Here is a 503,372-nt window from a genome sequence, read left to right on the forward strand (position 1 = left end):
GTGGTAAAAAGTTTGTTAAAGCTTGTTTTTCAAATAATATAAACAATATAACCATCAATCTTTCGAGTTTTTCCGTCATAAAAACTCTATCTGTGACACTACTTTACGAAAATTAAACTTTAATTTATGCAAATCGTGGCAAACAGTGACGTACTAAAAAACTTTCGAACCTTTCTCTAAGGAGATCAACGAAGGTGAAGATATTTAATTAAACAAGTTTACAATCTGTAATTTAGGCACGTTTTTATTTACAAACATTTAATTAGATGAGTCATAGGTCATTTTTTAAAATAAAAGTTTTAAATAATATTTTTTCGTGCAGAAGGGGAAAAATAATATCCTGCAACTAACAAAAGCTGAGTTATTTACATTTACCCCTTTATTACCATCTCGCCGCTAGGGATCTCCCTCCCCTCCCCAGGAGTTTAAATTTTGCGTATATAGTTTTACTCCTCGGGGGCAATTAAACTTAACAAAAAATAAAACAGAATTGAAATGTATTTTGTAGAAATTTTTATTAATTTAACTGGACTAATATCTGAACACTTTTGTCCATCGAGCGGGATAATATTGGATTTTAATTGTGATTAATAGATAGGGTGTCGAGCTATAATGTCCGTTAATATCATGCGTAGATCTTCTATTCCATGAGTAGACTACTGGGATCAATTATTATCATAAATATTATCGGCCCCCGAGCACACAAGCATTAGTGTACTTTACCATATCAAACAATAAATCTTTCCTCAAATTTCTTCCACTACGCACTATCATGCAATTAAAAGAACCTATATATATACGTTACTATTTCTATATAGAGTGTTGGAATTAAGGGTGCTAAATCGAAAGCCCTAGATTAAAGGAAACGATTCTGAGAAAATAAGTCTTATACAATTTTATAATATCATCAATATTTTCCAAATTACATAATAACATCTTTAGACCAAGATTCTGCATAAACTGTTATGCAACTTAGTAAATGTTAATAATTTGAGAAATATTTCTAAGATCTTTTTATAGATATGATAATAATGTTAAAAAAGATGTAATGTCTTTTTTCATATTGCAAAAGCATAAACATCTGTTTCAGAGTAAATTTGTCAGATCAATAGCCTGTGTGTGCAAAATTATTTCGTAACTCGTTAACTATAGGCAATATTAAAAATAGTGTAGAATAACTTTCTAAGGATACAGTAATAAACAATGACAAATATAATAGATACATCTCTTTTTATTGTATATATTTATCAAATTACATAACAATAATTTAATACATAGGTTGCTACATAACTCGATACATGTCAATGATACAAAAAATTCATCAGTTTTTTATTCACTATTACTCTATCCATAAAAAGTTATTCTACCCTATTTTTAATATTGTTGATATTCAACGAGTTACGCAATCATTTTAGAAGCCATCGACCTAACGAATATACGGTTTAACGAATTTTTATGTAACTTGAAAATATTGGCAATATGAATAAAAATTATTAAACCACTTTCAAAGAGAGAGAGTATTATCATATCTGCACAAACTTTATAAATTACATTTTCATATATTCAAAATTTACTGGGATGCAAAACAATTTATGCAGGCACCCTTTGCTCAAAAATGTTATAAAACCGGGAAAGTAATAACAATATTAAAGAATTATATAAGACTTTTCATCGTAGAAGTAGAAGCCCTTCTGTCTAAGTTTTCCGGCTTGGCACTCTTAAATTGGATACCCTTAAATAGTATAGTATTGTATGATTCATCGGTTATATGATTAATGCAAATTGTTGCCGTTATTTTAAAGTAATTGAGACAAATTAATAAAATGACAATGATGGTACATGATATATGAGCTGTGCCTACAAACGTTAGGTGGAACAGAAGTGGATGAATGAACACAATGATATATGAGGGAGGGTCTAATAATCGAGATAGGGTAAACAAAACAGGCACAAGAACCATTTTATTAAATATGTTTACCGAGATAAACACAGAAGGATAGGATTTAATTGTATAGGAAGTAACTGAGACGAATAAAAATAAAATCACGATATGTAAGAGATTAAGGGGTGGCACTACACAAGTGTGTTAACAATAAAATATTTGTCGGCTATATAAAACAGCGTAGTGTGAGATAATTTCATCAAATGCCTGCCTACTTATACGCATAGGAATAGATGGAACTACTCTACCTATTCTAAAAATACCACACTAACAAGTCTCCCAGAGCTACTACACTAACTTTCTTTCTACCATGTCCTACCCTATGCCACTAAAACTTCTCTTCAAGTTTTCCATGTTTTTTATTAGAAGGATTAGAAATTTTACTCAAGATAGGTTATTAAATATACAATTTTTAACAATTACATATAGAACAATGACTTTTTTAATTTCAGAATTGTGTGTTGAGAAAATGATATTTAAAAAAAATTCACTTTAGATGGACAATCCTTGGAATTGTGCTGTTACAGAATCATGAACGATGTAGAGACACTTGCCGTAGTGGCGAAAGCAACGTTAATGGATTCTCTAATCAGATTTAAGCTTAAGCTTAAATCTAGGCCGGGTGCACGCGTAGGGCCGGCTTGCAACTACATTTCCTCGTAACAATATTGTCCGAGTTGAGGTAATCCCGTTTGAAGCCAACGGTGTAAAACCAGTAGCCAACCGTTCGCCACCTCCCTATACTCGGACGCAATTACGAGTCCTAGAAGCCTCTCCAGCAATCGAACGCAAGTTCACCGCATTTCGATGCAAATCCTGAAAATGGAATTTCAGCGACATTCACTAATTTATAGGCTCGACCACTCGAATTTAAATATACCTATATATAAAACGAACAATTCCTCGATAATCGTTTCATCCATTTTTCCCACCATTCCTGGAAATCTCTAAACTATTATTGCGATGCATACGATTTAATTTTATGCAGAGGAGAGTATAAAGTTGAGACGAAAGAAGACAATAGAGGATTTAAAATGGAAGAAATGAAAGGAAAAGAATGATAGACCTCTTTCCATTGTTCCTCGCGCAGCGTTATATTATACTAATGTGAAAGTGGGTGAAAATTTTCATAACGAAGAAAAATTTCTAAGAAAAAGAAATTCTTATAAATTAACGAAAATGATGGATGTAGAATATTCAAAAATTCTCCGTTGTCATTACATTACTAACGTCAACCTTCCGCACCGACTTATTCGTCGTAAAACTCGAAAAAAGATTGGATCGTTGTGTATTTTTTGAAGGAGAGCGTGTAAACAGGCTTCTTAATGCAGTTGTAACGAGAGGATAGCTAGGGAAGAGTCGACGGAGCGCCCTATGTCGAACACGCGCCACTCACGTTGACAATTTCGAACAATTGCAGCTGCACGGTGAGCATTACATTCGTCCCACGAGAGATTTGGTGTCGGGAGGGAAGAAGGGTCGAGAGTAAAGTCTGCAATTATTCAATCGTCCTCACGAACTGCTTTAAACTCTGCTTCTACACTCCTCGCTTCTTACAAACGTGTCGTAGTACTGTCAAGCGAACAATCCTCCAGCCCGCTAAACTTTCCTTCGCTTCAGCCTGCAGCTTCTCCGAATTCGAATGCGCGAATCGTCGATGCGGATCTTCCCCAAAACCATCAAAACTCTCGCTCCAATTTGGATATTTCTCTATCGAACAACGTCGTCGAATCGATCGATAATCATTTCACCGGGAGATCATCGTAACTCACCGGAGAGGACTTTTCACCAGTGGCCAATCAGACGACTACCGGAAGTTATTAGTGTTCGAGAATGGACGAGACAGGGTCGAAGAGAGCATTCGACGTTTTGGACTATACTGTTTTCACCTGCATGTTGGGTGTTTCCGCACTCGTCGGCGTTTATCAAGCGTACAAATCCAGAAAAAGTCCGGATGCTGTACGGGAGTATCTGGTCGGAGGCCAAACTATGTCCATCTTCCCCATCAGCATGTCTCTCATTGCGAGGTAAAAGATTTTCGATATATTGCTTTTAATTATATATATTTCGTCATTCTACAAATTACTTCATAACTTTTATTATTTTTTAATATATTTTCTTTCACGATATCTTATCGTTATCGTTTATCGGTGAAGCATATGTTCAAATTCTGGAAGAAATGTAATTTTTGCATTGCTATTTGAAATAATACCTATTCACTCTGGATGAAAGGAGTGATTTTTTTGCGTTTATTAGATAAAGCATCCGGTTCAGATCTAGGATAAGCCATTACGAATGAAGTAAAATTGGTATTGATGTAACACGGAGATTAAATGCGATATATTACATAACTGTAACCCATAAAAGCTAAGAAAAGTCTCTTAGCGACCTAATGACCCGAATCTACTGGAAATTATGAGAAATATTGTACGATTGTTTTACTAACCGGAAGTACAAAGTAGAGAGAACTACATTTATCTCAATTGACTGTCAAGGCTCCATTTTAAGCTCCTAATTACGTCTAAATAAGATCTCTGTCACGTGACACACGATATTCAAATAAGAAACAGCATCCGAATCATTACAATACACCGTCAGGAATTGCATAAATTATTCATATCGCGTTCACACAGTATGCAGAGTAATAGTATTTGTGCTTAACATTTGCACACACACATACGACACTTCGGAGATAGAATTATAATGAAATTCATTGGTTAATGCATGGATGCTACGCAATTAGTCAAGTACTATTTACCGGTAAAAGAATTAAGATGCTCTCTAAATTAAAATTAACCAAGCAAGAAGAGTTTATGTTCTTTTATGCTCCTCAGCTACATATCGGGAATTGCAATTTTGGGCTTACCCGCCGAAATGTACGTTTACGGGACACAACTATGGGCTGTTGTAATCGCTGATTCTTTCGTCTCCCTCACAATGGTTGTGGTGTACTTACCGGTATTCTACAAGCTTCAAATTACATCTTCCTACAAGGTATTTGAAAAATTGTAATTTCTTTTTTTTTCTCTCACAACTTATTCGCCTCTTCAACAACCGAAACTTTCTGTTAGCGACGATGAAAAGATTCTGTGTGAATTCTTGCAGTATTTGGAGCTGAGGTTCAATCATGTAGTGAGGCTTATGGGATCCTTCATATTTATTATTAAGATGGTGAGTGGACGGAGAGCGGGACGGTGAGTAGTAATAAAAATCTCTGAAATTTTTGAAACGATACATCAAAATAATGAAAGAAAGAAATCAGAGTTGATACGCAAAGTTCCTAAAAAATTAACAGATTAAATTAGATGGTTCCGAAAAAATTAGAATCAGCGTCGAGGCTGTGTGAACTTTTTAATGTTGTAATTTAATATTGCAGCTGCTTTACATACCCTTGGTAATCTACGTTCCTGCGTTAGCTTTTAATCAAGTGACTGGAATTAATCTTCACATGGTTGCACTTGTGGTTTGTGCGGTTTGCATATATTATACAACATTGGTGAGTGAAGGTGCAGGAAGTGAATTTGTAGGGAAAACAGGATTATATAATTGTTTAAGCAATCTTTAGGGTGGACTGAAAGCAGTAGTATGGACAGATGCTATTCAAACAATAGTCATGTTCGGGGGAGTTATCGTTGTCGCTATTTTGGGTACCGCGAGGGTAGGTGGCATAGCTGAGGTATGGAAGAGGAACGTCGATACTGGTAGAATTGAATTTTTCAAGTAAGATTCGAGCAACTTCCGCCAACTTTAATATAACTTTGAGAGTCACATATACAATATAATCCTTTATTCCACAGCATGAATCCCAACCCTACGGTACGACATACTTTTTGGAGCGTGGTGGTAGGAAATTACTTGAACTGGCTGGCCACTTGCTCGGTAAATCAAGCGATGGTTCAGAGATGCTTGGCTATGCCCAATCTTAAAAAGTCTAATATGTAAGCTTCCCAAAAATGTAAAGAAAATTAAGTAATAATAATAATACACTTTACATCATTCATGATGATTAATGTCTCCCGACAGAACAATAACAATCATGGCTTTTGGCATAATTAGCATTGTATCTCTGAGCTGCTACACAGGAATTGTTATATTCGCTGCCTTCTATGAATGCGATCCAATAACAACAAAGGTAAATACAAGTGGTAATTTCGATTAATCGTGTCCATTAATGGCTTTAGCTGAATCATTTAAATCACAGCAAATTCGGAAACCTGACCAATTGCTACCATACTTTGTAATGGAGCTGGCACAATCAATACCAGGATTACCAGGTCTTTTCGTCTCTGGTGTTTTCAGTGCTGCATTGAGGTAATTATGCAAAATAAAAATAATTTGAAGTTTTTTTAAACAGAGGAATCTTTGGTACCAAGCTTCAATGATTATTGCAATTCTTTATTAACAAACAGAAGCCAAAGTAAATCTATAAAATACCAATGTGGGATTATTTTGTCAAATGAAAAGAACGCTTTTTAAATTCAACTCGAATGGGTAAGCCGTAGGAATGCTCCGATCCGAACAATCCACAGCTGCTTTTAAGAAAATTAAACGTTGTTCGCTGAGTAATTCGGAACGTATATTGTGCTTTTTACACGATGCTTGAAACTTGTCCGGAGTTTAGTGATTATTGTACCTTCAACGAGCAAAGCGCAATGGCTTCGAATTACTTATGTGCATTACGATCAAACTCGAGGTCTAAAATAGATTGTGTCCATATGACGTAAAAGCTTTCATGTTAAATGATTTTATTGCCTCTTTGGCCGCTGAAACTAAATTACGCGGCATCAATATTTACGATACTTCAAAATAGATATGTATGCACAATGTGTAATTTTCCTTAATGGCATAATTTCTCAAGCACGTTATACAGCTTTTACAAAAAGCATAAACAGTATAAAATATTAATTATATACTTGACTATCGTTGGCTATTATTTTTTACTTTTTCAGTACGATGTCTACTGGATTAAATTCCATGTCTGGAGTGATCTACGAAGATATGATCATGCCCTGCTTGAAGACCCCTGTGTCTAATCTTGCTGCGAGTCGCATAATGAAAGCTCTGGTCGTTGTCATGGGATCCATATGCGTAGGACTAGTGTTCATGGTAGAAAAGCTCAGTGGACTGATACAGGTAAAGTATAATTCTGATAAAATCATACGTGTATATGTCATATTTCTTACACAGTTGTCACTATAGTAAAGTTGCACCTAACTATTTGCATTAGGCTGGCAAAAGCTTATCGGGAATAACTGCTGGACCTCTTTTAGGAATTTTTACACTCGGAATGTTTTTCCCAGTTGCGAATTCAATGGTAAATAGCCTTTATTAATTGTGCATAAGTGAAATAAATGAGCGTTGTAATTTAAATAATTTATTTATTTTTTTTGTAAAGTACTCTGTTCTATAATTATGTACTCTATCTGTCGAACAGGGAGCTTTAATTGGTGGATTAGTTAGTCTTTCATTCGTTGCTTGGATCTCGTTTGGTAGTCAAGCTGCGATTTCCACAGGTCAAATTGTATTTCCAATAAAGCCTGTATCGGTGGAAGGCTGTCCTGAATCATTGAGGAACTCGGCAACTAATTTAACAATTATTCTTGAAAATGCGATCAGGTTACGTTAACAATTACAGAAAATAGTTTTTTTACTTAATTTTATTTTCTTCCACAATGTATTTATTTTAAAAATTTAAATTTTTAGGGAGCAACCATTCTTTCTTTACAAAATGTCTTATCTGTGGTATACGTGGGTTGGGTTTCTAACGGTAATCATAGTCGGCCTAATCGTTTCATTCATCACCGGTCGAAATATATACAAACCAGAAGACAAGAAATTATATACACCTATAATCCATTGCTTTTTGCGCTCGAAAGATAATGAAAATTCGGTATGTAACAATATATTCATTTTTAACAATCAAATTTCAAGATTACATAACAATATTTCTTTTATTTCTTATTTACAGAAAGATATAGAGCTCAATAAAAGGTAGACTTTAATTTTACACGCGACTTTCTTTATCCTTAATTTTGATTCCTATGTGACAAGACTTCACCTGTGATTCATATATAATAAATAAATTACAGTTTCGTGCAATATATGTAATAAACTGTATATATATAAATGTCATAATATATGAAGTATTATTCTATCGAAATTAATGAATCAATAAATACTTTTAAATAGAGATCATTTTATTATTTATATTTCTACTATGTTATAATAGTTTATAAAATGAATCCAAAACTTTTAGGTGATCCTGTTAATAAATTAAGATATATAATTATTTTTTACTTTAATTTTTAATCATGTCCTTGTGCAAAGAAGCACTTGGAGTATCGCTCATCGGTCTTTATTACTTTTAATTGATGTATTTCTTAACTTTAATAATTCAGTAACCCCATTAAACATCGAGAATAATGCCCGATTTATAAAAGCCCGATATTAGCCCTGCACCAGTTTGCATTTATACTATATACAGTATTTTGCTTGAGTAGAAAATTAACTCAAATTACAATTAGGTTTGCGTTAATTTTATTCGGAATTGATAATTCTACATAAACTGCAATGGATATCAGTTGGGTCTGCATTGAATAAGTTGGTATTACTGCCACGAGGCATTCGGATGATTCGTGTGAAGTTTTAAGGTAATAAAGGCGTATTTTCATGATACTGGTGGCCCCGATGGCTTCTATTGATGGACAAGGCCCAGAGCTGCAGGCAAGGTGGGCAAGGCCCAGCCCAGGCCAGCCCTGGAGCCTCCGCCCTTCGCCCCAAACTGTCCCCATTATATGTATAGCTATAGTTTTGGGTTCATTCACTCCCTCCATTCCGAATTACGCATATGCGTTCATAAAACTTATTTTTAATTCCATAATAAGCGTGACATAAACTATACATTCTATGCGCTTCATGCAGAATTCGGAATGCAGCATTAGGTTACATGCTCTCTATGTAAGCTAGCAATTCCACAAGTTAGGATTTTAATATCATTAGGATAAATTTATCAGCGATTTCTAAGCAAAGTGATATAGAAGTTATTGGTTATAACAATCACAACAAACGTAAGTGTATATAATTTGCTTATAGGTTATAAATAATATACAATCATTAATTTTAAGTTTACACTCCTATTTTATGACCAACACTGTTTCATGTTTGTGTTAGAAGAAAAATGGGGATTCCGAAATCTTGCTGGTCACCAATTATCTGGACTAATAGCTTAAAAACAGGCTGTAATGCTATTGCATTTTATTCAGCAGTATGTAGCTTGATTAAAAAATAAACACAAATGCTACATTTTATCTCATAAGATTTGTTTCTGTTAATGATGGACTGACTACTTTTTCCAGGCTATTTCTATTGTTATGATAACATTTATAGTTTATCAATTACTTGGAGGGGATTCAACACAGTTGTACAATCCATTATTTGAATCAGACATTCGTTATGGTATGTTATCATTAGCAACTAACTTTATTGTGTATAAATTTTATTTATTATATTATGTTTTTTTTTAGCCATGCCTGTTATTGGACGTTTCTTTATAATATATTTCTCATGGCTGATAGCAGCTTCTTTACTAATGGTATATGGAATAAAACGAGGTATAAGAGGATGGCTTCTTCCCTGGATGACGATGTGGTTTATTGTTTGCCTATTCCAACTTGTTTTTGGTTTATGGCTCGTTGGTGGTTATTATATCTATGTAATATTTTTTGTATTATTATAATTTTTATGTTATCAATTTTACACAAATATTTTATAATATTAAAATCTTGTTTTTTTCAGCTTGATGCAACATTTGCCGCATTGTGCAACTGGCTTTGGATGGCTTATAATGTAAGCAACAGAACACTTAATTATAATAAAATTAATATCTGCTCTACTTATAAGAAACTTTATTTCAGATATACTGCTTGATGGTGGTTAAATCAATGTACAATTTAATTGAAAAACTTCAATCCCCAAACATAGAGATTCTTTATCCCTGAATATAAGTTTAAATGCATATCAAATATTATATAAATCAATGCTTCCTTATGCAATTTTTATCGTAGCTTATTCAATTTGTAAATCTTTCTTACAAAATGATAGGTTTTAGGCTGATAGAGTATTTCTTTTATATAAATTTATCAAGAATATCTCTAGTATTATACAACGTTCTATTAAACGTTTTTTATGTTGACAACCATAGCTGCTATAATGATACAGTCATCATGGACTTTTGACTTTATGGCTTACTACCCATCTGTATTAAAATATTAGAAAAATCTGATAGTATGTAAAGGAAGTCAATTTTACAAACTAATTTTGTAGCCATTTGCATTAAGAGACAATATTTTTATAAAAAGTTACCTCTAGTATTTTATATTAGGTTTTGGTAGAACCTAATAATGTATTATGTACTTGGAAAATACGACTGACACAGGTCTTATGAGCTTTCCGTCCAAATGTCGAAATAGTTAAAATAATAGAATCATGCTAGATAGGACAGTTCTGATATAGATTTATAAGAATTTTTTACTAACAGTTTTGTATTCCTTTTTACATATTATTTCTTTTGTATTACAATGTACAAAGCAAGCAATAGCAGTATATGCAAATAATAATGCTACATTGCCACTACACTGCCTTAATTATAATAAAAATGATACATCGATGAAATAAAACATGACATACATATCATTTATTTATCATAAATAATAATTTCATTGTTTAAAACTATAGGAAAATGCGTTCGAAAGTATAAATTTTAATTACTATAAGATATTGGGGATATAAAAGTAAATCTAATTATAAGAAAATACTATTATTAAGATTTCAAACGTTATAAATATTGTTAACAGAACAATAACAATTTTATAATAAACTTAATTAATTTGATTACGCTCGTACAAAAAATATTTCCTTAATTCAATGAGTTTTTGTATAATTTAGTCCTGCATTTTTCCAAATATTATTTTACATTTTATTCGAAATTAGATTTATCCGTATTTTATGAAGTTCACTGAAAATAACTTAACGATTTTATAAAGCAAAAGGACAAACTTCGCGGGTTACTATTGATAACCCTTTTAAACTTTTATTGATGACGGAATGGGTAAAATCTTTACTACGCCACAAAGAATTAGGAAGCTTTAATGATTTAAGCCCTAATCATCACTAAATATTATTTTCTCAAAGTACAGATAAGTATGATACGTCTGAAGGCTGGCAAAGTAAAAGAAAAATTGATAAAATATTAGCAAGATCTATGGCTTATACCCGCGCAACTGAAAGCGAAAACGATCAGAAAAAATCACATCGTTTGAGTCACTATGAGACAAGTGGATTTATACAAATCCTTAACGAAATGTAATTATGCAATAAGATGAATTTCGCGCATACAAGGTATAAGTATTGATTCACTGATTTATTCTTTTATAAATTTAGAGAAGCAGGTCAACAAATATTGTGCGTTAATTACACGGAGACGGGCGAATATTTAGCTGCTGGATTATCAAATGGAACGATTGAATTGTACAAGAATAATTCCAAGCATTGTGCGTTAACACTGCAGGATGCTGAAATTATACAAAATCCTGCACCAACGACTGCAATTAAGCGAAGACCTCCTCAAAAGGCTCATCCTGTATTGAATACTCTCACTGCAACTTGTTAGCATATTATTACACTTAAATGAAACTTATATTACTGTTATTTTTTTAGTATACTAAATATTAATTATTTTCTTTTTAAACATTTCCACGTTGATGGACAAAAAAAAAGATGCAAATGGCTGCGTGAAATGCTGGCACCATCCATCTAAACAGTGTCTTTATACAGTACGAGAATTGAGAGAAACTTTGGGTTTAGCTTATCACCCTCTTTTACCAAAATTCGTAACCGTGGGCAACGATGCTAATATATATCTTTACGACGAAGAATGCAAAATTCAAGAGCGTGTATTTCATAGGAGGTATTTATAAGAAGAAACGTTACAGATGTATAAAGATCACTTTAATTTTACAACGTTTGCTATTGTATTATTATCAGCTATACACCTGACGTTATGGATGGTCATACTTCAAAAATATTTGGTGCTGTTTTTAATCCAAAATCCTGGTATGAGTTAATAAGCGGTGGTTGGGACGATACGGTCCAGTTTTGGGACACGAGGCAACCTCATGCATTCCGTCATTTGGAAGGTGTCCACATATGTGGTGATGCTCTCGATATCAGCAGGAACGGGAAAGAGGTATGCAATTAAAGTTTTTGTACTTTTTAATCTATAAATTTAATTGTAATTTCTACTATGACTCATACACTATTATGAAAGTGCCACTAATAGATCAAACTTATTACCTACCATATTATTTTATGTAAAGATAATTACCTGCTCTTGGCAAAGGAAAAATACTATCCAATTGTGGGACTACGGCAGTGGCAAATTAATTGTTAATATTGAACCAGATGATCAATCCTCTTTGCTCTATTGTGGCAAATATATAAATAATTACTTCGTTGCATGTGGAGGCGTAGATATCAATTTATTCCGTGTAGTAGATTTGCGTTCTCATTCGGTAAGTTTTTCACAAAGCTGATCAATAGTCATATGTATAAACTATCAACTTCTTGTTAGACTATAGCAAAAATATCTAATCTAACAAATGGCGTGTATGGATTCGATATTCGACCTTTTTCGACAAAAGATTCAAAGAAATATCGTCCAGAAGGAACGTATTTACCAAAAATGATTCTTTGCTGCGGAAAACATATTTTGGAAATTATTGGCCAATCATAATAATAATATTTTTTGAAATATTTTCCTTTATAGTGATAAGTTTTTGGTAAGACAGCTCTGTGTATCAATATACTATTTTTACTTATGTTTTAGAAATTTGTACAAAAGATTCTTAACAAAAAAAGAATAAACATCGTCGTTTTTAATTGAGTCTGGCTGGATTGATCAGTGATATACACACACAGCAATGTGTCAAGCAATAAACAATATATTTCATTTAATACAAACTATGGTACAAAATTTATACAGAACAACGCACGGTTTTCTTGTTTTCTTCATAATTTGTATGACAGCAGCTTATTCTTGTCTCGCATGAACGCACACACATTATAAGCAAATGGGATGCTGAGGAGAAAGAGGATGTGGATAAGGATTTGGCGAGGAGAAGCGGGATGATACGAGGAAGGAGAGAGATAGAGAGATAATTACTAGAAATGAGCACATCAATTTGTGACATTACAAACGTACTTGACACCAGAAAAATAATCGGCAAAGGACCGATTGAAAACTTGAGAGAGCAAAACGTCTCTTGATTCGATACTTTGAACAGAGCTGATAGATTTTTTCGCAGAGAATCTACGTGTAAGAGCAGCTGACACGATTAACATTATACTCTTAATTATTAATCAGTTCAACACTCCATCATTTAAGCGTTTATTTATTGTGCGAAAGAAAATTGATAACCAACTCTGACGGCAAAGTATCTGGGAGAAATCCTAAAGAAGGTTAACAAAAACCTCTTTCTTCTTCAATTGATTAATTGATACAATCTTACTTCAATGCGTTCTCATATTAAGAATAATATAATCAATCTCTAGCTTCGATCGAGCAAACTAGTCACAGAGTTATGCGTTTAAAGATCTGTACATTCACGATATCTTTTCTTCCTATGACTAAACACGATCAACGAGCCTATTTGGTTGAGAAGGTAATAAAATATATTTATACATAATTGTAGTGCGCTCGTGAAACACAGAGTGCTTTCTCAGCGCTCCTGGAACAGCCGCATCCATCGGAGTATAAAATTGGTCGTCAATGCACAGTGAAACAGTTTCGCCCGCCCTCGATAAGAATGAACTTTTTTTCCTCTTTCATAGATATACACATACATATGCACGCGCAATAATGAAACTGTCAGTAAACAAATTAACAATGATTTGATGATATGTTTCAAAATATACTTTTGATTCGAGGACACGGTCTCCATCGATTCATGAGGAAACTTGTAAACACGAACATTTTCGCGCTCCCAATTATATTATTGTACTTTTGGCTCTAAACGGGAGTATCTTATAATCAAAGTCTTCATATATGATTATCGCAGATGCCTGCAATTTTTAACGAAAATGACAAGACCAATCCAATTGATTTAAGTTTACGACGATATACAATAATAGGAGTACAAAGAGAGTAGGACAATAACAATTAAATATTAGAGAAGATACTTGCAAATAATATCGCATTATTTCTACATCCAATTGAAAATTATCTGCACCAATAAATCGATTGTACAATAAAGACGAGAGATTCTTGATGCAAAAGTCTCTGTCCAATGCTTGGCTAAAAACTGTAAGCAATTTCAGCTCACAGACAAAATTTCAAAATTAAAAATTTAGACTTTCATTCAGTCTCTCGCCCAAGCTTTCTCTTTCTTCCATATTGTACCAGCCAGTTAAGAGTATTGTGATTTGGCATATTGGTCGATTGTTCCAGATTTCAGTAAATTAATTGATTCGTGATTTGCAACTACAAGTATCCTCTTTCATTCATTCTCATTTCGCATTCATACCAAACTCGCACATGGCTACATTTCATTCTCACACGCTGTGCACCGTCGAGTGCTCTCCTAATCACATTAGTCGCTATAAATTACAAATAGTGCTGTTTAATATTACAGTGTCTCGAGGTCTCATCGTTTATCTTTATTCATTTCGGTATTCGCTTACACTTATAAATAATCACAACGACGTCATTTCGTAAATGAACAAGTATCATTTTTACCGAGTAACATTCGATCTGAAGAAATCTTAAAACCAAACAAAATTAAGCGATCGTTAATCCGCGATGATGCTCAGACCTTACATTCACAGCCTGACTGAGCATCCGCTCTTTCGCATAGCATTCCACTTCAAATATATCATATCACACCATGTCGTATGCCCTACTTGGTTCGTGGTCACTCTTAGTTAGCGCACATTTCATTCCAAATGCCCACTAGATAATGACGAGACGACATAGGAATATCAGTTTCCAACTCTTTCTCATTGCACCGATCTCAAGTGATTTTTTCCCCTTAGCGGGAACATTTTCATTATCAGATCATCGCAGATATGTACACCAATAATTTTCCGATTAAAAAAGCAGTAGGATGTCCGCCATTCATCCTGCGACTGTTAAAAAATTCGTAATTTACACATATGCTCAATTTTATTCACGAAAGACAATGTAGTTCAACATTATATTATGGCGATTACGAGGAATTCGTTATAGCAGTCGCTATTGCGAACAAGAGCAACTATCTCATTTAAGATCGAATCAACTTTACTTTAATGTCAACCAAAGAGGGAAGAAGAACAATCAGCTATAGGTCTCCTTAGACAAACTTTGAACCAAACCAAGCTTGTAATTTATTCCAATATATCAGTGAAAAATTGCAAGTCACTTTTTTATCATTGTATAATTATATCTTGGAAAATATTAAGATATTATTATTCCGCCTATCCTGACTTTAGATGAACAATTTTGCGAAATTAAGTAAAATTTATTTAATCATAAATTATAACTTTATGAGACTGCAGGCCATCAATGACCGTTGCACTGAATTTCCTCCAAATGGACATTAAAATCTTGATTGCTGTACAGGAAAGAGCGCATCTGCGCACGTATGCATGCAATCATGCATTGTAGAGATAAAAGAGGGGGAGGGAGCAGATAGGCAGACAAACCGACAAAGGTAATGTTTGTTAACGTTGTTGCTGACCCACAACTAACCGAAAAGTAGCATCATGGCTGATCATTCGATAAAAACGAAGGAAAGGAGATCATTGAAAGGTTCGATTTACATGGTGTTGTAAACCGGACTACTGTGTCTAGGCCTGTCCTGCAGCCTAGATAGAGGATGCGTTCTACCATATTGTTGCTGCTGTTTTTTACTAGCTGCTTTCGCCACAACACTAGCTACCACGACGTTGGGCGAAGGTACAGGCGGTCTACCAGGTGCTTCCGTAGTTTCGCCAAAAAGAGACGAGTGATTACTACTGATCATAATAGGGGCTGATCTTCTAGCGAACTCTGGGGCGATCTTCGATTTGGCTGGCGGATGGACCTCTATGGAATCCCATTCCCTGTCCTTGTGTGTCCGTAATTGGATCTCCGAGCTTTTCCTCTGCTCGGGCTTGGCCACTTCGTATTTACCAACTAGAACCCTAACGGATAGATCCTCGGTAATTTCGTGTGGCGTCGTCGGTGATGATGGCATTTGCGTTGAACACAGTTCATTCGACTTGTTTGCCTCTTTCTCTTTGGTTTCATCTACAGTGGGAGACGATTGAATCTTGGACTCGTTATGCGGTATGATCGGTGACGACGGCAAGCTTCTGATCCTCCCCTCCCGCCTCGACCGGGAATTCGTCGACGACAATGATGAAGATGATTCAGTCTCGTAATTGCTGTCCGAGTTGCTGTTCCTCTCAGCTTTCGTCGATTTGGCCTCAAACTCTTTCTTCAGATTCTTCACTATACCCGACGTGCTCCGTGGACACTCGGACTCCGGCGAGTCGTCCACGGAAAGGCAGCGTTTGTTGAAAATTGGCTTGTTGCTCAGGTTCTCCAGTACCATTTTGTGGTGTTTGACTGATGGGCATTGGGTGGTGTTGACGACACAGGGACTCGAAGTTTCGCTCTCTGACTTGCAAGAGCGTAAAGAAACCGGAAGGTCGCTCTCCGAGGACAGGGAGGATGGTGCTGGTGCGCTGGTGGACAGTCTGCCCACTTGGCGAAGTGGTACCGGACTAATATCGATACCATCACCGCCAACCGGGCTCGGACTATTCCGAGTGGTATCGACCTTCAAGCCCTGATGATCTTGAGCCGGTGAAGAGTCTTTTCTACTCGGCATGGGTGACGTTGCGTGATGCAGAAGGACCGGATTGTAAGCATCCACCTGAGTTTCTTCCGATTCGGTGGTAGCTCCTCCTTTGTCGGTTTTATCTTCCAAATCCATCGGTTGGGTGCAAACGCGCTTAACCGTGTTGCTCGTATTGTTTTCCTCGAGTTTCTGCTTCGTACGTTTAACCGTGCCCGGATGCCAAGGTATTTCCTCCTTGTCGTAAGGGAAGAGGCCGCTGGAACCAAGTGGATCGGTGGGACGCGTATCGTAGGATCCCCAGGAACTGTTCCTCGTCGGCAGAGTGGCCCACGAACTGTGAACGGAGCTATTGTCGAGCACCACTGCACTATCATAACTACTCCAGGAACTTTGACGACTGGGGGATTCCCTTGTGATAGGCTCATCGCCCTGTCTCTCCTCGCGATCAAACACCCTGTCCAGTTGGGCACTAAACGGATCACCATCCTTCTTCGCTTTCTTCTCCACTAAATTATCCAGACAAACGGCCAAGGATGAAACTGGTTTCATCATAGTCGTCGTCGTCATGCTTGAATTAAAGGGATCACTCACGATACATTCACTCTCGGCACTCACCTCGCCGTTAGACTTAACGCTATTACTCGAATTGGTACACGTTGCATTCGCTGATGCAGTCCAGACTAGATGTTCACTATTATTGTTTTCAGCCTCGGTGAATTGCGATGCTTGAATATCCCTCCTCCCCTCACCTGGATCCCAAACCTCCTGGCTCGTACAGGTTGTCCTTAAATTTTGCGAAGTTTGTTGCGCTTCTGTCCGACAGTGGCCATTCTCCAATGACTTATCGTTCATCACCATCTGCGGACTTTGAGGTAACGCTTTGCTCTCCGAATCCGAACCAGGAGAAGAAGGCTTGCTACTGGCTGCTTCGAACTGATTGGTTAGATTTAACACTAATCCTTTTCTCTTCTGACCCTGCGTCTCCAGTTTACTGATTCGATTCTTCACACTGGGAACGTCAGGACCTGGTAGATGAACTATTTGATTTTGCGAAACACTGTACGATTGCCCATTGTCGCACGGCATCAAGACGTTACGACCTTCTTGATCTATCGCCGTCTTCTGATTAGACCCACGCAGAAGATCCTCTCGTGTTATTTCGGCAGTGCTCCCTGTTTTGTCAATACTCTCCAGAGACTGGGAAATGGGTGCTACGAACAATCAAACAAACGGACGAATTAATTCTTTTTCAATCGGGGTGCTTAACTCGCTTACTTTTTCCAAAACGTAACGATGAAGTATGTATAAATACGATTGAATTAATATAGGAAAATATGAAAAAGTAGAGAAAAGTGAACAAACCTGTTGGAAGCATATTCTCGACAAGTTCAACGTTCGGAGACCAACTCTTCGGTCGCTGGCCACTTTTCTTCAATTCCAATCCGGAAGCTTCCTGCAGATCGTTATCGGTGTTGTCTGGCTTCTCCTTCTTTTTCGTTTGGTCCTTCACCGAAGTCGGCGATTTCAGGTTAGTATCAGACTTGGACCTTTGCAATTTTTCCTTATTTTTCATGGCATCCAGAATACCCTGGTAAGTCTCCAATTGCAAAAGAAAACTATTATTCGGCTTGATGCAATTACGCTTGTCCTTCACGTGCTTCCACGCTTGAGAAAAGTCCCAGTTGTAAGCTTTCATGGCGTATGCTATGACCACCGAGGCTGATCTCGATACTCCCATTTTGCAATGCACCAAAACTTTTGAGCCCTCTTTCTTCGCTTTCGTTATATACTTGAAGGTATCGTCCCAGTGCTTGAGTAAGTCCGTCTTTTCATCATCGTAAACGCGAACGTTGAGGTATGTGAACATTCCAGGAAAGAAATTATCGATTTCCCTGGTTACGTTAAGGATGTGTCTGACCCTAAAAGATCGATCAAACGATTATACATTATCAATATGGGTATTGATAAAAATTAACTTACCCATTTTTCTGAAGTTCCTCCAGATTGCTAGCGTTCCATTCGCTTCCAAGGTACACGTGATCGAATATCTCAGTCGGTGCATCCATTTGTCCGAGAATGGTGAGCATCTCCTGATCGATAAACGGTTTAAATTCTCCCAGATCCATGTCAAGATCCTCTTCCAGTCGTCCTCTGATATACTTCGAGGTCACTTCGTCAAGGTCAACGGACATCATAATTTCCTTCAAAGTCGATCGTATCACGCGTTCAGTCTCCTCCCTCTCCCTAGGCCTATACAAGTAACAAGATACCACAGTCAAGATATACATAATAAAACTCGTTTATCTTATTATTTCTAGAACAAGTCCTGTGGCGAATAGCGAAATTCCAAAATGCATGAAAATCGTTATTGAGAAAATACAGACGCAGAAACTGGAAATAATTGAAGGACGATTCTAAAGTTATGCTCTTCATTTGTATGTGTAAATCCCAAAGACGTCAGAAATGTCAACAAACCATGCGCCGACTTGGCACTCTACCAAGTTAAATTCGCATCGAAAGCCAGCTGTTTCTTGAAAAATCTCCCTGCCTCTTTAGTCGGGTCCATCAACGATATAGATTCAACCAATAAATTTATTCTTTACATATACAAAATCTCGACCCATCGATTCAAACAATTTTGTTTACTGCTTTTTACGATACGAATAATTGAGATTGCTTCCTAAGCAATTTTATTATTTCGCCAGAACAGTTTTAACGATATTCTTGCAACACAATGCAACATCGTACGCATAAATTTTGCCACGAAGATTTTTCTGGACAAGCGTGGAAAGATTAAACTTACTTATTGCGCACGCTATCGGGAGACGGTGGCCGTCGAGATTCCAAATTGTCCATCGCGTGCCACTCGTTGAGGCACGAGCGATCACTCTCGATTCTTTGCTCATAGTAGCTAACCCAATCATGGGATAATCCACCTTGGAAGTAATTTTGCTCGCGCGCCTTGCTAGACACTTTGTGCAACGTTTGCAATGCCGACCTGAAAGCAGAAGAAAAACAATGGAATTGAGCAAATAATGGCCTATACAGTGTATGATAATTAATTTTCAAGTCACACTCTTTCTGTCTCTCCCATACACGAACGCACACTCGCAAACACGTATCAATGGCACTCTCCTCTTCCCGATACGAAAGATAATCTTTCACGATTTCTTACGAGCATACACTCGAAGCTTATCATATAGTGCGCAACTTTCTAGTCTAAGAACTATTCAATTATCGATGGAGTTCCCACCTGCAGTTTCACTCTCATTTATGACCTCGCTCTTGTGAGAAATGCGCCGGTATAATAAAATTAAAAGAAAAGTTTCCGCTATTTTAGATCAATAGCCATATATCTATATATACATAAGCTAAAATAATTCCTTATTCCCGTTGAAATTTAATCCCCTGCGAGCAGTATAGCATGCAAAATATTCCCATCTTAAAGCCTATTTCCGCCTTGGCATGGGGAAAACTTGCCAACATAATTCCGCCTAATCTTAATCAAAGTGGCATACTGTATATACCACGGGTGTATGCAGCAAGCACGCAAGGTATAAACAACGGGGCGACTGCTTAAAAATCGATGTACATAGACCACTAGTCCAAACGTATTTTGCTCCTCGAGTATTCTCGAGTGACCGAGGAATGATACGAGTAAAAGAACTTTTATAATATATATTTACGACACGCACGAGTAAATTAAAGCTGCGCGTGCACACGAAGAGGCTACTCAGGCGAGCAGGATAATTATTTTCCGTGGAGCTACGAGTTAAAAGTACGGAAGATGAAGCATCAAAGATGAACATGATTCGCGGTGAATTAGTGTAGGATAGAGGGAAATGGGGACCAAGGGGGGTGTAATAATAATAATAACAAGTAATAAGAAGAAGGAGCGATTTCAGCGGTGTGTCTGAAGGTGCCTTATGGAGGGTAGTTGTGTATACAGGGTGTAACAAAGTTTTCGAACCTTCGGACAATACACAGATGCCTTCCAAGACTTTTGAGAATTTCTGTACTGGTCACCGATTATCTCACGATAATTCCACAGCGATGCTGTGACGTCACTAATGTACAGATATCAACTCTCGGTTATCAGCTTTAACGTGGGCTTTGCAGGATCGTAACGAGGAAGATCTCGAGAAAAACCTCACGTTATTTTCTTTAATTCCTGCAATGCTGTCTATAGCTACCGCACGAATATTCACTTTCGCTCGCGGGAATCGCGAACATTAATTCGACGCGAGGTCGCGGTCGTGCTAAATTTACTCGGTCGCAAAATTACGTGTCACGCGTATCGTACGCTAAACGCTGTGCTTCTGCTGGCGTAAAGATCCTCGGGTGCAATGAGCGCACATCCTCTTTTTCGCTCACACTCATGCTATATATGGACTCTTACTACCCTTCACCGTGATCTTTATAATTTCTTCGTGAGTTTTCCCAAACTATCCTTCATAAATTTTTACCTCCATTCGATTTCTCAATCTTAATAGTAATTCGTAAATTTTATACTATAAATTAACAAGAAAATCATTTTAAAATCAGCATGGGTACTCATAAATTAAAATTATTCCTTTCGATCATTGCTAATATCAATAATATTTAAAAAGGTAATATTCTTTTAACGAATCGTTTATATAAGGATTTCAATCGGCATCGTATGGAAACCTTCGCTGAAACGATAACGAAAAATATGATTGTTTATGATCATTCGTGCTCGGGAAGGTGGCTTTAAATGGTTTGGCGGGCGTAGTCAGATATATACGTCGCGTCGACTGCGTCCCCGAGAGATTACGAAATAGCGGCGTAGCTTTGAAATCCGTGCGATATGAAATCATTATTAAAAGCCGCATCAGAGCCGAGCAAAGTGGTTTCACAGCCAGGAGCGACGAATAAAATGCTTCGTGAGAGATCGAGTCCTCTCGGATTCGATGCGAGCGGCATCCATGCACCTTGACATTGTTTAAAATCATTGTACCTTATATCGTATATAAATCTACCCCCCCCCCCCCCCCTCCCCCATTTCGTTTACCCTACCTGGAAAAATTTAACCGAGCATCGATTGAAAGTTTCAACACACCCGGTCTGTGTACCGTTTTTACAGTTTCTCGTAAAGCTCGTGGAAAAGTGGAGCAGTTATAGGGTGGGGGAGAGAGACGAAGGAGTATACTCGCAATGCAGAGGTAAAACTGGATCGTGCGAAACTGAAAAGATGGATAAGGGCAGCGAATCGAGCAGCTTCAGCAATTTTAGCAGATCTCACGGCGATAAAACAGTTGCAGTCAGAAGTTGATTTTTCTTTCGGAGAGAAATCGCTCTTTCAACGTTTCTCACAGCTCTGCATATCTGTGCAGCTGCTGGGCGCAGCATCATCGGGCTAACGTTAACCAGCCTCGTAAAATTTTTAGGATTTCAGTGTCCAGGAAGCACACATCGCTCGTTCCTTCCTACTTTGCCGGACGATTTGCGGTTTTCCCCTCACCGGAAGCCTCTACGCGCGCTCGATACTGCGTTTTTTCTGCCAACCACAAACCGCCAACCACGTCGAAGTGCGGATGTAAAACATCGAAACCTCCTCCGATATCTTCGAACACACTGATAGACCTCTAGTTGGAGCAGAGCGATAAAAGTGCTGATGAATGTTCGTGGAGAATCAGCGAGTAATTTGTTGCTATAATATTTATTAAAAAACGAGTATGAAATAACAAATGAATATCGCGATTGATCGTTGCTAATCCGCCGATTGAAAAATGACGGTGATTCTGGGTGGAAATGGTGAATAGAGTGCGAGATAAAAATTCTGTAGTATTCGGTCGAGACAAAGCGAGTGATCGAGACGTATGGAATACACCGACAAACGTATAACGAACAAGACTCCACTCTTTCCACCGTAATGACGCACAAATGAGAAATCATTACGAGCAATTTGCATGCTATTCCAGGTTAATTTATCAGAGAGCCGATAGAAAATTACGATCTTACACGGTAACGCAGCTTTTTGCGCAACGCGCGGCTACGAGAAAAAAAGTTGTTCGGACATCGATTTATTGAGTCAGATTCACGTTTTACGACGCGTAATTCTACGGTGGTGCAGACATTTCGAAGGACGAAGGTGAACGCGTCTTTTTGCCGGTTGATGAAAAAAGGAAACGATCCTGGAGGAGAAAAACGGATGGAGGGCGAAAGGGGAAGTAATCTTTTGACCCGAAGAAATGCATTGATATTAAGGAAGAATTCTCTTATTTGGTCTCTGATATATATATATTTATATTTAAACTATTTTTGCGACGAACGCGACATGTGCCTGCACTCTAGAACCTTTGACCTTCCGCAATTAAGGAGTAAAAAATAAGGAAGATACGTGACGTTAGGGGTAACGTATACGTCTTTTCACAGCACGTGCGTTATACTTATCGATTGACTAATCATGTGTCGCACATGTCGATTATTTTATCTTCGCGGATGACCATGAACGTGTGTGTGCATATTTTGTTATTAATATCATCAACCCTTCGAGGATCCTTCCCACAGGAAACGAAGCAGCAAGTACATAATAAACTTGCTAGCAATCTGTTTTGCGTGAGCCGTCCTGTCCAATCAGTGCAGCCATACGTTAATGGCTAACCAATACTCTTTTTTACAATTATAATCTTGCAAGTTTCGAGAAAAATGAAATGTGTCTGGAACAGCTGTCGTTTGATCACGGTCTTAATTATAATAAAGAATTAAATTACCTTATTTTTAATAGCCATATTTTATGCATTTAGCTTGTTCGAATTTCTTTTTTACTAGGAAAAAAACAGTTGGATTTTTTTTATAAACACGGAATGTTTTTTTTTTGGATTCGAGGATTCGAGATGAAATATTGGAAATATTTTTAGAAGTCGAATGTGTATCTGGTTAATATTGAAAATACAAGATATGAAAGCAAGAGACAGAAAGGAAATAGCTTGTTGAATGAAAAATGAAGATGAAGGAGAGAGAGAGAGAGAGAGAGGAGACTATGGTTAACGAGGCAACGAAAGAAAACAACACTTTGTCGACCGACGAGAAGAGTGGCACGAGAGGAACTGAAGCTCGGTGTGTAAGAGTACGTAAGATCGTAATTATAATGAGCTGCATCGTAGAGTACGATCCTAAATAGGCCGATCGATCGATCAAGTAGTTGCGATCGTCCGATCGTAACCGTAAGTCCATTTCAGTTTCGTTCCCAAATTGAATCAGCGTGAAAAGGAGGTTGGCATTCGCCACTCTCGCCCCTTTAACACTTCGCTAATTATCACAAGCGATAACGACAAACAATCTTTAATTTCATCTATCGACGAAATAGGAAGTGCTTCCATGGTATTCTCGATAAAGCTATATATTTAAACTTAAAGGTACTATTCGCTTTAGGCGCTTATAATGACACATACTACGTGCATTGGCCTTTACGAGAGGGTCATTCTAGTAGACAGGCGTGTTTATGCAGAGGCTTCTTTTTCTTCCGACGTTGGAAAAGTGCCAGAAGGGGGGGGGGGGGGCTAACAAAGCACACCCAACATCAAAATGGCGAACGGAATAACGGAGAAGAGCACGTGCGTGCAGGAATTTACTATTTACAAAGAAAAAAACATAGAAGGACAAGAATGTATCATACCACTTCCTGACTTTTTCGCATGAGCTATTATTTAAATAAAAGTCATCAATCAGAACACTCGTAAAAAGCACATGTTAAATTATCTGGACATAGAGAGTCATTAGTTTATTTTTTGCCAAACATTTGACAAAATGATTTATGTTTTAATTAATCTTCGAAGCTTTAACAAAATATTATTAGGACTAAAAGCTATGCTGTAGCGTAACATTATTTTAAAGGAGGAACTTTTAACTCTTTTTTTACTTTATTATCGATATTTTGGAGATATTACTAATGTCGGTACCTCGTTCTTGAACGTACATGAATATTTCAAAAGGTTAAAATCGTATTGTTTGAGCACGTGCTTGACTAATTGCGTAATTAGCTGAAAAGCCATGATTATATTTTCTTTTACCAACGATCAAAAGATTTACGACACATTTATTAGAATGTATCGTACGATTTCTTGAAAATTCTAATATTTCTATGTTATTGCTGTAAAGAATACTTGAAAGATTATAGTATACCTGGCAAGATTGAGCATGGCAGACATCATGATTCGAGGACGTGAGGTTGTAGGGGGAAGGAGTTTTAGAAGGTAAAAAAGCACAGGAAAAAGTACAAGCGCGACGCTACAAAGGTAGCCGAGAGACATTTTAATTTTCTGGGATATCCTGCTTTGACGACTATTCCCGTCAAGGTTGTCGAGGCTTGATGGAGCTTTTCAAACTTAGAGCTTTAAGATCACAATCACCAAGGGCGCGACAGAAAATCGATCGAAAATAATCGTAAAAGAAAATAGCAGTAGGCTCCAATATATACATATATATATATATATACAGCTTTAGTACTGTTCACCACCAAGGTCACCAGAGTTAACGAAATTTTCTCGACAACACGGTTAGAGTAACGTTCTTCCAAAAATATCTTGATTCGCCTTCGATCTATTATTTTCCTTCCAGCTGCAGTATCGCATATAGACCCTTGCAGGTACAAATTTTTAACAGCAAAAATATCTAGCTAAAATCCTTTGTTGCGTACTCCTTTCTCATAAACTCTTACTGTCGAAGGTAATCCTTATTTTTAGAAACGTCAAGGTCAACGTAGGTTAAATTTAAATCGAAAAATATCTCACTAAATCCATTTATCTTGCACGATCTGCATTCTTGCTTTTTTGAAAGAATAAGAGGGGGTATTAAAACGTGTAAGAGCTTTTTCTGATATAAAAGCTTGCGAGAGTAGATTCGTAGTAATTATACAAAGTTTCTCGGATAGCTTTGTGCTGGAAAATGTTGAAAGATAAGCTTTACGGCAGTTTCGAGCTCTTTGAGAAAGTTTGATAGTGAATGGGAGAGGAGGAATGGAATATGTTTAGAAATTTCTGTAAGAGCTTTCGCAGAGATCGGAGTCGTAAAGGCTGAAGAAGGTCTCTGTCACAAGCCAGAAGATAAGATTGCCCTATTGGGCTACGCGTGGCAGGATTGGCTGGCGGAGAGGCAGAGGTGAAAACTGGCAATTTGGAAGAGCACAGAAACTGATTGTAGAGGACGAGAAAGGCACGTCTCTTCTTCGTAGCTCTGTGTGCTTCGTCTTCGTGACTCAGGATCCTGTTTGGTACTCGCAGTGCTGCGCTAAACTGGCGTGGTCATATCTTTGTAGTTTTTGTGCAAGCCAACAGGCCTTTTGCCAGCAAGCAACGCTGCGCCTCTTCCCTTTATACGACTATCCTCGATTTCTACACGAGAGATAAGATTGGTAATCACTAATCAGCCCTGATGCACTTTAAAATTCATCTGCTGCATTCTGCATTCAACCCATCCAGAACTCTTGTTATCCTTGAACATTCACTTTTACTTCGCCTATAACGTGCTATACCTGGGGTACACTGCTCTCGGCAACTCTCAACCAGCATCGACTAAATCCTCGACGATCAATCTCAAAACTAATGAACTTTTAGAGTCATCCAATGGAATTCCAGTTTAAACTTTCAAACTGAAGGCTGGACCCTCGTGAAACTCTTGCAAACTTTTATAAGAAGCTTTAAATATATTCTTGGTGTATTAAAAAAAAGAGTTAAGTTCTTTCACGGTAGATTTAAGTCTTTTCCTAGTTTTTGAAGATTCTTCTAGGTTTGCGAGAAAACAGAAGTTGCAGTATTTCAGTATTGTCACGGTACTTAAATCGGCGATATACGTCAGAAAACCTATCTTTAGATATCTTGCATAACATTGCATATTCCTCCATATCGATCTCTTCGCAATATTCAAACTCACAAGATACTAGTACGTCTGATTAATTAAGCTTCGCTCGTTATTTGCACAATTTTTTATCGGACACTTAATATCTTTTAATAACGACACTTCACATAATGGCTGATCAGTGGTTTCGACAATAAAAATCCTTGTTAACAGTAGCACTTGAACGACACAATAAAATCATTTTTTTAAGGATGCTCGGGACTCCACTTCGAATATAATTAATCAGAAGCGTTTAAATCCATCGGACAGTATTTCACAGTGTTGGATGAGATACGTGAATGAGCCGAGGCTGGAGCTGAGAGTTTTGCAGATTTTTCAGACTACCAAATGACGCGTGGCCTGCTTTACTGGCTGAAGCGTCCAATCGAGGAACCACGGTGATCAGAATAGTCCGCCGCGTGGGACCAGCAGAGGTAGAAAAGGAGTGGGGCAGTGACAGATGACGAAGGGAGGCCATATTTAGTGCTGGCATACAGACATTTTTCTGTGTAGGTAGTTCGCTTACGTGGATTTCTACCGAATCAAAGAAAAGCAGATACGTATAGAATAGATGCAACCAGGGAGCCAGTTCAGTCGAGAAGAATAACTGCGTCATGAAAAGTAAATCCTGGCCTTGTACACGACTCTTATGAATAATGGCAAAACTATATTATACGTGTCTTTTTATGAACAGAGTATATAAATTATAGGAGTGGATAAAGAAATGAAGAAATTTTGATAATAATGAATAATGTGTGGCTTGGATTATTAAAGAGTAGATGTTTTGTTTAGTAACGTAATTGGAACAACAACTTTTCCTTTTAAATGATGCATTGTGCTTTAATCGAACGTAAACTTTTCTTCTTAAATAATATTAGATAAGATTATAAGTAAAATATTGTACCTTACGTAGAGAATAGTCAAATCAGCTGATGTCTCTCGGTTATTTGAACCAAGTTTTATTATAAAATTTTAAGAATATCAGAAATCATTTTAGATATCGATTAAGAAAAATATTAAGATATTTAGAGCATTTAAATAAATTACAATTTACTCCAGAAATAAAATTAGTATATATATATTTAAGACACTTGGTTGAAATTTAGTTAATATAAGAAATATTATAATCCAACTGTGGAAGGCCTCATTGAGACGTTTAAAGATATATAAAAGCGAAATCCCTTTCTTCATTTAGAAATAATTGAATTTACGAGCTTTCATGTGAATAAAATGAAAATTCTGCAAATTCCTCTTCACAAAGAGTCCCGCTGGTGGAATAATTTATAGCTCGTACCAGTTTCCCTTTATTTGCAGGAGGGTGTCCCGTGAAAGTTCCCAATTGATTTTAATAAGACATTTTTCTAGAAGCAAGCAGACCAAAGGCGATACTCGGAAAAACTATAAAATACTGAAACTTTTAGAAATTAGAAAGTAATTTGCTTAAAGGCAAGAGTTCAAAACGATCTTGCACTATATACCTATGTAATAAGATTCTTTATTTTTTATACTGTAATTCATGCATTTGCCATGTACGGCGAGCTTTCTCCCTTGAGAAAGATCAATATAACACGAATCTATTAAATCCGATACATAACACATAATGTAAATTAAAATAAACACTATCGCCAAGTGAAATTAATTGCAAAATTTTAAGATTATTAACCAAGATTAATTATTCCGAAGTACTTGCAATCCTGTTCTAATGCAGCGTCTGCAATAAATAAAGCAGATAGCTTTGGTATTTATTCAGACAATTTCCAGAAGAAAATTAAGGGGAAGACGTGCAAGAGTGAAAATATGGAAGAAATAATATAAAAGAGAGAAAGATTATACAAATATACAACTATGATGATCTCGAAAGTGTAGACACGCGTGCAAGAAAACAGATGGTGACATCACGCACCGGGAGATCCGCGCGCGGCCACGTACCACCGCGTCTAGTCTTGCTTAGCATTAATCGGTAAGATTGCGATCTCAAGCATCAGCCTCTTGTCTGGCAGAGCAGCAAATGACAATTAAACAACGCGAACGCTTCGCGTCGCAGACTTTACTTTTCAACACGACCTACATCCAAGTAAATGCTACTTCGGCCCGTACCGTCGATGACTTCCTTTCTCTTCAAAGCTGATTCTACCAAGGGACACTCATTTCACACTGAATTCACACTTGATGAGAATGGTCTGTAAAAATCCTCACGGAACGGCCAATAATACTCGATACGCTCGTACGTGTAATTATGGAACCAGAGATTGGAATATTTCCAGAAATTTTATGGGTTTGATGAAAACTCTTCTGGGGAAACATCAGTCAGGCTGCAACTTGCATAAAAGTGATGATGAAAAAATAAACAATGGGTACTTGCGCGATGTATTTAAGCGGGATGGGTTAAGACGATGATTTTTCTGGAGAGATAAGGTTTTATTCGTTCAGTGAAGCACGCTGGTCGAGCGCGAGTTTACCTTATAGCCTCTCCCAAAACAATGGACATCTCGTTATTTGCGATATGCTTTTATTTTCTGTCCCAAATTCCAAACATTTCGCGATACCTTGACATCTTTCAGCGAGGCTCTTTTCAGATTTTCAGCCAATAACGAAATGCAATAAACGGGAGGTATAAGTCTCGATTACGTCATAGTTTGTCCGGGTCAATGGCAAGATCGAATTGATAACGCGTGCGTTAGTAAGTTGAGGGAAAGGAGAAAGAAGTCGAAGAAAAAATTGCAACCAGCTGAGCAAAATGAAGCAAAGACTGTAATGATGAAAAAGCTAAATTAAATTTAGCTGGGAGATTGGAAAGATGGGAAACGAGGACTCAAATGCAATTATTGTAACGGATTGATGCCAAATGGGAATAAAAAGGAGAGCCGAGATGAAAAATGAAAAGTTGGAGAGAAAATAAAATGGAAACTGGGATAAATAATAAAAGATATAAACGAGAAAGTGTGCGATATTGTTTGATTGGTCGTTCCTTGCATTATTACGAGTTTCGTAGAAAATAGTAAGTTTATAGTGGCCCACTAACCGTGCAGATAACAATCTAACTGACACTCTTACCGTCTACGCAGATTACGAGGTAATTTACGGTAGTGCACCGTACAAGGCATAACCTGCCCGGCAAACTTTCACCTGACAATCCGAGCGTCAGATTTGTTCCCTACACATATTTTCATTCGGTGCTTCTTTCTGCTTGCGATTCGCGACAGGATTGACACGAATACGCGAATGGAAGAATGAGAAAGGAGGAAGTGAGATGAGGGGCAGAGAGAGAGAGAGAGAGAGAGACCTGACATATTTATTTTTTCGCGAGAACGCTCGGCTACCAGTAAAATAAGATAACGGTCAGCTTTCCAACCGGAACCGAACCAACACAACGACCCTTTGTCGTCGTTCGTTACGCAAGATCGGCCTGCTGGGATGAGCTTTAACCAGGAAGGAAAAATAGCCTCTCCTCTATCATTCCACTGGATAAAGATCTGCTCGCCAGAAGATTGAGCCTAGGTACACCCTAAGCGAGCATCGTGACTGTGAACTAGAAAGACGAATAGAGACCTACAACTTGATTATATATATATATATATATATATAATGGGCTACCTCTGACGGTAAATTTCTATTATCCAAAAGTTCTCACAACACGCGAAACCTAAATTATGGCTTATTGATCTGGAAAGATATAGAAAAGAAAACATTGAATGCTACTCTGCGCGCGATAGCTATCAGCCAGCATTAACCATCCAAATATATTTCTGCTGGAGAATCTACATCATTAGGCCCCTATTATTGACGTTAATAATCACATTGTACACTAACATTTTTCCACGACTCGCTTCTCACAATAACAATGCAAAGGAAATATCCTCAATACATTACCTGCTTTTCTATTATTGACGCTAATTAAAGCTTGTACTTCCAAGGTACTTTCAAAGTGTTGCTTTTCTTAAGCTCAAATAATGGTTTTGGCAATTAAGCTCTTTCTATTCTTCTAATTTCTTTTAAATCTGATGAAGCGAGTGGTTTTATTTTACGTTAAAATCATTGTTGCAAGAATCAATGACGTGGATATTCCAATTTGAGTTGTGAATGATGTATCGTTTTTTCTATTTGTAATCTATATAGTCAGAGTAGGCGTTCATCGCAGTGGTGCTACATATTGCTATTTGAGAACATGTATATTTCAATCAGACAAGTTCAAATCCAATGATAAAATAAAGGACGACACCAAAACGCTCTCTCACATAATTTCTGGTTCTATCTATATCGATATTGAAAAACTATATAGAGTTAAATTTTCTAGAAATTTCGATAGAATCATTGAAATGATTTAAAACTCGGTGGAACCATTTCAGTGGTAATACTCAAAGCATGCAGCAATTGACGTGCATTTTTCAGAAAATTCTATTATTCATGCAATTTGACCAATAAAATTTTGACGAGTGAGTTTTCGTCACACGTATAATATATATCATGCACTATTGACAGTGATTCACGATCTTCTAACATTATGTAAGGTAAGTTAGAGTGAAAAGGACTTTTCGCGAAATCAGTTAGCAACGTATTCGAAACACTAGCATTCCGTTCTTATCACTTTCCAAGGTGTCAATTCACCAAGTTCTTCGTCAAGAAACCGGTTTTCAACGACTCCTCAAAGTTCATTGATACCTATTCCTCCTTTGCTAGCAACCACTTCCTGCATCCTAGTGATAAACCACAATGTATATTGTTCGAATAGCAGCTGCCAACTGCTACGTTAACAGTGTTTTAGAAAATTAATTTAAGGATCATGGCGTTAACATATCGCTTATGCTAATCTACCAGCTAATCCCTGCTATTAATTACTTGGCACGATCCAACCTCAAAACGCCAGACTGCTATAATTTTATTGAAGAAATGAAGCAGGATGGAATTATTCTCGTATGTATTGTGTGTACCGTACGACCAAATAAGTTGCATGACCTGGAAACCACCTAACCTGACATCTTTAGCATCTAACAAAAACCGGATCATTGCAGAGTGTTTCTGTGCTTGCTTACCCCATAGAACCTAATTTTAAAATCTCTACCGTGGATCGCGTGGATAAATGCTTTCTGAAAACCAGATTTTCCAGTTTCCTATAAAGATATCGTTTAGCTTTTAACGCTTAAATTCATGGTTTATGAACCGTGAACGTATGAGTCATATTCGATACGAAACTTACATTTCGCCATTCATTTTTACGACATAGGGGAGGATCTCGAGTAGAGTATCGGTTTTTTTAATGGCTATTTTAATTAAATATTATTTTTAGAGTCTGGCTGATTAAAATCTCGGCTTGACATTGCAGACCGCTGATTGAGAATCCATTGCGGTAACAGGATATAATTAATGCTTGACCTGAAAAACCGAGCTTATCAATCACAGAAGGGACCAACGATTAAAGAGAGCCAATTGATCGATCGAGGTTTTAATGGAAACAGTATCAGTTGTAGTGGCGCTAAATCATTTTAATAGATCGTATCCAAGCAGAAGCAATTGGATTTAACTAATCCTTGATTTTGCAAGAGAAGTATAACAAATAAAATAACAACAAAGAGCACTGACCATTCTTAATAATAAGGATGACGTTATTTTTCTACAGAAATATGTTTTTCATCTCAAGTAAAAACTTGTTCTTATCACGAATCTCTACTTTACTATTTACAATTAAAAATCTCATCGCAATCACGATTGTATAAGAGTTTAGAATAAAAGTGTGAATTGTAGGATGTGGAAAAACATGAACGATTAAAACTCTGGTGATTAAAAAGATAGCAGCAGGGAAGTTTTGAAATTCATTTCTGATAATGATTTCCATTGTCTGACTAGTCCGTTGAAATTAAACCGGTCATTTATCGTTGCGGAGCGCTTCGCTTCGCGTGCGAGCTAAACTAGAAACGGAGAGCGAGTAAATTCTATTGCATAAAGTATGCCTATTACACTGAAAGATTTCATAAATCACGCAATGATCGAATGTATATATATATATATATAGCTAATATAATAAGAGTCGATCAAGAATTCCATACAGTGTGTACAGTGAAAAATTAAAGAGCCACAAAAAACAATAATTGCCAGTATTTATAAAAATCTTTAATTAAACCTTGGTAATTCTCTCTCCTGCCGATCGAGATTCAAGTGAAATGGAATAAAAATTCTACAAAAGTTAGATTTAGAATGGATATATAAATCTGTCTTTATATCTCGAAGAAAATTCTGCAAGAGGAGATATCAAATACCACTAGATCGTTTTTCAACTAGAAACACGAAAGGCAACAAAACATATCGATTCGAATTTCGTCACTTCTCGCGTGGCCCTTACAGAAATAAGATACCGTTGAGTCGAGCGAGTAGCATACGTGATATCATATAAGTGTTCGTTCCTGTCTAAAGAAATGGAAAGTAGTACTTCTCCAGAAAGTCTCTCCAGTCGAACGATACCTTTCCATGGTAGTTAAACGCTATAAAACCAAAGTGTATCTAAATGAAGGTGAGTGAGGTAATTCGTCGATCGGTTAAAAGGGTGATTAAGTCGAGAACGAGTTAGAAAGTAAAACACGACAATTTCTGTTTTTATTGTACTCCAGGGTAAAAAATAGAAATGCTGACTGCAGCTTTCGGAGTAATCACGTTCGTTATAGCGTTGCTCCTAGAGTGTACGTATATACTCGTAATGTTTGCGAGGTCGTACACACGGGGCAAAGATGTATCATGTATCGCAGCAAATCGGCCATAATGCACACCGTATTCAGTCGAGACAACTGCCATAAAATCTCGAACGATCGGACAACGCCCCCGTGTACGTTAGAGCTTCAAAAAATCTTCCTTCCAAGAAACCAAACTTCGTACACCTCATAACTTAGCAGCAGGAGGTTCCGAGAAAAAATCTTATCACGACTATGGGTCTTGAATAAACTGCCAATCATCTCCAGTGAATATGTATAAAGAAGTTATTAAACTGATAAGAAATAAAGGAAAATCTTTCTGCAATTATATTTTCTACCGGATATAACTTATTTCGCGAAACGAGTTATTTCTATGGTAAAAAGTTTTATATATATCAATTCGTATGAATTATCATGACCAGTGGCAACAGGAAAGAGAAAATTACGCGTCGATTAAACTTCTATATCAAGTTCAGTAATGAACTAGTAGCGCGATAGCTCCGCAGTCGAGTGATAGCTGATTAGCGCCTTATTTAACGATCCGGAATCAATTCATTTATTTACTCGAAAAGTGGTCATCTCTCTGATTAGGAAACGCTGAAGCCGTTATTTTGCTGAAGATGCGAGGCTTTGAATTATGCTAATTATTAGCACGTGTCATCCTGCGACAGCAGTTGTGCAATCTCCTTATAAAAATATTATTATAAAATATATATCCTTATTGAAAATATAATACTTTACAATTTTATAAAAATTTTGCTACAACTAATATTATAACTATGAATATTTTATTTGAAACAGTAATAAATGATACATAGCAATTATTGTTAATTAGACGCTTATTCCTCATGATGATCAAAGGATAATTATTAGTCTCTGATAATTCTCGCGTCGCGACGAGTTCTGTTGCCTTTAGGGGATTTAAGAAAATAGAACAAGGACTATTTATAAGATGATGATGTAGTACCTACGTTTCATCCGTCGATATTGAAAATTCGTCTGCTCATTTATAAACGTAATTACCTGTCGATATCCCCCGATATTCGTCAGTCAGAGACAATTATTATTTTACGAGTTAATAATTGACCCCTATACAGCTATATGACGATATACTCCTGTACAGTTACAATTTTGGCTTTCTCCTTTACAAATGGTAAGAAAGTTTGTCTACAGTATGATGCACTGGTAATTAACAATGTCGGTCGTGACTATTGCAGGAAGGGCTGGCCACCCACCAGAGTACACAGTCAAAGCAAAGGAGATTCCTTTTATGGAAGACACCTTCGCCTACCTTTGCGTTAATAGTTTATGGGACAAGAGAGCAAGGAGGAGACTGCTAAAAGGAACGCGACCAAATTATCTCAATAAACGTGTGCTAATAGTCGCTCTCCTTGCTTCTGACTCATTGGAACTATACTGGCTGATCTCTGTCTATCTATATATATGAGGTAGAATTTTTTTTAATTTCTCTCCGTTCGTTCATTCATTATTCCACCGTTTGACCCAGTAATTTAATTTGATTAGTCACTGGGGCTCTGGCAAAACACCTGTATTAAATACTGCAAGATTTTTAAGAACTTTAAATATTACGCTTTACAGAGTATTGATCTTTGTAATTTAAAAAAGGACCAATAAGCGTGAAGCATGCCTAATAAGAGTTGTATGGAGGGAAAACGTAAAGTAAAATTGTTTTAACGAAGCATCGAGGGATGAAATTTGGCAAGGTGTGGAGAGGCGTCGCGACGCATCCATAAATGGCTCGGACGATGGTCCATGGTCGTAGGAACCCCACCACGCGGGGCGATGTTCGAGAGCCGCGAGGCTTCTCCAAAAATAGGACGACGCTGCCGCCGTCGACGGTGTCTGCAGCTTATATAGTTCACCCATTCCTCGTACCCTAGTCTTGGCTGTCCGATACACTTCTATAGCACGGACTCTATTTTATTCTTTTTATCACTTTAACCTCCATAAAATCTACCGACCTTTGCCTAAAAATCCAATTTATCCTTGAAATTTTCCAATATTTACCGCACAATCTTGACAAATGCAAAATATATATTCGAGAGTTAACGATTAACAATTTTTATAAATTAATTCGGTCGACGACTATAAAATTAAACTCAGCGATTGGGATTTTGATAAGAAGCTAATTCCAAGCGAGGGTTTTTTTGTTTATTGTGCAATAGCTGTCGAAGTAGCATAGCTTCCGGGTCAAAAATACATTGAGAGCTTTTTGAGGAGGGGGAAGCGTGCTTGGGCTTGTTTGCCATGCTTCTCCTTTTTTGCCTCGTTCGCAAGCTCGGGAACATTTCAGGTTCGTTGGCTCTCGATCCTCTTTTCTATACCACACGTAATACATCGGTGCACTTTAGCTGGATTTTTGCGAAATTCATCACGTGGGTGGCTTTAATGTTGACCGCGCGGATCATTTTCGTGGGCAGCAATAAGAATCTTGAAGTAATTCAAACAACGTTCTCGTGCGGCGTACATGTGCTTCACGAGTATACGTATGCACGCACAGAAATGATTGGTGGTTCTCCCCTCCTTCCTCTTCCTCATCGACGAAACCTAAAGTTCATTGCACCACGTGCAAAAAAAAAAAGAAAGTTACAAACAAAATCACAATATTTAGAGACTCCACCACAAATTAAAAGAATCTACAGAAAGTTCTCAGTATTTCGAATTAAACGCGACGCTGTTTAAGGTATAACACAAGATAAGGAACAATGTGCAAAGGATGAGTTTATAGTTGGCGCCTTGCTGGCTGGCAATAAGTGAGCGTTGAAGAAAAAGGAAGGCTAGCGCGAGTACGTAGGGAGAGGAAGGTGGGAAGAAGGCATTACGATAGCAAAAACTCTTGGGAGTCCACGTCATTCTAAGTTGAAAAATGTTCTCCCGCTGAGAGATCCAGCGAGAAAAAGAGCTGACGTACGGAGAGAGAGAAGAGTATTACGAAAATGGTCAGGTACCAGCAATAAATTAACGCTTAGCGCCTATATTTCAACGTTCTCCGGCGTATGTGTACCCTCTCATCGTGCGTCGCGTGCTACTACGCGTGTTTCTGCCTCTTTCTAGAAGAGTCAACCGTATGTTTGCACTTTCATAACACAACGATGAATCTCCGATGCTGTTGGACACTCGCGAATCCACCAGCGACCGGCACGACTCGACGCGATCCGACAAAAACGATTATTTGATGTTTAATAAATTTTTCCAAGCTCTCTAGTGATTAAAAAGTAAATTGCAAGACTGCCTTTATCAGGGGAAGAAGAAGTTTCCCACGAGAGTACTATAGAAATCAATTAGTTTAAGAGAAGAAAGTGTGCTGGAGAGATAAATCAAGGGATTTAAATGAAATTTTACGCTTCGAGCTCGAAGGTACAAGTTTAGAGTAATTGTACTAATATTATAGAAGGAGTGTGTGTGTGGGTAGTGTACGAGGCTTTTACTATATATATATATATAAACTACGCAGAGTCCGCGTCTGTGAAAAAGTTTGCAGGGGAACGGAAGAGGTTGGGCTGGAGGCAGGTTAATGCAAGTAAGAAAGTTCCGTGACATAGCGGCGTGGCGTGTCCAAGCGTGCATAAGACAATCGCGAGATGTCGACCAATTAAGTCACGGCCCACACTCAATTTTCTTCTTTTTACTTCCGAAAGATCTCTCGCCGATCTTGGCCCGACTTTCACCAGTTTCACCCTCCATTAAGAGTATCTCTCCAGCTTCTTTCCAGCCGCGCAACCTTCGTCGTTACCCCGTGTAGCCCTCTTATATATCTATATACCTTAGTGAAAGATAATGACGTAATAGCTATAGAACATTAGTTAGAAATTTTTTGTTCGCAATTACCCGATAAATCCTGCTGGCAATATAAATACGACTGCATAAATAACAAAGTTTCTTTGAGGAACGCGACAAACCTTAGAATTATCGTGCTCGAGCATCGCGAATTTTTATCGAGCACCGATCAGGATTTTCGCCCACTTATGAGCTACATACGTTATATTTATTAGCCATACGTATGCTGATCGCGAGATGAAAATTCATGCACAACTAAGCAAGCGGCGTGGGTGCGGATGCTTAGAGTCGTCTGTTGTAATTACACACGGTGTATTATCCATCATGCAGGATTATTAGACCAATAACAACGAGCGCGGCTGCTCGGCTCTAATCTTTATAGACGCAGACCCTCCCCAATATTCATGCACGTTGATTTTATGTCTTCCAACGAATCAGCAAAAACTCGATTGTGTTGGTGCATGAGTTTAACGAGTTATTGGGAGCGGCGATTATTAATCAGTCGAATATCACTCTATGCTAATTATTCATTATAGCTATATTTCCAAGCTCTATACATATATATAATTATTAAGTTATATTTTCGAAGCGACACTCCGAGGAGAGGCAACGCGAGGAAAAATGATAAATTTTCTCCTGTTCGTGCAGTTATATAGGGGCATGTTAATTCTCCTCTTAAAATATAGGAAGTTGTAGCCAGTTTATTTGACGCAAGTATCTGCGTAAAATAGATTTACATTACACGTGAAATTGAGTGATCGTGTAGAGAGAGGTTTCTACAAGCTATTGGTTGGATAATGTAGGAAGGAATTTTTTTCAACTCACCACATCGCTTGAACCGACACTGGCTTGAAGATGTGCTGCCGACCACAAACACTGACGCTGAAGCCTCTGTAACAGAGAAAAAGGAATACGGAAGTGAGACTTTGCAGGCCTGCCACGAGCTTCTTTTGCTTCTATATCAACATTAGCAGTCGTATAAGCAATGACCGAATAGTTGTATTATCGGGAGAGGAGATATTTTATCCCCTCTCCTCTCCTATCAAATTACTGATTATTTTCAACGCTCGCTTTCGCATCAATGCACATTCGTGCTTCTATGTGCAATAATATATTTCACGACTATTGAGAGTAAATATAGACGTGAAAATTTCATTCAATAACTATTATGATCGATCGTTAATAATTTAAGTATATTACGTAATTTTATAAGTCTAGGGGAATCGGTAAAATTATTTTCAATCTGAAATATGCAGATTAGGGACGTTTCTGCAGGTTTTATTGAGGTAATAAAAAAGCCAGCAAGAATGAGAGGAGTAAGTATAGTATATAATTATCAGTAATGAAAAAGAATATTTAAAACGGCGTACTTGTAGTATTAAGTGAACGATTTAGCCGTTACAGCAACGAATAATTTCCAACGGTAACGTGCAACGTACCAGCACTGCATACATATACAGAAGCCTTCGGTATATATATATATATATATATTTATATACGTAGGTAACTGTTAATTACGCCATAGCATGTGAGATAACCTTGTGTGGCTATTCGCTATATGTAAAATTATTTCCAAAATTCTCTTGCATTGGTACTCGGTGTGTTAGCAAAATATTTTCAAAAATTTATCGATAAGAGATACAGTAGTGTAATATTGAATTACATCAGTTAATTAACGACTTTGATGATTCAACTATAGTACAATTATATCTAAATATATATTTATGCATATAAATTTGAATCAGACGAATACTTGTCTTCTGTAGATAGCTTACCTGAATTTTTTTAGCAGAAATCTAAGTTTCACTTTGAAATTGATCTTTTTTCAATTTAAAGAATTAAAATTTGTATGATACAGGGAAGAAGAATTATTTTATTCGACTAAATCTTGTTGCGAATACTCACGGTAAGATATATGTTAAAACTAAGCATTTTATTGTAAATATTCAAAGCAAGATTTACCCGAATTAATTAATTCTTGTACCCATGCATTACTGTGAAACAGAGCTTCTGGCGAACAAATTCTCTTAAGTGAAAAAGCGATGCTAACGAGTCGTTAGAAAGTTGCTTTATGCTGGAAAGGTATACTGTGAGATAAGAGTTAGCAAAGTACCACAATCAAGAATGATAAAGATATAATATTTACTCCAATTACGTAGTTCAATACTTTCTATAATTTGACGGTTGAAATATATAGTTGGAAAAATTTAACAATTTAAATCATATATCACAAGCTGTCGGAATTTACTCCACTTCTTATGCATATCCAATTTCCGTCATTGAACATTTCATTCTTATGTAAGAGACTTGAAACCTGGTTAGATATTTGCAAAGCAGCGGTGTCAATTAATGGAAAAATCTTCCTAATTAGATTCAACGGTACGTAGATGATAAATCTCCTCGAAATTTCTTCCTGAACCAAATAACAAGCCAATTAATTTATTCGTTGTCTCCTCACCAAGAACTTGTAAAACTTTTAGTCAAGTAATTACTGTTCCAGGGAGTCTTTCCTGAAGACATGATTCTATGAAGTTTTCATATGCAGTTATTTCTGTCTCTATCATTATTCTCCAGATTCCTAAGAATTTCTTATATAGGAACCGATGCATTGTGAGAATGATAACAAAGTACTCATAGCACACTAGTTTGAAAATTATTATGAGACCCTCGTCTATATAACCTCGCTGTCTTTGTTCTTAACTACAAGCTGAAGAAACGTGCTGTGAGAAAAGATATGAATGTAATAACAAAACAGCCTCAATGAGCATGGTACCGAGTTCACCGTTCTTATACCACGCTTGTTTCAAATAATTAGTTCAAGTTTTATACCAGTTAAAGTTGCCCATTGCTCAATCTTGAACAACAGTTAATATTTTCACCAGTAATTACACAAAATTTTATGTGAAAGCAGCAAATAACATTATAAGACTTTAAACCTTGGAAACTAAAGAACTTTCGAGCATCTGCAAAAGTCTTTGAGAATTCACGTGCCAAACTCGATATGCGGAAGACGCAGTATTGCAAATTCCCTCGCTACGTACCAAACTTGCCGAGCATCGAGCGAGCGAATGCCAAAATAATATACAAATTGCTTATTTCTCTCTCTCTCTCTCTCTCTCTTATTCTTTCTTAGGGAACACGAATCGTTTTTGAGCACCAATGAAAAAGAATAAAACAATACCAGACTCCTTTAGCGTTCCGCAGTTCCCTGCGTCGATTACAGTTAACCTTTACGCACATTCTCCGAACGGATTTTATAGCTAGCAACCTCCCACTGCTTCCGCGTTTAACCCACCGAGCCACAAATTGGAAGCTTCAATTGTACTTGAAAAAAAAACATACACACACAAACCGAGTTATTTGAAATTTACCAAATAAATGAAAAAAATATTTCTTCAAAAAGAAAATTGCGTTTGAGGTGAGTAGATAGTAATAAATACGTGATACGATGTTAAAAATTCACAGCTGCTGACTCCTTGAAGAATCAGGCGTCACACACAATGAAGTTCATTAAAAAAAAAAAAAAAAATAGAAACTAAATGAGTCAACGAGATTTTATCATGAGGAGTGACCGTCGTGAAATGAATCAGGCGTATATCGGAGTAGTTTGAAGTTGGAATTATGGATGGATTGTTTGGTGCGAAATTAGCGATAAATGGGGCCTCGGCGGGAGAGGGGGAGGGGGAAGACATGTGCGCGAATTGGAGAAAGGGAAAAAGATCGAAGCGAGAAGGAAAAGAAAATAAGCGCAAGTGCCGGTCAGTTTGCGTTCCTGCGATGTCGATGACCCTCGCGAACGCTTGTACTTCTTCCCTTCCTTCCTCTATCGTCCTCCGCCTACTTATTTCCCCCACCCTTTCCTGGGCCACCCTTATATTCACCGCCGTCACTCAGAAAACTTGCAATTTTTCCATTCGATTCGTCTGTTTATATATAATTTGCATAATTGTCCGATGAGACTACAAGGTATACCACAATTATAATAAATTAGCTACGGATTCTCAGAAATTTTATTTCACCGAGTAAACTATATAATATTGAACACACTTATGGGAAATCGTTGAAGGTAGAATCCACGGGTCGTTTAACGCTGGTAGAAAAATGGCGTTTGACCATATTGGCTGGAGCGTTGATCAGATTAGACGAAATATGCAGTTTGACCTTAGCAGCGTGCTTCTTAGGCGACCTTCAATGGAGCAACCTTGGTACTCACCTGTCAACTACCTTGCCACAGCTTGTACCTTACGGTAACGTGCTCTATATATATATATTTCCCTCTTGTACACGCGTACTCTCTGCACAGCTAAGGAAAGAGGAAGAGGTGAGGATAGGGGGAGGGGAAAGGGGGGGGGGACGTGCTGGTGACCTTCGTACAATGCTCAGCTTTGTTAATATAATAGACAGAAGGTAGGTGTGCCATTATAGTATATTTCTTATTCCATTCTATTGAATCGAGCTCACGGTCCAGTGCGCTTTCGCGCAAACCTGATCATTTTTCTCGAGTAATTATTGCAACAAGAGTCGATAAAAGTCAATAGACACGATCCACAATGCTCACTCTCAGCGTTACATGAGTCAGTCGAAGGAGTTAATGCGCTATTACCGAGACAGCCCCTTTAGAAAGTGCTTTAATACTGCGTCGAAAGAATCCACGATAAATACGACGCGGGCGTCACTGCGCACTTTGCAAACTATACAGTAAACATTCAAATTGACACAATTTCCAAGGTAAATTAATCAATTATTATTTTATTCGTTTAACACGATGCGTTCGCTTCAAAGGACAAATTGGATGAAATATGTCGTTGACCCGTTTTAACGGATCGTAAAATAGTCAGGTGTATGCTTTATGAGCCTCTAGGGACCGTGTCAACTCTACCATGGTGCATTCTGGGCATTGAGAGAGCAACGTCAAATAGAATCCTGGATAAACCTGATGCTAATTATCTTTGCATTCTTTAAAAGCGAAAACTGCATCGAGTGGTCTTTGCTGAGATGAAAACATACCGTGCAATTAAATGCCTAGAATCTAACCAGTAGGTGTGTATATATATATATATATATATGTACATAATTGCAGCTCAATTAAGATGTCAACAGTGAAATTTTCCACAGACGCGAGCTTCACCCTTTCGAGCATAAATCAGCAAATTTCATGAAAAGCAGTATTCTTCCGAATAGCATAAAATCATTCGAGTTTGGTAAAAGAATATGGAAGACTGTGCATACGGTTAACGTTGGCACGCATCATATAAGAGCAAAGTGGTGTGTGCTTCGGTACATCGCCTAATTTACCAAATGTGGCATGAAATCATAATGTTACGTTTCATGGAAAGAGACGATTAATTTATCAGGGTCAACATCCAGTAGGCAATTACCCGTTATACTATAGCTGCAGCTACGTTCAAGCTTGCCTTCAGGCCAAATGACGCAATGCGAATTGCCACTTGTTCGCAACTCTATTATTTCTTTCAGCTTTTTCTTTTACACCTTGCCTCTGGCTCTACCCAATATCATACCGTGTATCCTGTCGGTGTTGGGTTAAAGAGTTAGTAAAAAAAGGAAAATGTAAAAAATTTAATATGGTGATATCGCAATGTCAATCAGGTAAGAAACATGTAATCATCCGAGGTGTATAACTTAAAATGATGAAACGATTGAATAAAAGAAACAAGAGTTATTTTAATGTATAATATCTAAACGATCAGGAAATGTAATAAATGAGCAAAATGAAGAAAGTGGAGAGTTTATCTATTGGAAATTAGCAAGTGATCTAGTTTGATGGTATTTTGTATATTGTCGTTTAAATTAAGGAGGGATATAGTTTGTATTTTTGTAGTCGTTGCACAGTTGAATTCCAATAGTGGACCTTAATGGTATTAATGGACGAAGAGGCTTGCGACAAAGCGCGTAGGTAAGTGGAAAAGTGCAAGAAATCAAATGCGTGGGGTCGGTCATTGGGATGCCAAGCATCGTTCCCACGACACCCATACAACTTTGCCATTTCTCCTTATTCCCAGCTTAAAGGCGCACTATCATCAAAACAATGATGATTCTTACGCAATAATAGTCATTAGGGATTTTACCTAAAATCGACACCGTTCAAAAGTTATTAAGAAGTTTCTTAAACAAAACATCGAGCACGCTACACAATTATCTCTGCAGAGCTGCTCATTTTTTTCTTTTTTTCCGTCTCTTTGAAAGAAAGTTGGTCGGTCCTCCATTAACACTAGCCACAAAATACCGTAATTTCGATTCCATTATGATAGTTTCACTTTTACCGACAAAAAATAATTTTCACAAGATTGTAGCCTTTATATACATTCTCTTTTGTAGTTTTGCTTCAAAATTACTCCCAATGCTTTTTGTGGCTTTTTGTCATACAGAAAGCGTCACAGTCTTTTCCCTCGCGTGAACTTTAACCAACAAAAAGCAACGCAAGAAAGTCTGTATTTGGTTAAAATTACCTATTTCGATATCCGAAAGCAGATTTAACGAGCGTTTAATATAAGATTTTTTATAAAGTAACAAAAATTGGAGAAATTTCGTGGCATTAATAATAATAAGACTTAGAATTGTAGTTCGCTGTGAGAAAGGAGTCGAGTAACAATTTATTCACCGAGATTAATATAAGATCTTCAATATAGGTTTGCATTTATAAAGATGTTGCTGATGTGGCGCGTAATAAAGAGGAGAGGAAAAATGAGAAAGATGATATGAGAGGAGGACTGAGACTACTCACCCATCTCCATCGAGCGTGATGGCAGTGTCGGCTAGTACACGAAGGACAAGGCCAACCGTTGCTCGTGCGTGACAGTCGATTCCCAAAAGACAGCTTTCCTCCGCATCCTGCCTTCCCGTGCAAGATACAACCACGAGATACCGCGTTCTTCCCGCATGAACCGACTCCAATTTTACCGCCTGAAACACAAAGCGAACCTCCCATTATTTTCTATACCTCCAAAAACACAGAAACCCTTGTGAGTTTCTTTGCCACTTTTTACTTGAAATATCTCTACTATATATATTGGCTAAATTACAGTAAACTATTTATATTATTACCTGGAAATAAAACAATTTAATTATATCGAGTCATTTAAGAATGAATCATTATTTTTCTGTATTGGCAATGAGAAGAGATTTAAAAAAATACTTTTACTATACACACACACACAGTAAACTATTTATTATTACCTGGAAATAATAAAGTTAAATTATATATATATCGAATCGTTTATTAGAAATTCGAGGAAACATTAATTCTCTTTATTTGTCAATGAAGAGATCGATTTCCTTTGTGCTTTAAGCGGACTCTCAAGCGAAGGCATACACGAGGAGATCGAGTCGCCGAGACAGACTGCAAGGCGCGGACTCGCTATACAGCGAGTATTGCTGACTGAACGGCTGTTTAAGGTTAACGACATGAGAGGCTGGGCCGGATCGGGTTGGGTAGTGACGAGCCGGAAGTAAAGTTGCACGACCACCTTGCAGTGATTTCCGCTCTTTCGATGTTATCGATTATTCGGATAAATTAAAGGCTACTGCGCGGCCTCTCTGACGACGCGATTCGTCTCTCCGTTCCCTCTGGACACCTTATCTGCCACGAACACCGCAAAAGAACAACAAACGCACCACCACCGAGCCAATTCATTTGCATTATTATAGCCGTCTAATGCCAAGCATATATCGATAGATAAAACTCGGTACTTGACTGACGTCACAATGTAAAGATTCAGTGAATAGATACTTAAGAGGGTTTTTATCAAGCCGCTTATTCTTCTCGATAGCCAACTGCTTCGGAGGGCAAAGAGATTTATTGGATAAGTTATCCGTTGCAAAGCTGCTTTAATTAATTGTACATTTCACACAATAATTCACTCCCTTTCACTACACACCTCGCTAGCCTAAACATTATTCGTTCGTCATATTGATGATGATTGATGATAATGATTTTGTTGGCTGAGCAATGAGCAGTGGGCTTAAAGTTTTGCAATTATGGGAATAGGTACAATGAAAGTAACAAGAGAAGCATTCAAGGGAGTGTTCTAAGACTTCAGAAGAGTATAGGAAAAAGAATGCTTCGAGTCAATTCTTCAAAGAGTCAGCAACCATAAGTTTCTAGCGTTTCCAGCCAGCCTCTCTAAATGGAACTATTCTCACTGTAATTATCGTCTACCAGGGCGATTCCTTCTCTTCACCTTCTGCTCCAAATTATCTCCACTCTATACAAAACTTATTGAGAGATAATTCTACGAGTCCCACAGAAAGGATAAAAATTCTATTTATTGTGGCAATTGAGAGAAATGGAAGATTTTATAAAATTACTAAAATATGCAAAAAAAACTGGATTTCAATTGATTCGACAATGCTCGTTTGTTAATCAGTATTCTAATTGTTATCAATATACTAATAAATATAATCTTCCTTTTTCATTCGTCTGTAGAAAAATTTCAGAGTTAAAATAGATTGAATTTTTAAAGCTTAAAATTTAACAACTACATGCTTCCAGGTTTAATAAACTTGGAGCATATAACGTAGATAATTAAAGATTGGTACATGTATTTTCACGTCTGATTGCAATTGCATCGATTATACGGTAAATTGCTTTTTCTTCGTCGCTTATAAGCTGATATAAATCATAATTATTCTGACGAGAAATTAATCGGTAAATCTGTATTATTATAAGATGCAACTTTGCAATATATTGCTACTCAGGTTAATCTTAACGGTATCATATTTAAAACTTGTAATTTTTGTGTTTCCATCGTATTTCATATCTACTGGTTTCTTTCGACAGCCAAGTGTTGAGAAAGTGCAACAAGCAACTGAGTGGTCCGTAAGAAAAGACGACTATTGGACCGGTTGTACACGGCCAGTCAGTCAAGCTGGTAAGTAAACTATTCGAAAAACTCTCATTCCTTGACTAAACTGTTCTCCAGTAGCTATACAGCCATAGTTCTCGCTCAGATATTAGTGGCCATTACACAGTTGCAGGTGCAGCTGCTCGTATGTGAAACTGCATCCTGTCAGCAAAAAAAAAATCTTCTTGCCAATTATCGCGGATATCTAAGTGCTCCAATCGACACTATCTCCAATTTAAACTCAATCATTTGTGTTGAACTGTATAATAAGTTGTACATAAACCGTAGGCAGCCATGAAGCAACTAATAAATTAAATTATAGCCATTGGAGCAGCTGGATTCAGCAAAACTAAATAAATTATCATGCAAACTGTACTAATATTTGTTATATCTACTAATCTCATCTTGAATCATTGCCAGCACTTAATATATTATGGTGAAAAATCAAACGAAGCTCCCGATATCCACTTTCGCTTTTATTCCTACAGTTATTAATTCGGTTCATTATCTTGGAGTAAACGATAGACCTGACAGTCTTTGCACGTAGTATTTTTTTTTAAATTTATTACATTTTACTATGCGCATGTTTCTCGTTTTATAAATTATACGAATTTATCTTATTCACGCTTCAATTTACAGCAACTCGATCGTTAGACCAATATAACCTTGAAAAAGGAATAATTTATAATATTTCAACAAATTAATTGGAATAGCTTCGGTTCGACGGCTGAACTTGTTAATCTTCAGGAAAAAATAAGTGAAACTTGTTGAAGCTGCTTATAATCTCTAATGACCTTTCGGCAGAGCTTGGATAAGGGTCAGTGAGTATGCAAGAAGAAATATATAATAGGAAGTTTGCTGGTCGGAGAAACCTTTTGCAATTAGCAGATGCCTCGCCTTTCTTGTTACGCGCGAATAACTTCACAACAGATCCCCGTTGTTTATAAATTTCTTCCTCTTAGCAATATTATAAAGAATCATTTTAACCACATAGGAGAAATAATTAAACTTTCGTATAGTCGATACAGTATAATATCTAACTGGTATTCAGAATATATAGATAAATATCGAAATGATTCTTTTGGAATGATTAGAATGTGATTTAAACTAAGTATACAAATCTGGTATTATAATTCTAACTCCTGAATTAAAATAATTTAATTGACTTAAAAAAATTGGAATGGGAATACCAAGTTACTCCGTCAGCCATGAAGAATATATTCCTTGCAGATTTAAACGATATTATAATTTATTTTTGCTATATTTCTGTAGAGACTTTACACATAAACATTATGATATTTCAGTTGGAGCGTGTAACTCTATAAATGTATGCAAATTTGAATCTATAAAAATTCGAAAAGTTAAAGATGCATACATAGTGCTACATTGATTGTTTGCATACACAATATGTCACATAATCACTTTACTCTTGTTAGGTTATTGGTAAAGGACCTTCTTTAAAGCTTAATACAGACTGACCAACAAAATGTTGGTTAATTTTTTACGAATGTTAGTAACATATCTCCATAAGATATAACAACTTATGCACGAATACATTTTTTCAACAGTTTTACACACGTGTCTAAACCAAACCAGATGCACATCGAAAGTATACAGATTTTATTTACGTATGATTTAAGAATAAAGTAAAATGAAGCGGATGTAAACTTTAATGCGATTGAGAATGTTTTATAAAAAACAACGTGGGTTGCCTCTTAACCAACCGACAGGAGCTAATTTAGGCACGGGACAAACGTACGATAAAGTCGGCATACGCTGTACTTCCGGGCTTCGCAATTAGGTTTACTTAACCTCTTTAAGCGGTTAATTAACCCACCCACGCCTCGTCATAGGTTATCGCGTAAGAAACGTCAGTTTTTAGCTTAGTTTACTCAATTTATTTCTAAAAATATACAAATTTTTCTACTTATGTCTATTTTAACAGACAGGACAATGGAGTATGTGTATACTACAAGATAATGCCATTGACCAATACATTTTTGAAATAGAGTACATACATATTTTTCGCTATATCCGGTTTCACTCTTACAAAATATTAACGTTATATCTTTCAAGCCAGGCATTCCGCAAATTTAATATCTAAGCTTGATTAAGGAACTTGAACCATATTAGTATAACGGTGCACGAGTCTTTGAATTCCGTGCGAAAATTATAGGAGAAACAGGCAGCCACACCTGTCAGCTTTCACGACTTCTTTTTCTTCTAATTACCAGTTGTTAAATCAAATAAATAAAACCCATCGCCAATCGTAAATTAAACTCCAAGTTACAAGCAAGAAGAATGTAAGAATGGTGTATTTCAAAGTACTGCATGAAAATATTGCATGGAATCGAGAAGAATGTACGAAGAAAAAAGTGGAGTTCCTGAAGAATCCAGTAGCAAAGGCAGTTACGTACGATGCATGGACATTTCTAGGCCAAGTATAATAATAAAAAAGCGATAAACGATTGAGCTATATATACTCCCCGTTAAAAATAATCCTATTTAATAATGCAACGTGTCGTATTACTGTTCTTTTCTCACAGCGTAGGCGCGAGGAAACTTATCTTTCACGAGAGAACTCGACTGTCCAAAAGGACTATGGAAAATGAAAAAATTTGCTAAATATATAATTACTTCGGTTGTACATTGCAAAAGAATCGTTTTGTGTAGCGAGAGTGGCCTGTTTGGCGAATTTCAGAAAATGGTTAACATGACGAAACAGCTGTTTTGTCGAAGGGCGTGTTATGCGCAGACTTGTGCAATTTTTACAGATAATTCTATGGCGGAACCGTTGATCGATATCTGCAGTAGGATTGTATTTCTCAAACAGTTTGCCATGGAGTATTATGTGCATAATTGTATGACGTATATTGCGATCCACTTACATACAAATATACGCTATATGTATATAGTAATGCACAATATGTACGAGTCGGAGAAAACCGGTATACGGTAACTAGTATAATTTAACTGCTGTCCCTAAGTACCTGTAAAACCTTTATCACCATTCGCATTAATATGGATTGGTCATGAAAAATGGATTGGTAAAGCCGCCCGCGATCGTGCGTGAATTCGTTTTCTTTCCCAAGACCGCGTCTTAATGACTCGTAATCCTGAAAAGTAACCCGCGTAAACTATTACTTACCGTGCTATACCTACAATGTAAGCATTGTATATAGGAAATGTCTAAGATTCGCGCATACATCAGTTGATATCTTTCTTACTTAAAAAGTTATCTGATTCTCAAATTATAAACCTATTCTACTATGGTGCGTTAGATTAAAAAACATTAAAATACATAAATTTACAATTTATTAAAAGTCTAGATAATTCAATACATTTTAATTAATCGCACATATAAAGTACAATTAATATCAAATACAAAAGTTTAACAAGATAAATAAACAAACCAAATTGCAAGAAATTAATTTCAATCGTCGATCCACAATGGACTCAATATCAAAGCAGAAGAAATGGAATTGTCTGTCAATTGATATCAGTTATCCCAGGTGGTAAATTGGAATATTATCGAGTATTCGTTCCATAGGAAAATCAATAAAGAGAGAAAAGAAAAGGAGGAGAGAGAGGGTAGGGCTGAGAGGGGACGGTTGGATTTGTAGGTATATAAGAGGCAGGCTCGAGCGTGAAAGAAATACAATGTTGACTTTTGCGGTCATCGCATCTCTTGCCCTTCTCAAGGTCGTACGAGAATGAAGAAACGCTCGCGCGCGCGCTCCCGCGTAGAGTGATACTATATTTTTGCCCAGCATGAGGCGTTCCAAGTTCCAGTCCAGGTAGTCTCCGAAGTGTTGTCGAACCGACGCGACACAGCGCGACTCGGTCTGAGAGCACAACGCACATGCATATATAGCACCAAGAGAAACGACCGTCTGGAGATGTTATCGTCATCTCTCCTAACTGCGAGGCCGCGCTCCTCCTCGGCTATGCCAAACCGGACCCAGGGACTACCACCACTGTACTCCACTCGACGCTCTTTGATTCGCGCTGCGACTAATCATCGATCTATCCTTCATTGTGCATCCATTAAAAAATTTCTTTCATTAGCACTGCCCTAGTTTATTTATACCTTAACTACCGGAAGTACTTCCTTCAATCTCATTCATTACCATTCGAGTCTTACGAAACACAACAACAAAGAAGAGTTTCTTTTTAATTAATTATATACATGAATTTTTCTGTTCTATAGAACTATTTTTATAAATTAATTATATAATATTATATGGTAAATTTAATATAATGTCAAACGAAAGCAGCATATATATATAGGTATAGGGTATAGAGGGGAGATCTGGATTTGAATTCGAGCAATGATTTATCCTCGCGTTGAGCCAAGGGGCAAATAACGTTTAGAGCTGCAGTATTCTGATGGAAAGAGACCCCTCGCTGGGCTTTTAAAAAGGTACGTAACAAGCAGGCTCGCGAGTCTGAGGGAAAATGTGAAACGAGAGGAAGGATCTTCGTCTAAATGTCGTTGGAGGAGCAAGATCGAAGCAAGACGCTGCGAGAGACGAGACAGGCACGGATAGAGGGAGGACGTAGGAAGGAATACAAGTAAGGAGGAAGAAGATCAGCGAGCAGCAGCCAAGAATCAGCGAACAATCCCACGAATGGATTCGTGTTACGCGAAAGGCCGACGTGAAAGTGTTTCTCGATGGTTGCTCGATCGACCAATGTGCTCGATTGATTCTATACTCTGGCTTTTTCCCTCTGTGTGCGTCTGTTTCTGTCCGTGCCATAGCGCGGTGCACGTTGTGCATCTTGATAGGGGGAGCCTGCGCAGCAACAGCAGCTGCTGCAAGCTGCAACTACCAACGAAAGTGAGACGTGCACGAAAGTAAACGATGACCGCACAGAAGAAGGCTACGATATTCTCACGAGAGTTTCTAACCAACGACACGTAAAATTTTAACCCGATGATCACTCGAGCAAAAGAGATCCTTGTAAATATATACGAGACAGGATTTTTGGGAAAACATTTATTGATTAGAAAATGTTGGATCGTTGAGAGAGTAAGGAGATTGTTTTCCTGAATTATCTATCGGTTGAAAATAGAGGCAAGATCGAGTATCCTCTAGATCGAACGAAAGTAAGAAGGTTCTGCACAATAGCAGTCGACCTTGAAGAGGTCTCGAAAAGCATGCAAACAAACGCACTCGAGTCGTGGAAGCTTTTTCTTCTTGGATAGTTCGAAGAATCCAGTGACAAAAACCCTCGAGTTTTATTAAAACTTTAGACGGGAGACGTAGCGCTGCTGACTCAGCTGATCATAATGTTACTTGAACTTGGCCAAATAAGGCTCTTCGGGATGCACTTCTTACTGAAAAGGAGCAGCATTGATCGCTCCGAGGTCAGAAATTAATCGATTCCTTATCTTTTGGTTTGGATTCCAGAATAAATTCTTCGAGGAAAAACTCTAGGTACGCCCTCCTCTCCTCAAATGGCGGAAAGCAATAATTACTTCCGGCATGACCAGTTCTTCAGCGTTCACCTTCAACTGTCATTTCTCACAAAATCTCGATAAAGCGAATCACGTGTCAAAGTCGAACGTCGTTTGTCTCTCGTTAACAATTATTTTTCAGGGATTGTGCGAGAATGGGCGACTGGCAATAATGAGATAAGACTTTCATTTCATTTTTTGTTGTTTCTGCGTGGATTAAGGACGTTGAGATCGCGATCTTCTTTATGCGAATTTCAAATTACATTTCGTCAGTAGGATTTCTACCTGTTTTTCCAAACTGCTTCTTGTGGATAAGAATTTTTCTCCGATGGTTTATTTTATCAGATGTATAGCTTCATTAATCTTATATTCAATCGAAACCAATTAGCTATGCACTGCTATCAGCTTTCGATACGTTACAGAATTTTACCTGCTTCGAGCAACTTTCTTCAACGTTGTTCGAATCCTCGTGGAACCTTGAAAAGTTGAATGACCCACACAGGAGCTTTTTTAAGATCATTAGCCGGCTACTCCGGGACTAACTCTCCTTTTTTCATCACCCTCGGTCCTGCGTGAATCGTTAAAATTTCATAGTGGATTAACCGTGTGAATAGGCGCAAGGACAATGAAAAAATGCTGCATCCTGACGCCCTGAGAGGAATGCAGTCCTCTCCTTCGAATTCTCCGAGACCTCTGAGCGATTATCATTTATTTCCTCGGCTGCATTCGATACTTTTTTTTGTGCCAACAAAATTATAACCCGTTTCTTCTCGGCCAATTTTTTACAACTCTGTAAAAAAGTCTAAATAAAATTGCGGGGAAATATCGTTAGAGGATAAGATTGTTTGAAGATTTTAGTGGAACACGAGAAATTCATTGCGAGTTTAATCCTGGTGACTCGACTGTATTTGTCGCTGAATTAAAAATGGTGAAACGATTAATTAAAGGGATTACCCTTTAAGGATAACATTGGGGCAAATCAGATATTGGTCGATTTTCCAATGAAAGGATGATAGCTTTCGGTGTTTTGGGACCGAAAAAAAAGAGAAGAGCAATGTTTGAAATTGAAACGGCCAAAGGGACTGTGAATGATCTCAGGCCGATCCAATTACACGCGACAAGATCGGGAATTGTGTTCGTGCCATAGATCGACCGCAAACATCCGGCTTGGCCAATCGAACAAGTTCAGCCGAGAGAGAGAGAGAGAGAGAGAGAGAAACGCATCACAAGAGTATCCCTACCTGTATACCAAATTTACATTCCAGATCCTCCCAACAGATTTTACCTTATACTTTTAATTACATATACAATATAACGTAATTTCTTACGACAATCTCTTTATCTACTGAAAGTCCTGATTTTATTACAGCGACCAATTAAACAAGCGATTCAGTAATCGAATCAATATTTCAATTCCCACTTGATTACAAGGAATTTGCATTAGAAATATATACATTATAACTTACCTGCTCCCCGGCAAATCGAATTATTAGATTTAGATAGCGAAATTTAAGTGTCGTAGAATGCATCGATGTTTAATTCATCGAGCAGCCACCGCGCGAGAGCTAGATAGATAATTTGCTAATTCGTTATTGAGAATAATCTCAGGCTGTGATGAAAAGGCTACTTATTTAAACGATCGTTAAAAAAATAAACGATAGCTGTAATGTTAACGTAGGAGGGAATTTAATGGAGAAAAAAAAATTAGCAAAATAAGAGTTTTACTCCGAATAAAGGTTTTGCATATTGCGTAATTATGATGAAGTAATCAATGATGAAGACGAGCGAACGCTTTCTTCTTAAATAGTAGAGTAGGGCGTTTCGTTTCTTGCTCAATGGCAGAGTCGGTCAGCTGGCACAACTGGTTCCGGATCTTTTCGGGTTGTTCTTCGGTTCGGTTCGCTTCGATCCGACGAGACGATAAGTGACAAAATGACGGAAAATCGGAACGCTGATATTTCGGTGTCCACACAGAAAACTATACATAGATATATAACAAGCACACGCTATAAGGTACACACGAAGAAACTCTTGCTACATACCTATTGCTTTTTTTATCTTTCTTTTCCACGACAGCCTCTTTATTAAATGCCGGTGCTGCACGCAATAATGAATTATTAGGCTGCTTTAATTGATTCGACACACACACCCGTAAATCAATTCTGCAGCAAATTCGACCGTTAATTTTCTATTTTCTTTAGTCCTGATTTATTATAGCAGCAAGTCCAATTTATCGTTCCGATTTTTCAACCTATTAACGCTCTTTATTTCCTTTGCCTAATTCACGAAAAATAGTTTTATGATAATAAACGTATCTCGCAGAATTTTAATGCCGCTGTTGATTACCTTTAATGTCCCAGGGTTTCAGTAATGAAAATTATACTATGGCAGTTTGCGGTGAAAGAGTACGTCAGTGGGAGTTATGGCCAAGCTTTGTCGATATTTATGCAAGAAAATACAGCTCGAAATTTGTTTGAGCCGGCGGTGGTTCACGCATTTATCACGTTGACTCGCATGCTAGTCATTAGGCTCGTTGTTACTCATTACACAATCCCGTTAGCGCGCACGCTAGGCCATTCTCCAAACGTGACTTAACGATACGAAGCTTTTATGAATATGCAATAAAACTATAATTTTTCTCACGATTTTGTCGAAATATTTTCATGCGTGCATTACAACTAATTCATGATAATTGTAGGTATTATAGTTTAATGTAAGCCATTAGACAGATTTAAGAGCTGGAAAATCCGTTCTGAAATGTTTTACCCTACTTTAATTTGCAGGAAATTATTTCTTACAAAAAATTCAGTTTAATGAAATTGAAGCAACTGAAATTGGCAATTAGAAAAGGAGAAACTCGAAAGTTTCTTTAGGTCATTAGCTGCAGTGACACTTTACGGAAAAAAAGCAAAGTGCATTGGCACCGTTTAAACAAGCGCAAAATCCAGGCGACGCGTCAGCAATTTTCAGGTTCATTGTCAGCGATTTCTCGAAAATAAATATGTAAACATTGTTAGCACTCGGTTTCACGATATATATCGATCGCGAAATAAAACGAGAGGGATAAAAGCGTCCCTTGTGTCTTGCTCGCATTGTGAAATTTCTGAGAGAGAAACTCAAGGTTTCTAAGAATAATTCTCAGAATGGTCAAAAAGGGGAAGGTGTAGTTATTTCGAGGAAAGAAAGAAGGAAAGATCGCAGAATCATCATTTCACGGAACAACTTTTTGCAAAATTGCTCTTACGAGGGAGCTATGCCTGTGATGCTTTCTAGTCAATTACCATCGAGACTGGTACTACCACACCCAGAGCACTTTACTCTTTCAAGGTCTCCCAAAGAGTCATCTTCTTGCATATTTTATTTCTACATTCTTCGTGCCACGTTTTATAAACTCTATAACAATTTCTTTTTTTAGTAATAATGCATGCTGCAGTAATTAATTTCTTACACTGGAGTAAACACAGAGAATACAGCGAATTTTGAACCAAGTAGGTCACTGGGCAACACTCTTCTGTCAAAAGATATCTTGTTATCTCCAGCAAACAGAAAGCGATAAAATTATCTATGGAAAGTTTATCTTTTTCTTATCGAAGAACGTTAGAGCCCTTTAACAGTTAGATAACTTATTTTAGCTACATTATTTATCTAAATAGACAAAAATTTACTCTTATACAGACTTGCGATGCTTGTAAGTTTACACCAGCTGATCGAAGAAATGACATCATATATTTAGAAAATAAATGCAGCATAGATAAACGAGTAACGAGTACAATATACTACGGAGGAAAGGGGTAAAAATTGAATATTTATTTATAAATTGCTTATTGTTATAATGAATGAGTAATAATAATATGCTTCGAGTACTTGAATACTAAAATGAAATTGTTTGCCATTGACGATAAGTGGTTCGAGCAAAATTTTGCAAATTTAACATATCCAATTGGTGGAACGATTTAGGCTAATTATTTACCCACGCACTAGCACGATTACAAGAAACCCTCGAGCATTTCCTGAAAGGTGAGGAAACGTCGCGATGGCAATAAATGTGTCAAACGCAAAGTCTTTCACGCGATATAGTTGAGTGAAGAAATTGCAAACTAACGGAGAAAAGTTGACGTTTTCGTTTTCAATGCAAAGCTATACGCCTCTCCGGATAATTAAGTTTGTGCTAAACCAAGTGGAACGCCCGATACCAAGACAAAAATGTTCTCTTCACTCGCACATAATTTCCTAAAATTCAAACGAGTATATTTGAATTTATATCGAGTAGAACAATCGAGTTCGCGTCGATCGATGCAAAACCTTGAAATCTATTTACTTTCAGATATATGTTTATGTTCGGATCGTTTTAAGATCGTAGATGCATATACACACTTTCTCTTTCTTCGTTCTTAACATTTTCCTGTCAATTCAAATTGTAATACTATAAGTGTTATGGATTGATTTAGTTTGTTGCATTTCATAAACATTTCAGCGTTTCATTAAATCAGTTTCCATCTTAAAATTCAAGAGATTGTTTTCGTCTCGATCGATTGAGCAAACAGATCGTGTAGTGACCACGCAAAGCGTAGCACTGCTTATTATTATTCTTTCGATCCACTAAAGTGTGAAAAAGTATGCCACGTGGTGCATGCTAGTAGCTTCAAGGTCTGCTCAGTGTTGCAAAATTACCCACCAGACCAGAGTGCTACCGCATTCACTCTCGGAGCGCTACTAAATACACATATACCGTGATTCCCTGGCAATAATATTCCAACACCTTTTGATTTCGAGTCGAATAAGTGAATAAATCGTGCGTGGAATATATTGTGTGAAAAATACAATTTCGTCATTTTAGACACTATTTTTTGACAAAAATTTTTATTCATAAATTCACAAGAAAAAAAACAGTTTTGTTTGAATACATGCAGCTTCTTAAATTATTGTTTTTTTTTTAAATACTTTCACTATAATTTATGCAGGTTTATCACCGAGTTTTTATCTCATACAGATAAGTGAGTAGTTTGAAATGTCGATACATTTGTTGCACAAGCAAGCAAGTGATTCTGACTCCTCGAGGCTCATGTCCCAGATCGTTTTTTGTCCTCTTTTTACCGGAATTTGTTTTCGCCTTGTTGCGTGCTTTTACAGGAGCTCGCGCAACAGCTATCCGTTTTTTTGTACAACGATTATGTCACAAAAGCGCATATTTCGATACTCGAAGCATCTTGCGTAAACTAATTGCCGAAGTATTTCTGCGTTTGCTTTCCACAAAGAACGAAAAGCTAGACACCGTTATTTCGCCAATAGGGAAGTCATAAATCAGCTTGCTTTCGTTATAACACACCGTGTCGTTTTTCCTTTAAATCCTAACGAACGAGTCCCTTACATACATTGTTCCTCCAAACATTTCAACTGGATTTCGTCAGACTGCAGGACAAATTAAAACTCTCACACGAGAATTATTTATTAGCCACACAGACTGTTTCATAAAATATTGGACACAGATATTTGTTTATCCATACAGTGAGTTAAAAGTCATAAATAAAATAGAAAAGGAGTGATGGCTCGTAAAAATTCATGAAGAGTGTTGTGTAGACATTAATGTCCAAAAGACGATGGTCGTGTAGAAAAGACTATCTATATTAATGCCCTGTATTAAGTTTCTTCTATAGTTTATAGCAATTGGTTAGTTAATGGTCCTCCGTAGTAAAAATTTTAGAGATACGTTAGCGCTGTAAATATATACATTGAAAGTAGTTTATTCAGCGGTACGGTGTGTACGAGACTTTACTGTATAATTATTTGTGTTACTCGGTACCGTTTCGGGGTTAGAGCAAACACCAAGGAAATCACAATTTCCGTCACACGATCGAACCGAGCCACGTTCAACTCGTTCCTTGCTGTGGTTTCACCGTGTCACCTACCTGTCTGTGTTCTCCAAAGAATATTTTTTACCTGTGTGAGAATTCGTGTACTCTTGCATCTTCCGAGTCCAAGCGAACTGTTCTTCACTGAGAGAAACCAATAGCAAACAGACATTTTTAGACTTACACGTAATTTATTTACAAAAATTTGAATGATTTGCGTTACAGCTTCTTAAATTTCTGCGAAAATCTTTGTCATACAACTGAGAAAAGTCATCGCTACAAACTATAAACTCGAATCATACGTTTTATTGCAATGAGTAATAACTACAATCATACTGTGAAAATACTTTGATTGCAAGAATTATAATGCTGTATATGTTTCCTGATAGCACACGATGTTCGAAGAACATCCTCGACATGTCCACTGGACGTGTGAATGTCCTAGGAATGTTCCGAGGATGTCCTGGGGATATATTTGCTATTGGAATTGTACGAAATATATTATATTTGTCAATTTACACGTACCATAATAATCTTATCGATGACCCACGTTAATCAAGCATTTTTTCTTGCCTCTTTTTCTCAGGTTTGTGCGTTTAAAATATATAGATGGTATTGTATTGCATAATGGGAGGAGAAAAACACAGCCTCCATCGATTTAGGGACGGCATTTATGCTGATACGAGTACCGTTAGGTTCCATCGTAAATCATCTTATTACAACGGAATTATCTTTGCATTACGTTGTCCTTATCTTAACACTGCCATCAGCATTCCGTTCCGATTATCGATACGACGATTTGCAATTTAAATGCACAAACCTTTGTGCTAAGAGAGACCATATTTCATCTCCTAGATACACCGCTCTATTAGCTACCAGCACTTTTTCCCTGCGACCTATGTTTAATTACAATAAATTATCTCGAGTATTGCAATATGCTCAGCTTGCATATACGGAAATCCTAAACTTTCTAGCTTGGTCAATTTTTCTTCGATTTCGGAAGCTGTGCTTCCGTTCTTACAAATATATACATAGCTAAATGGAGAGAAGTAGGCAGGAGAAAAAAATCAATATTCACTCCTACCTTATTCGGTATACATAAAAACAATTACGAGAGAGTGATAGAGGAATCGATTCATTCTAAATTTCTCAAGTCTCTTGGGAGATTGAACGACAGAGCTGAAAGTGCATAATTTCGAATAGACCACTGGAGAGCGACTTTCTAATAATTAGCACTGAATTTCGTAATGGGCAATTGCACGAGGTAGTTGGCGATCGGGGCAATTTGGCGGAATTTTAAGGCTCGGATGTTGAAAGATCCTGAAACGAGATACTATTCCGTCTTCGTCAAGTGCCGGAACAAAATTCTGCGTAATCTCGCATACACGACGTGCATATGGTCTACGTCATTGTAGTCACGCGGGATAGTGCGATGAGCTGACACAAACACGTTTCAACCGTTCAATCACTACTCTGTGTTGACAATCTGTCCTTGGTAGTGGTACTGGTGCGAACACAAATCACAAACAGCCAGAACAATCCAGGCATTGATCAACTCGAGTGTAATTCTTTTCACTGATCTTTCCTACTAGATTTCTCACTCTCTGATTAAAAGAAATATGTGTGTATGTATATATATATATATATACTTTTGATAGAACGCGTTCTTTACGCAAATGAACCGAAACTAATCACAACGAACAAATAATTGATCATTTAGAAAATTCATCGATCGTCGATGATATAAATTCGCGACGAATCGTAAATGAGCATCATACGAATTGATCGGTGTATATATGAATTATTATTACAAGAATGCATTTGAGAGTGATGATTGTCTTTGCAAATTCGCAGTATCTTTAGCTTCGACTAAAAGGTAAACAGGTATATTCATAGTCGTTACTCATATTTAACACCGACTTAAGCATTGCATTCTATTTTTCAATCACCATTTGGAGAAAAAGTCAATTGAAGCTCGAGTCAGATTTAAAACATATAAGTGCATGTCTACTATATGAATACTGGTCGAAGATACCGGATTCGAGGTACTGTTTGAGTATTTACTCGACGGAGCTCGAGCTTCCGATAAGGAATTTTACACTTGAATATAAATTAAGGAAGATAGTGTTATAACCACGTTTTACAGAAATTGCGACAATCAATTTTATCAAAAGCTTATAGAAAAGCATTGATCGATGAGCTTGTAAGTGGAAATTTGTAAATTTGCAATTTTTTATTAGAAAATTGCTGTTTTATCGTTGAAATGGAAAAAATAGTGAACGAGTGAAATAACAAGATAGAAATTTGACGAAGCAGACATTTTTCGAAGAAGAAAGACGGGGTGAGGAAGGTGGGGCGCGGTGGCTTCACAAGTCAAGAAAGAGCGGTCTAATTTCCATTGGAAGCAAGCCTCGAAGCCATCGAAACTGGGCTATCGCGCCACTCGAGACTCCAAGCAACTCGAACGCTCTAAAACGGGTTTTACGACTGGCTTCTGGCTGCTTCTGGCTGCAGCTACCTCCTCTGCACACTTTCTGTCTCGTCTTATCCTATCCTATCCCCTTTGAATCTGCCTGCTTCGCTGCTGCTTACTCGCCTGCTCGCCTTCCTATCAACTTCTTCCACGACTCTCTTCTCTTTTTTTGCACCTTCTTCTCCTCCCTTTTATTCCTCCTCCAAACACATTACATAACTATATGTATGTACTTGAATTAAAAAATTCGATGCAACTGCTGAAAAATTATTTAATTTCAAGCGAATCTACATTAGTAGCTGTATAATCGTGCGGAAGCTCTTATCTAAAATATATATATAGCAATAAATTTATTGCTGTATCGAGCAATGTGCCGTTAGTCACTTCACGTTTCCAATAATATCGATCGGTTTCTAGAACTCGACAATTATGGGATTGAAGATATTTATAGTATATAATATAAGCCATCGATCGTTCACACATCGACTCGTACATAATTTTAACGCGTTCCGTTTGACCTTAAGAAACCCAGGAAAAGCAACATTCGTGTGGGCGATAATTATATACGACGATAATTTTATGTCTTTCCGAGGAAAGGATACTTTTCAACTAATTTTTTATTACCAGCAATACCAAAATGATTCTTAACACGGTAAACTCGTACCTTCCTTAATCGTGAATGAAATCGCAAACAGAAGGTATAAAAATATCTTAGCTTAATTCAGAAAAACGTTAAAGGAATTTCAATGAGCGATCCAAACAAGCTTTTGAAATATTAGAATTTAAATAAATTGATGAAATTTTGGTTCTTCTTTCCTGAATCAGCAAAATTTAAGGTTTTAACACTGGAGAAAGAAAGATGAAGAAGTTGGGAAATAATTGTAAATCAAATTAGAGACACGAGTTTGACAAAGATAGAAGAATTGCAAGAATAAGCTGTAAGTTTCCTTACTTCTATCTCTTTACTGCTCGGAAAACATGGTTTCTCGTGGGTCGAGCGTAAGAAAAGTTGGGAAAAGGGTGAAACGTGGAAAAAGACAGCAGAGAGAGAGACCGAGTGAGAACATGAGACGAGTGAGTAAAAAGGCGGAAATAGGTAAGAAGTCGAACAGAGAACGGATTAATGGTTTTGGAGGTCGCTGACACTTTCCGCATAAAAGGTAACTGGCTCGGTCGGGGTAAAAGTTGTACATACGCGGCTTTAAGCCAAACATAAAAAGTAACGGGCCCCTTTCCTAAAAAGCAGTCGACGAAACAACAACCTGTGGCGAATCGCTCGTTCTCCTTACCTCGTTGTCCTTGTGTAGGTAGAGAGACCAGTTCTACTTTATCAGCAATGCTAAGAAAATTCTCGTGGAAAACCTTTTCTATGAAAATTCTACTTTCCCTCATACTTGACCAAACTCCTATCTAACGCTACTGAGAAGTCTATTTTCAATGTAACTAAAAATTATATACATGTACTTTAATTTTATACGATTCACATGCCAATTTTTAAGCTTTAAAAGCAGCGTGAATAGAGCGATCGTTATTTTGTTTCTTTGCTCATCTCATGCTTTTCTTTTTATTTCAATTAACATAGCTATAAATATAATCGTAGTTCTCAAACCTGTATTTCATTCCCATCTTGAACTTGGTTCCGAAGAAATTTAAATAAGGCTAGCACTGAAATTCCTCGCACGCCGACATTAGCTTACAACGCGTATTAGCATCATTCTTTGTAGTCATACATTCGGTTCTTAATAAGCCCTTTCGAAAGAATTCCTTTGACGAAATGCATTATTCGACAAGGGCTAACGTTATTGTAAGAAAAAGATCTGTAGCTTTCATCTGTTTAACTTAAGATTGTTAGTAAGTAACGTCTCGAGTGTATATAGAGTGCTTTAGTAATATTTTACTAATAATACTAATGAATTTACACTTTGGAAGAGAAAAATTAGAATATGATAGAAATTAACAAACAAGGATCAACTCTGGAGAATAAATGACAATTGAAATAATTTTTACTAAATAAAATCTCAAGTTTAATATCAAATATATAAGTTTAGTAATTTTTATATACTTACTTGAGTTATCGTACAAATTTGCAGTACAGTTTGCTCAAACGTTATATCACAAATAAATCCCATATCAATATTTATCTATTCAGAATTCCAATAAATAAATTCCAAGGCTTATTAATGGCTCTGAAGGGTATAAATATAAATAATATTCTAGAACATGACGCGAATGCAAACATTGCAACATCATATATATAATGAAACTCTTCCGATGTCGGCACATCCTAATCTCAGCGAGATTTACGAGAGCGACGAGCATGGCGATTACAATGTAATCCATAAAAGCGCCCACGTATTATACATGATCTGTAACTTCGTCGTACTCCGACCGATTGTAAAAACAATTTATGGAGCTATATTGTTCGATGTAACAATTTCACGAGAAACAAACTGTTAATTACCATAAACTACAAGATAATTATCTATCACAGTCCATCCAACGTGCCTCGAGCACAATTTTTCTAGCAAAAAAATTGATCAAAAACCTTGTAGAAAAAAAAATCTAATAAATACTCAGCAAACCATTACACAACAAATCTCTGATAAATATAATTTACATCCATCAATATCCCATCAACGGATTAACATAAAAATTTTACTCGAGAGTGAAATTACACATTTATAAAGTTTGTCCGAGTATCGTTTCTCCGATCATAAATTCGATCGAAAGTGGTTTCACTCGTTATAAAAGCATGGAGAATTCAGTGTTCGCAGATAGTATCGTAACAATAAGTGAAAGATTGAGCGGCGCTGAGTACCGAGTTGAAAAGATGAGAAGAGGAATGGTGCATAAGAGGATTAGTCGAACGAGAGTGTATAAGGCGTAAGAAAATGATGGCGGCGGCGAGCGAGGATCGAGAGGAGAGAATGCACGCGCGGCGGATCGAGATCAGACGGCGCGCTGGGAATATCGTAATCGCTGCGAGGATTTACGGGATTGGTCATCAATGCGGAAACAATGTAATGCGTAAAAGCGCTCGTGTGTCGTCCAGGAATGGCCTTCCTTACACAGCGGATCGTATCTGACAATTTATAACTCTTGTACAGCGCCCAGCCACTACTACATTCAGGTGGGCAGTACGTCTACCAATGACCCTTATCTCTTAACACTAACTTATTTCGCTCTTCGACTATATCACCTTCCTCTTATAATATTTTCACATTTTTTTAACGGGCCAAATATCATTCGGCATCGCTTTCCGGAGAAACTCAATTTTATTATAATGTTCCGTGTGCGAGATGATTTTTAATTGCTTGCGATAAATACTGTTTTACAGCGAATAAAATTTATTTTCTGCGGGTGTATGACTAATAGTTGTAACTGTAGGAATTATGTGTTATATTATTCTGCCATAACAATTATAAATTTTGTATGTGTAAATTTGTTTTATTTATATTGTATATATAGTCTTATGTTTAGTTAATTCGTATATGAAAAATTAGATTTTCTTGCTGAACGTGATTTTTCGTGCAGTTTCAGGAAAATTCCAGCTAAATTAAGCTTGATTCCTTCGAAGCGTCCTTTGCTCTTTGGCCTGCCGACCTCTTCGAAGGTCAATGACCTCAGTTGTACCAATTTACATCGAGAAGAATAAATATATGCCAGTGGGGTCTCTTCTGTATATGTCTTTTTATAACAGAACGGAAAGTTTCATTATAACTCACACTCCAAAGTGTCCTCTGTTCTTATATTAAATAGTAACGAGGGCGAGAGAAATAACCACTCCGAAGTAGGCCGAAGCCCTTATTTACAGCGGATTATTTCAACTATATCGAAATCTAACTTGACATCTTCCCTTGAACGACTGATCGATAAAGCTTCACGAGTCTGAAAATTTAGGACAAACTTTTCTCGTAAAAGGTCTCATTGAATTCTAACTACTCACAACTGTTTTACAATATTTCATCTTTTTTATTCGTTTATCTTCTTTCTTTTCGTAAAACTGATATTTTTCTCTATAGAATGTTAAAGATTGCACCAACAATAAAACAATTGAAATTTGGTTGGATTTATAAAAAACAAGTGGATATTTTAGATAAATGAGCAGCAATGTTAGAAAAAAAAAATTAATTAAACGTTGATCGAGATATTTGTTGGATCGACTTATAAGAAAGTGACGATACTCGAGGAAAAATGATAACCCACTTCCTCTTCTCGCGGAAAGTCAACGGCATTATTGAAAGGACAAAATCCCACGCGGAAAATTCCAGGTCAACGTAGATCCAATCACGGTTGACAGACAGCGAGTATAAATTATTTCGTAATCGAATTACGAAGCAAGAAAACGTCTTCTCTTCTATTTTTCCATTGAACTTGATATAATTTGGCCTTCTCGATTATTCATAATTTTTCGTGCAATTTAAACCTCTGCGACGAAATAAAATTTTTTCTCATTTGCCATCGGTCACCTTCAAAATCAAACTGCACGAATAAATAGAGTTCTTTGCTAGCGGACGGATTCAATAGGCAATAAATTTCAAACAACTGTGTACGCATAGACTTTTTTTTCCATTTTAACGCACGCATATATCTATAACTATGTTGTCTATTTAAATTGCGCGTATTTGCATGATAATATCAACAACGCGTTCTCGCGCGGTCCGGCAAATAAATTAATGTCACTTATGGAAGTCTCCTATCTTACAGATACGCATATGGTGATGGACCGAACCGGACTGCTGAACATTCCGAAGAACTCGCACTTGGAATTCCATTTAATCCAACCTTACATGTGTCATCAAACATACAACTTTTACTCTCAGTATTTATCACGTATCGTTCAACCAGAATCACTCTCATTCTTCGGCTTGAATTCACAATCATTTATTTCTTTTCTACGCAGTGTACGATCTTCCGATATAAATCGTTGTAAATTTTAACCTTTGCATTATACCGAAAATCTAAATATAAATCCGAGCGAAATGTATATTTTTATGATTAATTAGTCAGGAGGTAAAGTTTAAACATGCACACAGGCAATTTTTTGAAAGAGTTTGATACGAATAAAACTTGTTAAAAGAATTTATAAATCAATTTATTATCTACATGGAGTAATATTTTTCATCGCGAGAGAATTGTCAATTTTTCTTAATATTCTGAAGTATAAGGCGAAGATTGCATATTCATTATTCGATTAATGCATGGGCTTGAAAATTTCGCAATGGACAGTACAGCCGTTACTCCTCTCAAGACTGCTTGACGTCAGGTAGCAAATACCCAACAACTGTTTACACACTGGCTCCGCTGATTTCTCTCCCCTGGCAACGTGAGCCAACTAACAATAAAGTGCTCTACGATTTCAGAATTCACGGTAGAAGCAGAAGCAGAACGTCTCTTCCTGTAGCTAAAGACACCGCCTTGCCAATCCCCTCTCCTCTTACTAAATAAATAATTTCCATCCGTCTGAAATTTATACACCAACCATTCCTAGGACTTTCGACTCCCGAAAGGCACAAAACTTCATTATAACGCGTTAATTACACATGCAACATATTCTCAGAATTTTTCTCCCTATTAAAATTTTATTCCAGAATAAAAAAACTATTCTTCAAAAATATTTTTTTTTTAAAGAAAGTAGAGTATAAAAACAAATGCTCACTGATTTATTTCTCACTACGTTAAAAATGGAAGGGAAATGCCAGTTTTTATAGTTGTCATTTTTCATTAATCATTCTCTCTAGTGAGAAGAGCCAGGAAGCAATTTGGCTGGGTTTCTCGCTTCGATATAGAATGGAGGAACAAAGTCCTCCTTATGCAGAATTAGACGAGGCTTTGGAAAAAGGCTGCAAAGGTCGATAAAGTATTCTTGGTGGTTTTACTTACCATTTTGAGGGTCTCCTCGGGTCTCAGCAAATAAAACATGGACTGCAAATGTTGCTGGATGTCGCATCCTGCTGCGGAGACCCGCCTCGAGGGCCGAGCCCTTTCGGTCGGTGGTAAGACAAGGGCTGCGCCTTTCCCCGCAAAATAACATTCGCTTAAACTGCAACAAAAAGGAAAACCAACGGGTTAAGCTTCGTCTCTCGATTACCTAGAATTGGAAAATATTAGTAACTTTTTGGTAATAACGACACTCTTGGTACAAACATTGGTCAAATTCTTCTTCATTTTCGATTTTGAACGGATCACTGTTTTAGGGAATCGAGCCTCGAATTTTGATAAGCGAAATTAGTAAATTTTTATTTTTCTTCGCTATATAAATTTGCTTATAAAAAAATTATTCTTAAATCAAATAGAAATTATTTTTTAAACGGTAAATATCAGAGGGAAAAGGACAACCTGTGTGATTAACCGAATTATAAGCTGCTCACTGAATTTCACTCGACTCGAGATTTTTCTTTATGAAACAAACGAGATCTACTGCAGCATCTAACGTTTCTCCTCAATTTTACTCGTTTAATTCACAAGTGTCGAGAGATATTCGTGTGTTAAATATTATAAATTATATTGATTAAAGTAGCAAACTTAAAATTCAAATGGAAATTAATTCCAACAAAAAAAATCAGGTCTTTAATGATAGCGCAATTAATTCATAGAGCCGCGTGCACAAGAGGCTTACTTTTTATAATGAGTTGCTGGTGTTATATTATACACGTGATTTAATGTTTCTTCGCACCATTAATATTGAGAATAAAGCGTATATAGCTTCCATGCGAGTATAACTGAATCATAACGCGACCTTCCGAAGAATAAATTCATATAAGAAATACACGTGCATGTATAGCTATGCAAGCAACAGTACTAAGCAAATATCGCTATGATCTAACAATCTCTTCTCATACGACACCCATTTCCACTATTTATATGGGTTAACACTGTGGCAACCAAGTGTGTCCATTCTCAAGATTACTTAGCGAGTTTACAATCTCCTGCAAATATTGCACCGCTAATTATCCTAGGTCACCAGGATGGATGTAAATTGCTGGAGGAAAATAGTGAGGACGATAAACGTGCTAGTGTAACATTTCATTACGAAGTACGTAGGCAATATTGAGGCAAGTAAACCAAGCATTTTTACCAGCTATCGGTAATCAAGCGGTGGGAATACGTTTCCAAGAGATTCAACAGCAGGACGCGATTCTCTGTGGTTTGCGAGATGAAACGTTACAGCCATGATGCAGGTAAGAGAGAAGTAAACGTTTACTGTGCATGAAATGTCTAATAAATGTAGGAAATGGGTTCCGGTAAAACTATCGGGATTTGCCATTAGGCATGCAAGCCTTGGGAAGAGGAAAGGACAGTTTTGCGAAAAAGTATTATAGGACGATAAAATGTATCAAGGGTCGTTTCAGCTTGGAAACGATTTTGTTAGAAATTAATAGTGATTTAAGAGGAGAAAACATTGCTGTGAAATGTCTAATAAATATAGAAAATCGGTACTACTGGTAAAACTATCGAGTTTTGTCATTCAGGATAATTTTGCCAAAAAATATTATCAAGCAACGAAATGTATCAAGGATCATTTCGAGTTGGATAAGATTTTGTTAGAAATTAATAGTAAATTTAAGAGCAGACAGTATATTGCTAGGGAGCGTTTAAGGTTACCGGAGAAAGAGGGGCAGATAAGGGAATGTGCATGGTGAATGTGTCGTACAATGGTTTGTGCAAGAGAAAACGCTTGAAAACCTATCCCGTGCTGAGATGTTCTATCTCTTTGAGTTTCAAAAACTTTCGAGTTTCGTTTCGTCTCGGCCGAAGCACCTTTCTTAAGCCGGTTCTCTTTTCTCTGCTTCTCCCTAACATCACCATTAAACTATCGTCACCTGCGATAAAAATCACAGCTGATAGTAATCAATTATATTATTCCATCTTTGCAAAAATTTACACAATAGGACATAGTCCCAAATATCAATCCTTATTCGTGTTCTTCGTTTACTCAAACTTACTTTTATATATCTTCATTTCTGAAAATTCAATAAACGAAGCAAAAGTTTCGATCCTGGATAATTATTAGAAATTTCGTAGGAACAGGAGAGAATCTGTCACGATAATATCGTGTGATTGTCAAGTCGAAGAGACTATAATAATTATACACGTGACAAATATAATATTTCTAATTAATACAGCTATCTCTTTCAACGAAAACAGTTTTCACGCGATACGAGAGCAGACAGCATGACGCGTTGCAATTAAAACTCGAAATTTCGTAGAATAAAATTGCAGCAGGCCAATTTCTCTTTGGTACCTGTACACAAATACAAATATTGCTGGAATATGTGTGATCAGTGGCTCGAGTGATGCAAATTAAAAACAAGAAAAATAGAAGAAGCTGGCTAAACAATTTAGCGTAGGTGTAAATCGTTCGCAAAGTGTGAAACGACTTTGCTGAACGATGAGGAAGCAGCAGCGGATCATACGGAAGCCCGCGCCTGACAGAAATGCTATACATTGTCCAGGGCCACGATGGAGCGTAAGTATAGAAGCTGTTCCGCTGCCACGAGAGATCTCTCGAGTTATATAGGAACGGGCGAGGAACGCAGCAAGCACATGCAAAGTCGTAAAATGTGCTTTACAATGCCTGCATAGGCATAGACAGCGACGGATGCACTTTTTATTGTCCTCGCTGAAAGTTTTACGTGCAAACGATTGTTTAAGAATTCAAGGTTACGCTCGCAACTTTTACGACTGTTTTACACGTGACGACACTGCAGCGTCGCGTACAGTGCACTGTCAATGTGTTAGCGTTTGGTGAACAAATGATCAATCGGGGCTCGATGTACGTTATTCTGAACTGAGATCCATGGGCAGAAAAATAACAGAGTCGTGCGAGGACCAATGAAGTACAAATTGATCCAACCTGATAGTAAAATTAGTTTTCTAGGAGAAATCTAGGGAAAGTGTACAAAATTTGGCTAACAGCACTATGTATAGCAGAGGAATATTATATATATAGTAATACGAATAATACAGGAGGGTAGCAGCTGTAGAGTGGACCTACGAACGCGCTGAATCCTTCAGAAAAGTTTGCAGATATTCAGGAGGCAGCAGCAGCACAGGCCGGAGCAGGATGATGAAAAGAAAAACAGGCAGGATATATCTGGCACAAGGTCTATCCTTTCTTTCTTTTTTTCCCTTCTCTACCTCATCCTCCCCTTTGCATCGGAAACTCCCGAGGGATCTTTACCTGTCGACATAGCCGCTCAGGCGTATAGTTGGCACCCCTGCCTCGAATGTTGCAGGGGTCTCCTCCGAAATCTTCTCCGTAATGGCTTCCACAAAGACTCGTTCGTCTTTTCTCAAATTTTATCGCTCGACCAATAAGAATCGTCATCAATTTATCGTTTATACATATACGTACCACACACAAAGCCTTATATTTCAGCCGGACAATACGAGAGAAAGTCTTTTACGCGCCTATATATAATAATAAGTATAATTCTCGAAGATATTCCGTATCGATCGTCGATCGAGGAATAAAAGGATAGTTGTACGAGGCACTAATACTATATCGGTATTATCGCAGTTTTGCCGAAAGAAAGCTGATGTTTACGTAGGTTTGATAGGGTCGAGTAGAATGTTCTTTCGGACGGGAACCGCGCTTTTTTTACAGGACTTTGAGGATGAGGTTAGGTGGAGGAAGAAGAGTGGTGGTTATCGCTGGCGTGCGATTGTGCACGATCGAGACCCGACGGGATACTAACGTAAGATCATCCGGGGATTTAAGCTCGAACGAAACGACGGTGCGTGGGCGGCGTGTGTGCGCTTTTGCGGACCGGTGTTTCCTGGCATCGGCTCGCGCCGTATTATTAGCGTGCGAGCGAGAACAACCGGAGACTCTCCTCCTCCTCTTATGCTTCTCTCTCTCTCAATGTATGTGTGTGAGTTTTGCACTGCACACTTCGGGAAATTCGAGGAACCGAAATCCGCGCGAAAAAGCGGCGGGAACGAAGAAAACGCGACGTTCACCACTCGCAGAGTTTGCAGCGAAGCGAGTCCATCTTGCAAATTATATATATGTGTGTGTGTATGTGTGTGTGTTACGGTACCAGCCAATATCAAATGGTCCGCAAGGACGACTCGCTGAAAATAATCCAACGCTTTGCTCGCGCATCCAATTCGCGCTCCACTCGTCTCGCAACTCGAATAATATTCTCTTTTCCAAGGATTTTCTTCGTTTCGAATTGGAGTATTTGGTTCGTAAAGAGTGGAGGGGGGGGGGGAGATTTTCCTGTAATATCGTTCTCTACATCTTTATCTCTTCCATACACACACGTGCAGTCTTATACATCCATGTGTGACAGCGTTTTTTCCAGGGTCCGTAACGACGACACGCGCGATCCCGGCTAATGCGATTCCGCGATTTCAAGCTTGACCATAAAGTACGTTCTGGCTGGTCGTCGTCTTCAGCGTATATAGAGGCGAGTACGAATTAACGGTTGGAAAACTCGACAACCCGGTAGACTCTTTACGAGAGTTATAAATAATCGAAGCGCGAGCGTGGTCGGGTCAGCTTATCGGCCAAGCTTCGCGTTATCACACCTATAGACGCATCGTCGCTATTTATTTCATTGCTTACGCTTGTTAAGTACTGCAACGTTTTTCCACTTGCAGCCACTGTGACGTAACTCGGTTATTGGTGTGTTACATATAGGTGTGTGCTTGTGCGGTAGTGTCGGGACACGGTAGCTATATACTTGTATACTATATATATAGGGATCTCGATGAACCGACCTCTGACTCCGCGATAAATCAGCGATAATTCGATCCAGCCCTCGATCCTTGGCACCAACTCGTGTTTTACAGGATCGCTAACTATTTCACACTCGTATTTTTACACGATAATAAAACACGTGGATAGACATATATGTAAAATAAGAGAAACATCAAAAAGCTGCAATCTGTATAAATCGTACATATATATATACATACACTTATATGACGTCACGTTTCGCAAAGATCATTCAAATGCGTTCGGGACGTAGCGGAATGGCCAGGTTTCCAGAGATTTTACGAGCTCGTAAGTCACGCTTAGTCTCTCGGGTCAACTATGTAACTATACGTGGCCCGCGTATAGAATCACGCGAGAGAGATCGAGCAGCATTCGGCTTCGGCGCCAGTCCAATTTGCGATCTCACCATCAGCCTGCATGCACAATACACTCTATACTCCGGATTATCATCTCTGACCGTTTTTCATGTTCTTCGAGCGTGCCTACCGAAAGTTCAAACGTCTCGGTGCTCCATCCTTTTCTTCTCGTTCTTCTTCTTCTTCTCAATGCTTGCACTATATATATATATATATATATATATATATAGAGAGAGAGAGAGAGAGAGAGTATCATACACGGTATATAGTATTAGAGAATTCAATTGGTAGCCGTTATGCATGGCCAATAGAGAAGACTATGTATATATATATATATACTCTCTGAACATCCAAAGTTCAGTTATCCGGACCGATGAACCAGCATCGAAGCTTATATATATTCAACTCGCGCGAGATCTTTCTCCTTATTTCGAGAGATAAACCGTTTTCTACAATGCCCTTTTACCGCGCGTTCTTCTTTATGACGTATTCATCTTCAGCATTACCTCGTGCCTGTATTTATGCAGCGACTTAAAAATTCTGGTTGTACAGTAAGCGTCGCATAAATTCCCTCCGCATCGTGCCATATCTTCTTCATCTCGAGGAATTATAACGTTTCGCTTCAATGAGCTATAATTACCCGATAAAACTGCTTCTTCGACCGTTTCAGTTATTACCGCTGGTATATATGTGAGATTAATCGGGAATATTATTGGGAATTTAGAAAAATTGACCAATTGACATTTGCGACGATGACCTCCTCTCTGCGTGGATCGATGTTTACTGAGAAATATTATTATAGTAGTCCAGTTTTCCGTGCTACGACATTTCGGTCGAAACGTCTTTATATACCAAGCAACTATAAATTTCCTTTATCCCTCCTAAGTCGAGTATTCTACTTCCTATAATTTGTCATCAATCTTATGACATTGATCCTGCGACATTTATTATACCGATTACGGGACACGATACCGCGGTTGATCGTTTTTCTTGTACGATATATATAGAAATAGTACGACAAATTGGATCTTTTGTCAGAATTTTGATTTTTTACAACGTTCGAATCAAAGTTGCAGAGATTCTTCAGGATCGTTGAATAATTGAGAATTTTATCACGACTAACTAACGGAATATCGATGCTAAGGGAAAAATGTGGACATTGATGAGTGTGCAGAGGTGATTGTTTGGCGAAGACAATGACCCAGTCATGCATAAACACAGAGTATCATTGACAATGATCTGCTGCGAGGATCGTAAAGACTCCTCGCACTCGGGGGATCTGACATCTGCAATTGTCATCCAGTGCAAGACCTTTCGGCTGCTTAAGTGCAATTCGCATAACCTCGCAAAGTATGTCGCGCACCGGTACCACCCGACAGCTACCGCCTAAAACCTCATTTTCTTTGCTGCTTCCTCTTTCGTCGCAAAACGCAACAAAAGCAAAAGTGCAAGCGATTCGATTTTAACCGGGTCATCGTGACACTCGTAAAAGTCCTGAGAAATATGGCTTCGTAACGCGCATCTTTCTTTTTTATCATCCTTACGCTTTTACTCCTTCTGCAAAATCAGCTATTTTTAAATTGCTTATATTTACGATCCAAACCTTCGTTTCATCTTTATTTACTATAGGTTTGCTTCAAACGAGCTATATATACTCTATCGCGTTAACAATGATACAAGGAAATATATAATTTAACGTTACGTATTCCATAGAGAAGCAACGATTGTTAACGAATCGGAATGTATTAGATCAAAACACGCGAATAGTAATTAACACATGACGCAAAGAAATGTGATAATTAAGCGGAGAATGGAGCCCTAAATGGTAAATAGGAAGTTTACGATTTATGAAACAGAAAAAGCCTGTAGCCAGGCACCGAAAAGTTTCGTTTCTCAGACTAGCGAGTATTTTTATAGAAATAATGTGCAGAGCTATTATTACCGTTGCTGAAATTATTTGAGAATAAATAAAAGCTCGATAAGACAGAAGAAACAAGATTTACGAAAAATGGAGTATCTCGATAAGGGACAACGTGAACTAACGATAAAATATATGACATTGACACAATTTTCTTCTTCTTTTTTTCTTCACAGTGTATTGCCTTTCTATTTCATTTTCTCGTACAATGTATATATCCATAGCGATTGCATCATATAAATATATAGCTTCGTAAAGCTTTGCACAATTGCTTGTTTGATATATAAGAATAGGAAAAGTGTGCGTTATTGGTACCTCGCGTACAGGAAGATTATCGATTGTAAAAAAAAAGGGAGTTTTCATACGTGTTGCAAGAAGAAATAGGATGACAAAGAAAAACCGCAGGCTCAACTCATTTCAGTGTTCGATCTTGCGCAGCGTGAAGCTGAACGGATAAGAGGGTCATATTCATCCCAAGACTTTCTTTCCTCGCATTTACGACTTTGGCTGCTTCATCTCAGGCTCGTTTCGTACTCTCACTTTACCAATCCGCACATCTCGAATCCTATCAACGTGAATTAGTAATTTTTCTTAGCGGGAAAAAGAAAGTGGAATAAATACAGCATAATCGATTCGACCCATTGTTAAATTTAAGGAGGAGGAAAAGTGGCGAGGCATATTGTGCAAAATTAGAGTGCCATACCCACCACCGCTAGATCCCAATCGCCTTTCTCCCAATTCATTATTTTTTATAGCATCGTTCAAAGGACTTCTCCATCTCTATTGTTAGATCAACGCTCGACAATGGTATTCGAAGAATTTTTATTTATCGCAGACCTCTGCGTCGTGAAACGATCTGCTGGAGGCAAGCTGAATTTATCGTTACAAGGAAACGGGTCAATGCAGCTGAAAGATTTTCAGGAATGCCTTCGAGTCGTTGAAAATAGAGGCATTCGGGTCGTTAACGTGTAAGGCAGAAAATTTCTATAAATAACAAATATACTGGACTAAGAGGCTAAGTAAGCTTCAAAGGTTGACATACCTCGAAATATAGTACGTATCAGACTTAAATTAACCTTACTGACTCACGAGTATTCCGAAACAGCTAGCATCTGGATTTATAGGAATAGCGTCTCTTACAGGTCCGCTTCCACAATAATAGCAATAGTTCTGTAGACACGAATGTACCAAATTGAAATATCTAAATTCTACGTCCTTTCTGTGCAGCGTAAAATCAATATCGCAGTTGCGGGACGTGCACCATGACAATCGCAGCATCTGCGCGTTCTCTTAATGGAAATGATCCTGCAGAAGATGAAGAGCTGGTGTAAAACAAAGAAAAGCTCGGTAAGCGAGAGGACAAATGAACAGATCAAACTGTGCATCTATATCTGTATACTATACATATATATTTGGTTTTTATGAATGTTCCTCAATGCCATCTTACGATTCTTCTTAAGGAGATTTTATGAGAGTATACATTCCATAAGAAATAGTGTAATAATTCTGTAGACCCGCGAATGTACCAAGTTGAAATTTCCAAATCCTATGTTCTTTCCACAGCATAAAATCAATATTGCAGTTGCACGACGTGTACAATGACGATTGCACAGCATCTGCGTTCTCTTAATGGAAATGATTCTACGGAAGAGGTGAAGAGCTGGTGTGAAACAAAGAAAAGCCTGGCAACCGAAGGGACAAATGAACAGATCAAGCTATGCATCTATATCTGTATACACTATACATATATATACCATAGTTTTTATGAATGTTCCTCAATGCCATCTCACGATTCTTCCCAAGGAAATTTTATGAGTATAGAGTATCGTAGACGTGTAGGTGCACAGCTTACTGAGTCACGATTGGATTCTCCAGATCCAAGGAAAACAGGATGTCGCGTTCGGCTGGTCGGGTCGTTGACACTTAACAGCTTTAATCGACGATCCCACATGATTTTAGACATCGATCGATCGTTCCACAAAATTTACCAGCCCAATGAAAATAAGCTTGGTGCTTGATAAGGTACATCAGGACATTTCGCATAGCAATCTCGATATCGAGAAATTCAATAGAAAATCTGTTTGATCCAACCGGAACTCGACTATATATATATCTCTCTAAAATTCTTATAGCAATGCCGTCTCGCATTTCTCAGGAGCAGCGTGAAAACGAGCATAATTTTATCATTCAATTTGCGACTATTCCATATAAAATGCTCTTTGCCTGTATTATTTATATTCATCGTACATTCTCATAGATATAATACTGGAATAAGAAACACGTACATACATAGGTAATACCGGGAAGTAGCTACCTGGCAGTGGGATAGTCGGTACACACGAGTTTATCCGAGCTCGCGAGAAACAACAGAGCCTATTGAGAATTTATGTAGATGCGGAGTAAATATTGCGCAATGCAAATTCCAAGTGCGAAGAGAAGGTGCAGTCTCGAACCCGTGCCGCAGATGCGCTCATTATCCAACAGCAAAGTTTTTTATTCAGGTATATATATATATATATATATATAGACAAACTTTTTCCCACTGCAGTATTTTTGCCAATGCTCGTCTTCTTCTTCCATCGGATTTTGAAACTTGCACGCTAGTTAATATTACCGCAACCATTTGCATTGTGATGCACCATGAAGAGAGGAGAAATAACTTTAAGAGAGACGCGAACACACGAGTTGGTTTAAATCTCGCCTCAAACACATCCGTTATGATCCTTTTTTGCAAGTTACCGAGCAACGCGTTTTCTTCTGGGACAACTCAATGAGAAAACCGAAGAAAAAGCACGCGTGTAGGTAACGCTCGTTAATTTGTTGCTGCTTAGCTGTTTCCAAGTTAATCAGCCACGTTCGTAGATTAGTTAAACACCTTATTTTCCTGCCAATACAGTTACACGCAACTTCCTACGATTCATCGCGATGGAAACAAAATTAATAGTTGCTTAGGTATATCTATTCATGCAAGCAATTAATACGCGAGCTAATTTTCCCACAGCAAATATATATTTCACCCGGATTATACTTTTACTCTCGTTTCGCTTATTCCAGTCCATACAGCGATTCTTGATCGTTTCCATCAGCTCGTGCCACGGTTCGTTGAGTATTTTCTCGTTGAATAATTTAACAGCAGAAATTTCATATAGAATTTGGTATTCGTTAAAAAAGGCGTTCGTTAAACTTGAAATATACAGCATAAACAGTATTTGCGGATGTAATCGCGGTTGGGGTTTCCGGTAGATCAGTCGAGTTGCAAAGCGGAAGTCGCGAAGTAGTCGGCTCGTTTGCGACACAGTTGAATAATCGCGTAAAAAGTTTCCATTTCGTACCATGCTAGTAAAAATATAACAGCTTTTTTTTTAATTAGACTCCTCTTGATCGAGTTACTAAATAAATTGTAAAAAATACTATTGTTATAAGAGTATGCCTGGTGTCTCATTACAAAAAGACATTCCGAAGAAGAGTATCGGTTAGTCCATCACAAAAGAGCGATTCTTGAAATTTAATTCAACGCTGCTAATCGATCAAGCTGCTGTTGTTGTATCAATTCTCACGAAAATTACGGGAAGCGACGAAGAAGATTGACAAAATTACTGATTTAGTTCTGAAATTGAGGGTTTTCTTGAAGAGTATAAAAAAGACACGTTATTATATAGATATGATATTTTTCATAAAGTAGAGGTTTTCAATGAAAGGATATAGATAAGGTTGATCGATATGGTCATTTATTAGGTTACATAAGTGGAATTGCAGTTGTCAGTTATATTCGACATGGCGTAACTGTTTATCCAGGGCTCCGCGCGTTGCGGGAGTCAGGAATGACGTTGTCCATGCGATGTGTGTCGGTCACAGTTTTTCAACGAGGCAGGAATTAAGATCCCTGATGTTCGTTCCGGAACCCGCATAACTAGATACCCTTGGCGTTTCCGCGATAATCTTTCTAGTCTGCCGAGCGGCGAGACGCGTGGCTAGCTCGAGTGGCTTTATGCAGCTTCAGCGATCAAGCCGTTGCTCAAATCACTGGAAAATCGCTGCGCAAATCTACACGGAAAACTCTGGCAGCAAGCTTCTTTCCACGTATAAACCGAGCCCCTTAACTCGACCATCTAACAAGCTTTATTTAGCATTGCACAGTCCTCGCAAATAATGCCTGTATATTATTATGTTACGTTTTCAACGTGTAACGCAATCTCTCTATTCGCTCGCTTTCCAGTGATACGAACAATCACTCCAATTCTACTGATTCTGGTGTGCTATATCTTTACTTACGTTCTTTCTCTCTATCTTTTTCGTTTGAATTCCTTCAACAATGCGATTTTTAACACGTACACGTGTATTGGTGAATGATAACAAAGCGAGATGGAACGAAGCTTGAGAGATCAAAGTAAACATTTTTTGAGTGCTTTAATTAGTAATCCTGAATAAATTCTATGACTTGTGATGAATACGTGGGAGGATATATCAATAAAAATATATATAGGGTGTGTATAAATACGAGTAACAAGAAAGAATTTTTGTAATCTTTGTTACTTGACTGGCATAAAAGAAATCTTGTTCAGTGAGGAAAAAAGCCGCAGAGAGAAATTCTTGTGGATTAATGAAGCATGATCCGTAATTCTCACGATGATTTGCTGGAGTTGTTATAAATTTAAAAAAAAGTCTTGAGTTTAATGAAATTTGTTTTGTTAACAGCGTCTCGCGTGTAATATTATTCATTTCGTCAATTTCAGTCCTCTCAGCGATCAGCACTCCAACTCGATTTATCTTTAAATACAAACATTAATTTCAGGGTACAACGCACAACATCCATCTGGACGATCGAAACACGCATTCGAACTAACGCAGCATTAAGTTTTAGAAATATTCTAATCTCTCGAAGCCATCCTGATTTGGATCCTTGATTTCGAGTAACTAATGACGAGTTTGAAGTGGAACCTTCGACAGTAACCTTGACACCTCTTTTGAGCCGGTTCCGATAAGGTCGAGCGCTCGTTCTGGACATGGATTTCAGCAGCCTCGCTGCTTGCTGGAAACATGCGAACGGATACGAGAAATTGCGCCATATCATTTTTTCCATTATGCAATTCGCGTAAAAATTATCACCACTGCCTCGATCTTGCTTAACGAGCAATCAAAACTTTTACATATATCTTTGCAATCTACTCCTTCGGACGTATCTCCTTTATTAAACTTTACTGCTTATTTTATTCTTCTCTTATCTTCAGGTACTTTCCGTATTTAATCAAATGTCTCTAAACAATGATATTAACATGTATAGATCTTTGAAAAGTTGCAACTACGAATAAATGATTATTTATTTATTTTTTAGCCGCGAATAAAATTGAGGAAAATAATTTAATTCTCATTAAATTAAATAAGAGAGAGAGATGAGAGTTTGGCGGGAAACGGACGCAGTTAATGCATCAAGAGCATAGCCCGAGCGTGAGAAGAAACGTTCATTATATATATGCAGATCTCGTGATCATGAAGGATTCTTCCCTGAGAGTTGACGGCGTGGCGTATAGCGCCACTTTGCGACTCTTTGTCCATCGCTAAAACGGTTTCCTCGACCTCCCTTATTGCGAGTCGTGCTCGTCTTTATTACCGCTAAGACTCAATGCTAATCCGACAATCGAAGCACCCAATGATCGCGTAGCGAGTATTATGAGATAAAACAATGTGTGATTTAAAATAATTGGCGAGCCCCGTTGTAAACGAGAGAACCATGAGAAGCAACGAAATATCAATAGTTCGAAGAAACTATTATCCCGAGAAAAATCACACTGGCTTTCAGTTCCACGTTGAAAGATAAACCTCATAAATCTGTTAAGGCCTGTAACGATTTCCTCGTCGATTGATTTCGTAAGTTATAAATAATGTGTTAGCAATCTTTGAATCTGGTCGTTCCTTCTTCCACCAATACTTTTCCTTTTACCCTCCAACACACGTACATATATAAGTGAGATTTATTCTGTCGATTGCGTTAAGACGGACGCTTGTGCACTTTATGACAACTTTCTCTGCAGTCTGCAGTATAAGCGTAGCTGAAGAGATTCCTAGAAAATATTTAACACGAGGAATTCTAGTTCATATCGAAGCTTGTGTTATAATACCTTGGAACGAGTTATCAACATGTACTATATTTATCAGCACGAGTTGAATATATTCAACGAATTATGTATGAGAAGAAACAAGTGAGAGTCATCAATGTTTTAATCTCTACCTGTGTAGGTATATAATATTAATTTTCTATATTTACGCGATGAAAAATTTAATCGGAAGTTCCGAAGGGTCGAGTGAAGGATCACTCGGCTATTCTCTCTGAATAGTCCCGACTGATTTCGAGTCCCATTGATCGTTGAGCGAGCACAGACTGAAGCGGTTCGCTCTTATATTGACTGAATCGTGCGACTGGCACTAACACGTGCGCAATGCGCAAGTGACGCATGACCAGCGTGCGAAATCGGCCAAATCGGACGCTTGAATTCGGTCCGGCGTGGCGTGGCGTGGTGTGATTCGCTCGACCGTGCATGTGTAGAGAGGGGGATAAGTTGTAAAAGTACATCGACACTCACCGTTCCATTCCATTATGAATGTGATTTCTGGTCGTCGTGTGTCATAAGTCGGATCAATGTCCTCCCTCTCGTCATCATCGCTTTTGGATCACTTTTTCATCGCAAGATTAACGATTGATACTAAAAAACAATGCTGCGCTATTATCGGGTTATTCACTCTGTATATATAAATATATATATATATATATATAGGATCAGTTGCAACGACACTCAACCCTTGAAAAAAGTACCAAACGAGTTCAGTCAAGGATAACCCATAAGGTGAGTATTTATAGATGAAGTTTTTTTATATCGAGATTCGCGGAAACGCGTGAAAAGCAGAGGAGGAGGGGAGGAGGGGGATGAGGAAAAATAAAAAGAGCGAGCAATGAAAGAGAGAAAAATTCCTCGTGCTGCCAGATGGACAAGAAGACAAAGAGACAAATGCCCTGTGCTCTACTACTGAGAATGAGAACACGTGCTTTCGATCTTAGGGAGGAGTTTTATCATGAAGCTGAACCTGAGACAGCTGAACCGAACCGGTTCCCCGTTCCACTTGAGCCCGCCAGACGATGAGAAAAGACATAGCCTAGACAGATGTCCCACAGTTATACTAAAAACCTGTTGAGGAATTTCAGCTTTCAATCATTCGATCATATCTCGGGGTAAGCAACTATACACACGCTCCTTAACGGATGGATCGACTCATTTAGCAATTTCCATTAACGGAGAACAAACTGCACGCTACAGGACCTCTTCCACCATTTTTAGTATTTTTACGCAAGGTCACGCTCCGACATATTTCTTCCACTTGACTTTTAGCGCTTGACAAATGAGTTTAGAAAAGCATTCGTCAATTTTTTTGCATCGCAAGAAAGGTGAAATTTTCTTTCGTTCGTTGCATCCATCAAGAAAGTCCCTGCGATGACAATGACATAGTTTTCCGAAAGCAGCGGTAATGATAATTGGCCGCAGCCACTGAAAACTGGTAAGATTGCTGGAAAAGAGGGTCAACCGTGTGTAAAGTTGCTTTGACCCGACGCGACCCGACGCTGCTGTTGCTCGAGTAGGATCCGTTTGGCGGTCAACCACGTATCTCTTCTTATTGTATATACACCGACACAACAATTTGTACCTTTCTTCTTCCATTTTCCCCCGCGGAACACGGCGCAATTGTGCGATGCTTGGTTGACTTGAAAAAATACGAGCCTTTTTCAATTATAACTTTCTTCGTAGTGCATACGTGTATACTCCTATACTAAATTATATAATTATGTATAGAAACTGACGTAAGATTAGAACTCGACGTCGTATTACACGGAGTGTAGGAGAGAAGATATACGTTAATTGAGTCGCTGTTTGAAAAAACGCGTATCAAATTCCGCAAACATTGCAGAACGACATAAAACTCGAGATGAAACTTTATTTTGCGTTATATATACTTTATGCTTACCGCGCGTAAATTATTAGCTTCTGTTTGCGACGAGCGAAGAATAAAAGAGTTGAGAAAGAGAATAATTTTAAAAGTAATTGGATTAAAACTCGGCAGCCGAGAGAATATTTTTTGCCTAGCTATATATATATATATATTTATATATTACAATTGACGAAGATAATTAATTTAATCGTAAAGGGCAATATTAAGGGATTATTGCTTTTTCCACGCTTTCGCAGAGTATAATATATAATGACAAACCCCGTCGTATGGATTTTGCATGAGATTTCACGGTGGAGGGAGGAGCGTCATCCCCTTACGACCAAAGGACAAAAAAGAAGCAAAAAGCGAGAGTATCGGCAAATGGGTGGGTATAGCTTTCGAACAAAAATTGAACGTTGGGGCTGTGGATGAAAAGGAAAATCATGTTTCACAGCGTACTTGTATCACTGAACTTATCGAGATACGCCCTCCTAATGCAGCTCGTATATTGTCCGAAGACCTTATCGCTTGTTTCGGGCTGTTGGTGATTTTCTAGCACGTGACCCAATCTATTGTTTCTTTCGAATCTCTCTCTTTGAAAGAAACCCGATGGTAACCCTAAATCTATGTTGGATTAAAATAAATCGTCTGTAGTCAGCTCTCATGGGGAAACCAAAAACATTTGAATGATTAAAAAATGATTTCCATGTTTAATAATTCTTTAATTCATAAAAAAAATAAAAACGTCAAAATAACTGTACACAAGTTTGTTCGTATAGAGGAAGAGTAGCTTTAATTCGAATAGCTCGTAGCAAGCAGCAAATAAAGCACGAGTCGCAGGTTCGATTGCAGGGTAGCTCCAACGGATTCGAGTCCGATGACGTATCGATCGAACTAGTCGCGCCAGGTTGGCTAGCTCGGCACCAGGAAGTTGTAAGTGTACGGCGAGCATAGCACGAGATTACTGCACGATTTCCATAGGGTAAACATAAAATGCTCTCAAGGTAATTACACTCTCATTTGCTTTTATCAGATTTTGCATTTCGCAGCCCTGTGTGCCAAGGATATACCTGTTCCCTCAATATCCCTATCCAATCGCGCATCTACATTGGCTGCTGTGCTCGTATTTTTATCTAACCGATTAATTGCCCTTGAACAACTTTCCATCCAACTCGTCGATAGTGCAAATCTCGTAGAATTTCGCAGCTAACGCTGTGTAGCTCGTTAAAATAATAATACTTATACTGCAATTGTGTAGAGAAATCAGAGTAAGATAACGGATTACTGGAAACTCTGGTAAAAATTAATTCAAAGAGAGAGAGAGAGAAATGATTTGGAATTGGCTGAATGATTTCTACGATCGAACGAATTATTTTTCTCTGGATGTTTGCAAGAAGCATTGCATCATCGCAATCATCTAGAATATCGACACGAGAGCAGGTACAACTATAGAATCGATTATGGTCCCTTATAGTTTATCCCTGTTTATCATGACTCTGCTAGACTTTCCCGTGTTGTGAGTTGCGTTTCCAAGCAACACCGCGCATTGCTACACAATTCGAGAGAGAAACGATCATCGGCCATGACTAGCAGCAGCAACGGTGTAGTTTCCAGCGATATTTTTCAATGAAATCAGAGGCCAAAGTGCCATTCGTCCAATGACAAAATAGAAACGTTGAAATGATTGCGGGGATCGAAGCCGGACAACTTTCTCTCCGGTAAATTCTTGTAAAAAAAATATCGCGGTAAAAAAGTGGAATCCGTGAGAATTTGCTCGCTATCGATTCAGCCAATAGGAGCTAGGCGTTTTCTCGCGGTAAAATTGACCAATATTTGAATAAAATGGAACAATCGCGCGGGGCTTCGAGGCTGCACGAACGATGGACAAAAATATACGGCAGGAGAGTGGAGGAGTATAATTTAAGCGAAGCGGAGCGTGCACGTCGTCACCGCGGAAACTCGCCCAGGAAATTGCTTGAAACTCCAAAGTAGCACCGACCTCTTCAGCCGAGGTCAACGGTACTCGGGCGCTCTCAAATTATCCGCCAATCTTCTAAACTCGCCGAACAATTTCTCGCTAATTTACGCTGAAAATCAATAGCGAGATTGTCATTTTCTTGCGTCGTACGTCAAGTTCCTGCGTGTGTACATACACACGCGTGTTTCAGCATTCGACCTTTTAGTGCAAATAGATTGGTCAAAGGGTAAAAGTGGAAAAAAATGAAACAAACATGCTAATAATTCGTTTAGAAGAAACGTCATTTATCAAATTATCGACAGGACAGAGCAAATTGATATATATATATATATATATACCCCTAAATGAACAACTCCATAATAAGATGAATCATTTCTGAAAATAAAACTCTATCACAGATCTGTAAGATACAGAACCTGCGCAGATGTTTTCATCGCGGTGCACACATCAGGCATAGAAATTTTAATTACGGAATGAGAGGCTAGGTAGCATGCTATAATCTTGTCAGATTATGTATTGATTATTATATCTCGATAGCTGTGGCTCTACGAGAAGCAATTTTCAATGGCTCACTGCTTCCAATCGATATACCTTCGTAATTACCTCAGGAACGAAAATTATCTTCGAAAAATTCATAATTGATATGAAATTGACAATAAATCTGTGTAATTAATCAAAGCTATTGCATATAAATTGAAATGGCTAATGACAGCTGCTAGTTATGCAAATTGCATTATTTAACTTTTAATGCATAACGCATCAAGTGCATATAGTTTAAAGGGAACGTGTAACATAATTATTAAACGTAGTAAAAAAATTACCTGAAATCTTTTACGAATCAATGAATTAAGTAGAATACTTTGGCAAAGCATGGGGTCTTAAAATGACAATCTACGTTATAGTAGCTCATAAATAATTTATATCGATACATTCGTTTGAATAAAAAATCAATTTTTATAGCAACAGAATAATAACTTTGTATACGTGGCCTAACAAATACACTGTTTTAGTTCGTACAAGGCTTAATTTGAACTTCTTACCGCTTACTTATTTCTTAATAACAGCATATAAATTATCCAAATCATTTTTCTTCGAGTTTAAAGCGATAACCTTAAAATTATACTTCGTGGAATGTTTATTTTGGTTTTTCAGTTTCAACGTATAAATTTTAATATCGTGTGCGAAGGGTGTATTCTAATGGAAAAATTGGAATAGCGAGTGAGAATCTGTAGGTTTTTCGTCACTCCTCCTTCAGGATAAGAGGGGGGAGTGGTCGAAGCACGCAGCTGTTGTCGTGCAGTCAGCTGACGCGAGTAAAAGCCAACTTCGCGCACGTCGAGAAAATAATATTTATTTGCCTATACGTGAAACATCGAGGCGTTTCGTTCGTTTATAATAAAACATTTTTATTTTATTTGATAACATATATATATATAGCATGCTCGTATCGATGGTACAATTTGAAAATTTACACACTTTAGGTTTAAATTTGTTTCAAAGGGGAAGGACTCGTTTATTGAAAACAAATAAAAGTATATACACGTGCTTTTTGCAATTTTGAGAAAATTTGACTCGACAACATTGGAAAAGGTACTAATCGATATTTAATGCGCTGTGTGGCGCGGATGCTGGTTTTAGTAGTCCACTGGCCAGAGTAGAGGGAAACTTGCATGTACGCTAGGAAAAAAGAACAAAAGGATATGGATCTCGTCTGGCGACGAGGCAACGTTGCCAACTAGCATCCTTCCTTCCTTCCTTCCTCCTCTTTCTTCTCTTTCCTGCCTGCTGCCTGGCGCACTCCACGATTCGGAATATCGTTAACGGTCATATCAGCCGATGCTCCGTGAATTTCAAATTATTTTACCCCGTCCGAAACACAAATTTCCTTCCACCTATGATACCTCGTTATTCGCACCGTTACACATACATATATAAACTTTAATAATCGACTTTGTCCAGAATCTATTAATACATACTACTGCATAAATTTATTTATGACAGTTTTTCTTTAAAACTTATTTATACATATTTTAGTAAATTCAAAATACTTCAGAAATTGATGAAAAATTCGTATACTCAAGGATTGAAATAAACCCAACTGTACATCAACGAAATATGGTGTTATTGACGCATACACGCACAAAATAAAGTTAAAGAAAGACATTAAATGTATAGAGATAGAGCTCAACGAAGCGCTAGGTCATGCAATACAATTGTTTAATTCACCAAGTAATAATTACTCGTTATACATCGTGATGCAATGATAAAATTTCAACAGTGCACTTGCGAATGTTGACACTGGAGTAACGCGGTTGAAAATAACGCAAGTGTATTAAAATTCACGTGTGATTGTTTGGCCATGTTCGTGTGAATTCTACTGATCGTGGTGGAAGTTTGAATGGTATGGAAATAATTATTTTGAAGAAGTTACGCTAGGGAAGTAAGGGTCTCGGTGTATTTGCGTGGTGGATCGCTAATGTGTATTGGTGCGCCTAGTTGGTTGCCCGAGGGCGCGTATAAAACGAGTTTCTTCTGCGAATGCAATTTTCCGTGGATCATCAGTGAGAACGATTTACGCCGCGATGTGCAACTTTGTGACACGAAGGTAAACGGCCCGGGCTACGTTTACCCCTCCCCCCACCAAGATAATGAAAGTTTAACGACACACCAGCCAGTGGCATCAGCACGCAAAACGCTCTCCATCGACGAATCATTATAGATCCGTGTGCCGAATGGATCGATGCACGACGACACGCGAAAAACTGCTTCCCAAACCTTCCTTTCTTCTTCCCCTTTGATTCACCACTAAATGGCTCAACGTTATCTTGGCTGCGACATCATCGACAGAGTCACTGCACGTATTCACGGCAAACCATTCAACTAAATGCGAATTGCAAATTTTGTCGTGTAAACTGTTTCACGCATTCGAGTAAAGCTTCATTTATTTATTTTTCAATTTAATCGCAACTTTTAAAAATTTCATCTAAGTAGATCTTAATAGATGAAAAGTGAACAATTATTTTCTTGCCAGTGTTCTTGCGAGTTTTTATATAAGTTACCTTTAATTATTACATCATTTTGGAAATGTACAGTAGCAATGTTATTGTTACAAGAGTAAGATTGTTGGGGAATTACCGCTATGCATTGTAGGCAACACGCTTCCTGCGATTCACGCTATGTTAAATTTGAATGCGCAATATTTGAATGATCGGCAAGCTGAGAATCAGGTCGTTTTCTCGTTATAACATAACCTTCCTTGCGTCATACTTTGCCTCTTTGTGATTCAGTGTAAACTGTAAAAGTACAAAGCGATTGGCATTCAGCAGCAGTGCAGAATGTAAACACAGAAAACAAAGCAACGCGTAAGGTGCTTGTTGCCCTGCCACTCGGAGATGTCAAGTACAATCTCGTGCTTTATTATATTATAGTATGCTATAGAGTGAAAATTTATGGAGAGATGGGAAAAACAATGGTGGAGTTTAGTTATCGAGTTAATAAGATTTCTCTGTCGCAAAAAAGAACAAAAAGGAGCGAGCAGTGTCCAGTCTAATACCGCGACGAGCTCTGACTCACGAATGAAATTCCGGTTTACGGTACCGGTGCGGTGGCACTAGTGCTTTGTGTCAAGGTCGATCAAATCCACGGTTCCTTTTTCTTATAGACAAATACCTTATGTACTGAATATATCCATGCCTAGCGTCCTCGAGGAGGAATCCCGGATTCCGCATCGCGATATTCTCGAATACCATTAGGGAGAGAGCATCTGAGAGACACGCGTCCAATATAAATCACAGCACTCCAATCACTTTTTCCCCACTGAATTCACACCGGCCTCGGCAACATTCGTCACTTCCATCTAGCTTCGTAGAGTCGAACCAACGACCAGGGCTTCTTCAAATGGTCACGTGACTGCTACAAGCAGCAGCAAATGCCTCTTCTTTGTCGATAGGTACACCGTTCTGAGAGATCATGTCTGCCAGTTTTATATTGAAAACCCACAGTGCTGAAAAGTCATTGGATCGTTGCAGTCTCTACGTCGAACACCAGGAGGGTAAGTTAATGCCATTTCTCTACTGTGTAAACCGTTCTTATCCTTTTTCCCACTTTCAAGTTCAGCCTCGGTAAAAAGTACCAACTAATACGAGAAACTAAAAGGCTCCTCGAACCTGAAACGTGTAGTCTTGAATTATTATTGCGATCATCGGTAATTGGAGTGCGATTGCTTGATAGTTAAACGAGAAGTTTTCCTATTCACCAAACCACCACACGCGTCAAACTTGAAAGATATTCATTTGACGTTGTACTTGATAGCTTCGTACACTGTTATAATCTTGAGCTTGATACAGTGTGATCGTGTATCAACAAACTTCATCAATGATTGTTATTTACCATTTCCAGGATTTTGCTCAGATTTACACTAAACGATTCCAAGAACCACTGATAATCTTGGCAGTTCACAGTCTTCACATTTTTTTAAAGGAAACTGTGCTTCGTAGCTTCACGTGGTTCGAGTTAGTCTTGAAAAGAGATTGCTGGAAAGTGGATGATAAGTAACGAGATGGATAAATAGGATAAAAACGAATCCACGTGTTTTTCGTTGAGGAATGGGAATAGATGCACAGTGGATCTATTGTTGTTGTTAGATAAGTGCAGAGGATATTTTCAAATCGAAGAAGCCGCTTGGCATTTAAATCGACGAACACAGCGCGGCGTACGCGAGCAGCGAGACGACTAAAATGCGAGGCGATCCAAGCGCAGCACTGAGGCAAGCGGCACTCACGCTACACTAACATTCGACTAAACTAACTCACTCACCAACCAAGTTACCAGTTGTTACCCCACGGACTACACCAGCGCCCCAGCAGCAGCGCCAATCCAGCCGCCAGTCGCGTTCCCCCACTCTCTTCCATTCTATACGAGAGCGGGAAGGCGGGAACCGGGGTAGACCTAACCTAACTTAATTCCGCCCCGGCGAGCTAACCTAACCTGCGTCACGGTTCGTACACGTATTCGTTCGTCCAGTTCAGAGCGCGCTATGCTCGGTCGATCGAAGAGAAGAAAAGATTCGCTCGCTCGCTCGCCTTCACCAGTCACCACCACATCGGTACCATCGCCTTGTCGAGAAAGAGAAGAAAAACGACGACCACGGCAGGGATGGGGGAGAACGAATCTCTGCTCTGTATCACAGCACCATAACACATTTTCTCTAATCTCCGTGTTTCTTTACGGTGTTTGTTTACCAATATAGCACGAATATAACCTGTCTTTTGCCCGCTGACAGAATCTAATCACATTATTTTCATACATTGTCACTGGTTGAGGATTGAAACGTAAAATTTCTCCATAGATAATGAAATAATGAAGAGCCCAGTGGAATATGATGCAAAGAAAAATTAATATGCATGGTTCTGCTACTGGAATACAAAAGGACGTATGATACGCTGATGAGCACAAAGGTAAAGAGACCTTGGAGATTTTCTGTCATGCGTTTCACCCTCTAGACGTCATCGGTGTAAGGATTTCAGCTGTGTGTTTACACGTAGCATCCGAGACGCCAAGGTTTCTAGTTTCTACTACAATTGTACGATTCCCGCAATCATCCAAATATTTTGTAAATTCAAATATAAATTCTTAACTAAGACCTTACTGTCAATTTGATGTATGATTTAAATTAGAATTCTTTCAAAACCAGAGTTTCTGTATCTGAATAATATATTATTTTCCTTACCAATAAATAACGTTGTTGAAAGCTCCAAATCATTAGCTAGGTGTGGATTAGAGCTTTAGGGAATATGCATGATTTGCTGGAAGGGTGTGAATCTGAAGAGGCTTGAACGGAGGAGCAGCATCAGTCGGAAATTATTTGCAATCTACACGCCTCGACAACGCCAGACGATGGTTGACGAAAAATTTTTAACAGCTGTTGGACAACAAAGCCCGTTTAGTCCTCTCGTTAAGTCGACCGTACGAGTTTACTCTCGTCCAACCCGCTACCCCACGCTCCCTTAAATCTACTTAAAGAAGTCAAGCGAAAGATTCAACAAAAGTTTTCATCCATCCACTTGACAAAAGACGGCATTAGTGCGTATTTATGTATTATCAACGTCATCACAAATCATTAAGCTCATATTCATAAAGATTATTAGGTGAAACACAAGATTTGATAAATACAACATACATTATTGATGTTTTTATTGTTGAGAATAAAAAATGTGATAATATGATACTTAAAAAAAATACAGCTCGCCACAAACTAGAAAACTTATAGTTTATATAAACAGTAAAAGATACTAGAGTCGAAGGTTTGCGGTCTCCTGTGTAGCAGGAAAATGTGATTCATCGTCCTAATTTGTAAAATTCAATATTATACTATGATGCTATATATGCGCACATTTAATTCACACCTGTGCCTCTTTACTAACGAAGTTGCCTTAAATGATAGAGGGCATGAAATTAATAAGAACAAAACATAAAATCTTATTAAAACGCCGCAGAATAAATCTCAAAAATAAAAACTGTATAGTTATAAGTATAAGAAAAAGGAAGAAAAGATATTCATCAAAGTGGCTTAGAAATAACAAATAATGATTGTTTTTTCTTCGTTATACTCTGTGTAGCAGACCGGTACAAAATCTTTTGCTTCGCTTCTTCCTAACAATACAATCAGCAGCTAGATTAATGAAAAGTGGTCGTCCTAAAATAAGCGCATTTTAAAGAAAAATAGGTCAATAATAAAAACAGAGAATTAAACAATTTTTATAGAGAGTTTTTAATAATTATTCAATTTAGCAATAAGATGCACGTGGATTTATTACTTCGATTACTGAATTCACACTTATTTAACAATTACGAAAATCAGATTAAAAATTCAAGGACATGCAGTTTTTTCAACGTAGACTTCCTAAACATTGAAAATATTTTGCAAGGCTGTTCCTTTGTCAATTGACACACGAAACATTGTCTCACATTAACAGACTCGTGTCCGCAAAGACTGTTTACATTTCGCAAGTCTGTAAATGACATAAGTGCTAGTCGATCTTTTTGTCATATATAATTAATAAAATCCTATTAATGATTAAATGGGCAGACACAATTATAAATCATAAACTTTGACACGTTTGTTTGCACAGAATAGGTATTTCGCGCAAGCTTACGCGATTTTTAACGACTGCTCGTTTTGTTGAAATTTTGAGAGAAATCTGAAATAATAGCCGATGAATATTATTGCTGCAGAAGCAATATACTACAGTATATAGAGAAACGGTGCTATCGTGGTTAAATATAACTCGAGTAAGGCGGTTGAACGTCGGTTAAATCATGCTCGCGTAGTGCCTCGGAATAATTTTGACTGGGTGTTTTGCTTCAAGCAGTCATTTATCTTATCCAGAACTTTTGCCTGTTCAGTTTAAGTAGCAAAATTTGCCAGGAGTACACTTGCAAGAAAACCTACTCTCTCTCTCTCTCTCTCTCTCCCTCTTAAACGCTCATTGGATAATTCGAGCGTGTCCTCATTGCTATCCCAACTCTCAGAATTTGTATGAAATAAAATTGTCAAAAAACGCATTATCGCTATAATTACTAAGCGTAGTATCTATACATATATAGTGCCATAAAAAATAAACAGAGCATTTATTATTGAGAAGCAAACAAGTTAAAAAATGTATCTCGATGATCAATCGAAATTATGAGTGGTGCTTTCGTTCTTTTCCCTATTACACACTGCTACTACTTTCGTTATTATAGCGTATGCTCTTGGCTCGAGGCAACGAATGATTATTGTTAATTACAGATGTAACCGATTACTTTAGCAGCACGCATACGTAAGAATGGTGTATTTCCACTGGACTTTCACGCATTTCCGGTATGCCAGGCCGATGATACGCACACACAGGCAAGCCAGCGCATTTATTATTGCTTACTGCCATGTTCGTTTGTTCCTTTTTCTTACAGCTACTGTTTTCGTTTTTCTCCTCGACTATCTCGAGCGGACGTTCACCTTTCTGCATGATGCAGTTGCAGCTGCCACTGAAATTCTCCTCTCCGCACGCCGTTATCTGCCATTTGTCAATGAGCGAGCTTAATAGAATCCTATACCGAATTATCTTATCTTCCGTGCCGTTCGAGGTCAGCCTTTTCCTCCTCCATAGTTCAACAGTTCGCTCTCGACGCTATTTCAAAACAAACAATCGGACTTGTTCCAAATCATCCACAACCATTCTTATCTCTTTCGACGTAAACTCGTCGTCATCTCTGTAGACATGGACTATCCAATGTCAAATTAATTTCGCGTCTTTATTGTAATCCTTGGGATTTTTGCAAAAATAATATAAATACTTTGATATTGTGAGATTTATTTCATCGCATTCTTGCTTCGATTTAAAATTAATTTGGATAAATGGATGTTTTAAAATTTAAGAGCTATTTTAAGTAAGAAAATTTGAAAAAGACTCATAGTGGGTTCTCAGGTGAATAAGAAAAATTGTTGCATTAATATATTGCCACAGTATCTCACGTATGCTTTCACTCATCTATACCAAAGTTTTTTTTTCCTCAATATGAAGCACAGCCTCCTTCGAGATTCACGTTGGGCGTCTGAGAGTTTTTGCAGAAAGAAAACTATACCGATATGCTGATATAAATAACAGTTTTAACTTTTCTTTGTTATCAAACAGACTTCTTATCACACGCCTGGGAATACATCCCACACGTTGCAATAATTTCCTCGGTAGCCACAAAGAATATACACCATGCGCACGTTTTTCCTATTAGAGGAAATTGTTGATTTGTTTCAATGAAGGTTTCTCGTTAAAAAAAAAACAGAACAAAACAAAAAAAGAGTTAGAGCTACTTACAAAATAGAGAGTGTGTCGAGTAATAAAGCTGAATATCTTTAAAATGATCTTGATATTCTCGTGTAGTGGATCCGGATATGATAACGGTAAAAAGATACACGAAGAGAAAAGTTGAAGAGGTGAGTCAGAGCATTGGAGACTTTCAGGTGGCGATTGAGTGGCGCGTCCTCCCGTTTTTTCTAATCGAATGCAGGGTGTGTGCCAGCGAGAGGGGGATGAGAGCTGCAGCTCGCCATACCAATATAATTATTTTCATCACGAACGAAACTCGATGCCTGTCACTGCACATATCTCATTTCTTGCCAGCTTGCGTAACTACTTTTTACATAAATGCAGCAGTAAATTGTATACCCGACATTCAAATGCTTCCTTGCTTCTTAATTGGCCTTATTATATATTTTCTTTTCCTTATTTTCCGTAAAATCACACGATATTTCAACCTTTTTCTCTCCTCTTCCAAATCTCTTCTTATTGCAATATTCAATCGTCCTTTGTTTCAATTATACATAGTCATGTTTTTCTTGCAATAATTGAATTTTTCTATTTGGAACTCGCAAATATCGATTAAAATTCATTCATCCACTTTCTGCATACTCATCTGATTTTCGGAATTCGAATTTCAAGATAGAAAGGGTATAGTTCATTTTTTCTTCAGTCTCCAAGCGAGGCTGCAGCAATGCACGATGCAGAAGAGGAGAAACGGGAGCGAATGAGGCAAAAGAGGGATAAAGAGTGGATATGCGTGACAGACTGACCGTCGTTGTTGACGAAGACGCCCGTTTCGCATGAATTATTTAACAGCCATGGGCCATTCTGTGTGTAACGAGCCTTCGCGTCCGCGCACAATCGGTAGCTCAACCTCAACCGTGGTCCTCTTTCTGCGAATGTCTTCCTGAACCATCGACTTATACGAACAATCAGTATCCCGGGCCTCAAACCATCGACCAAAAAAGATGCACGAATTTATTTTAATTTTGATAATCAAAAATTGCAAAAATACACATTTTTTTATAAATATACAAGTAGCTACAAAATATTAGCTAAATTACCTGGAACGTTAATTTTACGACGAGCTTCAATCCTCTCGTAACGACTACTTACCTTCTATGTTTTGAAAAATACCACAAAAGAGGTAAACTGAAAAATTTCTTTGTGAATCATACAGCAGCACGCCTACGCTGTAAAACACAAACGTGTTCCGTGTATAATCGACTCGCTTGTAAAGCCAACAAATTGAGGAAACGATCGATCCAACTTGAAACACTCGCCATTGTTTCTTATTCTTAGCCAAGTACAACAAAGTCCTGATGACAATAGCTGTGTACAATATACGATAAAGCATCTCGACAACGTTTGATAATTGAAAATGCTATATAAAATTACTAAAACGACGAATATCGATTTCAACGATAAATTGTGAATTTCGTATGGACTTAAAAATTCCCATCATACATTACAATTTATTTACGTACGAGAAGTAACATCTTGCAGGACGTCGGTTAACGCGTTTCGGAGCGCGAACAGCTTGAAATCGGACAAGGTTATTTATTATCGGAATATAGTCATTGTTCTCATCCTCTCCTAAATTACACGACTAAAATTTAGTTGACGGCTAGCCTTGATAGAGCTTAAATCGAAACTGCCTCTTGGATCCGTCAGTTATTATCTGATCGACTGACAACACAAGGAAACGACGCTCACCTTTCTCTAATCGAAATCATTCAGAATGCTAATAAACCATGCGGAAGGATCTCCCACTGTTTATCACTTATAATCTTTATTAAATTAATTTGAAGTTTATGAGTAAGTATATAAGTTTGCATGTGTGAATAATCTGTACAAAGAAGAAGAGTATAGGATTTTGTTGAAAAATTCACGAGATTTTTTATGTCTTGGGAATAAGGATGAAGGAGGAGGTGCACCTGACGGTCGAGCGGGCGACTTTTCCAAAGATGCATTTCTTATCGCGAGTTCAATTATAGGCAATCGTTCCCACGATAATGATCTTGCGAAATACAAAAGATCGGAGCGATAGGCTGGAATACTGGTGTGCTCTTGGGGGTCCAAGGCCGGCCCTTAGAGCTCATTTACATATTCCATTCGATCGAATCTTATAAGCGGCTGCGATGAAAGAGCTCGTTAATCAGCCATTATCTACGCTACTTTTCCTCTCCAAACTTCGCAAACTAAAAGTACGTCCTTACCCCCGACCGAATACCTTGTATTAATGCGCCAACAAAGAAAATCAACAATTTCTGTCCACCTTGTACGAGGATGTATCCTCCTGTTGTGTGTCCATGTACTCTTTTAAGGCAATATCATAATAATTTCCTCAGTTTTCTCTACGGTCGAAATTGCCACGAAAATATCAGTGCTAAAGCCGTTCCATTGCCACATGATTATATATCATATACTTGTAAGAATTATTAAAAAAAAAAAATTTTTTTTCATGCGAGTTGTATATAGTATCCTTTAGGCTATTTTTCAGCTTCATCGTTCCTACTATATTAACATGCTGATCTGGTAATTATTATTCCTCGAGATTTTACTAGTTTTTTTTTTTTTAACAATATTTACAAAAGGCTAATAATTCTGTTCAAAGTAAAGAACCAGAAAAAAACCTTATCGTCTAGACTATATCGTTACTGTAATTATACGCACGACATATTTCTCTTAAAACGACGAATATTCCTTTTAGCTATAAACCAACTAGAAAGTTTCAATAAACTCGTAATTTTTCTCCATTTTACGCTCGGCTATCAATTTAATCAATATTATATATATATATAACATTATTCTGACATAATTGTATATATATGTTATCCAGAATTGTTTCTAACGCAATTCACAAATAATAACATTGTCCAAGGCGTTATTATTATTTACAAGCTGTAAGATACACTAGAAATATTAACTTATATCGCGAAAGAGTTTATTTCCCTTAATGCAGGTATAATGAAGCTGCTCTTTAGCGATCAAGCTCGAAGCAGCTTCGAGCTACAACTAACCAAGGCATATAACGATACTTTCGACATGATATATTCGTCCTTATTTAAATCGCTCGGTAAATACGAAACTTGATTTATGCAGCAGCTCATGCAAATGCTTATGGGATCCCCAGTGCATTACTACTACACTGTGTTATAAGCACTTCGATACCAAGAGTCAGAAACTTGCAAGCAATCAGGCTACAAACGCTAAGATTTATACGATAAATCTTGGAGCAATGACTCGCTCGACGCAATAAATTGCCAATGAAAAAATTCTCAATGCCGTCTAGCCAAGTCTAATTATCGTGGCCATAAATGCTCTCTACACATTTCTCCCTTAGCTGTAACCATTTACCAAATATGCTAATCGTCTTTGTATAGCGAAGAAAAGAACGAAAATCGCTTTCGTTTTTTCTGTAGAAAAAAATATTTCGTGTTTTTTTACCAGATGATAATGATCAATCTTTGCACGAACAAGAATATAAGAGGAAAATTCTTCTTGAGAAAGAGTCTCAGTATCATTTGATTGTCACGTGCTTGTTATATCGTTCATTATATGTATATATATATACACATTTGTGTACTTACCTTAGAAGCATCTTGCTTGCGATAATCGTCAACAAGAAAATTCAATGCATAATTATAACAAAGTACCTTATGCATGGTTAATTATGAACAACGAGGAGAATAATTTTAAAACGACACGAAATTATTTGTTGACTACGCGTTTCACAGGTGACTTCGTTTACCTGCACGAGATTATTGCGATCAAGCAGACTATATTTGGTTATGTAATAAAACAGGATTTATTTACAGTATTTTTTTATTCATAGAAAAAGAAGGAATTGCACACACATGAATGGTAAAAAATGAAGCAGCTCGTTAGCAAAGAAAAATAATATCGAAAGAGGAAGAAGTTATCTAATTACAGTTTAGCAGAGGAAATAACTATTTTCCCAATTGGATTCCGATCCACCCTAGCATAAGGTACCTGTTTCTGGTGTACTTTCCCGTTCCGACTGACCTATCGTCAATTTAGACATCGACCGCAAACTCATTAATGTCCATCACGAAGCAATCCCAGCTTTATCCTTTGATCTACTCTTATTCTCATCTTTCGACTCATCTCGGCATTACCTCCACTACATACTCACTTTTACCTAATCTCGATGATAATCTTAACGGATGATTGGCTTTTAGCATACGCGCAAAAAAAAATAGTCTAGCTTTTAGCCGAACCACTTAGATAGCTTAATAATTTTTGTAGTATACTGTACGTAATACGCAAATAAGCTTTCAACGCGGTACAAGCTACTCCATCCGGATACGCCCAGGAAGTGTTAATGCTTTCCTCTCAGAAGTTAATTCACAGTTTATTTTCGGTAAATTTGTACAGTTATGCAAAGTTTCATGAATATCGATGATGCATGAGCATAAAATCTTTTTGTCGGCATACATATGAAATTTTCTTTTTATTCAAGTAAATAACACTGTGAGTATGCGTCTTTTGAGACATTTATTTAGTTTTTGTAATAAAACACTGAATAAATCAAATCAAATTTAATCTATTAATTTCAAGTGTTTGATATTATGTAGAGATATAAGTTATTAATATGGAATAAATATTCATTAAGATCAAGTGAAATATATTTTGTTCTTAGCATAAATAAGGTTTTCACGAAATATCCTTTCAACATAAATTATGCATAACGAATAAATTTCAGTAGATTCTCCGAGAGTTCGATCACTTTCGTTCAGCGACGTGTTGCAGTTTCCCTCCATAAATTCATTACGACGGATCGACAAAATATAATCCAACTTCAATTTAACGAAAAGTGATTAAAAATCACAGTCGACTCGACAAAAACTTGTAAAAATTTATACAATACCTATTATCGTTCGGCGAATTTTCCGGTTCAACGAAGTTTTCTCACTTCCGGCTCAGAATGACTGAGGAACGTAACTTTAGTCAGCGTTAGAGTGTGCTGTTGCGCAAAATCGTAGAAAGTCGAACAATTAAAACGCGAGGCCTATACGAAGATGGCATGAGGAAAAGAGTCGCGGTATTACTTCCTGAGAGATGCACACAGCACGAAGAACGCGTGACTGTTTGCGTTGTCAGTTTACTCAAGGAAGCTCCAAGGGAAATCATTTTCTCCCGCAGCCTGATTCAATTACTGCATAACGAAGAAAGCAGAAGGCCTGGAGCTACGCCGCGCGGGAAATGCGAAAGATAACTCGATTTTTTCCCACTGATTAAACTGATTTCCTCTATATGGAAAACACAAGGTTGAAGCTATCAACTATGGGGACAAAGAGAGGAATCGAAACAATTAATTTTCTATGAAAAAATATGCTATGTATAGTATAACAAGTATTAAAATTGGCTTCCATCCTACCTTTTACAGCTTCTCGCAGCATCGTCATCGTCCGCAGGTGCACCAGCGCCTGAATCCTGAAACAAAGAATTTATGGATAAAAAAAACTCTGTATATATACATACGTGTAGACATTTAAATGCCTCGAAAACGAGCGTTTGGAGTGTCTAGGAGCACAGAAGTGGGTACGTGAGTCTAGCGAGAGTGCGAATAGATGCAACATAGCTGAAAGGGGAAGCCTCAAAATCAATAGACTAGGCAAAGCACCCTTTCTCTGGTCGCGATAGAAAAATGCCGGTACCCTCTCAGGCCCTTCGACAAACGAAAGTGCATATTTTGTGGAGCAGAACGCGTTCGGAATATGCAAAGTGACGAGGGTGGCTGATTGTATACCCTTTCCCAAAACCATAAGCTTCCTCCCCATAGGACTATGAGCCGTGTAGCTTATACTTAGTCATCCCTAGGATTCCATCCATGTGGTTTCCTATCGAAACCTCCTCTGCCTTATTCCGAGATATGCCCTGGGGATACACCGTGCAGCAGCAGAAATTATTATAGCCTTAATATGTATTTAAGACTGCGCGAAACTGGTAAGTAGAGTTTCATCGTATGCACCCTTTCCTAAACTGGATTATACCGGGATATACCTTCCCGTTCAACCCTTTCACATTAATCCAACTTGTAAAAGCTCCTACATTCGTCCAAATGTTTTTCAATTAGAGAATCGAACAGTTGTGTGTAAAATAGTAGAGAATTGGCACACGTGTACAGAGAGAAGTAGAGCTTTAAAGATTAGAATGATTTATTATTCGATATCGTTGTATATCGATCAGTCTTATTGCCATTAGCAGTTGTCAATAAAGGAGCTCCCCCCTATGTCACTATATATATAAGTAAGTAAAGCACCAGTAGATAAGCAGTTATCCTTAATTGATACGAGTTGGAAAAAGCACGAGATCATGATATATAGTAGATTCTATCAAAGTGGTCGTCGAAGATCAATTGCAGAGACTGGTACAAGTGGTCCAATAGAGGGTTACGAGTTGCAAGTAAGCGTGATAAAGAAGGATCTTCAATGACGTAACAAGGGGATCGGGCCAAGCAGGAAGATGGGGCTCGTACCCCGATGTTTCTGCGAGGGAACCACACCCAACTTTCCATTCTCTTGTCCAGAGAGTAATCTATCATCTCCTTTATCAAGCACGTACCCTATAACTTCTATTAGCTCCCTCCGATTCTATAATTAGCAACCTACATGACACACTAGCAACTCGAAAAGCATTCAAACTCCTGCGTAATTCGTTTTTCTTTGCTAATAGAATATTTTCATTTTAATCCTCATTTTAATGTCATTTGTTATTTGGGATAGAAGAACTGTGAAAGACACGTGACATTTAGATTGACGGTTTTAAAAAGGAATTGGTACATCAGTTTTCAGCAGAATATTCCTGCATTTTTAGGAGGATTCTTTGCAGAAGATTCGGGAATCGTAGTAGTTGAGAAACAGGCGTAGTAGTGAAATTTATCGCGCGAATGCATAAAATAGCACGAGCTATTAGCGGTAGGAGCAATTTTCCAGCGCTTTGGCCAAAAATAGAGTCTTTCATTTGGTGAAAAGAAGATTGCGAGGAGAATCAGTGGCCGAGGCGCATCTTTTTTTAATTGCGGCTTTCAGGGCGAACAAAATGCTCGCATAGCAATAAGTAGATGCCACGTTGGCCTTTCAAGAGATTCCAATCCAAGTCCTTCGAGAAAGACTCTTTATTTGCACATTCGGCCAATTAAATCTACACTTACCATGACTGAAATTTTACATAAACTCTACTTTTTATTGCCTTGCTTATAAACTTTTGAGTGCAGTAAACGTGGTATAAATAAACCTTTGTTATTATAATGTTTGTAATAAGAAAAGGATAGGCACGAAAAATATTTCATATAAATTTTTTTATTAATTGCAATTAAAGCTCGCGTGGTGAATGATTAATATGTTGTTGCAACATAGTGTAATTAGAGAAAATGCATAATAATAGGATTTAATCCTTATAATTGAAATAGGAAATTTTTGCAATGCTTATATTTGTTAAGATTAATAAAAAATTATATGGATAAGCGTACAGCAACCATTACTAAGAGATCTTTGTTTAGCAGTATTATCTTTCGTCTCTACATCATAGTATTTCATAAATGAAGACAATTTTTTTGAGCCATCCTGTAGAAACTAAGCTATTAACTGCATCCTTAAAATCCTTTAACCAATACATGGCAACGTTTGGTATATCGTGTAAATTATTAGTCCTATCCTATAGATCCTTTTAATAATCCCCCTCTTAAATCAATGAATATATTACCTACATTATTTTCATTAGACAATATTCACGAGTTTTGTGTAACTATATATATGAATCTTTATTAAACTTGATACGACAAAAAATTCCAAAATTAAATAACCAAATTTACTAACATATTTAGTAAAATTTTTTAATAACTATATATAGAATATGATAAAATTTGATATAATAATGTATATTGGAGTACGATAAACATAGGCTTAATACGAGAATTACTTAAGATCGTTAAGAGCAAAAGCAAAAGACACAAAACCACAAAAAAGAAAAAAAAGGTAGAAAAAGTAGCGAGAACATTTTGCATGTACGATTATGTCACTTGACCTTTGCAAAGGCCAACGATTTTACCACTTGTGCTTCGCGTATCTTAAGTAGCTATAAGAAACCGCATAATGAGACAGTATTTTCACTGGATCCTTAAAATTAAGATGATTATAAAGATAAGCCGTTGTATTCTCTATTTTCTCTTCCTCCCTTTCCATACAATGAAAAATAAATATTATATAAAGTTAGCAATAATTACGTATAAATAATATACCAACCAGCAACTCATCTATTATCATTATCATTATTAGTATTATTGTGCGTAATTTATTTTATCTCACTACAGTCCTTGAGTTCCTGAATAGACATACTGTTAAGTAAATCGTACAAAGCCCAGTGGAGAACCGAAAAGTCTGTTGTTTAATATTGTAAATAAATTTCTCCTCATAAATTTTGTAACACCATAGAATTACTCTGTTACTTAATTACTAGTTTACATTTCGTCGAGAGAAATAATGTGAGAATGCGAAGAAACGATGCTTGAAATGTCACGACATTTCGCGTTTACTTTCTTGTTTAGTGACTCCGCTACTATCCATTGTTGTTTGATCCATAATTTCACCATTTCATTGTACACGAGTCTCAAATACTTCTGCGCGTCAACACTTTGATGAATAAGCTTCCCTTGTCTTCCTCCTTTGTATTGTTTACTTTCTCATTATTATTAAAATTCAATTATTTTACAAGGAAAAATATTCAAGCGCATAGAAGCGTTAAGTTTATTTTTTTATTGTTCACATGTATATAAAAATAAAAACTTTGCATATTACATTCGTGTAAACATTTGATTTAGCTGCGAGTACTAAGCACTTCCAGTCTCAGTGTTTGGATCAAGATGTTACTGCTTGATTATTGGTAAGAAGTAGGTGAACAGTGAAGAGTACTGCTTATGGCAAATCAAGATTAGTGGGTACTGAGAGGAAAGTCTGTTCGCTGCTACGTTTTACGTTTAGTAAGAATATACAATAAAAATTTATTAATGTACAGTGATGCTCACTGTGTCACTGTAATTTTAACGTTAACTTTATAAGTAAATAAGGTAATAGGCAGAGAAAAGTATACAGTGCAGAAACGATGTAGAGGGAAAAAAAATCTTGCCATTTGTTGTCTCACTGGAAATACATATATTCTACACATGGATGATGCATGGGAAATCTTCGTTCGCTGCCTAACATACTTACGATTATAGTTTCTTTTCTGTTTCTTCTTCTCGATATAATCATTTAAAAAAGTCAACGATAAAAGCAAGTTTTTATTATTATAATTTTATCTGTCCCATTATTATTATTATTGCAAGCCTCTATTAAAAAACTGATTTAACAAAAAACTTCATAATCGTAATAATTCTTATTTCCAAATAAATAAATCTTTAGAAATGGTATAGAATATTAAAAATAGAACAATTGCTCAATCTTATATATGTTTCATAATGAAAATGTTGAGAAAAGTAATTTCTTATTTACGTAAGCATTTTAATATAAGCTTAAAACAATACTAGTATTATTTAATCAGAAAGCATTTTTACCTTTACTAGTAGTACAACTACTTTTGCTAGCGTAACCGTCACGCAGGATGAAAGGGGTGGCTAAAGGCCCTTTTTATATATTCTATTTAGCATCTTTATATGTGATTTTATCTCTAAATTATGTTGAACATTGAATATCTATAATTATTATTATTTGCTATATACTAACCCTATTTTTTACCTTAATATTCGTTTCAATTTAACATTCGCTGTTGTTTTTTTTTTAATCTTTACTGCAGAATTCTTTTATTTCCTGTTGTTATGTAATGCATTATCTACTATTTAAAAGTCTTGGTTAATATTTGTTACGTCCTCCGATATTTCACCAGATAATTATTTTACCTGTGTAACCAGCTATACTCATTATATCATTATGAAACTAGATCTTTATCTGAAAGATTCCAATTTTTCGACGATATAATACGTTTTCACATTTTAAAACCTTCCTAAATTCTTTAAAACTTCCTGAAAACCTTAATCGATTGTATAATAGTTTAAACCGGATGTAAATATTATTTGAAAAATAATTGTATCAGGAATTTAAAAACACCAAGTTCAGTCATTGGAATATTCTATAGCTTTTTTATTCGATATATTATACAAAGCATCGATTAAATATATGAAATGTTAATATGGGTAATCCAATCCTTAATGAGATGAAAGAAAGAGGGAGTAGGGGTAGCAATTTAAAAATAAAACTTTCATAATTTTGATAAAGTTCCATTGAATTTAAAGTGTTATATTCAGGAAAATCCTATTCTTTTGCACGTGTTGATTAGTTCCTAAATTATTTATTAAGAGTTATTAAATAATACATGTATATTAATGTAAAGAATTCAATTATATCAATATTATATATATTTATACTACCAAAAGTTAAGGAAGACTACAAATATGTCATATGCTCCGGCGTCGTCGATCAAGCAGATAAATAACTTAAATAAGCCATAACGATCAGACAAATATCAATAAAATATCGATAAAAGAACAATCAGTTCATGTTCTCCACAATGAATTAATTTACTGACTGGCATTCCTAATAATAAAAATAATTACGTCGACCAAGTTGACTATTATGACTTCTTTAATTATACCTATTATACAATACTGGGATTAGTTCAAAACATTCATTGTTAAACCAATATTAAATCGAACAAGAGAGACTAAGATAATTCATCCAATTCACCATAAGGATTCTTTGAAAAATTTCGTTGGGGTGATATATTTATTGCTTTACATCAAACTAATTGTTAGAATGGATTAAAAACACATTCTACTGAATATTTTGTTTAATTCTTCCTCTTACTTTTGCAATGACTTTTTCGCGAAGCTGCGTGACTCGCGTACCACACGTTTTTTTTCTTCCACGAAATCTTCCATCTTCGTTCCAAAGTGTGTTAGTACTAGGCCATGGCGAGGATGGTTTAGTCGCAGACAACGGTGGTAATCCATAAAGCAGATCACTCTTTTGCTTTAACAAAATCATCTTCGAGTTTTGCCCACTTTTAACGAGCGTCGAACATTATTCAAAGAACCAGTCTCACATTCTTCTTAAAAAAAAAAACAAACAAATAAACAAAGAGCTTGCTCGGAAATCTAGTAATCTCTCCGCACAATGTGCTAAGCTCGCGCGCATCAATTATTTTTGCACGTCACATTCATAAATAACAAGTGCTACCTACTTTATGGTTTGGCTTAGTAAGAAACAGATTCGAGTGCATTCCAGAAAACTGGAGCAAATATTTCAGTTTATTTTAGTGCCCACATAGTATAGAGCATATGTGTATTATATATTTATGCTAATCAAAGTTTACAGCTTTAGCTCATGCGTTACGCGCACCCAGATGGAAACAATGTAAATAATGGAATAAGTGCACGTGAAATTATATAGAATATCACCATAAATCGAGTACAGCTCGATTTATACCTTGCGAAACGTGTCTTTACGATCACCTAATGATAATCATTTGAACTGTCTGCGGTAATTCACTTGTGTTTTTAACATTTCCAAATCAGCAAGCGAGAGTCAAAGGAACAAATTTTAATATGTACCGATACACAAATCTGAACAACAGATTCACTAGTTGCATTTGAATGAGTTTTATATAAACGTAATTGGAAAAACCTGTTGCGATAATGGCGAATGCAAGCAGTTAAAAGATATTATTCAATTGATTCGGCATCCCTCATGTTGGATCCACTGTTCTGTCGAGTGGCAGCTAGCGTCATACCGACTGAACCGAACACTTAAGACTGAAATGAAATGAGCTTGCAGTGCAGTTCGTAGCAGCCTCTTCTCTACCTCTCCCATTCCCCTCCCTTCACTACAATTTTCCCCGTGCTCTCTTTCCCTCCACAATTAACAAATAAGCTGGCGCAATGGCAAAATATCTTTACAGCGTTCAAATTTTCATCCTGAGAATCGATAATGCACTGATTTGTAAAGCAGCTAGAAGATTTCTAGGTTAGGTCCACTTCAATTCCCCTAAAGCGTTAAAGAATTTGGATCATGCGAATGACGTTGTTTTAATTCGGTTAGTGAGTTACACAGAAGTTTTAAATAAGATAAAAAAGAATTAGTAAAAATATACTTTAACATCATAAAACTACTCGATTTCCATTTAGTAGTAATACTTGTCGAAGTAGAGAAACGCGCACGCTCGATAAGCATTGTTGTTTTGCGCCCAGATTATAAAACGTCAAATAATAACAAAAAGGTACATGAAGAATGGCTGTTAAAAAACATAGAGGCTCAATTTCGTATTTCACTTTAGAAGACTTTTCATGCTTTATGAATTTAACAGCGAAAAATAGATTGACTGTTTTTCCTAACAAGATTCGAGGAACTTGTATGAAAGCCTACGCCATACCGCCTACAGAGAAAAGCGCGAAGTATGACAATGACATTTGCTGCAGAGCAACTACGAGTAGCGCGATATTACCTTTCACATCTAAAACCAATAGATAAAACTAATCAAACGCGTCCATCAAAGGTATTTTTGCATACAAGGAAAAGTAAATAAATGGATAAAATGTCAAAATATAAATATACGAATTACGAAGAGAGATCAATCTTATCATATAAAACTGCACCAAAAACAATGATTGTTGGAATATATAATTTCATTACAATTTGACATTTTGCCATTGTTGTATCTTTCTCACGTATTAGCTCTATATTTTAATAAGATAAATACTTCATGTACACTAGTATTCTGTCATTAAGCCGCGAAAGTACCGCCAAATAATAAATAGATTTAGTAACAAAGAGGTTTTCGGATATGGAAAAAGAGAGGGGGAGAACATTCTTAAAAAATGAGGAATTGGGGGGATAATATCAGAACTGAAGGGTCAATAGTTGGTTAATTGAGTAGAGTATATAACAAGAGTTACAGGCGTTGATATTCGACTTAAATACAAAACTCACCGAGCTCTGTGGAGAGCTGGAAACGCTTGGGGAACGTTGCACTGTCACTAATGCCATGTTAAAAAGCAACCAATTTACCAAACCGTCGTGAAACACTTTCGCTGTTACTGAACACACACGGTTTAATAATGGAGCCGTCAGGACCACGGCAAAACGATCATTTTCCAAGCACTTTAAATGGTTCTACATTTATGACGGCCATGTTTGATACAGTCCCCACAAAAGATTCTTTTGCGCAAACTCGTGTTCTGCTGTTTGCGCGCCAAATTCAACTGGTCTTGTCAAAACAATTTCATTCAAAAAGTAGAATTTATAGGCATTATCGCAACAACAGTGTTAACCTGATATATACAAAAAGATTAGACTATTTTACTATATATATTATTAGTTTTATTTAAATAGAGCTATTAAGTCGTATACACACACACACACACACACATATATATATATATATATATATAGGTCTGTTCTTTTTCGCTGTATTACTGCACTAGTGCAATAAGTTAGAGCGAGAAAACATATGTTTGTCTGGTTTGTCTTATTTCAACTAATTACACCAGTTCGATAGTGCAGTGAAAAAGAACAAACCCTATATATATATATATATATACAGGATGACAACCGCTTAATACGGCTCAAAGCATAGAAGCATAGACGTAAAAAATTGCGATCTCGACAATTATAGATAAAAGTAATTTTTTATATAGACCTTTTTTTAGTTTCTTTGTATTTGTATTTCAAAGGATCTCAGGCCAAAAGTGATATCTCTTTTAGAATTATTGAGGTAAATGAATTTTGAAGTTCTAACTTTAGGGCTTCGCGTATAAGTGTTTCATTATAAACACAGGATGTTTCATTTAATTTCCAGGAGAGTAAGCACTTAATAATTCATTCATTTTCGTAAATATAAGAGATATTAATTTTACTTTTAAGACGCCTCTTCTGAAAATACTTTCTGTTAAGATCCAAATGTTTTATGCAAAACTGCAATATTTTATTTGTAGTTACGAAGATAAATGAATTTTCCTATTCATACTCTAGAGCGAATTAAGTGTAACACCTATATAGTTAGTATAGGTAACATATTTATTACTGCCGTTACTTACACAAGTCACTTTGAGAAATTCATGATGAAAAACCAATAAATTTGCATTGAGTCTAATGATTTTAAATGTGCGTTTACACATGTAGCGTTCGCCCGTGCAGAATATCGTCCCCCTCCCCCGTCCCCCTACGGCCTACGTGATCACGTGATATCGTTCACTCGTTCGCGAGTGCGCTCATCGCGATCAGCTTTTTGGTTTTCAGACGTCATAGTAAAAAGAAATTTCACGTGAAAGCCTTCGAAACACACGTTATCAATGTGTCTGATACACAGTGCCAAATAATTTATTAATCCTATCAACAATTCGCGATCTCAATCGACGCTGCTGCCGCCTGTAAGAACTAATGAAATAGGGATAGATTGTATGATGACATATGAAAAGTTTTCGTATTTGTGCTTGTATTATAACACATTTTTCACAATATGATAATAATCTACAAAAAATAACATACTTAGAGCATTTAATATTACTTGTTCTTGTATGTAAGGTCTTTTGAAATTTTTTATTATCCCTATTGCTTCCGCCATGTTACATCGCTGTGCTGCCATCTGAATTCACTTAAGATCACGAATACAAACATTACAAACGTCTATTAAAGGTATTCATGATTTATATTTGTTTTCTTAATATAGTATCCTTTTTATTGAATAATTTAGCGTTTCTATGCTCAGTTGTATTGAGGATACACTTTTGAGTGATTTGGTGTATACCTAATATTCATTAAATTTATTCTTTATTTTTAAGTCATGTCAACCATTTTTACACCTATAAACCAAATACGGCTTACAAACATTGCTGTTGTTCGTGTCAAAAAAGCTGGGAAACGATATGAAATAGCATGTTATAGAAATAAAGTAATATCCTGGCGTAATAAACTGTAAGTAAGTTATATACTAGTATAATCTTTATATTACTTATTCCTTGCATTAGATTAAAATATTTTACCTAACCTATTGCAACAAACCTTGAAATATCTCCATCAAACTATAAATTTTATTTTCTTTTCATTTCACCATTATACTAACACATTAAATTGAATCAGGCACAGCATATTCTTTTTCCAATCTAACTTATTATGCCATTGCAGTAGTATATAACAAACCTTTTATAATGTAAAAACTAATCTTTCATATTACTTTTAGAGAAAAGGATATAGATGAAGTATTGCAAACACACACAGTTTTTACAAATGTTTCAAAAGGGCAAGTTGCAAAAAAAGAGGATCTCATTAAAGCTTTTGGCACAGATAACCAGACAGAAATTTGTCAAGAAATTCTTGCAAAAGGAGAACTACAAGTATCTGACAAAGAGAGACATTCTGCTTTAGATTCCATGTTTAAAGATATAGCTACCACAGTAGCTGATAAATGTGTCAATCCAGAGTCAAAACGTCCCTATCCAGTAACCATGATTGAGAAAGCTATGAAAGATGTACATTTTTCTGTTAAACCTAACCGAAATGCAAAGCAACAGGCCCTCGAAGTTATACCTCAATTAAAAACAATAATGCCATTAGAGCGAGCACAAATGAGACTCAGGATTTTTATTTCTGGTAAAGAAGTTAAAAAGCTTAGGGAGAAATTGGTCAAGCTAACTTCAAAAATTGAAACTGAAGAGTGGGAAAGTGGATCACTAAATTTAATTTGCTTAATTGATCCAGGCCATTATAGAGAAATTGATGAATTAATAAGATCAGAAACAAAAGGTAATGGAAAGCTTGATATGTTAAATTTAAAAGAAATAACTGAAGGAGAAGAAGTATTAGAATAAACATGTAAGTTAAAATTATACTTCCTCAGTAACTAATTAATATATATGTTCAGTTAAAAAGAAAGGTATATTATTTATTTCTGTAATATTTTATTATAAACTTTATGCCATGTGATATTTTATTAAAAAAAAAAAGATTACTGAATTTTGAAATAATCATGTATAATTAAAGTACAGTATACTTTACATGATGTAAAAATATTCAGCTGGTTTTTAATAAATATTTAAAATATTTATTATTAATTATGGCTACGATTTGTTACTATTATATGAATTTTACTGATATCTTAAATATTTTTTTCATATTCAAATCATATTCCTAATGTATATCCAAAAAACGAATAATAACTATTTCTGATCAGTATAATTTATAATATATCAATTTCAACTTGAAAAACTTTTTGGTAAATTATATTGTATTTAGTGGATACAATATTAATTAATAAAATTTGTTGAATTCGCTTAAACACAGGTTACAAAATATATTAATACATAATATATGATGTTCAGTGATTCAATAAAGTATAAAATGCATAATACAAAAGTAATAAGTAAATTTTAGTATTGCTAACTGTTGTAAAGTAGTGCATTCACTGGTTATCTTCTATTATTTTCACTTTCTTACATACACTGAATACTCAGAACATTTCATTATAAAATATTCTAAGATATAACATAGTAACTTAAAAATACATCTCTCATTGCTATATGAATATAACATAACATGTTTTTCAAATTGTATTTGCACATGTGTATTTAAACAGTTATGACATTGAATATAATGAGAATGTTCTATAAACACTAAAAATAATTTACTTTATTTATTTCTTAATTCATTTATCTTCATTAACTTCTGCTCGCGGAATATAAATATTTTCAGTACGTTGATCGTATCTAGCAGCAATTCGTGAAATGGTGAGAAGAAAGTCTGCTAATCTATTTAAATATATCTGTGCTTCTTTATCCAGAATTCCATCACGTACTAAAGAAGTAATACTTCTTTCAGCACGTCTACATATAGTCCTAGCAACATGCAACGAAGCACAAGCTTTTCCTCCACCCTGATAAACCAAGAATAGTATAAATAACTTCTATTGAATAAAAGAAATTGATTTGCATTTAAATTAAATTTCTTACTGGAATAATATAATCTTCTGGTGGAGGAAGCTGACTAGAGTATTCTAAAATCCACTCCTCCAGATCTTTTGTGTGTTTAGTTTCAAAAGATCTAGTTTTTCCAACAGTAGATTTAGATATAGCATGATTTAGATCAAATAAAATCATTTGCACACGCTTTAATTTATCCACATATGGGTGCTGCACTTCTCCATCACATGCGAATTCTCTTGCCAAACCTATATACGAAGACAGTTCATCAGTAGCACCAAGAGCATTAAAAACTATATCATCTTTTGGTTTTGTCTCTCCAGCATCTGTCACTATTAAGCCAGAATCACCGTCTCTTGAAAAAGCTGTAACCTCAGCTATATTTGATGTTGTCCCACTGCTGATGTGTATAAAAATAAATTAAATTACATATAAAATAAACAATTTTGTAATTATTGAAAGAAATTTATTGCAAGACGAAAGAGAAAATAAATATCGACAAAAATAAGATTAAAAAATAAAAAACTAATTTGTGCAAGAATAAACATTATTAATAAAAAATTATTACAACCTTTATGTTTAATTGAGGTTAAGCTAACTCAAAATTACCTATTTCTAAGGGAAGATTGTATAGGGATTTTGTAAAGATGAGATGACCTTCTCCATAAACTTCTCAGAAGCTCCATATTTCAATAAATTTAAATTATTTTCTTCCGGTATAATTTTTGTTTTATTGCGAAACTCATTAATAACAACGTGAAATTGACAATAGAAACTTGAATTGAACACCAGAAGCAGCTGTATGTATAGCTGGGGAGGCTGGGTGACTTGAACATTACCGCAGGCCGGCGGCCGGCGCAAGCTACACTCTACAGCCGCTACAGGGCTACCCACTCACACAGCCACAGCAATCAAGAATAATTCACAGGCTAGTAAGTATTGGTAAATATAGCAAAGTTTGTAACTATGTAGTACCCTATGATCGCAGGCAATCACAGGCTACAGAGAGGAAACTTAAAGCAATGCAACTAATGCAAGCTCAATTGTTCTTTTATATTAATTATTAACAATCAGTTCTACTTTTTCATGAGGTACTGCAGGGATGAAGGGCCACACATACACCAATTGTTCTTCAAATTATGACTTGTATTGTCACATTGGAGTTGTTTGTTTAGGAGGGGGGATTAAGTGCCTTAATTATTAGTGATGCTAGACAAATAGCACAATTTTATGGAATACGAATGTATCAGTATCGTTACAAACTATACTCCTGAATGGCACAGATTGATTGCCCTAATGTAGACCAATCTAGGCGATTTTCTAAACTTCTAACACACATCTACCTATATGTTACTAGTCGAACCAGAACAGATTCGTTAATCCATTCAATTTTCAGTGGTTTAGTTTGATTATTGGTATTGGTACTTTGATATGCATACCATATGTCACATAACATATTTATGCTTTCGCTTTCTTTAGAAGTATTATTAATTGGTATTAATCACGCTTTTTTGTACTAATCCAACTGATATTCTACAATAAGCATAGTATAAATTTTTGGGAATTTAAGCTTAATTCAATTAAAATTTAATTTAGTATCCGGTAACTTTAAAATTTAGAGTATTAACATTATCAATTATTTTTATAACCTTAAATATTATTTAATTTTATGTTTATTATATTTATTTAAATTTATTCCAATATTTTAAATAAGATGAAACAAAAAAATATCAGCATAAATATTTAAGAAATTAAATATTATATAACTATTTATATGAGTTTTAATATTTTGTTAAGGTTTTTATAAGTATAGTGAAATTTGTAAAACAAAATTATACAATATTTATAAGAAATTTGATTATTTTTATTAAATCCATGCTGAAATTATTAATATTTGTACAAAAAGATTTTTTTAAATATCTCATTTGTTTCATATTTGCAGATAATTTCTTGCACCATTATTTTAATAACCAATATATTATCATGGATATACCCTCAGCAGAAATATTAAGTGAAATTCAAAAGAAAGTTATTTTACATTGGAATTATCGATACCTTACAGAGTTACCAGAGATATTAAGAAAGTATGGTACTCATATAAAAGAGATATATCTAAAGCAGAATCAGCTCTCAGGATTGCCTTCATGGATCATAGAGCTTTATAATGTTACTAATTTATATTTGTATGGTAATTTTATAAAAGAATTACCAAGTGAATTAGAACAGATGAATCAGTTAACAGTATTAGATCTAAGCAAAAATGAATTGAGTGAAATTCCTGTCTGTATTGGGAACCTTTATAATTTAAAATCTTTATTACTGAATGATAATCATTTAACAAGCTTACCAAACAGTAAGGCGCTAAAATTAAATCATAAATATAATAATTGTAAAAGCACACATTTCATTTTTTAAAATACCTACAGAAATGATAAATTTGAAAAAATTGGAGATACTTGCACTTGCTGGAAATGACTTGGTTATTCTTCCTGAATGGATTGCAACTTTACCAAAACTTCAAGAATTAAATGTTGATAATAATTCTTTAAAAGAACTTCCTAACCGATTAACTTTAGCTCCTAAAATAACAGTGATATCAGTATGCTCCAACAGGTATTTATAGAAGTAACAAAAAGTAGTTATTATATTACAGTTATGAAAAATTTTCAAATTTTTATAGGCTAAAACATTTACCTTTGAATGGATTTTTGTCATCACCTCTTATTAGATACAGTGCAAATGATAATATAAATTATTTATCCTATCCAGTTCTGCTCCAACTCAATACTCACCTTTCGTTTACATGGGCCAGTTCAATCAATAAATTTCAATTTGAGTAAGATACATTTTTTTTGTTATGATGAAATATTTTTTTTTTATTTCTTTATTATTTTATTTTATTTTATTTGTTATTTAGCATAGGATGAAAAAGATGTAGTTTAATTTTATTCCATGTTGTTTTGTCATTTTAATGACACATTTGATGTATACTACAGATGTAAAACTAATTACAAAGATAAATTCTCAAACATGAATATAAAATTAAGTTTGCAAGATAATAATGTTCTAATTGAATTACCACGACAACTACTTAAAGTTTATAATATTTATCAAAATACAGCTACTTCATTGTATGAATTAGCCATAAGAAGAATTTATGTTGAAAGGTTTAAAATGATTTTATTAACTTATAATAGATATAAAAATTATTGAGCAAAATTTATGAACAATAGTACATATACTTTTTAGTTTCAAGCATACATTAAACTTAAGAACTAATTGGGAGGTGTTTGTTAATTATGAATCAATGAAACTAGCAGAAGCATTTGTATTTGAAATCCAGAATGCGGATAATACTTCATATAATTTAATAATAAATGGAGCTATTAGTATATGCACCAACATTGATTGCCAGCAACCAATTTTTACTGAAGCATGGGTCATAATTGGACAGCTTTATTTTACAACTACATTATCAGTAGCACTGTTTTGTCAAAGAAGGTATGAAAGTTAGTTGCTTGTAAATTGCATCAATTTATTAAAACAATGTTTAAAACTCTGTTTTTAGGTGTGCTTCTGAATTCATGAAAAGATCTAATCCAATGACAGTCTTTGATTGGAATTGTGTTGATTAATTACAATTATTAATTAATGAGCAAAAGATTGTTCCTGTTAAGTGTTGGATAAATATTATATTTTAATACTAGAGAAATATTTTTATTATTCAATGTGAAAGGTATATGAAAAACATTTAATTATTAAACAAAAATTAAGTTTGATTATATATATGTACAATAAACAGCAATATTCGTTTATTCATATAGTATGAAATAATGTTACATTTTCAAAAGCATAAAAAAGTTTTAATATTTTATTGTGCACAATCTTAGCTAATAAGAAAGTCCAAGGCTTTGTCACGATCAATATTACACTTTAATAATGCCAAAGAAGCTTGGTCTTCAGAGAAACCTAAATCTTTAAGTGTATATAAATTTTTGCAATATGCTTTTGCCTTATCTTGATTATATTCTGTAAGAACTAAAGCTTTTTCTGCATCATCTCCAGGGATTCCATTTTCTTCCAAAGACTGCACAGCTAGTAAATATTCTATCACTTTCTTGTTGTCATCACCTCCAAGATCACGAACACCACGAGCTGCTCTTGCAATGGGAAATCCCATATCAGCTAACTGTTGAGCTAATTGTTTATCCTCTTCTAGTAAATCTGAGAGGGGATTTGTAAGTTTTGAATTACTTTGTACTCTTAAATCACTGTGTTGTTGAAAATTAGATACATTAGCTTCAGGGCTTTCCAGATCTGGCCAAGGCTTCCAATTCTATATATTTAAAAAAAAAGCAATTAATAATTCCTCTTTTAGATTTATGATAATTTAAATATTACCTCTAATTCTTTTTGAAGACCTTGTACAATTTCTGATACGCTTTGATAAGAAATACTGCATTTATCTATATTTTCATTATTATTGGTTTGATCTGGTAATTCATCATTCTCTTTATTACATATTGAAGATTCATTTTCAGTTTTAAGGTTATTTGTAGTCTGTTCAGATTTGGCTTCTGGTGTCCATTGTGGTGTAGATTGCAGTAACTATATAAATATTAATCTCGTTAAAATGTATGTTATAATACGATATATTTTGTTTTATAAAATAAAACAAAAAAAGACAAGCTTCTCTACCTGAGCTAATTCCTCCATGTCATTGATAGTTTTTAATTCCATATTATCAAAAGGACTACTAGTATCATTATCAAAATCTGCATAATTTAATCCATTTTCTTTAACTTTCTCTCGTATTTCATTTGCCTGTGGAGATAAAGGCTGAGGAGTAAGAATGGATGTGTCAGCTGTAGGAACAATATTCAGAGATATATTATTTGTAGCAGTAGATGATAGTGTCTGTGAGCATTTATATCGCTCTTCCTCTTTCTTCTTTTTCTCTTCTAATCTAACTTGACGTATCTCATGATTAGTTCGCCTTACCTTTCTCCATTCAGACATCTAAAAATTATTAATATAATTTTATTTTATTTACCTTAAAATGTAAAATATATTATTGATAAAATAAAAAATGTAAACTAAACTTACTTTTTCAAGCACAGACTTTTCTAAACTAAAATCAAATATAGGCTTAGACACATCAGGTAATTTATTATTATATACAGTTGGTAAACCCATTTTACGTGGTGGCTTATAAGCTTCTGCAATTTTCACGTGCACCCCATCCATATATGCTACAGAATCACATTGTGCAGATGAGCGAGCCATGGTCCTTCTTTCTATTATTAATATATTAAATCTATAATTTACATCTATCTATTATGTTGCTTTGTATTATGTATATTATTAAATATAGATTTTGTTTTTTCTTTATGCTAAGTATAACCTTACTTACGTCAGGTCATCCTTAAAACTTTTGGTATTTCTTGAAAACAATGAATAAAATTGATCATCAAGTTAAAAAAAAAACAGTCAATATTCATATGTTCAAAATTGACTGCAAAGAACACAGATTTTCAAGTAAAAATCGTTAAACTAAAACCATTTGACAGATCAGTTTAAGCGAATAATTTCTTGGGACGGGATGGTCGGGATGTAATGTAAGTGATATAACCAGATATAACTAGAAATTAAAGCTATATTCCGAAATCAGCTGATTTACTGAACTACTGATATTTCTCTATATGTTGCGTGACTTATCTCATAGAAAAGTTATACTATGTATAGTTAGGCTCAGCAAACTTTTCTTTCTCTGTAGAGCAATTTTTAAATTTGATTGATTGTCACAAAATTCGATCAAAATTTTGATGAAATATAACTAATGAAAAACTAAGAAAAACTGTAATATGCAAGGGAGTTACATTCGGATTTTTTAAAATAAAACTTTAAATTAACATATGTAAACATTTTATTTCTAACAATAATTACATCAATAAAATATTATTTATTGTCTTTATAATTTTTCTCTTGATACCAATACTTTCTTAAAACTTTCACATTTCATGGTACTTAATTACATATGTAAAGTATGTCTTATATATTTTCTAAGTACTTTAATTACTAAATGTAAAACTACTTTAAAAAATTTTCTGACAAGAACAGATTTCTAGTATCTTTGTACTGTGGCTCTATCACAGCTATATTTAAATATTCTTAAAACATAATAATGAAAATATAAATATCTATTATCTTTTCATATACAAATTACACTTTTTATAAATAAATTAAATTTAGTAATCACTAGTAAATACTATCATATAACTCTTTCATTTGTCTGAAAATTATTTTTGGTTTTTAAACCTTTTTCCAATCTTTTAGTTTCTAGAGCTTTCATATAGGCCAAAAAGGATGTCCACATTAAACTACAAATACTTACATAAACAACACGATTATGTTCTGGAATTAAGACAAAGTTGACAGTTTGAAGAAAAGGCCATACACAAATTGCTACCTAAAGATGTGGAATTTTTAGTTTTTCCTATTATAACTTATGAAATGAGTAAAATAAGTTTTCATACTTTGTAAGTTGGCAAGAATTTCTTCTTAACTTCTTCAACACATTCCGAAACTGGTTTCATTTCTAATAAGTTCATCCCAAAAAAAAAGCAGCACATAGCCATTGGACTATACGTTACCTGTTCAACTAGAGCCTTTAAACAAGGTGAATAAAGTTTATAAAGCAACACTTAAAACGTTTCAGATGTTTTTATTCTTAATTAATAAATTAAAAAGACATATACCTTTGTTACAGCTGATTTAAGGTCACTCTTAGGCCATAGAAAAGAGGCACATTTTAACCAGCAATACAATGTAGGAGCAACAAAAAATCCACCATATAAACTAAACCTTAGTGCTTGCATATAACTTAATTCCTCTTTCCCAGTTATTTTCTGTTGCAATAAGCTTGCAACTGGCCAAATTGCTGTATATGAAGCCATACCCCTTACTATTGGATATTTCTGGGTAACTTCACGAAATTTAACCAAAATTATTCTCATTTTGATAAATTCTTACTGAAAAAAAAAAACATGCAACTTTGTTTTAATATTTTTTGATCTTAAAGCCTAATTTACTTTTCTATTAATAATATTTTATTCAATAATAATAATATAATAAATCAAAGTTTAATATTATTTTTTTTTAATGAAATATTGATTTATATTAAATGGCATGATCTTCATGTAATTTATAATACCTAATTAATAAGGACTTAGATACTAGTAGCATCTATTAAAAAATCTAATTAGAAACTCAATGAATTACTTTATAACCTTTCACCTATACCTGCCATGCCAATTGTCATTGTATAATTGTTGACTAATACTATAATTGTTAGAAACTTTATTTATTAATTTCATCTTTTTTCAAGACATATCTTCATTTTTACAAGATAAGATTGAGATTAAATTATTATTACTCGAAATTATAATCTTTGCTCACCTCAGATAGAAATTTATAACTTTTGGATATAAAGAAAACATACACATTACACATATGTAACCGAGGAACTAAACTATACAAAAAATTCTATTCAACTAAATTCAGAAAAATTTTAAATAAATTTATGATGTAAGAATGACAGAGTATGAAACAACTCATCTTCTGGTGAAAAACTTATAATCCATCATAATGGGTCATACACTCATACAGTTGTTTTTATTTATTCAAATATTCTACCTTTTCCCCGCTATTTGATGAGATCTAATACACAATTTCGCGGGTTTTTGAATATTTATTTAATTTACTATAAACTGCAAATCCGAGAGAAAACCGGAACGTTATCGCATCATTGAATCGGGAAATGAATCAGAGCTATGAAAATTCATGCTCACAATCAATGCCAACATATTTTACACTGGTGACTGGCATCAGTGGCATCTACTACCTACACAGAAACATACGTCGTGATGATGACGAAATCAAAGTCGATCCATTCTTATCTGCCCTTGGTAGTTTTAATATTAACCACGAAAATAACGCTACAAACAATTTCTCTATTTTAATTACTTATTTTTTTGCAATCATTTTGGAGACGAAGGAACTTAAATACAAAAAAGGTTTTGATTCATTCATATATATATATATATATATACATATAAGGGAGACAAAAGTGTAGGAGAAAGGGAGCGAATTTTACACATTAATAATTTATATACATATATGTTTTGTACTAAATTTATTTTTATTGATAGTGCACAATTATAATTTTAATAAAAATAATGTTCAAAAATAAATTATTATTATATATATGTATATGTATGTACAATATAAGATATCTTTAATGTAATATTTCGGCAGCCTATTTGATTCATGTGTCTAATAAAGTTTATGTTTTTCTTAATCCTTTTATTGCTTTTTATTATGATCGTATAACTTTTATGAGACGCCTGTATTTATGTTTGGTAAACAAATAAAATTAAAAAGTCCTACAACGATAAAATATCTTGAAAAAAATAAATTTAAAAAAAAATGTTTCATACAAAAAAGTTGTAAGCTTAAATATATAATAATTTATATATTATCTAATCACCTCATAACTTTGATCTTATATTATATCCTCATGAAGGTGTAACTATACATAAAGGTCACCTTTATTAATTCTTTTATGGAATAATAAATGTTTTGTTAAATATATGTTTTTGTATCTATATACATATACAGTTAATCTCTCCGGACCTATCCTATGCATTATGTGAATGTACCGGAATGTATCATTTAATCCAAACAGTTACAAGATGCTTTAATTTGAACACAGAGAACGGATAAATGAATGCATGTGTATATGTATTTCATAGCGATCAAATATACTGTTTTAGTCAATTTCATACAATATTTACTATTTCTGACCAAAATATTTTGTAATCGCCTATAGATTACATAGTACATTCACGCAGTATTTTGGATAATCTTAAGATAAGCTACTAAAATATGCAATAACAATTATTTTGTTTAAAAAATTTTAACAACTACGATCGAACCTAAAATGTAAATTTTTTATTAATTTAATAAGTGATTATATAAAAAATAAGGTCATAAAAATATATCTATTAAGGTGGAATTTTACAGCGTCTGGATCAGTGTGGATTCACGCAACGCGCGAGCGGTAACGAAGCGATTGACAGTGACATGACTGACATGAACTTTGACACTTGACAGTGGAATCGTCGAATTGTGTTCCATTTACGCTCTCTCTCTCTCTCTCTCTCTCTCTCTTTATAGCTAACTCAGAAGCCTAAAACCTGCGCGGCGCGTCAATCCACATACCGCGAGGTTCCACTTTTAGACGCTAATTTACTGTTTAAATATTTATTTTTCTATTGTTCTTCAATTGTCTTTTTTATATTTCATCATTAATTATTGGATTATAATAACAGAATTATTTCTTTCATATATAAAAATTTTTAATTTAGTACAAGTCTGCTAAATATACCACAAGATCTATACCTTAGGCCCTAAAATTTTTTTACGAAACATTTTTTCCAGAAACTAATTGTTTTCGAGATAAATCATTGTTCCGATATACACTAGCTTTCATCGATTTTGCTCAAGAGATTAGAAATAGTAAGATACTATTGGTTATTAGCTAAAACACTTCGGTGGTCAATCTTTTAGGAGAGAACAGAATTCATGTCTGTCTGTGTAATATACGTTGATAATTAAATCTAAAGGTGATATGAAAGTATAATAAAAAAATATTCTAAATGTAAATTTTGTGACAAAAAAAGGAACAAAAAAGAAAAAAAAAAGCAGCAATTTGAAATTTACAAACTTTATTGAACGAGAAGTTTTCAGATCATTAAATTAATATTAAAGTAGACGGAAGTTTAACCTATATTACAAAATAATAATATTAACGTTAATGAATGGTTTTATAATTAACAAATTAAACATATAGCAGTATTTTCATTCACGTGAAGCACAAAAATTGTACACATCTGACATTATACTAATGTAAGTGTAATTATAGGAAAACTAAATATTATTAAGGTCATATTTAAAAAATCTTATAAATAAACGTTTATAATTTAATTTGGACTTACCACTGTCATAATGTTTGATATTTTTTTTCATTTAAAGCAAATTGAATAGGAACAATTTATTTTCAGTTAAAGAGAGAAGCTTTTAGAAATGTAGCTCTTATAAAAAATGGTTAGGAGGGACGTTAAGATTTTCTCAATGCTTGGTTCTTAGAACTAATAATTAGTTTGCTTCCAAGGGGCTGTGACCGTATTGGGCTTGCATCGATAATCGTTGATTGTTACTTGGTTTCAAAGGAGTTGTACACCGTTTAGAAGTTGGAAATCTCTCGTGGTATCTTTCCAATCTTAGGTATTTCACAGTTACCAAATTACCTATAGTTCAAGCAATATTGTTAATTTTTTCTATATTAGGATAATATTCAAAATATAATGGAAAGATTTTATTTCGCATCGAAACTTACCATCAAACCAACAACCGTGTAAGGCTCTGTATGCCTTTCCCGCATCGTCCTCGGATGCACATTTAATATAAACGCATCCTTCGCGACTGTTATGATCTACTCCTATATGCAATACTTTTACACCTTCTCCACATTTTTCTAAAATGGCATCATGTACTTTAACTTCCCAATCTTCCTCGACTTCCCTGTAAAAACATTATATATAAACACTATAATTACAACTGTAATCTACTGCTACAATATTCAATAGACTTACATGTCAAGATCAAACATATGTCTTATTTTTAAACATGGTGTGGGTGAACAGGTCAAACTATTTACTGATCCTTCCATTGTTTCAAAAGCTTGTCCTTGCCAGACTTTGGCTTTTTTGGTAGATGTTGGGCCTTGCATACTTGATATGTTCAGGTTGTTATTAGGTAACCAACGCCATACAAAAAATTCTTCTCCTGCAACTCTCTGTACTTCTCTTCTAATTCTATAACATTAATAATATTAATACTCAGAAACTTATGTTTATTATTTTACAAAAGTTAAACCTACAATTATTTACCTCGATTCATTTTCATCTAAAAATTTTACAGCTTTATCCCATAATCCAGCTAATTTCTTACGGCTCTTAGGTGGTATAAGATTATCTCTTACATGGTTAATAGCAACATATCTATCCTGTGATCCTTCTGAGCTGGCTGTATTGAAATGATGATTCTGCACCACGTCAATAATGTCACTGACAAGGGTCATGACTTTACTTTCCGTTGATTTTTTATATTTCAAATACCACAGAAATAATTTGCGAGTTCCGATAATTGTCAAGGCGCCTAAGAATTTAAACACTATATAAATATGTTACTATTTATGCAATCTCCTATTGTTATAAGTACATCATAGGACAATCAATCACTTTTTTTGTGCTATAACATAGTATAGAAATTTAGTAGAATATATAGAACGAAAATAGCTAAATAGACAATTAATAATTTTCCACAGTCTATATAAGCAACTTTTAAAAATATATAATGCATATCAAACTTGTTTAAGCAAATGACTTGTATCAATAAACAATTTTTGAAAAATGACATTGCAAAACAGTGACTTAAAACTATAAGTTTAAAAATAATTACTAGCATTCACTAAAATAGAATTTGCAAGGATTTTACCAATTGCTGCAATTAAAAGCGCAGAGAATAAAACAAAAAGCGTATTTTTTATACGACACTGCATGGGTAGCAACGGATTCAGGATGATCATTCCCAAATTTCCGCTAAGTCGGGTTGAAAATAATTGATCCTATAATAGATAAACGTCAAATTAATATTTGACCAAATTTTGTTAAGAAGATTGACTATAAATAAGAATTTATACCATAGTTGTTAAAGCTTGATTCAAATTTCCATTACTCTCGGTCACATCAATCAGAGAAATACCCCAATTTGGATTCTTAATAACAAGAAGTTGAGCACTTTTTAAATCTTCTTGCACTACTTGGGCTTTCTGTAACATTAAAATATTTTATTCGACAAAGATATTAAATATTAGCTCTTACAAAAATTAGATAGGAGAAACATACCACTTTATTGCTTGTGAACATTTTAACTATATCTGAATCCATTAAGTAAGGAGTTTCACTGGCATTATCACATACAACTGAAATAGCATTCTTTAACAAAATGGGGTGAAGTCGTTTTAAAAGTTGTAAAACTGCCTCTAAATTTTCTCTGGATACACAATGCACTCCTGGTGTTTTTTGCTCTAATGTTCCCTTGGGGCATAGGGGTATGTCGCTGTCTACAAATTGCAATGATGTCTTACATTAAAACTTCAACAATTAAATGTTTGTTATTTAATCCTCTACTTATTTACAATTAATTTTAGAAAAATATTTGAAGTTTCAAAAAAGGCAATGGGAAGAGGAAATGAAATATGAAAACTATAATCACCCATGTGTAATGTTTATTATGCGTATATAGAGAAAATACATGTTAAAATGTTTATCCTATGTATGTAGATATATAAATTCTTTTTTTGTACATTTCTAATTAATTTAATTATTTCAAACGCATTAAAATTGTAAATCTTATTTAAAAAACTTTGTTCAATACTATTTTTAAACTCTTCACAAATATTTTCTCTTAACAATTTTGATTTTTAATCAATTTAAATTGTTTTTTTTATTTTCCTTATGTTTACTTATACACATAATATTAAATATTATAGTGTATTTATTAAGATCATTAGTTTAAAATTATAATTTCAAAAATAAACTTGTTAATGCTCTATAATACCAATTTTAAATTAGTTTATAATAAAAAATAACTAAAATGAAATGTTAAGTCATAGATATACAGTATTTTAAAATAGTAGATTAATGGCAAGAATGCTATGACAAAGTGCTTCTATATACTATAACCTAACCCAGTAAACCAGGAGTAAAATATTCTATCATTCTTTTCTCTTATAATTTAAATTATTATCATCAATTGAATTATACTTCTGAATACCTACCAGATGATAATGATGGTAAGCTTTCACTCTTTCCTCCTAATCCTGAGTATATTACAGCCAAAGCTCCAAAGAAAAGAGCAACAATTATTACTAGTATCATTGATATCATATTTTGATTATTTTTTATATCCTCCCTCGTGCTAGGTGATTTATAAGATCTGTTGATAGTTTTCTGTGACTTATCCACAGGAAGTGAGTTCCTTAAATAGAATTTTTCTATTTAATGGCTCTTAAAATATTACTCTCCAATAAAAAATTAAATTGAATAATATGATTACCTAACCATTGATGATGAGTATAAAGACCTGTAAGAATTTAAATGAGTTCCGTTTAAATCTTTTTCTGTAGTCTCTCGTGATTGTGTTATTGATGATGGAAATCCTAAAAATTTAGAAGAATAAGTTTTACAGATGATACTTTATACACTCAGAATCTTGATACAACTACAATTTACTAGACTTACTCTTAGTATAACTTAATGATGGATAGTTTGCAGATTGTGCACTGAGTCTTCGTGTGAATTCAGATAAGAAAGGTGTTTCATAATTAGCAAGTACATCTTGAGTTTTGTTGTCTTTTGTGGTTAAGTCATTTTTCTTATAAGAAAGTCCAGGCTTATAACCACTTTCGATATGTTTAACCTCACCTACAGTATGAGTTGTTCTTGGCTTTTGTTCATAAGAATTTACACTTGGTTTATATTCAGTTGAGTCATACTGTTTCTTTCTTCTAAGATCTATACGCACCTTGTTAGATGCGGTTACATGTGTAACTTCTGCAATATCTGAATCAGAGCCAGTCTCAAAGTCATCATCACCTAATCCATAGGTTCTTGTATTTTTCTTCTGAACATTTTCTAAACTACTTTTATTCACTGAGCGATTAAGGTAAGATAAAGCACCATCATATCCAGAAGTTCCTGCATCTTTGACTTCAGTGCTTTGCGAAGAACTTAAAATATTGGATGAAAGTGGAACTGAAGATGGTGGAGGCATTGGGCTTGCTAAAGTTTGACGGCGTGAGCTGGAAGCTACTTTCTTTTTTTTAGTTGTTGTTGAAGATGTATCATCATCAGTGTCATCGCTGCTATATCTATGTTATTATAAATAAATGAAAGTAAAAAGAGTAATTATACATTAATTTTGTTACCTTATCAGTACAATTAGTAGTAAAATATCCATAGCATTTTCTAAAATGCTATACAATTTATTTAAAATTACATCAAGAAAGCAGAAGTGGGCAAGATGATTTTTACCTGGCAGCTAACGAATGCCGGGTACCCTTATTCCCTCTAGTTTCTATAAGATTTTTCAATTTTTTCACGAGTATCTTTCTGGTGGTTTGTGTAACTGGACCCACCGGATAGCCATATTCTGCTAATTTAGATCGTAGCTCGGGATCGGTAAGAGAATCCACCGACATTTTGTTTTATAAGAACCAAGTTTGATACAGCAACAGAACAGCCAGTTACTACACTTGTACACAGTAGATGTCAAGTTAAAAACTATTTGGTTTATTCTGTTTAAATATAGGGTTTCAACCAAACTAATCGACTTGTGTGGTTGTTGATTCTGTATTCTGTATTTCCGGTAATTTCTGCGTTCATATAAAGCCAGCAGCACACGATGTTGATAGGATCTGTCTTAAATTGCCTTCTGGATTTGGAATACTGATTGTTCATTGGTTATATCAATCCAGATAGCCAATCAACTAAATGATCACTATTTTAAATTCAGCAAGTAATTCAGCATGACCCAGCATCGTGTGCCGATGCCTTAGGCGGCTTAGATTGTTGCGGCACTTGAATTCGATTGCTTACTGGATTTGGAATGATGATTGTTGATTGGCTCTCTGCATTGTTGTAACCAATCAGCAATCAGCATTCCAAATCCAGTATCCAGCATCGTGTGCCGCCGGTTATGTGGCTGTAAACAGTTATAAACTGCGAGAGTAATCCGCGGAAGGCATATAGATTTCATCTGGTTTGCTAACTAAATTTGATATGATTAATGAGATTTTTACATTTAAGTTTACAGCTGAATCGTTTTTGTTATTCACAAATCTAGCAAGCAAAAAATCCTGCAGTATGAAATTTGGCACTGGGTAGCTTGTCTGGGTACCGACCGCACGGGGCGCGGGCTTAAAGGAAATCAAAAATCACCTGTCACGTGACCAATCATCGCTTAGGTTCGCTTGTCGAATGAAATCGAGTCGTTGTAATGACGGACCGAGCGACAGTATGAGAACATACCTTAAAGAAATTGCGGATATGACTTCAGTTCATCAGTTGTGAGAAAACTAATAATGATAATAATTTAGTGTCAGTTTTCGATTTGTAATTTGTGAATCCGTTGTAACACATAGTTTCTTAGATTAATTAGGTTTTAAATTTAGGTGAAATGTTTACATTTTATTAAAACAGCATGATTACTTTTATTTATGAGTAATCGATTAGATAAATGCTTTGTCTATTAGCCGGCCGGTAATTTGTGTATACGTGGTCATATTTGATTAAATAAAGTTTCTTCTATGTATATGTAACAATTCTTGAAAGAATTGTTTATATATATGTCTAAAAGCAAATTAGTTTTACTGTGAGTTTTAGTACTCTATGAAGGTTTTTAAAATATGTAAACTGGGTGTTTAAATTTTATTCCTACTTTAACCTTGTTTAAAAGCACGCGTTACCACCACTTCAAAATTACCTTAATCTGCATATAAATGTTCTATGTTTTTAAGTCTTCTTAATAATTTTTATTTATTTTATATAAGCTTGTTTTTGTTGTAGGATAATTAAAAAAAGAATGAAGGAGCTGTTTTATACAAGTATAAGTATTTAAAGATTAAAATACTTTTAGTAAATCTTATCTTTATACTTTCTGAGACATATTAAGTACATTGAGTAATAATGGTTGCTTTATTGAAAGCAAAGGGTTTGCGTATGTCTGCCCAAAAGCAGGAAACACTTCTCAAGTTAACAGTCTTGTCCCTTGCTGCAATTTTGTGTAAGCATAATTATTTAATATAATTGTTGTATTGATGTTTCATTGCTCCAAATAATAGTAATTTTAGACAAAGGGAGAATAACTTAAGTTGTTTCTATTTCAGCATTTGGAACACGTTTGTTTTCTGTATTAAGATTTGAAAGTGTTATTCATGAATTTGATCCATACTTTAATTATAGAACTACAAAGTTTCTAGCTGAAAATGATTTTTATAAATTTCATAACTGGTTTGATGATCGTGTCTGGTATCCTCTTGGTAGAATTATTGGAGGTAATACAATGATTATAAAATATTAATACTCAAAATTTTAAAATAAACTAATAGTAGAGCTTACAAATTTTTAGGAACCATTTATCCTGGTTTAATGGTAACATCTGCAGCTCTTTATCGATTGGCTTGGTTATTAAATGTCACTATAGATATTCGCAATATCTGTGTCTTCCTAGCCCCTTTATTCTCCAGTTTTACCACAATTATTACTTATCTATTAACTAAAGAATTAAAGGTAAATATTAATATATTTATATAGATACAACATGCAATCTAAAATTAAAATAGAAAATAAATAAAAGAAAATTTTATACATAGGATTCAGCATCAGGACTATTTGCTGCATCTATGATTGCCATTGTGCCTGGGTACATATCTAGATCAGTAGCAGGTTCTTATGACAATGAGGGCATAGCTATTTTTTGTATGTTGTTTACATATTACATGTGGATTAAGGCAGTGAAAACAGGTGCAATTAGTTGGTCTACGTGTGCTGCACTCGCATACTTTTATATGGTCTCTTCTTGGGGAGGATATGTCTTTCTAATTAATTTAATTCCTCTTCATGTTTTGACCTTAATAATTACTGGCAGATTTTCACATAGAATATATACTGCTTACAGTATATTATACTGTATTGGCACAATTCTATCTATGCAAATATCATTTGTTGGCTTTCAACCTGTTCAAAGCTCAGAGCACATGCTTGTAAGGCTTAAGAAAAATGCTTTCAAATGATTTTTAAATCATAAACAGTTTACCTAATTGTAATGCTATATTTTTAGGCACTAGGTGTTTTTGGATTATGTCAAATACATGCAGCAGTTGATTATTTGCGCAGCAAAGTATCTGAGGAAGATTTCGATGTTTTATTTAGAGGTCTGGTGATTTTTGTAGTTACAATTGTCTTTTCCATTGGTGGAATATTAACAATTACAGGTATGTATCTGCTCAATAAATTTGTTGAAACATTTAACATTGAATTAAAGTATAATGTTTTGTTTTAGGAAAAATATCTCCATGGACTGGACGTTTTTACTCTCTACTTGATCCTTCCTATGCTAAAAATCACATTCCAATTATTGCTTCTGTATCAGAGCATCAGCCAACATCATGGAGTTCTTTCTACTTTGATCTTCAGATATTAGTGTTTCTCTTCCCTTCAGGATTATATTTCTGTTTTTCAAAATTAACAGATTCTAATATTTTCCTCATACTTTATGGTGTAACCAGTTTATATTTTGCTGTAAGTAAATCTATTTCTTTATATTATAATAAAATCAATAATTTTTACACTTTTAAAACAACTCTCAGGGAGTGATGGTTCGTTTAATGTTGGTATTGGCTCCTGTTATGTGTATTCTTGGGGGAATAGGAGCATCATCTTTACTTTTGACTTACATGAAACAAGTTGAGAGTGGGAAGACAGTAGATAAGAAATCTAAGAAGTTTGAAAATAACTATGTTTTAAGGAGTGAAGTATGATATTTTGTTTATTCAGTTATGATATATTCAGTAAAATTTACATTAATGAAACTACTTTTCTAATCCATTTTAGATTGCTACTTTATTTGTGGCTGTAATGTGTGTCTTATTTTTCTCATACACGATTCATTGTACTTGGGTTACAGCTGAGGCCTATAGTTCTCCAAGTATCGTACTGTCTGCTCGTTCTCCCGATGGTGGCCGCATGATTTTTGATGACTTTCGTGAAGCTTATTATTGGCTCCGTATGAATACACCCGAGGTATAAATCTTTACTCTTAATAAGTTGTTATTAAAGTAAAAGTAATTTATAAACGTACTAATTATATCAATTAGAATGCTAAAGTTATGTCTTGGTGGGATTATGGATATCAAATAACAGCTATGGCAAATCGAACGATTCTGGTTGATAATAATACATGGAATAATACTCACATATCAAGAGTAGGTCAAGCAATGGCAAGCTCAGAGGAAAAGGCTTATGAAATAATGAGGGAATTAGACGTTAACTATGTGCTTGTCATTTTTGGAGGGTTAACAGGATATTCCTCGGATGGTAACTGAAAACAATATAAAGTATTTATGAATAGATAAAAAAGTAATAATGTCAGTTATTATAAAATTTCTTTGCTTAGATATCAATAAGTTCCTATGGATGGTTAGAATTGGTGGAAGTACTGAAAAAGGAAAATCAATAACAGAGTGGGATTATTACAATTCTGCAGGGGAATTTAGAGTTGATAAAGAAGGATCTCCCGTTTTGCTCAATTGTCTTATGTACAAATTGTGTTACTACAGATTTGGACAAGTATACACAGAAGGAGGTAAAAATAATTTCATCAATATTTTATGAGTTTACTGATATGAACATATGAAATAAAACTGGTAATTTATTAGGCAAGCCTTCAGGATACGATAGAGTCAGAAATATGGAAATTGGAAATAAAGACTTTGAATTGGATATGTTGGAAGAAGCATACACAACAGAGCATTGGTTAGTGCGTATTTATAAAGTAAAAGATTTGCGAAATAGAGGGAATTAAGCTCTACTAAACTTTGTCCTAAAATTGTTTACTTAAATTTGAATTTCCTAACTGCCAAGAAATACCAGGGCGGCATTTATTATGTATCACTTATAATGATGGATAGAAAACTTTTTAAAATACCTGTTCTTAAATAACAAGAATATTAAAAGAAATTACAAATGGATATTAAATTGCTGTCACTTAAGTCCGTAAAAATTCAGGACAAAAACTTAAGTATAGGTATGCTAAAGTATGCTTTGAAATAATAGTTAGTGAAAGTGATGAATAAAAATTTAATAATCGTGTTATAAATCATTTTGAATGAAACAGATGTATAAATTTAACATTTATAGATTATAATCATGCTATAATATTACATTTTTTTTTTATTAATTCTATGCAATAATTATAGGTTTAAAACATAAGAAGATTATCTTTATTAATAATAAAAAATCAACGCTTATTTCCATTTTTACAGTGTTAATATTGAAAAGTGAACAATAAGTATTCAATTTAAACAATAAGTGTCATTTATTTCAGTTGACGGATAAAGCGATATCACTTACTTTAAAAATCTGAAAATCACATTACATACATCATTTGCCGGTAACGGAGGAATGATAAATTGTTTCGTTATTGTAATAAACATCATACGATCAAAGCTTTTGTAGCGCGCATGCGCGCATTCATTTTTGAATATAATTTAATATATGTTAAAAATTTACATAATTATCTTCTAATAGACCACATTGGATCCAGTTGATTTAGGGGATCAACTGCATTACCATTATGATTTTCCTGTGAAGTGCCATTATTGCTACTGTTACTACTAGTCGATGCATTACCTGCAATATAAAAAGATTGCTGTTATAATTAATTGTTTTAATTGGAAGATCGAAAAGTACATGATCAACAATGCGAAACTCAGCTTTTTTCTAACTGCTCACCGCCTGATCTTGGCTTTACTACGCAAAGTCTTTTAAGAAAATCATCGGATGGATGATGGGTTTTTCTTAAGCCTCTTTCCTTGATTCCATCAAAATTATCAAATGATGCTCGACTCGATGATAAAATTCCGCCTACACAAAATCGATAAGATTCGTTTAGCAAATTATTTGATTATCGTGATATTAACAAATTACTTACGTTTCATTAAAATATCTTGTGCATGATATAGCACCATTCGATATGCAAATAACAACGATTCTTTATTTACAACTTGTTTGCGGCATTTAATCAGACTCTTGAATACAAGAGGAACATCGACAATTCCGCAACCGGCACGTATGTGACATACAGTTGCAGCTGCTAACAAAAAGAGGCTACTTAGAGAACCTCCATCCAAACAATGTACCATTATTGGCTTCGGTGTACAACGTCTTAAAGCATGTTCTGTCAACACATCGGTTGAGAATGCAAGTAATGCTCCAGGACTACTCGGAAAGCCACTGAAAAAATGAAAAAGAATAAAATTGTTGAATGAAAGTATAATTAAAAAAACAGCTTAAAGCTATAGAAAGATTATTAAAAACATGAATGTATAGCTTACTTTGTTGGCCAAGCTAAAAATTGCATATGAACAATAGATTTTTCAGTTTTCAGACTATGGTTACTCAAGGTAAAAGCTCTCTGGGTATATGACGAATGCTTGACAGTCTTTTTTAATGAAATAGAAAAATTTCCTATCGACAAATTATCTTCTTCGCTATTCGGCCAGTAAATATCATTGGATAATTGCGAATCGGATGCTAAACATGCAATGACTTCGCAGTCTTGTTCCCATATCATGCACCAAAATGTTTCCAATTTATCGGCAATCGGTGCTTGTGTAACAATGAAAGCAGTTGGAATCCATCGTGTAATCTCTCTTACGTGAGTTGCATTAATATACGAAGGCTGTATTGATTTTAATTGCACTCTTGTTGTATCATATGGAATACAATCAACGACTCGATTTTCTGATGCGTGGGCTAGAGCAACCATGCTTGATTGCTTACCATTTTCTCGTTCCTAAAAAGTAAATGGCTTATATAAAGAGAGGAGCACTTTTAAATCAATATAAAATAGTTTAAATAATGAAAGATACATACTTCGAAATCTTGAATCTCTTTCCACTTCATATCTAAATTTGTAGCACCACTTAGCGTTTTTACCAGCAAGCTATCTATAAATTTTTCGTATTTCTCTACATCACTTATAAATTTTTGCAAAATCGCGGGGTCACCCAATGGATCTTTCTTTGGCTGCACGTCGTTAGACCATGTATCCCAAACAATTTGTAGATTTTCATGTTTGTCATCCGTTAATAATTCTTCTTTACTTTCTACCTCACCTTCTTGTATTTTTTCACCTTCCTCCAATATTGCATTACAATCCGTTGTTTCTTCCTCCTTTTTGTTTAATGGTTGAATCACAGGAACGAGTGGTGCATGATTTATAGTAATATCAAGATCAGACAATAAATCAACGTTAGACTTTTCTTCGGTTGATTTAGTTGTTAACTTTAACGGAGCAGCGCTTGTCGTAGTATTTGTTCCATTGGTAGCTGCCTGCATATAGGTTTGACTGTAATTTGTCGGGATCGTTGTCTTTCCAGTATTTTGACCTTGCATTTGGAGCCCGTACTGCATGGTAAAGTATGCGTCATTTGGTACCGAAGCTGAATAATTTTGCTCCGAATACTGAGATGGAAGAGTTTGATTAATGCTCGCATTATTTAACGTAGAATTATTATCTTGAATTTGATAAGTTGTCATTGTTTGTGAAATTTCTAAGGCTTGAGCATTTGCCTGCTGAACAGTTTGTTGATTATTATATTGATACTGACTGGTAGGGATATATTGACCTGAATAGTCTGCATGTCCCGTCGTCGCGTTTTCAGTATATGAGTAACTATAATTTGTCTGATCGTATTGAGGGTACTGACTTTGATGATATTGATATCCTTGTGGATAGTTTACTGGTGCTGCTGTTTTAGTATGACTTTGAATCAATTCTGTAGGTGGACAATTAATGCCATAACTATGCATTTGATCAATAGGTAAAACATTGGATTGATAAGCTTGTTCGGAAGCTCCCTGTTGGTAGTTCGAGTAACTTGGATAATTCATTGCTGTTTGATTCATCACCTGAGGTTGCTGATATGGCGCCTCAGAATATTTTAGATTATTTTGATCGGTGAAATCGGGCTGGGCGTACTGTGAGGAACCTGAAGGAGTCACAACAGTTGAATTTATTGGATGAGAAGTCATACTTATAGACATATTGGAAGAACAGTTGGTATTTTGCGTTTGTAAGTATTCCGATGGGACGTAATTGTTAGGTGTAGAAACACCACAGCTAGATAACTGTTGATTTGACTGATCCGATGGTTTGGAATAAACAGAACCTGGATAGTTTTGCGGATAAGATCCGTCAATTGATGCTGCTTGTGAACCAGGATAATTCTGCAATTGAATGTTTTGAGAAGGTAATGGTTGTTGATTTTGAAGTGCTTGACTAGAATAATTCTGTTCCGTATTTAATCCAGCTGCTTGTTGATTTTGCGGCAAATATTGTTGAGTGTTGTAAGATTGACCATGAGTTGTTTCTCCCATGTTCGCGCAAGACGATGGAGTGGTATTCACCGACATCGTTTGCATTTGGGCTGCTAACTCTGATGTCTGATTAGAAACTGGATAAACATTACCAGGGTTGACTGAGCCATAGTTAGTTCCAACGTTATAGTTATGTTCTCCCACTACCGAAGCTACATAATTTCTGTAGTCCTCGTGCATTTGGTAATGGCCTAGGTTGCTTTGAGGATTATAAGTTTGAGTAGTCGACGGATATTGGGAACTATTTATAGGGCTTAAATAAAATTCTTGTTTGCCCGATGATGCTTGTGTTGTAGTTGAATTTGTATTAGTATCCGCTGTGTATTGCCCGGTAATATTAGTATAATAGGCATTTGTAGCGGCTACGTTACTTTGAGGTAAGCTATTGTCAATTGTATTCTCGTTAAATGATTTTGGATACGTATATTCTGCACTCGAAGAAGGATAATAAAGTAGATTTGCTTGTGGAGTTACTGTTGGCACTCTTGACGGAGGAAGCGAGGTCATTGTGGGCGGATTTGAAGGATTTTGGGCTGGGGCAATTTGTCCTTTATATGTGTTGTAATATTGATTCGAATAATTGCTTAAATGCTCCGTTCTATTATGTAAATAGTCTTTTAGTTTTAAGCCGCTGCCGGTTAAATTACGGGGCTCATAATTTAAAGTTGTTGCTGTATCAATTTTATCATAAGCGTTTTTACTATCCTGAGCTAATATTTGTTCACGCTCCTCTTCCTGCACCTTGCACGTGCTTTTTATACGCTGAAGTAATTTGGACACATTGATTTCTAGCTTTCTGTAAAACTCCAATCCTTTATTAGATTTTCCAATGAGGTCTTCGTAAGCATCGTAAGAAGTAATTAAAGATGAGATGGTAATATCACGACGCTTTAATACATCCTCGACTGTTTTCCGAATATCTGCCGTCTGAGCATAGGCATCCGTTAAAGCAGCCAAAATATTGTCTTGCGCAATTAGATTTTGCTCTATCACATTTTCCTAAAATTTTTAGAATTAATAGATCGTCTTGCAAAATATTGTGTGATTCTATAATCATACATACTAATAATTGATGTTTTTTAAGTTGCTCTGCAAATAATTTATCAAGCGGTCCAGTATCAGTGGTTGCTGTTACAAGTAAACGAGTTAAGTCATCTTGTGCAATCGCCTCTCGAAGTGATGTATGTAAATCATTCCGTTGCTTTCGCATTTCATCTACTTTATTTAAAATCCGTTTAAGCTCCTTCACATGGACTTTATCCATTTCTTTCCTACCTTGAGATTTATCGTTGTTTTGTTCTATAAATAGCAAACATTGATTATTAGCTCATATAATTATATAAAAACATCTACCTAGATTATTTGAAACTTACCAAGAAATGTTATTGGAGATGGAACGTAGGCAACCAGATTATTCAAAGGTTGTGAAAGAATTTTGAGATTTTTTACGTGCATTGTGATTGCTTTGTGTAATGCTTGATTACTTTCAGATGCTTTGTTGTGAGCTTCTTCATATTTTTTTGCTTCTCTAGTCAAATCCGTAGCAACAATTGTAGGTGGCCTTTTACCAACCGCGTCTTGGTAATTTTTCTCCCTAAATAAAAATAAGAACTTTACTAATAGCTACTAAATTATTTAATTTTTTTTTCAATAAAATACTAACTTCTGCTCTTCTTCCAAAAGTAACTTTTGTATTTCTTTGAGAAGCTTCTCCACATCTTGACTTGTTTCCGTTAGCTTCTCCATCACATCCAGAAGCTCTTGTATCATGTGTGGGTTTGCATTCACTGCAGCACATTTTTCAATCAGCTCATCTGGTAATGGTAAACGTTCCCAATCTGATCCTTGCATATCAGGATCCCATAAATTCATATGATCTAATTTTAGAGAGGACAGAAACATACTAAGCTGTTGATTCTTTTCATCAACTTTACTTCCAATAGATCGCAATAGCTTTGCTTTTTCCTCTGAGTACAGAGAGTTGGCTTCATGTATTTTCATTGGAACTAATCTATAATACCATTAAATTAAATTTACAATTAGTTGTTATTATTTAATAGAAAAGTAGTAGTAAATTTAAATAGAGAAAACCTTGCAAATATGTCAGGTCCTGATACTTCTGAATCATTTACAGTAAAAGATATTCCTTTAACTAAGGATGCTGGTTTAATAACAGGTAAAATATCTTTCTCTGGTACTTCTTCGTGATAAATGAATTCATTTTCATTTTTAGCTGCTTTTCTTTTTCCTTCTATAACATCATTTGTGAAAGTGAGGGCCTCCTCTACTGTTGCTTTTTCCTCTGCAGAGCCAGTTAAACCTGTAAATCCTTTAGTGCCAATATAAATAGTTTGAGCTTCGGTAAGAGCAGCTGATGCAGCATTGTAAAATGCAACACGTTCTCCCATTTTTCTCTGTTCTTCTGCAGCTAACCCTTGATAGAGTTGTGTTACTGCTAAATGATATGCCTTCTTAAATTTAACATACCTTTTCCAGCTCTGTAACAAAGTATTTGATTTCTACTTTACATAAAACATATAGAAGAAACATTTATGCTGCCATCCAAAAGTTTGAAAATACCTCAATGGAAATTGACCTAAATTCAGCTATTTATATCTCTAACTCAAAAAATGGTACAGAATTCTACTTAATCCCAATAGAAAGGTTATTTCAAGGCCTTTCAAGTTATATGTATTGATTCTAATTTTATATTTTTGTTCACCTATGAAATAAGCAAAAACTTGTAGTAAAAACTTAAAATATTTGCCTATTTTAAAATTGAATGTATAATTAGATTAAATGCATACATTTTGAATGAGACTAACTAAACCTTTTTACCACTTTATACCAGACATATAAATTTTTGAAATTAAATCTATTTTCACTTAGGTATTTCCAAACTGTTGTGTGAGTGTGTATGTGTGGATGGTAGTATATACATTTATAATATATACCCTATTTTTAAATACCTTATAGATTTTAGTAGTTACTAAGTCTGGTATAATTTCTTCCTCACCACCACCTTGCTCCAATGTATTTAATGCTATTCCTAAATAGTCCACAATTTGCCTTGCCACTTTTGCTACAATTATAATACTATTAGGAGCATTGAGTTTAATTAAAAAATAAGAAAAATAGTTAATGTTACTTACCTACTATAGTTGGTTTACGATTGTCCAGCATGCTCTTTTCTAATATACATTCTTGAGCTTGAGCCAAGCAAAGCTGATGCATAAATGTCATTAACTCTTGACCTATATCTACCCCTGTTGGCTGAGAAAAATTACTTTTTAAATGTTCAAAAGCCCATGCTGCACATTGAAAATGTGCACATGCAACTTTCATTCCTTCAGCACTAGTACGTTCAGTTTGTGCACCTAGCTGGGTATGCATTGCACCAATATTATATAAAACGGAAATAATTTCAAACTTAATATTGGCAAATGACGATACCATATTTGTGAAAGAATTTCTCCTAATTATAAAAAATATTTTTTAATGAGTAAATTCAAAGTGCTTTGAAATTATTTGTATGGAACACAATAATCATGATTACCAGGTAAAAGTAACAGCAGCTGCACCTTCCTTTCCCATAGGAAACCTACTCTGAAGGAAATGTAACTGGCAATAATATTTTTTTAGTAATAAACAGCCTGCAATGTCAATCGGTGGCCTTACAGCCATAGCTCGCAGACTTTCCAACTGGTGTATTTCATTGGAATATGATTCTGGATCTTCATTATAAAAGTCCCTTATATACTGAAAATATTTTATATTTTGTTAATAAATTCTGTTACAACAATCATTGGAAGAAATAAAAACGAATAACGTGATGTATTGAGAAAAGTGTCGTCATTAATGCTATTATAATAAAAATTGTCAATGTGTAAGACAAAACAAAATACTATGTTAAAATAAAAAAACCTGTACTATTTTAGGCTAACCATACCTGTTTGAGTTTTGGTCCAAAAGCTGTAGGTTCCGGGCTTACTTTTAAATGAAATGAGACCATTGGGAGCCTCGGAACCGCTTCCATTTTCGTAATATTTGGTAAAACGGATTATTACGACGAGCACTGACAATTAGTCATCTGTCAAACGTACTGCAAATGGTTGAAAAATAGAAGAGTAGAAGTTAGAACTGCATTCAGAATATATTTTTCTACTTGCTGGCTGTCGCTTTTCTCAATTATCTTAAGGCACACGCTCATGTAATACTTTCATGATAAATTTGAGATATTTCTACGTCTCACAAAATATTTTTTCTTCCACACCAAATTTCGTAGTTTATCATCATGCCGAGTCTTTCACAGCCAAAAGCAAACCTAACAACAAACTGCAGGATTACACTAAGAGACAGGAGACTGACGTTAAAAATAATAATAGGTACGCTTTTTTCTAGAAATTTGAGTGGTTTTCAACGGTAAGGTCATTTACTTCCTTATTCACGTAAACTTACGTATAAAAATAGATTGGCAAACGTACAAGGAAAATTTGCTGTAGCTCGCACAGCGAGACTACCGACATCTATCAAAATTTTCGGAAAACAGTAAAAAAGAAACAGAGTCACGAAAGATAATTAATTTCAAATATCGTTTTAAATAAAAGAGCTTATCTATTAAACAATTTTTAAGTAAAATAAGAACTGCATATAAATCACAGAGGTCATAAAAATTCTAATTTATTTTCTGTATTGTTTATTTGAGTTCATAATACTAATATATGATTTGTTTCCCGATAATTGTAGATGGTAATTTTCTCGAGGACTCTTCCTAGCAATTTTGATAATTTTTTTGTTGTCTCCGATGTAACACTGATAAGAAGGTATAAGCCAGCTGGAAACAACATGTCATGGCCACGTGGTTACGCGGCCTTTGCGAATCCTTTCTCCTTCTTAGCAAATAGACTGCACTTGTCAGTCTAAGAATAGTGGAGTGCAGCGAAGCCTCGTTTCATTATTATTCATTGCGATTCACATCCTTATCACCTTAACAATATCATTCATGAAATTCAAAACATGCTGAAAAAATAATAATGTTATCTAGTATATCTTGAAAGTGTTTTAATAAATTCTTGAAATCGTGCAGACCTGTGCAGCTGGTGTATATGCAAATACTGGTGTTATAATTAGATTAATCAGGATAAAATTAATTCGACGAGCGTGAACAATGAAATATCTGTAAATGTTTAAAATCGAGTGCGATGACAAAATGAACAAACGAAGAAAAGATGGGAAGGATTTAATCATTGAGTTTGCTACAAGAAAATGATTTTTTCAATCATCAGTGAAACATAATTTTGAATAGTGGAAGAAGCGCAGCTGGTGTCAAAGTGTATAGATTATTTTTAGTTCTATATACATATGCTGTTAATGCAAACAGTCATTTAATATGACTCGTGAAACGGAGATGGGGGAGGGATGTTTGCTAAATCATCATATTTTTTTTTAGTTACAAATAGTGCAAGTTTAAGTAAGAATCTGCGAGTTACAAGTAGCATGCACACAATTGTAGACCAGTAGGAGAGAGATTTCGCTTTCACTGCATATAGTAAGTGCTCGGTTCACTCGCGCTCTTTGAATTTAACCTCTTGAATACGCAGAGCCGCTTTCTTAAACTATTAATGAAGAAAGTAAAAATTCGGATGAGTGATAGATTCGGAAAAAAGTGAACAAATAATTACTTTTAGTGAAATACGATTCTAATAAAAGGATTTCTCGGAATTCTTTGCGCAAAAATGATTCTTTCCGGGATTAATCAATTATTTGCACACACGCTCGCGCACACACATGCAGTATCGTAGATAAGATACGGCGCGTCCTCGGAAAGCATGCCGAAGAATGAATACGAGAAGCAAGCGTAGCAGCTGACTTCTCGTATTTCAGTGGCCGCGAAAATTAGTGCCAAATTGGTGATTATAACTGTTCGAATTAACGAAACAAGGAAAAGTATCGGAATTTTTAGTCAAGTGGATATGAGTGAAGGGTTTTAAATTAGAGATTACTCGAGTTATGGCAGTGAGACAACTTAAGTACTACGAGTACGCGATAAAAATAAAAGACACGGGTAAATATAATTCGAATGGTGGCAGCAGCGACAGTAGCGAGCCGGAGGACGGGCACCCTTTGATTTACAGTGGCGCAAAGGCGGTAAAGATCAAAAGATTCGGGATGGAAAACGAGATGATGATGTTTCGGAGGGTAAGTCTTCATTTATTTTAAGTGATTAATCGAATAATAATAAAGTACGGATTAATCTAACTCGAATTCAATGTTGCTTTTATCGTTAAATATAATAGAAGCAATATTCCTTATCGGTCTCTCGTTAATTTTTATGAAATGCATAATGCAATTTTTGAAGTTGACAATTTATTCGAGAATTGATTAATTGGAAGGTAACGAGCTATAATTATATGGAGAATAATACAGTTTAAGAGAGATGTATGAGTATATACATAAGCTTCAAATAGAATGATGTTATTATTCGAAAATGGAAGATATTCTTATATGCGCAGAGTACGACACTGGGATATTTCAACTAGCCCCTTAGGTCTTGGGGCTGGAGGTTAGAGGAGGGGTTAACGAGGTCGTCTAGGTGGTCCTCGAGGTCGCTCTAACCAGCCCGGGGCTACCAATATGATCGCGAGAGGCAACTCACCCTTTGCTCTCTCCTCTCTACATATCTCATTTAGCAAACGTTGCCACAAGCCCCGATCACAATATAATGTGGTATACTCCTCGTCATTTAAACAACACGCAAACACCTCGCAAAGTCCCAAGCGAATATAAAATTTCTTTATTTATTTAACGAAAAATAATAAAACGAATGAATGCTCTATTTCAAGTCACCCTTGCTAATATTTACAAAAATAAGAATAACTGATTTTTTTATTTATTTTGTAGAAATTTTGCCATTTTATTTAAAAGTATTAAACGCACTGCGCTTTAAATTCCCCTTTATACGATAAATATTGAATAAGGATAAAAGCTGAGAAGGAGATGAGATTTGTCTCAATTTCGTCTCGATCGTATTCGCGGGCGTCTATTATATGTACTTCTACTTAAGATTATGCTAAGATTACACCCGGCTTGTGCCTAGTGTTGTGATAACTGAGAGTGAATGGATGAGAGTTCAAAGTTTTCATTGAGATTATCACTTTGGATGTGTTTCGCCGTGATATAATCACGTTTCAAATTTTATGTCTTAGAGGAGTAACGAAAAGTTAGGTTAAAGTTATTATTATAATTTATTAAACGCATGGAAATTTAATGTTAGCGCGCAGCTGCAATTCGGAGCCAAATTAAATACTCCGATATAAGCTCAATTCGGCTGTGTAATAAGTTTGGCACAAGTATTGTAAGGGGACACGTGCCTTTCTCCACTTGAAATACATTGTTAAACGATTAAAATACCTTTAAGGATTTCGTAATTATGATCCAATCTTTTGCAATCGCTAAATACAATAATTTCGCACAACAGTTGGTTCGCAGAAATCATTAAATCATGCACATTGCACAATTCTTTTGCCAGCCTTGTTAATTGGCTGTTTTGTTATTGTTCTCCATTGTTCATTTATATTACACGATTAAAATCACAAAAGACCGTTTAATTTTACAAAATACATTGGTAATTGTGAATACACATAATGAAAATTCGACCATTTATGGGTTTATAATTATGAATTTTAATATACGCGTTTAGGAAGGAAGCATCGAAAACGATTACCTATTTTTCGAGCAAATTGAAATGCAACCGAGATCTTTGGATGCGGAGCATGATATCCTGCGGAGATTTCTATAAGCACTAGATGGTGTAAATAATAAAGAGTTTGCATATTAAAAGATTTTATTTAACGCGCAGTTTTATCGTTTGGTGCCATATTGCGGAAATTAATATATTCCAGCCAGTAATAAGCTGGAAGTAGTCCGAGTGGAATTGCATAGCAGCTTCAGTTTTTCGCGAGGTTGAAAAAAACTCGCCGATAACCATAAGATCTCCATACGGCAAATAAAGCCAGTATTAGCCACAGAGATGTCCGATAATGTTAACGATTAAACATTCCTTTTATTTTACTTTAATGTAAATGAAGTTATCGACTTCATTCCCGTATATAGAGAAACCATTTCGTTAAAATCTCAATAGTAATTTCGGTAAAAGCACTTTTTTCGTTTAAACATTGAATTATAATGGTATAATTGGTAAATTTGCTTAGTTATATTTCTGCATTTGCATAACGAGATTTTTCAGTAATAAAACCATGCAAGGATATATATATATATATATATATATATATATATATATATATAAATGATGATACAGGGATCCAAAAGGTATAGGAATGTTTGACTGGAGAGGGTTTAAAGAATTTGGTATAGATGGTACAGATAGAGCGAGGTGTGGATAAAATACATTGTTTGGAAAATGGAACGAAGGTGTAAACGTAGCGAGGAAGTGGGATCAGCGAGGCATCTCGTTAGCTGGAGGTATACTGTATAGTCATATAAGTGCGCGGAACCCGAAGTAATCTTGTTGAGAAGTAATATTACTATCCCGCGTCTCCCTCCCATCTCATCGCTACGATTTACCTTGGTCTATGATCTATGGGCCAACTACTCGCTACAGTCTTCTTCCTCAATCAGATTTTCTTCTGGCAATCTTCCTCCTCTTCTCTCCGTAAAAAACTTTTAATTTTCTTTGAAAAAATAGTTCACCATTGGACGATGCAAGAATCCCACTATTCCCCCCTTGCACTTAATACAAACTTGGCTAAATAGAGAAAATGCCAGTCGTTTTAAATTAATTGCACATTTTCACGGCGCGACGAAATATAATGGGAAGAAGGAGAGTGCACCTCCCCCCTCCCCCCCCCCCCCCACTACCATTTCTATGCGGCATAAGCAGACTATCGAAAAGCGGAAGTTTGTAAAAAAATATGCCGTTTAGAGGCAGCTCACGTTCTTAGAGGTGTAGGGTGGAACGACGAGTAGATCGGAGAAGCACGATGGTGCCTTAGATTTTTCTCACGGAATTTAAAGAATGCTTTTTCAAGAATCGACAGAGAAGGTCATCGATTCTATAGTTTCTTTAAGCTTCAGCGAAATGATTTTATTTCCTCCGAGCTCGGCTCGCTTTTCGCATTTGCACTCAACCCGATCCGATAGCCCCGCTTCGATAGATGCTATCCAGGATGCTCCTCTTTCCGTTTTATCTTCTTTCGCAAAAAAGCCTCGTTATTCGCACGGATTTCATTGGAAAAAGAAAACCGTGATCTTCCTTCTCTGCACGCATATACATACAATTTCTCTTTCTCCATCTCTCTCTCTCTCTCTCCTTCTATATAACGTAGCGCGTGTCTCTCAAAGGATTATTCAATTGATTTCCTTAGCAAGACAGCATTTTCGAAACGAGTCTTTCGTTAGAATTTCCTCGCGCTAAAGTTTGCACGAGATAATGTCCTTTGCGACGAGAGTCCTTGAAGGAGGGTCCGGGGCGAGGCAAAGTCATTGAAAGCTCGCAAGTGGAAGTTTATCGAGGCTGCGTATACTCCACGTTTAGTACATATTTCTGGAACGTTTCCAAAGGGTCAGTGCGCCAACAGGATATATAGGCATTTACCATTTCCATACACATTGATCTCGAGTCCTGATGATAATAATTCGGCCAGGATAAGGAAGCTCTTCTCCTCGGATCTCCTCCTCGACAATAACAATAATAACTATATATATCCACTGCGACAGAGTCATTTATATATGTATACATATACAGCTGCCCTCCTCGTTCAGCTCTGCCGTACAATGGCTGGGACTGGTGTTTCGCGCCAATTATAACTATCGTGGCAAGCTGAACTCTTACGCCTCGAGCGACTCATTGTCATTCACTCCCGTTTCCCGCGAGATCCTGTGAATTACCAAGACGAGAAATCATAATAAGGGATTTAATCGTAATCGTGGAGTTTGCTAATTATAATAATTGTTTCGAGAAGCTTGAATGATTTAACAAAGTGCAGAGTCCTCGTGGAAAGAAAGCTTCTCCTGTAAGAGGACTTTGCTCGCTCTATCTGCCCTTCTGTAGCTTTATTTCTGCAATAATTCACCATAGCACCATTATTGGCGCAGTCTCGTAAATTTGAATTACGCGAGTATGGCGAATATTAATAGTAATATCCTTCCTATCTCTTCTGTTCCTCTATGAGATAGTACCAATGACGTCATTGTCTCGGCGCCAGCTTTGGTACTCCAAAACTAAGGATTTCTAAAGACTTACATTCGAAAAACAGATCTTGCTGCGAGTTGATTCATCAAAATAATTTGTATTTTCCATGGAAAAATACGTACCATCGGTGAACCATAACCGTGTGACACCATGGGAAAGGGGAAGAGCTTCACTTTCATAAATTTTGATATCTCATTATTTTTAATGAGGTTTGGTTTAAAGAATACTCGGTAAGATTAAAGACAAGTTCCCGCTGAGATTTTCAAACATCCCACTCTTTGCCAAGTGGGATACGATTCCAGTAATTACGTTGCCCATTGGGAAAGCGAACGAAATGCAGAAAAATACTGTATATACATATATATGTATAATGTATATCTATACGTGCATTAATTATTCGAACGCTCCCTTTGCTTTAATGTTATAATTATCAGGGGACCAAAGTGTAATATATATTGAAAGCAGTATATATAGATGTATAAATTAGCGAGTATATTTTCCATAAACGTTTAGAGGGAGATACGGTCACCTGGAGCGGGCTTTATCAAAAATAGCTTTCCGATCATACGGCGTATTCATGTATAACGGGCTGGAGCTAGTAGTAAGTAACTTTCCGGGCAGTTACCCTGGATAGGAGCTCGATGCTATCGAATTTTCTTCAATCGACTTTTCATAGCTTCGATTTTTCCTGTAACATTGTACACGTGCTCCCTGCGGGGCTGTAGAACCGTTAAAAAAATGGCTGTTCAAGCTATTTCTGCAAGATCCACGAGAAAACGTATGCCGTAGATTGTGAAATTAAACCTGTAACTGTGCTATTTCGACGAGTACGCAAAACGGACGTAGCAGAGAGGGATGATGTTTTTCATTAATATTCCGTGAGACTGGACGAGTCATCGGGGGTTGTCGGACTGGGAGAAACGAGGTTGTTAAAATTCTTTTGTCGAATTTGGGAGTAAGGAAAAAGTGTTTCGAGTGTGTTGGTGTAAATTGTCGCGCGCGAAGGACCCTTCTGAAGTAGAGGGTGCGAAGGGACGAATAAATCGCAGTGGAGACTGTGGGAGAGAACTGGCAGCCATGCTGTGGCTATATATATACATATAGCTGGACGGGTGAGGTAAGGCAAGGAAAGACAAATGTTATACCGTTGTCCGCAAGCCCTATCGGCTGGCCGCAATTCCAATTCCAGCGGCAGTCGATCATTATCGCATTATGGTCCAATCAATTTATCGTCTGGTATATAGCTGGCCAATGACGCTATTCCTCCTTTTATGCCCCCCTTAAAACTCCTATAGTCACGGCAAACGTTAAGAAAAACCCTCCACCTATCTCTCTCGCATTCCTCCAGCGACTCTTAAAGCTCCTCGTTAAAAAAACGCATAACAAATTTTATTTCGTTTGTTGTTTCTTCCACCAATAGTTCCACATCGATTACCCCATCGCGAAAGCTCCAAACGCTATTTATTGGCTGCTCTTCCAATGAAAATCCACAAAAAAGGTCTTTGTAACTACCTATGGTGGTAGCAGCATTTTGGACAATGGAGAACGATATATAGGAGCTAGGTAAAGCTAAAGTTTCGTGTGTAACGTAGTGATACGCTGTTACGCGTGATGGACGAGTGGAATTTATTTTCCTGACAATTTCTGCGTTACTAAATATTCCGATAATCTTATATATATATAGGATTTTTTTGTAGAAAAAAGTGCATTGCTAATTTTATTTAATTTGCTGTTTCTCCCACTGATTGCTTCCCTTCGGTTACTTTATTGTCGAAGCTAGCGAAAGGATGTTTATTGGCTAGTCTCCGAACGAACATCCACAAGTGGTAAAAGCTCCTTGTAACTTTCCATAGTGATAGCATTTTGGACAATGGAGGAACTGATGGGGCAAAGTTAAAGTTTCGTGTAACGACGCGATACGCTAGCTGTTACAGGTGGAAGAGTGAAATTTAGCCAGCGATTTTCGCGACAATTTCTGCACCACTAAGTATCGCAAAACTTTCGCGATATTTCGCAGCAAAGTGACTCGTAAAATTGGCGTGTCCTGTTAGTGTAGTTTCGCCATGGAGCTTTGGAAATTGAAAGAATTTTGAAAACTCGTTGATTCAAGATTTCGTGGGGCTTTATTATTACGGGCACCACCTCTTCTGTCCAGGAGTAATAAGGGAGGGACTCCCACGTTGTTACGCTTCCCTATCCCTTGACTCATATCCCTCGGAGACCTCACAGCGACGTACGCGTAACTTACAACTTTTTACGGGCTTCTCGAACGTTACGCAGAATTGGATCATATTAGGATCACTGCATTATCGCCGTGACGTTCGATGAAAAATGCCTCCATAAATCTCCAACGGGGCTGATTCCATCGTTTGCCTCTATATGTGCCAGTGAAGAAGTCTTTATATTAATCAGACGCTTTTATGACTCGCGACCCTTACAAGTATAGAAAAACAGAAGAGGAAGAAGGCTTATCTTAAAAGTTTTATATCTTTAACACGGGACCATACTTTGCTGGAAGCTTATCTCGATGTTGTATATATATAATGTCCTTGATCCAGGATGCTGGGTTCGACTGATAAATTAATGGTTCGTTTCCCTGCATTGAAGAGCAAGGGAACGGTTTTCGCACCCACGAAAAATACATATTGTACGATTATTAATTTAGAGTTTGGAGGATTATTCGTCCCGTTAGAAGTAAATTTTAATCTTTATATTTGCTGCGCTCACCAGACAAGCAGCGAAGAGCGTACTTGTATCTGTGCGACTACATTTCAATATTCCAAGCACGACCAGCGGCTTATTGCGCGCAATTTTATACGAAAAGCGTAGAAAACGTGGGAAGCAGACCTTATGACGAAGACTCCTGCGATTCGCCTCGCTCCAACTGTGTTCGATACTGCTGCACACCCAAGAACCAAAACTTTTTCTCTCCCTCCTTCGGACCCCGCGGATGCCACCCGCATATCCGTGATAATGATAATTGAAGAGGGAAAAGTCACAAGGGTCTGATAAGTGACATTTGTAAGAAATACTTTCTTATCAGCCACTTTCCTTTATTTCCACTGATAAAAAACTTTAAAGGAATCGCACTGGGCTTTATTAACGAATTGACGTAAAAATTGCACCTACAACCGAGTTATATAGCCCATTCGGAGTAAGAATGTGGTTAGTGTATAATAGTTTGATGGGAAAACGATGAGAAGAGGTCATGCGTGGTATAATGAAGTACTAATTTGATTACCGCTGTTGATCCTCTTATCGAAAGCTTCGTTAAGTGCGGGCTCGACGTCGACAACAAATATACACTGGAGCGTGGACATTCGCATGATGGGTGGTGGCGCGTGTTCCTCTTGTTTATACGGCCATCACGATGCTTAGGAATTTAACAATCAAACGCTGAGTGGCTCCTGGCTCGATTATGGTTCTCTGATTTACCACTTGGATATATTCTCCGTCCACCGTGGTAAATACACGTGTCAATCTGAAATTTGAAACACGAGCGAGCAGAGTAGTTAAAAAAAAAAAAAACACAGAAAAATAACAAAGTCGAAGAATCTACGTTTGGAGTCGTTTTGAAAGAACGAGGGGATGAGGTCAATGACCTGGGGCTGTTTGATTTAACGAGGGGTCATTTCGCGGAAAAGGCTCGTCCGATGATTTTGAAAGGAGGTTGACACGAATGGTGATGGAAGGTGAAAGGTCAGGAGGGGCGGGGGCTGCAAGCCGAAGCTGGAACGTTAATTCGTTGGGCTCGAAGGGGGAAGAATCACTAGGGCTGCAGAACAGGTGCCTTTTAACCGGTTCTCGCAGTGTGTTTTGCCCGCGGGCTGTTTGGCTCGTTTAACAGTTGACTGGGGCGCGAAAACCTTTGCTTTTGATGCATCTTTCGTTAGCAGCTTAGCCCACGTGGCGCAATGCTCCTCTTACTTACCTCGAGGCTCTTTTCGCCACAACTTCCTCCATCCTCCTTTATCCAGACGTTTATTGACTAGCGTGCCAACTTAACGGCACGACGTTACCGCTAACTTTATCGATATCTACCGCTCCATTGAACAACCGACGCCAAATGAAAGTTTTATTGTCGGCCACATCCGAGCTACCTTTATTTTACTCCCAATAAACCCCGTTCACCACTCGCCATCACCCCCTACCTCTATGCGCACTCCCATGCCTAGCTTACTCAATTTTTCCCCATTACACCCAGCTACTTTTCGCCTTTGTTAAACGCTTCCATGCACCGAAGACTCTGAAACCTTGCTCCTTACCATAGTTCAGGATCTTAAGGCTGGATGGAGTCTTGTATGGTCTTGCATCAGGAGATAATGGTGAATTTTACTTAATTTTTCAGGTTTAAAGAAACGTAAAATCGATTTCCTGTTTTCACATATTCGTTTATGTATGCTTCTATAAGTATTGGCCTATGGTTTTTTTATTTTAAATAGCATGAAAAATTCAACGTAAATGTTATGCTGTCTGTATGAACATCGTTAATCGACACGTAACACTTGTAATTTCTGCTAGAAGCAAAAAAATCGTTTTTTTAATATCGTAATTATAATAAATACCCCCTTTGGATGAACATATCTTTATGCAAAAAGCGATGTAAACATAAATAGCTGCTATGAAAGAAAATAGGCAATTTTCATTCTTTTTTCTCTTCAAAAAGTTATGTAAAATATAACTTTTAACAAGTAAGTTCTCCAAACGAGAAATTGTAATACTTTTAAAACGTAATAACAATGAAATCGGTTGAGATCTTTTTGAGCTAAGTGTTGCACCAATTTGAAAAAAGGCGTTTTGACTACAGTGATTTTGAGCTGTTCAGCTATTTCTACGGATTAAAGGGTACCTTCAGTTTCTTCATAAACCTCCATTAATAGCATATTTTCGTTTTTACGAGCGATTCTTACCTTCCTTGTATACTGCGAGGCTATAGCGCTCTTACGTAATCAAATGTTCCTCCGTAATATTTATTACAGAAAACTTTGCATTGCTGTCCAATATAAATTCCTATAACATTTCCATAAATTTGAGAACAAGACTGTATCCTTCGTTAAAAACTGCTCGGCAATATATACAGTAAATTCCACTGTTTTCAATCCACAGCTCAAGTGTTTGAGAGCTAAGCGCCATATAGTCTAATTGATATTCTCGCTTGCACTTTGTGTATTACTATTCAGAGTGGTATGGAATTGTTATTAACTTAAAGTTTACGTAAGGCATGTATTTATATTTCATGTATAATTAATGAAGTGAATAAACTCGATTAGTTTCATTGGCTATATGTTACTTAAAGCTGAGCATATTTTAAGAAGAGGAACAAAAAATAAACTCTGGAAAGAAGGTAAGGAGACTTTCCCCCTAATTTGCAACAATTGTGCTTTTTAAACAATAGCAAAAAGTAATGTATTTAAATTTGACAATTGTTTTTTCAGAGATGTACCAACGTTTAAAAGATTTTTTAAACAATATAAAACATAATATTATAATATGTATAAGAAACGAACAGATGACTTTTTTATGATAAAGAGAAGCCAGCTTATTTCTCAGAAAAGACGAGTTTGTTTTTACACTTTTTGATCATTACAAGCATTTACATAATAATTAAAAAATTAACACAAGTTTCTACGTAAAATTTGTTTATTTTAAACTCTTTGGAATTTAATAAATATATAAATTATATATACATATAGCAAATATCAAAGTTGATTAGAAATATGGAAAATACGAAAGAATAAATAATTCATTGTATACACTGTCATAAAATAGTCGAGCTGCATCCACACTAGTGAAGCACATTGTGTGCAGAGTGTTTTGAAAATATTGTGCTGAATTTGGCAATATGTGGAAGAGGGAATTCTAGGCAGAAAATTCTTATACGGTTCTTAATTCCAGGCCTTAATTGAAAAGTTACGAAGAGTTGCAAGTTATGTTTGCCTCGAGGCTCGCTATTGGTCGGATCACGCTATAAGAGAATTCGTTGTTTATATGCATTGAAAAGTGCATCGGACATTAAAGAAATAGATTAGGTTCTTCCTGAAATAAGACAATAACATGGATGCTATTTAATACAGTTTGGATAGAGTGTAATCTGATCAGTATATAGGGGATTCGAGATCTCGCGTGAGACCACCTCTCCCGTAATAGCTGGGTGGAATGAAAATGGCGACTTTTTGCACTTGGATCTTAAGTTTTATAGCGCCACTGACATATTTTATCCACGGAGCTGCAACTCGATGGGAGCAACGTCGTTTATTGCGCGATGAAATGGCTTTTCCCCTAGACGATTTAACAATAAAAAGAATGATTGTATTTTTTGTTTACACTCTACACCCCCTCCCCTTATCTTTCCTCTCGCCTTGCGTAATTACAAAGAGCAGCTATTAAAATCGTTAATTTCCTGGAGCAGAGGGCTGAAGAGAGAGAATGACGAAAAACTTCTTCGAAATTCGGTAAAACTGACAAACTTCAACAGCGCACACCGTATACATTTACATAGTTTCGGGCATTGCAGTTGTGGCTGTGTGGAGTTCGCGTGTATTGGCTCTCGTACTTTTATAAATGATAATTAAAGCTTTTAGGACTAGAAAGGAAGTGGAAATTTATACGAAGGCGCGCGGGGGAGAGGGAGAGAGGGAGCGGAAGGGCAGGAACGGCAAAGCAGCTCATTAAACGCAAATTAAAGTGACAATTTGTGGAAGTAGCCCCAGACAAGCTTAATCTGGGAAAGTAATTCAGTGTGGTAGCACCAGGCTGCTGTAACGTGATTCGAAATCGCTTAAAGGAAGGGCTGAGCGAGACTGTGTAAGAAGGAAAGTAAAACAGCCTTCGGGAACAGTTAAGAACCTTGAAATTACACTCCCGCGAGGAGGAAGCTGTGCTACCTACGGATTGAACTCGTGATTACGGCGTGGCTTTAGCCGCGAATAAAACCGTAGACCTGAAAAACAAAATTGATGGAGAGCACTTTTGAAATACCGTAGAGCGTTTCGCTTCTTTTTCGTCCTTGAGTAAACAATAACATGTATACTACATAGAGCACACTCCATCTCCTCCAATCCGAATGGATTATACACACAAAGCCACGTGACTCCAGCTTTTTGCCTCGCTCTACTCTCTCCTCGACTATTCACGCCTAATCTATTTTCACTTCGACACTCGATTCCTTTCTTTCCCCTCTCCCTTCTCCCTCCCCCTCCCCCTTTTCTCCTTTTTCGCTCGTTCCACCCAAAGAAACGTCAATTCCCACACCAATCAATACTCCGAACAAACTTGTTTGCATAACCCTTGCGCTATTACGCGGAATTTGCTGAGCTCCGTCAGTCTCGAACAATTAGCAGGATTTTCCTCCGTGAATGTCGTTGAGTATTAAGGTCGAGGCGAGATTGCAGAATTCCGAGCAGTCGAGCTTGTCATGATAAGCTGAAAAGGAATCGTATTGTTCAATAACATAGTTAATCTTCGGTCTTCCGGAGAATATCCAATACTTTATTGTTATATGTTGCATAATTGATTAATGACCAAGCAGCAATGTGCGGAATTGTTAAAAACTAAAGGAAAACGTATGCATGTATTAACCAAAGGTATTTATATATACGAATAATCATTCATGCGCAAAATTCTCGCATCGGGACCAACGTATCAAATTCGCAAGGATCAATATATACACATACAACTATACACACATATGTATTATGCAAGGATGTTTGGTTAAGCATCCATTATAAAGTCGTGCACGACCTTTATATTAATGTGACCATAATTGAAGCAATCACCGGAGAGTCAACCAACCACCTTTGTTTCTGTATTTCACGATTATACGACGGGAACCAATGCAATTGGTGGTCCCCGATCGTATTTGATAGTCGTTGAAAAGGTTTGGAACGAGGGTCGAGTTAGAAAATGGTTACTCGTATAGTTTCGAGTGGTCTCAAATAGTCAGTCGTAGCGTCGCTTAACAATCTCAGACACGCTCTCTCATATAAGAAGCAACGATCACATTCCAATACAAAGGTGAAATAAGAATACGAAAACTCTGGTATAAAATTAATTTATTACCCGGCTAGAGCCAAGATCCAATCCTAAGGAAAGAAAAAAAATCCCAAGTGTATTGGACGTTAAGATTTTGAGAGAGTAAAACGAGAAGGATGTGGGTCGAAGCTTGAGGTTAGGATCGTTTTACCCTTTGAAGAATAGCGGTAGGAGTTTGGTTTGGTTTGGTACGGGTAACGGTTAGACTCGACTAACCCTTCTGGTGGTCGTCGTGCTCGAAGGAGCAAGGGCTCCTGAGTCTGTCCGTCGGTTCGTCCGTCTGTCCGTAGTCAAGGTGTTCAACAGGTATCTACACAACCGATGAGTTCTCGTTCCCTCCCTCGAGCCCCCTTGGAACACCACGGGAACTCAACGGATCTCCTCCCCCCCCCCCCCTCCTCCCCCTTTACACCACGCGCGGTGCGGTTCCACAGACACCGAGAGTGCGCGCGCGCACACGCACACGCGCAAACACACAGTCGTGTCAAGCCTGCCTGCAGACGTACGAACACATTGCCAGCTTCTCCGCCGGCAAGGAAGGACTCGGGCAGGTTTATTCGGCGCCTCCGCTCTACACTCTCCGTTCTCCATTCGCATCACGCGGTTCGTCCCCCCCCCCCCCCCCCACATTCTCCGCGTTCCTTCTCACTCCAGACTCGCTTCACTCTTCGCTCCTCCGCTGTGCTTCCTCTACCCACCTATGTATACCACCGCAGGCAGCCCCTCCTCCTGCCACCCCCCGCTCGCTTCCTCCTCGGTTCTCCGCTCGCCAACAACTCAACAACCCGAACGAACCCGGTTCGCTCGCCAGTTCGCCGCCGACCATCGAAGGTGGTCGGTCTCTTCTCCGGTTTTTTTCTTTTCAACGAGCACGCGATACCGTCTCCGTTTCTTTTCGTCTATTCTCGTTCCTCTTCCACTTCTACTTCGTCCTGTTCTACGTCTTCTTCTTTTTCATCCGGAAGCATCGTCGTCCGTAGCCACGTCCAGCTACCGAACGTTTTTATATACCATAGGTGAGGCACGATTTCTCTGCACTTGTCAAAATTCCTGATGGTGCGCCGCCGATATTCCAACTTCCCATTCGCTTCTAAAAAAAGAACAAAAATCCCGGATAAACGGATGGAATGATTGGAAGGAATTCTCGGAACCGGCCGCCGTTCAATTTTCCACGCGATGCCGCTACGTAATTTCGCGAATCTGGAATTCTGGACATTTTGGAATTTTCCATGAGATGCGCCCATTCCGACCGGTCGAGTTTTCACGCTCAGAAGAGAATTCCGCATTGCTTTCGATGCCGTTTCGCATCCCGCGAGACGCATTTCCGAACAGCGAATAAATGGATCAGCTCCGTGAGAATTCGTATCAGCCTTGATTTATGCATCTTTCGTACGGAGTATCACTTGGATGCTGTTAGACGGAGATGTATCCGTAATGGAACGTCTGTGCGATGTTTATGTAGCTCATGAATATTCAACGGATATACGCTGAATTTTGGTTGTGTTCCAAAATTACACTCAAGTATTCTTGCGGTGTCACTGCCATTCCCGTCCATGCTAGCTGTTTTTTCCTAGCCTTTCTTTTAACTGGAACCAATGCTCACCGCGTTTACCAATAACTAGACCCCGCTGTGCTTCGGAAACATAATCTCTACCATTCTATGTGTGCTTCTCGTGTTAACTCATCGACTACCATGGGGGTACGTCACCATTCACCGGTGACCGGCCGGTCCATATGGATTACGTTGTAAGAAATTCAGCGCGGAAGCCAGTGGACGTTAAACTGCAGAGGTTGGCAATTTTTATTGACAAGCCAGGAAGATTCAGCGAAAATCTCGCGTCCCCAAGGACGATTCCTACGACTTTTATATTCATTCCGAGTGAGTGTATGTATACAGAGGCATCTATATCGCGCGTTACAGCGAGTTATTCATAAAATTCTTGTTGCTCGAGCGTAATACACGTGCAAGTGTCTGGCCCGTTTAACCAATCAGAAGTGGACCCAGTGAAATTTTATGCAATAGCCTCGAAGAATTTAATATCGCTCGATGCTTTGCTCCTTATCGGCTGGTAAACAATGGAAATTATACTGGAGCAGGTAGTCGGGGCTTCTTCTTTTAGGGTGAACCAACCGCAACATAAAGAACGCTGTGCTGTCGCGAGACGCATCACCCAGGTTATGAAAAATTAATCGTGGAAAATTTTGCCATATGAAATGAGAATAATAAGCGTGATACGGTGATGAGATTGTATTTAGCTGTATTTTTCACTGAGAGGATAATCATGGATCTTATTCGGAAGAGAGTGGCATTACGGGAAGGTCGACCTGTTACAATCACGGTGAAAGTATTTTTCTACAAGTAGGGCGTAGCGTGTGTTTCGCCGGGATCAAAGTGGGAGTGGAAGGCCACGTTGCACTTGCCGGCTATGCTTGAATTTTTCATACATTTTTATCTCTAGGTCAAAATTTTACTTTCTCTCCCCTTCTCCCTTCACCTTGTCGCGCGTAAAAGAGAAGAGAAGAGAGAGAGAGAGAGAGAGAGAGAGAGAGAGGAAAAAGCAAAGAAATTCTCGATCTGTGTTTGCCTATCACTCGTAAAAATCGAAATTCAGTCAATTAACCGAACGAGGTCGCGATTAATCGAGGTCGGTTGACTCGATCGTCGTGTCGTTCTCCTTAACGAGGCCGTTGCACGGATTTCGTCGTTTATTGTGCTTCTCCATTTTGTCCTGGGTTCGAATCTCAGTTGGAATGACGTTTCGACGATGGCTGACACGCGAGGCTCGATTTATGCTTACGAGCACAAGTGGTTCCTCGTAGAAGCTGCGTGCTGTGTGGGATAGATAGATACATCTCAATGTCGCTGATACTAATGCTTGGCACGGTGACAGATTAGCGTGTACGAAATACGTGCGGTTTGAGTATGACGCGAACGTGACGGGTGTTTCAAGCACGCGTCTTTTCCACTTGTACGTCAGAGTTTGGCCTAATGTAAATTCACGTTTATTCCTGCTACTCGTTATTTTATCTTTATTCTTTTTTTCGTTTTTAATGAAAGGCGCAAGCGAACGTTTTCCATTTTCCGGAGCAACGCGTTTTTTTCACCAAAAATGAAAATAAAATCATTCCGACTGATTTATCGAATGGCGCGCGCGTATTTCCCCACTCCGAACGATTATTAAATTCCAATGCCCCTCAACGCCGCTGTTGCAAGCCGGATTAGTCGGTCGACATAATTAGTATCTTTGACCTTGAACTTTGATCATAATATCTATCACAGCATTCCAGCAGCGCATTAATTACGTTTGGCCACTGGATTCGCAGAATTCTCGGCGATCTTTCATCGACTTATCGACTTCCGCTTGATTTCTTAAGCAACAAATTGATCTTCGTTCGAACATGGAGGAAAATTTTTAGTATTTTTCGTGGTGGAAAAAATACGATGAGATTTTATCGATCGTAATTTTTACGGGTTTCCAATTGTTTTCTAGGAAGGTATGGAAGCAAGATACGGCTAAAGGGGAGAATAGGACTAAAATATCGTATATCGGGGTCATAAGTCAAACTGCAAAAGTAGAGGTCGTTGGGGAACACGTGGGTGGTCCCACGATTATTTACAATTAATGTCGGTCCATGCTAAAGTGCGATAGAGTCGTCCTAAGCGACCCAGCAACTCAGGTGCTTTTAACGCGACCCAAGTGCATCGCGATTAATACATTCTTTTTCAACCCTGAAAATTCCAAGCTCCTTCAACTGTACGATTCGCAATTTTTAACCACAATCACTCGAAACATCGCGATATAGCATATCATAAACGTCAAAAATATTCCCTTCCAATTAAAATATCGTCATAATGGCCGAATGAAACCGAATACAGTTTTTTGTCATATAATAATCATTGAAATAAATGATTTATACAGCAGTTTTCGCCAGTATTTTAGTATTCGTTAACATTTCAATCAAGTGGTTAAAGTTGGAAAAAACGTGCACGTATATTTCGTAATTGGCAAAGGAGAGAGGAAGGCTTGGTAAAATTGGAATAAAAACAAGAGGATGTGGAATAGTTTGAAGGGCGAGTGTAGGTTAAGAGGGGTGGGTAATTTTAGTCGGCGACGTTTATTTAAGCGAGGTCAAAGGGGAAGCGTAAAGTTGAAAGAAAAGCAGCGTTGAAAAATCGTGCGATCAAATGGAAAAGGTGTAAGCGAGAAGCTGCGTTCGGTTATAGATGGATAAGGATGGGTGATGAGGATAGGGTGGGGGGGGGGGGGGGGTAGTTTGAGAAAAAAGATCGACAGTCTTTTCCGACAGAAAGTTTTATTGAAAGAGCCGCGAAATCGATCTTGTATTCCGATAACAGCGTCCAATGGATATTTCATTCCATTTACTCGGATGCCGCAGAAAAATTACGTGATCCATGTCACCGGTGGAATTACCATCGGCGAAAGAAAAAAAAAGATTTCCGCGTTATCGAAAATAGCGATAGTGAAAGGAGCCATAGCTGCGCCTGTGTAGCGGTTCTTCACGCTATTCAGCTGCGCGGAGACTCTATTTTTCTCCTTTTTTAATGACGCATTTGGCAGAGATGAAGAAAAATGACCGAGAGTGGCGATTAGTGGGAACTCGGGCTATACCGGATTCGATTTCGCAAATGGCAGGGTGGATCTTTTATACGAATCCCGTGTATCTGCGGCCGTTATTGTGTATATATTTTGAAAGATCACGGCATCGTTTTTGTTGAGGGGAAAACGGTCAGGGTATAACGAGGACGGGCTGTATTCGCAAATGACATCGCCTATCTTTTATGAATACGTACCGCTTATCTCAAATCAAAATCATTGATTATTTAGAGGAATATATTTTTAAGGGCTGAATGAAGGATTTTTAAAATTTTTTACTTTTACACAGTTACAACGATTTTATCTGAAAATTCCTTTTCAACGCGAGCAAACTTTGCTTTTTATAGTAAAAATTTTTTACAAGTTTTTTACATAATTTAAATTTTTCGTTCAGAAACTATACTGAATATTATAAAAATAATACAAAGCTTGTAATCGATCGCGGTTTAATGCTCTGAGAAATACGGTGGTCATGGAAAAATAAATAAAATTTTTCGATAAGAATCGTTTCTGCATAATTTATTTCTGTTTTTATTTATCAAACAAATCTTGAAGGTGACTTAAAAATATGTACTTCCGATAGAACACTCAATTTTTGTTAATAAATAAATGAAAAATGAAAGTCTCGAATTAAAAGTAGTACAGAAACGTTTTCCTTAAATTTCTCTAAAATATCTGAAATTTTCTGATTGGCGTTAATTGAACGGCGATGTAGTACGAGCCTTTTTTACTAAGCTATATTTTTATCAAGGGGAGAACTGTCAGCGCAGATGAAGAAAGCTGTCTTCGCAAATAGCACCGCGAATCTTTTATAAATGTGTATATAGGTCGACGCTATTAAATAAATTTTCAATGGCCACAGCATCTTTTTTGGCGAGAGAGAAATGGTCGAGGTAAACGAAGATGAGAGATGTATTCGCAAGTGGCAGCGCGGATCTTTTATAAATCTGTATATATGTATCGGAGGACGTTATTATATAAATTTTGAATGGCTACGGTATGTTTTTTGACGGGAGGATAGCGGTCAGCGTAAGCGAAGACGAAATACATCTTCGTCAAAGTCAAGTCAGGAACATTTTGAAAGAGTGACGTGGCTGGAGTAAGCCGTGCCAGGCCTCGACAACCCCCCAGCCACCGATCCACGGATTTTTTTCATGGGACAGTTTTCATCCCTTCATCCCCGTTTGACTCTACTGGATTATTTGTTCATTTTCCACGGTTTCTCCTCCTCCACTCTTTCGCTACACAGATATGATACACCGGGTTTTCTCCAACAACGGAATTTAATAGGATTCGTGTTATTTGACTATAGAACTCACCATTATCACGTTTCGTCAAATCTCGAAGCGTTGATTTCCCGTCGCTTTTCCAGCACAACAACTTTCACCGTTCATTCCCGTTATATAATAGTAATTTTTTCAGCGGATCTTATTCGCTTCGAATTCTATTAAATTAAACGATATATTGTAATACCGAGGAGTACTATAGTCAAGTAAAAGTAAATCTCAACCGCAATGTTAGAGAAAACCCCTGTAGATAACAACAAAGCGGCATTGCGTGAAAAATTAATGAGAGCGGTGGGTGCGCCGTGCGAAAGGGATGATTAATGGATTGGATTGATTGAATCGGGAGCAGGAATCGAGGAGTAAACAGGACAGCTGGAGGAAAGGACGGAGACGGAAGGAAAAGTGTTAACTGACGGATTTATTCCTGAGAATATATATCCTGCGAGATCTCGATTCGCTATCAACTGCCAGCAACTATGACGGAGAGCAGCCTCAACGTTAGTGTAAGTTGTGCTCTATCTCTACTCACTTTTTTTTTTCTTTTCTTACTTCTCCTTTGCTACCTTACCCTTACCCTCCATGAAGTTATATCCTTGCTCCTTGCTTGCTGAGAAAACACGCTCTCCCCTCCTCTAATAATTAATCAACTTCTAAACGAAGTAATGGAATCAACGATTCGGGCTAATTAATTAACTCTGGTAAAACAGTAAAGGTCGAACGAACCAATTACTGTTCTATTTATATTTTTCCAGGAAGTTCTTACCTCTTTCTATCTACAGTCTATATATAATTGTAACATCGTGTACCTGGACGTCTATGTTACTTTAGTAATGTGTGTAGACTTTTATTTCTGTCTAATATGTCAGTTAAGGAAGTGATCACGACGTCGCACTACACTGAATCATTTCATGATCGATTTTTAATAGTCAATTTAACATTTGCGTGATCTGTGTAGCCACTCGATAATCACATTGATACACGATAATTCATTGTGCAGCTATCCCAAACGCAGCTTGAAAAAGAAGATCAGTGTACGTGTTGAAGCTGTCTTTTGGCTAGTTTAACAATTAGCCTTGCCAGCAAAGCCCCTTTTGGGACTTCAAATTGAAATCTGGTATGCTACCTCGCCAGCGATTAATACAGAGATACAGTGGATGGGGAATACTCGAAAGAGATATAACGAAGATGTGTGAGATCTTATATGATGGTAGAAAAATTATCCCAAATTTAATAAAGTTCCAAAGATCCAAATTTTGGTATTGGGGGATGATTTTGATATTTAAGAGGTAGATGAGAGTTGTGGAACATTCAAGGACGTTAGGATTTGCTTTTGGGCCTCAAGTATATAGTGATTTGAAAAATTTACTCGAAAGCTGTAATACTCTGTTAGCGCGTCTTCTGTTAGAATTTTGGAATACCTCGCGATAATGTGCGACCAACCTGTTATTGTATATATAAACTAACAAGTTTTCATAAATAAAACTCTACATTTTAGATTAAAATCATTAGCAATATACAATACAAGTTACTCTCTATATTCAATTCATTAAATGCGTAGTTTTGCTACGAAACTCGTAATAGAATTTATTATTAGACTACCCTTGCCTACGACACCTAAAGTAACTAAAGAAAAAATAAACAGAAAAAAGATAGCTGATATATATGTTTAAGGATGATAATAGAAAGTCACAAAAAACAGAAAAGCATGTATCGTATGTGAGCAAACAGTAAGCAATGAGCGTTACAATTCAATAAACAAATGTATGGAATGTTTATAAAGGAAATATTTCTAACACAAAAGTTATTTTAATTATCAATTTATTTATCCCTATTACCTCAACAAAATATTTCTAACCTGTCATTTAAGTATGAAGGTATTTTTTTTTCATTTAAAAATTGGAAAAATTGTTTTTTTACGTATATTTAATTTTCTACAAGAACTATATAAATAACGGTCTTTCGTATACCAAAGTCCGCATCTCAATTGTTACTCTAGCTGCAAGTAAAAACTCGATGAAATGGATAAGGACACTCGAGTGTGTATAAAAGGGTTAAAGATCGTATGCGGACAAATCTTTGCCACAGATATGCCAGAGCACCATACGGTCCGAAGAAGTAGTTCTTTAAGTTTCCAGGTTTTCTCCTGAACTTTAATTATATTGGAACAGAGATTCTGAGAATCTAGCTAAAGGAAGAATTACACAGCATGTGGATTAGTACGCCGCAGTGGTAACTGCCTACAAGTAGAAAAAGAACACAGTGGACATTTTAATACGACGATTCATCTCTTTCGATAGTCTCTACCTTTAATATTTCTAGTATACACAGGTGTATCATAGCCTGAATAATAACCTAGTGTATTGAGAGATACATAGGAAGTCCCAAAATAGCCGGAAGAGCACAAAATTACAAAAACTAAACATTTTAGAAAAAAACAATTTTAATAAATATATTATTAATTATTTTTAAACTCTTTTAGATGATTAATTCGGTTTGAGCTTGGATAAAGTGTTAAAGAGTATGTACAGATCACTTTGAATTTTTAAAATAGAAGTCCCATTTTTATTGTATACCCTTGTAGCTTATCTCAAGAACTTTCCAAACCCTTTTACCATTTTTTCATTTCATACAGTCGTTTACGAGATATTTCCATTTAAATCTGTACGTGTAGGAATGGGGTTGGCTGAAGTATTGTGCGTGACTGCTACGGGTGTGTGATACGCATAGGTCAGTCGCTTATCTATATGTATATATTTTTAAATTGAAATATTTGGTAAACGACCGGATCAGCTAAAAAAAGGATTTTAGAAAGCTGTTGAGATAGGCTATAAGAATAGGCAATAAAAATGGGGCTCTGTTTTAATAACTCATGGCAACGTTCACATGTCCTTCAAAACTTCGCTTAAACCGAATATACGATCTAATCGAATTATAAAAGTTCTGTAAATTATTCCATAAATTTATTTCTAAATTGGCATACCTTGTATATGTACTTCAGTATTTGAGAAATTTGTTAATAATTAGCAAATTGGTATAGCTAATATTTACGATTTAGGTGATATAGCCATCGTGCTTTGCCTCACTGAAGGTTACTCCAATGTCAATCAGCTAACCTCACATAGATTCTCCTAACTATCCTCCTTGCATTTTACTTACATTATTTACCTACTTTAGAAAGTAAATTATATCATATTTGAATTGCGTCTATCTCTAATATTTTGTTCGGATTATTAAAACTGTAGTTGAGTTTAGCTTAAATTTAAGTAAGCTAACTTTATTGCTTTAATAGATGAATATTTATCAGTTATTGGTTGAATTTTGGTGGAACGATGTTTCTCGTTATTTTGGTTTAGAGAGGGTAGGAAGGATTGAAGGGGATGCGGAGAGAAGGGGATGATTCATGGATACCAGAAGAGGACGCTCTGCTTGCAGGGGTTCGGCAGCGTTGGCGACGACGACGACGACGACTATGATGATATTTCGTGGAGCCGACGGCACGCGAAATTAACTGGATGAATCCTCATTACGAGCCTTGCGCACCGCAAGCGTCATATTTGATGAATAATTGATCGGTTGATTGAAATTGCTGCTCGAGTAGATTTTATTTTCACGATAGGCATTTGCTTATAGCATAGAACGTATATCGACGACCCACGGTGACCCTATTTCGAATGACGAAATTCACGAGTGATTCTTTGGTTGGTTTGCACGAGTGAAAGCTGATATTTTCTGATCCGCTTGAATATCTGAATATATACACGCGAGAACGTTTCTGTCTTTGTCGTAGAAGAATGATGAAGGAGTTACCACGTTTTTAGGACGTTGACCTTTGACCTTAATTGTAGGGAAGTGAAAACGAGAGAATATATAAGTTGTTTTGGGTTACAGTACGCGGTACAGGATAGAAGCTTGTGCTCACGGAATCGTAAAGCTGCCAAATTAGTGTTCATCCGTGATAAGGGCGCATACTTATGCTTACCTTACATCCTCTCGTTACCGTTCCCTCGTTGTGCCATGGGACCAGGCAGCCTGCAGTATAGTCCACCCGTTACCTGCCACTTGCGAATTACTCGAATGCCCAGAGTTCCAACGGGACGGGCCGCACAATACGTGGAATTCACTCGTAGAAATGCCTTAATAAGGAACGAGCCTTTCAACATATTTATGTCGTTGAATTCAAAAACTCGAGCGACACACGAAATAATTGAGAAAATTGTATTTAGATCAAAATATAAAATATAAGGCTTTTTGGCTACGTTGGTTTTGCACATGCTAAATATGAGAGAAGGTACCAGGACATCGTTGGTAATGTTTAAAGTGATTCCCAGGAATGAGGAGTTCACTCTGGAATAAGGGATGAGTCTCTCTCTCTCTCCCTCTCTCTCTCTTTCTCTCTCTTTCTCTACGTATTTACATCGTTGCATTCAAAAAGTCGCGTGACGCGTGATAACCGAGGAAAACAGTGTCTAGGAAGAAATTTAAAATAAAAGAATTTTTAACCACGTTGACTTGGTTCATCCTGAATGTGAAAGAGCGAGAGAGCGAGAGATAGACCGTTGGAAATGTTCAAAGTGATTCTCTTTCTCAGGGCCAAGGAAGTTCAAGCAGCTAGTACAAAGTTTAGCGAGCCGCTAAGTTAGGAAGTAGCGGAACCACGTAGTCGTGGTAGGGCCTGGTTAACGACGACGAAGCCACCAACAACTTTCTGACCCAGCCTGCACTTTCTCCGACAAGACGCGTCGAGCCTCGGCCATCTCTATCCTATTCTATCCTGTACTAACCCGTCGTGTCCTTTAACCTTCCGTTAAAGTAAGGAGAAAGCGGCGCGAAACCTACAAATCTTGGTCTCTTACCACGATCCTCTGCTGATAAAATTCAGCAGGGAGCAAAAATTGGGCGAGAAAATAAAACCCCAGCAATCTCCTCTCATACCTTTTCTGTCACGATTAAGGCTGATCACGAACGGAGAGTCCGAAACGAATCGGTTAATTTCGCTTACATCGTCATTTCCCAACGCTGTAATTTGTTGGTTTGTTTTCAAATTAGTCGATAACTGCTTGCTTTCTTTCGCTCGTTTCTCCTGCAGGCTTGGTAGGAAGGTTTGAAATTAATTAGAATTACCTTATAGTTCACTGTCCGTTGCACGTACAATAATGCTTCCACCGTTAGAAATTTCTGTCTGAAAAAAGATCCCTTTATCTCCTGCAATTCTGTTTGTTCCGGCGCTTTGGCTATATCGAAAACTTTAATTAAACTGCTGGAAAGGTGTATGATGCTAATAGTTGTGTCTGCATAAATAGGAGACAAAAGTAAGTAAATAAGTAATTATTAACTTAGGCTAAACGTTAAACTAGTTTTGTACTTTGCGAAACTTTGGTCTTTGTAAGATGAAGGAACTCGATTGTTTCCTGTACCTATCTACTGAAAGTTTCAACTTGGCAGAACAGCGTTGTTGACTAACCGATGAAAATATTTTTCACCGAGGTAGGAAAAACATGTTTGTTGCTGATCGTCTCATTACAAAACAGAGTGTGATTAATGCATTAGCTCTACAAGTCGAAAGCTAATTTCCTGCCAACAGGTGACCTATTATTATTATTAGTTTGTAGCCCGTTAATTATTAGCTCGTTGTTATCATGAAAATACCATAAATTTCAACAATGCATCGCGCTTACAATCAACAGTAGATTAGATTTAAATGACGTTTAAATATGTTTTCCACCGACGACTTCTATACCACTCTCGTCACTATATTACAATATCATAAAACACGTGATTTCTCATTCTCTCTCGATGAATTCTAATCTATGCTGTAATTGATATTGTACTAATGTGTCCGCGTCGTGTTCTCTCATTTTGCAGAAATTCCTTCATTTTTACTGGAATTGTTTGTAGCGAAGCTGAAATATATAGTTAATCCAGCAAGGTATAACGTCGGAAGCTTTATCTAATTATCTCGGCATTTCTTCTTAAGCTTATTCCGCGCGTAATATAGGATTCTTAATCGAAAAAGGTCCATCAATCTGAAATAATGATATACATCTGAGACTTGTTTAAGTACACAAGTGGCTAAATAATAGAATTGATGGGTCACGAGTGGATATGGCGGAAGGTGAAAGGGGGGCGGGGTTATTTTGTAATGGTTAGCTCTGTACAGGATGGGTCAATTATAGAGAATGGAGTAGCTGGAGAGTCATATTTGGTATAATTAGATGATATTTACTTATGGCTAACGCGGCAAAGTGTCGGGGTTTGTGAGCATCGAAAATGGAACATAGAGATTTGTATTTACAAATGCTCGGCTATATAGCATGGCTGGCTCTTATGAATAGGAAATGCAACGGGAATAAAGCAGCAGAGAGAACGCAGCGGTACAAGCTGCGGAGCGTGCGATTCTCCCGAGCCGTGCGGAATGCAAAGCTGCGGCCACACAGCCGCACAGTTAAACTTTGATTCGCACTCTACTCAAATTTACGTGCTGACGTCGCAGCACTCGCAACTGTAGTTTCGAGTTGCTCCGCTGGATCTACGCGTGCCCTCCTTTACAAATATGCGAGCCTCGTGAAAGACACCTGGAGAACAACAAGATCCATAAATTTGGACGATCCAAAAGTTTTACCGCTAAAAGATCAAAAAGATTCCGTGACGCAAAGGACGCGAGAAATTATTTATGAAACGGCTTGAAAAGACGAGGCGTTCAAGCGGAGGACGCAGGAGGTCATAGAGAATTTGCTTGCCTGGCAAAAGTTGGGAGAAAGGCTGGCTGGTAAAATGTAAGGATAAGTGTCCTAGATATAGGTGGAGTTGAAAAAAGTCTCGCTAAAAATTCGTATTTTTGTCAGGGTAAATATTTGAACTTACGTTACTACACACGCACCAGCACGGAGAGCGTTCATTTCGAAAAACGGTCTGGCTTTTCCGGCAAGGAGAAACGCGCGCGCGGGAAAAGCATCCACGGAGTGGAGTATCGCGTATGTCCGATATTTATGGGAAGTATGCATTTTTCCCGCACGCGTTTTGCCTTCGCTTCTCATAAGAAACAATACGAATGAACCGGCCGCTCTTTTCAAAGTCTGTGTGCTATATGCTTGAAAAAAAAAAAAAAAAAAAAAAAAAAGACTGTCTTGCCTCTATTTACACGCTTATAATATGACAGCGATGCCGTAGCAGTGGTTCTCTATGCTTTTTACCCACGAGCTTATTTCTTAGCAAATGGAATCTTCTCTATTTACAATCGCTTTGATCCACCCTACTGCAAATCTCCAGATAATACGTATTGTACACAAACTTAGACTGATGCAGCTTTAGGTAAACAATAACATTTCTCGGAGATGCAAGCGTGCTCGTTGGGAAGAAGACGCATGATTCTTTTGTTTGTAAACAAAGGCCAAATATTATACTTATTATAGCTCTCTGTTTAAGCGTTTAGCAATAATTTCATCCTCGTGGCGCGTCGCCGGTGATTCTATCGGAGACGCGTGTAATCTCTGGCAATCTGATATACATATGTAATAAACAGCATACGTACACATTGCTCCGGCCATTAAACGATTAAAGCATGTTTCTGCAGGACCGTATTACCGACGCAGTGGCTCGATTAATCAAACCAAACCGAATATCGCTGGCTATTTCGTATACGGGTCCGTAATCCGTGCAATTTCGCTTGGCTCCTGGAAGAGACCGGAAGTAACGGAGGTTCGCGGAAAATCCTTCCATTTCCGGTTCGAGTATAATGAAATTCGTGTGGAAATTGTTCGATTCGGAAAATATAAGATTCCTACATATACGTGGAGAAATGGAAAGCAGCCTTTTAGGAATTCATCGATCTACTTATTTTCTCGACTGTCGTAATACCTTCTCGCACCTTTGACCCGTCTCTTCCTCGCCTGGCAACTTTTTCTTCCGTCCTGGCTCCTTATCTCGTTCGTGAAAAGTCGTTGGGGGTTTCGCTGCTCGCTTTCCTCCCTTCTAGTACCACCACGACCAATGGCAACTGGCAAGGCGAGGGGGATTATTGGCGAAGTCGTTCACGGACACCCATCAGCGACGTATATACATATAGCGTGGAGGAAAGAGAGAGAGAGAGAGAGGGGGGGGGGAGTCTCTCTCTCTCTCGTACGGTGACATATCTCTCAAATATACCCGCGAGTAAGAATTGAATTGGCAGCGACTCAAAGTGCAGCTCGAGCTTGGTGATATGGCCCGGTGGTGAAACCGCTACGTGCGCCTATATGGGACACACGGCTTCTGCTTTTCCTTCTTCCTCTTCTTTTTCAACCTTGGCGCGTCGCATCCTTCCCCTCCTCCCTTCCCCCTCTTTATCTGACACGTGACGCTTATGACACGTCTGATGAACGGAGACCGATGCAGCAGCTCCAACAATCCATACCTTCCGTTTTCCTTTCCGTTTCCTCTCCGTCACTCCCTATTAGCCTCTCCTCTCGGAATAAGCCAAAACGACGAACGAAAAGCGATCCTCTCCCCGGCAATACCTATCTATCCCTATGCCAGTGGAAATGATGGAAATATTTTATGCCAAAAAGGGGAGGGGAAATAGGTTGACGTGCAGTGGATTTATTAGGCTTTTAGCGAATGACGTAGCATCGTATTTTTGTGTTTTGGGCGAAACGTGCTATTCGCCACCCGTGGCCGATTCATTAAAGACCCCATTGTTTTCACGAGCATTTTCCAAGGAGTCTCGAGAACGGTCGTGCAAAACGTTTCGCGCACCGCTAAGAATTGGCTCGGAACTGATACAAGTGCTCGCGGATATCTGGGTCTAGTGGGACTTTATTCTCGCAAAATCCTGATTCGCGATTTCTTTATTTTTCTCTCTCCGTTAGGGGAATAACCGCGCTAGTACTACTCCCATTCTCTCTCTCTCTCTCTCTCTCTCTCTCTCTCTTTCCTTGTCGTAAGAGAGCTGAGAAAAATTCAAGAAACATTTCCAAGATGGCCGAGCTGAATTATTGCTCGACTAAAGGAGATCCCGATTTCAAATCTCTCGAAGAGGGCCAAATTTATAAGCATTATAAAATATTGCACGGTCACGAGCAAAATTTCTTATGAAATTGCATTAGATACAAATATCTTCTTAGGAATAATTATATATATATTGCTTCAATATTTGTGATCGTTGGCTCTGCAAACGGATCATTTTACATCTCATAGTCAATGAATTTTTGTAGAGTATTTTATCGAATCAACATTCATTGATTCCACGCGAGTTCCACTCGCTTTATATTAAAATGCGGCAAATTATTGAACAGCCGGCATGTGTTATTTAATTTATCGCAATTTCCCATTGTGCGAAGGACATTACCAGGCTCCTAATGAATGGATATTGCAGCCGTGCATTGTTATTGACTCAATAATGCAGATTAGTAAACTGCTAAAATGATCAATTACAGTATACCATATTGTTCCACTCGTCTAGAATATGTTTGTCATTCTTTTCTCATTTTCACAAATACGAGCCTTTCGTAAAAGATTAAAATAATTATATCGAGAATCTGTTGTTGTTGGATTTTAAGGAAAAATCGCGTTTACACTGGGAATCAGCCAAGTTGGAAATAATGAGAAAGCTAGCAAGGTACCTGGATAATTTGCGAATAATACTAGGGAGAAAATCAGGTTTACAGAGGTTTCAACGTTGGTAGCTTTAGTCGGGAATTATATTGCAGCGAGCGTCAATTGGATAGCTAGAAAGGCACGTTTAGCCAGCGATTTAGCAGCGTGCTTTGCGTTTGAATGATGCAAAATAAAGTATTAGAAGCATTAAAAAAAACTCCAGCTTTGCCAGAAGAATTCCTCGATCAGACCTCGAGTAGGACTTTGTTTGTGTACGGGAGTGTGGATTTGGATTTGGATGGGATGGGATTGGTCCGATTATAAATCGTTATGAGGAGGAAACTAGAGAAAAATTAGTGGGAGGGCGTCGCTGAAACGATGTTGATGCTACCACATTGGCGAATCGAATTTTCTTCTTGGCGAATGGACCAAAGAATCTTTCTTAGTTTCTGAGGCGAAAACGGTTCATTACCGGACATCGTGATAAGGGGGGTCGAGAAGGAAGGGTTTGCCTGAAAACTGAGAGGGTGGAAAAAAAGTGCAAAAGGCGAATGGGAGTTAGCGCGGATAAAAAGTACGTTAAAAGGAAGAGGGTAGCGGAGAAGTTGGAGAGCAAGCACAGATAAACTCTTGTTCAGCGTTTTGGTCCTGGAGGACATCGTGTCCAAGCAAATCTTCCTCCTTCCACTCGGAACGACACGTACCTTCCTAATATTACGTCACCTCTCTCATAATGTCGTATTTCAGCCGGAAACTTAACCACCTTTCTTTCCTCCCCATCCTTCTTAACTTGCTTTTTACATTTCCCACTGAAAATTCCACGAAAATTTCAATTCCTTTCGCGGCGAAGATTCCCATTTTAGAACTTCAATTTTAATAAGTTAAAACGCTGTATTATTGAGGAACATGAAAAGAATTTATTAATGATTGGAACCAAGTTGCCTTAGGGAAATTAATATTTCAATCTCGTCTTTATAGAGCCAAACTTTCATCCTTCATTTACCAGAGCGATCTTGGATGACACCGTAAATCAAGGTCTATCATAAAACAGTTAATGGATGTCAAAAGTCAGAAGCATGTTTGAGGGGACACAGGATCGTTTAATATAGCGATTAATGGCAATGTTTGCGATATTAACGGAGGCTATTGGTTTAATGAAACCATCCTATTATTAAAGAGGGAGAAGGTCCAGGAGGAGGGGATGGTGATTAAGAGCACAAGAGTAGATAAGAAGTAGGAGACGTGACGAATTTTAGTGAGAAAAGTAAAGAGTAATGAGATTTGTCACGAGGAGGCAATCTGAACGTCGCCGTCAGTTTATAAATGACAAAAGCCTAGAAATCCTCTGCTACTCACCTTTTCACTCTTCACTTCACCTTCCTACTTCACATCTCGGTCCAGTAGCGTAGATTTTTCCGCAGACCTCTGCTATTCCCTCCCCTCTCAATTCCTTTGCTGCTGGGTACTCCACCTGGAAATCAGAGATGATAAAACCTTAGCGTTTCATCCCGGACTTGCTTCTCGCTTGCTATATATAGTCTGTACCTATTTATATTGTTAATGTCAGTTTCTTCTAAAGTCCTGCGCGACCCGCATTAATCAACATTTGTTTTTTTTATCATTTTTTTTTTGCTTGGGAAAATCGTGAAACTCTTACCTCATTTATTTATTTATTTCGCCATTCGTAGTGGCTTATAATTAGTTTTGACAACCAAAAAGACATTCTTTTTTTTGTTAATCGCGGCAAACATTCGTCTTTGTCTGCCTCTGGCTGCTGTGGAATGATCAAAGCCTTCAGTTTCCACCGATTATTTTCATTTAACTGTGTCTCGACTAGTACAGAAAAGCCGAACATGCATCGTGCGAGCTTTCGCAAAATGTTTGTCGGATCTCGTTTCGAAGCATCGAATCGAAACTAACAGAAAATAAGTTCAATTCCACTAGAACATCCGAGTTTTGCCACTTTCACTTTCCCTCTAGCATATCCTCACGCCCTGTTAAATATTTCAAATGAAAAAGACTGATCGGAATTTTAATTTATCGTTTTAATCGGATAACTATAAACACATATAGCATACGAAATACTCGATCAGTTTCAGCTTGCAACTGATAATAACATAAAATTATTCGCTCTTAATAGAAAATTTAATTTAGCTGAATAAAAGTACGTGTCTAAGAAGATGTACCCCGATAATGATAAAACAAATAAAGATTAATTAGAAATATGTACGCAGTTGATTAAAATTTTATTCCGAGAGGTAAGATTTTAATTTTGTAGCTTATCAGGGGTCGAATTTTAATTGGGGGTAGAAAATAGAGAAATTATCTACCGTCGCGAAGCTTATATAGTGGCTTAAAGCGTAGCCTTGTAAGTCGTTAGAGATTTGGCTTGCTTCGAGCTTCTCACGATGTAACAATGATTGCGTCGCTTTAAGTTCATCATCCGGAGGGATTATCGTTCAGAGTGCCGTAGTTGTTTTTTCCCCGTTCTTTATGTTTCGCACTCCGATGCACGTTCATTGTGCCCTTTCGCCACGATCGATTTGGCCTAAGCACGTTTTGACCCATTTCCGACTTCAATTTATCGCCCAAGCCACGCATTTACCTACAAATAAATCAGAGCCCGCAAAGCCCATCGACCACTAATGAATTTCAAGGCATTCCAGTATCTATATACATGTCACGAAGAAGCTAGTCAAAAGCCTAAATATTATGGGAACGAACAATAAACACTCGCTCTGTTTACAGTAAACGCACATTACAAATATTTGGCTTTTCTCCTTTATTTGCGAAAGTTTGGGGAAAATGTGAGGAAAGTAATAATTCCCTTAGGGTTTCTGCAACAAGTGCAGAGAATGAGAGATGTAGAGGAGCAGCGAGTCACTTGGAATTTATAGAAATTGGAGCGAGATGGATGATGAAAGATGAAATTAAAGCTTGGAGATTCTCGGTGTGCGATATAAAGAGAAGCATTATGAAATTGAAGTAGTGCAGTTACAACTTTATTCGCTTATTTTACCATCTTACGGCGGCATTATATTACCTGCAAATGAGACTACTGGCTTCATTTGCAAACTAACGAAATATAGTGGTAAACAGTGATCATTGAAAAGGCTCTTTCGGTCAATCGACACAATAATCCATGGAGCTTTGTGTTCCGAATCTCGTCTGGGTTCCAAACAATCACGTTATCTCGAATAGAGTTACTGGTATATATATATAATATATAATATATACATACACCTAGAGCTGTAAACTGATCCATGCTAGACCGGTTACATCGGCTTAATCTCAATTCTCCGCGAGAGAATAAGGCGCTTTATATTTGCCAGCTCGGAACGCTTTTCAGAAGCGGAAAACAAATCCGCCGTTTTTTTTTATCTTAATGAAGTATTATATACCTATTTGGAATTCTTTTACAGAGCACTGGCTTCCGCTCGGTCCCTTTCATTTTCGGTATTCACCGGTCTTTCCCATTGTGCTCATTTTAATTCCACCGTTGTACCTTATGGCTCCTCCCTTCTAACCCACTTAAAACTTGTACTCCCTTTCTATAAAGTATCAGGGCGCGGAGCTCGCAATCAAACGACCAAAAGGTGAAGGTTTCGTGTGGGGAGGAAAATCCTCTGTTTCTTTTTGTTTGAAAACAACGATCCGGAGAAATTGAGTCGTTGTGTCGCGTTTTCGGGGTGACGTTGGAATAAAAGAAATTGGAGAAAGGGTATACAGTGCGACTCGGAGTATGAAACGAAGGGGAAATGCAATTAAGTCGAGTTCGGGTGATTCGGAGAAGAACGGATTGCGTTTGTAAATTTCACTCGATTGGCCACAGTTTCTCTTCTTCATTTTACGCTGGTATAATCCGTGAACCGGCTCAATTCAGTACAATCTGGTTCAGACAACAGCGAGCTTGTCCATATAAACCACGTAGTGTCGAAACCTTCCAGAAAAGTTCCAACGTGTCAAACTGATTTCAGAAAGGTTTTATGAACGTTCTTGACACTGTTCTCGCTATACATGATAATGAAAGAAATCGTAGGAAGGGGAGTATTACGTCCTAAGAAGTTTGAGACGGAAGAGGAATGCAATTAAGTGGAGTTTGGATGATTCGGTGTAGAGAGAGAGAGAGAGTCTGGAGAGCTCGGCTCGCTACGGAGTAAATAGTGGAAGGAGCGGATCCGCATTTGTAAATTCTACTCACTTGGCAACTGTTTCTCTTCTTCGTTACGCTTGTAACCCATGAAACGTCTCGATTCAACTAAAACGGTACTGGCTCGGACTATAGCGAGTTCGCCCACGCATAAGCATCAAGTACTGTCAAAAATTTTGTGTATTTTAGCAACGTTTTTAACACTACATATATATATATATATATCAGCTAATAGTTGGATACCGAAAAAAAATAGGAAGAGAGAAAGTGTAACGTCGTAGCGAGAATGAGATGATTGGATAATGCAATTAAGTTTACTTTGGATGATTCGACGAAGAAGAAGAAGAAGAGTTCGGCTTGCCACGGTGTAAACGAGCGGATCGCTGCTAAATTGCACGATCCACCTTAGTAACTGTTTCTCCCTTTCGTTACGCTGGTAACCCACCGCGAACCGGCTCGATTTAGCCCGTTCTGACTCGGGCTATAGCGGGCCTGTATCCAGAGAGTTTGCAGGATCTGGCCTGCGGTTTATACGTTTACGCCCTTCAAGATCTCCAAGTCAATTACCAAAGCTTGTCCGGTAAGTCTGTCTCTATTTCGGCTTCGCTCCACCTCCAGCAAGTGTTCCCGAAGATTGTGCTAATAGTGAAACTTGTACTATCAAATAGGATCAAGTCTGGTCCAATTGTTCCTTGGCGTAATTTTGCCTACAGGTGTCGCTTCTGGCGCTCCCTTATCTCCAAACGCCCAATTTCAGTCGCGAAAATCCACTGCTAATTCGTGCGATAATTAATAACCTCGGTTCTCTTAAACTTAAAAGGAGAGCGATAAGCTCTCGTGAATCGAATAAATTGCTTTCTTATTACAGCGACGCTTTGATTTCAATTCGATCCTCTTTCTCTTATTTTCTAGTTTTCGTCGGTTAATTGAAAGTTTCGAAAGGGGTGCGGAGGAGGAGGAGGTGGAGATAGAGATGTGGAACGGTTTGGAATAAATTTACTTGGCCGAGGTAAAGAGCTCGATCGATTCGGCTACAGGGAGCAGTGTTAATTAGAAAGCTTGACGAAGGAATAAGTAAAAGCTAACCAACGCGGTTAGGAGCGTTTGATGCTGCAAGGAGCTTGGAATTACGCGTGGCTGCCTCACTGCATTCCAGTGAGCTTGCAAGCTCGGCTTGGTTGCTGCTACCACCGAGCCACGTTACATTTTGACGCCATGACAAAATAATTACCGCGAGAGTTAATGAGGGATGCGGAATGAATGGCTCTGGGCTCCAGGCCGAGAATCCCGCTCGAATCCTCCTACTTCGTGCTTCTATTATTATATTGCATCATTATTAACTTAGTTGTCAGATCTATTACCGAATTCTATGAAAAATATTAATTTTTTCTCTCATTTTTGCCCTCCAGCTAATTAAAATTCTTTTTTTTAACAATATGCGAGTATTTATATCATTTTCGTTTATTATATATACAAACGTTTGAACAATTAAATCTCGGCGATTAAACAATCGTCCTCTCGTTGTACCTCTGCCCCTGGCTTGCGCTTCTTTATTTATATTACATGGAATTATTTAAGCGAAGCCTCTTCTACCCGTGTTAATTATCGTTTGGTTTGTAGAGCTTTGTGCTGTTTCTCTGTTACGAGCATACAATTCAATAAGGTACGCAAATTGGACCTCTTCACGCGAGACTCATTTGTTTAATGATGATTGTGTCTCGCTGCTGTTCTAAAGCAAGACGCATAGCACCGTTTCATTTAGAAATGGTTACGATTCGATAATGATTGTTCTCACCTAAAGAGAGGCATGTGCTCCCTCGTTGAAATGATCAAAAATGGATTCTCCACTATCTCCCCTCTTTGTCGGTTTCAAATATACAATGTATATGCATATTTGTGTGCAATAAATAAAGCGTTAGTTTTGTACATTCAATTTACCACTGTTTGTTATTAATTCTAATATTTCCACTCGATTCGTAACCTTTTTGATTCATTGAGATCGTATATTACACGATGAAACAATATACAATTATTTATTGCATTATTATTAGTTCATTGTTTCGCGTTATTCGTATAGAGACAGGTTGATATTTTTCGAAAAAATCTAATTTTTTCTTATCCGTAAGTGTCAAATCAAGCTTTATCAGATTTAGCAAAGATAGCAACGCATATTACGTGGATGAATGCATTATAATTTACATTATCCTGCTGACGCGTTAAATTACCTTTTATCCCGGATAAAGATTTATTTCACCTCCTTTTAAATCCACCAGATTACAATGCGTAGACTGGTTTATTATCGTACTAATTCAGGTTAATAAAATAAAAGAATAATCTTTACGAAACGACACGTAGAATTAAACTGAAAAGGCTTCGAGATAAATGAAATGATATTTCTCACAAATTTTAATCCCGCTTTTTCGAAGCAGTTTTGTAACTTCATTCACGCGATGCATTCTGATATTTTTACCGGTTATAAGATATTATAAAATTTACATTTACTCGTCGTCCATGTTTCTCGACGAGATTCAGAATTCTAGAATTTTCGAATGGAGTGTTCATTGCTCCTACTACACAATCTGTAAAAAAGAAGTCTCTTTTGTAGCTCGTTTTTACCCTGGAGGCTTTGCTGGGGAACGTTCGAATGTTCAAGCTGGTAAGAAAGTGGTCGTTACATCTCGAAAACTGTCCTCTAGCTCGTCCTGTATAATTGCAATCTTCGATCTAATATACCGCAAGTCTATTAACCACTCATCGGAATTGTTTCTAATTTAGAAGTTTGAAACTTTGGTCGATAAGCATCGTCCTGTCTTTTCCCTTCGACCACGCTTCTCCGGAATAACAAAAGCTGTAAAATTACCATTTATCAAACTTTATTTCGTTCCTATCAAATTCGTTATTCCCTCCACAGCTTAACCAAACTTGGCAATTTGCTCTATTCCTTCCCTCTATGTGCACTCAGTGTTGAAAATTTCCTCTTCCAGTCTTAGAGCGGTCCCTTGATGAACGTGATTCAATTTAAACGAGATATAGTTTGGTGCTTCGGCCAATTTTTTGCTAGAGCTCTTTGAACTTTTTCGCGGAACAATATAGTTTTATTAATCGGAGGAGGGGAGAGAGAGAGAGAGGGAGGGAGGAGGGACGGGAGGCTATTGGACCAATCATGGATCCCATTAGATCAGTTGGTGGAAGGTAAAGCTGGAATTCGGGCAGTGAACCATGCTTCGTGGGAAGATTTGGCCAAAGTTGTGCTGGACGATGGCCAGATGAAATGCGTAGATAGAATATCAGCGAAATCGAACTGACGATAAGCCTCGTTCGATCCAATTGCACTGTGCGCAACATTGATGTATACGATACACGAATAGTCGCCTTAGCTAAAGTTTGTATTGTTCTAAGTGATTATGGTCTATTGTAGTCAAACCCGTAATGCTATTGTAAAGCTCGTTTCAATCTGACAATAAACACGAGTAGCTCTCTCTCAATATTTCATTTAATAAATTCATTTAACAGTAACACCGATTGTTACGTTTACCTGTAGCAAATTAATAAAATCCATTGTGAACAATCATGTAACAAGTGCCGTTTTTTAAACGAAGATAAATCAACGATAAATCGGAATTCATTAAAAGAGAAACTCAGTCTGTGTGTTGGTGTGTATCGAATTGATGCGAGAGTTATGCGGAGAGAAGTTGAATAGCAGACAATCGATCGAGGTTCGTTACAACAAGGGTAAATAATTAATCGTTGTAGACTGAGAAAATAGTGACTTATATGTACGAGTGGATATTGTAAAAGGTTGATAAAGCATGGTGAAAAGTGGATTCGCTAGATTTGATTTGGTGCACTTATAGATATCGTCTACAGAAGACACCAGTTACTGCTACAGTGGGATAAACTCTTGTGATCTAGAAAGGGGTCGCAATGTACAGTGTTTACGAGGACCGACAGATTTTTCAAATCAGTGAAAAAGGCTTTCCCCTATCGGGCAACAATATCTACTCGCCAATATATTTTGCTCCGTAACATCGATACCTTAACTTTCCTCGATTCGAGACAAAGTGTATTATTATTATCCCGCAGGCATGTTGCTAATAGAGTAGAGCAAAAATTTGCAGCTTCTACATATTAAATTAGTTTATTATAACTTTGAGTAATAATAATTACTGAAGTACGTAGTACGTCCGTACATTTGAGATACGCTTGCTGAACTTTGCTGCAATTCCCTGCAATCAGGTACGACTCTCAGGAAATCTTGCTTAACAGCGAACAAGATATTACTGTCGATATAATTAGAGCCCTCTCATTAGACGAGAGAGAAGTTATCTAAGCAGATGACAGACGCCTTGATTTTCGGTTTTCTATGCGATATAATTTCAGCTTAAATAAGCAACAATTAGTCCCAGTTGCACGCATCAAACGTCCATCCAGCATACTTGTCGGACGTACCGCGTGAAAAGATAGAGGTGATATTTCCCATCTACAATATTTTGATCTGTACAAAAGTCTTTGATATTTAACGCTACGAGGAGTAAAATTTGTGATACATTTTTTACGGCTGTTTAAAAGTGCTAATAAGCAAAGGTTCGAGCTTTCTTTTTCATCATAAAAAGCAATTTAAACGCCTGGTTATTAAAATCCTTTTTTTTACGGTCTTTTATATATAGGGCGTTCACAAAGTCCCCCCTAGCCCTTAAATTTTGGAAATAAAGTATTTTAGAACAGAAATTAAACTCATATTTTTTAAAATTCCTAAATTATACATACGTTTGGATTTGTTTGAAGTAGAGTACGCGACTGTTATACATACATGTACCTATATCCCGCTCACCTACTTATAATTTCAAATTCCAATATCTCGTGACCAATCGAATGGAATGAGAGATTCAAAAGTACTTTGGAAAGTTTTTGAGGTAAGCTAAAAGAATATCTAATAAAAGATACGAGTGGCATTAAAAAGAATCTTTTTGACCTTCGTATTATCGCCGTATGATATTCCAAGTTCAAATAAATATCATCCTAACGTGGTTCGAGAAAAGTAAAAAGGCACAAACTTCTCTTTTCTTAAAATGCACCATTTCTGAAATAATAAGAGAGGAACTTTATGAACACCCTGTATAAATTCTTATTGTTCTATACAACTGATAAATCACTAGGACTCTGAGCTGTTGTTGAAAGAATTAATTATCGCCTGATTGGTTAGGAGATTCAGGAAGAAAGTGTTGAAGCTAGTCGCTGTCAATCATTAAAAGTGTTTTTCATATTCACAAAGGAACTCGGGGGTAAGCTTAAGTTTGGGAAAGCATGTTGGGGGAGTTGGCCGGAAATTGTGTAGCTTGGCTAGTATAGTTCTTCAGAAGGAAGTGTTTGCTCGTCATTCAGCATTTCTTTTCAAGCTTATAAAGGGCTTGAATGTTGCAGGCGGTATTCCAAGTTTGTCGAGCGAGTTATTGGAGTCGCGTAAGCGTAGCGGAGCAGCTTAGGTGGTTCGTCAGAGGGAGGTGTCCGTCACTGGACACCCGGGTAAGCTTGGACTTTGCACTGGGAGCGAACGATCCACCATAATTTCCGGTTTACTCTGGCTTCATAAACAACGATAGCAGCCCCATAAAATAGATTCTTCGGTCTAGGAGCTATAAGGCGACGACGCCACGTACAACGAAGCCGTACTGTCTCGAGAAACCGCTCCTCCATTCAGGCTTGCTCAATCTCATACTCCAACACCCCTCCTTTCCACCCCTACCACCCCTCCCAGCTCTTCCCGACCTTTCCACTACTCTTACCCTTCTTTACACTCCAGCACCGTCTCTCCAAAGCTTACCCCAACGCTCTTCTTTACTCTCCCCGCTCTCCCCGCTCTCCTCCCCCCCCCCGCCCCCTCTCCCTCTCGATCTCTCCACGAATCCTTTCTTTCAGCCACGCTCCCTTTTAAAACTCCATTCTTTTCCTACAGTCTCCTTTTCCCCCTACGCAGCTTCTTTTTATCATCTCCTTAAATTCTCTATAACACCTCGGGAATTATTTACCAGTCATTGGAGGGCAAGAATTTAATTTGGATCCTCGAATTTATCGTTCGTTGAAAATCTCTTCTCGAATTCATGTTTCTCGATCCCGAGCATTCAAGGGAGGGTCGCGAGTGATGTGACTTTTCTTTATTTTTATGCCACGCGAAAGCTGGCGAGAGGGAAGCAGTTACTCGAGAAGAGCGTGCGCGGTCCATGTGCGAGAGGATTGTCAAGTTTGTTTCTCAAGCTGTAACGCGGTTTAGCGGAGCGTTGAAATTTATGAGTGAAATTTTCTGCCTGAATCTGTTTATCTCGACAGATAGAAACTTCATAAAAGCGGGCCGGCCTGCAAAAGCGCCCCGCTTATGGGGTAAGCGGATTAACCAAAGCCAAACCCTCACAATGGTGAAAATCCATATGCGGAATTGATTTTGAAACAACGCGGACTTGTACGTTATTGTCGTTAAATTGCAAAAAGCTCAACGTTGTAAAGTAAGCGACGGTCCTTCGAAATATCTTACGACCCACTAAAGGCTTTATTGCGAAATTGTGTGCTATATATACGTATTTATATAGTATACTGCAAGGATTATAGTATCAAGACATGGTCATATGACCTGTTAAGCTATAGTAACAGGTATACATTAGCAACTATGAAAATATATATATATATATATGTATATCAACACCTTTTATTACTCGTGACCTAACAATATCATAGCCTTTGGACTATGCGAAACAATGGAAATTGAACAAGTTCCGGATTTCGTGGTGAGAGAGGGAGAAAAAGGGTTAAAGCATAAGATTTGTAATAGATGAGATAGGAAATATGAGAGTTTTGTGAGGAGATTGCTAGTCGTATAAGCGTGAAATAGGAATGATATGACGAAAGGGGTGGTTGAGGGATGGAATGGAAAATGAGACGAGGAAGAGTAGGATCATTATTCTTCATCAAACAGTAGAAATGTGTTGTGGCTGAGTAACTCCTGCAAATGTTGAGTACGTCTTCGTCTGACGTGCTATTGATTGTCCTGCGACTACACCAACCACCCCTTTACCCCTCACGTTGCAGGTATACCACCGGCCACCACCGCAAACACACCCTAAATACGCAGCCAGAGTACATTCACCACTCGGTCGCAAAGCAGATATTCCGCTATCCAAGCAATACCGCAACACAGTCGTTCCACCAACGCCAAAACACTTTGGAGTCTTGCAACGATTCGTTTCAGTGCTCTTTCTCTCTCCCTCACTCTCTCTCTCTCTCTCTCTCTCTCTCTCTCTCTCTCTCTCTCTCTCTCTCTCTCTTTCTTTCACTCACTCACCCTTTTTCACTTTGAGCAAATTGTAATCATCCAACGTACGACTCTTTTCCATCTTAAAAACAGCACTTTATATTTTGATTTATTTTTTACTATAGCATATATGAAAATATGATAGAAGGCTCTTGAAATTCAGATGTGTTTTTTGCGAAAGAAAATGGAACGACAGAGTGCATTGTCAATGGAGGTTTCAATTTGATCGAGTCGAGGCCGGCGGGTAATGACCCGCGGGTCTTACGATTTTCGATGAGAATTTTTTTTGCGTCGATCACCTGGCAGATTGATGGGCACGGCGTAGCATTTCACGTCAGTCGTGTTTCGAGTGTCGATCGAGGAAGAGGAGAGATCACAAAAACGAAAGAAAAAAGACAACAAGAGAAGAACGTAATTTCAATGGGAATCCGTCGAATCACGACGTTAATATCGAACGTCATCGGCAAATAGACGTCGTAGTTGTCTGGTATTCGTTTCATCCGTCGCGAAACTACTATAAATTGTTTTCTCTCGATCGCTATTGCTCCCGTGTACACACGTCGCCGGATCTATCGCTTGGAAAAATGAAATATTTGCTGCAGCGTGGACTCCTTTGAAAAAATAGACGTTTCCGTGGAAGAGACGTATCATCGTCGTCGTCGTCAGCGGCGGCCGCGGCCGCGGTTGACGATGATAACAAGACGAGGGGTAGCTACAGGGTTGCAAGGATATAAAAATCAGATTGAACGAGACGCCTCGCGATAGGAGACGACGCTATAGCACAGGCGTCCGTCATTAATAGTTTCGATCGATATTGAGAATAATCGAGCGTTGCACGTAAGTGGAAGACGTAGAAGATATACGACACGTATCCAAAGAGTCATCGCGAGGTGTGCAGGTGCCTAGAAGACCCTACATTATGTTAATAATCCGATCGTACATAACCAGTAAAGTGGCTATTATGCGCCCAGCTATGTATAATATTCCATGATTTAATTTCACAAATTTATCGCTCGGGAGATTAAACGAGCATTGGGTGAGGGGTAGTGAAATTGTGTAGATGGGGCGGACGTAAGGGGGCATATTCAAGCGCCCCTCTCCCCTCTCGCGAGAGTAAAAGGCTTCTTACCAACCTTCCTACTACCCATTACCAGGCCACCTTGGAAAAGCGCGGCTGGAATTCTCGCGAAGAAAAGCACCGTCTCGTTAGCCCTGAAATACTTTGCCTCAACAAATTACAAAAATTAGACAGGTTTAGTGTCCAACACTCTTACCTCCATCCCCACCACCGTCTCCCGTTGGAACATGAATCCTCCCAAGTGCTCTTGCCTGCCTGAATTAGGTATCAACATTTTTCCCTTTATTGCCCTCCTTTCCTCCATCCGAAAATTATTCTTCGACTCGTTTTCTTCTAATGAACTATTCGGACCCTCTTTTTTCTCGCTCTGACCTACTCTCTCATGTATGCACGTCTATAGTATTATATACTTTCCTATATACATAGCTGTATATTATACAAATACACACACGAAGAATGGCACAGAACAATGTTTCTAAAATCTTATTAACATTCTGTCTTATTGTACGTACATACTATACGTACGTTTCGTTCCATGGCGAATGAGGAGGAGGAGGAAGAGGAGGACGAGATGGTGGTTGGTTTAACACCCTGGTGACATTTGGATAAGAATGGGTGGGAGGGCAAAAGTGGTAGTTTGCGATGTAAGATAATCCGGGCGAAAGTATCCTCGGTAGGGTGATTGGTAGATAATATAGGATCCTCGAGGAGAGTAGCATAATGCGTTTATGGTTACGACTCGCTATTCCTTATTTTAATTCGGAATACGAGCTGGTAAATAGGAAAGACGCCGCGTCATCGCAGTAGCAAATAATGATTTCCCACGATCGTCGTCACTCCCGTTTTTGCAGACTCGTTATTAAACTGCTTTACGGGCAATTTGTGGTTTTACTCGCTGGTCACCGTTCGCTAAAATGGCTTCGCGCCGCTACTCTCCACCACCGGCGTGAAACTTTTTCATTGTCCAATCTTGATTGTTTCATCATTTATTTACACCCCCTCCACCATTACTCCAGCGGCAAAACCGTAGCACTCGAAACTCCTATAGTTCACCGTTAACCAACAGATTTCTAATTATAAAGCAAATTGCTCGATTCGTTTTTCGAGCAATCTCTTCTCCCGGACCATGCACCAATATTATATTTCCCCTCGTATCGCAACACGTAGCAACGCTTGCACATCACTCGCGCGATCATTACGATATTTCGCAAGCTTAATCGATCATGGTAATTAATTACTGGAACAACGGCTGACTGGAAAAGTTTTCACGTAGCATAAATCAGGAAGAGTGTCCCATCGATCACTTAACTTAAACTAACCAATTGGTACAGCTACATCACCAAATTACTTTAATCCAGCTTTAAAGCGTTCATAATTTAGTCCTTGCTTTAAAATCATTAATTGCAGCGCGATAATTGGAAGCGGTGTCGAAAAAAATCAATCACCAGGAGAATAAAGTGGGAGGATAGATTTTCTGGGTCGTTTGACAAGAACGGAGCAAAGCCAATAATTAATATAATAACGCATTGCATTAATGCTCATGGGGGATCGGATAACGACGCAATTTCTAATTTGCAAGCTACACGAGAGGCAATAATGGTATGTCGAATCAACCATTAAGCTCTGGTTTCGTTGATATTTTTGGCTTTGTCAGCAGCTGTCATTCGATTCGTCGTCCAGTTGTTCGCTTTAGTCAATCGGCCCTGTCCTGTTTCGGATAATTGGCCTCTATACGTATACAATTAACGCTGTTAATTTCCCGGGCAATGGTATGCGCGAGGAGCATTTATTTTTCCGGAAGAATGTGGGTGCTTGAGAGTCGGCATTGTTCAAAGCCAATGGAACATTGGTAACGTATCGTTTGTCATCTAGTATTTCACTGCTCCCTGAGCGATTGAAACTCGCAACAATCGAGTAATCTAATAGGAGTAGTAGGCACGTGTGCGTCCAGAGTGACCGACTCGTCCTGTTTATGCGTATCGCTAAATGGTTTTCATATCGAATTCCCCTAACACCATCGTTTCTATTAATTTCCGGCCTACCCTCTGTCGCTTCAGAAACAACTTGGGCTTGCAATTTCATACCACCCCCTTTTGGTGGTGCCGGATGTTAACCGATAACCCTCCAAACATTGTGTCATCTTTACTGTCATCGATACATCGACGACGATGACCCTGTATCAACGCTTCAATCAATGCTACCATGATTCGCTTGCTTCGTTTTATTCCAAGGAATAAGCTTTAGTGTCTTTGGTCAATTAATACACATATGCATTTTATTATATTCTTCAAAGCATTCTTTATTATTATATTCCCGTGAAAATTTGACAACTGCCATATATGATTTATTTCCATGGAGATTTTCGCGAACAGAGTCTTACGCGTTATTTCGAGAAGGATTTCATTCCAATGGAAAGGATTCTTCATCCTGCCGATATAAATGACAATTTGGATGATTTATTTTATTCGAGAGTGACGTGTGAACGGAGCCCTGCGTCAGAGATGCGCGCACGTGGAGGGAAATCATCGCGGATCGTGCATGCGACAATCTTAGCAGAGCGCACGTAACGCATCATTCTAGTTTGTACTTTGGCGAAACGCGAGGTGCCTGCACGAATGTGGGAGACGCGTCACGCAAGCAAGGAACACGTGGGTTAATGTCCCCTGTGGTGCATCAGGCCGAATTCCTCGCGTATTTCCCTCACGTATTTCGTCAAAATTAAACTCGATTCGCCAGAATGCCAAACGGCTATATTAATGTTTATAAAGAACGGATGATGATAGACCTTGCCAAAAATATTCCACGGATTTTCCTCGTCCAACGATTTTCTTTCGCAAGAAATACGAACTGTACCGCGCAATCAATTAACGGAAGCGTTTTATTTCGAAGCGTCGTAAATATTTCATACACTCATACGGAAGTTAGTTTTTACGCTTTGGAAGTTTATAGGTGCGAGATAGGTGCACCTTGCGGTAGAAATAGGTGTAGTTACGCGAATTGACATTTATGCCCGGCGTTATAGTCGTGAGGACCAACTCATAAACGCGGGACCAAATGGTGAGCCAACAAGCGGCAGCTACACAAGCTGCTGCAGCTGATCGAACTTTCACTCCACTAACGATTAGAGACGATAAAATTCCACACCGAATCCTCAGCGTTTGTAGACCTATGAAACGATCGAGATTCGCCATTGATCCCATTTAAATACATTTATGTAGTTCGCAGTAACGAGGATTGAATCTGTCGTTCATATTCCAATGGACGGGATGTCCGCATTGGTGCATGGATACAACTGTGAATGGCTGCAATGGATTCTCGAGTGAATTGTCAGGGGTGGATTTTCTGCAGGTTTCTTAGATACGAAGGGGGATGGGGGTTATTGGACAATGATTGAACAAATCCAGGTGGGCGCACTTCTTATCACGCGTCGAGCTACGGGCTTTTGCGGTTTAGCCCCGATGGGTTGAAGTGACCGTGGGAGAAAGGGTTTGGCCTGGGGAAGAAGGAAATAGCTTCGTGGTATCCACCCTAGTTGTATCGGAATATCTGTTCTTCGTTCACTTGGTAAAGCTGTATACGAATGTCCGTAGCAACTTCGGTTCAAAGTGGTGCCATCGACAAATGCCACCCCCCCCCCCTTTCCCTCAGCCTCTTTTACTCTTTTTCTTTTTTTGTATTTCTTCCTCTTCTGTCGCTGATCCCTCTCACTTGCGACTTAACAGAGTGACCCGTCTAAGAACCACTGTACTCTATATATATATATATATATACCTACAAAACGCAGATGTCCAATATCAAACGAAACCGAAACTCAACCTCCAAACTTCTCCCAAAAAACTCTTTGCTTCTATTCGTCATAATAGTGCAAGATGGGGATTGTTTGCTAGTATAAGAAAAATGATTAAAAAATTAACAAGGAGTGGCTCGTTCAGAATGCATTACGCGCAATTCCGTTAGTTTGCTAAGTCTTTTCACAGTTCTAAGTTCCGTTTATGTAGAAATTGTCTGCTGATTAGTCATTTTGCAACACTCAGGGGACAAATTAACAAACAAATTGGGGCTAGATGGTGATTAGATAAAATACTCAGAATTGAAAAGGCCACGCTTTTCATAATGTGTGCAATATAGTGTCTAGGCTTCATATCAGACTTCCGATCATTTGTAGCTACTTTCCTTCTTCTATTGTTTTAGGATGCTTGCGTGAGAGAATAGTTTTCTTTTGTTTTATTTCTTTTCTTCATGAATCGTTCTTCACACAACTTTGCTATTTTTAAGAAATTATAATTACTGAAATGATCGTGTGAGTAGTTAACATAATTCCTGATATTACATTTGTTCGTTTGGCTTTGTGGCTTATATCAATCATTAACATTATTTTTGTTTCATCTCTTTATTATTTGGCATGGAAGTCATTTCGTCAACTTGACTCCGTTTACATGACTAAATCTCTCCTCAAAATATATTTACTGTTGAAAATATAGCTTCATAGTTAAACTTATTATATGATATTTGTACATATCTAATATCTATTAAAAAATAAAGAAAAAATAATTTTTCAATTATCACCCTTTGTTTTTTTTTAAATCCTTATACAGGACATTGTGGTCATTTTGTAATACCACGCGAGTCAATATCAACTATTCTATTGTCCCTTAACGAACGCAAGAATCGTTATTTAATAACATTAGTTACTGCTGCGCTATTAGCAGATTATAATTTGCAAGTCATTAAAGGTCTATCAAAACTGAGGTTTAATAGAAACACATTTCGTCAACATGCCCCATATGTCATCTTGCTCCTGATTTCTGTAATTACGCAAATGGTCAGAAATCCACGTATGAATAATTTTGGTAGCTTGGTAATTTTATAAAATTAACAAGGCTCAGATATTATACGTGAAATTTTAAGCAGGTGGATCAAAGTGAAATTTTGTTCAACAATTTAATGATTTGGGATTTTCATAGTGCCTGCAACATGTGTATATATAATAATTTGTCGGTTGCAGAATACAACAGATATTTAATGAATTGGAACAGTAAGGAAAATGATACCAAAAGAGAAATATGCAATTTCGTTCATCCTTACTGAGATATTATATTTTGCTAATAGTCATTATGCTAATTGGTCAAAATTTCCAAGATTTACGATTATTTTTCTTTCGGCAATATGAGACTTGCTTTATATATTTCGTTCCAGAGCTTTGTCACGTCAGCTCATGGAGCGTCTCGTTATCATTTCCGACAATCTTTGCATAATTTTGTGGCTTCGCGATGTAAGCTGTACTATTCGTCAGTGATAAAAGCCGGCAGGTAAGTAAGGAGAACGTAATGCTTTGTGCAATAGCCAGATTTATAGATAGTATATAATGATCTTGAATAATGACGTTTCAAATAGATTCGTGTAGCTACATATTTTCCTAAGAAAAAAAAAAGAAAGAAAGAGGAATACGTTAATATGTTAAGTGGATTTTTAGCACTATCAGTTCTTTCTTGTTCAGTAGGAGGAGGGGGACAAAGGGTCTACTTAAACGCTACACCTGGGACAGGGCTGTTCGCAAGGTTACCGGTTTACGAATGTTCTGTATGCAAAGTGTGCGACCCGCACCTCGCAACTGCGAACTCTACAAGTATAATGAACCAGCGGCAGAATACCTGTAGGATACTTGTGGGATACGTGTTGGTAACTTTCCGGTAGTCAAGCCTACCCTTACCCTTTGCTCGCTATTATTCTTTGCTCCCCGGCCTCCCCTTCCCCATCGGAAGCACCCAGTTTTTGTTAGGCAGCCAAAATCGCGATTCACCGATTAAAATGCAAAACACCGGTCGAGATATCGACACTTATATTTCGTAATGGTTACTGCGAGATTTCCTTTCGCGAACTCTCCTAAAGTCCTACCCCCACCCTCCCTATATTTTCGTCTTCGCGATACCTTCTCTCGGATACCGAATATGCACTCGATGCATTCCTGTGACTCGTCTATTTTCTTGATCAAATATCATATATTTTTTGAAAACTATTTTCAATAAGCTTTTCTCTCAGTTTTTCATTTCAAATCCGCTACTGTTTCACTATGATTCGATAGCAAAAACGCATTCCTCATCAAATGGTAAACAATTTCTTTCCTAAGGGATTGTTTTTCATTCAATATGAGATTGATTTTATATACACGAATGATTTTTTATTCTCGTGTAACAGTATCGTTTGTATTGGTGATGCTATTACAGTTATTCCGCTGTATTTCTATGGATGCGCCTGATTTCTCTGCCTGATATTTATTAAACTTTATCCAATTTGGACAATTAGCAAACAAATGCTGGAAGGCTTGGGAAGGAGCTGAGACCCAGAAAACCGAATAAGTTTCGCGCCAAAGTTAATAGTTACCCATTTCCTACTTCGACTAACTATGAACTGAAAACTAATAATCAATTACTTCAATTCCACTCCTCCCCATTTTCTCGTTATTATACTTCCAATTATACGGAGCAATATCGACCGATATTAATTCTCGATAGTAAGAAAACAAGATTTTTTAATGAATTATAGCTCGTATCAGTATATATATCAGCAGCGACGAAACAATCACCTGCTCTAATATATCGTGACGTTTTAGCACTTGAACGATTTAATTTAAAATATTCAGTTGGAGATACACATTTAACAGCTTTTACTGCACTGAACTCGTATACGCTGAACGCTCGGTTTTACAAGGTATTAAAGTTTTTCATTTCTGTCCGCTCATGATTACGGAATTTTCCACCAGTGTTCCGACTATTTTTCATACCGGTTCAAAAACCTTAATCACGCCATTTGGCATGCAGCTGCATATAATACGAAGCGTAGTAAGAAATGAGTGAGAGAGAGAGAGAGAGAGAGAGAGGAAAAAGGGTAGAGTCAATTAGACATCTTACATTTGCAGCGAAAACCACGATTTGATTAAAAATATCCGAAAGTAAGAGGATTTTGCTTACAGAGTGTAATTTATATTTTACAATATGGTCAGGCTGGCTCGTCAAGGATTATTTAGGTTTTTGTAGAAAAGCTCTACGCATAAGCCAGGATAGGACAGGAACGAAATTTCATTGGAACACATTTTCCAATCGGAAATTGTGCTGAACGCTGAAAATTTCAATCTAGGTTATTGAACACAGCTATTGTTTCATGTTTCTAGCACTGCGCTCCCAGATTCAGAAAAGTTACGACGTAAAACCTGTAAGCGGATAAACCATTATCCCTAAATAAAAACTGTTTTCATTTTATTCAATACTGGCTTTTATTTAAACACAATGAATTATCAAAGCTATATATATATATATATATATATATATATATATACACACACATTCTTCAGCGTTATTTGTGTTATATTTTTTTTACTGATTTTTATCCTAAATCTCTCGGAATTCAATAGAATCGTTGCGCTAGACTTTTTATTCTCTCGTTCCATAATATGTTAGTAAAGTAAAATTTTGTATTGAATTCTGCAGGAATACCATCGGCATATCACGTCAAAATCCTACCTTTTTTCTCATGCAAAGCAACAGATATAATTCTATTTTGTTTGATTGTCGAAGAAGATGTCGGAGCGTAAGGGAGTAGAATTTAATGAGATTTCCAGTCAGTGTGCGTCTTCAAATTCGCTTTTATTTGTAGTATACGAAAGTGCCGTGTCGATTGTTCAAATAGTATAAAATGCAAAGTAACTAAATTTTCTACGACAGCTGTACCCGAATTACTTTCAACCTACAACAGATACCCGTCGGTGTATTTCAACACGAGAACTCTTTTTGTTTTGTTCGTGAACCGTAAAGAGGCCTGTGCTCGACGCGAGGAACGCCACAGTCTGGCCAAGCGAAGCGCGAATCACTGAAATTTTGTTTTGCTGAAAGAACGAGTTTATCGAATTTTGATAAACCGCCCGGTAAGTAAACAGGAAGAACTATCAAGCTGTTACCTGAAATATACAATCAATTGCTCATTTTTATTAAACTCTAGTTAGTTTTTTTCTTGGGATGAATTATGATTCGTTTAATCAACATTTACTATATTTACAATAACATATTAACTTAATGAGCTACATAATTCCTTGATTTGATTAATTTGTGCAATTTCACGATTAATATTAGCCAATTTTTCTCTTCTTATATTTGTTGCGAAAAATCGAGATAAAAATAGACGCCCGGAGATTCTCGGGAAGAGTTGAAGCGAGAGCAAAGAGTCTATGAGGGATTTGTGAATAGCTGGTGTATCGCCCATTCTGTTATCCTTAAAATCATCTTGCATCGCTATCGATCCTATTTGCGCACATGGCAAACTTTTGGAGTGCGAGTCAGGAGGATTGGCCAAGAATTTGGACAAAAGTATACATAGTCGTATGAAGGAGCAAGGTACGTATTTAGGAAGGAGTGCTGAAAGTGCAGATTTACACAAATGCACATTCAGGATCTCATAGACGTTAGGAATTGTTGCATAGACATATACTATACATCTGTGAGAATGTCCTAGTAGGATAACTAAGCTGTAGTTCATTCTCATTGGAGCACGGCCAGGGTATACGGTACGACGTCAACTATTGCCTGTCTTGATACCTTCTTCGAGTTTTGCCTCTACACAATATCAGTTTGTCTCTCTTTATCGATTTGGCAAGTGTCAGGTTGATGCATAACTAATGTCTCTAGGTTCTAATCAAACAGGAACATCGTACTTTTCACTATCTTTATAACTTGTTTGATTGTTACGTACACCTACTTATACAATATTTCTTCGCTGCTGATTACTATTTAAAATTTTTAAGTAAAAGATAGTTTTGTAATTTTTTGTATAAAAACATATACAAATACAAAGGCATGCAACGTAGTATGAAGTAGTCTGATAGATAATTTATATAAATTTAATACTTAATTTAAATCGCGCGACTGTGTTTTTGGTAGTACAAATTGTAAAATTGCTTCGAGTTTGTATCCACAATCTTAAGTAACAATATTCCCCTACACATGAGTTTGGAATACAGGTATACACAGTGCACATGCAGCATTCGTATATATGCTCGTCTCTGTATGCGTTACATCTTGCAGGAGCCGGTCGTATCGAAACAGCACCAGTACAAGCGTGTACCAGCACGCGGTATAGAACCAACTGATTGTAATTCAAATTTTCTCCCAAGATAAACTGTTAGCAGCGAAATGTAAAGCTGTCTGCCAATCGACTGGAATTACTACGAGAGAATGCGAAACGATATGCTAATCGTGTCGAAGATATGGCGGAAGTTCCTGCTACTCCGTTAGAATCATCAAAATAGAAATTAAATGGATATGAGAATTCGATGTAATTTGACAGAAGTGGATCTTCCCCAGCGTTTTATAATGTACCAATCAGGCCACCCTGAGCCTAAAAGTCGAGGCATAACAAATATTATTTGTCTTGGAAATCACTTAAGCCAGACCCTCGGCGAAAGTCTCATTTTCGCACCTTTATCGAATACACATTTCTTCCCCGTTTCATTTGCGTTGATAATTCATTCCCCGAGGAGATCCGTCTTATTGAGTTTACAGATCTCATTTAGGTGGAAGGAGAAAAATATGTAAAGCGGAGGGGACGCAATCTTGTTTTCCCGCTGTTGAGGGACGAGTCTTGAGGGTTGGCGAGTCGGGCTATTATTTTCGTTCTTGATCCGCGACGGCGAGGGTGACGGGGGGGGGGGGGGTGGGGGTGAGGAAGAGGGAGTCGAAAGAGAGAGGATAACGAAAGGAAACAGGGAAAGGGCGTAGAGGGCAAAAAGTATATTGTACGCAGCGAACTATTCCATTTCTGGCGCATTGGTGCATTCTAGCCGGAAGCTTAACAAAAAAAGCTCTCGCGCTCCCCTTCTCCCTCGTCGTTTTTCTTTCGCTGCCTCATTTTCCGTCGCTTCGTTCTTCCCAGCGGAGCCACTACGGTACCGTGCATTTAAATAGAACGCATGACCCACCCAACAATGCTCAACGTTCTTCGAAATTTTCACGATTCAACTTAGCAGCAGGCACGTCGAAAGCTATCCTCTACTATATACTATTCAATATGAATATTTGTATACATGTGTATATGCATACAGAGTGTCCGGATAACTTAAGTCAAATTGATATTTCTCTGGCTCTTGAGTAAAAACTTGTTAAGAATTGTCAAATCTACTATAATTACTGAAATATTATCAGTGTTATACTACTACCAATAGGAAGCTTTGAATTTTACAGGAATCTTATTTCTAAACTAATGCACTCTGCATTAGTTTATTAGTTTGCCACTGGTTACAATCGGACACGTTGTATATGTAGCACTTTTCATTCATTCGCATTCCCAATTTTCCTCTCGTTAAGCATTAGGATATATCCATTCGCCATTTGCTCGCTAAGAAATTATCTCCCAACCGCTACAGTTAAATAGGCGTATAACAGGTAATTTTATACATTACACGATCGCAGTCCACCGTTCGCGAGCAGGTAAATCAACCAGTTTTCGCAAACGTTTTTCCTGCCTCGTTTACGAAACATTGGCCAAAATAGCTTTTTTCAACGAACACTTAATTTCACTCGTTAGAAAGCCTCCCTCCCCGCCTAATTACACCACTCAAATCGCTTTAATTAGACTGGCAGGAAAAAAGTCGAGATTATTTCTAGCTTCGACTCGCGAATACTTATGTGCCACGAAGTTACACTGGAAAGTGAAATGTTTCTAATCTCAGATACTGTGGGGGTAAAGCGTTGTTAAATCCTGGCCTAGAAATTAGCAATTCCTCTAATTCCCTGCAAGGATTTGGTCTGACCAGCTTGAGAAGCTGCGTCCAGTCAACCACAGGAATTTATCGTCGATCGATCCTGTCCCAAACCTGAATCGTTTCACCTACCCTCGTCCATCTCTCCCTCCCTTAAGGTAGAACGAAAAAAAGTTTCAGTCGTGAAATTCTACTTTTTTTTTCTACTTGACCAAAGCCAGTGTGACTTTTGGCGACTTCGGATTGATAAAGGGAGACGTTTGGTTTAGGAGGGCTGTGAAATGTATGACCATGGTTAAGGAAGCTACAAAATTTGAAAGAAAGCAAGAAAGTTGGGAGGAGGGGGAGGGAGTGGTTGTAGGAAAGGAGGATTGGAAAGGCATTGGATAAATTCACGAGTATGCGGAGGTGAGGTGAAAGCTTACTGGCAAATTTACCGAGCAGATAACGATAAGGAATATACTGGCAGAGGTCGTCGTATACGTGCGTTTACGGGTCCTTCGAGGGTGGTGGTAGTGGTGGTAGTGACGGGAGGGAGGAAAGAGTAAAGCACGAAGAGTTGGTTGGGTAGAAAAGAGTAGGCTATATGTGCTATATGCGCTCGGTGTCCTGGGACAAGGATTCCAGCTCAGCCAGGCTACGGACATATCGCTTTACATATATTTTCCTACAGCCGTCCAAAGTCGACAAATTGTTTTTCATCCACTCCAGGCGCCTCTCGATGTTGCCACAATCATCGACTTATTCCTCCCTCTAATAATCATAAGTATATATATATATATATATATATATATATATATACCATATACACAGTGGAATAAAAGAAAACTCCCTGGATTTTAATGAGATTTCCAGGAATCGTAAAAAGCACAAATGACGAAAGTGAGAAATTAAAGCAAAACTTTCGAGGTAGTTTACGCAGGTTTTGACGTTAAGCAAAAAGTTGGAACGAAAAGGTTTAAAAGCCTAAGAGAATGCTTTGTACGCTAAATAATAGATGAGTAGTAGGAAAGTTTAGTGGAGGGAAGGAGGAATGTTGAGATTTGGATAAAAAGTTCAAAGACAAGTGTTGTACCGAGAGAAAGTGGGTCGAAAAGTATGTATAAAGGTTTGCATCAAAACGTTGAATATTGGATAAAGGGAAATAGTGAATGAGCGAAGGGCTTATTTAATTTTCATGCCATTTTTCGTGACGTGCTCCTCTTGCTTCTTGGCGGATTACAAGCTTGAGTTGCAAATTGGCTGACGCTGTCAGGCGTTATTACAAGCATCGCGCTACATTATTACGTTTGTACATGACATTTGAGCGCTGTTTATTGTAGCATACTTTATGAAAAAGTAATATCATATTTTTTCCACCAATTGCAAAACTGTAAAAGCAATAACGCGCGGGGACATCTACACGGTTATAGAGCAGAGAATGCATTGCACGTTAGTGTCAAGCGATTCTTTTCCAGCATAAACCCCATGGCTTCACTCCCACCTCTCATTGCAATATAAACATGCAAATTTCAAACGCGAAGCTCGCCACGCGTCATTTTACGCATTCACTCGGACCAAAAAGTAATTAAAAGCTCGTGCTCATTATCCTGTTCTACACCTGGAATGTTAATTAGAATCTAATTGGAACTTTAACACTTTTTGCTTCGCGAAATAGCACACACGTTGATTCTTCGCATTTTTCTTGTTTTTATTTTAAACCGTCTTCTCATACATATTATAATATTTACTTCCTTAATTAAACAAATACTTTTTTCCAATAAATACCAGAGTAATCCAATGAGTTTATTATTTCAATCGTTGATGCCGATTACGAAGCAAAAATGCAAGTTATGATCGCAATGTATTTCTGGGTAGAGGTAAAGCATTATGATTTTCCTCAAAGTCGTGGAGGAAAAAATCGTTATTGATGTACCCTGTTTTTGGCATGTATGCATGTGCGTGTCACGAGGGTTTTTTCTTTTGTGTGAAAAAGGAAAGGCCAAGACTGTTAGAAAGTAGAGCGTGAGGGGGTAGTTGTGAAAAGAATTCATGGGAGGAAGGGTTCAAGTTCGAAAGGTGAAAGATGTTGGGTGATCGAAAGTGGCGGCTCGTAAATCTAAAGCGGTTTGCCGGTGTCAGACAGAGGTGAGCGTTGCAGACCGTTGCATAATATACACGGTATATGTGTATATCGAAGTTATTTTGTCGTTTAAACGTGTATCGACACGAACCCATCGGCTCTGGCTTTCAATTGGCCCTTTAAACCCTTCAATGCACTTTTTGTCTCGCATCATCCACTTGATCGATCCTCTTCCTCCCTTTAACCCAACAACTTTCAGCTGTCTCGTAAATTTCCGATCACCTCCTTGCATTCGTTCAATTCGCTTTCGTGCAATAATAATAAATTCTGAATAAATAAATACGACCACCTCGGAAATTCCGTTCTATCATACTGCATAGCGATGCAATATTGTCAATTTAACTCTGACCTTATATAGATACGTTACATTTTTCGTCGCACGCAAGAGGAATTGGTAGTCGATGGGTCTCGGATAATTTTCGTCAGCTTTGCAACATCCCCACGCATGAAGATCCAAATCTGAAAATTTCAACTCGAGCTGAAAAATATACTCTGCGGAGCTCGTATGGCGAGAGGATTCATGGAACGATTGGAGAAAAGTCATTTGACTTTCTTGGTGGTGGAAAAAAATTTATGCAGTGATAAAACAGACTTGGTGTGAGCCATTTCTGAACGCATATACTGCCGGGGAGAATATAATCCTCCAAGATCTAATGGCAGGGATTCTAGGATTGGTGTTCCGGGAAACGTTTTCTCTCTACGCTGAGAAAAACATTTTTTAAACTACCGAGAATAGGCGAACTGTGCTGCTCGCACTATATGCATACGAACTATACTATTAAAACCCCCGGACTCTGCGCCGGCCCGATAATGCTAACTACGGTAAAAATCACACGTCAACGTGTAATGTGTGCAAGATATAATTTTAGAATAACTCTCACGTATCTCTACGAAATTTGCATAATTCCCAATTGAATGAATTTCAATTCTATCAAACTCATACACGCTAACAAGTAAGTTTATTCTGTCGAGATTAATAATCTGTTCTAGGAATTTCAATGGCTCTAGCATAACATTATGAAGCTGAAGCTACCCCGGTGAGAAATGCTAGCGATGATAATCCATTTAACCAGATGGAAATTTTATTATGCACGTTGAAATAATCGATAGGCTCTCGCCAAATTTACATAAATTTCATCGAGTTTCTCGCGCGGTAATCGCACTGTAAAATCCATTGTTACTTTTTAATAGACCTCGCGCGTACAATAGACCCTTGTCGTAAGATCGCCTTTTACCCAGAAGTCCTCAACGACTTTCTTGCTCCGAGAGATAATCTTCTCGCCGATTAAATATATTCGGCATCGATGTCACAAAGGGAAGAAATAACCTCCTGAGAAAATGGCTGATCCATCCATGGATATGCTTTGATCGTAAAAATAAGAATTAAAATAAATATTAACCTATAAAACCCACATTATCAATCAATTTTACAACTCTACATTGTATCTCGATACGTATCGTAATAATCAATAAGAGAACATCCCGTGTTCATGATTTTTCTTCGTCAAAGAATTTCCCTAATTTTTGATACGTCTCCCCAGCATTTATCCAAAGATCCCAATTGGTTCGTGGAGCTCGAATGGAGCTTGACGTCTCCGTAAAGTATGTGGAAGCTTCGCTGGGGGGTGCATCCGAATTCGAATCTAGTTCGTACACGGACTATAAAGAGGGCAGTCGAAAACAAGAATCTGCTAGTGATTTGGGATGAGAGGGATGGAGAGTCGCGAGGCAGCTTGGTTCGCAGGAGAGTAGCCCTCTTTTCGGAGTTCGAAGAGTAAGGAGGCACAATCCCCAGAACCTGGAATCTCGGTGCTGAATCCACTCTAGCGAATAACAGGAACACGTTTCCGAGACATATACGCGACTGGAGTTCGAGACAGTCGTGCTATTCTGCAAAAGGGAGAGGTGAGGGGTTGCTGGAGAAACGAGGGGGAGGGGGGGGGGGGGGTGAGATAGGATGGGATGGGAATGCACTTATATCGATGCGTCCCTCTGGTCTTCGGTGAAATCCCTAATCTCATGAATCACATGCAGGAATTCCTGCTCGAGGAAACTTTGTTAGCGCGTCTTGTCACGTCGTGGTGCACCTCTCTACTACAACCGAGCATATTTATACGCTTGAGATTCCAGGTCGAAGAGCCTACAAGAGCAAAAGTCTCTAGGCGAAGACAACTAAATGGAAAATCTGAAGAAAAGATCTCGCCACGGATGATCATAAAATGCGCTTCAACGGGGAATGTTTCTTCGGCTGAAATTTCGTTGCAAAAACTCTATGATGAAGTTTGACGGAAAGCTCTGGATAAAGTTTAAAAAAAGACCTTGTTAAATATTCCTCGAGAAGATTTTAATTGTTAGTCTCTGTTCTCTGTGCCGGAAGACAAAAGATCAACTATCATAATTACGTTAGTCCAATTAAACTTGACTCCGACATGATTATGGAAGGTGAAAAACGAGATATTTCAACCGTATCTCCTGCATTCTTCGTGTTTTTGCATTATACATGCCGAGGCAAATCCAGGAGCTGGCTCGAAATAACAAAATTTCATTAATAAAGAATTGCACAATTTTTGATGTGAAAAGATATTTCAGCGAGTCTGCGACTTAAGAATGGTATAGGATTTTATGAGTCGAGTATCAGGAGATTGAGGAAAATCAGCTGTGAGCATCCAATTTGCCAAATTGTATAGAAAGAATAGCTCGCATTGTTTACACACGAGCAATCTCCTTATATATATATATCTCTCTCTCTTTCTGCTTTTCTCTGCGTCCCTAAAACTGCAGATTCGACAAGCACCGCGAGCGCGTACACGCGCTTACGAAATATTTCGTAGATGCAATTAATATCGTGAGAAGACACATTTGTTCAATTGCTGTAGTAAGGGAGGGAAGCGAGTTTCCGCGAAAGGAGTATAATTTGACGTGAATGGGATTGTGAGATGGAAAAAGTAGAAAAATCCATGGTAGGATCAGACCGAGGAAGGAACGCAGTCCTGGCACCATTAATTTTCGACGATATCCGGATTTTGCCGATCTTGCGATCAGCTCGGAGCTTTCCCGGGCAGCCATGAAATATGCAGCTTTGCAGCGATGGAAATGGCGACGGCGGCAGCAAATACGTGGTAAAGTCCTTTTGTTTTGCACTAGTTAAAAGTTGCTCTCGGTAACCGGAGATAAGTGGATAAAGGCGCCTGGCCGTACAGAGTCTATAGCAGCAGCGGCCTCGGTTGGAAAACCTCGAAACTGAATGAAAAGAAACTTGGAAAATTTTGCCCTATTTGCAAAGAGTTGAAGAAAACAAGAAAGAAGGATTCGAGAGAGAGAGAGAGAGAGAGACTACAAGCTCTCGCGCGAGAAGCTCAAAGAAAGACTTGGCTTAGGATAAGAAATTCGTACAAGTCGAAGTTCTTGGAGCTAGGGAAGGACTAGGAAGAATCGGGCGAGGCAAGTAAAAGAACAATAAGCGGAATGAAGAGCAGGAGGAATGGCGTTGAAAAGAAAGAAAATAAAAAAAAAGAGGGAACGACGGTGGATAGGAAGTTGGAATGGGTGAACAGGAAGCGAATTAGGGGGACAATGGAGCGAGCAATCGATGAGGAAGAACCGAGTGTGGTGGAGGAACGAGGAGAAAAAGAGGAAGAGGGAAAAGTGAGAAGAGAGAGGGGGGGGGGGGGTAGGAGGAATAGGGAGGGAATGTTGGCTTTTGCCAGAGCTGGGGAAAAAAAAGGAAAGATGCTGAAAGTTGGATGCCGGATGTCGGCGGATGCTACGTGGATTGCGTCGAGAGTATTATTTTGATCTCCTTTGAGACAGCGGCAGGGACAGACTCACTTAGGTGAAGAAAGACTCGCAGCGGTCAGTCTTATATGTGTCTTTTGTAGAGTCTGGTCGAGTGCGACGGCATACACAGTGGCCCGTCGAGGATCGATATGGGTTTAAGATGCACGAGTTATGGCCAACGACTGCAATCCAAATCCCTCGGTACGCCCTATACCCAAGCACCAGCAAAAGTCACGATCCCCTCTCCGCTACATCCATGCATTATAAGAAATTTCCAAGGTCTCTCGATAATTCAAATTATGCGACAGGAATATCCATTATGCAGTACCGAGCTGGCTTTATCTACTTGAAAACATTTGTAGTCAAATCCGTTAACACTTTAGCTTCCACGTCATGCATATTCAAATGAGTGACACGATGTACCAAACCAAGCTCCCACACTGTGCAAGCTATTCGTCAGAGGGACCATCCTCGTCGTCGCACCAACTTACACCCAAAGTATAATACGATACGTGCAAATAAGCTCAGCTTCTTCTTCTATCCAGAACTAATTAGCTGGCTCAGAAATTTCATTCCTTTGTGGTTATACCTTCATTAATTTCTTAGTACACTCTACCCATGTAATACCTTCTTCTTCTTCTTCTTCTTATCAATCAATCTCCCATCCTTCCACTTTTTCCTATCAGCCTCTGTACAAAGTAGATCAGGATTCTCGAACGAGAGAAAGCCACAGTTTTAAACGCATTACAGAAGCAACTTTTCCCAGTAAATTTTTCGCTGTTCGCATAAAGGACAGTGGTGAAAACGTTTGCGACTGTGCCAATCCTCGGCAAAAGTTGAAATGGGTTTTGAGCTTTCATTGCGAGCTTCCGCGTAAGCGCGAACCATCGTCAAAACGTTTACAAGATGCCTAGGATCTCCAACTTTGCGGTTAACGCTGTAAACAAGTCTGTTTGCCCTTTTGCGCAAACTTTTCCCTTGAAAATCTTCGAGCTATTGCTGACACGCGATAGAAAACTTTCGTCTTCCAAAGGAATTGAAGAAAAGTGACGGAACAAAAGTATTCTATTATTATGTTATACGTACAACGTTTGCTTGGAACGAGCTAATTTGTTAAATCGTCGAGCAAAGCTCAATGTGGATTATTTCGTTTGTTTTGAAGTTGAAGTGGTTTGTGGCATCGTGTGTTCCAAACTGTAAGAGATCTATTCAGATGGACTAGCCAGTTTCCTTTGTTTTAGGAGACCGATGAAAAGATCCGGAAGGGAAATTTTGTTCGTATAGTTTCCCCTTCCATCGCAGCTATATCATCAGATTGATCTGCCAAAGCCACTCGAAAATGAGCTGCGAGCCCCCAAGGCAGCTCCGCTCGACCTCGACCAAATCATTTTTGACAAAGCGTCTTTAATACCTTTGATAAACAAGCTGGGCAGATTATCGTCGAGCACGAGTTTACGCGCAATTGTTCCTCGGCAACGGGAAACAATACGTGATTATTTGTCAAAAAAATTATTCTGCTAAAATTCCGCAAAAAATTTCCAGTTAGGTCCGCGACGAAGCAAACACACTCGTGGTTCTCAACAGTGTTTATCGATGACGCCACTGCATCATATTTATTGTATAACATTTCGCGTTTCTTTCCACGCAACTTCTCACATACCCCCCCCCCCCTTCTAATTTTTTGCTACATATGCTTTTCTGTTTACGTGTACCGAATCTTTTCGATTTTCCCTGAGTGATTGCCGAGAAATTGAATTCGTTCCAAGGCGCCGAGGTCTTTTGTACCACCCCCTCAACCTTCTCCTGGCAAAATCAAACGAGTGACTCGATGTACCAATGCAGAAACTGGTCAGAAAATAAAATTTCGTCTAGTCGAGAGTACAGAAAATTTCGTAAGTTGACTGCAAAAAAGTTTCCAGGAATATTTAAAACTGGATGCAAGAGTCGTGGTCAGTGCGGAAGGTTTCGTGTGCTTTACGACATTGAAGGGTTTGAGAGTTTTTACGGTAGCACGTATAATACGGTGGCAGAGAACTCGACAGGTATTTACGCATACGTAAGTCTAGGGAGTAAACGCTTACACGGGATTTTCGAGTGTGACAAGAGCAGCACTCCTGTAATAACTGTTGTATTGTGAGGAACATGTGCGGATAACACGTCTACGTTTATAACAAGATAGGTGTATAGTGACAGAAGCGACGCGACGGATGAAACAAAGACAAGCGAAATCCTATAAAAGTGTGTGTGCAGATTTGGCAAACTCAGGAGTTGCGAGGTTTCAAAGATCGATCTCCCAGCTTGTATTTTTAATGGCAAATGAATCTATGGTTGAAAGAAAATAAAATATTGTGAAACTGAACGGACATTCCAAAGCGACAGACACTTTTTGCGTTCTTGGCCGAACGGAAAAAGGAAACGGAGCTTTCGTGGGGTGGTAGGGTGACGCGTTGAAACGGTTGGCACACGTGTTTCGCAAGGTTTTCGAGCACCTGCCACTCGTTCGCGCTTGAAATACGCTGAATGGAATTTCAAAAAGAACTTTGCATAGTGCATATAGGCAGCTTGTGTCTCCGAATGCTCGATTCTGAGGACCTTGTGGTCAACTAAATTCATAATTTAAATTTTATCTTCGACCGAAAGCTCTGTTCCTAAATATTATCGATATATATGTTATCTGAGGGAACATATAGCAACGAAATTTCTCATTCACGTTAAATTATATATCACGAAAATGTAATCGATATACTATCTCTCTAATGAAACTCTAAATCGTAGCTATATTGAGTTTAACTTACTCCTGTAACGTTTGTATTTCGCAATGCAATTTTCATAAGATTCTTCATAATAATTTTAACTATGCAAAATCATTCCAATAATTCGCAGTAATACTAAATTCTATCGAGTGGCGATAACCGACTCTATAGTGACATGTCATAACAATAATAATAAGTATTTTAATTTTCATGGATAATTACTACAAAATTCAATTCACATTTCTCCTCCAATTGATGCTTTGCTACAATTTAAAATAACATACGCAGGATTATATGAGAAAGTTTTACTTTTTGCAGAGAGCACGAAATGTCAAGTGTATTTATGTCACTAGCACGCGCTGTTAAAAGCAAGTCCATCCATAAATGTATACAATATTATACATACATTTGTGTCAAAAATCGAGATTTATGTAAAAATATTGCGTTGGTTAAAAGCTGCAACCTCTTGCCACGTATTTCTATATATAGTTTCAGGGTCAAATTTTTCTCGTCGAAAATCTGGATGAGATTGACGGGATTCTCCTTACTTGAGCGAGCGAGCGCTAAGATGAAAATGAAAGCAGACACGTCGCATACGTCAAGGTAGAATGGTACCGGCCAATTGAACCCGGATCGACCATATTTCGAATCTGATAAAGCTTATTCCCAGACCCAAACGCAATGGACCTTTCTAATAATAATAAAACCATTCGTAAGCTACATAAAATTTAACGATAATCGCTTTTTCGAGCCAAACAGTTCTAAAATCCAATAAGTATATTCTTCCTACAATTCTATCAGTTTTTCGCGTGTTTTTCGCGAAACTATCACATGTCTGTCTCTCGTACGAAATTTCATTATAAATAAGTGGCATCGCAGTCCTACAATAATTTCTGGTTCGATCACCATGCAAGTGCATAATAAGTATCAGAGAGATCCTGAGAGTCACGTGTTGTTGCGAAACTCGAGCGGCCATTATAAGTGGGCGTACACGAAGCTGATACTTGTCAAGAGGACGGATTAATCAGGAAGTGGTTGACGATACGGTCTGGCAAGACGTCGCCAGGGAAGAGAGCTTCCTCCGAGAGTATTTGTCTACCTGCGTCTGACACCGGAGCAAATTGAGATATCGATTTGCAATTTGGCACGTGATCCCGATCGCTCTAGATTTCGCCTCGAATGCGTTTCGCGATTTTCCGGCTGTGTCGACCGATTACTTTCTCGCCGGGATCACTGGATCCATAAAACGCCGATGCTTTCCGTGCTTCCCGGAGATCTCCCTTCCTCCCTTCGATCCACTGAAATAACGACTCGTTCTCCAATCACGGATCGACGTCGGTTTTATCTCGGGATATAGCAGCAATAACGAGCGTCACACTCGACTATTCGTTTAGCGATTCAATGTAAATGAAGCGATTATTACACGTGTGGATGAGCATTGCAATAAATCAGTCCGATTCTCCGTACAATGGATTAACCTATGAATTATATAATTTTAAGAATTTTCCCGAGTAGGAAACTCGCCTCTGTTGGATACTGCAGTGGTCCTGCGTTGTGCTATATATATACGCTATAGGTTGGATCTACCTTGAACAATGCCAGGTGTGTGTGGATGTATACATATATATATATATAGCATAGACGCGAGCTGCCAATGGCTCTTTTTTTTAATAATAATCGAATGGGACGGTATATAGTCCATGGTGGATCGGCACTGTGGAGGCCATCAATTTCCTCCTCCCGAGGCATGATGGATGGGGCTGGATCTGTCTCGCTAGCATCCCGCGGGATTCGTCACTCCCACAGGGGAATCGGCAGCCTATTCTGTTTGGTTCTCGCGTGTCTCCTGTCGGTTATCGGATGAGACGCGTTATAATGACGCCGATATTAATGCGTCTTCATTGTGTCGTCACTGCTGCTCGAACCTTACGCACCAATACCTCCCACAACGATCTTTCCGCGATATAGCACTATAATTTATGCGAAACGTCAATCTTCCCCTTTTCGATCTATAAAATCTGCTTTCCCCGTCCAATGGAAGGAATTTTGAAAGCCAATCAACGCGGGGTCTAACGAGGCTCCCTATATAATCGACCTTCCGCAGTGAAATGAAAATCGATCGAGACTAGTGTCGTCTAATCCGATCACGGAATCGATCGACCAGGCCAATTTCTACGGCCTATATAAAAGCGGCTAATGACGCGAGATTCTGTAGTATTTTTTTTAACGCTACGACTTACGCGACAGCGTTCGACGTAAAGAAGGAACGTTTTTAGGACATCTCGCGGAGTCTCGGGGACCGATAAAAAACCATCTCGTAACACAGAGCATTGGGTAAATTACATTTTTTACACCGAGAGTCGTCCTTGATAATGGTTCTTTTGCCAACACCGGAAGCAGGCGGTGGAATTTCCAGGAATAGCGTAAAAGGGAGGTTGACAAGTCGAGGCTAACACCGGAAGTGGGACCGTCAGTCTTTACGAGGTAATCCAGAGTCGACGTTGGCAAGTTGGCGAACTTACGAAAGGGCGAAATGACCAAAATGGCGAGTAAAAGATCTCGAGAGGGAATGGATAGGAACGTGCCATTGCACGCTATAGACCGAACACTCTCGGTGCGGTCTATGGGGAACTCTTTTAAACGTTTACGTCGCGCAGAAGCGCTTAACGGCCCCCCGATGATCTCTCAAATCGATCGTAACTTTGCATCGATGTATATCTCGTTAAAATCGTCATTACAAAATTACTCGTTGCACCGTACGAGTGATTTCAACTGTGGGGCATTCGAGCTGATAGTTTATGCGTCTATATATATATATAGTCCACTCAGTGCTATATCGTTTTACCTGCAGCAAATGTTGGGAGGGGGTGAAACGCAGGGGCGTGGGTTAGGCATGTATATAGGAGTCATTGCTCACGCATACCAGACATAACGCTTATCCGCATGAATTAGCATGATCGGTAAACTTGCACGATTCGAGGCGTAAATTCGCGATTGGATCGATGGAGAATTGGTAAACGTGTATAACCCACTAAATGGTTGAAAAGGTTTTGGAATTGAAGTAGTTTGGAACGTGACTTAAAGGAAGCTCCTTCGATGGGTTAACGGATTGCTTTAATGCGGTGGTATACAGTGGAAGGTGTGGGAAAGGGTTGAAAGATAGTGGATCAGGGTCTGCAAGAGGCCGTTTGTCATGCGAGCAACGAGAGAAGTTTGCCTAAGTTGGTTCTCGCTAGTAATTCCAGCCGATACCAAGTCTCGATGGAACTGTCGTTTATCTGAAAATCGAAGCTTATAGTTACACCCTAAAGCTGCTCTCCTCGAATTAACGCGCGAGCCTCGCCTCGCCTCGGTGCGACAGTCCGGTTGTCCGACTTGGATCTCGCGTTCCTTCATCGGTTTGTATATTTCTTCTCCTCGGCCGAGCCATCCTTTCAACGAGTTGACACTCTCGAGTGGCACTCGAGTATTTCTCGAGGAACGATCAAATTGAAAATGGTACGCATACACACGTATATGACTTATAGTATATATACATCCGTTTTTCATCGATCGATATCGGTAGATGTATCGGTCAAGTTTTCAACTTTGCTCAATGGACGATTGAATACATACCGAAGCGGCTACGCGTACCATTTCAAAGGAGGCGCAGTCGAATCGAGTCAAAGGGGCTATTGGAAACTCGAATCTTCCATTGCTAACTTTCCATTTGAGAAATGAGTTATCCTTCTTCGAGGGAGCGACCAGCTCCTCGTGAAATGTTGATTCTTCGCGAGAGTATGGAGCTTCCAGGACATTTTTCACATTTAGCCAATTGGATATTAATTGAAAAATGCCTAATGGTGTTTCTAGCGAGGAAGAAATCGCTGAGCGTTAGCGTGATGGAGTTGGTACTGTCCAAGTTTGTGGAACTTTAATTGCTTGCAATTTCGAAGGATGGAAGGGCTAGAGGAGCCAGCTATACTTCTCTCGAATCAATTCGATCCTGGTATCACACGGCGTGTTTGAGAAAGTGCAAGAGAGCGAAGTAGCATGTCCAGCCTTGCCGTGAAAGGCGTCTTGATCGAACTTTGGAACTGTCTGTTTCCTCTCTCTCTCTCTCTCTCTCTCTCTCTCTCTCTCTCTCTCTCTCTCTCTAAGCATTCTCACACTGTTGAGCCAAAGCTCGACAAACTGTTCGCGCCACGAATCGTTCCTACAAGATTAATGCACACTCTCGGATGGACGCAAAGGACTCGTGAATTATCACGTAAACGCCTAGCTTTCAAAGCTACCCTAACTCTAAATCATTCAAAGCCGAAGCCAAATATCCTTGTAATCGTCCAAAAACACTCACAACCCCCCCCCCCCCCCCCCTCCTCCACCTAGCTCAATCCTACCGCCACATATTTACCGACTCTTCCTAATATTGGTTTATTAATCAAAACACCGAACGTGGAATGTTTAGGCATTTTAACCGATGTATAAATCAAACGAACCTATCACGTTTTATACAGCTTGACATATTTATTTCAATACCCAGCTAGATTATCCCGTATACTATCTATTTTGCTCGGATTTGAATACGCAAGCCTTCTAAATAACCAAACGGAAAATTTATGACATACCGAGGACCGCAGGATTGTTAAAATTTTGCAAAAGAATATTTTGCTTTCGCGCAATGGGGGGAAGCATAGAAATGGAATATTTAACCTGTCGGTTACGAAATTGGTTTGGTTAGGAGCGAGACGGAGCGTTGTAAGATTAAGGGGCTTCGACTAACCAAGTGTCAAAATGTTTCGGCGTCGTGTGATTTGCTATTCTAATCGGAACGGCAGCACGACGCCCTACAAGTGATCGACCTGAAATTCAGAAGGCTGTCACTAATTGGTAATCTGCAGTTACATCCTGCCAGGGGAGCAGCTGCCAATTAATTAAACCGCGTATTCATGGCGTAAACTAATGTTACTACTAATAACTCGTCCCGCTGAGCTTGTAGCCGTCCGATGTGTGACCAGCTTGGCTTAATTGCGCCCAAACGCATCATTTACTCCGTCGACAATTAAAAATTCTTAATTCCATTCTCAATTGTTTCAACTCATTGTGAAGCTTGATTATCCATCGAGAATCCATTATTAATATTATTGAGATTCGTAATGCTATACAAATCTCAATTATATAAGATCGATTAAAGGAAAACTCATTATTTCCCATCCCTGCCAATGCTGTCAATTCAGCATTTCCCCTAGGCAATATTGCACAATTATCATTACTTCTTACCAATTGCATCAGTTACCCCAATGAAATTACAAAATTATTCCTGGCCAGTCGATTCAATGAAGAATTAATCATTTTTGTTTAGATTCTGCTAAAATCACTAAAGTTATATTTAGCGAGTATAATTGTATCGTTGCAATTGGTATAAAATCCTACAATCGATAAAGGATAACGCTGCGCGTTGAAAGGAATGCATAACAATAAAGCAAACTAATTAAAAGATATAAAGCAATATAGCAACGCAGTACAATAAATTCCATTCTTTTCCCCTTTTGCTGCTGATGCATTACTTCCGTAAAATTTCAATTCATGACAAACACGTAATAAAAACCTCACTCGGTGCTATCAACGAATTAAAATGTAAGGTTTCTCGTTTTAATTCGTTGAAATCTACGGTGGAAAATTATTCAATGGGTAATTCGATCGTTTTAATTATTAATACCACTCTGGGTATTATGTGGAAAAATATTTTCAATCGTCAGTGGGAAAACGCGATGTCTGCTGGAGTGAAGCCACTGCACCAAGTAGAATACAAGGAGGTTAGTGAAAAAAAAAAGAAATTATTAAAGTGAGGAGTGGATCGTAGAACGAAATTGATATCTCTTTCGCGATTTTCCAGAATTTCCTACGTAGCACAATTGATAACAAGCTGGATGATATCAGGTGAGAAACAGAGAAAGAGCTGATCGCGATCACGTGGCACGTACGAGATCTTTGTCCAATCGGAAGGCTCGAGGAGTGGGAAAAACGGAGATGGAAGAAGTACAATCGGTTTCGATAACGAAAGAATTACGGTAACTCGGAGGAAGTATGTTTTTCAGGATCTACTCTCGATGACCCCGATACATCCTGATTTTTTAGCGCACTATAGCAAGGAAAACATTTTCCTTCCTACTAATGAGCAGCCACTTGCTAAGATTAATTCCACTCTCCCCCCTCCCCTCCCTTATTCTTTGCTCTATACGCTCGTGGTCAATAAAAAAGCTTAATTGCTACGTCCTGATAACGATAATACTGCCGAGTAGTAATAGCTCCTTCCAGTCTCATAGCAAAAACTGTTCACTCGTTTAATTGCTACCACATCGCATACTCGGTCCAGCCGAGTATTGCCTGAGAAAAACATTTTTATGAGCACTTTTTTCCTAAGACAATATTGCACCAATATGATAACTCTTGTGTGACTGCTTGAACGATGGAACAGAAGGGATTGACGACTAGTATATGCTTGCTGGTTCCAGTTAAAAAAATATCTCGTGTGTGTGTGTGTGTGTGTGTTTGGTGGTGTAATATTCACGCGACGTTTATGTTTGCTCGTGGTAAGTGTTGATGGTGCATAATCGCAAGGGTCATTTGAGCCACTCAACCGCCGTCAGGGACAGAGGTGATTAAGGGCTCAATAGAATAAACAATTGGTCCAGTGGGAGTCTCAGTCAGTCCTCCTGGCTTCTATACTCTTATCAATTAAGTACCACAAAATTTAGTAGATCGGTATAAAATATTGGAAATCTCTAGTTGATATAAATAAGATGGGATGAAATAGTGGTTTTGCTATGTTATAAATAATTATAGGTTGAGCAGGCCAGTCTGAGTTATATAAAGCAATAAGCTCCGTGTTATCGAGTGCAATAAATTTGCAGGAACTGAGCTACGAAAATTCTAGAGAGGGTGCTTGTGAAAATGGCGAGCGGATTATGTGCCGATATCGAGTACCCGCATATGCTTGGGGTAAACGATGTTTGTGTGTGTATGTGGTACGTCTTCTCCCGTGTATCACCTAAGCGATTACAAGCAATATACATAATAGGAAGTTATCTGTGAGACGCAAGAAACGTCAATAGCGCAGACGCGATTTCACCATGGCGATGGACATTTTTCATGTACTTTTCCTCCTATAGCCCCATTGAAAAACTCGTATCGTTACTCAAGTCTTCCGTACCTTTCATCTTTTCTCTCTCTCTTTATATCCGCATTTTTTGCTATCCCTACACATATATATCCTTTCAAATTTATCCCATTTAAGTTCGATTCACTGTTGCATTTTCACAGCTCTGGGATTCTGCCTGGAAGCATATATGACGAGATTCCTCTATTGAATTCAGTTTTAAAATCATTTTAGGGTAGATGAATCTTTCATTGTCCGAGAACAGTCGTGTAATTTCAAGCGAGATGAAAATTATCGTTAGCATAGTCGCGAGTCGCGTGGAGTACGTACAAAGGGGTGCTAACTTTATTTGACAAGTTTACTGCTTAACTTGTTCTCGAAAGGAATCTCATATTAAAAGTTGTTGTTTGTTCCGAGGGCAGCAAAAGCTGCGAGTTCTACCGTCATCTTTGTACTGTTTTGCCTCTGGCAGCATATACAAAAGCCACTAACTACGAGCACTTTCGGTTATCTTGTGTAGCATACTTCAACAATGTAAACAAATCCTGGATTGTTTAATGCGTATAAATATGCTACACAGCGCGCGTGTTTAACTCGGCAAACGCTGAGATTCACGGGACTGGAAATCTTGCGATGTGTGCAAGAATGCACATACGCGGAAGACTATATGTCCTTCTTTAATTATATTTTCCCTAAATTATATGGAAAAATATTTTACGCGTTATTCATTTTTATATAGGGAAGAGTGGGCATAATTTCAGCGGTTTTTTCTTATGTTAATCTTAAGGACAACTTGTATAATAGACTTTATTGGATTTTATTAATCTCAGAGTTTGTGTAAAGCTTGTTCTGTAAATGTATTTAACTGACTGTGCTGAAACGATTTCAGAATCTATATACAGAGTGTATTATTTAAATTAATTCGTTTCGGCCTAAAACGGCTTTACGCGACGCGGATATTTTAAACGCACACTTTCACCTGAGAGTGAGGTCGCTTACTGTACATAATAAAAAAAAATAAAATAAACGCAATTCTGTTTAATTCTATTGAATTAATTTGATAAGTTATTCAGGTTTATAATAAAAGAAATAAAACTTATATTGCAGGGAGGGGGGCTATGAGAGTCCTTGACACATTTGTTTTGGTCGTTGCAAGCACAGAAATACAACATAAACACAACACACGTGCTGCGCACTGACAGGGGGATTTACGCCACATTTTTAATTTTATTATATTGTTTTTAATAGTTTGTTTAGTTATTAAAACGAAGAAAGATGCGAATTGGGATGAAATTGTTTAAAAATAATGCTGAGATTGCAGTAGCGCGCGAAAAAAGTGAAAAATTCCGACCACTTTCAGTCGCCTGCGCCGGTAAAAATGTCAAAATACTGTTGCAACGACGGATTCGAAAGAAGATAAACAAGATGGCGGAGGGATATTCGGAGCAGGAGAACGTGCTCGGGTAAATCCGAAAAAAAAAGATGGCGGCCGCAACGTTTCCTTTTTTTGAAATCCTCGACCGCGGGCGACCGGATTTTTTGCTTTTTCTTGCTTTTTTCGCGCGCCAGTGCGATTTCCTCGCTCTTCCTCCGTTATTTCGCCGGAATTCGCACTTTTTTCTTCAGTTTTAATTAAGAAAATCGCTCAAAACACGATAAAATGTCCAAGTGAAGTGCCACGTGGTACCGGAAGCACTCAATTCGCCAAGATTCTGACATCATACTGCCGTGCAATGTGTACAGTGTTGTTAAAAACATTTACATCTATAAAAATTCGATAGAATGTTGACGTGAAGTGTGCAGTGGAGTTAAAAAGTTCTGTTTTCAAATTTACCCGGGCACGTTCTCCTGCTCCGGATATCCCTCCGCCATCTTTGTTTTTAGTTTTCAAATCCGCCGTTGCGACAGTATTTTGAAATTTTTACCGGCGCAGGCGACTGAAAGTGGTCGGAATTTTTCACTTTTTCGCGCGCTACTGCAATCTCAGTATTATTTTTAAAAAAAATTTCACCACAATTCGCATCTTTCTTCGTTTTAATAACTAAACAAACTATTAAAAACAATACGAAATCGAAGTGCAGTATCTGGTGAAAATGAAAGTTTTTATATTCGTTAAAATTCATGTAATAAGTAAAATATTAGTGAAAGTTCCCAGTGGCAAGCGCGTGTGTTGTTTTTCTGTTGTGTTTGTGTTGTGTCCTGTGCTTGCAGTGCATGGTCAAGGGCAAAAATCTCAATGGCTCGCACACATAGCCTATAAGTTTTATTTATTTTATAATAAACCTGAATAAACAATTAAATTAAACAATGCAGACTATGTTAGACGTAAAATTCTGCTTTCCTTCACAATTATGTTTAAGAGATTTTGAATTTTTAGTATCAGTTTTTTTTAACGTCTTTCCATTTGTATTCAAAATGTTCCATCGAAAAAATAATACTTCTCAATAATGTTACAAAGAAAAAGGCAGATACATAGAATTTTAGATTCAAGGTCTGTGTCATTTTAAGTTTAGTACACCCTGTATGTATAGGTAATATAGAAGTATATCTCTATTATATTTTGCAAGTGTGTGTTCTACACTTTCCCTTACTCAAATGTACCTGTTTCTGAAAACATGGATTTTCAAATTAAATACCACACAAAAAAAACTCGTTACATTTAGTTATATCGGGTGAAACTCCTAGATGTAGGTGATAAAAAGGATTAACCTCGGTCTTCGTGGCGCTATTGGTTAAAAAAAAATGCTTCTCCGCCCTCGATAAGCTTCTGTTCTTGGACCAGAAACTAAAAGCTTAACGAGGAATTACTGTATAACTAAAGCGTAATGCGTTATTTACTTTTTATATTAAAGCACGTTAAAAATGGATGTAACAAGTTTTGCAATTTTACGCCTCAATTGAAACTTTTCATACGAGCTGCAGTTTCGCTATTTTTCGTGTTTGATCTACCGAATATACTGGAAATTTTTGCTTGTTTTAATGAATCGTGCAACGCATAGCTAACGCGAATGTAATATCATTGCTTCGGCACGTGCTTTTGAAAATATCGTGAAACTTGAAGCAATAAAATACAGTGTATATATAAATTGTTCGGATAATGTCGTTCGATGTTGAACGAAATTAGAATTTCATTGTGAAGTTTCGATGCATATATACTCCATAGAATTGGTACCTTTAGGCCGAATTGACATTAATCATGCCACGGGAGATCTCCCTTCATGAATTTCTAGATTGTGCGCGATAAAGCGATAGATTTTTTGACGGAATTATTTTTGGATTTTATGCTCCACAATATCTGCACGTGGCATTGAATTAAACGTAATATTTGGGTAGAATGTAATTGTAGTCGAGTCGTCCGGTAAAATGTGGAGCCTTTAAGAGCCGCGGTGGACCAGAACATTCTTCGTGACGATTGAATTAGCTTGTAATTTGACAAGAGCCGTGAAACTTGGTTAAACTGGACGTTCCGGACTGGGCCGCAAAACCCCTGTCTTTCATATGCAGGCCTTGCCGGATAGTACTAGCACCTCTTGTTAAGTAAACTCACTGTTGTCTCAAACAAAGACGTGCCAAACTCAATTATCCCCGGCAGGATTTCATTTCGCAAAACTTACTTGGACTTACATCCATTTCCTTCTAACCACCCGACATTGGACTATAATAATTTTCATACAATCACCACCACGAAACACAATGCTTCAGCTTTTTATCTTCTTCTCTTATATGTCAATTTTCCACTAATACAATTTTTCGACGATAGCAATATTCTCGAGAGATTTTCTTGTAAAATATAATACTTACATATTCATCGAGCCAAATATTCGGCAAATTTAAATAAATCGATGCAATTGCTCTCGTTTTGCATGAAATTTAACGGAGCTCCAGCTGTGGATTATTATCGAGCTAAATATCAGTAGTCTTGCAAAATCAGAAAAGCAAGCGCGTGTTCTCTGCACAGTTGTACGTGCCAATTGCCAGATACAATCTGCCAATGACCTTAGCTAACCTGGCTACCAATAATGTATAATATTTAAGAAAATAACGTGGTCTCGTAAATTATACAAAAAATCAGCTTTATTTTCAAATCGTGTAGTATAAAAAGATATGCCTTTTCAAATTAGAAAGCTCAGCGATTGATGTCAAGCGTCTGCGTTATAATATCTGTAACTTGGCGTAAAAGCTGAGAGCCCTGGGAAAGTGAAGGTCTGTGTACCATTGGTGGAATTAAGGTAAATCGGCCTTAAAAATGTTTTGCAATGCAAAACGACAAGGCCGATTCACTCACGAATGTAGAATCCTCATATTTTAGCATTCGATATTAATATAATCGGCATGAACGTCTGTTGGATTTTTCGATGAAAATTAAATGATTTATATATATAAATATATAAGAGCACGCGTGATGAATTTTCATGATAATCGGATAATAATATGCCAAGCGAGTACCAAAAGTTGGATTTGTATTCTCAACCACGCCCAGTTAAAATTATAGTTACACATGGTTTTAAGATTTTTTCATGAGTGAAATTGAGGTTCTTCCCCTTTGGTTTGGGTGTCCGGATAAGGAACGTTGAGTTATGAGTGAATAGGCACTTTTATCAAATTGGGTAACCAATCGATGTATAGAATTTGTCTGTGTAGAAAATGTAGCAAATTACAGGAGGAAATCGTGCGGGCAATATCGGAGGCGCGAACGTTTACGTAAGCTTCACTACATAGATTATTCTCGCTTTAGCAGTTTCTCACACATTGAAGCGTTGAATTGTGCGGTAGGCGCATTTTCACCGGGGTGCGCCAGACTCGAAAATTGATTTCGTATAAGCTACTGGCTGCGATATCGTAATTACGCACTACTCGCATCATTTTTCCCCATTTTGATCAACTCAACTTGAACGAAAACGCTGGCTCTACTCTGAATTCTGGGCTTTTGCGACTCCAATTCAACCCGGAGCAATAAAGAACGCTTTCAAACGCCTTTACAATTTTCATCAGGTAGAAATAACTCGTTTCCGGAGATGCTTGGTTTATTAATTAAAAATCACAATTCAATCAATTTGTGGACCTATCGTAAATTTTCTTGCACGTATACGCGCTTTTGTGAATCAGGTAAATAGTGATAAATTGGTCGGTTTACCTCACCACAATATATACCTCGAGTTGAAACGAGATTTTCAAGAATAGGATATTTCGTATTCCAGAGGAAGATAAATTTCGTTAAAAGGCACTGAAGCGTGTTTAACTGTTTAATTTTCCTCTCTAAAGACAGCAGGAATGAATTCTGATGTCGTAAACATTTAACTTGCTTCTGATCTTTGACGTGTGAAGAACCAGGAGTGGAAGGTGTTAAAATGGCGAGAACGGGAATAGTAAATTTTGATGGTCTTAAAAGGGATGAAATTGATGCGAAGTGTGTAAAAGGTAGAAACGTGAAGGAGAGAGAAGTCGAGAATCAGGTGCGTAATAATCAAAGGAACGAGCGCTATTAAGACACTCTATCCTAATTGGAACTTTATTGTCGATAAATTCGGTGGAAAGTTCATTGGCGTGAAAAGTTCGAAGTAAGAGTGAGGAATCGCGCGAGAGGGGTAAGTATTCGATTGGCGGGAGCAGGAGGGTGGTAGCAGTGGTGGTCCTGATAAGGATGGATGGGCTTCTAGGAAAAGATGAACGGGAAGCTGATAGTCAGGGACGGCGCTTCCAAGATTGGGCATGAAAGTGGCCTGAAAATCCAATCGTTTCTCCTCCTCTTCCGGTATATAGTAATTTTAATTTACCACCTATACAGCCTTCCATTTCCTCATTTCTTTCCTTTTTCAGCATTCGATGCAGCTCCAACGTAAAATACATACACGCATTTTAAATATATCCGCTACTCGTCATAATTGAGATTTATGACCGAGTGTGTTTATATATATATATATATATATATATATATATATACGGTGCGTTGAGCAAATCTCAGCACTTTCCACGGGAAGAAAAATACATGGAAAGATTTGTGCTTTATGCTTGCTATTTCCGTGGATCACTCTATTTTCATTTAAACGCGTTATTTCGCCTCGATATCATTCCTTGCAGGTCGTAAAATAAAAGAGAACCGGGCTACACGCATTTGGAGATTAAATTTGCGTTGCATGTATCCATGCCTAATAAATTCTCTGTTACTTATAGTCGAACGATTGAATTTTCAGCCACTTTCATCCCTACCAACACCATTGACTCTCCAACTTTCAACTTTTCCTTCTTCCTCTTCCAATCCTCCACACTTTCAATTTCCCCTTCGACTTGGCGATATTTTCCTCGATAAATGCATAGACACAAAAAGAGGTATCTCGCTCTATAATTTTTAATCACGATTTACAGCGAAAACGATATTTCCACCGTGTACATTACGTGGTTTTACGACAAAGCGTAATAACAAACGTACGCGATAAATTTGGAGAAAACGCAGGCTCGAAGACTGCGCGTGAAGTGAAATGGGATGTATTATGCAGATCTCACGGGGAATATCGGGGAGCAATGAAAATTCGCAAAAAGCCTGCTAATTTGTCAAGAATTTATCAGGTAGCTTTGAAAATCGTCATAAATTACTCGGCAGAAAGAAGCAATATACAATCAATCACCGAGCACAAAGGATACTCCCGAGAGGCTAATATAACGAAGTATAAGTTTAAGTGTGTCCTGCAAACTGAATTTTCCTTGAAATGATCGATGACGCGCGAACCTCTTTAGGATACTCGAACTGGGAGCTAAAAGCTTCTTCGCTCGTTTCATTCAATTTATTGAAAATATTCAGGACGAGAGAGAGAGAGAGAGGCGATTTGTATGAGAGTCTTATCGTCAGACACTATCGTGGCAATTCTTTTAACTAAAAATATGTGCAGATTTATAGGACTGTATGACGAAGAAAACAAAATTAAGTCTACAGAGAACGTGATTTTTCTCGATTAAAAGAAGAAAACTGCAGAGAAAAGAAGAAATTATTCGTCGAGTAGGGAAAAATGCATGGTCGACTTACATAATTTGAGGGAATGGACAAATTCTGGAGCTACTCATGCTGAGATGCAGCCATCTGGGAATAATCGTGGAGCTCTGGCGAGAATGCAGGGAGAATTGACAAAGTTCGTTACGTCATTACGCAAAATAATTAACAGTCAATGGGTCAGAGAGAACATTTTCCGGTGGACGCTGACGTTTCCTCGCTGTCGAATTAAACTGAATGGGGTTAAGTCATCTTCCAACTTGCTACACCACCGCTACTCAACTCGTTCTCTTTTTATACTACCTTTTATTTAGACCCCTTGGCTATTTCGTCTTAGCTGCTCTCAAAATTATCTTCCGCTCCACAACCTGCTTTTTTTCAATCCTATAAAAAACAACCAAAATTACAATTACAAATGATTGCTACTTTTTGGCTTTTATCGCATAGTCTTTACTTTTGTTTATTATCCCATGCAGTATTTATGAGCCATACACGGGGAAGTTGCTAATGATTGGGAATGGAGAAATTGATATATATATATATATATATCTTTCTAACAAGTTTAAATGTTTTCCTTGTTTTTTTTTCTATCTGAAACTCCCTGGAATCAAAAGTTTGGTAACGTTGTATAAAAGAGGTGGGAAAAATTGAGTGGCTAATGGAGATCTTGAGAATGACGTGATTATATTAACACGGATAGAAGAGAGACTTGGAAGAAGAGGTAGTTTTGGAATTTTTGGTGAGTGAGATTGGCAGAGTCGAAGATGGGAGAATTTGTTGGGCAGAAAAGGGCTTTGATGAGCTCGAGGCGATGATCGTAGTAGATCTAGCAATCGATCGGACCTGCCGGCTGTTTTAAACGAGCACGCGTCAGGACGATAAACGGTGCAACTGGCTTAAGCCGTATCGTCGCTGCTGCCTCCGCAATTAAATTCACCCGGGGCAAATTAAATCACGACGCGTCGAGGCAAAATTCAAGGTTGGAAGTCAAGAAGGTGTAGAGAGTCGAGCTTTAAATGCATTATCTATCGTTAACTTGAAAATTAATTGACTCTACAGTTCTTCATGATATTCGGTCTTGCTTGACGATCGATCAGTCCTCTTTTCAGTCGTCGACATCATTACCACTGTTACAATTCTAATATAGAAATTTCTGAATAAAATAGTCAGCTTGACTAGATGTCTTGATTATCCAATCTCACATTTGCATACACACATACACGCAACCACCTTTTAATATTCATCATTTAAACTTTAATAAATCCCCTTGGTAATCTCGTAAATCTCCTCTGTCATTGAAAACATATCTCTCATAGCTAATAAAATCTGAAATTTGTCCGATAATATTACACGTCCTGCTTCTATTCGAATAATAAATAATTAATGTTTAATTATTATGGCGTCAGTTCATTTATTCCCTAATTTTCATAGTTTGTGAACGTAGCCTCACCACTGCATTTCTATATCGCATTTGTGTGTGTGTGTGTATACTCGTTAAAAACTTTTAAACGGAACAGGGCAATAGAATTTTTTATATGAAACGATATTTAATTTACAATACGAGTTTAAAGTTTCCATAGTGTTCCCGAGAAAGAAGTTGATGAATGGCATAAAAGCTTGTTAAACGAATGACATAAACCGATTTTAGACACTGTCGTAGAATGGATTTTTTGCAAATCGCTACATGTCGCCGAGTGTCCCTTGTTTTTTCACGACACGCACTCGCGCTATTATGCAGAATGATGCAAATGACCCCATAATTCCCGTAAATGTAATGCCCGCTGCCGTGCCGCCAGACTTCACCGTTTTCCCAACTGTAATTCCTTTCTAGTTTTAAATTAATGCAGTAATCGCGACCACTCTTTATGAACTTTTTACGTCGGCCTTGAGGACCTTTAAAAGTATTATTTCGGAATTTTGCTAGATAATAATAATTGAAACTCGTTTTTAGCGAAATTTACGGATTCACGGTAGATGATTGCAAATTTGATAAAGGTTTACCTCAAGGCTGTTAACGTGTTGTCAATTTTTCGAAAAAATAAAAGAAATAATGAAATAACCAAACAAACGGAAAATGTGATTGCAGGTGTTTACAATTGGAAATTAGATAAATGAGTTAAACGTTATTTGTTACATTGATCGGTTATAGTGTTGGGAAAGTAATTGCTCTCGTCTATCGATGATTTTAGTTATCGTTCTGTCGAATGGTAAACGACTGGACAAACTGCAGTTTCTGTTTGGCCGCAATAGTCCTTCGTCCTTGTTCGCACTACGTCAATATTTAATGCGCGAGAATCGTGTACGGCTGGTGATTAGTCGTTAGGCCACTGGGAGTTGCATGAATACGGATTGATAAATGCTACAGAGGGCTGCTGATGTTGTCCCCATCGATTGCATTGTTTACCAGACATTTAAATTCCATAAAGTATTCTATTATTTTTATCCACAAATTCACCGAATATTGCCCTCTTAAGTGTATTAATCATTTTCTTGTCTCAGTGGATTTGAAGCTCAATCCCTTTTCAGGGTTATCTCCCAAGAAACATATGAAAATTCTTAAACGATTTCCAAAGAAGTTCTCAACGGTTGACTCTTATAACTATTTCCTTTCATCTCGTTTTTTCCTCTTTCTTATATCGATCTACCAGATATTTAACAATTTTCATCCAAACTTCCAAGGCTTTTACCAGCATCTCCGTTAGATTCGAGAAAATTGAAAAATTCAAATTCAAGAAAAATCGCTGCAGAATTTCTTAGTCAATCAGGAAGGATAGGAGGATCCCTTTGCTCAGAGACCTTCACAGGTTGAAAATTTCCCTCGAGAAGCTTTGCTACCAACTATATACCCTTTTTTTCCATGGATGGAACAAAATTCCAGAGTGACCCTTCTTTGATTAACCTCGGTCTTTCGGAGTTACTTTCTCAGACTTTTAATCTATCCAATCGCACAACTGGTGTTCCTCGATCAATATGCCTAAGTTGAAGTGTGGAACGTTCATGTTTGAGATAACAATTTACTAGCTTCGCTCCAATTATCGCAGTGGATTTAATTTTTTAATGTAAAAATGACCTTTTCAGCGTTTCTTTTTAAAGAGACTGCAGCAGTTGCTTTAAGCTGCGCTCATGCGTTATTTCCAGTCACCCAAGCACGACGACTACTCTTTGCACGTTTTTCTCACGAGAAATTTCACTATTATTGACACGACTAGCGCCTGTTTCCTATCTGCTACAGCCGGTGACGCTCTCCATCAACATTTATTTAAAATACTGCTTTGAATATTATATCACCATCATCATCATCATCAAGAATTCGTGAATCAGGGATATCAACATTTTTCTCCGAAACAATATGCGACTGCAGAAATATTAGACAAATTTTGGGGAGTTTAGAAATGTTGTAGGCGTAATCTAGAACATCCTGTACCTGCGGAATCTCGACATATCGGTCCTGTAATCGTGTTAAGGTCGGTTGATATTGATTTGGTAGCGGACAAAATCAATTGGCTTGGTGGAATTTCACGAACGACATAAAAACACCACAATCGAAAACAGATAATTAGCTTTAAAATTATATAAGAGAATCGTATCTTTAAGATCACATTTTCATTTACCTTTTTATCTAGCTACTCGCTTCCTCGATATTCCAGTTTAACAGTTGGTTAATTTTATGAGTTCCCTTTTACGTAGCTGGAGCAAAGATATTTGTGCAACGAAGTATGGAATAAAAGGATCATAAAAGGGAAGCCACTCGCAAGAGAAAATCAAACAAACAGAGAAGAAAGAGAGATAACGTAGTTTCATAACTACTAATTATTTTGGATTCTTCTCTGTATGAACAGTAGCGTAACATTGAATTTGATCATTGTTCATTAGGGTAAACCTGCAGTTTGCCACGCCGCGGTAACGGCAGGCCTCGATATTCCTAGATCGCCAACCACTAAATCGAGTTTTGCAATTTTCCATCATTTTCTCACTACCAATCCTCTCATTTACTTTAATTCCATCTGTAAATTCCACTTCGTTCAAATGCTACGCAAATTCATTATTGGAACTTTAATCCAATAAATGAATTTGCAAAAGTTCTATGAATTTGTACAATATTTATCTGCGCTGCATTCAAATACCACATACATTTTACATAGCATAAAGTATTATATACTACAGTTATATTGACGAGTTAATATCGTCAATATAACAGGATATAATTAGCGAATCAGGTTCGATTACAAATGAAGCAAGTGACATAATAGAATCCGTATGTATAGGTTTCTAGAAAGGAATGGGGTTACTGGGATAGACTAGCTATATCTTGTTTCTTCTTGCTGAATACAGGATTCGCTTAGATCTCAATAATATTCAATCTAAGACAGAATTTGTCAATCTTGCCATTATCATTATCATTACACAATGCACTCGGATCAAGTTGCGTTGCTGTTTTTAAAAAAATGTTTAAAAAGTTTTATAATGGCACTATAATGATATCTTATAGTTATTATAATAAATATATAAAATTTTGTAAGACGAGAGTAAAACTTTTTCTATAGACTAACAGGAAAACAAACGATATGGAAAAGGGATGTTACAACATATCAATGCATCTATGAGAAAAAGATTAGGAAAGGTGTTCTTTCTCTCAACCGTTCTTGTCACAGTAGTCGAGATTTTCAAATATAAGCTGGTATTATCTCGAAACACTCCTCTAGAAAAATATACGTTAAAATTGTAGTATAATAAAAGAATACAACCAGAAAACTAAATTGTTTTCTATTTGTCGTAAAATCGATAAAAATAACAAGTTTACATCGAACAAAACACGGCTAATTGATATTGTGCCAATAAAGAAAAGAGAAGCGTAGAAAATAACACTATAAACTTACATTGCGCATAAAGTATACAATTCGGATGACAAAGGGAGGAGTTGTTGAAATACGCTGGTAGTTTCTTCACGTAAACTAGCTCAGTGCAAATTATACTAAATTCGAATGCTTTCTTGCGCAAGTGTCGGATTAAAGATAGGAAGATTTTGCTCATTTATACACGACTTTCGTGTAACAAGCCGAGTATAAGAAAGCGGAATCTATTCATCGAGGTTCCTTTCTGCGTTACGCTTGGAGAACCACAGGTGAGATCACGTTCATTGTACGTCACATTTTATCCATAAGGAGGTATTCTGCCGCACGACTCTGTCATTTGTTTATAAAGAAATGTCGAGGAGTCGTGAAAGAGAAATGGCTCTCTCGGAAATTGAGCATTGCTCTTCATTGTAAAAACAGAAAACAGCTCACACAGGACTGCGATGTTTCAACGGTCCGTTTTTCTAGATCATGCTCAACGCATAGCACCTCTACTATTAATATTTATGGAATAATAATGACTTTCTAATGATATCGCGTTAAAAAAATATTTTTATCACACATTTTTCTCGACGTAGACTTAATTACCACACTGTAAAAACTGAAGCTCCCATGAATCGCGCGTTCCGTAGTCAAGAAATCTCTGTTGAAAATTTACGACGAAGCGCGAGCGCGAGCGCTCGCGCACGCTCGTCGGTGGGCGGGCGCGATTCACGCTGTAGGTACATAAAAGTATAGCTGGAAATACGAGTTTCCGCTATTTATCTATACGCCCATCTTAATATTCTTTTTAAATGGTACCTGTGTGCCATCTTCCAAGAAAAATGTATACCAGCGAGACATTCTTGCCAGTTTGATTTTATTGCGCGTATCGTTATGGATCATTTAGGAGAGCGAACTTACCAAATTTATAAGCTCTCCGTCGAGTACTTATCAGTTTACGACTCTGAAAACTTTCAACTGAATTCCCCTTCTTATATTTGACGCACGGCGTTGTACCCGCCAATACAGCGAGCTTTTTATTAAAGTTGCTCCATGGAATGGAGAGCTTTCGTACGAAAAGATGCGTTGTGTAATATAAACTGTTTTTCATGTGACGGATATGCTATATATAAGAACGAGGTTTTTTCCGCTGGAAAGTTCAACTGAAGAGAAAAATACTGGCTGTTTTTTTTTTATTGTTGGAGGGTAGTGAAGTGTGGAGGGCAAGGTAATGGCAGGAACGCATCCAGGTCAACTACCGCGGTTCGTGCTACTAGCGTATTTCGTTCTCACAAATGAGGCACTAACGAAGAGGTCCTTTAAAGGTTCTCGTTACTCCGTTGTAGGATCCGCGGTTGTATTTTCATCCCCAAAGATTCCTTAATCCGACCACCTTCCATATTTCCAACTTAATCCCCAAAACTTTCGAAGGATACACAAAAGGATCTCCTCACCCCCCCCCCCCTCCCCCTCCCTCCCTCCCTCGATTTCTCCTTATACCAACCAAATTTATGCAGACTCTTTTCACATTTCGATTTACGTTATGACTCTCCTACAAGTTTTCTTTTCATTTTATTTATCTCCCGCAAACCTCGGTAATACGAATACTTGATGTCGTCACGAATAAACTATTTTTTCAAACATGCGCGTTAATTGTATTGTAACAAGTGGATGACGTACTTTGACGAAAATAATTAGTCGTATGCAGATGGGAATTCTGCATGTGAATTCTCAAGCGTTGGCACAATGAAGCGAAAGCTATATAGGGAAATTTATGTGATAAGAATATAATTCATTGCTCTAGGCGAGGTAATGATTGAGTTATGGCTTGGGGGAGAAACGCAAAGTTGAGAGTATCGAGACGAGTATCTAGTCACATTTGCAGAAGTTCAATTTATTTGCAGGAGCATCTTGGAAAGAAGCTTAACGAGGTCGTTTCGGCCCATTTTCCCAGCGAGCCGACGTTTAAGTACACGAAATTCACTGACATTTGCACGTGCTTCTCGCAACGGAGCTTCGTTATCAGGCCGTTCGCTCGCTTATTACCTCTCCCCCGAGCCCCTTGCTCGTACCAACTACTCTGCCTCGCATTCCTCCCAAAACCTTCCTCAAACTCACAGTAGGGAGAGAGAGAGAGAGAGAGAGAGAAATAGATCTGCAAGGTCGACGCCATTCGCCAAGTACGTGTCGAAATTACTCCTTTAAGACGAAGAATGTGCCTTGGCAGATAAGGAGGGGAAAGTGAAAGATGCGTCTTCATTGCGTCTTTAGGGACACCCCGGAAGAATCCACTCCTACTCGAATCCTCCCTCTTTATTTCTACTCTAAAGCTAAAGAAGCATCCAATGCAAATCACTGAGCTATTTCAAAATCGTCAAACGACAATTGCATTTTCATGAAAATCCCCAGGATCGATCGGAAATTAACCTCCTCGGTCTTCCTCATTCGTCAAAATTAGTCTCAACTAATTTTTCTCCGGTTCATAATTAAATACATATCTAGCTCCGTATAACGAAGCTCTCATTCTTCAGCATCCGAGAGAGTGCTCGTGCTTATTTAAGGAAGATTTTGATTTAATAGACAATTGCAACATTGCTGAAAATACTTGGCAAAGGCAAAGTGAGTGGTAATATTCTACGACTCCGGCAACCCTCCCTAAGGGATTGTATAACGTGACGATGTGGTAAGTGTATACAGCGAATTTTATTACCACATGGTATATACATTATGTATATGCTATAATAACACGCTACGACCACACCCAATAATTTAAGAATTTCGAAAAAAGATTGCCGCATATCCAATTACGTTTTTAATGGGGAAAAACTACATTTGGCGCATACATATACGTTATTCAACTTCCTGCTTTTTGAAATCTACCGTACATGGAATAAAACTTTTGTTTACGTTTGTACCGAATGAATTAAAAGTTTCGAACGAATAAAAAAATTCTCAAAATTCTTATTCCACATTTAATTGTTTCCTTTTTCAGTTTAACCATTATTCAAAGCACTCTCGCTACATATAATGGTGTTTATGTTGCGTGCTCGCGGTGTGTATACCCGATTAAATAAATCTCTTGATCTCAACCGCAAAACTAACTTACTAACGAGTTTCTTCGCGGTCTACCTAAAAGCACCAAGAGTTGATAATTGTCATTTAAACGAAAGAGCCGAAACGAAATTACTTCGCATTTCCAACTGTTTTTGATATCGTTATACCTGGCACCGCTTTGCTTTTTCGTTAACTGCGCCTGCAAGTCGCATCAAGCGGAAATATCAAACGGTATATAACGAAACGAGCAATATACTATATAGTATTAGATGCGAGCGCGCGCAGCTTAATGCCCCACTCAAAGCCCTTATCTCTCCTTAACAAGTCCCGCTACAACTTTCATTGTAAAACAAGATAAGCCGGAGATAAATCCGGTTTTTACTACTCCCAAGGCCCGAACAAATCTACGACCACTGGGTTTTCCTTGAATTTCATAAGACTGCTGCAGCTTCTCTACCTCATCTCGCCTTCCAATTAGGCTTAAACGTTAATTAGCTGTTAAAGAGGTGGAAGATTTGGAGATTGACGCTTTATCGGATTATCTTATCGGTAATTTGATGAGACGACAGTGAGTTGCGTGATGAGGGACGGGTTAATAATCGGAGGGGGAGTTTCCAAGAGGTGTGTACGCCGCCTCGCGACTCGACGATCGGGAGGTTTGAAGGGTGCACCGTGCGAGTTGATAATCAGGAGATTCGAAGGGTTGTATCTTGCGAGTTAACGAGTTTGCAACAACCCCGTCCAAAATGGAAAATACGAGATGGCAGCGCGGAGACGCCTCGCGTAGCAACGGGATATTCCAGGGATGTCCTTGGGAGGTCCTGCGGACTCGCACGGATCGTTCGTCGCAACGACTGCTTACCTCGATCAACAAAGTCAACGTCGCGCAACAATCGCATGCATAATCCATGCCTCGTTCGCGCTATAACGACTTGGGAAGCGCATCTGTGCTATCCCCCGATTCATTCACCACCTTCCCTCTAACTTTGCCTTTTACTCGCCTCCCTGCACTGTCGCACGTGTACCTCGCTGCAGTGGAGGCTGCACCGCGCACCCCTATATACTTCCTTCCATTCCTTCCAATTTTCAACTTTGCTCTGCAATCTTTCACCCCAGCCACCACATCCACTTATATTTTCTTTACATCCTTTCCACAACCCTCCCCTTCAAACTCTCTCCTCCCTTTTTTCTCTTTCCCTCGCCCAGCTGTTATTTCAATCCACCGTAACGAGATACTTCTCACTCGTGGCAAATTGTGTCCCGCGAAGGATGTTTTCCATACTTTCCAGCCAGGATTTTCCGCAATCCGATTGCACGGAAAATCGTGCATCCTGCGCCAATGGCTGGGTTATGTTTTAAGACGTCAGTGCGCCAGGGTTAAGAATAATGGCTCCATTGTGGGAAGCCTTCACCCGGTGTGCAAAGATAGCTATTATTTCAGGGTAGACTTAGCTACGAATGTACAACACAAAACGATACGCCTAATATATTCAGCAAAGTATCCTTTGAAATTTATATCCCGTCTTCTTCTCCTCTCCCTAGAAATAATCGTCATTTCCGACGATCGCGAGATCCCTGCTGCTAAAAATCCAGAAGCTGCGTTGCTCGTATCGATGAGAGAAATGTAATTAAGCACTGCGAGTGGAAGGAGGTGAAATTCTAGCGGAGCTAGTATAAATCTTGAAGCAATTCGCCTTTTCACGTAATGCGAATATAGCAAGTGTAGTATGGGCTATATGATGAATCGTCTATTGTTCATGGCTAGAGAACGAATATAACAGGCTGTCCGTCGTTTTGCTTCGCGCGTACAATTATACGCTAGATACTGGCACATCGTATCCTACTGGCAGCAGACAATGGCCTTCTGGCGCGTGCTGCTTGCAAGATCATTCGATAGGATTGTTACGAGTTATTATTGCACTTCTCTCTCTCTCTTTCTCCCTCGCTCCTTCTACCATTCAGCAACACTGCCCCAACGATTCTCCTATCGAGTAACATTATTTTCCACTGGTAGTTCCACTTTTAGTCGACCCTGCACCATTACGAATAACGTACGTCTTATCTAGAATTTTTTCTTCGATCAACTCTGCTCTCTCGACAGCTCCGTCATCCCAAAGCAATCCGCGTTAAATGAAAGCTTAAAAAACAAATTGGAAATCGACACTCCTCTTCCCAGCAAAGCCCTCACGGATTAGATAAGACGCGTGGTGGAAAAACCAATTAGAAAATTTTCCACTAGCTGGCAAACTGGCTCTGGGGATTGATGTTAATTCGGTGGTAGCGTTGCTGCTGCTTCTGTTAATGAGTTTTCGAGGAGAGCGAGTGGGGAGCTTATGTCGGTGGACAGTACGGTAGCGACGCGTTAATGGAGTTGTGCGCGCTACGAGTTCGGCGAAGACAATATAATGTGTCGTGGTGTAGCATCCTGGAGAATGTGCCTCTAAGAGAAACCTCGCAGCTGGATTAGAATTGGATGGACGCGGTGTAAGACGATGCGATGTGACCTTTGCACGATATTGCCGAGTAAACAGACCGAACATTGCCGAAGACTGATTCCAATGGACAAACACGTTGGGGAGTCGACGATAGCCAATTTCCTCGCAAACGCGCCCTTAACGACAAAACTATATATATATATATATATATATAGCATACGAGCGACGAAATTTCGTTTTGAGAATCTCGATGCTTCCGGAGATGGATGGCCCGCGAGTTTTTCAACGCCGCTCATGCTTACCTCTTGCATAAATCATATGGAAGCAGGTAAAAGCCGGAAGAGGTCCTTGAGCCTCTCGTGAAAGCTGAGTTGGAAAGAAGAACGAGCAGGAGAGAGATGAAAGTCGAGCAACAGCTGCAAAGAGTATTGTATAATATGGTATATGTATATACATATACCGTGCGCACTTGTATATATATATATATATATAGTCTATGAAATCCAGGTAAGAAGAATCGAGATTTTCTTCTCCAATGCCCCCCCCCCCCCTTCCTCTCTATTATCATGCCGCGTATCACGCTGGAGGATACGCGATGGCTATTGATTATTTTCGAGCGACAGCACACTATACGTTTCTCCCTGATCTGTATTCCGTTTCAATTGAGCGAGCTTTCGAGAGCTTCGATCTCAACTGCCGAGTGTATTATTTCCTAGAATTTTATTAGCTTTCCTTAACGTCCTCTTGTGCCTTCTTACCCCCACTGTCGTACATATTTATCAGACTGCGCTTGCCTCTCTTCGTCAATTTTATGCTCTGCCACGACAAGGATCACCGAGAGATACTCGCTAAATTCTGAGAGTACATAAATATTGAGAAATAGCAGCAACATAGTATATATATATATATATTCGTATAACGATGGGGAGAATCAACCGCGATGGAGATCCTCGGCGGAAAGACTGCGAGGATCTCTATACCATTATTACTTCTTAACTCGAATCTCGCAAATTTAACCATTGAACTTTTACGATCTGTCCTCCCTATCGATATTGCTCCGCCATTTTTTTCACTTAATGCAACGCGAATCCACCTGCCGGAGATGGCTCCTTCGTGGAATCGCTACTCTCTCGGGTGTACATATATATATATATATATATATATATAGGTATATTCTATTTCGGCATGAGCTGTCGTGAGTTACGACGGACGGATTTTAATGTATGCAGAAATAGCATAAATATCACGACTGAATGGGACAGTTCTCTATTGATTTTGATGGCAAAAGATTTAAATGCAAAGTGCACGTGAACGGCTACGACAACAATGGTATCGAAGATATTCTAGGAAATGTAACGCGCATGGACGGCTGCACCAGCTACGTATTCCTTGCGAAATCATGTCGCGTTTGTCACATAACGGAATCCTTTGCTTTTCTTCGTTTTCGACATACCGGTATATCCAATGGAATAGATTTTCTCACTGAAAAAATTTCCTCCCATCTCTCGGACCAATTCCTTAATAATATTTGCACTACCTTATAATGTATGGAAATGTATTTCAAACTTACCACATCCGCTCCGTTGCACAAACTTTTCTAATTATGTAAACTACTCGGTAAAATATCATTAATTTACCTTAAAAACTAATTTCCAAGTACATGATATTTGAATAATATAGTAACATTTGTGCGAAATATTATTATTTCCAAACATAAGCGAATAGTGCGGTGATTCTTCGAGATTCATTTGGAGTATTGAAACTGTCGGATTCTCCATTGTTCTATTTAGGAATACAGCCTTCCCCCCGACTTACTCGACTATATATTCACTGTAATTCATCCATAGGAGATAATGACTCTGAGCGTACGTGATTTAGAGTCATCGTGCGAATGTAACGTAATGGTCTTAACGCTTTCAATCATTTGTGCTACTTTGCAATATAGCGTGTTATATATTTTTCCTTCTTATATACACTCCAATTCACCACAGTCCCCTCTGCCATTTACCTCTTTCCATTTCATACATTTTTCTCCATACGTGATACAATATATACGTGCCTTTTGATTCTTGCTCGTTGGAGAATATTACTGCTCGTTACTGGTTTATTTATCGAAGACGATTTACTGGAATTAATTGCTTCGTAATGGTAGTTTTCTTTTATTTGGCGCATCAAGGATAATCGAGCAAAGCTGCTTTCTTCCTTTTGGGTAAAGAGAGGGGAGGAAAGAGTTTAACGATACCTTGGCAGTAAAATCTAATCCGTTTCCTAGTGGAACGAAACGACAGCTCGAGTTTTTCATCAGCCGCAAGAGTTCCAGTCCAGCTGCCGCATAATAAATGGTCGAGTTTAGTTTGTCCCGCTTCACGCGCCTACCCGATTCACGTGAGTATGGGACGCGAGGACACTGACAAATGGCCGATTCAACGTGAACCAAATCCGAAATAAACCTCACGCTTGAATCGATCAATTTATTGTTCAAGAGAACGCGATAAACATTATTCCAACAGTTTCAACTCCATTTCAACTTTTCTTACGCTCGTCGATCTTGAAAAATTGGCAGGGGAATCAATATAGCTTTGAGCGGACGTCCTACCGCACCACCCAATGATACGCGCGTTTCTTCCGAATGTTTCAGCTCGATCGATATCGATCGAGCTGCGAGAGCGTAATTGAATATAATTAAAGTGGTATTCGATGAAAGAGATCGAGAGGGGGAAGGGGAGAGGGAGGGAGAGAGAGAGAGAGAGAGAGAAAGAGAGTTGCAAATTTTTCTTGCCGCAGAGCGAAGTGGCTGACGGCATTCGGATTTATCACGTAGAACCGCGATGCGCGGGAAAAAAGTCCGTGCAAAAGTGGCGAATGAAAAATGCATGAAGTCGTGAAAGAAAGCTATCGATGCGCACGGAGAGCTCATTAATAAACTTTCAATCGATTCGCCACGCAATGAATACAAAAATCTTTGCGGTGGCAAGTTTTCTCTGTCCGTGTTTTCCAAAGCAATTTACATGGGGGATTTACGCGAGCCGCACGCCTCGCTACGCAATGCCACGCGACCATATTTTTCCACGTAACACACGTACATCGAACGAGAATAGCTCGCGTCCTTTTCCCACCGTGCGTTTCTGCTCCCCAAAATTCAACCTGCACCACCAACGTTGCCGCGATGCTAATCTCCGCTCGTGACCCGAAAATATGGACCCAATGTGTAAATGAAGCCCCGCGCGCAGAGGCTAATAGAAAAAACAAACGATTCTCCGAGCTAATCGTGCGCGTATCGTACCACGCAGGTTTGGATTTTGATGAAACTGCAATGTGTCGAAAGTCCGGCCGAATCGGCTGTAATCGATCGAAAAGTTTGTCCGGGCCTTGAAAGCATAGACGGTAAATCAAGAATCAATTAGAAGGTTAGCAGAAATTACTATGGCGATGAGATTGCTGAGAAATTCGATAAATGTGAGTTATCGCTCTGTAGAACTGCTAATAATAAATTGCGAGTGACGTACGTTTGGATCTTGCGATTGCTGGAGGTGGAAAATGGTGCAGAATATCTCTCAAGTTTGCCTGGGCTGGCGAATAGGAATTAAGCATTTTTTACCGCATGGTAATTCCCTTTTTGCATAAAAATATCTGTACCCATGCAAATGACCGGGGTCAGTATAAGAGTGCGGAGGGAATAAGCTGTAAGTGGGGGGGGGGGGGGGGAGAGAAAGAGAGAGAGAGAGAGTAATAGAGGAGATTTCGGTGGCGGCGAGCATAGGCTGGTACGGACTTGAAAAGTGTGCTGGAACTTGGGAGTGAGGCGAGGGATCGAGACTGTAGGAGGGAGAGAGATAGGGGGGACCGGAAGTGACGTGGACGCCTCGCTCTCGACTTTTAATGCGGCTACGGAGCCGAAGAGTGTGTATATCACTCAGCGACAGCGAAGAATACTGATGAAGAGCCGTAATTCATTTAATCGCCGCACTTTCCTCGGAAATCCCTATCACTTTCAGCCACTTCCGAAAAGGCACCTAGCTTTCCCGGAGCTTTTCCATCCGTCGATTATCTCCAGTTACGTCCAAAAACCATACACCGCCTTTGTAAAAGTTCAAAGATGCGTAATGTAAATGCAGGCACGGAGGGTGACTCGAAAAAAGAGAGGAAAAAAATAAAATCCTTGCCCACGTTAAAAATTACTAATTCCCTTGATTTTCCCATTTAAAAGCTTCATTTTTCATTCAACCAGATTCGACGTTTTTACCGTTAAACTCTATGATAGAACAATTTGCAGCATTTTGTAAATTGACGTCACGGACCGATGTGTATACGCGCTATTACAAAGCAAACGAAACTGTGGCAGTTGCCACTGGTCAATTGAAACTTTTTTTAATTCCTCAAAGGTCCTGACAACGGGGTATTGTATGTTTATACCATTACCAAAAGTTGATCTCTGGTGCTATTCTTTCCCATTGTAAAGTTTTTCAATCATTTCAGTCTTGATTAAAGCTGCTTTGCAGTCTCATTCAACGTTACAATATTCAAGGTTAAGCTTGTCTGTCTTTAGCGAATAAAAAGTGTTTTTCCATTTAATAATTATATCTTGACAAATACTCATTGTTATTAAACAGAAATTATTCATTGAAGCTTTATAACGGTATACAGAAGTTATTTATGGCGATGTGCAGGACTGGATCAGAAAAACATAATTGATCTCGCGAGCGTTCAAATTTTACAGCCGGATAGCTCAGCGGCTTTCCAATCGGTACACGTGCATCAACGAGCGTTCTGCCGCTGTAAAAGCGTACTGTGTTGATTCTCAAAGACCCAATGTATTTTCTCTTTCCATTTATTTTAATCAGTCGCATACAATTTTATCTTTATTTTGCTTTATGGATAAGTGATAAGGAGAGGAGATTGTTTGGATTGGGGCAATTTTAGTCTGTAAATTTTGCGTTTGTTCCCTTGTCGTAAACTATATATACAGGGTGTCCCAGTAAACATCACCGTTTAAAATATCTCTGTTGTTATCAATGATAGGAAAAAATTATACTTACCAGTCATACACAGTTCGAGGGGCTGTTTTATTTGCACAAATTTGCTTAGGGTCACTGTTTTTTACATTTCAGATTTACTAATGTTTTTTTTTTTTTAAATAGAACGTCCTAATTTTCATTGCATATTCTTGTAGCTTATCTCGAAAGCTTTTGAATATACTCTTATCATTTTTTCATCTCATCTAGTCGTTTACGAGATATTTTGACATGAAAGTATACGTAGGTGAGCAGCTATATGCGCGTATAGCCAAACCCACTTCTATAAGCTGCAATTTAAAATCGAAATACCTAGTAAACGAGTGGATAAAATGAAAAAATGAAAAGAGGCTTTCGACAAGTTGTTGAAATTAGCTGCAAGAATATATAATACAATTTTTGTGGTTCTATTTAAAAAAGCATAATTGCATGAACTTGAAATCTAAAAAATATTCATCTAAGCAATTTTTTTTTCAACAAGAATATGAGTACCTCCTTGAACTGTATAAGTTTATCCTAAATAATTTTTCCACTGTTAAAATATACCAATAAGAGTATTTGAGATGGCTGTGCTTACTGGGACGCACTATATAAAAACTTCTACCAGTAATTCAAACTCGAATAAACGATAAAAATTCTCTAATTGAAGCGGCAGACTGCATAATAAATATACCCAGTACCAAGCTATTTTATAAACAATTGATAAAGAGAATAATTTGTATTCTGTAAATATCCTTTAGTCTGTGGGCGTCAGATGTAAAAGCTCTTCTTAGCGACTCAGATTTGAATAAACAGTGAAAATTCTCTAATCAGAGCAGCAGCTGCATAAAAATATGCAGGTGGTACGAAGGATGTTAAAGGAAGAGCTTGCCCAAAGATAAAAAAGAATAGCAATCATGTTATATTATAAACAATTGATAAGCAGAAGGTTTTGTTTGGTTTGGAGCAATCTTTAGTTTGCGAATCTCTTTTGGTCTCTTGTCGCAAGCTTTAAAGGCTTCTGTTAACAACTGAAACTTGAATAAACAGTGAAAATTCTCTAATCAGAGCAACGAACTTCATATAAACCTATGCAGGTAGCTTATATACGTAGAATGTTGTTTATATAGGAAGCTTGTCCAAAGATGAAAAAGAATCGCGCAAGCATGTCATTTTATAAACAATTTATAAAGAGCAGATTCGGTTTGGATTTGAAGTATATATAATATTAAAGCTACATATCTCTTTTGTGTGTGGCGTCTTGTCGTAACTTGTAAAAGGCTTCTGTCAGCAGCTCAAACTTGAATAAACGGCAAAAATTCTCTAATCAGAGCAACGGACTGCATAAATATATGCAGGTAGTAGGAAGGATGTTAAAGGGAGCGCGTCTAACGATGAGAAAGAATTGCAATTGCCGGACTGAGACGGGATAAAGGCGAAAAAGCTAAAGCGTAAATGTCGTTGGGACCTAGCTCTCCGAGTTTCCTACTGGAACAGCATTTCCTCCAAAGTATTTTATCAAATATGCAGTATACCTTCTCCGTTTGCCTATGCATCGTACGTGGCTCCCCTATACTCGCCGAGGAGCCTATTTTCCCACAAATCCACTGCTTAAACGCGCTAATTCCTATTTCCATTTGTGGCAGGAATATTAACTTTGCGCTAATACGTCAGCTTCCCACTCACATCCGACTCACCCTCAAATTTAAACTAATATTCCAGCAATGTAATTAAGTTGATTTGTACCCGGTTGATACGCCAAACTATATAGAATTACCAATAGTAGCTTTGCTTTTTACATCTTCGTATACTATATATATATATATATATGTCTAATGCACGATATAATACATGCTGCAATAATCAGCTTATTCAATGCGCCGTTTGACTTCCCCTTACATGCATCTCAACGAAACTCTCGTTCATGAACGCGGAGTGGAGAAATTACATTACATAAGTCAATTGAATTCGCGAAGAGGTGACTATATACTTTGGCACAGCCCTTAATTACGCTTACTCAATTAACTACAGGATTTTTTGTTCGTTACGAGAGAACCGTTAATCTCCGTGGAAATAGTAGGATAAGTCGACAAGGTCGCAGGTAATACGTCGGTACGTTATAATTATTAGCCAATCGGATCTTCGGAATAGCGCGCGTTACTGATCAAGCGAGATTTAAATCGCGCGCAATTAGGCCACATTTTCGATTGATTAACATAGTCATTTGTTCGTTGGGATATTACGCGTTGCGTTCGATTGTAATCTAGAATTAGTTTCAATTAAAGCATCGCTGCATTTCGATTTCGTGCTGTTGCTCGTTGCGTAATTAATAATGGTCAATGTTACTATGTATGCGTGCTGTATATATGTACATAGTCCATACGCATTTCTCTCTTTAGCCTTAGTAATCGAGCCTGCGGCCTCACCTGCTAAAGGAGCACTCTCGACTATATCTTGACTCGAGCTGCGTGAAGCTTAACAAGCTACGCGCGAACAATACACGGCTCCGCTTTTATTAAACGGCCGACGTGCAAAACTTGGGGCGAGCCCTAAAGTGTCGACTAAAGTGCGCTGACTAGGCTTTCAGGATTGAAGTGTCTAGCCACGGCCCGAAACCCCGTGAAAAACGTCGGCAAAGTCTCGTACATGCTACCTTGCCAGCGTCATCATGCGACAAAAAAAAATCTATGCAAGAATTATGGCTTAATTAAGGCTTAATTTTCCGCTCCAGTAGCTTTCTACAAAAATCTGCCACTACCTCTAACCAAACCCTTCATTTGCAAGTGGAAAGAGATTAATTGCTCTAATTGCTCCGGAGAGGAAAATCGATTCCACTATATATATATATATATATATATATATATAAATATGTGGAATATTTGGAGTTTAATGAAAATATTAACTGGGTCATTAGAGAGGCAGTTTTATGGTAGAAGGGAGAATTGCAATTTGTTGATTGCGGAATGATTGGCTGACGTTGAAGATCCGTCTATGTGTAAAAGTCCCTTTGTAGCGGGTCCAGAGGGACCGACGGAAGGTAGTAGCCAAGTGGCTTCTGTCCGCCCGTTTGAAACATTAATGCCTCGCGCTATATCAGCCGAATTGCCCGCGGCTTAAGCAAGCCGTTGTATTTTCTTTCCGAGGTTCGTGCCGCGGGCAATTTGGCTCTATGATTTCTTACAAAGCCATATGACACTTGCACGGTGTCGCAGCTTGTTGTATCAGAAGAAGCCTTTAACGTGGAGGATCTACCCGGCCCGAGGGACCTCGGAAAAACACCGTAACTCCGACATCTTGACGTTAAAAAGCAAAGGCTCGACACTGTACCACCTTTTTTTCTTCCACCCTCCAACACCCTAGTATTATTCCTCGCCGTCCTATTTTCATTCTGTCAAAAGCGCTTTAGCCAATAGCTCCGCTGCGACAACGACTATCGAAATTTTATTTTCTGAATCGCGCTACTGTACCCTGCTATATACGTATGTACGAGAACTCATCCGCTTCTTTGTCGAACATTTTTCTGTTTTCCATTCTCCGTTAGTGTTTAGTGCCAAAGTTCAATTCGACCCTTTGCGCACAGGCTTACTGTATGCTGTACAATGATGTTATTCCTCCCAAAGTTAACCAGCTCTATTTCTAACGAGCTTATAGATTCGTTCACAGTTGCTAACTAAATTCCTAACGAATTTTTACAGTTTTGTTTTGGATGCTGATTATCTATCGATACAATCTAGTTTATAATACTCGCTTAACGAAGATAATAAAAATACGATTAACGTCATCTTTTTATCTTTTCACTTCCTCCTTCGTTCCTCCCACCGGTGCGCTTCAGCATTCGAGAAAAAAAATCAACAACTCTCGGCGTTATACTACCCTTCCAAAAGCAAACTTTCCTACCAACTTCCGCAATTTCACAAATCACATTTTCACCTACACTGGCTACATCATACGTTTGCCACGACTTTAATTTAATTAGTGCGTGCAAGGAATTCGCGATAAAGGACTGGGGCAATGAAAGGGTACATAAAATAGAGATTAAAAGGATATCGCGGTCAGGGTAAATACGGGAAACTAGAGTGTGAGAAGGAGAGAGAAGAGTGGATAAGGCAATGGATTTAATCGACGTGTTTTTCTAGGTTTACCGATCTGCGTCAAGAGTACAAAGGGAACAAAGCGGACCGATATCAGTCAATAAGGGTTTAACGAGAATTCTGATTGCTATAAATGCTTTGTCGCGATAATACATCCATAGGCTCCGGGTGTATGAGATTCTATACATATACATGTATATATGGTGATAAATAAACCAGAGCGAGTGAGATATCAATGCTAATTTTCACGAGTATCAACGAAACTCTTATAATCCCTTGTGTTATCGCTCGCCACTTGCTACCGGTGCTATAGCTGCTTTTTATCGGTTCTTCGCGGTGTCCGCGCAAAATGGAACCGCGATAAACGGCCAAAGTTCGACTGCCAAGCGCGATTGGCGTCCCTGCGACGAAGAAGCCACGAAAATCCAAGCTGCGCGGAAACTTCGCGAGTCCTTTCGAATTAAACCTATTAATCTTCTCGTTTCCATTCTTGCTTTCTTCTTCCATTCGTTGCGCGAATCTATCGATTATTTGGCCCTTTGAGTCGCTGCGGCTCGATACAACGCCCACGCGGATCTCTATCGTTGCAATTTTCCACTAACCAATCCGAAACGAATCGTTCCACTGCAAACTGTTCTCTATACTGATTATCCCCAGGAATCTACTAGTTTCCCGCTCCGCCATCCTACATTTTTTCCCCGCAGTTATATCAATGTTACCCCCACCCTTATTCTCTAGTATCGATTTCAAATAACTTAACTCTCAAACGTATTTATTGATATCGCTGTACCGTTGGTTACACTGCTATCAAAGATTTTTTTGTTGCTATTTGTATTCGATAGATTCGATGCACAGACGTTTTAAAAGTGTCGAGGTATCAGCTGCGAGTTTCGCTATGCTATTTATGTGCTAAAATTTGTTCTACGTTTTAAATTTCAAAGGTTTAATTATATATCCATGTTGATATTTTTCTAAAATATTGTTTGGTTGTTATTGTGTTGATAAACTTGGAAAGAGAAAATCAAGAGAATTGTGATAACGTTAGATAGTTAAAACGTTTTGGAGCAGAAATGCAGAAAGAAGTAAGTGAATCTCCTTGGTTATCAGAGCTATCAAAATTTTGCATAAGAGCTTTCTGAATGCAATTTGTACGAGGTTTCGAAAAGGTCCTATGTACAAAGTCGCTATCTCCCATAGTTACAGAGATATGCACGTCTTCTTGTTGCATCTATGCTGAGGAACGATTTAATCCAAGTATATCGTGCTCTTTAATTCGTCGCAGAAATAATATTGAGCGTAAAACATTATTTATCCCCATCACTATAAAAGAGATATTAATGTTTTGTACAAGCCGTTTTTTCGAAGCTTCTTTGTATTTAGATACAAATGGATATTATGCAAAAAATTGTTGCCTCTTATAGTTACTGAATTGAATAAATTTTTATGTCCACGCTGTAGAGCGAATAAAAGCGCACACTCCTTATAGTGTATCTACTGTGCGATTCCTCATCCCCGTAAAGTGGAGCGTCGATATAAATAAATTTAGTACATACCAAAACTGAATGTTCTGGTCTGGATATGGGTTTGGGAGAAGTTTCCTGGGTTTTTTTGTCAGGGGGAAATGCGATAAAACATTTGAGCTTTGAGAGATCAGGCTTGAAGGACGTAGTTGTTTCTTGTTGAGTGAGTGGAAGGAGGTTAAAAAGGGGAAGGGGTTGAACAGTGGGATAAAGGATAAGGTTGTATTGGTACGGTGCGGAGTAACGTGTCATGTCGGTGGTTCGGCCTGCTGCGCGAGCTTTTCACTTCGCAAACCGCAGAGTCACGACGTTGCTGTGTCGCTTCGTCTACCTACGATATGGATGCGAAACGCCCTAACTCCCTTTCAGCTTCCGTTTCCTCGATCCTCCACCCTCCTCTTTATTTCAAGCTAATCGCCAACTCCGTTTTCGTCCTTATCGATCGGTATATCGTTAATCCAGCGATTCTTCGATTAACAGGCTTGTCCGATTTAGTCGATTCCCTTTAGATTATATAATAGAGCAGAAGCAACGCAAACATAATGATTCAAAGAGACGCTTCGAATGTAGATTTAGCTGATAATTTAATAACAATTTGGAGCAATATTGGTCGAATAATTTTCGGCTGATCGATTTGCAGAATCGTATAAATTTTAATGAACATTATAGAGACGTACATTTCGCAAAGTGCGAGGACTTGACAGGAAAATAGTCCAAGCGGCAGTAGGCAATTTCGACAGGTGCTAATGGAATCATTTCTGAATCAATAAATTTCCCACTGGCGACCTAAAATCACCCTTTCTACCGGTTCTGCTTCTCGCTCTACCCTCTCCTCTTTCTCATTTTAAACTCGATATTCCTTCTTCGCCAGAGTATATAGCAAGGAAATAGAAATTAATGTTATCAGGTTTTAGATTCTCTGTATTATCAGTGAGACGTCTGTTAATGTATATCGTTTTAAATGAAATTATAATACGATTGTTGAATCGTTGAAAAATTCAATCGTGACTCTCTCTTCTTTTGTCCACTAGCTGTCCGCTTACATTGCCCCGTGTCCCAGCACGTACCGTCTTCCATCTTCATTATTCCAAGTTTTTCTGATTTCATATTCCAAACGCGCATGGTACACACTTGGCTAATTAGTTCATAAAATTCTATTGCAGGAGAAAACTGCGATAAGGAGTATATATGTGGTTTGGAGAGAATAAAGATTGATCGCAGCTAAGGGGCAGTCGATATTTTTTAATTAAGCGTACATTACGAAGGCTCGATCAATAATACATATATGGAAATAAATGCAATAGTCGCGTTCCGTTACAAAGCAATCATATTTCAACTGTTTCGTTAATTAAAACGCAAAACAGCTCCCCTGTGATGCTTGGTTGAAGAGATGGAGCAAAGTAGTAGTGTATAACTTTCCGTTCCAACGCTCGCTCTGAATCCCGGAAACAATACTGGTCTGGTCCTTGCAAAAATTTATAACCAGCTACAGTGTTGAGAGCTTCGGCACCAGTGACGCGCGTAAAATTGTTTAAAAACACAGGAGTATCGTTTTCTTTCACTCACCCATCGATTTTAATTACGACACGATTCGATCGAGCCTCTTTAATTTGGCTATGTTTCAGTGGATTTTATTACGAAACATTTTAACTTGGAAAAATAGTATGGGGGCAGCGGAAAGAAAGGAAGCAAGGAAAGAAAGGAAGAAGGAGGAAAGCTAATTTTTATTCCAATTTTTACAGCAGCAGCCGCCAGGACTTGAGCAAACGAATGAAAAATTCGTTTCAGTAATGCCAATATTGCTCCGAGCGATTAATTTACATTAGACCGTTCTATCGAGCAAACAACTTTATAATCAATTTACAATCTTCCCGACTCCGGCTAATTTAATAATTTCTCGGGAGAAACTCGTCCTTGAGACATGGCCAGGCGCAGTCGCGAGATAATTTGGCGATATGCTGTGTATGGGTGCTTGCAGGTCCCTTTCAAATTCAGAGTTGAGAGAAACGCACAATGACTTGGCGAATTTGGAATTTTCGTGAAAGCCGAGCCGCCAACACGACATGTTACTCGCTATGCGGTTTTTTTACGACTACGTCGCTCGGTGGATTCAACAAGCTCCCGACGCTTGCCGTGACGAGCCATTTTACGGCCACACACCACCAAGTAACAATGAGTGCACTTACGGAGCAACCTAGTCTCAAATGTTCCCTTCCGATTTTCTTTCCCTCTCTTCATCTTCCCCATCTCGTCCCTCGTAAACATCTTTAAGACGAACGTTTTACCCCAAAATTGTAACATTCGAAATTCAATGCGTCTGAATCTAGCCCACCCCCCCCCCCCCTCTTCCCCTCTCTTTGTCTTGTTTGAAATATTTCGCTATCAATGACTAAACAAGGATATAATGTTAAATAAAAGTATGGATGCAAGAATACACATGCGTAATAAAATTAAAGGACACTTTCCATTGAAAAAAGAAAAACATTACAACTTTGAATTAATTCGTATTAATTAATATGAAATCATATTAAATTTTCTTACTACAGCTAAAGCTTCGTTAATTTAGCTATTTGTTGAGAATAACACGAATAGATGCATATTCTTACTCCAAATAAGTGTACGAGGCTCGAGGAAAATTGTGAGATTGCGCAAAACTCAGTATAATGTTAAAAGTGATCTTAGCAGCTTTGGAATAACGATTTGTAGGAGGCGAAAATGCTTTTGGTAGAACGTGCAAAGCAGGACAAACACAATTAGAGTTTCTTGGAGCGTCTTGTGGCGACCGTGTGCTTTGCCACTTCCATCGCAATTACTCTCTCGCTGTAGCTACAAGATGTAATCTTGTTTCGAGCCTTCGAACGATATTAACCAGCCTTCTCCCGCTCTGTCCTGCCCTGTCTTGTCCTGTCTTGTCTGAAGCTGACAGAACGAGTTTCCAAGGGTACTATTTGGCCAACATATAACAGAGCGGTCTTTATATACCTACGAAAGAAAACTTTTTAGTTGCTTAATTTTTTTTTTAACGCTATATCCTCAACATTATAATGCAGAATTTATCGATGAGACATTTTACCAAAAGTTAGTGCTTGAAACATTAAATCTTTGATCGTGATATCAGTTTCTCAGGGACTTTCTCAGGCTGGCAGAAAAAAAAGATTAAGCCCGAAACCCACCGATTCAGTGGAGTAACTCGCTCGGGAAATGAACTCCGGCGACATATCATCAGGGTCGTTCGGATTTAGCCAGGCGACCTCGGCGTGACCCCGCCGGACCAGCTTCTCTCTCTTTCTCTCTTTCCCTTTCTCTGTCAACCCTCTCCTCCTCTCTCGCTCTCAACGCCGCTCTCCGCCCAGAAGAACGACTATCACGCGCTGCTTGCTCGTAATTTCTCGTGAAATGAGAGAAAAACGAACGGCTTCGGGACGAATCATGACAGCGTGCTGGATATGCAAATAACTTCATTTGGTGGTGCGGTGCAGCTTTTGTCGGTAAAAAATACGAACTGCCTATAAATCGATGGCAATTTTAGTTGGCTAAATCTGTCAAACCGATAACGTTTGAGAAAAACCTTTGGTATCTCGCGTTTAAACAAATTTGTTTATCATTGCACTCATATTAGAATAATCATTATCTTAATGGGAACGGGATAAACGAAGACCGTTAGAAAGCTTTGAAGAGAAAGTTTTTGTTTGTCATCAAACGAGCAGCTAAGCCGATTAACCTGCTTAATAAGTGGAACGAATTCCGAGCTACGAGAAAAACATTATATAATATTTATCTATCCTATGGTAAATGTTTATCGAAGTCTGTCTTATATTGTATCGTACAATTTTGTCTATCAACGTTACAATTAGTAAGTCAATATTATGGACCTCAATTCCCGTTTAGCTCGTCAAACTTATCGCTATTATAGTATCTGATAAATCGAGTGGAGTTGAAGAGTGCATATACGTGGTATATATGCATTATAGTGTATAACTCGTTTAAAATTATTATTTGTAAATCGTATTATGCCTTGTTGGCTAGCAGACAAAATTCCAATGGAAAATGTTCATCGAATTTTCATACTTAACATTCTACTAGTTTTCGTTGCTTTTTCAACCTGATTATTTGCAATTTATATTGCAGCTTCCTTTATAGTTTAAATAGCAAGGTGTGTATATCCATAACAAAGTTTAATTCGATAAAACGAGCGGTGGACGTATAGCTTTTGGTAGATTTGTGTTTTATGATCGATGGAAAATTAATAAAGTCGCTTGTACACGTTACAAAATAAGGTACATTGTAAATTGATTAATAATAAACTGCATTTTAAATATGTTTATAAATTTATAACGACAGTCGTACGCCACTTTGTAGCTTACGGCTGTTGTTGCAAATTTACAAAAATATTTCAATGTATGAGGGGGGCTTTCGTCGGTTCGGTAGAACAAAGCAAAAACTAAGTTTAGTGGGTATGTTCATTCTGTAATGGATACACTTAATCATTTTATCTAACATATTACGACGAAATGGTACTCCGAAAAAATGTCAGCTCCACGAAATGTGTACAAAAGGCGATGGGAAATTTTATTTGTACCGTAGTGCTGGTGTATTTTGACGTTTGGTCCATGTGAAAAGTTTGCGGTGTCTTACACAGGACCGAGGATCGTTATGAACAAGCAACTATCTACAATTTATGCAATTTGGGCATTTAAAAGTTTCAGGATGCTCGCCGCTTGGCAATTTCGAAGTGAAAAGGGAAAAGGAGATGCAGTGGGGTTTTGGAGGAGAATGGGGAGAAAGAGAGCAGAGGAAGATAAAGGGCACTCCGTTTGTTTTCAATGTAACTGCAGCTGTGGCAAGTTTCGTTGAATGTTCTTTTGAGAGTGAAAGAGAAGAAAGTAGACAGCTAGAAGGGCGAAAGCTGCATGTGCAAGCGTGAACCAGCGAGTTCCTTCGAGTGTCAGGGACGTTTTGCTAAATACGCGAAATCCAATTTGGACGCACCCCAAAATTCAATGGAGCCACTGCGCGTGCATATAGTCTCTCTTTGCTTTCTCTCTCTCTCTCTCTCTCTCTCTCTCTCTCTCTCTCTCTCTCTCTCTCGCTGCGTCGAGTTTCGTTGGCGCCAGCACCCACCGGCGGCACTGGCGCAGCCGCAAACTTCGGACTTAGAGCGAAAAGCAGATTCGTAATGCCCTTTGTAATGTTTTGACCGCGTTGGGCTTCCCCTTCTTTTTGCATTACGCCTCATATCTCCCTTTACTCGTCGCCTGCCTCAATTTGCAAATCTCACCAATTTATATTCCCCAGCTTCATTTGCCCAATGCTGCTCATTCTCCTCCAACTTCAAACAAACTTTCGCGACTAATTGCTCAATAGCCCGAAGGACTTTTCTTCCCTTCTTCTTTGACCGCGTATCAAACGACGTATCAATTTTCGTTCACCCACACGTTTGTCCGATGGACGGAAAAAATGTTCAGCAATGTTTGTATCATGGATATTCCAGGGAGGTTGCTCGGAGCCAAAGTAATCATCAGTTCCTTTGGAGGGAGAGAGACGGATGCCAACTTTGCGTTCGTATATACTGTAGCAAATCCGTGTTCCGTGGTTCAATTGTTCACGGAAATGTGATTTTCGAGAATTCTCTGTGGGTCCTTTGAAAGGTCAGTTGATAGGTGTAATTTCTAGAGATACAGCGAGGTCTCTCGTTCGCGTCGTTAAACTTAATTCTACCGATGGACGTAGCCATCACCGGATCTAGATGTGATTTCCACATTTCTGACTACAAAGCTGAACGAGAGGGTTAATGGGAAGGACCAGATCCTTGTTCATCCATAATCCGATTATCCTTCCCTAAATGCCTACTTTTCATTCCCACCAACTTCTAATGTATACGAACTGCGAATGACTCTCTTTAATAAACCGATTTCTTGTCTCTAGAAACATTGACTCGTTCCACTTTCGAGTGGAAAATAGCCGCATTCATCGGCAGATTACCCGTCTGATGCGCGTGTTCCCGCAGTTTTCACTCCGTCTTTTAAAACTTCACACACAATTTTATGAAAAACTCTTTCTTCGTTCCAGCAAAAGCCTCTCCATACTAATACTAGCAAATTGACAACTATTCAGACGGAATTTCATCAAGGTTTGTGCAGCTGTTTTTTAATGGTTTTGCTCCGTTGAAAAAGCGATTCTCTGGCATGAAACAATTAGTTACTTTGAAGTTTCGGTCTTCTCTGACTAGCCTTGACATTTCTTCCTTTATTTTGCTCTTATTTAATAACGCTGTCACTCGAACAAAGGGTCTTATTCTTTTACCGAGTAACGCCACCGCGCCAAGTGTAAGTTTATATTAATTTTTTATAAAAATTCTGGGACACTGAGCGAGAGACTCTTAAAATATTGCTCTTTCGAATTATACGAATGAGAGACACGAAGACAATTGGAGTAATTAATAGTTTCATTGTTGTTACGTCTGCAAATTCAGTGGGAAGAAGATTCATTATTAAACGTCCATGGAGTTGTATAATATCGTCGTTGGTCTATTGGCACAGAGTGTGTTGATGCAAAGTTGAGATTTGTGGAGATTACGAATTAAGCAATCGGAGCCTCGGACGCTTAAGGAAGGATGGCTGAATTGGATGGTTGAAAGGGGTGTTGGTGGCGGTAGGTTGAGACTCACTTGTTTATCAGTAAATATAGCGCGCTTTGGTTGGTCCTAACGCGTCGCACAAATCCTTATTAGAGGAACACTCGGCTAATTGCGTGGTCTGAAGTAACATAGGTATAGGGCAAAGTACAGCCGGACTATCGAGAGTTGGAGTGTCGGCTGGGTAACGGATTGCAGGGTAGTCTGTTTGTCCGGAACAAGGATTCATGGCCGTTTCTCACGTGCAATTTTAACCTCTCCTCCGTACGGCACCGTAACCTTCCCTCTACTTCCTTCGTCTCATCGACCCATTTTCTTTCACTTAATTTCCCTTCTCTCCTTTCCTTTCTCACCCTCGCACCTTAGGTAACTGATCTATATACTGCCAGAGTCCTTTGAATAATAGAACGCGAGGACGAACATATAGCTCCACGGGAGGAGAGTCTCTCTCAGTCGTCGCTGCTAATAAAAGAAGCCTCCCCCGAGGCTAGTCGCAGATACTACTTCAATCTACCCGATCTGATCCGATCCCGTTTCATTGTCTATCTGATTACGATTGATTTGGCCTCTGGTAAAATTAACTACCAATATAAATGTCTTGGAGCCACTTTTTTTCACTCTTCATCGATGATTATATCCTCGATGGGAATAATGAAAGAATTATTGATTTTCATCCCCCACTGATAATTTTGATCAATTAACATTTATATTGTGTCTGTGTATGTGGGCTGAGAGAAGGGATTCCCGCACACTCTTTAATTCTCCGAACGGAATGATCCTTTTAAAGCGAAATTATACTATATTCGAGTAAAAGCTTAATATCGAAAATGTTTTGAAGGCTCGTCGGCTATGACATCATTTTCGATAAGTTATATTTATGACACAGTATGACGTCATCTGCGGTACCATATTGCCCAAGATCCCGGTTGAATTCTTCGAATAATGGAGCACTCGCTTTTCAATCTAAAATTTTTTAGACCATTTATCGATATGGCTATTGCAGGAACGACATTCATTCTCGTGAGTAGCATCGAGCTCGTAATGTTATGGAAGTGAAACGGAAGGAGATTCGTTGAATAATTTTCTTGTTATTGAAAATAATTGATTTCCTTTCTAAACGGCTTCTTTTTTATCGACTGGAAGCAAGCACATTTGGTTTTATACACGTCTCGGTATATACTATGAGCTACCAATTTCTCTTCCAAGGGAGCTGAATAAAATCCATGATTGTGAAATAGTAGAAGATCATATTTGAGCAGCAAAATGGGATTCTGTAATATTGAATTTCTGGCAGGTAACGATAATATAATGTAGAGTGGACTTTCTTGAATTTTTCAATGAATTTTGACAATCGATAAAGTAAGGGGATAACTGGATCTCGAACAAAAGCTGTCGAGATTTTTTCTAGTTAATATTTGATGTATAAGACAAAGGAGACGTAGGTAGCAAAAACTGCGAATACCTACTAGCAGTCGATGCCAAATAGTATTTTGCGTATATCTTGCAGGCATTGCCAGTGGTATATGCATGGGCATGCTCGTTTCGTTTCAATATTGGAAACCGAAATTTCAGAATTTTAAGAAGAATCGTAAAATAAAGAGCTTGCAATTTCTCTTCTTTGCGGGAATCCTACGATTCTCCTTGGAGACATTTTCAGAGACTTTTCGTCCTGCTATTTAACTGCGATATAGCTTCTCCTTCTTCAGGGGGAGATAAATCGTCAGACAGAGAAAAAAACCATCGTCCTCTTAAGAATGAAATTTCTCTCTTTTTCTTTTTAATCATAGCAGTTACACGCGGCCGCAGATCATTTCAGGGAAACAGCGGCGTAGATTAAATTGCTCTAGCAATTATCGCTCTTACCCCCTCCCCTTTCACCCCTCCCAACTTAGCATGTCAGCCTTTCGTTCGGAATCCATAAAAGCTTCTCCCGGGGGATTAATAAAAACATCTCCCAAAGGGAGGATTATTAATACAATAATATATAAATTGAATCTCTCGCTATCAATTAGCAGGAATTTATATGCTGAATGTACGCGTATACGAAATCCGCAGTATTTTCTTAACGAGCGAGTTACTTCTTATATCATGGAAAAATATTAGGCACGTTTTATTACAAGTTACAAGTTTGAAGAACAAATTTCTTTTTATTACTATACGGCCGTTGTAGTAAACTTTTACTTTAGCCATCGAAACTTTTTTTAGCAATGTATTACCGGGTAGCTTCATAATACCTGGAAAGGGTGCGAGAGAGGTTTTCCACCTAGATAAAAAGTCTTAGCGCTAAATCCAACGTTCCACTATTGGCTGGTTAAGAAACTCTTGTAAATGGAACGTTATCCCTCCGGAAGGGCTTTATCATCCCTTATGATGAAAATTACGCAATATGCCATCCCCTCGCAGGTATCTTAAAAATGAGCTATCGCATATTAAATAGCCTCTACAAAGATGAGATTTTTCCCTCTTTTCAATCAACGCCACATTTTGCCAAACCTCGCGTCATATCCGATTAAGACTCTCTTGCTTTTTTTAATTTATTCTTTACGTTTAATCGCCAGAATAATTTACGATTCCCGTAAAAATCCTACCGGCGAGAAATTCTAGAAGAAAAGTTTGAGAACGATCGGGGTAAATTCAGCAGTGTGTGTGTGTTTTGCTCATATCGAGGTTGGCGGCGAAGTAGAAAAGTGCTCCGTCAATTGAATTGACGGTGGAGGAACTTGCCAGTTTTCGCTCTGACAAGTTTCTCTATAAAAAGCTGGGTTAATTCGATTATGGACATAAATATAATCGTAAAGAGGAAAGGAACGTGCTGCTTGGCACCTGGTGGTAAGTGCAGGTTGCCGTTAAAGTTCCACAAGGCCACTCACATCGGAGCAAAACAATTGAGAGGAGCATCGATCTGGAGAGGGTTATTGTCTTCTTGGCTAACAACTCGTAGTCGCAGTTCCACGGAACGATTCCGAGGGTAGCAGATGCTAGTGCCTATAAAACCTGGATATTCCTCTAACTTGACTCTCTCTCTCTCTCTCTCTCTCTCTCTCTATACATGCTACCTGAGACGGCTGAGACTCGACTTGTTAGCTTCACGGTTCACTTCGTCTTTGATAGTGGCAATGTTTCATCGACCAAACCTTTCAGGAGTACCATCCACCATCCTCGATTATTTCAAAGTCCACGAGCGAAATATTCAACACACACACACACATATATAACACTTGGAACCTCTCGAGACTAATTTCCCAGGCTAACAAGTTATAATTTATTGATTATAAAGCTCGGAGAGTTTTCCACGATGATATTCGATCAGTATGCGCACTGATCGCGAAAAGCTTAATTGATCCGTTTTGGTTAAACTCGAGCGAGACCAGTTACTCGGCTCGCTTTTGTCGTTGACTGCCACTACTTACCTCCGGCCAAGCGTTGTCATCCAAGAAATAAACGATCGATGGATCAATCGTAACTTCGGCCACTTTCCGAGCAGTATCGGAGAATGCTCACCGAAGGTTTGGAACTATGGTAATGGAACTGTATAGCGAAGATCAATATTGCAATGGAAATTCCGGAAAGTTCGTGCTTCGTGGCTCGAGATCCGATAAGATTGTGGCTTGCGAGAGCGAAGGCAACTTTTTTAATCTTCATGCCACTTGTCGCAGCTAGAATAATGCACTTACGAAGCTTGACGAATGAACCTCGATCGCGTACGCCCTTTGTCTTCTTCAATATTCTATATATGTGCGTGTTTATTTATTTACAACGGAAACCCGGATTTATCGACGGTATTAGCGAATTGCCAAACGAAAGAAAAAGCTTTTAAGTGCCGAAGCACATCTGGTACTTGCTAAAAGTTCGCAGTGCACTACACGCTTCTCCATAAACATCGGTATTAACGAATCGAACGAAACTCGCCTGCATCCTACATTTTTCTTCGTGAAATATTGCGCAAACTTATCACCTGGTTTATTGTCCCTTTCACAAATATTTCCAACCATCTTTCAAAATGACTCTCGGAGGCAAAATATCGAACAATACCGTTATGTGTGTACAGGTATATTCACAAGGCGATGCTTCCCATTTTGGCCGGTATCTCGCTAAACTAGCATGCAGCAGCAGAGCAAACGTGTTGCAAACTGCCAGAGCATTCGGTGAAAATCGATAAATTTTGGTGGGAAACCGCGTGCACGCCTGTCGATATTGACCATGTTAGTTACATGCTACTTTGGTCGCCGTCAAAGCATTTCAGTTTTCATGAAACCAGGATGGATCGTAATTTCGTTGAACGAAAGATGGACCTTGCAACTAATTTACGCATAATTTGCCTGAAACGGTATACCACGTGGAGCTTGGTAAAATCGATCCGTAATAAAAGGATAGCAGTGTTCGATAAATTTTGCGAATTCAATGAAACTTACGTGCTAATATAATTGTAGAGAGAGAATTAATCTTTTGAATTTATTTAAATAGTCCTGCGGTTAGCGAATACAAGGGCATAACGCTCGTGTCATTTTCTGTGAATAGATACATATGCATATATACATGTATATATCGCCTCCAGGGTGGCCCTGGTCTTCTCTATTTTGCCACTGGATTTTACCATCTGTCGGGGACACCGAATTACTTTCATACGAGTCACTCGCTTCGCTACTACTAACTGTGCGAGCGAGCCCTAAGCATAAAGACCTCTCTACTGTGTACAATGCTTCCGCAAAACTGGGGTTTGTGACGTCACGAGAGATGCTCGAAACATTACATGCACAAATTGTGCGAAATGAAGATAAAAATAAATATTATTGGAGGGATGATGCTGAAAAGAATTTTTACAATGGAAAAGATAACCTGACGACTTATTGTTGGTGCAGGACCGATCCAAGCTAATGCTCGGTTATTTACTGTAATAGCAGTCTAATTAACCTAGATTATGCGCCCACGTCGGCAGTGCTGCAACGTTTATCAAAATAAAGCTCCCTTAATGTCTGAGAATCCAGGCAGCGTCCATGCAGCAGACGAATCATCTGTTTACTCTCTTATATTTCCACCCCCTCCCCCTCTTTCTTTTTCACCACTGCTGCCTTAAATCTCCTTTCGAGAAACGTGATTAAACCTTGCTCTCTAGATTTTCACGCTGTCTCCCACTCGTGTTCCCTACCAGCCCCCTTATTCAAGATTCAGAACAATTCCTTAGATTATGCCTGCGTTTTTCGTCGAGCTTAAGACGGTCCGCTGCGAAGCTTGAGCTTTAACTGAAGTTTTGCTTGGGGAAAAGCCGATTATGCGAAATTGTAAACTTCCATGTACGCGTTTACCAAGCCCAAACTGATAAGGCAAATAAAGCATCAATTCTAATTAAGAGGGACAAAAATTCATATTCAATCTTATCGTCTTATTAGTCTTTATTGAATTTACTTTTCCCTTCCAAACATTTCGGTGTTTCGTCACTTTATATTTGGACCCATTTAAACCGCTTCCCGACAAATCCGGCAGAGCAAGAAAAATGATGATGATGGAAACTGCTCTTTTCAATTTTGGCTTTCCTTCGAGAAAGATAACCGGTGGTGTTGGTCGAACTTGAATTTGTCCAAAATCTTGCACGATGTCCTGTTTCGAGTTTCGGTGAGGCAAAGTAGATTATCCCAAGAAGCTCCGAGTTCCAGATTCCAAACTTGGCAGCGACTGTTCTTTCTTAAGTGTCGAGGACAAATCTTTACGAGACACCGATTCAATTCCCCCGTGACGATTCACCAGAGAAATTCTGACCGGTCAATAACATTATTATTTTACTTTAACAAATTTTATTGCACCGCAAGGATAGCGCTTAGTCTCCAAAAACCACAACAATTTTCGATTCACATGTTTTTTCAACCAGTGTGTTACTATTCCAGATTACTCCAACGAGATAAGCAATTTTTAATTTCTTCGAATACTTTTTCTCCGTACCATAGTACACAATGGTATCCAATGCTTTCATAGCTATAATTTTGCGCGTCTATACATACCGAACGAGTATTTTATTTCAACAGGGACGCTTCCGGTAAAACGAGAAAATTCGCACGTTTTTTCTTTGAGCCTTAAACGAATATTTTCCTTTGAAAACACGCTACCGTTACTATTCTAACGCCTTCGAAACAAATGCATACCCGCACAGTATTAATTAAGTAATTATATCGAAAATAACTGAACCGTTCATTCGCCTCTTTCACCACCAGTTTTCTATTACCATACGAGAGTGCTCTTATTTGAATTTCACCAGTTGATTCGTCATTGTTGAAGCAAATTTTTTTCCAGCTATGCTACTAAAAAAGAATATTATTACTGCTAATAACCAATTAATTTTTTGCTTCTCACATTAATAATCCAAGGGTAGCTATAGGAAAAGGTGATGGCAGGTCTGCCAAAGTTACGCGGAGTAACCAAACGAGACTCTAATTAAAATTGTAGCCTGCGGAATGATCGAAGGGAGAAATTGCAAGCGTTGACCCTACTGCATCGATTAGAATTATAAACTATATATATATATATATATATATCCAACCTGTCTGACACGTGGCTGACGCAACTACTTAAAATTGAGATCTCGTTCTTTTCCGAAATCAGAGAGATTAGAGAATGGAATTGACTCTGAAGATGGTAAGAAGAATTTGGAGCAAGGAGGGACGTGAGTGAAATAGCAATGAAAATGTTGCTGCGTTTGAATGAAGAATATAAGGAAAGCTGGTACGAAGGGCTAATATAAAGCAATAAGAGACGCGGGTGTCTCGAAGGATCCTGCTGAGTCGAGCTAGCAGGCTGGATGGCGCTGGGACGTTGAGAACGAAAGAGCAAAAATATGTTCAATTTAGTCAGCGTGTGTCGGTACGGCGTTGCGGTATAGATCGATAAACGATAAATTATTAGACTCTTCTTTCCCAGCTTAAAGCTCGAAGCGGAAAAGAAGAATGGGCTGTAGCACGGTGCGAGGAACTTTAGCTCGTAATACAGCGCGCCAGCTCTTTACCGTTTAACCTTATTGCGAATCGTTTACGCCGGAGGATTATCCGGCTCCATAGCTCTTCCCACCACTCTTCGAGTGCCGCTGCCATTACACATCCCGTTAAGGCTTTCTATTCATTTGAATCATCCCCTCTGTTCCGCCCGCGCATCTCCTTCGCAAACTTTCAATTCGGTATGAAGCCAACCTACGTCGCGTTATTTGTCATTGACACTCGTAATGACGAACGCTTAAATTAACGCGAGACGTGGTACTATATATAGTAAATAATGAGAAATTGTTGTTCTCCTCTTGAAAGAGAGGATCGCCAGTAACATTAAGAGTATCATATCCATCGATATTCTAGTTTCAGCGGACGATTCTCCGGGAAGCTGGATATTTCCCTCGCCAGACCTTCCTTCATAGTACAGCTTTCAATTTGGCATCAACTCTATTAAGTGTCACTCACTCTCCATGACGGACTTAACGCAAGATGTGGCACCGGTACTGAATCAGGAAATGTTGCCCTTCTGTTGGAAGGATCACTCGTAATAAGAACGTTTATAATATATTTTGGAACGACCAATTGGACGAGGAATACATTCGTTTAATTGCACCACCCCTGTTCCACCAAGTAGACGTTCCTTGCAAAATTTCAGTTCGACTTGAAACTACCCTAAACGACCCTCGTATTTTCCATGCAACGACATTCGTTAACAAACGCTTGAATTAGCGCAATGTGATGGTATCATGCTGAATAAGAAATTGTTTCTCATCTCTTGGAAGGATCACTGGTAAAAAAAAATGTCTACTGATATTCCAGTTTCAGGGGAAGATTTTCTGGACATGGATATTCCACTCGCAGACCGTCCTTCGTACAACGGCTTTCATTCGGCATCAACTCTATTAAGTGTCACTCACTCTCCATAACGGATTTAACGCAAGATGTGGCACCGGTATTAAATAAGGAAATGTTGCCCTTCCGCTTGGAAGGATCACTCGTAATAAGAACATTTATAATATATTTTAGAAGGACCATTCGAAACGACGCAGGTATTCATTTTAATTACCTCCTCTGTTCCACGACTATCACTAGATCTTCCTCGAAAACTTTCAATTCGGCGTTAAAGCACCCTATATACACTACCCTCTTACTTGCCATGCACTGACATTCAATGACAAACGCTTAAATTAACGCAAGGCGTGATACCATGCTAAATAAGTAACTGTTTCTCTCCTCTTGCTATATACATATATGTGTAAGGATCCTTCGCGTATTAACAGGATCCCCGTATTCCAGAACGAGCAATTGTGAATGGAGGAGATATTTATTTGAATCGCCCTCTCTATTCCAACCGCATATCCTCCTTCATCCAGGAAACTTTCAATTTGGCATGAAAGTTATAGCCTCCGTCCTATTATTTGTCACTCATACTCAATAACAGAGTTAACGGAAGATGTGGCACGGTACTAAATAAGAAAATGTTTCTCTCCTGTTGGAAGGATCGTTCGTAATAAGAGCATCCAGCGATATTCCGGAACGACCAGTTGGAATGGTTGGATGCTCGATGTTTCACTGGACGATTCTCTGGACGTGGATAAACCGACGGACGACGGGATAAAATCAATAGAGCACGGGTAAAACATTAGGTTTTAAAAATTTTATCGGAAAATCGAAATGTCCTTCAGCTTATAGCGCCGAGTTGCGCCGGCCGTAGTCATCGTAAGCAGCAACGCGTGCCTACATTCGGCAATAACAATTCGTATCGGGAAAATCGGTCGCCGGGGTCTGAAATATATTAGAAATTTTATGATACTCACCAGAGATGCAATATCGCTATGGAGTGCAATATTTCTTGCGACCTATTATTGGTGTTTTCATAGCTATACAAGTTGAAAAATATTAAGGCTCGTTATTACTCGCGCTACTAATCCTTCTCTCGTTCCCTCTTATTCTCAATCATGATTAACTGTGCAAGCTTTTTTCAACATGGATTACTCATTACGCTTTGCTATCTAACAATTTTAATACACACACGTTTAATGAACCCATTCCTGTATATACCTCTGATGGATCGCTATATATATATGATTTTCGTATATAACTCTATCCACACGGATACTGATTTCACCGAAAATACACTGGATTCGTGTATTAATTATAGTGGCATGGATAGACTTTATCAAAGAGCTTAGCGAGACGTAAACTAAATTCTGAAATAACTTCATCGGTGAAGCACATTAGGTTTATTCACTTTCAAAAGTTTCACAGTCGCGATGGAATAATTACTATAGTTGCGCGATAGCTTCGTACAAAGATTTCCCAAAGTTTTCCCGCACACTGTCTAGGTTTTTCAATTTAACACTGTCCCTCAATTGTTTCATTTCTGGGATCAGCTTCTCAATAAATCAACAGCAATAACAAGTGGAACCAGGTTAAATTGATAAATAGCTGCTGTAATATAAAAGAATGACAAGATAGAAAACGTGTAACGTGACTTTCAGAAATGTATTTTCATGGGGGGATGAGCTGAACTGAAAATTGATTTAGAAAAATGAAATTACACGATTGTCGCCTCGGCAGCAAACTTTATTGGTTGATCAACTTTAATTTCGATAAAGATGATTTATATCTATGAGATTGCCAACTGGCGGAGACTACTCCGTTATTTTTCCGGAAGTAGGGAATCGAACACGCTCGATAAAGGCAGTTAAACCTACGTTTCTTTATTTCTTTCATTACCTTGAATTTCACTTCTACAGAGCGAACCTCTTAATTTTCAGTAAAATGACAGGGAGTTTTTTCCTTTCAACCTAATAATCTCCGTTTAATTTATTTGGTAGGAGGTCATTATTTTATTCGAATCTCACTTTAGTAATCAATTTTAATCACACACATTTGGTTAACTCTCACTTTGTTTTCTTTTTATTTTCATATTAATATTTTAGCTGTATATATAACTATAAAACTGATAATTTTAATAACCTAGCTGACCATTATTATAATGATTTTAATTACCGTGCGATACCTGTACACGTAAAGGGTTTTAACGATCCCATGATTAGTAGGAATCCCCGTTCAATATTAACAAATTAATTAAAAATTCACAAATGTGTTTTCCTTAAAAAAGCAAAATTTAAACAAAGACCCGGATAAATCATGGAAAACATTCACCACGGTAGTATTATAACTGGAAATGTTTATTCGAGTTTCACTAGAATGAAAACAGCGTTGTCTGGACGTCTAAATAATAGCTTTAGTTTTTTATACAGTTTTCCAGAAAAATAAAAAGTACATTGTTTCCTCAGTTTGACGAGGAAAAAATTATGCCTTCGAGGAATCGATTTCGTTACGCGAACGTTATACTATATGCGATTGCAAAAGTTTGGAGATTCTGTAAGCATTTACGAAGCAAACTACAAGTTCGGTAACGACGGAAACGTTTCGTTCCCCACGCAAAAGTCCTTGCCAAGAAAATATTTAAATGTTCCCGAAACATATTTATACTTTACATTTATATTATTATTATACTACATAGAGCAGTGTGCTAGGCGTATAAAATGTAAGGAAATAATTTTATAAATAATTAAATTGATACAAACTCATAACTATGGAAGAACATTGATTCTAAAATGGATGAAAAGTTGGAAAATTCAGGGTATATATATATATATATAGGTACGAGACGTGTTCGTAATTCCATATGGTTCTCTTGTGTGCGCAGGGCCTGATGACAACGAGCAAACAAAGAAATTGGCGGCGTTTGTTGGCCGTCGGATTGGTGGCTATTGTCGTGGTGGCGTTGGTCGTCGCAGCGTCGATTCTCCTAACGGGCAGACCAGATTCTTCAGCATCGGGCACGCCAGGCACACCTGGCATCTCCCTCGAAGAATGGCTAGCCGGCTCCCTCTCGGCCAAGAGCTTCAACGGCACTTGGCTCAGTGGTAAGTATTTTCTACATCTTTACTTTTCAATAATCAATATATCGATCTTATATTTATCATTCGAAAATGTCGAAAATCCCATCTCGTCGAGCGTCAAACTTCTCTCTATCAAACTGATCAATTTTGTATCCTGCTCGCACTTGGTCCCTCCTGCAGCTTACATCCAGGATCGATTACAGTTTCTTTTTTCTTCAGACACGTATATATATATATATACATATAGAAAAAGTCTCGCGTTACAGGAAGTTTTCGATTGTTTATTCGAAAGACGATAAAAATGATAAAGTATCTACTCGCTGCTTGTTTATGATAAATTCTGCGAGATTGTATATGGGCGACTGTGCATTATGAAAAGATTCTTAGGTAAATGTGCAGGGTCTAGTTGTCAGTGATAAAGTGGAAAAAATGGTAGGCGCTGGGCTATAGGAGGAAGTGGAAGAAGAGGAAGAAGTTTTGTCGGAGCCACAGGCCATTTTTTTCAGTAGACTGCAGCTTGCTCGGAAGGAGCCCGAAGGCCAATTCGTCTCTATCTCCGGCTGCTATTTCCCGCAGCGAGAAGTTCGTTTAGCTTGGAGGCCCGAGTGGCTGAAGGTCGTTAATTTTTAAGAGGCGACAGGATCGACGTGGCCATTATCCTGTAGGATCTGCCGCGCCCACGTAATTGCGCGAGGACAACCGAGCAGTTTCCAGCAGATTACTCAGATAGCGACACTTCATTCACGCGACCGATTCTCATTGCCAGATCTTGTCCCTTATGATTCACGCTACTCTCTCTCCGTACCCTTTCTCTCTTCCGCTTCCCCTCAGGAGACTCTCTCCCTCTTTCGTCTTATCGCAATAAAATTGTCAAACATACTCAAAGCTAAGAACTTCCATTAAATTATCTTGATAAACTCGCGAAGAGTCAAGACTCGTGAATGAGAGTGGCATAATCGTTTAAGTCAAGTAGCTCGCTGAAGAGATTGAGGGAGAGGGAGAGGGAGAGGGAGAGAGAGAGAGAGAGACAGAATTAGGGTTTTAAAGGAGATTTTCAAGCAAAAAATATATATATGTAGACGAGCGAGTGAAGGGCCAGGAAGTAAGAGTGGAGGAAGATAGGTAGGCGATAGTTGAGTTTGATAAGGCGTTAGTGCGTGGTTGACTGTAAGAGAAAAAGAGATAGACAGAGTGAGGGGGGAAGGAGAGGAAGAGAGCTATGCTGTATGGCCGTAATTATGGTGGTTGATGAGAGTTTCACGCTAGGTTGGACCGCATGCCGCCATCTACTCGGCGGCAAATTGAGGTAACTCAGTGCGCGGTTGGTTCCATATGCGTTTACCTATAAACTCTCCAAGTACTGCGTACCATTTACCTCTCCGCTACTCGTGGATGCTCTTTCCTCCAGCTGATGTATTTATGAAACTCCACTCGCTCTATCCTCGTGCTAAAACCAAATTTCTCTTTCTCGCCTCCCCCCCCCCCCCCTCACGGATCATTTTACTTTAAACGTCGACCCCAATCATTTCACCCCATCCGAACGCTTGCTCCCTTTAATCATCGGATAAAAAGATATATACTGCAAAATATCGATTATCGAACGCAGCGCGTTATAACCATTAGATCAAATCATTTCTATTTATATAGACGGACTAGCGTTAATTAACATCACGAATAATCTTTGCCGATAATCGAATGCGATTTGTAAACACCGTTTAATGAGACAATTTCATTTATATCCAATAGTATAAACATTTATTTATCTCGCGTGGGGCATAAAATTATTTCCCCAGATTTTCAAGTCAATTATTATCAATCGAAATCAAATGCACGTGGAACGTGCATTTCTATACATTTGTAGCTTCGATCCAACAATGAATCATCGGATACGCGATATGTGCTAATGATTAATTTTAATATTCAGCTTTAATTATAACTGAATGTACATTTCCGCGCACATTATGACGAAAAATGTAGTGGAGAATAATAGTAAAGGTTCTAGAGTTATTCTTCTGATTGGATTTTTTGTTTTTCTGCTCATTTTAAAACTTCGGATCGTATGAGGGGACAAGAGTATTTAATTTTGCGTAATCTGTTTCCTCGAGAATGGTCCGTTAATCTTTCGAAGTAATTAATGTGATATACGTGGATCGTGTAATGAGACGGTAGGATTTGATTTTGCGGATAAATACTGATTGATTCAGTCCTTGTGTATATATATTTATAGCTTCAATCGTTCAATCAGACGATGAATAGGATAGGATATATCCGCTCCATGAAAACTAACATAAACATAATGCAGTGGAAATATGTGTGTATGTATTTTTATATGAAAAACTGCGAGAAAAATGATAAAATTTATCAATAGATAGTGTTGATAGTGTGCATATGCACCATTACACATTCTCATCTTAATATCACTGTGTTGTATGCACACGGTGAATAAATGAATGTGTTTTCATGCATTATGATGACAGATACCGCGCAAGGGAATACCAAATGTTTTATCGTATTTCTTCTGTCTTCCGAAAGAAAAAGAGAGGCTATCAAATTATTTTGACGGAACAATGTCGCTACTACCACGATATAGTTTATGTATGGTATGTTATTGCATTTCGCGCTGCATAATACTTGCTTTTTACAAAAATGCAAAGTTCGTATTTAGATTTGGGCACTGAGGAAAAGTTTGTCAGACTCAACTTCTCTCCAAGTAAAAAGGACGAGTAAATAAAATAAACATTCGGACTTGCGATCTTCTAAGATATTGTTGCAATGCAAAAAACAATGATGAAACTTATTTGTGAAATATATTTCAGATGTAAAAAGAAATAAACTGTAGTAAGATTTAATTATTGTTATTTTGAAATGATTAGATTTTTTCATAATTTTGATATGGTTTTTAGGGGATTGTCTTTAATGTAAAATTTCACCTACGCTTAAAAACACACACACACACATGTCTAGCTAGTATATATCTTTAATATAATGAAGAAAAAATACATTGATACAACGAATAATTTATTATAATCATAAAATTATTCATGATTCATTATATCAATAAATTTGTTCATTATTGTAATAAAAATGTTTACTGGCTGAAAAATTTGTTCCGAGTTTAAATGTACGTAAATTAGTAACTAAATTATTTAATTTTTATCTCAGTAATGGCCACCGTCTGTATTCCTTTTTCAAAAAGTGGAAAGTTTTCAATGAGTTTATCACACGCTTGAAATATAACTGGAAAATGTATAGCCTACTAAAAAGGCAGCTGTAGCTTACGCAGGCTACTATTAAAAGCGACGAGGATAACTATACATTGTATTTAATGAAAAAATTGTAAATACAATAAACTTTCTGATAAAAGCTTGTAAATACAACATAAAATGATAGAACATATTTACTTATTTTGTAATATTTTCTTTCCCCCATTCTATTAAATTCAAGAGAAAAAAAGCGTCTTATAACTAATCAGATTATATTCACTAATACACAGAGACATCTGCGTTATCTTATGATTCCCTTTGACTTGACGGTTTAGTAGATGTTTCTGTCAAATTATTTAACGTGAAAGCAAGTGGAAGACCATAAGCGCACACATGTGTCTTACTCCGGAAGAACAAAATGTAAATGTAAAATGAAGCAATGCCAGGATTGGAACAATTTTACCGCTTATTACTTAATAAATGTAACTATCGCTATATATTTATACTTTATTTGTACTTAAAGCGAGAATGTGTATGTGCTCCAATCATTAGCCTATTACCGAGTAGGAATTTGCTCGACCAAAGTATTAATAAAATAAGGAACAGGCAATGTTAATATGTTGTAAATTTATGAAACACCATCAAAACATTTATAGTACTCTTTAAATTATTAGTAGATGTACAATTACCTAAATTTCATTTCTTAATAAAGATGATTGAAATTTATCTAATTTCTTTCAATGTGCTATTCCATAACTATATTCTTTAACTACGAATATTATTATAGTGAAAGTTACGGAGATTTTAACCGAATGACTCGATATATTTGACTGTTCAATTTTCTCTAAGATCTTCCGTTAATCTTTTGAAGCAATTAATAGGAAATAGGTATCGTGTAACGAGACGACAGGATTTGATTTTACAGATAAAGGGGATGCTGATTTAGCGCGAGGAGAAACGTTTGTACGGTATCCTTTTGTGAGTAGAGGGATATAGTTGGGTGGTAAAACGGATAGAGAGATAAAGGACGGAGAGCGAAGGGGGGAGAGCAAGAAGGGATCGCAGTTGGCAATTGGTCGAATTTCACGGGAGCGGTAATTAGTTAGCACGGAGATCGCGGATATACGTAGTGCGATCGTGTACTGTCCCTGGTGCAAGAGATCCGGGCTATTGTCGCAAATTGAAGCTGGATACCTGCGTTCACCGTGCATATCGTGCTTTCAACCATTGCCTACTATAGCAACAGACACACTGCGCAACGTTAATTTCCATCCGCTGCCAACCGGCCTGCCTGTCTGCCTTCCTGCCTGCCTACTGCCTATCTACAATTACACCAGCCATCGATTTTATCCACCCACACACACACACCCTCCCCCACTTCCACCGCAAACATCATTTTCTACAATTATTACCCTCTAATTGAATTTTCCACTCTGCCAACCCTATCAACTTTTTCCTCCATCCACAGGACCATCTCACACGATAACGAGCATCGCGCCAACAACGTTTGCTCGATTCCCGCAGCCTTTCGCCAAAAATTCTCCCTGCGAATTTTAACGCGATCCTCGATATCGTTCAGCGCGACAGGGAGGGTATCGGTATTGCTTAAGGACTCGTGCAGGGGGATATCAGGATTTTTTTTGCTGGTAATTAGGGGTGGGTTAAAAAAAGTGTGAAGCGTGAAATGAGAGAATAAAATTGTTGTGGAAAGTATTTCTGCAGGGGTAGTCGTTAGGTGCGTAATTGGCTGAGCTGCCAAAGCGAAGATCTGGTTAAACAGGAAGCCTTCTAAAAACTGTCGTTAATTAAGATGCGATAGGAAGAGGAGCGAGAGAGAAGAGAGCAAGGAGACAAGTTTTTGGTTGGTAATTGGTAACCACAGCGACGTTGGATACTGGCATCCGCACCAGGCTTCTCCTTTACGAGCCACGGGGCAAGGGTAGGAGGGGGAGGGGGGAGGGGGGGGGGGAGTAAGAACCCGAAGAAACTTTGCAGAAGCTGCATCGTTCCGGCGAGAGCATAATGCCCACTGATTAAATCCTTTTCTGCTCCTGCAAAACTACAGGATTAAAATGGACTGCGTTGCAACATTTTTTTATCGTCCCTGCCGTTCTTCTCTACCTCGCTCACATTTATTATTTCCTCGCTGTCTTATTTCTGTCATTTCGACTAAAAAATGTCCATTAATTATCTCAGTTTAATTATTATACGAGTAAACTTTGCGACTTCTCGAGCGAGTAGTAACGTAGGTATACGTTCGGAGAGACCATATAATGTGCATGGCGATGACAAAAACAACCGATTCGCGCAAATAATTTTTACGTGGGTTTCGGGTACCGAGTAATTAGTCATTTTCGTGATTTTGAAGTTTAACAGAGGCAGAGAGTCGTTTTCCGAAATTGAGTATTATATAATAGCATGGAGTTAGAGAGTGTTCCAGTTTTTCTCCAAGCTCGACCGCAAAGGACATCGGCAACAGGCAAAGTTGGCCTTCTATGCTATATACCGTAACCATTACTGTAGCCGAAAAAAAAACTCTTAATGAAAACATCCCATCCCATCCCATCCCATCCCATCCCATTCCGACCCTTCCAGTTCTTTTCCCTCTCGCTTCTTGTTAAGCAAATCAGAACTCCGCCAACCACCTTCGTTACAGTTATTCAAAAATTTCTGCTCCATCTTTCAACAAAGAAAAATTAATGAATCCCTGTCTTATTTTTATACCAATAAAGCAGTCTTCAAAAACTTTATTAATCTCTTTTGTACGTTGCTAAAGCTTCAAATTCAAAGAGCAATTAGTAGTTTACTGCTTTAATATGAAAATAAATTGGAGTTGAGAGTGTAAATTACTCTGATTTTTAATGAAAAAATAGTTCTCCTAACGAGTCTTGATAAGTTGTTAGGTTTCCTCTCGTCGATTGATCGAACGTGAAAAGTTTCCGTCGTTAAAGTTAACCAGAAGAGGGAAAGAGAGAGAGAGAGAGAGAGAGAGAGAGAGAGAGAGAGAGTTTCGCGCAGATACAACGAACAAACAATATCAATTGACTACACTCGAGATTCATATTTGTATTCTTCGATTCATTTCAATAAACGGGCTTTCCACGTCTCAATTGTTTTCATTTCATCACTGCAAAAAATATCCCTGGTGAAAATTTTAGTTGATGCGCTTCCCTTTTGTTGAAGCAATATTTACACGAATTTTCGATTTACACGCTTTCCAGCCTGCATATATATACGATTGCGGCTCGCTGACACTTACGTTTTTTCATCAGCAAAATTGCTCGCTCATAATAATAATAGCGTAGAACAGCAGCTGTCGAAAATCTGGATCTCTCGTGACGCCATATGGTCGTGTTTGCTATTCGATTTGTTTTTATTGGAAATAATTCATATATGGACGCCTCGTATAAGCTGGACAGACGTGATACGAGCGTTATGCTAATATGGAAAAGGGTGAAAAAGGATAGGGGCTCGAGGTGAAATAAAATAGGGATAGAGGAAAGATATCGGCTGAACGAGTAGCCACGGGCTGTAGATGGTGGAATTTGATGGGAAAGTAGGCTAGCCCTCTGGGACCTGTTAGCGAAAGATAACAATGATTCTCGCGAGCCGCCCATGACTGGTTGCTCGCTCGCTCGCTCGGTGTTCGATCGGTTCGAGCAATTCCAGACGGTACACGATTCGATCCCAGCTCGGCTTTTCCCCAGTTGTAATGACCACCTGGGTGAATCGCACACACGAATCTCACCTACAGCGAGAGCAATCCCGAGGGAATGGTACGCGTTCATCTCCCACGGTCCCTGAAGGACCACGAAAATTATGGACAGATTCCATTCCATTCTCGACCGATATATCGGATATCGCTTATCCAGCCTGGCATGTGCTCCCAAAAACCCCTTGTTTGCTTTCTACCTGACAGTCGTTATTAACCCATTAATGCGGCGCTCCACTTTTTTTCTCAACTTTTTACCCCCTCCCCCGAGTACCAACGCCCAGTAAAAATGAATCAGCCGCAAGTTTCGATTGGTAAAACATTTTCCTTTTTTCCATCTAGTTTTCCTCTCGCATGATTTGTTTGCGAGCCCTGAAACGAAATCTGACACACATATATACCATGATTCACCCGAGGGATAGTAATTTCGTAATTTTATACGAGGGTATTATTGACAATAAGGGTGATGAGCAGTAAGTGGATAATTATCTGAGAGGCATTGACAGAATGTTTGATTAAGCTAGAAAGAAAAAGGATGAATGTCGATAGGTCGACTCGTTATGTTTGTTAGGATATTCGGCCAGGCAGGATAATAGTGGCGAGATTAACAATAAGTCATCAATCATTTTCAGCAAGCTGTATCGTTAGCGTGAAATATCGCACGATTAAGCCTAAAGTACGGCTATTAGAGGCGAATCCTGAATTTCCAGTCGCTGGAAAACAAAGCCACAGGACTAATCGTTCGATTACTTTACATATTCATTTGTAATCAGAAATGATATAGGACTATGTTGCTATGCATTGTAAGTAAACAATAACTGCTCAAAAGGAGTCATATCATATTGCTCTACATCTCTCGTTTGCTGCTATTCAATCTATCAAATTTTAATTAAAAATGTATTTTCTTAATATTGTAAAAATTCACTCTAAAGTTTCTTCGAGTATTTTCATAGAAATACTTGACCTTTTTCACGGAAATTAATAATATCGTATTTTTATCCTTAATGGTGGTACATTTAAAGCATTTAATTTTAGGAAAGATTATGACCCTGGATGGTGGCTTGGTATGAGCCACTCTAAAATTACAAAGTGCCACGTGCAATATGATCTTGACAAGAGCTTCTCGTTTAAAAATGAATTTAGTATAGTAGTTGGCATTTGCGTTTTGCTGGAGTGTGCAATATAAGAAAGAAAGAAGCACTGCAATTTATTTTGTGGTTGTGATAAAGGGTGTAAGGGTTGAGGAGGGTGGCAACGTTTAAATTGAGGTATGAGGTCAATAAAAGGTGAAACAGTCAGAGAAGCTAGTACCACTGTAACTGATTCGTGACGTTTCGGAGTTTGTTGGATGGCTTGGCTTTGGCTCGAAACATGAATAGCCCTGACCCCATGAGGCTGCTGCTCGCTTAACTCTCGATGTGCGTGTCACTGGTTACACGATCCTTTAATATCCGCCGTAAAGCCAGCTATGCGGAGAAAAACGGCCGAATTGAGAAAACACGTGTTACAAAAAACCCATCGTCTTTCTCACTTTTACATAAGATTCATTCCCTTTTTCAATTTACGCACTGATATAGGTATCCACTGACCATAGGAACAAAACAATATTCCTGAATAATAATTTCCTTGTAAAAAATTTCTAAGATTGAAAAAAGTAATCCTTAATAAATTTTTAATGATATGTAATTTATAGAGCAGAGTTTTGTACAGTAAATCCAAAAGTATTCTGTTAAAATAAATACTTGTATTTTAAATTTTTACACATTTTGAGGTGTGTTGTTTCCACGATAAATTTATGTAATTATAACACATTACAAAATGAGTTCAGTTAAAGGAATAAAACTGTCGGATAATAACGTGTTATAATTACACAAATTTATAATGGAAGCAAACACATCTCGTATAACGTATACATAGTGACTACATATGTTTGTATTAAAATAAACTTTTGAATTTACAGTATATTCATAAATTGGAGGTATCTGAATGAAAATCTGTATTATTCGTTCGCTATTCGTCAAGACTGACTCTCTTCTATTAAACTCTGAAGTTATTCAATAATACTATTTATACATGGTTAATTATTTGGGAGCTATTTCAATAAATTCAACTTTTTCAAAAGTCTAAATCCTCTTGTTTTATTTTGTAACATTGAAAAAGCACATTTTAATAAATTGCTCGAATGCTCTTGCTTGTACAAGAATTTATTTTTACCTATAAATGGGTAGCGTCTGAATAAAAATCTATATTATTTGTCTACCATCCGTCAATACTGAACCTCTTCCGTATAATTCTGACGCTTTTCAATAATACTGCTGACACATGGTTAAGTATCTGGGAGCTGTTTCAGTAAATTCAACTTTCAAACATCTCGTTCCTGTCGTTTTACTATATCGCGCTTGTATACAGAGCCCCGAGTAGCATTATTCACCAATAACGAGCTGTCTGTCATCGATAATTCATTTCCCGCATTTCAATAAAAATTCATTTTCGCGTGGCTGCGCTTAGTTTCATTTGTCATCAGGGTAATCAGTATAATGTATATTGTAGTTGGTGTTAATGCCTGAAAAAACAATAACTCGTGGATTAATTGTTCCTTCAATTTATATGTAGCATTATTCAATGAAAACGTAAATCGTTTTGAAATATATGAGCATGAACGTAAGGATTCACTCATCTTCTTAACTATATCTAAAAAATAGAATTTTTATTTCATAGGATCTCTGTCAAGTTCCTCTCTATTTGCATTTTGAGATGTCCAGCAAAAATTTATATATATACATATATATATTATATTTTCGGAGGTAAGTGAACTCTCTCTCTCTCTCTCTCTCTCTCTCTCTCTCTCTCTTACGCCCATATTCTGAACATCTGTTATGGATTCAATAGTACACTCTGTATAAGAGCAGATAGGTGGTTGAAAGATGCTTCTGGCAGGAATCAAGGTACGCTGTGATGACTGCTCTGTCCAAGTTTTCACTTGAGTTACGTACATCTGATAGTGAAACTAAAAGCTCGAAGCCAGTTGATGTTGGGGGCGTATCATCGGTTTGCCAACAACCGGAAGTGTCTGAAAGGTCTGCCGGCAACCTGCAAGCTGTTGTTCTTGACACGATACACGTGCAGATTTTTTCGAAAGAAATGATCAGAGAACTGGTTTGCTCGCGCGTGCATTTGATACTAGATAAATGCTCCAACTCACTTGATATTAATTAAGAACAGGTCAATAGTGGTACGATACGACGTCGTTAACTAGTTAAACAGACAAACTGTTGATACAGATCTATGATCTATGTCAGATACACAATAATCGTGTAGATTTTTCTTAAATTAAGGTTCTGCAGTTTGATCAAGCTGTATTAAATTAAATATGCTATTATATATGTTACATATGATGTACATATCTACAGAGTAACAATTCCTTGTTTTAACTAATATTTTATAAAATTTAATAAAATATTTCACATTGTGAATATTTAAAGAAAAATTTATTTAAATCAAAAAATCTTTCTCTCTGTATTATTTTTAATTTAATAGAGCTTGGCAAGAATATATATAATCCTGAGAACAGAAGAACAGTAGTATACGCAGAAATATCGTTGCCAAGTTAAGCGAACAAGCTGCTGACATATATCTTTATATTAGTTATGTGTATACGCCAGATCCGATAATCGTATAAATTTTTCTTAAAATCACGAGAGAGCTGCTTTGATCGTACGTGTATATTTTTTATTGTTCAAGCGCTCCCATTCTCTTGATATTAATAGCGTATCAACAATGGTACGGAAGGACATGGTTGCCAAGTTAAGGGGACAAGCTGCTGACATAGATCTATAATTGCGGATGCTTGGGCCAATGAACGATTGTTTCGCAAAGCACAGTGAACTTGGGGGGTAGTAAACACGGAGGAGCGCAAGAGCACAAATGACTAAGCGTATTGGTGATGCTCGACTCGGTTGTTCCCACTGGTAACCTGATTCCCTTCGGCGTCAGATTTCACGCCCTGTCGGAGCTGCCTCACGTCCCCTTGCATCGCTTTCAAGCCGATCAGAACTCAAAAGCAAAACAAAAAAATCTTTCCTACCTGTTTTTACCCGCAATAATAGTAAATAGCGTAAAATTATTTCAAGCATTACGCATTACGTATACGGTAATTGAATCATCTATTTTTTACTCTCTTAAAAATTCCCTCTAAATGCATATCCAATGAGAGATAATGTACCATTGTAATATTGCTGAAAAACTAGCATGAATTTTAATATGCTCGGTGAAACTAGAACCTGGGAAAAATAGCAAAAAACATAACTCTGGTCTTTCATGCAATTTTCCAGCGGTGTATACTGTAAATTCATTTGATTATACGAATGAACATGCAAGTTTAATTAGGATTTCTCGATACACGGATATACTGGGTTATTGTTTGCAGGTGACGAGATTCTTTACCGTGACGTTAATGGGAACTTGGTGCTTTATAATGTCACGAGACGTTCGTCCATGATTCTTTTGGATAGAAGCAGTTCGGTGAGTATTGTTGAATCAAGTTTTCGTTATATTGTGCAATACATTAAACTAATTAATATTATCAATCTCATTTGGAAAAGCAAATATAAGTTTCGAATAAAATCTGTCCATGCAGTTTATCATTATGGAGTTTTTCATGTTGATATACGAGTAAAATTCGGATATTTGTCTATGGAGCATTTCAAAAATTAAAATCTGAGCAAGAGGAAAATAGATTTTAGCAGCAGTGGTACACTGAAATTCGGCATTATCGTTAAATATATTAAATAATTGATACGAACTCATCATATTTATCCCGTGTGCGGGGAATGTAGTATAAAGATTTCTGTCAACTATCAATATTGCGTTTTTCATTTTGATATACGAGTAAAAGGTTGAACGATCGGCCGGGAAACATATCAAGGGTTCAATCGCATCGACAAGAAAGAGATTTTAGCGCTGGTCATGTTTGCTTTGTACGAATGAACGAAGAACAAAATGCAGCTGCTGTCCGTCGATCTGGATAAAAAGCAAAGCGTGCTCGGAAATCAAATCTGAATTTCCTGGCTTTATGCAGATTCGGCTTGGACGGTATCGGTACCGGATTTTTTTCTAGGGAATCTGAACAAAAAAAGAGGAAGAAAAATGACAATAATTCGCGGCGATTGGCGTGCGATCGTAATGACGTTTCTCTCGTCGCTGCCGAATCAGAAGAGTGAAATCAGTGATCAACCGAGAACGGTAATTGCTCGTTATTTTTCAAGTCCTCGTGCGTGTAATCGGTCGTCGACACGCCTTACTATACTTGCACGCCGTTAACTATTATAAAATGATTAATGGCGCGAGCCAGCAAACCGTACCATTTATCTTTGCACCGATGAAAAAAGTCTCGCTCGAATACGTGTGTACTACTGTAACTGCGATTCGACAAATTCTTTCGGAATAATTATAACGCCCCACGTAACACACTCGCACATACGTATCTGCTATTCAAAATTAAACGTGCTACTATAAAATTATCAAACAAATTTTCAATTCGAAAAAACAATCTACGCATTTATTGAGAAATAATAAAAATTCGCGTGTGTGCGTAGTTTAACGATTTCAATATTTTATGCCGTCGGAAAAAAGGGAAATTTGTTAAAATATTGGAGCAAACGTTACTGTTATATCGCGAAATGTAAATGAAATGTTTTTATCGTGATTATACGCAGTATTTGCAGGTCTGAGGTCGACCTGGAAAAACGAACTATTATAACGCAGCGCGAGCTCAAATTTCCAGCTTTAATGGTTTCCGCCATAAACAAGTCCGTCTTAGCAATTTCCTGCTTTATATCATTTCCTCGCTGGAGATTATTGTCGCTAAACAGAGCATTGGCGGGCGATTCGCTGCTATACTAGCTCCATTCGGCGAGCAATAAGCCCAGCTAGCTGGCTAATTTCATCCGTCCGCGTCGAATGCAAATCGTTTCCCGCACTCGTAAACGTACAGCATTACTCCTGGGGAAACAACGAAAATCTACCGTTCGAAAAAGCCAATGTCCGCTTAAACCACGGATTTCTCCTTAAATTCATTCGACGTTTTAAATAATCCACCAAAACTGCACTCTCTCCTCACTATACCGCATTCGCGTTACTCTTTGTTCTTGATAATCCATAATGAATTGGATATTGTCATAGTTTATGGTTGAATTATTGCTCGTAAAAAGTTTAGCGCTATTTTAGATTATTTTTATCAAATCTGCGACGTTCTTCGATCATTTACCATTTTCCACTTTTTTTTTCGCAAAATCTACAAACTTTAATAAAATAATATAAAATAAAAATCAAGATAAAACGATGTTGATTTTTTCGACTTTTGACAATTATTAAATTGTAAACTCGTAAACGTATAATACTATTGCTGCTGGGGAAACAACGAAAATCTATACCGTTCGAAAAAGCCAATGTCCGCTTAAACCAGGGATTTCTCCTTAAATTCGTTGAACGCTTTAAATAATCGACCAAAACTGTTCTCCTAACCATTCGATTCGCGTAGCTGTCTGTTCCTGACAATAAATGTGCATTGAAAAGTTATTCGATAATGAAATAAATGTAAATAAACAATTTGATTGGTTCCTATAGAAAAAATGTACAATTGTAGTAATAAAATTGCTCTTAAAAATGATATTAGATTACAGAAGAGGTTATTCTCAGTGCTCCCATTCACATTATTCGAGAAAGGTAGAGGGGAAGGGGGGGGGGGGAGATTTGAGCGAGGTTTATTAGACGAGACCGCGTTGTTTACGAGAGGCTATCTTGGGCAATCTGCAAAATACGTACGCGGGTCGCAAAAGGACAAAGGAGAACAAAGCGCAATCGCGGCTGGATTTAGCGTGATTCGCGACGATCGTGAGCCGTTAATCTGAAAGGAACTTATCGCGTTAAAATAATAGAAGGGGAGTTGTTAAATGCAGCCACCTCGGCGTATTATGCCTGGTAGTGGCAAGTCACGCAGCGCGACGCTGTGCCATGCCATGCCATGCCACGTCGAGTCGAGTCGAGTCGTTTTAGTTAACTCGAATCTGAACATGGGAGAATGGAACAGGAGGCAGGAGGGATGATGGGACCGCGCTCGCTGTCACCTTAACGACCCGGAACGACTGTCTCGTTGTTTCGAACTCGAGTTTGCCTAACGACGGTCATTCCATTAAAGCTCCATCGCGGCTAATTCTCCCACTCCACCCCCCGTGCCATTCTCACACTAGCGATAATTCACTTTACCCTTTCTGAATACCCATGCTACAAACATATCGCGCACAAAGAGAATCTGCTCAAAAATCGTCCATCTCCTTTTCTTTCAGAGCCTCGACTCCACTTTCGATCACCAAATGTCCGCTGACAGGAAGTACTTGCTGCTGGCTTTGAATTATCAAAAGGTAAGAGTTGTTTTTCATAATAATAGCTATATAAAGTACAAGGTTTTCTCAGGTTTCAGTCTGTAATTAAAAAAACAACACAAGTAGAAAAATCCAGTTTTTAAAGGAAAGCATTAATTACTTGGAGTATTTACATTTTTCTGTACGAATATATGACGTTTATTTATTATATGCATATTGGGTTTCCAAAACAGTATGCTAATGAATGGATTAATTGGGTATTGTTACATGGACTTTGTTTATTAGACAGGTAGAATGGTTCGTAACAAGAGCCGATGATCATTCGAACTTTATGGAGGTCCGAACCAAATAGTAGTATAAAATTTATAATTATTTTTTATAGAAAATCGTCCGATAGAATTAAAGGTTAATGAGTATAACAAGAATGATGTAATATACGTATATAGTTGTTTCTTTCGTTGATGAAATCGATGTTTACTATTATAACGCGTTGCCGTGACCAGTTGGTTACGCTAGTTGTCCTTGAGAAGGATGTATCAAGTGGACGGTCAACTGAGCCATGGCTTATGCAATCGGACAGGATTTGCATGCCAGCGAGAATAGCGTGGGTGCAAAACACAATGGCCCGTGATTGCATTTGCCCGGGCAATTTCTGATTTTGCCCCGTCTCGACAAACTGACGACGGCTTTTAGTTTCGTCGTTCTCGATGCTGCTTCACGCGTCGTTATCGAGCTTCTCTCTCCCTACTCGCTAAATAGTCATTCCCTGCATCGCACTACCAATTCACCACGACTAAACTCAAGGCAAAACGATTCCTCTACATATATACATATATCATTTATAGTAATTCCTGAAATTACCCTGTACCATAAATCTCTCTCTATAGCTCGCTTAAAGTCACCTGCAGGAAAAAGCCACGCGCAAGGTTGATTCGAGTCTGTTTTTAAGATCCATTCGGAACTAATTTAGAATTTGGCAAACCTCTCGCACTTGTCCTATAAACCAGCAAAGAATGCAAAGCTTGTGTAAATGTTTGGCAAAGTGTTATAGCATTCTGAGAGCGAGATTAATTAAAATTCCAGGGGTACAAGGGGAGAATCGAATCAAAAAAGTTAAATGATAAAAGTTTTCGGTTCATGCTAATGCGATTTGCATTGGGATTGCGATCAGAGTTAGCCGAAGGTCCAATTGGACTATTTACGATTGAGCGAACTGGACAGAAGTTGACGAACGGGTCAGTGGATCGTCATCGTCGGTATGATCAACACGTGTTATCGGTCATCGAGTCGAAGATAATGTGACGGATATTCGATCGTCCCGAGGAGAGGGGGCACCAGGGCAAATATTCGTCCAATCACAGTGGAGCACCATATGGATAGACAATTCGACGTGATTGCCTTCTCAGTTAGATAAGCCACGACAGCGCGTTGCCAACGTCTGACACAACTCTACCGCGTCATGTCAATTTCGCTTAATCGAACTACCAGCTTAGTTTAATCATGCTAATACAGAGTACTACCCATAGCTCAGTGTGTAAATTTTCCTTCGCTTCTATGTAACTTTTTCACTGATGATATAACTCTATTACGCGTCGAAACGAAGCTCCTTCATTTTACTTCACCCCCCCCCCCCCACCACACCCCCTCCCACTCCCCACTCTTTCTTATCGATTCGCATCAGTCGTAAATTATCGAAAGGAGAACTTTCATTAAGCTCGAGGCAAGTATTGCAAAGTAACTCCGATAATTATCAGAATTACTGCGCGACGATACCTGATAAACCAAGTATTGTGTAATATTCTGCGACTATATATAGCACGTCCGTTTACAGATTGTATTCGATTGTTAGCCTACTTGTTCTCCCTTCCGTTGGTCAAACTGTATATTAGAATGTATTACATGGACGCTGGACTAATTTCATGCAATACTACTGTATCGTTATCCACTGATCAGCCAACGTAAACTATTCATTATTTTTGATCCTGTATATAGTTATCTGTCTAATAAATATACTAAATATAAATCTTCTATTATATATAGGGGAAAAGCGGATAGCCACGGACAACGGGTATAATCCGGGATATTTGAATGAAACATTAGTTTAAATGCTCTTTCAGTAAAATATAAACAGGTTTTTAAATAGCTTTCGATGTCAGCAACCAATTGAAACAATAGTTTATTTATTAAAACGCGTGGTTATTTATTAATAATTTATAAATGTCTATAGCTACCTCTTTCCCCTATTGACCAGTGTTTTGTTTTATTAATTTAATCCAACAGTGGCATAATACGAAAAGATGACTTTATTCAGAATACTGTCACTGGTAACGAATAGTAAGTGATCTTTGACCTACAAAAATATTATGGAAAGCGCGTGCTCTGGATAGACACACCAATATGCGGAGCGTGAATGATAGCAGTCCTGAGACGAGAGATTCTATGATTGCGTAGCAGCTTACGTTGGGTTATCCCAAGTGGAGGTCAATGCGAGGGAGGCCTTGGCAGGCCATGAAAAGCGTGTACACACTAGTCGGCCCAATTGCATACATTATCACTGTACTGCGTCCTCAACCACAACTGCAATCCAGCAACGTCTTCCTTTATCACACACACACACATTGGAGGACCCACGCCCGATAACGCTCCCGTGTTATCAGCTATGGGGATGCTCATTTCTATGGACGTTCCACCAAATTCCCATGACCCTCTCGTGTTCCATTCATCCCTTCAGCATCATCTTGTTCCCTTGTATAGTCTATCTTCCTGTGGAGGAAATTCAGCATCAGCCATACGACAGCGATTTTGCTGCCCTTATCCCATTGTGCTTCTTCACACGTGATTTCCAGGATAATCAGCTAGTCGAATTTTCGATGAAAATTACGCGACTCACGAATCAAAAGAAACCCTTATCAGTGGCCCTGTTGTTATTGTCTGCTGTATGCACAGTCCCACGATTTAGTTCTTTATCCTTCGTTTCGGATGATGATATAGCCATCCTTCTCACTCTCGTGGTTTCCTGTAGAATATCCATGCACGAAATGGATCGCTCTCTTGGTACAGCTTTAATCAAAACTACCCCTATATACTCATCTTCTCTTTCTAGTGGATTATAAATTTTCTCAAATTTGTCGCTACCAAATTTCACGTGATTCTCGTGCTTCGAAACACGATTCTCCTATCTCTCCATCTTCCGAATCCTTCCTTTGTTGCATTCCATTTCTTCTCTTTTATTACACACCCTTCCATTGTAGTTTGAAAGTTCCACTCATCCAACTAGTAATTAGCATGTTCCGTCCATTGTGCAATTCTGAGTTTTCCCGGTGATTCACGACCCCAATTGCTTCTGTCTTAATATATTTTCCAAAGTTTTTAAATATTATTTCGTAACTAGAGCGTATTGTTCGTGTATAGAAATGAGACAGCTGTATTTTCTCCTCCAATTAATTATAACGCCATGTCGTACAAGGCTGCAGGACTTTTGCAAAATCCCCGGTACACGTGGCCACCGCTTATTCCATTATGTGAATTTTTCAGTTTTTCCGCTCATTGTGCCGTGCGATATTAGTTATCATAACGCTCTTATCTGGCAAAGCACGTTGCGCGAAGGAAAAAATAAGCACGTAGAGCGCGTGTTAACTTTTCGTGTATTTTCTCGAGGAGCATTATTTGTCATAATTAAATCCTTAATAAGACGACTGGAAACAGTCTCTGGCGAGATGAAGGAAAGTTTTATAAACGCTAAAGGGGTAGAATTATCCATTTTTCTGGTCTTAACACAAAGTATTCGCATTCTTCTTAATAAACGGGATGTCGACAAGAGCTGTGTGCTGCAGCATCCACCTCTACATCCTTCATAATCATACAAATTTGTTTGAAACTCCCGTTTTCTTTATTCCGTCCAATATTCGTATGCACTCACTCAATTTAGGAACCACCTTGAAAACTTTTCGCCTCGCCCATATTGCGCTTACTTCACTTTTATCATTCATTCTCACTTTAAACGCTCCGCAATTCGTTCCGCGCTCTCGATTCTCTTTGACAATTTACATACTTGGATGATCCATCGCGCTACCGTCAGAATTTTCATACCAAAAAGCCAAAATGTTTCGATTTCGAATGTATGCAAAGCTGCTATAATCTGGGATGCGAAACTAATTCTAAAAGGCAGCGCGAGAGGCATGGAGTAGAAAAATTCGGTGGGGAGAGAATTAACAAAAGGGGAGGGAAGAATGGGATGAAATAATACTAGAATAATAGGTGCTGAGGGAGTTTCGGATATTCATGAACGAATTTCGAGGATCCCCCTCGACAATCGAACATTCATTTCCGATTTTATAATGCCTCCTGAACGAAGTATTTTAATCCTAGCGCTTGTGACTCCCCGAATATTTCCTGATGTTACTTAAGCGCAACGTACCTGAATCAGGAGCTTATTTTACCAATGTTCCCTGGATTATCAACGCTATTCACCTTTGATTTCTAAAAGTATAATATCGTAAAAGTAAAAGCTTCGGGAGTTAATTATCCAATGCATGAATGAAGAGATAATCCGAGAGGAAAAACGACTGTATCAAAAAAGGCACACCCCTCGTATTATCCTCGAATTATATCCAGTATAAAATTATACGCGTAATTATTCGTGAGATATATTCATTTTCACTGCATTCTTAAAATTCATAATGCAATCTGTTAAAATTAGCTCGCATGACAATATTAAACAATGAAGAACCAAGCTGGATTATGAATGGCATAAATTAGATTAATCAAGTGACGAATCGAATTTACTGTACGGTATCGTACGTCATAAAATATCAACAAAGCCAGAATTTCGGATCAATCCTTTTAGTAATATAAAATTTTCCACAAATGTCAATTGATTTTGCCAGAACAAATTTACTTATTTCGATTTGATATAATCAAATTGAAATATTTCATTACGAAATATCAATTTCACGAATTTTCTAGTTAACCTCGGTGGTTTAATTTCTATAATTAAAATTCCAAATTTCGTCCAAGTATTTCGTAATTGCACTTGAACGAACGTTAGTGAATAAATTTAGGATAGAACTTTGATAGGCTGCTCATTGGATTGGAAGGATACACGAATACCCTTATCATGTCAAGCCCGACTGATGTCAGGATTATGGAGCTGGCAGTTTTGTTCGCTCTACACATTGTAATTCCAATTGCGCAGACCGAAATAAAAGAATTTAAAGGAATCTCGAGATTTTTACACTGATAGAAAAAATTATTTGAATCAAATAAATTTCGCTTTCTTTGGAGTAAATATTTCTTTGAAAATTCACGAGTAAATTGGTAGTTTTAATTTTAATGAATTTGCTTAAAATAAGGAAATTATCTACTTGAAATATTTACTTAATAAAAGCAATATTTATTTACAGTAAGTATATATTTAATATACGTAAATGTAAATGTGCTTCGTAGAAAAAAATCTATGGTCTAAACGAACTAAATAATGATTGAAAGAATGAAATATACAGTCGATTTAAACAAATATTTAATCGGAAACAGGTGATATTTATATGAATCAAGGAAATATCAGCAGTTTTCCATTAAATATTTGCTTGTTGCAAGGCTAGAATCTATCAACTTAAATGTTTCTAGATTCGCAAGAAGCAAATATTTAATCGGAAAGATGTGATATTTATATGAATCAAGGAAATATCAGCAGTTTTCCATTAAATATTTGCTTGTCGCAAGGCTAGAATCTATCAACTTAAATGTTTCTAGATTCGCAAGAAGCAAATATTTAATCGGAAAGATGTGATATTTATATGAATCAAGGAAATATCAGCAGTTTTCCATTAAATATTTGCTTGTCGCAAGGCTAGAATCTATCAACTTAAATGTTTCTAGATTCGCAAGAAGCAAATATTTAATCGGAAAGATGTGATATTTATATGAATCAAGGAAATATCAGCAGTTTTCAATTAAATATTTGCTTGTCGCAAGGCTAGAATCTATCAACTTAAATGTTTCTAGATTCGCAAGAAGCAAATATTTAATCGGAAAGATGTGATATTTATATGAATCAAGGAAATATCAGCAGTTTTCAATTAAATATTTGCTTGTCGCAAGGCTAGAATCTATCAACTTAAATGTTTCTAGATTCGCAAGAAGCAAATATTTAATCGGAAAGATGTGATATTTATATGAATCAAGGAAATATCAGCAGTTTTCCATTAAATATTTGCTTGTCGCAAGGCTAGAATCTATCAACTTAAATGTTTCTAGATTCGCAAGAAGCAAATATTTAATCGGAAAGATGTGATATTTATATGAATCAAGGAAATATCAGCAGTTTTCCATTAAATATTTGCTTGTCGCAAGGCTAGAATCTATCAACTTAAATGTTTCTAGATTCACAAGAAGCAAATATTTAATCGGAAAGATGTGATATTTATATGAATCAAGGAAATATTAGCAGTTTTCCATTAAATATTTGCTTGTCGCAAGGCTAGAATCTATCAACTTAAATGTTTCTAGATTCGCAAGAAGCAAATATTTAATCGGAAAGATGTGATATTTATATGAATCAAGGAAATATCAGCAGTTTTCAATTAAATATTTGCTTGTCGCAAGGCTAGAATCTATCAACTTAAATGTTTCTAGATTCGCAAGAAGCAAATATTTAATCGGAAAGATGTGATATTTATATGAATCAAGGAAATATCAGCAGTTTTCAATTAAATATTTGCTTGTCGCAAGGATAGAATCTATCAACTTAAATGTTTCTAGATTCGCAAGAAGCAAATATTTAATCGGAAAGATGTGATATTTATATGAATCAAGGAAATATCAGCAGTTTTCCATTAAATATTTGCTTGTCGCAAGGCTAGAATCTATCAACTTAAATGTTTCTAGATTCGCAAGAAGCAAATATTTAATCGGAAAGAGGTGATATTTATATGAATCAAGGAAATATAATTTTTATTGTAATAAATATTTACTTTAATCAATTATATTTATAATTAAAACAATTACATTTTTTTTAAATTAAACAATTTATTTATTTCTAAGACAAGCATTAACATTTCACTGCAATGAATATAAGCTTAGGGTAAATGAATATTGGTTATTACAAGTTTAATTCCAAGCAAATTATTTGATCTTTTTGAGTATGTTTATTAAAAACAAACGAACAGTTTACTCGTGAATTATTTAATAAATGTTTACTCCAAAAGAGTAACGAAATTTTATCAAATCAAGTATTTTCTAGACTCTTTCTAAAATTACATATGCTCAAATTAAAATGGTAATCATTTTGAAATAATTAAATATAATATCTGCATCAGATTATAATTACTTCACACCACAATAAATGTTCAATAATATGTAAAAAAAATATTTAATTTTAATGAAATGCGATACCAGTGAAACATTTCTTCTCTTCAATCAAACAAATATCTACTCATATTTAAATAATATTTATTTAATAAAAGAAAATTAATTTTTTCCTACTTACTTGTATTCTACCCGATTTTCCTTGTTTTCAATTTATTTTATATTTTCAATTGGGCTACATTTATAGTTATCATCCTATTCGTTTAATCCGTTATGTAGATGGCTATTCTACATCTATTGATATGATTATAGTAGTATCTGTGTATGTAATGGCCATATCAAATAATTAATATTTACCTAGTCCAAACTCCTCCAGTAACCATGACGACGACAGCAATAACTACAATTAATACGGACTAGCTATTTTTCAAGTAGCATTTCCTTTGTGATGAAATTTTGTTAAACTCCACCTAGCCTCGTGTTTTTACCATTTAACAATTATGTTGAAATTCAAGCTTTTCTATGCTTTAATAAGACAATTTAAAATAATGGAGTCATTAATTCTACGTTTGAAAATAACTGTAAAACTATGAGAGAGAGGGAGAGGTACATTTCTCTAACACAATGCAAATTATACTTCGCTTTTAAATTTGTATGCGAATGATGTAACGTTCGCATACAAGGAATTTCATTTTTTTCAAAGCTTGTTATTAAACTTAAAAAAAACAGACGTTTTTGAATGATTAAAATTTAGATTTTTACTGGTGGATTGTTTGGCCTCGGGATACCATTTGTGAGAGTCTGTAACTTTCTCCGTAACTGCATCCATTTAATGTCAATTAAAGGCAAAAGTAGCGTAAAACGAGATAACGTGGTATTTTAGTAGGACTAACGAAGAGAACACGGTTGTCGGCCAATTTAGGTCGGTTTTGATCAGGCGGATACTATATATACACCTGATCCGTAATCCAATCGTGGCCTGCACGTACATTTCCACCACCGGCAACTGGGAATATTTTCCGGAGCTACGAACAAAATTTTCAGCAACCAGGAAAGAGTTGGCTCTCGCACCATGGGGCTCTCGTATTATTATTATTATTTAGAGGATACGCTAAAAAATTGTGACTTGCACAACAATTTGGCTTTTGATAGCAAAGTTTTGCCTTTCTGCATAATAGGATAATGCAAAGCTGGGGTAAACAATGCAAATTAGACAAACCTGCAGCTTTGCTTCGAGCAAACTGATGCAAGAAAGCAGCAATGCTAAGCGTTTTGGCTAACCACGTGATTTTTTTTCGAGCTATCATGAGACAGGGACTATGGCAAAAAGCAGCAGGTTTGTGCTTAGTCTGCGTTTTTTGCCACCGGTCAAAAGGAAGTCTAACCATCCCATCCAGAAAATTCATAGGGCGTCTATTGCAATCGAGTGCTATTCAAGTAAGCGCTCGCAGCGAGACTTCAAAGACTTTCCATTAACGGATGAATTAATTAATAACCATCTCCAAAATATATACTCGAAGCATTTTATCTTACTCTTCTTCCCTCCTATATTGAAAATTCCATTTGCCCATGGCTCTACCTTATTTCGTCTAATTAAAAATTCATATCGACACGAATTTTCTTTATGTATATATATATATAGTTGTCTCAGGGTATAGATATATACTTTTCCTTTGTGGATATTCGTGGGATAATAAATTTACCATCGATTGTTGCAACCGAGCGAGAGAAGTGGATGATACGCAGAAATCCTTGGCCAATGGGAAAAACGACGTCGTATTAGGTGCAATCGGGCAAAGTGAAACCGAAAATTCGCTCATGCAAATGAATTGACATTGCGCTCCTGGAAAAGCCAGCTGTGCCTTTGCCGACTTAAGTAGGACATTTCAGCGGACTACAAAACTGCGTTATCTATCCTCGTTGATTCGATACTCGTTACTCGTCAAACTCGTAAATCAGTTTCATCGGCGAATCAATCTGCAAACGTATACTATAAAATTCAATTCAATTTTTCCACCCTATCAGTAAAATAAGGCTGCGCAGCGTTACGTCATTGTTTTATTTGCAAACAGTGCGAGAAACATTGTTAGATTTGGCTTTCCTGTCAGGCGGACCAATTTTCTCGGATTTCTTTGAAAATTCACCGCCGAGATATTCTTAAGTTGGCGGAGTCTTTGAAGGGTTTTTCAGGAAAACGAAACGACTTTCGTAGGTGGCGAAAAATCCGGGACCGCAAGCGTTTCGACAAACTGGCCGAGAGAAAGAGAGAGGATACTGCTGTGAGAGAAACTATAGTTATACGCTGGAATATCCCTTTCGATAGAGTTTTATATATATATAATATAAAACTAGAGAGAGAGAGAGAGAGAGAGAGAGAGAGAGAGAGAGAGAGAGAGCCCAAGTCTCGGAGCTTATCGGGCAGCGAAACACGTTCGATCGGGTCGTTTTCGAGTTGTAGCAGTAAAAAATTTAATGACTGACTCGTCATCGTCCTGGATCGACTAGTTTCTACCAGTATTATTTATATACTATTTAGCACCGATAAAACTCTCTCTCCCGATACGCGACATACGTGAACATCACGCTTCATGAATGCACGCGTCCTTCACCCGGTGTCACGCGTTATGTCGAAATAAAAATACAGCAATCTCGCATAAAATAGATTTATCGTGAAATCTTTCCTATCGCGTTCTTTACTCATGGCTAATCTTTGAATATATTTAAAATTGCTTTAAATAATAATAATACTCTATTATTAGTTTCTTAAAATCCTGATTAACGAAATTAGATAGTACAGGTTTCATTACGGATTCATCATGAGACGTACGCAAGTTCATTGAGGAGTGCAATTTCACGACTGATGCGAGACTAATGTTTCGAGCAAATGGAACATACGTACGTAACTAGCTGTATACGAGCCATCACTCGACTTCCCAGCAAGCCACCCCTACCCCTTTCTCGATCAAGAGAACGAGTGACATTGCCACTTCCGCTTGTCAAAAGCAGGACATCTTTATGACCCCCGAATATCCTTGGAATATTCATGGAACTTGTTAGCGCAGGCTAAAGCTGTAAACTCTTTAATTTCCCACCGTATCAGATCCATATTATATCAGAGACACGTGAACAGGAATTTGCAGAATCTCTCATCTGGTTACGTCACGTCGTACAAAATTAATGTCGACAACTTGGCCCTACTCGTCAACGTTGAAACATTCCTTAAAGCTCGTCAAAAACGACCGGAATTTCACAGTGAGAATGCCAAATTCTTAAAATCCTAATAAACGATTATGCAGTTTAAAGGCTCCGCCAAGTTTTTAGACAAGAAAAGCGTTGATTACAGAGGATTAGGTTCTTGGCGAATCATCAAATAGGAGTGATGAAATTTTTCTTTTCAAAAGTCTCTCGTTTGCTTTAACGAACCGGAGGAGCCATTTGTGCTTTAATTTGAAATTTATGCTGGCAAAGCCTAGTTGGAAGCTGCGATCGCGTTAATGTTTTGCAATCTGGAGAAGACGTCGCGACGCCAAACTCCTTATAGCCTTATCGGTTTTCTTCTATTGGAAATTCGAAGAACGACAAGATGTATATTGTCAAGACAGTGGAGTAATATTTACAAGTGATAAGGATGAGACGAAATCGGTGGGACCAATGAAAGACGTTATGGCGCCATATTATGGCATTTTTTCTTCATTTTCGCGATGTCAATGTAGCATTCGCCGGGACAAGATTACCAAAGCGTTTCGCTTTACTGCGTTTTCCCTGAGTAAAACTAGCGATCTATTATTACCTATCACGATTCTTCCATCGGCTATACAGCAAGAAGCTCTGTTTGGGATATACGTTGCATTATGGAGGGCCTCGCACAGCCGGATGTATCCCGACTGTAATATTTCTATCGCACGATTAATGCTACCACCGCGCTTCATTACATTCGGGATGTTTCCATTTTTCAGAGCATAGAATGGAGAGGAAGAGAAAAACGGGGAAAAAGTGCAGTGAAAAAATTTGATTCGGTAACTGATGAAATGTCAGCTTGTAAACCACCATGCAGAAACGCCATCCGTCAATTTCATTGTCAGCGTTCTTTGCATGAAAATGGGTAGAAGCAAAATAAACAGCCGAGCTGAATTACCTTCGCAACGTGATAATATCAATAAAGCGACATGGATATAGTACAATCGAAGAACACGTTTGGAGAGACTTTTCCATCAAAGTTTGTTTTGTGCTTTTCTTTTTCAAGAAAATGGGATCAATCACCTCTGCAATTTACCGAAGTACGATAAAGATCGCGGGAACAGGTTTATACATAAAAAGTCTTTAGTCGTTTCTTTCCCTTAACTTCGTAAGAGAGGAAAGAGAGAATTTTGCAAGAAGAGAATAAATTCGAATGAAATTCAAATGACGCAGAAAACTTTGAAATAGTATGATTTTCTGGAAAAGAAGAGAATTGTTAAAAGACTCTCTGCAGTATAGACGGTGCGAAGTTAATCTTAAGATGGGCTCGCGAAAGGCATGGATAAAGAGATCCAAAGGGTGGAGAGTTAAAGAAATCGAATTCTGGATTAAGTTCTACGTGTATAATACTGGGGTTATATGGCTATAGAGCGTGTTTTAAGATAATACAAAATTAAACTAAGAGTCAGGCAAGAATAAAATAAAAGTTGTACAATCATGGTCGTTCTTGGTCTCGCGAAGCCATCGTGCCAAGCTTCCTCAGGATGTACGAGCTAACTTCGCATTTCCCTCACGAAGCTGTCCCGACAAAAATCACAGGAAACAAAGTAATCGTAGAGTGATATGGCATTTCCTTATCCATCCGATGCTTCATAACAAATCTATAGGCTCCCCAAATATTGGCACCAGCTGTAACTTGAACGAAATAGTGATTCCAGAAAATATATATTTTTTTAAACAGAACAAAACGCAACGATAAAAATTTAATCGTTTGTCATAAAAAAAGGCATAATGTAACATTAAACGAAGGTTAACGTAACATAAAAATTGTCGAGTTTATGAAGTATCGACCTTGAAACACAACAGGAAGATTCCACGTGGGTTTTAAGCGTTGGAACCTTCATTTGGGACAAAGTTTTTGGATAAGTATAATTTGTAGCAGCGAGTTATCTAATATATAGTTGACATATTTTCTGGGAAACTAACAAAGTTTTGTTTCGGTATTGTTTTGGTCCGCTGGGGTTTGTCGGTATCCGCGTAGGTAGCTGATAGGTACACGCGCGCGACACAAGATTGGCACCGAAGAGAATTGAAGGGGGGAAGGTAGAAAAGTGAAGGGAGATCGAGAGAGAGAGAGAGAGAGAGAGAGAGAGAGAGAGAGGAGGGAGGGGCTATAGGCAAAGTGGTGGGAAACTAGTGTACGAAACAGAAGAGGAGCACCGGAACGACCAAGGGTGAATGGAGGACGTGCGGAATGTTGGCTGCAGGAGCGAAAGGCCATTCAAATGGGCTAGAACAGATTGATCAATCCGCAGGATTCTGCTCGTTGAAATCAACGCAAATCGAGGGGAGTGTCGACCGTTTCCGATGAGAACCGGATACCTTAACCCTACAGATTTGTTCCCATCCGCGATAGGATTAACGTAATACGACCATGCGCCGTTCAACTCAATTCCCTAATTATCCAGATATAGATGCATACGCCAAAACTATGTAGCGGAAATCATAAACCGATAGCCCGTGATCTTCCTTGAATTTTTTAATTTTGATCCCCCTTTTTAAATCCTTCCTACGAGAACTTCTTCCACCTTTTTCCAATCCTCCAATTTGCCTAGAAATTAAAACCAACACCTTTTCCCAATTAAAATCTTGCAGTAATGCATGCATTTTCGTCCAATTTCTACCAATTTAATCCGTAAACTTCATACGATATTTTCAGCATTTTCAATTTCAATGGGATATTTTTCAAATAGTATAAGTCTTTTGTAGCGTAATAATAGAATTCTGTTAGCTAAATACAATATTATATACTATTGATGTTTCTCTTTTTCTTAATCAACTATATATAGTCACGATATACGACCAGTCGTTTGATTTGTTGTGGCTTGAACGGTTTGCAGTGGAACGAAAAGTGCATATGTAATTTCATGAATTAGATAGTAGGTGGGTTTCGAGAAATCAAAGATCGGTAGAACTCGTCGATGAATATCTTAATTGAATAATAGTTATTATAATGGCAAATCAATGGGATGCGGCTTAATTTTCATAATTGAGTATCGGTGTTTCAGCGATGACGTACTTTAGTATCCGGAACTAATCAAATATTTATTTGCTTTTGATAATGACGCGTTTAATTATGAATCAAAAGGGGAAGTGCGCCAATTTCGTGCTCACGTGATCGCCATTGGCGACTGTGACAGATTCCATGCAAAAAAAATCTGATGCTAAAGTTAATTCGGGAACTTCATACATTTTTGTTCTTCATTTTTTTGCAAAAATTCTCACAATTTCAGTTCGTTTCGCATGGCATATAAAAGAGATATTCTGCCATGTGTGATTCTACATAGTAACAAATGACAAATGGCGTTTGTTCCCCAATTCGCTGCGCACTTATAAATCTTCATCATTCACGCATCAATAGGATTTACCGCGCACAGCTTTTTATTTAAATTAAAATGGAGTATATCTGTAGAAATAATAGAAAAATCAATAGCCAGCACAAAATTTATTTCACTGCTTATTAGCGAAGTCTAATATTGATAATGGGCTGTTGATTCCAACACGGTTCATCGGTGAGTATATCCAATATGAATAGCAATAATCTGTTATAATGGTAAATTCGAAGGGAAGCGGCTTAACTTTACTGTACTGCGTTGTTCATTGGAATCTAATTAAATTTTGCTTTTTTAATTTTTGCTTCCGGAAGATTCAAAATTTTCCTCCTTTTCTTTTTTTCTTTGTCGCGAGAAAACTGAAGTCACTCAGGGAAATAAATCACCTCAGGACGTTGCGATCGGGATTAATTCCTTGCCGTGCTATCGATTAATAAGATAGATTTCCCTGCACAGAGCAGGTATGTACATGCAAATTGTCCGTAGAGTGCGACGCAAAGAATCGTCGATTTTTCTAGCGAAAAAGTTGGCAAAAGGAATTGCTTGTCATTGAATTAAAAAGGTATCGAAAAATACAATTAGCTCGTACACAATTCAACCATGCTCGAAGCAAAATTTTATTCTTGCAAAATCTCAGGCGACAGGGACTTTGTGTTAATTATAAAACTGAAAAACATTTCCAGGAAAAATATTACAATCTCTTGTGAGTACGTTAAGATAGATAAAAATGTAATAACCTAATTGCAGTGTTTAAAAGATTAAACTTTAATATCTTTCGTAAGACCAATTCAATTATCGTAAAAACCTCTGAACCTTTCTCGTGTACAAACTCTGATGGTAATTAATAAAATATACAGATTTATTATTTCCACATTTTATTAATCCCCTCCATAAGCATATACTTTACCATGATAAATGAAATATTTTAAACAGGAATTGTTCGCTTATTTGACTTTCTATATGTATATATATATATATATACCTCGATCTTGTACAAAGGACTTCTGTTCAAGATTATATTTTCCAGCATTGTAGTTTGACTTTGTGCTCGTAATTTTTCCCTTCAACATTCATCCAAAGTTTCTCTCGCTTTGCAAATGTAAGCAAAGGTACTCAATTTTTTCAACTCTTTTTAATTTCTGTAATTAGATTATATGTATATTTCCTAGTATAGCTTTTACTCCGAACGTATAAATATACTGCACAAGGAGAACATAGCTGAAAACTTGAGTTTCCTTTTTCGTTAGACTCTTGTTCGGGCTCCGGTCCAAAATGCCACTTTCCGAGCTTTATGCACGTTTAAAGTTTTAATTCAAGAATTTGAATACTACTGCTTTTCAGACTTTGGTTGTTCGAAAGTTGTCTATCGGTCTTTTATAGATCTCGTTAAATGCCATTGTAGCTGGATAAGATAAACGCGAGTAGGTTTTAAATTAAGGGAATCTGCCAGTGAAAGATTCAAACTTGGCGTGTCTCGACACGTGAGATAGAAACACCTTAGTTGATGCGGGGAGGGGTAGTATCGGTGTTGCTGAATAAGCACGAACTACAGTGACGCTCTGTAAGCTTCCCAATGTGCGAAACTTTCGTGCAAGTCAAGAAACAAGAAAAGCACTCAGCGCGCTCAAACTCCCATAATACACCGCGTGGCTGTAGTTTCCGGTTTCGCGCGTTTTCTCCGCACACACGCTCCATTTCTCCGAAATGGCGAGGGATCGTTCGACGCTGCCTGGCTCCACTCCAAAAACCCTTCCCTGCAAATGATACGCATCCACTGCATTTGCGATATTTTACACGGAGATAAAACAGCTTTAAAAAAAAAAAAAAAAAAGAATGGAAAAACAGCCTTTATGGCTCATCGTAAAAAATATTATTTGGTAACGCCGATACGCGCATACACGCATGTAACGAATCAATTATTAAAATCAACCACGAACGCGCATTTGCAAATACTCTCTATGAAAAATACAAGATCGTCCACGTTAGGATTTTATAGCGAGTCATAAAAAACACTCATCCATTGCGAGTAGTGGCTATTAATAAATCAGTTATGAATAATAATCGGAATAATGAGGACACGATGCAGACTGTAATTTTTGGACGGACTAATTGGTAATGGGATCGGTTGTGTCGATATAAGTAAATTATAGTATATGTTTGTGCTTTATAATAGGAATTCCAGGAAATAGCGTTTAAATAGCGTAATTTAAATATCACTGAGATAATTTAGAGAATTGCAGCAGATGGTACATTGCGAACAACAGAATTAATCCTGTCAGCAGTTTATTTCAAGTATCTATCCATCAGGCAGTCTGCGCTTGATGGCTGGTATCATTATGAAATTCACCCCAGCAGTGGAAATTACGTGATAAAACTGGTAAACAGGCATCGCGACAGGTGAGGAACCAACGGTAGAATGGAAAGTATATAGTTTTACGTACTGTGAGCTGCAAGATTATATATATAACTAATAGCGAACTTGTACTGTGTTTCAAGCCAATCAATGATATCGCTTGGGATATTATAAGAAATCGGAGCTACTTTTTATGTAAAAAAGTTACCAATGACGTTACGAAAAGTTAGCGAGTCTACTGTAGGGGAGCTTAAAAAGCAAAAAAGAGGCAAAGCAGGAGAAGGAGGAAAAGCGATGCAACAAGAAGCTCGAAGGCTCCAAGACTATATTGTGGAAAACTAAAAAGGAGCTACTGATGAAGTTAACAGAAAGTTTGCAAGTTTATTGAGAGAAGTCACGAGCTATCAATAAAATTATCCAACGATTCTTGAACAAAAAGGTTTTTTCATTATAAACCAACTCATTAAGGAAATTTATGAATTTTAGAATGCGCTGCAATTTTGCCTGATTCGCGATACATATATACACTACCTAGCATAATCACCATAAGTTAGAGGATAAAGCAAAGATCATTGTCGCAAGCTTCTTAGTGGTGGATTAGGGATTTTGGATGATTAGTGATTTTCATTTCCATAACGCACACATTGAATGGGAATTCCAAAGGGTTAAGCGTTATATTGACTGCGGAACAGGCCTACTCTGCTAAATCTGCTGGCCAACCGAGCTTCCCTCTTCTTGATTTACACCAGACAAGCCTGGCCTAGCCTACGTAACTTTACTTGAATTTCCAATAGGCTTACAAATCCTCCTGGATTATTAGACCACACACCACCAACCATACACAGCAGAATCTTCCAAACGCCTAAAGCTCATCCTCGATGGTTAATTCATTAATTACAGATAGCTTTATCAACCGAATCAGCCAATCAGCGCTCCTTTATTCCACGCTTGAAAGATTCACGAAACATGTTCAGCTTCGAGTACATCGAGTCGATTGCCGAGGCTGAAATATCAAGCAGCTATATTACCTACCTAGTCGACACGTCATATATAACTAAGATTAAATTATTTCTTCAATTGGACGCGTTTCAAGATACTATAATTGAACCTGATCACTACTTATCCAATCTCATTACTGCTAGTCAGGTAATTACACTTTCTCATTTTTCCAAAGCATTCTTAATTGAATTTTTTCCTCTCGACTTGATCGTCGAATTAAACGACTTGTGCAAATAATTGAAATTGGACATAGCGATGGAGGAACTATCGTTGGAGGGAGTAAGTAGTAAAAACTATAGTATTGGCTTCTCATTACGAGGATTCAATCTGGCAAGTCCATTTTATAGTAGCGTGGATGGCTGATCAGATCCGTTTCCATTCCTACCGTCCCACATTCATTCTCGCCTACCAGCCAAGAGAGAAGATTTCATTGATCCTCTTTTCTCGCATAAGCCAAAACCAATGAACCACGAAGTTACACCAATTCCACGTTCCCGCTTTTGTGTTTTTATTCTCATTCCGATGAGTGGAGGAAAGAGAGAGAGAGAGAGAGAGAGAGCGAGAAATGAGAAAAATCTACTGCATTTTAAATTGATAAAAACAATCAGCTCGATTTCAGTTGTGATATCTAATCTCTTGCAATATTATTCATAACTGTTCCTACAGGCTTTTGTGCAATAGGTAAATCAATTTGCTCAAGGTTTAATGCTCGCTTGGACCTTTAACTATGCCGAAAGGTTATTAAAAAACGCATCTGAAGAATTAAAAAAAGATAATAATAAGAAAAAATGACTCGAACGACGATAATTGATTATTCGCGTATTGTCTGATAAACAATGAAAATTGTTGCATATTTTCCATCAGGGAAACTCGCGTACAGTCATTGAGTGGCTTACTTTGGCACGAAACGAATGGCAAACAATTTTGCAATAGTATAGTACTATGGTGCAGATTAAATGGATCCGGTTCAAGCTAGAGAATCAGAAATGCACTCGTAAACAAGCGTGTTAACAATATGAACGACATCGTGAACATTTGCTCGTGGTACTGTCGTGAATTTCATAGCGAATCCGCTTCATATCTGTCCCAGGATATGACGTGATAATAGACCATAAACAACTCGTCCAATTATAGCATGTAACATTAACGAACGAATTTTTTCAATCCTTTCGTTCCATTTCGCAAAAACTTAATTTATATTTTGGAACTTTTTCGAGCACACAAAGCTTCCATAAAATTTTTTTTAATCTAGTTGTGACAAATAAATAATGACTACAACAATGGTATTCAAATTCTCTGAAAAAATACGAACGTATTTTTTGGTAATGGCCAAATCTATATACCTACAAGTCTATAATTGATGTGTGAATTTTTTACTCCAGGATCCTAATTTGAGGAAAGAGTATAATATTAGCCAGTGGTGATGCAGAAAGCAAATCAAACAGAAGGAAAAGTTTCAATATAAGCAGCAGATGCTTGTTAAGTCCGAAATCTCTCAGATAAGTGAAACCTCGATGTGGCAGGCAACATGAAAACTGTACTCGCGCTTGCTCAGCTTGAATAGTTCAGGCTTTCCAACGATAAATTATGAATCGTTTCATCACCGCTTTTTATTATCACGCACAAGCAGCTTCGTGCGCTACAGTTGCTGCTGTCGCCTTTTAAACTTGCATCGCGAGCTACGTATTTTATTACTCAACTTTGAAATGAAAAAAGAATTAAGTAATCGCTAAAAACAGAAAGATCGAAAACTTGGGTGGAATGAAGAGAACTGATTACTTTCCATCTCGATGCTTTTCCCCTGTTAAAATTAAATATTTTATTCGTTCATAAATGACAATTATTGAAAAAGCCGCGAACCACGAAAAGCAACGATACATTCAAAATATCATTCAGATTTGCTGTGAAATTCTCATTTACGAGACACACGTAGACTTATTTGCATTAAACGCCAAAGCCACTCTGGCCAAAATGGTACGGTTGCTGGCAACGCAAATTTTGCATATTATTTTAAATTAAACTTTTTAAGCGATGAATGGAGTGGCCATTTTTTGCTTCACTGAGAGCTTTTGGGCGTTGTAAAAGCATTTTGTACACAAAGACTTGTTATCGCCCTTGTATAAAGTAAATACGAAAATGACGACAAAAAAAAACTGTTGGACAAAGTTCACGCAAAAAGACAGAAAAAGAACGTCGATGTTGCTGCTCCACCGCGTTCTACGATCTAGCAGTCGCCATTTAGTATCCTTGCGAGAACAAAAGCTTGAGCGAAAAAGCTCCGAGCTTAGAATGCACTCGCTCTTTTCCAGAAAGAAAATTTACGATACAAATGTTGAAGGAAAAAAGTTTGGGTTATCGATAATGGTCCTTGTTATATCAGAGAGTATATGCATGAAATTTACATGACTTGCCCCTGTAAAGGAATCGAGGAAAACGTACGTACGGTAGAATTCTCTAACTTTGATATTAAATAATGTCATGCAGATTCTCTATTATGTCAGTTTATTGTATTAATGAAATTATCAGAAAGTGTGTACAAAATTAACATGAAATTTGATAAATGACTTGGAAAATGCTACGTTATACAAGCTGATGGAGTTTAATGCTAACTTTGAAATTATTACGTGCATCGAAAAACAAAATAGTGCCAGCTTCTCATGTTAATGAAGCTAGTTTATTTTGTAGATTCTCGGGATAATGAAGTTCCTAATAGCGGAGGAGCTAAAAAGGGAAGGATGATCCCTCGTCAAAATTTGGCCAGCGAAAATATAGCTGCGCTGAGCTGTAAAAACAAGGGCAGACGTACGTTTCGGGTAATAGATAACGTAATTTCTGAAATCGCATAGGTAACCCAAGCCAATGCTCAACGATAGGCATCCTTATTGGCGTAATTTTCCTTAATTACCTCGCTAAACTCTAAATTAGCTCTTCGCTTGAAATTACCTTCGTTAAACGAAAATCTCCCCTCTTTAGGTTTAATTTTAAGCGAATGGGTGCGCGAGTTTTCGTAATCTATGCGCAAATCGCTGAACATTCTTATATCACACACACACACACACACACACACACACTCTCCGGGAATAAGCTGCAAATAATGAAAAGCTGTCCTTCTCTATTCAGGCTCAACGTCACAATATTAAGATAATTTATGCCACGCGAGATTTGTGTCATTTTCCTCGCGCGCCCGGCCCCTCTGGATTATACAAAATCTTGTTAATGAATATTTATCACCAATTAATATTAAACATCCTGGACAAAAAGCTCATCAAAGACCTTGAAATCTAATTTCCCTTCGAGGATGCTTCGTGTGGTCGAACAGTAAAAAAGTTTAATCAGATCATGCTTTTATAACTCTCGGGAGTAAATATGTACACGGTGGAGAGTGAGGGGGTGAAGGTAAATCAGTTACAAATTAACCAAGTGACGAAAAGTAATAAATGGCTGCTATAAAATTGACAAGCTTCGGGAGATTTTCGTTATCTGCCGTCATTAAAAAGCATTTGGCCCTCGGAAATAATTGAATTCGGCAATCACAGTGGTGGATGAGACGGAGCAAGAATATTGCTGCGACCCTGCATACGAAAATTGAAAGAGCGGATGGAATTTTTCATTCGCATATTTGAAGAATTATTTATCGGGAATATTTTAGAGCGGTGGCGGCACGGGAGGAACATGGCGCGCACTCGAATTTTTCTGGGACACCGTCAGTCTCGATGCGTTCGATCGACGAAAACAAGAATTATGGGATGGAAATGAGCCGGTGGGCAGCGGTAACACGTGAAAATGGCGTTATTCCGATCTTATCGAGCCAGCATGATTTATGGACCGGTCCTGAAAGAGTTAATGGAGGCAAAATAGCGCGGAGAGCACCATGAATCCTTCCGTATCGTTGTACATTATCGATGGTATGTTTGATGGTAAACGCTATCTGCTACTAAGCCACGCTCATAATTTATCGCTGAGAACTAGCTGTTAATCATTAACCCGAACCGTCCAAGTCCCACCGATTTATTACTCGTGACGTCAGACCCAACAAATATTTTTCTACTGCCCCCTAAAATACCCAATACATATATGTATATATGTATACCGTACACACAATATAATATCGAACAAAACAAATATGAAGCATGTATCAAATAACATTGGCTTCTCATATCGAACTTACGTGGATATACCTTGTGTGTATGTAGTGAATACACGTATCATTTACCAAGAGCGAAATCCGCCCACGTAAAACATACCTGCGATTGGTCAAATATAAATTTGCAAGATTTGAATATTGAATTTCAATTAGCAAGCTGCCAGTGCTAAATTGTTTTGCAGATTTTAACACAAAGAGTGGAGGAGCTAAGTATTCGAGATCTCGTTAAGGATGGAAATTAGCGTTTAATTAGTTTACAAAGTTGGTATCGTTTATTATAGCGTTTGCAATGGAGTAAGAGGGAACGTTTGGCTTTTGTTGCAGCTTTACCGGCACACCTACCTGGCCCAGTACAAGATCGTCAACTTGGAGACTCGGTGAGTAAACGAACCATGCCCAGAGGCTCTTACGATAATCATATCTCAGACTTATTCCGCGGTCTAGCCAGGATTTGCATTTTAATCTTGCACTCTCCTGCAGACTCTCTTGCGACGCGGTGCTGCTGCAGCCCTCAGAAAACCTGCTAAAGCGAAAAGAGAGACAGGGAAAAAGGGAGAGAATGCTAGAAAGCCCTGGCGTGCGCGCAAATTACAAACTGTGCGCGAATTTAATCCTCCCTCGTCTTTCCATCCCTGCTATCCTACCCAACCTATAACCCACCCCTCCTACACATAGCTATTCACGCCCTCCAACTTTCCTTTGCGGATTCCAACGCTAACTTAGCATTTAAGAGTGCTTAGACTGCGATTAGGCTCCACTCCTCACCTTTTCCACTCATTCTCCAACATTTACCTTTCTCCTACTTGGCAAAAATTAAATCTTCCCCAGGATGAGATCAACGCCCACCAAAAATGCTTACCACTCCTTTTGATAAGTCCGAAGTTTTTAAAAGCCACGTGAAAACAAATCGTGTTCTCACTTTTTTCAACCTGGCTTTGCTTACTTTTTATGTACGCCCTGACTCGGTTCCATTCCTGACCTTTTCACCTTTTCCACTCATTCTCTAAAATTGACCTTTCCCTTACCGGGCAAAAATTAAATTTCCCACGGATGAGATCAACGGTTGCCAAAAATGCTTATACCCCTCGATGTAAAAGTATAACGTGAGAAGGAATCTTCGTCTCGATTGTTAGGACCCGCCTTTCCTCGGTACTTGGATAACAATTAGACTCCGCTTCTAAAGTTTTCCACTCATTTTTGAATATATATATATATATATACCTTTCTCCTATAATACTCGGCGAAGATTAAATCTGCCCCACGATGAGATCAACAGCCACGAAAAATGCTTACCACTCTTTTTGATAAGCCTTTCCAGCAACATTGAAACAAATCGTGGTCTAAGTTTTTTTATCTCGAGGGCTTATAGAGGGATCTAGCTTTACTTTAATATAGCTCACGATGGCTTATAAGTAGGGTGGTTCTGGAGGATTTTCTGCCCCTTTACTGGTGCGAATCAGCCGCACTTTTCGTCAGCAGAAAAGTAAGTAGTTCGCTGGTAGAGTGGCGCACGCCAGCAACCAACTTTCCAAATCGCCTTATTTACATCAGGTTTTTAACATTGTGTCACTTTCCTATAAACTTGATTTCCTCCAGCGAGCGGATAAAATGCTGAATGAGACGTGGGAAATTTTTACGCGAAACAGTTGAAATTGAGTTGGCTCTACTTTATCGATCGTTCTCTCTGGGCGCAGTAGATGAAATCGCGCGTGGTCCGCCTCGTCGCACCAGAGGTATCGAAGCGTGAACTGTAGCAGCATCGACTATGAACTCGCTTTATACGAACAGAAAGATTTACATTCCACAGACAAGCAGCTCTGCTGGAACACCTCACTTCCAAATCTCCTTACTTGTAGTTTCTCATCAATCCACGTTCATCGTTCACTCTAGGTCGAATCGATAAGGGGTTTATCTTCGAAATTTAACCATATTCCCAGCAACCACTGCGATATTAACCAGTGTGACCTTCGTTAAAAAGAATAAACGCACAGACTTAAAATCCTATGGGGGATGTTACTGCAAAGAGGGTGCGTCAGCTTGAATTTAATGAAGAAATTTTCAACGATCTTTGGGATAAATCGTTCGAAGCATCACTTACGGAAAGCAGATTGAAATTTAAAATTCGAGCAACTCACCAATCGATCTTTCCGCAGGAGCTTTCACTCGTGTCATCTAAATAATGTAGAACCTTTACCAAAGTCCGATTCTGTCAAATGTTCAAGTATTGCTGAAGAATAATCCACATAGAGTGAATGATTTTCCCGCTTGTATCTTTTCATCTCAATTTATATAATACCTTCTTCCTCCACTGGATCAAAATGATCAAATCACCGAGGGTTCTTACTGTGAAATTCACAGATTTTCCTGACCATTGACGTTCGCCATATGCACGCACCTTTCGCGAGAACAAAAGGCCGAATTCTTTCGAGCCATATTTTCACAGTAAAGGTGCCATTGCACGGCGTGTGGCGTGACGCTCCACACGCCGTGAGAATGGTCCGGCGTGATATTCTGCACGCCGCGTGTTGTTCCCATCGATAGGCGGTAAAGTTTGTCTACATCGAAGGAAAAGAGGCCAATGTGTGTGGGAATAAATCTACTTATCAAGCTGAAGCTAGCAGGTCAAACGGCGACAGGATGAGAACCACTACCATCTCAAAATGTCCATAATTTTAGGAAATTAATATATTTTCAAACGAAAAACGCTGCGCTTTCATTGAATAAGTATTGTTACAATTAAGAATTACCTAAGTAAAGTAATTATCATCATCATTAGGAAAAAAAGACGCGATTATATAATTATTTATTTATATCTAATTTTCATACGTAGGAAATTTTTTAAAAAGATGAGAGTGCTGTCAAAAAAAAGGTTTTTTATGCCCAAAAGAGTAAACTAATTTTCATGATGTATAGCAAAAATTCATATGTGACGAAAAAAACCTAAGAGCGCAATTTTCGTGTTGCTCGAAGTCTTTTTTTAACGAATAAATCTCTATTGAAGTATCAGGGAAAATTTTTAAATACATGAAAGTTGTATCAAATTGAAAAATGATTGATACCAAAAGGCGCAAGTACACGGCGCCGAGAGTCAACGCACGCCCTGTAGAGTCACAGCGAAGCGCGACGCGTTGTGTCACGACGCGCAAACGTGTATTGTCACAACGCGTCGCGCTTCGCTGTGACTCTACAGGGCGTGCGTTGACTCTCGGCGCCGTGTACTTGCGCCTTTTGGTATCAATCATTTTTCAATTTGATACAACTTTCATGTATTTAAAAATTTTCCCTGATACTTCAATAGAGATTTATTCGTTAAAAAAAGACTTCGAGCAACACGAAAATTGCGCTCTTAGGTTTTTTTCGTCACATATGAATTTTTGCTATACATCATGAAAATTAGTTTACTCTTTTGGGCATAAAAAACCTTTCTTTTGACAGCACTCTCATCTTTTTAAAAAATTTCCTACGTATGAAAATTAGATATAAATAAATAATTATATAATCGCGTCTTTTTTTCCTAATGATGATGATAATTACTTTACTTAGGTAATTCTTAATTGTAACAATACTTATTCAATGAAAGCGCAGCGTTTTTCGTTTGAAAATATATTAATTTCCTAAAATTATGGACATTTTGAGATGGTAGTGGTTCTCATCCTGTCGCCGTTTGACCTGCTAGCTTCAGCTTGATAAGTAGATTTATTCCCACACACATTGGCCTCTTTTCCTTCGATGTAGACAAACTTTACCGCCTATCGATGGGAACAACACGCGGCGTGTAGAATATCACGCCGGATCATTCTCACGGCATCTGACGCGTCAAACAACATTCAAATTTTACTCCAAAAACTCGAAAATGGTATTGAAAATAGACAAGCGGCGTGAAAAGTGGCGCGCCAGAGCATTCTCGCGGCGTGTGGCGCGTCACGCCACACGCCGGGCGTGTCACTCCACACGCCGTGTAATGGCACCTTTAAGAGAGGTCAGAGTCGCGCCATAAAGCTGCTTCGTACGCCGCATGAATACTGCCAGCTTTATTTATAGCTTTTGCCCGAAAGAAGTTCCCCTTTTAGATGTACTCGCTACCAACAATACCAACGATCCTTTCGTGCCCCAAAACTTTCCATCGATTTCGCGGAGGATACGAAAACCTCTCGCATATTTTATCGATTCTTCAAAATCTCCATGCCCCATTTGTAAACAGCTTAACGCAAATTCCCACTCGCGACTCCATACCGTTATTATTTTGAAACTTTAACCACACATCTCTCTATTATTTTACAGTTTTGTTATTTTTAGGTCGTGTCCAGATTGTTTACTTACGTGACTGAAATGCGTACATTTCCCCTGCATCAATCTATATATTTTATTGTTTATTGTTACATATATATATATATATATATATATATATAGAAAAATATTTGTCGCTCTTAAGACAATTTTCGTCCGTTGCTCTGCGAGGGCCAAAACACGTTTCGCTTGGTACACAGAGGAAAACCAATGGTTTTTTATCGTTTCCTTCAGGCTCTCATCGTTTCGTTGGATTCTATACTTGTCAAGCGAGAGCTTCGCCAGCTTAATTCCATTATACGTATTCCTATGGAAACATCTGTTACACGCCTTTCTCGACAGATCTAAAATTACTAAGAATTTCACCGAATTAATTCCCTTATAATCTATGCAATTTAATTTTAAAGGGAAGAATTCTCGCGAGGCCTTGGATTTACTTCCACTATAAATGCAGATTCCAGTATTTTACATTCTTTATCGTGGAAGTTTTGGAGGTGGAAATTTAGTCGGATCTTTAGTCACCGATCTACGGTGCTGATTTAATTCCGCTCTATCGTTCATCGTGTAATTTTCGGAGGTATCTGCTGAAACCATCCGACGCAAATCTTGCATAATATAGGCTATATTTCATACGCGGAGACGTAGCTGAGGTGTTCCGTGCAAGCACACCAATATGCATAGCTGAAAATTTAACCTGCTCGGAGACTCTGCGATAACCAACGGAACATACGTTCCACGTTTTCCCAAATCTTCTCAATCGTATCGCGAGATTGCAATACTACTACGCTAAAAGCTTCATTCGTATTATTAATATTATTCATTCTCTTGAATGAACTACATTCTTAAACTTTAATTCAATTATGCGAGCACTTTAAAAATATCTCTATATATTTTAGAGAGAACTCTGCAGGAAGGTTGCCAAGGTAAAATTGAAAATTTCTTTTCAGAGTCGAAACGTCATTGGCTTCGAACGATTCGACGTCTCTGCAGTTGGCGATCTGGGCACCACGTGGCAACGCCTTGATCTACGTCCACCAAAATAATATTTTCTACAGACCGGAAGCGGAAGTGCCGGCCGACTATCAAATCACCTACAATGGCGTTTTCGGTACAATTTACAATGGTGTACCAGACTGGGTGTACGAGGGTAAGTTAAACGTTCTTTCTTTCAATCTCTCTGCTCACTTTCTCTCTTACCTCGATGTAAAATTATTTTTTTTTTTTTTTTTTCATGGAAAAAGAGTAAGAAAATTTGAGAAAAATTGTAGGAATTCTGTATTCTGGAAATTTCGTGGGATGGAAATGATGAAGGATGCCCTTCGGTTAGGCAGCTCGAATTTTTCGAAGGAAGAACACGCTCCGCACGAGTAGGTTCCTCCTCTTCGCCAAGTCTCCTCACTAACATCTGTACGTGTTTTCTAGATGCAATAAGCCTAGGCACTTGCCGCGATGAGAAATGTCCGAGCGGCTCAACGGCCCGAGCATAACGATAAAACGAAACGCGCCGAGAAAACTGAAAACTTTTTCGGTTACACTTTCCATCCCTTTCTTTTGCGCTCAAACAACTTCACCAGTTTCTGCTCAACTAAACTATACGCAGGAATATTTCTTCCCATAATGTGGAGACTAAGAGGCAACCTCGATTATCTCGCTTAAATCCAGCGCTTCATATACGTCTGTGTGTGTGTGTGTGTGCTACTGCGAGCAACTTTATCGAGATATACTACGAAACAGCATCAAAATGGCAAGCTAAATCATGGAATTGCGCAGTATCATGAAAAACTATGATAATGGAATGGTTTGATAAGAAAAAATAGTCTCGCGTGCACGACAGGTCAAGCGATGAGCTGTACCGTCATCGTGTAACTTCTCCCCTTTTCTTCTCTTCAAGCTAGAAATAACATAACCGAGGAGTATGGGAAATGGCTGAAAAACTTTGCTGGTTTATCAAAGTAACTCCTGGAAACATACGAGAATATATCCGATTATCGTAAGTGAATTCAACGCTAAAAAGATTGATACGCGCTTGCTATATCGAGGAAAACCTCGCAATACTGTTATCAGACAAAACATCAACAAGCAGCTAAGCAAATTTCGCGTGAGAAACTCGGAGATATACCGGTATTTTCTTCCATAAATTTTGGTTTCTTCTTGCTTTTTCGTATTATTCTAAAACTTATTATGATCGAGTACATAATTTTTCGATCGATTTTTCATCCGAGATGTTTGACCTTTAATTATATAGGTATTGTTGCATCGTGAGAGATGAAAGTGTCTGGTGGAGAATGTGGAAAGACGTGGGAGAGTTCGGGAGAAAAGATAAATGTCCGGTGTCTCAGCTGGAATTCAAAAGATCTCGCGTGAAATTACCCGAATTAAAAGCTGAGCCAGAAAGCTATTTCAAGTTTCGTAAGTGTTGCTGCAGCGCGTCGGTCCACCGATCGATTTTAATTAATTCGGAGACACGGATCCCATTCGGTCACGATGACTGACAAAATGTTTGCTGCCAACTTTGGCCTCGCGAAAATCTCCCACTGGGAATTTCGAAATAAACTGTGTATATGGCTGGTCCACTTGTTGGCAATTAGAATTTTTTAACCATATCAAGTAGCTGCAAGGAATTATATCAATTTTTTACTTTGGTATTTCGCCTGCAGGTTACATATACTGTACAATATATGATATGGTTAACGAAAGTATGCCATTGCTGAAGCAAGAATTTCTTCTATATTCCGGAGGAGAATGAATTCATTAAAGGCCGATCAGGATAAATTTCGAGGGGAGTGAACATTCCATCTGGAATTTTTTCGCCGACATTTTCCTTTCCTGCCAAGCAGTTTCTTAAAAGTCCTTTGCTTTTTTGCTCCACTAGTTCGTCCTACTTCCTGCTCCTACCTTTCTCTACTCCATTTCCACGGTTTTTTCGAGCACAAGCCAGAGGGAAGATGAGTGGTGAGCGATACGCGCGATCTCGTGCATAGTAACAGCCTTGAATAAGGCGCTTTCTGATGGACCCTCCGGGGTGCTGACCCCCACTATTTCCCACTTCTAATATACTTTTGCAATTACGTAACCTTGCACCATATCGCTTAATCCTCTCTGAAAATAGTGAGAAAGATCGTTCCCACGCTATTCCCTCCTTTCGTTACGCGGGAAAAGAATATTCGAGGACCTTGAGAATCTTCGACGAGATCGAACCAACGTTGAAAATTAAACAGAATAAATCCACGTTTCCATCCAGATGGACATTGAAACGACAGTTTTTCATTTTATCGAGAGAGAAGTATATTTCCATATATATTTTTAACGAAATGTTGGATAATATTTTTATTTTCTTTTTTTTTTTTTTTTTTTTTTTTTTTTTCAACGTATGGTTGGAGTAAGAGAAATTTGGAAATGCGGCTCGTTAAAACAGTGAAGCACAGTTTCAGGTAGAGCGTTTATACCTCTTCCCAGCTTCAATATGAAGCAGCCTGCTTACATATTTATCAGTCGGTGGGATCCTGTCGCAAAATTTTGCGAATCGTTGGAACTCGGAGAATTTCGTGAGGGAGGCGCGAGACTCCTTTTGCCAGTTTGTGATGAATTTTTCTGCCTCATCCGCGACCTCCTGGGGGCTCGGGAGGAGATAGGAAAGAGCTAAAGGGTGGCTTCCAGTAAAATGGAAAAAGAGCATACCTGATGAGGCCATGGAAATAAGCAAACTTACCCCCAAGCATTGCCAATGTATGTGCGGAATTACACATCTGCAGCACGTACTATTGTATCTCCCAACGTGAAATAATAAGTATACTGCTGTGTCTACAGCTTTAAAAGCTGCGAAATACGCCCTTTCATCCGATATTGGCATACAACTTTTAACGGACACGAACCCACAGCTGCTGTGATTTCATATCAATACTATCAATGTTTCAATGGAATTGTCTTTTCAGCATTAGACGCTATTTTGACCTATTGTTCTATAAGGAGCGTGTACTACACCATCGGTGGTAACTTTGCTATTTAGTTGAAGGGACTAATGTATTGTGTGTAAGCTGCATACTGATATTTCACCCAAAGTTACAGTCTACGTATATAATACAAATTTATTGACAAGCTCAGGAATAACGCCGTGCATGACGCGTGACTCTCTCACGATTTAATATATGCACAGAATATAGGATTCGACAAAAAAAAATCAATTATTACCAAGTTTTTCTTCCAACTGTTTTAACGTGTTTTCGATCCAAGTCACTCACTCAGCGTGATGGCTGTGCTGTGATAAAAGCTCCAGTCAGACCAGCAACAATTACTTGCAATTTAATTCGAGATAACGAGATTTCGTGAAGTAAATGCGTAAAAGTCTGAGCTTACCGAAATAAGCGCATTATAATACGTAATGAGCAAAATTCGTCACTGGCTGCATTCTTTATTTGAAATAGCGAGCTTTTATTCCATAAAGTAATGAGAGGAAAATGCTCATAAAAAAATAAATAGCTCTGAATGAAAGAATTAATTAATGAGTTAGGCAATTAATTCGCCGAATATTGTTTGGATAAAATATTAAAATGAAACAATGATAATGGAAGTATTATTCGCAGACTAATAGTGCTGGGGGCAAAAAGATATACTTCTGACCAAGGGGTTAGAGTTAGAATAACCGAGTTAAGTATTTTAGGTGTGTATCGGAGGTTGATGGTCCAATTAAATTAAATCAGAGCCGTTTGGCGGTTTGTAGTTGGCGGAATAAGAAAGAGAGAGAGAGAGAGGTGGTATGAGAAAGGGAGATGGTTTGAAAGGGGAGGTTTTTCCCCCCATTACGCCGGAAGATGGTACCGGAAGGAAGCCGGAGAATAGAGGTTAGCATATTTCGGGAATGTCGGGAGAGTTGGCAACCCCTTTGAAGGCGGATTCCAGACACGAGCAAGAAGCAAGAAGCAAGGGGGTTGCGTGGGGTGGGCAGGGGAGGGAAAAAGCGGAAGGAAGACGGACGTAAAAAGCATGAAGGCTAGGGGAGAGGTGAACTGAGCGAGAGAGAGAGAGAGAGAGAGAGAGAGAGGATAGTGAGGAAATGGGGGTGTGCACAAAGGGGCGACACTGCGATGCGCAGCTCGCTGGACGTGACGAGGGAGATAAATATCCCCAAGGCGAAGTTTCGCGGAAAAGCACTCGCCACTCAGCCACGACTGCAAATCTCCATGTCAAGCTAAAAAGATTTCTCACGATTTTGCGATCCACCTACTTTCAACTGATAAGCAATGCGCCAATCTTCTCAAGTCAGTTTTCTAATTGACACCCCCCTCCCCCTCTTTTAGTTATAAACCACTTTTTCTGTCGTTTCTCCGACAAAATACACTGAAACAAGGTATATATACACGGTAGGAGGTTTGACGATATCGAAAAGCGAACGTAAAACGTATCTTTGCTGTTTATTTCGTCGTTTTCTGAAAATTCTTGCGATGCTTGGAGCCTCAGGGTTGAATATTTGCATCGTTCCAAGAACCATCCCGCCGAGAAAGAAAATTTCAAGACCTTCCACTCATGAACAGCTACCATTCGCTCTCTTTGTAATTTACGAAGTCAGGAGTATTAGATTGGAAATTTTCTTGACAGGCTTTTACCTTTGTATCCATTTTTATTTACAGCCCGATGTCGAAAGTCTGCTAAATACCCAACTGACATTGCTGTCGTTTAGCTGTTAAATGCTCGTGATCCTATCGTGATACAGTACAATCTTCTGGCAAGCTGCTCTTAATTTTCCATCGTTAGGAGCAACGCTTTGATCAGGCTTATCGAGGACCTGTCGACTTAACTATTAAAGCTGCTGTATAAATATACAAATTTCTTATATTTTTCAAGCTTTCAACATTGCAATTTTTATAACCTAAACACCATCGTAATAATTCGCTCGAGGCACTGGCTGTAAAATTGTCCATCAAGCTTGTCAGTATTACATCTATTTTTATTAAGAAGTTTCTTATGGAATCTACACTACACCATTTTCTTAAAGTTCCGTTTAATTACGTCTTCTTGAAGACTACAAAAGTTCCTGACAATTTCAACGAGACTGTCTTAAAAGACGAATTCTTCCGTAATTACTTTTTCTCAGGGAAGAGAGAGGAGGAGAGGGAGAGAGAGAGAAAGAGAGAATCATTTGTTAAGGGTTAATGATGAAGATATGTATGTTTTTACCATTGAATGAAAATAATTCCTTGTTTTTTCTTTCAGAGGAAGTATTCAGCTCGAATAAAGCTTTATGGTTCTCACCGAGTGGGACAAAATTAGCGTTCGGATATTTCGATGACTCTCGCACGCCAATTATGAACATCCCCTTTTATGGATATCCCGGTAGCCTGACTTTCCAGTACACGTCGGCTATCCCCATTCATTATCCAAAGGTAAATAATATTTTTATCGACTTTTACAGGGAGACAATTATTGGGAAAAATATTATTTCATTCTTTCTTCTGAAATATACATATATTTGTACATACGATATAAAAGATGCTCGTAAATGGATGTTTTATGAGCTAGCCAGGTTCAAAGAGGGATGGAAAAAATGAGTAAATGGACATTTTATGACTTGGTAATTAGAAGCGTCGTATTTCCTTGGCGAGTAAACATAAAATGTCTTGAAAAAAGCACTTCTTTTGCCCAGGGTATTAATCAAGCTTTATAAAAACCTATTGAAAAGAGACTCAGGTTTCTCCATTTGGTTTCTCCATTCAGTGCAGAGGCTTTAATTCTCGGTTAGAAAGCTTTCACCCTCGAAGCTTTCGTTGTATAGAGAGATATTCGTGGGACCTTCACTTAACCGTCAGAGAATTCTAAAGTGGCGCAATGTTTCCTTCGCGATGAAACTCATTTTCCACTGGTGCAAGTGTTTCCTTTGTATTCGGAAAAATGGATTATCACGCTCATGCATAATACACGGGCTATTTCCCACTGACTCTTATATTTATCGAGCAAGAAGAAGCAGACTTCTCGACGCTTACAAATGATTTTTAATATCTCATACCGTAATTTACAGTCTTTCGATTAATATTTCCCTCTAACTGCGAAATATGCAAACGTTGCACTTGCGGGAGGAAAATGAAAATAATTAGAGCAACACAGTAATAACGATTAGGTCAAAGTGATGGAACAATTGGCTTGATTAAAAATATCGACAGTAACGCGAACCAAATTGGATCCGTTTAAGCTTAATTATTTTTTGTTTTAACCGAGTGCAATGGGTATATAAGTTTGTATGTATATGCGTATATTTAGCTAAATTATCCTGCGGACCAAAATTCAATATTGATTTGTCGAGGGCCATGTACAGCCAGAGATGGAAAAGTGTCGAGTAATTTTGCTAACGAAAAAATTTCATTACAGAGTGGAACGACAAACCCGACTGTTAAACTATTCGTGGTTGATTTGGAGAAAGTGGTTGCTGGCAATGTAACCTTAATCGAGGTCGAACATCCTCGGGAGCTCTCGTCGGTGGAGAGAATCCTGGCTTCCGTTGCCTTCCCGACTGACAGCCTCGTGCAAGCCACATGGATGAACAGAGTTCAAAACGGAGCATACTTTCATCTCTGTGACGTCAACAGCAACAAACCCAATTGCTCAACCGTACGTACACTCCGACTTCACTCGTGCAAAATAATTCCAATCTTAACTACAAACTCACCTCGAACCACTGCCATTCACCTCAAAGAAGAAATATTTTCATCAAAGTCAATTATAATTTTCTCAAGTCCTCAGCAAATACCAGCTTCGGCTCACCGCTTGCTCTCTTTATAATTAGCTTATTTTCCAAAAAAATTTCAACGTAACTCTCGCTAATGACTCTTAAGTATTCTATATAGCACATATCTTATATAAAGTGCATTTGCAGGATTTTCAATTGAAATGTTCTCCAATCGAGTTTTTGGGAACTGGGAGAATTTTTGGTATACTATATACACATTCCCCTATCCCTTATTCTCTAATGTCCATTAACTGAGAGAGCAAGTTTGACCAAAGCCAACAAACAAACATGATAATCGTTGTTTTAGGTTCTATCGTACTTCGAGCGTAATGGCTGGGTAGAGCAATTCGAGCCGCCCAAATTCAGCGAGGATGGCACCGCTTTCCTTTTGATACTGCCACGTAAGCAAAAAGACGGTACCGATTGGAGACACTTGGTCCACGTTTCCAACACAACAACCAACCCTACCACCACTGCACTCACTTCCGGGTACTTTGTCGTTACCGAGATAGTTTCTTGGGATGAGAAGAACTCCAACGTGTAAGTACTATTTTGCCTTAAACTAATTAACAGTTTTAATGGGCCAACGTCCAAAAGCGAATCCCACTGACAAATCACTCGTTTTTACACATTCATCTAATCAGCTATGCTCCTATAGCTGTTTCATTTGCAAATTCTCCCTCCAACGCATTTCTACTCGATTTTATTATAGTCATCTCGAGGCTTCGACTTTAAAAACAAAAATACGATAAGAGACAGACAGCTGAATAAGATCAGACACGAATGAGAAGAATTTACTGATCCTACTCTGAGTGTTGCGAATAGTACCAACCTCTGCTCTTTAAGGCACATTATATATTTTATCCTACTTGCTTGAAACCTTTAATGTTCGCTGTTTAAAGGGAATTCAGGTTAAATCCAAAGTGGTCAAATACGTGATCAATCAACCGCTTAACGTTGATCGAAATGGTGATGGTACCAGCTTCTACTTTTCAAGGCATACCACTTTTTCGCACTTGTCTGAAATCTTTCATTTTCGTTATTGAAAGAAAATTCAGGTGAAATCCACAGTGGTCAAATGCATGATCAATCAACCGCTTAAAGCTGATTGAACCGGAGATAGGACCAGCAACCACCTTCTAGGACACGCGCCATTTTTCAGAGCTGCCTAAAATTTTAAATTTAGCCTATTGAAGGAAAATTCGGATGAAATCCAATGTGGTCAAATACATAATCAATCAACCGCTTAAAACTAATCGAACTGAAGATTAATGTCCTATGTAGGTACTTTTAGTCTTTGATCTTTGAAAATCGATATATCAAAACTCTCCAAAGTCTCATCTACTTTAACATCTCCAATAACCAGATCTCACGAGCCAATAATTTTGACATGTATCTAAGAAACTAGCAAAGTAATGAGATATTTTAGTTTCAATTTCTTTGCTTTAATTAGTCTCTTTGCATAAATTCACAAGAAAAAACTAATCAAGTGCTGAGCTAGCTGAAGGTTACATTCGCGTCTCACTAATTACTTTGGAGTTTAGAGAGATTTTGCAGATATGAAACTTGATAGAAAGGAGACGAGAGTCAAAATCATTTGTTCATTGAAAAGAGGATTTCGAGGACTCGTCCCATTAAAATTCTGCCAAATTCGATCGTAAAAAATAACTCTATAGACTTTTCGTTGGTTTGATCGAACAAAGAATAAGAATAATGAAATGGCAGGAGTATTTGTAAGGGAGTAATGGAAAAAAGCAGAACTTAAAATGTTAACGGATGTTAAAAGAGAGAGAGAGAGAGAGAGAGAGCTATAGTGCACCAAAGAAAAAGAAGAGAGAACAGTTTTTATATAATGCAGACCCTCGAGTTTCTGGGCCTGATGCCTGCTAGGCTTTATCGGTTTGAGCGATTCGTAAAACAGTTTTATTTCTCTAGCGTATCAGCTGAAGAGTAACGCTCTTCGAAGAACGGATGCTACAAACTTTTTGACAAGAGCCGAAAAGTTTTAGCATTGAAGAACAATGAAGGTTGCTAAACGCTGCACAGTCAAAGCTGTGTACGTCGTTTTCTTCGCAAACTTTCACGATCCTGTCATTCTCGAACGCATGTACTTAATGAACTTAACGAACTTCTCCTTCGTTATACGCTTCCCTTTACGCTCACGGGATATCCCCGCCTACCAGGACACACTGGACAATGTGCGTGAATTAATTATAGCTGCGATAAGTGCACCAGCTGTACCCCCTGCCTGATAGTTTTAATAAAGTATAAGTTATTGCAGAGCTCCGTCGCTCTCGTTTCACCTTTTTTTCCTTCTTTCTCCAAAAGACGAATAATAACATGCTAAAACTTTATTTCTTTATTTGTCACTTCGTTAATTAAAATTATACTGTATATTTAACAGCCCGATATGAAAGCTACGATATGAAACAATTTTCAAGATACAAAAATAACAGGTATGAATGTGCGTGTGATATTACGAAGCATAAATTTCCATTCCAGCCAGATTTCAATGCAATATATCGCACATTCCGCGTTTATGAACTTCATTTCTCAACCTCCGATTGACGTATTTCGACCGAATTCGTTAATGGTGACAAAGTATGGATAAAGAAAATTAAATGACGCTTCGATGTAATCGAGCTGATGATTTTTCATTGTTTTTAATTCAAGAATTTGATGAGAATTAGCGTTAAAGAGGAGACTGTGGTGGTTTGTTGGACTTTCAAAGCAGCGAATTTGGCGACGAGAGTAGCAGAGAGATAGGGGTGGAGGGAAGATTTCTAATTAGATCTACGAACTAAAGAGTATCAGTGGTTTCATGCCGGCCAACGAACACGAACTCGACGTTAATTGCAAGCGGAAAATTTTGTCATCAAAGTCGACCAACTCTCACAACACTCGGGGCCTGCAATACGCAGCTCGTTCTGTCTTTTTACACTGGTCAATGTTTCAAAACTTTGGATCTGTCGTCGCATGCCTCGGTTTGTAAAACTTTTATTTCTTGTTTTCTTTTCATCGATATAAGCTTATATATATTATTAATTAATCCAATCTATCATTTCTCTCACATCGCAATATAAGTCGTAACTAATTCAACTCTCTAATTTGTCATTTCAGTTGCGATGTTCTTCTGCGTTAGTCCCTTTTAAACCCTTTTTCTCCCTCTCTCCCGGTCTCTCTTCATCTTTATTGTTGAGGAGCACACGTTAGGTTTGTGTATTTTTTTGCGACACTCGCTGAAGTAAAATTTTAAATGAGCGGCCTGGTACGTGCGTCGCTTCGGTACGAGCCACTTTCTGAATTATGTGCTTTATGAAAGGCGATGAAAGTTTCGAGCGAAGTAATTTCAACTTGGCCTACCTGTCACGGGGATTTTATTCATTTACGCGCGTGAATCCGTTCCTCCCTTACACCTTTCGGCTTACATTAGGTTGGCACCCTCGCACCATAACTCTACGCACATTTACTCTCTCCCTCTCCCTCTCCCTCTCTTCAGCCTCAACGACAACTCAACGTTTTCTTCCAACGACCCTCCACTCACGAAAATTTGATGCCGAAACTCTCTTATACCTCGCTATTTACCGGCCTTATTAAATTCCACAGATCTGGTGATTTAACGCGGCTAACGATCGAATTTGGAAGGAACAGTTGGCATGTGTACTTGCACGCGCGTGCATGTGTATTTTATTATAATTTAGCAAAGTTTAACGCGATTCGTCATTAGAGGAGTGCTTAAAATTTGTAATGCTCGGGAATCCTGCGGAAAATTGGAGCAGAGAGGAGCTGCATTCCGCACGTTCGTCCAGCACAAATCTAGCAGGGTAAAAGTTGGGACTGTAAATTCTTAAGATCCGATCTTCGCCAGCGACCATTCTCACGTACGGCAGTTCGTCTCTGAATGCAGAGATCGATCCAGTCTGCAAAGGGTCCGACCAACGCGAGTTCTCGCGGGAACAATAAACGCTTGGCCCAAGATATCGGACCTTTTCTCTCTCCTCGAGATCCACCACATCATCCCTTGCTTCCTGCGCAATCCTATCCTCCCACCCTCACACTTCTCCATTGCTTATCCACCCCAGTACACAACTACATCGCACAACCAATCTCGCCACGCACCGAAACTTCCGAAACATTCTAAAGGATATTCGCCTTCTTGAAATTGATTGTTTGCCAGAGAACAGGAACGCGGCTTCGTGCCCAGAAATTTATCGTGAAAGACCCAATAAACGCCCCTGAAGAAACGCACATCCTTTGCTTTCTATATATACCCCCTTCTGAATTATATATATATATATATATATATATACACACTCTTCGAAAAATCCCCATCCAATCAGTCTACGGAAATATTTAAAATACAACGAAAACAAATTTTCAAGTTTCATCACAGTTTTCTAATACTCTATAGTCCGTATTTCAAATGATTCATATACATATATATATATATATATAGTTTTGTAATCAAAATCTGCCAGAGAACAGCAATAAGGTTGTTGTCCTGATATTTAGAATGAAAGTTCCAATAAATATAAATCTGCAGAAGAAGCAAAGCATTCTGATTTGCTTATCCCATACTTTTTGAAAAATTCCCATCGAATAAGTCTGTAGAAATATTGCAAATTCAACGCTGAGGAATTCCCAACATTAGACAGTTTTTCTTTTAGAAGAATCTAATTTATTCCATCGTCGAAGAGCTCTTCGTGCAATATGTCAAATTCAAATTTTCCTTTTTTTGTAATCCCCGTAGAACTGCGGTCTGCTACCTCTGATGGAGATGGTTTTATAAGGGTTTACAGTGAATATTCCTGAATACAACGCGTTGAGTTTGATAGCCCTTTCGGATGAAGTCAAGGCCGAACGTCGATCATGCTTCATTCCCAGTACCCGCTGTGCCATAAATGGTACCTTCCAGGAATGACACGTGGTATGCACCAGCTGCTGCTGCTTCACGAGAACTGTAATCAGAATGTTGTGGCCCATCGAGACCAATATAACTGAACCAAATTAACACGCGTCTCTAGGAAATTAAATTCCGTTTCTGTACGTTCATAAGCGCGCGTTTCGCCTTTAATATCTTTTAAAAGTTATCTCTGACGCGAGAAATATCGCAAGAAACCCTTCTCTGCAAATTCTACCGTATACGAGTCTCGTATTAAAGGCTGTTGTACATTTCGGTCATGTAGATCCAAAGTTTTTGATATAATTGTTTTAACCTATTAGAATTAGTAACTCATCGCGTTGTTCGATTAAATTTGATTCACGTTATTAGTTTTATAATTGAAATTTAATTAAGATTTTGTTTCAACAGCACGGTTTGTATCGTTGAAAGAATAATTGTTGGTTATAAAGGAGAGTCACTAGAAGATTTCCTGAATGCTCGACCTCTTAAACTATAACTAGGTTTAAGTCAACGTTAACTTGGAAATATCGTAAAAGTTTAATTGTTTCAAGAATGAAGCAGTAAAGAGCTGGTCTATCGGTCTTCATATTCCACGTGACTGACGAACTAGCGAATTTTCGCCATGGAGAGGCTTTAATCACGAGCTTTCAAGAATCACTGAGGGAGACGAATATATATATATATATATATATATAACTGCATGAGTTTGATTCCTCTATCAAAGAAGGATAGTAGCCCTTTTCAGAAATTTTTCCAGTCTTTTGGAAAATTTGAATCGTTGGATCGATGACTCTCTCACGTATTTTCTTATTAGCAAAGGGATTAATTTGATCAGATTAAGCAGACGAGGACTCTTCTATATAGGAGAATGAACAAAAGTGAAAGTTTAACGAGCAATTATAGCTGTTTGCTAGATTTGACGAAGACGCTTGGTCGATCTGGTCTTCGTGGGAACCAGAGGTTTCCCTGTGTCAAAATAGAAGAAGCACAAATCTGACGCTAGGGAAGGAACGACGAGCGGTAAAAGCAGCTTGCCAGGGTCGTCCAAGATTGATGCGATACTCTAAATTAACAGGATTCTCAAATTAATCCATTTTGAATGGCCTCGGGACTCATCCATCTTGGCTGCCATCGAAGCTATGAACGACTTGGTCCTCGAACTCGTCTCAGACTCCCTGTGTGTTCTTCGATAGTCAGCTCAAACCGACCCATTGGGATACCGAATCAACCAAACTTCTCTCAGCTATGCGCTCCCATTATTTAGCCCAGAAGTCTGCTATCCTGTGACCTTGAACTTTCACCCCCAAGATCGATGAAAAGCACCGAGCTTACGATCCTTCTATATATAGTATTATTCTACTATTCTGTGTGATAAAATGAACCAGAGAAAATGATAACATAAGATATAAGGGAAGGTATGGGTACGAATTCTTGATGTTTTGCGAAATTGGCATATAAATCAGAAACAAAAATGGAACAGCAGACAAGGTAAAATTATCGAGGAGGAACAATTTTTCCAGTTGAAATCTTTCAATAGCGCTGAAATTGCCAATTTTCAAGAAACCAATAAGCACACCGATTCTAAAGTTACCGCAACGAGCAGCTATTGTAACATTTATAAAAGCTGGAATAATCAACATCAATACTGCAATGCCTCAAGCTGTAGGAATTCAATTAGTATCGATCCTAATATTACCAGAGTACATAAAGTCTTGTTAAAACAAATGCCACTGTATATTATATATGTAAATATATACAAATATATATATATATATATATATATATATCGACCAAATGGTTGACAATAGCAACCTTATAAAGTTAGATAACACAAATATAACTATAAGAAAAATGTTTGTGTATCTTTATTAAATCTAGCCTTTGATGAAAAAATTATCGAGGAATCATCTCTATACTAAATTTATACGTTTAGCAAATATTAACCGGTCACCCGGTGTATATAAGATATATTATATTAAAAACAAAACCATTCAAGTACTGCGAACAGATATCAAAAAGCATTCGTTCATTGCTCCAAGCTCGAATTAATAAATGTTCATTGGTTGCTGTTGATAAAACGCGAAACTCGTTCATTCTCACATTTTCATGCATCAATAAGCTCATGCAAAAATTAACTTCAGTTTATAATAAAACCAATATATTAAATCTTGACCAATCGAACTTGTATGGACGGTGATTGGGTTCTCTCCGTATATGCAATGAGCGTATTTAATTTAATGAAATTCTTAAACAGTGTGATAGAGCATATACAATGAGGATGCGAGCTTCACACTGAATATAAAAAATTCGATACGTGTTGGCGATATAACCGAGTACATATTATGTTATTATACACGTGGTGGGGCACTTAACATGCTACGGGGCACATAGGTATAGCGTGAGAAAATGTTTATCTCGTTAATTGCATTAGATATCAATTTTTTGCATTGGACCTTTTAAAGCTCTTTTCTATTTGCATTCAACATTATATCGTATGCAAAAAATTGATATCTCTTACAGTTACGCAGATAAACGAATTTTTAAGTTTTAGCTTGGTATTGTAAAAAGATGCTTAAGCGTGACAATGAATTAATTGAGAGAACATAATAACTCTCACAACATGATACATTTATCGACGTTTAGAGTACAGCTTATTTAAAAAATTAAAAAGTGGAAAGTGAAAAGGTTTATCGTAAATTTCGAACACCCATGCAGCAAATGGTTCTTCGTGATTCGTGACCGTTACGTGGCATGGTTGTGGCTTTATTAAAACTTGTAGACAGAATTAATTTTGCAAAATAGAAGTAAAAACCCAGGTGAAAATGTGTCCGGGGAGCAAACTTGCACTCACATTCATGAGTCGCCACAGTGGCGTAAAAATTGGAAAAACTACACATAATTCCCCAGCGGTTAACAAATGCCTTTACAAAGCACATACATTTCCTTTCATTCATATATACATACATATATGTATATACAATCCTTTAGAAGGATTTAAATAAAATTATCATTACAACGAGTGCCATGTATAATAAAAACTGTTTATCCTGGAATTTGGACTAAACGCGAACTATGCATACGTAACGAAAGGGTTAAAATTTTAGCGAGTGATGTAAATATTGTGGTTTGACAGGGGAAAAACGATCAGTCAAATAAACGTTCGATTTCTGGTTGTCGAAAGGTGGAAGCACCCGGTAAACCCTTGAGGCGCTAAATTGACAAGTAGCTGACGCGAGGAATTTGATTCTTTTGCAGGTATTACCTGGCTACGACGGAGCAGGAGTCAGCTCAGCAGCATCTTTACAGGGTGTCCCTGTCGTCGAAGAATACTACGAGGCAGAGATCGAAATGCCTGAGCTGCAACACCGTGAGGGAAACAGATGGCAGTCATTGCTTGTTCAACTCGGCCGAATTCTCCAGCGACAATTCTCACTACGTGCTTGCCTGTGCTGGCCCAGGAGTACCTGACATTTCCATATACACCAAAGTACGTCCTTCTGCAATTCCATCGCCTTCCCTATACCAGAATAAACATACATATAGGTACTCTGACAATCAGTAGAATTGCTACCAAAGCTTTCAACAAACTAATCTACTCTCTCTCTCTCTCTCTCTCTCTCTCTCTCTCTCTCTCTCTCTCTCTCTCGAAAAACAATCCTATATACTAATGCTTATTGTTTTCTTATATATTATATACAGACCGCTTGAGAAACATGGCTCGCAATTCTCGTGCGTTATTTCATACTACATATGAAAAGGAAGGATACGATTTTTATTGGAACGAATTCAATTGTTGAAGTGATTTTGCGTCTGGCACTGAGGGAGCGACTCTGCGAGCTTTCGCGCGATGGTAGTTGATAATTTTCCAATGTGTCAGCATGACTCGAGGCAGACGAGGCAGTGGGGAATTCCTGCCTGCAGATCTTCCGTCTTCTTGTGGTATTCCGGCCCTCCTCAGCTAGATTTCCGTATCCCCAAGTACAGCTTGAAGAACGTCTGGCGTGTGCTGCATGCATACTTCAAGTTCAAGCCTCGGATAGCCCAGACTTTCCATTACAGTCGTCGAGGATGTGTTGTTCCCCTCCTCCCACATCACCACCATCGCATCCTCGAGGCTACAAGTTTCCTGCACGCGAAACAATTTATTCAGCGATTTACCCACTTCCCTCATACCTTGCCATTTCCACCGCGTTCTTCGACAACTCGTTACATTTTCATAGCTTGAAATATCACTTTTCCATTTGCATACATGTTCCTTGAATTCATGCCATGCATTATGCAAGCTTCGCAAAAAACGCACGATTCTCAAAACTGACTCTGACTACTGGGGATCGCGAAACAAACTTACCTACCTGTGGTACCACTATAGGTTGAAGCTTGCAAAAGGTTTGAGGGATTTAAGCAATACGATGCTCAGGCGAATCATTCATTCATGTGTTAAAAAAAACTTGGAGAGACAGACTTACATGAACCCTTTTAGCATTTTCAATAATTCTACTGTGTGGCTCTGAGCGAGGACTTTTTCCACTTAAAACTAGTAGTAAAGTCGAGTTTCGCGCTGTCAAGTTTCGTCTTCAAGTGGACCTTTTCCAGGATCTTAGCATTACCACAGCTTTGGAGCGAGTACTAGTAGGCCACTCCTTGCCTTTTTCCTTTTTCTTAGCCATCTTTTCTCATTCTCTTTTTGCAAAGGATTTTCAAGTAGGATCGAACGGTCGTTAATAATTCCTCTTTGCCGAGTCTTGCCCAGGCGATGGATCGAGCTTAGCTTGAACCGGAAGGAAAGAAGGAGGGGGAGGGGGGGAGGAGACACGATGCTAGCATCCCTTTTGTAATTGGATTATCGAAACGAGAAACGAGAGCTACAACGATTCGAAGGTTATCGAATTTTCCTGCAACAACGAACGGGCCATTGCTGCGGTTGAAAACTACCACAATACATATTTTCTTTGGATAAAGTCGACTATGGTTTCAACTCGTTAATTATCACAATGTACCACTATATTTCTCGACTTTTAAAAATAATTTCTCTCTCTCCCAAATTTTCCTCACGCTGCTTGTGATATTCAACCATTTTTGGACAATTTTTTTAATTTAAGTATATATCTCAATAATTGCAATTTAAACATGTGTTCATTTACAGTAAAGAATTTTTTGAACTTCTCCAAGACTGGAAGCCTAATTTAAGCTTTAATTAGTGCAATATCAACTTTTTCATACTTAAACTCGCTAAAAAATTACACAAATATTCTTATATTTAATAACAATAAGCAAGTGGTCCAAGAACAGACAAGTACTCTACCAATTTTTTACGAATATCACGTGTCTCAATTTTCAACAGATTTCTCTCTCCTCAAGAGTTGCGTAGATTTCAAGCAATTCTGTATCCTCAACTGTTTTAAAAAATGCTTCCATTTTCGACATATCATTCCGTTAAATTATCCTTGATATATCGAGCGACATTGCGAGGTTTTTTACCTCCGTGCACAGATTACACTGAGAAATACGAACGAGCTAGCCGTGCATCCTTATTTACCGCTTCGTATACGTAAGGGATAAAAGCGTGCTCAGTTTCTTTCCTACACAGCATCTACGTGCTTCGAAGCAACGAACAAAATAGATATCCGTAAAATTATTACCACCAAGCTCAAATGAATCATTCTTAGTCTACAGTAACATTATATTCATCGTCCTTTGCATTGAACGTAGGGAAAAGGTATTATAATAGTAGAGACATTATCTTCTTGGATAGCCACAGTATCACTATATATGCAGTAAAACGAATATAGATGAGAACCGCTGTACAACAAAGATTCCAATATTTCTGCAAAGCGATACGTAAATTCGAATTCAATTTCCAAACCAGAGCCATTCAAATTCGACTTGTAATTGATTGTCCGACTTGAGATAGCCTTTACTACTTAATCACTCTTAAAAACTTATTTATATCACTGAGACTAGAATTTCTGGGATAATTGCGAGGAAACTCAAAATGAGATTGGCAAATTTGTTACAGAACCAGACGAAAGTTTTGCAATGGGAGGATAACAATGATGTAGCGACGATCCTGGCTGACAAATCGCAGCCAATAGTGCACAGGTACACCGTGCCAGTGCCTGGTGGGTTTAACGCACAAGTGAGACTACTGATACCACCTGAAGCAGATTTGACAGGCTCAACCAAGTATCCCATGGTCGTTTATGTGTAAGTTTTCTCTCTATCTATAATAGTTACTCTATAATAATACAAAAAGATAAGAATAATTATAGAAAACTATACGCGAAGAATTTAATATATAATATTTATGTAGCACGATTAAGAGAGTAATTGTGCTAGGAAGAAAATATTTTCCGGAATATGACAATGTTTAATGTGGAATATAAAGCACCGTCGTGGCGAGTGAGAAAAGGGAACAGTTGGGCAATTTTCTTGCTGAAACGAAGCTCATATTACGCCTATAAGCCTTTCATACTCTTAAAAGTTTCCTGCGCGCTGCGTCGGCACCGCCTACAAATTAGGCGTTATTAGGATTTACGCCGGAAGTTATATCGGCACTGACAACAATGTGCCTGTGCTGCGCAGCCTGTCGCTCGTTGTGTAAGTGCTAATGTAAATTTCCGCGAATGCCGAAAACACGGAAATCCGTTCGCGTATTCCGCGCTACATATTTTATGATCCTGCTTCTAGGGTCAACGACCTCACAATTTTTTCCCCCCTCTCTCTCTCTCTCTCTCTCTCTCTCTCTCTCCCTCTCCGTGCAAGTGAAGTGAAATTTCCACGAAATTAAAAATATTCCAGAAATTCTATTTACTCTGCAAAAAAGAGAAAAATGGTCCTTCGATTATTTTCGAGACATTTTCTCATTTGAGTTGTTATTTCGATTCAGTCCGAAGGAATATTTGATATTTGGCGAGGGAAATATTTATGTACGTTGATTCAGGCTCAGGCTGGATCGCTGTTCGTTCATCACTGTCGACTGGTACTTCGGGCCGATATACATTATACCCTAACCGATTGATGATGACGATACCCGGGGCTGCGTCATATTTCGCGTAAGAAAATATCGGAAAAAAGTCCCAGCCGTCCGACAAATCACTCGTGTATTTCTCCCCGACACGTCGGGATTCCTCGAATCTCCTAAAACCGTCACGCGTTAGTTCCATGAGCGATACTCTCCAATGAATTTTTTTTTGTTGCTCAATGACGAACGAGCTCTTTGCTGACTTTGAGTGAGACTTGAAAATCGTGGCCTGACTCGAGCGAGTCATCCGTGGAGTAGATTCAATAAAATATTGTTTGGTAAAGAAGAATAATGCTGCGGGTGGGGGGAGAGCGCGAGTGAAAAATTGCGGCGTGTCGACTGGCTGAGGGAGAGTTGAAAATTCTCCCGAGCTTTTCTTCGAGACGTCAGAGCAGACTTTTCCCAAGGAAATTCGCGACTCGCAAAATCCTCGAGAGTCCTTTGAGACGCGCGAACGTATAATATATCCATCTTATATGTGTATATATATATATATATGTGTGTGTGCGTGTGTTATAGGTATCAGTCGCATTTGCGTTTGCACGTGGGGTGTCTAGTGTTACTGTTTGGCGTGGCGCAGCGTTGTGTCCTATCCGTAATCCCCTTTCCATCTCGTGAGATCGTGCGCCAGATTATTCATGGATATCCGTCAAGAAGAATCGCGCGTAAAACTTTTAAAAGATCGCCAAGGATTTCTCTGAGATTCCGCGGCGTTGAAACACTGGAATGTCCTCGCTACAAATAGCCTTGGGAAGCTTCATTCGAGCACCGAGAACGTGTCTGAGAATGAAAATTACTCCGTAGGTAGGGAATATGGGATAATGCCTCTCTTAAGGTCTCAGAAATTTTCTGAAAATCAAATTATCCCGTTAGTTTGCCGAGTATCGCCTTGCTATCGATTATGATAACACCCTCTGAGATTTTTACAGTAATGACGGATCGTGGGATATTCCTGCTCCTACTATGACTCCCTTTTCGTATATTACTAAGCGTAAGGGGATCGTGGTGGGAGCCACTGCGTCCCTGAATGTGGCACCACTGATTTGTAACGTCATTTGATCTATTCTGCTTGCAGATACGGTGGACCGGACACGTATCAAGTGACGGAAAAATTCAACGTAGATTGGGGCACGTATCTTGTAACAAACAAGAGCATCATATATGCGGCGATCGATGGCAGAGGCTCAGGACTGAAGGGGAACAGCATGATGTTTGCTGGATATCGACGCCTCGGTACTGTCGAGATTATTGACCAAATTAATGTAACAAGGTGAGTATTCTTCGCTGCTAGATATTGTTCAACGGAAAAAGTATTACAGGCAAATATACACCATAATTAATCGAATTAAACAAAATATCCGAACAAAGTTAATATCTAATCTGATTAAATTCTATTAATATATCGAGTGAATATCTGATTGGCAGTATTAAATAAGAAATATCCGAATGAAATGATTTTTCTTCTCAGTGTAATCAATGAATCCTCCTTCCGCTTGGGCGGTTTGATAATCAAGCAAGTCTATTCAGTTATGCGATGGAGCGAAAATGAGAGATAACAGTGAAAAATCAGAAAACGATTTTGAGGGAATAACTCGACTAGAGCTTTTGTGTATTGCTATAAAATAGGAGACTCCCGAGTCTTGGCTAATGCAATTCATTAGTGCGGTGCTCTATAACATCAAAGTGGTATAATACTGTTACGCGAAACGCTAATGTAATAGTTACACGAGGTACTGGAAACTAGATTCAGCGGCGATATTTATCTTGAATTATTATCCTAAAGCACGGTAGTGCATAACGAAATTACATTTGGTGGGCTCAACAACTATTCGAATGTCACATAATTGCCATTGTTCATCGATGGAATATTTTGCAAGCTTGCTGGGTGCAAACTTTTGGCCAACCGTAGGTATATTTCTAATTAGAATATTTAATGCGTGAGAAAAGAAGTTTTAATGGCCGCCTCGTTTCTGCTCATCAGCTTTATTGCCGGTAATTAAAGTTTTACGCTCGAACGTAAATATTGGGCAATGGCGTGGCCCCGATCGACATATAAATAAATCCAGCGAGTTTATGCAAGTTTTTCAAGCGTGCGCAAATTTCACCGGTTGAAAGGCCAAAGTTTGGCAAGAAAGTCCCGGTTGATAACATTATCGCGAGATGGATCGCGAAGATTGTCCCGCGTCTTACAGCGTTATGAAATTTTCCAGGGCGGCTATTTATCGCGTGTTAAACGTTGTTGGCCCGAGCGTTGCGCCACACAACGCGACTTATCGCATTGAAAAGCGCTTCATTGGCTTGAAATTTGCTAACGCGTGCATCTACAAAGGGCTGCAGCTGAGAGAGGATCCCTTTCCCCTGGCAAAAGAGACGAGCAGCAAGTTTCCAGTTTGGCTCGAGCAAAACTCTCGGTGCAGCCAAGTTTTGCTTTCCAACGACAGATCTAATCATCGAGCTTTGCGACGACCCTACCCCACTTTGCCCTGACTTATCGATAGAGACGCTTTGGTAATCCGCTAATCCCAACTTGGCCAACTTTGCAGGACCAAGCGCAGTTTGTCTCAACTCATCGAACACCCCTCGAAGCATCGAAACGAAGCAGTCGCAGAATCCTGTGCCTCGATTAGCCAAAAATCCCTCGAATCAACCAAGAGAGAAAAATCCAGTCGAGCTGTTTTTTAAGGAAATAATTGAAGGATCACTCGAGCGATCCTTGTGAGAAAAGTCAAGAGTCAGGCAGTCGCCGATCACGATAGGGTAGGAAGAAAATGCAGCCAACTCCCTCCGACATCTCCCCATACCCTCGTGTTCTTCCAACGTCTCCGTGAAGTGCAACGCCAGCACCAACCGGAAGCTACTAAATCACAAAAAAAAACCCTCCATTGGACATTCGACGATTCGAAAAATTCATAGAAATTTTCTTTTTGCTCTCTCTCTCTCTCTCATAAAAACAATCGATAATTGCTTCGATTAAAACTCACCAACATATATCAATGGTGTAGAAAATTCTTGAAGAAAAAGCTGTTCCTTATCTATATAGAAAAGTCTTTGGTATATCCTCAAAGATCCTTGAGACATCCTTGATGTAACAGTAATATATTCTACGACGATTCGAAATATTCATAGAAATTTCATGCTCCTTAAATTGTATTTTATAAGAACTATAAAAAGATAATTGCTTCGATCAAAACCACGAGGATGTCGTTTGGTAGAATTCCTCTCGAGGAAAAAGCTGTTCTTCGATCGTACAAAAGCCATGTTCATCAGTATCCTTATATATATATATATATAGATTCGCGAGACATTCGCAATATAGTATACCTATATAGTATATAGTGTATTCCACGACGATTTTCGAAAAAATCTATTCTCTTTAAATCGTACCTTCTTAAAGAAAAAATCGATAATTGCTTCGATTAAAACTCACGAGGAACGATGTCCTTGGCAGAATTCTCGAGGAAAAAGCTGCTTCTCATACAAAAGCCATCAGTATCTCGAGACATCCGTGATGTAGTAGTAGTGTATTCCAGGGCGATTCTATGCAGGAAGAAATTTGTCAGATAAATCCTTCTGTCTGGCTGCTATTCGGAAAATGAGACAAGCTGAAATATTGGTCACTGAAATCACGCTTGCTGCATTTTTCCAACGGATCAGCCCTGTAACGCGATGATACGAAGAAAATTCGATGTTGTATGATTAAAGTTTGGAGGTGGCAGAGAGATCGTTGCGTCAAGAGTTCACGTAGCAGCGACAAATCGTAATGAAGGACATAGGCCACTTTATGACGTCGTCCACCAAGTGGACATCTTCTCTCATCTTGCACGAGCAAACGCCTGGCGAGTTTCAGTCGGCCATCAACTCCAGTCACGTTTGTCCCGAGTTATGACGAGAACGAGTTAAAACCTAACTCAAAGTTATCTACCCAGCTGGTTGTACTGCAACACAGCTGTACCGACTTACCACGGCCTGGCTTCAACTTTATAAGCCGTTATTAAATTAGCCGTCACCTTATCGTCAAAATGAAATGGACGGTGATCCTAAATAATAACTTTAAGTTTCGAGATCTTTACATCGATATTAAACGAGACCGGCCAACTGTCTATACAGGTGTTAATTAGACTCCTTTTCTAACGCCTACGCTCTCTGCTCTTATTGTAAAACTTTACGAAACTGTATATTCTTGGCAAGCTTCCAATTTCATGTGTAGATTTGTTTTTACAGAAGATTGCCAAAAAGCTTGAACGTAAAAAGAGAAAAACTCGTAGAAAAGAGAAAACAAATGGGAATTAATTAAAATGAACATGTTTAGTTAAGAATAATCATATATATATAAATCATTTATTTAAAAATCAACAGTTGAACTGTTTTATAGCAAAAATTGAAAAGATGTATCGAGCTTTAACTGTTCTCTTTAAAAGAGATATTCTATAGTGCTGCACTATTTTTATGTGCGACTGATAAAACGTTAACCATTGGCGTTGTGTCTCGTGCCTATTGCATGATTTTTGGGTCAAAAGACGCCAATCCCCTGCAATACGTCACTCCTGCAATCCTCCGTACTGTCGATTTTCTAATCCTGTGGGATTAGACTTGCCTGGAATTTCACAGAGCAGCAATGTGCAGAGGTGATTATTTTGAATAAAATAACATTCATTCTTTAAATACGAGAAAATTGCAAAGAGTATTCAAATAGTTTATACTTATGGCAAATGCAAAAATGCTTCCAATTTCACGTAGACTCTGGTTACTGCGCGTTGAAAAAACATTAACTGTCATTATGCTTCTCTTAGCAATTGCATGGTGTTGCTTGAAAGATGCCATGCCAATTCAGCAACGCGTCACTCCTGTGATCGTTCGCATCGTCGATTTCCTAAGTTGAATCAATCGATCGGAAGGCTTCGTGGAAAATTGTACCTCAGCATCCCCACGGACCTCGTGTCCGAAAAATGGCCTTTTTCCCTTCAACGGATTTATGCGAGTCCATGAAAAATGCCGTTTAAGCCGCCGTCTCTACGGCTCTCCAAATCCATCGACTGCAAAAAAATTCAATCTAAAATGTCATTTATTCTTAACGCCATCTCGACAATGGATCTCTTTTCACTTATATTCTTTTTTTTTTGACTAAATGCAAAACACGTATCTAAGACTATCTAATAACTATCGGTTAATTTATTATCAGATTGTGCGACAATTTTGCAACGCTAAAGGATACGCCGTATTGCAATGGTTCGTGAGACGCCGAGATATCAGCTGAGTTTGCAACTTGGAGTTTGCCATTTCTCGTACCAGCGAACGTGCTATATAACTACTATATTTATGTATAATAGTTACAGAGTGACCCACGTAATTTGTTCACCCTAAACTACTTCTAAACTATGGATGATTGTACGAAATTTTGACCTTCAAATATTAGAAGCTTCGCTAGTACTTTCAGAAATCATTAATTAATTCATGTAAACAAATGACAAAAATTTCTACAATCCATATTTTGGAAATTTGTTGTATATTTAGGGAAACAAATTGTGTGGGCTATGTTGTTAATGCAGTTATCCTTCTATATACGTACACACACTATATGTAGACATTAATAATAGCCAGGATACTGTACAATATTATTACTGCATCAAATTAAATCGATTTTCATCGAATCTTTTTTCTTCCAAAAATATATATCCTATAGCTTTGATCAATTTCAAAACTCGTTCAATTAACAAACCGTTGTCTTTCGACGTCGATATAATTGATGGAATGTTTTTTCCGATAGGCCTTTCGATTTTATAGAGACCTGTGAGGAAGGGTTTCACGGGACGTTAATTTAATTCTTGGTGTGATTTTATGGGAAACTAAACTGTCGTGGTGGGACCGACTGGTTTTGCAGAAAGCCAATTCAACGCTACCTCATGGGAGCCATTCCCAATGTTCCTTGTCGAAAATCCTGTGAGAGTGAACTAGCTTGGAATCCCATAGAGCGGGAACGCAGAGAGCTGCAGTTTCTTTTCTATAGAAAATATTCCTTCCCCGAATCTGTAGCCTTGACTCGACGTAAAAAAAAATTGGCAGAAAAATAAAATGTGATAGCCTAAGCCTACGAATAATGCAAAAATGAATCTTTCCCCTGCAGATTGTATTTCTTTGGAAGGTATTTTTCAAGCCAAGGAAAAAAGAAAACGATGCAGAAGCCTGATATCCCATTGTACGAGAGCACGATAATCCAAAGTACCGTGTATCCTGATAAACGTACACGAATATAGGATTCAAAACATGCAGAGTGTGTACTTACGACTCGAGAAGTACGCAAAATTTCTATCGGATCATCGACGGTTGGAAAAATTGATGGAAAAACAAAATTATATAAACACTCGGCACAATTGCACATGGTTGAATCCGATCGATCTATAAGCCCAACATTGGATCTGAAATTCATGCTTCCAATGTTATTCGGACGGATGATAATCGTGAAATTTAATCTGCTTATCGGTGTCGAATCATCTCAGCCAGTAGTATAAAATGGGAGTTCCTCGTCTGGCCGATCGAAACGATCGTAAAATTGGAGAAGCCCGATCGAGCATGATACACTTGCAGCATAACACTCTGCTACGACCATACTATACGCTACACAGTATGGTATTCATAAAATGTTGCGAAAGCTAAAATTGCAAGCACCTTTCCTTGATTTTTTCGTCTCAATTTATAAGAGCGTATCGTATATCTTAATGACCGAGTCCTCGGTAAGGTATAAGAGGAAGGATTTTTCTTACAAGAGATTTTCTTTAATGTTTCAGATACCTACAAGAGAAACTGGCGTTCATAGATCGAAGTAGAACGGCTATATGGGGCTGGAGTTATGGTGGATACGCGACTGGCATGACACTTGCCATGGATTACGGCGGAGTCTTCAAGTGTGGCATGTCGGTGGCTCCTGTTACAGATTGGGCCCTTTACGGTAACGTTTATTATAAGACTCTCCGATAACGTCGTTGGTATGCATAAACTAGCTACCCATCCTGGCTGCATCATCTTGATTAATAAAACAAGCGCAAAAAAATGAGCAACAAATTTCAAGAGAGATCCTCATCCATAATAGATTCTCCTGGATGGATTTTTTCTCCTGGAGCTTCCAACCTCAAATCGATTTAAAAAAATCCAGGAGTATTAAAGAAAAAGCGGGCATTCTCTAAAAAGAATATTACGGGAAGGATCATGCAAATGAAACGCGAAACCAATCTTCCCTTGGTAAACGCGCTAATTACCGTGGTCTATATGTATATGTATACAGCAGGATGAAGCTTTAATCTGGAAACAGGAAATTATCTCAAAAACTGTGCTTCGTAGAAAAGAATTTTACATGCATAAGTTTAATGGCTTTATAATATATAGATTAGATGAGCTTGACCTTGCATGACCTTGCAAGGTTATGCGAAAGGTTATCTTAAGATTTTTAGATGTATTGATATAACTTTATGTTGCTCATATTTTTTGGCTTATCTCTTGATGATTTCTAAACACTTGTGTATTAATTTATCATTTTAACTCGTCGTTCGACAGATATATCAATTTGAAATTGTTTATGGGTGTGAATTTCAATGGCGCATTGCGCCTTATACGCATACACATCCACGCATAGTCGCTTAATTCGAAATAGGGAACGACTTGCTAAAATGATGAATTAATATAGTGATTCGCAGAGATCTTGAAATAATTTACAAGAGTAGGTACATAATAAAAAATATATCATTAAATTTAAATAACTTAAGTCACCTGTCTCCAGACTTATACACCTTCCACTGTATGTACAGGGTGTCTCAAGGATACTAGAAAAATTGTTGAGCTTTTTGCAGAGGAAATCAATATAAATCTTTCTTCTTCAGAGGACTTTATTTTTAAACCAAACCTTCGGTTTTTATTGAGATTTAAACTTTTTGTTCCGACTGCACTACCTCCAATAGCATAAAAAACTTACAAAGATCCTGAGAACGTTCTAATGATATCCAAGCATACTGGTCTAAAAGTGCAACTTCATTCGTCAGTGATCATTAGCTGGCGCACACTGTCCTCCAGTCCACAAGCAACATATATATCGCACTAAAAACTCACCACATTAAACATATGCACAGGGCCCGCTTTGACGTATTTTAAAATTTTTCATATTTATTTTAAGTTTATAGCATGATTTTAGTCGTGTTGCTTACGGACTGAAGTAAACGAACACTAATTAGTCAAACGAAGATGTACATATATTTCCAGACCAGTGGACCTCACTTTACCGTTTGTCGAGGATGAAGAAAGTAAATTATTAATTTCTTTCTCTTTCATCATGAAAATAAAATGAACCATTCATCGGAAGGATAGCGCGTTCATAAAAAAGTTCAAGCCTCGATAAAAACTAACAAGAGGTTGTTTTAAAAACAATGTCATCCGAACAAAATAGATTGGTACCTACAAAGTCCTCAAATTTCTCGTATTATCCCTGAGACACCCTGTATACATAAGCGTTAAAGTTTTGAAAGAGCGACAACCTTGTACAGAGCCTACGCTCTGCTGATGGGTTGCTCTTTGTTTCCGAAAAACGCATTAATCTCTCCCATTCTGCAGATTCGCCGAAAGGGCTCCTCCTCTAATTAATAGTCGACTTTAATTGCAGATTCCATTTACACGGAACGATTCATGGGTCTACCTACGGTCTCCGATAATCTGCAGGGCTATGAGCAAGGCCAATTGGTTAACAAAGTCGACAATATTAAAACAAAAATGTACTACCTGATTCACGGAACCCTCGACGATAATGTACACTATCAACAATCCTTGATGCTCGCCAAAGTGTTGGAGCAGAAGGATATATTGTTCAGGCAACAAGTACGTCATTCACATAATTATATTTCTCGAGCAGTGTTAAATGTAACAAAAAATACGGCTGTTTTTAAATTATTTGCCGTCTAGACACCAATCAGCTAAACACGCGAATGTCCAATTTAACAATGGACTAATACTGAACCGTTGCTACCATTGCTGAGGTTTTCGAATTTGTTATTCGTGTTAGCTGGGTATTATTATCCTTTATGTATAATAATTGGTGCTCTAACTTTTCTAGTCCTCCTGTTTTTTTTTTTTTTTTTTATTATCTCATTTAATTAAAAATCTAATTCATATTTTAATGTACATTTCATGCAGACTTATACGGACGAGGATCATGGTATAGCTCAAACGAGAGCTCATCTCTATCACTCTTTGGAGAACTTTTTGGACGAATGCTTCCACGCTGGATCATGATGGAAGTACGGGACAAAAGAGACAATCTAGAGACGTAATAGCGTCACGTTCGACACTCCATTTGTAAATATCTTGTGACATGTACATAGATTATGTACAATATGTAATATGAGCGTGTATGTACATAAACGTGAAAAAAGAAGCGTAAAATTATAAGCGATAAGTGCCAGATACTGTGTGAAAAGATGCGCAGGAGGAAGAGCCTAAGAAACGTTTGATACATTTTTTAAAGAATTCTTATAATTTATCTGTGCATCTTATGAGGCCTAAGAATTCTGTAATTAATAGAGACATTTATTTACGTACTTATTCCCTATTAAATTCGATAATATCTGAAAACGAGTGAATCTATACATGTTCTGATAAAATTCCCAAATTAACAATTGCATTTATCTTACGATAATTCCTTTTACATATGGAGCAAACCGAACATTGTTTCTCTTCCTTTCAATCACGCATCGCGTAACGCACGATTAAGACAATTTGTGAATTTCTCAAAACCCTTCATGCCGTTTACTCGCGCTAACAAATTAAGTGGAGCGGCATAGGAGCGAAAAGGAATGTGTAGAAAAACTCCGATTTAAAATGGATATTTTATACCTATTTTTTACTGATGTAAAATACAATTTTGGATTAATAATAATCAAAATATACTCCCGTTACAATCTTAAGCTATAATGAAAAATCTGTAACTCGTACGATTCTCAATCAATTTGTTTCTCGATACTTAGTATTAAGAAAAGTATAATGAAGTTCCTTATGTTGTCCTTTTCCTTTACCATTTTTAATCTAAGAATAGCATATCTATTAATCATTAATATTATAGGATATGGGTAAATGCTATTAATACAAATGTCAAAGTCCATAAGCATACGAGTAAAAAGAGACTATCGACATTGTTTCTGGTTATTATAAAGTTTTTTAACCCAAGGACCACTATAATTGTGTGATGGGTACATCAAGATGAATTTAATAAAATAATTGTTAACTTTTATCCTGTCACATTGTACATATAATATTACTTATTTAACATTTAATTATGATATAAAAGTACTGTTAAAGCAAGACATAAAAAATGACCCTGTAGCAGAATGAAATTAATGATATATTCACTCCACCCACTATTTGTTGAGTGTATTATAAATAAAGTTCTATGTTTTATTAAAAAAAAAACAATTTAGTCATATTCATTTATTCCTATAATAGTCTTACAAATTATCCAAAATAATAACAAAAAGTAAATTATCTTATACAATAATTTCAGAAGTTAGTGAATTTTATGTATAATCGATATTAAGAATTTTCAGTTTCTTTGAATCTGTAAAAAAAATAAATATTACAGATTGCTGCTTTATCAACCTACTATTTTCAGTATCTATCAGAACTTACTTGCACTTGGTACATGTGTAAAATACTGTTTGGCCTTCATCTGCAGATCTTAGCTGTAATGTTGCATATGACATTGTATCATTCTGACACTGAGGACATTTTCTCTCCACAATTGGACCATCGGCTTCATCTTCATCTTCCTCAATTCCATGAGTAGATTTGTACGTGTCTTTTGTATTGAATTCTATATTATACGACAATGCCATATCTCCAAATACTGGTAGAAAAAGAACTTAGTCATTTAGAGTAAATAAATGCACTGTCTGGTGATAATTGAGTCAAGTATTTCAAAGGAGGAATAGTGTGACTAAACGCAACGTAAAATCAATATTATACTATATATCTGTAAATATAACCTTCAGCTTCCCAGATTCGTCTGCAGGCATAGCACGTGACACTCCCTAAACCGCCTAGCAAAGGAAGAATTGATCCACAATCGGGACAAAATCCGGCTGCTGTTTTGAAAGACACAACACTATTCTTTGCTCTTGTATCTAAAACATATAAAATCTATTAAAATCAAACGTCTCTCCAAGAGGCATAACCTAAATTTTCAGGTAAATCATTTTGAAGTTACATAAAATTCTTAAAGCTTTTATAGTAAATTGTTAAAAAAAAACTCACCCATACTTCAATTAATCTTCACTCTTCGGTAACTGACTGAGCATGTAAAAAATATGTGAGTAAAATAAGAATATAATTAAAACATATATAATTCCTATATAGTCCACTAGGTGGAACCAGCATAAGACGCAAAGTATTAGCGCGAATTTCAATATGTTCTACAAAGAATAATATCTAAAAGAATTCTATACAGATAAATTATATTTATATAAAAACTTTACATATCGGCGAATGTACTCCATCTAATAATTATAATACTCCAATTTCTTATGTACAGTCTTCAATTTATGATTACAGCACTATTATTAAATAAATTCTTCTAGTCTAAAAAAATGCAATTTACTCGTTCAATACTTGGCTACATTGTGGGATCAGCTTTTATTTATTCAATACAAGGGTAAGACGATTATAATTACAATCTTATTTTCCATAGTTTAATTCAACAACATTAATAATTTATCTTGATATAAATTGATTCAACCCTAGAGGTAGGACAGAAAATACTGAGGTTATCGAAGTATCGAAAGCTTTAGGAAATCTGAGTGAGAGAGAATATTCGAAAAACGATGCTGATCCGATAGATCAGCCAACAACAGCATATCCGTAAATATTTTGATAAGATAAAAATATTAATTATAACATTAATTGAATTATTAAATCTTAATAAAGCGTCAAAAAATATGATAAAAATTATTCAGAAATTTTCTGAATTTGTTATAATAAATGCACATATATTGCTTCAGGTATAGGCCGGTGATTCTGTTTGATTTTACGACGGTAGAGGAAGTGGACAATTGGCGAGAATTATCGGACACAGTAAGGACTGTAGGAAAATCAAAAGCCGTTCTATCCCTTCAAAGGACTGAAATTTTTCAAAGGGCAATATTCTTCTCTTTGCTAAATCCGCAACCGAACGGAGCTGGGTTTGCCGGAGTGAGAACTCCGGTAAATTTAAATCTTTCAAAGTTTACTAACATTGAAATTAAATGCAGGGGTCAAGGTCAAAATAGTCATTACAAGGTTGTATTACGTCATAAAGGCCAAAACTCCAATAATGATCATACATACGAACAATTTTTTGAGGTGATATATATAATAAATTTTCACAAAAATACAACTAAATTATAATCTGTATAAAACATTAATCTTTTTTTAACAGGCACCAATGTCTGCCGGAGAATTCTTTGATGTAGTTCTCCCTTTTGATAAGTTTAGCGCATACTATCGCGGTCGACTTATCCCTAACGCTGAACCTTTGGATACCAGTAGCATTACCATGTTTGGATTGCAGATATATGGAGGTGTTTACTCGCCTATCAAACAGTACGGTGTCTCAGCTTTGGAGCTTGAAACAATCAGTGCTTCTTAATTAATTACTATAGTATGCATATCCTACACTTATTATTCTATTCCGTATATGTTTAAAATTAATAAATAAAACTTTAAATAAATTGGAATTGTACTGCAGTTGTTGAATTATTGCGCACTCTGCTATGCCGGCACCGATAAAGCAGGCTTCTATATACAGAATAGAGTTTTTACCGATAGGAAAGTTGCTTCAAACGTTGCACCGTATGCACTAGATATGGGTGCAGAGGAGAAGTAGAAAGTAGAAAAACAAATTAAAAACGAAATACGTTGTGACATGTATCCGGCACTAGAAACTATAATGACGCCAAATTAAGTTCGGACTTCGGATACACTTTGGTCAAGGCAAGGAAGTGAAAGGATTCCGCCATTTGATCGGATCCAGATTTAACTTTAATACTACATTTTTTCTACTGCAATGCCTTGTCTTGCGATTTTATTAAAATCACAAGGACTTGGAAATTGCAAAGTTCATTTCTTCGTATTGTCTTTGCACGGAGTGCTTCTTTAACAAAGATAACGTAGATTTTTGTGCGAAGTTGCATTCAGGCCAAAGCCACTAGCCGTTTAAAATTGCAATATTTGCATGTACCGCAGACTTTCCTAATTGTATTGTCAACGCGACTTACCATTAATCTTAGAAAAAGATTCGAAGACGTGTTGTGACACAGCTGATAAAAAACTAAATAGAGAAAATACCTTTTTGTTTAAAATCTACGAATTGATTATTTGCATAGCATCGATTATGTTTAATCTCCGAATTGCATTTCATAGATCCCCTCAGGCAGAGCAAAAAAAATCTACTTTCAGTGCAATTTTAACTGCAGCTACTGGAGCGGATCTATTTACCGCTACGCGTAAAAGCAACTGGGCGCTTTTGAAAGATAAATAAATTTATAATTCGCAACACTTTAAAGCAACATAGTAATCTTCAAGAAGAAAATTAAAAAGGGGAAAAGCGATTAATTTTACACAATACCATATATGTATCTTAATTTATGTTAATTTTTGTAATAAATGTTCTCTCGGCATTAACCTATGAATTTAACTATAATTCCATCGCAACATTTAGCCCTTTGCCATGTTATTTTCCTCTATTGTGTACTGCATGCATATAATATCGAGTTTTTTAAGCCTCTGCGATGACACTGCCCTAGTTTACGCGAGTAAAGATTAAACTACAATTTTACTCTACAAAATTAATTAACTTGAAGTATATATGCATCCAATGGAAAACAATAATAATGCGGTTTAATTACAGTTATTAATTATAACTATTATTATGCGCTAATGTATGTATCTAACAATTTTGGAATAAATCAAATTTTGCTGAATTTTTTTACGAAATTAAAGATTATGTTTGCAATTACGAACTATTTATATGTATATAAAGATGCTATAATTTATTAGTACATTATTGCCTTTTTCTACCGTACTAAAGTATACACATAGATTTAGTAGGAGTAGAAAATATGAAGCATAGCGCGGTTATTTCGAAGCAATACCACACAATGTTCTGTGCTCCATTCGAGATCAGTCAAGATTCGCCGACCGACCAGTAAACACCTGAAAGTCTTCTCTTCTCTTAAGTAAGTTTGTAATATATTATTCCCACTGATATAAATTTGTAAAAATAAATTAACTGACAAAATTGTAGAATCTTTTATTTTAATAATTTATTATTATATTTTCAACTATTATAATACAATGAACTCTTCTTATGTTTCTCAACGTTTGTGAGTGTGCGTGTGTGTAAGTGTGTTTGCAGAATGAGCACTTGTCTCTTAAATAATTTCTTTATTTTGACACCTTTACAATGTGCGAATAATTTATACGAATGTCTCTTCACTGTCAATAGACTTAGCCTTGCTTGAAAATTCTAATTTCCCGAAGAAAATGAAATGTGAAAATAAATCACTCGTTGACTTGCATAAGCAGAGGGTCAGCCTAATATTGATTCACAGTGTTAAAGATGACTTAATGAGAATTTGCATCTTATTCGGCATATAAACGTTTTCGACATTTCTTTGCTTTTTAACAGAAACGTAACTATTCTTGTAACTACGAAGAAGTGAAACTCTAGCACGCGACAACCAATGAGTATAATTTTATCGAAAGTAGGATATTATTCATTTCTACGTTTAACATTCATCCTTTCGTTATTAATTGTATACTCCTATTTATTATTATTCCTATACCGTCAATCTTTTTGCTCCATATTTCGAATCACCGAGTGGAACATAGTTTTAGTTTTCAGCCAACTGAAAGATAAATCTGTCAATTAAAATGTTTCGAAAATTCAATATATATAACTCATCCCATGTCAAATTTCTATTTTAATTAAGACGACAGGATTCAATTGTATAATTGTTCAAGATAAAAATAGTCAGTCGCGATGAATCAAAACTTGGTACACGGTAGAATTAGAAGCAATAATCTCTGTATATAATTCCATGAATGCGATGGTGTAAAAAGTAAATTTCGCAAATCTCGAGGATCGAGCAACTTAACAGTTTTACTTGCGCTCGTTAAACACCGTAAACCATAACTAAATGCGCTCGCTTGTCACACCTATTACACTTTAGGGAAAGCACACAGTGAGAAAATATAGGACTAAAATTTATATTTCTGCGATCCAAACAATCCTATATCTTTCGTTCTTACACGGTAATATCTTCACGGTTCGAATTTTATTATAATTAACGTGCGTTTTCGCTGAAACGAAATATCGTTAAAAATTTTCGGAAGATAGCGAGTGAAAGTAAAATTTGCCAACACCAAAATGAATTTTATCGATATTTTTTTTTTACGTCTTTCCAATGGAGATTGGCAGACTCTTGCATCTGGATCTGTAAGATCGGTACAATTTTCTTAGCTAGTTGCAGAAAGGCTCCAGATTACTTTACTTTCCATCTTGCGGAGCTTTCTCTCGGCCCGAATCTTCTCTCATTCTATCGCGCGACAAGCGAAAGATATACCAAGCCTGAGCGTGATTGTTGCACCGGTATTACTCGAATGGGCCTGTTTGCTGCGCAGAGGTCATTGCCATTTAATCCTCACCATTTACTATATACACACGTATGCATTTACATATAGTATATATTATATCAAAATTTTCTAGTGAAAGCAAAACAGAAAAAAGAAATTATAGGGATCAGCGAATGGAAACTTTGCGTGTATTGCGCAATAAGAGGAAGCGGAGCAAAAGAAATAGGAGAGGAATCGTTTTGGATTCCACTCGACTTCTCGCAACGACGGAGTGATCTAGAATTTTAATATATAATAATGATTAAAATTTAAGTTTCAGAAAAGCTACGAAAATGAATATGAAGATGCTAAGAGGTATATCTTATGACACACTTTTATTCATCGGGATGGCGATCATTTATATAGGAGAGGCAGTGGTGTTATTCTTTATTCCTCGACGATATCGAACAAAATCGGTGAGAGGGGAGGTAACGTTAATCACTGGAGGCGCTGGAGGAATTGGAAAATTAATTGCGGAAAAACTGGCCGCTCGCGGAGCGCATGTCGTTATTTGGGATATTAATAAAAATGGTAATGGAACGAAGAAAAATTTTAAGTAGCGTTAAACGACCGATGTAACTCTTCTTTATTGACTCTTTTTTTTCCATAGGAATCGAAGAAACGGTTTCGCAAATAAGAGCTGCCGGTGGCAAGTGTTGGGGCTACTGCTGTGACATCACCGACAAGGAAGAAGTTTACAAAACCGCAAAAATGGTGAAAATTGAAGTGGGCAATGTGAGTAATAGCGTAAATATACCTGCACGATCGGTGTAACTGTATAAATACATTATGCTACGTGGGAAATCCTAGTTTTCTAAATAGAAATTTTTTTAGGTGAGTTTACTAGTGAATAATGCTGGCTACGTATTTGGTAAGACGCTTTTGGAGCTGCCTGACGAGGAAATAGAAAAAACTTACAAAGTTAATATTTTGTCACATTATTGGGTAAGCACACAATGGAGTATACGTATATAGTTTATATATTAAATTTATAGGATTATTATAATCAATCATTTAGTTTATTAGTTATGTTTGAAGATAGTACAATAGTTTTTTTTATCATTATATAATATTTGATATTTTTCGTAGATTACCAAATCTTTTTTGAAGGATATGATGAAGGAAAATCATGGCCACATAGTCACAATTGCTAGTGTTGCTGGACTTTTAGGAACTTATAATTGCACGGATTATTCAGCAACCAAATTTGCTGCAATAGGCTATCATGAAAGTCTTTATACAGAACTAAAGGTAGATATTTTGAAAAAGAAATGAAATAGAAAACAAGATACAAATTATTATTTCTTAAAACTATTCTTATCAAACTATGTAGGCTCATGGTTACGATGGTATTCACGCAACTTTGGTATGTCCTTATTTCATTAACACAGGAATGTTTCATGGTGTAAAGCCAAGGTATAAATTCAATAAAATATTTCTTGAAATAAGTAAGAGGCATCTAGTACTTACAAATTACATTTTATTAGATTAATGTCCATGCTCCAGCCTGAATACGTGGCTGAAGAGATCGTCCATGGAATATTGACGAACCAGATAAACGTTACTTTACCGTCCTCTGTTAGATACCTTTTGCCTCTTAAATGGTTTGTATACCACCTTTACTTGTCAAAATTTGCTTATTTATTATTATTAAAACAAGCTATTATTAATTTACAGCTTGCTTCCTGCAAAAATGTGCTGGGCACTCATGTATCATATCATTCAAGGACCACAAACCATGATGAAGTTCAAAGGAAGAAGAGCAGAAGGTGATAAGAAAGATTTAAATGATAACAATAATACCCCTCTACAATTTCAAAAAGAAATAACATCTTAAAAAGGCATTCAGGATTATTAATGCACATTAAAATGTATCCTCTTGTACCTGCTAAAGAGATGACCGTAAAATGATAATTTATAATAGTAGTAAGATTAAAGTTTCATTTAAATTTCAATCTTTTTTATTCATAATAAATCATAAAAATAATTCAATCCTTGTCCCAGCTCCCATATAGCAATACCTGTACCTAATTCAGTAGCCAAATCCAAACGAGCTATTATGGAATAAAGTGTGGGATAAAATACAAATCCACTAACTTGTTTTGACCTGAAATAAAATTATTGATATATGAATAAACATTTGATACATACCGGTTTGACAATAGACTTACCTTAATTCAAAGAAGTGTTCTTTACTTTTGTCATCCCATTGAATTTTCCCTTTAAATAATTCAAGAAGCTTAAGATACTCATGTCCTACAATAGGACCACCGCCATCAGGTGTATAGTTGTATCCATAGAAATTAAGACCCAGAAAAATTTTAGAAAGTCGAGGATCATCTCTTGAGGGAACTAAGTATTCTACACACTGACGGGCCCAATGTATGGGACTATTAGGCCCTGGTCTTTGAACATTAGAATAATCATATGTCATGAGAGAAAATGCTTTAACATATGGTTCCAATTTATTAAAATGCTCTTTACTAAATAGCTCAACTTTTGTCCTATTATAAATACAATAAATTAAACAGAGCTTTAAATAGTTATATAGAAATTAAAATTTCTGTTTTCTCATCTTACCCTCTGAACGGAGGAATTGCTATTATTATATCTAAATTACTTTTGCTTAATTTTTGAGCTATTAACTTAATAATCTCTATAATTATTGACCTGTTTATACCATTAAAAACCAGCTGATTCCACACTTCCAATACATAGCCATTAAAACGATACATCTAAAAATAAATATATAATTTAAGTGATGATTGAAATATTATTTTCATTTACATGTTACCTTAGCTGTATCACTAAGAATTGATGTTAATTGCGTTACTCTTTCAGAATCAGCATAATGAAGAGCATCATTCGCTGACCAATTCTCAAACAATACCCTAGGTAAGACTATATTAAAAGAAAAGAAATGAGCATACAAATTTTAAAGATTAAAAGAAGAAAGATATTATTTAAGTTAATGACATACTTTTTACATTTTGTTTAGAAGTATCTAATGCTCTAATTTCTTTCAACCATTTTTTTTGCACATCATGATTTGAAAAATGTAATGTAGAATTTTTTAAAGTAAATGATAACCACACTGGAGAGAGCAAGGACATTTTTGAATGGAATGTTTTTGCAATTTCAAATCCATAGTTATTCCACTAGAAATATGAAATTTAAAAAATTTTAAACTAAAATATAAGATTAAATTTTAAAGAGTTAAGTAACAATTTACCAAAAATAAATATTTTAGACAGTTACCGGTGTAATATAACCCAATACTTTTCCGGGAAATCGTTTTAGCTTAGTATCTTCATAATATTGACCAGACTCTTTAAGAATATCAGAGGGCTTAGGATCTTTAACAGTCAGATTTCTAGAGAAAACATCTTTATCAATAGGACCTTTCTAGAAAAAAAAAACTGCATAAATATTATAACACCACAGAAATTATAAGAATTATTTATCCTATTACCTTGTTTTCGATTTTTCCCTTATCCCTTTTAGACTTTTCAACAGGTGGTGATAATGTGCCATTTGTTACACCACTAATAAATAATATAGTTAGTAATAAGTTAAAAATGTTCATAATTAAAAGCTTCCCAAATATCGTCGGTAGTTTCAACAAATGCAATTAACTAATTTTAAATATTACTAACTCCTTATAGTCCTCATACTCTAAAAAACAGCCCTAGCTCTTATTTTTTTAATAAACAAATTTCACTTTACACTTTACAGAATCCTGCTAACCTGCTACCTCGCTATCTGGCTGAGCTGACGGCTCAGACGGCTGCTGCAGTGCTGCCGTCAAAAATCACATAATAATTATTACACACGAGTGACTGAGCTTCAACGTACTACGAACAGTACGAAAGTACGAACCCTACGGGCTACGAACGCTACGAACTGCTACTAAGTACGAACCAACGAAGCAAGACAAGTCTTCGATACAAGTGCAATCACCTACTTTACCGCTTCTGTATCACCGACTGAGAGTGAGGGTGATACTGAACAATCGGTATTTTTTTTAGCATAATTCGATAAGTATGAAATTATGAAGCTATATAAAATGGAAGTAGGAGAAAAGTGACAATTTGGTATTAGTTATCATAGTAGGACAAAAATATGTTACACTATAAAATTATAAACATAATGTATTTTTATTTTTCAATATTTAAGTCATGTTGTTTTTAAAGTATATTCTTTGGGACAAAACAATAGTCTTATTAGACTTTTAATGCTTATAAATAATATGTATATATATTCTTTAGTAAAAAGCGTAGATATAGGCATTATGGAAACAGTTCATCTAATTCCGTAGAGACTAAATCTGAAGCATCAATTAAATTTTCTTCAACAACTGGTTTTTTCACCTCAGATTCTTCGACTTCATCAGTATCGTCGGCTTCGATTGAAGTCTGCGGACCGGTGGATTTGTATTGAAATGCTGAATGCGATAAATCAACTTCAACAGGAAATAGCGTAACTGCTGATAATAGCTCTTCCGTATTATTGTAATATTTCGCTAAGCCTGAAGCAAACTTTTGTAGTTGCCAAACAACATCCTGAACATGCTTATTGTCAAGTAATTCAAGTTTTATAAGAACGTCAGATCTCAATTTTGCAAATCTTATACGAGCCTCTTGACGGCATCTTAAAACTAGACGATACTCGTAATTTCCGGTTTCAACGCGATAAAGAGGTTCTTGTATAGCTATATAGCTCCTCTCCTCGTCATCTAGCTCTTTGACCTTTAAACAATAAGACAGGTACTCAAATTTCGCATCCGCGTACTTGCTGATTGTTAACCGAGTGTCAGGTATAGCTTTATGGAGATAAGTTCCTAAGTCGGTTAATATTGGCTTTAGTGATTTTAACATTTGTACACCAAATTTTTCCATTTGCCGATGTTGTTCGCCGAATTGCCTAAATGCTTCACTTGCTCTTGGCTGAGGTTCTCGCACACCTATGGCAGCAAAGGCATCTCCAAATACTGGAAATTATTTATTAACAATTTAGCAAGTTTTCTCCTATTAAACAGAGGTTATTTAGGAATTACCTTTATAAATTTGAATTAAATCAAAGAAGGCGTGCAGCATAGATTTCGCATGCACTACGAGACCTCTATATAAATTTTCCGTACGTTGTAATGCATTTAATCTTTGAACGAGGGCATCATTGCATAGAATAGCTCTTGACAATCCCAATGCATCTGCTGTAGCATTTCCCATACCTTCAACTAATCTGTGTTTGACCTATAAAATGATTAATTGCTTATGCCTGATATTCCTTGTAATATACTAAATGAGTTTAATTTTTTATATATAAACTATTTATAAAAATTATAATATAACAAATTGTTGCTTATATATAAAATTTGGCGAATTTTTATAAAGAATAATTTTTCTTTCATTAAAAACATTAAATTTCTAGTTTATGGGAGGCTCATAAAATACTTTAAAGAAATGAATACACATCTTTTTTTAGGCAGTCTAACAAGTTTGTAAAAATAACTATATCCTCCTCACAAATTTTAAAAACAGCACAATAAGATAACTGCACAAAAACTAATTATTTGAAAAAATAAAATTATATTTGGCTTTTCATGGTATCAAATTGTAAGGCCAAGTGTAAACTCTAGGAGACTGGCTTTGGCTATAAAAGGCTAACATATCTTTGTTTTTTTTAAGGATTTTGTGAAAATTTTGTAAAATAGAAATATCACTTGACTATTAAAAAAAAAATCATTATTCTACGATTAGTTTTTTATGACACAGCTATACTCAATCACAATTTACATATTTTCACTCAAAACTTTCTAGCAGTGTAATATTTTTAATTAGTATACTTACCTTTTTAAGAGCAATATCTAATGTACGGCCCTGTTTTGGGTCTGCATGGAGCTTATTGTAATTAATGCTAACTTGAGATTCACAAGACTGTATCATCTTTGCCACTTCAACTTTTGTTTTACCCCTGACAGAAGCACCATTGATAGCAACCAGTTCATCTCCCGATTGTAAGGTACCATCTGTGGCAGCAGGAGTATTATCAAATATCTGCACAATATACAAGCATGGACAAAGAGGTGCTCCACCACCAATACTAATTCCAATTAGGTTACTGTTATCCTTTTTTATTATAACATTACCAGATGTTATTGTCATGCCCCTATCAGGAAGATTAATAAAATTTTTTATGTGGCATTATTATAGAATTAACTCTATATCTTTAACATTTGGAAGCAAAAAATATAAAACAAAAAAAATGAACAACAGAAAAGCTTATATAATTAGACAAAATTAAAATGAGGAATGGTATAATCCCAGGATCAATTACAGAGCTTTGATATTAACAAATAAGACTTACAAATAACCATTGGGTAAATGTTTTAAAGCCTGTGAATCAGAAAGTTCTTGTACGACCAGTTCTATGTCTGGTCTACATTTCCAAATGAAAAATGAAAAAAATAAGATAATACATAATTAGGAAAGCTTAGTTTTTTAAATTTCTGTTGACAAGCTTTTAATAAAGACATGCATACATGATATCTTCAGACACTATTGGTGACTGATGTAAATCAACATTAGCCAATGGCACGGTGGTGACAGGATTAGAAAGACTATTCGGTAATGATCCTGATAGCTCTTTGTTTAAATTACCAACCAACATAATTAAGTTATCCATTTGACTGTTCCACCGAGCCGTAGCATAGCAGCATGCAAAAATTTGCAAGAAAATAAGAACAGTAATTTTTTATGACAAACAAAAAACAGATTATATATTATTTGAAAAAAAACCAACATTTTATCTTCCTCAAAGAAGAAATCATCCTCGTAATCCATGTTAGTAACTTTAATTGTTATTATCCAGTATTAGTGTGTAAAGCTATAACCTCAATTAAATATATTAACTATCTATAAATTTATTCAACATTTGTGTACAAGGTCTTCTTTTGTGATTTCTGTTAATAATATCTAGTGATATATGATAACATCCTAAAATATTAATTTTCTATCGGTTTTTCAGTTTAATAACTTTTCTTTTTTCTCTTTACTGTTAGGTTCTGGAGGTTCTGGAGCAGTCAGCAATCAGCAGATTTGGAGCTCTGTCACTTCACTTCTGTCACTTTTTTTTATGGCATTCTGGCAACGTGTAGGCATATACTAGGTGCGTTCAGGGCTCAGGCTCGGCGCCTCAGGCTTCAGGGCCTTCAGGGGGTCGTAATTCCATGTTCCAATTACTACAATTTACGAAACATAATTTAAGGCCTAAAATCGAAGCGGAGTCAAGGGAAGGAACGATCTCTCCATTTGTTCCTTTTCGCTGCACTATCGAATTAATACAATTAGTTGAAATAAGACAAACATATGTTTTCTCCCCACTCTAACTTATTGCACTAGTGCAGCAAACAGCGAAAAAGAACAGACCTTCTGAGTTCCCTCAACTTTCTGTCAAAACTCAAAACGTTAGCCAATCTGTCAGTATAGCGCATTCTGTACTCTGTACTGTCTGTTGAGTACTGTTAACTCTGTACTCTGTACCCTCTGGCCTCTGTGGCTCTGTTTGTACTTCTGTAGTAATCTGTACTCTGTAGTCTGCCTGTACTGCAGTGCATGTACTGCTCATATTCTTTTAAAACATGAACGAAAACATGGAAAGAAACAATTTTTTAAGCGTATAATCACGATCTTTTGGCATAGTTGGAGGTTTTTTCAAGTAATGTTAAAAAAGAACATATATGCGATATTTACACAGAGGTGAAATGTGATGACAGTGGTTTAAGTTAAGACAATAATAAACTGATGTTAAGATTATTTTTTTAGCCTCATAATAATTTTTAACCTAACAATGTAATGACATTAGACATCACTGCTTTCAATTTTCAATCGAATATTTGTGTTTACATGTTTAAACGGTAGTAAATAAAAATGAAAAATCTATGTAGCTTAAATAATTTTGAGAGTCTTAATTAATCTCTTTTATCGTTCACTGTAGCGAATGACAAGAGCTACAGTACTCGAAGTTCATAATCCATAACGAGAGATATGTTTCGAAGTCGCAGTTGGTTTGGAGGCGGCCTTTGGAAACCTAAAAATCCTCACTCCTTGGAACACCTTAAGTATGTTTCTGTACATTAAACTTCGTTTCTTTTCTAAAATATGCCTTTTATCCATTATTAGATATCTCTACAATGTACTGTCCAAAAACCAGACGGTTTCCGAAAATAATAGAGGTTTATTAGTTGAAAGTTTACGCTCCATAGCTGAAATTTTAATATGGGGTGACCAAAATGATAGTAGTGTTTTTGAGTAAGTTTACTCGTAATTTATTGTTTATATTAAAATTTAAATTGTTTCAACGAAATTTCAATTGATCCTTTTTATTTTATAGCTTTTTCTTAGAAAAAAATATGCTTTCATTTTTCTTAAGAATCATGAAACAGAAATGTGGAAGCTACGTGTGTGTTCAACTCCTTCAGACGCTCAATATCTTATTTGAAAATATTAGGAATGAGACATCGTTATGTAAGTTAATGATGCGAATAACTTAACAAATCCTGTTATGCTTTATTACATATTATTACATTATGTTTCAGATTATTTGTTAAGTAATAATCATGTAAATAGTATAATAGTGCACAAATTTGACTTTAGTGATGAAGAAGTAATGGCATATTATATTAGTTTTTTGAAAACCTTGAGCTTAAAACTCAATGCACACACAATTCACTTCTTCTATAATGAGGTAAACAAGGTACTCATAAAAATGTTATGTGTCTATTTTTTCATAGCATTTTTTTATATGTAATTTACAGTGTCCCATTATTTTAAAAAGACATTTACCTGATTTGTTCTAAGTTTGTACACTTTTATGAAAAAAATCCAGATACAATTTTGTTTTTGTACCTTTATATTGCCAGGAAGTCTTGTATGAAATATTATTTATGACCATAATATTATTGATATCAAATTGAAGAAAGCATCAAATTTTTATAAATTTCTGATGGTTAGAAATGTTCTTAAACCTTGATGGTATAAGAATTAAAGTATGTTATAAGAAATGGTATAATTTGATTGACTTGGAAATGTTAATTGAAGGTCATTTTAACATCATTTTTATTTTTTTCAATAAAAATCCTGTTTACTATTACATTCTTGTAGCTGATCTCTTTGCGTTCTCCAAAAGGTATTGTTTAACTGAAGTATTTAAATGATAGTTGGATGTCAAATTACACGTATCTGAGCAAATTTGTGTAGGGATGCAGTGTTTAATCATACTACTGTAACAAAAGGTATGCCTAAATACTGTCTCAAACTTAAATGTCTTATAAACACATGAATTAAATGGTACATTAATAAAATGTTTTGATAACCTGAGAATATGAGCTTCATAAGAATATATAAAAATAGTGTGTCTCATTTAGATATAGCAATGTGACATTCATATGATTTTCAAATAATATTTCCCAGGCAATTAAATTTTACAATCTCTTATGACATATTTTAAAATGAGAATTATTGTATTAGGAGTTTTCTTATAAATGTTGCAAACTCAGAGATATTCACAGAAATATTTTTAAATAATTTAACATACTTCATATTTTTCAATTTAATTATTTTATAGTTTCAATCATTCATTGATATATTTTACCCTATAATTATAAGGATCAATAATTAAAAGAAAAGTTAATCTTTGCATTTTTCTAGCATACCAATGATTTTCCTCTATATACAGAGGCTATAAAATTCTTCAACCATTCAGAAGGAATGGTTCGAATAGCAGTTCGTACATTAACTCTGAATGTTTATCGGGTAGAAGACGCGTCGATGTTAGCATTTATACGAGATCGTACTGCAGCACCATATTTCAGTAATCTAGTATGGTTTATAGGGAATCATGTTATCGAATTAGACACGTGTGTGAGAAACGATGCAGAGTAAGTATATAATATATATCTATGCAAATTTATTCCTTTTGTGTTCATAAGTTTCATAGCTTTTATCTTTTAGCCATCAAAGTCAAAATCGATTGTCAGATTTAGTTGCTGAACATTTAGATCATTTACACTACCTAAATGATATTCTATCTTTAAATATACCTGACCTTAATAAAGTTTTATCAGAACATCTATTAAATAAGTTACTGGTGCCTCTGTATGTATTTTCTTTAATGAAAAAAACGGATCTTCCATGTCAAAATAAGGTACTGTTTACATCTTATTAAATTGTATATTTATTACAAAGAAAAAAGCTACTGTTACTATATTTTTATAATGGTCATTAGGAGGAAAGGAAACGTATCAGTGTAGTAGTTGCACTGTTCCTGCTGTCTCAAGTCTTTTTAATTGTTTCACATGAACCACTTGTAAATACTTTAGCAATTATAATTCTCAAATCAAATATGGATACAATTTTAAGTGGCTGTAATAAAATGTTAGAAAAATTTAGTAAAATCATGATAGAAATGACAATTGATAGAGGCCTAAAGGAATCAAAAAATAATTCTAAGGAATCTTTGGAAAACGCAAATGGGCTAGAAACTGCAGAAAATAGCATGCATGACAAAACTACCGAAGGTAATAATTTAATGACGGCTACAGAAAATGATCAAACTCAGGATAATGAGATAAATGCAATCGCCACTAGGGATGAAGTGGAAGAGCATTTAAATATCACTACTGTAAGTGAGGATGTAAACGAAAATACAAATGGTGTTAAACAATTAAATGTAACTGATGAAGAAAAGGAGCAAAGATTAGCGTTGGAAAGTCCATTGATGCCTATTAAAATACAGAAACATAAACCTGAGCTATTAAATAATATGCCTTTTTTAGAGACTACTTTGAATTCCTTATGTTGCTTAGAAAATGATTATGCAGCATTATTTGCACTATGCTTATTATACGTTTTACCAAACAATAAGGCAAGTTTTAAATAAATATAAATAGTTTAATTTAATTTTATATTCTAAAACTTATCTTATTTGTTCTGTTTTCTAGACTATTCATATGGAAGATACATATTGCCAGTTATTGGTAGATAAATTAATTAAAATTATTACTCTTAGCTGTCAAATAAGTAAGATTTATTCTTTTAAAGTATGCTATAAAAGAATTTGATTTAAATCTATTAGCTATACAATATTTTTTTCTTAATAGATGCTAAAGTCAGACTTGTTACATTAGAATTGACTACAAAATTGCTTGTGCTATTAGTTGAAACCAAAGGACAAGGATTGCTATCTGATTATCACTTATCCGCGATTGAAGCTGCAAAGGAACAAAGTACATCATTACTTAGAAATTTTTATAAGGTGAGTAATGACTATTTTAATTAACAGTTACTTATTGATGATATAATTAAATTAATATTAACAGAGTGAAGACATTTTTCTGGACATGTTTGAAGATGAATACTCAGAAATACAGAAACGACCGTTAAATATTGAATGGTTAATGATGGATAGTAATATATTATTACCACCGACGGGTACACCAATGACAGGAATCGAATTTAGCAAAAGATTACCATGTGGAGAAGTAAATAAAATAAATTAACATGCGATGAGACGCGATATTTAGTAAAAATGATTCTTTTACAGGTTGAAAGAGCCCGACGAGCAATAAGAGTATTTTTCTTGGTCAGAGAACTCTGGCTGACTCTTAACGCAGAAGTAGAAACACAGTTACCTCTAACTAATCCTGCAAATTGTGTTCAAGTTAATAATGTTCTTGATTTAAGTAAGATTCTTAATTTTTTTTACCATATTAAAAGTTTATAATATCAATTATTTGGATATTCTTTCAGATAATAGTGACTTGATAGCATGCATTATGGTATGGAAAGATCAAAAAATTCGACGATTTTTAGTTATTGATGTTGTGCAATTGATACTTGTTGAACCTGATACAAGCAAACTTGGGTGGGGCGTTGCGAAATTGGTTGGTTTTTTACAAGATGTTGAAGTCATTGGTGATAAAGATGATTCCAGATGTTTACACATAACTATTTATAAACCATTGAGCAATAGTTGTTCAGGTAATCGTGTTCCATTGCTTTCTACCAAATTTATATTTGATGATCACATCAGATGTATGACTGCAAAACAAAGGTATGATGATATTATTAAAACAGTATTTATGTAATGTATTCTTTTTTAAAATTTATGTTAATTAATGTTCCTTTCATGATACAGATTAACAAAAGGCAGAGTGAAGGCTAGACAAAAAAAAATGAATCAAATTGCTAGATTATTAGACATTCCTACAAGTATGCCAAATTGTTCAACACCGCCAAATTACGTACAGCGCAATTTATGGCATGAACGTAAGTATACAGAATCTCAAAAAAGTAACTCTTATAGAAGATAGAACTACTCTTTTTTTTCTCAGGAGCGGGCCGCGGAAGAAGACTTAAGGATCAGCCTAGGCCAATGTTCATGGTCAACAAAGTACCTGGTTTTGCAGCGCAAATGCGTAGAGAACACACAGTTAAACCGAGTGGTTCCGCTTCTGCAACAAACTCCAGACGAAGAGACAACAGTCCTGCTGAAAAAATTAATGAAAATGGTTTAAAGTCTAGGGATAGTTCACCCAAAATGCCAAGGCCACGTAGCGAAGAGATTCCATTGGAAGATATGCGTCTTCGTAAGTCGTCACTGACGCATAATACACCAGGTTCCTCATGTACAACCCCTGAGAGGAAGGAAATTGATGCATCTCACTGTACGAGTACTTGCGATACCTCAGCGGTGATTACAAAACATTCAGAAGAAACGTCATTTACCTCTCCGCAAACTCAAGATGTCAAACCACGCAGAAAAGGCCAAGTAGAAACTGTGTGACTAAATTTATTGAAAAAATAATCTAAATTTATAGTACGATTTAAAAGGTATTGATTATATTTGCTTAACGATAGATTGATAATGTACATATGAAAATAGGAATAACATTTACTAATCTTAGGTTTGATATAATTATTAATGATACAACAGCTTTCCTGCAGCTTGAAATAAATTAATTTTCTTCCAATTTATAAAGTGAAAAAAACATATCAAGCTTTTTCGCTTATTAACGTCCATGTTTAACGGGATCCCTTCTACCAATATTACAAAGTGAAATTTAAAAACGCGTATTAACTATACAGCGTGGTTCAACTTCAAACTGATTATGGCACTATGATGAAGTCATAAGTTGCTCTTTTTTAAGTGAAGAAGTCAGGTTTTCGAATAAATAATTCTTTTCATAAATACTTTTATAATTTTTCTGGAAAAATTGACTATATCATTATATAGAACAATCAGTCTACGACGTCATAAAAATGTTAAATTAAGTCTGAAATTGGACGTCGAATAACATTGTACCATTGCCATGAGTTTTTTACTCTAATGTCGGTTTAATTGATCCCGTTAATAATCAATTAAATCAATATTTTTTCGGTCCTACACGTGTACCTAAACTTGATATTAATATTCTTAGTCATAACAAAGCAATCTTTTAAAGTAATTTACTTGTACAGTACAACTACTGTGTACATATAGTTATTTTAATATGAATTACATTTCACGAAATTTATTCATTAACATTTCAGTAAATCTTCACTCGTTAATTTAATCGGTAAAATTTATACTGTATATTACGCTGTAATGTTTTTAGATTTAAAATCGGACGTCTCGTGTACGACATAACAAATATTCTTTTATTTCTTCTTTTCACAGTATGCTGACTTCGTATTGACTAAAATAAATATATAATTATAGCAGTCTAATACAATCTATTTTGGCCTTGTTCCGTTATTACTGCAAGCTGCAACTATTGAAACTCCATAATTTGTGTTACATAAAGTATAAATTCTCTATACTTGAAGCTTGCAGTAATAACGAAACACACAGCTTTTGTTTTCATGAATTTATAGATAATTGCCAGATTAATGGATTGGTCTGACGTTATAGTTTTATTGAGTTACTTAATATTGTTTTGTTACAGCATTTTACAATAATAAGAAACGTTTATTAATATATGTATTTTCAATTACTTATACTACTATTCAAAAGTAAAAAGCAATTATATTTTTTACTATGATAATGGAAATAAAAAATTGTTCATTACTATATTAAAATTGCACAGTATAAATTTTCCTATGCTCAGGTGATATATTTTATTGTTTAACATACAAGTGTATTTCCTCTTTAAGAATGAAATTTATAGAGTGTAATCATTTATGAAATTTTTTCTATGAAAGATTGTTAAAAAATTAGATAAAATATCGATTCGACTAATCTTAATTTATTATAAAAAGAAAATAGTAATTTGTAATCATATTATTGACAAATAAATGATAAAATTATGTGCCGTAATGATGTAAATTAGCAGTTCTTAACAGATTACGGGTAATAATAATATTATAAATCTTGTTAGATTTATCAATCAAAAGAAATCAACTCTGCTGTTTCTGGTTTCAAAGCTTCCTTTGATTGAGCAGTTTCATTAGACATTGGTTGCACTCCTGTTGGTGGGAATAATGAAGGCTGACCTTGGGACGATGGAATAGCCGGTTGCATTCCTTGCAAGGAAGAGTTTGGAGTTACGACCGGGACTGTTATTGTAGTGGGCACCTGTGACTGAATAGGAGCATGTTGCTGAAGCGGTGGCCCTTTGGGAACCGATGTGGACGTCGGTGCTTGTGGTATCATTTGTGGAGGGATACCCATTACTTGATTTGGTGGACCGGTAACAATAGGTCCAGGCGCGCTTTGGTTGATCTGTCCTGTTGAGGCATGTGGCCCAGGAGGAGCTTGTCCAGGTGGACAAAGCAGAGGTACTTGACCTTGGTTGTGTGGACCTGGTGCAATTTGTCCTGGTAGTGGTCCTTGGAATGACTGCTGATTAACGTGAGGCAGTGGCATTTGTTGGGGTATATTAATCTGTCCTTGCGTCCCTAATTGCGATAATTGATTTGGTGATCCTTGTGATGGTGTAATCATGTGACCTGGTATGGTTCGACCAGGAGGAACATGACCCGGGACGCCTTGTTGACCAGAACTCATTTGATGCCCATTTGGTGGATCAACCTTTTGTAGGGTTCCCGGAATATGTGATAGCTTAAAATATTGTAATAGTCAAGTTCATTATAAAGCATATTTATTAATTTAATCAAATATATACATACCATTCCCGGTTTAATTGAAGCCCTACCCATAGATGAGTCTTGCTGCTCTTGATTAGAAATAGGAGCCGTTATATGAGATGTCAAAGAATTCATAGGTGGCATATTATATCCTTGTACAGAATATTGATTCACGGGATGCTGTCCATGTATAAACATTCCTTGATTAGTTGGTGACATCGGATGATAATTAGGCGTAGGTCCTTGATATTGCACATGCCTTATTGGAGAACCTTGAGAAGGGCCCATGTATCCCGACGCTGCTTGATATCCTCCTGTAAGTATTTATTTTAGTAAATAGAATTACCAACTGTATCAATACATTATGTAATTTGAAAACTGTTTTCTACCCATTATATATTGTTGCTTCTGTTGTTCCTGTCTCATTTGCATTTCCCTTTCCTGTTCTTGGATTGTTTGCAGGGCCAATTGACGCTGATATTGCAAATATTCTTGTTTCTTTTTTCTCATAATAGCTAATTTATTTGCCATTTGCATTTGCCTTTGACGTTCTGCTTCTTCCGCTTGTTTACGCAATTTTTCTCTGTGTTCTTCTCGCAAAGCGTCTAAAGCAGCTCTTGCATCTTTAATCTGAGTTAACTTATCTTGAAGACCTTCATAATAGACTCTACTGTCATCCTGCTCTTGAATGTACCTTAAAAGCCTAAAAATAAAACCCAATTTATATTTATAAACTCAGAATAAATACAATTAAAATAAACCTTTTGGATGACAATGAATATAACGTGTTTCAGAGAAGTAAATCTAAAAAATGTTCTGAGAAACAACTGTTTAACAAAAATAAGCTCCATTCAATTGTAAGGCCAAACAGATTTACATGTCACGATACACGCTGTTTTTTGTTATTGATAATTTCAGATAAAAGTTATTTTATAAAGAAAGCATAAAGTTGGTGTTGCATGTAGACTTAATCAATAAAGATAGATTAAAATGAACATTAAATATCCTTTTTCAAATGAAATTTGTTTAAATTTGTTAATGTAACAAATTATGAATACTGTACTAGTAGTAGTTCTAGACATTGAATGATTGCAAATTAAAAATTGTATATTCTGTTTTGCGCGTGACTAAGTATAAAGCGTTTTAAATTTATAAGGAACATAATATAAACTATAACCTTAAGTGCTTTATACGCGCGCACAATTTAGAATGAGCGTGGAATTGACGCTTTTACATCTAAATTCAGTCACATATCTCATGTAAATTTTCACTTATATTACGCATATGCATTTTCCTCTACCCAGCCTACTGACTCTCAGAACTCAAATTTTTGAATCACTGGTAGAAATATTGACCATTCTCGTATTTAAAAAGTTAAATTTTACTTACTTGGAATGCATTTGAGTGATGTTCATAAATAAGGTTTGAACAGAACTGTCATTAGCAATTGATCTTCCTCTAGATGAATTACTCTTCATCCTATTTACAAAAATTTCTAACTGGGATTTAAGGTAGCCTACAAATGCTTCCATTTCAGTATCAATTTCTCCATTTTGTTGCTTAGCAGCCTTTTGAGGCTTAGGGCTGCCTATATTAGGTGCAGATGGACTAATTACGTCAACTCTCGTATTTTGTTCATCTATCATTGCTTGCCTTTGTTCCCACATTTTACGATTGAGATATTTTGCTAATTCAGGATCAACTTCCTCTTCATCGTGACTAAGACCCTAATGGATAAATCAAATCACATTTAAAGATGTTAATGAGATTATTTTTACTTTCATTCCTATATATAGGGCAATAAAATCAAGACTTACTGGTGATGGTGGAGGTGAATAAGTCTGCTTCGATATAGGAGTAGCACTCATTTTAATTGATGTAACAACACGCTTTTTATCCTTTTCCTTCTGTTCAGCTTCACTTTGGCTTAAAGCAAGAGCCAAATGTAACTCTTCTTCTTCTTGCAGTTCTTCAGCTGTTTTTCTGGGAGGTATCTGGTGATAAAGAAATCAATATCATTAGAATTAAGAAAAAAATCTGAACAATTTAAAGATAAATATATTTACTTGTTGTTGTTGAGCTAAAGAGCTATTCAAATATTCTGCAGGAAGATCTGTCTCCTTAGAATGAGTAGCAGGCCTGAAAATATTTTTATAACAATTATTCTACCTAACATAAATGTAATTAAAAATTATTTTGAATTCGTACTTGTTGACTTGTTCATAGCAGGCTTCACAAACGCGAACTTCTTTTTCAATACCAAATTTAGGTAACGCGGTTGTTTTATTTGAACACTGTCCACAAAAAACCTGACCACATGCTCTACAATGATGTTTGCGTAGAACTACAGTAAATGTTACCCTGCAACGATGGCAAACATCACCATCAGCCCACTCTGGTGCAGTATCAGCAAGAAACATAGCATCACTTTCTTTGGGAGTAGGAAACTTATAACCCTCAATTTTCATGACATTTACAGTATCCTAAAGGAAATTATACATTCAAGGCATGAAGCTTTTTATAATCATAAAATAATAATAAATACTCACATGAACTGCTCTATATTTAGGGCTGTTTCGAAATGCAAATGCCCAAGCTTGGATTAATTCTAATATCTTGTTTCTTACGTTATCATTTGGTGTTGTTTTTACTATTTCCTTCAACTGTTCCATATATTGTTTTGTACCAATCTCATCATGAATCAAGGAACCACAATTTTTAACACAGGACTCCAGTACCTGTAGGAAAAAACTATTTGATAAAAATAATCATAGTTTAAATTAAAATAAACTCATTTTTGTTATGTTACCATTAAAGCATATAGAGCTACATGAGGATTAGAATTGGTCAGTTTCTTCTTTATGGCAGTAAGTGCAATTTTTGGTCTAGAATAAATATAGTCATAATTTTATAATCATCTATTTCTAATTAAAGTATTTTACTAAATACTTAAAATCTTTAAAAGCTTAGAAAATAAAACATATGTGCTATTATTTACTTACTGAACATCACTTTGTCGAATAAGATCGCAAATTTGAAGGATGGAAGGCCAATCTGGCTCAAGCTGTAGGTTAGTTGTAGCTTTTTCTAAAATTAAAAATTGTTATGTAGAGAAATAGTTTAGTTATGTGCAACTCCACTTTCATTCTTTGTGCTTCATACCTAACAGGGTATTAAAATGTGACATACGGAACATTCTTTTAATCAGTGAGCACAAAACTGAATCTCGAAATTTTCTCACCAATGCAGGGTACACTGTACAGCTGGGTAAAACCCCTAACCGTCACACAAATTACAAATTTACAACAAAAACTGGTGAGTCTCGCGAATCAAAACTCAACCACAACAGAAATAGAATAAAAGCCTAAGAAACCTATTCTTTACAGTCCACCAAGCCAGTTTTTCAAGCATATATATGTATACGATAATACAATTTGTCAATGTTGAATTACGTTATAGCCTATACACACAAGCGCTTATCTGGTATGTGTGTGTGTAGTTGTGTACTTATCATATACTGTAGTAACACTGTAGGAAAATGATTCGCCGCCCTTTCAGCTAACTTCATTTCGTACTCTCTCTTCTAAATTCCTATAGGGATGTGTACATACACCAACACAAACTAAACAAAATGTATAGCAGTATACGTCCATGAAAAGTAAATTCTAAATGACAAAAATTAACGATAGGTAATAAAGGTATTATAGGTATAGCGTTGATAGTATACACGCATATAAAGTATTCACATCCTCACTTTATGGCCGTCATGTTGGTGTGTGCAACTGTGTATGTACTACAAGGCGCACGGCGATAATGGGACCGTGCACATCAATACAATGACAGTGAGATGAGAATGTGTATTGGTGTATATGCATACTATCAGCGCAAACTATCGGCCAATTTTCGCAGTTTTTGAGTATAATTTATTTATACACATTGACACTTCTCTATCATTGTGTTGATGTGCACGGTCCCTATATATAGTGATTCTGTAATTGACTACCGAGTACTGAAACTCTATATTTAATGTTATACAAACTATAGATTGTCAGTATTTACAGTCAATAACGGAACACAGCCCCAGAGTAGTAATATAAAAACTTTGTCTAGAAAGTACAGTCAGTACAGACAGAGTGAAAGTAGAGCTGAAATACGAAGGAATCAATTTCTCGTAGTGTACTGCACTAGCTGAATCACTTATATATGAATCAATTGCCGCCAGTGTACTATACACATACGAATAATTATTTGCGAAAGAACGATGAGTCAGAGGAGATGAAATCAAATCTAATAAGGGATTGTCCGTATGATTATCACCAAGCCATGTAGTACTAAGATTGCGTTACACAATCTCTTTTACTATAGTTTGCAAATATCAACTGCTACTACAGTCAATATAAATATTATAAGATGTAAGAAATATTGGTGCGTGTGTGACTCGGCCAGGGTCAGCCGTGGAGATGGTGCATATCAGCTGCATTCTGAGTTACGTACTCTCGATAACAATACTGGTCCCAATGACGTCAGAATGGCCAATTTTGTTAGCGTGGATATGCACGCGTAAAGCGCTCAACATTCTATAGTCAACTTAACATAATTGTTCCACTCCAAACGCTTTAAGCGCGACTCACAGCACAGCGCATATCTAAATTACGATAACAAAATAAAACTGATAAGAATGTCTACGGTGACTGACATTAACGATTCCTTTTCCAAGCGCAAAAGAACCGCGTGTTGTCTGTCATTCTCTGCAATCATAAGGGACATTTGAAAAAATAAAAGCATTGCCGCAATTTTTTAGTTCCGCATGACATTCAGGTGGGAAAGCCGAGTATTTTTTTATTTTTGGCATTTAATTTTTTCTAATATTATCAGAAGTGCTTGAAAAATTGTAGCGACTCTTAAGGCGCATTCCCACTTGCTGTGCTCACCCTTGTACTGTTGTGGAGAAAACCCCCGTGTTACTTTTTCGCAAACAAAGTAACATTGATACAATTCTATTTAAATGTTTTAGCTTAAAATTCTTTTTATAATATGTAGACTGGATAAAATTGATTCGTCGACTTGTCACAGTCAACTTTACTGTGGGCATTCTCTGCTAAATTTCTATTTGCGACATCTGAAAGCCGAAAAGTGGAATACGCGCGTTCTCAAATGGGTAATTACACTCGAACGTTCTGTTGCAAGTGGAAGTTGGCCTATCGGCCAAACACCTTGCGTATATAATCATATTATGAAAAAATATGAAAAGAATAAAATAGCTGAACACATAATTATTAATTTTATTATTTTCAGTTCACATGGAGATCGTATAAAAACACGCGAATAATCGTGGTGTATAAGGATGGATTTTGCTCCAATTCATTACATCATTAAACACTGTAAGGTTAAAGTTTTTGCAGAAATATATATATATACAAGCGTTCAGAACGCATCAAATATATAATACAGGAAGTTCCACTTAATACACCTCAAATCATGAGGAGTCAAGGAAATGTTTATCTTCATCGCTTTATCGAGATATAAATTTATTTTTTCATAGCATTTTTCTGCTTTATGCTATCAGCACTCCGAGAGGACCTTGTCCACCTAGTCCCGAGTCAAAGAATACTCCAGTTTTATACTTCTTAGTCCTATATAGCTAAATATAGGAAATAAAGACTCTTATAAATTAAATTTTATACAAAATATAGAATCTTAGATATTGCTTTGATCTTCAACTTTTAGTTATGACTATAAAAGAAATTATTAGGTTTTAAATGAAGCATGTATAAACTTTGTTTGGATCATTGTATGTAATACTACTGTAAGACCTTATAGACAGGCCGAATTTGAAATTAAATTCTGTCGTCAAACTGAAATATGAATGAAAAAAAATTTTATAAATTATAATGGAGCTTATTCTTCGACCAAGGCTTTCATAAAAGTTGGTATTATCGTTATAATCGTTTTGCGGATAAGTACAGATTTCTTAAATCCATGATCTAGAGCGATTAAAGCGATACATCCTGTATAAATATAACTTTTAAACATAGATATTAGTAAGTGTCTCTTTTACAGTATTTTACCAAAATACACAATCTCAAAAATGTATCGTTGAATATTTTCTTCCAATCACGAGTATATCCTTGCGAATATACATGGTAAGTATACGTTTATATCACAATTAACAAATAGTTATGTATACAGGCTGTATCACTGACACATGTTAAAACTTTAAAAGTTTGCAGAGAATTTAATTTTGAGCAACTTTTGTCAATAAACCATTGGTCACTGAGGTACCAAAAACTTTGTATGAAAATTTAACACATTCTGCGTTTACAGTGTAATGGAGCTCTAATCAGCACCATTATACGTGTAAACACACAGAAGAGAGATTTAATAATTGTTATCTCAAGACATGCAGGCACCTACGCATGTATGGTGCTAATTAAGACTCCGCCTTTCCAAAAATTGTAGAAATTTCAAATTTGTATAAAAAATTGTTTATAGTTCATCATGAACTCATCGTTTATGATCTAAAGATTCTGCAAATGATTCTCTCCATCTTCTTTTTATTTGCAACCCATTAAAATTTTAAAATGCTTCACTGATATATCCTGTATATAGCCAATAGTTCTGTTAATGAAATTATTTTGCTTAATTAAGATAAAATGTGGAATTAGTTTAATATCTATTCAATTGCCGATTCGATGTAATTATGAGTATCAAAAGTATTAGAAAATTAACTGATCGAATGCTATATAGAGAAGAAATAAGAGATATATTGAGAGAGGCAAATACTTTTGATTGTAGTTAAACGAAATTAGCTCGGAAGGTATAAGAGCGATTATCTATCTACGATTCTAAATACAGTCAAGTATTGCATACGAGTCCCGCAACCATCCCCAATTTGCTTACGATTTTTTAGCGAAATCATCGAAAATCATGCATCGCCTAAAAGATCGTAAACGTAATACGAAATTTCTTTCGTCGATATTACTTAATTTAATTTTACTAATGAGCTAAACGCTAGACTAATCTTAAACTTTTAAGAGCTAGCTAGACATGGCAAATGGCGTGGCAGCACGAATTACATTTCAAGACAGCTATCGAAGATCCGTACGTTAACCGCCCTGTGCGGCAGGAGACCTCCGACAGCCGTGTTGCAAATAATTGTTGAATGATTAAGATACCAGCCTCCGTTCTATTGACCAATATTAAATAACGATATACCGCGTTATGGCTTTTGTCATTAATTCCATTGTTTCGTGCTAACCTTTACAATTTGGTTAGCAGATCGAAACGGATGAAGAATTAGTTATTATAATGGGATAGAAGGAGAGCGGCGTACTGATCGGATGATTTAATAATATCGAAGCATCCTGGCGGAAAGATTGAAGTCTTCTACTGGAACTTGCCATCTTGCATTCCAGAATTCGTTTTTGCTTCTATACGAAAGATGATTGCACATCGGTAAACGTGAGGCCCGCTCGCATCGCCTCGAGACTGACCAGTAGACGAAATTTTCCGGGCATTTGTAAAGGTAGCCCTGTAAATTGTCACTCGTGTCACGTTTACATTTGTAGAAGGCGTCGCTGCAGCCCTGTCGATACGGGAAGTGGCCTTCGCCAGGACATAGTTCCCGATCCGATACCGTCACCTGTAACCAGATATATTTATATAAATATGTGATAATATAAATTATCTGTGTATCAATCCTGAAGTCTACTTCCGACCATACAATTTTCATTCACAAGAAATATTTATGTATTACACAGTGTGGTATATATATATATATATATATAAATACTTACCAATGATTTAGGCTGATTTTCTAATCTCCTCAAGAATCTTAGATTTCCTGCTTTCGCTCCCGTGCATGCTTGGCTAGTCTCACTCTCAGGTAAACATTGTATCTTCTTCTCATCGAATACGAGATCATCCGGACATTTCAGCATGAGGATCTTCACTTCCATACCACCGTCCGACGTACATTGGTAAAGCAAGTTGCAGAATTTTGGATGTCTTCGGAATCCTGTTGGACACACTAGAGCTACTTGCTCATCGGTGATATTGGCTACTGGGCAAGGGGCTCCCGTTGCAGGTGCTGAAGTACTAACTTCCGTTGTTGATTCCTGAGATTCCGTCGTTGATTGTTCTTCAGGTTCGGTTGTGGCCGAGCTAGTTGTTGTTGGTGTTTCCTGGGATTCCGTTGTAGAATCGGGGCTGGTAGTGCTTTCCTGCGATTCTTTAGTCGTCGATTCCTGAGCTTCAGTGGTGGTTGATATCTCCTGAGACTCCGTAGTCGATGCTTCCTGGGATTCGGTCGTGGGTTGTTCTGGAGACTCAGTGGTCGTGGTCGATTGTTCAGCTTCGCTAGTCGAGGTCGGTTCGAGTGATTCTGTAGTTGATTGCCCTTCGGCTGGAGTAGTGGACTGTTGTTCAGTTTCCGTAGTCGATGTCACTTCAGACTCTGTGGTCGACGGTTCTTGCGACTCCGTTGTTGATTGTTCTTGAGACTCCGTTGTAGTTTTGCCAGCTTCCGTAGTTGATTCTTGCGACTCGGTTGTTGGTTGCACCTGGCCCTCTGTCGTTGATTGATCTTGACCCTCCGTTGTTGATTGATCTTGGCTCTCTGTCGTCGATTGTTCTTGACTTTCTGTCGTCGATTGTTCTTGACTTTCTGTCGTCGATTGTTCTTGACTCTCTGTCGTCGATTGTTCTTGACTCTCTGTCGTTGATTGATCTTGGCTCTCTGTCGTGGATTGTTCTTGACTTTCCGTTGTGGATTGTTCTTTACCTTCCGTCGTGGATTGTCCTTGACCTTCCGTCGTGGATTGTTCTTGACCTTCCGTCGTGGATTGTTCTTGACCTTCTGTCGTAGATTGTTCTTGACCTTCCGTCGTGGATTGTTCTTGACCCTCTGTCGTTGGTTGTTCTTTTCCTTCGGTAGTCGATTGATATTGAGCTTCAGTTGTAGAAGAAACGGAGGTAGTGCTTTCGGCTGATTCAGTTGATGCTGGTTCTGGTTTTGTAGTGGCTTGGCTAGTTCCAGGTTGACTAGAAGCTGTAGTTCCTACAGTCGCTGTTGAGGATGTAGGAGTGTCAGAAGTAGGTGCCTGACTCGAGCTCGTTCCTGTGGTGCAATCTCTTGCGGGATAGACTGATTCTGGATAGTTACAAACGCTGATACTGGGATCAAATATGGTACCGGGTGGACAATCGAAATGATACACGTTGAATCCATTTCCATTATTGACACATCGGTAAAACTTGTCACATCTACTTGGATGCCCGTAGAAACCATCTTTATTGCAGACAATCGTATTATTGGGCTTCGGTTTACAATCTGGAACATTCCCTTCGGTGGTCGAAGATTCGGAGCTTGATTCAGAGGAGCTTGTAGATTCTGTGGAAGAGCTTGAAGAGTCTGTGGACGAGCTCGAAGATTCGGTGGACGAGCCGGATGAGGATGAGCTTGTATCAATCGGTGCAGTAATTTCTGCCGGAAGTGTCGAGGATGGTTGTGTACTTTCTGTCGAAGGGAAGCTTCCTGGCGAATCAGTTTTATTCTCTTCTGGCCTTGTGGCTGATGTTGGGATTTGGCTCGGGCTAAGGGTCGTGCTACCTTGACTAGGCTGAGTGCTTTGAGCAGGAGGCTCTAATGATGTTGGTGGTACTCCTGGCTGACTACCCGAAGAAATTGGGCCAGGTTTTTGTTGTATCTCGTTGCTGTCAGAAGAGCAAGATGGCACTTGTTGAATGTGATTGCAAGTCTGCACCGACTGATCCCAAGCAGTACCTGCACCGCATTTAAAGTCGTATCTCGTGTATTTGGATCCTTCGGCTACGCAACGATAGAATTCTTTGCAATCGTTTGGATTGGGATAAAATCCTTCGGATGGACATTCGGCAGTAGGAGTTGGAGGTATACTTGTCGTAGTCGGTTTTGTGCTAGGGGAATCTTCAGCTCCTCCTACCGGTCGTCCTGTTACAGGCGGTAAGTATGAATTATTCTCGAGATTGTTATTAGTAACTCCAGGACGCGAAGTTACTGGAGCATCCGATGCAAGCGTTGAATCAGTTTCTGATGGTGTAGGTGAACTTATTTGCCCTGGTAGTTCTGGTTGGCCTGGCTGTCCGGGTTGTCCTGGTGATCCTGGTTGGCCTGGCTGTCCAGGCTGACCTGGTGTTCCTGGTTGGCCTGGCTGTTCAGGCTGGCCCGGCTGTCCAGGCTGTTCTGGTAATTCTGGTTGACCTGGTTGTTCTGGTGATCCTGGTTGGTTTGGCTGGCCCGGCTGTCCCGGCTGACCCGGCAGTCCCGGCTGTCCTGGTTGTCCCGGTGATCCTGGTTGTCCCGGCTGTTCCGGCTGGCCCGGCTGTCCTGGTTGACCCGGCTGTCCTAGTTGGTCTGGATATCCTGGTTGACCCGGTTGTCCTGGCTGACCAGGTTGTCCAGGTTGTCCTGGTTGTCCTGGGTATCCAGATTCGCCAGTGTTACCACCTCCATCTACTTCATTTAACGAGGAATCTGGCTCTTTTGGAGAATTCGATGCGGAGTCGCCGCAATTTGGAACAAGATATTCATGGTTACAAGTTTCAGCTTTCGAATCCCAAGCAGTTCCGACACCACATTCAAATTCGTATTTGGTAAATGTTGATCCTTCTCCAACACATCTATAGAACTTTTTGCAATTCTGAGGATCTGGGAAGAAACCTGCTTGCGAGCAAATACCTAAAAAATTAAAGATTTATTTACAATTAACTTCTGTACACCAAAAAATGAAATAGGTATATAACAATAATTATTTTAATAAAATTTGTGGAGAATTACCAGGTTGTCCTGGTTGGATTGGTGAACTCGGTGTTCCTGGTTGACTTGACGTACCGCCAGTTCCGGGCGCTCCAGGCTGGCCTGGATATCCAACTGTTCCTGGTTGACCAGAAGTACCGTCCGTTCCGGGAGTTCCTGGCTGTCCTGGATATCCGTCTGTTCCTGGTTGAGCAGGTGCGCCGCCCGTTCCGGGAGCTCCTGGCTGTCCTGGATATCCGCCAGTTCCCGGAGCTCCTGGCTGTCCTGGATATCCACCTGTTCCTGGCTGTCCTGGGTATCCACTAGTTCCCGGTTGACCAGGCGTACCGCCTGTTCCCGGAGATCCTGGCTGTCCTGGATATCCACCTGTTCCTGGCTGTCCTGGGTATCCACTAGTTCCCGGTTGACCAGGCGTACCGCCTGTTCCCGGAGATCCTGGCTGTCCTGGAGATCCGCCTGTTCCTGGCTGTCCTGGGTATCCACCAGTTCCTGGTTGACCAGGCGTTCCGCCTGTTCCCGGAGATCCTGGCTGTCCTGGATATCCGCCTGTTCCTGGCTGTCCTGGATATCCGCCTGTTCCTGGTTGTCCTGGGTATCCACCAGTTCCTGGTTGACCAGGCGTTCCGCCTGTTCCCGGAGCTCCTGGCTGTCCTGGGTATCCACTAGTTCCCGGTTGACCAGGCGTACCGCCTGTTCCCGGAGATCCTGGCTGTCCTGGGTATCCACCAGTTCCTGGTTGACCAGGCGTTCCGCCTGTTCCTGGCTGTCCTGGATATCCACCTGTTCCTGGCTGTCCTGGGTATCCACTAGTTCCCGGAGATCCTGGCTGTCCTGGAGATCCGCCTGTTCCTGGCTGTCCTGGGTATCCACCAGTTCCTGGTTGACCAGGCGTTCCGCCTGTTCCCGGAGCTCCTGGCTGTCCTGGGTATCCACTAGTTCCCGGTTGACTAGGTGTACCGCCTGTTCCTGGCTGTCCTGGATATCCGCCTGTTCCTGGTTGTCCTGGATATCCACCAGTTCCTGGTTGAACAAGCGTTCCGCCTGTTCCCGGAGCTCCTGGCTGTCCTGGATATCCGCCTGTTCCCGGAGTTCCTGGAGATCCTGGCTGTCCTGGATATCCTTCTGTTCCTGGCTGTCCTGGATATCCACCTGTTCCTGGCTGTCCTGGGTATCCACCAGTTCCTGGTTGACCAGGCGTACCGCCTGTTCCCGAAGATCCTGGCTGTCCTGGATATCCACCTGTTCCTGGCTTTCCTGGATATCCACCTGTTCCTGGCTGTCCTGGATATCCGCCTGTTCCTGGTTGTCCTGGGTATCCACCAGTTCCTGGTTGACCAGGCGTTCCGCCTGTTCCCGGAGATCCTGGCTGTCCTGGAGATCCGCCTGTTCCTGGCTGTCCTGGGTATCCTCCAGTTCCTGGTTGACCAGGCGTACCGCCTGTTCCCGGAGATCCTGGCTGTCCTGGAGATCCGCCTGTTCCTGGTTGACCAGGCGTTCCTCCAGTTCCTGGCTGTCCTGGATATCCACCAGTTCCTGGTTGACCAGGCGTGCCGCCCGTTCCCGGAGATCCTGGCTGTCCTGGATATCCACCCGTTCCTGGTTGGCCAGGTGCACCACCACTACCGGGAGATCCAGGCTGACCGCTAGGATCACCTGGCTTTCCGGGTTGACCGTTGGGATCACCAGGTTGACCAGGCTGACCATTCGGATCACCTGGCTCACCAGGTTGACCGCCACTTCCAGAATCCCCATTCCATTGTCCTCCATTATCTCCGTTATCACCATTCCATTGTCCTCCGTTATCCCCTACATCTCCATCCCATTGTCCACCGTTATCTCCAGTATCGCCATTCCATTGTCCACTATTATCAGCATCACCGTCGGTGCCTTCCAAAGGCTTCCTGCAATCCTTTCTAGAAACGGCCCAAGCGTGATTGCACCCTTGGATCTGTGGATCCCAGACAGTTCCTTCCCCGCAAGTAAATTCGAACCTTCTGAATTTACCGGAACCCTCGTTTACGCATCTGTAGAACTTTCTGCAATCTTCCGGATCTGACACGAAACCTTCCTGCGTACATTGATTTCCACTTAGGCTGCCTACATTATTATTATTATTATTATTATCTGATTGAGCAACAGTCGCAGGTGGTCTAGTTGTGGTCCATGAACTTGTTATTGACGTTGTAGGCTGAGGATACCAGGACGTGGCTGGTGGTTGCTGTGGTAGATCGTGAAGATTCGAGTCGATGTCGTTCTCGTTCCCAGACCCGCCACATTCAGCCCGCTCGCTATCATTAGGATGTATACAAATGTTTCCTTTCGCTTTCGAGAACACTGTACCAACACCGCACTCGAATTTGAACTTTGTTAAGGGACTGCCATTGCCCCAATCGACACATCTGTAGTAAACCCTGCAGTCGCGTGGATCAGGGTGATATCCTTCTGTCGTACATGTGAATTCGCCGTTACTCTGTCTGAAGTTATGAGGATCTGGCTGATAGTAATCTAAAAAACGTTAAAGAGTCATTTTTACTCTTAATTTACAAGATTCTCTTTTTAAAAGTATGTAATAAGTGAAAATTGCTTTAAGCAAAACGGAGGCGATAAGAGAAGGAGCGTATATATAAAGAGAGAGGGAGAGTCGCTGTGCAGTGTAGGTATCTAGTGATTGAATGCAAGGAGGGATTTCTGAGTCAGTGCGCCTGTTGCATTATCAATCGAACTTGTCCTGCCAGTATTGGAGGTATGCTGCGAGTATCGCGTGTTTTCGCAAGTAAAACTGCTCTCGACGCGCATCCTTCGAAGGCTGGGAGTCTCAGAAGAACCAGTTTGACGACGCCACCAGCAACGACAGCGATCGCTATACGAGGAAAAGCAAAAATAGTGTCGATATGCACTCCTTGCTCAAGACGCATCTCACGTTCGACCGTGGAAGAGCGTAATTGGCCGCGCATTGCATTGCGAAGATGAACTCTCGCTCCTTATACCAAATCGTCACCAGAATTCACCGTTTGTTAAACTCGATTAACATTTATATGGGAATTGACTTACGGTATACGTTTTATTCGTATTTTTTAGGAAATTATACTGTTACTTAAACTCAGTCCGAAAATCAAGAATAGGTCGAAGTAAAAGAATAATAAAACGTATAATGATATGTATAGAATTTAGAGAGTACAAACATGAAAGAGTTAAAACTAAATGATAAGACAGAGGGTGAGAAAAAGGTTGCAGCATTCGAGAGAGTAGAGAAGTTGCTCATAATTGGATGAGAGAGGCTATGAACGAGAGTACCTCTCAAGGTGAGCTCGTTTCATTCATCTTATCCCAGACCAGCCCAGCCCGGCCCAACCCAGCACAACGTGGGGAGATAAGAACCAGAATTTTTAAAGATCCTTATATACCTTATTCCTCTTATTGAAAGGATTAACCTGCATATCTTATATCGCATAGCTTTCCTCGATATTACACTTGCGTGAAACTGGGTCGTTACTTTCTGACAATTGTCTGTTAGTGTTTGAGAAAAATATTCATTAATTTATATAAAAGCAATTAAACCTCGTACCTGCTTTAGTAACGGCGGCTAATATTAGCGTCGAAAGAACGCCAAGCCCTCCAAGACTCCCTCGCATTCTTCCTGCAGCGTGGCTCCTCTGAAACATGACAGAATCGTAAAGAATCATTAGTTATAGTAGATAAGACTAAAAAGAAAAACGCAGTCCGAAAGGGGGAAAGCACGAAGGGATGCGAGGATGTTGAGTAAACGCGATAGTTGCGCGGATATATAATATGTTGGTTCTGCGGGAGAAGAAACTTTAACGAAGGTTACGCCAAGAGTTGCTAAAAGCTGCAGCACTGCAGGAATTTCGTGCAGAATGCGTAACGCGAGCTATTGCATTTTATGATTTGGAATGCTGCAAGGACGACTCGGCAGGATTATTACGTTGACCAGATGAGGACATCGGACGCCGCGCCGACACACGTCCCGCAGTTTACGTGCTAAATAAGAGTACATCGACTCCGGTTCGCGTAGTAAGAACCGCGTGCAAGAAGGAACATCGAAAGCGAGACATGCGAATCGGTATGTCCAATCCGTTCCAGCGATACGTCTCGCGTTTACCAAGTGTTCAATTTGCATTTCCTCCGTAGCGTTAGTTGCCTATTTAACGGAGATGGATCATCGTGACAATGACAGAACTTGAGAGAGATCTGCACTAATAAGTAGGCGAAGAAGAGAAGTTTATCGATCATCGTTTGTCGTTTTCCGAACCAATTTGAGCGATATACGCGTGTACAACCTTGTTCTTAATCGCTCCGACAGAAAGATTGTTCCATCATTTTACGACGAAGATATTATCGCGCCGAAAAACGGTTAATTCCACGTCCCAATTGGCTCACGTCCAAGGAGACACCATTTTCAACCTTGGCAGAACCGAAGGATTCTAACTGTTTAACCTTGATGACCTTGCGAGTTTACGGAATAATTCCTGCGTGCACGGCAGTCCGTTATAGTTATCTGACTCTTTCAGCCCTCTTGACTTATCCTGCTATAGCCAGGTCTATCGTGGCCTGGATTACGCGCGATTGCTGTCAAAACACTTAAACTTTAAGCATGGGAATGATAAATAAACATGATCGGTCCATTATCGATGAATACAGTTATATACAAACTAGCTCCGAATCTTATTACTCCCGAAACCGCCTACATATATTATGCTAATAGTATTTTAATTCGGTATCTAAATTATAGACGGATACATCAACTGGTCGTAGATCTCAGTTTAACGATCTCCTCCTAAAACTAATGGAGCGTTACCTGCATGGCTAATTCCATAACCATCATAAACCTTGCATTCCTCATTTTCTTATATTTCGATTCAACCCATCAAGAAAATTAAGAGGCGCCTGAAATTGGAAAAGCACATTTTGCCCGTAATTGACGACTGTGTATCAAAGTACATCTATGATGGATGTACAGGCATATATACAGGAAGGACCCATGCAGATTTGACGGTGTCCTGCTTGTTCCAGTGCTATATGCTATCTGGACGGTAGGAAGAACGATTGTGAAGCTTATCGAGATGGCAAAGTCGAATGCAGCGGGAAAAGAATAAAAATAGGAGGTCGAAGAACCGTGGAACGTGCGCGGCGGTGAGCGTGGTGTACTATGATAGTAGGAGAGTTGGATCGGCGAAAACGTGCATTCGATTCGAGTTTCAGACCTACCGCAAGAGAGCAACGACTTTCAGCTTATTGCTAAAGCCGACTGTGCGCACCGTGCACGCCGCATTCGATGTACTTGCGCACGAATCCGGAGAAGTCATAAATTTTCAACTATACGAGAGAAGAGATCGCCTTTATCCGATAGCCCTTGCAGCCTCGATGCTGTGCGCTATTGGAAGGTTTTCCAAGCTTTCAAAAATTCCCAAGTTTCCTGTACTTCTCGCCGTCGTGCAATCCGTCTCCTATGTAAAAGTCAAAGTAAGCTGAATGACGTAATTGCTTTGTCTTGGGTTAAACTTGTCCCAGCATCGAGGTACTATACAATATATATTAGCTTCAATAGTAACTAAATTGTGAAAACTTTAATCGTGTAGCTTCATTAAATACACGAATAGAAGATTATAAACAAACAAAGAGCTTTGTATATGTGTGTTGGTGCAGATTCGATGTGTTTGTGAGATTCTGAGTAGTTTGGTTGTTAAGCTGTATATAATGTTCCAAAGAGAGAGAGAGAGAGAGAGAGAGAGAGAGAGAGATATTGGGGTATTGGAAAGGATCGAGAGTCGAGCGCCAGTCTCTATTACGTTGGAGCAGGAGCGAGAGCGAGAGGAAGCAGGCCATTGGCTCCTTTCTTCGACGGTGAAAGAAGATCGTTCGTCTCGAAGGAAGAGAAAGAGAAACCGAGAGGGAGAGATACACACGCTGACATAATCGAAGCGAGGAACGCGGGCTCGTGACATAAGAGTTGCGGCACTGCCTCTGACATAATTGTTGCGTGGTCGCGCGCTCACGCAAGTTCAATGTCAAGCTCGAGCGCTCCCATAAAGCCAACACTCTCCAAGATCCGCGTTCAACCGGTAGCTGAGAAAGATAATCATCGAGCTCTATATACATATGTGTGATATTGTGAACGCCAATAATATATAGAAAAATATAGGAGAAAGAATGAATTGCGATAATATGTGTTCGAGCAAAGCCCAAACAATTGAACGCGACTATTCTCACGAGAAGAGAGGCTCTTCGTTAAAATGAAATATTAGTTCGATATGGCTCTGCTTGCACGTGGAGTATCCGCACTTGCACGACGTCACAGCTGCTATATTTTGAATACAACAATTTTAAAAATTCGTCTTAAATACGTAGATCGGAAATTATAGTGTTAATCGTTGAATTAAATTTGTCAGAAAATATTATTTATCCTTCTCTATTTTTCAGGAGGTAAACAATTTGTTCTCTGAAAAAATCGGCATATCGTCACAGATATTTATTGGCCATTTTCGCAAAGGAATATATTATTTATTGCAACTTGGAAGAATTTATAGTTGATCCCGAGAAGGCGTCATATAAAGTTTGTAATGTCCGCTGTATAGCGTTTAACAATGATTTGAATTCTTTCGATGATTATATTTATAAGTTGAGTGTGAACGAGCATTGCTACATGCAACACTGAACATAAAAGAGGCATGGGGAAAGAAGAGAAAAATAATGAGGGGTCATTACGGGAGGTTTCACGACTTGTTTATAAAGCGATATAGGCGAGTCCACCAGCTGCTATAGTATATACTACGATGCATAGCTTCTTCGAAGTAGCTATATACGAGAAATTCCTTAGATAAAGTGTCCCAGGACAAACTCCCCTCGCAGAGTGCCGCGATCAATTAAATCATCTTCAAGGATAACGATTTTTGAAATTTACCTAGGCTCGATGACATCGCGTGGCTAATATGTTCATTCGCCTTTATCAATTCAACTTTTTTAAACGCTAATTAATTTGATCCGTGTATATATACCAACACAAAAACAATCAAGTATCTTTTTTCTACACTCCCTAAAAATTCAAGAGTAAAAAACATTTACTCATGTATCTCATTCCAAATTATCTGATTTTTTCTGTTAAAAAAATTAAATTATAAATTACTGTGTGAAATATTAAATATTACTGAAATCAAATCATGAGTTGCCTATGATTCGGCTATAATTGCTTACGCATGATCATCAGACCCCCGAGCGATTCAATTGTTCAAACACTGACGTAACCGAGTCACGTCTCGTATACCCATAACAATACACCAAAGGTATTCTTAAAATTGCGAGGATCGAGGGATAAAAAAAAAGAAAAAAAGCGATCATGATCCTCGAGAGTCGAATACGGATACATCTACCTAAATCCCGCTCTGCTCGACGAAAATTAACACACGTACACGCACAACCACTCTTCGGACCGCGTGTACCGTTTCTTTTTTCCATCAACACGGTAAAAATTGATCCTGCGCCCTGTTAAGTCGTTCTCGAAAGCAGTAACTTTATTATCACGTGCGTTTCGCATCGTTTGGGCAACGGTACCTATACTCGTATTCGCGTAATCGTATCAAAAATGACTGTAGAGTTTTTGCCGGATGTCCAATTAGCTTTTTTCCCTCTTTTCGTAATCGTTCGCTGCTGGAGCATCGATGATGCTATCGCAGAGGTTAATTTCTTTCCTAGCGTGTCATCTTATGAAGTCACCTGCGGAGCAAAGTAGCGTATGTGCGGTGAATTCGCGCAGCCACGCGATTCGTGGAAAGACTACTCTAACGATGCGGGAGAGTAATCTGATAATGGGCCGCATTCAGATTGTGTCATAAAGCGTGCATAATTAAGACGGACCAACGTCGGAGGAGATAGAATCGGGATTCGTCGAGTTTATAGCGAGACACGTGCATTATTCTTCGTAATGACGGAGATGAGCTGGCCATGAAAATTTTTTAACTGCAACAGTTGGCGAAACGAAAGAGAGAGAGAGAGAGAAAAAAAGGAAAAAAGCAACGGTCGTAGTGTAGATAACTGTTGCTTCGAGACGCGGTGACCTCGAATCGATCACCAACGACGCTGACGATTGCGATTGCAGAGATCGCATTCGGCAAACAATTCATATAAATGTAAAATGTTGTACCATTTACGCATTTCTCGAATCGCATCGTATTTTTTGCTACACCAATTTTCACGGATATACCGCGAGTGCTACGTTATATATATGTGTAGGTAATTCTGTGCCATGTGTAAATGGCGACGGTGTACAACATTGCATCGCTTCCAACGAGCTGAATAAACGTCACACGAATATAAATATAATAGCCAGACCGATACTGCAATTTCTTCGTAATCTTAATCATCCGCGCTGATAGTCCAACGATTTTTCGTATCGTAGCGTACATTATATTATAATTGGACGGTATCTTATAGGAATTCGCAGCTCCCTCACTTTGTTTTGTAGTTATTCAGAATTAAATAATTTTTTTTTTTATAGAAAAAGGACATCTGGTCGTCTGTCCTGTTTCTCTAGTCCAGAGAATATACCTATAAATGAACGTTTAGAAAGCACAAGAGTATATATAAGGAAGAACGTAGTTTTTCCGTGCTATTTTCTCATGGATCTTCGACAAATTTAACTGGATTGTAGATTCGTTCTGTCCAGGAAAATTAGCATAAATGCTTCTGATGAATAATCTTCAACTGACCTCGCTAAACTCCATCAACACCCGAGTCAAAGCAACCATGCAAATAAATATATAGTTTTATCAATCAAACAAGTACAAATTACGTGGCAAAGGAATTAGCATAACACCTAGCATAAAATGATTAGAGATTATTTACAATTGCTTATAGATCTGCGTCTGAAATTAATGATAGACGAGTGAATCAATGTGCATATCGTCAAGGGTTTCCATCTTAGTCGAGAGTGGTTGGTGGTTTCTTCGGATGGGGAGAAATAAGAGTCGAGCTCGTAAAGCTCTTTTTGCGTGGCAGGAATGGAGGGGGAGGAGTGTAATAATTTTCGTACAAGGTCAGCTCGTGGATTTCTATTGAAAATGATCGAGCTGTCTGACATATATATATGTAGTATATATCCGGTGGGGAAAAGAAAGGGAGCAGCGTTCCAAGATCCATGTTGGCTTGGCGTGGCACGTGATTGCAGCTGCAACATGCAATTGCGCGTGCAATTTCATCCAAAGCCACGAGAGACCTTCCTTGGCTCTCGCGAACTTAAAACCAATGATAGCTGTCAAGCAACGTGCTCTCGACTGGCTATGCCTAAAAATCTATGAGCATCGTGCGACTATATATAGCACCGACCTTGATCTCGACGAGAATTCAAACGATCCTTGCGGAAATGATAGATTGGAAGAAGCTTCGGTGGATCTGCATATATACTGTACACTAGTTGTTATATATATACATATATATTATAAAAGGGAAACGCAACGCGATTGAGGAATGTTGACCGCCGGTATAAAGGTAAAGGTGAAGCGTCTACGCGAAAGAAATACGGGCTTGCGGAGAAATTAATTGTTATGGCAGCGAGCGTACCAAGAAAGGCGAGTCTCCTGCAACTGACAAGGTTAGCAGGCCTCGATTGAGAGAACTATTTTGCCAGCGTCAATTATCTCGAACAATGAAGGGAAATATTTCGAAGAGGGCTATGTTTCTTGGAAAAAGTGATAAGTGTGATAAATAAATAAATTCTTCGGGAGAGTTTACCTATGGTTGTGTACTGTAAAGTACATGTATCGCATACACAACTGGGTCTGAAATTATTGTTTACGATATCTGTACTATAGGGATGAGCCTGTCAGGGCATTCCCCTCTGCTCGAATGCGCCAAAGCAAGGTCGCCTAGCTTGGATAGAATGCAAAAACTATATACGTATATATATATATATATATATACGTTTCTTTTCTTCGAAATTTAACGTTGATATACCTGCGAGGAGAGTAATTACCCGAGCGAAGGTCGTTCGCGCGCAGATGCTTATGAATATTCATGGAAAAAAGAGCTATTACAAAGGTCGATAAGGCGAACAGAATTTCTCGCCACCGATAACACACACTAATTACTTTCCATGTGTGCGTACAGCCCAGTTTGCCATGTCCATTCCACTTTATTCTTGATCTTCTTTTACAGTCGTTCAATTTTGCTTCGACATTGAACTACAGGAATCCTGCAGGTTCTCTTGCTTCCTTACGATCCACCCACTTGACATAATTTTCCAGATAAGATTATCGAAAAACGCGTTTATCATGATATAGGAACGTGATTAACTAGTCTTTTTGAAAGCTTGCTGGCGAGAATAGCTATCTTTAATCCACACTTAATTCTGCTGGAATCACTGCGAGACGTAAACAGAGAAATGGTATCCAATGTCAAGTGTAAAAGTGAATTTGATATGTTCGAAAATGGTTGTATACATATGTGTAAAAAACCAGCAACATGTGTAAAACCTCATCCCTCCTCCAAGTTACGTCGTCAATTACATAGGCCACTGCCCCTGTGCATCTGTATGAAGAAATAACCTTGGCCCTGGATTTACTAATCTCAAGTGTCTCTACTATTCCGTAACGAAAAAACTGGCGAAATATAAAATTAAATACGAAAGTCTTTCGCGAAATCCTGGCCAATGAGACATCTTTAAGGGTCAAGGATATCAATTACAATAAATTATCATCCTTATTGCTCATAATTGTCTTCTTGCACCGCGTATTATATCTTCGCATCTCGTTTTATTCTCGAGACCTACTTGTATAGCGTACTTCTTGATAGTCACTTATCAAAACAATTAATAAATCTGCTCGACCTAAGTTATTGTTATTACCCTTGTACAATATATGTGTCGATCTTGTACAGATATTCGAGCGATAAAATTCCTTTTTTTCTCTCTCATTTTTTCTTGTTTTTCGATTTAAGGATTAATTTCAGTACCGCAGAATGAATAACATTCTTCGAGCGTTATAATATACGATTAATGATTATCGCGAGTACTTGATGATGTTGGGTAAAGATATATACGCGGGAGAGAATTAAAATGGTGTAGCAGAGAGTAAGTTGCTGTACAAGATCTCGGTGAGGAGACGATAATCTGTCTTTCTTTCTAGTAAATCGAGCACCAGATGGGACTAGCACAAGAGCAATAAACCTGATTGTTATGATGGCATGTTCTCCTATATACTAAGTGCAGCCTTGCCGTTGAAAGTAGCAAGGTCGTTTCTCCTACCACCGATCTGAGATAGCGTCGTCGTCTCCAGTAAAATCTCTCTCTCTCTCTCTCTCTCTCTAGAAACTTATATACAATACATGGACGCTTTCTCACTCTTCTCCATTCGACAATTTTTATACAATTAATGTTTATACGTTCCTACGTACATTTTCTCCCCCCCCCCCCCTCTCACTCTCGCTTCCCCTGAACGATAACGCCGCCAGTAGCAGCAGCGGGCCAATCAAAGAGATTCTTGTAAAATGCAGGCGCGCAAATTACCTGCACAACCTTCCACCTTTTACTCTATTTTCCACAAACACCCTCGTCCCACTCGATAGGCAGAGCTTCACTGAATAAAATTTATCGCTCTCTGCGCCCTTAGCCCTATTTATTCATTAGTTCAACTTTAATTTGAGAATGTGTGACTGTCCACTCTATATATCGTACTACACTTTATTCTATATTTTTTCATGTCCCGAATACACTGATATAATATACTATATATATGTACATGTATTTGGTTTGATTAAATTTCGTATTTCGCGTCTCTATGACTGTCTTTCGCGTTGAGAAATGATTAATGGCTATACCATCTAGTATATACGAGTTGAATGAGTAATGGGAGCATAAACGGTGCGGTTCGGTGCGCGTCCCGTAGTGTAAAGTATATTATAATCTCTTACAATAGCGCATTCCAATCTATCTTCGAATTACACATCAAGTTATATCCAACTGACGAGGCGTATAAAATAAAAGATTCGGAGGCGAATCGCCGTCTCTATTATATATATAGTGCCGTATATACCATCAAGCCTAATGATTCTCTTTTCCCTTATCGTGTTTTCAACGCAAAAGAAGAATGAAAGCGAAGAAGCTACACGAAGCGGACCACTGGGACGAGCTTTTAATTTTGTTATGAACTTACGCGTCAACGCTGCCTTGCAGACTATAACTATATGCTTCATCGAGAAAATCTATTATTTTTTGCATGATAATAATAAGAGCGAAAGTGAGGTTCGGTACAGGAATATCGTTAGCAAGATGAATGATGCGCTGTGTATAATTAGGTAAATGTAAATACTAGGGATTTAAATAGTTTTTTTCGGGAGGGGGGGGGGGGACTCAACTTTTAGCATCAGGGCTCCACCGATGCTCCGTGGTACCAGGGGAGAAGGGTTTGGTGTATAGTAGTATGTATATGTGTGTCTGTATTATTAACGCACGTAAGTAGAGGTTTGCAAAAGCGGAGGAGTTCAAGGCTTCCCTTTATACCATCAGCTCGCTGCAGATCGCTCGTAGAAGGCTCCCGGGCTAAAATGAAAAACTCGCGATGGGGGATTAACGACGATGCAAATAGAGGATAATTGCAGTGATCCAGCTCAATGAAAATCCATCCGCGGTTTCGCGTTGATACGGATGGAGAACGATCCTCGCTGTCATTATTGATCGATCCTACACGAGCATGATGCACTCTTTCCCTTTTATCTCCGATGCCTAATTAGAGACTTATATAGTATATCGTTATACACACGCGTAATTAGTCGCTTTACGCGAAATTTTGATGACTCCCTAGATCCAATTTGTTCTTTCTCGGAAGCATAAACCATTTTGGTTCGCCACGTTCCTCCAGATTGTACGTGACACCTGTCCACCTTTCTTCCTTTATAATTAACGTCCTTTGAAATAAAATTCTCGAGTACTGGATACATACAGCAAATACACAATGAACGTAGGCAAAGCTCGCAGCAACCAGCCAGTTTGTGGCTGACGAGTGTCTAATTTACAAATATGGGATGCTAATGTAGCTACGAGTCATCAGCCAGCGAGTAGCGACCACGTCATATCAATTAACGATTGCAATCGAAATCAGATAATGTGGATAAGACGAGTGGATTCGACTCTCCGTTAGTTATCGGCTACTTGAGAAGAAGGATCCGATGAAGGATTCTTCTTCTACGGTTTTCTTCTCCCCTCTCATCAATCAATGCTGATTAGTTGTAAGGTCTGCGCGCGAGAGACGCGAGGCTACACGCTCAGCATTCTTTCATCGACGCGGAATCGGGAAAACTAGGACACTGGACGCCCAAGTCAAAATATTGCATGCTATTATGCCTACTTCGGAGATCGAATTTCCATGAGAGAGGATACGGTACGTAGGTGGCTGTACCGTGAGTCAGAGACATGCCGTTATATTTTTATATTCCACTTTGTATTCCGGAAGAGTGCGTAATAATCGCTACAAGGCTATACATCACTGAGTTGGTGCGGATCATTAAACTGTCGATTATAACGGAAAAATTCTTCTCGGTCTCGCCGCGACTTGGACGAATAATTCCAAAACAATGCAACTGCCAATCTGTCTAAACATGTAGTATATATATGTTTATTGATTCATTATAATTTTCTTTTCCGTTTCATCACTGAAATATCGACCTTCGCGCGACTAGCACGTTCATAGAAATGCTTAGAGAAATCGCTAATTACCGCCGTCGTGACGCGTAGTAGCAGTGTGCACACACATGAGTATCATATATATATGTATAGAATTTTTCTAACGAACACACGATTCGTAATGCACTGTAAACTCGCGCGGCTCGCGGATCCGTACGATTTTACAGCTTTGCAGCGCCTTATCGGATGGTAATAATTAATCTTCAACGATCCAATATTGCCTTGAAGTTTTTTCAATTTACACCGAGAAGAGAAAAGGGACCAAATGACGAATGCTGGCTCGGTGATTTATGCGCGTTTCGTGCATTTCACCGAGTGCTAAGAAGATGGAAGCGTACTGGAATGTGTCCTCCGCGGAATCGTTCTTTTTATTTAGGTGGTCGGGGAGTATTGAAGGCTCGTTAAGGAGAGAAAAAGTTGCAGCGCGCGAGCAGAAGGCATTGGCAATGTGCACTGCACCTAGAGCTCGTATATATAATGTATCCGAGGGTTCGTTCTCTCGACCGACCACCGATCTGTCCAGGGGAGAGAGAGAGAGAGAGAGAGAGAGAGAGAACTCGACGAGCTCTCTTTACTTCGATCGGGCTGGGCTGGCTCGACTGGGCTTATCGGCTGGGCTGCGATGGGTGGATGCGAGCGAAGCCCCTAAGGCCGAGGACCATTTACGGATCGTGATCCTCCACCAGTAGATCGTGAGCGGACAACCTTAGGAACGGATACTCTTTTTGTCCTCCACTTGCCACCAAAAAGATTCCCTTCGTAGTTCCTCCTCCTCCTCCCAATGATTCCAATCTATTCGTCCCTCCCCATCCTATACTAAGCTCATTAACTCAACCACCCAATCACACCAAGCCTAATTGTTTCACTAATTATGCGCCGAATTAAAAAGTATCGCGAATCTGCGGACAATACTGCAGGTTTTCGTAGCGTGGATGTCGATGTTGCTCGAAAGGTCACGGAGGTCAGGACCAGATAAAAAATATCTAAAGTGTAACACGCCTCGGACTCTGCCAACGATCGTGCTTCCTGCACCTTTACCCAAATTACCAACGCCATCACTGTCTATATGACATGAATCGACAATCATGTACTATATATAGTATACGTATACACGCTGCAGTTTTGTCAAACCAATTGTATACAATCATTTCCGTGACTCGAAATACAATAGCAACGTTTACCCTGTTTCATTCCTGCGTATTATAAACTTTGATTGATTATCGAAGAAACATGTACAGGGATAACTCTATGAATGATTGTTCGTTTTTTTTCTCTTTCCAGTAATTGACACGATACGATGCGATTTGATGCGAGGAAGTCTCTTTCATGAAAATTCTTGTCACGCGTTGAGATGCACGATTAGACGTTTCTCTCGTAAGTGGAGAATGTGTTACAGTTGCGAGTCGGTGTACTTGTAATGGTTATGTAAAATGTATACTGTGTAACACTCGTTGCTAAAGCTTGCTTTGCCTAAGAATTTCTATCAAAATTTTCTTCGCATAACTCTAATACTAAAATACGTATCACTTGAGTATTGCGTGTCCCGGAGTTTATTGGTTTCATAAATCTGCACCACACGTATGTAATAATAGGTATCCGCGCGTCGTGAACCGAAATGTTAACAATGCTCCTAAATCTCTTATCCGTATTAATGCTATCAGTATAACAACACGATCGAGAAAACGACATGCATAGATATTGACTTTAGAGCCAACGTCCTCCTCTTGAATGTCTACCGAACAATCGACACGTGAATGGTGCACTTTTTATCACCGAAAAAGCATGATATACATCGATTGAGAGAAAGAAAAAAATGAGCAATTGCAATATATTTTTTCGAATGTTCCATGTACATAATGCACTAATGAGTAAAAAAATCACTGGCTCTACAGGGATGAGAAAATTATAAATCATTATTAATTTTGAAAAAGAAAAATATAGGCTTACCTGTTTCGATCGGCAGTGTATATCCTTTTCCGTGTACGAGATGATATAGAGGAAGTGTAGTGAATGGTATGGTATATGGTAGTAGTAGCAGTAGTAGTAGTAACGTAGTGGAGTTATAGAAACGTAAGCAAGAGAAGAATAAGAAGAATAAGAAGACTAAGACGACGAAGAAGAAGAAGAAGAAGAAGAAGAAGCGGAGGAAGTGGAGTAAGAAGAAACGGAGGAGATTTCAATCGCGCGTGTAACAGATCATTTCGCGGTGGTAGACGTTGGTAGGTGGCTGGTGTTATCGGTTGCGCGAGTGTCTATCCAGCGACGATACGATGGGGCTTTTTGAGCAACGATTCTGGAAATCGCTTGCCGATCGTGGCACGTTCTCGAGAGGGAGTAAGTCCTGAGGACGCGGATGGCTCCTACTTATAAAGACTTGGCTCTCCAATTGGCTCGGGCGCGTGTCTGCGTGAGGTAGCGTCTATGTATGTGTGCACGTAAGAAGGAATCGCCGTTCTGGCTGGTGTCGGTGGTGGTAGGTGGTAGGTGGTAGATGGTAGATGGTGGGTAGTAGTGGTGGTGTTGGTGTTGGTACTGGTGGTAGGGGCCACGAGAAACAAGACCGTGTCCCGATCGTTACGCGAGCTCTGTCTTGTGTTTGTTTGTTACACATTGCCCCCTTCCCCCGACGACTCCTATTCCTCATCCCTTCCGCGCTAGCTCCCTTCCCAAGGTCAAGGGAAAAATCAACCATTTTTTCCGAGCAACCGATCGTTCATCCGTAACCACATTCCAATTTTTCCACCAGTCTTTCCGACCCCTCGATCTGCTCCCATCCTCCCTCCCAACTCTCTGCAGTAGAAAATTTATCAAAAACTATCTTTCTAACGGTATAATTCACCAAAAGTAGATATTACATGTAAATCGTAAAATATTAATGCTTTCGATTGGCTGTACCGTTGGAAATCTGCTACATATATAAATGATTAACATACTTGTCCAAGAGCCAATAGGAAATTCTTCATTGATCTAACACGGGTCCTGTACTATATATATATATTTATACGTTTCTTTCGGATGGCAAATGGATCGTTTGAATCGGCGTTTAGTTGAATTTTAAATCATTGACACGAATTCTCTCGAGTGTTTCAGCGTTTCTGTCACAGCTTCGACGGAGCTTCGCCAAGGTCGTCAAAACTTTTAACCCTAATTCAGTATTTTCAATAAATATGTTAAAAGTCCGAAAGATGTGCGATAGATATGTATATATATATATATAGGGAGAGCGACGTGTAGGTTACGTGGCATGAAAATTCTTACCAATCTTATATTATTCTTCGATCATCAGCCTATACTATAGGCAGTCATTGTTAGCGCTGCGGATTTCGAGATGGTACACAGGGAACCATGAAGGTTCTCCAGTTACGGCGAGAATTTTGAAATTCCTCCTCGGAAACCATATACCCATTCATCAACTTCTTTGCTCCGCTTCGGACACTTTTTCTCTCTAACGTTTCAACGCGAAATTCGATACGATTGTTGTTGGTTTTTCGGCACTTTTGCATGCCATCACCGAGTACGTCTCTGCTGGACTATTCCCTTACCTATATACACCAGGTCAACATGGTCAAGGTTACATCGAAAGGTTGTGTCGCTCGATTCTTCTTTAACGTTACGAAACCTCCATTCGTCGTAAATTACCATTGGCTGTGTATAGGTGTATATGCGTGTATCTACAACTAAATAATACAGAATAGTTTCTATAGAATCCTGATTGACAGCGACATGACGTCACAATGTTATCATCTCACTGTAAGCTTTCATAAAATATTAATTCGCAATTATTAGAAAATGTTTTCCCGCTAAACAAAATTTCGATGAAAAAAAGAAATATCGTAATAATTGACGTAACGAAACTCTATCATTGTACATATACACATACACACACACAAACGATACATAGTTATAAATCTATAATTCATCGTTAATCTATAATTGTGGTAATTGACGTAGAGTATTAGCAATAAATACCGGTCAGTCAGTATAGTCTGCTTCGAATCGAAACAATAAATTACTTTTTACCTGCATCTTAACCTTATATCCGGTTTTAATCACTTTAATACTATTTTCAATTAGTCATTATACCGAAGCTTTTACCACGTGCGATGAGTTTCGAGTAGCTGGATGACTTTCCCATTGTGAATCGACTACTGTTATTGATGAGGCCGTATATAACAAGACTAGATAAGCCTGACAAATCTCTGTATATTTAGTAAGTATATAAAAGTAGGTATTAAGAGGAAATTGAAAAAAAAAATAAATGATCGTAAACGTGAGAAAATATAAATGTATTCTATGACAGTTTATTGATACAGTGTACATATTATAATGCGTGATAAATTGAATGGCCCATATATAACTAAGGAGAGAGGATTGAAAGTGTCGGGCAAGTTTCGCAAAATAGCGTGAATGTTGGATAATTGTGTCGGAGGAAGACGAATCGAACCGTGCGTTGTTGTTGGGCAGCGCCGGATGCAATGCACTCTCCGACGCGGCCTTGATGCACCAGTTGCATCTCGATGCACAACATCTCGCTTTTTCCACCTTACATTGTTTTTCTTCGACGTTCCTCGCAGCCGGAACAGGTTCTCCCGTACGTCTCATAAATAGTTTAGCTAATAATAAACAAAGTCGCATTACAAAATTATAATCTTCTCCGTTGTATAAAAGATAAACAAATAAATAAATAGAAAAAAAAACAATAAAAAGTTTCATAAACTCAAACCTCCTCACACAGAAGGAAGCTGAAGAATCGATGGAAAAGTGTGCGTGTGAATGCGGTAATAGAGACGAGAGGTGTGAAGTACAAGCCGAGGATTAAGATTTGCTGGTTGGCGATGAGAAAGGAGAAAGAAGAATACAACTGAAATAAATTAGTCGTCTATAACGTTGATGAATTCTTTTTCTTTTTCGCGTGTCTTTTTTCCTCGGTTTTTTGTCTGTTTCTTTCTTTTTTTCCAAAGATACGCTACCTCGGAAACATCAAGAAAATTACCACGTCGCGTCGGTGTGTCAGTAGCCGGTCCACGCGGACCTCCTGGTTCGTCGAACTCTTCGTGCTTTACGGGAGATAAGCACGAATTATCGAAAGAAATTACGCGTGTTTTTGCGCTGTCTGCTCGATATGCGACAATAAGCGGAAGCAGAAAAATATGTATATATATTCTTAGAGAATAATTCAAGAACGAGGAGTGCACCGACCCCCTGAGTGCTCGACGATTATCAGCGATTATAAGCGATTGTTTCTACAAATAATCGCTCGTCCCACACTACTTTCGGTTGGATCCCTCCTTCCTTTTTTGGCTCTCGTGTCAGGGACGTTCTCGTTGGATCTTCTTAAGTTCGACCGACCCACAAGTACCAAATGGTATGTGATTAGTGACGGCCCCGGAAATCTCGCGGTAACCTCGTCAAATTTTCATTAGCATACAAATAGAAAAAATCGATAAAATTATATGAAATTGTTTGCATAGAATTATTGTATTTATAGGTATACAATAATATTTGTTTCCTTGTCATTACTTGGTTATTTTTTTTTCTTTGGAGTACTGTGCACGGGATTGGAATAAAAAGAAAAATGAAGAAAAGAAATAAATAAATAAAAATTACGACGACGACAGGAAAGTTGAGACACACGTAATATCAACAATTATCATTGATTGTCTTGCGAATTTCTCGCGTAAATTCCGGAATAACGAAGGGCGTCTCGCGTGAGAAGTGACCAGCGTTCCTTCTTTTTTTCCTCGTTCAAGGTTGTGAAAGACGGTGAGTGTATATTAGGACCGTGCATACCAATACAGTGACAGTGAAGTGAGAATGTGTAAGTTCATACGTATACGGAAAAAGCTCATAAAAATGACAAAATTTATCGATAGACGGTGTTGACTTTATGCATATATACCACTACATACTCTGGTCAATATTACTGTTCTGATATACGCACGGTCTCAAGGCAAAGCCGGACCTCTAAATATAAACGTTTTATTGGTTGTTGATGGTTTGAAGAAAATGACATGCTAATTCAATTTTATTGAAAACAATCTTTATTTGAATTGATAATAAAAACTCACAAGAAATATATTTGAATTTTCCAATTAGGACCTAGATTAATCCATATTAACGTGTCTATAACCAAACCAAATATGTTTATAATTTTTTGTTAACTGATAACTGATAGCTAAAAGTATAGCCACTTTGACCAAGCGGAGGATGAAATGAAATTAATGAAGGAGTTTACGAAATAAGTATCAATTCATGTGTTCCGGTTTTGCCCCGGTCTTCCCTATAGATTCACGTATGTATATAAAAAGATGAAGAAAATAAGTATACGTACAATGGACCGTACGTCAGGTTGGCGTGCTCGCCATAAACGTGACTTGAAAAAGCTAGTTTCATCGATGCTTTTCCATACGGGATCAGAAAGACCAGCAACGGAAAGAATATTGGAATTAAGGAGCCGTAGAATAAAGTACGGAAGTGCCTCTCTCCACCCCAGTCCCATGCAGAAGTGGAGTCAGTTCCTCGCGTGCTTCCATGAATCCTACAGCTATTTGAACACGAGCATTCACCTGTCTTGACATTTTTTTTTTCAAGTACATCCCGCTATTTTTATCAAATCCTTGAGAAGATTCTGTGCAGCTGACTTCTGTTCACTCGCAGTCCTTACAACCGTTTATTCTCCTGAAAGCCACATCAATTCGTAACAGCAATCTTCCCAGTCCGAAGAGTGTGTTGAGTATACCCATTCGTCCATTCCAGAGTCTCGTTTCACTCAATTCCCCCCCGACTATTTCTTCCTTTCTCTCTCTTTCTACTCCTTTAACTCGTCTAATCGCTTAATTAAGACCCTTTCTTCGTCATTTCTTATAATCAATTTATTACTAACAATATAGACAGAGACAGACAATCTACAGTTGATTATGGTTATTGAAATTTCATTGTATCCGGTGATGCTGATTTATATTTAAATGTACTATGTATAACAGTGCATTTCATCTAATCTTAATAAATATGAGAGATGTCAATTTTGTTCACATACCCCTACTGAAAGTACTTTCTGTACTTAAACCCAAAAAAAATTTATGTAAAATAATGATATCTTTTATAGTTACGAAAATAAATAAATATTCTTCTGTCCACGTTAAGGTGAATTAAGTAAAACTCTATGTGTATATTTAAATATGAGACTTCACTGAGTAACTAAATACTTCCAAATGACAAGGAAAAACGCAATTTTAGAATTAAAAGGTGCTACGCTCATACCATATTTTTATACATGAACTGATCACACTTATATCAGTCACTGAAACGAAAAGACTGTACAACTATTATACTGCCTGAACTATTACTCATACCCTCTTATGATAAATAATAGTATATTATTTTGTACAGAAGGAGCTAGAAAATACTTGCAAATGCTTCCTTGATCGGTAAAGCTCAAATAATTGCTACAATACTCCTCGTGATTTATGGTATTCCCAAAGAAACTCGCGTAATCATCGAACCGTAAAAATCAACTTATTAGTCCCACGAGTTTGTAATCTTCTATGAAATGTTTTCATGACAATAAGAGAATTTATCGGATCAAACTATAATATACGTTTAATTCGCATGGAATAAGGAATTGGATAAGAGGATTTTATCGAGAAGGAATTTTATAGAAGGATGCTAGGCTATTTAGGAAAGTTATTCGCTGGCTTGGCATAGGTTACACCTACCCATTTCAGCTCGTAAGCAACAAGCAGCAGTCATCCTTGATTTATCTTGGCTACAGCGGATGTGCTGCTAGGCCTGCGAGAGGAGAGAAGCTTGCTGGTCTGGTAGGTGCGAAGAAGCCGGAAACAATTGTACGCTGTGAGAGATTTTACTAGGAGAGTGAGAAGGAGGGGGGGGGGGAGTCTGAGGAGACAAAACAAAAGCTTTAACGAGTACTGCGAATAGCACGTAAGCAGCCAATTACTCTGGAGAAAACGTCCAATGCTCCGCTCAACAGCCCTATGATTTATAGTATGCAAGCATCCCTGGCTTGAGCGGCGCTCCCTTTGATCCTTTGCAGGATTTTTCACTCGCATATTCTGCATCTACCATGGAAATGTCCCCGTGTGCGAGTAATCCACCTAATTGCTGAGACAATTATACAGAATCGAGTCATTAATTCTCCCCGTGCACTGAATTGAATTTACCGATTATCATCGCAAATAAAACTTTACCTGATTCTCTCTCGTCAAGTCTATATAGTTACCTTGTTGCATTTTTTGGTACAAATTATTGTCCAAGTCTATTAATCTAAGTGTTTATACAGTTAACGAATTCCTGATTTAAGCTCGATGTTTGTTCGGTCGAAAAAAAAATTGCACTATTGGGGATAAATTATTGTTTGAATTTTCATCATTTCTCTGTTATAATTAAAATGAGGCGAAGCTGTGGATTTTCAAAGACTTATTTTAAGACTTTACACTCGAGTCGTCTGGTGACTTTTTGCAATCGTCTTGCATTTCTCTGCTCCCGACTCTATTACAAGGGAATTAATGAAAATTGCTTTATACTTTTTTAGACCTAAAATATATACCCACAGTACATAAATTGAGAAGAAGATTTTCATATGTAGCAATAAAAAGAATGGAAATTAAATGAAGAAGTTGAGTTGAAATCATGGAAAATGTGTAGGCGCGTCAAAGAGGGTGCAGGGCACGCACCTGTTGCTTTTACCAAGTACATCGAACGGATAATGTGAAGCATCAAACTTTTCTCTTTTCTTTAGTGGCAAGGATATCCAGCTTGGGCAAAGTCCTATAAATAACGAATCGCCGCTCCTTCTTCTCTACCTCTGCACGCGGTTGCTCATCCTATAGCCCGTTTCCCTTTGCAATTATAATCCTGCTTAAGGTGCGAAAAAAACACAATTTCGTCGCTGCTGAAAACATAAAACTTTCGACAATATGTGTATATAAAATTTGCAATATTACAGCAAAAATAGGAATTAAGAATAGATTCAGTATATACCCTTTGAAAAGATTCGTTTGATCCTGTGCTCACGATACGCATATGAATACCGACGTTTATATACTGTAGGAATTGTCTAATAAGACGCGGATTAATTTTTATTGAGTTGGGAGCGTATAAATTAGAGTCCAACGGGTATTAATCATTATTCCTCTGTACGCACGCGCAATATTTAATAGTACAGTCAAAAGAACGTGTACCTGGAATATTCCTCGCCATTATTTATCGCGACGGACGATAATAATGATTTGATCACCTCCTGCACAATGTGCAACGGACGCTGGTAAAAGAGGCTATTATATTATTTGCAAAATATGAGCCTCCTCTTTGGCATAACTCTGTCTCTCTCTCCCTCTTTATCAAAAATATCAGCGCTCTGATTAAATTGTATCTAATGTCCTGCCGCGAGACCGATTATGTTGGAAATAATGTAAAATTATTAATAGTGGTTAGAATCTCATTTGTGAAAAAAAAACGACAAAATAGTTGCTGCATGCTAATGATAAGTTTTAATTTGTTGCAGAAAATAAGGTTGATAATTTTCAAACGATGATCCAAACTAAAGTCGTTTTACATAATTTGCACGATATGCAAATGAGAGTGAGCGAATCCAACGTTTAACCGATCCAGCAGAGTACATGCTGCGGCATCTTGGAAGGTTGCCGCACTCGTCACGTGCGTATACGTGGTAAACAGTATAATATATGTATAGTATATATTTAATTATAGAGCTTGTTTCTGGTACCATATGAATTTTTTTCGCTCCATTTGACAAATTAGTAGTAGCATATGCAACTGCGACCGATCGCGTGCGCAGCTCCCATGAAAATATAAACTCATAAAAAGATGCTTCATTATTATCTCTAGATACAACGAAAAACTGTTTTTCTACTGATATTCGCCCAGTAGCTAATATATGTGTCAGCAATAGAAATAAGTAGCAAAGGAAAGAGTATTCAAGGCGAATCAGAACTCGTGGAAGTGACGATGTCAAGGCATCGACTTATTGAAATTTTGCCTAGAAACACTAGTAAAAATTTATTAGTATTTTATAGCAAGCGCTGGAGATTTTCAACGAGAGAGAAAACCGAAGGAAAATTAATCTATCGCTTATCTAAAGCTTCATATATAACACATCAGCTTTGGTACAGGGCTCGTACGACAAGAAAGATGAATTTTTATATAGGATCGATGTCTGTTACAGGAATATATAGATAAAGTGGCAAAAAGTTGGATTGCTTGCAGGTAGGCAGGGCAGGGCAGGGCAGGGCAGGGCAGGCACACTGACCTGGCAGTCGAATAACCGCAAGAATCGATCGAACGCGATCAATCCCCTATAGTCGCTCCGACTCTGCGACCCGATATGCATTTATTCAGCTCATGCTCAGCAGCGGACCTTCCTTCTTTTGAAAAATTCATTCCAGCGCATTCTCAGCATTTCTTTTCTTTATTCGCGTATTGGCGGCGATTACACCTTTATCCCATACTTAACTATATATATTAGAAAAGGTATACAACATTCATGATGCCGTATTACGCGATAATCCGTTTGTCACGAGTCCTGGAACGTCCCTTCTGCCGCAGCAGGCAGCTTCGATAAGATTGCTTTAATTGATCGTAAGTGCTAGCGACAGAGCATGGCTGTTCGGATAATAAATTTCTTGCGTTATCGATACACTCGCATCCTTGTACCGCGCGGCTGACAGAAAGAGGACGCTTCGAGCGACGTTCTTTATCAGGTGTGTAATAAACCGCGTTGCTCGAGTCCTCTTCCTTCTGTCAATCATAACGATAGAGTACCTGGCTATTTTATTCGCGTCCTTTATTATTCCTCATCGCGTTTTGGACTGCGACGTCCGAAGGACGTTTGGTTATTTTTTGTGGACTATATATAGAAAGAAAGAGGATTTCATAGGGGGTAAAACTGCACAATGCATATAATTTGTGGAGAAATATAATCTACGAAATAAATTGTAGAATTTGTTCAATTCTTTCACGACTTTGACGTTCCGATGAGTCAATCATCTCCCCATAGCGATGATTAACAGCTATCTTGTGCAATCGGTGATTAACATTATTCACCTATTACGTTATATATTCTTTATAGAAATGCTGCACATCTTGTTCCATTTGAATGGAGCATGTTCCGACCAGAATCTCGGGTGAGGTTAGCATCTTCGTGTATGCATACACGCGTGACCTTATTTCGAGAATAATTCATTGTTACTGGTTCGAAGCTGCCCGTTATTATGCTCCGATAAGCGCTTATTGTATCGCGTCTCGAGGATTACGGAAATGTCGAAGAGGCAGAGTAGAGGATTTTGCATCGGAGCAGGAGGGAGGGAATCAAGGTTGCTGCACTGTTCGCTACCTCTTGGCATCCTTGACCCAAAAGAGAACTGGATTTCGTGACCAAAATTATCGATCAGGGACGGGCTCATTGATATTTCGCGCCTGGACTTGTCGCGTCGTCGTCGTTCTCGTGGGATTAAGCGATATGACATATATATATATGTATATCTTGAACAACCGTTTCGCATACATATTTCACATTCCATTGGTATACCATATCTTTTCTCTAATTATGGTATACATTATAAATATGTATCGACACTTTGATACATCTAATTAAAATAACGGGCTATCCTTCACTACTAACCGAAATTTCTTGTCACTATCAATGAGCATTTGAATAACAAGAAGATAATGATATTGGATATTCCGCGCGGCGGAATGTCCGCTGACGTCAGTCATCGCCTCTTCTCGGGCCCTCTTCATTTTTTGTGCCACTGAACAATTAAAGTATAACGGGATTTCGACGAGCCAAACTTGATCCCTCTTGGCCGGAAAACAATCCGCATTTTCATGCTGTTCAAAGTATGGCAGAAATTTGGGAGAGTGACAAACGTGTGCTCGCGCATGACCTTAATTTTGTACAGGGGAAATTTTAGAAACGGCGCCCTAAGTTAATCAATTATAAAAGGTAGAAAAGAAATACGAATAGAAAGGACTAAACAAAGTGCACAACAATTATAATCCACTGAGTTTATAGTCCTTACAAGGTTGAACATTCGAACCTTGCTTCGTTTCTTCAAGTCCTGTCGCATGCTCAGGATCATCGAGTCTCAGCAAATGATTTTTCAAAGGGTTAAGATTCATCGCAGGCAGATTGAGCTCTCTTGTGTGTGCAGAGTATCGACGCTCTGGTTCGATTTACGCGGCACGAAGGATCGAACGAAGCAAAGTGCGCGCGGAGGAGAAAACATACAACTGTTCTTACGGTGTAAGTTATGCTAAGCGAGGGACAGCGCGGGCGATTCGATAAAAAGCATGAACAGCGAGCGGCAATTTCGTAAATTAAAATCGTGCTGTAATGGAGGAGCGCGCAGAGGTTTAAACGACTGGATGGGCCATTCCTTGTCGAGAAATACCTGTAACGGGATCCAGATAATCTCGCTGTTCCTCGTTTTCTCGGTAGGTACTATAAACAAATGCAAGTGTGCAAATTAGCCAAGGTGTCCTCCTTTCGGCCAGGGATGCGTCAAATAAGTCGCGCGAGCGCGCAGCAGCAGCTCAAGAGGTTCCATCGACGACGGCTTAACCATAACGTTCCTCGATCATTCGTTTCTTGTATATCTTTGGCTTGGCTCGACGATGTCGATGGTGAATGGCCAATGCCGAAGAAGAGGACGCGAGGGGTCACCGGAAGCTAATGACCACCCGAGGAATTTTCCTCTTCTCTTCGGCGCATGCGCAAACCGCTAAAAATCCTATAAACAGTTTCTATAAGTACACGCGGCACCTATTTATCGCCATTCTTCGCGCGCAATTGTCTCTCCCATCTTGCGCAATCATGCTCGGGCTAAATGCACTTTAGCTATTTCCCCAGATTATCTCGCGCTATTTGCTAATGCAAACGACTTGTGTGTGTGTATAGGGTAAGGAGGGAGGGGGAAGGCCAGGTACACACTGTATATATATATATATATAGTAGACGTACAAAATCCTTTCAATCGAACGGTCGATAAATCACACGGCTTCGCGTGGCGATTCATTCATTGAGAGCCTGGAATTAAATTTTTTTTTCTCTTTATTTCTTTCCTTTTTTACACGAGACTAATAGACAGGCAGACAAATTTAGGAACGAAGCTTTAATAAGCAGGGGTCGCGAGCACACGCGGGCGTGCCCAATCTTCCAGCACGCCGAAGATACACGCGATATCCGCAAACCCATTGACACAGATGCCTGCGGTCACCGACTCTCCTCACCGAAATAACAATTTTTTAAACTCGATCGCACTCGACTCACATATACACGCGTCTCCGCGTGTATCTGAAAACTTGACCATGGCTGATGGTTATTTTACTGTTTTAGCGCTTCTCCTTCGAAGGAATACTGGTTCTGCAGCATTTCGACACAACGCATCCAAATTTCCAGCGAGAAACTGCAATTATCAAGGCAGGGATAATTCAATCAGCTTCTAAATATGATATATTTACACAGTGGCGAAGGAGGCGAAGGATGAATAACGTAAATTAATTTTAACTGCATATTGTATAATATGATAAAAATGGGAATTAAGATGAGAGGATTATAGATATTCAAATTTATAGCTTGGGAATAGATTTTATTGGCGCGAAGTTGCTTTATTTCACCTTTGCTGTATATATATAACAATGTTTAAGACACTATGGAAAATCGCATTGGTTTTTACGCAACAGCGGCGTGGTGGTGCATTCCGGACAAGGATATCCAATATAGCTGCGAGTCATGGTATGTATACCTATATATATATATACCTATAAACAGCGTGGAACCGATGAGTCTCATTGGCGAGAAGATGGGAGGCGGGTGCTGGTGGGTCAATAAGGAAACTCTGATGGTCCTCTTTTCAGGTGAATGCGTGTGGGTGAAATTTTATGCCTGAAACACAGTTATAACCCGTGCGTCAGTACGGTACGTATATAACAAAACGAAAGGACGGGGACGGTGCAACTTATTGCAAATTAAATTACCAATTTTTGATTCGTCCTTAAAACCTACATAAAGCACACATTCGAATCTTTATTCTACGCAATAGGAAAAGCGTAAACTTGCGTCGATCGTTTTTTCGATCATTTGCCCCGCACCCTTCATTCTGTGGAAAATGGCGAAATTTAATTTTTGATTGAAACGAAGCAAGGAAGAGGAAAAGACGAAGGGAGAAGCGCTCGAGTTTACTGCAGAAGATATGGGCGGACCATGACGCGCGGCTCGGAGATAAATTGAATTTAAATTTTATGCGGAAAGCCTTGGAATGCCAGCTGTGGCGAGCTATCTTCGAACTTGAACTTGATCGCGCGCCTTATTTTCATTCGATTCCACCGACCCTTCTCGGTTAACCGATAAACATGCCACATGCTGCTGCCACCTCTCACATATGCGCGCAGCGCCATGCATGCACACATAGACGAACATTGACTGGAATTTATTCTGTCATCGCTACTGGCATTTCACAGCACCGTGCCGTCCTCATATCTTCGCCACGTTGCTTAGTGCCAGTGCTCCTTCAATCTTCGATCCTCCCTGCGTTCGCGTTGTGCGAGTGAAAGAGATAGGGAGGGGAGAGGGGGGGGGGGGGGTCGAGAGTTCCAGGCGCCAGGCAACATCGTCAGAGCAGCAACAGGCAGGCAGTCGCGCACTCATCGGCAAATCACGCGACCTTGCCAAGCAATTCTACTTGCTAAAAATAATCGTTGCATCGGTAGATATGCAACGATTAATAGTAATTAAATAGTTGTTGCAACCTGTTGCGATCGATCGTTCGTATATGTACGAAAATATCTATAGATTCTTCTTCTCATTTTATATCGAATATATGCTATACGTCGTAAAAGATATTCGCCCAACACTTATTTTTATCGTGTTGCCGCTATCCTTCCCTGTCACGATAATTCTGCACGTGTTGGCTCTATAATTTATTAGTCCGTCTGGTAATATAAATAAAGTAGGGACCAATGTTCTATACGAGTAGAGAAACGGAAAGAGTTCAATTATCGATCGAGTTCTCTTCCTTTGGTATAGTCGAGGCAAACGAATTATAATAATCCGAAATTTACGTTGTACGAACTGAAATTGCCTCGGGTGTCGATTCGATATTCTTGTACTACAGATGTGTATTGGAATATAGTATATTATATATAATTTTTCTATCATTTTCTTTCTTCAACTATGGCAAGTTTCACGAATACGCTTCTTTCAGAAAATTCAAACTTGAAATATAATACCTATATATACATATATATAGTATATACACTGCTGGCGCAGAGAAAAGCTGCTTGACAGCTTGCATTTTTTCTATCCGCGCGACAAACTTGTCCCTACACCCTTCCTTACAGTTTTAATCGTTTTCTTCGCGCTCGCGCTGAGGGTAACGAGACTGCACGCTAACTATTTTCCTCGGCCGTGTAAGATTAATTGGGAAGAGGCGAGCTCTAATTACGCATCGTCCATTTTCTCAGAAGCTACATTCTTATCTCTGCTACGCAAATTAATGAGACTCAGTAGAGCACTGTACATGTATATATTATTGTACTAATACCTTCGTAACATACAGCATTGCTTAATCCAACCAACACACCTACAACCAAATTCAGTTCAATGTATACATATAGATATCGTTTTTATTTAATTTAATTGAATCAAGTATTTTCTATAGGGATTAACGATAAAGGAAAATAGGAATTTATAGTTCGTGTGTCCATATTCTACTCGAACAGCATTTATAAAAAAAATCTGTTCTTCGTATAAGAATGGTAAAAGTATAATTGGAGCAACTTCGGATACCAACCGAACCAGCGGCACTTTGCTCAAGCACGGAAAGAAAGCGGAAAAAATACCTCGGAAGAAATTCACAAAAGAGCCTGTGACTCGCACTCTGTACTGTCTCGCTTCCATTGGTCCTCGATCCCTCGGCTCTTTTTATATCTTTTTATGGAGAATTTTTTCTCACCCCTGCCTGTATGCTCCCCCCCCCCCCCCCCCCGAAAGCATTGTCGCCCGACCGTTCCTCGAGTCTCACGAGAATGCCCGTGATCCTTGTTTACGTCGTTATACGCGTTCTCCGGATATCTCCGTGTTCCGTTATGAATATTTACGCGCGGTCCTCTCTTTTCTCTCTCCCTTTCCCAACCTTCCCTAGTTGTCTCTGCATTTCATGTACTTCCCCATCGACTTACATTTCTTTCTTTTATATCGCTATCGAAATATACTAACGAATTCGCAATACCGTTAATGACGAAGAGATACTGAAACCTTCCACGAACCCTAATAAAAACTACATTTATTCGTACCACTTTTAATCGGTTCCCAAGCAACTAATCGTTAATCACTTTCAGAATATAGTATACTACGAGCAGGAACTGCTCGCTGTATTTTATTTCTCCAATTAAAACAGCAAATAATCTGAACCTTTTATTTGTCCGTGTAAACAATGTGTGTGTAGGACTGTGGAGCCGGAATCTTCTCTAGGATTCACAGGACGAGAAGTGCAACGAACCTTATTTGGAGCTGCGAGATGCGAATCAATTTGGCCGCTCTGGAAGAGGGAAGAGGAATTCTGACAGATAGTGCACGTGAATTTAATTTATAAATAGATCGACGCTAAACACACGCAGAGTACGATTTCCACGTGCAATTCTCATATACATAATATAGAGAGATGCAGAGGAAATTCACTAATGAAATTATTAGTCTATTAATTAAAATAAAGGGCTCACTTATAGCAATTTCATATAAATATTCCGTCTTCTCGTGACATTCTCATATTTCAATCAAAATCTTCGATATTAGGCAAAATATGAGTTTAGTTTCAAATTCAATAGGCATAAATTTTTAATAATGAAAACTTGGTAATAAATATTTCTACTCCCTCAAATTTATTTTGCACGTCGTTTTTACATTCTGCTTATACTTTTAGTCCTATTATAATAATATTGTTTCAATCATTTACATTTTTTAGTTTTTACTCTACTAACTTTTTAAAATTTAATATATATTCCTTGCAACGGTGTCATTCAAAAATAAAATTTACGGTAAATTTTGTTGTTAATTTTTTCCCCCAAAACATCATGAAATTTTCTCTTTGTGTACCGATGAATGCTGATTACAATTGTAAATAATAACTTCCTTACTATTGTTAAACTCTTATGCCTCAATTTCGTTAAATTCTGGAATATTAGTTTTCAAAAAATTCCAGATTTTAGTGAGCTTAGTAAAACCATAAATTGGCGGTTTTGACTCATCGATAATATGGTCGTATATTCCGTAAAAATTTTCGTCGCAAGCTAACATACTCCCTTCTCCTAACTGAAACATATAATTTAAAATAAAATAGAGCAGATGCATAAAAACTGAGATATTAGTGAAGAATATTTACCCAATTACAGAACTCGGTGTAAGGTCTAGGATCTTGTATGTGAGCTTTAATTACTTCTTCTGGTCTGCCGCAACCCATAAAATTATCAAGTTTTGACGTGCTACTAACATTTTGTGAATTAATCAATGATTTACGGCAGTACTTTTGGCTTTTCAGTGTAATATAAAAATATTCGAGGTGCCTCCTAGTGTTTTCGGTAGAAACATTAAATCCTACAAACCAACAAAGACCCGATTCCGGTAATTCTTTGCTTGTTGAAAATGAAGCTAACCTCTGTGTGGAATTAAAATTTATAGTGCCTTTTACCTGTAAGAAGAAGGTGGATAATACTATCACAATTTATCAATGAATTGTAAATTATATAAAAATTACACTAACTTGAAGAATAGCAACATTAGCACCAACAGCATCAACAGTTTCGTCCCAAGTTGGATTACAAATAACTTTTTCAACAGGTATTATATCTCCAATTTCCCTAGTATCGTTAATTGATGCTACTATTCTTAATTTATTATCAGTAGTATTAGAAAGAAATGTATTTTTACATAAGCATGACGCAGAGGTTAAAACAAATCGAGTCGTAAGTATAATTCCGGTACAAATGTGCGAATTATTATTCTGTACAGATACAATAGATGGAGTATAATCTACAGTAACTGGGAAACCCTCGTAACAGGAATAGAAATATTGTAGAGTATCATTTTTCTCTTAAAAAAAACATTATATTGATTCTATGAAATAAACAATTGGATTAATACAGATATACTTATATAAATATATACTTATTTTTACATACTTGATGAATAACATTGCACTAATGACAATAATAACGCAAAGACGAAAATCAGTTGATGCAATAGAAATTTCATATTGGTAAGTAAGATTTTTAGTTACTAACTGCAGAAAGAAAATCTCACTTCTTATATAGAACGTTTTAGGTATATAAGAGCTTTCCAAATTAGGTTAAGATCGACACGTTTGCGTTACGCAAATTACAGTCCGAATAGAAAGTATTCATTAAACTATTTACTTTAATAAAGTATGTATTGATACTATATAGGAACAATTTGGAAAAAATTGTTTTAGAATCCTAGCTTACTACTTTACGCGTTTCAGTATTTTTTTAACACTGCTTTTTTAATAAAAAAAGAAATATTTTAAGAAACATAATTTTTTATTGATACAAAGAAGTGTTTACAACTGTTCACACTTCAAATTTTATAGAGAATATTTTATATTCTGATTATTTTTCGATAAAATTACTCTAGCTGAAAATGGTTGTATACAGAAAGTATGGCAATTCAAAAATACAAAAAAATATCCAGTTTCATCCATTTTCTTAAAATTGCAGATATATTTCAGAATTAAATAATAAAATCATTTTGCATGTAATTCTTTAAAGTAAATGGCACTCACACAAACTTTCTGTACAGACTGTATATTTCTTGTTTCCAACTGTGTAAATCTATCTATATTTTTAGAAAGCTTTCTTAATATCAATTTTAGAAACGTTATATAAAGAATGCAGATTAGTGCCTGTAATATCAAGTTGAATATTTACTATATTAATATAAGATTTCTTTTCAAATGTAAACATTTTAATTAGCCCAGTAAAATAATAATTTTTAAAGAGAGTTTTACGAAAATGACAAAAGACATTATTATTACTTAACGGGATTTCGCAAAATCAAAAAAAGTTTATAATTAGTGTCAGAGCAAATCTTGAAAAAAGGAAATTAAGATTTATACTCCTCTATAATAAATGATAAAAATTAATCATACACACACAAGTCATTTGAGGTAACATAAGGAATAAAGAATTTATAATTTCGGGATAGTCGATTTTTTTTCACGTCTACAAGGTATGCTTTAACTATTTCCAAGACTGACTAAAAAAATGTACTATTTGTATACTTTTTAACAGTACATAATAACTGATATTAAAGAAATAAATATACATTTGTTTAGTACCAGTATTTAATATTTAGTTTAAATAAATGGGTTTATGTGTTTGATATATAATATTAATTGTAGTAAATGTGCCATTCGTCACAAGGTAAATGTTTTTCTTGAGGAAACTTCTATGAAACTTTAGATTATATTACATAGCGTAACATAACAAAAGACTCAATTCTATACTGATAAGGTAAAATACTATAAAGTTTTTTAGTTAAGTATTTATCAGTAAAGTAGACCTTGTGAAAAGCTTGATATTATTCGAATGTAAATTAATAATTTTTCCACATCCAGCATTAATTTTGTATTACTTATTATATATATCATTTTTTGGGTTGTCCACTATGCTATACTTTTGGTTAGTCTCAATGGTTTAGCGTAATCTCTATGTCTCTCTCTCTCTCTCATTCTTTAACCTCTTGCTTATTACTACGTTGCTATCATGCAAATGTGGCTTATAGCATTTGCATAATAATAAATAGTATATCCATTTATCAAAATATTTTAATCATCTTCTTTCCTTGCCTTGTAAACTGCTTTCAGAGAAATCAGAGTTCAAAAAAATGACGAAGAATATTATTATGATAATAGTTTTATGATTTATAAGTCCTCTAAGTACTTTTAAAATAAAATATTTTAGAAACAAAAATTTCAGATAAAAATTGAAATGCTCAAACGTAAAACTATTCAAGAAAAAAGTCTTGCAAAGACTAACGGTATGATATTTTTTACTTACATACATTTCTTAATTATTATTAACTCTCATGCTGCGACTTCGTTAAATTCTGGAATATTTTTTTTCAAGAAGCCCCAAATTTTAGTGAGCTTAGTGAAACCGTAAACTGGTGGGTTCCTTTTTATGATAATTTTGTCAAAAATTCCGTAAAAGTTTTCATTGCAAGCTAACATACTTCCTTCACCAAACTAAATAGAATTGTAATTTAATATAAATTATATAAATCAGTTGTAGAAATATCAATAAATAAATAATATTTACCCAATTACAGAATTGTGTTTTACGTCTAACATCTTGTAAATGCGGAACAATAATTCTCTCTGGATGTCCACAACCTGTAGTACTATTATAATTTGGTGAATACTGATTCTTGCTCCATAAAACTACTGAATGATCACATACTTTCTGCTTATATGTTTTTATATAAAAATATTCAAGGTGCTTTCCAACACCTCTTGTCGAATTAAATCCTACAAACCAGCAAAGTTCCGATTCGGGCACTTCTTTGCTTATTGAAAATGAAGCTAAAGTCTGGGTGGAAGTAAAATTTATAAAACCTTTCACCTGTATAATATTCAAAAGAGAATTACGCTTTCTTCGATCTAACAATTAACTGTAAATTGTTCTTAATAAAAGATATTTACTAACTTGCAGAATAGCAACATTGGTAGGACTAGCTTCATTGGCATTGTTCCAAGATGGATGACAAATAACTTTTTCAATAGGTATTATATTACCAATTTCACCAGTATTGTTAATAGATGCTACTATTCTTAATTTACTAACTCCACTAATGCTAGTGAAAAAGTTATTTTTACAAACACATGAAGCAGACGTTAATACAAATCTAGTTGTAATTATAATTCCTGTACAAATGTGTGAACTCCAATGTTGCACAGAAACAATAGATGGACTGTAACCTATAGGAACTGGATAACCCCCGTAACATTTAAATCCTGGTTCTTCATATTCATCGTAGTCTTTAAAAAAATATTATTGATTTCATCAAATGTAAACAATGAGAAGTAGTTTAATACAAATACCCATATACTGCTATACGATGGAAAAATCACTATCAGCAGTAAACATTAAATCGAAAAAATAAAAATTTAGTATAATGTTAGTAACACTTGTGCCCTCTATAATCAAAATCTTAAATATTCATGATACGTATTACTAGAATATTATTAAATTTTAATAGTTATTAAATTAGATTTTCTTAAGTGTTTACTGTTAATATACAGCCTGCTTCCATTGTTCGACAGTACAATATATTCCCATTTTCACGTACTTGATAAACATTGCACTGAGCATAATAATGCAAAGCCAAAACTCAATTGGAGCAACACATACATCATCTTCCTATGAATAGCAATTCACGATACTAGTGGACGAATAAAAATATTACCTCTTTTATATAGACAATTTTGAATGTAAGTTGAGAACTCTCTTTAAACAGACTTAACGGTGACACGTCTGTGTCACCGGAACTATATCATTTGTCTCTTAAAGATTCAATTATCAGTCTATTCGGAAGGCTCATAATATTTAAGCTTTAAAATTTTATAACATAAAGATTAAATTTACGTTACTAGCCTTCGATTCGAATCGAATATTTAAGTTAATAAACGAATATTGTTTAAAAGCGTAGACAATTTATTTTTATCGAATTTTGCAAAAGGGCAAAAGTTATCAGCGATTTATTCTAACGTCTTAACGAGATTTATGAAAATAAAAAAATTACGATTAGTATCAAAGGAAAACTTATAAAAAAACTATAAGGCTTATAAATTATAATAATAAATTATAGAAATTAATCACATAAATCTATCAGGGTAACATAAGCGGCATATTTTAAAGAATAGTCCATTAAATGCTACACACATGAGGGGTCAATTTATCTTACTTTTAGAACAGAAATCTTGAGCCATTTTCTCATTTCTAATCAAAAAATAAAGAATATATACTTATAACATACATTTAATTACGATTTGTTTATTCATTTGTTAAGAATACATAAAAAATTAAATGTACGATAGCAACATAGTGTCAGCACTTAACATTCACTTCGAAAAACAGGACTACGTGATTGATTGATATAATTCCTAAAGTTAGAAACAGCTCGTATATCTTAAAATAAATATTTTTATTCATATAAATGCACTGAAACTAAAGGCCATAGTTTAACTAAAGTCAGTAAATTGCTACCATGATATAATCGCTCTGTCCTTCAGAAAAATTATTTGCCTGTAATCTCCACAATAATATCTTGTACAGTTTGAAATAATTTGAATGTCAACCTGAAATATTCAAATCGATCATTAATTTGGTATTATACATTTATTCAGATCTCACTATGCCTTGCTAGAATGCCATTTTACATAAGTTTCATTCGTTTGGCGCAATTTTTATTGTTCTTCCTCTACCTATATATATTTCCTGCGTCCGTTCTGGTCCATCCATAATAATATTATAGGATATTAAAATAATACGAGTACCGTTGATTATCTCGCTAACTAATAAGAATCATAGAAATAGTCTGTAGAGTACGTCAATCGGTATACTTTTTGATGGATTTATTAAATAGCATTTATTAGTTTAATCCTTACTTTTAAAGACCCTGTAACAGAGCCTAGCCAAAAGCTAATTTTCGCGAGATATTTGGGGGTACTCACTATCTCTTTGAACGTTTTATATCCATCATATATTTTACACTTTTTCTGCTTATATTTTGCAAACTAATTTGAAAGCCAATCGATGGAAATTAGACCTCAAACATGATGGACAGTATTAATTATTGGATCCACTATGTATAAACAAATTTGCACATATGTTTAGCAAAAAATCGTATAAACTGAATATATTAGGTTGTTAAATATTAAATGTCTTGTTTTGGTTTATCAGTGAATCTTAAAATGGGATATTTCAATTATTACAATCTAATACTATTACCTATATTAGAATTCTACTTATATTATATATGTAGAAAAAAAATCGTTGTTATTATTAACTATCATGCTTCAATTTCATTAAATTCTGGAATACTTGTCTTTAAAAATTTCCAGATTTTAGTGAGCTTAGTGAAACGATAAAATGGTAGTTTTGATTTCTGAATAATTGTGTCATATATTCCATAAAATTTTTCATCACAAGCTAACATACTTCCTTCTCCAAACTAAAAAGCATAATTTAATATAAATTACATAGACTCGCTGTAAATAATTATATATGAACAAATGATATTTACCCAATTGCAGTCATCAGTTTTATATCTAGGGTCTTGTAAATGCGATTCTATTACTTGCTCTGGTCTGCCACAAGCAGTAGTATAGCTAGACAATTTTGATGAACTCGTATTATTGTTTGATTGTTTTGATGAATAAGAGCATGTTTTATGGCGAACCAGATTTATATAAAAATATTCGAGATGGCTGCTAACACCTTCAGTAGAAGAATTAAATCCTACAAACCAGCAAAGACCTTTCTCTGGTACTTCTTTGCTTATTGAAAATGGAGCTAAAGCTTGAGTAGAATTAAAATTTATAACACCTTCTACCTGTAAAAAAAGGGTAAGTAATACACGCCATAAGTCATAAATCAACTGAAAATTATATAAAAATTGTACTAACCATAAGAACAGCAACATTAGAAGTAAGCCCAGTTTCATTCCAAGATGGAGGACAAATAACTCTTTCAGCAGGTATTATATTACCAATTTCGCTAGTGTCATTAATTGATGCTACTATTTGTAATTTTTTGTTTTCGGGGATATTATTAAGATATGCAGGTTTGCATAAACATGATGCAGAAGTTAATATAAATTTGGTTGTAACTATAATTCCTGTGCAGATGTGAGAATTCTTATATTGTACAGAAACAATAGATGGTGTATAATTTATGGTGACCGGGTATCCCTTATAACATGTATATCCTCCTACATAGTTATCTATTATTTAAAAGGAAATATTATTAATTTTTTTCAATTTAAACTAGCATATTTTAATACATACTTGACAGATATAGCACTGAGAATAATAACCCAAAGCCAAAATATAACTGACCCAACAGAATTATCATCTTGCTGAGGTAGGTAAACTTATATGCAATAGAGCGGAAAAATGAAAGTATTACCTTTTTTATAGCAATAAGCGTTTATATATTAGGAATTTTCCAAATAAGCTAAGCATCGACAGGTCTGTGTCATGCAAACTATATCAGTTGTGTCCAGCAGTTTCAGCTATCAGTCTAGTTTGAAAACTCCTTAAGCTAATCCTAAAAATGGTATATAAAAATTATATACTGATATTTGTGGTATTAAACTGATAATTCACTGTAGAAGTAGAATATTTTTTAGATGTTTTAACAATCAAATCAATTACTTTTATGTAGTTTTGCTAAAACCTTGATAACCATTGAGGCTTACCAAGATTTCAGGAAATAAAAGAAATGCCTGTAAATCTTGTAAGAGGATATTAAAGTCTATCTTAATTAATATTATAAATGATATAATTGCTGTAAGAGTCTTTTCAAATGTGGACTAAACGTCTATTTGGCGCATGTTAGACATTCATAATACTATACTTTTCCTGATTTCATCTTGTTAATCCCTTGTTTCTCCTTTCTCTCTCTCTGTCTCTCTCCCTCGAAGACCATGTCCATTTGGATGAAAGAGATTCCTTTTGAGTTTTAGACATATACCAAAGTATTTCGTGAGATAACAAATTGCTACGTATGAACTGACTCACCACTGCTCTGTGTAACATCCACTTAACGTCCTAGCAGTTTACATGTTTTTTACATTTTTTTATTGCTTAACCTACCTCAATTTACATTACATAATTTCAATAGAAACGAATATTAAGTCATGTGAATCGTTTAATCAGCTTTAATTTTCAGAGTATTAGATTGTTAGATGGGAACTAACAATAATATTAGCTATTTTCAGACAACTCCTTTCAAATGAACAATTAAACATATATAGTGTTGTTAAAATAGTTTTTTGTTTCATTGAATGTTACCGTTGCTGTACGCTATCGGTTTAACACAATAATTTTTAAATAGCTTATTGAAAAAAAAACATTGTTAAAAAATTCAATTTTTAAGAGAAACATTCATTATTATTTAAAAAATTACATATTAAATAACGTTTAAGATAGAATTAATCAGTAGAATATGTCTATTTACCCAGCAGGTATATACAAAACATTTCATTTTTTCTTATATTTCTTTCCTTTTTATAATATAAATATTGCAGCGATCGTACTTATTCGCGAACGGGGTTCAACCTTATCGATCGTCGGCCAGGTAAAAATCTCTGGTGTAAATTTATATTTTCTTTTTAATTGGATTAGTAGATATATTTCTAAATGGTGATTATTCATTGGCAAACAGTAAAAAGGTATAAATATTAAAAAACTAAATTATGCAACGTTGTTATTTTGTACGGTAGCTGAAGTAAGCAAACAAAGTAAAAACAAAAAGAAAACAAGATTGTTACCTAATTAATAAACAAAATGCAAAACTTCAGTAGTAGCAATTTTTGTCCAGTAATTTCACGAATATTTTGAAAAATAAACTAAATTTCACAATGTTTGTTTAAATTCCGTTTGAAATTCGTGCATCTGCCACATACAAAGGAGGAATGACGTATATATGTAGCAAACACGAAAAGGAGATCTGAAAAACGAAAATCAAATTATTCCTAACATTTGTTAAATTAATATTTGAATAGGTACATTTACAGATGGAGAAGAAGTGTTAGTAAGATCCTTGTAAATTCGGTGATATCTCCTGCAATATTAATACGCCTTTACTGACGTCATATTCTTATTACGTTATGTTACAAAAACTACAAAGTATGTTAAAAGGTGGATGATCCAAATTTGTCAAGCGTTACCCATGGGAGTTTTAAAATTGGTTAAACAATTCAAGATTTATAGTTGCGCCGTGCACTCAGGTGTGAAAACGGATAGTATTTGGGCTACTTCCGCTCTGTAAAAGATATAAACTGGCTGGTGAAACCGTTCAGATTGCACAATGTAGCACATCGCTCTTTTCCTAATCGAGAATAAATATATATACAGTGCACTTTCAATTCATCCGTAAATCATGATTTTATAATATATGCATCGAGAAACTAATTGAAAGAAAGTGTAGAGCAATTATTTAATTCGGATTTGCTACGTATGTTTTATGAAAAATCTCTAATTGTACGTAATCAATTATTCCAACAAATTTAAGAAGATTGTCGAAGTATGGAAATAGTGGTAAGTAAAAATACATATATTTCACTATCATTAGTCTTTTTACGTAATTGTGCACGTATGCGCGCCAATGCTACATAACAATGACCTCGTCGGCACTTGCTTATAGTATAATAGGATTTCTTGTAATATTTTCCCAAACGCCGAAGCTCCGGGTGCGAATGAAACATCAACAAAAGTCATAAGGTATTAGTCACGCTTTATTTAACACGAGAAAAGAGTCTGTTGCCAAAACTGCAGAATATTATTTTTGAAATTATTCAAATGATTTCAGAGAGAGAGCTCAATTATAATTAATAATCGATTTTAACAAAGTGAAATCTCGATTGATTGAACAGTGTACGTATTGTATAAATAATACGTAAACCCAGTAGACAAGTGTATTTTATCAGTAGAACTACCATTGGAATAGAGTACCAAAAATACAGCTCTAATGATGCTAATTGAAAGAATATACAGAATATAGTCGTTATATAATTAATTATTTTTATTTTGAAGCAATGTCAATAACAACCATATAATGCTACGTATACAATATCGTATTAGCAGCGGTTGAGATTAATTCGTTTTAATCTGGAAACCTTAGATGGTAAAGCCTTTTCTGAGAAGGAAACTTTGATACCATTTTTTATAATACTGCCGATATTGTTCAAGTTACATATAACAATATGTTTAGGCCAAGAGTCTGCTTAAATCATTATATAATTTGGCAATTATTCATAATATTAAAAAGACGTATAAGAGTTTTTGTTATAATTGATAATTATGTTAAAAGAAGATTAATAACTGTTTTTCATTTTACCAATATTCGTCAAGTTGCATCGAAATCGGTTTCGGCATAATTTCGTTAGGTCGATTACCTATGAATAACATTATGTAGTTTGTTAATTATGAACAATATTAAAAATAGTATAGAATAGTCTTTTAGACGTGAGAATAGACAATAAAAACTTTAATGATTTTTTCCTTATTACCGATATTTATCGAGTTACGTAAATAAGCTTAAATATGCCATTATGTAACTCGATAAAAATCAATAATATAAACAAATGCATCCGAGTTTTTATTGCCTGTTACTATAACCATAAAAATTTATTCTATACACTAATTTTAATTTTGTTAATTCTTAAGAATTATATCATTTTTCTTGTAGGTTATCGACCTAATGAATTTAAACCTAGATGGATTTTTGCACAACTTGAAAAGTTTTAATAAACTCAAGAAAATTTATTAAGCTTTTTTTTATAATTATTATTATATTTAGAAAAAATTGTAATAAATCTGTTTTATATTATTAATTTTTACCAAGTTGTATAATAATTTCTACAGTCACTTGGCCTTAACATAAGTGTTATTTAAGTCAGAAAGTATATTAACAATATGACAAAATTATATAAATGTTTCCTTCTCAGAATCGGTCCTTCTATCTAGAATTTCCGGATTGGCACGAATTAATCTGGATATACCCCACACCCCCGCCTGTACAATACTACATACATAATCAACCGAGTTTGTCGAATTATTTTCTACGGTATAAAGTAGGAAAACCGTTTGAAACGGGAAGTCGAGACTAATATAGGTAAAGTTAATGATTTCCATAATAGGAGAGGTATACTGTCAAATTTAATTTATTTTTATAGAGCTAAACCTTGAAATCACCGGAAACGTTTAAAGAGGCATAAATTTTTATGTTTCTTTTCAAGAATATTAATAACCATTGCAGCCAGGAACAATTAAAATATTGATATTGATTATTACTTATGATACTTGCTTGATTAATTATCCATAATTTTATGCTGGTACAAATGGTTCGATAGAAGAAATGCTCTCTTAACAATTTCTCTTATAAAACAGTGGGCAGATAGGAAAATCGTAGCGCCGTTCGATTCGATAAAATATATAGATATAGGGTGTAGGTATGGGGTATGCCACACGTGTAGATTGCACGGAATGGAATGGAACGAGTAAATTCTCCGAAGGTATAAGCTTGTGCGAGCGATAGTGTAACGTACCTGGATCGCGAGCCGCGACTCGCGACGAAGCTAAGTAAGTATAAGTATCGGTGTAAGAGAGCACTCGTTACAAAGTACATTGCTATGTGAAAAGAAGCAATTTACCGGCCAAATTGATGATAATTTGACTCGGCTAAACCAATGACGGTGCTGATCGCGCGTTTAAAGCTTAGGTAACGCATGCGCTGGTACTGGAGAACCTCAGGAGTCCCCTGAGGAGGGGCCGTAGCACGCGTATGTCGATCGCCACTTGACCAGCTGTATGAGGACAACGTTTCTGTATGTGACTGACAGTCAAGTGAGTAAATCTTTGCATGTGAAACGGGTAGTTTTCTCTAGTAGTCGATGCTTAAATTTAAATAGATAACGCGTGAATTTAATCCTTATCACTTAAACTTTTATATTTATCAACATGATCGATATTCATACATTTTCTCTTTCTTATTATTTTCTTTGCAATAAAATCGAGCAAAAGACGCGTCGTGTTGCTTCAGTATAGTATTCGACTGCAAACGAAATATATGTGCTATCTTTAATAGAAAGATGAAAGGATTCTAACGATCATAAAGCCTATATATCACTCTAATTGCTTATATTACATATATATAAATGTAAGATGTGTGCATTGCGAAAAGCTAACTCTCATGAAACGTACATATTTGATAGACGCTCGTATAAACACACTATATTGCTGGTGTATATAGATAGTATTTGTGAAAAATTATAGATAATTGGTAGGAGAGGATGCGCGACGATGGGAATGAAGCTTTATTCTGGGAATCTCGATGAATTTTGATTGATCGAACGCGGTGATGACAATAGCGATCCTCGCCTAATATAATTATAACTAACTACGGCCGTATACTTAACTAAGCCGCACGCGCGCGCGTTAATCGAATGACATCCCAGGCAAAGAATTTTTCATTCGATTAATACGTATGCAATTATTGTTATTTCAGGTGATTATGCGGACAAACTAGTACGTAGCATATAAAAATATGACTGGGATTAATTTGGAAGAGTTGTTGAAAAAAAGGGCACCCATCCTGAGGTGGCTACCACGATACAGCTTTGAGGATGGCATTGGTGATCTTGTAGCTGGTCTTACAGTTGGCTTAACCCTTATACCACAAGTATAGCAAACTCTTATCGCATACCTACCTATTGTCCAATATCATTTTTCATCGTCAGTAATTTTTGGAGAACGTCCGAAGACAATAACGTTTCTGATAAGTATCGTGTGGCTTCAAAGGGGACGTAATGTGGTTTCCTTGGTTTGACCTTGAAATGTACTGAACAAATTTGAGAATCATCTTGGATTTTTGAAACAGAATTCCTTATTTTTTCTGAACACTCTTCTAGTTCATCACAGAAGCTTTTGAAAAGTTATTTATTATTCTTTTTCATTTAATCCAATCATTTATGAAATATTTCGATTGAAGCTATAGAAAGGTGAGCTCCTAGACTTATTAATGCGTAATGGTCCCGCATACTACTTGTCGCAAGTCCACACCTATCTGCAATTTTAAAACGAAATATTTCATAAACGAGTAGATTAAATGATAAATTAGTATAAGGATTTGGAAAGCTCGTAACGTCATCTACAAGAAAATATAAAAATATATAGTACTCCGTTTAAGGTCAAGTTGGCCTTCATATGTTCTTCAGCATACATTCCAAGGTCAAACCAATGATACCATCTTATACCTCCCTCGAAACCATATAATTTTCACCTGAAACATTTTTCCTCCTAAAGCTGGAAACAAAATTTTCGAGAGTGATAAATTAATACTGGACACCCGGTATATTGTATTATACATTTGTTAAAGATTTTCTTTTTTAACAACTTGAATGATTATTTTGACAGGCAATCGCGTACGCTAGTCTGGCTGGACTCAGTCCCCAATATGGTTTGTACAGCGCATTTGCCGGTAGTTTCGTCTATATTCTATTTGGTACTTGTCGCGAAGTTAACATTGGTCCTACTGCGCTGATTTCTTTATTGACTTTTACTTACGCTAGGTATACATGCATATAAATAATATAAAGTTAAAGAAACTTGACGAAATTGTACAGAAATTACTCGATTGCTGGAAGTATAATTAAAATAATGATAATAATTTTAGGGGAAATCCAGAGTACGCATCGTTACTCTGCTTCTTGTCGGGTTGTGTCACAATGGCCCTTGGCATTTTGCAGTTGGGATTCCTCGTGGAATTTGTCTCAATCCCGGTAGTTTCGGGATTTACGTCCGCGGCTAGTCTGATTATCGCTTGTAGTCAAATCAAAGGATTGCTGGGTATTCAGATGCATGGTGAGAGCTTTATAGAGATATGGAAGGAGTTAACGAAGAACATTGGTCAGACGAGGATACCGGATCTCTCGTTGTCTCTACTCTGTATAGCTTTTCTACTGATTTTCAAGGTGAGCTCGATATATATTCAGCTTTCTATCCCTTTCTCTCTCGCTAACAGAGTTTTATATGCAATATATGAGATGAAAAGCTAAGTATTTTTCGCTAAACCATATTCTCTCAAAATTTGCAGAATTTGAAGAATATAAGGATAAGAAACAATAAATTGAGCAAGTTCCTCTGGTATCTGTGCACAGGTAGAAATGCACTAGTCGTCGTATTTTCAACAGCTGCTTCTTATCTATTCGAGATATACGGTGCAGGAGCTCCGTTCATCCTGACGGGTCACATAGACGCTGGTTTGCCCAAAGTCCAGCCACCATCTTTCTCAGTGACCATTGGAAATCATACTGAAAGCTTCCTCGATATTTGCCAGGATTTCGGTTCTGGGATTTTCATCGTGCCACTCATATCCATCATCGGGAACGTTGCAATCGCCAAGGCCTTCTGTAAGCTTGAATCTATAGTATAAAATCTTCATATAGGTGACAGTGATGATAATGATAATGATAATATATTGGCGTACCTGATTGTTATCTGTAAATTTTATTATGAATTTCAAGCCAGAGGTCAAACTCTGGACGCAACGCAAGAAATGCTGACCTTGGGCCTCTGCAACCTCGTCGGGTCCTTCTTCCATTCAATGCCAGTCACAGGTTCTTTTTCCAGAAGTGCCGTAAACAATGCTTCCGGTGTTAGAACACCCTTCGGTGGCTTATACACAGGTCAATATAAAACTTTCATCAGAGCGCGTTACATCTATTCATTAATCAATCATTAGCCTTCAAATTAAAATTTTTGCCCACAGGCATCCTCGTCCTATTTTCCCTGAGCTTACTCACGCCATGTTTTTATTATATTCCAAAGGCTACTCTAAGCTCCGTTTTAATTTGCGCCGTCATCTTCATGATGGAAATTAGTATTTTAAAGCCCATGTGGAAATGTAGCAGTGAGTATAATGGACAGCTTGCCAGAAAACCAACTAACCAAGTATACACGTTAATTCAACAACTCCCGCACCTCCCCCCACCCCACTTTCAGAGAGAGATCTAATCCCAGGTTTCGTAACGTTCCTCGCCTGTCTGTTTGCTGGCGTCGAATTAGGAATTTTAATTGGCGTCATTGTCGATCTGGCCATTGTGATTTATTTCAATGCGCGCCCGACGATATACATCGAATACAGAAATGTAAGCATCAGCATTACGGTAGAAAAATGTAATTTGGAGAAAACACTCACTGATCATTGAAATGAAATCTAACGCAGAGTCCATCTAGCAGTTATGTTCTTGTGCGGCCAAGCAGCGGCCTACTCTTCCCAGCAGTGGATTATTTAAAGTTATATTTGACCGAGACCCTGATGGAGGATCATAAGACACCATTGAAAAATCATGAAAAATTGACTAATGTTGTTCTAGATTGCGGATATATCGATAGGATTGATTTTACCGCAGCTCAAGTAAGCATTCTTCGTATACATATTTGTTACTTCGATAGATCAATTTCACTGTTCCTTCGCCGTACTTATATTGTATCGTCGCGTTAATCAACAGGGTCTGAATGCAGCAATGAAAGATTTCAAAGATGCCAATCACCGATTAATCATGCTCCGTCCAAGCGACGAAGTCTTGCACAGTGTCCAAGCTCTTTCCAAAGATCCGATTTTAACAGCCAAGACGGAACAGGAGCTTGCCACGATGTTAAGGCAAGCCGTTCCAGAAGTCAAGATAAGGCAGACGGTAATCAATAATATGATTGTTGGTTCGGAGGAAGCTGATAACGAATGCAAGGATGCGACGGTCAGCACGAAATTGTAATATTGCTTAGTCTCATACATAATATGAGGTACTACATTATGTATTGACATCGACAATAATAAAATTATTTGGAAGAAATTTTAAACTGACACCACAGACAGCTCTCAGATTATATACTTGTTATTTATTCTATATAATATACATTTATGAAAAAATAAACTATACATTTTAGGAAACCTAACGATATTTGAATTTTCTTTAATTAAAAGCAAAATGAGAACGAAAAACAGTTTTCAGAGCGTTCAAAAATCCTTTTATCCTTATATCAATTTTCTTATTCAAGGTGGCTTGTATGTAAATGAGAATTTATCTTATAAACTAAAATAATACTTTAAAGTAGGAACCAAACTTCCTTTCATCTTTTTTTAAATAATATGGGTGTTATGCATATATAACATTACTCTTATAAGGTATTAAATATTTAAGTAATTCTTAAATTTGAAAAATGTCTTGCCTTTAACTTTAATACGTTGGAAAATTTAAACAATATTTAAATCTACTGAATAGCTCGCTATTTTTTTATCACTTTTTTTTTATAACGTAGACTAAAAGTCGACGATTATTTTTAACATAAAATTCCCCCACTAAAATTTTATAATTATTATTGCTTTAATAGAACCATAGAAGGCGTGAAAAAAAAAATTTTAGTCAAATTTTTTATAAGGGATTAAAATACTCCATAACAAGGTTAAGAATTATAAACTTTGTTGAGGTGGAATTAAATGTTAAAAATATTTGCTAGCTCTACAGTCAGTGTAATTATTCTAGTTCTAACGTACTAAAACAGTAACAATGCTTGAAGAAATGTTCAGTAAGTAAATAACAATTGTATATCGTATAGAAATATGCGATTGATTTGAAAATATTTCTCCATTTTTAAGTACTTCACAATCAATATTGAAGTCATTAATGTTAATTAGTTAGAGGGTGCATATGATTAATATACTAAAATATGTAAATACACAACGTTCGATTAAATGTGTTGTAGCAGAATACCTTTTAGATATATAAAATCTGCTTAAAATATAATATGATTATAACAACTACAATAGATCAGATTTCTATATTTGAAAGACTTAAACGTTGATAAGATTATGGTGTGTTACTATATTTTATAGATAAGAAATATTAAAATATCTTTGCACATTATTAATGAAATTTATGATTAAAGCTAGCAGTATTGTTATGAAATGAATCTCTTGGCCTAGCCTTACCACGACCTAAGCCCGTTTGGGACATATTGCTTTTGTCATAAATATTGCTGGGGTAGCTCCCGTTTCTTCGAGGTTCGTCTCGACGCTGTTGTTGATAATTATTCGCATTCTGCTGCTGCTGCGAATAAATATCACATTTCGTTGACGATGTTGAAACATTACCTGTACTTCGCGAACTCTTTAATCCGCTGTTCATACATTGTTTTGGAGATATCAATGGTGGTGGGCAGTACTGATTCTCGTCAAATTCAAAATTGGGTTGTCCTTGATTGTGGCTGGGCGTAATTGGACCAAGCATTGATGCGAACATAGTACCACTACTAGTGATATCATTTCTTGATGAATAGTTGGCAGTGGGAAGAGTTGGAATATTATTCATTTGACGTACTTGCATTTTTTGTTGTCCAGCGTTCTTTGGTAGATGATATATATTATTTCTATTAGTGTCATAATACTTTTGAGAGTCATTGCTAAGAGTGTTCCTAAAATATTGACCATGCATATCAATTTCCTGCTGTAATCTATTCTCTCGCGTTTGCGGGTAATTAGAATCCATGTTATAAACTGTTTGATATACGGGTGGCTGGTAAATTTCAGACTTTCTGTAATTTGCATTATTATTTTCCGCCTGTCCTCTTTGCAAGCTTTTTATCATCTGTTCTTGCGGCATTATAGGAGCTGTATAATGATATAACTCTCCGGAATAGTATGTAGAGCTGTAGTTATTGTACTGTAAGCTATTCTGTGAGGATGCCTGATATTTAATGTTTGGGCCCATATTCTGGGGATAATTATTAGCAACGCAATAAAGTTGTTGAGGCATGTAACTGTTATTTACGTTGCTAGTAAATGCAGATTCGGCAGGATTAGGTATATTATATGGATTCGATGTTGTCACATAAGGGACATGAGTCGGTGTCATGCAGGGTACTATATTTTGAGCCGGTATATCCCATTGACTGTGCGGCGCCATTATATTAGGGTTGTAGTATTCCGCAGAAGTCAGCATTTGATTCTGATTAGAACCCATTGAGTAATTCGGCTCATCATTCTTAAGTGTACTCAAGTTTGACATATTCTGCATAACAGTATTAGAGAGCAACATATTTTGATTAACCATATTTACATCCGCCAGTTTACTTACGTTTCCAGTTCTATACATTGGTCCGCTTGAACAGTGCATTATTTTATTATTCATGGGAGTCATTGATTTATACGGATTATCCGAAACTGCCAAATTTTGAGAATTTAAGGTGCATAATCCTTTCTTTTGCTCCTTTATGATAGCAGCATTCAATGCTGCTTCTTGACTGATTGCATTGTTACCAGCATGACACAAATAATACTGCTGATTATCAGTATATAAGGATTGATTACGTGGAGTCCATTGATTTTCTGGATTATAATAATTACTTGTTGAGTCAGAGTTTTGAGTTTCACTAATGAAGAAATTCAACGGCGCCTGCGCTAATGGAGGTGGATTAGTCAATAATGGATTAGATTTCATACCATCTGTTAAATTATAATTGATACAACTAACAGAAAATGTATCAGTTTTTTCAATATTACTCGTTGTATTATTTACATCTACGTTACTCAGTACTGAGCTACTACTCTCTTGTGTTGTCAAATGTTTTGGATCCTCCCTTTTGCCTTCATTTTCTTTAGCCTTAATTACTTCAAACTTCTGGTCATGCAACATCGTAACAAGATCTGTTTCAGCAGGTACTTCTGTTATATTTTCTATGCTTTCTTTCTGCGTACAACTTTGATTGGAAACATTCGGTTCATTTGCATCTGAAGTATTTCTGTTGCTTGGATTACTTAAAATCTTCATGGGCTTTCCTGAAGCATTGGGAAGTATGGGCGAAACCTTCCTACTATAACTAGGTCGATATGTTCGATCGGGATGTCGATTTTGTAAGCCAGGTGCATGATTATCCCTCCAAGATACATTACTTTTCGTTCCGAAATATTTAACAGGAAAATGTTGAGTATTTGGTCTTTCTGAATTCGACATTCTTCTGGATTCATTCGCTGGATGCTTCTTAACTTCTGCTGACCCATTCTGATCAGGATTTAAATTATTGTCTCGGATTCTTGTATGCACTGACAAATTATTTGGCCTGGATCTAACTATACTTCGGTTGTGTAACCTACCTCTTCCTTCTTCAATATTTCCTCTTTTTTCATTTAAAGCTTCCTTCTGCACAGGTTTAGCATTAACCATTGGAAGCTTTGATGATACGATAGGTGGATCTTTTGGTACCTCTCGCAGTTTATTACTCATTGCCTCTTTACCATTAGAATTTGAAGCTCTGCAAGCTGGGACACTTGGTGCTTGCGAACTCGAAACAAATTTACTTCTGTCAAATTGTTTTGAATCACTTCTATTATTTTTCCTAGCCATATTTGGTCTTTTTAAGTTTGACATTGAGTTAACGAGTCCTTCCGATTTATCTGCAATTTTTAAACTTCTGGATGGAGAAGGAAGTGGTTTATTCGTGTTAGTAGTCTTGGTATCTTCTAAATTTGGTCTTGTTCTATCGTTTAGCTTTGAAACCTTAGGCCCTCCTTTATGGATTGCACCTGAGAAAACATTACTTGTTAATATGACAAAATAATATTTACAAAAAAATATGCTTTAAACCTTTTATTTTCCTCTCCTCTTTTTTAATACTACTCTCTTCATTGATTTTAATCGTTGACTCAGATGATAGTTCCTCTTTTTCTTTATCACTTGAATCATTGTTATTGTCGTCTTGTATCTTTGTTAAATCATTGTTTAAGGTCGAAGAAGTATTAATATCAGTCACCTTCAGCACTTCTCTATAAGAATGAAAGTTATTTAAGAAATGAAAACAATGTTACTATGATTATTCTGCTTTAGCAAGAACTTATTTTTACCTATCAGACATTGTTGAACCACTTTCTGCCTCATTGGTTTCATTATCCTTCAAATTCATTGCTTTTAAACTTTCCATTATAGCAATTCCAACCATTTCCTCTTCATTCAGGCTTTGAAGTACTATAGATTGAGCATCTAGTAGACTGGCCATTCGTCCTCTTTTCCCCGGACACTGTCCTCTTTTATTAACCTTAAGGGGACGTCTGGGGGAATTTGTAAATTTATCCGGGATCTTTAAACCGTTCGAAAAAGTTATTTCTTTCTAATTCGCTATTACCAATAAAAGACTGATTAATAAATATTGTTTGAAATCAGAGATATTTCGTGGTAAGCGATCCAGGACTGGCGTAACGCTGCGTAACGCGTAACTCTCGGGCAAGGCTAGGTGGGGCCAGGGGAGGACACTGCCGTGTTGAGGAATGGCCAATGGGGCTATGGTGGTAACAACGCCAACTACAAATCAGGCCTGCCAAGTCTTCAGGGATGCCAATCCCCGAACTTGTTTAACGATAGAGGGAATTTTTTCCGAAAAATCCCTAGGCCAAAATTTTACAGTGCGTGCGGTTTTCTATGTATACAATTTTGATATTGAATGTCAGTGCTCGCTTAAATTGGAACACGCTGCTCGTTTAACATTTCTGTTTGAATGTGTGTGTATGAACTAACGTTGCCCCATTTCGCTTATGAGAGTACATTACTAGTATGTACAGATGTACTACATTATTATGGACAAAATTGGAAATGATTGTAATTTGATTTTTCTTCATAATTAACATTTAATAAACGTAACTTATGTTTTTAGAAACTACAGACGATCCTAAATCGATGTGATTACATTATTTAAGGAAAAATTTAGTTAATGTCCAGTAAACTCCACACTGATGCGATTTTTATTTTCTGCATTTTTGCAAAAATTATCAATCATAATAAATGTTTCTATTGGTGTAACAAGAATCTACAAACACCTAACAAACGTTTATTATCAATATAGTTGTAAAATCGTAAAATAGAATAATATACAATAATCTATACTTGCTCTCGAACTAAATTGTGAATTTTTTAATTTCATTTTCGTTCAAATCCATTAACTAACAAACATTTTTTCTTTTATATGTATGTAGTAGAAACTACAAACGATTCTGAATCGATATAACACCCTATCTAAAGAAAAGTAATTAATGTTCGGCCAACTTAACGCTGGTTTTTATTTTTGCATTTTCTCAAAAATTAGCAACTAACAAACGCTTTTATTGATATAACAAACATCTACAAACGCTTAACAAACAACTCCTGTAGTTTTTTTTTCATTATTCAATATATGTCCGGCCAATTTGACTGAGGCCCCCGTTCCGCTATTGACTGCGAGTACTGAAAAGCTATATTTAATGTCATGCAAACTATAGATTAAGTACTCACAGTAAATAACGGAACGCGCCCAGGGATTCACAGGCAATCACAGCGTAAACGAGGAGAGAGAGAGAGAGAGAGAGAGAGCAGGAACAGATCCTCTATTGGCAGGAATTCGAAGTTTCAGTCATCGCTGGTCATAGGAGAGGAAAATCATGGAGGAAAGCATATATATTAATACATAACTAACAAACTATATGCCGGGTGTGTTGTGCCTGTGCCATACTGCCATTGGTTCAGTCGACACTCCATTCGAAGGGAATTCCACGCGGTTTTTCGACATTTGTCATGTTTTCTATTTGAAAAATGTAAACAATAACAATCACAGTCACATTTATATATCAAACTCTTCCAAGAAACTAATCAACTTTCTATAGCAGGTAAGTTGTACCTCTCACCACAGAGGTTATAAAATTTATTGTTTTCGTTTTATAATACATAATATTTTAAGTTACATGTTGTGACGTTTCTTCATGAAATTAAGCTCTATTTAAAAACAAACATATTATAACAATAAATATATAAAGAAAGCCTGTTTTTATCTTCGATCAATACTTTCTCGAAGGAGGATTATCTACGTACCATTAACATTGGTGGTTTCTTGCAAACATTTACGCTCAACTAATTATATTATCTACGTCAATTTTTTGTACGTATATATAATGATATTTGATTAGTAAAGGAAAAATAAATTTTTCGTGATGGCAATAAAGTCATTGAAAGCTTTCTGATGTTCTCTATAGGATTTTTCGTTCGAGCAATGCACAAGCTAAAATACATTTGACCTACATAAGATAAATTCATGAGACAATTAGTCTAGGTTTAGCGCTAATAGAATGCTGTGCTGATATGTGATTAGATTGTAATTATAAGAGTGGCAAATTTAGTTTCGTTTGCAAAATAAAATTTATATCAATTGAATAAATGTTATTACACCTGTATTGATTCGAATAAAAGTGCACATACTTTATTCGCAATTCATGCATAATCAAATGATTTTTATTAAACAAAAAAAATAGTGTGCTAATAATTGTAAAGAAATGTATATGTAAATAAATATTTCATTATATTATTTCCACTTGTTACACAATAGCGCAAGGACACGTATAGTGGTAAGTAATATTTTCGCCTCGCATAAAAATGGCATAAAAATGACAATACGATGCATTTTACTCGTAACGTGTAACGAGTATCCTGCCTACTATTTGCGCTTGGAATGATTCGCTTTGCAACATCTGCAAAAACAACGAAGGTTATAATTTTTGCTCATTGTAATATTATTATCGATTGGTAATTGTAATGAGGTTTGCCGAGACTTGTATAAAATAAGTTAAAGAAAACTTTTCTTCGTCAGTCAAAGCTCTTTGCGTGTACCTATAGTTGTATTATGAACATATGTATATATATAGGGTACGCCAGTTAAAATACCTAAGACTGTGGATGTAAAAAGACGCGTATTCATAAAACAATAAAAGATATTACATTTTTACATAGGACACTTTTATAAATACAAATGGTAAGATGTTTCGAAAAGGTCCTATGCAAAGTTATAATATTTCTTATAGTTTTGGAAATATGTATCTTCTTACAACTATGCTCTTGGGTGTTTTAACTGTCGAAGCTTGTATATATAATAATTAACATACTATGTGTATGTAGATTATATATTAGACATTTCATACTGATAAATCACCACAGTAAAAATTGGACAGAGGTTTTTACAAGACGTAATTCACGTGGTGCAAGAAAACTTGTTTTTATTTTCGGGAAAGTTGTCCACTTTCACACCTGTGCTTGCTTATGCACCACCCATTACCGGACTTTGCTCTCACAGGTATTTCAATGAAATATAATGATACATATAGTAAAATCGAAGACTTTTCTCCTGGTTATGGGAATCGTGTATGCATATAATTTGATTAGACAATGATATCAGATTTGTTCCGAGAGAGAGAGAGAGAGAGAGAGAGAGAGAGAGAGAAGCCTTTGTGATTTAAATAGATATTTATTTGGATAATGCCAATTAAATATGTACATTGATATTTTTTAGAATACAGGCCCTGACTCTCAAAATACTATCATTATAACAGAAATCAAATGTTTCTACAAAATATTTTCGAAATCTATTGCTTTTTGCACATTCAGAGAGGTCTTAAGCAAACTGTTTGTTGATATCTTTAATGATAATTGAGATAAACCTAAATATCTTCTTAGATGCACGCATGCTTTGGAGCGCTTAAATGATGAGTTCTCTATATATAGCCGATTTATTTATATAAATATTTTCTTGAATCAAATCAATTTTTAAAAGATTTAATAAAATTTCATGAATTTAAGGAAAATAATCAAGTAGCACGCTTACGTTCTAAAAACAGATTTATTTAAATCAATCAAACATTTTTTTTATTTACTATATGTGTCGTATACTAAATACGTGTGTAGAAGTTGAAGACCGCAAATTCCAGATATTAATTAAGCGATATGAGCCAGACAGAGACATTTGAGCCAATTGAGACATTTAAAACCCATGCGTGACTAAATTATCTAAGTAAGAATTCTTCAGGCATATATACGAGCACATATATATTATATAAATATCTATTAGCCGCCTTTCGGTGATAAGGCACGAAGGAGCCTATACCGTAACGATATCGTTATCAAATTGCTTGCAAATGCGTAGAATTTTTGTTCAGTCACTTGTTCCTTTTAATTAATTCAATTAATTTTTATCCTCTTTGCGAAGATAACAATGTATGTTTACGTTTAAAAGGGAGATCTCTACAAGTATTACTGTTTTCTTGCAGTTTCGGATATCTCGTTTAAAAACTCGAAAATGAGTTTAAAAGAAGGATTGAAGAAGAAGGGTGGTGCTCAATTTAAGAAAAATTTAAAGAAACGAATACCAATTTTAAACTGGCTGCCTAGATATAACTCGGAGAAATTTATTTGTGATTTAATTGCCGGAATTACTGTTGGCTTGACCGTGATGCCACAAGGATTAGCCTATGCTACTCTGGCTGGATTAGAGCCTCAGGTATTTCCAATAGAAGACTGAATTGCTATACATAGAAATATGAAAGCCTTTCTCCGATTAATTATTATATTGTGCAAATATACGGTATATATTTTAATACTTTCTCTTCTTGCAGTATGGTCTTTATTCTGCATTTACCGGAGCTATCGTTTATGTTGTATTTGGGTCCTGCAAGGATATAACGATTGGTCCAACTGCACTTATGGCTTTAATGACCCACGAATATGTTCAACATGGAAGCGTGGATTTTGCCATATTACTCGCATTTCTAACTGGTTGCCTGCAGCTCCTGATGGGCTTTTTGCATTTAGGTAAAATACACACTGTATAGACTAACAAATAAGTATAATCAATATTCAAAGAATATTTTTACTGCTATAGTTAGTATAATTGATGAAAGGATAAATGTGAAAATTACAGCCGTACTATGTTTCACCTATTTATTTTTTTATAGGTGTTCTCATAGATTTTATATCAGTACCAGTGACAGTAGGTTTTACTTCAGCAACGTCAGTTATAATCGTTGTGTCCCAACTCAAGGGTCTCCTTGGATTGAAGATTTCTTCATCAGGATTTCTAGATACACTCACTAAAGTTTTTCAGCACGTTGGGGATACGAGTCCTTGGGATGCTGGAATGAGTTTCACCTGTATTGCTATTCTTCTTTTATTCCGAGTGAGTTGCCCAATGATGACCCATTTAAAATTCCCGTTAAAGATTTGAGATAGAATTATATATTGAAATGTCTTAGAACTTTTAATATATATGTGTATTCTCTGTTACATTTCCTAAGAAAATGAAAGACATAAGACTTGGAACCTGTGAAAATAAACCAACCACCACGCAGCGCGTTGCAATGAAAATAATTTGGCTCGTGTCAACAGCCAGAAATGCCATTATTGTAACGTTCTGCTCAATTATTGCATACAATATGGAAAGTGAAAAATCGAGCTCACCCTTCATCCTTACCGGGCCTGTACGATCTGGCTTGCCACCGTTTGGATTACCTCCGTTCTCAACAACTCAGAACAACCAGACTTTAGGATTCACAGAAATGTGTTCACAACTTGGTCCAGCAATCGTACTGGTACCTATTATTGGTGTGCTGGGCAATGTAGCAATAGCAAAAGCCTTCTCGAATGGTGAAAAAATTGACGCTACACAAGAATTGTTCACACTTGGAATTTGTAACGTACTTGGATCCTTTGCCAGCGCCATGCCAGTTACTGGCTCGTTTAGTAGATCAGCTGTCAATCATGTTAGTGGTGTAAAAACACAAATGGGAGGATTATATACAGGACTCGTTATTCTGCTTGCGCTAAGTTTACTTACGCCCTATTTTTACTTCATACCAAAAGGTTTGATACAAAGATAATGTAACATCATACAGTTGTAAATGTTTGTTGATTCATTAACGATTGAAGGTTTTTTTAGCATCTCTGGCAGCAGTGATTATCTGCGCTGTTATTTATATGATCGAGTACGAAGTTGTCAAGTTAATGTGGAGATCCAGTAAGAAAGATCTTATTCCGATGTTCGTTACATTCTTATTCTGCCTTATCATTGGTGTCGAATATGGAATATTATTGGGCGTTGGTACTAATATCATATTTCTTTTATATCCGTCTGCTCGACCAACTGTACACGTTGAAAAATATACGGTAAGTATTTTTCTCATTAATTGGAATCTTCCTACATTAAATTATGAAAGGAAAACTTCAAGATTAATCGTTCAACTTTCTATATAGACGAGTTCTGGAGCAGAATATTTGCTCATCACGCCAGGAAATAGCTTGTATTTCCCTGCTGTAGACTTTATCAAACAGTCCGTGGGTAATGCTGGCAAAAAGGAGGGATCTAGTCAAATGCCTGTTGTGGTCGACTGCCGATATGTTTTAGGAGCCGATTTTACAGCTGCGAAAGTATGCAAAAATAACGTTGAATTTATTTTTTATCAATGTACTTAAAATAGCATCTGGCTAGAATCCATTTTTGTTTTTTAATTTAAACAGGGAATTGCATCATTGATAACCGAATTTAACAATCGTAAGCAAGGCCTTTATTTTTACAACCCTCGAACGGACGTTATTGCTGTTTTAAGAGGCGCCTGTGGTGAAGAGTTTCAATATGTCTCGACTCAAGAGGAACTAAATTATTTATTGTCCAATACTCGCAGCGGTAAATTTCCCCTTAAGTTAACATTAAAATACTGCCTCTCGAGATGGGTAGAATCTTGAAAAATAAAAGACTCAAATTTAACATTTGCTTTCAGATGATTCATCCACACAACTTATCGAAATGAGTCGCAATAAGTACGAGGACTCTTCAGTAACAAATAATCCTGTTCTGGTTCATAGGAATGCACATGCACCTTCGTATGAGCTGAGTGAAGTTACGACTACATTATTACATGCAACTGCCAGCTGAAATTGAAGGAATTTGCTTTTCTACTTTTTACTTTTTAATTTTTGCCCTGCAACACCCTGGTTATGTGATTTCGATATGTTTACATAAATCTCAAAAGACTTATTTTTCATATAGATTAATGAAATGCTGCTTCACTAAAGCATGCCATGAAAATCTCCGTTCTAGACAGTATTGGAAACTTTTGATAGATCTTATAGAGAAAAAAAGTGATACCAGTAGCTCTCTTTAAATCAATTGAAATAATGACTTTTTATATAGGCAAGAAGCACGTACTTACAAATTGATGCTTCTTGCATTGACCATTTTTTGTATGTTCATTAAATTTAAAAATTAATGATATACGATATAACACGTATTTATTAAAGGTATTAGATAATGGTACTATAGTTAGTATCATTGCATTGAAACTTGTAAAATTTTATTACCATAATTATTATCGTTTTCTTAAATAAAACTGTAAAAAAGAAAAAAAATTACCAGCGATTGTATCATTAGCCATTTACCCCAAGTAGTTTTGCTCTCATTATAGAAAGCAATCTTTATTATCGTGAGGAAATAAGCAATCGTGGTAATTTACAAACAAATTTTAATTAATGGAAACAATTACAAAAATGATATAATTTCTTATTATACTAAAGATTGAACATAATAAGTTAAATGCGAAATAACAATTAGTATTTTATGTTTTAATAATTTTACTTCTGATCTTAAGTACTAAAGTATTTGCTTTAAGTTTTGTATGAATATCCGCACCAAGTTTGTAGAAACTAAAGAGGGAAAAGAGAATTCATAACAACTAATGAAGAAAGAAATTTTCTACAATTTTGGTATTAAAAACTTAAAGTTTCTCAAAACTATTACATTAGAGAGTAATAGATAAAGAATCCACATAACTTGATCGGGATTGGATATTAATGTATAGTTATAACTGATATCATATTTACACATACATAATTAGGTACTTGTACCGTACAGTCTTCGATCTGAAGCTAATTTATTCTTTTTTCTTATAATAATTGGTCGAAAAGAAAAAATCTAATTATAGATTCAATATTATTATATTGCACATTTTCAAGTTACGAATATCGATCCATCACCAAATTCTCGCGAGCTCGAGTAAATACATAGAGGTAAAATATAGACTATGAAGGATAAATTAATATGCATTTTCGAAATGCTATATGTATAATACTCGTAAATATTGCACGCTGCTTCTCTCTATAAAGCATATTGCAATAGTGAGAGGATCGTATGAGATGCGCAAATTCTGATTTGAGCAATGAGGGAAATTGGTCGGAGAGACGGGAGAATGGGAAAGTGGCAATTTGTATATAGGTATAAAAAAATATATAATTTTAGTATAAACCGGAAATAACGTCCGTTACTTTTCCACGCGTCCCAATGACAGCTGACGTTGTATTCCTTCGTCCTGCAACGACATTCTCCTTAATCATTTGATGTCCAGAATATTTGCCAGCATTGAAACGATTTTTCCCCAGGCCAAAAGTATCGTATGTACGACCAGCAAAAATAGCAGTATCGCTTGATTTGCCAAGAAATTTGTTAGCTGCTCCGGATTTAGGTAGTATGATAGGTGTATCGTTGCTTATCTGAAAATCAATATTTTTTCTAGGAGAATTTATCTGATTCTCATAGGCCCACAATCTCTCATTGGTTTGGTCCTCGTACAGCTGATCGTTCCTGAGAGAAATGTTGTTGTAAAGGTGATGATCGTTTTTCAGAAATAGTCTGTCCGGCACGACCATCTGATCATCCTTGCTGGATCTATCCAAATTTTGCCTGGTCGACTTGCTTCTGCTCACTCGTAATTTCTTCTCTTCCTTGGAGCTTTTAGACTTTGACCGTTGTCGACTGCAAATCGCCCACTTATTTTTCTCCTTCGTAATAACTATGTCCACCATGGAGTCTAGACCTTCGTCGATCCTGTCGAGAGACTTCGTGCAGAGAAGATTGGGCGATTTTGGGGGATCTACGGATCTTGGCTTAGGAGGATTAATATGCACCGGTTCCAGATTGTAATCGGTGATGTAGAAGAGTCCGCTGTCGCTACCAGTTCTCGAAGCACACTGTTCCTTGTCCTTTCTAATCGCGTGATGGAAGGACTCGGATCTTCGAATTCTGGATTTAGCGTCGTTCTCGGTGTGTCGAGGGATAAACTTTTCGTGAAAGTCTTTGAGATTATCAGACCACTGCCGCGGAGATCCATTGTAATTTTGCAAACTGCGCTGCTCGTCGAGGCTCTTGAGACTCTCGAATTTTCTAATTCCATAGTCGACGCTGCTGCTCCTGCTGCTGCTGCTACTATGTCCTCCCATTGATCTTCTGGAGTTGAGGCTGGACACAGAGGACTCCTGCAAGAGGTAATCGTGACTGGCCGATCTTCCAAGTAATTTTCTCTTCTCTGCGTCGGCAGGACCGTTTCTGTACTTTTCACTGTGCTTACGGAGCACCGTATGCTCGTTCGTGTGTCTCACGCTCTCGTAAATCTTCAGAGTCTCGCTCGACTTGTAATTATCGAGCTTTCCCTCCTCTCGATTCAGAGAGATTCTGCAGCTTTTTTCTGCAGCGATGCTGTCGTCGAATCGTCCAAGGTCATTCAAGCTCTTCGATGAAATTTGGTCGATGACTGTATCCTTATTGGGCGATATAAACATGGCGTTGTTTCCGATTACGGACGACTTGCGAGGATGATTGTATTTGAGCCTGGAAGCACTCAATAGGGAATCGCTGCCATCCCCTAGCGTTTCTTCCTCTTCTTCCTCGATTTCATCGTCGCGATAGGCCTCTTCAGGATCGACCAGATCGCAGTTACGCACGGCCATGATTGTTGATAGAGAAGGCGGGCTTCTTCTTGGTGGTTGAGGATGAAGAATCGCTGGTACTATCGCTTCCTCCACATCCGCTCCTTTCACCATTATCTTCACGCTTCCATCCTGCACCGATGATTTCGAGAAGGCCCTCCTTCGCGAATCGCCAGCACTCGACAGCTTGAAATCCTCGTTACCGAAATACGTAACCTGCTCTCCTTTCGACTGATTCTGCTGCGATGCAGCAGTAGTATTGTCCTGCAGGTCTATGCTCATCTTCGAACATGAATGGGCTCGGTTCCAGTCGCGCGAACCAGCATCCCTCTTCGCTATTTTTTCGTAAAGGTAACTTTGCGAATTATCCAAGGACTGCGTTTGGCAGTCCTTTGGATCTCCGGAGCAAGTGATTCTCCTATCCTCTCTATTACTACTGCTATTACTATTATTATTATTATTATTACTGAATGCTTGATGAATCACGAGGCCAGCAGCATTTTTATCGTCAAACTCCTCTTCGGCATCTTTGACAATAATTCTAAGCTCCTCGATAACGTCCTCTATCGTTGTTTCCTGATCGTTGTCCTGTATACCATTATCGTTTTCGATCTTCTTCTCTCTGTTGCTATTGCTACTCGATTCTTTTCTATCTTCGGGACTGCTGGACCTTTCGGAGGAGCTGATACCCTCATCTTCGGCGTTCGAGGATACCTTATTCTTGCTCGTTTGTTTAACAGTGGCTGCGGCATTTAGGCCGTTCAACGATTTTTTTCTGTCACGGTCGTTCAGATTGTAATTGTTCAGCTTTTCCAGCTGAAGCTTCTGCAACTGAGCTTGAAGAGACGAGATTTTCTTGCTGAGGAGCCGACACGTATCCTCTGCCCTGGCTGCACGTCGCTGCAACATCTCCACGTCAACGCAATTTTGGGACCACCTTTGGACTTCCTTGTGCAGGAGTTCGGTCAACGGATCCTCCTCGTGACCGGAAATTTCTCTCAGCCACTCTTCAAGGACTCGAGGCTCCAATCCAGCTTCGCAGGCTTCGGCCTTTAAAGAAAAAAATTATGTATTTTATATAGGTAATTAATTTTTTTATTTACACGCCAGCTTTCATCATTATCTCTGTTGTAGTTTTATTTGTTACCTGAATGTACAATCTCGTTTGAGACCTAGGCGCAGACTTGAGGAAAGCGTTGAGGAACGAGACGCCGGCCACTCGCAGAGCTATCGCCGCTCTCGAAGCTAGAAGGGCACCAGCCAGAAATCTAAATCTCCCACCTTCTCCGTATCTCAATCTCAATGTTGAAACGGCTTCGGAAACTACAGCGTGTCCTCCAGGAGTTTGGCAAACTTTCGTCAGTAGCTGCAATGAAAAATTTCTAATGTAATCAACTGCATTCATTTATATAATGCAAATATAAGGTGTTTAATTTTAATATTCAACCCTGAATAAGTTTTTTATTTTGTATTACAGAAAAAAAAACATGTTGAATTCTTGGAAATCTTGTAAGGTCATCTCAAGGTTAAACGAAGGCCACTTTGTATTTTTTATTCGGTGGATCTATTTGTTTACTGCATATTCTCATAACTTATTGGAAAAGCTTTCATTAACCATATTTACAATTTTTTAATTTCATCTCATAGTTTACGAGATATTGCATGCGATTTGAAACTGCATATAATTGTAAGTTTGGTTGAAGTAGTGTATATGACAGCTACGCGCACACTTGCATAGTCGCTTACGTTCTTATACTTCTAAATTGATATTTTCTCGTAAACGACCGGATGAAATGAAAAAAATGTAAGGAGGAACTTGCAAAGATCTTGAGATAATCTAAAAAGATATGAAATAACGAAATATTTTTTTCCATTTAAAAAACTGAAAGTGTCGTTTACGTAACCTTCAAATGACCTTTTGAAACAAAACCAATTATACAATCTTATGTCCACCTTAAAGCGAAACAAGTTTTGTTTGATATATTTCTTTTCTACAATCTGCAACAATAAAAACTTTATTCAGAGTAGGGTATTAAAATAGGATTTCCTGTATGTATTTGAATATAATTTTTCCAACTCAATAATAATTTGTATAAAAATTCTTACTATGAATTTAATAGATAAGAAATAAAGAATTGGTTACGAAAGCCGGAATCATCAGGAAAGTTAAATCTTTTTGTTTACAATCTTTCCTCTCGCTGATGGAATTGAAAGAGGAGTTTTGTTTGATTTTTCGTCAGTTTGTTGATATAGAAAAAATAGCGACCTGAAGAGCAAGGACTCTGGAACGGTTGAGACTACTGGTGAGGCAAACAGCGAGAGCTAAGAGTCCAGGTTGAGCCTGGACCAGCAGTCTCGAGGCATCGGGTGATCTTTCGGCGCAGGCCGCGAGGCACTCGACGCAACCCAGCTCGTCGAGGGCGGCTCGACGGCTTCCCATCCGCAATCCTGTCTGCCCTGCCGAGCCCGGCGGGCTGCTCTGGGCCAGCTGGACTCCCCTCAGCGTCTCCAACAACAAGGTAACACCGTCAGCCGGCGGCGACGCAAACTCCTGCACGAAGCTGAAACATATAATCCTCGCGATAAGCTCCTTTTAATAGCCTCCACCGCACCGCACCGCACCGCAACGCACTTCCTTCTGTATGTGACGCAAAATTGAAATTAGTCACGCGAGTCAATCGCCATAGTTAATCGCTCTTTCCTCCCTCCGGCAAGAAATGCCGCTTTTTTCTATCCCGAACCGATTCGCGAGCCCTAAAACCAGTTTTCCTGCACGATAAATTGCGTTTATCGTATATACCAGATCTCTGTCATTTCCAGCAGCTCTCTGCCCTTTTTCTTTAGTATTCGCCTGCGATTATCCATCCTCAATTTTTACAACTATTATCCATTTACTGCTAGAAACTGTACTCCTGGCGTTCGACAAATGTGCGGAAAACGTTGGGGCATGGACAAATTGTTGCAAGAAAGAACTTTTTAGCAAAAAAAAACCCTCCTCCTCTATTAATCTCTCATAATTTTATAATGGTTATATGAGCGAAGAAGAAGTGGGATTTAATTCTAACCAGCATCGAATTAAGATTAATAGGAAATTGTTTGTTTTCCTGTTGCAGCTCCAGCCGGACTATGCCACTGCAAGAAGAGGAATTATAATAATGGCCTCGACAGCGGGAATCGCGAAACTTGCTGCAATTTATTGATATTATACTCGACTTCTCACTTGCTCTTGATTTATTAATTGCAAATGGAATCTTCGCATTAATAAAATCCACGGTACAGACTAATTAAGTAAGATTTTCCGAGGAGAAATTAAATAAAGATTGAACGATCATTCCTGACAAGAGAGAAAAAGTGCTTTTGACGCGGCGACGGCCCGCAATGGCGCATACCGAACATTTTTCTCTGCTTCTTGTCTGAATTCCACACGCATTATTAATAATATATCGAAGGGATTGCGCCATCCCTCGATATCCTGCTCGTTAAACCAGTAAAGTTTTTCCAATGACCAGAACCTGACCATTCGTCGAACTTGAAGATGATCCTTTTTTCGACATGAATTAAAATTAGCCTCGCTATATATATGTATACGCAGCATATAACCTAAACTCGCATCACGATTTATATTTAAATCATAAACGGATAAAGCGAAATGATAAAGAATTAGCGTTTTTGCGAATGTTTAAACGGGGGTACATATAGTTGTGCAATAAGTGCGAGAAAGGGGTATAACTATACTACCATTTAAGGTGACGGGGAGCGGAGCGGAAGATTCCTTGCGCAAGATCCCGTTAGCGAGCACGTGACGCTTTGCAGAAGGCGACACCGTAAAAGATAAACTATAAATCAAGGCTGTCGTGCGGACTGACCCAAGGTTTTTCGGTTAACAAGGAGCCGCCGCACCGGAGACTACGTACTCGCCCGCAGCCAATTACTCCTTGCTCGCTCGAGTCCTCGAAGATAGTTACACTCCACTCGGGATCAGCAGAGTATAGGAAATACATATCGCTCGGACGAGGCTGTTCGGATAGCAGGCTCGGTCCGTCGAGACCAAAAAGCCAACAACGCAAACGGACAATGGCTTCATTAACTTGTCGTCCGATGATAGTCCTAACATTCTATAGCTCGTATTATATATATATATATATATATATATATATATAGAGAGAGAGAGAGAGAGAGAGAGAGACAACTGCACTGTAATGCAGGGGTGGATTCCTGAGTGATGTCCTATGAAAAAAGTTGAAGGTCGTACAACAGTCGAAGTGAGGCAAAATATAAATTTTTCTACGTTTACGTCTTGAAAAATACCGAATAGATTTTTCTGTCAATTGGACAATTTTTCATCAGGCTACACTCAGGAATCCACCCTTTCCTTGCATTACAGTGTGGTCGTTTCTTTATACGTTGCACGTGGTACATATGTATATATGACACTACTCCTCTTGTATTTCTTCTTCCCACGAGTTGCAAAAATGAAAGCTGAAAACTTATATAGTAGACTATCTCAAATTACCAAGTCGTAGGAGTTTCTAGGTTAGCATGGTCCACATCTCTTCTTCTCATCTCTATTAAATTTTACTTCATCTGATAGATCGTGTCCGTACACTTTTATTCTTGTTGAAATAAATTTGGTATAGGCGCGTTAATGCATTTATACAAGGTGTCCCATCTATGACAATATAAGGGCTGGATAACTAAAAGCTGAGTGGGAAAATGAAAAAATTTTACCAACAAAAGTTTTTCATTTTCCCACGCAGATGCCAGTTCCTTTCACGCAGCTCTCTTCTTTTAGATATTAAACGTACTGTGGACGTACCTATATGGCCCTTTGTAGTTTGCGCTTTTAAAGGTACACATAAACATATACGTATGTATAGTACTGATAATGGAAAAGTATTTTACGAGGAGTGCGATTGTTTTGCCGTGCGTAAAATAGTCGTAAAGTCGTAGCCGGAGAAAAATTATACGTGGTACTGCATGGTATACATAGTTTTATTGGACAAGGTGGAGCTCTAGTAATATTTGATAAAAATCCACCGAACGATCATACTAGACGCAAAGTGCACGTGCACGCACGTATATTTCTTGCAGCATGAATGAAAAACAGTGTTGGGATATCGTGGGATTTTGGTTCCCCTACTGTACCTTGCAGTTTCTATGGTGTATATGCCAAAGGGCTATAGAAAGAGGGGGGGGGGCATAAAAATCCCACGGTATCGCAAAACTTATGGAAGGAAGCACTAAACGGCTGCTTCCATTATTCCTTATTATAGACGCGACGAAGAGTGATAAAACCGTAAATACGTCATATCGTGTAGGTTGCCGGAGAGGAAGAAAGGAAGGAACGGGAGACCATAACACTCTTTGCCAATTGGATCAACAATATAATTTCCATTGCACATTCCGGAGCGACAGGTAAGCATACATATATATACGACACAGTATAGGCTTCGCAGTTGCTCCAAGTTTTATCAGAATTCCGGCAAAGAAGAAAGGAACATTTATTTTACCAAGGCAAACTACACGCGCTTATCCTTATCGCAATATGCTAAATGTTTCCCCTTAAAAATACTCCAATTTCTCATCACGCACGAATCAGGATAAGAGCTGCTTAGGTAAAGCAGACGATGAACGTACAGGGAGCAGAGGCCAAAAGTAAACTAAAAATCCGGCAACTAAAATGAAAGTGTTTTTATGGTAGGTATACATTATAAGCAGCTACAGTACATATATATACATGAGGTAGATTTCGAAGGTCAACCCAGCCTCGCGTCAATCTCGATCTCGATCACTGCTCACTATGAAATTCAAAAGTACGACGCTTGAGCAATATAATAAATTCGTATGAGTCAAACAATATATATATAAGCATATAGCTATGCGCGTTAAGAGACAACTTATTTCCCATCTAACAGTTCACATTTAGAAAATCAATAGACATTAATTCTGCGACGAGTCTCGCGAGGATCTTCCATGAGTGCTCTGTGATGGAAATTTTAAAATGTAATATAGTTGCATGTGCGGAAGGAAGCGATTATGCGCGGAAGGAGAGAATAAATATCTATTGTTTAATATTCCGCTTAGATATGCTGCGCGCAATCTTATTATTCGCGCACTACTCGTTTTGCGGAAGAAAGTCGTCAGCAGTAGTAATAGTGCGGGTGTGAGCGGGCGCGGGCGCGGGTGATCGGCCGGCCGGCTTTGGAATCAGCTCAGCTCGGTACGAAGAAAGGAAAAGCCAGGGGATCTGATATCGCACGCGTGAAAAGAACGCGCCTGCTCGAGACTCCGCTCGTTCCTTCTGCTTTTCATCAAGTATATAGGAAGCGCTTACGCATTCGAATTACACGCGCTGGCCGGAAGCAAAAGAAAGAAACAAAGCTAGTGCGCCATGCGCGCGAGGAAAACCAAGTAGAGAGAAGGTAAAAGCAAGTGGTGCGAGGAAAGAGGGAAGGTATAAGGCAAGTGGTGGCGGGTTCGGTGGCCGGTCGTGGCTCCTCTTCTCTCCTCTCGCACGCGCTTCGACACATCGCGCCAACCAACTAGGCCATATATTACTTGGATAGTGTATTATCACTCCAGTGCGATATATCACATGACATTTCGTGCTTAAGGAATCTCTTCTTATCCTCGTAAGTCGAGAAAGTAAAGCAATAATTAAAGTTGGGAGATCTTGTGTTTTATCGCTCTATGTAGGTACATGTTATATATCTATAATATATATATATATATATATATATATATATATACGGTGTAAAGTCATGTACAGAAGTAATTGTAATTGCAGATTCTTGAGATAATTACTGATAAAAAAGTCTTATGAAATTTTTTGCCATCACTTCTCCTTTTTGAAATATATCCTTTTTAATTCCAACCAATAGCGTGCGAGGAACCGTGTCAGTGAGGTAGTGGGGAGTCGCTGAGAGGCGGAGAGGGGACGCCGTTACTACGCTTTCAATGCGTTTCCCCTACTTCGCGCGGTCCTTCATTGGTCCATTTAAAATAGGAATATTTCGAAAACGAAAAGTGATAGAAAAAAAATTCATAAGACTTTTTTGTTTGTAATTATCTCAGCAATCTGTGATTAACATTTCTCCTAAGCATACCTTCACACCGTATATAGATATACACAAAAGCTGGAGAGAAAAAAGTCTTTAAATCAGTATTTTTTCTTTAACCGTGCGTAGTTTAATCCGTAGATTTAGTAAAAGACAAATTGTCGAGTTTCGCACGATATAATTTTCCTGCGCGCGCGCGCATGAAATCATTAAGATGATCCCTCCTCTGTGCCTAATTAGCTTGAGGTCTTCGCGCGCGCTTCTAATCGGCTAGCAGCATCTACAACAGAAGAGATGGCCTCCCTATAACTTCCTCTTCGCCTGGCCGCAGATGCCGAGCAGCTGAGCAGAACAGAGCTGCCGCTTCCATCGAGTTCCTTCGACCTCATCAACCAGACGCTTCCTAGTTCCTCGCCCTCCCCACCAAACCTTATCAACTCTCAAATCCAAGATTTTACGTTAGATAAGCGCAGTTTTGCCTTGGTTCATTCGCAATCAGACAAAGAAATGAAGAAATGTGAAATCTATACGAGAATTGAACCAATGACGCAATATTACACTCGTAATCATTAAAAGTTTCCTAAGATCGTGTAAGCTGGACAATCATCGGAATCCGTCAGGCATTTCGCGTACACCTATACATAAACTTGCATGTAAATCGCGAGCAGCTGTATTGATTTACAGTTAGTATATGAGCTATTAATTATAATTTCCGCCCGTTATAGCGTTGACAGAATTCAAGTATACAAATGGCTTCGTAAATTACATCGAGAATATGACCGAGATGAGATGACCTTTTTGGTTGGACATGAAAACTACAGAGTGTACAAGAGTTAAGATATATTCCCTCGAGCATAAATTACTTAAAATTATCAGTTAGAAAGATGAGAGAGAGAGAGAGAGAGAGAGAGAGAGAGAGAGAGGATAGCACAGAGTAATTTAAGAAATGCTGTTGGGAGCGCTCCAGCTGGTATTTGTAGAAGACACAAGCACGAGTCGTGCGATCTTCAAGATCAAGGATGCGCTTCGTTCGAATCGATTTGCAGATTGGATCGCACAGCATAGAATCGCGTCGCGTTACAGTTATAGCCGTAATATCTGGAATAAAGCCGTTCGCTTATTCTAGGTCGCTACTTATATATACACAGGTTATCTTATCGGGGGAGGCAGTATTATAGCTCGATTTATCTGGGGCATGATCCTTTCATTGATCACATGCCGCGCTCTGGCATATCGGCTAGGTACCAAAGATCTGCCTATTTGTATAAATCTCGAAAAATGTGCATGTTAGACGGGAATACAATTACACAAGGATTTAGTATAGTAAATGTATATACAATAACGGAGTTTATATATACCTTATTATTTTTTCGACTTTTCTTTCGAATTATTACGTAAAAGAATTGTATATTTAGAAAATTGACAGTTTTAATCATTTAAAAGGTAACAGCATCTTGTGGTTTTTTTCAGAAACATAGATAAATCATAAATATTTTGTTTGATACAGATACTAAACGTATGTGAAAATTTCTATTTAATGTATATGTAATTTTACTCGAAAAAATGGTTAAATTTGTGTAAAAAATTGCTAGTTCCCTACAGCTTAATTATGAGAGTTGCGTCAGTCGAGAATCAAGTCGAATTTCGACGCGTTAGTCACGTTCGTTTAATTAATCACGCGTGTAGACTCCCTTAAGCTTAAGCCTAATAAGCCACAAGTCACGCTAATCTCTGCAGTAATAGATCGTACAAGATGATTATCGGGGGAGCTAATATCTATTATTTAAGCAGTTATTTTAGAAAGCTAATTGGTAATTAGTGATTGCGCAAACATTACGAAGCTATGGTGTCACGCATCGTTATTATATACGTATACAGGGTCTGCAAGATGATACGACCCAGACCATGAACATAAAATTCTATTTATCTTTGGAATTAGAAGAAATATCAATTTTTTGTATAAGACCATTCTAACAGCAAATTTAAAGACGCTTAAAATGGCCTTACGCAAAAAACTAATATCTATTATTATTTTCAAAGTTAAACAGGATTTGTTAAAGAAAATTTTACGTCCAATCCATGGTCACGGTCATTTTATTTTACGGATCCAGCTATACACATACAATATAGTATATACACGAAAGCAAGACTTTGTACCTTTGTAGAACGAATTTAAATGTTGAAAAAACGGATCATATAGATGCCAGTGATATTGCTTATTGACATTAAAAATTCTATACAGAATAATACTTTTACTATAGGAAAGTATATTATGAATGAGTTAAACTGCATCCGTAATGCGTATACATATACTACATCTTTAATAATTACCGCCGTATACCAGTATTTACATCATTATCCGGGATCTTTGAAAATTCTTCAAGAAATCAAACGCGTAGACATAAACCAGTTTTGTGTAGATTGACTCTGTAAGCTTCAAGTTTCTTAATTGTTGCATAGGTCCGCTTCGTCCTCGTATGCTATCATAATATTCTATATGCTGTAACGTTGTGGAACACGTTAAGAGAATCTTTTCTCCAGTCCCCCCCCCCCCCTCCATTCTACCTATTACTAAGAAACCTAGTGTGAATGACATAGCGCGATCAACATCCTGCGAGTTGGTAATTTAGTTTTTCGTTTAGCTTATAGGAAATGTATGAATAGCTTCGGATCTGATATTTTGTTGTGTATGTGTTATACTTTTTTATTATTATTTTAATTCAATACCCCTTTCCCCCTTCCTAGTTATATATTTATCCAATATCATCATTAAGACCACATATTATTACCATTTTTCAGTAAATTATCACTTTACACATTCAGAAAGCAAGAGCAACAACCAAACCACGTTTTATAATTACAATTAGAATAAATACTCTTTCAAATTGTCGGACCTATGGGACACAGTACCTATACGCCAAGATATCTAGAATAATTTTCCTCAATAATATTTACCAAACAATTTATTTAGTTGCACAAAATTATATCATTGGTTATAATTAGTATAAACTATATTAACTGTAATATATTCAAGTCCCCATTACTGTTTGGCAAAGGTTTGGGGGAAGACCACGTTGGACGAAAATAAAATCCATAAAAAGTAACTGTAAATATCTCCGAGGAACTATATACGTCTCTTCCTGGTTGATTGATTCGAGGTTACAGAGGCTATAAGCCCATTTCGCGAGCGCCTGCGTATTTAGCTTCAACCTCAAACTAGTATGTAACCATAAATTTTGAAAAATTATATATGTATGTATATATATTATGCATAAATAATTGCTAGGCCATCTCTTCCTCAAAGAATAACACATAATCCATTTGATTCTCTCGTCACATAAATAAAAAATGGTAGCTAATTTTTCCTGATGGGTCAGATATGGTTTTGAAAAATACGACACTAAGTATACGGTATATAGATACTTTGCTGCAAGGTAAATTATGATAATTGCTCGCGGACGTGAAACCGAATGGATCGTCGCAGCTTACCTTGGGAATGCAAGTCGAAGATCGGCTCTGAGTTTATTCAAGAGCTCGCTGACCGAGGTAAATTGTCTCAAGGTCATTTCACCACTTCCTGACGCATAACCGGAGCTGGAGCTAGTGGTCGATGGCAAAGTACCCTGAGAATCTTGAACCGAGCCTAATGGACGTCTTCCCCATCTCCTCAGAGCGATTGCGTAATCCTCGGCGTTGTAAGTGGGTGGCCTCAAACGTTCCTGCTGAAAAATCAAATTCCATGTATTTTTATTTCTCCAATTTATCTTTATCATTACTATCATTAATTTGCTTTGAAATCCAAGCATCTACAGCCTAAAAAAAAATTCAATCATTGAAGGAAAACGAGAATTTCACTCTGCATGGTCGCAGTGATACGAAAGGAATAAAGAAAGAAAGAAACCGCGCGCACGATCGCGATCGTGTGAATTGCAAGCGCACGTTCGAGCTATGAAATATATGTATGTATTATAGAAGAGGATGCTTCGCTAATTTCACGATGCTTCCAAACCATAAATCGAAGGGATTATAGTGATTATCGGATTTCCTCGGTATCCGGCTCCAGCCGATACACAACAGTACAGCATAGAACTATACTGTAGCTGCAATGTACAGAAATACAGCGGTGTCAGTGCATTACTCGCGCGAAGCTCCACCATTCGTTCCGTTCTCCAACTTCTCTCAGACAGATGATAAACATATATATTATACATATTGTATTATGCAGCGCGTCGATATATGAAAAGGTATCATTATCTTGATATTTTAATTCTTTAATTCTATTAAAGATTTTAACGATTGGCCCGAGCCTCACTATATCGTTTTTAAACAAAAAACTGATGCTGTGCAGCCAGAGAATAGATGCAAGGACACTCATGAAGAGATGGTAGTGTCTCGACGGCAAGTTTTTGGCCGTCTTACCGGTGGAAAATGCGTGTGCTGGTTTGTGTGTTGTGTTTGTAAACATGCAGCGGCCAAGGCAAAAGTGTCAAGGACTCTCATAGCCTGTACAAATTTCAATGATTTTATTTTAAAGCTTAATAAACTACCAAATTAAACGGTTTCGGTATAAAACGACATAAATTTGATTTCCTTTTTCGATTACTGGAAATGATGGAAAACATAGACAGATCTTTTTGTCGCCTATGTTCTTATGGTTTTGAAGTGTGCTCCCGTTTTCGCATTTGTCCGAGCACGTTCTCTCCCCTTCCGATATCCCTCCGCCATGTTTATTTTTATTTTTTCGAATCCGGCGTCGCGACAGATTTTCGAATTTTATTCTCGCAAGTGCGAAAAGTGGCCTGAATTTTCTTTTTTATCGCGCGGACGTGCAAAATCAGCATTATTTTTCAATAAATTCACCGATATTCGCACTTTTCTTCGTTTATAATTAAAAAATCCCTTAAAAGTCACAAATATGAAAGCTTCGCCTGCAAAAAAAGGCGTCAGCAAGTACATAAATCGTTTAACGTATAAATAAATATAGTAAAATAAATTATTCCAGTTAAAAGAATTAGTAAAATCCTAATATTAGGCAAGCTTATATTTTTCCGTGACAAAAATTAAAATATATACTTGCCTAACATTAGGATTTCACTCATTCTTTTAACTGAAATATTTTATTTTACTATATTATTTACGCTAGACGATTTATGTACTTGCCGCCTTTTTTTACAGGTGAAGCTGGTTTTTTCTAGGTTCCATATACGAAGAAGCAGAAATTGATAAAAACATAAAAAATTAAATCCTATATTTTATGGTTGTATTAAAGTTACTATTTAAATATTTATGGATATATTCAAGGAGTACATAATATTAACACATCCGTTAGACCTTTACGGGATACTATGCAGCTCGACTGCATGGCTTACACTACGCGTTGCTGCACTGTGAGAAAAGGCAGTCCTGTAGAAACGTCAATGGACGGCTGCACAGTGTACGCTTGCCGTCTACTCACAATTTCCATACGTACATATATATATATATATATATATATATACAAGTACACATTACGATCTCATAATTAGATTATCCAAGCGATACCGCGGTGTCAATAAACTGCTCAGACTTCATAAAACCGAGTCAATTTCATAAATAGAGAAGTCAGTTACTATAACGACAGAATCTTTGCCAAACATCAAAAATGGATGAGATAATCAAAAACGAATTGTTTCTTTTTTTCAAATTGGCCTTTACAGTTTCGTTCGTAAATTTGCTGCTTCTCAAAAGGAAGGAGCTCCCCTCATTGCTCTGGCGATAAATCAAGAGGTATAGGGGACTGCTCTCGAGGCTCGAGGTTATGATGTAACAGGACTGTGTATAGATCGCAAGCAGAGCGACTGGAAGGCCGGATGCCAAGGTTGCGATCTGCTCTCGATATAAGCGACGATCTTCGGAATGTCGCCGATTTGATCTGCTGATCGGAACAGAAACACCTAAATAGATCTTGCATGGAAGGATGCTAATAATATTTAACTGTATATGAAGGAACACTTTAATCGTGTAATTGTTGGTTCGCTTTGCACATGCGATATATTCCTGTACCACCTTCTTCCTTTTCTTTCTTCGAGAACTTGACCTACTTTATAAGACGGACTAGTGAAAAAAAAAATTATTGAAATATTATATAGAAATGGTGGAGAACGATATATTAGCGAATATATAGTTAAGCCTAGTTAACGTATGCCTCGTTCTGTTTCTTTTGCACAATTTTATTTTTATGAATTTCGTGTTAAGCTGAAAGAAACATACTGGATATAGGGCCCCCCCCCCCCTTTGATCCAACATCAAAATTAAATTATGTTCCTATATACATATTGCAGGAGCATTTTCTTAAATTGTTCACGAATTGAGGCATTATATAGTTATGTGTATATATAGTAAGAGTAAGGCCTGTTTAGCTTCGACATAGAACGCAGTTTACGATGCTGATATGCTGATCGTTAAAGGGAGGAACGGCACGCGTCAACATCGAACCGATGCAGCCATGATGAGATGTTTGCGCGCACGGAGGCTACGAGCTGGAGGTTCGCTTCATTTAGCTCGAAAAACTTGCGGCGGACGCAATTAAAATTTCAATCTCACCTCTCGTTACGTTGCGTGACGTACGTATACCCTTCCCGTAACCAATTAACAGCGCGATATTGATCGACTGGCGCCATTCAAGTAATTTCGTCGAAAAAATAACCCTTGATACGACAAAACTGCAACACTACTTATATATACATCGTCTCGATTCTTCCTGCAGAAACATTTAGATGAGAGCTCGACTATGCAGCGAATTTTGCAGGAAAATACAGGCAAACCTCTAACACACATCGTTCTCTCGAAGAGACGAACCGACGAAGGAACACATCCCTACATTTCAGCATGAATGATTTATGGAATTGGCTGCAAGAGGACATGACAAAAGTGCTGGTCGCCATAATACGTTTTTATCATCGTCGCGTCATTAGAACGTTTTTACAACTGGTCTCGCTACACGTCATCTGGTTTTGAGTACATCCTTCCGGTGATTTCCATTTTCTTCAGTCGAGGAGGATGGCTGTTACTTTCACACCCATTAAAGTGAAATTGTTGCTTGGTTTTGCTGGATAGGCCAGATGAAATAGCTCATCATGGGTGTAGAGACTCTGGCCAGTACTGCAGTCTACTATACTCGTTATTATAGCGAGGCATATAATGTATATCTCTGCAGCACGCGTGAAGAATTTCATAAAAGAAAAACTTAAATCCATCGATAAATCCCATTCTAGCCATCCACAGCATCTCCGATTAATCTCCGTGTATTACGCTGGTGTGTGCATGAATAATTGCAAATAAGCGCATGTAAAACAGAAAGTATTCTGAACTATTCAACGTGTAACCATATACGACAGCCTCTCATCTTTTTTTTTAGGCAACACAACGTAGCGTCTTTCCTGTAATCAATTTCTTCAAATTTCATCGCAGTCCAAGCGATCAATGATTTAATATAGCTACGCCTTATAATAGCCCGGTGGCTATGAAAGTTTCGTGCATTCGCGCGTATATGTATATAGATATATATAATATCGAGGTCTACTTACACTGAAAAAAAAATCTCCTGTTCCACTTGAAACAAGAATTCAGAGTAGCGGTTTATTTTTCAAGGAAAGATGAACTTTCCAGGAGAAAGTCAGTTTTGTTTATTTCTTTGCGAATAAAAGTATAATACGCGGTGCGATCACTGATTGATCAAATGAAAAGTGTACACAAGGCTGATATAAGAGCTTCGAAGAGATGTTTGTATAAAGTCCAATAAACCCTTTTATTTACACACCTTTCCTATAGAGTGTCTATATAAATATACATATATACATTGAAAACTTCAGGTTGCTTCGAAAATTTAAGCTTTCGTGTCCAACCTTTCCTGCATAAACGATCAGAGTATAGTGGAGAGCTTGTTTCTCGTCGATTTTATCTCCAGGTATTGGTATATGTAGGATTGAATGTCTAATTAGCGGTACTTTGATAATTTCTCACCTTTTCTGGCTGTGCTCCCCAAGGCTTCAGCACCATGAGCTCCTCCTCCGCGTTCGGGGCCATCTCGCCTTCGCTAAAAGACAGAAAAAAGCAGAGGTTGGTATATGACGAAAGAAAAGATTGATAATTCTTGTTAAATCCATGAGTATATATATATATATATATATATATGTACTTATTTAAAATTGCAAGAGTAAAATGAGCAGAGTTTTTTGCCTGATATTCTAAAACGAATCTCGCTTGAATATCTGAACAAATGTCTAATTAAAATTGCATGTTGATTAGCCTAATTCGCTTCTAATTAGTCGGTTATTATAAGCACAATATCTAATTCAGCTAATTATTAGTTTAACCTGACGAAGGCCTCAAACGAAGGTTCCTTCAGTACATGCTGAATTTCGATTATCTGCTGTATTGCTGTTATAGTATACCTTTTAATAAATAAATGTAGGAGTGCCTAGTATAATTTCTAGAGACGCGAACGAAAACTTAGTATTAAGAAACGATAAACAGCGACTATATAATGAATTAAATAAAGTGAAGCATTGCTATTTATCCAAATACCCCCTCCAACGTTATACGACAGGTAGTTTCGGACATTAAATCATTCAATTTGCTAAAGCGTGAAAGCAGGGAGGGAGGGAGGAAGGAAGGATAAAGGATCAAGCGGGTCTTTCCTAATGATGCACGCGTTTTTCTCATCCGGAGAGTATCGCTCGTTGCGGAGGGGAATGTCGTATTTAATTAAAGAGGTACGGTATACGTTCGTCAGGCAAAGGCCGCGCGGCGGTACTGAGTCGGGCGGGGAACGACTCGAACGACTCCAGGGAATTCCCTTCGTGGAATTTTCGAACGGTACCTTCCTCACTCGCCGCGGCTCGACTTTGCTCCGCTCGTTCCGCCACGCCATCAACAACTGGCCTTCCCTATATATGTATATATGTATACTCTCCCATTCCAATTATACCTACATTTGATTTCGACTAACAGAAGATCGCGAGAATCGGCTTCCGGTAGATATCATGTCTGAAACTGTACGTCTTATGATCCATCGTACAATTTATTCCTAGAGAGAGAGAGAGAGCACAATTTCCCATCCCAATTCTGATAAACACTACAAGTAATAACTGTCGTGAAAAAAACATAAGATTTAACCCAACAATTTTTTACTCTTCCAATTGGTAAATTGCAAAAGCTTCCATATATATGCAATCTACGTACTACTCGAACCTTATCCATGGCATGATTAGCGTTATAACCGCATTAACGTTTCACGCTTCGATGGAACGTAATGCAACGGTCAATGACGAGATGCTGGACTGTGTCTCGATCGTAAAATTCTCTACGTGTAATTTATACACACAGTGCTACCTATCTGACGTAATGGTATTTTGGATTCTTCCTTCGCTGCGGCGGTTGAAAAAACATCCTAATAAAGATGCAGGGCTTCATTTTCTCAACTCTACGGGAATGTTTAAAAATTGAATTGGATGGGACAATTAAGAGAAACTACCTAATAACATCAAAGGACAAATTGAATGAGATTGCATTTCTCGGTGGTAAACGTATGAAATGGTTGAGCCTTTCATAGAAATGCAGTAATTCTTTTATAATTCCAATATGATACTTTGTGCGTGCTAGGAATATAAGGATACAATAAAAGAATAAAAAGAAAGAAAAAAGATTGCTTGTGTTAGTCCGAGATGTGTGCTGTACGGTTATATTGTTTTTATATATAATACACATAGATCTACCACAAGAGAAGACTTTGTTCGATAATAGGAGTCACGTTCAATGCGGTCACGATCGTTGTAGGATCGTCTATTGGCAAGAAGAACACGATCGTCCTTTTTACTCATCCTTTTCTATCGGAAATATGGTATAACGTTGTATGCTCATCCCGATCTTCAAGATTCTACTTCTACTGCAGTGCGCGCACGTAGATAGAGCGAAACGAATTCTTTTGCTGAGAAACTTCGCCTCGAAACGGTATACTATATACCATAGAATCGAACGTCTACTCGAGCAATCTGATTGCTTTTATTGACTGTATAAAATAATCCATGGCATTTCTCCTGTTCCTACTCCTCTTCTTTGCATCACTCCCCTCTCCCCCCCCCCCCCCCGAATCCTACAATAATCGTACATATTTCATACTCGTGGATCGAGGGTGCTGCGTGCCAATTGGCTCGATGCAAATCCACCAGGAGAATGATTTGATAATAAATAAAGATTTATATTTATTTATATATAGTCTTCTGTGTATGTGTGTGGGAAAATCGATTCGAAAAACTACTTCTGTTTCAGTGGAATTGGTGAAAAGCTGATAGACGCGTTGTTCGAGTTGTAGGACTGTGCTGCGCGGGGCGGGGGGCTTTGGAGAGGAGCCAGCAGGAGAGATTGGTACGAGCGAGTTGAGTAGTGCGTGAGTGTGCGTGAACGGGTCAATGCCTCGACTCGGCTGTCCTCAACAGTATATATACATATAGGTATTCACCTACTCGGCTACCTTCTATGCGCTACGCCACGCCATGCTACGTTACGTTACTTATGTATCTGACTGGACTCCACTGGAGACTGGACTGGACTGTGTGGACTGGACTGGAGTGGCAGTGAAGTGCTCAGTGCAGTCGAGGTGAGAGACTGTGAGAGACTGTCTGAGCTGGGACTGACTCGCGAGCCGACAGCCCAGACCAACCGAACCAAATGGCGCATCTCTCTCTCTCTCTCTCTCTCTCTCTCTCTCTCTCTCTCTCTCTCTCTTCTATGCAGTTATTCATAATGTCCTGTCATACATAAACATATTAGTTGCCATTAGCATAAAAATCAAGCATTTCCAACAAGTCTGCCTCATACATGTAACATTTCCTTTGGATTTTAAGATTCGACTTAACATTGCTTCTCGTTGGACGTTACAGAAAGAGATTGTTGTTTGACCAAATGCTAATTATGTCTTGAAATTCACATGGTTTTGGCGAGCCAACAGCGAGGTATTATCCGTATCGTAAAGCTTGGATCGAGATAAGATCGTAAGAAAGACCATTAATTGAAACTTGGAGATCCACAATCGGCAATAGTACATACAATAAAATTACTTGTTCCGTTCTGCAGTGACTAGCAAAAATATAGACTCGAAGCGTTGATAATGCTGAATATAATCGGAGCACAAAGTTGAGGCTAGGTGACCTTTCCGAACGATTATTCAGGCCATACGGAATTACGAGAGTCGAGTGAAAACGTTATTACTAATGTCTATCCAATTGCTTTAATTGTCTCTACTGTCAATTCAATTGCGAGTAATAATTCGCCATTGCAATAATCCTATTTTCGTTATTAATAATTTTAGAAAGGGGGAGGGGGTGGTTCGTGTAATCAACGAGATCGTGTAGTAGGCAAATGCAATTACGCTACGTAAGACGGTAGCGCAAATAAGCGGAATGTAGTAGCGCGGGATTAATGGGAACGCGAGTCGCGTGCGGGATGCGCTTAACCTGAAACTCTCTCTCTCTCTTTCTCTCTGATTCTCCTAAAATTCAACAATAATTAACGATTAAAACTAAGACAGAATTTTACAAAAATTGATTGAAAGCTTTGCAAAGATTTAGATATCACTTATTATTTCTTCCGCAAATCGCATCGCTACATAATTAATTTATAATAAAATAATCACCAGATGTACTTTCCTGACGTTAAGTGATTAGAGCAAAAACAAGGATGATTATTAATACTTAAAATAGTAATAAAGTACAGCAAGATAATAATTTTTTAGTGTATATATAAATGATAGAAGGAATCTATAAATAAGTACTAGGGGGAAAGAAAGATAGAGAGGGGGGGGGAGGAGAGTGTAACGGTGTTCAATTTAAGCGGACATCTGCGTGCTGGACAAACAATGGACACGTCCCTTGCTATCTTTTGTGCAGCTTGAGAATTTCTCAGGAGCGCATTGTATTTGATTCTCGCGTGCTCGATTTCCTGCTGCTGCCTGCGTATGGCGCCAATGAGCTATAGTCTTTCTTTCTCTCTCTTTCCCTCTGTACACTATACAGTTCTTCGAAGAAACACACTGCATTGAGCAAAAAATTCGAAAGACGAGAATCGAGAAGATGCCAGCGAGGAGCCCGCGGCTCTGAAGATTTCCGATCTTTGTAAACCATTAGTCGGGAGCCACGGCAATACGGCAGAGCCCTACGGGATTTTTACACTCTCCATTGGAATGTCACTGAGGCTGGCCGGAAAACCTATACCTGATTCACGTGCATTTGCCATGAAGATTCTACTTTATGCTTACTTTTGCTCTTTTAATCGGTGTAGAGAGAGAGAGAGAAAGAGAAAATCTCGCCAAGTGTCAACAGACTCATTATTTTTCAGCTTTGTTATACATGTAGCCACTAAATAGCTTGCGGTACAAGAAAGTAGACTTAATAGCGGGAGGAGAATCTATTCTTTCCTTGTAAGGGAACAAAAGACAAAAGGCCGTATCTCCGGTAATTAGCCCTTGAGTAAAGTTAGCATGGGGTAGGGGCAAGTTGCGTTTAACCCGTGTAGCGACTACATTCTTATTTAGACGATAACACATTTCCTTGAAGCATGTGCTGCGCATCCAAAGTCTTTATCAAAATCTACACTGAGAAAAAAGGGTCGTTGAATCTCTATTGCAGATACAGTTGAATAGAAATTAATTGTTACAATTATGGAAGGTATATGCATTAATTGATTAATTAATTCATTAATTCCATTCACCTAACATTATTAAAATAATGTCGGAAATAACTTATTAATACCTCACCTCCCCTCTCCTACCACAGAGACATTTTTTAGTATCATTTCAAAGATTATACAGCAAGAATACGAAATTTGCAAAATGAACAAGCGACGATCTGGCATTCTTGAGAAATTACAAAGATTAAAAATTTAACGCGTGACTGCGTTTCGCAAGCCTTTCAGGCTAGGGATCATGCAATTATTTGTCTAGTGTATTGTAGACATGGGGAATCGCGGGTTGGATGGGGGAGAGGAAACACCTTTTACAAAAGCACTATGCCGCAGGCTCACACGTGAGCATTAAAACAATTGAACCATAGATTGCAATTTATCGTTTTGTTTCAATGATCACGTGGTCCTGTCTCGTAACACTTTTCTGGTGTGTCTACCTTCCCCCCTTCATGACTAACGCCTCGACAAACTAATTGATCCCCAAAGGCACACGACATCCAGCCACGTGTGAACTTTTGACCTTTACAGCTTTGCTCTCGCGACCGACGTATGATTCTGACAGTTCCAGAGCGTTTATTGCACAAGATTTTAAATGGAAATAGAAACACACCCCTTTGAAAGCAGTCGAGATAATTTTCTTATCAGCTACTTTAATTTTTAGCAATACTTTAATTTTTAAAACTCTTCAAGGACACCATGTCTGCCAAATAACCTTGAAGGTTTCCAAGACCTTCAAGCATGACCTTTTAAATAACATAAAACAAAACCTTCCTAAGGAATGATAAGATTTTTTAGATAATTGATAAATTTTTGTAGTTTCTACACAAGCAGCATTTTCCCCAGTGTAGTCCAATTTATTCAATGATCGCAATTAAATTCTGCGATGCGTGGTTAAATAAATGAACCTAGTTAGAAGCTTAATGATTTGTGGATGGTAAATGTCGGCCCTTTGAACGCATGCTGGCTGCTGATAATTCTTGGTTTACGTACCGACTACTTAATCGCCCGGAAGCTCGTTGCGTTAACAACCCTCATTGGTCCATTGTAACTCACGGCGCTAAAGCTACAATTATTCTCTTATTTAGTACCGCTGCTACTCGTGCGAACGGGTACAACTGCCGGAGCCATATTCCACTAATTCGATGATTGATTTCTAAAAGCCGTAACAAAAGGGACTAACGGTAAATGATCGATAACTATAATCTTCCGCACGTATATAGTACCTACATAATATTCTATATACAGTGTGGCATACCGAAAAGATAACAGAGATAATTTCAGAAAAAGCAAAAATTTTTTTTAAATATTCTAACATGTCAACTCATGCTTTGAGACATCATAAAATAAATTCTATAAAATATTCTGAGCGGAGAAACTTTTAAGTTTTTTTAACGGGCCTCGCTATTTTTTATTGCAGATTCTTGTAATTTATTTTAAAATCTTTCCAAAGCCTTATACTGATTTGCAATTTCTACCACGCGTTTACGAGGTATTTCCATTCGAAAGTATGCAGTTGGTTTTCGAAATAATTATATGGTCTCCGAGACCTTTTACCCACCCTGTATATGAAATTCACTGAAATTGAATTTCGCGAGAAGATCATTACGTCTATAAGCAGATTTTACAGTGGCAGAAAATTACAAAAGTTAGTAGCAACGCACAGGTACATCACTGATAATGCGTGTACTATAGCTTTAAACCGTTATATGCGCGCCGCATAGGAATAGAAGCAGGCTTGATGGGATAGCAATGAAAAAAATTCACCATTCGTTGGTAAATCATCTGATAAATTTGCGCAAGGGTAATTTATGATGAAAATAGCGAGTGGCTCATCATGAGAAGACTCTATATAGTCATATTGATTACAGGTGGCTGTAGATCATTGCTATATATATGCCGGGTTTAAAGAGAAAATAAACAATGAGAAATAGACTAATGGCACTATATATATATATATGGGAGTGGGATAAATATGAGATTGGATAAAGTCGGTTAGGTTCATTTACAGATGACTCGGTCGACTGAGCAACGATCTGGATTATTTGAATATCGCTGGGTAAATGTTCCGTGTGCACACACATGTGCGTGTGTGTGTGCAGGCGTGGTGATGGCAAGGATAACGCCGATAAGCGATAAAGACACGCTGCGTCCGACATCGCTAAACAAGCAATTGGACCGGAACATTCGTGTGGCCACTGCTCCATCTCCCCTTCTCTCTCACACAAACACACACAAACGCATAAGCAATATCGGAATAATCTTTAATTAGGACAACTGTGTTCTTGCGTGCGCAATGTGACAACAGGCTGTGTGACAGCGAGATAAACCAATAATGACATTCAATGCGTTAAATTAATCCAATGTTATAGTTTGATACGCATGATTCAGTCGTGGAGGATCCAATATTCGATTAAAAGCTTTTTCAGAGCGAGCATGATGGTGATTGCCAATTGGAATAATGCTGGCAATCCGCAATTAATGCGATATCAGACCACTTTTAGCCTCTATAATACCTATGTCACGTGGTAAGTTTCTACTTTTTTCATTCGTTTTTTAATAGTCTTACTCATCGACACACCTCCCAGCTACACTCCGTCATTTCCCGCAGATGGAGAACTTACGATTGCGCCGTGTTCCCGATTTCAAAGTAAGTAGATTTCTCTTTCGAATCATTCATGTTTTCTTTTTCTCCATTTTTTAATATGCATATAGAGTCTGGTCTCTTCTCAGCAACGCGTTTCTCCCCTAATTTCCTCAATCTTCTTAAACGTCGTCGTCGTGAGTAAATCCAATAGCAGTGATCCAGTTTTTCTGTGTCTCCTAATTGTTAGAGAAATTAGATTCGTAACGAGCCGTTGTCAAGATATGACGCAGTCTACTTTTCCGTACAGTCTGAATATATATAGTATATAAACGTACACATGCACTTATAGATAGTAGAAATAGCGAAAAAGAGATGCTTCCTTCGCAAAGTTGTTTTAGTTGGTGCGTCGCGCCGGAGCACGCCATCTACTAATTGCTCGTTATTATCACGATGCTAATTAAGAACCGTGCGAGTAAACTCGGTGCAGCCAAGTCATATATTATTAGAGGACCGAGAAATTCATGAGACGTCACGAGTCTCGGGTCAATTGCTAACTGTCGGATTAATCATTTCCTCAGCAATCTCTTTGTTTATTCCTCCAGTGGCCCTCTGCATCCGCGTCTAACGAGATTTTCTATCTCTTTCAGTATTTCAACCTTCGCTTATCTATGAGTATATAATGTACACATACTGAAGTTACCTCGATCCTTTAAAACAATTGGTTTTGCTCATTAAGATATATTAAAGGACGAAAGAATAGCAGTTTGACCATTTTTCGAGCAGCCATAATTTTCAATGTTAGATCCTTTATGACTTATTAGCATTGAAAAGATAGTCATTCAAAAGGATAAATAGTTTTTTAAGTGATTCCTAAATGATAACTATTTTTTGTTAATACTCCTTGAATTAGGAATTGCTTAATTTGCTATGTTTGTATGAAAACCTAGGCCAATCTTACGTTTGAATGAAACGCGCCTTTAAAACCATAATTATTGTTGAACGTCATTATGCTAATTGGTACGGGAGCAGTGCTAACGGTAGTAGCTTTCCGCTCCCTGCAAGAGGTCAAAGAACACCTTCATAAAAGCTTTCATTTTTCTTATAGAGATTGTTATGTGAGCAATAATGTATTTCTTGATGTCTAGTCTCCTGTCCATTACACATCGTCTTAAAATTATCTGTAAGTCATCTTTTCATCAATTGAATGACTGAAAGATAACTTTAAGACAGTTTTTAGACACGTTGGCTGCAGGAATTAGTATGCATGCGATTAAGGAATGGAGAAAGGAGAACAGTTAAATTTCTTAACATTTCAGAAATAAACAAAAAGGTAAGTACTACTATTCAACAGAATTAACATGTATTTAGAATATCATTACTTTCATTTATAATAAAACATATTTCTTACGAATTATTTAAGTATCATTGTTAATCGAATATTTTTTCCAAAGGAATTAATATAAACTCTTGTATTTCGGTAAAACCTCATAACTTTTTTAAAGACTATTTTCGACATAACCATGAATTAAGAGATAAGCTTCGATTATGACGAGTATGACCAAATTACAGAAATATTCTTTTGAGAGAAAGAGAACTCGGTGTGGTTGAAGAGAGATGGAGAAAAAGTGCGAGCAATTTAATAAAGGAAATCAACTACCTACTATTTATGAAATCACCACTCGTCGGCAATAACGCCCTAGAAAAAGGTGTCTGATGATTTTGATGGTTACTCCTTTTTGCTCTACAGAGGAAGAGACGATGAAGAGGGGATTTACTTGGTTGTGATTTACGATTGCGAGATCTTGCTCTTGCGACGCTTTCACGACTGTCGCTGTGTTTGCTCGGGCCATTTCACTCGACACTTTATTGCTTCGCACATATAGGTGGCAGCTGCGTTTATTTCACAAGAGACAGGACTCGGTTAAATCGGTTAAAACGCGGCTGAATCGGTTCCAAGCACAAAGCATCGCTGTATACGAAATAGAAAATCTGGCTTTCATATATAATAATGCTGACGAATAAAAGAAGACTAAAGGGATGATTATCATTGCTTGCTCTATCGTATAGGAAATCATATAAAAGATCGCGGATCTTGGTGCGAAATGAATGATTTCGCTTGGACGATAAAGGGACCCCTGACATTATTCTCATTATCTGACTATATATATATTTTGCATTCCATATACATGCGTTTATCTTGATGTCGAGGCGCTATATATCGTGTTTCTTGATTAAGTGCTCGAAACAATTGAATGTGACATTGTTTCTAAACGCAAGTCGAGTTTATCCGATCCGCATCTGTAGTACGAGATCGTTATATCGATATAAACAAGCATGACAATATTCATTATCGCGTTTAGCAAACCAAGGATGAATAATTCGAGAAGATTGACGTTAACGGGGCTTACCCATGCTCTCCGCGATTTCTAAATTATTGATAATTCTCTCTCTGTCTCTCTCCCTGCCTCTAATAGGACACGCTGCACCAAGCAGAATCGCGTATGTAAAATGTATCTACTACCATTTAATATAGAACATCCACAGTTGTAATTATCCTTATCGCGTGCTCTCGATCCGTTGATATATCCTGACTGTAGCACAAACTAGCGCAATTTACTTATCGGACCTAACGAAAACCAAACACTAAAACCGATCGAGCTGCGAAACGATGTACTGGTAAATAAGTAGTTGAGGCTCGAAGAATAATTGAAGCGGAAATTAGAGCGAGAAGATTTCGATGCAAGAATGAGCATATATATATATATATATATATATAGAGAGAGAGAGAGAGAGAGAGAATTTGTATGTGTACACGCGCTCGAAAAATTCTTCTCTCTCCAATACGACGATTCCAATTCGTTTCATTATTCGATCGAGAATTTTCAGTAAGATTTTACGATTACCCGATGGAGAAATTCTCAGGCACCTTTTTCTTCGCGCATTAAGTATTTATTAAGCTATGTTTCACTGACATTATGCGCGTCTCTCAGGTGCTAATTATTATTATCTCCCGCGATGATTACGTACCGTTACGCATCCAAACGAATAATAATATTGGAGAGACGAGTAATTATTTACAATAGACAATTGCTCGACAATTAACCCTTAAGAGCACGTTTTCCTCGCACGGTCGTATCATTCCTTTAATATACGAAACTGAATTTAAGAACTCGTGCATGAGAACATAACGAAAAGGGATGTAATAAATCTAATGATTAAGAAGTTGCGTTTCTTCCGTGAAGATATAAATGAATTAAATGGTAGTCCAAGTGATATTCTCTAGCAAAATTTTTTAATTGTATATACGTAAATAACGACCAAGCCATCTCAGCAAATGCCAATGAATCACCGAGTGACAAAATTAACTGTCAAATAATAATAATAATTTTTTTTTCGATGTACTATGGAACTGATGCAATTAGTTGAAACAAAACAAACATACGTTTTCTCACTCCAACTTACTGCAAATGCAGCGAAGAAGAAGAGACCCAATAATAACATGCAGTGGAAACAGACGACGTGTTGCACGGCACGCGTTTCATGCTTCTGTATTTAAATCCACCACGCTTCTAGAAAATTCATTGGTTCCACTCAGAATCTACAATCGAGAGCCACTCGCATGCTTTTTCTGATACTTCCCATCCTCCGTAAAACGCACGCGTCTCTCGGAGGAAAAACATATACAGTATATCGCGGAGAAGAGCTCGAATTAATTTAGTCAATATTGTATCGCACAGAGTTGTACAGTTCCGGTGTTCTAATGAGATTTGAATGTCGCTGCGGAGGAAAAGAGGATGGCAGAAAACATAAGAGAATCTAGGATTAGGTAAGCATTGTGAGATGGCATGTGCCGTTATGAATCTGTAGTTATATAGTATAAAACAGGTCCCCAGTCCCATGTTGAGTGTGCTCGAGTATAACTGGGCATAACTGTATCTTTTCCAGAGGCAAAGACGCGCGCGCGCGTGCGCGCTTGACGCTTCATCGGCGGCCGCGGCAGCCAGCTGTCCGGTTGGCTAGCCGGCCGGCCTCTGCCTGCCGAGCGACCGGACGCGAGCGGACCCGCTATCGGAAGAAAGAAAACGAAAAAAAAAAACAAGCATACGGAATTATTAGCTTGGAGAAATTAATTCAAAATGAGGACGAGTCAGCTACGGCGCGTACGAGTGCGGGGAAATTAAAATGATGATCTCCATAATATATATATATATATATATATATAGCATATAGAGAGCAGGAAGGTTGGGTTTATTTGGAGAAAAGCGAGTGTACGAGCTTGCCTCGGGGAAACCTGTGGAAAAACTTGATTATTTCGTATAGAGTCGAGTGAGAGGGGAAGGTTTGTATACAGGGAGATGCGTGGCAGAGGACCGATCGACCGGGCGAGTGTGAACGGAGCTTTAGGAGGAATGCGAACCCGTGTGTAACGGCCATGGAATTGGAATGCCTGCGCTGACTGCCTGTGCTCGCTCGCTCACTCGCCTATTGCCTCCTTGCTTCGCGGTTGCTGCTCGCTTCCTTCGCTGCGACTGCAGCCTCCCCCCTCTCGTTCCACCTGTGCACCAATTGGACCACAATCCACTGGCGAGTAAGGCACCATTTGAATTTATCAGCTGTGCAGAAGCATCGACAACTGACCTATCCCAATCCTCCTTGGTCCTTTACTCGCTTTTTACACATATATGCCTGTCTGCACGGTTTTATCCGAGTTTGCGCTTCGGAGAAATAAAGCCCTTCGTAATAGGTCAATTTCAATGTATTATCGATTTAGCGGTGGATAGATCTACTGTGATTAGAGGGGGGGGGGGGGGGGAGGCACCGATCGAAGGAACAGCGGCACTCCACGCAATTTATCGTTCCTCGTAGAACGCACTCGCGCCTCTTTTGCTCGGCTCTCCTATATCTCAAACCGTATCTTCTATTGCTCCAACTTCAGCAACCGGATCTCGCGTATTACTCGATTCACGGATAAAGACAAGTTTTTAAGCTGCGCCTACTGTCATCTTGCTATTCGGTTCTTCGATTCCGTTAATTTCACTGACACCTAACCGCACTCTACTTTCCCAAGCTAGCCATTATAATTACATCCATCTGCTATATAGGATTGTTGTTCCATTAGACTATATATATATATATGTACACGAAAAAAATATTAAAATGAATTTTAGTTTGTACACAACTCCGGTGTCACATACGTGTTAAATTCAAAGGAAAAATAACTTCATTCTGGGCACATTTAAGGTTTTATACAGTAATTTGTAATATGATTTCTTTAAAAGATAAAATCAGATAATTTATAGCTAGCTAAACGAGTAAATAATTATCACATTTAAAGTTTTACAGTAGTGCACAGGAAAAATAGCCTTACAGACAATACTTCAAAAAGCACTTTGTATTCAGTATTGTTTAGCAGGTTCCTTTCGACCGATTTCTGAATGCAGCATTTATCTTGCGATATTTATACACTCCAAGAGCGAAAAAAGACTCTCAAGGGAAGGTAATATTTGCACTTGACACTCTCCGCACAGTGCCAGAGGAAAAAGTGGTCCCAGGACGCTGGAAACGATTAATAGCTTGAGCATTTGCAAAAATCGTGCTATCGATAAGAGAGCTGTATAACAATTACGAATGGAGATCCGAGGGACTAATAATATCCGCCGAGAATGTTATAAATAATATAGCAGCTGCTTGAGAATACGTACGACGGCGGCGCTTGGTGCGTGTACTATTCCTCCGGTAGCCGCGTACTTTGTCACGCAATTATTTCAACAAATCGTCAATAAATTACGAGGAACAATGGAGACCCGGTTGGAGTTTGCGAGCGCCGTTCTGCAACACCTTGGAACAATGAGTAGCGGCGAGTTAACGCGAAGCAATCGTTATCTCTTTGCCGATTTACGATCGTTCACGAGTCGATTTAATGGACCGTTCTCGCTCGCGCGGTCGCTTTGCTCTTCTCTCTTCGCTCCATCCATCCGTTTTCAGACCCTTTGCTACCCGCACTTTTTCTGTCCTTCTCGGAACTTTCCCTTCTTCTGCTTCTTCTTCTTTTAGAACACTCACCGATCAACTGTTAAATACGGCAAAAACCGTCGGGTAAATCGTTAGTTATTGACACAGGCGCCAAAGAAACCCTCTTCCAGTCTAATTTCGAGCAAACATATACCAGGCATAATAAGAATCTCCATTCTCCGACACTTTGTTTTCTCCATCGATCTAATTCACTGAAATTTTTAACAATTTTCTGGTACAATACACTTAATGCCAATGGATTTGTGTACGCATACCTCGGAACGGTTGGAAGCTACCTGCGAGTCGAGATCGTTGGAATAGCTTGATATGACTGCGGTTCATTTTACTGCAATGGCGAGTCGGAAAATACGAGTCCTTTTCGTTCTCGTATTACGAGAGCTCGAGACTTATACTGCATCGGACTAGTGTGATTCATTCTCTAGTAGCAATTTTTTCAATATAGAATTTGGTAGAAATATCGATAATGTTTAATCAAACGTACTACAGTAGCTATATAAATATAAATAAATATAAAATGATAAGCGAGTCCTTCCAAAGTGTTTTATATATAGACACAGATGGGAGGAAGAAATAGAAACACTCTTGTGAAAGTAATGAAACTAATTGATCTAATTACTGCGAGAGATTTATTGGTTTTATTATTTGATTAGAAAAGTGGCATATATACTTTCTTATTAACTTTCCTTGATTGCGGTGAAAGAAAAAAGGACTCTAGAGGGAAGAAGTTATTTGCGTCGTACGGACTTGACAAGTCTCTAACTTTTAGTCCTCTGCGTCGCGCGAGTTTAACGCATATTTTTCGTTTCTCCTTGTTATAGTAGGCAAACTTGCTGGAGCCTTAGAATTAACACGTACAATAATCTACATTCTCTCAATTCGGTAATTAACGATCGTGTCCCTACAAAAAATAACCTAAATTGACCTTTTTCGTCAAGGTCATCAATAAACGAACAAAAATTCATGGAAATCTTGTATTATTTCAATCGATTTACTCATGCGTATAATTATTTTTTAATTACCTCGTAGAACGTTCGAATTAGCATAAAGAAGAATAATTAAATTTATTCATCGTTTATATCGCATAGTGAGGTAGTTTGTCGATATTCAGTGGCTCTTTCGCATTGACATATTTTCATAAGCGATGCTCGCGCGGATCGCAAACCGCAAATCGGCATCGCAGAGTGACGGAGAAACAGAGTCTATTAGCTGGAGGATTGCAGATTGGTGGTGCCACGCCACACCGTGGCGTGTCGTGCCGCGAGTTACAAGTTAGCGAAAAGAAGAAATAAGGAAAGCGCAATTTGCCCGCGCGACCACCTTGAAAATGTGACGAGCGAACCGAGAGCGAGCCGCGTTATTGCCGTAAATACAGTCGACGTATACTATGTATACTCTCTCATAATAGAAGCGTCTGAAAAGTAGAGAGAAAGAAAGAGAGAAGGAGGGAGAATCCTGCTCAGCATAGAAATTTCTATTATTAAATTAAAGAATGCTACTTGTGATATACATATGACATATATGTGCATCTGATCCAATTTTCTCGCGTAACGTTTCTCCTCGTTGTTGAAAACGCTTCCGGCAGCTCGATCTTATTCCGAAGTAGTAGGGCTTTATACGAACCACGACGACCAGGAATAACCTTGAATGTATATGTATCCCTCGTCTCTCTGCAACTCGGAGAACAATGACTGGCGCTGGCTAATATGTGTGCTACAAATACATACTATACTCGTGTTTGCAATGATTTTGCATTATGTATATATATATATATATATATATATATATATATATATATATCAGAGTTGGACGCATTTCTGTAATTGCGCTAATTGGCGCAAGAATAACGCGTCGAGAAGCGCGCTCAATCACACGCCGCGCCGCGCCGCTCCGCGCTGCACCGCACCGCATCATTTATCCTCTATAGTATGATTATTTGGAAAAAGCCGACGAGCCAAGATAAAACTCACTGAATAAGAACCCATATAATAGGGTAAATTCGTAGGAATGCGATTTGCAATTTCCTACTTAAGGGCCCGAGTGTGTGTACGTGTGTATGTATGTGTGTGAGATCTCACCGGTTGCCCTTGGGAAAACGTGAAAAACCCAAAGACTATTATAGTAGTATAGTATCGTACGTATAGTAATATATATGTACCACAGAATGGACCAGGGTGACTTATATATAGATCAATGACAGATAAATGATTTCACGTGCGAGATTTTTGCGAGTCGTATAGGAAAGAAATTGAAGGAAATTAATTTTACCTGTGAGCAATAGAGTCCTCAGGGTGTTAAATCATCCAGTATACATGATAGGTAAGGCACGGAGAAACGTAAAAAATTTCGAGAGTAGCGGTAAGCGAATGGCAGTGGTGCTAGTGGAGACCGAGGAACCGTTCTCCGAGACGGCCGGAGGCTTACTGACAACGGCGGGCGGGCGGGCGGCGCCTTCACTCGAGCACAGTCCACTCCACCTGCTCGTAACGTGAGTCGAGTTTACCTGAGTTTACTTGGGATGCGATGCGATGCGATGCGTCACGAGCGGAGGCCCGGAGGAAGAAGGGACAACGCAACACGCAGCGCAGACCGCAGAGTGCGTGCTGGCGTGCGTATCCGATAATCAACCGTTTTCTTCCTCCATGCATGCGGAATCACTATAAAACAGAGCTTGCTGCTTCGAGAATCTTGAATAGCTTTGGGTCTTTCGATCCAAAGGTACTGGCCGAATGAAAAGACCAATGTAATATTTTCCTCCATTTTCCGGAAAATCTTTATTAGACACACAGCTTTAATATTTGCGAACGAATCTCTCGCAAGTTCTAACGATTCTTATATTACTCGCGTGTTTCTAAAAGATTCCAGGAATTACTCCAATTCTCTTCGCTGACTTTAAAAAAGAAATGTAAACATACACACACGTATCTCGAAGGATGTATATGGGGGATTCGAAGACTTACCTGTCGAAGATAAGACTGTCCTGCCGGTAATCGTAATCCCTGCAACTGCTGCTGCATTTGGAAGATAAATCGGTTCCCCAGTCGGTATGGCCGCAGCAGCGATCCTGCCGTTGATGCTGCTGCGATGCCTTTTTGTGATCGACGACGATGCACCAAGTTCGCTGGATAAGGTAGAAAAGATAAAGCGGTTTGCGCTGCTGGCATGGCTGTTGAGACTTTGCATTTCCCATTCTCACGCACAACTTTCCTTCCTCTTCAAGTTCGACGAGAAAAAAAGCTCTCTTGAAATAACAGCAGCAGCACTGCTCTCCTCGGCTCTCTGAACCACGCGAAATTAACGGCGCGCGATTTTTCGCGTCATTACAGTTTCTTATTGGCTGCACTAAAAAATTTCACGCCCAATGCAGAAACTCCGCGTTACAGACGACAGTCATTCCTTCTTTTTAATATATATATAGTATAATATACATGTACATATATTGATAATATATCATATGAATTGTAAACAATGTGGACTAGCAGAATTTCAGTATATCCAGCACGACCTTGCTTGCCCTTGCTTCTTCCGTCATTCAACCTGACTACTCTTCAATTTTCTCTCACGTTGCTTCCTTCGATTAGCGTCAAACAAAGTGTCCCAGCTGATTCAACTATATTGCTTCACGGAGAATCGAAATTCGTATTTTTCGAACGCACCATTTTTCCCATAAATCTGCACGTTTGATATTTAACAATTGAATTTATATATACAGATCGTAACACACAATTACACGTGCTTTCTGCATAGAATGATGATCCAGGCGAGTATTGTCTGGAAAGACGATTGTGTTTACACCTGCGTAATTACGGGTCGAGCCAACGACTCGAAGCAGCTAGTTTGTAGAATGGCCGAGCTCGCACTTCCTCCATAAACGAAAACAGCACATTTTACGACATTATGAAATATGTATTACAGTATATATGTATATATATATACATATATAGGAAGGAAAATACTTCCTCTAATTATTATACGTAAGAGCTTGGAATTTCGCAATGACAAGCTCTCACGGAGAAATTCCTCGCAAAATTTTCGGCTGGAGGAGTTATTGCAACTTTACATACACGTTTTATTACATTTTCGCGATTAACTTTCTAACGCCTTTAGAATTAGCTATTCGTGTCAAGGCGGCACATGAGAAGTCATACGCAAGGGCTTTCAAGAGAGCTGCTTTTCTGATTTGATTTCGTCATTAGTGTCACTACTGCCGGAGGCCGGCGTTTCGAGATTTCCCACACTTGCTCTGGTCATCACCCATGACGACGACGACTTTTCGAGCACTCGCACGGAAAGCAAGCGTCTCTTTCGTCATGTTCCCAGTTCGCACATCCTGTCGCGCCGCTGCTTCCTTCCATGTAATCCTCTTCTCCCAGAACACTCTCCATCCCCGTCCTTTCTTCTAATTTTTCCGCTTCTCACCACACTTCACGAAAATTCACCAAATTAACCAATATAACTGATCGTCCTAAAAAAACTCGCGGCTCAATATTTATTCCATTTGTCCACTTGCCATTTAACTCCTCCATGAGAAACATAAATTTCTTGTACATCAGCCTCTGAAAAACACAAATTGATTCGTTATCCTTTCTCTTGTAGATGCGTGAATAGAAATAAAGGAAGCAGAATGTCAGTTTAGATTATTTTCGCACGATTTTTCTAATTTTATCCACGTTTCATTTTATATCAGTACTACGTGCGTAATGTAAGGAGATGCTGAAGAGTGTTGAGAAAAAGGAAAAAAGAGAGAATCAGTTTTCAATAAACTCGTTGGAAAACCTAGTGATCCAGTGGCACGTGAATAACCGATGGAACCGTTATCGCGCTATTACATTGACTCGAATAGTTGAATATAGTTTCCAAGATGCAACACAAGAATGATTTAGTCACGCTAAAATATTAAAGAAAATCGTGCTGCGCTGCACCGTGTTTCTCAGTCAAAGCTATATATATATATATATATATATATATATATATATAAATGAAGAAGGCAAAAATTAAAGCAGATAAATCGTAGCGTAATTCGCCAATAGCTTAGCTCGGACCCCGGTTAGCCTCAGAGATTAACTCGCGCTAGCCTGAACACTGTAGACACAGAGAAGAATATAAGAAAAGGGCAACGTCACCAGATTGTTGAATCACTGCGCTTGACAAATAGAGCGCCACGAATTAAATTTAAATTTACAACTTTTCATTTTACGTAACATGCTATGCAGATGCACGTTAAATCAAGACTCGTATACACATGTACATGTAATATCCAGTAATAAATCTATTAAAAGACTCTGGAAATAAATTATTGCCATTCGCATTATCGATTCCGCAGCAATGCTTGGAACACCGTGCCAATGATTACGAGGAATAACATATATCATTTACTCACTTGAATAGCAATGACTTCCCAGTAGTTGATGATTTTACTAACCGATACGCGAGATAATGAGTCGATTGCAAAATTTGAAGATCGTCCTCGTTAATCGGGATAATGATCGAAGCGACGACGGTGTCGATCATTGGAGGACCAATGCAACGAGAGTGGAGATTTCAACGCACTGCGTCACAGTTTGGCGGAGAAACGCGGCAGAGGGAACGAAAGAGAAATGTATAAATCCTGCGGCAATAAGTTTTCATGTATAGGCGTGAAATTTCTGGATGTGCAGGAAACGCCGCTTGCCGGGCCGGTGCAAACTGCGAGTAGATAGGTTTGGCAAAAAGGCGCGCACGACGACAGCCTCGCCGAGGCATTCACCGCCGCGGTCGGGTTTCGAAAGCCGACTGGAGCCGATTGCCAACCATGAAGCAAGTCAGCCAACCAACCGACCAACCCGTGAATGCCCCGAGGTGCACGTGTGCGGTGTGGTACTGTGGATCCGTGCTGCTGCTGTGGTGTGTACTGTGTTGTGCAGTCCACCACACTCTGCCACGACTGCCACTTTGCCAGTCCTGTACGGGTTGTATACTGTACGTACCCTGTGTGTCCTGTGTCTGTGCCTCTCTCGCGCCTCTTCGTCCTCTTCTGGTTCCGCGACAACCTGGCCAACCTGCCTCTATCCTTCTTCTCTCTTTCTATCTATAAACCTCTCTTGCTCGGTACACAACCTCTCCCCCCCCCCCCTCATCTCCTATCAAACACCCAAACCAAACACTGTGACCGCGCGCTGCCCTCTACTCTCTGGGTCACAACAAACAAGCACACACACACGCACACACAAACACGCCAAGTACCTCTCTCTCGCCAGTTATACCATTCCACGCGCTCTCGATACATAAACATAAACCCAGCCGCGATACTAGAAGAAATACATAACATGCGGGATTTTAACGATTAATAAGCTAAACCTTTGAACGTATCATGTTCTATGAATAAACCCTGGCTTTATTATCCAGGAAACGACGATCGAGATATATTATAATGCGTATATTTATGGAAAATGCTGATCGGTGAAAGGGTTAATTGGCGAAAAGCTTAAGGTTATTAACTAGGGTCGTAACTCGACCCTCAATTTGTTGCTGTCCGGTTGACCAGTTACACGGATAATCCAGCATTGCGTAATTTATGTCGGACATTACTACTCGCCAGCATTGCGAGAGTCATGCGCGAGAGAAGCCTGCTGACCCGATCCGTCGCGCTTATTGGAATTTCATTATGAAGCTTTTCTTCCTGTTCGCGCGACACCGAGTAATAAGTTCCAATTGGCACGCGCTGCAAAATCAGAAAAACCTGCTGTATTGGCTCTTTCCGTCATGCAGCTGTACGTTATAACTGCGGAATAAGGGTTTCGTGCTTTCGATGCGAGATTTGTTTTGAAAATAAAAGTAGTTAGAAAGTTTCGAAGAAGCGAGTTGCGATAAAGAGCGATATGGCCTGGACTCGAGCAGGAAAGAGTGCTTTCGTCTCTGTATGCTAAAAATAGGTTTACCAATTTTTTTTCGCCGTTATACCGTACTACGCCAATGAAACGAGAGCACTTTCAAGTGTATCTTCATAATCGGGATAACAAAGAGAACCGGTTTCATTCTCTCTCTCCCTCTCTTTCTTTAGCACACAAACACACACACGCACGCGCACATATTTCAATAAATAGCTCTATGCGCATAGTGTTTTATCGATCGTTGAAAATTTTCAGAATTCGTGCTATTCGTGCAATTGTAGGGTAGAGAAGGAACAAGTATTGCAAGGAAGGTGCAATTATCGGTATCTTAACGAGTGATCGAGGGTTTGTCGGAGCGGATTTGAAATGTTCCGAGAAGGGCTGAAAGAGAGAGGGAGAGAACAGCTTGAAGAAGTTTGACAAGGTAGCCTCGCTTCTGGCCGTTCGCGTTCAATTGAGAAGCTGTACTGTATATTCTATAGCTGCAAAGATCAGCTCGAGATGCGAGCACGCAATCTTGCTTGCTTCTTCGCTAAAAATTAGACGGCAAGCTGATTATCGGGCAAATCGGCAAGTGAGGATCCCTCGACACGGCGAGAGGTGCTATGACCAAAAAACACAAATCAAACTTAATTGCTTCTAAATTGAGCTTTTTGTGAAAATAAGGCATCTGGGAAAAATGTCTGCTATAACCAACTAAATTTTTAATCGAAACACAGTATATTATATAAGAAAGGAAAAAAGAGTCAATTTGCAAAAAATCTGCTGATCGACCTAAACCATTCATTTGAAATAGGTGAACATTACAGCATAGCAAATCGGTCGAACTACAGCAGGGACTACCTAATTGCAAGATCCGATGATTAATAAAAGGCTCCGGGTGTGTACGAAACGAATAGGAACTTTCCCGACCCACTGTCTTCTCGATTCAAGATCATGCGCGTTAATGACGTTCATGAATTTGCATTTACATCAATCTTCCTGCGAAGGAGCGTAAGGTATAATAAAAGAGATTCTCACGAGAAGAGCGGCCCTCGTTAAGCTTCCCATGCGGCATATATACAGTTGCAAAAATGACGATTGCAATTTTACCTGCTGATCAGGTTTATATATCTATTATGCTGGTCATCGTCATAGAAATCCTGAGCCTCCCTGTAACCCGCAGCGATTGTCCTGTGATTGAGGTCACGTGGTCGCAAAGTTCGACCTCGCGAATGAGCAAGAGCGCATGCGCTTTCGTGATGCAAGCCAGCCTTAAATTGGGTCTGCGCGCTTTCGACAGAAATTAACGTATTAATTAATCAGCATGATATCGCAACAGCTGAGTCTATACATATATATATATATATATATGTATAGATATACATGCACAATGCTATTCCTTCCGGGTTAATTCCTGATGTATGTGCAACGTCGGATCGGAAACATTATCGAATGCATTATGGGGAATATGGTAATGAAGATAAAGCAACTGGTTCTCTGGTTCTCTGCTCGGAATATTGAACTCGACGGAGCGCGTGGCGATCGGAACATTCTTTTTCTCCTTTCGCCTTTCGGGATCCGACTTGCTAGACCGTTACAATCACGACGTACGCGAGTCCATCAAAATTCGACAAATATGTTCGACTTTCACATGGTTGCTGGATATCTTGATTAATCGACATTTTTAATTATCCCGTATCAGCACCGTGCTTCTCCATTGCGGAATATAATTAACCCATTTGGAATATGGTACAACTTGTGATGGCACTGCTCGTTAGGGTCGAGAAAAGCTTCGGGAAAACATTGGATGGGCGCGGTTTCCATTCGGCGTTTGCTGGGTCAGATTCATGCTTGACCTAGGTTGAACGTTGAACGGATTGCGAGAGAACCATGTATCGGTTGCTAAGAATCGAGCTTCTTCCGGATGCTTGTGCAACGTTAGGAACCAGGAAGCAACAGACCAACCATCAGGAGATATAATTAGCAAGACCGCCGGAAAGAAAACGTTCTACAGCTATCTCTCGTCTTTCCACGGACAGTACCGACATATTATTTCCTACCTATAATAATATATGTATATATCATTGCAATTCCACGTTTTTACGCTTTGGCAAAAATCCCGTCAGTCGCAGGATTTAATCAGCCGTAAATGGAGAAAATTCAGTCGTAAATTGCACCAGGGGAATATTATATATAATATAGTATATCGGAGCGATAACTATAATACTCGTGCGACCTTGTGGTTTTGCTAGGTGAAGCGTGCGATACCACTGTGATCGTGCTACTCTCTTATTAGTATATATATATATATATATATATGTATAGAGAATATACACTCCCTGGAAGAGAGTAAATTGCTCGTACTTGTCTCGGATCATTCGCGAGTCTGCTGTATTACAGTAAAATTATATATATCGATATACGAGTGAAATAAATAAAAGAGAATTTGTTTTTGTCCGTTTGTTTTTTTCGGGGTCCGGACCCTCGTGAAAGGCATCAATTTTGATCGTACGGATAATCTTCTGTATTCCCCCCACTCTCCACTTCTCAGCCAGCTCCGCATGGCTAACCGTATATACTAGAAGAGAGCAGTGAGACGAGATACCGGATATTTCGCCGAAGGCTATATACTAATTACAGCGAGCTGAAAAAGTTGACGGGGCAAGAATGGCGTTAAGTGGGACAAGGCGTCCCATTAGTCCCATATCGGTCGCCGATTAACCTATAACTTCAACAACCACCGTAAGGCGCGCACTGCCAATCCGTGCTAGTCGCTATTTTCGCTTTATTATCCATAGATTACAGCCGGCCAGGATTAGGAAGTACTGGCTCTGCCAATTTCTTCGCATTTAACATTCTGTTCTCTACATAAATTTATTAATGCGTGCAATAATTATTCACATTGTCCGTTCGTTCGAAACTTTCCAGCACAGCCCCGTAGTCCAGTTACTGCGTTAAATTCCGCTTCTTTCCAGCCTGAATTCATTATAGCACCTGCCTCGGAAAATATCTTCTCCGTATTGTTTTCAAAGTTAAGAGAATTCCTGAAATTTACTGAAAATTCCTCGTGTTTAATCAACTCAGTTTGAAATTGCCAGAAAATTATTTCATCGGATTTCGAGACACGAGCGTTTAAATATTGGAAAACAATTAAGATGGAAAAAGAAACGATTTATTGAAATTTTATATAAATATACTATAAAAAAGAAAACTTGTGGCAAGTAACGTGACGTGGCAACGCCGAGGGGACCCTGCATTAAACAGTAGCAGAAAGTGGCCTAAAAATGCTAATAGTTATCCAACGCTTGTATATCGGAACCGTCAAAACGATTTCTTTCGACCTCGAAATTTTTCATCGGACAATCCTCAGGAACGCTCCCCTGTTTGAAAGTGCGATTGTTTCTTCACATCCTGTGTGTTGGACGTTTGATGGATAGGCGTACGTATGGTACAATATTTGAAATGATTTGCAAAAGGCGATAAAACAAGTTGTCGAGTACGTGTAGACAGGCGGACCGTACGTGCGGCTGTCTACAGTTAAGGTCAATAAAAAAAGCCATAGGTCTCGTCGGTCCAGTTTCCAACGCTAGATCGGAAAGTGCGCGAATGCATCTTGTGGTAGTCGTGGTTGGAGAGTTGTTTGAAAGAAAGAGACGCGTCTGGCTCCTCATGGCCGTAAGCCCCGAGCCTACGCCCGTTTTACATGACTTTATATACCGTTACATTATTTATGCCAGAGGTATGCATTTTGCCTACGCACCGCAGAGGCCCAACTGATGGTGTGGCCTCGTATATGAGTTTGCCTCTTCTAAACCTACAACATGTATTATAATAGTAATAGTATACTGCATACATGCACACACATATACGCTTTCTTCCTCTCTTCGATCTGATCTGCTCTGCTTTGCACTATTTTGCCGTGATTTGTTCATTCCGTAAAATATAGCTAAGAATCTCAATTGATGCATTATTGTATCAACCCTGTAATATATATACGTATTTATAATACGTTATAAATATTGTTTTTTAATTGAAATACATCTATTTATTACTTATATCTTCAATAGCCCTGCTACCGGACTCCATACCTTATATTATATTAAAAACTTTACGAGCCTTTCATGACTCATTAAAAAACCTTTGAACAAACGCGCGCACCCCTCCCCTCCACCCACGATCATCCCCTCTCCGCTCCATTTCCTGCTTTATTACAGGTATCTACTTTATCGACTTCGATTCTCTCTGCGTATATGTGTATCTCCTTTTATATTCATCCGTGAATAAGGATTGTAAATAAATCTACGCGGTAATAAATATAGGTATAGTTTACGTTTTTGCTATTTTGGAATACTGTCATCCTGTAGTGTATAACAGCAAGGACATAAATGAGAATTTGAAGCTCTTATTTTGGTTTTGCGGTTTTTGTTCGAATGTTTTGATCATTGGTTTAATGTTTAGAAATACTGTCAACTGTCAGTAGCCGCTGTTCCAGTTGTTTTTCTTTCAACTTTGTCTTATTGAATGATTTAGAAATATCTCTTTTCTTTCCTCTCCTTGTCTGTCCCTGTGGCAGTCTATAGTGGCTGTGTTCCGTTATACTGCACAAGTAAGCTGCCAGAATCTATACTTTACGTGACGCGACTTGTAGAATATCAGTATTTGCAGCTTACTTGCAGCAGAGTTGCCAGAAACAGGCAGTTTTCCTTCCCCACCATCCTACTCATTCCCTATTTAAAACAGGGAACGAGAGTCATAGTGGGCAAAAGAAATTACCCGCTTCTGACAGCTTCGGCTTGCAGTAATAACGGAACATTCTGCGGACGAGCGGCTGCTACTCTACCTCTCTCTACTACTTCCACCAAGTACCAACCACTGCGTGCCGCCAGTGGCCGCCAGCACCGCCAGTAGTCAGTTCAGTACTACCAGCGCCAGCGTCTGATAAAGCAAGCCTTTCTGCGGGGTGAGGGCCGTGAGAGGGGTTTGTGTATTTCCAAGATGGCTTCGGCGGAGCAGGTCGGCCTCAACAAAACTTGGGAATTGTCCCTGTACGAATTGCATCGCACGCCACAAGATGCAATTACCGATAATACCGAGATCGCAGTCAGTCCCCGCAGCTTACACAGTGAACTTATGTGCCCAATTTGCTTGGATATGCTTAAAAAGACTATGACCACCAAGGAGTGCCTCCACCGTTTTTGCTCCGATTGTATCATAACTGCTCTTCGAAGTGGCAATAAGGTAAAACTTTTACAGAAAAATCATTTTACTTTGTGAGAGAACATGAATAGTTTTTCATTAATTAATTTCTATGACATTATTTTCTTACTGAAATCTTTAAGCAAAGGTTCTTTGGTTGTATATTCATATTGCTTTTCATTTCTAATTTATCAGTTAATGTTTCTTTGATGGTATATCAATGATTCACTTGTGCTTTATGTGATATATTAAGCATATCAATATGTTTTTCTTTGCCTTGGTACAAGAATGAAAAGGATGTACTTAAAGCATTACTTCCGGTTTTGTTTGCAGGAGTGCCCTACTTGCAGGAAGAAAGTTGCATCTAAGCGAGCTTTAAGACCTGACCCAAACTTTGACTTACTTATCTCAAAGATATATCCAAGCCGGGATGAATATGAGGCACATCAAGAGAGAGTATTGGCAAAATTGAACAAATCGCATTCTCAAGCAGCTCTTGTCAATTCCATCACTGAAGGTATCAAGCTGCAAAGTCAGAATCGTACTCAACGTGCCAAGAAAAATGCAAATGAATCTGAAAATGCTAGCAATACTGCTTCATACAACAATACTCCAAATGTCAGTGCACCAACAACACCAAATCCTTCACTGAATATTGCAAATCAAAGTGATTCTTCTCAGGGGGCAACTGCGTTAAATAGTAGTAGTGGGGTGAATGTCAATTCTCAAAATTCGAATAGTGTTTCACAGCCAGCAAGTAGCCCTGCAATATCTGGTGAGATATGTTATTGCAATAAATTTGTCATATTCTTAATGATTAGTATATATGTAACAATTGTTTTACCTCTTCTAGGAACAACATCGAGGAACTCGACAACGCCATCACCGAATCCAGCAAATCAGATATCAAGGCCAAATAAGAGACCGAAGACCCTTCAAACTTCCGAAAACGATTCGTCGAGTGCAGAGGCTGAAACTGGTGGCGGTGATTCCATGGTAGACACTGAAGGCGAGGGTCCGAGTGAACCATTAATGCTCAATGAAATTGAACTTGTATTCAAGCCACATCCGACTGAAATGGCAGGAGATAATTCTCTCATAAAAGCCTTAAAAGAAAACAGTATCAGATATATAAAAACCACCGCTAACGCTACGGGTAAATTGTTTTTATTATACGAAACAAAATAGACTTCAAGTTAGTTTGGGCCATATTTACAATTGTTTCCGTTTTTTATTTACAGTGGATCATCTCAGTAAATACTTAGCTATGCGTTTAACGTTGGACTTAGATACGGAATTATCAGAGTCTGATAGGCTGCTAAACTTTTGTATTTATATTGCACCATCCGCCGGGCAACTCGTTGTTTTGAGTGGCTCACAGACTTTAAGGCAAGTAAACGATAAATTCTGGCGAGTTAATCGACCCTTGGAAATGTACTACTCATGGAAGAAAACCTAGGGAAGGCCTCAAAAATCTGCATCGGATGCGAACTAGTCTCATTATGCTCCGGATTTAATTGTGCTGACCATGATGGTGTAGTGCAGTATTGTTTTGGAGTAACAAGGAGGATCGATGACTGTATACAGTATTTCTTCAGTTATCAGACACAGTAAGGAGAAGACAGAGGTTGGAACTTTTACCTTCATATATATTGTCAGTGCAATTTATTTTATAAAACTGATTAAATAACTGCAGAAAAGTTTACATCAGATTATGATCATGACTAAGGAAATCTTAATAATCGTCCTAAGCAACGTAATTTGGTTTTGAGTATGTATGACGGATATATATATATATATATATATATATATATTACTATATATGTGTGAAAACATCATTAACATTTGATGTTCCAAAGGAGAGCTCTAAGGAAAATTCGTATTTCTTGGAACTCTGATAAGGATTGGTAACCAAGTACTGATACGTACGCTATAGAACGTAATTTGTTATTCCATTGAAGATGTATACACATAATTTAACAGATCTTTTATTTGTTCATTTCAATTATCTAATAACTTGCGCATTCTTACCCCGATCATCCTATATTAATTTATGATGGAACAAATTAATTTATATATCAATAAAAACTAAAAATGGAAACATTTCTTATGATTTTTTGTAGAAATTTAAAAAAAAATCCCATATCACCATTGATATTTAATTTCATTCTCGTTTAAAAAAGATAAAGTCAGGTTTCCTGTAGGTAAAAAATAATCAATATGAGCAGTCTGGTATCTTTATCACACACTCCCCACAGAACTGAAAACAATGGATACTCTCTGTATAACCAGTAATTTTCTTTTAGTCGTTATGAGAAATGCTTAAAAAAATTCAATTAATTCAGCTTAATTATATATTAATAAGATACATGAAAATAAAAAAATTGTGTTTAAAAGAATCGAGGATAAAAGTAATGGCACTCCTTACAGATTATCCAATACGCAATAATTGATTGACGCGACATTTAATTGCAAATAAGGTATACATCGTGTACTAAATTCGGAGCTGTCGGAAGAAGGATACTTATTGGTTTTAATTAATCTTTGGAACGCCTATTGATATTAGTTTGATCAATTTAAAATTGCAAAATTGGCACGCTCATTTACAAGTAGATTGTCAATGTTATTATAAATTCAGAATGGGGGGGGGGGGGGGGGAGTGAACTATAAAATATGCAAGAGAAATTATTATCAATACCTTACATCGAGACTATAACATATGCGAATGCGCGCGAGCAAACAATTAATATTTATCTATTTTTTAAATTCTTTGAAATTTTCATACCTCAATAAATGAATATTTTTACAATATCACAAATCAATCGTAATCTGTTTCCGAATCATCGGGACAAATTTTCGTCAGTCAGCAGCATTCTTCGCTCTAACGCAGAGAAAGAGCACGATGAGCTAGACATATTTTCCACAGAACACTGGTCTCCCTATTGCGCGTTGCCAGGCGGTAACTTTACAAGAGAATTATCGTTCCAGGAAGATTCAGTCGTCCTACAAATTTATTTTATTAGTATCATCCCAACGAAAGTTGATCTTTTCACAATTTTAGTACTGCCTGGAGTACTTAAGAAAACAGCCAATCGGGTGGATGGTAAATTTTCCTTTTTGTTGCTGCAATCTAGTATTTTTCGTCACTGCTTTCATCATAGCGAATCTATATTTATAAATCTTATTATTATTATTAATTAACGCTTGGATTATCTATCGGCAAACCGGTGTACATGTGTGTATTCGCAAATAATAAATCACTAAGAATTTTTATAAGCTATTTATTGCACAAGAGAGTGTATCGTGATTTTACACAGATTTGACTGTGCAACAATAAATATACAGTTGCAGAATGATTTTTACTTGGACACTCGACTAGTAGGGACGAAATAAAAGGTGCTTCTAATAAGTGAAATCCAGTGCTTGATAATTGTCGTCCTGCACCTGATCGTTGTTTGCAAAATTTCTGTAAATAAGTTTAGTGTCAGTAGTATTATGTACATATATTATATTCATCGAGTACACTTCTATAATAATAATTGGTTCAACTTTACTCACAGCATTTTGTAAGGCTCCTTATACCACAGTGGGTATCCAAGAGGATTTTCTGTGTAATTGGCAAGCCAGTCTTCCGCTGGAGGTACATCCACCTTGAAATCAGGTGGCTCAACAGTCTCATCTAACAAAGTCGAGATTTGTCGAGCATATTCGGCCGTACCTTCGGTTTTTTCCAAACTAAAATCAAGAATATTAATTATAAAACTACAGTTTTATGTTTCATACCGAAACTATCGAAAAAATTCCTTATTTACCCATGCACCATCTGCCTGGTAAATTCTGCTCTTCGAAAGGTTTTAAATTGCACGTTATCAGTCTGCATAGAAGTTCCCGTGGCTAAGGATTTGCTGGGTTTCGGCTGAATCTCTTCCAATCCATAAAAGCAGCCAAAGTGCGCAGCCAAGTCCTTCGGTAATTCTGCCGGTTTCTCCGCAGCTTCGGTAGTCTTCTTCGTCTTTTCTGAGTCTTGGTCGATCGATTCTGTCTCACTCGATGATTTTTTCAATGATTTGCTGCTCGAGATGATTCTCTTCGAAGAAATTCTGCTGCAAGCAGAGCGCACGTGACTGAAAGGGTGAAACACAAGTTATTTATCGGGCTTTTACTGAATTTAGCATCATGCTGAAAAATCACTTGATACTATTTACATGTATGTAGAAATAATTAATTTCATTTCCGCAGGTGGTAATGATATTTTTATTTAAATATTCGTACGAGAATATGAGAAGAGAAAAGGTTCAAAGCTATCAAGTAATGCCTATTTAATGTACATCATCCTGATATTTATAATTATATATATAGCGCTTTTCGCAGTTTGAATTGAATTGAAGCACGTGTCAGATTGACGCGCGCTACGGCGACAGTGGTGGCTGTGGCGGCGTGCGGCTGCTACTTGATTATTTTGCGTCACTCACTTCTACAGCCAATTAAGTGTAAGCTATGCAGCAGCATTTTCCCAGAAACTGATCGAAACAGCTTTTTTCATTATCTTAGCTATATAAAAAAAGGATGTCTACTCGACCAGGAGTGTGTCATTTTAATCGCTTTAAGCAATTATCTGAAAAATTATATATTAATAAGAAAAAGAAATCGGAGGAGTTAATGATTCAAACAAAAATATTTCGTTTGGTTTCAAGATGGTCATAATCTGTTATCAATTTCACCTAGAAAGCTCATTCATTGGTTGCATAAAGGTTACCTTGACTTTTTTCAATGGAATAATATATTATAATTTTTATCGTATGTGCTTATAGCTGACCTTGAGAGTTTTCAACAAATATTATCAATGTGTCATTTAAGCTACATACACAAGTGCTTGGGAATTATTTTATTTTTAAATTAAAGGTGGATGAACGTGTGTATGCGTAACGTTCATACACACCACTTTAACAGTGTCTAATTTAATATTTTTATAAGCTCTTATAATAAATTGCAAAAACATGCACTAAAAAAATATAGTGTAGCATGTATTAAAAAGTAAATAAAATGAATTTAATGTAAGGTAGAAGCGAGCTTTCAAGGTCAAATCAATGACATAATCTTATAGTCTCCTTGAAATTCAAAAGCTCTTATTTGAAAGATTTTGTGTTTCTGCATAATTGGGCTAATAAATAGAAACGTGTTGGCTTCAGTGCTAAATTAACTCGATTAATAATAATGTGTGTATAGCATGAGGCGTGAATTACACTTGGTCATTATTTACAGAAACGACCATTTCGTTGATAAGACTCTCACAGGTACTATTGAGCGTAGTTGAAACATTCTATAAATAACTATTAGCTCGCGTATGATCCTTTGTAGTTATCCATTCCCTGTTAAAGCTGTCCAAAAACCAGAACCAAATCAATCTTTTATCAGCTATTTTTATTATTATCGTATCGATCGTCATAGTTGACATAAAATAGTTAAAAAATCAAGAAAAGTTTTTTTACACTCTTGACACCTTACCGTTTTTTGGAATTAATCGACACTGACACTGGTAGCACTACATGCAGACTATTCGACTTTTTCTCTTTTTTAAGGCTGTTGGATCTTTTTATTGCCGACTTTACACCAACTCTCCTTTGCATTTTCTTTCTCTTTTACACTTTTTTTATATTGAATTATTAGACAACGAGAATTTTCTTTAATAATTTTTATTTACGTAGGTTTGATAATTTCATTTCAAAGTTTCATCAGAGTTTCTATTAAAGTGACTAATGTGAATTGTCGTCGTCCCGTTCGTCGTCCCCGTTCAACCAAGTTTGCTTTGCTGTGCCGAGTATCATTTGTTTTATATAGGCATACTAATACCAAAGATTATGATTATTAACCTAACTAATGATGCCAGAATTCGAGGACTTAGTCTTTATAGCCAAGAGGTGAATGTGGGTGAATGCAGGGGACTATATACACGCACTACAAAGGTCAAGTCTACAAAATACGTGACTGTGATTTGGTTGTAAAAGCTGAAATCGCGCGTGTCTCTGACACTAATTGGTCATACCATACATTACCGTCACACCACATAGGAATGTACCCACGCAACAAGAATAACATAACATAGCTCAATATTTTTTAAACAACATGACACACCTGTGAAAAATATGTACCATATATATATATATATATATAGAGTCATAAAACAATAGCAATCGAACGAATAATAATAAAATTTGTCGAGTCGAGCCAAGAGTCGAGTCGAGTCGAGTCGAGCTGAGCCGAGCCGAGCAAGAGGCAAGCTACCATCGAACCGCAGGTATTTCAGAGGAAATAATTTACCAGCTACTATAACGTACCTACCGAGCAAACCACAAACATTTTAACAGGATTATGCTGATGGAAGTATCCCATTAGTGTTTCACCTTTTTCCCTTGTTCTCTTAATAATTCAATCAAAATGATTTCATCTGTATTAATAAAGCTTGCGGCTTCAAATTACTCCTGGACCAAAATGTCTTTTCGCCGGATAATTCTGTATAATTATACAGTATATACTTGTATACTCATACCTTATAAATATCTATGATAAACAAAAAATGTACAGAATTTTTATTAATCCGTTAAACCGCGCACGCAAAAGTCCTGAAATAAACTTGCAGTAAATTTAGCAAAATATCGCGTTACGCGCTGCAAAATAATGGTACATCAGCGAGGGAGAGGAACCGAGGAAACGCAAAGGGGGCCATGTCGGCTAATATTCGGCTTGAGAGAAACGATACGCGGAAGGAGATAATATCAGCAGGCAGAATGGCAAGAAAAAGAAATTATTCACTATACGTGTACACTACCCTCGCGTCGTACACACCGAGAAACGTGAGAAATTTCGCCCCACTCTCCAATACTACTCTATCCTGACGTCTTTATTGCTTCTGTTCACGTGAAGCCACCAACGATCCGTGTAGCGCTGCACGGAATTCGTCGGACAATAATATAAGGAGAAAAAAAGAAACAAGCTCACCGAACGCAATGATGTAATATTTACGGTGCAAGTATCGATCCGCGCACATTTGCCAAAACTAAATCATTTTTTGTCCCATTTTGTTCCTTTATATCCTATCCTTTTACACATACAGAAATATTCTGTGTATCTGCGACTTATACTCGAAGCAAGATAACCCAGACGCACCACCTAGTTTTCTTATACAGAACTTCCAACTATATAGAGGGAATAAATGGCAATTATGCAGATTGATACGTTATTTACGGTAGCATTGGTTTCTCTCCGAAGAGTAATTCCTTATTCCCAGTCTGGGGCTGCATTGCATACTATACGGGACTTACTTATAGCTTGCACCGCTACGCCTGCCACGCGTAATAACATATTTTTCGAAAGTTACGGCTGCGGAAAGCTCGAGGAGATCATACGTACTGGTACATACTACACCTAAAAGGCGTGTTGCTGCTTAAAGCAACGCGCAGGCGGTGCAGCAGCACTGTAAACTGTAAACGCCTTCTGCTTACAACTTTTAATAACTCTGAGAGAGTGCGCGCGCGCGCACTGCGCGATTTCCGGCTGGAGCTTTTTTTCGGTATTTCGTCTTATCGGTTGTTAATGTTATAAAATCATTATATAATAGAGACGATGGAATAAAAATTCACTCATGTGGGTTGATTATTCAAGATAAGCTCATTTTCTTTATATCTAGCAATTATACTTATCACTTTGTAATTTTTATCTCGCGGTCGAATCAAACATCATAATTCCATCAATTGTGCATTTAGGGCAAAGTATTCGTAAATGATAGGAAGAATACACGTGTACTGTACTGACCGGTTCGCTGATAGTCATTATTATACTATATACGTTTATTTCGAGTAGTTGGCAAAGCAAACTTAATTGTGCTGCTGCAACGTGCCGTAAAAATGAATTCTCTCTTCTGCCGCGCCATGCGTTTTACTATCGCCCTATTATCGGTTGGCTTGCGCAGTTTCTTCTTTAAGTCTGCAGTAAATTTATTCGTTCAATTATAAGATTTACATGCTACCTGCTAAATTTTCAATCTATTATTGTTTCTTCCATAGTTATTCCCGTGGGATGTTAGGTATTTAATTGACTCGAGTCTCGAGTTAGCTGATATGACATATAGATTGGAATGTCGAAAACTGAGTGATTTTTGAGATAATTAAATTCTTAGAAAAATCGTCGGACGCGTTAATAATTTATTGTGAGAAATTGGAGGAATTTTGTTCTACCACTTTCAACCTCGCAATGTCGAACTCTAACATACGATGATTGAACTATACCACTCTGAATTTAACGTGATCCACATTCGTCATATTTTCCTATGATAACTGTGTAAACTTTGTACGATATGTATATATATACAAGTATAAGTATATGTACGCTAATATAAGCTTACACTTTATGCGAGCATTGAAGAAATCTGGCCTACTCATCTTTCATACCAGCTACCGAGTTACATTATTCTACAAAAAGTTGTCAAGACCAGTTGCAATGCTACTGGTGAGATCTTCAGCATCTATAATATGCAATTGGTGCTCATTATTGCAGGAATCACTTGCTTGCTTTTATGTAGAAAATCAAATGGAATTTTCTTCGTGAAAAGCAGAAAATGACTTAAGGTTGCTGCACCGATATAGTCCATAAAATTTCTAGCACACCACGTGAAACTTTATAAAATTACTTCATTCCTATACAACGAGTTTCTATGCAGGACAGTATTTATTTTAATGTATATTCTTTTGTTCGAGCAAGGGTAAGTACTTTTTCAGAGCAAATTTTGAGAAAAAAATTACTTTGAGAATAAGCTAAGCTACTAAAGATCTTTAAAGAGACTATTAGGTATTATGCTGTTAATTAGAGTGTAACGAGAAATGAGAAAGATTCTTCCTCTGTGTGGGATCGAGATCAATCAAATGAAACAATAACGTACCAAGGGGGATGGGGGGGGGGAGGAGGAGGAGAGGGGAAGAAAAGGGGTGAGAGGAAGAGAGAGGTGAGTTTTGGTATTTGAAATGAAGCTTCGGGATTGTTCGGTAGACACCGACACACTTCGGCTCACTCTTAACTCGTGCTCCTACAATCTCCCTGCTCAGTCGTCGCCACGCGCTCCTTTAGTTTGGGTCGGCTGTCACCTTTTAGTGCTTAGACTTTATATATACAAATTATTTTTATACATTTTTCTCGAGAGACTTGTGAAGAAAATTTGTGAATGGACAGGAGTTTTTATTTTACAAACACCAATCGTGGCAATCATGAAGAGAGAAGTAACGTAAGGCAATTCATCCCTTTAAACTAATATTTATGTATTAATATGTTAAAATTAAGTAAAGTTATTTAATTTCTTAAAATCCTAATATTTTAAATTAGTTTTGAGGTGGTGGTATAAAAGCTTCCTGTAGTAAAATGTTGATTTTACAACGTCAGGCCATGCTTGGTAAAAAAATTAGTCTCGGACAGAAAGCCGAATCTGAGAAAACACGCTCCAACTAAAACATTACACAAAATTTTCAAAATGGCCTCTAATAATTTTCCCGAAGACATATGCTGCTACGTACGATCGAGAAGTATTGATTTCCTAATTAATTCCGGACAAATAATCAGTATCAATGAAACATACTATTCGGCACCCCAACTTCCATCTCGTTTCCCTTCCTTTGCAACCAAGGGATTTCTCGTATGTATATATTGGTATATGTGTACATAGATATTGGCCAAAGTCGATCTGTGGAAAGAAGATTTCACGATTAATTTCGCTAGAGCAACACACAAATACGCGCGCGCGCGCATGCACACAAGCTTACTTTCGTCCCTTCCAGTGGTAAATATTGACAACGTAGGATCCTCGGGCAGCTCTTTTTAGGGCTGAAACCTGGCAACGGAACCCTGTCTAAAAAAAGATTCTATTATCCTGCCAAGTTGGAGAAAGACCAATATTTACCGAGAGAGTTTTGTCGATTGAATTTCCTGTGGCGAGAATTTCCATTCGGCCAATGTTTGGCAGTATACTGGAATTCTGTTAAATTGCAGATGAAATTTGCAAGTAGAGGATAATAATGTATGAAATAAATAATTGGCAAAGAGGGAAGATGGAAGGATCAACTCGCGGAACGTTATCCGTATTAACCGTTAGAATTTCCTCGAGTTTTCGATGACGTTTGCCATAAGCCACTTGAATTACACGGAATACCCGTGCAAAGATTACCTGGCTTTGATCGCCAGGCATGAATTCAATCATAGCTTCGAGGTTGAATCGCCAATTGTAGCACACAGCAACGACGCCCGACCGTTCGTTTTCTTCTCAACCAAACTCTCATTATTTGTCAAAACTGATTATATGCACTGTATGTTCTGCACGCGAGGCAAAAATCTTATTATTTAGCTAGAATCTTGCAAATATCATCCTCGACAAATTACTGCAACTGGAATCTAATATTCGGAATACTATAGCTGAAGGCAGTAATATAGAGGTAAACTCTCGTTAAAACGACTATGTCAAACGTATAAAACGAGAGAGAATTATCAGCAGACCGTAGTTTAGCATGGGAAGAGCAGTTAATTAAGATTTCTTGATGGCCGAAAATTCAACCGACGAGTTTTGGTCATAACTGAAATTGGTGGACGACGTACACACCAGGATCCGCTGTCTGTCGGCTTTATACATTCTTTAGGGACGCCCACGCCTATCAGAGAGATGGGCCTTTTCCTCCTTCAACCCTCGTAAGCAGCCGCGCGCATAATATAACAAGGTGTCTCAGCCCTGGCGCAGAAATATTCAAGTCCGGGGAATCAATTGCCAATGCAATGGGATTTGTCAGGTTTTATTTGAAAATTTTGCGCGTTGATGCACGAGAGCATGGTGCATATGTGTATCTAATGCATTTGCAGTGATGCATTTACAACGCTGCCAGAGGCTGCCAAGGCGATTCCTCTTGCAAATTAGTTGCCGCATTGCACGTATGGAGAGAAGAACGCGAACGATTTCCAATGCTACTTTTCGTGTAATTATAGCACTCTCGCTTAGACGTTTACTCCCTATATCTTCGGTTCCCATCCTATACTGGGAAAAACATTTAATAAAATCAATTGAATATTTTTGCGAGAAAAATGCTAATTTATTGGATCGAAAGAAACATCAATTTTCATTGATTTCAGAGATTAATTTAAATGAAAAAATATGTATTATAATTATAGTGCCAGATGGTTTTGTTAAATTATTATTTATTTAAATCAGTTAATTATTAAATTGTATAAATATATTACATTCATTAATTAAATTTTAGTGATAAAGCTAACGCAGCGTAAAAAGTTCCTATTCTGCTTTGCTTTAAATGCAAATTTCTTTTAATGAATTAGATATTTAACACCTTACCTCATTCATCAATTACATAAATTTTCGCTTTTACGTATTGCAATATTAAACCAACTTTTTCGTTTTTTTTCAATTTAATAAAATAAAACATTGTTTTACTACAAACGAGAATATTTGAATTAACTAAAGATTTTCCTGAATACACTGCATATACATGACAATCTATTTTCTTATCTAATAATTGTGGCTAATTTCAATTATGAATGACCCACGATCTACATACTCCTACACTATTACAGAATACTATATAACCTGTACAAGATGTTACATTGAACAATTTTTCTAGAGAAATTCGCTGTCTCAGCTGATACTAATTTCCTCTGAAACCTAATCCAATCTCTACCGCATGACGCAAGCGAGGCTGCATAGATGCATGCATGGGCGCGTACTCCCTGTTGCGGGCGGCATAATCTCCCGGGAGAATCTGCTGGTGTCGTATTTCAATGAGAAGGGTAGGTTTCTCCGAATTTACAGTTTTTATTCGGCAGTGAGCTGCAATGATAAGGAAGATGAGTCTGGGTTCCGAGTGGTAGAAACGAAGAGACGTTTCGTTGACAAGTTTAGAGCACACGTGGTCGGTGGGCTTTCGTCTTAGCGTGTTCCCGCGGTGTAGGAATATCTGTGACGAGGCGCGAGGAAGGGTGGGTAGATGGCTCTGATGGGATCGAGATCGAGACGACCGGACGATTTATTATGTGCTCAACATGCTGCAACGAAGCCGTCTCTTCTTGCACCTAAATAGACGCGCGTTAAAGAGGGCTGGGGAGGGGGTGGCCAGAAGAGGATGGGAAAAGACTCGCCTTGACTCGCCTTACATTGCATTGCACTCACCTTCTTCAGCTTCTCCCTTCCCTATAAACTTCCTGGCAGCTTTGCCTGCTTGATTGCTTCTTTCTTACCCGTTTGCCTGCCTGCATAACCTGTCTCTGTATACTACGATCGACACGTGAGCAGCCTGCAGCTTTCAACCATCTTCTTCTACTTTCTTTCTTCATTAAGATAATTGGATATCATACTTTTTCCCCTCTAATCATCAATTTGATTATTTCACCCGAGGAATCTGCTTATGATGCAACTCCCAAGCTACAGTAATTAACTTCTCAGTTTATTACCTAAAGGATCATCAGGATACATTTCTATTTTCCACGCGTAAAACCTAATTTATGCAACGTATTACTGCGCTATATGTATACGCGCGCGCGCGCGCGTGCACTCACACGTACGCGGTGTACTCTCGCAGGATGGACGTTTAAACGGCTTCCTTTGTTTATTGCCATTAGCAAACCTTGACTCTCTTTTTCTCTAAGCGGAATACGATTAGCATAAATACAAATGAACCTGTCATTTTCCGAAGCATATTAGCAATTGGTTTAATTACCTCATTGAGGAACAAGAACGGAATATTAGATTATGCGCGTTTATTGAAACTGATTCTCTTTGGGAGAGATATCGCGACTCATCGTGATGGGGAAGGTATAACTACACACTTATATATATATATACTATAACAGGTGATAAGTGCAGAGTCACAAGCTGACTCTGCAATCATCGATCTTGGTACTCGTTAATTCTCTTTGCTCGTCTCCTGTCTCTTCCTGGTTCGCGCGCTGCATTGCATCCACGTAGGTCCAAGGTCAATCATTGTTGATGCTTCTCGCGATAGATACAAATTTAAGAGTTTGCTTTTCAAACGCGACGACGAAGCTCCATCAAACGTTATCGAGCAAAATGCCAATGAGAATCAAAGAGCATTTGCCTTACGTATTTGTATATATAAACAGAACATATGTATATAGCTACTGATCCCTTCCTTTCTTTTTTACAAATTAAAATAACAAACTTCCTCGTCGCGTCTGCTGTGCCATATGTATAGTGCTAATTATCCTTTAGTCAAAAGATTATTGAAATTTTACAAATAATTAAAAGCTAATAAGATACACTAATTGTGTATCGTAGAAAAAATTAGCAATGTGTAGAAACTCTGATTTAATTATATAAGTTATAAAAAACGAAAAAAGTATTACACGTTTCACCCATCTCCCTCTCTTTCTCTCTCTCTCCCTCTACTTCTCATTACGCTATTCATAATCAAATTTCGATAGAAACTACGTATATTCATGCTTTTTTGCGAATGGACCGGTATACACGAACTATGTTTTTTTATTCCACCAGTCTTTTGACGGCTTTGTCAAAGCGCTTATAGTTATCCCTTTCATCCGTTTTGGCTTTCATACTTTTTGTTTCTCCCTCTTTTGCCAGCGTCCGAGTCACGCTCGCTACGAATCGGACAAGTGATAAGTGTGAAGCCGTAATTTACACTCTTTACTCGAGCTCGGTCGCCTTGTTCGTCTCTCGCACGTGAATCTTCCTCGTTGTTCTTACCGCGAGAGAACTACTTAAGAGCCTTCAATCACTCGCTCGCTCGATCAAACGGAAGCTGGCGATCGATCACGCCTCTCCGGTACAGTCCTCCCCTTTTTCCCAGCTGATTCTTCGCAGTAGGTAACGCGCTACCGCACCGCGACTTGAATACGCATACGTATTACATACGATTGGTGCACGTGCATACCAATAATCCCAGCCCTATATATAAACGTTACTCGGTATGGCGGCAATCCCACGAGAGAATCTCTTTACAATAAGCTCTGGAACAGTGTTCATTGAGAGGGCAAATCACCCTATGAATTCTAGTAGAGCTCGTTAATTGCAATGTTCGCTTAATCAAGTCTTGACACGGAACAAGACTTGAAAATTTTATCGTACCACAATTACTGTACACCTGATTGACTTATCTGATTCTCGCCATCTCGCTAACTATCGTTACCGTTTTTTCTCTTCTTCTTCTACCACTTCTTCCTCTTCCTCTTCTTCTTTTCCATTGGTAAGCCGTCTCTTATTAAAGTAACGGGTTCCCTTGGCCGCTGCTAATTAATTGCAAAGTTTGATTAGATACCGACAGCGCGTAGAACCATTCGCGAACCTGCAGATCACTTATTTTCCAAACTCTGCCACATCTATGGATGACCTTGACAAGACATTTTTGCTGTTCACCGCAGATAGCGCGTTTGTGCTATGGTTCGATCAAACATATAAATAAATAAACTGATTATAATAAATATAATAGATACACCTGATGCCAAAGGAAAATACACGAGTTTTTTATACCAAAGTCCCGGTACCGTGCTCTGTTTGGGCTATCTTCTCTATAATAATAATAATTAATCATAAAATGTATAACGTGCTACTTCATCGTTATTGGAAATATATAAGAGTATGTATCTTGTGGTATTTTTAAACCGGTTAGACGTGGTTCGAAGAAAAGATAGAGCGTTCTTTGCAAAGACTGCTCATTATTGATATTATCGTTAGAAGTTGTAATATCGGGGCGAGGAGACGGCCTTGCATGGAAAACACATTGGCATCTATTTCTAGGGTAATTGAGTAATTAATGATTTTCCACGCAGTTATTTGCGCGCTACTTACCACGCGAGGATTCTTCAATGGCAGAATCTGCTTGAGGAGGGTAGAGGAGGAATAAGAGCAGCGAGCGTGGAAAAACGTGCGGTATATTTGGCTCGAACAAGAAGCGAATAGGGGAATGAGGAGAAATAAAGACAAGTTTTAATAGATGTAATATGGCTCGCATTGGCCGAGGCCGCTGGAATCGCATATTTCCATTTCGCCTCTGTAATTATTCCTTTCCACGCGCGAGTTTTCATTTCTCTTAGTCTTATATACATTATACGATCGGTATAGGATAGCGGTAGCCCCGCTCCGCTCGAACCATTCACATATGAGAGTCATTCCGTCCGTCATTCTCAGCTCGTCTCGTGTACTCTCTCCTTTATTTATCATAGCATCCCGGCCCGATCCTCTCCATCTCCCGACGACGCCATTAATACCTGTATTGATATCGACTAATTATCACCCATTATGCTCTCTTGCTTGATTATTCATCATCGATCAGCTGTAACAATATATACTTCGACGTACAGCAGGTTTCATTCAATTTGCTGAAGAGTTATAATAATATAGTTGCAAGTGTGTAGTTATAAACATGTCAAGAGTCCAAATATTAATGTTGGAACTGAAATATTGGACATGCTCGAAGAGTGTATTTGGAGGCTTATTCTGAGATCTCGTAGCGAATTTCGAGCCAACGAACCAGTATAAACGTAGAAGAAGAGTGGAGGGCCGATATAAAATTTCTCACGTAGATGATTCTCGTAAATAGTCCTTTTGGTTGGCTGCTCTCCGTTGCAGTCCCTATTTTAGGCAGACTTATAACTCGCGCACGTAGGCTCCCTGCTATCGCATTAGACCCTAATTTGTAGATCGAAGAGAAAAATGAAAGAAATCACTGCTCAATTCCGCAGCACTCCCTTCGCATTTCTTCTCTTTGATGATTTTTGAATCTACCGAAAGGAAAGAAGAATTATAACTGTTGCCAAAGGATTCTTAACGGTTCTCCGTGACATGCCAATAGTGCATCGAAAAAATTTTAGTGCTAGCTTCAAAAGGTATATATATATATATATACACATATAGAAGATGCTGTGTTATACAGGCGTAAACAGATAATTTGTCCTACTGACGTGATAAACAAGGATGTAGATTGTTTTTTCATTTGATTGTTAGAGAGATATAGTAAAGAGGAGGGGGGGGGGGGGGGGGGTAGATGGAAGCTGCAGTCTGCATTCTGGCTCGATTGGCTGACCGATCGTGATGTGCTGCTATGCCAGCCGTGCGGCACTTTGACCTCAGCACCATTCTGCATAACGGTGCATCGGTCTGGACGTTTGCCTATTATGTCACTAGCCGCGAAAAGATGCTGTTACTGCTGGTGCCTGCATGCCGACGTTATTGCCTCTAGCAAGCGCAGAATGAACTGCTAGAGTCACGGCTAGAACCACTACGGTACCGTAAACCTCAATAGGAATTTCTCGAATTTTCAATATCATCCCACTTACCTGTAACGATAGCAGGGACCTCTCACAAACACACACTAACACTAGTCTCCTCTTACGTCATTAACTGTGAAAGAAGACGATGACGAATCGTCTAGATTGGTCATTGCCCTCTAAACTGCTGCCAATACCAGTTTGTCATTATCGAATAAGAAACAACCTCTATCTTTTAATTGACCACATCAAATGGATCGGTTGGTTTAAGTGGAACGTCTCCAAACTTCGATACATGCTGCCATTTCTTCTTCTTCTTCTTCGTCCTCGTCTCTTTCTTCCGTGCGCTTATTCCGGCGAGAAGGGATGCCTTTGGTGTATAGGTATATATAGACATGTACATGGCGCTTATTGGCTCGTGCTTATGGATAAGTACGCGGTATACGTTGTGTGGCCGCGGTTGGGTACGTGGTACCGTAAGCCTCGTTACGAGTTTCTAGGATTTTCCGAATCGGTTCACGATCGACCCTTCTTACGGTACCTACCCACCACCCGGTAGCCTCATCGCTTGCAAAAATGCAGATCGTGCATGCGCTTTACGGCACGATAATAATCTCGATCGCAGACCAAGAGTTACCTCGGCTCGATAAGAATACATTTACTTTCCTTATGGGAGTGATCGGTTACAGTAGAGACTAACGACGACCGTCGTAACACGCATCCGACATACTGACTCGATGCTAAACAAGAACGTTCGCTGCTTACCAATGGGAAATGTAGATTGAGCTACTGCAGTTTGTTTACTTATACACTACCAATCGTATCCTATATCGTAAGTCATACCGGTCAGCCAGATCCTCTACTGGTCCCCCCCCCCCCTCCCTCTTTCCTATATCCACTTAAGGCTTTAATACCTCGGCAAATTCCCATTATTCGTATCAGTTATCCCTTAATCCTCCTTTTAAAAACACCTGTGACACATGGACCATAATAAAAGGATTACGGCACGAGCTAATTAATACGATGGAATCGACAATTATAGATAGACAAATGAACGTTCAAATATTTCTCGATTAATATATTGTTTAATGACAGAATTTTAAATATTTATATATAGGTTTAATTATTTTGACACTTGGGATAATATTGAAAGAGGAATATTTTTTAGAGTGACATATTTGCAGAGTCTCTCCAGTATATAGGGTCTCTTTTGCTTTGCAATTGGCTCAAGACTCTGTCCAAGGCTGGTCAAGTCTAACTTGGGAAAATCAATGTAGTATCAGTGCTTGGGACAGAATTCGGTTAACGTAGCTTGAGAACTCAGATTTACACCAAAACTTGATTCAATTTCGGCACGGTGATATCCATTCGAATTAAGTTGTGATTCAGTATTGAAATGATACTTGGAATAAATTGGATAGCTATAGCTTAGTTAACACCTTTCATCCGGTATTATATAGGAATCAATGTTAAACTAATGATTGGAACCTTTTATACTTAAAAAAATAAAAGAAATTTTATATCATTTTTGTTGTTCGAGTCCTGTACCGTTTAAAAGTAGTACATGTGATATTTTAAATTTTGTTTAAACTCCAACCAGTATTGGCTGCCAAGATCTAACCAAGCTATACGTTCGTGGCAAGCCAACGTTAACCCAATAATGTTTATCGGGTAGCCTGAACTGATTGAACATAAATGCAACAATTAAATAAGCAATTTAATGAGGCATTTGCTCGGAGAAAGTAACGTCCGTAATATGGATTAATAGTGGTGATTAAAAACATTTCATTACAGTCGTAAAGCATTGTTAACTAACCGTCACATTCTATTCTATCCTTATATATGTTAGTGGGACGTGAAAAAGATATCCATTATTTTTCTATATAAATATTTTCCTGCTTTACTGTATCCTCGCGACGTGCAATATATATAAATTCCGTCCAGCGATGTTTTTATTCCCAGAATTATATTCCCCGCGTAAGCTTTCAAGCAGACAGTACATAACCGTTAATAGAAATTTATCATGCGCATAAGTGGGGTGCGCGTCTAGTTATTTTATTTTAATTAATTACTTCAGCACTCTCTCAGCAGTGATTCGCTGCATAATTTGCTACAATTTTTTGGTTTAATCGACACTGCATAACGGTTATCAAACATGAAATCTATAGAGAATAATAATGAAGCGCTCGATAAAAAAATTGGATGATTTCTTGCGGATCGTTAGCCATACTCTGAAGTGACTGAAGTTAGCCTTAATTAGGCTATAGGAACGTGATCTATTGGTGAAATATTCACGGGCTCTCTATACTCGCAACGAATTCTTTCTCATTGATAATAATTTGAAGCGTGATTATTCTATTCTAAAATATTTAAAGAAAGTCCACCATGAAGAGTGTCTATATATTTTTCATTACATAGAAGAATGTAGAGGCTAATAAAAATGTTAATAAGAAATCTGATGTTATTTATGTTGAAAAGTGAATGTACATAGGGGCTGTACAGACGCGTTGTCGTAAATAACTAGTTTCGCTTCTTCTTTTTATCCATATAGACATGTAGAGTAGAGTATATAATATATATGCCTAATAGAATGAAATAGTTTTCCAGGCTGATTGCAACGTCGCGATTTCGTGGCAGCTACTGGCTATAAGCAAAATTGAAATTTGGATTACGACGTCGTGATCGCTATAACGCCTTGGTTTAATGTTACAAAGGATTATCTGGTTAATGTGAATTGGCTTTGGCACAAAGCCATAGCTTGCGTATATAGATATATGTCTGCGATATACACGTCTATATGTATATATATATACTTGTCCAATTATCGATACCCCCCGACTCTACGTTGAAATTCTCCTCGACATTCGTTGGTTGGCACGTACCGTGTAATCAAAGTTCATTGGCGAAGATGCTTAATGACGGGGTTACCCGTTACGCCCGAAGAGAAATTAATGGTCGTCGAATTTTCGGCTCTGCCTTTCGATTTTCGCTTCTCCTATTAACATGTCTTATATATATATATATATATATATATATATATAAATCCGGTGAATTTTCAATTATCGTGACTGAAAGACTTCTAAAGCTTTCAGTCATATATTTAAAAACGTAGATTTATATTATTTTTATTACTTTATTAAAATTATAATCGCCCAAGGCGATCATTGATCGTTGACAATTTAATGAAGCTAGATATATGTGGTATATATGCCATAGTAAGAGACAAACTGAAATTTTTGCTCGACTACATCGACCTGTCCCTCTGTCTCTTTCCTAAGCCCTTCTCTGTTTCCATCTTTTCATGAAATTACCTATTTACCATTACCATAACATACCATTACAAAACCGTTTCATAAACCTATTACATTTTATACCTTAAGATTTTAACTATTATTCCTCATTATCAATACCGGAAGATGTTCCGTCAATATCCTTTATTATACTATATCCTTATACGCTACATTTTGTAGATTCTTACAGTGATTGTATTTTCATCCATATATATATATATATATATATATATATAATATATTAGTAAATTTGAACTCGTAATTATTGTATAGTTATATTTATCACTTATCAAAGAGATTAAAGGAAGTTGCTTATGAGAAGTTGAAGAGTATAAAGAAAATCAGGTTATTTTTCTGGATTTATCTCTCTGTTATCTGAGATTCCACTGATGGGAATAAGAAAGTGGGAATGAGAAGAGAATAATGGCAGCAGCTAAAACTGGGTTGGGCGGACGTTTTGAAACCAGCTGAATTTTGCCTCATGCTGCGTGCGTGTCTTACTTTGTGTATAGATACCCAAGTTCCTCCCATTGTTTAATTTCTTCTTTTTCTGCTTCCCGCAATCGATTCTTCAGCCCTTTCCGATCGGACGCGTTAAGGTACGTCCAGACTCGAACATTTTACTCCGCACGAACCGAATGAGCACACTAATGCTCTTCAGTTTTTACAGGTATTTTATATAAACAAAAAGAATACTATATAGTATCAGTTGACTCGTTCGTTTTGCACCAAGTAAAATGCTCTATTCTAGAGCGGACCTCAGCCAGCCGGACGATATCACCTTTACGGTCCCGCGAGGGAGATCGAATCTTCGCTCGGCCACGCCGTACCTTTTTTCTACGTCTCCTTTGAAAAGTTTCTACGTGCCTGCTGCCATATACTACTATACGTCACTAACCCATGTATTCCCACTCATTGCACAGACACAATTTCAATTTCAATTTGCCCGAAAGAAACTAAACTGCTCCTTTTGGAAGAAATAAATTGATTCGATTCGAGATTCACGGTGTTTTATAGAAAACAAAAATACTCTCTGCCCATACTTGCTCACACACACACACACACACACACACACACACAAACTTTTGTAGAATTTCTTGTCCGTATCTTGATTTAGGAAAGCTCACGTGCTCGGTCATTGGTTGGCTGTTCGGATTTAAAGATTTACTTTGCTATTATGGATTTTCGCATAGCGGTGATTTCTTGGCAATGTTTATCTTTGAGCAGCCGAGTCGCGCGCGTGAGGCGAATGTCGAAAAGACTGTTCGCTGCGGTGGCCTGCAATCTTGCTTGGTCCGTAAATTCAGTGAGCATAAACGTACATGAATCTTCCTCGCCTTTACCTTGTACCACCCGCGTCGTATATGCACCTCTTTAACACATATATTATACATAATGCATGCTATAGTGTGAGTACGGTACATGTAGAGTTGCGTGTGCGATCGACCGTCCCCCCAGCACAAGACAGATATATATATACTATATCCCGACGAAATTAATTAATTTTTTTGCCACCAGCTAGATAATCAATATGCACCGGAGTTTATATAACCACGTCGGATTACTTCTACGTATCGAGTGTGTGAAATGCCCATACAATTTTTTATACATTTAGCTAATTAGCGAAGTGAATAGAAGACCAGAATGATCCTATCGGCTTTAAAGATTTGAATTTTTTCTTTTCTTTCTATTTTCCTTTTACATGCACGACACAAAGTGTAAATTCTAAAACTGTCTTATAATTTCGTATTTCACAACTTTTTATTTATTATTTCCATTTTAAAAGTGTCTATCCCATTGCGCTTTTCATTGTAGTTTCCTTTTAATAGCTGTTCAGCAGTCCTTTTACCGCGTAAAAAGTTATTCGCGGAAAGTTTTGAAGAACGTCGGGAGATTTCGCAAAGAGTCGAGGAAGCCAAGAAAGGCCAGCGAAGAAAGTTCGGGCGAGGAGGTCGGAGTAGGTGGAGAATCGTGGAGGAAAAGCGGCGTGGCGCGGCGCGGCGAGGTGGAGCGTGGAGTGTCGAGTCGAGTCGAGTCGAGAAAGATCAAGTAGATCTATGGCTTGGAAGACTTGAAAGGGCTCGGGTGCCGGGCAGAGAGTAGATATAAAATATCCCTCGGGATCGAGAAACTGTCTGGTGAGAGATTCCGGGTAAGCCGAGGAATTGTCGGCGAAGAGAGATCACCGATTGATCGATAGGGGAGATGCCACTGGCGCTACGAAAGGCCCAATCGTAAAAATAAATCGTATACAATAAATAGTCGAGACAATGGAGTTCCTTGAAGAAAGTCTTACAAGTACCTCGTGGATAGCTTTAAATCGAGCACTCGACCCAGGACCGATCGATCGATCCGCAAGGCAAAAGAAAACTCACGCGAATCAACACCGAGCAACAATAGATACGTAATTTTGCTTCTTATGTGTTTATAGTGTACAGTGGAACGATAAAAAAGCAAGGAGCAAAAAATTTTAGTCAGAACTGAAGCTGTTGAAAGATGCACGAGATATGGACAAGACTTGACAATTTTTCTCCGACGTACCTCGTAAATGAGCACGCATTGAGACGTTTTTTTTTTAACAATAAATTAGATTTTTTAAATATCTCTGCAGTAGTATTACAGTTGCAGTTTAGCTAGTAGTGAAGTGGTGATATAAGGCTTGTTCATATATATTGTGTCTTCTAGTATAGCTGTTTAGATATAAATTAAGTAGTATGTAATGAGTATTAATTAATATATGCTAGCTGTGATTAGAAAGTCGTTGATATGAAAAGAAATTTCTTTAGACAAAATTCTACTCGGGTGCAGGATGCTTTGCCAAGAACTCGCAGGAACGTGGCTCGAAAGGAGAAAGAATATAGGCAGAGCCAGCAGGCCCGAGGTATTGTTTCGGTCACGTAAACCTGTCTTCTTTAACCCCTCTAATACAGTATATACAATAGTAGATCTGCCGCAGACATGCAAAGCGGAAATTCCCATGGAGATTCCCTATTCGCGATTCTCCACTGGAATCCATGGGATTTTAAGCATTCTGCGACCGAATTTATATCTACGCTCACTCGATACCAGAGGTGACGATCTAATAAGATGTCATTAGGGATTATAAAACAACACAGAATTAACTCGAGAGTATTATAATGAGAAAGTAGAAGTTATTCCTAATTTTAATATTTTATACATTGGTAATTAGATAAAATCTCTCTCAAATTTCCCAAATTGAAGTAGAATCTCGGACTATGATGAAAGGATCTGATGGCTTTAGATCCGAAACACATCTGATTGACTAATGCTTTTCGATACTCTGTTACACTCGATACGTCTGACCATTTTTATAAAGTCTCCTTCATAACAATTAACTAATCACATCAGCACCTTCCAGTCTTAAATATTAAATTTCTCTAAAAATGTCTGTTTCTTACTGGCAATCAACGTACTACTAACGCACGCTAACACCATTTGAAAAGAAGCAACCGATCCGACCGTTTATCCTGTTATTATTATGATTATTTCATGCCGTGCACAGAAGCATAATTAAATACCGTATGATTAAGGTAATAGTGAAAGAATCTTAATTTTTAGTCTACTTGATTGATAAATGAGTGGCTTTATCAAGTAAGAGAGAGATAGAGTAAATATTCCTTTTTAATTGATTAATTTCATCCGTTTGTCATTGGATCCCAATGCTCCAAGGGCGAGAAAAAGAGAGACGGAGGAACCGTAATTGGCCGGAACTCCTAACAGTTGGTAATTAGTTGTCGAGTGCTTAATTAGCTTGATGTCCTCACGCTGCAATTTGTTTTTGCGCCAGAAGCGCGATAACTCGCTTCACTCCAAAGGAGATATATAATCTCTCTCAGAATCTCGCCGCTTCTTCGTCCAACCTTCAACTTCCGTCTTTCGGCTCGAACGATGACCAACGTCATTCGTCATTTCGCGCAACTTCTAAAATCTACGATTTATCGTCTCTTCTGGAAAATGCGATATTTCTCTCATGTATACAGGTGCACACGGAACATTCGATGAACTGATTATTGAGTGATCTTCCATTCTTGAAAATGCAGGCTATTACGGCAATTGCACTGCATCATTGACGACTTTTCTTCTTGAATGGTTCTCTGTTGCAGTCATTGAACAGATGAGTCTTCTGCAGGTTTCTTGAAATTTTAAAGTTGACGGTTATAGGAGGAGTAAACGGTAGTGAATAGAAAACCAATAAAACAACTATAACGCAGACCCATAATTCACTTGGGATCGACTGCTGCAGGAGCAAGGAGCAAGCCAGCTAACCGAAGCCAAATAGCAAGGATCCCATTGAGGAAGTATAGCGACTTCCTGTTCCTTCCCGCCTAACGGATGCCGCAGTCAGCCAGAGCGATTCTCCGAACGTTTTATTAACAATCGACACCTCCCCTTTGATGAGCTCCATATACATAATTTGCAAGATTTCCTCACAATTTCTCTATCAAGCATTTTCATCCTAGCCTGCACCTCGTAGTTATACATTTCTCATGCATCTCACTCATTGCTCGTTCTCGAAGAATCAACAATCGAATTTTCCAGTGGATCCTCCTCCTCTATTAATTCTATTTTCAATCTCCACATACTCGTACTTTCGATTTCTCGATTCTAATATCATAGGATTTTCTTGCTCCCCGCTGCACCGATTAATCCGTGTGATTTGAAATTGCGGATGGATCATCAGGGTGTCGAGGAAACACTACTGCTGCTGTACAATCTGAGGAATCTTGTTCCCACGCGTGATGATAGTTTTTTGCCGGCAGCGACTCCACTTCCGTTTTCTCAGCGGCCAATGAAAGGAGAGAATAAGGGAGAGAAATGGGGAAAAAGAGCCGGCGATTGGTACTTGCTTCTAGCGATTCTTCGTGCTCAACGACAATAACTGGCTTCTCCGTAGGAATCCTGAGGAGAGCCCTTCACCAAGAATTCAGCTTTTACGATCAATCTCTCGCGAATTTCCTCTTTCAATGTTGCTATTGCGAAAAACTTAGGTTTTCGTATGAAAGTCTGGTCACATTCAGTGACAATAGTATTTTGGTGTGTGTTCTACTTATAAACTAGCCTAGAAGTAGAGCAGCATTTCACTCAACATACTTTTTTATATATAGAAATAAAATTCTGTTAAAAATAAATTAATAGTTTCTACTGATAATACTTGTAAAAATCAGGCGAGAATAATGACTGATGATGAGGACATGGCATGACTGAGCGAGCATCATTCGTCCAAGTTTCTGGCCATTTAAAACACAGTTTGTTTAATACTCTGAAATATTTAGGAAAAAAGGGAAGCAAAAGAGAAATAGAATGTACATAGAGAGGGGTGAGAGATTGATGGGTAGGCTAATGAAGCTATAGGTGTAGCAGAGTTATGGCGTAGAATCATGCAAAGAGTATAATGCCATTTTATAGGTTATGCAAATCTCTTCTGTGCTGGACCTTGGCATTAAGAGGGCCTTGGTGCTCTGCTAAGCTAAGCCTCGCTCTCTTTTTCACACACACACACACACACACATACACAATCACGAGGGTTTTATTTTTTTGATAACCAGGAAGAAGGTGAAAAAGGAAGAATTTTATTCTCGGCCGAACCGTACCATTTACAAGCTATAGACTGGGCAATGTGAAAGGTATAAGCGAAAAACTAGGATAATCCGAATTGATTTATTTCGGTCCTTCAGAGAATGGTATTTGTCTCTCTTTACATTTACCTAAACTTGAAACTAAATTTGCATTATATTTGCTTTTCTTTTTATTTTTTTTTTGTTTATTTTCTAAAAGAGACATTGTAATAAATAGACTTGAATAATACAAGAGAATACGGGTTTGCTAAACTGGGTCAGATTTTCCAATGAATACATACCTGTTGAATAGCACATTGTGTTCCGTAATAATGCACAAACGCTGGTCGTTTAATCTCATTGACATTATGCAACTCACCGTCCACTTTGAATCTGTATATAATATAAGTCTAAAGTGAAAAAATGATTTGATAGACATTCTTTTGAATAATTTTCAATGCACCGAGAATGATTAAGCATTGTTTAAAGTTATAATTTCTGCCAATGCGTTTCGCTTTTTATCAAGCTAAATAAAATATATTCCTATATACCACAAAGTAAGCAGATTGATTGTGCAAAAAATCTTCGTAGGATTTCTTCAACAACGACCATCATTTTTTCTCATTAGTGTCCTTGCTAGGCAGGCTCTTTCCTTGTTTTTATCGAACGTGTGGCAAAAACTATGCGCATTCCTTTCAAAGGCAGCGAGTGTCTAGATGTTGGTAGTGGATCGGAAGAGATGGGAGAGGGGGGGGGGGATGATGTATTTGTCTCGCACCTACAATAGTACCCTCTTTTATCACCTAATTTATCGTCATTAAGACATATTTCTTATGGATTTAGAATGAGAAATGGGACAAGTCGACGAGTTTCCTTTAGCGCGAGACGTCGAGTGACAAAAAAGAAGAGGAGGGTTGGTAAATTAGCGAGGAGAGAAGGCTCGCGCGCGACTACGAGCTTTTTGCCGAGCAATTCGGAGCTTTTCACGTATTTTTACGACATTTACAAGGTTCCCTCGCACTCTGCAGGGACTGGCATTGTGGATCTAATGGATCGTAGCTTAGGTAAAGGTTGCTGGCGCGCGCACGGTGCTGCGGTGGATTGATCGCGGCATCTCTTTGGCAAAGTGGAGAAAGGACGAGGAGGCAGGAGCGATCAAAAATGGCGGCTAATCTATGCCAATCGTTCCTCGGATGACGATAATGACGTAGCTATTGACGCCCTAATGACCACTATAGATCGCGTCACGAGCCCGTCACCTAATAACATTGCTCGCGCGACGACCGATCGCGCAGCGCCGATTCACGCACACTCCAGTCCTCTGCTTTGCACTCCTCCTTTTATCTTCCAAGGATCTCCATTCTCGCGCGTTCTCCAACCTGCGTGAAATCGCTCTAGAAAAATAACAAACTTAACTTTCGTATATGGTTGTTTCTCCTCGAAGCGATCGAAGCGACGAATTAGCAAGTGGAGTGTTGATTGCTAGCGTGTGCACTCGGCTGAAGTATATATATAAGTAAGTGCGAGAAGAGCGATATTCGTGGAGAACGGACGTGTCTCGGTGTTTTGCCGGAGAAGAGGCCGAGTTCCTCCGCATTCGCACGATTAACCGAGCGGCTCTCTGGAGTCTCCGCAGGGTAGTCGCGAATTCTCGGTATTGTTGCAGTGTCGTGAAGCGCTGCTGATCCTTTTGGGGGGATTAATCGTCCATCAGCCAACGGCTGCTTACGCTTTAGACTTTTTACAAGCTTCCAGGGCCATTAATGGACCTTTACCGCGCTGTATGTCCTTTCTCGTTTCTCGTTCCTCCGTTCTCTCCATTATCCATTCTCGTCCGTCCGCTTTTCCATCTTCTCTACTCCTGGTATCCAGTCGCGCGCGCGCGCGCGCACACACACACACACACACACACAGAGGTAGACCACCGACCGGTTGCGAGTCTCGCAGGTGACAAACTCTTGCTGGAGGACTCTCGAAAGTCATCCGGAACCCCCGCAATACCGTCTCCCTCAAATTAATCGAGAATCCGACCGAGGAATCTCGCCACAATTTCAACGACCATCCCCCCCTGCTTCGTCGTAACTCTCATTGTTGGAGAAATAGCTTTGCCATAATTCCCAGCGCTTATTTATTACGAAGGTTATATATACACGCTGAATGGCGAGAAGCGTTATTAGAATTGTATAATTAATAGCCGAAACTCTGAAATAGCGGGGGTCAAAGATATTTTACGTGCACTGTGGAGGGGGTGGGGGTAGATGGAAAAGGTTTACGATATTTTAATGAAGTATTTATAAAACCAGTTTTTCGATCGCTGCCAAGTGCCAGCTGGCGTCGAGCGTTTGGCGAGAATAAGACGGGGGGGGAGTCAAGTTGTAGGGGCATTTTCGATAGGCAATTATCTCGAGGGCGTCTTTTTAGATCGGTGAGAGATCTCGCGTGGAATAGCGAGAATTCCACTTGCGCCCTGTACCTACTCGCCGCCCGCCGTGGAATCCCGGCGCGCATGTCCGATCTGCTACTGCAGATAGCGCAGATACCGCACGCCGCCCAGGTGCCCTACCTGCCCTCTGCAGTTCTGCACAGTTCTGCTGCTGCTCATGCTGCCGGCCAACCTTATGGAACGCCACGTTTTTCTCGATCACAGATCTTGCCTGCCTGCCTTCCTGCCTGCCTTTTCATTCCGCTCAACTGCATCTATATATATATATATATATATATATACAACTCCAGCTAGACTTTCTTCTCTACTCTCAGCAAATACCCCAGAGCTGAAACCCCCTCCAGATAAAGTTCATAATCTCCCGTTCTTATGATCCTCTGCGATCTAGCTGATGGATCACTGCGGGAGGATTCGCGTTTAAAGCTTCTGCGGTACACGGCTGACGAGACTACGAGCACGTGCCATTAACTTCTGTCGAATATCTCCGAAGATATAACCTTGCTTAATTTTCTATTTGCCCAGCGTGCGTTGCCATTTCACACATCGTGGTTTTACCAACACCTCAACGCGAGAATCGAGTATAGTTATAGTGGAAATAAAAATTGCGCATATTTTATCGGATTGATTTTATTTATATAGTAATATATAGAATTAAGTAAGATTTTTTGGTAAATTGTACCGAATTAGGGAGAGTATTGAAGAGGAAGGAAAATGAGAGGGAGTAGGTGGAACTTTCTCTCTCTCTCTCTCTCTCTCTCTCTCTGTTTCTTTCCGTCTAGTTATACATGTGTTTGTGTGTCTGTGGGTGTACACGAAGGATCGTCAGCATGACGCGTAGGCAAGTTTGTTCACCTTACGGATCTGGCCAGACACGACTTATACAGGGTGAGTCATTTTTAGTGTCCTGCCCTCGGTAACTTTTTTTTTGTTTTTATTTTAGAGGAAAATATTTCAAATAAATTTTTTTGGCTGTGAAGTGGGAAAATAATATCCTGTTGGTTTGAATTTGGAAAGTTACACGAAAAGGTCTGCTTGAATTTGCTAAATAGGACACCCTGTATATTATTACATATTCAAGTAGCGGATCTCAAGAATTTTTCCAAAACACTGTATTGATTTATCTTTTCACCTAGTCGTTCGCTAGATATCTCAACATGAAATTTCTTACAAGTATTAATGTTCACTAGAATAGTATGCGTGACAGCTATGCATGGTATGCATGCTTCTAGTGGTTCACCTACTTATAATTTCTAATCAACATATTTGTGATCGACAGGATAAAATAATAAATTAATTTAGTGTTTTGGCAAGCTCTTCAGATTAACTATAAAAATATATGTAACAATATATAAAGCATTCAATTTAGAAAGCTCTAATTCATCATTGTGTAATCTTTAATATAGTCTTTCAAGGTCGACCCAATAACGCAATTTTAATCGAAGAATTTTTTTCTAAAATCAAAAATAAAAAAATTATTCGGCATCGAATATTGAAATGGCTCACCCTGTATATCTATACACACGTGTACAGTATATTCTTCGATGGAAAGAGGGATAGGGAGAAAGATCGTGCGAATGGCACACGTGTTTCAACGCAAATGCATATACCGTCTCTCTCTTTTTCTCTCAAAAAACAAGCCGCCATTGTCGTTTGACTGGGAACACAAGACCAGCACCAGTAAAACACGGCAAATTCTAGCCTTGGATTATCTCTTGAGGAAACTTAGCAAATCGATGTCACTTATCGCTGAATTTTAACGATGACAATAATAAAATAAGAAAAGCACGACGTCATCCTGTTCCGTCTCGTTTTTCCTACAAAATTTAGTAGAGATTAATTCTTACTCAATCATCGATAATATATTAACAGTATGTATGATTCTCATGACGCGAATGACTCATCAGAGGTTTTATACTATATTACATACGCGTCATGCAAGACCTATCATTTACCGATGAGGCGCGAGCTGCAATTGTGGACGAACAGCCTAAAGAGAATCTCTCAACGATCAAATGACGGTATACGCCAATTGATTACGGTTTAACTAATTTATCCGTCCGACTTCAATTATTAGTCAAACAAGATTCTTATCAATCAAGTAATAACCAATCTACTTAAAAAAAAAAAAATTCTTCTTCGCATTTTTCTTTAATTAATCAAAAGTTTTGCTGTAATTGCCACTGGATTCTATATAATCTATATATTGTCGATCTTAACTCTGCATACATCTAATCCTTAATTAAAACAATAATTGCTGCATGTAACTTTTCCTTTCTGATATAATTTCAGTCTGACGTTAATGAAACACCCGCGTGGTACAAGCAGGGTACGTTCATCAGCTTCTCGATAAGGTTTCGCGTTATGTTACATTAATTTACAAGCTGTTTCGAGAGAAACTAGCAGTGCACAAGAGCGTGGACGGATGCAGAGATGAACGAACGGATGGACGGAAGTATGTCTGCATGTGAACATAAATCTTAATTAAATGCACCGAATCTGCTAGCAAGGATCTCTATACCGATTCTAATTGGTCAAGCATGGCGCAATTTATTAAACCTCTTTCCTCTCGACCTATCTCCACAACCTTTTTATTTTATCATTTTTGAAACAAATGAATGACAAAACTTTTAACATGGTGCATTCAGACTTCCTTCCAACTGTTCTGAGAGCTTTACGCCTACTACCTATATATATATATATATATATATATCAGTAAATTTACAAATTCTCTACGCAGGAATTGAATTAGCCTAATTTAGCAATTAATTATTGTTGCACCGTCGGTGCTCCCAGGCGTAAAATACTATATTGGAGGATGATTAACGAATTAGCCTTGGACAGGTCGCCGACCACTTACAAGTTACAGCACCACAGGACAAACCTGATCTATCTATCAACTCACTACTGTCTCACTGAAACGAACGATCGAACCGCCACTACCATATCTCTGGACAACCCCTTCTTCAGGATCTATTAGTCTCATTCGAACGTAAAGATTTCTTCACATTTTTGGCACGAATGCTTTAAATACGAGTGTCACAAAGTTAATATAAACATTTTAAACGAATCGTTTCTTTTCGTACCGAATCTTTCTTTTCTGTAAAGAATTCCAGACGTCATACCAAAAAATGCAAAAAATACAAAATTTTGATGAAATAACAAAAAATGAGATTGAAAATGTATTTAGGTCAATTTGTCCCTTTCCCTAACTTAAAGCGATACATGGTGAGGAAATTATATACTGTAGGGCTTAACAAACACACACATGCCGATATCACACGAAACAGAAATAAAGCACCAAGAGTAAAAGCAATAAATAAATTAAATCATTTTAATATAGCCGAGGCGTTAATAATGTTTTATGACGAAAAGTAATGAAAGATTAAAGCGTATACGAGGATGATCTTAGAATAAGCATGCGCGAACTCGATCTATCCATCAAGTGACAGCTGCTAGTCCTGTTTCACACGAACATAAGACAGGATGAAGTTCGTCCTGGATATTCAACGATCATTTGAATTTTCCTCGTCATAATTAATATCCTTCTTCTTAACGGAAATATGCAGATTCAATCAATTTGAAGAAAAATTCACATTCCATGCAAAATCCCAATTGAATTTATCGACTCTTTGCAATGCGAACCTAAGATACTTGGAAATGTTATCTTTCGAATATCTTATTGCACTGTTATATTATATATACACACGGGTATCCGATGATCTCATTAACAAAAGTATCAAGGCCAAGGACTAGGAATATCTAATGAGTATCCGTGTACGATACGATAAGGATACTATTTACCTGTGTTTTGAGTTATTAAGAAGCAAGTAGCGAGCACAGGAAGGAAGATCCTGTAGACTGTTATTACATCGTATTCTCGAGCACGTCTTTGTCAATTGAGTGACGGCCGTCACGGGACTCCCGTACCAATTCTCTTGGAAACATAAGTGGGAGCATCAGGAGCAGATTAAAATGCTAAACTGTGTAGCACAACTAGCATATTTGATAAGACCATCTGCTGGCTACAGATTTTTAACAAGAATAATATAACTGAGAAAGTGCTATGATAAAATTTGGTCCAATTCGATGTTATGGTGTAAATTTTACTAGAAGAACACTGTAATCCACGTACCTATATAGCGTAGACGAATATGAAACTCGTCTTTTTGTTCGCGTAAATTCCATACAGAGATATATATCAGTGAGGTTTGTGAATGGTGATCTTCACGCCTGAATAAATCCGAGCCAGTTTTGCAGCAGTAAAGAGCGGAGCTATTTGGCAGCTGGGCCCGTCAATGGGATGCGTGGCCGGTGGCGGCTGCAGAGTTCGCGTTGTGTTAAAAGGCAACGAGAATACTACAGAGCATAGATATATAGGTATACATGTGCCGTATACTATAAATGAACGTAAAGCCGAGGAGATCGAGCTGAAATCATCGAAATTATCCTGAGCAGTCGATCCTACAAATTATGCCATGATCGATAAGCGGACGGAACGACCAGTCGTTTGCACTCATTTTCAAAATGACTGTTATCATTCCGATCGTTATACGGGTACTTATGATTTCCATCGCTGCAACTTTTTTCCCCGTCATAGCGAAGAGACGGGAAATGGCTCGGCTGAAATAATCCTGATAATAAAATAAAGCGTTAAAACTTTATCGAATAAAACCACACACGTTCGAAATTTCTCTTAGGCTAAAAAAACCTCCGAAATCATCGTTCAACGTGGCACGTTTGTTTTTACGTTCGCTTATTCTTTTCTCAATAATTGAAGCGTGCATACTAAAAAATTTACTGTATTAACTATGCTTTAGCTTGATATAGTTGCGTCAGTGAATGATTTGGATTGATTTTAAAGAAATAAACAACGAACTTGCATCGAAAGGATTTTATTAAAAGCTTAGTTGATGGTTCTGATTTATCTAAGTCTAGGAGTTAGAAGAGCTAAAGCTACGTGCATAGCTATAATGCTATATATAGTATTATGGACAATAGCCAAATAAACTCAAACTATAAAAAGGCGGAACTGCTGCGAATTTTAAGGACGCATTCTCATAATACCTGCTAGACGCTATTATAATATCAATTATAACGACTCCAAACATTTTCAAAAATCAATATTTTAAGCCCTTCGTAATAGCTATAGCTACCCTTGTGCTCTCCAAACCATCCGACTCGTTAAATCCCCTTAATTTTTAATAATACCCTGTCAGCTTTTCCTTTTAGTTATGAGAGATGCTTCAAATATTTGTATCTTTTTCGTTGGACCGTTTTTGCAGGTTTATTACTACGCAGAGAAAGATATTTTATGAAAAGGTTCGCGTGGCTCACGTCCGCAGTGCGAATCTGTCTTTTCCACTTAGCAATAGAGGCTCGTCCCTTCACCTTTACCTCCACCTCTGCCTCAGCCCGCGCCCCGCACGATTCTCCCTCCCTTTCTCCACCTCCTCCGCCTCCTCTTCCTGTTCCCTCTTCCCTCTCCTTTTTCTTCATCTCGTCGAGTCGCACGACGCACTCTTCTCGAGGCACACCGAACCGAGTCCGAGCGTCGTCCTGGTCGCGTCCTCTTCCGCGTTCCTTCAACCCGCCAATCCTCCACTTTATAGGTACGCGCACCTTTTCTGGACTATACACTGTTTGCTCTATGGTCCGTGTCAGTTTCGATCTATCCGGATGATTGTTCTTAACTCTTCGTACGAGACTACTGTACGAAATTCTATACAGAATTCCGACTCGTTTCTCAGAATTAAAATTCTAAGCAAATAATATTAAAGATACATTGAGCTTGTGCATAATATATGCCAACTAAAAGTTGCACTTTCTAAAACCTCCAATTTTGTCAAAATTTTTAAAAGAATGCTGCGAAAAAATTGAGTTTTTATTTCAAGAGGTAATTTTTTAAACTCCGATAAAATTTGTTTCTCCTTTAATTTAAAATTAACTTGATGTTTCAGCATTTTTCTAAACTTGAACAAAATCGAAGGTTTTAAGGGATGCAAATTTTAATTTTTACATACAAAAAAGTATAATATACTAAATACGCTAGTAATTATTACAGTATCTGAGGATGCAATTTGTATTACCTGGAATACGATTTGAAAAATTGTAGCAGATAATATTTGCAGTTATTATAACGGTAACACCGACAATATAAATCGCACTTGATTAGCCATTCCTGTATGTATATATAAGGCAATGTATACTGGATCGCAACGAATTAAACTTTCTCTAATTTCTTCTTCGCGATAAAAATATTTAATCGAAAGAATTAATTTGTAATTAGTCTTTTTTTTGACACTTGCATTATTGGTCTGATGTATCTTTATCTCTCTCAAACCACAATGCTACAATAGCCAATCATTTTTTAGTGTGAATTTACCTTAGGAATCACAGCGAGTATTCCGTATTGTACAGATTGAGCGGAGGTTGAGAAAATTTCGGTAGCTATGCGACGGGGATCAACGTTCATTGAAGTGACAGGTGCCAACGGCAGGTTCTCTTTCAGTTTTCCTCCTTCCTTTCGCTCCCTCTCTCTCTCTCTCTCTCTCATTCTTCATTTCATTTCCCCAACTCTTTGAAAGCTCTCTCTCTCTCTCCCTCTCTCTTGAAGGGGAGGAGTATATTTTCAAATAGCATACTAATTTATATGGTCAGAGCATGACGGACGTACAGATAGGGCTGCTGAATGACTGACTGGAGAGAGCTAGCCCACGTGTACGATATAAGCATGTATGATTATTTAATTAATTGTCATGTACGCAAGAAGCGCGTGCGCACAAGTATACCTCTTACTTACACTCGAATTCTAATTCCAGTCTTGCTTACACATGTACATATGCGTGGAAAGAGAGGAATTATTGCTGCGTTATACATTTTTCTATATACATAGATATAGGTATATGCATATCGAAAGGCCTTAAGTAGATGCACTTGGCGGATGAATAATCCTCGTAGCTACGCTCGATCTCCCTTTCTGATTAGTTGGCAGGATTCTCAAGGTCGCTGGCATGGCGCAATGATGAACTACTCTCTTATTCTAGCATGGCACTCGTGATAAATCGTCCCTTTTTCCAAGGTACACTTGTCTCGTTTATTAGGTGGCCACTACTGGATTGCTCGGAGGTCTTTTCTCGCAATCATCCAGTCTCTCGGGCAGACATGCATGCATGCATCCCTCTCCCCTCGTAATTCCTCCCTGTCGCGCCGCATCCCTGCATGCAATGACACCCTTGTTCAATGGAAGCGCGTCAAGAAACCAGCAGAACTACATTGTTAGATGGCATGGCAAGGCAACTCATATCCGTAGGTACTATAGAGATAATCATTTTTCAAGCTGTCTGGTTAGCATGGCTTACCTATATAGCTATATATATATATGTATAGCAAGGAGTACTCGTGGCGGATATGCAGCTATTATTCGCGTTCGTGCAGATTAAATCCTTAAGGAGACGAGCCCTATGCCGAAGAATTATCATACTGAAAATTACTGATCGAGCGTGCAACTATTTCTCATTGCAGAGCGTTGCTGGTCGGGGCGACCCTGATGATTTTGGCGAGAGGCTCCACCGCAACCGATAGGAACGCTGCAAAAGAGGACGCAGGATTCGAGACCGTGCACACTAGCAACGCGGCCATCTTGAATCGTCTTGGACTGGCCCCGCTTCAGATTCCCGATGGACATCACAAGAAACGTCTGGCTGGTCCGGAACCACCGGGATTCAACGCCCAGAGTCGGATCCAGCAGTCGTACAGCCGTCGACACGGGAATCGCGACAGCCACGTATACATAGTGAAATTACCGGCCAGCCCGCCGTATTACACTATCACGAAACCCCATAAAACGATGAAAGATGAGAAACCGGCCAAGACCGCTAACTCGAATCTACCGGTTGGTTTCCACGGCAATGGTAAGCCTGCCAAGGTTTACCATTGGAATTTACCTTTGGTGAAGAAAATCACCGAAAAGAAGAAGATCCAGGCTAAAGAGAGGATGGAGGAGACCAGAAAATACCATCAACAGCAGCAGGAGGCTCAGCATCGTTTCGACATCGAACACAAGTCGAGCGACGCTGACGTCAAGAGGATCGCTCAGGATTATCGGGACATCAAGAAGCACTATCATTCGGCTTCCGGTAACAGGCTCGGTCTACGGCAGAAAAATTCCAATGGCAAACCGCACACGAGGAACAACGACAAGAGATTAAATTATCACGATGGCCTGATGGAGAAAAAACAGTCCGCGTACGGCGATAACAGCCTTTCCATCAGGAAAACCTATAGACTGGAGGACTCGGGTGTTCACAGGCTGCAACTGAACAATGAACTTCACGGCTCGCGGAACACCGTACAAAAGTTGAAGAAACATCGTAAGAAGGCAGCCATGTCATACTACGCGCCCATCGCTGCCAAACAGGGCACCGGCAGTATCCACAAGAACTTTCCCGGTAACGGCAAGCCAAAAGCCTTCTACGTCATGGAGAAGAGTCGCAAACCCGTCTATTACCATCCACTTTTACCCTAAGCTTCCGATTCTCCTTCCAGTCATTCATCCTTATTAATTCTTAACTCTTCCTTTTCTCCCTTTTATACCTATACAAATTTCCTACTCCTCCCCCCCCCCCCCTCACTCTCTCTCCTTCCTTAAGATCATATGGCTCCCCTCCTCCCCTCTCTTCATCTAACTCGCGAATAACGCTCAGATGTAGGCTCATTACCCAAATAGACGATTCGTTTTTCATCGACCTTCAAACTCTCACCGTTCCCTCTCGGATAACGGAAAAACGAATTGTCTCTTTTGCATTTTCTCTCTTAATTAATAAGTTAATATTGTACAATATATTTTTCTAAGCATATCGACTTTTTTATTAATCACCGCGGTGATTGGTCCACGTATGTCGTCAGAAAAGATATACTTACTAGTATACTATTATATAATATGTATAAAGACGAGACAATTTAAATCGATCAAATCTCAATTCGTATATATACTGCCAATTTAAGACTGTATACAATACGCACTCTTCTAGGTGAGAGGTCTTTTGCCTTCTCGTCTTGTAATATCTCGAATGAAAATTTAACATCACGGATAGTTTTACTACACTATATTGATGTTATATAAAAGCGCTAGGAGAAACGATCAACCTGTTTCTCATATTCTTATAAATTTTAAGTATGTGTAAGCAAATATACGTCCGATTGTAATAAAACTATAAGGCTCTTAATGTAACTTTAAATAAAAGTATTTATAAACTTTGTACCTAAATAAGATTTTTGCATATCACCATTGAGAGGAGCTTCAATAAGAAAGCGCCCTTTTGAAAGTCAATCTCTGGTTGAGAACCACTGACAACCCGTTACAGCGCATTTACGATAATATCTGCAAGCGTCGACGAGTTGCTTGCTTGCTTGCTTGCTTGCCCATGGGCCCACATTTTTTGGTAATTGACCGTGTAAATTTGGAATCGCGAAGGAAGCAGATTTTTTTATATTTCTTTTTGTTTGTTAAATACCCTTCAGCAATCTCTGCACTCTTCTGCAAACGTATTAATTATGAGCAATATAAGAATTATTCGTAATTTAAAACATTTCATGAACGTTAAATGGAATTCCCAAGTGGATTTAAGCGATAGCCCAAGCGCAATTCGTTATGGTAATACCAAATTCGATATTAGCATGCAGTCCAAGTCAATATTTGAATAGGCATAGGATTTTCTCGAGCGTACATTCATATGGAGAGAAGAGACAGGAAATATGGTAATAGAAGAAGAATATAGAATTTCAAATTTTTCCTAAAACTCGAATTCTTTTAATTCAACGCGTTTCATAGTTACTATAATATATTTACAAGAATGGAAGAATAACAATGATTTGAAGGAAATGCAGGAAAAAGGTGTGTGAAAAGAACAATGTTGTAACGTGCAACGACGAGCTCTATACGAGATGTAATAAATTAAAATATTAGCTAATAAATAGTATTATATATAAAAGAGCGATTATAGACAGCTTAAAGTAAGTACATAAAAGTGATTTTACAACATTATAAAAATTATTACAATTAACGAACACTCTCCTTGAGTCTAGTACATAATACATAAGAAAGAAGGAGAAATGCGCAGGTTTTGGTTTAACGTTGATTAAACGAAGCTTGAGCAAACAATCTTTCGTTCGTCTGACTTTCTAAAAATATGTATCTACACGCACTTGCTGATTGTCTCGAGTCTCCCTCTCTCTCTCTCTGTTTCTCTATCTCGTTCCTTTTATTACAGTTCCTAACTACATATATGCAGGTATAGAGGAAAATACACAAGGCGATCGTTGTGTGTCAAAGCGTCTTGCACGTATTATTAGCGACTAAACGAGTCGAATGAATGGCTTAGAACACAAAGATTATAGTAAAAGTTTTGCTGTTTGGCTTCTTGAATTCGGATAGCCTTGAGCCCATACTCCAGTATGGGATTCACTTGGCTGCTCACACGTGTCAAGTACAGCAGCAACACAGTTGTCCACTGTCCATCTCCGCTCGTAGGCGGAGAAACAAGCCTTGTCGTGCACGCTCGTTGGACTGAACAGAGAACTATATAACTAAATAGGCGATATATTATGGAACCGTATCGATCAATAATTATTACATGACATCAGGTCGCGAGAGACTCGATCCGTTCGAAGATGATCGATTAAAACATCGATGCTTGTAAGATTGTGTACATAAACAGCTAATGCTTCAGTAATAGGAATTGTTGTCCTGAAAGTGTGCTGCTGGGTACGTAATGGATTGATGAAGAGCAGTGGTACCATCAGGTTTAAGCAGGTAGAGACTGGTGGGCCTGCCATTGAAGACGTAAGGTCCCTTGTTGAGTGTTTCGATGAAACTATCAGCTGGCCTCTTCATCTGCCACTGGTATATCGAGGTAGGCTTGCCATTATTCACAAACTCCTCGGACAAATTATCTAGATTGGTGATGGGTGTGTCGGTGGGTCTCTTATTAATAGGTTTAACGGTCGTCCATTGGTAGACCGATGTGGGCTTGCCGTTGCTGACGAAATCTATCGGTAGCTTAATGAACGAATTTACCGGATGTTGATAGATCGATTGGGGTCTCGCGTGGCTCATTTCTGATCCTCCTAGAGCAGCAGTCGAGTACACGGGGGGCTGAGAGATGTAGCCCAGGCCCGGAACGAACGTGTACGGCGTGGGTGGTAGCCTGATGTAGAAGATGTTGCTCTCCTGGTACCTCTTGGAACTCCCTCTCAATCTACCCTCGCTGTTCAAACCATAAGAATTTCTGTAAGTTGCCTCGTAAGGATCGTAAGCATCCTGGTACCGTTGTTGGATCTCAGCCACGAGCGGATAATTTATTAGCAAAGCTTTGTGCTTGCGAGCTTTCTTTATTAGTTTCCGTTTAGCATCCTGCCTCTGCTGCTGCTTCCGGGAGCTGGAAGACTGTTCCTCGGAAGCCAACATTGCTTCGACTTCAGCATTCTCCTCCAAGCTCGACAATCTCTTCCCTACTTTCATTTTTGCTTCATCCGTTCTTGAAACTAAATTGGCTTCTTGCTTTTCCAAACGATTTTCACCATCGAGATCTTGAAATGGAATTGCCGCTATGGACGTTACCATCAGGACTAGCAGGATCAGCGGCCTCGTCATGGTGCCTGGAAAAATATCAGATTCGCAATCAGTCTTCCAAAAAAAAAAAATCCTCGGCTTGGTAAATCTCTACACGGTATATAAGCAATTTTTGCAGGAATGTTTTACGATGTAAGTTTATCGAATATTTTTCACTTTTGGTGTAATGTTATACTACATTTCCTTTTTACATAAGCATCGACGAATATTAAGCGTCGGATCGCAGGCATAGTGCTACGAGGAATAAATCACGGAGTCTCCAGCAGCAGTTGCAAGTGTGAGAGGGGTAGGAAGGGGGGGGGGCGGAGACAAACTGACGGTCACGAAGAAGCGACACGACGGCGCGACTTGGTCCTTTTGCAAAGGGAATTCACGGCCTTCTGTCTCTCTCTCTCCCCCTGTTTCTACAACGACCGCGAACTACGAAGGAAGGAACACCAGGAGCAATAAAAAGTGTAATTGAAAGCGGGTTATAAAATCGTCGAGTCACGCATTCCTGACGCGCGAGGACCGACATGGCGTGGCGAGGCCTTTACGGAAGGTCAGCTCGTCTTGCTTGTCGCGTCGGTCGCCGGTCGTCGGTCGTCGAGAGCGAAAAGAGCCGCACTGTGCACGGCCCACGACTCGACGGAAAAAAATCAACTTCTCTCCCTCTCTCTTTGCAAGGTAGAAAAACGTAATCGGTTTCGGTGTAGAGTAACGCAAGTAGCAGGCGAGAACTTATGACCGCTCGCTCGTTAACTTATGCCAAGTGTCGAATCAGAGTTCCTATTAGTATTATACTGCACAGTGCACACCTCTTTATTTACCGAGCATGGATATGTTTTTTAAGGGCTATTAAATGCAGTTTCTCTATTTATAATTTACTATCGCTGTAATTATATAATTAATAAAAAAAGAAGAACGATTATGTGTATAGGCAATCTCGGAAAACAAACAAGTTTCAACCGTAATGATTATATTATATATATATATATATATATATATATATCGATGTTAATGGCATATATAGGCTTCATTCTGCACCATCCTTTAAAGCTTTTATGGATCGATAGGCTAATTAATAGTTCAATAACAATTTGCAAATCGCATCGACACATTTATCTCTTGTTTCGGTTGTTAGCGGTTCGTTAGAATGATTAATAGCTGCACGATATGTTACCGGTACCTAATTACTCATAAAAGTGGCGCCGCCGTTAGAGAATCCATCATGTACGTGTGTCGAATTATATTAATCGCAGTCAGTCCCGAGGCTTACAAGCCACAGTTGGTGGTCGCTTATCTGAAACCGTTGCGCATTATCTGCTCGGAGCACAGTTCTATCTCTCCCTCTCTCCTGAGAGAGAGAGAGAGAGAGAGAGAGAGAGAGAGAGAAAGGGAGAGATTCTCTTAATTTATCTTTCTAATGAGCAAGACGTAAAGGATTCAAATTGATGAGCTCGACGACGCTCTTTCTTCTATTTTATTTTTCGCCTAGCAGATAGCCATAAATCCTTACACCGATCTGACCGATCTCAATGCAGATTAACTATTAGCTAATTAGATTCGATACACGTAACGCAGTATCGCAAGTTTCCAGTGTGGATAAATAAAAAATATCTCGTGCTAGAATCAGGATCGTTTCGTTATTAGAATATCCTTTGAAATTAACGTCTGGCAAGTAGTACAGCGTTATGTTAGTCGCGACATCTGTGCACGAACGATAGCAAAGCTTTCGTTCAAAGCTGATACAGTGAAGACATGGGTAGGCAGGTAAAGCGAATTGCTTCTTAACCAGCACAAATAGCGGAGAAGCGAAGGTATCTACGTTACCTACGAGTAATGTGATAGAAACCTGTTTTTATACAAGGTGTGGTAGTATAGATAATGGCACAAAGGTATTTTTACCCAAGTGTATTTTGGCACAAGGGTATTTTGACCCAAAAGGATTTTGTCCCGAAAAACGGCAATGTTCAGATCATTGAACGCCGAAATTGTAATGTTGGGTAATCGTCGATAACATTACAATCTCAGCGTTCAATGATCTGAACATTGCCGTTTTTCGGGACAAAATCCTTTTGGGTCAAAATACCCTTGTGCCAAAATACACTTGGGTAAAAATACCTTTGTGCCATTATCTCTGAGTTTTCTATTCGATACCACCGACGAAAATAGGAAACACTATAGTTGGTTCTATCGAGAAATTACCAAATCTCAAAATTTATTATTAAAATTATTCCTTCTATATAAATTTAATGATTTAGTACGAATTAAATGGACAATTTATATATTAAGAGAATTAGCAACATAAAAATTAACTGAGCTCAATTTAAGGACGTTTTCACGTGCCGAAACTAATTACTGAACATGCTGAAAAACTAAATTTGAAAAAGTAATTTTTATGCAAGATATTGACATTTCTGTACAAAAAGTAAAATTAACAGAAAATTTTTCCAGACTTTTCAAATTATCTAAATTTCTAACTAAATGGAAGAAAAACTACTTTTTGGACATTAATTTGTTAGATGGCCAGCAATTAATCTCGTCCCTAGGAATGGCACTTAAAGCAAAGTGCTCTTCTGAGTGAAGATACGTGATTGAAGCCTTTGAGATCCCATTAAAATCGGTGCTGAGGCTCTTAACTGGTAAAGGCTTTTAATCAGACATTCTATGCGTAGTAAATGTCTCATGAAAAGTTTCTGTTGGATGTTATGAAAGATGTTGACTCGCGCGAGCAATCGTGATAGTGAAAGATGCTTTGGTTAGATAAGGAAGATTATGAAATGCTCTTGTCGCGCTTAACAAGGTAACAGATTTTTCGAGCGAAACAGCGCCAAGCGGCCCTTTGGTTTCGTTCAACAGACCAAAGCAAATGTTATCCATATATATACGTAAGTATATACACACAGGAAGTACCTAAACCTTTTTTCGAACAAATCTTAATATCTTTCAAAGAGCTTTTTTCTTTCTCTTTACATTGTGTACATTTCCTTCGCGTAAAAGAGACATGAATTTGTAGGCATTCGATCATTAATTCTGCTTTCCTATATACATCAATGCCCCAATATAATACTCAGTTATTTATTATCGCGAAATATATTCCTGAACGAGAAGGTAGAAATACTACACAAAAGATCGTGATAGAAAAGTAAGAAATAAAGCACTTTAAAGAATAAAGGAGTGTGGATATACTAGATATGTACTGAGTACTGGTGATATGAGTATATAATACAGGAAAATATGTTGGGTAAGCGAGAGAAAGATTTACTTATAGCATAAAATATAATATATAAGTAGAATGAATCGATGTCACACACTACACTGGATTATCATTTCTTATTTGCTTATATATGGATCTAGTTAACGCTGCAATGTCCTGTTATTAGACACATGCACGCGTTATCCCAACTACTCTCGCACACACTGATCGAGAGATAGCGAGAGAGAGATGGACTATATCCTTCGTGTCGCGCAGTGTCCACGCAGCTTTCGATATTCAGCAAGAAAACGTTAGATTAGTCTCTCTCGTCCGACATTAAAAACGTGTTATCTCTACCATAACCTTCAATTTCAGCTAAGCCAAGAGTCGCGCGGAGAGAGTTGAAAATCGAGCTCGTTCCAGCATTGTTGACCCGAATAATTGCATGCTACTCGCTACTTTGCCGAACGGAAACGAGGCCATTTTTTCTTCTTTCTTTCTTTTTTTTTATTTCCTCTCTAGTACCACCGAAATAGTCTCCTATTTTTTCTCCATGGCAATCGCAAGTTCAGAGCAGGCACATACCGTTCAAACGGAAGACGTACCCTGAAGAGGGCCGGTGAAGAGAGCGACGAGCTGTCGGCTGTCGTCGGACGCTGCACTTGCAACATTTTTCTCAAAACTCCATTCCAGTGTGTTTCTCGCGCTGCGCGGTGCGCATCTATGATGATACCTATCTATGTATGTATGAACGATCCGTTAAACTGGTAGGCGCGTGTGTTACTTTTCTCGGCGTCCTAATGTGGACAAAGGAATTGAATCGGTTATGAGCGGTGCCTGCTAAGGTTGTACCTGCTGGTCACTACTCGAGAAAACGGAGAGTAACGGTCGCAGTTCCATTTTTTCAATCTCCGAACAATGCCCTTGGAATTTACTGTCTTTGCAGCAGCGTCATAAATCAATAGCTGCTTAGCGGCTCGCTTGCCGGAAAATGGACAGCGAGCAATTAAGCAAGACAATGCTCATCCTTGTAGATAGCAATCCACAGCCACATGTGCTTCGATCGTGCAAAAGCGAGTCCTGTCAAAATTCGAGCAGTGTTTATATATCAAGTTACGGATAACAAACGCGTCGATTCGAAGACATTGGTAATAGGTGGTACGATACATCTAATAGATAAATTAGATGAGATGTTTGATGCGCCACTTTTCCATTAAATTGCACGCCTCTTACGAGCATCTCAAAACGAAAATAGCGTAACTAGATTGTAATCTGCCAGGCGTCGAATTTTTATCCTTTTTATTCAGCGATGTTCTCTCCCTCCCTCTCTCTACACTCTGCAGATCAGCCAATTTTACGCTATAGCGACTTGTTTACGGTATCCCGTACCAATGTCTATTATGCTGGAGAAGCCAAGGCTGCTTCTCCACGGGAGAGATGTAACACGAAACCTATAGCAAAGCTGCTTTTCTATTTAAGGCACCGCGGATCGTTGCGTCGCGTCGCATTTAGACTTATCTAGCTATGATTCTGTTAGACCGCAAGGGTAGCCTCGCATTTTCATCTCTGGCTATCATATAGTACCTGGAGTGAGATAAATGCTGTCCAAGAGACTCGTGTGTCGCTTGGTTTCATTATTTTTTTGATGTTTCTTTACAGAAGCAATTTATATCGCAATGAACAATAAAGTAGGAAATGATTTTAGGATAAATCCTGCAAGGTGACTGTACCCATGGATTATTTTCAATTCACGGGTGGAGACTATATATATATATGTATATATATATATGAAGCAGCACGCACAAGATTGAGGAAAAATTCAGGAGCTCCAAGCACAATAGCGCATCCGCGTTCCTTTATAAATTGCCAGTCGCGGAGGAACAGCAGGTGAGAATATATATATATATATATATAAGTAGATATATAGATAGGAGGGTGGGGTGGTCGGAATTCGTGTAGCTGAGTAAAACCGTGCGACGAGTGTTCGGGACCAGCATGCGAATCGAAAATCTCCATCACGTTTTTACAACGGCACATACTATTAAGAAGAATGTCTCGCTCTTCGAGTGCAACGATTCTCGCACCTCTCCACGTTGGATTACCTCGATACTCGCGAAATAATGCTATAGGTGTATATATACGCAGTCCAATTCTTATTATTTAGTACACGGAGAGAAAAAACTACATAAACCTTAACGCGAGCCGATTAACCCAATTTTTCGAAAACTGACAATTTCAGCACGTAGAAACAATAACGCGGACGTTACGCGTCATTAGCCCGTCGAGGGTCGTTGACCGAGAACCAACCAATTTGCAAGACCGAATAACTACGAGTATATGCTATATAATGCTATATAGTTTTATCGTTTTCCATAAAGAATTCGCCTCTTCTTCCTCTCGAAATCATTCTAATCCTAGAAAGATTGCACGGCAATCTTTAATTGCTATACAGTTGAACAATTTCTACTTACATAGTATATATTTAAATGTAAAACTTTATAAATTCCCCAAAGGTGTAGAGCTACATAAAGAAATTCCAAATAAATGTAAAATTAGTTAGCGTATCGCATAGAACGGTCAAATTTAAATAAAGAAAATTTGCAGAGTGTATATATAAGAAGCCGCATTCCTACCGTGTGTTCATTCGTAATTGTAACAGTAAAGCGCGACAGGAAGAAGTTTTTTCGCGGAATAATAATTGCGGCGGACGGGATTCGTAATAAAATTCGCGTTTCTCGAATTAAAATTCAGCGTTGGCCTTAACTCGGTGAGGAAAGAGGAAGAATTAAGCTTGAGAAGGATCGTTGGCGCGTAATTCGTACAAGAGAGCTTGGGTGGCTTGGAAGAAGTTTCGAGGGGCGGGGATGAGGAGCTAGGAGAACTAAACTCAACTGTACCGAGTGTATACATATATATATATAGGTATTATTGAAGAAGGCAGAAGTGAGTTTCCCAGGCTGTCGCGTGTTGCTCGGATAGCGTTCGCCTCTTGTAGCCTTGCAGAATACCAATTCTAAAGATTGCCATCGTCGCGCGCTACCTAACGGCTAAATTAGTTGGAAAGCATGCACGTAGCTTCGGTTAACGCAGCGCAGCTCGCTCCATCCATCGATTTATTCACTTCCATTCCGTCCGAGATCCTCTTCACTGCAGCCTGCGATATATGACTGGGGAATAATCTCTATCAGAACGCGTGTGCACTGCGTTCCTCCCCCTTCTATATTATATATATATATATATATAGAGGAACTTGCTTCATCGATGCTCCCATAATTGGATCATCCAGTTAATTCTCCTGCGTCTCAATTAATCTCTACGTATATACATATATATATATATATACAGGGGCGACAACGAAACACGCCATTAATCATCTTTCGTTGACCGTGTTCTTCATCATCATAACAGGGCACGGAAAGTCAAATCTTTTTCTTCCGCGTTAAAAGACGCAATACTGTGTGATTTTACACTCCCATGGCCACGCACAGACACGAACGCACCACGCGACGATCTCTCGCTACTTAAAAATATTAGACTTTGTAATGATCGGCGATTCGAGCGAGAGAAGCCAGCGCACAGGGAAGAAGGCGAGCAATATTCGTGAATTTAGATCGCAATCTCTGGAGAAAGAGCTAGCAGCAGGATGCGCGACGAGCATGCGAGCTTTATACTATAGCTATAGCTATATAGTGTATATAGTTGGCAAGATGGTGGAATATATATATATAGCTAGCTACTAGTACTAATCGAAGAATCTTTTTTTTTCTAATACTCGAATGACGATAGCTTCTCTTGGATACGCGTTGCGTGTGCAGCATCCTTATATACTATATTATAGGCGATAGGATCTTTAGCGATTGCGCAATAATTAAAGAGCACCAGAGGCGATCGTGTCGTGTTTCGCGAGGATTTCACCCTGATGCGCCGTAATGCGCTTCGACCAAATGGGACGGAAGAATCTCGCTGTGTATACATTGGATATATCCGGCGAGCCAGCCGTAAAAATGTGACGCGTGCTAAACTCATCGATCCGTGTATCCGTTCCTGATATCCAATCTCCCAGTTTGACAACCACTGCCTTGTCATATTGAAAAAACAACGATCGAGTGGATTTCCTGACTCTACCAAAATCAACGAGTAAAGCTACACTGGAAATCATTTTATAGAGACTGGCCATAGCTGTAAACCGTCCGTGAAATAAAAGTTTAACTTCGGTTCGAGAGAATTAAAAGAGAAAATCCATCAACGTTGAAACCTTTGGTTTTCCTGCGAAAGTAGGGAATTTTATTTAATTTTTTTTTTTTTTTGTGAATTTAAGTGGGAGATAATTTTTTGGACGATTCCAAATATATGGCAAATATTTGTAATCGAGTGTGAAAAGTTTCGTGTGAAAAGGTAGGTTTGCTGATGTGGTACGCGTTAGCTAGGATTATCCCTATGCGGCATCTATGATTTATCGCTTAATTGAAACGTATAGGCATACCTATAGATGCACATATCGCATCACCGTAGGGGATAGCACGGCACATAGACTCTTCAAGCTCCATCAGGATTAACTTGTAGTATAATGATATAATCGTTGGAAAGATTTAATTAAGAAGCGCAGCCTTTAATGGCGATAGGATTGGATCACAAGATCCCCAACGAAAGGTACCGTTATCGAGACCTATAATACTGTTAAGGTTGGAGACGAGGAGACCTTGAAATTGTCAATAATTTTCCCAATCCTACCAGTCACCACCCTTGCTTTGGCTAGCACTGCATTTAAAGAAGAAGCATATATGTTTTGCTAAATGAAATTGAATATCAAATGTGTTCTCGTAGGAAATATTAGTATCCTCGAGATTCATAATGTTGACAAATAGATTCGAATCAATCATGTGTCTGAGATGATACTTGAAAAGATTTCTGCGAAATGGCAGATGGATAAAAAGAAATTCGTTATTTTGTTTTATGGAGAAAAATGTTCGAGAACAATGAGTAGAGTGGAAAAGTCATTTAAACAAATTTGTTTATAGAGAGAGTAAGGAAGCGAATGTGTAATTCGAAGGAGTTGACACGTATAACACGCATATTTTACTAGGATCTATATGAGAACGATGTACGTCTCTCAAAATTTTAAGGACTGTGTCGAGGTGATTCGGATATTAATTTGTTGTACTCCACAAAGGGAACAAGGGAATTTTATTTGCACGAATCCTCCCTAAAGGATCAAAATCCTTAAAAATTTACATTCTTACGGAGAGAGACCAAAGGACCGAGTTGTTATGATGGATTCCGCTGGACCACACTGCAAGACCTGCAAAGTCGAGAGCCTTCAATTACTACTTGAAATTCCAAGCATTAAAAGCCATGCAGTTTGGCACCAATCGAAAGACTCGGTACTCGTTCATTTACGACTATATAAATATTCTACGCAAATACCTTACCCCCACCCCCTCCAGTATACTAATTGTAACGTGCAAACAAGACCGATTTGTTCACACGAGCATTCCCATAATTAATTATCATTTAGAAATCTCATAATAGCCAGAAATTGCTCGAATCGTCCCAGCTGAATCCTAGCAATTATATCGCAGTTCCAATTATACGTACTCCTATATACGAATGATACAATTCCCATCAGGATGCAATAATCTCACGTAATGCCTCGTCTTGATCCTGCGAGTAACAGTCTGACCACTCATTGCCTCTTATTTTTGTCCCAGTTATCTCGTATTTATTAATGAACGAAACTGGACGAGCGTCCGGTTGAAATAGGAAGTAGATTGATGAAAGATCGAGAAAAAAGTCAGTGAAATGGTGAAAATGAGAACCCATAAAAAATACAGTGTACCGATTTCTCCATATTGTCACGCAATTTCCAATTGACGCAGGATCTTTATTGCCAAACGTAAACACAATTCCTGTCCTGGCGATATGCTAATTTTAATGCTGAACTTTATCAGTATTTCAAGTGCGCTTGAAGCGGCGCGCATCGATTTTATCAAACTAAACTGGTTGGCGGGAAACCGTAGAATAAAGATTAGCATTCTGTCCCGTACTCGGATCAGCCAGTTCCTCTTATTTATTTATCAACGCTAACTAGTTTATTTGTAGCGCGCACGTTTCTCCACCGGAGAAAATAGAAATTTATTGGATCGCGCGGGCCAATAAGAATCTCTTTGGAGAGTTTCACTTGTAATATATTATAGACATTATGATTGTATATGGTGAAACCCGCGCGCGGAAAGAAGGGGAGGGGGGGGGGGAGCGTGTAAAGCAGAGCCAGGCCACCTAGGAAAGTCTAATTGCAAGTATGCGTAATAATTGTTAAGCGAAGGTGATGATGCTTTTAAATGCCGCGTTCACCGGTTACACTACTTACTTATGGAATATAATGCCAGGCGAGCAAGTAGGAAGTGAAATATTATAATGAGAACATTTATTATTTGAGCATGCTTCGGAAAAGAATTATATATTATTTCCAAGGAGTTTAGCTGTCGCATTATTCCACGAAATTATTGGTATATACACTCGCATGTGCGCTGGAGAAGGAAAAATAGGCAAATAGTATATAGTTGGGCAATTTTTTTCTTCCACGTGCTGGAGTTGTTTTTACGCGCTCAGGGAGTTTTGATGGAAACGTTCCTATAAGGAGATAATTATTCCTTCCTACTTCCCACGATTAAAAAGACAATTAGCCTCTCCTCGAGTATACGTGTGCGCTCTCGCGCCTTCTGTGTACATTGTGCCGATGGATTTCAACTTTCGTACGCGTCGGACATGAATTCCGCGGTTAAATGTGCACGCGTAATGAGAAAAATAGACGAAAGAAATCGGAAGTTCCTCGTTAACGAAATACGCGTAGCAATGAAGGATAAATGGTTACTCTAAAGTTCTTGGATAGTGTAGCTGATGACGTGTCCAGTACAGCCACAGTACATGCAGAGGAGTATATAAGAGCGGTGCGAGGATCGGGTTGCTGCCACTGATTATGCTAAGCCGGTTAGCTAATGCGACAATCCTGTCACACGCGTGTTTCACAAGCGAGTCGAGACCAGAGCTTACGCTATTAATCGATCCTATAGTAGCGATGGATCGAGTCTTCGCGATAGATCTGGCTATTATGCTAGTGCAGTTAAGGAGGAGGAATTTTCGAGTGGCGTTGCTGAAGAAAGTGGAAGAGGAGTCCCGAAATGGCCCGAATGCCACGGACACTCGAAAAGAGTACCTCCCCCCTAGCATTTCGTATCCTCGTTGGATCCAATTCCCGCCACGCCAAGAAACTACCGTTTCGACGATCGCTGCTGTAAAACGCTACCAACCGTTAAGCGGCACTTTTCCATAACGCGTACATAACCACCGCCAAATCATCTCGGACCATCGACCAATCGATTTGCAGCGATTTCGCGATATTTCAGCCTTCGCGCTCCGTGCTCGTGCAGAGATCGATTTACGAAAAAGCCATAAAAAGTCAGTTCCTTCCCACGAGCATGAAAGGATCTCTGGGGCAAATCGCTAATTTCTCTATGGATACACACTGCATTCCCAAAGTTGGAGATGTGCGCCGATAGAAGCCCTGCTGGAAAGCTCTCTGGACACACTTACGATCCGCCATTCGCGATTAAATACGCGCGAGTACTGTTACCCATAAATTACTCGATAGAATCATTCCCACACGTTAATGGAAGGCTTTTTTCCCCTAAATGATTATTCTATCTAGCGCTGCGCGACTCGATCGTCCGGATCCTCCTGATGATGCCAATTTCATAGAAATATATAAAACGACACTCGCATTGCACTTGCGTTTCCGAGTAAACTCTGCCAAATCTTGATACACGTTACATTTGCTCTTCGTGCGTAGCTCGACCTTGCTCCTTCCGCATACCTCTCGCGGACAAATCGAAGCGAAAGCTATTACACTATATATACATTTATGTATATATATATATATATATATATATATATAATAAGAACGATTCACTGCGCGCTCCATTGACAATCGATGATCGCGTCGATGGAATTTGGAGTTACTCACCGAATTGTTTGGATATTCTACGATTCTGGTGTCCTTGAATCCTCGGGATCATTTGGAAATCGAAGGATTTGCCACGAGTAACGTCGATGGTATCATGGAGCACGAGAACTGTATTTTGGGCTGTTGCAAAGGGAAAAAAAAGACACGTACCCCCCGGGGACACTTGCCCGATCTGCTATCAGAATGAAGGCTTTTCTTAAGGTTGTCTCGTACTTATGTCGTTACCCCCACCCCGGTGGAAGCGTGTGCCCACGAGCCCGAGCGAACGCGCCGCGCCGCGCCACGCCGGCCCAGGGGCCCGGACCCCTCTTTCGTCTCCCATTCCACGCACAGCTGTATAGTAGTAATGGCAATGCTCGTTGGGACCTCTAGCCCCCCCCCCCTTCCCTCCCACTCCACCCAAACGCTACTCAGCATCTAGGGAACCTAGACGAACGGCACACTTTCGCCATTTCCTCCTTCCTCCTACCACTTTTCCTCTTCATTCCTCCTCTTGGACCCATTATCACGCCAAACCATTCCGCATATATATACTATACATACTTTTCTTTTCTCATTTCGGACCACTCGAGTCTCTTCTTTTGACCCACGTAGTACGACTTGTAGCAGAGTCCGCGTGAATTCGAGTGGCTTAAAACTTTTCAATGTGTTTTTTTAACGGCGAAAAGCGAAACGACCCATTTTTTAAAAATCAATATGATTTTTATTACGAAAAGAGTTTAATTATATTAACGAATCGGGTAGAAGGATCAATCCTCTTTTGATCTCATTAATGAATATAACAATTGTAGAAGAGGATTGAAATGGTTCAAACGACTGATTTGTGTTGCTGATTCACGAAATCTTCCTCAATTGAATCATTCAACGCGAAAAATCGTGAATGCGCATGGAGGTGAAATTCGCAAGGCAAATAAGCTCTTGGTAGACTCTCACGTATCTCGTTCAGACATCAATTAGACGATCGACGACAGAAGGATCTGGATCACTGTTTTTCGCTCCATTTCTATTGCATCGTTTTTATTTTCCAACTACTGTTAACATTTTTCAGAATATTGTGGGAATTGCAGTATCGAAAAAGCCTTGATTTAGAATAAAAAGATAGATAGTGGAGATGTAACGATTAGCTGCAAGAAAGTGGAGAGAGATGAAGAGAAAATGAGATGTAGAAGGAGCAAGAGAATGGGTTTCTGCAGTGGCACACTAGTAGGCGTTCTCCTCTGCAACATACAACTATCTCAAGTCCAAATTTGGATTTTAATGGCTGACACCATTTGAAATTCTCGATAGTTTTATTTATTATCTCGTGACGCATATCTGTGAAAATGGAGGATGGAAGGAAGCGCTCTTGTACAGCATTTTATGGCGTATCAATGCAATTGGTGGCAAGAGGAACGGAGCTCGCCAGTTTTGGCGAGAGAAGCGACGAGACTCGTCCAGTAGTTACGTCTTTCTTTGAACGGCCATTTAGCCCGGAATGCGCGTCTACGCGCAAACTTCCCGCCCCAGCACGTCCGCGCCGCCACCGCGCCGGCAGAAAAATAGAAAAACTCAAAGAAGCTAGATTCCACACCACGGTTCAATTTATTTCTCAATAACAAACTTATTTATCCAGCAGCTAATTATTACTCTTCGAAGGTGCGAATCGACCACTGCAGCTGGACAGTGAAACGCCACGCGTGCCTTGGTACGATTCTTCAGTGATTTCGATCTAACGTCGATCTATTAGAGATGGAAAAGAGCCAACATTATCGTTCAATTTATTATACCGGTTGATAAGATTACGAGCAACATCAATGAGACGTATATTGATCGAGGCATGGAAAACGAGCGTTGTTAAGAGTCACTTTGAGAGAGAGAGAGAGAGAGAGAGAGAGATCCAGTATTCAATGAAGAAAACCATCCGATACGCAGAGATCGCGTGCCAAGTGACGATCCTGTCGCACATTTTGACAAGAAAATCATACTAATCGACATTCAATCCCTCGGACATTTAAATTTGCAAAAATTGCATTTTCCAAATGCACCAGTTTCCTATGCGAGTGCATCTTATCCTATTAAATCTGCCGCTGAAGATTTCTCAGCTGCAACTATTCAGTGCTTGGCTCGAGAGCATTTTCA

The 503,372-nt window shown here is 37.9% G+C and overlaps 32 protein-coding genes across 66 annotated transcripts; 14 read left to right on the top strand and 18 right to left on the bottom strand.

Annotated features, from left to right (window-relative positions):
- The first annotated feature begins 3,521 nt into the window (after positions 1-3,521).
- On the top strand, positions 3,522-8,132 carry LOC136776255 (sodium-coupled monocarboxylate transporter 1-like). The gene is made up of 13 exons (XM_066731649.1): positions 3,522-3,969; positions 4,777-4,936; positions 5,048-5,113; positions 5,319-5,438; positions 5,508-5,662; positions 5,740-5,880; positions 5,966-6,074; positions 6,144-6,253; positions 6,892-7,075; positions 7,170-7,256; positions 7,377-7,558; positions 7,646-7,832; positions 7,911-8,132. Exons 1-13 carry the CDS (start codon positions 3,776-3,778, stop codon positions 7,935-7,937), a joined length of 1,722 nt encoding a protein of 573 aa, XP_066587746.1. The 5' UTR covers positions 3,522-3,775; the 3' UTR covers positions 7,938-8,132.
- A 572-nt stretch (positions 8,133-8,704) lies between these two features.
- Positions 8,705-10,797, top strand: LOC136776277 (uncharacterized). Its single transcript, XM_066731692.1, has 6 exons — positions 8,705-9,009; positions 9,113-9,206; positions 9,298-9,397; positions 9,466-9,653; positions 9,737-9,787; positions 9,856-10,797. Exons 2-6 carry the CDS (start codon positions 9,120-9,122, stop codon positions 9,937-9,939), a joined length of 510 nt encoding a protein of 169 aa, XP_066587789.1. The 5' UTR covers positions 8,705-9,009; positions 9,113-9,119; the 3' UTR covers positions 9,940-10,797.
- Positions 10,798-11,044: 247 nt separating this feature from the next.
- Positions 11,045-12,777, top strand: LOC136776215 (small ribosomal subunit protein RACK1-like). Its single transcript, XM_066731595.1, has 6 exons — positions 11,045-11,048; positions 11,137-11,302; positions 11,351-11,604; positions 11,717-11,906; positions 11,984-12,185; positions 12,316-12,777. The coding sequence occupies exons 1-6, from the start codon at positions 11,045-11,047 to the stop codon at positions 12,529-12,531; spliced, it is 1,032 nt and encodes a 343-aa protein (XP_066587692.1). The 3' UTR covers positions 12,532-12,777.
- Positions 12,778-12,923: 146 nt separating this feature from the next.
- ssh (Protein phosphatase Slingshot) lies at positions 12,924-104,788 on the bottom strand. Of its 5 annotated transcripts, XM_066732144.1 has the most exons (9): positions 104,589-104,788; positions 96,989-97,044; positions 65,676-65,835; positions 43,891-44,069; positions 37,974-38,039; positions 19,622-19,816; positions 18,799-19,068; positions 18,181-18,737; positions 12,924-18,029 (listed from the first exon to the last, which is right to left on the bottom strand). In XM_066732144.1, the coding sequence occupies exons 1-9, from the start codon at positions 104,643-104,645 to the stop codon at positions 15,790-15,792; spliced, it is 3,780 nt and encodes a 1,259-aa protein (XP_066588241.1). In that variant the 5' UTR covers positions 104,646-104,788; the 3' UTR covers positions 12,924-15,789. The 5 variants fall into 5 exon arrangements, with proteins under 5 accessions (XP_066588241.1, XP_066588242.1, XP_066588244.1 ...); XM_066732145.1 differs by lacking the exons at positions 96,989-97,044; positions 104,589-104,788 and adding an exon at positions 86,417-87,156; XM_066732147.1 differs by lacking the exons at positions 96,989-97,044; positions 104,589-104,788 and adding an exon at positions 69,151-69,469.
- A 1,061-nt stretch (positions 104,789-105,849) lies between these two features.
- Sbds (SBDS ribosome maturation factor) lies at positions 105,850-107,675 on the top strand. Its single transcript, XM_066731778.1, has 3 exons — positions 105,850-106,292; positions 106,439-106,571; positions 106,837-107,675. The coding sequence occupies exons 2-3, from the start codon at positions 106,441-106,443 to the stop codon at positions 107,462-107,464; spliced, it is 759 nt and encodes a 252-aa protein (XP_066587875.1). The 5' UTR covers positions 105,850-106,292; positions 106,439-106,440; the 3' UTR covers positions 107,465-107,675.
- Positions 107,676-107,856: 181 nt separating this feature from the next.
- Positions 107,857-109,477, bottom strand: LOC136776335 (corrinoid adenosyltransferase MMAB-like). The gene is made up of 3 exons (XM_066731779.1): positions 109,181-109,477; positions 108,602-108,971; positions 107,857-108,525 (listed from the first exon to the last, which is right to left on the bottom strand). Exons 1-3 carry the CDS (start codon positions 109,255-109,257, stop codon positions 108,298-108,300), a joined length of 675 nt encoding a protein of 224 aa, XP_066587876.1. The 5' UTR covers positions 109,258-109,477; the 3' UTR covers positions 107,857-108,297.
- A 906-nt stretch (positions 109,478-110,383) lies between these two features.
- Positions 110,384-112,278, top strand: LOC136776332 (leucine-rich repeat-containing protein 28-like). Of its 3 annotated transcripts, none has more exons than XM_066731771.1 (6): positions 110,384-110,924; positions 110,998-111,184; positions 111,252-111,407; positions 111,568-111,738; positions 111,821-112,072; positions 112,140-112,278. In XM_066731771.1, exons 1-6 carry the CDS (start codon positions 110,447-110,449, stop codon positions 112,204-112,206), a joined length of 1,311 nt encoding a protein of 436 aa, XP_066587868.1. In that variant the 5' UTR covers positions 110,384-110,446; the 3' UTR covers positions 112,207-112,278. The 3 variants fall into 3 exon arrangements, with proteins under 3 accessions (XP_066587868.1, XP_066587869.1, XP_066587870.1); XM_066731772.1 differs by having other exon boundaries at positions 111,252-111,395; positions 111,553-111,738; XM_066731773.1 differs by lacking the exon at positions 111,568-111,738.
- A 42-nt stretch (positions 112,279-112,320) lies between these two features.
- Positions 112,321-114,201, bottom strand: LOC136776333 (ubiquitin-associated protein 1). 3 transcript variants are annotated; one of them, XM_066731776.1, is made up of 5 exons: positions 113,985-114,201; positions 113,678-113,888; positions 113,270-113,590; positions 112,973-113,179; positions 112,321-112,907 (listed from the first exon to the last, which is right to left on the bottom strand). In XM_066731776.1, the coding sequence occupies exons 2-5, from the start codon at positions 113,855-113,857 to the stop codon at positions 112,458-112,460; spliced, it is 1,158 nt and encodes a 385-aa protein (XP_066587873.1). In that variant the 5' UTR covers positions 113,858-113,888; positions 113,985-114,201; the 3' UTR covers positions 112,321-112,457. The 3 variants fall into 3 exon arrangements, with proteins under 3 accessions (XP_066587873.1, XP_066587874.1, XP_066587872.1); XM_066731777.1 differs by having other exon boundaries at positions 113,678-113,901; XM_066731775.1 differs by having other exon boundaries at positions 113,678-113,868; positions 113,985-114,199.
- A 317-nt stretch (positions 114,202-114,518) lies between these two features.
- Positions 114,519-116,421, bottom strand: LOC136776369 (mpv17-like protein). 2 transcript variants are annotated; one of them, XM_066731835.1, is made up of 4 exons: positions 116,267-116,421; positions 115,330-115,602; positions 115,108-115,239; positions 114,519-115,040 (listed from the first exon to the last, which is right to left on the bottom strand). In XM_066731835.1, the coding sequence occupies exons 2-4, from the start codon at positions 115,585-115,587 to the stop codon at positions 114,843-114,845; spliced, it is 588 nt and encodes a 195-aa protein (XP_066587932.1). In that variant the 5' UTR covers positions 115,588-115,602; positions 116,267-116,421; the 3' UTR covers positions 114,519-114,842. The 2 variants fall into 2 exon arrangements, with proteins under 2 accessions (XP_066587932.1, XP_066587931.1); XM_066731834.1 differs by having other exon boundaries at positions 116,030-116,417.
- Positions 116,422-116,553: 132 nt separating this feature from the next.
- MAN1 (LEM domain-containing inner nuclear membrane protein MAN1) lies at positions 116,554-123,149 on the bottom strand. 4 transcript variants are annotated; one of them, XR_010823060.1, is made up of 12 exons: positions 122,791-123,149; positions 121,999-122,627; positions 121,814-121,916; positions 121,536-121,735; positions 120,601-120,818; positions 120,396-120,524; positions 120,191-120,320; positions 119,584-119,851; positions 119,287-119,508; positions 119,031-119,215; positions 117,120-118,941; positions 116,554-117,015 (listed from the first exon to the last, which is right to left on the bottom strand). XR_010823060.1 is itself a non-coding variant. In XM_066731833.1 (12 exons), exons 1-12 carry the CDS (start codon positions 122,955-122,957, stop codon positions 118,790-118,792), a joined length of 2,325 nt encoding a protein of 774 aa, XP_066587930.1. In that variant the 5' UTR covers positions 122,958-123,149; the 3' UTR covers positions 117,038-118,789. The 4 variants fall into 4 exon arrangements, 2 of the variants coding, with proteins under 2 accessions (XP_066587930.1, XP_066587929.1); XM_066731833.1 differs by lacking the exon at positions 116,554-117,015 and having other exon boundaries at positions 117,038-118,941; positions 121,999-122,203; positions 122,282-122,627; XR_010823061.1 differs by lacking the exon at positions 116,554-117,015 and having other exon boundaries at positions 117,042-117,567; positions 117,654-118,941.
- Positions 123,150-123,798: 649 nt separating this feature from the next.
- Stt3A (catalytic subunit 3A of the oligosaccharyltransferase complex) lies at positions 123,799-127,343 on the top strand. Of its 2 annotated transcripts, none has more exons than XM_066731646.1 (12): positions 123,799-123,929; positions 124,324-124,540; positions 124,644-124,811; positions 124,886-125,046; positions 125,130-125,519; positions 125,597-125,750; positions 125,819-126,057; positions 126,126-126,290; positions 126,370-126,558; positions 126,633-126,852; positions 126,932-127,120; positions 127,194-127,343. In XM_066731646.1, exons 2-12 carry the CDS (start codon positions 124,444-124,446, stop codon positions 127,337-127,339), a joined length of 2,118 nt encoding a protein of 705 aa, XP_066587743.1. In that variant the 5' UTR covers positions 123,799-123,929; positions 124,324-124,443; the 3' UTR covers positions 127,340-127,343. The 2 variants fall into 2 exon arrangements, with proteins under 2 accessions (XP_066587743.1, XP_066587742.1); XM_066731645.1 differs by having other exon boundaries at positions 123,875-124,129.
- A 683-nt stretch (positions 127,344-128,026) lies between these two features.
- LOC136776251 (tyrosine-protein phosphatase non-receptor type 23-like) lies at positions 128,027-135,277 on the bottom strand. 2 transcript variants are annotated; one of them, XM_066731643.1, is made up of 14 exons: positions 135,087-135,277; positions 134,867-135,019; positions 134,474-134,676; positions 134,070-134,392; positions 133,887-133,999; positions 133,009-133,415; positions 132,581-132,928; positions 132,291-132,511; positions 131,981-132,216; positions 129,412-131,916; positions 128,871-129,331; positions 128,468-128,769; positions 128,251-128,400; positions 128,027-128,166 (listed from the first exon to the last, which is right to left on the bottom strand). In XM_066731643.1, the coding sequence occupies exons 2-14, from the start codon at positions 134,951-134,953 to the stop codon at positions 128,051-128,053; spliced, it is 5,472 nt and encodes a 1,823-aa protein (XP_066587740.1). In that variant the 5' UTR covers positions 134,954-135,019; positions 135,087-135,277; the 3' UTR covers positions 128,027-128,050. The 2 variants fall into 2 exon arrangements, with proteins under 2 accessions (XP_066587740.1, XP_066587741.1); XM_066731644.1 differs by having other exon boundaries at positions 135,083-135,277.
- Positions 135,278-136,739: 1,462 nt separating this feature from the next.
- Positions 136,740-319,102, top strand: ome (dipeptidyl peptidase 4 omega). 2 transcript variants are annotated; one of them, XM_066731812.1, is made up of 16 exons: positions 149,989-150,174; positions 155,410-155,563; positions 248,924-249,143; positions 260,461-260,555; positions 263,378-263,452; positions 285,108-285,160; positions 290,018-290,217; positions 295,278-295,447; positions 296,427-296,666; positions 297,092-297,324; positions 304,943-305,174; positions 307,704-307,891; positions 309,784-309,978; positions 315,491-315,651; positions 317,350-317,561; positions 317,877-319,100. In XM_066731812.1, the coding sequence occupies exons 2-16, from the start codon at positions 155,537-155,539 to the stop codon at positions 317,973-317,975; spliced, it is 2,400 nt and encodes a 799-aa protein (XP_066587909.1). In that variant the 5' UTR covers positions 149,989-150,174; positions 155,410-155,536; the 3' UTR covers positions 317,976-319,100. The 2 variants fall into 2 exon arrangements, with proteins under 2 accessions (XP_066587908.1, XP_066587909.1); XM_066731811.1 differs by lacking the exons at positions 149,989-150,174; positions 155,410-155,563 and adding an exon at positions 136,740-137,115 and having other exon boundaries at positions 317,877-319,102.
- Positions 319,103-319,149: 47 nt separating this feature from the next.
- RpI12 (RNA polymerase I subunit RpI12) lies at positions 319,150-320,224 on the bottom strand. The gene is made up of 4 exons (XM_066731818.1): positions 319,989-320,224; positions 319,721-319,858; positions 319,365-319,581; positions 319,150-319,293 (listed from the first exon to the last, which is right to left on the bottom strand). Exons 1-4 carry the CDS (start codon positions 319,990-319,992, stop codon positions 319,269-319,271), a joined length of 384 nt encoding a protein of 127 aa, XP_066587915.1. The 5' UTR covers positions 319,993-320,224; the 3' UTR covers positions 319,150-319,268.
- LOC136776355 (uncharacterized) lies at positions 319,783-321,654 on the top strand. 4 transcript variants are annotated; one of them, XM_066731814.1, is made up of 5 exons: positions 319,783-319,921; positions 320,312-320,385; positions 320,475-320,591; positions 320,732-321,071; positions 321,148-321,653. In XM_066731814.1, the coding sequence occupies exons 2-5, from the start codon at positions 320,321-320,323 to the stop codon at positions 321,355-321,357; spliced, it is 732 nt and encodes a 243-aa protein (XP_066587911.1). In that variant the 5' UTR covers positions 319,783-319,921; positions 320,312-320,320; the 3' UTR covers positions 321,358-321,653. The 4 variants fall into 4 exon arrangements, with proteins under 4 accessions (XP_066587911.1, XP_066587910.1, XP_066587912.1 ...); XM_066731813.1 differs by having other exon boundaries at positions 320,286-320,385; positions 321,148-321,652; XM_066731815.1 differs by having other exon boundaries at positions 319,908-320,043; positions 320,286-320,385.
- Positions 321,655-322,883: 1,229 nt separating this feature from the next.
- Positions 322,884-326,338, top strand: LOC136776463 (estradiol 17-beta-dehydrogenase 11-like). Its single transcript, XM_066732000.1, has 8 exons — positions 322,884-322,945; positions 324,658-324,914; positions 324,994-325,118; positions 325,218-325,328; positions 325,473-325,634; positions 325,717-325,799; positions 325,871-325,987; positions 326,061-326,338. The coding sequence occupies exons 2-8, from the start codon at positions 324,677-324,679 to the stop codon at positions 326,218-326,220; spliced, it is 996 nt and encodes a 331-aa protein (XP_066588097.1). The 5' UTR covers positions 322,884-322,945; positions 324,658-324,676; the 3' UTR covers positions 326,221-326,338.
- Positions 326,056-328,250, bottom strand: LOC136776462 (chitinase domain-containing protein 1). Of its 2 annotated transcripts, XR_010823074.1 has the most exons (8): positions 327,856-328,250; positions 327,642-327,788; positions 327,364-327,541; positions 327,178-327,284; positions 326,964-327,118; positions 326,555-326,887; positions 326,269-326,490; positions 326,056-326,190 (listed from the first exon to the last, which is right to left on the bottom strand). XR_010823074.1 is itself a non-coding variant. In XM_066731999.1 (7 exons), exons 1-7 carry the CDS (start codon positions 327,967-327,969, stop codon positions 326,349-326,351), a joined length of 1,176 nt encoding a protein of 391 aa, XP_066588096.1. In that variant the 5' UTR covers positions 327,970-328,250; the 3' UTR covers positions 326,217-326,348. The 2 variants fall into 2 exon arrangements, 1 of the variants encoding a protein (XP_066588096.1); XM_066731999.1 differs by lacking the exon at positions 326,056-326,190 and having other exon boundaries at positions 326,217-326,490.
- A 276-nt stretch (positions 328,251-328,526) lies between these two features.
- PICK1 (protein interacting with PRKCA 1) lies at positions 328,527-331,749 on the bottom strand. Of its 3 annotated transcripts, XM_066731995.1 has the most exons (7): positions 331,438-331,749; positions 331,185-331,378; positions 330,925-331,071; positions 330,750-330,821; positions 330,233-330,551; positions 329,440-329,635; positions 328,527-329,373 (listed from the first exon to the last, which is right to left on the bottom strand). In XM_066731995.1, the coding sequence occupies exons 2-7, from the start codon at positions 331,223-331,225 to the stop codon at positions 328,673-328,675; spliced, it is 1,476 nt and encodes a 491-aa protein (XP_066588092.1). In that variant the 5' UTR covers positions 331,226-331,378; positions 331,438-331,749; the 3' UTR covers positions 328,527-328,672. The 3 variants fall into 3 exon arrangements, with proteins under 3 accessions (XP_066588092.1, XP_066588093.1, XP_066588094.1); XM_066731996.1 differs by lacking the exons at positions 330,750-330,821; positions 330,925-331,071 and having other exon boundaries at positions 331,185-331,709; XM_066731997.1 differs by lacking the exons at positions 330,750-330,821; positions 330,925-331,071; positions 331,185-331,378 and having other exon boundaries at positions 331,438-331,706.
- A 107-nt stretch (positions 331,750-331,856) lies between these two features.
- On the top strand, positions 331,857-338,500 carry ema (C-type lectin domain containing ema). Its single transcript, XM_066732002.1, has 15 exons — positions 331,857-332,298; positions 332,379-332,502; positions 332,564-332,692; positions 332,775-332,908; positions 332,980-333,137; positions 334,091-334,320; positions 334,394-334,586; positions 334,668-335,306; positions 335,383-335,461; positions 335,542-335,696; positions 335,761-335,922; positions 335,985-336,123; positions 336,191-336,494; positions 336,579-336,709; positions 336,775-338,500. The coding sequence occupies exons 2-15, from the start codon at positions 332,429-332,431 to the stop codon at positions 337,224-337,226; spliced, it is 2,979 nt and encodes a 992-aa protein (XP_066588099.1). The 5' UTR covers positions 331,857-332,298; positions 332,379-332,428; the 3' UTR covers positions 337,227-338,500.
- Positions 337,259-343,430, bottom strand: Hrs (Hepatocyte growth factor regulated tyrosine kinase substrate). The gene is made up of 11 exons (XM_066731994.1): positions 342,671-343,430; positions 342,511-342,595; positions 342,318-342,393; positions 342,058-342,246; positions 341,717-341,991; positions 341,575-341,647; positions 341,326-341,502; positions 340,898-341,235; positions 339,898-340,211; positions 339,551-339,822; positions 337,259-339,482 (listed from the first exon to the last, which is right to left on the bottom strand). Exons 1-11 carry the CDS (start codon positions 342,702-342,704, stop codon positions 338,805-338,807), a joined length of 2,511 nt encoding a protein of 836 aa, XP_066588091.1. The 5' UTR covers positions 342,705-343,430; the 3' UTR covers positions 337,259-338,804.
- A 3,407-nt stretch (positions 343,431-346,837) lies between these two features.
- On the bottom strand, positions 346,838-353,257 carry LOC136776217 (uncharacterized). The gene is made up of 4 exons (XM_066731596.1): positions 353,027-353,257; positions 350,325-352,797; positions 347,305-350,225; positions 346,838-347,150 (listed from the first exon to the last, which is right to left on the bottom strand). The coding sequence occupies exons 1-4, from the start codon at positions 353,255-353,257 to the stop codon at positions 346,854-346,856; spliced, it is 5,922 nt and encodes a 1,973-aa protein (XP_066587693.1). The 3' UTR covers positions 346,838-346,853.
- A 27,642-nt stretch (positions 353,258-380,899) lies between these two features.
- LOC136776108 (trypsin 3A1-like) lies at positions 380,900-382,335 on the bottom strand. Its single transcript, XM_066731476.1, has 4 exons — positions 382,201-382,335; positions 381,783-382,111; positions 381,405-381,710; positions 380,900-381,334 (listed from the first exon to the last, which is right to left on the bottom strand). The coding sequence occupies exons 1-4, from the start codon at positions 382,271-382,273 to the stop codon at positions 381,173-381,175; spliced, it is 870 nt and encodes a 289-aa protein (XP_066587573.1). The 5' UTR covers positions 382,274-382,335; the 3' UTR covers positions 380,900-381,172.
- Positions 382,336-383,770: 1,435 nt separating this feature from the next.
- Positions 383,771-385,571, bottom strand: LOC136776109 (trypsin 3A1-like). 2 transcript variants are annotated; one of them, XM_066731477.1, is made up of 5 exons: positions 385,388-385,571; positions 384,745-385,076; positions 384,358-384,660; positions 384,097-384,284; positions 383,771-383,893 (listed from the first exon to the last, which is right to left on the bottom strand). In XM_066731477.1, the coding sequence occupies exons 1-4, from the start codon at positions 385,452-385,454 to the stop codon at positions 384,123-384,125; spliced, it is 864 nt and encodes a 287-aa protein (XP_066587574.1). In that variant the 5' UTR covers positions 385,455-385,571; the 3' UTR covers positions 383,771-383,893; positions 384,097-384,122. The 2 variants fall into 2 exon arrangements, with proteins under 2 accessions (XP_066587574.1, XP_066587575.1); XM_066731478.1 differs by having other exon boundaries at positions 383,820-383,893; positions 384,101-384,284.
- Positions 385,572-386,088: 517 nt separating this feature from the next.
- Positions 386,089-389,133, bottom strand: LOC136776285 (trypsin beta-like). The gene is made up of 4 exons (XM_066731707.1): positions 388,107-389,133; positions 387,726-388,042; positions 387,344-387,652; positions 386,089-387,271 (listed from the first exon to the last, which is right to left on the bottom strand). The coding sequence occupies exons 1-4, from the start codon at positions 388,171-388,173 to the stop codon at positions 387,110-387,112; spliced, it is 855 nt and encodes a 284-aa protein (XP_066587804.1). The 5' UTR covers positions 388,174-389,133; the 3' UTR covers positions 386,089-387,109.
- A 1,210-nt stretch (positions 389,134-390,343) lies between these two features.
- Positions 390,344-396,598, top strand: LOC136776284 (sodium-independent sulfate anion transporter-like). 4 transcript variants are annotated; one of them, XM_066731703.1, is made up of 10 exons: positions 390,344-390,362; positions 393,331-393,504; positions 394,239-394,393; positions 394,498-394,795; positions 394,918-395,233; positions 395,348-395,509; positions 395,593-395,733; positions 395,826-395,971; positions 396,049-396,240; positions 396,335-396,598. In XM_066731703.1, exons 2-10 carry the CDS (start codon positions 393,370-393,372, stop codon positions 396,596-396,598), a joined length of 1,809 nt encoding a protein of 602 aa, XP_066587800.1. In that variant the 5' UTR covers positions 390,344-390,362; positions 393,331-393,369. The 4 variants fall into 4 exon arrangements, with proteins under 4 accessions (XP_066587800.1, XP_066587799.1, XP_066587803.1 ...); XM_066731702.1 differs by lacking the exon at positions 390,344-390,362 and adding an exon at positions 392,467-392,669; XM_066731706.1 differs by lacking the exons at positions 390,344-390,362; positions 394,239-394,393 and having other exon boundaries at positions 393,388-393,504.
- A 107-nt stretch (positions 396,599-396,705) lies between these two features.
- Positions 396,706-401,124, bottom strand: LOC136776283 (myb-like protein D). 3 transcript variants are annotated; one of them, XM_066731700.1, is made up of 4 exons: positions 400,720-401,124; positions 400,463-400,641; positions 398,957-400,401; positions 396,706-398,890 (listed from the first exon to the last, which is right to left on the bottom strand). In XM_066731700.1, exons 1-4 carry the CDS (start codon positions 400,869-400,871, stop codon positions 397,748-397,750), a joined length of 2,919 nt encoding a protein of 972 aa, XP_066587797.1. In that variant the 5' UTR covers positions 400,872-401,124; the 3' UTR covers positions 396,706-397,747. The 3 variants fall into 3 exon arrangements, with proteins under 3 accessions (XP_066587797.1, XP_066587796.1, XP_066587798.1); XM_066731701.1 differs by having other exon boundaries at positions 398,001-398,132; positions 398,201-400,401; XM_066731699.1 differs by having other exon boundaries at positions 396,706-400,401.
- A 1,151-nt stretch (positions 401,125-402,275) lies between these two features.
- LOC136776230 (sodium-independent sulfate anion transporter-like) lies at positions 402,276-408,037 on the top strand. Its single transcript, XM_066731612.1, has 9 exons — positions 402,276-402,507; positions 404,932-405,161; positions 405,277-405,472; positions 405,616-405,836; positions 405,955-406,519; positions 406,596-406,822; positions 406,910-407,083; positions 407,174-407,339; positions 407,434-408,037. Exons 2-9 carry the CDS (start codon positions 404,961-404,963, stop codon positions 407,586-407,588), a joined length of 1,905 nt encoding a protein of 634 aa, XP_066587709.1. The 5' UTR covers positions 402,276-402,507; positions 404,932-404,960; the 3' UTR covers positions 407,589-408,037.
- Positions 408,038-408,106: 69 nt separating this feature from the next.
- On the bottom strand, positions 408,107-444,838 carry mwh (multiple wing hairs). Of its 6 annotated transcripts, none has more exons than XM_066731877.1 (7): positions 444,180-444,689; positions 441,760-443,355; positions 425,470-425,542; positions 420,958-421,187; positions 412,677-412,971; positions 411,558-411,776; positions 408,107-411,460 (listed from the first exon to the last, which is right to left on the bottom strand). In XM_066731877.1, the coding sequence occupies exons 2-7, from the start codon at positions 441,987-441,989 to the stop codon at positions 408,944-408,946; spliced, it is 3,564 nt and encodes a 1,187-aa protein (XP_066587974.1). In that variant the 5' UTR covers positions 441,990-443,355; positions 444,180-444,689; the 3' UTR covers positions 408,107-408,943. The 6 variants fall into 6 exon arrangements, with proteins under 6 accessions (XP_066587974.1, XP_066587973.1, XP_066587972.1 ...); XM_066731876.1 differs by lacking the exon at positions 444,180-444,689 and adding an exon at positions 444,766-444,838 and having other exon boundaries at positions 408,108-411,460; positions 420,958-421,190; XM_066731875.1 differs by having other exon boundaries at positions 408,108-411,460; positions 420,958-421,190.
- Positions 444,839-450,455: 5,617 nt separating this feature from the next.
- Sce (E3 ubiquitin-protein ligase Sce) lies at positions 450,456-453,093 on the top strand. The gene is made up of 4 exons (XM_066731639.1): positions 450,456-450,888; positions 451,180-451,621; positions 451,700-452,002; positions 452,088-453,093. Exons 1-4 carry the CDS (start codon positions 450,646-450,648, stop codon positions 452,303-452,305), a joined length of 1,206 nt encoding a protein of 401 aa, XP_066587736.1. The 5' UTR covers positions 450,456-450,645; the 3' UTR covers positions 452,306-453,093.
- A 1,622-nt stretch (positions 453,094-454,715) lies between these two features.
- On the bottom strand, positions 454,716-456,623 carry LOC136776218 (uncharacterized). Its single transcript, XM_066731597.1, has 3 exons — positions 456,352-456,623; positions 454,753-454,970; positions 454,716-454,720 (listed from the first exon to the last, which is right to left on the bottom strand). Exons 1-3 carry the CDS (start codon positions 456,471-456,473, stop codon positions 454,716-454,718), a joined length of 345 nt encoding a protein of 114 aa, XP_066587694.1. The 5' UTR covers positions 456,474-456,623.
- Positions 456,624-459,963: 3,340 nt separating this feature from the next.
- On the top strand, positions 459,964-487,674 carry LOC136776263 (uncharacterized). Of its 3 annotated transcripts, none has more exons than XM_066731662.1 (2): positions 459,964-460,117; positions 485,949-487,674. In XM_066731662.1, the coding sequence occupies exons 1-2, from the start codon at positions 460,101-460,103 to the stop codon at positions 486,949-486,951; spliced, it is 1,020 nt and encodes a 339-aa protein (XP_066587759.1). In that variant the 5' UTR covers positions 459,964-460,100; the 3' UTR covers positions 486,952-487,674. The 3 variants fall into 3 exon arrangements, with proteins under 3 accessions (XP_066587759.1, XP_066587757.1, XP_066587758.1); XM_066731660.1 differs by lacking the exon at positions 459,964-460,117 and adding an exon at positions 485,436-485,736; XM_066731661.1 differs by lacking the exon at positions 459,964-460,117 and adding an exon at positions 485,437-485,732.
- A 1,476-nt stretch (positions 487,675-489,150) lies between these two features.
- On the bottom strand, positions 489,151-490,077 carry LOC136776219 (uncharacterized). The gene has a single exon (XM_066731598.1). It carries the CDS (start codon positions 490,075-490,077, stop codon positions 489,151-489,153), a length of 927 nt encoding a protein of 308 aa, XP_066587695.1.
- Positions 490,078-503,372: the final 13,295 nt, after the last annotated feature.

Source organism: Prorops nasuta, unplaced genomic scaffold, assembly GCF_024137725.1.
Source record: "Prorops nasuta isolate Cenicafe-Biocafe unplaced genomic scaffold, Cenicafe_Pnas_1.2 PNAS00009, whole genome shotgun sequence".
Lineage (NCBI taxonomy): Eukaryota > Metazoa > Arthropoda > Insecta > Hymenoptera > Bethylidae > Prorops > Prorops nasuta.

What these genes read in the sequence shown, in the direction of transcription:
- LOC136776355 (XM_066731814.1), top strand. Translation starts at nt 320,321, where the DNA reads ATGCAATTTACTCGTTCAATACTTGGCTACATTGTGGGATCAGCTTTT. An exon ending in TTTATTTATTCAATACAAGG is followed by an intron (nt 320,386 to 320,474) that starts GTAAGACGATTA and finishes ATTCAACCCTAG; the next exon opens with AGGTAGGACAGAAAATACTG. An exon ending in CATACGAACAATTTTTTGAG is followed by an intron (nt 321,072 to 321,147) that starts GTGATATATATA and finishes TTTTTTTAACAG; the next exon opens with GCACCAATGTCTGCCGGAGA.
- LOC136776215 (XM_066731595.1), top strand. An exon ending in GAATACTCTCACTGCAACTT is followed by an intron (nt 11,605 to 11,716) that starts GTTAGCATATTA and finishes ACAAAAAAAAAG; the next exon opens with ATGCAAATGGCTGCGTGAAA. An exon ending in TCAGCAGGAACGGGAAAGAG is followed by an intron (nt 12,186 to 12,315) that starts GTATGCAATTAA and finishes TTTTATGTAAAG; the next exon opens with ATAATTACCTGCTCTTGGCA.
- LOC136776219 (XM_066731598.1), bottom strand. Translation starts at nt 490,077, where the DNA reads ATGACGAGGCCGCTGATCCTGCTAGTCCTGATGGTAACGTCCATAGCG.
- ssh (XM_066732144.1), bottom strand. Translation starts at nt 104,645, where the DNA reads ATGGCATTAGTGACAGTGCAACGTTCCCCAAGCGTTTCCAGCTCTCCA. An exon ending in GCTGCGAGAAGCTGTAAAAG is followed by an intron (nt 65,836 to 96,988) that starts GTAGGATGGAAG and finishes TTTTTGTTGCAG; the next exon opens with TTTAAGCGAATGTTATTTTG. An exon ending in GTGTCGGTTCAAGCGATGTG is followed by an intron (nt 19,817 to 37,973) that starts GTGAGTTGAAAA and finishes TTCTGCTTTCAG; the next exon opens with GTCGGCATTGCAAACGTTGC.
- LOC136776332 (XM_066731772.1), top strand. Translation starts at nt 110,447, where the DNA reads ATGCTGAAATTATTAATATTTGTACAAAAAGATTTTTTTAAATATCTC. An exon ending in TGGGCCAGTTCAATCAATAA is followed by an intron (nt 111,396 to 111,552) that starts ATTTCAATTTGA and finishes TAATGACACATT; the next exon opens with TGATGTATACTACAGATGTA. An exon ending in AGAAGAATTTATGTTGAAAG is followed by an intron (nt 111,739 to 111,820) that starts GTTTAAAATGAT and finishes TATACTTTTTAG; the next exon opens with TTTCAAGCATACATTAAACT.
- LOC136776462 (XM_066731999.1), bottom strand. Translation starts at nt 327,969, where the DNA reads ATGAACATTTTTAACTTATTACTAACTATATTATTTATTAGTGGTGTA. An exon ending in TTCTTAGTGATACAGCTAAG is followed by an intron (nt 327,119 to 327,177) that starts GTAACATGTAAA and finishes ATTTATTTTTAG; the next exon opens with ATGTATCGTTTTAATGGCTA. An exon ending in GCAATTCCTCCGTTCAGAGG is followed by an intron (nt 326,888 to 326,963) that starts GTAAGATGAGAA and finishes TATTTATAATAG; the next exon opens with GACAAAAGTTGAGCTATTTA.
- ema (XM_066732002.1), top strand. Translation starts at nt 332,429, where the DNA reads ATGTTTCGAAGTCGCAGTTGGTTTGGAGGCGGCCTTTGGAAACCTAAA. An exon ending in CACTCCTTGGAACACCTTAA is followed by an intron (nt 332,503 to 332,563) that starts GTATGTTTCTGT and finishes ATCCATTATTAG; the next exon opens with ATATCTCTACAATGTACTGT. An exon ending in GCGCAATTTATGGCATGAAC is followed by an intron (nt 336,710 to 336,774) that starts GTAAGTATACAG and finishes TTTTTTTCTCAG; the next exon opens with GAGCGGGCCGCGGAAGAAGA.
- LOC136776109 (XM_066731477.1), bottom strand. Translation starts at nt 385,454, where the DNA reads ATGATGTATGTGTTGCTCCAATTGAGTTTTGGCTTTGCATTATTATGC. An exon ending in CCAATGTTGCTATTCTGCAA is followed by an intron (nt 384,661 to 384,744) that starts GTTAGTAAATAT and finishes AATATTATACAG; the next exon opens with GTGAAAGGTTTTATAAATTT. An exon ending in AAACACAATTCTGTAATTGG is followed by an intron (nt 384,285 to 384,357) that starts GTAAATATTATT and finishes AATTCTATTTAG; the next exon opens with TTTGGTGAAGGAAGTATGTT.
- PICK1 (XM_066731995.1), bottom strand. Translation starts at nt 331,225, where the DNA reads ATGGATTACGAGGATGATTTCTTCTTTGAGGAAGATAAAAT. An exon ending in CATTTACCCAATGGTTATTT is followed by an intron (nt 330,552 to 330,749) that starts GTAAGTCTTATT and finishes TCTTCCTGATAG; the next exon opens with GGGCATGACAATAACATCTG. An exon ending in TAGATATTGCTCTTAAAAAG is followed by an intron (nt 329,636 to 330,232) that starts GTAAGTATACTA and finishes ATCATTTTATAG; the next exon opens with GTCAAACACAGATTAGTTGA.
- RpI12 (XM_066731818.1), bottom strand. An exon ending in ACGAATCTGGGAAGCTGAAG is followed by an intron (nt 319,582 to 319,720) that starts GTTATATTTACA and finishes TTTTTCTACCAG; the next exon opens with TATTTGGAGATATGGCATTG. An exon ending in TACACATGTACCAAGTGCAA is followed by an intron (nt 319,294 to 319,364) that starts GTAAGTTCTGAT and finishes TTTTTTTTACAG; the next exon opens with ATTCAAAGAAACTGAAAATT.
- LOC136776284 (XM_066731703.1), top strand. Translation starts at nt 393,370, where the DNA reads ATGACTGGGATTAATTTGGAAGAGTTGTTGAAAAAAAGGGCACCCATC. An exon ending in TTGACTTTTACTTACGCTAG is followed by an intron (nt 394,394 to 394,497) that starts GTATACATGCAT and finishes TAATAATTTTAG; the next exon opens with GGGAAATCCAGAGTACGCAT. An exon ending in TTGATTTTACCGCAGCTCAA is followed by an intron (nt 396,241 to 396,334) that starts GTAAGCATTCTT and finishes GTTAATCAACAG; the next exon opens with GGTCTGAATGCAGCAATGAA.
- Stt3A (XM_066731646.1), top strand. Translation starts at nt 124,444, where the DNA reads ATGGTTGCTTTATTGAAAGCAAAGGGTTTGCGTATGTCTGCCCAAAAG. An exon ending in TCCGTATGAATACACCCGAG is followed by an intron (nt 126,559 to 126,632) that starts GTATAAATCTTT and finishes TATATCAATTAG; the next exon opens with AATGCTAAAGTTATGTCTTG. An exon ending in ACAAGTATACACAGAAGGAG is followed by an intron (nt 127,121 to 127,193) that starts GTAAAAATAATT and finishes GTAATTTATTAG; the next exon opens with GCAAGCCTTCAGGATACGAT.
- LOC136776463 (XM_066732000.1), top strand. Translation starts at nt 324,677, where the DNA reads ATGAATATGAAGATGCTAAGAGGTATATCTTATGACACACTTTTATTC. An exon ending in GTCTTTATACAGAACTAAAG is followed by an intron (nt 325,635 to 325,716) that starts GTAGATATTTTG and finishes CAAACTATGTAG; the next exon opens with GCTCATGGTTACGATGGTAT. An exon ending in TACCTTTTGCCTCTTAAATG is followed by an intron (nt 325,988 to 326,060) that starts GTTTGTATACCA and finishes ATTAATTTACAG; the next exon opens with CTTGCTTCCTGCAAAAATGT.
- LOC136776335 (XM_066731779.1), bottom strand. Translation starts at nt 109,257, where the DNA reads ATGGAGCTTCTGAGAAGTTTATGGAGAAGGTCATCTCATCTTTACAAA. An exon ending in CAATCTTCCCTTAGAAATAG is followed by an intron (nt 108,972 to 109,180) that starts GTAATTTTGAGT and finishes TATACACATCAG; the next exon opens with CAGTGGGACAACATCAAATA. An exon ending in CAGAAGATTATATTATTCCA is followed by an intron (nt 108,526 to 108,601) that starts GTAAGAAATTTA and finishes TTGGTTTATCAG; the next exon opens with GGTGGAGGAAAAGCTTGTGC.
- LOC136776108 (XM_066731476.1), bottom strand. Translation starts at nt 382,273, where the DNA reads ATGAAATTTCTATTGCATCAACTGATTTTCGTCTTTGCGTTATTATTG. An exon ending in CTAATGTTGCTATTCTTCAA is followed by an intron (nt 381,711 to 381,782) that starts GTTAGTGTAATT and finishes TTCTTCTTACAG; the next exon opens with GTAAAAGGCACTATAAATTT. An exon ending in ACACCGAGTTCTGTAATTGG is followed by an intron (nt 381,335 to 381,404) that starts GTAAATATTCTT and finishes TATATGTTTCAG; the next exon opens with TTAGGAGAAGGGAGTATGTT.
- Sce (XM_066731639.1), top strand. Translation starts at nt 450,646, where the DNA reads ATGGCTTCGGCGGAGCAGGTCGGCCTCAACAAAACTTGGGAATTGTCC. An exon ending in CTCTTCGAAGTGGCAATAAG is followed by an intron (nt 450,889 to 451,179) that starts GTAAAACTTTTA and finishes TTTTGTTTGCAG; the next exon opens with GAGTGCCCTACTTGCAGGAA. An exon ending in AACCACCGCTAACGCTACGG is followed by an intron (nt 452,003 to 452,087) that starts GTAAATTGTTTT and finishes TTTTATTTACAG; the next exon opens with TGGATCATCTCAGTAAATAC.
- mwh (XM_066731876.1), bottom strand. Translation starts at nt 441,989, where the DNA reads ATGGGAAATGCAAAGTCTCAACAGCCATGCCAGCAGCGCAAACCGCTT. An exon ending in GGGGAGCACAGCCAGAAAAG is followed by an intron (nt 421,191 to 425,469) that starts GTGAGAAATTAT and finishes TTGATTTTTCAG; the next exon opens with CAGGAACGTTTGAGGCCACC. An exon ending in CCAGAGTCCTTGCTCTTCAG is followed by an intron (nt 411,777 to 412,676) that starts GTCGCTATTTTT and finishes TTTTCATTGCAG; the next exon opens with CTACTGACGAAAGTTTGCCA.
- ome (XM_066731811.1), top strand. Translation starts at nt 136,927, where the DNA reads ATGGCAGTGAGACAACTTAAGTACTACGAGTACGCGATAAAAATAAAA. An exon ending in TCCCCATTCATTATCCAAAG is followed by an intron (nt 295,448 to 296,426) that starts GTAAATAATATT and finishes ATTTCATTACAG; the next exon opens with AGTGGAACGACAAACCCGAC. An exon ending in ACAAACCCAATTGCTCAACC is followed by an intron (nt 296,667 to 297,091) that starts GTACGTACACTC and finishes TCGTTGTTTTAG; the next exon opens with GTTCTATCGTACTTCGAGCG.
- LOC136776217 (XM_066731596.1), bottom strand. Translation starts at nt 353,257, where the DNA reads ATGCGCGGCCAATTACGCTCTTCCACGGTCGAACGTGAGATGCGTCTT. An exon ending in AATCCAACCAGGACAACCTG is followed by an intron (nt 350,226 to 350,324) that starts GTAATTCTCCAC and finishes TTAATTTTTTAG; the next exon opens with GTATTTGCTCGCAAGCAGGT. An exon ending in AAAATCAGCCTAAATCATTG is followed by an intron (nt 347,151 to 347,304) that starts GTAAGTATTTAT and finishes ATCTGGTTACAG; the next exon opens with GTGACGGTATCGGATCGGGA.
- LOC136776283 (XM_066731699.1), bottom strand. Translation starts at nt 400,871, where the DNA reads ATGGCCAGTCTACTAGATGCTCAATCTATAGTACTTCAAAGCCTGAAT. An exon ending in GGTTCAACAATGTCTGATAG is followed by an intron (nt 400,642 to 400,719) that starts GTAAAAATAAGT and finishes TCATTCTTATAG; the next exon opens with AGAAGTGCTGAAGGTGACTG. An exon ending in AGAGGAGAGGAAAATAAAAG is followed by an intron (nt 400,402 to 400,462) that starts GTTTAAAGCATA and finishes ATGTTTTCTCAG; the next exon opens with GTGCAATCCATAAAGGAGGG.
- LOC136776277 (XM_066731692.1), top strand. Translation starts at nt 9,120, where the DNA reads ATGGGGATTCCGAAATCTTGCTGGTCACCAATTATCTGGACTAATAGC. An exon ending in TGAATCAGACATTCGTTATG is followed by an intron (nt 9,398 to 9,465) that starts GTATGTTATCAT and finishes GTTTTTTTTTAG; the next exon opens with CCATGCCTGTTATTGGACGT. An exon ending in TTGGTGGTTATTATATCTAT is followed by an intron (nt 9,654 to 9,736) that starts GTAATATTTTTT and finishes TGTTTTTTTCAG; the next exon opens with CTTGATGCAACATTTGCCGC.
- Sbds (XM_066731778.1), top strand. Translation starts at nt 106,441, where the DNA reads ATGTCAACCATTTTTACACCTATAAACCAAATACGGCTTACAAACATT. An exon ending in ATATCCTGGCGTAATAAACT is followed by an intron (nt 106,572 to 106,836) that starts GTAAGTAAGTTA and finishes TATTACTTTTAG; the next exon opens with AGAAAAGGATATAGATGAAG.
- LOC136776263 (XM_066731660.1), top strand. Translation starts at nt 485,597, where the DNA reads ATGCATCCCTCTCCCCTCGTAATTCCTCCCTGTCGCGCCGCATCCCTG. An exon ending in AAGGCAACTCATATCCGTAG is followed by an intron (nt 485,737 to 485,948) that starts GTACTATAGAGA and finishes TTCTCATTGCAG; the next exon opens with AGCGTTGCTGGTCGGGGCGA.
- Hrs (XM_066731994.1), bottom strand. Translation starts at nt 342,704, where the DNA reads ATGTTCCGTATGTCACATTTTAATACCCTGTTAG. An exon ending in TGCTATGAACAAGTCAACAA is followed by an intron (nt 341,648 to 341,716) that starts GTACGAATTCAA and finishes AAATATTTTCAG; the next exon opens with GCCTGCTACTCATTCTAAGG. An exon ending in CTTCAATTAAACCGGGAATG is followed by an intron (nt 339,483 to 339,550) that starts GTATGTATATAT and finishes CAATATTTTAAG; the next exon opens with CTATCACATATTCCGGGAAC.
- LOC136776369 (XM_066731835.1), bottom strand. Translation starts at nt 115,587, where the DNA reads ATGAGAATAATTTTGGTTAAATTTCGTGAAGTTACCCAGAAATATCCA. An exon ending in TTAAATCAGCTGTAACAAAG is followed by an intron (nt 115,240 to 115,329) that starts GTATATGTCTTT and finishes CCTTGTTTAAAG; the next exon opens with GCTCTAGTTGAACAGGTAAC. An exon ending in AATTCTTGCCAACTTACAAA is followed by an intron (nt 115,041 to 115,107) that starts GTATGAAAACTT and finishes CCACATCTTTAG; the next exon opens with GTAGCAATTTGTGTATGGCC.
- LOC136776285 (XM_066731707.1), bottom strand. Translation starts at nt 388,173, where the DNA reads ATGATAATTCTGTTGGGTCAGTTATATTTTGGCTTTGGGTTATTATTC. An exon ending in CTAATGTTGCTGTTCTTATG is followed by an intron (nt 387,653 to 387,725) that starts GTTAGTACAATT and finishes CTTTTTTTACAG; the next exon opens with GTAGAAGGTGTTATAAATTT. An exon ending in AAACTGATGACTGCAATTGG is followed by an intron (nt 387,272 to 387,343) that starts GTAAATATCATT and finishes TATGCTTTTTAG; the next exon opens with TTTGGAGAAGGAAGTATGTT.
- MAN1 (XM_066731832.1), bottom strand. Translation starts at nt 122,957, where the DNA reads ATGTCGGTGGATTCTCTTACCGATCCCGAGCTACGATCTAAATTAGCA. An exon ending in ATCATTAAGTTATACTAAGA is followed by an intron (nt 121,917 to 121,998) that starts GTAAGTCTAGTA and finishes CTAAATTTTTAG; the next exon opens with GATTTCCATCATCAATAACA. An exon ending in TACTCATCATCAATGGTTAG is followed by an intron (nt 121,736 to 121,813) that starts GTAATCATATTA and finishes ATTCTATTTAAG; the next exon opens with GAACTCACTTCCTGTGGATA.
- LOC136776333 (XM_066731776.1), bottom strand. Translation starts at nt 113,857, where the DNA reads ATGGCTCGCTCATCTGCACAATGTGATTCTGTAGCATATATGGATGGG. An exon ending in AAAAGTCTGTGCTTGAAAAA is followed by an intron (nt 113,591 to 113,677) that starts GTAAGTTTAGTT and finishes AATAATTTTTAG; the next exon opens with ATGTCTGAATGGAGAAAGGT. An exon ending in GTCTTCAAAAAGAATTAGAG is followed by an intron (nt 112,908 to 112,972) that starts GTAATATTTAAA and finishes TTAAATATATAG; the next exon opens with AATTGGAAGCCTTGGCCAGA.
- LOC136776230 (XM_066731612.1), top strand. Translation starts at nt 404,961, where the DNA reads ATGAGTTTAAAAGAAGGATTGAAGAAGAAGGGTGGTGCTCAATTTAAG. An exon ending in TGGCTGGATTAGAGCCTCAG is followed by an intron (nt 405,162 to 405,276) that starts GTATTTCCAATA and finishes CTCTTCTTGCAG; the next exon opens with TATGGTCTTTATTCTGCATT. An exon ending in ATTGTCCAATACTCGCAGCG is followed by an intron (nt 407,340 to 407,433) that starts GTAAATTTCCCC and finishes ATTTGCTTTCAG; the next exon opens with ATGATTCATCCACACAACTT.
- LOC136776218 (XM_066731597.1), bottom strand. Translation starts at nt 456,473, where the DNA reads ATGCAAAGGAGAGTTGGTGTAAAGTCGGCAATAAAAAGATCCAACAGC. An exon ending in TCGATTAATTCCAAAAAACG is followed by an intron (nt 454,971 to 456,351) that starts GTAAGGTGTCAA and finishes TCACCCTTTCAG; the next exon opens with TCACGTGCGCTCTGCTTGCA.
- LOC136776255 (XM_066731649.1), top strand. Translation starts at nt 3,776, where the DNA reads ATGGACGAGACAGGGTCGAAGAGAGCATTCGACGTTTTGGACTATACT. An exon ending in AAATTACATCTTCCTACAAG is followed by an intron (nt 4,937 to 5,047) that starts GTATTTGAAAAA and finishes GAATTCTTGCAG; the next exon opens with TATTTGGAGCTGAGGTTCAA. An exon ending in AGCTCAGTGGACTGATACAG is followed by an intron (nt 7,076 to 7,169) that starts GTAAAGTATAAT and finishes TATTTGCATTAG; the next exon opens with GCTGGCAAAAGCTTATCGGG.
- LOC136776251 (XM_066731643.1), bottom strand. Translation starts at nt 134,953, where the DNA reads ATGGAAGCGGTTCCGAGGCTCCCAATGGTCTCATTTCATTTAAAAGTA. An exon ending in GGACCTGACATATTTGCAAG is followed by an intron (nt 132,929 to 133,008) that starts GTTTTCTCTATT and finishes ATGGTATTATAG; the next exon opens with ATTAGTTCCAATGAAAATAC. An exon ending in AAGAGATTCAAGATTTCGAA is followed by an intron (nt 129,332 to 129,411) that starts GTATGTATCTTT and finishes TTTACTTTTTAG; the next exon opens with GAACGAGAAAATGGTAAGCA.